At 45.6% G+C, this 414,932-nt stretch overlaps 14 protein-coding genes across 41 annotated transcripts; 8 read left to right on the top strand and 6 right to left on the bottom strand.

The window, feature by feature from the left end:
* Positions 1 to 4,542: 4,542 nt before the first annotated feature.
* Positions 4,543 to 41,374, top strand: BEAN1 (brain expressed associated with NEDD4 1). Of its 2 annotated transcripts, none has more exons than XM_086689271.1 (5): positions 4,543 to 4,749; positions 14,500 to 14,606; positions 31,426 to 31,689; positions 38,107 to 38,254; positions 39,211 to 41,374. In XM_086689271.1, the coding sequence occupies exons 2-5, from the start codon at positions 14,582 to 14,584 to the stop codon at positions 39,536 to 39,538; spliced, it is 765 nt and encodes a 254-aa protein (XP_086545397.1). In that variant the 5' UTR covers positions 4,543 to 4,749; positions 14,500 to 14,581; the 3' UTR covers positions 39,539 to 41,374. The 2 variants fall into 2 exon arrangements, with proteins under 2 accessions (XP_086545397.1, XP_086545398.1); XM_086689272.1 differs by having other exon boundaries at positions 4,548 to 4,749; positions 31,429 to 31,689.
* A 6,233-nt stretch (positions 41,375 to 47,607) lies between these two features.
* On the top strand, positions 47,608 to 51,495 carry LOC147573424 (uncharacterized). Its single transcript, XM_086689260.1, has 2 exons — positions 47,608 to 48,052; positions 48,666 to 51,495. Exons 1-2 carry the CDS (start codon positions 47,711 to 47,713, stop codon positions 49,764 to 49,766), a joined length of 1,443 nt encoding a protein of 480 aa, XP_086545386.1. The 5' UTR covers positions 47,608 to 47,710; the 3' UTR covers positions 49,767 to 51,495.
* Positions 51,496 to 55,464: 3,969 nt separating this feature from the next.
* On the bottom strand, positions 55,465 to 89,811 carry TK2 (thymidine kinase 2). Of its 10 annotated transcripts, XM_086689263.1 has the most exons (11): positions 87,393 to 87,584; positions 86,619 to 86,656; positions 83,170 to 83,244; positions 80,175 to 80,228; positions 77,655 to 77,744; positions 74,968 to 75,041; positions 64,828 to 64,916; positions 64,146 to 64,225; positions 61,614 to 61,694; positions 61,145 to 61,211; positions 55,465 to 60,460 (listed from the first exon to the last, which is right to left on the bottom strand). In XM_086689263.1, exons 1-10 carry the CDS (start codon positions 87,568 to 87,570, stop codon positions 61,146 to 61,148), a joined length of 825 nt encoding a protein of 274 aa, XP_086545389.1. In that variant the 5' UTR covers positions 87,571 to 87,584; the 3' UTR covers positions 55,465 to 60,460; position 61,145. The 10 variants fall into 10 exon arrangements, with proteins under 10 accessions (XP_086545389.1, XP_086545393.1, XP_086545390.1 ...); XM_086689267.1 differs by lacking the exons at positions 61,145 to 61,211; positions 87,393 to 87,584 and adding an exon at positions 89,625 to 89,810; XM_086689264.1 differs by lacking the exons at positions 61,145 to 61,211; positions 87,393 to 87,584 and adding an exon at positions 87,591 to 87,794.
* Positions 89,812 to 89,892: 81 nt separating this feature from the next.
* Positions 89,893 to 118,920, top strand: CKLF (chemokine like factor). Of its 2 annotated transcripts, XR_015244756.1 has the most exons (5): positions 89,893 to 90,111; positions 95,432 to 95,590; positions 105,505 to 105,600; positions 114,590 to 117,535; positions 117,762 to 118,920. XR_015244756.1 is itself a non-coding variant. In XM_025920717.2 (4 exons), the coding sequence occupies exons 1-4, from the start codon at positions 90,040 to 90,042 to the stop codon at positions 108,854 to 108,856; spliced, it is 444 nt and encodes a 147-aa protein (XP_025776502.1). In that variant the 5' UTR covers positions 89,893 to 90,039; the 3' UTR covers positions 108,857 to 108,870. The 2 variants fall into 2 exon arrangements, 1 of the variants encoding a protein (XP_025776502.1); XM_025920717.2 differs by lacking the exons at positions 114,590 to 117,535; positions 117,762 to 118,920 and adding an exon at positions 108,740 to 108,870.
* Positions 109,011 to 123,302, top strand: CMTM1 (CKLF like MARVEL transmembrane domain containing 1). Its single transcript, XM_086689261.1, is given in 4 exon segments — positions 109,011 to 109,793; positions 120,429 to 120,527; positions 122,826 to 122,849; positions 122,851 to 123,302. Coding segments are annotated over 4 exon segments (897 nt in total). The 5' UTR covers positions 109,011 to 109,361; the 3' UTR covers positions 123,193 to 123,302.
* Positions 123,303 to 123,666: 364 nt separating this feature from the next.
* Positions 123,667 to 138,544, top strand: CMTM2 (CKLF like MARVEL transmembrane domain containing 2). Of its 2 annotated transcripts, XM_025920573.2 has the most exons (4): positions 123,667 to 124,055; positions 124,193 to 124,351; positions 137,305 to 137,406; positions 138,169 to 138,544. In XM_025920573.2, exons 1-4 carry the CDS (start codon positions 123,786 to 123,788, stop codon positions 138,388 to 138,390), a joined length of 753 nt encoding a protein of 250 aa, XP_025776358.1. In that variant the 5' UTR covers positions 123,667 to 123,785; the 3' UTR covers positions 138,391 to 138,544. The 2 variants fall into 2 exon arrangements, with proteins under 2 accessions (XP_025776358.1, XP_086545399.1); XM_086689273.1 differs by lacking the exon at positions 137,305 to 137,406.
* Positions 138,545 to 152,346: 13,802 nt separating this feature from the next.
* On the top strand, positions 152,347 to 160,237 carry CMTM3 (CKLF like MARVEL transmembrane domain containing 3). The gene is made up of 5 exons (XM_086689275.1): positions 152,347 to 152,600; positions 155,610 to 155,765; positions 156,776 to 156,871; positions 157,276 to 157,396; positions 158,906 to 160,237. The coding sequence occupies exons 1-5, from the start codon at positions 152,442 to 152,444 to the stop codon at positions 158,932 to 158,934; spliced, it is 561 nt and encodes a 186-aa protein (XP_086545401.1). The 5' UTR covers positions 152,347 to 152,441; the 3' UTR covers positions 158,935 to 160,237.
* Positions 160,238 to 160,886: 649 nt separating this feature from the next.
* On the bottom strand, positions 160,887 to 231,719 carry CMTM4 (CKLF like MARVEL transmembrane domain containing 4). Of its 2 annotated transcripts, XM_025920799.2 has the most exons (4): positions 231,227 to 231,698; positions 179,877 to 180,053; positions 169,926 to 170,024; positions 160,887 to 168,543 (listed from the first exon to the last, which is right to left on the bottom strand). In XM_025920799.2, the coding sequence occupies exons 1-4, from the start codon at positions 231,410 to 231,412 to the stop codon at positions 168,379 to 168,381; spliced, it is 627 nt and encodes a 208-aa protein (XP_025776584.1). In that variant the 5' UTR covers positions 231,413 to 231,698; the 3' UTR covers positions 160,887 to 168,378. The 2 variants fall into 2 exon arrangements, with proteins under 2 accessions (XP_025776584.1, XP_086545400.1); XM_086689274.1 differs by lacking the exon at positions 169,926 to 170,024 and having other exon boundaries at positions 231,227 to 231,719.
* A 16,402-nt stretch (positions 231,720 to 248,121) lies between these two features.
* On the bottom strand, positions 248,122 to 274,526 carry DYNC1LI2 (dynein cytoplasmic 1 light intermediate chain 2). Its single transcript, XM_025920626.2, has 13 exons — positions 274,361 to 274,526; positions 274,121 to 274,194; positions 271,508 to 271,624; positions 267,050 to 267,280; positions 261,424 to 261,593; positions 260,264 to 260,357; positions 259,170 to 259,305; positions 256,996 to 257,107; positions 256,343 to 256,402; positions 255,526 to 255,567; positions 255,014 to 255,131; positions 252,674 to 252,790; positions 248,122 to 251,079 (listed from the first exon to the last, which is right to left on the bottom strand). Exons 1-13 carry the CDS (start codon positions 274,465 to 274,467, stop codon positions 250,979 to 250,981), a joined length of 1,479 nt encoding a protein of 492 aa, XP_025776411.1. The 5' UTR covers positions 274,468 to 274,526; the 3' UTR covers positions 248,122 to 250,978.
* Positions 274,527 to 279,332: 4,806 nt separating this feature from the next.
* On the bottom strand, positions 279,333 to 325,914 carry TERB1 (telomere repeat binding bouquet formation protein 1). Of its 3 annotated transcripts, XM_086689251.1 has the most exons (18): positions 325,253 to 325,914; positions 324,673 to 324,748; positions 320,889 to 320,951; positions 312,083 to 312,193; positions 311,770 to 311,898; positions 309,507 to 309,638; positions 308,148 to 308,208; positions 307,942 to 308,057; positions 307,719 to 307,841; positions 300,399 to 300,551; positions 298,362 to 298,493; positions 297,639 to 297,764; positions 296,388 to 296,545; positions 292,394 to 292,743; positions 290,901 to 290,965; positions 290,502 to 290,597; positions 284,405 to 284,554; positions 283,969 to 284,107 (listed from the first exon to the last, which is right to left on the bottom strand). In XM_086689251.1, the coding sequence occupies exons 3-18, from the start codon at positions 320,917 to 320,919 to the stop codon at positions 284,037 to 284,039; spliced, it is 2,004 nt and encodes a 667-aa protein (XP_086545377.1). In that variant the 5' UTR covers positions 320,920 to 320,951; positions 324,673 to 324,748; positions 325,253 to 325,914; the 3' UTR covers positions 283,969 to 284,036. The 3 variants fall into 3 exon arrangements, with proteins under 3 accessions (XP_086545379.1, XP_086545378.1, XP_086545377.1); XM_086689253.1 differs by lacking the exons at positions 324,673 to 324,748; positions 325,253 to 325,914 and adding an exon at positions 279,333 to 279,698 and having other exon boundaries at positions 284,042 to 284,107; XM_086689252.1 differs by lacking the exon at positions 284,405 to 284,554 and having other exon boundaries at positions 283,968 to 284,107.
* A 71-nt stretch (positions 325,915 to 325,985) lies between these two features.
* On the bottom strand, positions 325,986 to 374,597 carry NAE1 (NEDD8 activating enzyme E1 subunit 1). Of its 5 annotated transcripts, XM_086689256.1 has the most exons (21): positions 374,262 to 374,597; positions 372,225 to 372,390; positions 347,463 to 347,566; positions 347,315 to 347,375; positions 345,858 to 345,888; positions 344,844 to 344,915; positions 344,412 to 344,491; positions 343,723 to 343,832; positions 341,259 to 341,368; positions 340,115 to 340,177; positions 339,654 to 339,717; positions 338,321 to 338,412; positions 336,612 to 336,671; positions 336,396 to 336,529; positions 334,573 to 334,648; positions 334,225 to 334,264; positions 332,632 to 332,718; positions 332,030 to 332,122; positions 328,768 to 328,882; positions 328,633 to 328,682; positions 325,986 to 326,228 (listed from the first exon to the last, which is right to left on the bottom strand). In XM_086689256.1, the coding sequence occupies exons 6-21, from the start codon at positions 344,895 to 344,897 to the stop codon at positions 326,119 to 326,121; spliced, it is 1,338 nt and encodes a 445-aa protein (XP_086545382.1). In that variant the 5' UTR covers positions 344,898 to 344,915; positions 345,858 to 345,888; positions 347,315 to 347,375; positions 347,463 to 347,566; positions 372,225 to 372,390; positions 374,262 to 374,597; the 3' UTR covers positions 325,986 to 326,118. The 5 variants fall into 5 exon arrangements, with proteins under 5 accessions (XP_086545382.1, XP_086545383.1, XP_025776269.1 ...); XM_086689257.1 differs by lacking the exons at positions 372,225 to 372,390; positions 374,262 to 374,597 and adding an exon at positions 358,855 to 358,964; XM_025920484.2 differs by lacking the exons at positions 372,225 to 372,390; positions 374,262 to 374,597 and adding an exon at positions 351,357 to 351,493.
* Positions 358,370 to 367,062, top strand: CA7 (carbonic anhydrase 7). 3 transcript variants are annotated; one of them, XM_025920672.2, is made up of 7 exons: positions 358,370 to 358,550; positions 361,086 to 361,283; positions 364,067 to 364,185; positions 364,881 to 364,976; positions 365,080 to 365,142; positions 365,670 to 365,825; positions 366,285 to 367,062. In XM_025920672.2, exons 1-7 carry the CDS (start codon positions 358,511 to 358,513, stop codon positions 366,405 to 366,407), a joined length of 795 nt encoding a protein of 264 aa, XP_025776457.1. In that variant the 5' UTR covers positions 358,370 to 358,510; the 3' UTR covers positions 366,408 to 367,062. The 3 variants fall into 3 exon arrangements, with proteins under 3 accessions (XP_025776457.1, XP_025776455.1, XP_086545385.1); XM_025920670.2 differs by lacking the exon at positions 358,370 to 358,550 and adding an exon at positions 358,889 to 359,053; XM_086689259.1 differs by lacking the exons at positions 358,370 to 358,550; positions 364,881 to 364,976 and adding an exon at positions 358,890 to 359,053.
* Positions 374,598 to 382,863: 8,266 nt separating the features above from the next.
* On the top strand, positions 382,864 to 387,884 carry PDP2 (pyruvate dehydrogenase phosphatase catalytic subunit 2). 4 transcript variants are annotated; one of them, XM_086689244.1, is made up of 3 exons: positions 382,864 to 382,929; positions 383,884 to 384,053; positions 386,176 to 387,884. In XM_086689244.1, the coding sequence occupies exon 3, from the start codon at positions 386,230 to 386,232 to the stop codon at positions 387,820 to 387,822; it is 1,593 nt and encodes a 530-aa protein (XP_086545370.1). In that variant the 5' UTR covers positions 382,864 to 382,929; positions 383,884 to 384,053; positions 386,176 to 386,229; the 3' UTR covers positions 387,823 to 387,884. The 4 variants fall into 4 exon arrangements, with proteins under 4 accessions (XP_086545370.1, XP_086545371.1, XP_025776665.1 ...); XM_086689245.1 differs by lacking the exons at positions 382,864 to 382,929; positions 383,884 to 384,053 and adding an exon at positions 384,060 to 384,191; XM_025920880.2 differs by lacking the exons at positions 382,864 to 382,929; positions 383,884 to 384,053 and adding an exon at positions 384,207 to 384,338.
* A 2,449-nt stretch (positions 387,885 to 390,333) lies between these two features.
* CDH16 (cadherin 16) lies at positions 390,334 to 414,722 on the bottom strand. 4 transcript variants are annotated; one of them, XM_086689241.1, is made up of 18 exons: positions 414,058 to 414,722; positions 413,013 to 413,070; positions 412,669 to 412,752; positions 411,881 to 412,036; positions 411,672 to 411,810; positions 411,158 to 411,316; positions 410,200 to 410,396; positions 409,451 to 409,573; positions 409,087 to 409,237; positions 408,643 to 408,870; positions 408,487 to 408,563; positions 408,224 to 408,412; positions 407,882 to 408,123; positions 407,198 to 407,331; positions 406,226 to 406,468; positions 405,970 to 406,077; positions 405,544 to 405,660; positions 390,334 to 394,461 (listed from the first exon to the last, which is right to left on the bottom strand). In XM_086689241.1, exons 2-18 carry the CDS (start codon positions 413,055 to 413,057, stop codon positions 394,442 to 394,444), a joined length of 2,412 nt encoding a protein of 803 aa, XP_086545367.1. In that variant the 5' UTR covers positions 413,058 to 413,070; positions 414,058 to 414,722; the 3' UTR covers positions 390,334 to 394,441. The 4 variants fall into 4 exon arrangements, with proteins under 4 accessions (XP_086545367.1, XP_086545368.1, XP_025776445.1 ...); XM_025920660.2 differs by lacking the exon at positions 390,334 to 394,461 and adding an exon at positions 404,376 to 404,724 and having other exon boundaries at positions 414,058 to 414,712; XM_086689243.1 differs by lacking the exon at positions 390,334 to 394,461 and adding an exon at positions 404,376 to 404,724 and having other exon boundaries at positions 414,036 to 414,180.
* Positions 414,723 to 414,932: the final 210 nt, after the last annotated feature.

Raw genomic sequence — 414,932 nt, 5'->3', positions numbered from 1 at the left:
AGTGTGGCTAACAGAAGCTCTGGTCTCTATGAGGACATATTATGACTGTATTGGGAGCAGCAGCAGAAAGGTCTCTTTGCAGATCCTGCTTGCTCCTCAGCCAGTTTGCCCTTATCAAGCTCTACCGTGAATACAAACTTTCAAGCAAGCCTAGAATTAAGTCCCCCAGAGGAGGGGCTGGCTGCCTTTTATCCTTCATCAGCTGGAGACCTCTCTCAGGGCTCTGGAAGGGCAGCTTTCATCCTACAGGGGAGACAGAGAGGGACAGCCTGTCCCAGCGCCTCCAGTCAGGAGAAAGGGTGGTCAAGGCTTATGAAATCCCCAGAAGAGTTTAGGAACCCAGAAACCAACCTTCTTAACAGTCCATTTCATTAAGCCCCTTCCTCCCACAGGAGCCTATGGTGGCTCTGTTGCCTACAGCATCAGGTGCAGCTTCCTTTACCTAGGCTCTCCCTGCCATCCCCCCCCCCCCCCCCCCCCCGCTGGCACCTGGCGCCCAGAGCCCACCCTTCATTCAGACAGGCCTCTTTACCAGCCCACAAAGTCCTTCCTTACCCTGGGCTCTGCCCTTCCTCTCTAAATCCTTTCCCCTCTTCCAGAAAGCCCTCTAGGATTGATTGAGCCCACACTAATTTCTTTCTCTTCTGAGGACCCAAGTCCCTGATGCCTCCAATTAAAGACAAAGCTCTGGTGTAAGACCCATCTGGAAGCAATTCCAAGCTCGCTATCCATAAAGGATACATTTTTTTGAAGGATAAAATCATGACTGTTATACCAACATAAATGAACACTCATCAAAGACTTTAACTCATTCATTAATGAGGGAACCAATAAGATGTTATACACAATTCAAAGGCCAATCCAAAGCACGGCCATATGTATAGCTTTTAGGCCATCCCTAAGACACCAATTGACCTTACCTGATGACATTCATGTGCCTCTCAATAGACAAGAATATTGTGCATTACAATCCGTTTTCTTCAACTTAAGAAATAGGAAAATAGCTCAGAGACAGTGAAAGGCACAAACTCCTATAGAAACAGATAACCACGTGTGAGGTAACACCTAATGTTCAATTTAAAAGACACGTGATCATCTTTTTTGCCTATTTTTGCATCACCTTGCTGGGTGCAGCTTAAAGAACCGTGCAACTCTAGGAAGTTGAATTCAGAGGACCTCAGTCTCCTCATCTGTAAAGTGAGGTGACAGTGCAGACTCCTCTGAGCTCCCAGCAGGGAGCAGCTCCAGAAGTACATGCTTCAGGTTTGGCACATAGCTCTGACCCCTGAGCTTCCTCCCTCTACCTCAGCACCTGAATCTGAACTTGTCGGCTCATGGACCCTAAAAGGGCCCTGCTCCTGGACCCCACCCCCATGGAGCAGGAACCCAAGCCTCTTCCTTCATCTCTCCTAACACCAGCAAGACACAGTCAAGGGGGCCTTTAACAAGAGTCAAAGGAAAAGAGGAAAAGTCTTTGAAAATCTGGTGGGATAGGTTTCCCTCCCTTACCTCCTTTCTATTAAAAAAAATTTTTTTTTTACATTTATTTATTTTTGATAGACAGAGAGAGACAGAGCACAAGTGGGGGAAGGGCAGAGAGAGAAGAAGACACAGTAACCGAAGCAGGCTCCAGGCTCCAAGCTGTCAGCACATAGCCCGACGCGAGGCTCGAACTCAAAAACCGCGAGATCATGACCTGAGCCGGAGCCAGACGTCCAACCCACTGAGCCACTCAAGCACCCCCTCCTCTCCATTTTAGAGCATGGTGTGCTCTCCACCCCACATAGCCAAGGCAATCCAGGGAGCAGGGCCCTTTGTAATGTAATTCAAGGCTGGGAAGATGCTTTTGACATAATTCTGTATAAAGGATACACCAGCAAGAGAACTTTCCCGAAAGGGGTAATGGATTTTTAGACAGATACCCACACACAAGCCAGACCATTCTGACAGGTTTTCCCCCTCCCCTGCACGACACTAGTATCAAAAGATTTCCCCCAATAATAGAATCAATAAGTTAACCATAGTCTATGAGTGACAGGGGTAATACAGAGCACACTCTAGGGCAAATCCCCTTAGCCTGGCTCTTGAGGACTCTCTGGGTACTTCACTGTCACTGTGTGACTTCTGAAAGCTTCCTCCCTCCAGCCTCTCTACCCCTCCCCCTTGGTCAAGCAGACTCTAAACACCACTGTGTTTCTTTGGTGCCCAGGAGATGCCCCTCTTGCAAGTCTGACCCCATCTAGGAGAAAGCCTCAAAAATCTATGGATATATCCATTGAAATAAAGAATAATCATGGACATGCACAAACTTACCCATGAGGATGTTCATCGCAGTATTGTCTTGACATGCAAAAAACTAGAAACAAACTAAGCACCCAGCAATAGAGGATTGGCTAAATGAGGTATAATACAACCATCTGATGCTAAGGAACCATTACATGTGTGATCATGGGATAAGAGAGGAGAGATAGTGAGCAAGCTCACTCCATTTAAAGACACTTCTAGAGTTCTACAACGACAAGGAAAGAAAAAGAAACCTCAGTATTAACAGTGACCACTTCTTATGTTCTTCCTTTGCCTTTTGATGTTTCACAAATGTCCCACACTAACATGTATTTGCGGATGCAAAGCTAGACTCAACACCACTAAGCCCAGGGGAAACCAGTTCTGGATTCCAATGTGAAGAATAAGCCAGATTTGTCGGACCACGTGTTCAAATGGAGGGTGGAGGGGAACGAACTCTTAAAGGTTAGAGCCTTCCACAAGTTCTAATTCAAAGTGCCACCCCACAAGACACATACACATAGTCTTGCCATTGGACAGCTCACAGGTAAAACCACTAACAACCAGAATATCCATCCTGCAAAGATCATCTGCAAGGTGTCTGCTCAGGAAGGTCAAGGTCACCTTTATCAGGTTGTGCAGTGGGCACAGTCCTGGCCTGGAAGTCCTAGAACCTCCAATCCTAGCTCTCGGCCCTGGCCTGTCCCCTCCTTTCTCTAGTCCTTTATTTATTCATCCATTCCCCCATCCATGGGGGCACATATGCCCCCATAACAACCCCAGAGAAGCTGGAATCCCCCAGCCTGGGTCCTACCCTCTCCTTGTCGGGGGTGGAGGGGTAGAGTAGGCAGAGCCCAGAGTAAACAATTACCAAAGAAGACTGGGAACTGTCCTCATAAGGGAAGGCACTAGATCATATAGGTCCCTCTGCCCCTCCACCCAGGGATGCGCAAGACATGATGGGTAGCAGAACTGGGAGTGAGGTTTGTTTTCTCCCCCAGAGCCTGCTCTGTCCCCACCCTTCTGCAGTACCAGTGGGGCTTCTTCTCTTCAGAGCTATCCCATGGCTTCTTCACTTCTCCAAGTTTGATCATAAACATGTATAGCTCTTTTGTCCTCATGTTGTCCTTTTGAGAACCACTTTCAAGCCACCATCAACAAAATGGGAGTTTGTTGAGAGTTATCAACAAGGTATTTCATTAATTCATTCATCAAATTTAGAGTGCAGGCTCTGTGCAAGGACCCCAGGGGTTTCCCTCCTGGGGCTCCCAGTCAAGCAGGGGAGATGTAAATAACTAGAAAGCACCACAAGGTAGCAGGGGTGCAGTAAACAGGAGCTCTATTGTAATGAAATCAGGAGGATGACCCGGACTTGTCCAAGGCCCCAGAATACGGTGTGGACAGAGCAGGTCCATCTGCCAGGACCAAGCTCTGTGCCTGGGTTTGCAGGGAGGAGGGTACAGAGGGCACGGAGTGGGGTGAGGGGCGAAGGAAATGGGCAAGCTGATGGCTCAGGAGAGGAAGGCTTCAGCCGGCCCTACCTGACATCCCAACATGCCATGCCTCAGAACTCATCTGCCGTCAACTGGGAGCAGAGGCCCTTCCAGTCTAGGCTGCCCCTCCCACTGGCTGTGACAGGGTCCCCCACCACCACCACCAAGTGCCCAGTTTCTCCTCTGACCAAACTGTTTGGCCGTCCTTCCCTGCACATGCCATTGTCTACCCTTCTCTGCACATGTCTGTGTGTCTGTCCTTCTCTGCTCCCACCTGTCTGTATGTCATTCTCTATACACGCCTGTCCGTCTGACAGGCTGGTCTCCCAGCCGCGCCCGTCCCGCCTGCAGCTGCGTGGGTGGCGGGGTGGCTGCGCACAGAGGGGCGCGGCTCGGCCCTTCCCCCTCCCGCGTCCCCCCATCACAGGGATGACCCGGGCCGCGGCCCAGAGCTGCTGAAGCCCCGAAGCCGCCACACAGCGCTGCTGAGGCCAGGGAGGCGCGCCGCCTAGGGGGCCCGGGAGCGGACGGCTCTGGCTTGGGCGGCGGCGCAGGGCCGACGGGCAAGCGGGCGGGGCTGCGGCAGGGCAGGGCTGGGACTGGGGCTGAGAAGCCGCCGCCGCCGCCTCCGCTGAGGATCGCGGGCAGCAGGTCCGCTCGGCCCGGCCCCGCCCCACCCGCCCCGCCCCTGCGCGACGAGCAAGCAGAGGCGGAGCGGCGCGCCCCCCGCGACGCCCGAGCTCGAGCCCGAGCCCGAGCCCGAGCCCGAGCTCGAGCCCGAGCCAGAGCGCAGAGGCATCCGAGCGGGAACCAGAGCAGGAGCGGGAGCGGGAGCCGGAGCCGGAGCCGGAGTCAGAGCCGGAGCCCGAGCCCGAGCCCGAGCCCGAGCCGGAGCCAGAGCGGGAAACCGAGCTGGAGCCGAAGCTGGAGCCGGCACTGCGGCGCGCGGAGCGGAGCGAAGCGGCTAAGCCGAGTAAGGGGCGTTGGGCCGGGGGCGGTGCTGGGGAGGGGCGGGTAGGGGGTCCCGGCCCCCTTCCCCGAGCTCTGTGGCGGCCCCGGCGCACGCACACAGCTTGGGCGCCCCGCGCGGAGCCTTGGCGCGCCAGGAGGGCGGACCGGCGGTCCGAAGACGAACCGCAGCGCGCTCCGAATGGGATCCCCAGACTCCCGCCCCCGGCCCGCGCGTCTCCGGCCGGGCCAAGGCTACCCCTTGAGCACGCCCGATAGCCACAGGGAAGGGAGGGTCTCTCGGAGCATCCACCTCCTGTGGGGGGGGGGGGGGGGGCACAAGAGAGCCTCCCCCGTCCCGCACCCTCGGTTTCAGGACCCCTGAGCAACCCACCCAAGAAGGGGAAACTAGGACGCACTTTTGGACGGGGTGGAAGAGGGAAGGGGCTCCCGGCTTTGCGGAGTTTGAAGCTAGAACCAACCCCCACCCCTGAGCCAGGAAGTTTGACCCTCCGACGGGCGGGTCACCCTGGCCAAGCCCCCTCTTCGACGCCTATCTCAGCACCAAAGGTGGGAGAGGGGGCGGCCCCGCCGCACCTTCTCTAGCTTTGGGGCAGACTTTCGCTTGCGCGGTAAATGGGACTCGAGGCTGAGTCCGAGGCGGCTGCTCTGGCTGTCTGCGCAGCTCGAAGGGCCACAGTCGCCTCTCCCCAAGAGCCCTCGGAAGCTGGGTAGTACCCACCCCACCCCCTGGCTGGCTCGCGCAGCCTTTCCTACCCCCCTCCCCACTCCCCCCCCCCCCCCATCGGCTCTGCGGTCTGGAAGCTGGCGCAGAAGACCTAGGGCTGCCCTCTTGATCCCACGCGGGTGTCAGTGGGGGTGGCCAAGCGGGGGTGGCAGGGAAGGCGACGGCATAAGTGACAGGTGTGAGAGGCAGGGGCTCCAGGAGACTGATCCTTGGTCTAGACCCACACAGTCCCATGGGCACCTGTCTTGAGGATGCCCCTCTAGACCCTCTCCTCAAACACCCTGACTTCACCTCCTGTGCCTCAGTTTCCTCCGCTGACTAGTAGGCAAGATTCTGTTGTGAGCAGAATGTTTAAGGGCTTTGGTACTACAGTATGGTCTTGACTGACTTCCTATTCCTAGCTGTGTGACCTGAGACAAGACACTTAACCTCTCTTGAGCCTTAGTTTCCCCATCTGAAACACGGGGAATGCGCGTTGAAAAGATTAAATGAGATGCTGCTGGCGGGGGGGGGGGGGGGCGGGGGGGGGCGGCGGCTACCATGGTGCTTGGCACACAGCCAGGACTCAAATCAGGTTGGCTACAGGTGTCATTTGATGAAGTGTCCAGCACCAGTAGATGCTGAAAACAGTGAATTCGCCTGAGATGGCGGGGACTAGACCCCCGCCAACCCCCCTTTGCGGAGGGCTTTGAATCCCCTCAAGGCCTTGTTGACATCTAATTGTGATGCAAAACTTGGGGCCTGCCCTTTCTCAGACATTCCCTCCTCCCCAAAGCTTTCTACTTCCTGGCCGGGCTTTCTCCTCTCTACCACACCATATCCATCCAGGATGGAAAAGACTGTATCTGACTGGCTTTTCTTTTGCCCTTGGCTGATGTCTGCTGCCCCGGTGGAGGGCTTCTCACGCATCTCTCACAGTGGGTGCAAGGGAATTCTGCACACCTCTCTCCACTTTGCGGTTTGGGAGGGGGTGGGGCAGGGAGGATTGCTTTCCCTGAGGAGCCATCAGGCTGTCAGGTGGCATGGATGTTCCAGTAGTGATGGTTCAGACAGGCAGCAGAAAGCAGCAGGGGGAGCAGCCGCCAGGGCAAGGAGACAGCAGGTCTGAGGGGTCCCAACCCTGTTTCCATGCTGACCATCCAGCCCATTGAGCCAGGAGGCACCAGAAATGATGAACGTTGGGGAGGAAATGGAGCCAGTGGCTGACCAAGAGGTTAGAACTTCAGAGCTGGAAGGTCCCCAGGAAGAGATCTGCCTGTCTGTGCAGCTAGGGTCTCGGGTTCAGAGTAGAGCAGGCGAGGCCCAGGATCTAGGGGAGGATGCTGGGATCTTTCAGGTGGCATGGAGGGTGTAGGTGCCAGGAGCACTGTTGAGAAGAAAACAAAGGTCCAGCTTGTGGACATCCATGCTTGTCCTGGCCACCTGTGGCCCATTTGCCCAGAACAGGGCAGGGGAGGGGTGAGTCTGTCCACACGTTGCCTGATGGGGACTTGGTAATATAGGGAGAATGGGCTCCTTCTATACAGAAACCCCCTTGCTCTTCTTCCTATGTACCCCGCCCCCATTCGCCCACTTGGGTGTCACATCTCTGCATCTTCCATAATTCTCACTCCTCTTCTTCCCAAAAGAGTTAATCAGGAACTGATTAGGAGGTGAGTATCTCCTGGTCCACCTCAGTTTTTGGATCACAGCCCACAGGGAACATGATGGAGATATGGACATTATCTTAAGTCTTGGGAATAAACAGACACATTCTGGCCTATTACCTGAAGCCTTTGCCCTGGAAGTGCTCAGAGCACAAGGTAAGGGGTGGGAAAGTCTAAATCTGCTCTCAGCCTCCTAAATGTAGAAACTGAGGCCAGGAGGGCTTCTGGAGCCCCTGGGCAAGTGAGCACAAAATGGAGCTATGGCTGAGAACATGGCTACTTGGAGCCAACTGCCTAGGCTTAGAGCATAGGATTCTGGGCAGAAGATTTACCTTTCAGAGCCTCAATTTCCTCTTGAAAGTGGGAACACATATTATGTACCTCCATTACATTTGTGGGGACTGAAGAAGTAATATACAGGAAACACGTGGCAGTGTCAGATGGACCATTCCCAGTGGCCTTGCTGCATCTGCATTATAAACATATCCTGAACACGTACTGTTTTCCATGCATAAGCACTTCTCTTTGGATTCCGACAACAGTCCTCTGATTTAGGTACTGAAATTGTCCCCATTTTATAGATGAGAACACTGAGGCTGGGAAAGGTTAAGGGCTATCTAACGTTGCTAAGTATAGAATACTTAAAACGTCCCTATGACTCATCATAATTTTATGAGTTTATAAAATTGATAATTAGCACATTGTATCTTAGATGATGTGTAATTAGTTATTGGAATGCTTCCTCCGGGGATATCATCAATCATTTTATACCTCATGTTAACTGTCCACGGGCCAGAGAATTTTTAGAGACACCTTCATGTTTTGTATTCTAACAGTAATCAAACTGATTTAAAAGAGCAAACCCCCCCAATTTATTCCCTATCACTCCTCTCCATTTTTTTCCCGTAGCACTATCACCTCTAACACCTCTATATCATATTCATTTGTTTATTGTCTACTCTCATCAATATAAATTCCCCAAAGGCAGGGACTTTTAACCATTTTGTTCATGATGATATCTCCTATATTCAGAGCCTAGAATAGTACCCAGCACTTAGTATGCTTTGCAAATTATAAAGTGTTTTACAAACATAAGGTCTATTGTTATTATTTTTGCCAAGTGTATAGCTTGCCTGAAAATAAAACATTAAGGTTTGTGGCAGAAACCATTCCCTCAAAAATTTGGCAAATAGGACTTGCTCAAGAGCCAGGGAAATTTTGATGAGGGTTAAAAAAAATGGAAATTATTTACCTAACATTTTAATAAAGCTCCTTACCAGTAAGTTCAAAGACAAGTTATTTTTTTTTTAATCTTTACAATAACAAATGGCATGGTCAAAGGCAATTAAGTTAGCTTTAAAATTTTTCAATTAACTATCACTGACTTATCACTTAATTATTCTTTGTTAGCATGAAAGGTTTTTTCAAATCTTCATTTTAATGATTTTTCAGATTATAAAATACATGTTCATTGTAGAAAATTTGGAAAATCATAAAAAATGTAAAACACAAAAATCCTCAACCCCACCACTGCCCAGAGAGCCCAATGACGGTGAATATTTGCATCTATTTCCTCCCCAAATTTTTCTATATATGAATATTTTCTTTAGGTTTTTTTTCTTTTACAAAATAAGGATCATGTTGTATGCAGAGTTCTGTAACCTGCCTTTTTATATATAACCTGGGTCTTTTTTCCTTCTTAACATTCCACTAAAAGTCTTTACCTATGTTATTAAAATGTCTTTAAAACTATTATTTCATGGCTATATATTATTCCATTATAATTTTCTCAGCCTATCCTCTTATTGGACAGTGAGGTTATCCCTCGTGTTTCACTGCCATAAATAATGCTTTGTGGTGCCCTCTGTGTGGTTTTTCCTGAGCCTTAAATCATGCTTCTCTACCCACTTGGCCAGACCTATTTGCCAGTTTGTAGATGGACTGGTTTATGCAGGTAGACAGTACATCAACCCTTAGAGGTTGTACCTTGGTGGCAGTGAGGAAGGAGGTAGCAGTTGATTCTACAGAAGGCTACTTGCCAAGTAATGTTCTTCTCCATTGGGAAAGACACCAGCTGGGTACCAGCCTCATATAAAGACCTTCCTGCAGAGGAGGAAGGTTTTCTGCCACCTGGGGACCCCCCTCCCCCCACAGCCCCAGAAATTAACCCCCTGCCTGGTGAGGTAGATGCAACCCTTTTAAGATCAGTGTGTCTCACCACAGTCCAGAATCTCTGACTTTCTTCTGGCTCTGGGCAATCACCTGCACACCCACAGGTTCATGGAATCTCTGTTATGGCATCATTCATTCATTCAGTAAACAGTCCCTGAGCATGTACTGTGGTTAGGACAGAAAGAACCAGTACTTATCTGGCCTGTCTAGATCTGGAGTCTCCACCTCACCCACCTTTGGAAGGGCCTCCATTTCTCCACCATCCCCCCTCCCCCCACACCTACAGACACCCAAGCAGACACAGGGAACCATCTTTAAGGCTCCCTCTTCCTCACCCTCTACATCTGATCCATCTGTCCTGCTTCTTAAATATCCCCTACACAAACCGCCCTATTTCTCAAATCCACCCAGCATGCTCCTGCCCAGGGGCCTTCTGTCTGGTCCCTCTACCTGGGATACCCTTCTCCCACATATCCACCCAGCTGTTCACCCAGCTAGCTCCCTTGCTCCAGTCTTCGCTTACAGATCACCCTCTCACCAAGGCCTTCTGCAGCCACTGTATCTAAATGTTCAGTCTCCACGTACACACTGCCTCTGTTCCTCCCCTTACTGCTATCTAACAAACACCACCATTATATGTGTGTCTCCTCCACTAGCAGGAAGCTTGGTGAGGACAGGCAGTCTGTGTTTGCTTCACTTCTCTATTCTCAGCGCCCAAAACGTGGTTCACAAGGGGCTCTGAATAAATACTGTCAAACGAAAGAATGTAGCCTCTCACTTTGCTCCATTTACCATCGCCTTCATTTAAGCCCATCATCTCCTACCACAGCTTCCCTGCTCCCCTGTCACCTGCCCCCAACCCCTGGTTCCCCCTCCTCACTGAGCCCAGGGAGACCTTCTTAAAAGGTGACCGTGCAATTCCCCTGCTTAAAATCTTCCAAAGGGTAGTCTTGGGGCCGGGAGCTCATGATCTCACCCAACCCCCTTCGTTTCTCTGAAGCTCAGTGTTGACATCTGCAAAATGGGGGGTTTGTTTTGAGATCCCCAGGGCTGACGACACGTGACTGCGGTAGAGCCAGTGCCGCATCAGCGTCACGGAGTCACGTGGCCTCTTCCACAGGCCAGCCCACTCCTGCGGCCCCTCTCTGTCCGCGGTCTACCGCTGTGCCGCAGAACCCTCCCGGGTCCGACTGCCGCGCATGCGCCGTGCCGCCCCTGCACACTGCGCCAGCCGGCTCCGCCAGCCCAGCTCTGCCCGCCAGGGGCGCGGCGCCGCCCCCCCTCAACCACATACGCATTTGCCCAGGTCTGAGTGTCGCAGTGGGCCCCAGACGAGGTATTCTGGGAGCGGGGACGTGAGGCGGAATGGGAGTGACGTGGACTTGCCGCACACCATTAAGCCACTTCAGAGCCTGGAGTGCCGCCGCCGCCCGCCCTCCGATTTCTAGCCAGACAATACAGTCGCAGATGAGTCACAGGCAGTAACGCGCCTCGCCTCGGATGCTGGGCTCCGAGACAGGCGGGCAGGGGGGAGACGTGACCTGAGAGTGGGTCCAAGCCCAACCCCCACTCCTGCAGTCCCTGCTCCGGAACACCTCGCCCAGCAAAGCACAATCTCAGACCATTCGTGACGAACCTGGCCGTCCACTACCCCCATCACTGTGTCCTCACAGCAGCTCTGGTCACATGTGGGGAGAGTGGGGTGGGTACTTGCACACATAGATACCTGACATCCAGTTCCTTTGTCTTGATAACCCAACCAAAGCTCCACCCAAGCAGAGGGTCTGATGCCACCATGAAATGGTTTTCCTGTAGGTCCTCATGTTGAAATCCACAAGTGGGGGAGGGGAGGAGGAAACAGTAAGGTTGAGATTGCTGTTTTAGGACCCTAAAAGCCCCTCCTTTTGTTTTCCAAGGGTTTTGTGGGACACACCCTAGGTGCTTGGTAAATATTTGAATAAACTGATGCAATCCAGGAATGCTGGGAGAATGCAGCAAGAAGATGTATGTGAAGTGCAGACTGAGTTACATGATGCAGGGAATGGTACCCTAACTAACGTCAGCATCATTGTCACCCACGATGTCGGGGAGCATCTCAGTTCCTTACATGGGCGTCCTTTTCCTCAGGAAGTTGAGCATCATTAAAAGGCAGCTTCAACACTGCAATCCTATGCTGACATCAGGCCAAGGTGGATTTGTTCTAGAATCCACATACTTTTAAATGTGCCCAGCCCCGAGTGAGTTCCCAGAGGCCACACTGGCCCTCCATACCCACAAGAAGCTAACAATCTGGAACAAGTTAGAACCAAAGTCATCCTGGAAGGATGTCCATGTGCTGTGGAGGCATAGCCAGAATGGCTATTCTGTCTCCAGCAGTCAAAGAGGACTTCACTGAAGAGGTTTCTTCAGCCATGTGATGACAGCCACATGGGAGTTTGCCAGGTGGAGAGGAAAGGAAAGGCATGCCAAGGAAATGGCATGAGAGACCCAGTGTGTCCAAGAAGCTGGCCAGCCAGAGCCCTGGGTGGGGTGACACCCAGGGTGTCAGATCTCTGTAGGGTGTCCCTGCTGTAACTGAGGAACACTGGGGGACAAGATCCCTCCCGCATAGCCCTTCCACCATCTTTTCTCTGTGACAATGGGTGGATCAAATCACTGAGCCTCAGTTTTCTCATCTGCAAAATGAAAATGGTATTACCCACATCAGGTAACATTGCAATAATATTGATGATGTCATCTGGCGCAAGCAGGTGTTTGGTGAGTGTGGGTCACACCTGAAAAGCTGGAGTGCCCAGAATGCTTCCATATACACAAATGTCTATCTGACCCAGCCCCTTGCCAGCCTCTTGAGCCATTTGGAAACTTACACATAGTCTGCCAAACATCCAAACTGACCACAAAATATACAATGTGAGGGTTCTTGGCCCCTGCCCTAGGCAGCCCATCTCCCACCTCCCCCACACCCCATGCTGTCTCAACCTTCACCTCAGAATCACAGGGCCCACAAGGAGGAAAGAGGGGGTACAGGGGGCCTCTAGGAGAAGCAAGACCTTGGAGACAAACCCTTGGAGTTTAGAGGGTGGGCAGCACCCTCTACAGCGTCAGGAGCCACCACGGTGACCCTATAGGGAGTGTACATGCAGCGTATTTTTATTAAGCACTCACATTATTTTATTTATTAAGCACTCCAGTTCACTAGAGAGGCAGGCAGAGCATCAGGGCGGTGGAAGTAGTGGTAGAAGCCAGTTCATTTTCCTAGGGACCCTGAGGATTTATGGAAGGGTTTTCGGCAAAAGAATGACATGATCCATTGTGCCTTTAAGAAAGACCTCTCTGGAAGCAGCATGAAAGATGGCCTGTCAGCCTGCTTAAGTCTCCCTCCAGACACACACGTGGCCACAGTGCACACAGGCATACCCACAAACGTGAACACAGATACATGTACACACATGTATTTTAGAAAGTATAGATCCCAGGCCCTGAGACTCTTCAGAATTTTCTGGTGTGAAATCACAGTTCCCCAAGCAGCCTGCCATGCCAGAGAGACTTCTCTACTGGGCCTAGGGAGATCACATCCTGCCTTCCATTCCCCCATCAAAACTCTTGTTGGTTTCTGTAGGGATGGGGAATATGCATCAGGCCACCTGGGGTTCACACCCAGAAGACGGAGCCGCAAGGAGCCATCTGGAGAGAGGGACCCCAGGGTCAGTGGCAGCAATGGCTCCCTCCCCCTGACCCCCTCGGACAACAGAATGAACATGACATACGTACCCACCCCCCCCATCCTCAAAGCCAGTGAAGTGCCCTACCCTGATTTCCCCCTGAGGACACTGCAGCTCAGACAGGTGAAGTACTGTGCCTAAAGGCACACTCCAGGAAGTGACAGGACTTGGACTTCTGAGTTCAGGCTCTCCAAAGATAGGTCTTGGATTCATCTATTAAATAGAAAAAGTGTTATTAATCAGTGCAATTTGGCCAATGGTCTCCATCAAAACATGGAACCCATTTGGAGGAAAAACTGTATATAATGAAAAGGGTTCCTGAGGGAAACAAGGGTGGGAATCTTGGGACCTGAGTCCTAGACAAAAGCTCTGTCCACAGTGTCACCCCCAGGATCAGGGAGGTCAACTGCCTCCTGGGACCCAGAGGGGCCAGGCTGTTTTCCTGTTGGTTCCTGGCTGCAAGCTCTCCCCCACAGGAACCCACCAAACTCCACATCCACAGTTCCCGCTCAGCAACCCCCAAAGGTGCAGTTTGGTTTCTGCAAGTCTAGTGACCACACTCCCTACAAAATAACTGTATCTCCCTGCTGTTCATACAGCCCCATGTCACTTGGAGCTTGGGAGAAACAGAACCAGCACGGGAGGCTGGGGCATTTTTTGAAAATGTTTCCTCTCTTGCAAATGGGTGTTAGAGTGACCCTTGCTGCTCACTCAGGTGTCACACCAAGTTTAAGGTTGAAGGGGAGGGGAGGCAGGGAGATTGGGGAAGAGACATTTTCATTCTCTTGGCCTTTATTAGGTGCCTTCCAAGTGATATGCTTGCTGACAATGGATGGAGGCTTTGGGGTAAAAAAGACCTGGGTTCTAGTCCCAGCCTGTAATTAGAAGTTGTGTGACCTTGGACAAGCTGCATAACCTCTGAGCTTCAACTTCCTTATTTATAAAATGGGAATGAAAAGAGCATCATCCCCTTAAAAGTGTTGGGATAATAGTAATAATAATAAGGTTTCAGTTAGGCAAACTCTGAATACCCTTCCAAAGCCAGCTCTAGGACCTTGAACTGGCACCTTACCCTTTCTACGTCTGTTCCCCTTCTGCGATATGAGGACATTGGGCTGGTCTTTAAGGGTCCTTCCAGGTATAAAATGCTCAGAATGCCATGATCTATTGCAATTGTCCCAAGCAGGTTCATGAGACAGGAGGACACCAGGGTATCTCTCATTCCTGTTTAAGGGTCCACCCAGAGGAGATATTCCCCCCTCCACCCACCACTGACACCCCAGCATGCATTTGCCCCACCCCTGCCCCAGAACCCCCACACTCCGCCACCCAGAGCTCCCTCAGACCCCTGCCCAGACTGGGCACATGCTGTCACAGTCACCACCCTTTCCCCAGAGGTTAACAGCCCAGGGACCTGAATGCCAAGCTCACAGGGTCAGTGGGTACCATGTGGGCGCCCCATCACCTGTCTGTTTGTGTTTCTGCAGGTGAGCGGAGGATCCTTTTCTACAAGAAGTTGGAACTGTACAAGTGGGCAGGCTGGCTCCGCTATTTTGCTCCAAGGATTACATGTCCTTCAAACGCCCCTGCCCCTGTAAGTCTTCTCTTCACATCCTTCATGGCTCGGGGCCAGGCAAGGGCCGGGCTTAGAGTCAAGTTTGCAGAGAATGTTTCTAGGATGTTTAGCCAAAGAGCCCCAAGGGTCTGATCAGGGGCTGATGTGATATGATGGGTGGGGGGAGGGCAACACAGAAGACCCCTGACACAGAAGAGACATCCCACTTTTACCAATCCCTCTGTATCTGCACTTGACAAAGTGTGGGTCGGGATTCCTCTGAGGGATATTAACGGGATTGTTTTTTGTTTTTTTTTTTTTTAATTTTGTGGCCAAATGAATGTGGGAAATGCTGAGTGAGACAAGTTAAGTAGCTTTTGTTACCACAGGACTTTTCAGAGCCTTTAATGTGGTGATGTGTGTTGTGAGGCTGCCATAGGAAAGCGAAAGCCCAGTGGCCTTCCCAAATTTGACCACAAGGAGGGTCTCACAGGATGGGCACTCCAGAACACACTCCTTGGAGTTCACTGTCCTAAGGAAACCTTTCCTGAAGCCCCTAATTTACTAATTAATTCATTTAATCTGCTGGAGCCTTAAGATGATTTTGTCCATAACATTCATGTCTTGGCTCCCTGATGTCCATGAGTCCAGGCGATGGGCTCAGTCAGGTGTACCCCTGGGGCTCGAAGCTGCAGCTCCCTTAGTCTCCACCAGCCCCACCTTCACTGACTCATGCTCCCACCCTTACTGTGGCGTCCCCTTTACCTGTCCCCATGGCAGCCACCTGCTTTCTCTTGTGATATCCCCTGTGCCTCCCCAAAACCGTCATCACTTGGTGCCACTTGGGAGGACTTGCATAACACCCCCCCCCCCATCCCTTCTCCTTGATGAGTCAGGACTGTGAGTCTGTGTGAAATCAAGGGCCTCGCCCTAGCCCTCCTCTATCTATTTGTCATCTCCCCCTGTACCGTGCTCACTCTAGCTAATCCCTCACCCCCACTCACCAATGTCTGTTCTAATGTGCACCACTGGTTACATGTCACTGCTTCGGGTTGGGGTCCTCTCTTCTAAATGGTAGAAACCTCAGTTGTTAAACCTTTGAACCTCAAGGGACTGCTGCTGGGGGCAGGCAGAGGAAGCTGGTGTATCCCGTTGGGGTGGGGCCATCACCAGGTATGCCCTGGGGAAGAAGGGGCTGGTGGGATTCATTGTCCCAGGAACGGGGGGGGGGGGAGGGGGGGGGGGCGGTGCTAGTACAAGCTCAGTAAGTTACTGTTACTGTTGTCACTGCTGCTGCGGCATAATCAGGAAATCGGAGCCCAAGTTCAGGCCAGGTAAGAAGGCTACCCATTCAGGGACACGTTGGAGCCCAGGGACGCCTGCCCCACAGAGGGCTAGAATGGCCACATCCTCACCCCCTTGAGCAGCTGGGAATGGAGAAGGCTGGTAAAGAGTAAAACTGGGTTGCTGAGTGTAGAGCGCATTCCAGAACTTTCTGGGGTCAAGCCAGACCCTGCAAAGCCCTGCCTGTCTGCATAAACAGAGGCCATCAGCACAGGACAGCCCTCTGCATACTCACCTCCTGAGGTTAACAGGGTGTGGTCATCGATATTCAGGGCTGTTCAGAAGCAGTTCCTACACATCCCTACAGGCCCAGTGCCTGGCATGCAGTAAGCACTCAATAAATGTCTGTTGAATGAATAAATGTATAGTTAAACACTCTGGATGAGGAGCTGAAAGCAGTGGATGGGGGAGGAGCTGAAGCTCCTGACTGTGCCATCGGATTCTCCCCATGGCTTTGGCTGGCCAGTCCTCCTTTGTAAGATGAAGGGGTGGTCTGAGGCCAGTGGGCTCTGGGAGCTCGGGGCTGCTGTGAGGCTCCACAGAAAGCAAGGGGCACATGTGCGGGCAGAACCCTCGCCCCTCCACCCCACCCCACCCCACCCCACTGCTTCAGCCAGTGCAGCTCTACTCACACCTATATATAGGTTGGGATCTGTTCAGATTTTACGGAGAAGGGGTCCCTGGCAATGGCAGGCCCAGCACTGTGGGGCTGTCCAGACCTACCCCTTCCTCCATCATCCCTCTCCTTCTCTGCCAGATTTTTCTTACGTCTTCCAGTCTGACTCCTTCCCTTTCCTCTGGAAAGTGTTCACTGCCCCTCCTTTCAGCAACCCCAGCCCACTTCAGTCTGGCTTCTGCACCCCCACCACACATACCATTGACTTCTGTGTCACTAAACCCATTCTGTAGCTTCCGGTTCTCCCTGTTGGTCACTTCAGCTTTCTTGAAGACTTCTCCCTTTCATTCCCTGACCCTGAGCCCTCTGGGTTCTCTTCCGGCCCCTCTAGCCATCTGGTCCTCCTCTCACTGTCCACTGGTGGTGTCCTTTGGCAGTGGGGGAGGGTGGATTCTTGCCGTGCCTGCCCTGGGATGCTGGGGCCCAAACCTCGCCCCTGGCCTTCCCCCTGCACACACTCTAGACCTTCTCATCCCCTCTCTGCTTTCAGCTGAAGCTTCTAGGCCAGCAGCTTCCAAGGCTCTTTCCCAGCCCGGTTTCTGCCCACCTTCAGATTCCTTCTTCTGCCTTTTGCTGCCTGTCTCCCCTGGGCAGCCCATACCTCTTTTTTAAGTTTTTTTTTTTTTTTTTTTTTTATTTATTTTTGACAGAGACAGAGTGCGAGCATGAGCTGGGGAGGGGCAGAGAGAGAGGGAGACACAGAATCTGAAGCAGGCTCCAGGCTCTGAGCTGTCAGCACAGAGCCTGACTTGGGGCTCGAACTCACAGACTGTGAGATCATGACCTGGGCCGAAGTCAGACGCTCAACCGACTGAGCCACCCAGGCGCCCCAGGGCAGCCCCTACCTCTACACCTCGGATTCAGCCTGTCCCAGACACAGTTCTTCACTCCAACTGGCTTGGCTTGGTTACTGTGTTGGTTTAGGGCACCACCATGTACTCAGTCCCTCAGGCCAGAAATCTGTGAGGGACCTTCAGTTCCCCTCCAACACACCCATCAGCACCAACTGCCTGAGGAGACCGGGAGGGGGGTGGGGTGGGGGTCCAAATTGGGTCATCAGGTTGCCATTGAGACTCTGCCTCCGTCTGGGCCACACTTCAGATTCAACCTGGAAATTGCTGCCTCAGTAAATGTTTATCGCACAACCAGACACGTAAACGAATCAAGATGAAGCAGATGCCTTGTGGGCAGCCCCCTCAGCTCAGACAAGAGACCCTCACACAAGTTCTGGAAGGGACGCAGAACCACAGAACTCCAGACATCCTAAAAACACTTGACACAGGAACATTCTAAGGGATGGAACCGGAAGTGCCAGGAGGGCCCTGACATGAACACACACACTCTTTTGTAACACCTCCTTTCCTGTACTGTGAATTTAGACATCTAATGGAATTTATTTAACTTTCTTAGCTCATAAAATTATCTTTCCCAGTACATGTGAAGATACCAAAGCCCATTAAAACCTGGAAAAGTTGGGGGAGGAGCCATAGCTTGTTCCCATTTGGGTTTCCCTACACCTAATCCCCTGCCAATGGGGAAAAGTCCCCAGAAGGAAAAACAAACCCTAAAGGTTCCTAGGCAAGACCCCACTCCTAGCAGGGGGGTCCGGAGACTGAGGAGAGTGAGCGGGGAAAGGTAACCAGTGTAGGGGGAGAGCCAGGCAACAGACATGGGTCTGCCCAGTTTCCACAGCTTCAGACACTGGGCAAAGCAGGACCGTCCATTGGCCTCTTGGGAGATGAGCAGGAGTTAACCAGACCAGGCTGGGTCAACTCCTCCCAGGCACTGCCCACACCGCACACTTCCCACTCCCTCCACCCCATCTCACCCACCTTGTGGGCACTGCAGCTCATCCCTGGCTTCCAGAGACAGCCCCCTCCCCCAAGTTCTGCAGGTAAGAAGACTTAAGGCAGAGGGTGGAGGCAAGAACAGGAAGGGGAAGCTCAGTAGGCTTCGACCACTGCGAGAGAGAAGTCAGGTCTTCTGTCTGTGACTGCCAGGCCAGTGAGCCATTTTCTAGCCTTAAGCCACTCTGTGAGGTGGAGGAGGACCAGCCTGGCTCCTCAGGAAAACTGGAGACATGGGAGTCTTCTCCATCTGCCTCCAGCTGGGCAGCGTGGCCCAGGATTCACCCGGGACCCAGGTTCCAAGAACAGATGCTTCACAACCTCTTCTTAGCCCCTGGCAGAGTCCTGTGGAGCTCCCTGTGACATGGGGGTGGCCTGCTTCCCACTGGCCTTGGGAGATAGATCTGGGGAAGGAGGGGCTTTGGGGACAGGAGAGACTGAGCCTGTACCAAAGCAGGAAGGAGGGGGTTAGGGTTGCATCCACTGATCCACGGAGAAGTCAGCTGGGACTTGTCTCTGCTAAGCTCTTGGGCTGCCGACAGGCTGGCAGGAACTGCAGTCTGGCAGAGCCTCTGGGTGGGTTTGGGTCTCTCGCAGAATCAGTGTTACGTGGTAGACAGTGCTTGGGTTCGTGTACAACCTAGTGCTGACACTTACCAGCTATTACATCCGGAGCAAGCTATTTAACAACTACAAGTCCCAATTTGCTCCTCTATAACATGGAAATAGTCCTACCAGCCTTTTGGTTTGATGTTCAGATTTAACCTGCTCCACAAGGAGAATCTAGCTTGATGCCAGACACTGAGAAGATGCTCAAGAAGCTTGAAAGTCCTGTCCTTTTGACCACCTCCTCCCTACACAGCTTAGTGTTACCCACGGCTTTAGTGATAGAGCAGGGAAAACAGAGACACATGGGAATTTTGGAGGTAAATTTGGGATTCGGACCAGATACTACTATTTTCTGCTCTGCTCATTATAATAAGAGTTACCTCTGCAGAGACTTAGCTATCAATAGAAGGAAGGACTTGAGGACAAGGAACACAAATGACAGGACACGTTCACAATTTGCCACTACTGTTCCTAGAGCAGACATTGCCTATCAATTGCAGCACTCCTTCCTACTGAGCCTGGATGCAACATGAGACTCCCTTAAACACACACAAGCACCACGCAATGATCATTGGCCTGTGGGATGAAACCCCTATTCGTTCCTTGCTGTGGCCTGACTTTGGAGTGGGCAAGAGAATAGCAGAAGTGACTTCAGGTAGACATTTCTCTCTGAGTCTCATTTTTTTCATCTGTAAGATGGAAGTTAATTAAAGGCTCCACCTCAGAGGGTTGCTGTAAGGATCAAATGAGATATTGTAGATAAAGGGCTCACAAGGCCTATGATCATTTCTTCACATGGCTTCCTTGAAGCAGTCCTGCAAGGGAAGGATGAGTGTGCTCATTCCACACATGAAAAAGCTGAGCCTCGAGGACAGGGGGAGACTACGCTAGGTGACACAGCTGGAAAACGATGGGGCCAGGGATACAACCCAGGTGGGTCTTTCCAGGGCTCAAGTGTAGCTAAACCACAGATGGACAAAAGGACAAGGGCGGAGTCCAGTCCAGTCCTTCATCCCCACCCCTTGGATGGAGAGTCCACTCTGCAGCAGGACCATGAATGCCCTGGCCACCTGTCCTCAGAGTTCTCTGGTCTGGCAGGGTCTGACTACAGCAAGTGCTCAGCCTCTGATAGCTAATCTTAATTTGAAATGCACATTTTATATTAGAATCCCTGGCAGGAAGGCATCAACTTCAGCTTGAACACCTAATGTGTTCTGTACTACAGGTATTCCCCAGTGTTTGAAAGTTTGAGTTATGCCACTTCACTTTTACAAAAGAGCCAAGTTAGTACCTGTTTTCACTAACCGAAAGAAATCGGAAGACAATTTCGCTTTTGTGAAAAAAGGCGAGAAGTGAAAACTGTTCAGCATTTCTTTCAAAAGCAAGCCATGATAGAAGCAGCGCACACCCCAAACAGCAAGAGTGGGCCCACCAAGCTCCTTCCCCAGAACCACACCCAGCATCTCATCCAGCCGCCATAGCTTTGAACTCTGGGAGCACCTGTGCCCTATCTTGATTTTGTGCATCCGTTAGCAAGATGTGTCCTAAGTTATCAGAAAAGCCTAAAAGAGGTTATTTTGGGGGTCTGGGGACACTAAAACCTTTTTTTCCAAATAAATTAATGATAATTTCTTCTTCACTTTACGCCATTTTGGCTATGAAAGGTTTCATGGGAACCCTTTACTTTCAGAGAGCGGGGAAAACCTGTGATGACACAGTACCCCCAGCCTTTGCAGGGCACTCACAGCTGGCAACGTTCTTGCATTTCACTGTCCCCCACCCCCCTTGGCAGCGAGCTCCCTAGGTGATATCATCCAGCCTCATGGCATTGAGCAGCACCCATACACTGACAGCCCCCAAATTTACATCTCTGGCTCCAGACTCTCCCTGAGCTCCAGACTCCTATATCCGACGGTCTGGCCCACTCAGATGTATCTCCACTCAGATGTCTGTTCAGTGTCTCTCCAGAGCATCTCAGATGTAACATGTCAAAACCTTAAATCTTGACTCCCAGTCCCCCACCAAACCTGCCCGTCATCCTCCCCATCTCCGTAAATGGCAGCTCAGTCCTTTCTTGTGTTCAGGCTCCAAACTTGGTCAATTCTTAGTGCTCTCTTTCTCATCCACCACCACTCCGTTTAATCTGCAGATCCTAACGGTTTTACCTTCAAATCGGACTCCATCTTTCCTCCTGGACCCAGGCACCATTGCCATCACTTGGACCACTGTCCAGACTCTTCTGCCACAACCAGGGAGTATTGGAAAAGGAAAAATCTAAAAACTGAGCCCTAGGTTGGTGGAGGGAAAAATGGCTTCTGTATCTAGAAATCTTGTCAAGGGAAGCATGATCTTCAGAGTCGTCACCTGTGGCATCACAGGGCCAAGTGCACTGGGAGAGAGGAGATGGATTTTCCTGCAAATAGAAATGTGTAAGGACACTGCCATTTCTCTGCCAAGAGCTACCCTAGATTAGCTACCTGAAACTCAGCTCTGCCTGCACCTGGAACTGTGCCCAGGGTGACTGGGAAAAACTGGTTGTCCTCTGTGATGTCACTGCAGAAGCGTGCAGGCCTGCTTGCTTTCCAGAGAGAAGAAAGAGGCCCCAAGAGAGACAAGTCACATGCCCAGGGACCCGCCAGGGGAGGAGATAGGATTCAAAAGCAGGGCTTCTGGATCTAAGCCCAGGGCACTGGTCACACTGATCCCTCTGGGAGCTTGAGTACATTTCACCTCCCAGAGTCCTCTCTCTTCGCTTCTCTCTACATGTAAACACCACGTCCCCCATCAGCCCCCTGATGGTCGGCTTCTCGGGGCTGCTCCCTCTGCCCCTGTGCCACAACTGGACTCCATGTCTGTAGGTAATCTCTAGGCCTTGCCAGAGACAGTCATTCCAGAGCTATTCTCTGCCCATCCCCGGGCCCTTCATCCCCTGGATGATACTTGTCTCCCCTAGGAATGGGGGTAAATGTGAGGATTGGGGAAGGGGTGTTTCAAGAAAAACAGCGAGAATAAAATTTTATCAATGTAAAAGCCAAGGTGGGCCCCTTTTAAGATGGATGGCAGCCTTATTAAGAGTTTTTGTCTATTTTTGAAAGTTCAGGTTTTTGATTCAATGAAATTTAAAGGATTGCTCATGAAATAGTTTAATTTTTTTCAAAAATCTCATTTCTTCGAGATAAAAAGCGACCTCCAACATTTTAAAGTATTGACAGTGATCCCAACAGTTTAAGTACTGTCCTTACCATACATGTGGCTATTGTGCGTGCAGCGTGTCACTGACACTTCCTAAACAATGGGAGTCATGGCACCGTGGCACTCTCCTGTGTTCCCCTCACAATGGGGCAGGGTGATCAATTATACCTGCACGAAACCAGTGCACTGGCGTATCTACCAAGCGTAAAATCCAATTATCTAAAACAACATGACTCTCAAATTCTCAGACACTATGTAATTTATAACTGGATTTGTATATTCAGAAACCTGTGGAGTGTTCTTTGAATTCTTTTCAAATATAAATTATATTGAGTATTAACTAAAAACACTGAACTAAATAGCTTAACCACAAGAGGGGCTGAAGTTTGACGTATGATTCAATGAATGTGTACCCATCATTTCAGTCTCAATTTTGGCTCAGTCCTAGCACATCCACCCATTTATCTCACAGTAGAATTTATTTTTAAGTGCACAAGAGTGAGAGGCCAGCTACACACCATTGTCTTGTTACGAGGGCCACAGGGACGGCCAGCTGACAAAAGGTGCGTGAGAGGGGAAAGGTGCACACGGTATTTTCCCCTTGTTCAGCAGCAGCTTTGACTTAGAACGCAAAAACATATTATAAAAACAGAACGAGGGTCTGTTTCTAGGTTTGATTGAGTCACCAAGGACTGCACTTCTGCTGCAGAAGCCATTGCAGGAGGGAGGTACCAAAGGGACGCTAATACTAAAACATAGGTGATCAGAGGCACCGAAGGCACTGGTTACGTGAGGCATCATCAAAAGACAGCCCTGGGTAAATATCGCACGTTTCTGGTCAGCTGCTAAGACTTGCATTTTTCCAACCGAAAAGCAATCCTGTAGGACTTTTTACTTATCACTTGTTTGGAGAAAGGCTGTCTTAGGTCCCTTCTTTGAACATGAAGCCTAGATTCCCAAGTTAGTTTTCCTGTATCACCACAAGACGTACTACACTCTGTTAACACTGTTTGACACTGACCTGTTGTAATTGACAGTGTCGCTATTCTCTTGGGTATCCCGCAAAGAACAAACCCATTAGAGGGAAACAGCTCATTGTGAAACAGTGGATTGTTCCACAAAGATGTGAAGAAGGACTCTTGCATCTTGGCATCTATTAACCACTTCCAGGCATCCATACAGACAGGAACCTCCATGGGAAGCATTCTCCAGTGTCCTGCGCAGGTTGCAAATGATGAATGTATTTAGAAAGTCTTTCACAACTTTCTTCCTGCTCCAGCCATGGCCTTGATCCTGTTCCCATCTCAGTCCTGGGCAGCTCCTTGGCCCCCTGCCCACCTCCCATGAAGCTCAAACTCCTACCAAAGATCTTTAATATAGCCCAACTTATCCATTTTTTTTTATGGTTAGTACCTGTGTATCTATTTAAGAAACCCAAGGTCATGAAGATATACTGCAGTGTTTTCCTCTTGAAGCTTAATGTTTTGCCTTTCATATTTAGATCTATGTCTAGAGGATATTCTTAAGATTTTAAGGTTTAAAATCTTGAGTCTTGAAGTAATAGAGGTTCCAAGGGGTGAACTGCTCAGAGGGTACTGCCTGCAAGAAGCAGGGCCAGGATTTGAACCCAGGACTATGTGTCTTACTTAGCTAGAGCCTAGGACAAGATGCGCTGGCAGGGGAGCTCTAGGCTTTCCCCCAAGGAAGGTGGCTGAGGAGTCATCCCTTCTCCCAAAGGACCATAGGCCACTCACATCAGGATACAGAATACTGGTGAATAAAGGGCCTGATACTGGGGCTGGTTTGGCTCCTAAGACGGCCCAGGGCTGCAAAGCAATCTTGGGGGGCAAACATCCCATAATGTTCTTAGGAATTCATGTTCCATGAACCACCTGCTGAGAAACTCTTCCAAAGCTCTGTGGTTCAATGTGATGTTGACATGCAATTAAGATCACTGGATTTATCATGGCCAAGAGGTCTCTGGCTTTGCCTAGTCTATTAGTTTTTCTCATCCTACTTACTGAAGTGACATATTAATAGATTTCCTGGTCTTAAACCATTCTTGCATTCCTAGAATAAGCCCTCTCTACATATGGGATACTATTTTTTTTCATTTAAACGTTTTTTTTGTTTTGTTTTTTTGAGAGAGAGAGAGAGAGAGAGAGAGAGAGAATCCCAAGCAGGCTCAGCACTGTGAGCGCAGAGCCTGACGTGGGGCTCGATCTCACAAACCATGAGATTATGACCTGAGCCAAAATCAAGAGTCAGATGCTTAACTGATTCAGCCACCCAGGCGCCCCTGGGATATTATTTTCCACATGCTGCTGCCCTCGTGCTGGTTTCCCAGATGCCCTTGTAAATTCTGGGAGGTGAGGGAACCTCTGTGGAGCAGGGGACAAAGTCCCATCACCTGTAACGTTTTCCAGGATCAGAACCCACAAAAGCAAAAGGCCAAAGCAAAACTTGAGGAAGATGATACTGTGGCCCAAGTACACAGCCCTAGCCTGGCCCAGCTATGGTGGGAAAGCTGAGGATAATTTGCAGCATTCATAAATTTAACATTTTATCTATCAATTATTCATTGAACTTCCTGGAAAGTCCATGTTGTAGTAAATGGTCGTTTTTCCAAGCTATGATTTTGAGTCTTGTAATGCAAGCTGATGAGTGGGCCAAGCCAGCCCCCCAGCATCTGCTTCTCAACACAGTTCCACGATTTCCTACTCATCGAGCATGACAGTGACTCACCTGGTGTTATATAACCCTGTGTTCTTTGTGGAAAATAGCCTAAGAGCCAACTCTAGGTGTGGACAAAAGAGGAAGGAAAATGAGGAGATCAGGGCCAGTGATGATTCTAGCAAGAAAATGAGAGTTTGGTGTGGGTTCAAGTGGAAAGCCTAATTCTTTCATGGCTTTGGTTCTGTAACATAGGCCAGTTCACCATTTCCTCTGCAGAAATAGGGAAAAGTGGTTTGTGATGCTGTTACAGTGAGTTTGCCAGCCATTAAATAATCCATCAAACCAGAGATAAAACCTTAGTGAATGATGACAAGGCAGTAAACTTGCAGAATTTAGATATGTAGAAGTACATGTGAGTTAATTTTGGTGAGTTTATTTAAGTGGCATCTTAATATCTTACATGGTCTCTTAATAGTGGAATAAATCACTTTAATCTTATATTTATGGAACCATGAAAGGCCTGTGGGTAGTCACTTATATTTTCCAGTTATTTTTTAATGCAGTGGTTGAAAATCTTCTAGGCAGTGGAGCACTCTCCTATTACCCCTGATATGTAAATCAGATGGAAGCAGGGCTCTTCCGTGTGGAGGGAGAGCAGTGAGCTCCATCCTGTACCAGCCTTTCCCCCTCAGCACCGGGGCACCTGTGTGGGACCTCTTGCCTTCCACAGTTTGAGAGGTTCATTTTCATCTGACTCATATCATGTCTCCACTGTCTAGAACATGTCCAGGCATGGACTATGCACTTAGTATTGGTGAGTGGATGGATGGATGGATGGATGGATGGATGGATGATCAAGTGAATGGTGAGTGGATGCCTAGGTAGGTAAATACATAGGAGGATGGATGATTGGTTGGCTGAGTGAATTTATAGAGGATTGATGGTAGATGACTTTATATTCCAATCTTTCTATCTACTATAATCTGCCCCACTTGTAATGCCACAAATGGCCAAATAAAAGGTTTCAGGACCCTGACATGACATTAGCTGACTTCTTATAGAGACGTATCCTCATTATAAGAAGAATCCTGTACACCAAGTAGCCTTTTCCTCACCCCCATAATCCCAACATTCAGCTGCCATCAAGATGACATCCTACAGCCTCGCCCCAGGAGCACCTCCTCCTTTCCTGAGCTCTGTTGGCACCTCACCCCTCTGTGCATCTTCCTCTCTCCTCTGATGTTGTCCTGCTGGTTTGTCCCCCAAGACCCAGCACCCCTGCATGGATGTCCCTGACCAGTCCCCGGCACTCTGACATCTCTCCATCACAGTTGCCTGGCAACCAGAGGATAGGGATCAGGAAGTGGGCTGAGAGGCCACCCTAAAAAGCAGAGAAGGAGACCCAGAAATGCCTAAGCAAGTGGGCCTCCCTTGCCGTGTCTCCTGCCCCAGCCCCTCTCCACATCCCTGCTGGGAGGCTGGGACCAGCCAAAGGCGAACAGAGAGAAGATAGTGCCTGAATCCTCTTCTCCATTTTCTGTGCAGTGACCGCACGGCCTCACCCTGGTGGTGTTAGCAGTATAGGAAGAAGTACACTGCCAAGGCCAGACTTGCCAGGGAAGTAGACCTGTGACAAATGTCTTCAGACTTTTCTGTGACAGGAGTCATCAGTCAGATTTGAGTCTGTGGCCCCCCTTTCTCTTCTAGCCAGCCTCTCAGAGGGGGCGGGCAGGACTCTAGGTCCAAAGATGTTAGCTTAGCACCTCCAGTGTCTCAGTGCCCTTTCTTTGTCACTGCTCCTTAGGTGGCTTCAGTCTGCAAAGACCGCCTCCCTGTACAGTCCCCAGACAGAGAGACTGTAGAGCTGCCTGTACACTACACTCAGCAAGGACTTGATAATGATCATCAGCCTCATTTTCCCTACCCTGCATGTTCCCCAGACTGAAGCCAGCCCTGACCCCATTCCCCTGACACAGGACTGGATCTTTCTGCCCCTCCTCATACCCTCTGTGCTCACCTGGCTGCCACCACCCTCCCCACCCCTCTCAGACCCGTTCACCTGCCCTGGAGGGAGGACCGTTTGAGAATAAGTGTCTCTTTGGACAGCTGGCAAGTAAGTCCAGAGAGGGCAGAGGCATGCCAAAGGTCACATAGCAAGCGAGTGATAGAACCAGGAACAGAATCCAGTTCTTCCACCTCTACCCCTACCACGTCCTGCTCTCTTCCCCTGCTCTGTGCCACTGTTTGATGAATTATTAGACACGCCTGGGTTCAAATCCCAGATCTTCCATAAAACTAGGGCAAATCTTCAGCTCACCAAGACCCAGTGTCCTCCTCTATAAATGAGGGGAACAAAGGCATCTGCACAGAGGAGAAGCAAGCCCTAGACTCAGCTCCACATCCAGGCCTGGGTCATGTAGAACCTTCTGACTCAGTTGTGGTTCCCAGTCCCAGCCCTGGACCAGAAGTCTGGAGGCAGAGGCTTCTGCCTGGCACAGCAGTGGCCATTGGACCCAGGCACCACCCCAGCCCCAGAGAGGGCTTTGGGACCCCATCTACAGACAGGGGGAAGCATCAGGCCTGTCTCTGAGGCCTGCTCTGGGCACATCAACTCGGAGAGGCAAAGGAACTCTCTGCAGTGGCCTTATGCCCATCAAGTGAGATCAACTGAGCCCTGCTCCATGCTCAGCTCTGCACAGTATGGGGCCGCGGGCCTCAGCCTCCTCCACCCCAGCTCTGTGCTCACGTGGACCCTGACTACAGCCTCCTCACTGGTCTCCCACTTCCCACCCTGCCCCCCTTCTGCAGCCAGAGGGCTCTCCTAAAACACTCTGAACATGCTCCTTCATCCATGTCTCTTCTTTGCCCTTCGGATAAAGGATAACTCTTGATTCGACATTCAAGATCCCTCATGGTCTGGCCAATGTCAGCCCCTCTAACCTCAGCCTCTACCTCTCTCATGATTCCTCAAATGCACCGAGCCCTCCTTGGGGGCCCCACAGTTCTTCTATGGTGGAATTTGCCAGACTGACTTACCATTGATCTGGAGCCCACCCCAGACCCAGACTCCTCAGTTAAGCCCTGATTTACTCCCCTATATGATAGCACCTCCTCCATTCCAACAATCTTCCAGTGCTTGTAAACAGCTGTAGATCCCGTGTCTGGGCTGGACAATTGGGTGAGTGATGGGAAGAAGGAAGGGCCAGTGGGTGAGTGAGAATGACTGAGAGCAGCTCACGTGGTCCACCCCCACACACTCAAGCACACAGAGCAAGCCAACTCTGACTTCCCTCCATGCCATTCAAATGGCTCCTGGGCTCCCTTTCTGTGCTGGCCTTGCCCAAAGCACTGGAGAAACCTGGTGACAAGACAGATAGGACTCACGTCCTGCCCTCCAGGGGCCCTCAGCCTACCAGGAACCAGAGCGAGTATGAGTGGAGGCTTGGGAATTGCATTGAACAGGCTGGATCTAAGTTCTGGCTCCACTTTGACTAGATCTGTGCCTCAGCTTCCCCATCTATAAACTGGGGGGAAAGACAACACCTACCTCTCAGGTTGCTGTGATGGTAAATGAGATAATGGTGCTTATAAAGGGTGTAGAGCCTGACCAGTCCTGATAGATCCTCAGTGAGAGCTACCATATCATTCACATTGTTCCTTGGTGGGGAAATTGCCCCAGGGCCCCTCATCACAGTCCCAAGCACACCTCTGGAACAGATGCAGAGATGGAAGATATACAGAATAGGGGGTCCCTCCCCCAGCCCTCGATTGTTTGCTCCTCTTCCTGAATACCTGCTTGCTGTGATCTGTCTCTTCCCAACATGCACTGGCTCCCTTCTCTGGAATCCCGGTGTCTTATCAGCAATGTTCAGCTGTTGATATGCCTTCACGCTGGATAAGCCATAGGTCATAGCCTGCTTTGACTATAATAAAGTGATCCAGAAGCAGCAAAGCATCATTTTAGGGATAGGAACATTTTCATTTATCAAGATCAAAAAAAAAAAAAAAAAAAAAGAAGAAGAAGAAAAGAAAAGAAACGAGCTCTCAGAGCCTAGTACCTGATAATCACAGAATAGCACCTTGGCTAAGAGCATGGGGCTTAGGCTGCCCACTGCCCCAGGTCCCTCTGTGGGCTATGTGACTTTGGGCAAGTTACTTAACTTGCCTGGGGCTCAGTTTCTGCACCTATTAAATTGGGGATCCCATCACAGTCCATCATGAGAATTGAGGTAATCTAGTGTGTGACACCTACCGAGCATGGTGGGGGACACACAGTAAATGTTCCAGAGACAGTACCTACTCCTGCTGGTATGTCGAGCGGGGTGGGGGGAGGCAGCCTCTCAGGGAAGAGATGGTATTTTGAGGTACAATTTCCTTTTGATCATGGGCACTTGTAGAAGGAGCTTGGGAAGAAAGTTCAAGATAGAGGCAAAGCTTGCTTTATCCTCTGTCCTTGTGCAGCTGGTGTGCGGTGGCAGAGAGGCAGAGGGGTGGGGCACAGGGGCTGTCAGAGAGGTCATATATATCTTGTTGATAAAATGGACGCTGTGTTTAGAAATTGGAAGACTTTCCCTCATAATTTAAAGCAGCACCTACCTCTGCTGGTCGCGGTGACTGGAAGATTAATTTCTCAACTGGCCATGCAGGCAGGCACCTGTGCCAACTGGCTCCATCTGCAGGCACGGGTGATGCCATCTCTGTGCCCAACTGGTAATGAGACAGGCACTGCCGGGGGGGGGGGGGGTTGAGGCTCTCATCTGATGCCAAGGCTGTGGAGGGAGGAGCATCCTCAAGGTGACCCTGAGGGGCCAGCACCTTGCTGCATGCTGAGGAGGACAGGCACGTGTGCACACATCCAACACTAGGGGTTCACGCTGGGCACCTGCAGCCTTGATGGGCCAGCTCTCTGGTGCCATGTCTGCCTTGAGTCATGGGTGACCAGTGTGTCCCAAGTCATGCACACACTGAACAGGACACACTGAACAGGACAGTGTGTGGACCCCATACACTTCTACCTTCTCCAAGGAGAGCTGATACTGTGGATACTCCTAAGTCCTGCTCTTGGCTTCGGATGTGAGAGGCCACATGGTGAGGAGGAAGAGGGTGACATTGGTTGGACAGCTGGCTGGCCTGTACTTTAATGGAGAGAATATGGTAGCAGGTGGCCACTGGCTTAGCTCTAGTCCAAGCCAAAGCCCTAGCCCCCAGCTCAGGAGTGGTAGCATGGGGCACGGAGGTCACACTAGATGAGTGGGGCCAAAAGCTCCATTTCATGCCCAGGTATAATCACTGTGTGGAGTGCTGTGTTGAAAAAGATGCTGAGGCTGCCTCCTGGACCAAACAGGAAACAGAGCCACCGTCAGTAGCTTCTGCCACTGGCCCAGCTTGAGGGAAGAGTGGTGGGCTTGTTCCATGTCCACAGCCAAAGACTGATTCCTCCTAAACTGAGGTCACACTGGATGACTGAAGCAGATCTCTTTTGCCTGAGACACGGACAAGGTGGGGAGCCTCATTTTGCCACCTTTCATCTCTGGGTCTTGAAGAAAAATGGAAAACTTTAGCTTAGGGTAGCTAGCTGACAGCCAAGGGAATAAAAATAAGAAGCTGGAACTTCATCAAAACCTTAAGCCGTCACAACCAGTCAAGAGCAGACACAAAACCAAATTCTGTACCTTGTTGAAAGTGGGGTACTGAAGTCTCCAACTGTTACTGTTGCATCGTGGGTTTCTCCCTTCAGCCTTTGTTCCATGTATCTTAGGACTGTGTTCGTAGGTGCATAGATGTTTATAATTGCTATAGCTTTCTGATGGGTTGACCCTTTGTCATAAAATGTCCCTCTCATCTCTAATGGCATTTTTTGTTTTAGATTAAAGTCTATTTTTTTCTAATATTAGTATAGCCACTCTGGGAGGCCTCCTCTGATCTGATCTGATCTGATCTGACCCCCTGACACATCTGGGTCAGTTACCACTTGATCTCCCTAGAGTGCCCCGGGTAAGGTTTCACCCCGGAGCAGGAGGCCAGCGTTAGAGGCCAACAGAGTTGGTCCTCATACTTTGACCTTCTGTGCATTCCCCACCCCTTGCCAAGACCTTGGTAAGGTTATGCTGACCTTCCAACTTCATGTCTTGGTGGAGTGGAGTCCCTGTCTAGTACTGAGTCTTGGGTTCCAGCCTCAACTCTGCCACTCATTTGCTGTGTGGCTTGGGCAAGTTCATTGCCCTCTCTGAGCTTCTCTTTTGCTATCTGTGAGTTAGCTGCGCTCTCAGGACAGAGGCTGGAGAGGAGAGGAGGGGAGGTCAGCCGCCATTGGCAGAGGCTCCCGCAGGCCACAGGACACAGCGCTGCTCCCTTCCTCCCTGGCACGAGAACAGCTAGGACACAGTCCATGGGGCGGACCCCAGAACAGTCCTCCATTTATTTAGGGACAAATAACTCACAGGGCAGCATGTATGGAGGAGAAATTGTGGCAGGTTCTGTGCCTTAGTCCAGTGTCCTCTCTCTTTGTTCCCAGTAGCTCGCTACAACCGTACCAGCTATTTCTACCCCACGTTCTCAGAAAGTTCGGAGCACAGCCACCTGCTCGTGTCTCCTGTGCTGGTGGCAAGTGCAGTCATAGGTGTGGTCATCATCCTCTCCTGCATTACCATCATCGTTGGCAGCATCCGCAGGGACCGGCAGGCCCGGCTCCAGCGTCACCGCCACCGCCACCGCCGCCACCATCACCACCACCATCACCACCGCCGCCGCCGCCATCGAGAGTATGAGCAAGGCTACGGTGAGCTGCCGTCCACCCCGGGCCCAGCCTCCCATCCAGCTGTGACAACCCGTGGGGGAGGGGGCAGCCCTGTCATGGTGGGGGCGGGCAGGGTGGTTGGCAGGGCATCCAGGAGGTGGTCGGCAGGGCATCCAGGAGGTGGTCAGAAAGAGACCAGAGGCACTCACCAGAATGTTCTTGGGGGCCTGAGAAGTCCAGTAGTCTGCCAAGGGTGAGGCTGAAGGTCAAAGAGAGGATGTGGTGCTACTCCCCAGCCTTGGCCACTGTTGGTCCAGGCTTTACTGACAGCTGGTCCAGCTGGTGCCTGGATGGAGAGACAGATGGAGAGAGGGATGGGGGAGCAGGATGACAGGAAAGATCAGTAGGGGGTAAGGACATGGATAGGTGGGGGCACTGGGTGGGATGAGTGAGTGGATGGACCAGAAGCTGGATGGAAAGACGGATGCGTGGGTGGGATGGGGGATGGATGGCTAAATGGGAGGGTGAAAGGTGGATGAAGAGATGGATGGATGGTTGGATGGGGGGTGGACAGAGGTGTGGACTGGGTGGGATGTGCGAGTGCATGGATAGAGGCGATAGGTGTGGATAGACGGCAGATGGGTAGATAGGAAGGTAGAGGGATGGATAGTGGGGGGGTTGGATGGGTACATGAATAAGTGGATGGATGAATGATGGCATGAATTACGAGTGAATGAATCTATCCCCAGAGAACTGGCAAAATGCAAACAGAACTGGTCTGAGAGTTTCTCCATTAGGGGAATTACCCTTACACAGATTTGGTTGCAATTCTTTGGCTGACCCGTTCCAGAAGTGTTCATCTGGCCAGAAGGCCTGAACTTTTTACAGATTACAGCCACCTGACTCTGCCTTACACTTGGAAGGGGCCAGTTATCTAAAAGCCGCAGGAAGGAACTCAATCCATTCAATTCTCAGACCATTGTCAGTGGCAGGAAAAAGCCTGCCCTGAGGCCTGATGGGACCTCTGCCGGACTTTGGGGGTGGTATATCCCCAGAGGCCACCATCACACTATACAGTAGGCAATCTGGAGGCTCCAGAGCCGTAGCAGGGCCCAAGAGCCTTCCCTCCTACAGGGCAGACAGAGCTTGAGAGAAAGAAAGAAAGGAAAAATTTAAAAACAGGTTAGATGGGATCTCATCAGTCTGGACCTTGGGAGGCCTGAAATCCACAGCCCCCTCCCAACACGCCCTGATTAGCCGGAAGCTTTGGGCCACTTCCTGTCCCTTTCCACACAGTTAACTGATTGAGGAAGGTGACACCTTTTAGGGATTAAGGATACCCACAGTTGGTGTGCTAAAGCAGGTAGGAACAGGGAGGTGGGCGCTCACTGCAGGTCTGGCCCTTCTCACGCAGAATCTCATTTAATCCTCACAGCAGTCCTGGAGGCAGCTGCTGTTTATTGCCTTCCCAACTCACAGATAAGGAAGTTGAGGTTGGGGTATTCAGGCTATTGTAACAAAAATACCATAAACTGAAAGGCTTGTAAACAAGAGAAATTTATTCCTCAGCTCTGGAGGCTGGGGACTCCCAAGATCAAAGCACCTGCAGATTTGGTATCTTGTGAGGGTCTGCCTCTGACTCATAGGGGAGCCTTCTCCCTGTGTCCTCACATGGTAGAAGGGACAAGCTAGCTCTCTGTGGTCTCAGGACACTGATCCCAACTATAAGGGGTCCACCCTCATGATGTAATCACCTCCCAAAGGCCCCACCCCCAATTAGTAGCACCTTGGAGGTTCAGATTTCAATATACAAATGGGTGAGGGGGTGGGAAGAAACATTCAGACCAAAGCAGGGTGGCTAAGTAACCTACCTAGGGTCACACAGCCAGGTGGACCCCAGATTTGACCCAGGTGGCCTGATCTGGATTCCTGCAGGATAATCACTGCACAGCACTGCCTTGGAGGGGCCGGTGCTCACGCCCCTGAGGGAGGTTGCTGGTGTGGGGGCAATGCCAGCAGGGGCCCTGCATGAGCTCAGGGCACTGTCTGGCAGACACACTCAAGACCTAGGGGCCCTTCAGACCTAGATGTTGCTCCTGCGGCAATGCCGTCAGGAGAAGTCAAAGAGCAGGAAGCTGGGCCTCCGGACAAGACACGGAGAGACATCACCGTGGCAGGGATGGCGCAATGGAAGAAAGATGCGGCAGGTCAATGGTTCACCCTCACTGCCCAACAATGGAGACTAAACAGAAAAGTCAGCATTAATAAAGCAGATGTCGAAAGCTCAGCCAGCCCAGTGTCCTCTAGAGTCCCCAGAAGCCAAGGACTCCCCAAGAAGCCAAGCCAGGAGCATTGCCCAGACCAGCCTGACCCTCAGGGAGGGCAGGACTCCTGCCCAGAGAATGCCCACCACTGGCAAGGAGCCCAGGTCCCACTCTCAGCCTCCCACTATGCTGCTGGTCAGGCCCAGGATGGCCACCCTGCCAGCCTCCCATGGCCCCACTCTTGCCGTCCCTTCCTCCAGCTTGTCCCCAAGCACTTCTTTTGTGCTCCTTCCCAACTCCACTCCTTTGCACATGCCCTTCCTAGGCCAAGAATGCCATTCCCTGTACTTCCCCCACTGACAAAAGCCTGCTTGTCCTTCCAGACACAATTCAAATGTCATTTCCTTTTGGGAGCTGCTCTGGCCCCCTCATCCCTTCCAGGCAGGGTTGAATCACCCTTCCCGGCACTTCCTTGACTTACCCACACTTCTCCCAATGCTCCTGTCATGGGATGACAGGGAAAGCAGGGCTGTGTTACATCAGGGAGAGCAGGGCCTGTGAGTAGCTCTCACCCAGCCTGGGCCCATAGCCCCACACAGGATCTGGCCCAGAGAACATGCTCCACAGGCAAGGGTAAGAACGACCTCATTTCCTCCTCACGGCAAGAGCTGTGTTAGCCCATTTTAAAGACTGGGCAACCAAAGCAGCTTGTTGAACAGCCTGAAAGCACCAGGCCTGGGCCTGGTACTTAGAGCATAGGAGAGGGGCCCACGGTAGATCCCAAGCTGAAGTTTGAGAGGTCAACCTTGGCCTCGAGGAGGCAAATGGCCCTGGGGGTCACAGGGCCAGTGCCACACAAGCAAGGCCCTGGCCCTGATCTCTGGAGTAGGTGGGTTGACGGCAGGTCAGAGCCAGGCCAAGTCTGGGGACAGGCCTCTGCTGCCGTGTGCTGACAGACAGCAGCCCAGCGTCCCTGTCACGATGGGTACCCATTTTTGGGGCTCCCGCCTCCCTGCCCCACTTCTCTTCTCAGCTCTTGCCTTGGCACCTCCCTGGGGCCCCAGTGGGGAGCCCAGAGGCACTGATGCCCCCCACGCCTTCCTCCGGCCTTCTGGAGGGAACAGAGGCAGCCAGGAGCCTTGGAAAAATGCCAGGGAGGAGAAGGAAGCCTGCTGTGGTGCGCAGCTGTGGGGAGAACAAAATAGCAGAGCACCCACAAGCATCCACCTGTTGGCACTGGGGGCCCCTCTGTCCTACAGACACCCCCTCCCCCTGGTGCTAGTGATCGAGGCTCTCCTGGTCTCACTCCTGCCACGCTGCCTGCTCCTTCTCAGACTTTTTTGTAGATTCCCATTCTCTGAGGAGAGAGCCCAACCCTTGGCCCTGGGCCCTCTAGAGAGGGCCCTCCCCGCTCCATCTCAGCCACCTGCCAGCTTCTAGCACCACCCATCAGCCTCGGCCAGGCCCCCCCGCCAGGTATCTCTCCTTGAGGGCTTATGGGCCCCTCAGACCCCAGATTCCAAAATGGCCTCCAACTTCCACATCCCACTGTACAACCTCGGGGAAGTTGTTCAACCACTCACTGTGCACCACAGGTGAGTCATCTATATGATGGGTGGGTACACAGGGATCCTGAACTGTGGACACTTCCATCCTCCGCTCAACACCCCTCAGTGGCTCCCCACTGCCCTCAGGACCAAGCTGGCCCTCCTCCGCCTATCCACAGGACCCTCCTGCAGTCTGGCCAGGCACAGAAAGAGGAGCCAATAAATGAGAATGAATGAATGAATGAATGAATGAATGAATGAATGAATGAAAGAAACCCTATTTCCATAAGATGGAAAGATCTTGCATTTTAGGAGACAGATCTGCTCTCCTCTTACTTGCTGGGGTTTGGAGAAAGTAGCCCCACCTCTCAGTTTCTACGTCTGAGAGCAGGAGATGGCCACCGTGCCCCCACGGTTGTGAGGGTGAGTGTGGTCATAAGGATAGCACACAGGAGGTGCCCATGGATGTAAATTCCTGCTCCCCACTCCCAGGCTTGTCAAGGGATGTGCACTGGGGTTTGGGCTAAATCATGAACCAAGGTGTTTCTTACTTTTGGTAGAGAAAGGGATAAGGGGTGTCACTTTCCATGAGGGGGTTAGGGGGGCTTCTGGAGGCCTGGACCATCTGAATCTGTGCTGACATGGAAGATGGGGAAGGAGAAATTACTAAGAAAGTAATTTGGGGAGTTCAAATGAGGGGTCAGGGGAGTCTTTCCAACTGTTCCTCAGGAGCTCTGTTGGGAGTGAGCTGGGTCATTTTGGGATTTGGGGTCTGAGCTAGGTGAGCGCCTCAGAGCAGTCCCAGTCTCCCTAAGTTGCTGAGCCCCCAGGATGCCCAAGAAAAGCAGCCAAGGAGAGAGGCGAACGAACGGCAGTGTGGCTTGGCCTTATCAGCTCTTAGGCCTACCTACCAGGGCCACTCCCACTTGGTTCCAGGGACCGGCCTCTGCCTTCCTAGGTTTGGACAGCCACAACCCCCTGCATGGTGGAGGGGGCCCTCCCCGGCACCGGAGCCCCAAGGCCTAGGCTCCACTTCAGTCTTCACCTTGTTTCATGCTTCCTTCTTTCCCGAGTTTCTTCCTCAAATTCTTCCAGAAATTCTCACCCTTCAGCTGCTGCCCTAAAGGGAAACAAATCTCATTTCAGCTCCTTTTTATAGCATGTGTTATTGGGTACCTTTTCCCTAGTACAAAAGTAATATGTGTTCACCATGGAAAATTTTAAAATACATAAAATCTAAAGAAGAAAATAAGGGTCACAATCTTGTCATCAAGACAGAGCCACTGTTAATGTGTTTGGAATATTCTCTTCTGAGAGCTTTCTCGATGTCAGTAGATAACCTTGGGATTACATCTGCAGATAGAGTTTCACGTCCAGATTTTTCTACTCAACATGGTATCACGAGTGGGAAAAAGAAATTAGGGAAGAAAGAGCAGTCTTTATGGTTATACAGACTGCGCGGGAATTCCAGCTCCATGACCCTGAGCCTCAGCTTTTTAGTCTGTCTGTAGAATGGGGACGGACAGTGCTGCTGATCCAAAAGAAAGGTCATGAGCCCCACCCCGGACAGATAAGCCCCGCCCCTGGTGTTGAGTCCTGCTCTCTGAGGGGAGGAGCCATCTGAGAGCCCACTGTGGGCAGGGGACTTCATGCCTCAGTCGTCTTTGCAGCTCCCACTGTCCCATAGCCCCTGCTAGAACTGTCAGAAACGGGGCGATGGAGAGCTGAGAGTGAGGAGACAGCATATCCAGCTGCCCTCTGGCCCTACCAATAATTTGCTTTGTGGCCTCTGGCAAGTCACTGAGCCTCTCTGAACCACACTGGTAGAATGAGAAGATTGTGCTCTATCAGCACTTCCTAAGCAGTGTTACTAGATCTAAGAAAAGAAGATTCTGTCGTCAGATGTTGCATAAGCACAGTCAAATGTGTTTCTCAGCTGCAGGACTTCTCAGAGCCTTTGATGTGCTGATATATGTGATGTGTACACACACACGCACGCACGCACAGAAGAGAATGCAGTATATGGAGTCATTAGAAATCACAGAAGCACCTTTTCTCTTGGATAATTACAGTGAATGATGTGTGCAGGGAGTAGGGAGGCCTGACCCCAGAGACCTCTGTAGCCCTCACTCCCTAACTCTCCAGTTTCATGCCCAGCCTTTCTCCATAGTTCAAAGCTTCTGTTTCACACCACACTCTTCTTTCTAATCTCCTTCCTTGGCTCAAGCTGGTCTGTTCCCTCTGCCTTGCTTGTCCCCCTTCTCTTGGCTAATTCCTAGATAAGACTCAGCTTTAGGAGCCCCTCCTCCAGGAAGCCCTCCCCAACCTCCAGGCTGGGTCGGCCCATCTCTGCCACAGGACTGGTACTGCACCTATCAAATCTCATGACACACTGCTCAGTACGGAGCTGTCCCCAGGCCAGGCTGCTTACCACCCTGGGAGCCCCACTTTCTCTCTGAGACCCCAAGCCCAGTGCAGCATCAGTGCTCACATTCTGGGGCTATCTCTGAGAGGATGGTAGGCAGCTGTGCTTGGTGAGGGACCAGGCAGTGAGCTGGAGAAAACAGAGTCTCAGTGGCCTCAGGTAGACACGTAAGGACCTCCCTGGCCCCGGCCTAAAGCCCAGGCTGACTGTCTGTCCTCTGCAGTGTCTGATGGGACCTACAGCCGCTCGAGCCACAGGATTCGCTACAGCTGCAGCCCTGTCGAAGACTGGTCCCCGCCCTTAGATCTCAGCTCTGATGGGGACGTGGATGTCACAGTGCTTCGAGACCTGTACCCAGATTCTCCCCCAGGGTAAGCAGGCCACTTGAAGGAGGAGGCCATGAGAGGGAGGGCCATTGGGTGTGAATCCCAGCCACCAAGGGAAATAGCAACACTTCCCCCAAATGGTGTAAATGCAGAAAATATCTTCTCAGTGGGTGTGGCCATCTCCTGACCAAGCAGGTCCCAGTGGGGCAGATAGACTCAACAGATGTCACCACAAGACACTAGAGAAGGAAGAGAAAAGTTCAGCTCCTTCAGACTGGGGTCGAGAGTAGAGGGTCCAGGCCCCAGCTCCTTACTATGCACCCAAAGCCCAAATCACACCCACTGGGTCAGGGGTCATTATGTCTAAACTGCACCTGTGGCCATGAGGTGGGACTGTCCCATTGGGGGATTCTTCTCGGGGGGGGGGGGGGGGGCTTTGGATTCTCCCTGCCCCCCTCGGGCAGATCACCCACAGGTTAGTATTTGAAAAAAGAAGAGAGGTCAGGGCCTCCATCACCTCCCTACCAGGAGACCCCTCAGGCCCCAGAAACAGCCATATACCCCCATCACCCTTTACCCCCTGGGGGGCAGTGGATGCTTTTGTGGCCCTGCAGCTTCGGGTCTGGAAGGGCCACTTTGGGGTGACTTGAGACCCAAGAGGGTCAGGCAGCCCGAGGTTGCTCCCACTAGCACTGCTCACACTGGAAGATGCTCCATCAGCAGGGGCCATGGTTGTTCTGAGCAGTCTGAGACCCAGGGTTCGGTGACAGGCCCCCCCACATCCACACAAGTTCAGGACCAGAATCCGGCCTCAGTGGTTCTGGGGTGCCTTTCCTGGGGGAGTTGAGGGTTTCATTAGAGCCAGCATGGCAGAGGCCTGGCTTGGTCCACACCAGGGCAGCTGTCCCTGCTGATGGGCTCCCGGCCCTTGGGGAAAGACATCTGCACCTGCCCCTAAGGCCAGGTTCCGCAGGGCCCTGAGGGAACCTCTTCTCTTGTAGTTATGAGGAGTGTATGGGGCCAGGTGCCACCCAGCTGTACATCCCCACGGATGCACCACCACCCTACTCGCTGACCGACTCCTACCCCGTGCTGGATGGCATCATCGATGTGGGCGGTGGCCGTCACCAGCAGGCACAGAGGATCCTGGGCCAGGGTGGCCTCCGCACCGTCTCCATGGATACCCTGCCCCCTTATGAGGCTGTGTGTGGGGTCAACCCCCCATCAGGTCTGCTGCCGCTGCCAGGACCAGAACCAGGGCCAAGGAGCCCCCAGGGCTCACCCATCACAACCTGGGCCCTGGTCTCTGGCCCAGAAAGGATTCTGTGAGTGACCCAGCTAGCTAGGTCCTCCCGGTCCCTCGGGCTGAGCCACAAAGGGCGTGCACACACACACACACACACACACACACACAAGGGCATGCACACACACACATATACTGATATGCACACACAGCACTCCCACATGCACACACATATACACAATCGTACACACACACACACACACTGACACACCCATGTGCGCACACACACATCCAGATATGCACCACACATGTACAGACATGTGCATACACACAGCCCCCCCCCACATCCACACAAAACCATCTGCTAAGGTTTCATTAAAAATGAAGCTTTCTTGACCTCCCGTCTCCTCCCCAGCCTGTTGGCCATGCCTCTGCAGACAATGCTGGGAGAAGACAGGTGGAGAAGGGACAAGAGCTTGCTCTTCCCTCTCCCTGGCCTGTTTGCCTCTGCCCTCACCTGGCAGGCTGTGCCCAAATTCTGATTCTGCCTCCAGAAACTGCTCGACCATCCCAGGTCAGCCGCTTGCCCCCTCCACCCCGGGGCAGCGTGCCCTCCTGGCTGGTGGGACAGGCTTCAGTGAGGTTCAGCTATACACTGTACCTCTCCCTCAATTCCAGGGCAGCCACAACATCACCACCCTGCCACTTATGGGGCAAGGGACACGGGTCTGGGGGCTCAGGCACAACCTGGAGGTCCTCACCACCCACCTTGCCCCCTCCCTAACCCAGCGCCCGCAGCCTGGTTGTGCTGGCGGAGTTATTTAGGAGGCCCCACCCCAAGCGGCAGGTGATAAGCAGGGTCCTTGGTGGGCGTGTGACGATGGTGGTGGTGGGTCAGAGCTGTCCCCATGTCAGTCCAAACACTGCCCAGGGCTGAGGGTCTTCGAAGAGGAAGGTGGCCTAGGCACAGCTCTGAGGCAAAGAAGTGGCCCCTTGTGAAGTGTGCATGCCCAGCTGACCATTATGACCCAAGTGTGGGCTGTCCTCCTGGGTGGCCGCTCCTGCTTGAGAATTATGAGCCGATGTGTTCTGGTCCTGCCCTCCAGGGTGTGTGCAGACATACAAGAAAGGGGAAGCGGGCCCCCTAAATACTAGCATGCCACCACGAGAGGCCGCATCTGGGCCTCACTGCCAGGGGCTCCACAGAAGGAGATATATGGGCATGACTGCTCATAGAGTGGCCCACAAATCCCAGCAAATCCCATCCGAGACCACGCAAGTAACAGAGCTGATTTCTGAAGACCCAGCCTGCCAGAGAGGGGCAGCCGAACATCTTCACGGAATGTCCCGCCAGCATTGCCGACGGCAGGAAGTGGAGCCTGGAGCCCACCCTGCCCCCCACCCCCATCCATCCCCTACCCACATTCCAATTCCTCTATTGAAGGGCTAAGATATTTCAGTAATCCCTTTCTTGAGAAGGAGGGTATCCAGGATGGCAATCGTGAATTTTATTTTCTGTAGAAATAGGATTTCTTCTGGTGCAGAACTGAAAGAAATCCGTCCAGAGGTTCTGTGGCATCCTGGCACGCCCGACTCCCACCAGGAAAGGGACCTTGTTTACAAGCAGTTCTGTCCGCCTCTGTGGTGTACTGTTTTCTAGGCAAAAAATATCTGTCTGTTGTACTGTATAGCCTTTAAATGCACTCCAGGGATGAGACTTTTAAGAAATGCATCCTGCTTCTGCAACCCTAGAGAGTACTGGGGGGAAAAAAAGATTAAAATCCCGAAGTACTCATCAGTGTTTGAGGGGTGGAGCTAAACAGCTTTTCTTGTTCCTGGATTAAGCGCTACATAAGCAACAATGTATCTTTTCTGTGTTCAAAATAAATATATCGTATCAATAAAAATGTTGCAAGAAATAACATTCTCAAAGAGTGCATGGACTGCAGGAGGGGGGGTGGTGCAGGGCAGCGGGTGGGCTCGCACCATCTGACAAAACAAACAGCAGCAAACTGAAATATCTTATTTCCCCCAAGATGGGCAGCCCTAGAAGTGTCACTTTCCTATTGACATGGATATTTGGCAAGTCGGTGCCTTACACGAGTTCCTTTTTTTTTCTTAACCTCACTGAAACCCGACATCCTCTCTCAGAGACTTGTCCAGCGTAAACATCACCAAGACAGGCCATAAGTTTTGGACTTGACTCCGGGAACACCAGGGACTGCACATCTTCCTTTCACAGCGGTTGACTCTCAGCACCCTGATGGCTTCTTCAACTCCGAGAAAGGGGGGGGGGGGGGGGGCGGGTGGGAGAATTTGTAATTGGACTGAAGTGAGTTGTTTCCTTTTCCTTGAAAAGATTCTTTCCCGTGCTCTCAGCTTTGGTGGTTGGTCCCTTGGCTGACAGAGGCTGGTTCCCTTCCACTGTCATCCTGCCCTCCCACTCAGACTCAAGCGGCCTCCACCAGCATAGTCCTAGACCCCTGAACGCCCTGAAAGCTGGTCGGTGGATCCTGAGGGAAGGCCAGGTCCTAGCCGTCCTGCATCCAGTCCAAGCCCACACTGCCACCTGCTGGCTGCCTGCTGTCAGTGCTCAAAGCAAACACGTCGGGCCCCTGGAGAGGAGCACTTCCCTTCTCCCACTTCCAAATCTACTGACCGCGGACATTAGCAGTTGGAGACAGGACTTGATTGGGTTTTGAGCTGGTCTGCCACCTTTGCAATGTTCCATGAGGTTTAACCATTCAAGCATTCCATTTTCAGGAGTCCCTCCTGCTCATCAGTTTCTCTCTCTGGGCACAACAGCCTGATGCCCTAAGTAAGCCCATCTCCCCGTATGCAAAATAATTATTCCTCGGTCTGAAACACCACTGTGGTGCCTCGGGTGCCACTCCGTGCTCTGGGGCCCTCTCCCTGGGAACGAATGTAGCGGCCCTCATGGTGATGGTGTCCAGTCCCGTGCTGACTCCAACCTGAACCACCCCACACCAACACCCGGTTCCAACAACACACAGGATCCCCCTGGATGGGGTGGGCTTGGCATTTCCTGCCTCCCCCCATCCATGACACAGCCCATGTCCACATACAGTGCCACATGCAATGTCCTTCTGCACACTCCTACAAGGAAACTAGCCCCCTCTCTCTGCCAGGGCCTGAGAGCCAAAGAGCACACCCCAGGCAGTGGGCTCAGCCTGGGGCTCATTAGGGCCCCAGTGAGATCGGAGGTGACAATTCTCAGGATGGCAGGAACAGGAGGGGGCAGCACCAGACCCTGGGACAGGAGGAGGGTGCAAGGGATTGATGAGGAAGGTGACCCGGGAAGCACCAAAAGCAAGGGGGCCGTGAAACAAGGAAGGGAAGGAAGCCAATTCAGGGTGTTGTAGTCATGCGGGTCCCCTTCCAAGGGGCACGAAGTGGAGAGCACACCTCACAGCCCCCTGCCAGGAAGAGGGGGTGGATTTCTCCCACTGGCTCTCAGACTCTCAAGGGTCACTGTTTGAGGCCACCCTTCAGAGAACATTAGCCCTGCCCCCCTGTGCAGCTGAGCAGACTTCTCTGGCCAGAGAAAGTCTTCAGACAGGGGGGTTGCAGCTGCTGGCAGATAAAGTCCTCTCCATGGTCAGCATGGTCTGCCACTGTGCCAGTACCTATGGGCACAGTGCGTTCCAGGGTCTCGGACAGGGCGTCAACAACATCTGCCTCACGTGCACAGCAGAAACCTCCAGACAGAGGAAGGACCGTCGATACAACGTATGGCTGCCCGCAGCTGCTCCTTGGGACACCGACCGGCTCCACCTGGCCAAGCCCACCTGCACATATACACCCAGGGCTCTCTCACACCAAGTTCCTCGCGACACCCTCAGACACACGCCCACGTGGAGCATCACTCAGCTCCCACTACGCTTGCGCAGGTGGCTTTGGGGCACACACACTAGTGCCCCCACACTCAGAGCTCACACCCTCCAGGGTCCCACATGCACACTCCAAGGCCACCCACTCAATTCAGGCATCACCGCTGGTGTCCACCTGATGACTGACCAGGTTGTGGGCCACGAACCGTGGAAGGACAGGCAGCTTCGATGCGTGAGACGGCAAATCTTCTGTCGTGGGCTCTGCTCTGCTTGACCTCACGCTGAACCTCTCAGGCCAGGTGAACTCTCTCAGTCAGAGCCAATTACCGGGGTCAGGCCGGTATTTCCGGGCTGCAGCAGGCTGGGCACGCCCTTGCCCCCAGGGTCACAGCCCAGCTGCGCCTGCTCAGCGTCTCTCCTAGGAATCCCGGGGCTCCAGGCGCCCAGGCCCAATGGTCACAGCCCCAGCCATGCCACACTGACTCCCCACCCGCCTGACCCCTGTGGTCCTGGGGCCGCCCAGCCTTCTGCTCCTTAGCTTGTGGCTGCCTGATCCATGACCCACCACAAAACTGGCACTACTTGGATTACAGGGTAAAAGAAGGCGGCTTTGGGGGAACCCTCCACCCCCCGGCAAGCTCTGAGCACTGTCACCCACCCCCGTGACTCACTGCAAGAGACAGAAACCCAATTTGAAACTTCTTAAGCAAGAAAAGATATTTATTGGCTCACAGAACGAAATTGTCTAAGTGACAATTCTGACTTCAGGCATGGCCAGATCCAGGCAGTCCAAGAATATGGGCAGGTGTATTGTCTCTCTTGGTTCTGCTGCCCACCTTCATCCTCCCACAGGAGCAGTGGCTGTGGGCACCCCAAGTCTATGTTGGCAGGCTCATGATCCAGCCTCAAGGGTTATCTTACTGCCGGGCTCCGACATCTCCCCCTCCCCAGCCCTTCCCTTGCTGGACTGTTCCTGCATGTCTGAACCATCCTTGCCAGACTGGGGGCCCAGGGTCAGGATTCAAGCTGGTTCTTCTCTGGGTGGTGGGCCCCGGGTGGGGGGAGGTGGCGGTTTGTGGAGTGGACAACTAGCGAGAATATTCAGTTCAATTCTGATGGAAACAGATTCCTCCCTGTGTTTCACGGCCTTGAGGACAGTAAGTACAGCAGTCCAGACCTGGGAGCCCCAGACCAGACAGCACCCACCCCTGTTCTCCCCGTGGCCTCTGAGCTGCTAGGCTTGGCGGGGGATTTGGGAGGCTCTGGGCAGCAGGGACAGCTCTGAGGGAAGGCTAGGTGCTAGGACCCAGGATGCTTGGCTGCCCCCTCTTCTGTCATCAGCTCACCGTGTGACCTTCGGCCAGATCCTTTCCTTCTCTGGGCCTCAGGACCAGCCCCCCAACATATCCCCAGTGTTCCCCTCACCTCCCTCTGCCCCCTGCATTGTCACCAAAGTTAGTCACCCTGGCAGGCAGAGAAAGCAGGTTCTCACTAAGCCAGTTTCTCTCCGAGGGCCCAGAAAGTGTGAACACAAAGCCCACAGTTCAAGAGGCTACAGAGGCCCAGTGGGGAGGAAGCAGGCACTGGAGGAGCTGAGCTGACCCCAGCACCGAGAGCACAGGGAGGGGAATGGTTCCAGGCACCCTGCCCAGCTTCCCCCATCGTGATATCGGTCCACCCTGGAGAGACAGTTCACAGGCACGATGGGTTCCCTGAGAACCGAGGAGCAAGATGTCCAGAAAGTGTGAAGTAGTTACATCAATAAGTAACTAACACACGGTGTAGGTGTGGTGGCGGAGATTAAATTGTGTGTACCAAGTTGTTACACTTTGGCTATGAATAGGAAAAAAGATACAAACTGTTTTATACACACACACACACCACCACCACCACCTTCCTTGGCCTGGTGACTGCCTCTTCAGCACAACTCGGTGGCCTGCAACTCTGTATATCCCCCTCCCCCAAATCTTCCATTTCCATTCAATGTTCTTACAAATCTTTGGTATCAAGGAAAAAGCATGGCCTTGGGTTTCAGATAGTTTGGGTGTGGTAAACTATGTCCTCCAAAGGTGTCCAGGCCTGAATCCCCAGAACCTGGGAATATGTTACCTTCCGTGGCAAAGACACTTCTCAGGTGTGATTAAGGACCTTGAAATGAGGCGATTAGCCTGGGTCATCCAGGTGGGCCCAATGTGATCACAAGGGTCCTCACCAGAGGGAGGCCACAGGGTCAAAGTCAGAGAAGATATGATGAACTGAAGCAGCAGGAAGAGAGAAATGAGAGATTTACACCCACTACATTCCAGAATGGAATGTAGCGGGGTCCATTTTCAAGCAGTACTCCAATTGGGAAATGACTTCCCAACCACAGGGACAGGAATCGCCCTGGCCACTGAGCTCAGCAAAGACTGCAGGAGGCAGGGGAGCTAGAGACAGGAAGCAGAGAGCTCCCAGATGTGGTGAGCCCAGGTCTCAGGCAGGTCCAAGGCCAAGAACAAGGCAGATGCCCTTCCCGGTGACTGGAGGGCCAGGAGGCCAGCAGAGTCACAAAGCAACCTGAGGATCAAGAATGCTCGGCTGTGCAGAGAGCGTGGGTGGCTCAGTCGGTTGAACATCCAACTGCGGCTCAGGTCATGATCTCGCACGCAGTTCATGAGTTTGAGCCCCTGTGCTGACAGCTCGGAGCCTGGAGCCTGCTTCAGACTCTGTGTCTCCCTCTCTCTCTGTACCTACCCCCGCTTACATTCTGTCTCTCTCTCTCAAAAATGAATGAACATTAAAACAATTTTTTAAAGAATGCTCGGTGGTGTTACTACAAGGTCATAACGCCCCCCCAGTGGGGCTCTCCAGGCTGCGAGCCACCCAAGGGCAGGGACTTTATCTCCTTTGCTTCTGAAGCCCCCAGGCTGGCATGGACCGGGGACACGGGCTGGCTGCTCAAGGATAGCACTTCCCCTAATAGCACAGGAGAACATGGAAAGGGACCCCGCATCTAAGCAGTTGGGAGATAGAACGCATGCCGCTCCCTCCCAGCAACTCACACCTGCTCTGTGAGAAGTCCTAAAGCCGAGAAGCCGAGGGACCGTAATTAAACCAGCAGAATCTATTTGGCCACAGGAAACTGTTACTCCCATAAGACTGATTACAAACCCCACCAAGTGCTCCTTATGGAGCACACTTTGAGAAATGCTGACCCACATGGAAGGAGTGAGTCACCGAGCGGCTGAGTGAGTGAATGATGACTTAATTAAGTATTGGGTGAATGAATGGAAGGAAGGAAGGGAGGGAAGAAAGCTGAAGGGAAGGAAGGAAGGAAAGCAGGTAGGGAGGGGGGAGGGAGGAAGCCTGGCTCTAAATATTGCTCCCTACTCCTATCTCCCCAAATTCACTTTGCCCTGCCTGGTGGTAAGGGGCTCAGACAGTGGGGGTGAATCAGGATCCTAATGGGTGCTGCCCTATTTATACCTGGGTCTGTTTTAAAGGGAAAATCCTGTTGTTTATTTAATGTGCTTCCTCCTTAGGCAAGGCTGGGGTATGATGAAAGACATTCTAGCATGATCATGACTCCTCCAGGGCCATAGGGCATAAATGGGATCTCAGGTCTGAGAATAAGCCAGTGAACTGTAAAAGGACAAAAAAAAAAAAAAAAAAAAAAAAAAAAAAGGTGTTAAAAGCAGGGAGGGAGGGAGATTGTTCCCCCAAAGCAGTCCCAGGATTTGCGTACGGATCATCTGGGAGGCAACCCTGGGAAGCACAACAGGAATCGGGAATTAAAACAAGGGTGGGAGAAGAGCCACTCATGAGGAGGTGTGCACTCATGAGCAGGTTACTGCAGGGGACAACCGGGGATGATCCCACTGGGGACCCCCTAAGAGAGTGGAGAACACACCCCAGAACTGTCCTGCCTGGGGCAAGAAGCTGGGAGTTCTATCCACCCACCCTCCTTGGCTGGTGCTAACACCCTGGGACTTGGAGCCTGTCCCACACACACCTGCAGCCCGAGAACATTCTCAAGCATGAGGCATAAGGAGCCTTAGCTGGTGGCATCCAAAGTGGGCTGGGGGTTATGGGCTGGCACGCAGTGTCGGCTGCAGAGGGGTGTAGACGGCTGTGGGCACCGCTGTCTCTGTTTCCCCATTTGTTTAGGGGACGGGACAAGGACCGAGCCCGACCTCAGCTCTGCTCCACTGGAAGGAGGTGGCACAGCCCCAGCAACCCTCGGGTCTGAGCCCCTCAGAGCGACAAGCAAAGGCAGAGCCGGGCTGTGTGTGGCTTTCTCTTTTGCTAGCACAACTTCCTCTTCAGCTTCCTGACTGAGCAGTGGGGCAGGACGGAGGTGGGCCAGCCTGGGCCTGGCCTAGAAAGGCCCACACAGCTCTCCTCGGCACCCAGCCCCTCGGAGCCACCATGAGCCAGCCCCAACACCCTGGGCCGGGTGAGGCTGCTCCAGAGACCCTCCTGGGTGACCTCATCAGCTACTACCAAGAGGAGGCAGGGGCCGGCCGGCTCCGGGTCTGCAGGCAAGCAGCCCTCACCCACAGGGCCCGGCGGTTCTCCGACATGGGGCCCCCCCTTCAGCTCTATCCGCCTGAACTTGTGGCCTCCAATCTGCGGGCCACTCACTCCCAGGGGGCACCCAGCCCTACCCAGCCTGTCTGCCATGAACTGGTGCAGGCACTAGAGTTCCTGGAGCTAATATCTGTCAACCTACTTCTGTTTCCCTGGAGGAAGGAAATCAGGTCCCTGAAGGTAGGCACCACCATGCCTCTGAGCAAGGGGGTCTCGGGTTGGAGACGGAGCTCTGCCTCTGGGGGAAACAGCGTGTCCATCATGCCCACTGACTTTGGTCCCATTTTATAGTTGGATAAACTGAGAGCCAAAGAGGTTAATGCAACTTACCTATGGTCACCAGCTAATAAGTAGAAGAGATAGACCTCAAACTCAGGCAGCACACCTTCCAACCGCTAAACTCTACGGCCTCTCTAAAGACAAGGAACCAAGGAGCTCATAATAAACAGGGGAAGGGGTCTAGCTTTGGAAAGCTTTAATCTCTTCTGACTCCAGGCCAGGACTCCTGGGTTGGGAGCCAGGATATCGGAGCCTCACCCCAGCTCAATCTCTTGCTATGTGACTTGCGACAGGTCCTGTCCTGTCTCTGGGCCTCAGTGTGCCCTTCTATAAAATGGGACAGAGGATAACATGATCATGGGCCAGATGTCCCTTTGGCCAAATGCCCCAGCCCAACGGCTTCTCAGAAGCCTCCAGTGCCCCCCTGGGCATCGGCCCTTGGTCCTGCCTGGCCATTCACAGCCACTTTGCTGGGCTGTGTCCCACCTCTAATAAACATCCCTGTTTGTTCCAGACATACACTGGGAACTTTGCCTACCGGGTGCAGCCTGTGCTTTCTGAACAAACACTGCACACCATTCTGGGCAGGCTGGGCTATGTGGCCACCTCTGAGGCGGAGTTTTCGCTGGTCCAGGCCATCAGCAAGGAGGACGCCGAGCAGATGGTGTTTGAAATCTTCCTGGCGAGAGTTACATGTGAGGCCATTCTGGGGACCTCGAGCAGGCAGGTCCTGGGACTGGGCAGAGAGAAACCCTACCGCAGGCGCAGCTCCAAGAGAAAGCTGGCGAAGGCCCACAACTGCCCCGAGGGGGCCCAGCCAGGCCCCCAAGAAGGGCTGGGATCTGAGAGGGCCCTGGCTGAGGGCCCTGACCATCAGAGCACTGTGCCAACGGCCCCGAGCCTGTCTGAGGTCTCAACATCCCCCCGCACCCTCCGTGCCGGCCCCCAGCTCCCCCTAGACTCCCAGCGCCGTGCCAGCACACGCTCGGACAGTGAGGAGTTCTTGACCTGCTACAGTGACCTTGTTCTGCACCGGACACCCCTGTTCCCCAGGGACTTTCCCCTGCGCGGCCTGAAGGGAGACCAAGCCCAGGGCCCAGCCCTGGCTCCCAGCCCACCTGCAGGTGAAGCACTCACCTCCTTGGGCAGCAGCGGTGAGTGGTCCCTTGTCCCCAGTGCAGCTCCTGAGAGCAGAGTGGTCACCAACCCCAGGCAGCCCCGGCTGACACCAGGCCCCAAGTTGTCAGGGAAACCCTTGGACCCAAAGCCAGAAGCACAGCCGGAGCCGACCGCCCCTGACGCAGACACTGTTCCTCCAAACACTTCCTCTGAGTTGGACGAGCTCTGTGAACACCTCTCCCACCTCCTCGGACCCCCAACTCTAGCAGACCATCCTGGGGGCCTCCCAGGCCCTGGGGTTGAGGACACTAGACAATCAGAACCTCTCACGGGGCCAGAGCCAGCCGCTGAGGCCGGGGGCCCAGACAGTAGGATCACCCAACTCTGGAGGCCTACTCAGAACCCCCTCATGTATGGGGGCCCCCGACACTATGTTCCCCCAGGGGAGCTGGAGGGGCCAGTTCTGACCCAAGAACACCACCCAGGCAATAGCTAAAAAATGTCACCCCTGGATAATACAGGGACAGAGACCCGGACTGCTCTTCCACCAGGGAAGCGACCCCTTGGAGAGGTGGCAGATCTGGAACCCACAGCTTGTCAGGGGTAGGGATCAATCTGCTAAGCAATCCATCTGGTCTCAAGTCCCACCTACTGACTGTGTGACTTTGGGCCACTCGCTCCGGCTCTCTGAGCCTTGTTTCCTCACCTATGTGGTCGGACCTGCTCACAGGAGGCTGGGAAGTGTCCGTGAGGTGAGGTGAGGTGTGCACAGTGCCCCTCGGTGCTTCCCTTGGCGGGGGGTGCTTCCGGTCCCTTCCCATCCCCACTAAGTGTGTGACCCTGGGCATCTCTGAGGGGCAGTTTCCTCCAGCATCCTCAAGGGAACTGTCACAGGACAGGTGAAGAAAGCTGTGTAGATAACTACACCCTTAATGCGCTTAGACTACTCTGTCAGCCTCCCTGCTCTGTCTGCTAACTTCTGGTTAATAGAGAACAAAACCATTCCCGGGAGCACAGGATCACACGCGGGCTCTGCATCCATGGGTTGGGGGCTCCACTCATCTGGGCTGCGGCGCCCCCTCCCCCAGCCATCTCTTGCCCCCACACATGCACACGCACCTCACAAGTGGGCACATCCAGAGGTGCTGCTCTTCCCACAGTATTCCCACCCGCTCGCTCCAAGCAAATGACCCCATCTCTTTGTGAGCTAAAGCCAGAGAGGATCCTGTCTGAACCAAGTCCTGTGACTTTCTTGCTCAATTCTCCCCAGGGGCTCCCAAGGCCACACCAAGCCCCACAGGCCCCTCACTATCCTTTTGATCTCATTTCCCGCCTCTTTCCCCCCAGCCTACTGCAGACAAGACAAACTGGCCTCTTAAGGGTTCTCAAACAAGCTAAGCCCACCCCTACCTCCCAGCCTCTGTGCAAACTGTTCCCTTTCCCCACTTCGCATCCCGTCTCTATCTTTCCTGTTATTCACAACTCACCTTAAATGTCACCTCCTGGAGAGGCCTTCCATGGCCACCCATCTATCACATCAACTTAATTTTCTGCACAGACATTTTAAATGTACTTATTCATTTTCCATCCCCCCCCCCCCGCCCTCCTAGAATATAAGCTCTTCGAGAAACTTCATCTTGTCTCATTCACCTCTGTTTCCAGGGATCCATCAAGTGAGTAGAAAACTTAGAAAATACAGATGGACATAAAAACAAAAGCAGTAGTTACCATAATATCCACACTGGGAGACACCCAATGTTAGGATGTTAACGCATTTCCTTCTGGTCTTTTTTTTTCTAAATTTGGGATTGTAGTATTTACAGTGTTGTCTTCTGCTTTTCTTTACCACGAAGGGAGTTATTGTAACTAATTTTAGATTTAAAGAAAAGTTGTGAAATAAGGCAAGGAATTCCTTTGGAACCCTCACCTTGTGTCCCCTGAAAACGACATCTTATATAACTAGAGTATGATGATCAAGAACAGGCAATTAACACGAAGACAGTATGATTAACTAAACTGCAAACCTTTTTTAAATGTGACCAGTTTTCCCATGACTACCCTTTCTCCATTCCAGGATCCTTTCCAGGACCCCATAGGGCATTTGTCCTTTTTCCTTCATCCCCGCCGCTCTCTGCCCCAGTCTGTTACAGTTCCTTAGCCTTAGTTTTGTCTTTCCTCATCTTGATGCTTTTGGTCAAAACTTAATACTGATTTTGTTGAATGTCCCTCAGTTTGAGTTTGTCTGTTTTTTTTTTGTTTGTTTTGTTTTTTTATAGTTGAAGTGAGGTTATGCATTTTTGGCAAGAATTCCATTAAAAATGATGCTGTGTCCTCGGTGCATCTTACCAAAGGGTTCATCTTATTACTGGTGATGCTAACGTGCTGCATCCCTGGAATAAACCGCTTGTCCTAGGAGCCCTGGTGCCTCTTACTGGAAAATGATGTTTAGACACCAAGACCCAGGTGCCAGGTGTGCTGTTACTGGGTATCATTGCTTCCAAGCCCACTCGGGGGGCAGTCAGGAAACATATGGATGTGTACTAACCCAGGCATATACATATGTGAGTTTATTTCCAAATCTATATAGAATTTTAAAACCATGAGTGTTTATGGATTCCTCTGATTTTAAGCCAATGACACAGGGTTGCTTCTACCTCACCCCTTTTACTTGTAAGTTCTTTCTGTAGAAGAGAATGAAACCTGGCTCCTTAATCTATGGTCTACTTGTTTGTTCAGGTCCAATACTATAGTTTTAGAATTGTTGACCGCACCTCCGTGAGAAACACTTTTAAAACTCTATCATAGCATTTATGAAGACTAATTTTCACCTTCACTCTCGCCGCATCAAGGTACTGTTTTCCACAGTTACTCAGGCAACTTCCTTACTTCCCCACCCCTCTGGTGTGGTCGTTTTTCACTTGTGATGCTCTTAGGGTCAGCTGTGTCTGTATTCCGTTTTCCATTCCCCCTACATCCTAGTTGATCTTGTTTGTTTATTTCGGGGGTAATGGGACACTTTTCTATGGTTCTAAGAGTCAGTTATACAAAAAGACACATTCACACAAGTGTCATTCCCTTCTCCTCCCTGCAACCACACCTCATCCTTCCCTCTCTACAGCCTCTGCCCACCAACCTATTTAGTTTCTGGATCATCCTTCATTTCCTTTGCATCTGTGTATTTTTTTAAAGTTTTTATTTATTTTTGAGAGAGAGACAGAGCACCAGCAGAGGACGGGCAGAGGGAGAGGGAGACACAGAATCCGAAGCAGGCTCCAGGCTCTGAGCTGTCGGCAAAGAGCCCAACATGGAACTCGAACTCACAAACAGTGAGACGTGACCTGAGCCAGAGTCAGATGCCTAACCGACTGAGCCACCCAGGCGCCCCTGCATCTGTGTATTTTCTTGGGTCTCTTCTTATACAAAGGGTAGTGTACCAGAGATACTCATCTGGACGTTGTTTTTCACTCAAGATTGCTTTATGTCCTGGAAATCATATCTGTTCAGAAAGAGCTTCTTCATTCTTTTTTCCACTCCACTGTGTGGCTGCACCATAGTTTATTTGACCACTCTGTTACGTACAGGTCTTTAGGCTGTTTCCAGTTATTTTGCAGTTAAAACCAATGCTGCAATAAATAACCTTGTGCATAGATATTTTTATATTGTAGAAAGTATATATTCGATACCACGAGTGGGATCCCTGGGTCGCAGTGTAAGTGCATATGTACTTTGTCGGACGTTGTCAAACTTCTCTCCAAAAGGGCTGTACAAAGTTACACTCCCACCAGCGATGTACGTGAGTACTTGTTCCCCACAGCCTCACCAAAAGAATGTGGTTTGTTTCCCCCCACACACCCCTGTCTGGTAGGTGAGTCAGTGTTCTTTCAGTCCGTCTGGGCTTTTATAACAAAACACTACACACCAGTGGCTTATACACAACAGAAATTTATTTCTCACATTTCTGGAGGCTACAAATCCAACATCATGGTGCCAGTATGGTGGTGTTCTGGCGAAGGTCCTCTGCCGGGCTGCAGACTGCAGACTGCCGACTTCTTGCTGTGTCCCCACACGGTGGAAGAGGCACGGGAGCTCTGTGGGGTTCTTTTACAACAGCACTGAATCTATTCATGAGGTTCCATTCTCACGCCTAATCTCTTCCTCTTGAAGGTCCCCTCCTAATACCATGGCCTTAAGCATTAAGTTTTCAACATATGAATGGGGGGTGGGGGGACTACAAATATTCAGATCAGAGCATCTGCTTTTCTCTGAATGAATGTGAGTGTTTTTCACATGTTTAAGGGCCATTTTTATATCTTTTTTGTAAATCGTCTTTCACATCTTTTCCTCAGTTTTCTATTTGGTTTTTGGTCCTTTGTCCTTCAATGTTAAAGAATTCTTCATGGATATTTAGGAATATTAGCCCTTTGTTACATATGTTGCATTTTTCTCCCAGTTTGTTAACTGTCTTTTGGTTTTGTTCATGCTAGGTTTTATCACACAAGTTTTAAAATTTTTACTTAGCCAGAATGATTAACATTTGGTTGCCCCTGGATTTTGAATCATCATTAGGAAGCTTTCCCTACATCAAGGTTTTAGAGATGAATTCATCCACATTTTCTTCTGGTACTTGAATGGTTCCAATTTCTACATTTAGATCCCTAACCCCTTGGGAGTTTATATGGCATTAAAATACGGATCTTTTACCTTTTTCCAAATGGTGACCTTAGCCACCATTTTTGTTAAAAAGTCCATCTTTACCCCAATGATTTGAGATGGCATCTTTGTCACGTAAATTTCTATATGTACTTACGTCTATTTCTGGGCTATTTTATTTCACTCTTCTACTTATCTATTCATGCATCAGTTCCACACTGTTTTAATGATGCAGGTTTTACAGTATGTTTTACTGTCTAGTAAGGCTCGTTCTCCATCACAGTTTTTCTTTTTCCAGTGGTTTCCTGGTTATTCCTTAATGTTTGTGTTTCTATATAAAATTTAGAATAATGTGTATAATTCCACAAAATAGACCGTGGTGTTTCTACTGAGATTGTATTAAATTTGGAATTTAATTTAAGGGAGAACAGACATCTTTATGTTGAGTCCCCCTATCCAAGAATGGGATGTCTTCACATTTGTTCATCTTATTTGGTGTCTTTGAGGAGTGCTTTAGCATATTTCTTGTATGTTTTTGTATGTATCTTGTTAAATTTATTCCAAAGTATTTAATCTTCTTTGTTACCACTGTAAATGGGATTTTCACTACCGTTATAACCTGTTTATCATTTGTATATGCTAGTGTTGTATCCTGTTACTTCAGTAAAATTCTATAGTTGGTGTTGGTTTTATCACTGAGTCTTTGGTGTTAATTCTCTACCCCAACAGAAGGGAGTGCTGAGGCTGCAGGTGCCTTCCTGCCTTAGTGTGGGTTTTCTCAGGGATTATTTCAGGATGGGGGGTAGCTATGAGGAGCTAAACTACATGCTTCATGAGTGGAGGGAGGTGTCTGTCCTGGCCACCAGTGTGCACCTGTCAGCCAGCACAGGGCCTGGCATACGGCTGACGCAGGGGAAGTGCTGTCAAAAGACAGGGAGAGAATAGAGGCCTGCTGACAGACTGCCTGGGGACAGACTGCAAAGATGCTGAAATAATATTTCCCCCATAGCCCTGATAAACATTCCCCCCTCCAGGAAGGTGCAAGAGTGTCTGGTCTCCTCTCCAGCCAACTACAGAGACCTGGAAAGGGTTTGAAGGAGCAAGAACACCTGGGGTCTGGCACCGCTCCAGACTCTCTGTGTCCATCACTCATTTAACTCACCCCTTTGTAGTCTGGGCAGCCTCTCTCCTCGTGAGGGAGAAAACAGAATCCCAGTGTCCAAAGGAGGAAGAAACAGAACCAGAGAAGCAAGGTGACCTGTCCCAGGTCTTGCAGCCAATAACTGGGGAAACTGGGATCCCAGCCCATATTCTGACCCCAAAGCCCAAGTCCCATCCACAAAGCCAAGTGGATCCCAAAAGGTAAGATTCACTGAACACTTAACAACTGGTCACTGTTCATTTTCCTGGGCATTTCCTAAGATGAGCCTGGAGTTGCCAACATCTACCCATCCCTGGCTACAAATAAACCTGCTCTGTGCCTTAGGGAAAGGGTGAGTGAGAGGTCACCTGAACCCATGGGGAAAGAGGTCTGCCGGCAAATAAGCAAGAAAACCATTCGTTTATTGTGTAAGGAACTCCAGGGCCTTGCTGGTACAAGAAGCAGTGTCATTTCTCACGGCCTGAGGAGCAGTTATGTCTCTCCCAGCTCTCCCTCTCACGCCTAAGGATGCCAGGCGCAGACCCAGAGTCCCCACAAGAAACAGGAGCATTTATAAAAAGAAAAGAAAGGCCAGTTGGTTGCCCCATACTCTGCTATTCTAGAAAGGTCATGAGGCAGTTTACAGAGGTAAAGTCCCGAAGGTCAGCCTCAACCAGGCCTGTGACCTGTGCCTACTGAACAGATACATCAAGGTGGTCCCAATTAATTGGTGAGAGCGTGTGCCCATGCCGCTCTGACGGAAAGTGCCAGTCACTGCAGCTGCTGCCATTACTCGGCCAACGAACTGCATTCCAGTCAGTTTTCCAGGAAACATCAGATGAACTAACATTTATGGGACACTTACTGCCTACCAGGCCCTGGTCCAGACCCCTTCCATATGCGAGGTCAGTTATCCTCACAGCCCTGAGAAATGAGCAATGCTCCCATTTGATAGATATGATAACCAACACTCACAAGACATTCAACCACCACCAAGATGCCAAGTTTTCTTGGAACTCTGGGATGTCCAGTCCTAGAAACTTTAAACCCAGGGAGTTCCCTGGACTCATCATCCCCGGGAACGGTGTTAGAAAACAGTCACAGGCCCACCCCAGAACTGGATTCCACTCAATTGGAAACTCTGTGGGTGGACCTGGTAATCCATGTTTTAACATGCCCTCTGGGGATTCAGATGTACTGAACCTGGAGAACCAAGAGCTAGAGATTCCCAAAGGGCACAAAAGCCAAGAGTCATCAGCAGCTGCACACTCCTTAAAACAGTGCTTTTCCCAATGTGTGTTCCGAGGAACACTGGCACTTCTGGAGATTGTTAATGGATATCCCCCAAATGAGGGGTTCTACTGTCAATGAGTCTGAGAGTCCCTGGCTTAAATAAGGGTGAAAAGGTGTTTTTATCACAGGACTGCCTTAGTTTATCTATACTAATGTATCTTGTGCATCTGAGAGAAAATACCCAGGTGGTGCTTCCCAAATTTCCTGGACTACGGAACCCTCTTTTCTCAGAACACCTGTTACTCTCTCCTAGAACACCTGTGTTCCACGGACCCCAGCCTTGAAGAACAACAAGCCAAGAAATGCAGAAATTCGGGAAGAGAGCAGCAAAAGTGGATACCCACTCTGGATTCGGCAAGACTAGCTCTCTCTTAGCTTCTGTTTAATGACAGCCTTTGGCAAGCTCACTATCTTATGTAAACTAAAGGAACACAGAGTTCACTCCGCCTTCTTAGAGGAGCTGCGGGGTTGGGGTTATTAGGAAAAGAAAGCCCTGTGCCAGTGACCCTGGGGCTCTGGGTGAGTAATCCACCACAAAAGCCCAGAGGCACCAGGCGGGGTATTATTATTATTAGATTTCCAACAATGGAGGGCTGACATTTCCAAGAGCTCGTCAATTACTTTAATAACTGTAATTCTTCTGGGTGGAGAGGCCACAGGGATAAGTATTACTCATTCCACAGATATGTGAGCATTTGATGTGAGCGCCCCCATCCGGCCCCAGGGCACTAGGAAAACAAGATGGCACAGATTCAACAGCACCCAGGGGGTAGGTAGGTTCTGGAAACGCCTTCTACCTTTTCTCAGAGTTGTACACACTTCAATCCTTCCCCAGGTCTGATGGTGGGGGCCTGGGGGAGTCCCGGCTAAAGGTCTCCAACTGATATATCCCACAGGCAGGGACGGGTACACTTATCTAGGTAAGCAGCTCAGGTGGAAATGAAAGAGGACAGGAAGAGAAATGAAAGATGACATTCTTTCCCAGGAACCACGGTTTAGGGAGGGCCTCCTGAGAGCCAAGCTGTGGGAGTGCATTATACTGGTGGCCTCTGCCCTTTCCGGGCTACACCCAGCGCAGGAGGCGGGTTGAGCTGAGGACACTGTGGTCCCTGGCAGTGAGGGTGAGGTGATGTGAGGGCACAAAGGAGGGAGAGAGGGTGCCACAGCACTGACACCACATCTGTGGCCCAGCCTGTGGGTCCTGACTTCCTTCCTGTCTTTCCCCCACCTCTAAGGCCTCTAGAAAAATCCTGTTAGAACCTTCTGGCTTATCTTGCAAAGCCTTGCAAAGGTCCTCATCCACATGAGAATTAAAGTATGAATGGGGGACAGACAATATGTCCTGATGCCTTCATTAGCCAGCGTAGGAACTCTGGCACCATCTTGGACAGGGAAGTCCCTGGAGGAAGGAAGCCACAAACCAGGAAGTTGAGCTGGGAACAGAAAGCCAGAGAGAGCCCGGGATCCCATGGCCTCGGAACCACCATACCAGTCCTGGATCACCCACCTCTGCCCTTTTACGTGCAAGAGAAATACACTTCTATCTCATTTTTTTTTTTTTAATCACCAGGTACATGAACTATTTCTGAATGATTCTAATCATGCATTTTGCATATAAAATTAAAAATATGAAGTATAAATCAGAATTATTTCACTAAACATGCTGAGTACAAGAAGATGTATATGCTATTAAACATTTTTTTTTTTTTAATTACCAAGGGTCAAAGCCGCTGAGGTGGCTCTGGGGTATACTCATGCAATGCTCTACAGAACCCCACCTCAGGGTAAGAATGGGGCAACACCAATAAATCTGGAACGTCACTGCCCTGGCTTGCCCTGTCAGCAATTCAAGGAGCCAGCCCCTGCCATGCCCCTCCGAGCCATTCCTGGGAGTCCCTGAGGAGTGCCTCCCTCAGCTCTAAAAACTAGGTGTCGTGCCTACCGGGTGCCATCTGCCCTTTTCCTGCCCTGCTCCATGACTCCTGATGTCACCAGCCCTGCCTGCCACATGGGGAAGGCAAGCCTCATATATGCAAGCTGAGCACCAGCCATTTTGTGTGACATACGTAGGCTGGGAGATTTTTGCCACCTGCACTGGCCGCTGCAGGTACACGGCATCCTGTCCGTGGTGCCAGAGCAAGAGGATGGCGAGCTTTTTTGGACCCAAACCTCCCATGTTAGGAAAGATGGGGTTTAGAAAATGAAACCACATTATCCTACTGGCAAAAGGATGCTGCAGGGAGCTAAAATCACTGGCCTAGGAAGCACTCCAAAATTAACCTCAGGTTTTCAGTGAAGAATTTATTGGCTACTACAGAGCAAGATTTTATTTATTTTTTAAAATTACATTTCCCCCAAAACAGATGCTCAAATTAAGCTGTGGGGAAAATACTGGACTGTTCATCTACAAATTCCCAGAGACTTCCCTGGCCCGTCAAGATCCCCGGTAGCACAGGCTCTCGCCTCCCCTGGGCATCTAGTCAATCACTGACATTTGGGCTGAGAGGCTCATCCCCACGGGGCTGCCCCTCATCCTGCCCGCGTAGCCCAAGATTTGGTCCAGGAGTCACAGTCTTGCCCCCTTAGTGCTCCCTCTGGAACTGGACCACCAGAGCACCTGTAACCCACGCAGAGTCAGACAGCTGCACGCACAGGTGCCACACTCCCGCAGAGGCCGTGGCAAGGCCTTCCAACCTGCGTTTACACCAACCGCTGCTCAGGAGAGCTGAGGCCTGCTTCCCCAAAGCTCACAACTGGCCCCTCTCTGTGTCGACAACAATCTTCTGATCTCCACCCACCTCCAAAATATCAGGAATACCAGTGCTCCAAGAGCCTTTGCTTGCGAGCCCTGACCTTCTTGTCCAGACTGTCTCCTAAGAGAATGTTATTTCTCTCTACTTCCCACTGGACTCAAGAGGCAGCTATGGCTGTGATGTATTGTTACAGCTGAGAAGCTAAGATATATTCTGAACCAATAAAGATGAGTTCATGCTCTATGATCCAAGGTGTCCCCTTCATGGAAAAACATTTCAAAAAGACTTAAGGCCACTCAGGCCTCTCCCACAGCCCACAGACTCTCAGTAATTCCAAGGGCAAAGCTCCTCACACAGGCCATCACAAGGTAAGAGAGCCTCAGAAGCCAGGGCACTGGTGCCCCTTGCCCCAGCTTGGCACCGGGCAAACCACCCAGGCACCAAAAGCCATGTCCCTGACATGGAATTGGCAGCAGCTCAGGCAGGCCTTTGTCACCAAGGACACCAAGCACCGTGCAGAAGTCAAAGCACGATTCTCTCAAGGACACGGGAGTCCAGATGATGAGGTGGTAAATGCCGCAACAGCCTCATGCTGGGAAAGCACCGGACGCTGGGCTCAAGCCAAACACAGCACAATTTTGTGAAGGTCTAGGAATGCTGACTGTCCTCGAGAACTGCTCACATAATGAGAAAATGAGGATGCTGGCTCCACGCACTGCTGGCTCTCCCCACACAGACGTGAGATCTCTAGCAAGGGAAGACAGGCTCTCAGGATGAGAGGCAGAGAACGTTTCAGAGTCGCCAAAAGTCTGAATTGTGCCAACTCCACTGTCACTGGCTGTGTGACCCTGGGGAGTCCCTTGGCCTCGCTGAGCTTCAACTTCCTCCCTGGGATGTAAGGGCCACTACCCCACCCTCCTGGGTGGCGGGGAAGGGTTAGAGACTCCAAACCCAGCATGAGGTCAGGAGGCTCTTCCCTTAATCAGAGGGACCCAGCAGTGGGAAACCACCAGGAGAGGCACTGGGGGAATGCAAGGCTACGACCACCAAAGGGCATGACAAACCCACTGGTCCCATTTGTCATTTACCTGCAAGGACCAGAGACCCAGGATGAAGACACTGGCAAAGAGGAAGAGACCATCAGGAAAACAATGTGGCCAAATATAAAGCCCTCCCGAAAGTTGATTTTCCCAAATTGCTCCTAACAGCTAACTTGGCAGCAGTGGGCATTTTTCTGGCATGATCTTTCCTGTTCTATGAGCCATGTTTCTGATTCTCTGGAGTTAGTATGCGGTCCCGGTTTTGTTCAAAGAGTTCTAACATTTTCTTCCTGTCGTGGTCAGCCTCAATCACCTGGAAATTAAACACATGGATCACCGGGCTGCACTTGACCTCAACATCCTCCTCCCTTCACGATGAAGAGGGGGAGAGGTAGAGACAGGCAGGATGAAGCAGGAGAGGCAGAGAAGCCCAAGGTCACAGGCAGAGAAAATGGAAGCATAAAAGCAAAACAGCACCTGGTTCTAGGTCAATTCATATTCTCAACTGTGTTTTCACTTAAGAATCCACTACAGCTGTCCCTGTGGCCAGCCCACGAATGATGTTTTTTTTTCCCCATCATGTTATATTATCCAATCATGAGGGGGAAAAAATAGATTTTACTTCTTCAAAACTCCAGCACAGTAATATCTCACTTTTCGGCAACCTCGTGGCCTGCGAGCACCGTGAGTAGAAGTATTTGAGAAGCCCAAACAGATGTCCCTCAGGCCATGCACCAAAGTCTGTGTGCGGCCCTCCCTTGCATCCCACGCTGTGCACGCACTCCTGACAGTCTTAGCACCCATCTGCCTGCCTCAAGAAATTCAGCAGCAGCAAATCGGAAAACGAGGGGACAGGGAAGCAGGGAAACACGGACGGAGCGGAAACGGCGACACAGTTAGAAGTGGCGAGTGTCAGCAGGAGAAAAGGGGGCGGCTATACAAAGCCAACGCGGGAGCTCAAACACGTGAGTGGTGTGGGGCAAACAGTCCTACACACCTCAGCACCTCCTAAGGGCATCGCTGGGTAACAGCCCAGGACAGCAAGTGGTGCTCCTCCAGACGCCCTGGGTCACCAAGAAAGGGGGCAGTGAGGCTCTGCGCCTGCTATCCACTGAAGAAGGGATGGCTGCATCGCAAAGACCCAGCTCGAGTGCTTAAAGCCAAAACGCACGTCTAGAGGCTTCAGCCATCGGGGACACTCCTTCCCTGGTGAGGCTGGATAAGTGAGATGCTACTGTGGCCACCGGTGCAATGACACTGGGACAGGTCACCTTCTCTCAGGACTGTCCAACTAACTCTGAGACTCAGTCCAGAATGGGGACCGGGCCAGAGAAAGAGCCCTTTCCACCCTCCCTGCTTCCTCCTTCTCGATCCTCCAGCTATGAAGGAACTCGTACTTCCCCGGACTACAGAGTGGCTGACATTCCCTGGGTCACTCCTGCTTCTAGAAAAGAAGGGGAACTTACCAGAACAGGGGCTGCCACAGGGAAAAGGCCTCCTTTGAAGAGCCACTCCTCATAGAGGCGGTGAAGAGCATCCAAGTATTCCTGCCAGGAAACACACACACACAGACACACACAGACACAGGCTGTCAGGAGCAGGGAGGGGGACAAACCTCTCCACCAAGGGTCTTAGGCAGGGGGGGTGAATGTTGATGACCACAGGGCAGTGGCTTGGACAAAGGAGCCTACAACCGCTGACCTGGTCCAGGAGGACAGCAGTAAATGCAGCGGCTCCCTCTGCCAGCCAGCTCGGGCAGGGCAACAGTCAGAGGCTTCACTAGGGCCGTGGGCTCCACCCCTCCCTGCTCCACTGGTGCCTTACGCACACCCTCCCACCTCGCTTCTCACACTTCCTGCCACTTCTCCAGCAGCAGGGCCATCAGCTCCTTCATGGTGGAGCCCACAGCTGCCCCACAGCTGGACAGCCCAGCCCTGGGCAGCCTCTGACCCCTCCCCTCTGACCTTCCCTCCAAGAGGACGGTGACCTTCACTGGCCTAGGAATCCCATTCCTGCTGCTCCTACTCCCTAGATGACTTACAACCTGTGGACCCTCTAGACCATGAAGACCAACTTCATTTAAAAATTTTTTAATGTTTATTTATTTTTGACAGAGAGAGAGAGAGAGAGAGAGAGAGACAGAGCATGAGCAGGGGAGGGGCACAGAGAGAGGGAGACACAGAATCTGAAGCAGGCTCCAGGCTCTGAGCTGTCAGCACAGAGCCCGACACAGGGCTCGAACTCACAGACTGCAAGATCGTGACCTAAGCCCAAGTCGGACGCTCAACCGACTGAGCCACCCAGGCGCCCCATGAAGACCAACTTCAGAAAGCCCCACGAGGTGGAACCCAAGGGAAAAGAGGCCCGGACATGCCCCTAAGCCATTAGTGCCTCTGCACAGGCAGGACTGGACAGCACACACTTCCACACGCACAGGCCAAGGTGCTTTTGCTGCCCGTGACCACCTCCCCAAGCAGCAATTTACTGCCAGCCCGGAAGTTCTTAGAGAAACCGCACTGACACCTTTTCCATCCACCACTGAGTTCTTCCTTGGCAACAACAGGTTTGTCCTATAGGCCACGTCAGAAATGTTAGGATAATGGCTTGGCTAATGGCTTAGAGGGACTCCAGACTTGTCATTTCTTCAGAACATCTGTATCACTGCACAGAGTGGCCATGCCCTACCTTGGCATGGCCCAGCCCCACTCCACTGCACCCTTCACTCCTGTCTCTGGATTTCAAAGGAGCTGCCTAGAGAGAGGCCCATGCCTTCATGGCTGGAATCAACCTTTCTGGTGCCCAAGGAAAATAAGGCTAGGCAGGCCTCAGGAGCAGGACAGGTCTTCCAGGGCCCCAAGTCCAGCCCATCCTGAGCTCAGACCCCCATGACACCCCAGTAAATGCCTGCCAGCCTCTGTCTGTGTACCGCCAGAGGCATTCGTGTAGGGCATTCAGTTCAGTACTAACTGAGCAACTCCTAGGTGCCAAGTCCTGGGAAACATGCTGGGGATGCAAAGGGAATAAGATCTAATCTTAAAAAGCTCACAGTTTGATGATAGATGGGGAACAAACATACAGACAAATAGTTTCAGTATGCTTGTCCTTGGGCTGTGATCATAATACACCCAGAGGCTAGAGGAACACAATGGAGGGAAGGTCAGGGAAGGCCTCCTGGAGAAAATGACATCTGAGCTGAACTTGGAAGGCAAAAGAAACCACCATACAAAGGCACATTTATGTAACTACATGGTGAGTGTGTGTGTGTGTGTGTGTGTGTGTGTGTGTGTGTAGCCACAACTAGTCTCTATGGCCAGAGCATGAAAAGCAGGAAGTGGAGGGAGATAACACCAATCGGGCAGTGGGGACTTCAGCCTAGACAGCGGCAAGGCACTGAGGGCTTATGGCTGGGAGACTGCATGAATGGCATTCTATACTGGACACATCACCCAAGCAGCAATGTGGAGACCAGATTTTGGAGGGAACGTGCGGAGTGAAGGACCAGGACAAGGAGGGCAGTCCAATGGCTACAACAGTCCTGACTACAGTCCATGTGGCCCTGAGCCAGGACCCAGAAGGGCAAGATGCTGGGCAAGTCGTAGAGAAGGCCACCGCCAAGCCCAGCACTGCACTAAGCACTGGGGATGCAGTGCAGGTGGGAGGGCACGTTCTAGCGAGGACCCAGAGCTGGGCCCAGAGGCAGGTCACCTTCAGGAGGTGGACAGGACGAGACCTGGGGGCACCTGGACAGGGAGTGGAGAAGGGACGCCTCTGAGCACAGAGGGCACCAAGCAATGAGTCCCGAGCCACAGGAAGTGAGGTCGATCTGGACTCTGCACAGGGTCTCCAGCCACAGAGGAAGTCAGAGTTTACCCTCCTGCATGCTCAGTTCCCGTTTCTTCCTCTGTGACAACAGCACAGTGACCTCACAGAGGGAAGGGCCGGGCTGCGATGGACATGGTTTCCCGGTCATTTTGAAGCAGGTTAAAGAGGGCTCTTACCAGGGAAATGACTGTCTCCTCCTCCCTGCATCTCATCTGTAACCTCTGATAACAGGTCTCAGGGGTGGTCCGGAGATAAACTGAAATTAAAAAAAATCATACATGGTTCTAATTACTCTGGTCATGGCTTGGAAGTCAAAGCCGAGGGGAGGGGGAAGGAAGGTGTGTGGGCAAGACGTGGAGAGAAACATCCGCCAGCAGCTCTGAGCAGAAGACACAGACCACAGCCAGCTCACAGCCCAACCACTAACCAGCTGTGTGGCCTGACAGGCATCTTGACCCTCATCCCAACTTTAATTTTCCTTCCATGTCACCAGCCCCACAGGGTTGTTCTGAGGCTGAATGAGCTTCCATGCATACACAAAGCTTAGCACAGGGTCTGGCACAAAGGGTCTCAGTAAATGTCCAGATCCTGTCCCTCCTCCTTCTCATATAAACTAGAAAAAACAACATCAAATCACAATGGACCAGGGGAGAGCAGCTTGAGTAACAAAGCCCAGGGAGGGTGCTTCTATAGGAGGAACCAAAATGCCCCCAGATTCTGTCTGCCATTGGACAGAAGGCTGAATTGGTGTGGGAAAAGAATCACCAGTGGTTAGGGCCCCGCCCACCGTCCCTGCTGGTTGGTGGTCCAGCCAAGTGCGTCCTCACTGGGGGAGGAAGGTCGGGAGGGGCCTCTCACCTATCAAATCAATGGACACGTCGATGTTCCTCACAATCCAATCAAACCATTCTGCCAGAATCACATAGTCCACTTCAGGCATCTTCCCACTATAATGAGAGTTATTAGGGTTTTATTCATCAGAAGGACCTGTGGATGGCTTCCGTATAAAGGGCATGACCCAGGGCACAATGGTATACCGCGATCCATGTGATATTGGGCCCGAAACACCTCGGACCCTCCACCGCTGGGGGACAGCTTATGGTCTAATGCAGCAAGAGTCATGGAACTGTTCGATGGGAGAGCTCATTTGGGATCTGAACTACAGGCAGAGAAAGGGACTCTGAAGCCTGTCCCCAGAGAACAGGGATAGCACTCAGTTTGGAAGGTGGAGCAGCAAATCAATTCCACCTCTAGAAGTTTATTTCGTGGAAATAATCATGGATCTCCACCACAGCACCCCCTAAAACAATGAAAAGCGAAACCTTGGCCCATTGACAGAACAGCAAACCATGCAGTGACTGAAAGACAACATTGTAAAATAATACTTAATGACATGGAAAATGCTCACAATCGAATGTTCCATGAGAACAGCAGGACAAAAAACTGTATATAGTGTGACCCAACTGTATTTTCACAAGAATCCGTTCACATATTATGAAAAAAGACTGGGAAGAAAAACAGCAAAATGCATACAGTGCTTTTTTCTCTGAGCTGTGGGACCAGAGGGGACTTTGTTTTCTTTCTACCTTTCTGTATTTTCCAAAATCAGCAACATATTCGTTCTCAAATCAAGGGTTGGGTGGAGGGGAAATAACTACATATTTAAAATGTGAACTGAAAAAGGAAGGAAGGAAGGAAGAATTCAAGACAACAGTCTAAGCATCCACGAGGCCTGGCGTCTCTCCCCGGCTCCAGCGGGTTTCCCGCGCCCCAAGAGGAAACCAACGGGAAGAGACAGAGGAATGGCAGCTAGAGGACACAGGCCTGTCAAAGGCCAGGTGATCTGCCAAGGCCCAGGAGGGGAATTCTCCCTTGTAACACCCCACCTACCATCTTGGATCCACTCAGAACAGGGTCTGGAAGGACCGGCTACAGGAAAATGGTCGTGCCTGGGCCCCAGGGTGCACAGGGGGCTCCTCGTTGCCCATGAACGGTGGGGGCAAGAGAAGAGCCCAGTGGAAGGGCGGTCTAGAGCTGGCCCCCTGCCAGGTGCTGTGAATGGACTCCCACCTGATGGGGAAGAGGGATGCAGGGATGGGCATGGACAGAGATAAGAGCTCAGACAGTTGGAGGGGGGTGCTCTGGGGGACGAAGGGCACAAACGACAGGGCATGGCACAAACTGGACAGGGACACTGCCCCTAGTGCCTGAGACACCATGATATCCTCAGGGGAGAACAGCTAGCTGTGCCTGGGCCGAGCAGCAGGAAAGTGTACGGTGCCTGAGAGAACAGAGGGGGCAGAGGGGCAGCTGTCGGTGCCCTAGGTCTTCAGGCATCAGATCTCAGCCAGCAGACCTGATTAACATGCGAGGGCTCTTGGAATGAGTGGGTGGAGGAGGGTGGTTGGAAGAAGTCCCACAACACTGCAGAGAGGACCCGAGCCAATGCAATCCAGGAACTAAAGGTAATGACTTTGTGACCACAGGCTGGTATGGTGTGAGGACAGGCGGCTGTCTCTTCTCTTATGTCCTTATAGCCCATTATTGGGGTGCCTGGGTGGCTCAGTCGGTTAAGCATCCGACTTCAGCTTGGGTCATGATCTCACCACCTGTGAGTTCAAGCCCCACATCAGGCTCTGTGCTGACAGCTCAGAGCCTGGAGCCTGCTTCAGATTCTGTGTCTCCCTCTTCCTCTGCCCCTCCCCTGCTCATGCTCTGTCTCTCTCAAAATTAAGTAAACATTTAAAAAACAAATTAAACAAAAATGAACTACTGGGACCTCATCAAAATAAAAAGCTTTTGCACAGTGAAGGAAACAATCAGCAAAACTAAAAGGCAACCAATGGAATGGGAAAAGATATTTGCAAATGACATATCAGATAAAGAGTTGGTATCCAAAGTCTATAAAGAACTTATCAAACTCAACACCCAAAAAAACAAATAATCCAGGGAAGAAATGAGCAAAAGTCATGAGTAGACACTTCTCCAAAGAAGACATCCAGATGGCTAACCAACACATGAGAAAATGCTTAACATCACTCATCATCAGGGAAATACAAATCAAAACCACAATGAGATACCACCTCACACCTGTCAGAATGGCTAACGTTAACAACTCAGGCAACCACAGATGTTGGCGTGGATGTGGAGAAAGAGGATCTCTTTTGCACTGTTGGTGGGAATGCAAGCTGGTGCAGCCACTCTGGAAAACAGTATGGAGGTTCCTCAAAAAATTAAAAATAGAACTACCCTACGACCCAGCAATTGCACTACTAGGCATTTATCCAAGGGATACAGGTGTGCTGTTTCAAAGGGGAACATGCACCCCCATGTTTATAGCAGCACTGTCAACAATAGCCAAAGTATGGAAAGAGCCCAAATGTCCATCGATGGATGAATGGATAAAGAAGATGCGGTATATGTACCCAATGGAGTATTACTCGGCAATCAAAAAGAATGAAATCTTGCCATTTGCAACTATGTGGATGGGACTGGAGGGTATTATGCTAAGTGAAATTAGTCAGAGAAAGACAAAAATCATATGACTTCACTCACATGAGGACTTTAAGAGACAAAACAGATGAACATAAGGGACGGAAAGCAAAAATAATATCAAAACAGGGAGGGGGACAAAACAGAAGAGACTCATAAATATGGAGAACAAACTGAGGGTTACTGGAGGGGTTGTGGGAGGGGGGATGGGCTAAATGGGTAAGGGGCATTAAGGAATCTACTCCTGAAATCATTGTTGCACTATATACTAACTAGTTTGGACGTAAATTTGAAAAAACAAAAAATAAAAGTAAAAAATAAAATTAAAAATAAAAAACATTAAAAAAAAACTTAAAAAAAAAAAAAAGTAGCCCATTATTCAGGTCTGAGTGTTCCAGGGAAACCTGACCCCACCCCAAGCTTCTGGGGAGGCCCAGTTGGTCTAAGGGAAGTACTGTCCTCTCACAAGCTGCACCAATCAGTACAAGGCATCCCCTGGCCACACGGGCCCAGCCTGGGCCAGTGAGACATGAGGGAGGCCTGCAGGGGCTGATAGAAACCATGCTTTCTCACACTCAGAGGAAAGCCACTGGCAAGACACCTACTCTGGCTAGCAAGTGAGAAACCTGGTTCTGCCACAGCCATTTCGTCACCATGGAGGAATCATATTGAGGATATGAATGAGACACAAGAGTAGGAAAACAAAGCTGGAGCCACTGAATGAAACCAACCCTGCCTGCCATTAAGATAACCACTAATGACCTCATCCTTCAGGTTACTTGGAGCTGGGTTTCAGTTAGTCGCAGCTCAGAGTATCTGATTTCAGGAAACCAAACCACTCTCTCTTCATGTGTTTTCCTTCACTGGGAAACAAAGTTTCGTTGTCCAGAACAAAATTGACTCTGAGGGAATGAGGGTTTCCCGAAAGCAAGCTGCTAATCGGCCCCTCCCCTTCTCCACTAAAACACAGACCAAATAGCCTGAAGGCACAGAACAGACTAGCAACATAGGGCTGTGGACTAGTGAGCGGGGCCAGAGGCAGAACTGCCCAGTGCCTCCCAAGTCACTGATGCTTGCTGGACAGTCAGGTGTCATACTTTGCCCTGCAGAACTTCACATGTGTCTGCAAGGCTCAAGGCAGATTTTGCCAAATCCCAGAGCTGGGAAGATCCCGGAAGCTGGAACTGCTGAATTGAGTCACCATGCAGAACATATGCAGCACAGTGTTAACTGAAAAACCAGACCAACACTACCAGAAAAAAGGGTCAGGATGTGCATGGAAGGATGCAGAGACATGGGGATGGGGCTCACATCTGCGGGAGTCTCTGGAGCCTGCCTGAGAGCCACTATTCCCCTGGAAATCAGTTCCAGATAATCTCAGGATACTTCCTGAGGGGCACAGGGACCTCCTGGTCCCACCCCAACCCAGCCCAAACTGGCAGCTTCCTCCACAGACAGGACGAAGGATATCCCTTTCCAGCGCTCTCCTGGAGAGGTCCTCCGTGGGGGCAGCCTCCCTGCCAGCCGGGTTGGCAGGAAGACCTCCAGGAAACCCTTCCGAGATTGCTGGGAGCACTGTGCTAGGGGGTCCAGGACAACCTGTCACTGGCTACGCTGAGTGAGGAAACGGAGGCCTGGTTTCGGTGACTCTGAGGAATGTCAGACAGCAGGTGCTGCTTTATCCATATTCGCGGTTTTCCTCCTGGAAATTCTGCCTGGCTCCTCCTGTGTCTGCCTCTAGATTGGGGCACCCAGCACCACCAATAAGCCACCGTTTTAATTTTTTTTTTAATTTTTTAAAAAATGCTTACTTATTTTTGAAGGAGAGAGACAGATAGACAGAGCATGAGTGGGGCAGGGGCAGAGAGAAGCAGACACAGAATCCAAAGCAGGCTCCGGGTTCTGAGGTGTTAGCACAGAGCACGACGTGAGGCTCAAATTCACGAACTGCAAGATCATGACCTGAGCCAAAGTCAGACACTTAACCGACTAAGCCACTCAGGTGCCCCCAAGCCACTGCTTTTATTTCCACAGAACACACAGTGGGTGGCGCCTCTCTACGGAAAATTCAACCACCTGACTCCCCAACAGTGGAATGGGTGGAATGAGAGGATTTCGTGGTGCCGTCCCCTTACCCAGGGTGGCGAAACTGAGGTCTTGGATCCACACGAATCCTGCTGGCTGTTTTGCTTGGCACAGTTTGCTGCTATCTTCCTCCTGAGGCCCTCAGAGGCCCCAGTTTGCACAGCACAGGCTGGAACAGAAACCTCTCATTCATATGCCAGTCTCCCTGTATACATGATTGTCTCTTGTTTTCACAAGACCTTATATGATCAATTTTAGTCCCAAATTTGCAGATGAGGAAAACTGAGGCCCAGAGCAGTGAAACACACCTCAGTCTGAGCAGGAATTAAAGCCTGGCTCTCTGTGGCCCCAAAACTCACATGCTCTGCATTACATCACTTGCCCTTCCTGTCTGTCAAGTGAAGGGGCTGTTCTGGACACTCCTGTGTCTCTGTGGCCGCAGCTGGAGGAAAGGCACAGCTCTCAGGGTCAAGACCCAGGCCTAAGTCCCCCTTTGGACCAGAGCAGGGGAAGAGTCCCAGCCCCTAGGCCAGCTAGGAAGGTAGGAGGGTCTGCTTACTGTTCCAAATGCAGGGTCTTCATCAATGTCCCTGATCTGCAACCCCAGGCGAGTCAGCTGTCACTTCTCCAGTTGGGCCCCACTCAGTTCCCCTACTTCTGTTCTTCGAAAATGCCAACCAATCTAGTAAAACCTTGGCATTCAATTATTCAGCCCACAAGGTTTGGGCCACACAATTGCCTGTGTGGCCACTTTAGCTACATGAGTCCTTCTCACCACCTTCAGCTTTTCATTTCAGCGCGGTGCCCAGGCCTCACAAGTGCCTGGTCGTTAAGGAGGCTATGTAACTGGAATCTTCCTCTTCAGCAATTAACACCATGCTCTCACACCCCTAGCAGCATAATTGCACTCACATCCTGCCTGCCCCAAACTCGCTGCAATGGGGGGGGGGGGGGGCAGAAGAGGCAGGTCTCTCCCTAGGAGAGCTCCTTACTTGTTCAAGGTCCAAAAGGCAAGGATACCTTCAAGAAATTTTGCTTTGGGGGATGCAGAATGCCAGTGTGTGGCCTGGCGTACTCCCTTCCACCCAGCCCCCCTCCCCAAGGTTTCAATGGCTTTTAAGAAAGAGAAAAGGTTCAACCCCAACACCGAAGGGGCAGCAGCAACTTGTACCCGTCCCCATCAGTACACATCAGGAAGCTTTTTCCTGGAGCACCTGAGGATGGAGGGAGGCATGAGCTGAGCCAGGAGCTGACTCTCTACATGTGCCATGCTGGGGTTCCCAGTACCCAGCCGAACTCCCCACAGGTAGGAACTGAAACATCCTATTATAGGCAAGGGCAAAGGATCCAGCCAAACTCGGGTGTAGCACACATTTGGTTTAGGCTCAAAAGCACAGAAATCCGTATTTGTGGGGAGCAGAAAACTCTCAAAACATCTCCTTTCTCAGTAACACTTCACTGTGGCTGACCCACTACATCAAGGAAAGCTGGGGTTGGACAGAGAGCGACCGAGAAGAAAGCCCACATTCCACGCTACCTTGCTCTCATCACCTCGTTAGCTCCGGCTACAAACACTCCAATGTGCCCCCACACAGAAAACCTTTGGCCTATGGCTGCACCTGGCTGCACCTTTCCTGGCCCAGGAATAAACTTGGAGACCCTTAAAACAAAGAAAACACAACAAAACCCCCAACAACTAAAACTTGAAACAACAAATGTGAAATGGACAAACAGCAAGGAATGCAGGAAACAGGACCCCCAGCCCCTGCACTGAAGAACTTTCACCAGGGCGGACTGCCTGCACCCAAGAAAGCCTACAGGACTGGGCTCTTAGTCTCCTGACCCCAAGGAAGCCACAGAAACAAAACTCTCGAGGAAAAGGGCTGGGCACTAGAGCGGAGAGCTCTTTGCAGGCTGGCTGCAGGCTTCTTCTAAAGCCTTATGCCTCCAAGTGTGCTCCTCCCAGGATGGTGGCCACCTAGGGTGCTTGTTATAAATTCAGGTTCTCAGGCCCCACCCTGGACTCAGCAAAGCAGCATCTACATGTTAACAAGATGTACAGTGATCTCTGGGAGAAGCCCACTATAAGGCCTGGGTGGAAAGAGGCAGAGGCCTGACTCGCCTGAGTAGACTCCTCAGGGCCTCCAACCAGTCTGAAGCCTCTGGCCTTAAGGAGAAAAATCTCAATGTCTCCCACGGCTCCCTCATAATTGCTCCCCACACAGCAGGGCACAGGGCAGCTCCCCCTGCTCAGTCACCCGCCTGGTCAGGAAGGAGCATGGGTCTTCTGAGCCCATCTCAGTTCCTACTCTGCCAAACAGGGTCCCCAGTACCTAAACCAGGCAGTCCTCAGGGCTGCCCTGAGGACTCAAAGAGGAGTATGAAGAACCAGACAATAAATGTGGCTCCTGGCCTGCCCTTCAACCACTTGAGCAAACGCCCTCATTTCCAGGGAACACAGATAACCTGGTCCGGGTCATAGCTGAATCACCCGCACTGTGGAGGTCCTACTCAGACCCCCTCTCCTTGAGTTTCCCACCTCCAGAATCTGGGGACTCTAGGGTACGTGGCTGAGGGAGGAGGTACTCCAAACCACATGCTCAGTATGGTGTTTGTTACAGATACAAACAGAACACATTATAGAGCAGAATGCAAAATCCATATGAATTTTTAAGATAAAAGAGGGGACTTCAAAGCAACTTCCGGTTTGTTAGTGGGCTTCTTTGGGCTATATGGTCTGGGAGGGCAAGTGGGGAAGCAGCCACCTGTGTGAGCATTCCTTCGCCTCTGGGAGGCTTCAGTCAAAGGGTTTGAGGAGCACCACCTTCTCTGATTTCCCTGAAACTGAAGTGGCAGATGGCCTCACCCCCCCCCCCGCCCCCCGCAGGCTGCCACAGTGTTCCCAGCAGCCTCTGGAGTGCCCAATGCCATGTACCAACCAACAGGTTTTAGACTGAATCAAGTGATACCAGCAACCAGCCTTGAGGTTCCAACGAGGTCTTCAGGGGAACCCACGTTCTCTGAAGGCTGTATGAACTTGAAACAATTAGATCCCGAGAACAGAAACATGGACACAGTAAATTTCTCTTGTGGTTCACTGTCCCACCGAAATCCTAACCACAGATGCCAGGCATTCTGGGAGGGCCAGGGGAAGGATAAAAATGAAGCTAACAGGGCAGGAAAAGAGTTTTAAAAAACAAAACTAAAAGCTATGGTCTTTTCCTACATTACCCACAAAACAGCCAGGGCAAGGCCCACGTTTTCTGGACCTATGACCTCAACCACAGCCGCAGAGATTAGGAAATCAGAACCACCCATCAGAAGTGCTGGAATGAACAACTATGGGCATGAGTAACCAAAGCCCATGACATCAGCTAAAACCACCTGCTGGGACAGGCAGAGACAATGGCTCCTGGGGAAACTCACTAGGCCTCGGGCAGCCTGCAGGTAGGGGCTGGGGGTGTTAACTGGCAAATTTGGCAAAGATCAGGGTAAACAAGGACCTACATAAGAGGCACAAACCCTAAACTAGGCAACTGTTCCATAGGCTCTCTAGATGGACGACAGGAATTAGAGATAAGAAAGGCTCAGGGAGGTTTAGGAACTCGGCTGTGCGCACAAAGACAGCAAATTCCAGAGCCAGGATGGGATGCAGGTGCCCCGAACTCCACACCTCACTCTCTCCCCTGGGCCTCCGGTCATTCCATTCCAGGTTACCCACTTCAAAAAGAGCCACTGGCTGCCACACAGAAATGGCCAAGCTGACAACAATTACAAAACAGAGAGCCTCGTCAGGTGAAGTCCCACCCTGCTGCCCAGGGTCCATACGTCAGAGCAATAAACAAACACCAGCAGGGCTTCTCTATTCTTTCTCTTCTCTCCTCTGCCTGTCCTCCCTCTGGCTAAGGCACTGATGAGCAGGGAGCAAAGGAAAGTGTAGTGGACACCTGGGCTCCACTGAAACCCCAGGCAGCTGGGGGAGGATGGGGCTCTAGCATCAGGACCACTCCTGCTGGAAGGCTGGGGGACAAAGCCATAGTCATGACTTGCCCTGGCTGCTATCCTGACTCATGGCATGAGTCTAACGCTCGGAATGGATGGAAGCAGAAGCTGTTGTTTTGGGGGCCACACAGGCAGACGGGCACAATACACACCAGCTCGGGACCAACAGAGAAGCCTTTTTAGTGGTCCCCTCAAAGGAGAAGATGTGAAACAGCTGGGGCCAGAGCCTGGGAAATGTGCCAGGCAGGAGACCCAAGAATGGCTGCAAGTCCCACTGCCCAGCAAGAGCTCACGATATGGCCCAGGTGCTGGCCCCACACTGTGTGCATGCTAGGCAAGTATACCTGCCACAAGGCCCAAGGAGCTTATGGTCCAGCTGGCGGGGGTGGGCAGGGGAATCACAACAGACAACTGAACAAATAAACATAGACAAAGTTGAACCATGTGTAACTGCCATTTTGTGGGTCAAATTTGGTCAAAATTAATAATTTCATACAGTTCAACCTGATCAGAAGTTGTCTTACACATTATGAAGCCCAAGAGCAGTAATTAAAAATAAGAAAGAAGTCCGACCCATCCAGACAGGGTGGTTGGGGAGAGATGGGAGAGGTGACAGGACAGTTGCAGAGGAGAGGGACGGGGGAGCCAGCATGTAGAGCCAGCACACAGGCCAAAGCCTGCAGCCCATCTCCCTAAGATCCCTAAAATCAGCAGTAAACTGAGCACAGAAATCAGGAGGGTGCCAAGCCTCTGAGGCCTCAGCACTGTGGGCCACCAGAAGTCCCCTAACCATGTCTATATGACAGAGTCCACACCCATGAGGACAAAAGACGGTTTTGGGTGAAAGGGTAATAGCCTGACCACTCCATTGCCCTGGGTCTTCACTCTGCCCCATATCCTCCCACTCTGCCATGTGATCCACATGGGCCCTCCACAACTCTCAGACTGGGGTCAGCTGGCATGACCTGTTTTGGCCAATGGGGTGACAGCAAATCTGTAGTCAAGGACTGAAAAGTGCTCGTGCATTTCTGCTGGTGCCTCTGCTCTCCGCCATCACCATGAGAAGTGAATGTCCAGACTAGCTTGCTGGTCCCAGAAGGAGGATGAGAGGCACAAAGAGGAGAGATGAGTCACCCCAGTCACCCTGGCTGGAGCCGTCCTAGACCAGCCGACCCCCAGACATCACGGACAGCAGAGCCACCACCTGGCCAGCCACCCCAGATGACTGAGCAAAATCCACGCAGAAAGCTGTCTGCCACTGAGGCTTTGTGGTTGGTTGTTACACAGCAGGCCTATGGCAGTACATGCGAGAGACCGTACAGGAGGTACTCAATATCTGTCACGGGAGTAAACAAGTTCCAATTTCATTTCTAAAAAATTAAGGGTTTAATAATTTATCAACTGTGTAAACTACAGTACCTTCTATACAGGTTTTCTACAAAAACATATCTTGCGCTGTGAATCGACCGCTCCATCAATCGTACCGGTGATGTCTAAAAGAAAACAAAGTGATTCATTGACTCAGGTCAGGAGGGCTTGAAGGATGCTTGTTGCCCCCCCCCCCCCCCCCCCCCCGCCTACGGTCTGTGCTGAACACAAGAATAGAGAAGTTATGGGATGGTGAGGCAATCACCAGAGCAGAAATGTGGGTCTAACATGGGGCTCAGCTGTGCTCTCCCCCCCCCCCCCCCCGCCACGCCCCGAAGCTCTGGGTGGCCGCTGCAGCAATGCAGGGACAGAGGGCTCATCAGCAGCAGCCTCTTTCATAGGAGAGGTGAGGCTCAAATGGATTATCAGTTTGGGGAAATGCTAGAAAAACCACCAAGTGCTGCCCAGCAGAGTGCTGTCCAGTGGAAAGTGTGGTAATTATGGAACTAAATAGTGTGCATTTGCTTAATGTATGCCCGAGGTAAAGCCCCGAGAGGGCTGGAGTGTGTGTGACATGCTGGGGACTCTGCCATCAGTGACTGAGGGCCTGGCTTTCCGGAACCCCACAAAGATGTGAGACCTTTGTGCCTCTGCACAGGGCTGGCTGGGGATCACTGCAGACCTTTGCAAACCGGGAAGGACTGTGCCCAAGTGGGCAAACACTGCCTCACTCAGCCTGGCCCACAGCACCCACGGGACCTGGACTGGCAAATCAGAGGCATATTCAAAGCCGTAACCCAGGAATTTCCTGGGTGTTTATGTCCATCCATCTTCCTTTCCATTTTTTTCCATCCTCTCCTCATTTATGACCCTCTGCTACCCATATTTTGCTAGCACCCCACTCATCCAACTCTCCTTCCGTTCCTCCTTCCTTGTCTGTCTTTCTTCCTCTCCCATGGCAGACTTCCTTAAACGGAGAAACACACATATGTCCCCTTATAGTCACATATATTAGACACAATTTAGATTTGCGGTTGAGTGCCTGTTCAGGAAAAATAGGGTGAGTAAAGGGGGAAAAGTGCCAACCTCAGATGCTCTGACCTGTATCACTTAGGTATTTGGGGAGACAGAAACTCATACAGTTCTGCTCATATCTTTCCATCTTTAAAAGATACAGATTTGTGGAAGGATAGCTATAGTCACAACTGCCCAGCTCTGGATCAAACCACTCAGCTGAGTGGCTGTGTCAACATAACAGGCTATAGGGACCTCCCATCTCCTTCATGGACAGCATCCATGCTGGTCTTCCAGGTTGTGCTTACAATTTTGAACCACAGGTGCCGATCAGGCTCTCTTCAGTCAGCTCTCTTTTAAGAGACTCTGTCCCTATTCACATGCCAGCTAATAGAGGGGGTCTAAGCGGCATGTTTGTTCCCTGTGATCTGTGCCAACACCTGATTGGCCCACAGGTAGACACAGGGACCAAGCTGAGCCAATCAAATTCTTTCTCCCAAGAATTTGAACCAAGAGCCAAAGGTGAAGGTTTGATCAGTGGTTCTCAAGAGTGGCTAAAATGAACAAATCAGGAGACTATAGATGCTGGCGAGGATGTAGAGAAACGGGAACCATCTTGCACTGTTGGTGGGAATGCAAACTGGTGCAGCCGCTCTGGAAAACAGTGTGGAAGTTCCTCAAAAAATTAAAAATAGATCTACCCTATAACCCAGCAATAGCACTGCTAGGAATTTACCCAAGGGATACAGGAGTGCTGATGCATAGGGGCACTTGTACCCCAATGTTTATAGCAGCACTTTCCACAATAGCCAAATTATGGAAAGAGCCTAAATATCCATCAACTGACGAATGGATAAAGAAGATGTGGTTTATACATACAATGGAACACTACTTGATAATGAGAAAGAATGAAATCTGGCCATTTGTAGCAACGTGGATGGAACTGGAGAGTGTTGTGCTAAGTGAAATAAGTCAGGCAGAGAAAGACAGATACCATATGCTTTCACTCATATTGGATCCTAAGAAACTCAATAGAAGACCAGGGGGGAGGGGAAGGGGGAAAAAAAGAAAAGTTACAGAGAGGGAAGGAGGCAAACCATAAGAGACTCTTAAATACTGAGAACAAACTGAGGGCTGATAGGGGGTGGGCGGGTGGCGGGGGAGGGGAAAGTGGATGATGGGCATTGAGGAGGGCACCTGTTGGGATGAGCACTGGGTGTTGTATGGAAACCAATTTGACAATAAATTTCATACCAAAAAAAAAAAACCATGCAAACAAACAAAGCATGCATTAAAATCACCTGGAGAGCTTGATAAAACACAGATTGCTGGGCCTCATCTCTAGAATTTCTGATTCAGCAGGTCTGAGATGGGGCCAGAAAATTTCTAACACGTTCCAGATGTTCCTGCTGCTCCAGGTCTAGGCACACTTGGAGAAGAACTGAGTTAAATAATGTTGAGCCCAGAAGGAGTCAGGTTGTGAACACTCAGGCTCACAGGGACATCCCTACCAACTTAGTGGCTAGCTGAGGCTGGTGGGGGAGGGCACTAGAGGCTGGAACTCAGAGAGCCAGGAACAGGAAGCCTTGGCCCCAAAGACAGAGAAGGCTGAACAGTGCTGAAGGTCCAGCGAGGCTTCCTTGCAAGGTTCCCCTTCCTGGAAATCATATACCCACCACGGCAAGAACATTTTCAGAAGGCTAACGCTGAGCATCTGAATGTACCTGGGGACGAGTGTGGTGGTCCAGCATCGTGAGCTGCACATATGTCTGCAGCGTGAAGCCCCATCGACAAGCATCACGGTACAGCAGACCCTGCAGAAGGGAGAACGCAGCACTTTACCCCAAAAACCTCGAGCTGTAGAACTCTGGTCTCTTCAGTCACTGATGGCCATCTCGTGAAACCCACATGGGGCTGTGATGGGGCCAGGGATGAAGCCAGCATGGTTGCAGGGCCCTCAGGACAGTGTGGACAGACTAGAGCAATTATAGGACAACCAAGTAACAGCTGTAATAGGAGCCTATATAAAGTCGGACAACCAAGTAACAGCTGTATAGGAGCCTATATAAAGTCGGAGGGAACAGTCATTCGGTGTTTACTGAGTCCCCTGCAGTCAGTTCTCTATCCAGCACTCAAAGTGAGCCCGTTAAACCTCACCCAGCTCTTGATGTTCCTCCACTCAGAACCTTCCAGGGGCTTCCCACTGAATTCAGAATGAAAACCAAACCCCTTACCAAAGCCCACAGGGCCCTAGAAAATCACTTCCATCTTCCCTTGTCTCCTACGACCCTTCCTCTGACTCAATGTGCTTCCAACCACACAAGCCTCCTGAGTGTCCCCCCTAAACACCCAAGCATGGCCCCACCTCAGGGCCTTTGCATTTGCTATGACTTGTAACTGAACACTTTTGCTCCAGATATCTGTACTGCTCACTCTCTATGTTTAAGTCTGTGCTCAAGTGTCCCCTTGGCAGAGATGCCTTCCCCAACTATCTTATCCAAAAGAACAGCCCCATGCCCATCATTCTTTGTTGCCAGTATATATAAAACAGTCCATGTTCCATTTTTCATTTGCTAATAATCTTAAATTCTGCTCGTTTCCACATTTTTCCTTTTTTTCTCTCTCTCTCTCGGTGCTAACTAATGAAATTCCAGTGCTCCGCATAGAAAACTGCAAACTCCTACCTGCAGATGAAAGAAAATCTCAGAAAGCTTAGGAGAAACACTCTCCATCTGAAGGCTGAACAAACATCTCCCTGCATCAGAAAGCCAATTCAGATAAAGTGATGAATTGACACTTCACAAAACTACCAATCTTGCCCTTCTGTCCAGAGCAGAAACGTGTCTAGAAATACCTAATTCTATCATATTCTGTATTATAAAACTGTCTTTGGAGATGCTCTTTGTCCTGAGGAGACTCAGACTCTTGAGACCGGGACTGTGTCCTGTACAATGTCACCTCTGAGCCCTAACATCTATGACCTAACTATCTTAGCTGGTTCCTAAAGAATATGAATGTTTCTGAGGCTTCTTTATTATGCCCAAAGAGAACGACTGGCATTCTATCTTCTCCCACATGCACAGAGGTGAAACTATTTTCACGTCTCTGGGATTCTTTATTCAAAGGCTCTGAGAACTTCTGCTTATTTAATTAATACCCTTTTGCCTGCTTCAGGTATCTTCACAGCTCCCATCACCACCTACCAAATCACTACCGAATTGTCTTCTGCCTCCCCACACCAGAATATTAAGGCCAAGAGAGCAAGAGCTTTGAGATGTCACTGCTCCAGAGTCTAAACAGTGCCTGGCACATGGCAGGCATTCAATAAATACTGGTTGAATGAACGAATGAATGAGCACCTACTAGGTGCCTGACAGAGCGCTATGTTGTAGCAAACACAGTCAGCCATATTAGTCATAGTCCCTGCTGCTAGTGCAACTCAGAGTCTAATGAACCACACAAGGAGATGTCACTTGTGTTGCCAGAAATGAGGAGCCAGCACAAGCTCCCCCTGCTCCACGGGTCAGAGCTACTAGCTCTGTCATTTACCAGAGGTATATGACCTTGGGCAACTTATTTCAGCTGCAGTTTCCTCACCTGAAAAGTGAAACTAATCATCCCTACAACACGGGGCAGGACCCCAGAACCATCATCCCTTTCTTAAGCTCCCTCTTACCAGACTCAACCTCCACCCATCTCTTCCAAGCAGCCAGAGCAGAGCCTCCCTCATGGGGATGGAAGGAAGGAGCTCAGGCACACTGTAGCCCCTGCTTGCTAGGTCCACCCTTGGCAAAGCAAGAGGTAGCTACAGGGTGAGCCGAATTCAGCCCCTGGGCATTGCCAACTGCAAACCCAAATCAGAGGTTTACCGAGCAACTTTGTTACTTAGAGACAGGTCCTAGGGGAGACCTAGGTTCTACTGGGTTCCTTCTAGAAGAGGATACGGGTAGAATGAGCCACAGGAAATGGACACCCCTGGCAGCTGAGGCTGACCACCTGGGACAGTTTAGGATAGTTGACAGAAGGTCCCTGTGATCTGCAAATGCCCAGCCAGGCCTCAGAGCTCCTTGACCTCAGAACACCAATATGCTGCCATCTTCCAATTGCCCCTCCCTCTTTTCTTCCACCCCAGCTAAGAGATAGGAAAATGCCTGGGCAGGGAGGGGGCAAACTCTAACACTGGCACACCATCCGCAGCCACTTAAACCAAAGCTGGCAGTTCACGCAGAAGACAACACACCCACCAGAGGATTATGGCCACGGACATTTCTCCACTTGGGCACTGGCTCCTGTAACACCTGCAAGGAAAGAAAATATCAGAAGTCTACTGTTCCTCACGATTTGGGCACCCAGGGTAGACCAAAATAGTGGGGCAATCCTCTCTTCGAAGCCACAACTCTATCTAGACATGGCTTTCTCACAGGACTTCCAAAAATGAGCTGAGAACTCTGTACAACCCTGAATACACACATACCACCCTTCTGGGTGCCCTGGGAGCTGAGGGCAAGGAAGGTTCTCTCAATATCTCCTTCAAGTGTTCCATCCCAGCCCTTAATGTCCCCATGCCAGGCTGGGCAGACAGGGGATAGAAGCCAAGACAGAAGCTACTTGAGACACTTCCGGCTGTGGTTTAAGGCCCAGCTTGCCAGCTTGGGGGCTCTCGCGTGACCTCAGCAATTTGCTCTGCCTCCATTTCCTCCTTTGAACTCTGCATTGGGCCCACTGACAGCTAAGAGTCACGTTTCATTAGTTTACTCCCTAAACTGTTCCAGAGCCTTTCTAGGGGTACAGGTATGTGCTGGAAAGGATTTAAATGGTACTCTCAGGGCCAAGAATTTGAGAGTACCCAGATCTATCTGGAGGCCTGAAAGTGCATGTAAGCAGGTTCTATAGGTCACAAAAGACCAAAGGAAAGCAATGCATGGAACCCATGAAGAGTAACGTCCTCTGACACTTTATACCTCTGTGCCTTTGCTCATGCTGTTCTTTCTGCCCAATATGCCCATCTCACCTCAGTTCACATCAACTTTCATTACATAGAAAATTCCTATATATCCTTCAAAATCCAGCTCAAATATCCTTTCCTCTGTGAATCACTGCCTGCCCCTCAGCCCTCCATTGCTGTCCTGAGTAGCATATGCTGCACCACTCAGGCCCACCAGAGGCTGGTCACAGGCAGCCTTGACCTGTGCTCAATCTATGGCACTGCCATTCAATACTTACTGAGGACTCACTGTGCCAGGTGCCATGCTAGGCAAGAACAAAAACCACCTCCGCCTCTGCTTTTACGGAACTTGAAACTTACTGGGAGAAGCAGACCTTAATCGTATCATCACAGAAATCACATATTTTCAAACTTCAAGAAGAGGTGTAAAACAAAGATACAGAGGGGCCAGAAAAATCTACACCAAGGTGGGTAACCTAGCTGGGGAGGTCAAAGAGCACTGAGCTGATATGTGAAGGCTGAGTTCTTCCTAAAGCCACCAAAGCCCTTCTTCACGCTACAGAAAAACCAAACAAGGGTGTGGCCCCTGGAGCCAGACAGCCTGGGCTGGGACCTGGCTCTCTGCCACACACTAGCAGTGTGACCCTGGCCATTCATGTAGCCTCACTGAGCCTTGGTTTCCTCCTCTGCAAATGAGGTGATAATTGCACCGACCTCACTGGGACTACTCTTATGAGGATGAAATCAATTAGATAATATATTGAAGCCTCAACACAGGCATATAGGGCCTGGCATATAGTATTATCCTCATTAGATGTGAACTCCCATTGTTGTTGTTTTTATTATTGTTGTCCACTGGCCCCAAGGTCTTACATAAGAACGTTAAGTGTTCCTAAAGTGCCATGTGGAGTTACACCACTCAGGTGTGTCAGGAGTCCCTAAGACCCCTGCCTCCCAAGGTTTGATGATTCACTATGAGGACTCATAGGACACAGAATATAGTGGTAATCACAGCTGAGATTTGTTACAGAGAAAGGGTACTAAACAAAATCAGCAAAGAAAAAGGGTGAACAAAGTCTACGAGGAAACCAGGCACAAGTGTCCAAAGGGCCTCTTCCAGGGGAGTCACCCAGGAAGCACTTAACTCCCCCAGTAGCAACCTGTGACAAGATGTGTGAGGTGGTGTTCCACCAGGGAAGCTGGCCCGAGCCTGGGAGTTCAGGGTTTTGATCAGAGCGCAGGCATGTAGGCAGTCTCTGGCCGGCACATCCAAAAATTCCAGACTCCCAGAAAGAAAGCAGGTGTCCAGACTAAACCATATTGCTTGCACAGACAGTTTAGGCACAGAGAGCCACTTCTATCAGTTGGGAAATGGTGGAATTCTCCCAAAATCGAAGTTCCTACACGCCAGTCAAGGGCCAACCTCACAAACAAGCCTCTCCGAGGACAGCAGTCTTGGGCCTGTGAACTCTTTCCTGCACAAACAAGACAAGGGCTACAGAATGTTTATTCTTTTTACCAAACCATATATATGTTTAATAGAAGTAAAAAGCAAGAAGGGAAAGAAGGAAAGAAAAGACTCCAAAGGTATGAAAATTGTAGGATCTATAGTGACAAAAAAGAGCCATAAACAGAAAAAATTACACCGCAGGTAATTACACCGGATAGATTTTAATCTACGAGGGAGAAAAGTCAGGGTCTTAGTGTAGAGGCACTTCTTCAGGATCTGTGAGGTTATTTTGAGTGACTGGCTGTAAATGAACTAGAGATTATGTTAACTGGCTCCCCATGGCAATACTCTGTAGCGTGCACATGGATATCACAGATGTGACACCATAATATGCTCCCCACTCTCAACAGTCTGACTTCCTTCTCCACATGCAGACCCCTCTTAACCAGAATGCAGGAAAGTCTATACCTGCACTGTCTGACACGGTGGCCAGGAGCCACTTAGAGCTATTACAAACTTCAAATGTGACTAGTCCAAGTTGAGATACACTGTAACTATAAAATATGTTCCATATTCCAAAGACCTGGCATGAAAAACAGAACGTGAAATAATTCACTGATGATTTTTATATTGATTACATGTTGACATGATAACATTTAGATTACGTAAAATTAAATATTTGGGTTTGTTCGGGTTTTTTTTTTTTTTTAGCAAAACCATTAGAATTTTACATTACATATGTGGCCTGCATTATATTTCTATTGGATATGGCTGGTCTACACCCTCTGTAAGTCACGCCATCAAGCTTTTACAGGTTCTTTCAGAGCCGGTGCGGAGGCCGTACCTCAATCCCTGTTGTTTTGGAGAAGAACTCGAGGCATGTCGTCTTCCCACTTGCAATATTGCCCTCAACACAGATCTAACAAAAGACAAATACAGATTAGAACCGAAAGTCGAGCATCTAGGTGAGCATCAGGGAAGAATTTCTAGGGAACGGCTCACGTGAACAGCATAACTGGTTCAGTCCAAGAGTTCAATGTGCACACAGAATTCCCTCCACAGGAAATACCCAAGGTCCCACCATTAGTAGTAACAAACTGATTCCCACCCCTGGTGGTCAGCTCCAGGCCCACGATTGGTGGCCACTGGTGGCCACTGGGCCACTGCCCTCCAAGACAGACCCTCCCTTACATTACTTCCTAGGCCATACATTGCTTGCCACTGGCCACCCTAGCTCTGCCCTTCCCTTGCTCAGCCCCTCAGACCATCAGATTTTAGGCCTAAGGGTCCAGCCTCCTTAACAAGAGCCTAATGGCTTTGAGGTTGGGAAGCATGTATATGTTATCTAGAACTTTTTTTTTGTAAATTTAAAAAAAACTTTTTTTTTTTTTAACGTTTATTCATTTTTGAGAGACAGAGAGAGACAGAGTATGAGCAGGGAAGGGGCAGAGAGAGAGGGAGACACAGAATCTGAAGCAGGCTCCAGGCTCTGAGCTGTCAGCACAGAGCCCGACGCGGGGCTCGAACTCACAAACTGTGAGATCATGACCTGAGCCGAAGTCAGACGCTCAACCGACTGAGCCACCCAGGCGCCCCTGTTATCTAGAACTTAACTCACTGCTTTACATGGAAGAACACACTCAGCTATGGACTGGAAAATATTCAGACTGGAGAGAAGGTTGAGCACCTTGCAGTAGGCCAGGCCCAAATATGGGCAACATACACCGTTACCACATTTCACCTTGCCAGAACCCAAGCAATGGGTCCTAACACTTTCACAGAAGTGAAAAATGAGGTTTGTAGAAGGGCATAAAGCAGAAAGGACAGCTGGAATCCACACTCTGCTGACACTAACTGCAGTGGGAGAGAGGGCTCACAGACAGCCATGAGGGCACAGTGACCTTTAAACTCAGGCCGGAGGCACCCAGAGAGACGTGGCCCACGTATGTGACTTGCCCAAGGCACCAGGCCTGGCGGAGGGAAAAGACGGAATCACACCTAGGTCTGGCAGACCCCTTTTCACAACCCCAGGGAAGCCTCAGTCACACCCCACATAAAACGCGGGGTCACAGTGGGCCATCTCACCTTGTTCCCTCACTATAAATTCCGCCAGTCAGCTGTGACTATTTCCTCCTGCCCTGATCCTAATGGGTATCGAGGAAGGCTAGACAACGACACTTCTAACAGATGCCAGCTCACTCCCGTAGAACTCAACACTGCAAAATGAACTCAACCGAGTGCACAAAAGGCATATCCCATCAGGGCAACTAATGGATGTGATGTTTTATTGCTGTTCTGTAAAGGAAACAAATTATTCTCTTCCCAGAAAATGAGAACAAGCTCAGCCTAGACACTGCTCTGCACAGACTGTTTCTTTCCTGTTCACTGCAGGAAACAGATTGCTTGGATGAGACCTTCCTCCAAAAGGGCGTGTTCCTATTCCGTGGTGGTGACTAACTTCACGGTTGCAGGTCAGCAAAGATGAGGACTTGAAGCGTCCTGTCTGGTGGCTTGTCCCCTGGGCACCTCAGTTTGTCACCTCCCAATACCCACATATGGCTCTTCTTCCTGTTCCAGTCCTCAGGAAAGGCTGCACCATCCACCCAGACAACCCAACACCCTGGTGTCTTCTGTCCTCACCCAGTAACTCAGCAACTCCTCTGGACCCTGCTTCCTACTCATCTGCAGAACCTGGGCCTGTCTCCCTGGCCCCTACCCTATGTGGCTGGAGTGGCTTCCCCACTGGCCTCTCTGCCTTCCACTCTGGCCCGGCAGTGACCCTCAACTCCACCCATGGCCCACCACCATCTCTTCCCGAGAGGCAAAGTCTTTTAGTGGCTCCAGGTGTTGGGAACTGTCTCCACGCCCCCATGCCAGCTCTCAGGGGACCGGCCAAAGCTTTGGGCCTACAGGGTCTCTTCCTTCTATGACTCACACTTGCAGCTCCCTCTGCTCCAACACTCCAGCCTCCCCCTTTCCTTCATCTCCCAGGAGGCCTCAAGGCTCCCCAAGGCTCCCCTCAGTCACTGTCCTCTGGACGCTCTGCCCTCTACTCACAGCCCCCAGGATCACTGCTGTTCCAGATCCACCATGGCCCTATTTACTGCTGTCTCTCCCATCAGACCAGGGACTGACTAGTGACAGGGGCTGCTTGGTCCCCAGATCCACACAGGAACGGAGAAGATTTGAACGATAAACAATAGCCACGGGCCTAAATGCAGGCTCCATACCACTTCTAATGGACCTACTGTGTGCCTGAGGGCATGTTGAACCATACCCAGAAAGCAGCCAGGGTAAGTCTGGCTCACATCAGTGCCTAGCTCGATAATTAACAGCACAATAATGTATCAATTCTCATTCAGCTCAACATTCTACCCCCTTCTCCTTCTGTGGTGTCAGAATCCACCCCACCTCTCATTTCAACATACTTTGGTAAATCTCAAGGCTCCCAATCACCAATCCTCTCCACGTGACTTTATTCCATCCTTGGCCTTCTCCATCATCCCGAATACCCAGGGCGCTTGCTCACCTTTTCTGCCCTCTGCAGATACCAGCCAAGGTATTCCTGCCACCATTCACCAAGCCACTTTCTTCTGAGCCACAGAAGCTACCGACTTCTGGCTCCCTCAAGAAACTGAGCCTCTGGATTGATGGTGACCAAAATATTGTTCCTCACCCCAGCCAGCTAAAGTCTCCAACATCCCCATGAACATGTCCAGCTTGGCCCTCCTTTGACCTTCAACCTCACACCAGTCCCAGTCCCATGCCAGAGCTGGCATCTCAAAGGCACGACACTGACTGAACCCATGTCTGGGGATCCACATGGATTCTCTCTGGTATCCCCACCCACCCACCCACCCATCTCAGCACTGGAGGACAGGGAGCAGCAGTCAGCAGATCTTCCCTCACAGCCAGGCTGCCAACCACTAACCCAAAATGAAACCAATCTTTGCCAGAAGGTGAGCATTTTTCAAATCCCTTTGTAATCATTCATCAAGCTGACAATCCAAATCTACCTAAAGGCTGTGAATACATGTATGCTCCTACCTGCGCAGACTCTTGATATAGAACCTCGTAAGAGGTGGCCTCTGGGAAGGGGGTCTGAGGCCCAGGAGTGAAGACAGACTTCCTCATCCCTGGAGATCCTCTTATATTTTTGTTTTTTACTATGTGCACATATTTCTTCACTTACCTCTTCTCTCTCCTCTCTCTCTCCCTGTGCATATACAATCCTCCCGCTCTCTCTCTGTATATAATCCTACACTGAGGAGTGCACATAAAAGAGGGACTTACCACTGATTTTTTCTCTTTTTCATTTTCTCTATCTTTATCTATAAAAGAAAGGAAATCAATTTTTAAAGTCAGCTTTAAGTAATTCACTCTTCTTTGTCCTAGTTTTCAAAACCACCACGAAAAAGTCATGTTTACACTTACTCCCTGGCCTAAAAATGTTTTCTGATGACATCTGAGTCCCTCCATGGGTGGATGGAGGCACCAGTAGACACCACTGCTGTCTACCTACATGGACACTGTGCAGCTGCTGCCCGGATCCTGTTGGCACCTCTGGGCCCCAATTGTGCTCAGCTTTTTTCACGTAGTATATCATACTTTCCATTTTCCAAATATTTCATATTTATGGTCCTCACAGATGGGTCCAGTAAGTTCAAACAGAGTAGCCTCCAGTGGGACGCGAGGGTTAAGAGTGGGCAGCAGGCATGGGTTTCAGCCCAGGGCTGACACCTTGGCCCAACCACCACACAGGCGCCACCCAACAACCCGAGGCCAAAGAACACTAGGATTTGGCTATAATGGTGACTCCCATTTCTGAAAGGGGAAGTCCCTAGTCCCAGGGGCAGCAGAAAGGCTCAGAGCCTAAACCACCCACCACCCACCGGGAACTTGTTAACTGCAGCTGCCAGCCTCAGTCTTCCCCAAGGCCAAAAGAATCAGGACCAAGAGTGGGACGGGGACTGGGGCAGCGCGCACTCGCGGGGGTAGCGGATCCTTCTGCTCTCTATAGGGCTCCCCAGCTCGGAACAGAGAGGGGCCGGAGCCCCACGGCCCCACCCACTGGCGGCCACCCACTGGCGGCCGGCTGGGGTCTGGAGTAGCTGCCAACGATTGCCCTCGACCCTCCACGCCCCCGCAGGAAATCCCGGAGGCTTGGAGTAGTTTCGGGTTCAGGCCAGAGGGCGGGGAGTGAGACGGGCAGCCGCTGAGACCCAAGGCGCGGGTCGCTAGACATGGAACCGAAAGAGGCGTTACCCAGAGGCCAGGCCCGGCGCTGCGCCCCCCGCGTCCCGGGGCCCGAGGCGGGGCTCCCAGTCCCCCCGCGCCGCAGCGCCTGGGCGGCCCAGCACCGCAGCGACCGCGGCAGCATAGCCCGGCGGGTGGATCCGGCGGCTACGTTTCCTTCCTGCGCCACTCAGCGCCAGCGCAGCGCGCCGCCTCCATCCCCGCGCCGGCTGCCGGGGCGCCTGCTGGCGCCGGGCTCTTAAAGAGACCCTGTCGTATTTCACCCTCTCTCCCACCCGGAAAGTACTTCAAGGTGTGGGCAAAGCCGTTTGCAGCCAGGACATCTTCCCGCCGACGGGACCCCTGACTTGGCAAGACTTGAGGGACGGATGGCCAACAATACCAACGACTGGTTGGTTAATAAATTATTGGAGATTACTTAATCGAGCACGTGTTCTATCCAGGCACCTGGCACATACTTAGGGTATCATTTATTCTTCTCAACGATGATCCTCCAAAACTTAGGTAACTTGATTAAAATGATCAGAAGCAGGGGCGCCTGGGTGGCGCAGTCGGTTAAGCGTCCGACTTCAGCCAGGTCACGATCTCGCGGTCCGTGAGTTCGAGCCCCGTGTCAGGCTCTGGGCTGATGGCTCAGAGCCTGGAGCCTGTTTCAGATTCTGTGTCTCCCTCTCTCTCTGCCCCTCGCCCGTTCATGCTGTGTCTCTCTCTGTCCCAAAAATAAAGTAAACGTTGAAAAAAAAATTTTTTTAAATGATCAGAAGCATTCATTAAAGGGATGAAGCCATGTATCTTGTTTCACAGCCTCTTCCCTCTCAACTTTGACATGTCCAGGGTCTAGACTGTAAATGTACTAGATCCCTCAAGAAAGTGTTAAAAAAAAAAAAAAAAAAAAACCAACAGGAAACAGGTCCAAAATGGGAGTTGCTTATGCTAAGCCCTAGCTGACCAAACCAAGATTTAATTGTAGTTTGGGCTCTCCCAGAAATGAACCCTTAAGCCAGTCCATCAGGAATCGCCTGATCAACACTAGTTATGTAATCTGCCCGATAGACCCCTGCCATCCCCTACAGCAAAGTAACCTTAAAATAACCAACCCGCTTTTTTGCCTGTGTAGCTTCCTTGTTCTCACTTCCTTTTGCCTATAAAAGTTTTTTATTTTGTACAGCTCCTCGGAGCTCCTTTCTATTTGCTAGACTGGATGCCACCTGAATCATATCGATTTTTGCTCAAACTCTTAAAATTTTAATATACCTCAGTTTATCTTTTAACAAAGAAAGGCACAACCAATATGCCAACTGTGCAGACAACTGGGGGTGGGAAGGAAGCCTGTAAATCCCATCCATAGTCAGGTAGCAAAAATTCAGCCCAGGTGTGAGGTAGATGGGTATATATAATTCAACAGGCCCAGGCCCTGAAACCCAAGCTGCTGCAGTAAGAACTGTGTGTGCATGCCCATTCCAGTGCTTAAGTGGGGGGATTTCCCACCTCTCCCAGAAGTGCAAGGTGCTAGCAGTCACCTCTAGGACAGGGAAGAGGACGTCATTTATGAGAGGTTTCACTCAGTCTCTAAAGCAGCTACCCGAAAGCCACAACCTCATCTAGTGCTTTCTGTGATATCTGCCACAGACCTAGCACAGGGCAAACGTGCCCTCCACAAACTTCAGGATTAAGTGCAACATTTTTGGGACTTGGGATGAAGCTGTTAGATCAGACTGTGATCCCCTGGGGACAAGGACAGGGTATAAGGCCCAGGCCATTAGTTTAGATTACACATATTCTACATCTATTATGTGTCAGACCCTGGGGACCTTGCAAGGAGAGAAACAGACACAGGCAAGCCCCTGGTTTTGTGCAATTTATATTCTTAAATATATCACCTAGTGATAAGTGCTATGAAGAGAAAGTGATGGTGGCTACTCTAGACGGAGTGACCAAGGGAAATCCTCTCTGAGGGGTGTTATTTGAGATTCCCAAAGTCTGGGGTTGCCCAGCAGGCACTCCTGAACTCCACCCCCCCTCCCACCCCCATCCCGCACCCACCTCCGGAAGCACTCCCAGACAGGAAAACCCATATGGACTGCTGGAGAGCAGTTGTCATTGGTGCCTGGTAGTGCGGGATGGGGCGGCATTAAGAGGGACCAGCCAGCGTGGTTCCCCATAGGCCAGTGGAAATGTAGCAGGCAAACCCCACCAGTTCGGGGAGAGAGGGAGAGAGAGGGAGTAAGAGGGAGAGAGAGAGAGAGAAGGCGAGCGAGGCGAGCAATCCGCTCCCGTGGGGCGCATGCGCCCGAGTGCAGACCGCGGTGACGTGCGCGCGCGCGAGGGCGGGAATCCTAGAAGGGCCGCGGGCGGTGGCTGTGACAGTTGCGGTCGCCGCGCGAGGACTGGCGGAGCCGTGCGCTGAGGAGAAGGTCTGAAGGAAAGAAGCGTTGTTGCTGGGTCGGCTGCGAGCGCGATGCAGACGCTGAAGCAGAAGCATCGCCCCTTCTGCTTCAGCGTGAAAGGCCAAGTGAAGATGCTGCGGCTGGTGAGGCCAGGCCACCGGGTGGGGGCGGTGTTGAAGCGTGCTCAAGGGCAGCGGGAGATGGCTCTCAAGTACAAAGCGGAATCCCCTGCCTTCTCTTTCTTTTAAGTTGTTTTTTTTTTAAGTTTGTTTATTTTTGAGAGACAGAGACACAGCGCGAGTGGGACAGGGGCAGAGAGAGAAGGAGACACAGAATCTGAAGCAGGCTCCAGGCTCTGAACAGCACAGAGCTTGAGGTGGGGCTCGAGCCCTCAGAGCCGAAGTGGGAGGCTCAACGGACTGAGCCACCCAGGCGCCCCCCCTGCCTTGTCGTTCACCCTAGGCCTGCCGAGAGGCAAGGCAGTTGACTGTGCACCCGGGGGCAGAAGGAGAGAAGGCACTGTCTGCCCTTCAGGGGTTCACGGACACAGTCACAAAGCAAAGTGCGCAGGTCTGCACGAGTGGCCTCCACTTGGCCCTGCACACCAGCCACCCAGGTTACCAGGCCAGGCAGCTGTGCTTATAGCCCGCAGAGGACAGTGGGGCTGCCCGCTTCGTGGCATCAGGCATGGCAAGCGCCCTGCACTCAGGTCTGAACGGAGGTCTGGAGAGAATGAGCCATGATTTGGAGGAAGGTGCCCTGGCTGGTTAGAGCAGTAGAGATTGTCACGGGAGAATATGTTGAAGGAACTAAAGAAAAGAAAAGGAGAAGGAAAAAATAATGTTTACATTTTAAAGCGGTGACCTCTCTCTTTAAAGGAGGGGATGGAAATAGAAGTTACAGGGAAACAGTTCCACTTAATACGAGGGAGAATTGTCTATCGGGAAAGTTGCCCAAATTAAGTGGCCACACCACTTGGGAAGGGAGTACATTCCTGAACAGCCAAAGCTAACAGGCGTAGATGAGCGAGTATGCTGTAAAGGAGATTCACACTTCAGGTGAGTGGGTAGAACAAATTGCACACAAGGTTCCTCCCACACCAAAAGTCTGTGATTCTGAGAAACAACTATAACTTAATACAAGTCAGAACGCGTAAGAGAGGTTTAGAAAGTTACTTTAGAGTTCGAAGAACAGAGAGATTACTTTGGGTTAGGAGTAAATAATCAGGGAAGAAGTGGCCTCAGGGTCTGGAGTTTTATGCCCACTACTGGAAGCTCTGGAACACTGGAGGAGAAACAAGATCTTGCGAGAAAGGTTTAGTTTCAGACATATCAGTTCCTGCAACAAACATCTGGAGTATTTAGTTATATTCTAAAGATCTGACTTGGGCCCTGGAACAACGAAGACAACCAAAACAAAAGTCTCTGACTCACGGAATTTCTTCAGTGTAGTCAAAGAGACAGACCTATGAGCAGAGCCATACATAATATGTGAGAAGATGGGGATAGGCCAGAGAGTGAGACATATAACCAAGGACAAGATAAAGAGAGGTATCATGAAACTTCCTAGAAGAACAAAGGGTGGGGTCTGAAGGACAGCCACCTGAGCAAATACATGGAGGCAAAAAAACCCAGCATGATTTATGCAGCAAATTTTTTTTTGACTTGTGTAATGTTTTTACTTTTGCGAGAGAGAGGACATGTGGGGGAAGTGCAGAGAGAGTGGGGGAAAGAGGATCTGAAGCAGGCTCCGCAGCAGCCACCCGATGTGAGGCTCAAACTCACAAACCGCAAGATCATGACCTGAGCCAAAGTCAGACACTCAACTGACTGAGCCACCCAGGCGCCCCTGTGCAGCAAATTTTAACAAGTTGAGCATTGTTTTATTTTTTTCATTCAACAAATATTTATTGAAAGCCTACCATGTTCCAGGCTCTGCGATATCAGTGAACAAAGCAAAGATCCCTAGCCCTTAACAGAGTTTACATATTGGGGTGGGAGGGTGAGGAGACAGACGGTAAACACAATAAATAAATAAATGATGCAGTATTCTAAAAAGTGGTACGTGCTGTGGAACAAGAGACAAGTAAAGCCAGGGAAAGGAGTGTAAGGGGAGGAAGGTTGCAGGTTGCAGTAATAGAGTGATCAGGTTAGGCCTTGTTGAGATGACAACTGAGCAGCTGAGTGAGGCTAGGGTGTTAGCTATGAGAATATCTGGAGGAAAAGAGTTTAAGGCAAAGGAACATCCATGGCTCTGTGACAGGAATTTACCTGAAGTTTCAAGAAAAAGCAAGGAAACCAATGTGGATGCAGTAGAGTGACACAGTAGGGGGACACAGTGAGAGATGAGGAAGGTTTTGAGTAAGGTTGTACATGAGCTGACATTAAAAAAAAAAAAAAAAAAATAGGCCAGCTGCTATGTTGACAATAGATTGGTCAGGGGGACGGGGAGGTGGGGTGGGGTGGGAATTGCTGCAAGGGCAAGGGTAGAACCAAGGAGACCAGTTAGAGCTCTTGCAGTAATCTGGGCAATGAGATAGTAGCTCAGATCAGGATGTAGCACAGCAGGCTGCAAGAATGATCATATTTGGGATACATTTTGAAAGTAGCCCCAACACAATTTGCTGATGAACCAGATGAGGTATAAAAAAAAGAGGAGTCAAGATAACTCCCAAGTTTTTGGCCTAAGCAACTGGAAGGGTGGAGTTGCCATCCACCAAAAGCTTGTAGGTGAAGCAAATGTAGGCAGAGGATCAGAAGTTTAATTTCAGAATTAAACACTGGAATTATCCTGTGGATAAATTGTGAAGAAACTCTGCTAGAGAAGTGGACAGGAGCTGAATCCTTTAAGACTGAATACCATGATGAGAGGTAGGCTCTATTCTCAAGACCACAGGGATCCCTTGAGAAATGCACTTGCATTTTAGAAATTTTACTGTAATACCTACCTTTGTCATCATAGTTCAGGGAAGATATTGAAGGGCATTAGTTTAGGGATGAAGAGGAGGGAGTGAGTTCCCAAGACATTAGGCATCAAATCAGCAGGACCTGATGATTGATCAGTTGTGAGGAGTAATTAGGAACACTGATATTAGGATTTTAGGGTGGGTGATAAGATAGATGGTGGTATCTGGGGCGCCTGGGTGGCTCGGTTGGGCATCGGACTCTTGATTTTGACTCAGGTCATGACCTCACAGTTGATGGGATCGAGCCCTGCATCAGGCTCTGTGCTCACAGTGCAGAGCCTGCTTGGGATTCTCTCTCTTCCTCTCTCTCTGCTCCTCCCTCACTGGCTCTCTTGCTCTCTCTCTCTCAAAATAAATAAATTAAACTTAAAAAAAAAAAGATAGATGGTGGTATCACCAATTAAGATAGTGCATACAGGAGGGAAAGGCAAGGTGAGTTCAATTTTGGTGATGGTGAATTTGAGATTCCTGCAGGTACTCAGAGATTGCAGATGGCTAGTTACGTGTAAGATGTTGAGGACAGACCTGGGAGAAAGACCCACATTCACTGAGTGGGTCATAGACAGAATCTAAAGGAATGCCAGCATTTTAAAAGAATGAGTAAAGGCAGAGAAGCCCACCAAGGGAGAATAGTTGCAGAGATATAAGAACTAGGAGAGGTGACATGCCAGCCCAAGGAGTAGAAAAACAGGAAAAGACAGCCAATGACAAGTCATGAGGGTCCAGTTGCATAAGGAGTAAAAAATGTTCATTAAATTTAGTATTTCTGAAATCACTGATGATCTGAGGATAAAGCAATTTCCATAGAGTGGTAAAAGAAATGTTTGAGATATTAGTGGGATATTTAAAAGAGAACAGGAGACAAAGGCCAAGAGTTAGTAAAGATAGAAGAGCTGTAAATAATGGAACGGGGGAGAACTCAGTGTAACTGAAATCATGGGAACTTGTAAGAAAATGGATTAAACACCAATGTCAAATTCCATGGTGTGGAAAGTTTAAAGGGGATGAGGGCTGAAAAAGTGACCCTACGTATCATAACCCATGAGCTCAAGGGGGCGGTTCAGTAGAGTAAATGAAGTGGTTTGAGGTGACATGTTGCTAAGAGTAATTATGTTAATTACAAAGAATGACTTATTTAGTTACTGGTTACATTTGCTACATACTCAAACTGACCAATTTAGAAGCTTAAAGGTAGGCTGTTTGTATACGAATACGGTAATTGAAAGAATCATAAATAAGTAGCCTGAATAGATTTAAGGTCAAAAAGACTATGTAGATGGTACTGGCTGACAGACTAATCATAAAAGTCTAGCCAGGGAAAACTCTTGACAAAACCATTTTCCAAGAACATAGAGACTTTGGATAGAGCTGTAACATGACAGCTCCTAAGAACATGATGTTGACAGACTCCCTGGAACTTATCAGCTTATTTTTCTTTTAGTTCACTTTAACATTTCTGTGTTCTGTATCTTCACTTGGAAATGAGGTGATTGGATTAGATTAATTATCAAGGTTTTTTTCACTTAAAATTTTCATCCATTCTGATTGCATTCTATCTAGGTAAGAGAAAGTATGTAAAAAAAAAGTGAAGCATCAGAATTGTTGCATTTTTTTAATCCCCCCCATAGGGTTCTTCGGAGAATTGTTTTTCTTAGGAATTTATTTTAAAATTTTCTCCCCAGTATTTTTCATGGTAACATTCTAAGTTTAAATTTGATAGTAGATTCCAGACTGCTAAGAGTTAAGGAGTGATGAGCAGATGATAAGGAATTCTAGGAGTCAGTATACAGACTTTTTGAAAAGCATTACAGCGAGAAGTAAAAAACAGGAGTTTCTTTGGGGAGCAGGATGAATGGAAGGGGTGTGTGTGTGTGTGTGTGTGTGTTTTTTTTTTTTTTTTTTTTTTTTTTTTTTTTTTTATTATTATTTTTTTTAACGTTTATTTATTTTTTCGGGACAGAGAGAGACAGAGCATGAACGGGGGAGGGGCAGAGAGAGAGGGAGACACAGAATCAGAAACAGGCTCCAGGCTCTGAGCCATCAGCCCAGAGCCCGACGCGGGGCTCGAACTCACGGACCGCGAGATCGTGACCTGGCTGAAGTCGGACGCTTAACCGACTGCGCCACCCAGGCGCCCCGTGTGTGTGTTTTAAGAGAGGACAACTTGGATATGTTTATAGTATGATGAAGAAAGGAACCAATGAGAAGATATTGAAGGTCTCAGAAAAGAAGATAGGTAGTAAAGAAAGATCAAGGGGACAAATGTGGGAAGTGATGGCATTAGTTCTGCAAGTGGAATAACAGAGAGGGACACCTAGTTCTCTAAAACAGAAGGAGAAGTCAGCATCCATACATTTTGGTCATTCCTCTTTTAGATGTGTGTATATATGGCATAAACCCATTTATTTAGTTACTTTAGAAATGATCATTTTTACAATTTAAACTTAGCATTCAATAATCATTGAATAAATCATGTTTGTCTGTTTTTATCCTTATAGGCACTAACTGTGACATCTATGGCTTTTTTTATCATTGCACAAGCCCCTGAACCGTACATTGTCATCACTGGATTTGAAGTCGCTGTTATTTTCTTTTTCATAATTTTATATATGCTGAGACTGGATCGATTAATAGACTGTTTGTTTTGGCCTTTGCTTGTAAGTGTTCAGTTTTATTAGACTTTTTTCCTGTCATAGTGAGACATCTTAATAAACTATGCTTTGGTTTTCTTAAGCCTTTAGGTAATGTCTGATAGGCTTAGGAAGGAGGAATTCTATCCACTGCTAATGTGTTCTGTATTGTCCCTGGTGCAACCACAGAGCATAAATCTGAGCTCCATCTATTAGATGTGACTGACCCTTCTGTCAGGAGAATTCACTGAACTGTAGATCTTCTAAAGAAATTTAAACTTAAGATCCTAGTTAATAAAATTATAGCACATTCTTAATCTCTACCTCCCTTTTAAATACATGTTGATATGGCCTCAAAATTGGGGGGAGAGATGGAGGCAGATACCCAAGTATCCACATCTTGCACATCTCTGACCACCAAATGGAAAACTGAGATAATTTGGGAGACTGAATAAAGCACAATGTTATCTTACTTAATTCTGGAAACACTAATGCTAAATAATGAACTTATACTGTACAACCTTATTTAGTAGCATATGAACTTCACCTGCCATACTTATAGCATTAAGAATAACTGCCCAGTGTAGTGCCTAAATGGTTCTAGAAACTGTCAAAATAGGCAAGTTGAAGATACTAGTTAAGGTGAATGTGTCCCTGGATTGTTACCCAGTTCTAGGAAAAACAGAGTGTCTTTACCTCTCTCTCCTCTTTCAAGTCTTACCCTCAATATCCTGTCTCTGTAAGTCTCCCTTCTGAGGCCTCCTGCTGCCCTTCCCACCTTTAGACTGGTAGCTGCACTGAAGTCTTCCTCTGCTGCACTTGTCTCATCCTCCTGGGTTCCAAAATGCTGATAGCCAAGCTGATAACCCCTAGTTAAGGAGAGGGACTTTAGAGCTATTCTCAAACCATAAGCATGCCTTCAGGTGGTACCTTCTAGAACCACTTTTGAAGGCCAGTGATGAATGTTTCAAGCTAATCACAAGCTGAACAGATCCCAAAAGGGGAAAGCTGGGAAACAGAGAAGATCTTCATAGCATCTCTCCAAAGTACTTGATCACACTTTAGAGCTGGACCTGACTGGAGGGAAGTCTAGGAAAAGAGATCACAATGCCTTCATCAGTTGACCCTCAGAGTACATAATGTCATTTAGTAGCAGAAAGGGCTAAGCTAAATTATTCCAGAGATTTCTGCAAGGACATGAACAGCATGGCCCATATCCTCTTTACTCAAAAAATGGTATAGTTGCTCTTCACATTCTGCTTTCCAAGGTTAATAAAACTATTTATTTTTCTCCAAACTAATTCTCTGGAGCTTATTACATGTCCCAGTAATACACTTGGAGCTCTAAGCTGAACAGAACACACTGGGAGGGAGAGTGTCCTATGTGTACCACACTGAAATTTAGTCTCCAAATCTCTGAGGATCAAACTTTGCTGATACTGTAATCTCTTAGAAATGGTGCTATACTGGGGCACCTGGGTGGCTCAGTCAGTTGTGTCTGACTCTTGATTTCATCTTGGGTTTTGATCTCAGGTTCATGTGTTCAGTCCCTGTGTTGGGCTCTGCGCTGGGCATGAAACCTACTTAAAAAAAAAGAAATGGTGCTGCATGGTCAACTATGGGATTATTATTCCATTATGAAAAGATTCCTCTCTGCTCTTGATCTAATGGAATCATTTGTTCAACAAGTGTTAAGTGTCTGCTAATCCCAGCTTCTGTAACAGGTTCTTTGATAAAACACAAATCTTACACCTGTGAGATTTTCAATGTAGTCAAGAAGCAAGATAGATGAGCCATTCAGCGTAACAGGTGCTGCAATAGATGTATACCCAGGATAGTGTGGAGGCACCAAACCAGGGAAGGGGACCAAATCATCATAGGCTTGCTTGCCTGGTAGAAGAAGCAGCATATGAGGGTCTAGTGGGGGGAAAGAGCATGACCTCGAGCAGCTGCACGTAGTTCTGAATGGCTGGGATATTGAGTTGTGGAGAAGAGAGGACAAGAGTGGAAGCTTGAGAGGCAGGAGGAGGTCAGAGCATACAAGGCTTTATATGCCCTGTGTTTTAACCCAAAGGCCATTGGAAGCTTTTAGAGTTTTTTAAGTAGGAAAATGGCATGAGCAGCTTACAATTTAGGGGATTGCTGGTGGCAGTATCAATAATGGCTTAAAGAGCAACAAAACTAGAGGTAGGTCTCAGAGACCACTTAAAAGTTTGGTTCTATAACCCTGACATGAAAATTATGAAGGCCTGGACTAAGGTCATGACAATAGCTGGAGAGAAAGGGGTTAATGGGGTAGAATTGATACGAATAGGTAAATAAGAAAAACTAAGAATACCTGCCACTTAAATATCTTGAGATGATAATGAGATAAGAAGTACAGGAAGAAGAATAGGTTTAAGGAAGGGCCAGGGAGACAAATGGAATGAGTTTAGTTAGACAAATACTAGGTTCTAGTTGCTTATGGAGTATTCAGATGGAAATGTTCAAAACAGGTCTGAAGCTCAGGAGAAAGAAGAGTTAAACCTGGAAGTCACCACCTTATGATGGTAAATGATCTCTGAGACTGGTCTAACTGGCACAGAGGGAAGAGCAAGCTGAAGGTAAAACTGGGAAAGACGAACATATGGGGTGAAAAGGAAGAGTAGCCAGAGAAAGACAGGAGAGAACCCAAGGGAGGCCCGTGTCACAGAAGGCAAGAGAGGAAAACATTTCAAAAAGGAGTGGTGAATATTACCACATGTAAAGAAAGAAAAATAAGTCCTGGAAAAATATATATATTCACTGACTGTGTTAATAGAGGCCCCTTTACCAGAGTGGTGTGCCTTGAGTGGAGAGGTGATAGTAAAGCTGAGGCAATAGATTGAGCAGGAGAAGAGAGACAACTATAATTACAATTGTAACTAGAGTTGTAACTCAGGGCTACTGAGTTGAAACCTGGCCAGGGACAAAGAAGGGTAATGAATAGAATAAGGTGCCTGCAGAGTGGTGGATGGGAATAGGAGCCAGAGCACAGATGGAGGAGATGCCTGGAACTCTTTTACTGTAACAAAAGTGAAGGAGTCAAAGATGGCTGCAGATTCCAATTAATCTTGCAGTTGTAACTTGTAAGGACTTCTGCCTCATGACCACTGTCTTTACTAATTTAGGAAAGGGCTTGGTCATATGCATTCACATTTATTATGTTTATCATTGTCCCAAAGTTGCAGTAACTGACATAGTGTGTAGAGCTGGCCTTCTCTGACTGTTAACCTTAAGTGTTCCAATGACAGAAAACACAAAGTGAACCAGCCCAGGGCTTTGCAGTGGTATCCAAGTGCAGGCTCAAAATTTCTGTGAAATCTCCATTTTTGTAATTAAATTAACATTCTACACCATAGTATATTGATGTTTGGTTTTCATTATAAACACAATGCTTTAAATGACTATTAAGGATCATTGATGTTTCAAGACAGGTACATCCTTTTCTATCCTGTGGTTCTCTACATTCCCTAGAATACCACCTTTACCCAAGGCCATTCATATACACTTACCTGAATTACTCACTGGAGGCAGGGTTGTCTACCTGAAGTAGAGGTGTGGCTTGCCTTGAAGCAGAGCAAAGTATCCAACACAGAGAAGCATTAATCTAGGACAGTTAATATTTCTTGCAAATGTGAATTTCTTCTTTTGTGCATCTAATCTTACCCTGTCCCCATTGAACCTCTTCCTATTTTCTTTTTAATAACTATGTTTCTAAGTTACCACGGGTTTAAAGTCTGATATTTCTATGTTAACAATACCTTCCTGCCTACAGTTACCTGCAAACAGATGTAAACCATCCAGAATAGACCATTTTTCTTTTCCACATTATACATCCATTCAAAATATAAGTTGCTTCCTTTAAAGCCATTGGTCAGAAGGCAAATGCTTTGTTTCTAGAAATTATAAATGAATGAGCTACATCATCAAATAACAGCATAATCAGCCAGCCATTTCATGCAAATCTGTGAAAGTTTTTTCCTGAAAATTACCACTTTCTGCCAAGTGTGTGTAGCTTTTCTTATTAATTGCATTTTAGTAATGTTATAAAGTTGTTTCATTTACAGTTTAAACTATTCCACATTTTCTCTTAGCATTTCGGCTTCCCAGTGTACCATTCTATTGTAAACCTTCCACACAATATATCATCTGCTCCCAACTAGATGAGTTCTCCCTCCACCTACATTTAAATAAAAAAGAAATAGATTAGGATGGCAGAGGAGTAGGGCAACCCTAAGCTTGTCTTCTCCCCCAAACAGCTAGAGAAATCAATTTGAACACCTAAGAAATCAATCAGAAGTTTTAGAGAACAAAGCTGCACATCTACAAATGGAAAAAACAACCTGTTGGAGATGGAGGAATTCACACCAAAAGAACAGGAAGAAAAAATGGCCAAGGATTTAATCATACAGATATAAATAAGATGTTGGAACTAGAATTTAAAACAACAATTACAAGGATTCTAGCTGGGCTTGGAAAAAGCATAGAAGACTCTAGAGAATCCATTTCTTCAGAGATAAAAGAGCTAAAGTCTACTCAGGCCGAAAATAAAAATGCTATAACCCCCAAGATGCAAACCTGAATGGATGTCATAACAGCAAGGGTGGACAAAGCAGAGGAAAAAATTAGTGATACAGAAGATAAAATTATGGAAAATAGTAAAGCTAAAGAGGGAAACAAAGATAATGGATCATGAAGGTAGACTTAGGGAACTCAATGACTTATTAAAATAGAATAACATTCATAGGAGTCCCAGAAAATGAATAGAGAGAAAAACGGGCTGAAGGTTTATTTGGGCAAATTACGGCTGAAAACTTCCCTAATCTGGAGAAGGGCACAGACATCAAAATCCAAGAAACAGAGAACTGCCATTAAATTCAAAAGCTGGCCATCGCCAAGGCATATCATAGTCAGAAGAATCCTGAAATCAACAAGGGGGGAAAAGTCAACCTACAGGGGAAGATGGATCAGGTTTGAGGCAGATCTGTCCACAGAAACTTGGCAGGCCAGAAGGGAATGGCAGGATATAGTCAATGTGCTGACTGGGAAAAACATGCAGGCAAGAATACTTTAAACAGCAAGACAATCATTCAGAATAAAAAGATAAAGAGTTTCCCAGACAAAAACTAAAGGAGTTCATGATCACTAAACCAGCCCTATAAGAAATACTAACGGGGACTCCTTGGGGGTGGGGAGGAGAGACCAAAAGCAACAAAGACTAGAAAGGAACACAGAACATCACCAGAAACACCAACTTTATAGATGACACAATGACACTAAATTCCTCTATCTTTTAATAATCACCCTGAATGTAAATGGACTAAGTGCTCCAAATCAAAGGACACAGGCTATCAGAATGGATTAAACAAACAAACAAACAAACAAACAAACAAAAAAACACTATATATATGCTGCCTACATTTAGACCTAAATGTAGACTCATTTTAGACCTAAAGACATAGGCAGATTGAAAGTGAGAAGATGGAGAACCATCTATCTAATTTGGCTAATATCTTTTGGCTAAGGGATGCCAAAAGAAAGCTGGAGTAACCATAATTATTTCAGACAAACTCAATTTTTAAACCAAAGACTGTAACAAGAGATGAAGAAAAGCATTATATCATAATTAAGGGGTATATCCATCAAGAAGATCTAACAATCAGGGTACCTGGGTGGCTTAGTTGGTTGAACGTCTGACTCTTGATTTCAGCTCAGGTCATGATCTCACAGTTTTGTGACTTCAAGCCCCACACATGCTCTGCATCGATAGCGCGCAGCCTGCTTGAGAGTCTCCCTTCTGCCCCTCCCCCACTCACACTGTCTCAAAATTAATTAATTAATTAAAGATCTAACCATTGTAAATATTTATGCCCCAGCTTGGAACACCCAAATATATAAATCAATTACTAACAAACATAAACTCATCGATAATGATAACAATAATAGTAGAGGACTTTAAACAACCACAAGAAAAAATTTGGAAAGACCACAAATACATGGAGGTTAAAGAACATCCTACTAAAGAATTAATGGGTTAGCCAGAAAATTAAAGAAGAAATTTAAAAAGTATATTGAAGCAAATGAAAAGAAAACATGACAGTCCAAAATCTTTGGGATGCAGCAAAGGCAGTCTTAAGAGGGAAGTACATTGCAATACAGGTCTACTTCAAGAAGAAAGGTCTCAAATACACAATCCATCCTTACACTTAAAAGAGCAGGTAAAGGAAGAGCAAATAAAGCCTAAAGCCAACAGAAGAAGAAAAATAATAAAGACTAGACCAGAAATAAATGATATAGAAACAACAACAACAACAATAGTAGAATGATCAACAAAAGTAAGAGTTGGTTCTTTGAAAGAATAAAATTGATAAACCCCTAGTTAGACTTATATCAAAAATAAAAGAGAAAGAACCTAAATAAATAAAATCACAAATGAAAGGAGAGAGATCACAACGAATACCTCAGAAATACAATTAGAATACTATGAAAAATTAAATGCCAACAAACTGGGCAATCTGGAAGAAATGGATAAATTCCTAGAAACATGCAAACTACCAAAACTGAAACAGGAAGAAATAAAAAATTTTAACACACCCATAACCAGCAAAGAAATTGAAATAGCAATCAAAAATCTTCCAACAAATGGGGCGCTTGGGTGGCTCAGTTGGTTAAGTGTCTGAATCTTGATTTCTACTCATGTCATGATCTCACAGATCATGGGTTCAAGTCCTGAGTTTGAGCACTATCAGTGCAGAACGTGCTTGGGATTCTCTCTCTCTCTCTCTCTCTCTCCCCCCAACCCCCACCCTCTGCCCTGCAAATAAACTTTAAAAAAACATCTCCCAACAAACAAAAAGTCCAGGGCCAGATGGCTTCCCAGGGGAATTCTACCAGACATTTAAAGAGTTAATACAGGGTGCCTGGGTGGCTCAGTTGGTTGAGCATCCAACTTTAGCTCAGGTCATGATCTCGTGGTTTGTGGGTTCAAGCCCCACATCGGACTCTGTGCTGACAGCTCAGAGCCTGGAGCCTGCTTTGGATTCTGTGTCTCCCTCTCTCTCTACCCCTCCCCTGCTCATTCTCTCCCCTCCCCACCCAACCCTCTCTCTCTCTTTCTCTCCTTCTCTCTCTCTCTCAAAAATAAACATTTAAAAAGTTTTTAAATAAAAATAAGAGTTAATACCTATTCTCAAACTGTTCCAACAAAATAGAAATGGAAGGAAAACTTCCAAATTCATTCTATACAGCCAGAATTGCCTTGATTCCAAAGCCAGACAAAGACCCCACTAAAAAGGAGAATTACAGGCCAATATCCCTGATGAACATGGATACAAAAATTCTCAACAAGATACTAGAAAACTGAATCCAACCTTACATTAAAATAATTATTCACCATGGTCAAGTGGGATTTATCCTTGGCCTTGTTCAATATTTGCAAATCAATCAACATGATACACCACATTAATAAAAAGAAAGGATGGAAATCATGATCCACTCAGTAGATGCAGAAAAAGCTGACAAAATACACTATCCATTCGTGATAAAAGCCCTCAACAAAGTAGAGACTGATGGAATATATCTCAACATCATAAAGGCCATATACAAAAGAGTCACAACTAATATCCTCAATGGGGAAAAATGGAAAGCCTTTCCCTTACAGTCAAGAATAAAACAAGGATGTCCACTCTCACCATTACCATTTAACATAGTACTGGAAGTCTTAGTCTCAGCAATCAGACAACAAAAATAAATAAAAGACATCCAAATCAGCAAGGAAGAAATCAAACTCTCACTATTTGCAGATGACATAATACTCTATGTAGAAAACCCAGAAGACTCCACCAAAATAATTGCTAGAACTAATATATTCAGCAAAGTCGCAGGATATAAAATCAACATGCAGAAATCTATTGCTTTCTATAAACCAATAATGAAGCAGGAGAAAAATAAATCAAGGAATTGATCCTATTAGCAGCTGCACCAAAAACAATTAGATACCTAGGAATAAACCTAACCAAAGAAGAAAAAGATCTGTACTCTGAAAATTATAGAACACTTATGAAATAAAGAAATGGAAAAGCATTCCATGCTCATGGGTTGGAAGAACAAACATTGTTAAAACGTCTATACTACCCAAAGCAATCTACACATTTAATGCAATCCCCATCAAAATACCGCCAGCATTTTTCAGAGAGCTAGAATAAATAATCATAAATTTGTATGGAACCACAAAAGACCCCAATAGCCAAAGCAATCCTGAAAAATAAAAAATAAAACTGAAGAATAAAAAATAAAATAAAATAAAAATCCATCACAATGCTGGATTTCAAGCTATATTATAAAAGTGCAGTCATCAAGACAGTATGGTATTGGCACAAAAACAGACACATAGATCAATGTGGAAAACAGGAAAGAACATTCAACTGAAAACAAGATAGACTCTTCAACAAATGGTGTTGGGAAAACTGGACAACATGCAGAAGAATGAAACTGGACCACTTTCTTACACCATACACAAAAATAAATTCAAAATGGATGAAAGACCTAAATGTGAGACAGGAAACCATCAAAATCCTACAGGAGAACACAGGCAACAACCTCTTTGACCTTGGCTACAGCAACTTCTTACTAGAAACGTCCCTGGAGGCAAGGGAAACAAGAGCAAAAATGAACTATTGGGACTTCATCAAGATAAAAAGCCTCTACACAGTGAAAGAAGTGATTAAAAAAAATTAAAAGGCAGCACACAGAATGGGAGAAGATATTTGCAAATGACGTATCAGATAAAGGGTTAGTATCCAAAATCTATAAAGAACTTACCAAACTCAACACCCAAAAAACAAATAATCCAGTGAAGAAATGGGCAGAGGACATGAATAGACATGTTTCCAAAGAAGATATCCAGATGGCTAACAGATACATGAAAATATGGTCAACATCACTCATCATCAGGGAAATACAAATCAAAACCACAATGAGATACCACCTCACACCTGTCAGAATGGCTAAAATTAACAAGACAGGAAACAATGGATGTTGGCAAGGATGTGGAGAAAGGGGAACCCTCTTATACTGTTGGTGGGAATGTAAACTGGTATAGCCAGTCTGGAAAACAGTGACCCAGAAGTTGCACTACTAGGTATTTTATCAAAAGGATACAAAAATACTGATTCAAAGGGGCACATGCACCCTGATATTTATAGCAGCATTATCAACAAAAGCCAAATTATGGAAAGAACCCAAATGTCTATCAACTGATGAATGGATAAAGAAGTTGTGGTATGTGTGTATAGATAGATTAGATACAGATACATGTAGATATAGATATAGATATATAGATCTATAATGGAATATTACTCAGCCATCAAAAAGAATGAAGTCTTACCATTTGCAATGATGTGGATGGGGCTAGAGTGTTTTATGCTAGACAAAATAAGTCAGTCAGAGACAGACAAATACCATATGATTTCACTCATATGTGGAATTTAAGAAACAAAACAGATGAACATAGGGGAAGAGGGGGAAAAAGAGAGGGAGGCAAACCACAAGAGAGACTCTTAACTAGAGAACAAACTAAGGGTTGATGGAGGGAGGGAGGTGGAGGATGGGCTAAATGGATGATGGGTATTAAGGAGGGCACTTGTGATGAGTACTGGGTTTCTTGAACAAAGAAATAAGCCTAAGCAGTTAAATGATTGGTATATCATGGGTTAAGAGAACCACTAGGCATCACTATAGACCAAATTCAATATAGGTGTCATCCTATAGTGGCAGTTTGATTTCCTAAAAAAATAACCCATTAAATTTCTTTAATAAAATGGAAGTTTCAAAATCTGTTGGCAGCTAATTCTTTTTTTTTTTTTTTTTTTTTTTTTTTGATGATCTTCATGCAGAGCTGACCTTTCTATTCTGTGTTTTAGGATATTATCAACTCAATGGTAACAGCAATATTCATGATAATCATATCTGTGTTGGCACTGATACCAGAAACTACAACATTTATAGTCCTTGGAGGGGTAAGTGGAGGTCTTCCTGATTTCTTGCTTTAGGTTTGATTAGAATTAAATGTTGCTTGAAAAAAAAAAATATATATATATATATGAACAGAACTCTACATTATAATCATCCTTGGATTTCCTAGGCCAGTATATAGTACCTAGTGGCTTAATATTTTTTGTATGAGTATATGCCCTGATTAACGTGGAAGAATATGACTTCACCCTAAAACTGAAATTCACCAAATAGAAGTTCCTATATATTCCACCTCTATGTAGGGCTAGACTAGACTGAGAAAAGCTACTGGAATCCGTTACACTTAGCTCTGAGAAACCTCATGTCAAGCAAAAAGCCACGGATGACTTTCACAGCGCTTCCTTTTAAAGAAAAGGATACATGGGGCGCCTGGGTGGCGCAGTCGGTTAGGCGTCCGACTTCAGCCAGGTCACGATCTCGCGTGTCCGTGAGTTCGAGCCCCGCGTCAGGCTCTGGGCTGATGGCTCAGAGCCTGGAGCCTGTTTCCGATTCTGTGTCTCCCTCTCTCTCTGCCCCTCCCCCGTTCATGCTCTGTCTCTCTCTGTCCCAAAAATAAATAAACGTTGAAAAAAAAAAAAAAAAATTAAAGAAAAGGATACATACCACTTGTTAAGGTGAGACAGACTGCTCTGAACTCAGTTATTTTTTGTCCAGATCCTTCTTCAGATGGAATGTAATACAAAATGTCTCATGATAAGGTTGGAAGAAGCCTTATATTATTTTGAACATTGCTTGAAGAGAAGCAAGCCAGCTTAATCAGACTTGATCCTGGAAGGCAAGCCAAAATAAAAAAGAGTAAAATAATATGGTTTTAGTTCCATCTGATACTCTTCTGAGATTTCTTATAGGAGGTTCAAAATCATTTGGCTTTCCTAGACTCTGATCTAAAGATGTGAATTAGGAACTTCTTATGTAAACCTCCATCCTACTTCTTTGTCTTTCCATGGTATGGGCCACTGGGAGAACTAACCATTCTCAGCCAGCCATGTATGTCAGAATCCATAGTTTTTCATCTCCTTCCTAAGCCCTAAGCAACTTCATAGGGATAAGAATTATTCTAGAAATGAGATAGTGCTGTAATAGCAATTTTCCCCAGTTGTCTTTAATCTTATCCCTCTACTATGGAGAAAGAGGGACAGGGCATAGAATTTACAGTTAACCCTTTACAACGTTGACCTCCCACACAGTTGAAACTTTTTAAACTTTGACTTCTCAAGAACTTAACTACTAATAGCCTGTTGCCAGAAGTACCGATAACATGAACAGTTAACACATATTTTCTGTACCATATGTATTATATACTGTATCTTACAATAAAGTGAGCTAGAGAAAAGAAAATTTTTTTTTTTAAATTTTTTTTTCAACGTTTATTTATTTTTTGGGACAGAGAGAGACAGAGCATGAACGGGGGAGGGGCAGAGAGAGAGGGAGACACAGAATCGGAAACAGGCTCCAGGCTCTGAGCCATCAGCCCAGAGCCTGACGCGGGGCTCGAACTCACGGACCATGAGATCGTGACCTGGCTGAAGTCGGACGCTTAACCGACTGCGCCACCCAGGCGCCCCAAGAAAATGTTTTTAAGAAAATCATAGGAGAAATTACATTTATAGTACTCTACTACATCAAAAAAAATCCGTACATAAGTGACCTATGCAGTTCAAACCCATGTTCAAAGGTCAAGTGTACTTTCATTCACTTATTTTATTCATTCACTGATTCATTCTTTTAAAAGGTGCACTTTGCAGGGGGTGCCTGCGTGGCTCAGTCAGTTAAGCGACCGACTTTGGCTCAGGTCATAATCTCACGGTTCATGAGTTTGAGCCCCGCATCAGGCTCTCCACTCCCAGCACAGAACCTGCTTCAAATCCTCTATCTCCCCCTCTGCCCCTCCTCAGCTCATGCTCTCTCTCTCTCTCAAAAATAAACAAACACTGAAAGAATAAAATGGTGCACTTTGGTGGATGCTGACAAAGTATAGAGCTGTTGCTGTCCAATGCAGCAGCCACAAGCCACATGTGGCTACCAAGCAATGGAAATGTGGCTGGTCTGATTGAGATGAGCTATACAGGTAAAATATACACTGGATTTCAAAGACTTACTATGAAAAAAAATAGAATATTTCATAATAACTTTATTATATTGATGACATGTCAAAATTATATTTTGGATACACTGGGCTAAACAAAATATTCTCTTAAAATTAATTTCACTTGTTTTTTCTTTTTAATGTGGCTATTAGAAACTTTTAAATTATGTGGCTTACATTGGTGACTCACATTGTATTTCTTTTGGACAGCACTGGACTAGAATGTGAGCCCACCCTATCCTCACCTTGCTTAGAGCCTAATACAGGAAAGAGAAATGAAAACAGCTGTGTATAAGCTATTGACAGAGTACTGCGGGGTACAGAAAAAAGGAAGCAACTACCTCTCTTTGGCAGCAGAATCTCAATTTGTCAGGAATACAGGGGAGGAAAGGGGAATGGTTCCAGGCAGAGGAACCGGCAACGTGCAGGGTACCAGAGTCACAGGATAGGTAGGAGGTACTGAGTGTGGTCAGAACCTAAGAAGCTGAGTTTGAGATTCAGGATGGGAAACGGAGTGGTTATCTAGAGCCAAGAAGCCCAACTTCCAGGCCATGGGATGGAACTGACCAAATAGTATGCAAGAAATGATATCCCTCTTTTCCAGCCCAGGCACCAGCTCTCAAATAGCCATCAGAGTACCTAAAGACCTGGTTCTAGTTTATTCCCTTTACCGTAATTTTTTTTTTCCCCTGAGGCCTATTTAGAATCCTATCCATTAAGTGTATGATCTTCAGTAGGGCTCTAATACATGTCAGAGCAAGTCAAGACATCCAGACAAGTATTTATTTCAGAGCCTACACCACCTCAATATTATTTCTGCTCACTTAAGTTATCTTTTCTCTTTCTCTAGGCAGACTTGGAAATGAGAATAAAATGATTTCTGAAGTCTCTTCCCGTTTTAGTATTAGGTGGACGCAGAGGGAGCAATCTTGGTACCCTAGCAGGAGAGGAAGCCAGTGGGCACACACTTAAAACCTGTGTGAATGACCCAAGGCCAGACCATGGTCACAGCAATGACAAAGTGTGTTTGTTTCCAGGTGTTCGGACTCCTGGCAGCAGTGTGCTGTATTGCCGACGGGGCCCTTATTTACCAGAAACTTCTATTTAATCCAAGTGGTCCTTATCAAAAAAAACCTATTCATGACAAAATATAAGTTTTGTAATTTTATATTACTTTTTAGTTGATGCTAAGTATTAAATATATTTATTCTTTCACATATTTTCTGCAGTTGTTCTCACTTTAATCTCGATATGGGAGCTGGAAGAAGAGATGTAGGAATTCTGTGCCCAGCGCTCACCCATACTGTAACTTCCAAGGGAGCGCTGGGAGCACCAGGACCTGATCGGACTGGGTTTTCCTGCTCTGGGGCCTGGGTGGCAGAGAAGAAGGCGCCTAGGCCGCCTTAAATGGTCTCCGGAGCCCTCTTCCTGTCTGGCTGGCTGGCTGGCTGGCTGGCAGCACCGAGGCGTGGGATTGCAGGGATAGTGAGTTCCCAGCCTAGGCAGCGGCATCGCGTCCCAGGTGGCAAGGAGGGTGGCTGGAGGGCTTGGTCTGTCGGCGGGCAGCAAGAGCTGGGTGCGCGCGAGGCATAGGCGGACGGCGGCCGTTGGGCACGACGCTGGTTCCCAGGGGATAGCCTGGCCGCCCCCGCCGCCGCCATGCAGGCTCAGAGCGGCAGGGCCAGCCTGACAAAGCCAGGCTCGGGGACCACCATGAATGCCCCAAACACCAGGGCATCCTCAGGGAACTTGCAACAACAGCAGCTTACAGGACTCCCAGGGCAATCTGCAGCTGCGGTGCAAGCCTCACGCTCAGGGCAGGGCTCACGATCAAGGCAGAGCTCACGCTCAGGGCAGCCCACACGCTCGGCGAATCCAGCACCCAGTACGCCGCAGCCTGCAGTCGCAAGGGCGCAGCCTGCAGTCTCAAAGACGCCCCCAGGAAAGCAACAGCAGGTGACCCAGAGCGCAGGGGAGAAGGCCGCCATCCAAAAGCGTGCTGAAGAACAGGCCAAAGTCCCGTTCAAATTCAGGGACAGCTTCAAGCAGTTTTTCTTCTTGCCCACGGGAGTGTTGAAGATCCTGAGGCTGGTGAGCAGAGAGAGCTGGTGATGCAGGGTGGGTGCGGCCTCCGGGAGTGATTCCCAGGAGGTGCCACCTCCGGAGAGCTTCCCTACTTCCCTTTGCCAGTCACCTCTGTTTTGCCCTACCTTTCCTCCCCTTCTCCCCTCGCTCCTCCTCTCACTCAACCCTTAATACTAAATCAGCGCTGTTTTTCCTGTCTTACTTTTATATTCCTCAGGTTTTCCCTCACAAAGGGAATGAGGAAGCAGTGAAGATAATATCAGAAATGTATAAATTAGCAAACAAAACTAATAGAATTGACCAAAACTGATAAACCAATGGCCTATAATAGGGGGAAAAGGGTGAAGAGAGGACATATATTTAAAGTTAGAAACCAGACAGGGAAAATAATCACAAAGGATGAAGAAACTGAGAAGATACCCAAGATTACCTTGCAAAACAAATAAACAACTAATTGAATGAAATAGTTGATTTTCTAGGAAAACATAATTACCAAAACTGACCCCAGAATAGAGAAAAACCAATGTAAATACAGACCAATATAAATACAGAAGAAAATGAGAACTAAGCAAATGAGCATCCTTCACAGTATATCAGGGACAGACTTTTTCACACAATTAACTCAAACTTTCATGGGATGTAATTCTGATACTACTGAAACTTTTTCAAAGTATGGAAAAGGAAAAAAGCCCTTCTGAATTATTTTTCAAAGTCGTATATAACACTGGGGGCACCTAGGTGGCTCAGTCGGTTAAGTGTCTGACTCTTGATTTTGACTCAGGTCACGATCCCAGGATCATGGGATCGAGCCCCAGATGGAGCTCCACACTTGGTGTGGAGCCTGCTTAAGATTCTCTCTCCCTCTCTCTCTGCCCCTCCCTTGCTTGTTCTCTCTCTCTCTCTCTCTCTCTCTCTTTCTCAAAAAAGAAAAAAAAAAAAAAGTAATGGAACACTGATATAAAAACCTGACCAAGTCAGAAAAAGGAAATTAGAAATCTTACTTGTATCACAGCAATAAGTATCAATATATTAGCAGAAAATATTCATCAGTACTTTAAAAAAAATACACTATAATGATTCAGTATTAGGACTCTATTAAACTAACCCAACATATTATAGGTAAAAGAACAAATTAGATTACATCAAATAAGGAAAAGAACAAATTTGACAAAATTCAACATTTATTTCTGATAGCAAAAAAAGAGAGAGAGAAGAAAGGGACCCATAAAAAATAGGAATACATAGATATTTTGTTGACATTATAAAAATAAACCCAAAAGTCCGCATCATATATGATTAGATATCAGAAGTATTCCCATTAAATAAAGAACAGAGAGGATGCCCTTATCAATACTAGTATTCAATATTTTTCTGGAACAGCTAATCATCACAATTAGACAGGAAAAATAAAGAACAGTTGAAAATAAGAGGCAAAATATATCATTTTTTCAGCTGCTATCACTGTATATCTAAAGAACTCAAAATCACTGGGAAACAATTTAGAACAAGATACTTTCTACTAACTCATTAGGAGTTAGTAGAACAACACTTAAAATAGAAGAAAATATTCCTCTTTACAAGAGCAATAAAATGATAAAATATCTAAGATTAAATTAAATAAATTTGAGGGGCGCCTGGGTGGCGCAGTCGGTTAAGCGTCCGACTTCAGCCAGGTCACGATCTCGCGGTCCGTGAGTTCGAGCCCCGCGTCAGGCTCTGGGCTGATGGCTCAGAGCCTGGAGCCTGTTTCCGATTCTGTGTCTCCCTCTCTCTCTGCCCCTCCCCCGTTCATGCTCTGTCTCTCTCTGTCCCAAAAATAAATAAACATTGAAAATAAATAAATAAATAAATAAATAAATAAATAAATAAATAAATTTGAAAGACCTATATGAAGAAAACTTTAAAAACTCAGAGATATTTTTAAACCACTAAAATAGCTGGGAAGACATACTTTATTCTTGAGTAAATTTTTTAATCTTTCCAAATTAGAAGTTAAATGAAGTCCCAATTAAATACCAACAGGCTTTTAAATGAAATCCCAATGAAAATACTAACAGGCTTGGGTGCCTGGGTGGCTCAGTCAGTTAAGCATTTGACTTCAGCTCAGGTTATGATCTCACGATTCACAAGCTCGAGCCTGGGTTTGAATGAACACATACCCACTTCTCTCTCTCTCTCTTTCTTCCCCTTATGGGATTCTCTCTCTTTCCCTCTCTCTCTCTCTCTCTCTCTGACCCTTGTTCACTTGTGCCCTATCTCTCTCTCTCTCTCTCTGCCCCTCATGGGATTCTCTCTCTCTACCCCTCACTCACTTGCTCTCTCTCTTTGTCGTTCTCTCTCTTTCTCTCTCTCTCAAAAAAATAAAAATGCTAACAGGCTTATGGGGCACCTGAGTGGCTCAGCCTGTTGAGCAACCAACTCTTAATTTTGGCTCAGATCATGATCACAGGGTTGTGAGATCAAGGCTTGCATCCAGCTCCATGCTGAGAGCCTGTGGAATTGAGCTCCATGTGGAACCTGCTTAAGAGTCTCTCTCTCTCTCTCTCTCTCTCTTTCTCTCTCTCTCTCTCCCTCTGCCCCTCTCCCTTGCTCTCAATGTTTCTCTTTCTCTCTCTCTCTCTCTCTCTCTCAAAGCACACACAAAAAGCCAAAAAAAAAAAACAAAACTCCAACAGGCTTAGTTTGGGGAACTAGACCAAGACAAACATGGGATTTATAAAGAATCTGAGAATGAGTGCTGAAAAGGGGACTAGGTCAGACAATAATATAATATAAAATTAATTTCCTGTAATTTCAAAAGTACTAGAAAAGAATCGGCAACTCAGTAGGAGAGGATAGTCTCAAATAGACCCAAATACATGTGAGAATTTAGTCCATGATAAAGGTAGGATTTCAGATGAGCAGGGAAAATAACTGGTGTTTCCCAATGAATGATGTTGGGATGATCAACAGTTTGGAAAGAAAACTGGAGCTCTACCTCACTCTATCAAATCAGCAAATATTTACTCTACTCGTATGTACTTCTTTCCAGTATGAAGTAAACACTGTGAACGGCTGTTACTTTTAAGGAAATAGACTAGGATTGGGTTGAGGAAGAAGAAAGAAATCAGTATTATTTTTTATTCTTCTATACTTAAATGTCCATTTTAATTATTTCCATGTATTATTTCATTTCTTGAAAAAAAGAGAAATTTTACACATAAACTGTACGTACAAAATCATACAGGCAATTGCCATATACTCAGATTTTCTTCCTAACAGTTTGTGGGTTAGCTTTGTTTTTTAATAGTCCATGTGAATTAAAACAAATCCTGTTTCTTTCATTGCAGGGTCTTATCATAAGAGCATTAGTTTGTTTCATCACTGCCAAAGCCCATGAGTTGTATATAGCCATCACAGTTCTGGAAATGTGCATCGTTCTTTTTTTTATTATAATATATATACTAGAAATTCACCACTTGCTGATTTGTTTAGATTGGTCCTTACTTGTAAGTGTTCACTTTTGTAATTCAAATATAAGCTCTGCCCTTGGTCCCAGAGTAGCGTCTCTCCTCAAGTGAAAACCAAAGAGCTATCTTTCTGGACAAGGACATAACTCATCTATGACAGGGTGTTGCCCTAGTCCCAGGGGAGAAACTAGTCTAATACCCAGAAAGATTCCTTGGACCTCTCTGTCTACGGCAGAACGAATGCACACACCTGCTTCTGTCTCATTATGCACTGAACATGATAGTCTGCAGCTTGTCCTAACGAAAATTTCAATTAGTATATTCAGTAGGTAAAAACACTTCTCATCTATTGCTCATAAAACAGTACATGCTGCTACTTTTCAAACAGCAACTACTCTAACAAATTATTAAACATTTCGCCCCTGCAAAAGCAAGAGCTGGCACGGCGAAGTTGTAGAAAATTGTCACACATACCCAGAAAGATTGCAGGAGTCCATCGTTTCATGGGTATAAAGGGTCCACACTCCTAAAAGGGTGCCATATGATGGTGTTGCCTTCTTCAGTAGCTTTTTCCAGAGTTTCCTATTCTTTACCAACTGAAAGCTTCCTGAAGCTAACCCCTCAGGTCTCAGATAAATCCTATTTCTTTTTTTATTTATTAAAAAAAACTTTTTTTAATGTTTTTATTATTTTTGAGACAGAGAGAGACTGAACATGAGCAGGGAAGGGGCAGAGAGAGGGAGAGACACACAGAATCTGAAGCGGGCTCCAGGCTCTGAGCTGTCAGCACAGAGCCCGACGCAGGGCTCGAACTCACAGAGTGTGAGATCATGACCTGAGCTGAAGTCAGACGCTTAACCGACTGAGCCACCCAGGCGCCCTGATAAATCCTATTTCTTGTGGAGCCTGAGGTTCTGCATCCTCGCAGACTAGAGAACTACAGTTGTGGCCAGATACAGACGTGGGCCCCTTCCTAGCTGTGTGAACTTTAGCCTCAGTTTCCCCATCTAGGAAATTCAGCAAAGGAAAAGGGTGATCATAGTAACTCCCTGACAGGGTTTCTGTAACACTTAAATGTGTTTAAAGCAAATAGCACAATGCTCAGCACAAAGTGAACATTCACTTACAAAGTGTCTATCAGACCCCATAATGTAGTTGGATGGCTTTTACCATTTCATCTTGCACCGTGAAATCCCAACTCAGAGTTCAGGCCTCTCCCACATCCCACTTCCTTATAGTACCTTTTTCTAACCTTAAGGTAGGATTGGTTGCTATTGAGCTAAAACTCAAAATATTTCCTTCAAGGTGGGAGGGATTTTCTGAAAAGGCTGCCGGGCTCTCTTTATCCCACAGAGTGCAGAGCAACAGGAAGCAAACAAAGCAAAATATGAGCAGCTCTGGACGTACGGAAGATCCTCTTAGCTATGGAGAGCGTAACAATAAAGAGGTTTCTGAAGGGAAACTAAAATCTCTGCCCATAGAGATTTTCAAGAAGGGAAGGCAAATGAACTGTTTTAAGCACATACCATGCTTTTTCATATGTGTTACCTTATTTAATCCTCACAACAAGCCAGTGAGGTTGTAGTTGCCCCCACTCCCTATTTAACAGATGCGAAAACTAGATTAAGTCGCCCGTGGCAATATGCACTCACATGGAAACTCAGATTTGAGCCCAGCCTGTCTGACTCAGGCCTGGCTTTCAACCAGACTTTTTGCCCTATTGCCTTACAAGGTTTCTCTATCTCCATCCCCCTTCATGGTTGTCGTCCTCGGAGTCTCTACATGTTATGTTCTCTGTATCTTCTCCTGTTTCCTCATGGTTTCCTTAAAATGCAGAGCCAGAAGTGAATTGATTATCCTGGGGGGTGGGTACAGGTCCTTAAGGTAGGTGACTGAGGGCTCCACAGCACCAAGGTCAGCAGCTGCGGTCAGGAGGACTAGAGCCCTCTGAGAAAAGGTCCACTGCCGTAAAGCTAGAGAGCTGGAGGGAGCCTCAAGGCACCATGCTTTGCTGTAGTGTCCAGGGGAAGTATCTAGGAAGTGTCTCAAGCAAAGGCAAGAACTGGGGGCTCCTAAGGATAACCCAAGAAGGTCCTGTGAGAGGAGCTGTTCCTACAGTGGTCACAGATAGCTGAGGTCAGCTTTTATACAATTGCAGGCCTTTGGTCAACTTTGATAAAGCCAGGCCCCCTTTTGCTACCTCTATCCTTGGGTCAGAACAGTCTCTTTCCTTTGGATGACTATGGAAGCCCAAAGTGTGATTCAGAGTCCCTGCCTTTTTCTTACTACTATCTTCCAATATATGGGCCAGAGTCTGGAAGGAGCACATAAATATGCCTGGTAAGCTCCCAGGAGCTTCACAGTTGGGGAAACTAAGTAGGTTGCTCAGTTATTCTAATGTTCCATTGACTAAAAGTACACATACTAAGCCACCACGTGCTAACTAACATAGTTGGTCAGATGGTGTGCTATCTAATTGACTTGGAAGGTTTTTTTCAAAGACTTATCAACACAGGATCCAAACTGTCTTCTCCTATCCTGTCCCTTCCTTTCTAATCTTCCCTTTCAGATTCTGTAAGATGAAGGACATGTACATATGAGACTGTTCAGAAAGGTAGTTACCACTGGGTGGTAACAGGGAGGCCTTGGCCCCGGGAGGCATGGTGCTGGTTTAGCGACAGCACAAACCAAACACTGGCTTGGTGCCTAGGAGATAACTCCTTGTCACTTCAGAGAGTAGGTGGACTTGGAGATGTGTCGGCATCAAGCTGTAGAAGTCCCTTGGGACCTTATGGAAAGGGCAGTGTGGGAAGCCCGAGAACACATGCCTTATTTCATGCTGTACCAGTTTTAGGGCTCCGTATACGTTCAAAGGCCGGCCCACACACCAGAGGGATCCAGCAAGCATAGCTGTCACTTCTTTCATTCCTTCTTTCCTAGCAAGACGATTTGGTGCCCCCAAGGCATAGGATGAGGGTAAGTAGTACTGATTTTAAGTGGCGATTTCCTTAAAGGCTCACATGAATACAGAGTTCCTTATTCCTCTCTCCCATTCTTGTTTGGTAAGGGGCTAATGATGAAAATTCCCAGCAGGGAAACAGAAAGTTTGATAAACCAGGACTTCAGATGCTCAGCAGGGCAGCATCGAGAGTACTGGCCTCACATACAGGCTGAGATCTGTGGATTCTGGGGCCATATTTTGGCAATGCCTCTTTCTCTGAAGAGACGATGTGGCCTGGGCTTGGGGATGGTTGCATCTTCTTGCTTCTGTGAAGGCTATGCCAGTGACCCTGACAACCAAGGGTCTCACCTCTCAGCCTCCTTGACTTCTTATCATGGGTCTTCATCAGAGCTAGCGAGAATACAGCTTTCTTCACCCCACCCATGGTGGGGTCACTGTCTTCATTTTTAGACTTCATCACCAATTTTATATTCTAGTATCTGTCAACGTACCCAAGAAAAGTATGAACTATACTATCTTCTGAATTGTCTGTATTTTTAACACTTCTACATTACAAAAAAATATTATCCAATACGTTCAGAGAAACTGAGTTCTGGTCAAGCAGATGTTTTTGCCACTAGAAAACAATTTTTTTAAAAAAAGAGCATAATAAATAAAAACTCTGTAGAAGTGACGATTCCAAAACTACCAGCAATATCTTTACATTTGTAAGTAGGAGATATCAGCTTTAGAATGTCCCCTTCAAATAAGATTAATGACAAAGCACAGTTCTGGTCATTTCTGATCAGGTTACGCCACATGTTTGGAGAACTCCAGGCACAAATGGAAACAACGGAAGTTGCAGATAGTTGCACACTATATAATGTTTATTATATACAAATTCTTGTTACAAATACCATATTTTATGAAACAAATTGTCAGTGTTCAAAATTTTTTCTAATATGCAGTGATGTTTAAAAATAAGCATTCACCATTAAAGCATCTCTTTCTGGCCCAGTTATACTTCTACACAATTTTGTTTATGGAAACAATTTGGGAGCTTTATGGAAAAATAATAGTCGAGTAACAAATCCATCTCTCATTTTAGTCAGAGAAGGCTACTTGAGTCAATAGGGTATTTAGTCAACAGGAAAAGAAAAGACAATGAGTAAAGACAGCATTCATGGGGAAACCAGAGTCTTCCTGCACATGAAAAGGCTTAGATGCAATTTTATTCCATCAGAAAGAACATTTCTCTGTCTCTGTCTCTGTCTCTATCTCTATCTCTGTCTCTCTCTCTCTCTCTCTCTCTCTCTCTCTCTCTCTCCATCAGAGATGAGGCCAACAACAAGAATGATGTGCTTAAGACATGGGGCGCCTGGGTGGCGCAGTCGGTTAAGCGTCCGACTTCAGCCAGGTCACAATCTCGCGCTCCGTGAGTTCGAGCCCCGCGTCAGGCTCTGGGCTGATGGCTCGGAGCCTGGAGCCTGTTTCCGATTCTGTGTCTCCCTCTCTCTCTGCCCCTCCCCCGTTCATGCTCTGTCTCTCTCTGTCCCTAAAATAAATAAACGTTGAAAAAAAAAGAAAATTAAGACAAAAGGGAGAAGGGGGGTTAGTCCAGAGAAGGCCCCCGGATACTCAAGTCAGGCTGCAGAGGGTCTTAGCCACTTACTGGGTGAGCAACCCCAAGCATGTTGCTTAGCCATCTGTAAACTGGGGACAATGAGTTTGTTGTGAGAATCAAATGAGATTAACACCCTGGCACAGTATGTGACACACAGGGAGTGCACAAGAAAATGTGAGCTATGAGAGAAATGTTAGAAATAAGGCAAACATTAGCGTCAAAGGACAGTCCAGGGGAGCACTTCCTTGTAAGCAAGGACCAGAGGAAACTATGGTAAGGACAGACTAAACTAATGTCTAGTATTCCAATGAGGAGATTGGAATTATGACAGGTAATCAACGATTGGTTACCGAAGCCTAGTCTGCATTAGTATTATTATTTATTTGCTTTCATCTAAATTCTCAATGATCTATGGCCACAGCTAGTTAATTTTAAAAAGTTTAGTTAGTTTTAAAAATTTTACACTCTGCCTCTTAGTTGTAAGAGTGAGCCCTTGTTCACATTTTTTAATATCTTGGTTTACACAATCCTAAAGCACTAAGCTCCTTGCAAAACTGTAAACCAGTGTACCTACCCCACTGTGGGCAGACCTCTCATTCCGCCCACAGAACCCAGCTGGAACTTACTTCTAACCTTCACCATCCCTGCACCTTGTCCCCCTTTCAGCATTACCCACCAGGTACCCAAATAATTAGTGCCTCTCCAAGAGGCAAGTCACATTCCATGATGGGGTAGGGCTCCTTGCTCAGCAATCCCAACAGGAAGAACACCTGAGGTTTTCAGAAAGTTTACCAACTGCATACATTTTGAAGGCAAATATCCTAAGTCCACATTGTGATGAACTCTCACGACCCACTAGATGCCAGGCATTTATCATCTGGTATTTTCAGATTCATTACACCATTTAATCCTCAGATCAACCCAATGAACCCCAATCATTATCCCCATATTAAAAATGAGCATGTTTACACAGAGGGATGATAAAACATGCCCCAGATCACACATTTAGGAATTGGCAGAGCAAAAGAGTTCATCAACAAAACACACTCCCACCTTACATGTCCCACACCATTTTCACCCTCCGTGACCCGTTATCCACAGAAAATGCCCAAGGTGGATGCTGCCTTCCAACCTGGGGTGGGGGGGATGGGGAACAGTTCATTTCCTTCTTATTTGAGTGTCTCTGGTGGGAGGCAATAGTGAGACACTAGGGAGTTCTGACTCCTTGGCAGATATCCAGTCTTAGGCAATTTAATAAACCTCTCTAAGCCTCTGCTATGTCCTTTTAAAATAGAGATCATAACAATGCTGACTTTGGAAGGTGTTTGTGAGGGTTAAATAAGATAATGACTTGGAAACACGTGGCACATTGAAGAGCTCCGTTAGAGCCATTTATGATTCTGTACACTGGATGGCAGGGCTCCCTGATGTATTTGGGCAGGTGCACCAGACAGGCTGATGCTACCAAGTCAAGAAATCAAGACTTAAGGACTTAAAATGTTCCATTTAGATATCAGGGCCACGGTTCTACCTCCCCAGGCTTTTGACCCTCCCCACACTAGTGCCACTGACAGGTTGTGCACCCACTTATTGCTCTAATACCAAAGTCCAGCCTCTGCTTATCCTCATGAGTGGCCTCCATCTACTCATCCTCACACTTTATTTAGCACACAAAGCAGTAGACTGGGCTAGCAATGAAAGAACTCAGTACTAAAATCCAGAAGGAAGGACAAAGACAGCCTATAAATGCCAGGGCACACTCAATTCTAGCCATTTCTTAGGAAAAGCTCAAAAGTCAACAGCACAAGCATTCACTCAAGAATACCAGGTCTGCTCCTCAGACGAGTTCCATCCTTTTTGGAATATGTGAACCTTCAGAATAATAAGATCCAACTTCCAGAGTATTAATTCTACCTGCAGATTTGGGAGTGCAATTAAATCAGTAAAGTGCTAATCTAAAATTTAATTTTTATATTAAAAATGTATTATGGAATAGAAATGCAGAATTTACATTAGGTTAATATATGTTTTTTAAAAATCACATTTATGGAAGTCCAATTTGGGTAGCCCCCATACCTCTAGGTTTTTTTCATGCTCATTTTCCTGTGCCCTTTAAGAAGACAATGATGGGGAAGTTGTCAGCTTTTTTTGTTTTTAATGGCGTTCTTTAATGAAACTAAATCCATTTCTGTTGACAAAGGACCTTAAAATCACATAAACTCATGTCTTGGAAGATACAAGAACTATGCTGCTAATGGTTCCTCTTAATAGTAATCAAAGGTAAAGTCTTAAAAAGGCATCCATCCTTAGGTAGGTAATTGGCCAACTTAAGTATTTTGTGAAATCACATTTTCATGTAAAGTTGACAGTTTTCTTTTTTTTAATTTTTTTTAACGTTTATTTATTTTTGAGACACAGAGAGACAGAGCATGAACGGGGGAGGGGCAGAGAGAGAGGGAGACACAGAATCCGAAACAGGCTCCAGGCTCCGAGCTGTCAGCACAGAGCCCGACGCGGGGCTCAAACTCACGGACCATGAGATCATGACCTGAGCCGAAGTCGGACGCTTAACCGACCGAGCCACCCAGGTGTCCCCAAAGTTGACAGTTTTCAATTCTGTATTACAGGATCTTATCAACAGTTTCATTACAGCTGTGTTCCTTCTAATAGTTGCCATCTTGGCGATGCAAGACATGGAAAGAAGGCATTTATTCTATGTTGGAGGGGTAAGTTGAAGCCTTCATGACCCCAGTTAAGACCAGTATTTCAAGACTCTTTGCAAAGGAAAACTGACAGACCAGAAGTATTTCGTTTACACAATATCATTCATATCACCACCCCTTCTCTTTCTTGCACTTACTTCTTCAGAAGGTGTGAAGTTGCATAAACTCTAAGCTCATGAAAATCTTCACTCTAAATTTTTTTTTCAACGTTTTTTATTTATTTTGGGGACAGAGAGAGACAGAGCATGAACGGGGGAGGGGCAGAGAGAGAGGGAGACACAGAATCGGAAACAGGCTCCAGGCTCCGAGCCGTCAGCCCAGAGCCCGACGCGGGGCTCGAACCCACGGACCGCGAGATCGTGACCTGAGCTGAAGTCGGACGCTTAACCGACTGCGCCACCCAGGCGCCCCGAAAATCTTCACTCTAACACTCATTCTCCAAATAGGTACAAACTCCCCTTTTGAGAATCATACACACTATTTTTTGAAATATTGCAACACGGTGTTCTTGTCTATAAATAGGACTTTGACTTTTCTGGACTAGAGAATTGTATTTTAAAAGCACATGAGGGGGGCCTGGGTGGCTTAGTGGGTTAAGCGTCTGACTCTTGATCTCTACTCACGTCATGATCTCACAGTTTGTGGGATCAAGCCCCATGTCAGGCTCTGCAATGTCAGTGCAAGCCTGCTTGGGATTCTCTCTCTCCCACTCTCTCTGCCCCTCCCCTGCTTGTACTCCCTCTCACTCTCTCTCAAAAAAAATAAACAAGCATTAAAAAAAATATCTTTTTAAGCACATGAAAAGGAAAACACATGAATAGAAAAAAAAAAAAAAAAGTGCATTGTTAAAAGTGAATGGCCCAGCCTATTCAAGAAGGAAGGAAGCTAGCTGCCAGCATGTGCCCCACACATGGCCAGGCATGTTCTGACTTAATCTTTACAATTCTCATTTTTACAGATATGAGAACTGGGGTTAAATACCTTACCCTGGGACACAAGGCTGGGACAAACTGAGACTCAAATCTTCATCATATGAAGAGCACAAGAAATGGCAGATTAAATGCTTTGAAGATGGAGGGTGGGAAGTGGGGAGGTGAGACTTTGGTTTAAGAAGTTAAGCACTGGGAACAGAAATTAATCCAGAAAAAAAAGTTTGAGTTCTTTCAATTCATCCCATAATCAGTAGATATTTGTCAGTCCCATTGGATTGTGCCAGGCCCAGGCTGGGGATAAATTCCCTTATCCCTGTGGGAGCCCACAGATTAGCTGAGGCAAGACATACCTAGAAAATGTTAAGTGACACTAAAGAGAAACACCTAAAGTGGGCAGGATTTGGGGAGCACCTAGAATCTTGGGTGCTTGCTATGGGCTGCTGGTCCCCATCTGCTAACTCAGCCACCAAGCCTTCTCCTACCTGCCAGGGGCTCCCACACTCTGGTCTCTATCGATTTCTACCTGAATAGCAGGAGCCCCCAACCACATCTCACTGGTTTCCCTGCCTCCAGTCTGATTCACCTCATGGCTACTGCACATGGGCTTTCTGACTCTGGCACCTGAACTTTCCTCTTTTTTTTTTTTTTTAAGTTTCATTTATTTTTGAGACAGGGAGAGACAGAGCATGAACAGGGGAGGGTCAGAGAGAGGGAGACACAGAATCTGAAACAGGCTCCAGGCTCTGAGCTGTCAGCACAGAGCCCGACGCGGGGCTCGAACTCAGACCGCGAGATCATGACCTGAGCCGAAGTCGGCCACTTAACCGACTGAGCCACCCAGGCGCCCCTGAACTTTCCTCTTGATAAAGTCCCATATTCTACACTTCTAGCCTCAGTTCTGCCACCTCCTTCACCAGCTCCAGAGGTCTCAGGTACACTACAATCCTTGGAGACTTCTGGCCAGTGTCTGAAGTTTTCTTCCTCCCAGTTGGTCCCCTTGGGAATTCCTTCCTGCCCTTTACAAACATAGCCCAGGAGTCCTTTCCACTAAGGGTCCTCCTCAGGACCCCATCCCTGTCTGGAGCCTCCTAAGGCCAGCAATCTTCTCTGGTCCTTTCCTGGTGCCTCAGGCATCAGGCGAGGTCATTACCGTTAGCAAAACCCCCCATTTCCAAAATCCTTTTCTCTGGGAATAGCAGAATGCGCCGCAGCAGCCAGCTGGGCAGACACCAAGAAGGTAGTGCAGGGTCAGAGGGGGACAGGAGGCCACCTGCAGCCCGCGCCTGGGATGGGATAGGGAAGACAGGTTGCTGTTAAGCTGCCAAGTAACGCAGCCTTTCCTTTCCGTATATGGTCTTGCGTCTGACAGTCCCTGTGTCTCACCGCGGCAATCGGCAATCGTGTGTATCTTCGATGGGACTCTGGTTGCCAAGTTGGTGAGGAATAAGGTGAAAAGTGTTCTGGGAATCGAACTTGAATGTCTTCCAGCCCGCGGAACCCACCGCACGGGCACCAGCAAAAGCCCCCGCGCGGGCACGGGCACCGGCACAAGCACCTGCGGCCACGCCAGCCAAACCACCCCAGCCAGCGCAGGGGCCCGCCAAACCACCCCAGTCCGCACCGTCGCCGGGACCCGCCTCCAGGCGCCCATCCTCCCGGGCATCCTCGGGCATCCTCGGCGGGCACGGTTCAAGACCAAGGCTGAACCTTCAAAGGGGGCACCCTCGCGGACATAAGCGTCTGTGCCTCATCCCTCCGGGTAATCCCACCACTGAGCTTGCATATGCTGTCACCCATTCTGGCCCACAGGCGATCATAAAATCAGAGCTGCTAAATCGGGAACATCTCTGCTGTCTTGCGTCGCCTTGTGTAAAAGTCGAGTTTCATCTTCCTGCGGCCGCTGCGCCCTCGCGGCGCAGGAGGAATCCGACCCAGGACGCCGTGGCCAGGATCTTGACCCCAGCGGGGTTCCAGCCAACGCTAGCACGGCGGTACAACCCTGAGGCCACCTCCCGCGCAGGCGGGAGCCCCCCTTCCCCCTCGCAGGGGGCCCGGGCTGGGGCCGAGGCTCCCGCGTGGGGGTGGGCGGCCCTGGCTAGGGCCGGGCCCTTGACGCCCACTCCGGTCCTCTAGGTGTGAGCGAGGTGCGACCGCAGGGAGACGTGGCGCGCGGGGCAGCGCCGGGCGTTGGCGTTCGCGCGTCCCGGCCGTTGAGCGGGACCTGGGAGCGGGTGGGTGGGCACCAGTCTCGCTCAGAGGCCAGGCCTGTCCGGCGCCAGCAGGAGAGAGATCGCGCAGGAGGTGAGAAGTTAAGAACTCGCACGCAAAGATGGCTGACAAAGGCAAAAAGGGCAAGAAGGCGGCGGCGGCGGCACCTGCATCGGCGCCCGCAGCTGCGCCGCAGTCCCCTCCTGCAGCTGACGAACCAGGGGACAAGAAAGACCAAGAGGACAAGGAGATCAAGAAAAAGCCAAAGTCGGTGCAGCCCAAGGATGAAGTGGGCACCAGGAAGGGGTGTCGCCGCTACATGTGGGAATTCAAGAAAGGCAATAGAGAGTTCTGGGTGATCGGGCACGCCGAGGTCAAGATCCTGAGCTTGGTAAGTTGGGCTGGTACCCCAGGGCGGAGGCCCAACCATGAAAAGAGGGTGAAGGAGCAGGCTGCAGAGGGGCTCCAGAAGGGCTCTAGAGTAGGGGAGAGCCCTTTGCGGTAGCTCAGGTATATGTCTCCTGGCAGGGCTGCCTGATAGCTGCACTGGTACTGTTCACGGGGACCAGCGTGCACCCTCTCCTGATGCTCATCATCACCATGGAGATGTCCATCTTCTGCTTCTTCTTCATCACCTACACCCTCGCCATCAACAGATACATACCCTTCATCCTGTGGCCCATTTCTGTAAGTGAGAGGAGGTGGGGACCGCCTGAGGCTGGTGTGCATTCATGGGTGTGTCCTGAACAGTGACTGAACAGAGAAACACCCTGCACCCTCCGTATTTGTGCCCCGGCCTTGGGTTCAGCACCTCCAGGGGGGCCAGGGTAGGGGAAGCTGAAGTTAGGTTACAAAAGGCTCTCAAAAACCCCAGCTTGGGGGCGGGGAGGCCTCTTACCTACCTGGTGGTCAAAGAAAGAGGTCTCTGCCTTCCTGGGGCTTTGCTCTCCTCAGGAGGGGTGGCGTAGCAACTAGCTGTATCCCCCCCCCACTCCTGTGCCAGCTAACAATTGAGTGGAGAGATCACCCCAGAAGGTACCCCATCCCCAGAATTCAAAGAAGAAAACCCATCTTCCCATAGATCAGTAAAATAAAATGAGAATTTTTAAAAAATCACTTTTAAGCAGTCTTAGATCTCTAGTGACTATCCCTGTAAAAGATGTTAAGCCCAAAAGAATGTTCAGCCCAAAGCAGGCATCCACTGGAACAGGAGCTGGGCAAGTTACCAATCACTCATAGCCTGTTTCCTTCATCTGTAATATGAGGACAGTAATAGTCTCTCATGGGATGGTGCCTGAGAAATAAATACAAAGTGCTTGATGCTGCGCCTGAGGACTTCTGGACTTGAATCGTAGAGCACACCCACCTAACTCCCACCTCACTGCACATTCACAGCAAGCCTCCAGAGTTTCACTTACTTTACATATGAAATGGTCCCAGAATGGCCACCTAACTTACCCCCAGGTAACTCAGCTAGTAAGTGGTGGAAAAAGGATTCAAACCCAGCTTTGTCAGCGGAGTCTGAGTTCCTAACTACACGCCGTCCTGCTTCCTTGTCAAAAGTTATTAGGGTCTAGGGATTCATAGGTCTCAGGGAGGTAGGCGAGAACCCCCAATATAGGAAGAAAGGAGAGGAGGACCAAATACGACTCTTGGGAAAGGGGTAAGCAGAGGACAAAGTAAAGGAACAAGCAGAGGGCAAGCTCCCAGCCAAGGAACTTGAAAGATACTTTTAGTTCCAGCAAGATGAAAACTCAATAAACCCTGAAAATCCTCCTGCTGCACTTACCTAAAACTACTACGGTAAGTGCAAACACAACTGCTATAAATGAATGGCTGAGCTGGTAAAAAGGGAAACACACAAGTGCCAAAAATGAAAAACAGGAGCAGTGATCAAATAACCTGCTGAAGTGTGGGTAGCAATGGCCTACGAAGTATTACCCCAGGAACCTGGAGAATGGATTTTCATACACTCTTGAGTTAAAGGAGATGAGGCCTTGGTCCTAAGCAAAATGGGGATTTAGAACTGAGACCCCTATGTAAAGCCAGCACCCTGCAAAGACTGAACCCTTAGGGAAAAGACAGGCAGAGAAGACACCTTTCCCCACCAAACAGAGGAACAAGAGGCCTGTTCACCTCTGCCTGAGCTTGGAGTGGAAAAAACAAAAAAGACCACTTTGAGAAATAGAAGCCTTGAGCCTGCATTTTGTACAGATTTGGTTTGAATTTTTACCACCTTCATCCTGGAAACCCTCCTGCAGCCTAGAAAACTTGTGCCTTGGAATTAGAATAAAATGATCCCAATTTAATGACGTTCTGATAATGTCCTTGGGACTCCTGACAGAAACAAATGCAAAGTCACAATCAAAGAATAAAGACTGGAGTGCTTGGGTGGCTCAGTCAGTTGGGGGTCTGACTTCGGCTCAGGTCATGATCTCGTGGTCCATGAGTTCAAGCCCCGCGTCAGGCTCTGTGCTGACAGCTCAGAGCCTGGAGCCTTCCTCAGATTCTGTTTCCCTCTCTCTGCCCCTCCCCTATTCACACTCTCTCTCTCTCTCTCTCTCTCTCTCTCTGAAAAATAAATAAACATAAATTTTTTAAAAAAGCATAAAGAGGGGTGCCTGGGTGGCGCAGTTGGTTAAGCGTTCGACTTCAGCCAGGTCACGATCTCGCGGTCCGTGAGTTCGAGCCCCGCGTCGGGCTCTGGGCTGATGGCTCAGAGCCTGGAGCCTGTTTCCGATTCTGTGTCTCCCTCTCTCTCTGCCCCTCCCCCGTTCATGCTCTGTCTCTCTCTGTCCCAAAAATAAATAAACATTGAAAAAAAATTTAAAAAAAAAAGCATAAAGAAATTCTCACAGTACAGGTGGGGGTGGGGAGAGACTTGTCAAAAATGAATGCACAGTTCAAAACTACAAAACACTTGATTTTAAAATCCCCATGTCTAAGAATTGACAATCAGCAAACATAAAAAAAAAAGAGGAGGATTAGAACCCTGAGAATATGAGATTAACAGAAGAGCTGTCTGAAAATAATAAGAAATATACTTAAAATAATTAAAGACATAAACAGAGCCCTAAGAACAGGAAAAGACATTATAAAGACAGAATAAAAAGATCTTTTTTTAAGTACAAAATACAATGTCTAGAATTAAACATATAGTTTTTGAATTAAAAATGTCAATAGATGGGTTATAAAGCATATCAGACAAAGCTGGAGAATGAGCAAACTGAAAGATGTGGGGAAATGACCCAGGATATAGCACTGAGAGATAAGGACAGAAAATAGAAGAGAAGTTGAGACAGAGAAAATAGAATGAGAAAGTCCATCATAAGCCTAATAGGAATTCCAGAAGAAAAGACTCAAAAGAAGGGAAGAGAGGAGGGGCACCTGGGAGGCTCAGCCAGTTAAGCGTCCAACTTCAGCTAAGGTCATGATCTCCCAGTTTGTGAGTTTGAGCCCCATGTCAGGCTCTGTGCTGACAGCTCAGAGCCTGGAGCCTGCTTCTGATTCTGTGTTTCCCTCTCTCTCTGCCCCTGACCTGCTTGTGCGCTCTCTCTCACTCTCTCTCTCTCAAAAAATAAATAAATAAATATTAAAATTTTTTTTTAAAAAAAGAATGGAGGAGGGGAAACAAAGTGATAATGACTGAGAACTCTCCAGGTTTAATGAGTGACATCACTAAATATGGCAGTGTCAGAAATGCCAAAACTCTGTCCCTCCACTAAAGCAATGATTAGGCTGTCAAAAACCATCAGAAACAACTTTTTCAGAACTCTGGAATCCAATTTTAGAAGCTTACAACTGAGGGAAGGTTAATAAAGAAAGAAGCTGTTGGGTGTGATAAGAGAGTGTTGTGCCATTTTAACATACCTCCCCGCCATCCTTCATACCCAAGCTTGTCCATTACCATGAAGATAACAGCCCACATTCCTAGTCACACTCTTTGCTGGTAGCAGAAGGAACAACACAGACCTTGCTCTCAAAAGAATTATGGTTGTGTGTTTTTAACCTGTCTGGTGACTCTTTGAGGGATGGGCCCTCACCTGCTTCAGAGCTTTCTCGAGGCTGAAGTGGCCTCCTGGACAGCATTTGTCAAAAGCATTTAAAGGCCTATCTACTAACCATAACCACATCTGATTGGGCAAGGGACATCAAATGAGGCAACCAATAGACAGACCAGAAGTTTGGGAAAGAAGAGGCTGGGGAAAGAGATGCATGGGGGAATAAGAACTCTGGAAAGCTACCACATATACCAGGGAATCCAGAAGGCTACACACATGCCAAGGACTGGACACATGCTCAGAAAAGACCCTAAGCTTTTGCCTCTTGCTGACCTTTATGCTCTGTACAAGCAGCAAGGGAAAACCGAGAGTTCTAAACATCCTGGACAATTGTTGAAGGAATACCTCAAAACAAAGCCAATTTGAAAAGACTGGTAGAGTATTTTTGTTTGTTTTCAGATATTTAAGGAAATCTCCTTCAAATCACTACCTGATTTGCTAGCAAAACAGGGACTTCAGTTGCAGTATGGAAAGAATAGTCTTAAAAAAATAGTTTAGAAAAAGTCATCAAACATACAAATGAGTACAGCTCACAACAATCAACAGCAACAAATCCTGGGAAGGAAGGAGAACGTGGTTTACAGAGTAACTATATGATAATATTCAAAATGCCCACAATTATAAGGCATGCAAAGAAACAAGAAAGTATGGCCCATTCACGGGGAAAAAAATTAATAGAGACTGCCTCTGAGAAAGCCCAGATATTAGACTTACTAGACAAAGAGTTTCAATCAGCTGTCTTAAAAATTCTTAAAGAACTAAAACCAGGAGAACAATTTATGAACAAGTAGAAAATAACAGCAAAGAGAAATTACAAAAAGGAACCAAAAGGAAATTCTGGAACTAAAAGTAATATAACCGAAATGAAAAACTGACTAGTTTGGTTTAACAGCAGATTTGAGCAGACAGAAGAATGAATCCATGAACTTGAAGATAGATCAATTGAGATTATCCAGCCTGAGGAACAGAAAAACAAAAAGAATGAAGAAAAATGGAGAAACCTATGGGACACCCATCAAGCATACTAACATATGCTGAATCCCCCCAAAAAAAAGAAAGAGAAAAAGGAAGAAAGAATATTAGAAGAAATGGTCAAAAGCTTTCCAAAGTTTATAAAAGAATACAAATTTACACATCCAAAAAGGACCAAGTAGGATAAAGTCAAAGTAATCCACACTGAGACACTCATAATCAAAATGTCCAAAGATAAAGACAAAGTCTTGAAAGTCACAAGGGCGAAGCAACTAATGTCATATAAGGGGCCTTTAATAAGATTAACAGTCAATTTCTCATCAGAAACCATGGAGACCTGAGGCAATGGAATGATGTACTTAAAGTCCTGCAAGAAAGAAGATAAAAACTGTCAACTAAAAATTCTATCTTTCAAATTTGCTATCTGTTATGAGTTGAATTGTGTCCCCTAAAAATATGTTGAAGTCCTAACTCACAGTACCTGTGAATGTGACCTTACTTGTACATAAGGCCTTTGCAGATGATCTAGTTAAGATGACATATTAGAGTAGGTTCTAATCCAATATGACTAGTATCTTTACAAAAAGGAGAAATTTAGACACAGAGACAAACACGTCCAGAGGGAAGATGATGTGAAGTGACACGGGAAGAAGATAGGATGGTGAGGCAAGCCAAGGAACACCTAAAGTTACTAGAAGCTAGAAGAGAGGCCAGAACAGATCATTTCTTAGCATCTTCAGAGGGAGCATGACCCTGCCAACACCTTGATTTTGGACTTCTGGCCCCAGAACTGTGAGACAATAAATTAATGTTGTTCTAAGCCACTTAGTTGGTGGTACCGTCTTATGGCAACTCCAGGAAATGAATACAATATCCTTCAAAATTTATCCTTCAAAAATGGAGGAGAAATTAAGACATTCCTAGATAAACAAAAGTTGAGGGAGTTTGTTGCTAGTAGAATCACCCTACAAGAAATGCTGAAAGGAGTCCTTCGGGCTCAAACAATAGGATACTAGACAATAACTTGAAGCCATAAAAGAAATAAGGAACACTAGTAAAGGTAACTACATAGGTAAATATAAAAGCCAGTATTGGGGCACCTGGGTGGCTCAGTTAGTTGAGCGGCCAACTTCGGCTCAGGTCATGATCTTGCGGTTTGTGAGTTCGAGCCCCGTGTCGGGCTCTGTGCTGACAGCTCAGAGCCTGGAGCCTGCTTCGGATTCTGTGTCTCCTCTTCTCTCTGCCCCTCCCCTGCTCATGCTCTGTCTCTCTGTCTCTCAATAATAAATAAATATTAAAAAAAATTTTTTTTAAAAAAGCCAGTATTATTGGGGCACCTGGGTGGCTCAGTTGGTTGAGCGTCTGACTTCAGCTCAGGTCATGATCTCACAGTTTGGGAGTTCAAGCCTAACATCAGACTCTGTGCTGACAGCTCAGAGCCTGGAGCCTGCTTTGGATTCTGTGTCTCCTTCTCTCTCTGCCCCTCACCCCCTGCCACCAAAATAAATAAACATTAAAATAATTATTTTTTAAAAAGCTGGTATTATTGTATTTTCAGTTTGTAACTTCTTTTTTCTGATACAATTTAAAAGACAAATGCATAAAACAATAATTATAAATCTACGTTAATGGGCCTGTATGTATAAAGATATAATTTGTGACAAAAACAATAAGTTTTTGTGTACTACTGACACTAAGTTGGTATCAATTCAAACTGAATGATTGTAAGTTTAAGATATTAATTGTAACTCCAAGGTAACCACTAAGAAATGAACTCAATAATATATAGAAAAAGAAATGAGCAGGGAATTATCTTGATACATTACAAAAAATTAAACACAAAAGAAAGTAATAATGGAGGAATTGAAGGACAACAAGATATGATATATAAAAAAAAAAACAAACGGCAAAATGACAGAAATAAGTCCTTATCAGCAATTACTTTAAGTGCACATGGATTAAACTCTCCAATTAAGGCAGAGATGATCTGAATGGATTTTTTAAGTGATCCTATAATATGAAGACAAGAGACTCACTTTAGTCCAAAGATACAAATAGGTTGAAAGTGAAAATGGAAAAAGATACTCCATGTAAATAGTCACCAAAAAAGAGCTGAGGTGGCCACATCAATATCAGATTTAATGAAAGACATGAAGTGTCAAAACCACACCTAGGCATGTCATCATGGAGGCACTGCTGATCACCAGAAACAAAGGAAAACTTAAAATCAAACCAAGAGAAAAGCCAATTTACCTCAAAAAAAAAACCCTCAAACTACTAGACTAACTTCATATTTTTCAACAGCAGTGACAGTGGCCAGAAAACACTAGACTAATTTCCTTAAAGGGATGAGGTGGCAAGAGTAAACTAAAGACACTTTTAAACAAAGAATGAAACAATTTCTTTTTGCTGACCCTCACTGAAAGAACTACTAAAATGTACTTCAGGAAGAAGTAAATCAAATCAAAACCAAACCAAACCAAAACAAAACAAAACAAGTGTGCAAGGTAAAAAAGGAACAGTAAGCAAAGAGCCTAGTGAGCTTGTGGATTGACCTAAATAAACACTAAGACAGAATTGAGGTTTTAAAAAATATATTAATAGTTTTTGGTTTTTGTTTTTGTTTTTTTTTTTTGCAAGGGGAGGGAGGGAACACGATAACAAGGTAGAACTAAAGGTACAACAACACAATAACATGTAAGACCACAGTACTGTATATGATAAGAATGAAAAGTTCTTGATTTGGGGGGAATGATTTGGCAATAATATTAACACTAACATATTAAAACTTAATACTGAATTCTACTAAAGAATAGAATTCCAGGATATATAAAATCAAACCTGTTGAGGAGAAAGAGTGAAAAGAGAATAAAGAGAGCTAACTCAATAAAATGGAAAAATAAAAAGAAATAAGTGTGGTATATGTTAAATAGAAAAAAGTAAAATTAAATGGTACAAATAGATCCATTACTATATCAGAAAAGATGACAAATATGAATGGAATATATTCTTCGTTTAAAAGAGGACTCTGAGAATCGATTTTTAAAATCCAGCTACGTACTAAATTACAAGACATGTGGAGAACAGTTATGAGAGATGGAAAAAATAATAAAAGGAAAATACTAACCAAAAGAAAGCTGGCATAGCTTTAATACCAGATTAAGCCAATTGTATGTGATTTATGTTGTTTTTTTTTTTTTTTTTAATGTTCATCTACCTTTGACAGAGAGAGAGGCAGAGAATGAACAGGGGAGGGGCAGACAGAGAGGGAGACACAGAATCCGAAGCAGGCTCCAGGCTCTGAGTTGTCAGCACAGGACCCAACACGGGGCTTGAACCCACAGACTGCGAGATCATGACCTGAGCCGAAGTCAGACGCTTAACCGACTGAGCCACCCAGGCATCCCTGTATGTGTTTTTTAATTATACGAAGAAGATCACTACTTACAGCAATTCTAAACTTGTATGCACCTAACAATATAACCCCCAAATATAAAAAACAGAAATGAATTATAAGGAATTAAAAGAAGTTATAAGAAAGAACTGGCAAATAGCAACCATGTGGGAGATTTTAACATGCCTCCTTCAGCAATTGATAGCTTGATCTAATGACATACACAGAACATATTGAACCCTACACCCAACATAAACAGGCTATATATTCCTTTCAAGTACATTTGCAACAATCATAAAAATTATCCTCAATAAGACCACAAAGGAAATGTAAATAAATAACAAGTAATTGATATCCATACAGACCATTCTCTAACTTCAATATAATATAATTAAAAATCAATCAGTAAAATTTAACTAAATCCCCAAGTATTTGGGGGGAAATCTAATGTGTTCCCCAAACATATGAGGATTTCATGTTTATGTAGTATTCACAGATACTACCTGTAGAATGTCCCTGAACTATTCAAATTCAAATCTATATAATTAGAAGGCTGAAAATTAACAGTATCAAGAAGGTACCAAAACAAAATAAAAAAATGGAACTAAAAAGAAGGCAATGCCAAAGATAAGAGTTAACATTAAGGAAATAGGAAACAGAGATCCATAGTGAGGACTAATAAAACCAAATATCTAGTTCTTCAAAAAGACTACTAAAGCAGATAGACCCCAAGGAAAAAAAGAGAGAACGAACAAGGAAAAATATTAGTAAAAATACCAACAGGAGATTTTTAAAGATTACAGGGAAAATATGAACTTTTATGCCAATAAATTGGAAAGTTTATTTAGATAATAATTTCCTACAAAAAATATCACATAAAAATTGATTCAAAAAGAAATAGAAAAACAGGTTATAAAAAATTCATCCATGTTTTCATCTGGCACTTGTTTCACTTTTTACATTTAAATCTTCTGATTCATTTGGAGTCATTTTGGTACATGGTGTGAACCATGGCTCCAATTTTATATCCTGATGGCTATCCAGTTGTTATACCCTATCACTCAATTTATTCAGTTATTAAATAGTATAACTTTTCCCCACTGATTTGAAATGGCATTTCTGTTAAATGTTAAAATCCCAAATGCAGGGTTTATTTCCAGACTTTATATTCCATTTAATTGGTCTGTCCCTTTTTTCTTTTCTGTTTTAAACGCTTTATAATATGTTGTACTATCTAATAGGCTTTTGATATTAAAACCAGATATTATAAGGAATGTAAAGTATATACACCTAGGTTACCTAAATATGGCTATAAAAATCCTCAATAAAATACAGGCAAACTGAATCAAGCAATCTATAAGCAAGCAATACATCATGATCAAGCAGGGTATGTGTCAGGAATACAAAGATGATTTAATCTTCAACATTCTATCGGTACAATTCGCCATCTCTTATCTAAAGGAGAAAACCATTTCATCATCTCATGAACTTCAGAAAAACTATTTAGTTCATCTCATGAACTTCAGAAATACTAATTTTAAGAAAACTCTTAGCAAACTAGGGGCACCTGGGTGGCTCAGTCAAATAAGTGTCCAACTCTTGATTTTGGCTCAGGTCATGATCTCACCATCATGAGATCGAGCCCCACCTCAGGCTCTGCACTGGGCATGGAGCCTGCTTAAGACTTTCTCTCTCCCTCTGCCTCTCTCTCTATCTCTCTAAAAAAAAATAAAGAGGGGCACCTGGGTGGCTCAGTCGGTTGAGTGTCCAACTTCGGCTCAGGTCATGATCTTATGGTTCATGGATTCAAGCCCCGAGTCAGGCTTTGTGCAGATAGCTCAGAGCCTGGAGCCTACTTCGGATTCTGTGTCTCTCCCTGCCCCTGCCCCATTCATGCTTGCTCTCTCTCTCTCTCTCTCTCTCTCCCTCTTAAAAATAAACATTAAAATTTTTTTTAATAAAGAAGAAAAGAAAACTCTCAGCAAACTAGTTTAAAAGAGAACTTATCTTAATAATAGGTATCTACCCAAACCTATGATAAACATTGCATTTCATGGTAAAACTTTAGAAGCACTGGAGATGCCTACTATCCCCACGCCTGTACATTGTGCTGGAGATCTTAGTACAATGTAACAAGAAAATCAAAAAGTGTATAATTGGGGGGCGCCTGGGTGGCGCAGTCGGTTAAGCGTCCGGCTTCAGCCAGGTCACGATCTCACGGTCTGTGAGTTCGAGCCCCGCGTCAGGCTCTGGGCTGATGGCTCAGAGCCTGGAGCCTGTTTCTGATTCTGTGTCTCCCTCTCTCTCTGCCCCTCCCCCGTTCATGCTCTGTCTCTCTCTGTCCCCAAAATAAATAAACGTTGAAAAAAAAATTTAAAAAAAAAAAAAAAAAGTGTATAATTGGGAAGGGGAAAAAATAGCATTATTCACAGATAATAAAATTCTTTACATAGAGAATCTACGTCTATGAGAATCTACAGTCAAATTACCATGAAAGTTAACCAGAGACAAAACAATAGTGTTCCTGAATACCAGCAATGAACAATGAGAAAATGTGACTTTTCAAAGAAACCATTTAAAACAGCAACAGAAACTACAAGGTGTCTTAGAATAAACCCATTCAAAGATGTGTAAGACTTTACGTAGAGATATTTTATTAACAGACATAAAAGTCTGCATAAGTGGAAGTATACACCATATTCACAGGTCTGAAGAGTTACTATCATAAAGATGACAATTTAAGGGGCACCTGGGTGGCTCAATTGGTTATGCATCTGACTCTTGATCTCAGCTCAAGTCATGATCTCACGGTTCGTGAGATCAAGCCCCATGTCAGTCTCTGTGCTGACAGTGCAGAGCCAGCTGGGGATTCTCTCTCTTTCCCTCTATCTCTGTCCCTCCCCAGCGCATGCACTCACACGTGCGCTCTCTCCCTCTCTCTCAAATAAATAAACTTTAAAAAAAGATTGCAATTTAATTCCACAGTAATCAAGAAATCAAATGGAACTTCAACCTGACAGAGGTTCTTCCTGGAATCTCCAGGAACGTTTACAAGGTGATTCTAAAATTCTTACAAGGATAGACTCACCCAACAAGATATCAGAATTACTATAAAGCTTTGGTACTAGCTCAGGGATCAACAAAAAGACTAACGGAATTGTTATGGACTGAATGTGTACCCCCAAAGTACATATGCTGAAATCCTAACCCCCAGAGTGACTCTGCTTACAGATGAGGCCTTTAGAGTTTGCTAGCATTTTACTGAGGCTTTCTACATTTCTGTTCATCAGGGATGATGGTCTGAAATTTTCTTTTCTAGTAGTGTCCTTTGCTAGTCTTGGTATCGGGAAAATGCTGGTTTCATAAAATGAGTTTGGGAGTGGCTCCCTCCTTTTCAATGCTTTTGGAAGAGTTTGAGGATTGGTGTTAATTCTCCTCGAGATGTTTGGCAGAAATCACCAGTAAAGCCATCTGGTTCTGAGCTTTTCTTCAGTGGGAGATTTTCTATTACTGATTCACACCAGGAGGAAATATGCATAGGAGACACAGACCAGAGTGTTCGTTGCAGCAGAGTTTGTAATAATAATTTCCTAAAAGGTAGAAACAACCTAATGTCTCTAGTTTGGTTTATTCACAGACTTCATCAGTTAAAATTAATGAATTCAATCTGTGTTCTCAAAATTGATCAATCTCACAAACTTTAAGTTTAAAAAGCCAATGATAGAAGACACCTTTTATTTAAATTTAAATTTGTGAAACGCACAAAATAGTATATACTATTTATGAATATATAATATGGAAGAAAATACTAATACACTCTTGGGAAAAGTACCCATCAGTTCCACTGTGTGTAGTTGCCTCTGAGTGAGAGGCATAAAAGGGCCGGAATGGTGACACTGTGTCTTACTCCACAAAGTTTTACTTCTGGCTTTGTTTTCTTTTTTAAGAGATCTAAGCAAATCTTGCAAGATCTTAACATCTGTTTAATCTCAATAGTTCATGGCTGCCAGAGGTGGGAGTGGGGATGAGTGTTCTATTATTTTCTGTATGTTTGAAATGTATTAAAATTCAAAAAACAGCAAAGGAAAAGAAAATGCCCAAGACAAGTAGCCAGGGAAGGTCAACCTGCAGAAAATAGCATCATAGAAACCAAGGGGAAGGGTGGGCCTTACTCAGTGCTGCAGAGCTGGCTGCTGCCCACGGGATTGAGAGGGTGCACCAGCTCTGGGTTAGCATCACCCCATGAGTGACGCGAGAGGAAGCCGGCTCTCTGTGGCCACGCTTTGCCCAACTCTAAGTCTGGCTATGCCAGGGAGTGACAGCAGGTGGTACTTGCAGGGAAAGTAGCCCTTCTGCGCGGTCTGGGAACATCTGGACCTTATCAGTAAGGTAAGGGAAACAAGTGTACAGGGCAAGGGTAAGACTGAGGCCACAAGGGATGGGAAGGAAGGCTGCTGATGCAAACAGGGGAGTGTCTAGGAAGTAGCAGGAGGGGCAAGGCAGGGGTTGAAAAGGCAGCCACTGGGCTCCCAACTTAGGGTGGCCGGAATCCAACAGAGCCTCCTGCCAGCAACACAGCCCACCCTCGATCCAGAAAGGAGAGCTGGTCCTGAGAGCATAAAGATGATGGGGGGTTGTACTCACCGTTAAGTTGTATAGTTGTGCAGTTACTTAAATGAGTATTCAAGGAAAAAAAATCAAAACATAATTAGCTACTGTGTGACTTCAGGTGAGAGGCAGCAGCAGGGGAGCCTATGAAGGCAGTTAAACACCCTGGGCTTTGCATCTCAACTCAAAGAGCCCAGCCCTGCGGACCACAGCACGTCCATGCAGCCCATGTGTATTTATCTCCACCTGTACTTTAAAAATTTTTTTTTTTTCAACGTTTATTTATTTTTGGGACAGAGAGAGACAGAGCATGAACAGGGGAGGGGCAGAGAGAGAGGGAGACACAGAATCAGAAACAGGCTCCAGGCTCTGAGCCATCAGCCCAGAGCCCGACGCGGGGCTCGAACTCACAGACTGTGAGATCGTGACCTGGCTGAAGTCGGACGCTTAACCGACTGCGCCACCCAGGCGCCCCTCCACCTGTACTTTTAAAAGCAGTCAGAAGTTTGGAAACCATCCCCTTTGGAGGAAGCTATGCTAGGCTGGGTGTTGATGGGGGTCTTGGCTCTGTTTGAGGCTGACTTGCCTATCTCTCACGCTTCTAGGACCTTCTCAACGACCTGTTTGCCATTATTTTCCTTGTGGGGGCCGTGGTCATAGCTGTGAAAAGTCGACAAACCATGCCACTGCACTACTTTATTGCTGTGGTGAGTCTTTCATGTTGGGCAGTTTATTTGCTCAGAAATCACCTCTTTTAGGGGCGCCTGGGTGGCTCAGTCAGTGAAGCATCCGACTCCTGATTTTGGCTCAGGTCATGATCTTACGCTTTGTGAGTTCAAGCCCTGGGTCGGCTCTCTGCTGTCAGTGCGGAGGCCATTTGGGATCCTGTCTCCCTCTCTCTCTGCCCTTTCCCCACTCTCACTCTCTCTCTCTCTCTCTCTCAAAAATAAACATGAAAGAAAGAAAGAAAGAAAGAAAGAAAGAAAGAAAGAAAGAAAGAAAGAAAGAAAGAAAGAAAGAAAAGAAATCACCTCTTTTGGAGAATGGGTGTTTTCCACTGATTTAAGGAAAGGGCTTCTTTTCACAAAATTTTGGGACCCATGCAAAGTTTAAAACTAAAGGTGGTAAATGCTTCCAATGAAAAAACCACTTAAATAAAGATGATGTCCAGGGAGCCAGCCAATCTAATGGCTTTCTCCTCCTAGCTGCCCCAATCCCTGAGGCAAAGGGTCACACCCAGGCCGCTAACCATGGGTTTTAAGAGACAGGCACAGGTGGAGAGGGGTGGGGCAGGGAGGAGAGGGAGGCTGAAGCTGGAGGAGGGGCAAACTCAGAATGTCTCTGGTTGAGAAGTCTAGGAAGAGGAAAGGACGTGTTAATCAGCACCCGCAGACGAATTAGAAACAAGGAGAGAATATGCCGGCTTTGGAATGAAAAGCAAAAGTAATGGGCATCCTTTTTTCCCCCAGATCCTTATTGGTATGGCTGGAATGTTTGCTTTAATGGATATGTGTCTTCAAAGAAAACATTTCAAAGGCAAGAGGCTCAAAACCAATGTGCTGTTTCCTCCAAAAAATGAACGAAAGGTTGAAAAGCCAAAGGAAGCAGAAAACCCACCAGAAAAGGCACCAGAAAAGGCACCAGAAAAAGCAGAAAAGCCAAAGCAGAGAGTAAAGGGAGGCAAGAAATGACGCAAAGGAGACCCCTGTTATCAAAAGTGGCAGTGCGTTTTACGACAAATATTTCCAGTTTATTGTCTTCTCTCTAGAATGGTTTTCTTTTCCATCCTAATAACCAACTTTGCTTGAAAAAGAAATTCCTCTTTAAATGGATTTTAAAGCTTAATGTTGATCTAAACATTATTTTGTTCATTCAACAAAAGTTACTGAAAGTTTTGGTGCAGAGGGCAAGACCAGAGATGGGCCTCTCAGGGTGCCTGTAGGCCACAGGGCACACAAGATTTGGGGTACCCGTAGCGTGGGTGACAGAGGCTGTCAACAGTGACCAGCCAAAGGGGCCAGAGGAAAACAACAGACTGGAAAACAAAATGGACATTTTATTCACATTAATTTTTTTTTTTTTCTTTTTTTTTGAGGTTGGGGAGAGAGAGTAGAGGAGGGGCGGAGGGAAGAGAGAGAGTCCCAAGCAGGCTCTGCACAGGTCGGAGCTCATGACCTGAACCAAATTCAAGAGTCGGGTGCTTAACCGACTGAGCCACCCAGGTGCTCCCACATCGATATTTACATTTTTAAAAAGCATCCAGGTAGTCGCTATGAGAAAAACAGACTGCTGGCCTCTCTTACTTTTACTTTGTAGCTTAGCATCGGTTCTCATTTGAGGTGTACTCAGGAAGAGGGCAACAGGGGTGGTATCATCCCCTCAGGGCTCAGGGCCTCTACCATCCCCTCAGGCTCGCATCTGGGCCAGTCAGCTTGGGCACAGGAGGAACTGGGAGCACTCAGGTTCCCTCAGAGATGGCCAGCCAACCCTCTGGGACCTGCAGGGTCTCCCTCAATAAGGACCTGAGCATAAGCCCTGAGCTAGGCTCAGCTGGGCACCACAGCCACAGTTCCCACTCACAGGCCTCGGTCAGGGCCCCAGTCTTACTGGACAGACCGACCACGAGGCAGGAGAAGGGTCATCCTCATGAGAGGAAAGCAAGGTCCCACACTGATGCATGAGGAGCTGGAAGAGATGGGGGGTGGGGAGTAATGGGGTGCCCCCCCCCCCAGCCTAGCCAGGAACAATGTGAGAGACAGGCTGAGAGGGTCAACTGGGCCGTGAGAGCCATGCTAGTGGCTCGGGCCTTTGTCCTAAGTGCCACATTCAGGTGGGGAAGCAGGTGGAGCCCAAACTTGGATGGCCCCAGCCATAGGGCCTCCACCATTCCAGTCATTACTCCCTCTGTAGCCCCCACAGCACCCCCTGCAGGCCAGGCAGGGTGAGGCAACCCTGCTGAAAGTGGGAGCAACTACAGGGAGTTACATTGTAAAGAAAAACTCAAAAATGCACCCTATCCTGCCATGTGACCCCAAATTCCTCTCCTAGGTATTGAGCCAGGAGGAATGGTATATTAGAATTTTCATAGTAGCCAAAAGGCAAAAAAGAGCCTACAGGTTCAAAAGGAGATAAACCCAACTGTGCTCCGTTCATAAGATAGAAATCTACTCAGCAATAAAAAAGGATAGTAATACAACACGGTAATAATGATAAAAATAAAAGATTCATAATGACTCTCACATATTGAGTGAAAGAAGGCAGACTCAAAAGACATATCCTATGATTCATTTCTATGAAGCTCAAGGACAGGGAAAAATACAGCGGTTGCCTCAGGAGGTGAAGTTTGGGGACTGATTATAAAGGGGCACGAGGAGGGGGAGCCTGGGTAGCTCAGTCAGTTAAGCATCCGACTTTGGCCCAGGTCATGATCTCGCAGTTGGTGGGTTCAAGCCCTGCATCTGGCTCTGTGCTGACAGCACAGAGCCTGCTTCAGATTCTGTCTCTCTCTCTCTGCCCCTCCTCTGCTCACACTCGAGCTCTCTCAAAATAAATAAACTTTAAAAAAAAGGGGGGGGCATGAGGGCATGAGAAAGTTCTTTATTTTCATTAGGGAGGTGGTCACATAGGTATATACATGTGTCAAAACATTCAACTATATACATAAAGCCTGTGTATTTCATAGTATGTAAATTTTATCTAAAAATGTAAGTGAAACATGACTGTGTTCAGAATCTAACGGAAAAGGGTAGACCGTGCTGAACTCCTTTGTGTGGCCATTCCTCTCAATCCCTGGAGGCGGCTCTCTGAAGCAGGCAGAGGTTTTCCATGTCCAGACGGAGAAGGCGTGCAGTGGGGCGGAGCGTGACTTGATGCAGCCACCTGTCATACTGAGGAGAACCTGGGACAGGGTTGTGGTCACCACAGACTTCAGGAAGATGCCTCTTTGGACCAAAACTACATCAGGTGAGTATCTTCCAGGAGTAAGGAATGACCTGGGGCATATCACCCATGGAAATGGCCAAAATGCAAATTCGGAAAAATCCTAACTACAGGGTAAAGATACCATGTCCTTAAAACAAGGGACTGTAAAGACGACAATAAGCTAACAACAGTTCTTGGGAGGCGGGAGGAAGTAGATTATGAGAAAGATTTTAAAATTTAACAGAAGGGTTGAATAATAGAACAGACAGGGGCATCTGGGTGTGCTGGGTGTGGAGGCTCCTTAAGATTCTCTCTCTCCCTTTCTCTGTGCCCCTCCCCTGCTGGTATACTCTCTCTAAAAAAAAAAAAAAAAAAAAAAAAGACTAGCAAAAGAAAACAACAGAGATTAGAGTACAGATAAATAAAACATAGAGTAGAAAAATAATAGAATCAAGAAATCAAAAAGTTGGTTCTTTGAAAATATCAACAAAAAAAAGATCAACAAATCTTTAGGTAGTGATGAAGAAAAAAAGGGAGAGAACACATAACAAAAACCAGAATTGAAAGTGCAGACATTACTAATGATGATAGAAAAATAAAAACGAATACAAGATTATAACAATTGTATGCCAACAAACTAGATGAAATGGACAAACTAGAAACATACAAATTACCTAAAGTGATTCAAGAAGAAATAGAAAATCTCAACAGATCTACAAAAGATCAAAATAGTAACCAAAAACCTCCCAAGGAAGTCCAGTACCAGATAGTTTCACTGGTGAATCCTACCAAACATTTATTTATTTTTAACTTATACTTTTTAAAGTTTTTTTGAGAGAGTATACAAGTGGGGGAGGGACAGAGAGAGAAGGAGAGAATCCCACTGATGGTGTAGAGCCTGATACGGGGCTCAAACTCACGAACTGTGAGATCATGACCTGAGCCAAAGTCAGATGCTTAAGTGACTGAGCCACCAGACACCCCTCTACCAAACACTTAAAGCAGAATGAATACCAACCCTTCGTAAACTCTTCCAAAAACCAGAAGACAAGGGAACACTTCCTAAGTCATTATATGGGGCCAGAATTACCCCAATGACAAAGCTAGATGAAGACATCACAAGAAAACTATATACCAACATTCGTTGACTGTAGATGTAAAAATCCTCGACAAAATATTAGCAAACCAACTCTAACAACATATTAAAATTATTATATACTATGACCAAGTGGTATTTACCCCAGAATAGTACTGCAAAGTTTTTGAAAACTGAACTGCCACTGGAGTCACAGTCCAATGGTAGGTAGGATATTGTGGCCTGAATCTAACCAGTTGATTGCCTGCTTAAAAAAAACAAACAACAACAACTAAAAACCAATGCTCTCTATAGGAATTAAGTAAATCCAGAGTTCATAGCATAATATTCAAAATGTCCAAAATACAATAATTACTTGACATATTAAGAGACGGAAAAATCTGGGGCACCTGGGTGGCTCAGCTGGTTAAGCATTCAACTCTTGATTTCAGCTCAGGTCATGATCTTGTGGTTCATGGTATCAAGCCCCATGTTGGGCTCTGTGCTGAATAGCACAGGATCTGCTTGGGATTCTCTCTCTCCCTTGCTCTCTGCCCCTCCCCCACTCATATGTGCTCTCTCTCTCTCAAACATTTAAAAAAAATGTTAAAAGAAACAGAAAAATCTCAAAATTTCATGAGAGAAAAGACAATGAATAAACAACCCTAAATATAACAACAAATGTTAGATGATTAGACAGAAACTTTAAAGAGAATATTATAGCCATGCTCTAAGAATAAGTGAAATAATTGGAATGACAGAAAGTCTCAGTGGAGAAATAGAAAATATTTTTAAAAATCAGATGGAAATTTTAGAACTGAATACAATAACCAAAATAAAAAATCTCACTGGATGTGCTTAATAACAGAATGGAAATGACAGAACAAGGAGTTCGTGAACTTGAAGACAAATCAAAAGAAATTATCCAGTCTCAAAAGACATGAATAGATACTTTTCCAAAGAAGACATCCAAATGGCCAACAGACATATGAAAAGATGCTCAACATCATTCATCCTCAGGGAAATACAAGTCAAAACCACAATGAGATACCACCTCACACCTGTCAGAATGGCTAAAATTACAACTCATGAAACAACAGATGTTGGCAAGGATGTGGAGAAACAGGAACCCCTTTGCAAGGAATGCAAACTGGTGCAGCCACTCCGGAAAACAGTATGGTGGTTCCTCAAAAAATTAAAAATAGAACTGTTCTATGACCCAGCAATTGTACTACTAGGTATTTACCCAAAGGATACAAAAATGCTGATTCATAGGGGCACATGCACCCCAATGTTTACAGCAGCACTATCAACAACAGCCAAATTATGGAAAGAGCCCAAATGTCCATCAACTGATAAATGGATAAAGACGATGTGGTGTATATATATACAATGGAATACTACTCAGTGATCAAAAAGAATGAAATCTTGCCATTTGCAATGACATGGATGGAAGTAGAGTATACTATGCTAAGCAAAATAAGTCAGAGAAAGACAAATATATGATTTCATTCATAGGTGGAATTTAGGAAACAAAACAGATGAACACAGGGGAAGGGAAGGAAAATAAGATAAAAACAGAGAGAGAGGCAAACCATAACAGACTCTTAGATACAGAGAACAAACTCAGGGTTGCTAGAGGGAGATGGGTGGGGGGATAGGCTAAATGAGTGATGAGCATTAAGGAGGGCACTTGTAGGGATGAGCACTGGGTGTTATATGTACGTGATGAATCACTGGTTCCTACTCCTGAAACCAACACTACACTATATGTTAATTAACTTGAATTTAAATAAATTGTTTAAATATAAATGTTTAAATAAAGTAAATTTAAAAAGTATCCAATTTCAACAAAAAAAGAGTAATAAGATTGAAAGAAGAAGAAGAAGAAGAAGAAGAAGAAGAAGAAGAACAGAGACTCCAGAACTTTAGAGACAATACCAAAAGAATACTTGTATCACTGGATTCCCACAAAGTATGGAGTGAGAGTGTGGCACAAAAACTTCTTGAAGAAATGATGGCCGACAACTTCCTCAAATAAGCAAAAGACACAAATTTACAGATTCAAGAAATTCAGTAAATTTCTAACAGAAGAAGCAAAGAAATCATACTCGGGTACATCCTAATCAAATTTCTCAACACTGAAGATGAAGAAAAAAATATTGAGAGCACCTAGAGGAAAATGATGCAACAATTTGAATAACTGAGGATTTGCCATCAGAGACCATGGAGCCCAGAAAGAAGTAGCACAATTTTCAAGTGTTAAAGGAAAATAACCATCAAACCAGAATGCTTTATCCAGTGAAAATACCCTTCTTTCATCAATGAAGGTAAAAAAAAAAAGAAGACATTCTCAAAAAAAGGAAGACTAAAAGAACACATTGCCAGTAGATCTGCTCTGAAAGAAGCGCCAAAGGAAGTTCTTTAGACAGTAGGGAAATTATACCGGAAGGAAACATGGCACTTAAAAGATAAAGAATGAGCAACAAAAATAGTAAATATCTTAAAAATTAAAAACAGAACTACCATATGATCCAGCAATCCCACTCCTGGATATATGTCCAAAGAAAACAAAATTATGTTGAAGAGATATCTGCACCCCCCTGTTTATTACAGCATTATTTATACATGGAAACAATCTAAGAGTCCATCAATGGATAAATGGATAAAGAAAATATGGCATATATATATATATATATACACATATATATACATATATATCATATATATGTATATACACATACACACACAACGGAATATTATTCAGCCTTTAAAAAGAAGGAAAACCTGCCATTTGTGGCAAGATAGAGGACACTTTGCTAAGTGAAATAAATTAGAAAAAGACAAATACTGATCTCACTTATATGCAGAATTTAAAACAAGAAAAAAGAAAAAAATGAAACTCAGAAAATGAGATCAGATTTGTGGTCACCAAAGACAAGTGATGGAGGGAGAGAGAATTAGATGAAGGCAGTCAAAAGGTACAAACTTCCAGTTATAAGAGACGTAAGTATTAAAGATGTAATGTGCAACATAACTATAGTTAATATCGCTGTATGCCATATTTGAAAGTTGATAAGAGGGGCGCCTGGGTGGCGCAGTCGGTTAAGCGTCCGACTTCAGCCAGGTCACGATCTCGCGGTCCGTGAGTTCGAGCCCCGCGTCAGGCTCTGGGCTGATGGCTCGGAGCCTGGAGCCTGTTTCCGATTCTGTGTCTCCCTCTCTCTCTGCCCCTCCCCCATTCATGCTCTGTCTCTCTCTGTCCCAAAAATAAAAAATAAACGTTGAAAAAAAAAATTTGAAAGTTGATAAGAGACTAAATCCTGAAAGTTCTCATCACAGGTTAAAAAACACTTTTCTCTTTTTTTGTATCTATATTTGATGATGGATGTTAACTAAACTTATTGTGTTAGTCACTTAACCATACACATACATCAACTTCTTATGCTGTGCATTTTAAACTTATATGTCAATTATTATTGTATATCAGTTCTATATCAATATAAAACTGGTAAAAAAAATAGTAAATATCTGGACAAATAGAATATTCTTCTCAAGTTCTTTAAAATATGTTTGATGTTTGAAAGCAAAAATCTTCTTTTTTAAATGTCTTAATGTTTATTTATTTTTGAGAGAGAGACAGACAGACAGAGTGTAAGCAGGGGAGGGGCAGAGAGAGAGAGGGAGACACAGAATCCAAAGCAGGCTCCAGGCTCTGAGCTGTCAGCACAGAGGCCAACACAGGGCTTGAACCCATGAACCGTGAGATCATGACATGAGCCAAAGTCGGATGCTTAACCAACTGGGCCACCCAAGAAACCCCACAAGCAAAAATCTTAACATCATCTGATGGGATTTCCAGTATAGGTACATGTAATACATGCGACAGCCACAACATAAAGAGGGGAGGTTAAAATGACATATATGATGTTCAAGTTTCTGCATTGCATTTGAAGTGGTAAAATATTAATTCTAAACAGACTGTGAAAAGTTAAGCATGTGTATATTAATCCCTATAGAAAACACTAAGAAACAGTACAAAGAGAGTAAAAAGCTCAATAGATGTAGTAAGAGAAGACTAAAAAATATTTAATCCAAAAGAAGGCAAGAAAGAATGGACAAATAAAGAAGGAACAAACAAAACAAAATTGTAGACCTAAATCCAAATATAAATAATTACATTAAATATAGATGGTCTAAACATACCAATTAAAATAGATGGTCAGATAAAATTTTTTAAAGACTCAATCATATGCCATCTACAGGAACCTCTACTTTTTTTAAGTTCTTATTTATTTATTTTTGAGACAGGCAGGTAGGGGCAGAGAGAGGGAGTGAGAGAATCCCAAGCAGGCTCCAGGCTGTCGGTGCAGAGTCCGACATGGTGCTTGAACTCACAAACTGTGGGATCCTGACCTAAACTGAAATCAAGAGTCAGACACTTAATCGACTGACCACCCAGGTGCCCCAGGAAACTCATTTTAAACATAATGGTATAGGTAGATTAAAAATAAAAGAATGGAAAATAGATACTGCATTTGAACACCAATCAAAAGAAAACTGTAATGGTTGTACTCACGTCATACAAAGCAAAAAGCAAAAAAACAAAATCACCAGGGATAAAAGAGACACTACATAAGGATAAAATGATAAATCCACTTTATGAAAATACAACAATCCTAAATCTTCCTAATAACAGAGCCTCAAAATGCATAAAGCAAAAACTGAAAGAAGTGAACAAAAACATGGACAAATCCACACATATTGTTGAGGATGTCAACTTTTCTCTCCCAGTAATTGATAGAACAAGTACACAGGAAACCAGCAAGGATCCAGAAAAACTAAATACCACAAATCAACTGGATCTAAATGACATTTATAGATCACTTCACTCAATAATACATTCTTGTCAAGTGTACAGCAAAGCATTCACCAAGATGGTCCATATCCTGAATTATAAGACAAATCTCCATAAACTTAAAAGAATTAAAATCATACAGAGTATATTCTCTGGCATAATGGAATTAATGGAAATTAAACTGGAAATCAATAACAGAAAGATGACTAGAAAATCTCCAAATGTTTAAAAATTGAACAATATACCACCAAATAATCTGCAGTTCAAAGATAACGTCTTGGGAAAAATTAGAAAATATTTTGAAGTGAACAAAAATGAAAATACAACATATCAAAGTTGGTAACATAAAACAAAAGTAGTAGAGAGATAGTTTTAGCATTAAATGGTTCTATGAGAAAAGCAGAGACAAGATATACAAATGCCAACAAAAAGAAAGTAGGTGTGGTGAAATTAATATTAAATGAAATAGAATTAAAAGCTAAAAGCATTCACTAGGGAAAACAGAGATATCAAAATGATAGTTAATAAATAAATGCCAGGTACTATTCTAAGATATTTTTATGTATTATCTCATTTAATCCTTATAATAATCATATGACTGGGGTGCCTGGATGGTTCAGTCGGTTCAGTGTCCCAGCTCTTGATTTAGGCACAGGTCATGATCCCAGGATTGTGGGATCCAGCTCTGCATCAGGCTCCGTGCTGAGCATGGAGTCTGCCTCAGATTCTTTCTCTGCCCCTCTGCCCTGTTCACACACACACTCCTGCTCTCTGTCTAAATAAATAAATATATATATAAATAAATCTAAATTGTATACATAAATTATAATACATAAATTAATAATTTATAAATTTTAAATTATAGATAAATTTATATATACATAAACATTTTTTAATAGTAATCATACGACTTAAGTAATGTCACTATCACCATTTTGTGAATGGAGAAACTGAGGACAGAGAAGAAAGTCATACAACCGGGATTTAAACACTTGGCTTATGCTCTTAATTGCTATCCTACTGAACAAAACATATGTTAACCCCTGTTCATCCAACATTATAACTTAAAAACAAAAACAAGAAAACATTAGAAATCCAAAGAAAAGTAATACATGGAAAACTTTAGTGAGGAGCTTTAATATATCTGTTTCAGTAAATCAATACATCAAGCAAAAGAAAGGTAAGTATACAGAGAGTTTCAATTACATCATTAAAAAGATACATAGTAGATACATAGGTAAGTTTTGTACCCAACTAGGAGAGAGTATTCAATCTTTTTAAACACACATGGAACATTTACCAAACTTGACTATCAGGACACAAAATCTCAACAAGTTCCAAAAAAGGAGAACATATAGACCTATTCTCTAAATAAAATACATAATAAAATTAGATATTCACCAGAAAAGTCTCACATTTCTCTAACTAAAAACTTTAAAATACCCTTTTAAATTATTCTTGGACAGGGGCGCCTGGGTGGCGCAGTCGGTTAAGCGTCCGACTTCAGCTAGGTCACGATCTCGCGGTCCGTGAGTTCGAGCCCCGCGTCGGGCTCTGGGCTGATGGCTCAGAGCCTGGAGCCTGTTTCCGATTCTGTGTCTCCCTCTCTCTCTGCCCCTCCCCCGTTCATGTTCTGTCTCTCTCTGTCCCAAAAATAAATAAAAAGTTGAAAAAAAAATTTTTTAAATTATTCTTGGATTAAAGAGGAAATTAAAATGAAACCTACAAGCTAATTAGAAGTGAATAAAAATTAGAGCAATATTTTGGGGATGTGTCCTAAGTGGTCCTCAAAGAAAGATTTATAGCTTTAAATGCCTTCATTAGGAAAAAAGAAAGATCTAAATAAAGCACAACACAACACACAAGAAATAAAATATAATGAAATAAAAACTAGCGGTCAATTCTATTAATGAAAATAAAGGCAAAAATCCCAAATAAAATACTAGCAAAATGAATCCAGAGGTTTATCAAAAGAGCAAAACACTACAGGTATTAAAGGTACATCCCACAAATGTAAGGATGGTGAGTCAGGAAAACTGCTCTTGGAGCACTTGGGTGGCTCAGTCGGTTAAGCGTCCCACTCTTGATTTTGGCTCAGGCCATGATCTCAGAGTCACGAGATCAAGCCCACCGTCAGGCTCCGTGCTAGGCACGGAGCCTGCTTGAGATTTCCCTCCCTCTCCTTTTGCCCCTCCCCACTAACACTCCTCCCCACCACCACCCCTCCCCCCTCCTGCACACTCACACAGGGCCTGCTCGAGTGCTCTCATCTCTCTCAAAAAATGAAAATTAAAAAAAAATTGAGAAAAAAGAAAAAACTGCTATTATCAGTCATCACATTCCTAGATTAAAGGGAAAAAACACCAGGTTCTAGAAGGAAAAATCTGTATGGCAAAAGTGCCAAGTAAAAGGCAAATGACAAACCAGGAAAAACTATTCATAACTCACATTTCAGAAAAAGGAAATCTCCTTTTATAATCTCCTGAATATAGGCGTTCTTATGCATCAATTTTTTTAAACAGACAATTAATAGAAAAACATACAAAGGATGTGAAAAGCAGTTCTCGAAAAGCAAAAGCAACTGGCTGTTACATATGCAAAAACAAAACAAAACAAAAAAAACCCTTGATCCACTCATAACTAGAGAAATGCAAATCAACACTGCCCAGGGGGTTTTGTTTCTAAATACCATTCTCCAATAAAAGAACCTGAGTTTCCTGAAGGAACCCTGACTCTAGGGCTGAAATGGGGAGAATACAATATGACCCTGAAGCACTTTATAGAGTCAGAAAATAAGCAAATGAGGGAAAAAAGATGAGGGATGGGTACACAGGAACCCACCTGAAGGAGCTAATAAAGGCCAAAGATGAAACAATTTAACCAACAAAATTAAGCATGATAGTATTTAATTATAACCCAAAGACTAAAATAAATCAGTGTAGGAGAACAGAAAATATTGCTTACACAGGAATGTAAAAGGAATAGAGAGAGCCACCCTCCTTCATTCCAGAGCAGACATTTCCTGCTGCCATCCCATGTGATAGGTTCTGAGCTGGGCTATATGACTGGATCCCATGGAGCTCACAGCCCATGGTGGGAGGCACAGTGGTCACACGCATCCAGTCACCTCAAGCAGGGGCACCCCTTGGGTTCTACTTGCCCTCTCCCTGGACTCTCTCAGCCACCCGGGTGAGTCGCCACATTTTATGTGAGTATGAGTTCCCTTTCAGTAAAGTGAGATCTGAATTACATGACATAAAATGCAACCATTTTAAGTGCATTTGATATGCTTTGACGAGTGTATGTTCCTGTGTAGTCACCACCCTAGTCAAATTAAAAAACACTTCCAGCACTCCAGAAAGCTTCCTCCTGCCCCTACTGATGTGACTTCCGTCACAACAGCTTAGTTTCACCTGTTCTAGAAATTCATAAAAATGTAGTCATGCAATATGTCCCTTTTGAGCCTGGCTTCCTTCATTCAACATAGTATCTGCAAAATGCGTCTATATTGTTGCATTTGTCAATGATTTCTTCCTTCTGGGGCGCTTGGGTGGCTCAGTCACTTTAGAGTCTCTTACTAGTTTTAGCATAGGTCATGATCTGGAGGCTTCGTGGGTTTGAACACTGCATTAGGCTCCTGGCTGGCAGCTGACTCCTCGTGGGCAGCACTGAGCCTGCTTGAGATTCTTGCTCTCTCCCTCCCTCTCTGCCCCTCTGCTGTCTCTGTCTCTCTCCAAATAAATAAATATTTTTAAAAAATGATTTATTCTTTTTTCTCGCTGAGAAGTATTCCAGTGTATGCATACCCCACAGTTTATTCTCTCTGCTATAATGAACCACCAGGCGGTGTGCAGTTTGAGCTACGAAAAAGACAGCTGCTGTGAACATTCACGTCCAAGCCTTTGCACTGACGTTGGGTAAATACCTACAAGTAAAATGCCTGAGTCATACGGTTGGCCTCTGTTTAACATTTTAGGAAACTGTCAAACTGTCTTCCGACGTGGAGGTAATCGTTTCCACCCCCATCAGGGGTGTAGGAGAGTTCCAGCTGCTCCACGTTGCCTCCCCAGCACTGCAATAGTAGCATCCCCTTTTACGAAGCCATTTTAATAGGTATAAAATTGTATCTCATTGTGGCTTTAATTTGCCTTCCTAGACGTCTGATGATATTGAATATCTTTTCCTGTGCTTACTGGACATCGTATATCTTTGTTGGATTATCTGTTCAAAACTTTGGCCCATTTAAGTTATTGGGGTGTTTTCTTCTTAATAATGAGTTACAGTTTTGAACTGTGATTTAATTAACACTGATCGATATCAGGTTGTCCTCTGTTCTAACCTTCACCTGGCCTCTTTCCAGGCAATCTAGAGTAAGATCCAAACACCAGGGCCTGGTTCTCCACAATCTGTCTCCTCCTCCTGGCCCTTTGTTAGTTCTTTCTTCTACACAGGCTCCTGGCAACCCTCTGAATCAGCCATAACCAGCCAGACATCTATTACCAGGAATTATTTTATTCAGGGATCTGTGGACACATTTAGTTCACTCACTCCCCGCAGATAAGTTGAGGCTCCCTTGCATCCTGCAAATGAAATCTTTCTAGCACTGCTGTTTAATAAATAAATGAGCAAATGAATACCTCTTACCTGGTGGGAGAGATCAGCAAAGTCTTCTTTGAGGAAGTGAAACCACAGTATGACCACAGAATAAAAAAGAGTTCATCACATAACAAGATGGAGAAGAGCATTCCAGGTAGCAGGGTCAGCATGTACAAAGGCCCCGTGGTAGGAGGGAGCATGGCTTGTTCAAGAAACTGTAAGAAAGTCTGTGAGTGGGAGAGACAAGGAGCAGAGGACAGCAAGAGATTATGGTTTTAGGCTCTTTACCAAGACTCTGAGCAAGATGGGAAACTCCCAAGATTTGGGGGGTAAGGGAAATGGAGGTGATCCTGATTGAAGATTTAAGCATCCTTCTGGCTGCCAAGGAAGGAAGCAGAGAGGCCTCTTAAAGACACCCTCCTAGGAGTCCAGGGAGGAGGCAGGAGTACTCTGGGACGTCGTCGAGGCCTTGGTGGCGGTGAGAAGTGAACAGAAACAAAGCTTTAGAAGATGAAGATGTGCAGGCCTGGTCACGGACTGATGGTGACGGTGAGGGAGAACGAGGACAGCCCCAGGCTCAGATCTTGGGGTGGAAGGATGGATGGCAGTGCCCTTCACTGGGGCTCAGGCGCCATCTGGGTGTCCTCCAGGGATGAACGGGGAGAGGGAGCAGAGGGCAGGCCAGGACAGCCAATGCAGAGGCCCAGGAGATGGGCTGGCCAGGGACGGGAGGGCAGGCTAGGGGAGAAAGAGAGAGTGAGGTCGGGGAGCTGACAGCGCGATTAAAGCGCCGCAGGGGGACCAGACAGAGGTCTTGCAGTTTGGGCGCTTCAGTTTCTGGGTCCCGGACACAAGCAGTGACGCGGGCAGGAAGCTAGACGACGCAGCGCGAGTACACAGCCCGAAGCAGGGAATGGAATCCCCGACGGGGTGTTCAGGGACGGCAATTAAGAAGGTCTCGCGGGTGAGGGGAGAGTGCGGGCGTCTAAGGAGGCCCCAGCCCAGCACCAAGAACCGCAGAACGGGCAGCCGGGAGCCAAGAGAAGTAGGAGAGGAGGGGGGGGCGGAGCGGAAGGGAGCGGGACGGCGGGGGAGCGGGAGACTGAGAGGACGGGAGGAGGGGGCAGAGCAGGAGGGGAGGGGAGGGGCGGGGCGGGGGCGGGGCGGCGGGGGGATGCTCCCCCGCTCTCGGGTCTCGCCTTTTTCTCCTTCCGCACTGTCTGGGTTTCCGCTTCCCTCCCGGGCGCGGGGTGAGGGAGCGGGGCCGCGCCTCGGTCCCGGCCGCCGCCGCCATGTGGCCCCCAGACCAGGAACCCGACCCGGACCCCGACCCGGCCCCGGCGCGCGCCGGACGCTCCCCGCCGGGCGCGGCGATGCCCGGGCTCCGCGCCCTCCTGCCGGCGCGCGCCTACCTCTGCTCGCTCAAAGGCCGCCTCCTGCTGGCAGAGTCGGTGAGTGCGACGCGGGGCCGGGGCTGGGGCCCGGGTCCGCGGAGGCGCCGTCGAGACTCCCGGCCCCGCCAACCCCTCGGAGCCGAGGAAGGCGGGCGGATCTGGGTGCATTCCCCAGGCGTCGGGTGGCGCTGACCCTCAGCGCGCGAGACCGAGGCGAGATGGGGTCTGAATCCAGGCCCTCCCGGCTCCCTAAACCAACATGGGGGACCCGTTGAGAAGCCTGGGGCCGGGTCCCGTCCACGCGACGGCCGGGCCACTGGAAACCCAACCCAGCTCTGTGTGACTCCGGGCGCCCCCGCTCTCGCTGGTCCCCCGAGACGGGTTGCGTCCCTGCATCTTCTGGCCTCCGTCGCGGGCGCTCCGCTCCGCAAACCCTCCTGCCATCCCTGGCTGCGCCCCGGGAGGAACTGGGCCCCTTCGGCGCTTCACGACGCTCGGGTGGGGGGCCAGGGTCAGTTCTCTGCGCTCTTGCCCGCTTTCATGGGCGCAGGGAGGGCCGGCCGGGCCTCGAGCTGCGGGGCAGAGGCCAGAGTGGACTCCTGCCAGCTGAGACGGGGAACAGCGGGTAGTGGGGAAGGGGACCCCCGGGACTGGGTGAGGCTAAGGCTCGCAGGCAGACCCCTCCCCCCGGGTGCACGGGGCCGGGGCGGGAACCCAGCGGGGTGACTTCATCCTCCTCCTCCCCTCCCTCGCTCGGATCCAGCCGCCCCGCCCCCTCCGAGTCCTTCCTCCTTTTCGCAACCCCCACCCCTGCCCGTCAGGCCTTTGTCTTCGGGACACTCCGAAAACTCCGGCGCAGTCAAGTGTGTGGGGTGGGGGGTTGGTGCTGTCCTCCGTGCAGTACCGGGGAGGAAGAGGCCGGGCACAGCGAAGGCGAAGTAGGGAGGAGCTCTTGTACCTTAGATTTCCCAGCAGTTTGACAGCCCCTATCCTTACTCCCACTTTGCAGACAAGAAAGCTGAGGCCAGCGCATAGGGGATTTGACAGGTGGGTCACTTGAGGGCTGGGTGACACCAAGGATGGGAGTGGAGATCAGAGGAAGGAGGCTTCTGCCCCCACACTTCTTCCTACTGCCCGGGGCAGATATCCCCGGCCCACGTCGCAGTCACTTGACTCAGCAAGCAGGAGGCAGACTTTGAGCGGACAGATGCCAGTTCAGCCCTGGGAATTGATGGGAACCTCTTTTGCAGAGAAGCCTTTAATCCACAGGCGACTGAGGGGCCCCAATCCCAACCCACTCAGCCCACCATGTCATAGAGGAAGCCCTTGGCACATAGCTGGGTGTCAGGAATCCAGACCTAGGAAGATAAAGAAGTGGGGAGGAAGGGTTAGGGGTGATCACTGAAGACACAGGGGAGCCATTCTGGTCCCTCTTGGCTCCCTCTGGTCACCTCCGGCTGCCTCCAGGCCCCAGCAAGTAGGGAGACTGACATGGACGGGAAAGGCAAGGAAGTAGCCACCAGGAATTAGGGAATGAGGAAACAAGAATGGAGAGGGGATCCCCAAAATCTGGCTTTGGGGGCGGTGGACAGGAAGGGGAGAGACACAGCCCTCTCTTGAGGAAGTACAGCTGAGGACAGAATTTGGTCGGGGTCCCATGGACTTGCTTTCCTGGGAGAACTCTCTCTATGCCTTTATTTCCCATCTGTTCCACTTGAACTTAGCTACTTCCATGGCCATGTTCAGGGCTGACTTGTGCCCTGGGGACTCCCCGGGATCTCTTCATTTGTCTGAAGTGCATTTGTCTGAAGCAGCCACAGTGTTTCCTGTGTGGCATCTGGGTGTCCCTCCAGGGCCCCTAGGCCCCACTCCAAGCTACTCAACCATGGGCATGCTGAGCCCAGCCCAGCCATAGTGACAGAAACCAGGACAGATAAAGGCCAGCAACCGTGGGGCAAGAACTACAGCTGTGTGGTCAGCCAGCCCTGGGTTCAAATTCTGGTGCCTTTTTTATTGCATGACACTGAGCAAACGTCACTTCACCTGTCTGCATCTGTTTTCTCATCTGTAAAGTGGGCTGTGAGCAAGCACCTGTGCATAGGTGGTTGTGAACATCCCACAGACCTCAGCGGGCACTGGCCTGGGGAACAACAGCCCCGTCAGTCAGCGTGGTCTGCCCTGCAGCGCACCACATGGTCTGCAGAACTAGCTAGGGGCCTCCGCATCTTCCCGCATCAGTTCCCACCCACAGCACATGTGGAGGGCTGCGGAGAACTCCAATTCTTACTCCTTAATGCAGTGTGCCCTTTTCACAAAGGCTGGAGGGGTGATGCAGCAGGGCCTCAAGTGTCAGGGTCAACACTCCCTCCTGGATGTTTTTTTCTTCTTATGAAAATTTGCAAATCTCTAAAAAACCCGAACGGTTTTACTGTTAGTGCCCATATACCCACCGCCATGCTTGCTTTATCACATATCTTACCCATTTACCTGTCCACCAAGCGAATTTAGTTTTTGATGCAAAGTAAAAATATACTTTGCCCGCATCAGTACATTTTACCTCTGAACACTTCAGCATGCATATCATTAACTAAAGCTCCAGATTTATATATTTTTTCAGCTAACATTTACATTTTGGGGAGTTGGGGGTAATTTTTTGAAACTGGTTCCTGCTTAGTGACTGCTTAGGTTTGATTTGCCCTGTTGGACGCCATCTGAGCTGGGTGCCCTGTTGGGTGGTTTCTGCCTTAGAGCCCGCTGGGGTGGGGGTGGGGTGAGCAGCTGTAGGAGGCAGCCTGGCCGGGTGGGGGTGGGGAGTGCTGGCGCTGGACACACATGAGAAGCTGGGGCTTCCTGACTGGGTCCTGGCAGGGAGCTGATGAAGGGTCCAGACGCAGAGCCATGCCCAGGGGCTTAGGGGGCAGCGCGGGTGTGGGCCAGCGCCCCACGACAGGGTTCTAATCCTGGCAGTTGTGTGACTGTGGGCAGGTCACCTCCCCTGTTCCTGACTGCAGAGCACTGGGCCAGGGGTTGTGCAAGGGCACTGACTTTCCCTTGCCTCACCTCCAGGGTCTGTCGTTCATCACCTTTGTCTGCTATGTGGCATCCTCTGCATCCGCCTTCCTCGCGGCACCCCTGCTGGAGTTCCTGCTGGCCCTCTACTTCCTCTTTGCTGATGCCATGCAGCTGAATGACAAGTGGCAGGGATTGTGCTGGCCCATGATGGTGAGGGCTGGGCCCCAGGAGGGAGGGGTTTGGCTGCATTTCGGCCCTCACCTTTCACTGTGCTGGAGGGACTGTTTGCCTTAGGTTGGAGCCAGGCCCCACCACTCAACAGCCGTGTGACCCAGAGCAGGTTGCCTTAACCTCCAGGGCCTCCAGTGCCCCTCCCTGAGGCAGGGAACCTTAGCCGGCATCATGGCCCCTGGCCACCAGGTGGCGCTGGTGTTCCCAGCTGGGCCTGCCGGAAAGAGCCTCTGCCGCAGGAATTCAAGCCATTTCCAAAAGGGCAAGGCAGGTTAACTGAGGGCTTGCGGGGCTTGCCCAGGCCTTAGCCATCTGGCAACTCGTTTTGTCACCTTGGGAGGCCTCAGAGCCCCACCTCAAACCTTGCTGTTTGAAAAGGGGCAGAAAGGCTGCCATTCAACCCTGGTCTCTTGACTTCGTATCCCATATACTTCCTGATGGGCTACAACCTGTGTCCCCATTGTAGAGACAGGGGAGCAGAAACCATGATGCATAAATGGATCTGCCGCAAGTATGTGGCACAGTGAAGCCCAGGGCCAGTTCTCCCCGTTGGAGAGCAAGCAGGGAGCAGATGAGCAGGTTTCCAACTTCCCCTTTCTTAGGGAACAGGGAGACCTGCATGTGGGCCAAGCCGCAGGGCAGGTGCAGCCTGTTGTCCACGGGGCAGTGGATGGCCAGCTGGACCGGGGACAAGGCGGCCTCAGCTGCTCGAAGCCCGCAGGGGCACCTAGGCAGGGGCAGGAATGGGGGTGGGACGAGGACCAGGGAGTGCAAACAGAGAGCCCGAGGATGCCAGATCTGCGGGGCCAGCTGTGTTTCCAGGCTGCCGGGCCCATCATCCCCTGGCCAACAGTGGGTTCCAGCCCCATTCCTGCCACCTGGTGCCCTTCTGAGCCCCTGTCCCCTGCCTGGGCTCCCAGCTGCCCCTCCCCAGTGCTGTCCTCCACTCCTGGGAGGCCAGGGCAGTGACTGTGCCCACCGCTCCCCAGGACTTCCTGCGCTGCGTCACAGCAGCCCTCATCTACTTCGCCATCTCCATCACAGCTGTTGCCAAGTACTCAGACGGGGCTTCCAAAGCAGCTGGGGTGAGTAGCCGCCCTCTCCCTGGAAGGGGTTGTCCAGCAACGCCCCCTTGGGTTCACCCCACCCCAGATGCCCCTTGGACACTCTGTGGCTGGGGCACGGTCTGTCCCAGCTTAGGCCCCTCGGGGCTTCACGTGGATCTCAGCTATTCCAAAGTCCTCTTATTGGAGATTTAATCCACCCTGAGTTTTGAAGGCTATTTGCCCAGCCAAGATAACAGCTCATTTTCCTCCTTGTTGGTACCGGGAGGGGTCTGTGCTTGCCAATCGGAGCTGCTTTTCCAAGCAGATAAAGCCAGGCGGTAGCTTCTCAGGCCGGCCCCCCCCCCCCCCTTTCCCAGGCTCTTGGACCAGGGACTCCCAGCTCCTGATGATGGACTCCATCCACCTTGTGTCCTATCCCACAGGTGTTTGGCTTCTTTGCCACCATCGTGTTTGCAATTGACTTCTATCTGATCTTTAATGATGTGGCCAAATTTCTCAAACAAGGGGACTCCGCAGACGAGAACACAGCTGACAAGGCAGAAGGTGGGTGGCCACCCTGTGGGTTTTTACCTGGGAACGTGCTTTATCACCCCCGGGGACCCTGCTCTCCCTGAGGGATACCCAGCCAGTTTGCGGCTCCAGGAGGAGCATCCCCACAGGCCGAGAGTGTCTTTGCAGCCTGGTTTTCCTGCTCCTTCATGCAGCTGGCTCTCCAGGGACGCTGCCCTTGCAGGAATGGTGAGCTGAGGGCAGGCCTGCCACTCCTCTTCTGTGACACCTTCGCTGATGAGCCCCCGGGGGTAGCCAGTCACTGGGCTGCAGAGCTGCCACCGGCAGGCCCAATGCACCTGCCCACCCCCACCCCAATCTCACCTGCCTGTGGCTCAGGGACCAGAGAACCAAGCTCTCCTCCTTACCTGCAGCACCGAAACAAGCTCAGTCAGGCTTATGAGCCAGCAGAACCCACTCTTCTGCTAAAAATATATGAGGCTCATCTCGTCCCATCCCATACTAAGGCTAAAGCTAGGTTAAATGTTCCTAGATGTTTTCCTTAGGTCTTTGTGACCTGCTTACCAGTTGCCTGCCTGCTATGGATGCTTCTAGACAACCACTCTAGTGGACGAGTAGGAAGTAGCAGTGGAGACATGTGTTTGAATATTTTGTGAGCTTTAAATATTTGAAGGTACATAGTTATATATAGTAATTTTTTTTGCTATAAAATTATTCCTAGCTTATGTGTTAGAATGAATACAGCAAAACCACAAAGTCATGCCAGTCCAGCCCTTGGCACAGGGAGTTAAGGTTTATGGAGGCTCTCTGAGCTTGTCCATGACCCAGGAACAGTATGAGGACTGACTGGGGTTCTAAGGGACAGAGATTGGTCCCTCCCTGAAAATAGCAATTGGCACTGCTGGGGGAGGTGCGGGAGGTTTATGACTTAGGTGCTTTTCCTTCCTGAAGGTTCCAGAAGGCCTCTATAGAGTACTCTTCAGTATTGGGATTCTAGGAACCTTGGAGTTACACCGCATAGATAGGCCCTTAACATTATAAAATGTGTCTGATTACTATATAAAATTAGGATTGGGGCAAGGAGGATGGAAACTATAAGGTGGCTAAAAAGAGGCTTCCTTATTTTCTAGTATATTTTAGTTTCTTGGGCCAGAAAATAGCTGTCCCCACCTTTCCCTGCTGAATTGCAGAGTAGGGTTGGGTTTGGGGTGTAGACATACCTCCCTGACACCCCGAAGTGAGAATAGCCCAGGATGACAGGGGACAGCCTAGAGCAGAGGCATCCGGGCTCCACCCCCTCCACGTGGCCATGCCCTGGAGGTGACAGCAACCGCCTGTCCCAGGTCCCAGGCACGGGTGTTGGGGGGAGGGCGGCCTTCACACCAAGTAGATACCACCATCACAGTCAGCTGCAGGAGGGGCCTGAGTCCAGAGCTCCAGCCAACAGCCAGAAACCCAGCCAATCTCCCCAGAAACAGCTTCCACGCACCGCTGGTCTGGAAGCTCCCACCAAGCATCCTCTTTGCTTTCCTTTCCTTTCAGAAGAGAATTCCGACTCTGACTCTGACTGAAGGCCTACCCTGCCCTGGCAACCCGAGCCTCATGGGCCTTGACTGCTGCACCTTCTGACCAGGAGAGCCGGGACGTGGTCAGGGGACCGTGTGTGTTGGGAGAGAGGCTGTGACCTCAGCAGCAGTGGGAGTTGCTGAGGGAGCCAGCCTCCTCACAGCCCCAAGGTGACGTTCCCAAGCCCAGCATACAAACCGGCACCCCTTGGCTTAGCCCAGTCCAACCGCCCCATACACAGGGGCTTCGTGAATATTCTGCCACTTCTCATTTCTGCCCCGCAGACCTTAAGCCTTGTAACCTCCCTGCCAAAAATCAGCACAGGGGGACAGAGCTGATGGAGCCTTGTTACGGGAGGCATCTCATGCTGCAAAGCTGGCAGGGGGTGGGGGGGGGGGGCAGGTAGATGTAGGGCAGAAACCACCACAAGGCCAACCTGCTGGGCCCCAGGGGGGGTTGTCTGCATTTGCTCACAACAGGCACTTTGTGGAGAATAATCCTTCTAAGATTCTTTTGTTCAAGGAGTACCAGCTGCCTCTTCGTTTCTTTTTGTTTTTGTTCTTAGTGTTTATTTTTGAGAGAGAAAGACAGAGCATGAGCAGGGAAGGGGCCGAGAGAGGGAGGGAGACAGAATCCAAAGCAGGCTCCAGGCTCTGAGCTGTCAGCACAGAGCCCGACGAGGGTCTCAAATTCATGAACCTCGAAATTGTGACCTGAGCCCAAGTCGGACCATTAACCAACTGAACCACCCAGGCGCCCCTGCCTCTTCATTCTTGAAGCAGGGAGAAAACTGACCTTGGCTCTCATCTGGGAGAGAGCGGGTCCGTAACGGGCACCTCACGCCCTCGGAAACCACGTCTTCTCTGGGCAACATGCCAGTTGTAGATTAGCTTACTAGGTCCAAAGGAGCGAGGGTACCTAACAGTGAAGTAACTGACAGCGTCCTGGGTAGCTGGGCGGGCCCAGCCAAACCCTCTTGCCCGCCAGCAGGCAAGAGGCTCCCAGGCACTCAGCATGATGTGTTTCTCGACCCCAGAGCAGGTCTCCTGACCACCTCTCCAGAGGTGAAATGTGCCTTCTGTGTTCGCCTGAGGACCTGTGCAGTGTATGTATGTTCAATAGGATTTTGTAACTGTATGTAATTTTTTTTTTTACACAACAGTAGCTTCTTTAAATGGCCTTTCCTGTGACCCAAGAGGCCTCATGAATGAGCCAGACGTGGACCCATGTCTTGGGCATTTGTAACCTTTGTTCTTCTCTTGCATGTGAAAAAAGCCATAATGGATTAAACCAGACTACCTGCTTGGAGTGTATGTGTTTGAAAACCCCTCACACTCCCCAGAGCATGCGGTCCAGGGTCACGCTTCAGCACAGACTGGGCACGTACACGGTGAGTCCCGACAGCGCCAGGCTTCGATAGCACACGCACATTTGCTCCACACCAGGCACACCTAAGCATCAGACGCCTGTGCTCTCCTCTAGTCTTCACACGATCCTGTTTCACTGTCCAGGAAACTGACAGAAGGTTCAGGAACTTGCCCAAATCATCATGGCCCCTTTGAGGAGGGCCTCTCACTTATCTATCAGGATAACCACCCACGGCACCTCTGAGATAGCCAGAACCTGGGCCTCTCGTGGTTTGGAAACTGGTCGCACGAGGGACCCCACACTTGGAGACTGGGAGAGCGCCGGGTCGGCATTTGGCCCAGGTATCCTGCCCCAGCTTTGACACACGTTCTGAAAATACATCCGAAAGCTGATGTGCAGAAACCGAGAGGGGTACACGGTGGGACCTTGCCTGCCCAGCTCAGCCAGCCAGGCTGCCTGTCAACACCCATACCCCGGCCTGTGCCACGGAGGCGGGCTGTGTTCAGCCACCACCTCACAAGCTTGTTTCGGGAACTAGGTCCGCGGCCTTTGAAGGGACGGGAGGGAAGTCGGAGCGAGGAGACAATGCCATTTTTACATGTCCATTTATTAAACAAGAACTCCTTCGTGACAATTTAATACAATATTTATTAACGATTAGTGCTGAGAAAATTATTTCCCTCTACATACAAAAATACAGATTTGAACACTATGAAAACAATCAGGACGAGTACCGTGAAAAATAGGTCCTTCAAAAGAAATAAAGGGGCAAAACTGAGGGCAACGTGAGGCTCTGTCTGCTGTCAGGGACAAACCCACAGGAGCAAAGGCTTTGGGGCCCCAACACCACTCCAAATGGATAGAGTCAAACCTACAAGCCAGGGTTTGAGAAGCCAGGAAAGCCTCCAACAGCATAAACCAATGTTTGCCAAATGGGCATCACCTCAGAATGCCCCACAGCTGTGCCTAAATGATTAAAGGAAAAAGACTTCTAAGAAGCAAAATGTAATCGTTACTAAGTTAACATTGCCCCCCAAAAGTGCCACCCGGCCAAGTACCAATGAATAATCATATTGGAGCTATTAGCCATCTGATTTCATTTCCTTTGTTAAAATAATGACATCTTCTGGCCCTTCCAAAGGACAAAAAAGAAGCTACAGTTTGAGTAAATCCATTCCTTCATTTTGCAGTGGCTCAGCTAGTTCACTCAAAGAATTTTCTTCACACAGAACTCGCGTCCTATAGATATGGGAGGGGTGGGAAAGCCAACAGAGCAGCTAGAGCGTTATCTAATGTCAGCAAGCTCCTCATAGCAGGGAGTCTATTTTGTCCCAGCGCAAAACCAGAAAGGGCCACTGAGCCCACCCCGAGGAGTCCACAAACCAAAGTCAGTGGAGGCCCCTTGGGCAGCCCCTCTCTCCCAGGCAGGGCTGGAGGTGGGCCTGAGCTGGTCCTCTGCTTCACCAGCCCGCCAGCAAGGGAGATCTTCACTGCGTCAGACCTAAAGGGGAAAATCAGAGCGCCACGGATGTTCCATGCTTTTCCTTTCTACAGAACCACTTTCCTCTTACCGTCTGAGGCGAGCAGTGGCTCTCCCTAACTGAACAAGTGTTTTAAAAATGCCAAATGCAGTTATACTGATTATTTCACAGAAATATACGCTTACTCTCAGACTGTTGAAATAAGCAGAAACAAGTCACTGGGGAGAAAGCAGCAGAGAGGAGACAGGAAGAGCCAAGGTGGGTGTGGTTTTTTTTCTCTTTTTTAAAATACATAACGAAGTTTAAAGGGATAATGGCTAAACCTCAAAGCCATCATTGCTAAAAGCGATATTAAAAGGACACGATCTAACATCATGCTACAAAAATAGTGTCATCTGGTTTAACTAAATGTACATCTTTTTTTCAGTTCCATGATTGACAAGTGTTTATGTGACTGACACACAGAAGGCACCGAAGGTGAAGTGATTATTATTTGTCTTAAAATATACAAAGACAGAATTACCTACTTCGGGGGAAAAAAAATACAGTCATACCTGTAATAAATAGTTAAGTGTTTTTGCCACGGGTTCCCGAACCCCTACAGATTTCAACATATACAAATAGTTTCGATCCCTACATTCTCTTAGAGGGAACCACATCAAAATCAAGTTAACAAAAGCATTGGTTTTATCCACATATGTCAGTTTCATCATGAGGCAGGTTTTGAAAACTCATTTTTAAACGGGTTACAGAGTGAAGGAGCTGGAAGCAGTCAGCCCCCGTGCAGGTCTAGGCCAGCTTGGGGGTCCATCTGGGCCTCCTGCCCTCGTCCTTCCCCACGAGCCAGCCTTCCCCCAGCCTTTGGACCAGCCAATTCTCCCTTCAAGCTCTGATTCTTTGCCTCCTTCACTTCTGCAGAAAGGGAAACTTGCGAAATCAATTCTGGAAAAGGCAGGAAAGCAAAATGGCCCACTGAAGGAGGCAGGCATCAGTTAGACCTGGCCCTGCTTGATACAGGCACCAACCGGGTCCCCACACTGTCCTCGTTTCCTGGTAACAGGAAATGCTTTCTACTGGGGTTCAGCAGCGTTCTCCAGAGACAACTCCGACGTGACAGTTTTGGACTGAGTCCCATACAAACCAGTACCCGAATCAACTGTGTCCTACCTTCTCTGGTCTGAGGCACAATTATGAAAAGAAACCTCACCTCACCCTAATCCTGTCAACAAAGCTGATTAAGGTCATTTGAGACCAGTTCCTACTGGAAATTGGAACCAGAAAGGTTCTGACAGCCCACTAGAGTCCAGGCTATTAACTCCTTAACGAAGGCTCTCTGGCCTCTGCGTACAATGCATCCCAAGGAAAACCTGCCGCTCCAAGGTGTCTAGATGAGCAAGCAGGTCACCCTAATTAAAGTCTTGGCATGAAAATGCGGAAAACAAACTGACCCTAGGAACAAGATGCACTATTCAAGGATCCATAAGCTAAACTTTATTTTAGGCAAGTTGCTGTTGCTTCAACCTCAGTGGGCTTGTAGGTAACTTTTTTCTTTATTGTTACATTTATGGGATAAGAAAAACCAGAGAGGGAAAAAAAATCCCCAAGGTTCAGAAATTGCACCGAAATGGGACAGAAATATAATCTAGACCAAAGAAGGAAGAACACATCGGCCCCATTCCTCTGTTTCAAGCCTAAGCGTGTATAAATGCCACTAATGCCACTTACTGGTGTGAAGGAAAAGTCAAACGGAACATTCATTTTCAGAAGAAAATTCTTCTAGATCTAACAGAGTTTAAGGGTATTTTCTATCAGGGACAGTTTCTAAATAAAAGCAATGGACAGGGTCAAATGTTTCAAATAACCTTTCAACCACACAGTTCTTATGATCTCAATAATATCTGCTGAGAGAGGAGGAAACACGAGATTTTATAAAAAGCCAGGAAAGGTGACAAAGCTCAAGGAGGCCTGTGTTAGGTCTGCGTCCTCTCTAAGGTGGACCCAAACCAGAATCTGAGTCCCCTGTCCAGACCTCAAGAGCCGACCCAGAGCTCCAAGGCATACTGGTCCCAACATCCAGCTTTGGCTCGCAGGCTGAATGCAAACCTCAGCCCTCACTTTTCCAAAGACAAGAGAACAGGAAGGTAGTTAACCAAGCACATTTTTTCAAAATGGCCTGGGTCGGTGACCACATGCAGGGTGATGGCCAGTTCCCCAGAGGCACGCAGTCTGGGTGTGCTGGGCCCCTCTCTCCTATCACCTCCCATTCTTGCCCCTGCTCCACTCTCCAGTCTGTTGCCCAGCTGGTCCTGAGAGTGGGTGCTGATAAGGTAAGAAAAATTTGAGGCAGACAGAAGTCCTGGGTTCTGCAAAGTTCACTAGGAACCAAAAAGGCGTCTGGGGACCTCAAAAGCTAATGACAGTCCCTTGGGGCAGAGAACAACTTTTTATTTTCCTAGAGAGAATCAATTGGCAGTAGCCTTTACCTAGAAAGTGCTTTTTGCCTTTACCTGTTTAATGTCCTTATTTTCCTGTAAACAAGATATGGAGAAAATGACAGTCGGGAAGTAGCAGGATGACTTCCCGGTTGCCTGGTTTTGAACACGGATGGCACGGTGGGAACCACTTAAGTCATCACTGCCTTCCAGAATCACTAAATTGGCCACACATCGCCTCCACACACTACTTACGTTAGGGCTGGTTCTGAGAACTCACAGAAAATCTTGCACAGACAGAGATTAGAACTTGGGCCACCTCTTAGACACGTGGAGAGGTGAGGAGTTTCTTCCAAACAGCACATGATTGTCTGCACGACGAGGTGAGCTTGGACCGCACACAGGACATAATATACGGAGGCCTTATTCCAGGCTCGTTCGTTGCAAGCAAGAATCCATACACATGTGCAGACAAAAGAGTGCCTCCTCGCCTCAAGAGACCGCCTGTGGCTGAACCCAAGTCTGAATCGCTAAGAAACCATCAGAGAAAGGCAGAGGAAGTGGCAACCTTTTTAAAAGAGTAGACATGTTTTCAATGGAGTCAAAAGCTCTCACCATCTAACACGTCAGATACACTTCATGCCTACGCACAGGCGTGCGCCTCCCTGCCAGGGGACAGTCGTGGTGCCCTGAGGGCCGGGGCTGTGGTCCACCCCCGAGAGTCAAGCCCTCAGAGCCAGTGGGTCCCGCTGGCTCCCATGTGACCAGCCAGGCTCTGTCCCCGCTGGCTTTTCAGTTCCAGCCGCCGAGACCAGGACTGGACAGGCCACTACATCCTTGCCTTTTTGTGGGCAAAGGTAACCTCTCTGGGATGAGTGTTTCTGCACAGAGTAAAAATCTAAAATAAAATACTTTGAATCAAACTTGTCCTATAAGGTTTTAATCTGTGACTACCTTTGTCCTTCCCTGGCTTTTTATGGGACCAACGAGCGACTTTCGGCCTCCATGACTGTAATCTTTCTGTATGAAAAGAAAAAGACCTCTCCCTCCCTCCACGCCTTCAACCCTGTAGGGAAACATACAGGAGAATCTGAGGGAGAAAATACCACATCAACCAAAATCAGTGCCAAGATCAACTTTCTCTGAAGACGTCGGTGTGCATCTATCTAAAACCACCAGGGGTTCCACCGGAGGCTGGAAGGTCGCCACCACAAGGTCTCCAGGCACGAAGTCCAATCTACACAGCAACTGCAGTTCCCATCAAGTTTGGCACAAACTACGAAAGCCAGCATCCTCCTACCAGAAAACTGAGAAACACTGAGATTGCCTCAGCCTTAAAATACCCCAAACCAAATGGATGTGGTCCACATTGGAACCATTACATGCACAAATAGGCTTCCTTCAATTTGCAAAAACAAAACTAAAGTCCTGCTAAGCGCCCCCTAAATCTAGATTGTCCTGTTTGCACACAGAGGCAACATAAGAAAAACAAGTGTCGTCACATTCGCCCTAGACAACCACACTCTCCTCTCAGAACTGCCCCCGCCACGCTGCCGCGCGAGGAGGTCTGCTCCCGGGCTCTGCGCCACACCAGTAAGAGAGCTGGCTGCTTCTGGCTGTAGTGGGAGCTAATTAAATATAAAGAAATATATTTACAGAAACCATGGGGGAGCCTCATGGCACAAAGGATATTAAATAGTTACAGGGACATAAATAATTCCGAAGATTCTAACACTAAGATGCAAAGCGACCACTACGTCCCTCGGTGGCACAAGGGATCGTCACTTTTTATCACCTATAAGCATTTACAATTGCAATGGGCTTCAGAACCACTACTTGCAGCTTTCAACACATCCTCGGGAGGCCAACAGGCCCTTTTCCACCAGGTGATAAACTGGTTTTATTGCAGCCACTTGGAAAAACTTGGGCAACAATCCTGCCCGAGTGGTATTCTTTTTCTTGATCTCACTTCAAAGGCGGCTTTTTACTGAGGCCAAGTAACATGACTCCCAGCAGATTCCTGATAAAGCTCAGGGTGGTCCTTCCACGTGGGCCCCACTCAATGCGAGGCTGGGTCTTTGTGGCCCTGTTTCTAAGTGGAAATCTCAGAGGGAGAGAAGCCCATTTCAGACTATGCAGACACAGTCGACAAATGCAAAATAAATACATAAAAATGAACAGATAAAATCCAGATGTCATCATCTCCTCACAAGTCACTACACATAAGAAGTTCAAAGTTTGTGAGGCGTGACTGGTGCCGCCTCACAACACGCATGGGAAGGGGGCTCGATCGGACCCGTGTGGGCGCAGGGGAGGTGCGTGACCACCGGGCCGGCGGGGTCTGCACCGACAGCCCACCGCCCCTGACGCGGACAAGGAACCGCAGCAGAATTCGGCCAGTTCCGGACGGTTGGTTCAGGCGGCTGACCCCTAGCCCCGACCCTTCAGATGTGGAAGGTACCGTTTCCCCTAGAACCACCTGCCTAGCAGTGGTCCCTGCGCTGGGAAATGAGACGCTGCTCTTCTGCGAGGCGTGCGATGCCACGGGTGCACGGATGACACCCTCTCGCACCTGCTCTGCTCCCCACCTCCGAGCACACACTCGTGTTCGCTCTCTCCTCACGCAGCACGCGGCAAAAGCTGCAGTCATTCACTACTAGACAAGATCCTGGGGATCCTCCGCGGGCTGCAAACCCGCTGCCGCCCCCCACCCCATCCCCACTGGGGCAGGGCGGGTTTCCTCCCTGGTGACAGCCAGACACAGAATAGTAGAGGAACACGGAGGTTTGTAAACATTCAAAACAGTTCAGAGAGTGAAAACCCAGCAAGTTACGGGCAATTTTTCCATGAAAGATACAATTATAGTTTCCCAGCGAGAAAAAAAACAAAACCAAAAACAAACAAAAAAACCTACAGCCTCAAAGGGATTCATGTAACACATTCACCACAATCATCTTCACTTTATCAAGAATCCATCCAAAACCTTACATAACTAGAATTTTCCCCAGCAACTTCCGAGGTCGATGTTCATAGTCATGACCCTGAGGCACAAAAGCCACAACCCGTGCCTTCTGGAACATCAGTGAAAGGGTGTGTCGTGCTGGAAATTCAAGTATTTTCAAATCCTAGACAAACCTACTCAGAATCACTTTACAACTGTCCTCAGGCATTTAAAAATTCGCATACATCCCTAAAACAGGTGTGTCCCCACCTGTGGTCCATGAAGCCAGCAAAGGTGCCGGCATTCTGGTTGGTGGAATGTTTTGTTTTGTTTTGTTTTTTGTTTTTTTTTTTTTTTGTGGCTTTTACCTGAGAAGGCAAAATTGCAGGAAGCCTGCAATTCGGCCTCCAAGTAGTAAGGGTGGGTCTGAAACTGGAAAACAAGATGGTCCCCACGTTCCCGGAGGAGAATCTGGGATTCAGGGAAGTGACGCATTTCAGGAAGAATTAATTGAGTGACTTCTCAGCAGGGTGGGAACCAAAAGGTGACCTTCCCGCATGTCAGCAGTCCCACTGAACGGCCCCAAGAGGGCAGCAGCTTTTCCCATCCCCGTAAAGTCTGGGCCCAGCAAAGAGCTCCACCAGCGCCCCCATCACCAAGACCCTCAGCGTCACGCGTGGCTTTCTGGGCCTGTGCTGGGTGTGTCGACGCCCCAGGAGTGGAAGACGAGGAGCAGGGGAGGCTCCGGGCAGCAAGACTAAATGGTGCCCCGGAGCTCGCGAGGGGGCTGCCCGGCGATCGCTGCCAACCCCACACCTTCATTCCTTGATTTCCACCCCCTCCTAGCAGCCCCCATTAATCCAAAGTCTTGAGCTGTCACAAAAATATATGACAGGGTGGCTCGGAGTCAGATGTGAAGCCTGTGCTCGGGGACAGCGAAGACCTAAAGCAGACGCGGCAGCCGGTAAGGTCGGCGGCAACCACGGCCACCCAACGCTGGACCGATCGGCAGGCCTCTGCCGCCCGCCTCGGTCAGAACAGCTGGGCACGACGGCTCCCTGCCTCAAATACCTGCCAACGGGGGCTCTGAAAACCCTTTCCCAGGATGAACTTTCACCAAAGAGGACAAAATTCAACTTAATCACGGGAAAATCTGACATGATGAGGGAAAGAAAACTTGTCTGAAAGGATGGGCACGGGGACAAGAGGGAGGAGGATGGCAGGTGCTCATGTGTCCAGGCGCTGGATCTCAGGGCGACCGTCCACGTCTCTGGACTCCGTGCGGGCTCGGATGTAGTCACTGGCACTCTGCTGGTGGATGCTGAGTCTCCATTTCTGCACCGCCAGGAACGTGTTCACTGCATATACCGCGGTTGCCAAGAAGCCAAATATCTGCAAAACACGGGCACGGTCAGTCCTCAGACACGTCAGCCGCGTACCGGGTGTGAGGGCAGGACCTGCCCTGAGCAGCTCACGTTCACCCGAGATGTGTGCAACTGTCCCAGCTGTACCCACAATGCCCAGACCCACTGATATTCAGCTGTCTGACTGTGGCCAAGTGCGCAGTGAACACGACCCACATAAAGTTCTGCATCACCTGAAGACAGCCCAAGACTTCTTTTAAAGTATTTTGGATCTATTAAAAACAAACAAACAAGGGTGGCCTGGGTGGCTCAGTCGGTTAAGCGGCCAACTCTTGGTTTTGGCTCAGGTCGTGATCTCGGGGATTGTGGGTTTGAGCCCCGTGTCGGGCTCTTCTATGCTCACTGCGCAGAGCCTGCTTCGGATCCTCTGTCTCCCTCTTTCTGGCCCTCCTGTGCACGTTCTCTCTCAAAAATAAATAAACGTTAAAAAAAGTTAAAAAACAAACAATCACAGAAGTGCCTCTTTTACAACACCTTCATGGCCACTGGTCCCAGGTAAGAAAGTAAAATGTAGACCAAAATACCATATAGACAGAAAATGATGGTCTCAGGTGTCAGCCCCTAATCAAGCCATAATGCCTGACTTTCCAAATCACAGCCCCCCAAGCCTCTGTCTGCTGTCCAGCTGCCTCGCCCCTGGGCAGCTCCAGGTGGTCAGCTCCGGGGTAAAAAGCAGTATAATTTTAATGATTTGAAAGGACTGATGATGAATCCACTGAGTGACACTAGGGACAGTAGCTGGCTTAATATTTTTTACAAACGTTTCAAACCAGCAGCCCCCCCACCATGGCAAAAGTGCTACATGTTCATTATAAATACAGAGCAATATAGAAATGCAAAACACAGAGCGTGAAAGTCTTAAGGTTATCTGGTTCCCACCCTCCCCCGAAGGCATTCCACCTCAAAGAACAAAAACATGTCACCTGACTGCTACATGGAGTCAGACCTACTTCTTCTTCATTAAGATTCTCCCCCACACATTGACAGATAAGGCTCTTAAAAGTAACATCACTAACAGACACGTAGGGCTCTGGAAACAGACTAAAGCAGTGATTCTCAAATTTGAGCATGCACCTGAATCACCCGGAGGGCTTATTACTGGGGCTCTCTAATTCAGTAGCTCTGGGGGAGCCTGGGAATGGCATTTCTAACAAGTTCCTCAGTGATGCTGAGGCTGCTCTTCTGGGGACCACACTTTGAGAACCATAGCGCTGAAGGAACCAGGACCTCCACTGACTCAGTAAGAACATCGTTAGCAAAGAAAAAGCTAGGGAAGAACGAGCAGGACGCAGGCTAGGGGACAGAGGAGAGCAAGTCACAGGGTGCACAAATCAGCCTGAGTTCACTTACCACGGCAGCAATTTCTGCTCCGGTTTTGTGGTTTAAAGCAGCCAGTACAATCGAAGCAATAAAGAAAAAGAAAGTGCTGAGTCCAGTGTTGACCAAATCCTAAAGAAGAAGATAAAGTCACTTGGAAAGAATGATTTCCTGCTTTGCCCTAAAAGCAGCACAAGGCCCAGCCTCTCTGATGACACCATATTTTAGTCTCAATGGCCCAGGGGTACTGGTCCCACAAAGGAAGGCAAAGATGACACCAGCTTATGATGATGCTACTTGATATGTCACCACAGCAAAATCCACATTTTAATCAACCACGTTGTCATTTCTTAATGCATTATTACAGAAACCCAAACTGCTAACCCATTAAGGACATGCACCATTAATTACCATTTTGAGTTCTACTGTCATCTTTTCAAACTACGTTAAAATCACCTCAGCATGGGCAGCACTCCCCAGAAGTCCAGAATGTACTGTAACTGGCCAAGTGCCCTCCATCGCCACTCACCCCCCCTCATTCATTTGTGACTTGGCAAGTGCATGGGTTTTTAGACCTAGAGAACTCACTTAGCCAGACCTCATGCTCTTTCTTATGCATGGTCTTTCATGGGTCTCTATGGCTAAAACCTAGAGGATTTTCTCCTAAGTTTTTTGCAAAGCAAATGAGGTTAGGTATCCAATGCTTCCAAGATTTAACTCCTGTCTCAGCTGTGAAGACAAACAGAGCACATCGATTAAGTGTCAGCCTGACGTGGGTCCTTACCCACCATGACTTGGGACAAGCCATTTTGCTTCTTGTGTCTCATGTGGGAACAGTACCCCCACCTCACAGAGTTATTCTAGGGGTCAGGTGGAGACACTCACAGCTACGGTTCCCTGTACATTAATTGCTGCTTCTGTAACCGCCAATGTGACAATGGGATGCTGACAGCCGGTGTCATACCAGAGTCCATATAATCTCTACAGGGAAGCAAAATCCAGGGGAAATGCTGGACTGTTTGTGCATCAACACCAGGTGGGTCCTCAAGGGCCATCTCCTTTTTTTTAAAAATGTTTATTTATTTTGAGAGCGACATAGAATGTGCGTGCTAACGCGCGCACGCGCGCGCGCGCACACACACACACACACACACACACGCAGACGTGTGTATGTGTGCCGGAGTTGGGGAGGGGAAGAGAGAGGGAGAGAGAGAGAGAGAATCCCAATCAAGTTCCATGATGAGAGCACAGAGCCCAACATGGGGCTTGATCCCACAATCCTGGGATCATGACCTGAGCTGAAATCAAGAGTCGGACGCTCGACCAAATGAGCCACCCAGGTGCCCCGTCATCTCTTTCCAAAGTTGCAAAAAAGCAACGTTCTCATCACAGAGGTACTGAGCCTATGTAGCAGGAACCCCAGCACACTGCTGGTGCGGGCTTCCCTAGGGGCTCACAGAGCGAAGCAAACGCCAACTACAAAACTCTGTTCAGAAACCGTCTGCCAGCACAACAGTTTTCAGCTGTGACCAATGTGAAGTAAGGGCAAGTTTTTCACAAATTCAAACCAGGAAGTGTTCAGTTAAAATGCTCAGGTCTGGGTAAGGTGCTGTAGGAATAAAGAATATAAAATGTACTTTCCAAAACAAACACTATTCAGAAGTGGGGGGAGTTTTGTGATACATGCTGAGGCCAAACATCAAACCAAATAGTATGTACATTATTGGTGACAGTGTAAAAATATAAATTGGTCAAGGGCCTATATGCATCAAAGGTTTTAGAAAGGTTCGTGTTGCCTATGATTTCCACATTTGGAAATTCATCTTAAATATCACACTAGTGCAAAGGTCTCAGTATAAGGATGTTCGTCATAATCCTTAACATAGCAAAAAAAAAAAAAAAAAAAACCAAAAAAACAAAAACAAAAAAACCCCTCAAAAACTGGAAACAAACAAAATGCTCAAGAATAAAGGAGTTGTTAAATAAAATGGTATCTCCACAATGGAACACTATGCAGTCATTATGGTGAAGTTGTATATTTAACATGAAATATACTTAAAATAGTTTAAGTGAAAAAGCATAATTCTAATGATTCCATTCCACACCACCCCCCACACACGTTATCACAACATACATGCCTAGGTGAAAGATAGTCTACATAGTCTAGAAGCTTATATCAAGTTTTACAAGTGGTTATCCCAATGGTTTGTATCACGTATGACTTTTTAATAACTTTATTGAGATAGAACTCATATGCCATATAATATACCCAATTAAGATGTGCAATTCAATTACCATGATCTAATTTTATTTTTTTAATGTTTATTTATTTATTTGAGACAGGGTGAAAGAGAGAGAGAAGAAGAGAGAGAGAGAGAGAGAGAGAGAGAGAGAGAGAGAGAGAGGTGGAGAGGGACAAAGACAGAGGACAGAGAACCCCAAGCAGGCTCCATGCTGTCAGCACAGAGCCAGACATGGGGCTCGAACTCACAAACCATGAGATCATGACCTGAGCTGAAACCAAGAGTCAGATACTTAACCAACTGAGCCACCCAGGCGCACCTACCATTATCTAATTTTAGAACATTTTCAGCACCAAAAAGAAACTCATTAGCAGTTAATTCTTCATCCCTCTCCTAATCCCAGGCAACCACTAACCTGCTTTCTGTCTCTTTGGATCTTCCTATTCTGGACATTTCATATAAACAGAATTATATATTATGTGCTCTTTTGGATTGGCTTCTCCCACTCAGTTTAAGATTTCTAAGGTGCATTCAGGATGGAGCACAGATCAACACTTCATTCCCTTCTCTTACTATATAGTATTCCATTGTACAGGTACCCCACATGTTATTTACCTTTTCATCAGTTTTTGGACATCTGAGTCATTTCCACTTTCAGGTTGTTTTAAACAATGCTATTATGAACTTACTAGCTTTTGTGTAGACGTATGTTTTCATTTGTGTTGGATCATCACATGATTTTTTTTTTCCTTTATCTGTATCTTCCCATTTTTCTGTAACAAACACTTATTCCCCTGCACGGCTTTATTAAAAGGCTTAAAAGTGGAATACTGCACATGTTCATCGGCATCAACTACGTGAGTTCCTCATCCATGAAACAAACATCAGGCCTTGTAGGTTCATCCTTCACCTTAGGGGGCACACATGGACATGACCTTAGAACAGGCTTTGGGGGGAGTAGTCAACAGTGGTGTTTAACTTTCTTTAATGCTTTTTTTTTTAATGTTTATTTTTGAGAGAGACAGAGACAGAGACAGAGATAGCGAGTGGGGGAGGGGCAGAGAGAGAGGGAGACACAGAATGAGAAGCAGGCTCTAGGCTCTGAGCTGTCAGCACAGAGCCCCTGACAACAGGCTCAAGCCCATGAACTGTGAGATCATGACCTGAGCCAAAGTCGGGATGCTTAACCAAATGAGCCACCCAGGCTCATGAAAAGAATGAAAACCACCCTCACATACACACACACTTGGGTCCCTTCTTCAGTGACACACCAGGAGGTACAGATGTGAACCCCTGTAACTCCAAGAACAGATCAACAGGGTGTGGCCTAGAGGGTGCGAACCCGAGACCTATTGACCATATCTGGCCCACAGACAGGTTTGACTTGCATGGCTTTCAAAGCAAATTTGAACACACCGACATTAAAACACCAGAAGACTGTACGTAAAAAACTAAGTTCTTAAAAACAAACAAACAAACAAACAACCTTCTAGCTGCCTTTGAAAAACCGTTCCAGAAGTGCCCTATGGCAACCACAGGGTCAGCGGGGGCTGAGTAGGAGAACCACCTGCCTGCCTCCCCGGTCTCCAGCCCCAGAGGCCCCGAGTCTACAAGCCCAAGCCAGTCCCCGAGAACAGGCCATCCTGTAACGTGCCCCACCCTTCCACACTCTGTGCCCAGGAGTCACCCACTCATCTCTCAAGGCCCAGCTGGAATCTGGCGTTTTCTCTGAACTTCCCCTGACTGGCCCACTCCAGGCTCCTGCCCAGGGAATCCACCACCTCCTTGCCTGTGTCCTGCCAGGCCACACACAAAACTGGATCTGATGGAGCACACCTGTCCACAGGCAAGCAGCTTGCATCCACCTGCCGTGTGCTTTCAGTTCCAAGTTCTGGCACAAAGTAGGTATCCGGTTCATGTCTGCCGGACTGATAACAGGTGAGATAGTTGTGAACAGGTTGGGCCCCAGCCTGTCACTGCAATTGCTCCCAAACCACGGGGCTCCGTGGCTGGCTCTGGCATCGGTTCTACACAAGGATGAGAGAGCAAGTTCACAGCCACTCAGTCTATACCACGCACGGACTTGTGCTCGAATGGCCCCAGTATCAAAGGGACAATCCTAATACTGACGATAGTGGCAAATACTCTCCATGGAGTCCCTGTTGTGCCAACTCTGTGTGCGTGTGTGTGTGCGTGTGCACATGTGTGTATAACTTCACAGATCCTAACCTAATTATGACCCAAAATATGTATAAAGTAGGACACGTGTTATTTTGTTCTGCTTTTATGGGGAAAGAAACGGAGTACCAGAAAGGATGTGTGGTATAATACAAAAATATGTATTTGGTCTTTGTCCCCAGTTCCTTGGCATTTTCTGGGATGACGGGAGTCTTTTGTGGTTCATAAGGAGCCCCTCTCAACCATAAACAACCATTAGTTTGTGCTAATGAGGTGACTCTCTGGAGCCCCTGGATAGTTTCAGGATGGGAGGTGGTTACCAGAAAAACCAACCAGGCTGTTAGAGGGTTAGAACTTTCTGCCTCATCTGCACCAACCTCCAGGGAGGGGAGAAGGGCTAGAGATTGGGTTCAACCTCCAAACGACCAACGATTTTAACCAATCATGCCTACATAATGAGACCTCCCTAAAAACCTCCGAATGACGGGGTTCAGGGAGCTTCCGAGCTGGTGACTACACACCCAGGCAGGGAGGGTGCTGCACCCCAACTCCAGGAGGTCAGAGGCTCCAGCACATTGAGATTTCTGGATCCTGCCCTCCACATAACACATCTCTTCCACGTGGCTGTTCCTGCGTTGTATCCTTTACAACAAACCAGTAATCATAAGTAAGCACTTTTCCCTAGTTCTGTAAGCTACTCTAGAGAACTACGAACCTGAGGAGGCAGCTGTGAGAACGCCCAAATCTGCAGTTGGTGCAGGTGACCTGGGAGCTCCATTTGTGGCAGGTGTGCGAAGTGGGGGCAGTCTCGAGGAACTAAGCCCTTCGCCTGGGGATCTGTGTCAACTGTAGGCATTAGTGTCGGAATGGAGTTGAGTTTTTGGACACCTAGTTAGTGTCAGAGAATTAGAGAACTGCTCGGTCTGGAAAAACTACACAGATTTGGTGTCAGAAAAAAAAAAAAAAAAAAAAAGACACATTTGGTGTAAAAAGTTGTGTCAGAAACCCCACACAATGAGTCACGGCCAAGTCCTTGGGGCTCTTCAGGTGGCTCCTCTGGGTGACTCAGACTGTCCCAACTCACCACCCAACCAACCTGAGTTTTTGATCCGGAGAGGTCTGTGGGATGAGCGAGGGCCGCTAAGGCACTGAAAAGGAAACCAAGGAGGAAGGAGAAAAGCCAGGACAGGGTAATATCAGGGCAGGCAAGAGTGGAGAGTACAGCAGCAGGAACAGAGCGTTCCATGGCAGACTCCGCTCAAATGTTCAGTGAGGAGATGGGCGGGCGCCTGGGTGGCTCAGTCAGTTAGGTGTCTGACTCTCGGTCATGATCTCGCGGTTTCATGGGTTGGAGCTGCGCATCAGCCTCTGTGCTGGCAGCGTGGAGCCTGCTTGGGATTTTCTCTCCTTCTCTCTCTCTGCCCCTCCCCCACTGGCACTGTTTCTGTCTCTCTCAAATGAAAAAAAATATATATTTAAAACATGTTCAGTGAGGGGAGAACTGAGGAATAGCCTGGGGATCCAGGAACATGGAGGCCCCAGAGATCACGACCAGAGTACTCTCAAGAACGTCAAATTTACCTTTTGACCCAAGCGGTGACTCCACCGTCTTTATCATTCTTCATTCAACTGTACATTTTAATGAATTTTTCTGAATGATCTGTATTTGACAGTGAAAGGTGGGAAAACACAGATTGGGAGTAGGGCAGGAGAGACAGCACGTGCAGACCTCCCTGCTGGTTACGAAGTTAGGCTGAGCAGGCCCTGACGGGCTCGTAGCACCAGCTAGGGAGACTGGGAGCAGCTAGTGGGCTTTCAGTGGTGGGAAAGGGATGAGAGAAGAGAAGGAAGGGGTGGGGCAAGAGGCCTGGGACGCTAACCAAGGTAAACACAGAGAGGACACACAGGCATATGAGCCCCTAATATACAGAGAAAAACAAATACCACGTGGTAAGTCCCATAGATTCATCAACAAACAAACAAGCAAACCCAGAGCTAACAGAATCTTTCTGCTTGCATCAAATAATGCTTGTATAAAATACACACTTTGCAACCTCCTCCTTATGTGCCATTTTTCATGAATATTTTTATGTCAATGTAGGCTCCTGAACGACCATTTTGCTAAATCTATACTAATCACACCCTATTTCATTCACTAGCAAGCTCTGTTGATGACAATAACTCCTACCGCCTTGTTAGAAAAACACAACACAGCCAAGGCCAACCCTCTGTAGGGATTCCAACTGGGAAACCCAATCCCAATAAGCTGTGTCCAGCCCTGAAGAGCTCACTTTTTCTCCCCTCCCAAAGAATAGATGACCTGAGCTCTCCTCAGTAAGTACTACCTCCTCAAGTTCATGTACTCACATACTCTTCTGTTGGATAAGCAAACACCTTCATCTGCTCTAAAAGGTTGGAAATTCTCAGCGCGTCTGGGTGGCTCAGGTGGTTGGGCATCCAACTCTTGGTTTCAGTTCAGGTCATGATCTCACGGCTCCATGAGTTCGAGCCCCACATCGGGCTCTGCACTGATGATGTGGAGCCTGCTAGGGGTTCCCTCCCTCCCTCTCTTTCTCTCTCAAAATAAATAAATAAACTTAAAAAAAAAAATGGGGGGGTGGAAATTCTGGAAAAAGGATCCCAAAAAATTGAAAGCATTCTCAAGTGACCACATCACTCACTCAGGTGTTTGCTCCACCGACACCGTCCAGAAGAAAATGATGTATGTTAACTTCCCAGTGAAAAAGAGGCACTTCAGTATGACTGAATAATGTGGTAGGCACCAAGCAGAAAGCCCTTCATGATTAAAATAGGAAAATCCAGGACGCCTGAGTGGCTCAGTTGGGTAAGTGTCCAAGTCTTGATTTCGGCTCGGGTCATGATCTCTCGGTTCATGAGGTCGAGCCCCGTGTTGGGCTTTGTGCTAACAGCACAGAGCCTGCTTGAGATTCTGTGTCTCCCTGTCTCTCTGCCTCTCCCTGCTTGCGCCCTCTCTTTCTCTCAAAAATAAGTAAACTTTAAAAAAAAATAGAAAAAATATGAATTCCAGAAAGCTCACTAAGTATGTATTTCTGGGGATAAAGACCAATACGAATTAGTTATAAAGCTGCAGTGTAAAGTCTTTTAACAGATTCACAGCTGTCAAATCAGAAGATAAGACTGAATTAAGGGAGTAAAGCCAATCCTGGCAGAAGTCTGCAGGAGAAAGATGTGGCTGAAGAGAACAACTCTCGTGGGGCACCTGGGTGGCTCAGTGAGTTCAGTGTCCAACTTCGGCTCAGGTCATGATCTCACAGTTCGTGAGTTCAAGCCCCGCGTTGGGTTCTGTGCTAACAGCTCAGAGCCTGGAGCCTGCTTTGGATTCTGTGTCTCCTCTCTCTGTCCCTCACCCACTTGCTTGCTCTCTCTCTCAAAAATAAACAAATATTTAAAAAATTTTGTTAATAGTTAAAAAAAAAAGAAAACCACTCTCACTTGTGATAATATTAATACTTCTTATACAGGGTTATGGGCTAAATGGGTAAGGAATTAAGGAATTTACTCCTGAAGTCACTGCTTCACTATATACTAATTTGGATGTAAATCTTAAAAAATAAAGTTAAATTATAAAAAAAAAATACTTCTTATGCAGGCAGCAGCGCACACTGGCTTGAGGTCCCCTTATACACATTGTTTCATTTCCTTCTTAAAACAAGCCTGTAAAATACTATTGCCTCACCTTACCAATGGTGGCCTTCAACATGCGGCTGTAAGTGACCTGCCCAGAGTCACACACAGATCTTAAGAACCACCTTGCACTTGAGCCCAAAAATGTCTAATTCAAAGTCCCTGGTCTTCCTGGCAGCCACTTCTTTGTCAAACGGGTCCTCCGGCACTTTGCATTCCGGTTGGAGGAGGCTAATGAGGTTGTCCTATGCCCTCTGTCTACTACACTGTCAATTTAAATGGATAAACGCTCACAACTCTGTGAACATTTTTTAATAGAGAACACAAACTTTATCTTAAAGATACTTGAGGGGCGCCTGGGTGGCTCAGTCGGTTGGGCGTCCGACTTCGGCTCAGGTCATGATCTCACAGTCCGTGAGTTCGAGCCCCACGTCAGGCTCTGGGCTGATGGCTCAGAGCCTGGAGCCTGCTTCGGATTCTGTGTCTCCCTCTCTCTCTGACCCTCCCCCGTTCATGCTCTGTCTCTCTCTGTCTCAAAAATAAATAAACATTAAAAAAATATTAAAAAAAAAATTAAAAATACTTAAGATGCTGGGGCACCTGGGTGGCTCAGTCGGTTAAGCGTCTGACTTCAGCTTGCATCATGATCTCGCGGTTTGTGAGTTCAATCCCCGTGTCGGGCTCAGTGCTGACGGCTCAGAGCCTGGAGCCTGCTTCGGATTCTGTGTCTCCCTCTCTCTGGCCCTCCCCTGCTCATACTGTGTCTCTCTCAAAAATAAACAAACATTAAAAAAATAAAAATAAAAACCACCTGAGATGCTAAAACCTGTCACAAAACCAGGACAAATCCAGCTGAGTTTTCGACTGAAATCAGCTTTTCTAGTTCAGCTCTCCTTTTATATTCCCTCCCAGGAGTTCGAACAACACACAGAGTATTCTGCCAGGAAGACCCGCTCCTCTCCGTACCCCACAGGATCACCATGGGGGTGGCCTTCCCAGGCCAGGGGACCTCCTCCCTGGCTCCTGCACCCGGGGCACACTTTCCATGCTGCCGCACACACCCAGCACTAGGCAGCAAGACAGGAGCTCACACAAGGATGGGCGGTCTGCAGCACCCTCCCTGCTCCTGCCACCCTGCAGCTTCTCAGGAGGCACAGAGGGGGAGGCAGCTGACTGTGCTTTCTTGTGTCTCTGACCGATTTCCTTTGGGCTCTTGCATGTGAGTGTTTGCAAAGAAACATCAAGAAAACCAAGTGCTATTATTAAGTTTCCTTTCTCATTCAGCAGGGTAAGGAAAAGTAACCCAAGTCCAGGAACAGGGGCCCGGGAGGGACCAGACCTAAGCTTCCCATGCTGATCAGAGGGTGAGCCAGTCATTAAGAACCCAAACCGTCGAGAGGGCACGCTTTTTCCACTCAAGACTCTGATCAAACCACCAAACCCTCTGCGTCCTACCAGTTGCTTTGAATTTAATGATAATCCTAGGCTTTGCAACTCATTGGTCATTTTCATTCATAATTTCAATTCTTCCTGAATCAATACTTTTGTAAATGGCTTTTGGGTCCAGTGTGAAAAAAAAATAAAGGTATTAATTCCATTTTCTCTTTCCAGATTCTGTAAATATCAACATTAGCAATCTTCTCTGGGGATCATAAAATTGAAATGACATCTTTAAAGGGGTCAAAATAATTTTTATGATGGTTTTACCATTAGTGAAGATTCAAATTACCTTATAGTTTCATCCAACCCAGTAAAGAAATTTAAAATTTCACAGTTGAATTACAACAAAATATTTAAGTATCAAAATGAACTGGAACCAAACAGCACACGGAGAGGTTCCAAATTTCCCTCGGAGCCGAGCGGCACCCAGGGTCAGAGCGTGGTGACCTATACTCACTGTCAGGTTCCAGTTGATCTGGGGGATCCTCATGTGAAGGTTCAGACTGAACAGAATCAGCAAGACTCCAGTCACCACAAATGCACTACAGCTCACAAACTCAAAGAAGTAGAGGCCTTCACACGGAGAGCACTCCATGATGGTCTCTATGCAGATGAAAGCAATCAGGGCCAAAATCTAGGAAGAAAATTGGAAACACACATGTATGTGTATATTTAGTACATGGCCGTGGACGTATGTGCCTGCCACGTTTAACTAAAACTCCACCACCACCATATGCAGCCAGAGTTTTTCTCTGGGGACGACAGCATCACCGTCAGGAACACAACCTGATGAAATTCTTACGAAACAGGTATAGAGGGTAGAATTCCTGATGCGGACACCTCGCACGACAGCCCCCCCGACACCGTCCGGGTGTGGCCCTCGTGAGGAAACAGAAAGGAACATCTCTGTGATGTTTTCAGTTCTGCCTCTGCCACCAGTAAGTGGACTCTGCCTACACACGTTTCCAATTTATAGTCCCCACCACAATTATGCCAAACACGGAGAGGGCAGGGTCCAAATGGTGTCCGTTTATGCCATCTGCAACTGCCCGGGTGGTTCAAGCGGAGGTCATGCAGGCCGACTGGGACCCCTGAGGGCTTTAAGACAGGGACGAGTATAATCCCTCCTTCTCCCAGTTACAAGTCCCTAAAAGTGAGGCCTACCTAATTAATTCATGAGCTACGTTTTTTAAAAGTTATCACTGGAGGGGCGCCTGGGTGGCTCAGACAGGCAAGAGTCTGACTCCGGATTTTGGCTCAGGTCATGATCTCACAGTTCCTGGGTTTGAACCCCACACTGGGCTCTGTGCTGACAGTGCAGAGCCTACTGGGGATTCTCTCTCCCTCCTTCTCTCTCTGCCTCTTTTCTGCTTGCCTTCTCTCTCAAAATAAATAAACTTTAAAAAACTTTTTTAATAAAAAATTAAAAAATAAAAGTTATCACTGTACTTGGTCAGAAAAAGTTGGAACAGCAGCTTATAAAAACATTGAACATTTTACCAGTAATGGCATCGGTTGCTTTTTTTTTTCTTTTTTTTTTTTAACGTTTATTTATTTTTGGGACAGAGAGAGACAGAGCATGAACGGGGGAGGGGCAGAGAGAGAGGGAGACACAGAATCGGAAACAGGCTCCAGGCTCTGAGCCATCAGCCCAGAGCCCGACGCGGGGCTCGAACCCACGGACCGCGAGATCGTGACCTGGCTGAAGTCGGACGCTTAACCGACTGCGCCACCCAGGCGCCCCGGCATCGGTTTCTTTCTGAAGAACCAAAGTAATATTCCAGCAATATGTCCCCGGAGATCAGAGCTCATAGTTAAACAGGTATCAGTGGAAATTACCAGGTAAGCTTTTAAAAGATTTCAGGATGGGGAGTGCCTGGGTGGCTCAGTGAAGCATCTGATTCTTGGTTTCTGCTCAGGTCATGATCTGATGGTTAATGTGTTCGAGCCCTGAATCGGGCTTCACGCAGACAGCATGGAGCCTGCTTGGGATTCTCTCTCTCCCTCTCTCTCTGCCCCTCTGTCACTCACTCTCTCTCTCTCTCAAAATAAATAAATCCGGGGCGCCTGGGTGGTGCAGTCGGTTAAGCGTCCGACTTCAGCCAGGTCACGATCTCGCGGTCCGTGAGTTCGAGCCCCGCGTCGGGCTCTGGGCTGATGGCTCAGAGCCTGGAGCCTGTTTCCGATTCTGTGTCTCCCTCTCTCTCTGCCCCTCCCCCGTTCATGCTCTGTCTCTCTCTGTCCCAAAAATAAAATAAAAACGTTGAAAAAAAAAATTTTTTTTAAATAAATAAATAAATAAATAAATCAAAACTTAAAAAAGCAAAACAAAAAAAAGATTTCAGGACCAGGTGCCTGGGTGGCTCAGTAGGTTGGGCAGCCGACTTGGGCTCAGGTCAGGATTTCACAGTTGATGATTTCAATCCCCAAGTCGGGCTCTGTGCTGACAGCTCAGAGCCTGGAGCCTGCTTTGGATTGTGTGTGTGTGTCGCTCTCTCTCTCTCTCTCTCTCTCCAAAATAAACAAATATTAAAATTTTTTTTTTTTTTTTTTTTTTTAAATTTCAGGAGGAGGAGGAGGGGTTCCAATGGCTGAATTAATGGGCCAATGATCAGGACAGGCCAGGTGGTCTTTTACCTAAAACCTAAGATCAGTCTTAGTCTCCCAGCCTCTACTCTACTCTACCGCTTCTCTAACAGAGCACTTCTCAGACCACCACATGTCAAGCCTGGGCCAGAACCTGAGGTGAGCCCCCACTTCAAAGGTCCAGGAGGTATAGGCAGGCGACTCGGTGGTCCCAGATTTGTCCTTAGAGCCACCAACAGCAGCATCACGAGAGAGCCCATCAGAAGTGCAGAATTTTTTTTTTTTTTTAATGTTTATGTATTTTTGAAAGACAGAGAGCTGGCAACAGGCAGAGAGAGAGACACACACAGAATGCGAAGCAGGCTCCAGGCTCTGAGCTGTCGGCACAGAGCCCGACACGAGCCTAGAACTCAGGAACCGTGAGATCATGACCTGAGCTGAAGTCGGACGCTTAACTGACTAAGCCACCTAGGCACCCAAGAAGTACAGAATCTCTGCCTCTCCTCCTTGACCTACAGAGTCAGAATGTTGTTGTTGTTGTTTGACAAGATCCCCAGATAATTAAACTTTGGGAAAACCCCAAGGCATGGGCTGCTCTGTGACCTCTGACTACTGGAGTCCCACATGTGCCTTTCAGTGCGGGACTCAATGCCACCTCCTCCCCATGCCTTCCCAGATTGTCTCTCTCCCTGCCAGACATTATTTGATTGCCCCTTCTCCTGGGAAGGCTTGTTCATCTGTGATAGCATTCTACCCTTTTTTAAACTTGCTATTATGTCTCTCTCTGCCTCGTGAGCTTTTTGAAGGCAGGGAAGGGCCAGCCCATCTCTTTCCTCCTGAGGCACCAAAGCACAGTTACTTGCACACTGCCAGCAAACAGGGCCTCGGGAGCCACGAAAAACCCACACCCACAATTGCTAACTTGCTTGGCAGGATCTCCACGTGAAGGGCAGGGTGGCGCCACTCTATCCACTATCAACATCAATACTTCCACACTGGGGTGCTTGGGTGACTCATTCGGTTAAAAGTCTCTGGCTCTTGATTTCGGCTCAGGTCCTGATCTCACAGTTCATGGAATCGAGCCCCACGTCCGGCTCCGCGCTGACAGCCCAGAGCCTGCTTGGGATTCTCTCTCTTCGCTCCCACCCCCTCCTGCCCCGCTTGTGCCCTCTCTCTCTCTCTCTCAAAATAAATAAAAATAAACATTAAAAAAAATATATTTCCACACAGCAATCATAAAAGACACTTCTATCAATACATGGTTTGTGCTTCTATTTTAAGTCAGAGCATGCTGAGACGGGGGTCTTTAAGCACACATTTTGTGCGTCTCCTGATCGCTCTTGTTACAATTCTCTGCAGAAGCAGAGACTTGAATTCTCCATCTGAATTTCATGCCTGACTTGCAATCAGTTCACAAAGAAGTAGTTCATATAAGGGAAACTCCTCAACTTTTTTCTTCCCCCTGTAATTGGATCTAGTAATCCTGGGCAAGAAATAACACACTGTACTGATGAGTTACAAATGTTTCTGGTATGCTAACTTCAACCATATTTGTGTGGGAAGGTAACACCTACAATCTTAAATATTAAAAACGGTTTCAAGAATATGCAAATCTAATAGGCCACTCAATACAGCAGTGAACAAAACAAACAATCTCTGCTCTCTAGCCCATATTCTAATGAAGGAGAAGCTTTTAAAAATTAAATTAAAAATACAGTACGCGAGGCAGTGTTAAGTGCAAAGGGGGAAAAAAATCCAAGCAGGGAAGGAGAATGCAGTGTAACTAGGGCAAAGGTGTTTGAAATGTTAGGCAGAGTGACATGAAAGCTTCACCGAGAATATTCTAGATTTATATGAAGTTTATCATTTATCACAGTCTATTACAAACGATATTCAAATGAAAGAGAATTTCGACTGCCCCCATTCTGACCTCAGTCTGTTCTGATTGAGTTCTTCTTTCCAGTTTATCTCTTAACTTGGGCCAAACACCCTGTGAGCAAAGCATCCTGTGATGGAAACCGAAACTGTCCCCTCAAGCAACAGGCACTGCCCTGAGCCAGCAAGAGCCAGCAAGAGCCAGTGGGGCCGACCCCAAGACAATGATCAACCTGACCTTTACTGACCAGCTACAAGTACCCACCGACTTTTGTCCCACATTTTCCTTCTATAAACCTGGAAGCATTTTCAGCACGTGGGAGATGTCTTTGAGACGTCGTTCCTGGTCTTCCCAGGGCGCGCCTCCCTGAAATCAATTCCTTTCTTCTTTCCCCGCCACTCACCTCTGCCTTTGGACTTTGTCAGCGGCCAGTGGCTGAACCCAGTCTGTCTGGAACCCCCGGAGCCAGGTGCTCTTGCACCCCAGTTACAAAAGGATAAAATTAAACAGCAAATGGAGAGATACACAGGGCAAGGTCCAAAAGCGTCTCTAACACAGGAGCTCTGTCCTGCAGAGTTTGGAATGCACGGCCCTCCTGGCACGTACATACACATTTTGGTTTACCAGCCTGGAAGCTGTCAACTCTTGCCTTCAGAGTTTTTAGAGCTCGGTCTGCAGCCCCTTCCTAGAGGCCGGTGGGTGGGGCTGAACTCTCTATCACAAGGTCGCTTCGCCTGGCAACCAGCCTCCATCCTTAGGTGCCTTCCGCAACAGTCCTCTCACTAACACAAACTCAGGTGTGGTTGAAAGGGAGTTGCTAAGAATAGCAAAAGACACCTCTCATCATTTAGGAAACTCCAAGGGTTTTAAGAGCTCTGTGCCAGAAATGAGATGAAGACCAAATATATTATTTCCTGTTATAAATCACAGTGTCATGAGTATTCATAGGTAGACAGAGATACAGATACACACACACACACAGCTATACACATACATTAATCAATCCCCTTTTGATAGGTATTTAAGCAGCTTCTAATATTGTTTCGAGTAAGCAGTACATTTTTTGCCTGCCTTTTGGCACAGCAAATGTCAAATTTTCCTCCAGCACAGTGAAGTCTACTGCTAAAGTAAAACCTACCTATTGACCAACAAGAAGAAAGTACGAACTCAAAGTTAATGCTGGAAGCCAACAACTTCAAGGCAACCCAAGAGTCAGAAGTAATTCAACTTATAACAGTTTTGCAGTAGACAAATATCACAATGTAAAATAGTACAGAGTTGTTCAAAAAGGTGCAAATAAGTAACAGCCCTTGTATTTGCTAATTGAGGGATCACGTGTGTCCTTGACAGGGCCCTTTCCATGTAGCACCTACCAACTGACCAAGAGTATTTTTTCATAGGTGGCAAACAAATTTATACTAAAAGGTTGTCAGCAGCTAATTATGACTGGCAAACTCACAAAGCAGGAAGGGAAAAAAATGTTGACTGATTAAGTTACTATTAAAACTTTTCAAAATTTTGGGGCGCCTGGGTGGCTCAGCCGGTTAAGCGTCCGGCTCTTGGCTTTGGTTCACATCATGATCTCACGGTTAGTGAGTCCGAGTCCCATACTGGGCTCCGTGCTGACAGTGCAGAGCCTGCTTGGGATTCTCTCTCTCCCCTCCCCTCACTCTCTGCCCCTCCCCCAATTGGCACACACTCTCTCTCAAATAAACTTTAAAAATAAATAAATAAAACTTATAAAAATTTCACAAGACCCCTGTCACTATTGGTGGAAGTGTCCAGCGTCAGGACCTTTCTGGAGGCCACAGTAATCAACGGCACTGTTCACCAGTACATCCCATTCTCCCCCTTGCAGGCACACTGTAGGGCTGGAGGCTTGTGGTGTGAGATGTTCCCCATGCAGATTTATTCTCAAGATGATGGAGTTTCTGCCTCAGAACTCCACAAGTGCCGCTCCAGCTTGCTATCATGACTCCTCACCAGGTGGCAATGGAGTATCAATGGGCATTCTGGGGATTTGGCTAATTGGAAGCTGAGTGAGAGGTTACATTTGGGTTCAGTTGTCACTTCCACACATAGTTACTGTAAATCCCCCCACCGCAGGAATGGCTTCCAGATACACTCTGAGCTGACATCATGAAGAAGAAACAGGCCCTAAAATTCACAAGATAGACCAAGATTATATTCAATAATGCAGAGTACGTAATTATAAGCACATACATATGTTCTCCCTTTTTGGTGGGAATCACATGAAATAGAATTGATCAGGGAATGCAAACTGGTGGTTTGAGGAGGTTCCTCAAAAAGTTAAAAATAGAACTACCCTATAACCCAGATATTGCACTACTAGGTATATACCCAAGGGATACAGGTGTGCTATTACGAACGAGCATATGCACCCCAATGTTTATAGCAGCACTACTGACAATAGCCAAGGTATGGAAAGAGCCCAAATGTCCATCAATGGATGCATGGATAAAGAAGATGTGGTGTATATATACAATGGAGTATTACTCGGCAATCAAAAAGAATGAAATCCTGCCATTTGCAACGACGTGGATGGAACTGGAGGATACTGTGCTAAGTGAAGAAGTCAGTCAGTCAGAGAAAGACAAAATTCATTTGACTTCACTCATATGAGGACTTTAAGAGACAAAACAGATGAACATAAGGAAAGGGAAGCAAAAATAATATAAAAACAGGGAGAGACAAAACATCAGAGACTCTTAAATACTGAGAACAAACTGAGGGTTGCAGGAGGGGTTTGGGAGGGGGGGATGGGCTCAGTGGGTAAGGGGATGAAACACTGGAATCTACTCCAGAAATCATTACTGCACTCTATGCTAACTTGGATGAAATAAACAAACAAATTAATTAATTAAAATAAAATAAAATAAAATAAAATAAAATAAAATAAAATAGATCAGAATTCCAGAGTGTATGGCAGGAACCTATAGCAGTGCTACAAAGAATGAGAACGTGTGTGGAAGATGACAATTCATGCATCCCAATTTGTAAGACGCTATCTGACAAACCCTGAAATGATGCAGTCGGAAAGCCCCAAAGACAACGGCGCTCAAAATGGCCTCCAGTGCATTGAAACCGACCGAAGAAGCCAACGTGCCAGTGACAACCTGCTACACACATTCATCCTTAAGAGGATGTACAGAGCATAGCAGCCTAACAGCACAGGTAATGGTGCTGCTCAATACAAAATAGTGGCAATTTAAAATGTGAGTTGCTCGGGGCACCTGTCTGGCTCAGTTGGTGCAGGCTGCAATTCTTGATCTTGGGGTTGTGAGTTCGAGCCCCACACTGGGCACACAGATTATTTAAAAAGAAAATCTTAAAAAGTAATAATAAAATTTAAATTGTTCTAGTGTACGCCTACATTTTTGTATACTCTGATTGATTCTGTATACTTTTTCAATATTAAACTGATCATACTAAAAATTCAAATATGACCTATATTAGTGGAGGCCTAAAAACAGAAAGAAAACAGTTCTTAAATTCATAATTTTGTGTGTTTCTCATTAAAAATATTCATTCTTGTACCTAGCTTTCTATTTTTAATTTAATGTATTTTTCCTGTGGGAAAAGTGGGCCTCCAACGTCACATGAGTCTCAAGCCACTTAAAGCCTGCAACGACTTCTGGTTTGAATAACAAAAGGTTTGAATGGGTGAGAGATCTGGCAATGGCCAGTGGGGACGCTCGCTCTCCCTGCCTCAGCAGCCAGCAGTGTTCCAGGAGGGGGTGGCCTCTGAGTAAGGCTCATGGGAGATGTGTACTATTTGTGAAAAGAAAACCTCCCTTGTGTTAAGCCATTGAGATTTTAGTTTGTTTGTTGCTGAAGCATAATCCAGCTCATACAGACTAGGAAGGAAACTCCTAGGAAGGAAATTTCACAACATGTTCTAGGTCTCTAGTACAAAACTGCTTATTTTACTAGATGAATATGCCATTCACTCTTTTTCTTTTCTTTTCTTTTTTAAGGTTATTTGAGAGAGAGCATGCGCACAAATGAGGGAAGGGCAGACAGAGTGAGGGAGAGGGAGAATCCCAAGCAGAATGTGGGGCTTGAACTCACAAACCTTAAGATCATGATCTGAGCCAAAGCCGGATGCTTAACCAAGCCACCCAGATGCCCGTTACCACTCGTAAAGACACCAGATCCAAATGGTTTTACAAACTCTTACCAGATTGTCAAGGTAAAGATATAGAGATATTGACTATGGTATTTAAACTTTTAAAACAAAAGCATAAAATATTTGGAATTTCAGGAATCCGTCTATGTGGTAGGACTGTGGATAGATTTTTTTTTTTTTTTAAGATTTTATTAAGTAATCTCTACACCCAACATGGGGCTCAAACTCACAACCCCAAGATCAAGAGTTGCACATTGCACTAATGGAACCAGCCAGGCACCCCATGTAGGCTTCTTTGACTTTCCAGAATTTCCACAATGAGGATGTGTGCTTTTATTTTAAAAAATTAAATATTCCATGTATAAACACTTTTTGAAACACACTGGCTTATTATGAGTTAAATGTTAGTGACCTCTAAGAATCAATCCTTACTTGTTTTGAAACCATTCATGAATATTTAAAAGCGACATTAAAAGCTCTAATGGAAAATGAAAGTCACTCTACAAGTCCATGCTGGTCCCATTTCTTTATCAGAAGACTTCATCATTCCTAAACCCTTCCTGAGAGCACACAACCCCTCTCCTGGAAGCCACTGCACTGTAAGTGCAGGGAGTGAGCACAGAACAACCTGGAGACCAGCACGTAATAAAAAGGCCGGCCTTACTCTAATGTGACGGCAGGGACCCCCATGAAGGAAGAGTAACCCTAATAGGTATGAAGATATCTTCAAAGATCAGACGAAATCCTAACTTTCCTTGATTATTAGTTTATCAAAGGATCTAATCAAACTCACTTAAAGATATGCATACAAGTCGGTGAAGCATCTGACTTCGGTTCAGGTCCTCTCACAGTTCGTGGGTTCGAGCCCCACATCGGGCTCTGTGCTGACAGCTCAGAGCCTGGAGCCTGCTTCCGATTCTGTCTCCCTCTCTGTCTGCCCCTCCCCCACTTGTACTCCCTCACTCTCTCTCTCTCAAAAATAAAATAAACACACACAAAAAAATTTAAGATATGCATACAAACAAAAATCACAATATTTAAAAATAGTTTTAAGGAGTCTCAAAACCACCAGATGCAAAATGACTGTCCAAATGAGGACTATCTCCAACAATCTGAATCTGCAGTGGCTCCTATGTGGCCACACAACTTCTCCAGTGACCCTGACTGCTCTGTGGCACCTAGAAGCTTGCTGGGATTAGGGTCTCAGTTCCAACACAGCCAACACACCTCATTATACACACAAAGACAGGTAACTGTCCAGGTGCCAAGGCTCAGTGCCCAGAGAAGTGCTGAGGTTTGGAAAACTGACAGTCGCCGAGAGCTTGGGCAGCAGCAGAGGTCTTGAGAAGTCTTCCTAGGAGCAACTGGACTCAGGGGGTCTCAGAGGAGAAGCAGGAGAGAAAGCTTGTGTGAGGTGGTGACTCACTTTCAAACTGAGATCCTTGGCTGGGGGTTAAGTGGAAGGCAGGGACAGAACCCAGTCCTTGACCAAAGTACCTCAGTTTTCATGTTTATACTCCCATTAACAGTCGGTCCTAAACTTCGCTGACCAAACAGAACGCCTCTTTATAGCCTTCTCAACTAATGTTCCAGGAAGCATCCAAATCATGAGCCTGGTTTCTACACTGGGAAATTATTTCTGTTGTGCTTTAAAAAACAGTATTTTGGGGGTGCCTGGGTGGCTCAGTCAGTTAAGCATCTGACTTGGGCTCAGGTCATGATTGCTTCAGATCCTCTGTCCCCCTCTGCCCCTCCCCAACTGGCGTGGGCGTACACGCTGTCTCTCTCTCTCTCTCTCTTTCTCTCTCTCTCTCTCTCTCTCAAAAATAAATGAATCTTATGAATGAATCAATGAATCAATGGATCAAATGTCCCTCTTCCCACCAAAACTGAAAAAAATATTTGAAAGATGAGACATGGCTTGTATTTAGCCTCAAAGACCCGACGCTGCTTCTGCTGTAAGCCTTCCTGATGAGCAGAAGGGAGAAGCGAGAGAGGGCAGGAGAGGTGCAAGGCAGTGACCACGCCTCAGAACCAGCTCCATTCTTAACCACCTCACAGCGGAGGCTGAGACGGGAGCCGGAGCTAGAAGCGCAGAAGGGGCACGAGGCCTTTCCCCCACCATCTTTCTGCATCCTGAGGCCAGGGGTTGTAAGCTGCTCTCCATATGTACAGGCTTTTAAATGACAGAGCGCCTTAAAACAGAAGCTGCCAGGCCAGAAGCCACGCTGCGTGTTCTGCAGAGGGCCTCCAATGGCTGGCCGTGTGCTGCCAGCCACCTCAGAATAACAATGGTTTGCATGTAGGAGCATCTGTAAGGTAAGGATGCTCTCAGGCCCCGTGCTGGGCACAGTCCATTCGCTGTCTGATACTCGCTCAGGAAGCAGGTGGCATCTCCATCGTGTGGCCAGAAGATTGGTCCAAGGCCCCAAAGCTGTGGTTCCACAGACCTCGTTCTCCTAGGCCAGACGTCTAACATAGAACTTACTTACCAGGGTCTAGTTCCTGCCCACACTCTTGGAAAAAAGCAACACTGTATGACTTCTCTTCAAGGAACACAGTAGGAGACCCGGCAACCAGTGCCACAAGGCTCCCTGACAAAGCACACAACTTTGATCATTCTCAAAGGGATCTAACTACAGTAACATCTTAATTTGCCTAAACAGAATAACCACTGAGTTGCCACTCTCAAGGGAGGCCATCCCCTGAGGAAAGTAGATTTAAAATATTTCCCTCCTCTCTCCCCTGAGACAATCGAGCACTGAGCAAATCTGGGGGAAGGGGGTGGTTCTCCAACAAAGGAGCTAATGGTGTCAAGGGATTTGAGCTATGGATTTGAGAGAGGCGGAGATTTAAAACAGAACTACCTGCTCAGGAAGGGCAAGGACCCCCTCAGGCGCTAAAGCCACCAAGGCTGGCCGGGGAGCACTGTTTAGGCAGAATTAGTTTAACCAAAGGAGCCAAGGGGCGGAGGCAAATAAGTGCCTTATTGTTGAGAAGAAAGGGAGAGACAGACAAAAGAGGGGAGGGAGGCTGCCAAGGACTCAGGGCAGAAAGAAGAAAACCGGAGACCAGGGCAAGGTGACCAGCACCTCCACCAGCTCTGTTAGGCATGCCCCGCGGGTAGCCACATTCGGAGCAGTGCCCGCTTCAAACCCCGAAGGCTTTGTTTTCTGTGAAGGACAGAAGTCTCGAGCTGCTGTCGGCCTGGTCTGGTCTGAGCCGGGGGTGTTACAAGGCCAACCCAACAGGTGTTCCTGATAGATTTTCCAAGCCAGGGTCTACTGTGTAAATAATTTTGCCATTTTGAAATCCTAAAGCCATACACATAAGAGTTGAACTCAGGGGATTGCATTTCAAGTTCTTTTTTTCTTTTCTTTTCTTTTTCTTTTTTTTTTTTTTTTTTTTGGCAAGACTCTCACCTTTAACATAAATTATCAGACTTATAGCATAAGTGAGCTCGATCACACACACATTAAACCCACAGGTCACTTGTACACAGTGGCTGGCCATGGCATACCACAGTGTTAGATCAAAACAGGTCTATTTTTAGACGTCCAACTACGTACGGCACATAACAGTATTCCGGATGAAGTGCAAAACATCTTGTTTTTTAAAAAAGTTTAGAAAATCTTATTATGTGGTTTGATGATAGAATTGCACATGACTTCAGAAAACCACAGGACGGTCAGCATCTTTCTTGCCAAAAAAATGCCCACAACATTTTCCTGCAAATGCCACCCTGCCCAAAAAGCTACATTTTCAGGCCGTTTAAAGTAGTAATGGAGCAAAAACAACGCACATGTACATGTGGAGGACACAAGAGACGAGCTGCCTTCAAACCACACACATGTGAAGATGGTTAACGATGCTGCTGGCATTCGGGTTTCCTTTCCCCTCCCTTCCTTTCTCATGTCCTTGCTTCATGGATAAATCTGAAATCCCAGGAAGTAGCCTCCCACCCATCATGATTCAAAAGTAAAACCTGCCCCCTCTCCTTCATCTCTCTGCTTTAACTCTTGGGCACCTCCCCACCGTAGCATCTCTGAAAAACACCTTAACCAAATGGCAAGAAGGGCACTGTTTTTCTCATTGAATGAGAAACTAGCAGTCCAAAGAGGAGCTTTTTTCCTCCTCTTGGATTAATTTGGGGTCAAAATAGTGAAATGCATATCCTAAGAGACCAGGAGATAGATAGACAGAAAGATAGATAAAATAGATAATATATATAAATGTATATATTTGAATAACATTCAAATCTTGGTTTCTAAATACTATTATTTTCCAGTGAAAGGAACCAGGGCTCCCTTGGAGAATTCGAGGGCTGAGGTAGGGAAATCTAAGAGGAGTCTGGATATCTTGTGTCTGAGGATGAAGGGAACATGTCTAAAGGACATTGGAGACAGTTCCAAAGGGCTCCCACTGGCCAAATCTGGGACAATTTGAGCACCAAAATAAATAATAACAGTTAAATATTAAAAGACTGTGAATAAAACATGAACCCATGAGCCCATATTGACATAAATAAACAGGGGAGAAGAGAAAACTCTTCCTTACAGTTGAAATCCAGCTAATAAAAACAGAAGGAATGATGGATTCAGACAATCGCCATTTGGCAACCATCATAACCTACTGAATTCGAGCAAGAATCAATGGATATTAAAACTCATGAGGAAAAGTTTGAGGAGCTACAGGATATTTACATGCTCTAAAAGTATCTCCCCACAAAAATACTTACTAATTATACAGGAAAAAATAGTAACTTGACAGTGGAGAAGCCTGGCAGATATCACTTTAACCAAGTTCGGATTACCAGTAATGGAACGAATCTAGCTCATTTGCCTCCGATATGAGGCACTAAGAAAAATGCCCCATCATTTCTGTGGTATTCCTGACAATACCACAAAATAAGCAGCATCTAAACATGAGAAAATGTCAAACTCAAATTGAGGGGCATTCTACAAAATAAATGGCCTGTACTCCTCTAAAATGTCAATGTCACAGAACACAAAGGCTGTGGAACTATTCCAGATTCAAGGAGATTAAAAAGACGTGACGACTGAACCCAATACATGACCCAGGATTTTCTTGTACTATATGGAGCAGTCTTTTTTTTTTTTTTTTTTTAATTTTTTTTTTCAACGTTTATTTATTTTTGGGACAGAGAGAGACAGAGCATGAATGGGGGAGGGGCAGAGAGAGAGGGAGACACAGAATCGGAAACAGGCTCCAGGCTCTGAGCCATCAGCCCAGAGCCTGACGCGGGGCTCGAACTCACGGACCGCAAGATCGTCCCCTGGCTGAAGTCGGACACTTAACCGACTGCGCCACCCAGGCGCCCCTGGAGCAGTCTTGAGACAACCAGAGAAACATGAATAAGGTCTAAAGTTTAGCTTCAGTATTTTATCAGTGTTAATTTCCTGACTTTGATCATCTTCCTGCGGTTTTGTAACAACACCTTTGTAACAACACCAGTCTTACCTTTAAAGACATTGACATATTGAAGGATAAATAGGCATCAAGTATGCACTACACGCTCAAAAGAGCTAAAATATTATATAAATATACACATACACACACATACACCTACACACAGAAAGAAAGGATAAAGTAAATGTGGTAAAAAGTTAACATTTGGAGAATCCAGGAGAAAGTATGTATTATTCAGTACCATCCTTGCAACCTTTGTGTAAGTCTGAAATTATTTCAAAACCAAAGGTCTTTTTAAATGACCAAAAATACTGAAATCTATTAAATATAGAAAAATCCATGAGTTTTTAACGGGTCATTTCAAGGGGGTGAAACCCCACTGTTTACCTTTGGGGGTTGCTAAAGCATCAGCTTGTCATTAGAAAACAAGTAAAGGACAAAGACCAAGCAGGTACCTTGCTTGCCTTTCCAGTACAAACTGTATTTGAAGGCAATCAAATGGGTGATGAGGGAAAGTTCCTTACCAGAATTCCAGCTAGTAAATGCAGAAGGAATGACAGAATTAGAAAATTAGCAGTTGGTAATGGACCTGGGCCAGTTTCTGAACCCACCTGAAAGCTAGATGTTGGGGCCCCTGGGTGGCTCAGTCGGTTAAGCGGCCGACTTCGGCTCAGGTCATGATCTCGCGGTCCGTGAGTTCGAGCCCCGCATCGGGCTCTGTGCTGACAGCTCAGAGCCTGGAGCCTGTTTCAGATTCTGTGTCTCCCTCTCTCTGACCCTCCCCCGTTCATGGTCTGCCTCTCTCTGTCTCAAAAATAAATAAACGTTAAAAAAAAAAATTAAAAAAAAAAAAGCTAGATGTTAACTTGGTTGTATTCAATAAATATATATGTATATATATATTTTTTTTCCTCTGCCAACTTATCAAAATCATCCTTCTAACCCCCATTTGTGTCACCCTCCACTAAAGCTTTCTATGGCGCTTCAGCTCAATTACCCTCCCCTCACTCAGACTTCTGTAGCTCTTGGTCTAAAACCAATGGTTCACATACTTGGTTCACATGGAGACCTTTTCAAAATTCTGAAACCAATACTCTACTCCAGAACAAAGTTTCCCAAACTTGGCACTATTGACACTTCGGACTGGAGAATTCTTTGTTGTGGGGGTTGTCCTGTGCATCATCTGATGTTTAGCAGCATCCCTGGCCTCTACCCGCCAGGTGCCAGTACTCAACCCACCCCTGCGGTGGAAACCAAAAATGTCTCCAAATACTGTCACATGTTCCCTGAGGAGCAAAATCTCCCACTTCCAAGGAGAACCACTGATCCAGGTTACAATCATCATTGGCTGTTAAGCTATTAAGTAAAAGGTCAACGAGGAGTTTTAAATAGCTGGATCAGGCTCAAAACACCTGTACCCACCAGTCAATCCTGGCATCACTTAAAGTGAGACAATCAGACACGGCTTTCTGATGTCGATGCAATAGGTTGTACACAGCAGGACCTAGAAAACTTTCTTGCCACCCCCTAAAATCGAGCCTCCAGAGCTAACCCTAGTGTACAGGAAATGGAAGTTAGAAAAGCATGTTGGGGCACCTGGGTGGCTCAGCTGGTTGAGCGTCCAACTCTTGGTTTCAGCCCAGGTCATGGTCTCATGGTTCATGGGTTTGAGCCCCACGTTGGGCTCTATACTGACAGTGTGGACCCTGCTTGGGATTCTCTCTCTCTCCCTCTCTCCCTGCCCCTCCCCCACTCACTCTCTCTGTCTCTCCCTCAAAAATAAGTAAACTTGAAATCAGAAAAAGAAAGAAAAGCATGTTAAAATTACACTGAGGAGGCCATCAACCAAATTCAAAATGTGAGAAATGCTACACAACAAACTACCTAATGTCATCAACAAATCAATAGCATAAAAGGAGGGGGTGCTGCTGTTGCAGACTAAGAGACACTAAGAGGAGCGCCTGGGTGGCTCAGTCAGTTAAGTGTCTGACTTAGGCTCAGGTCGTGATCCCACGGTCCGTGAGTTTGAGCCCCACATCTGGCTCTGTGCTAACAGCTCAGAGCCTGGAGCCTGCTTCAGATTCTGTGTCTCCCTCTCTCTCTGCCCTTCCCCGATTCACTCTCTGTCCCTCTCTCTCTCTCAAAATAAATAAACATTAAAAGAGAGAGAGAGAGAGAGAGAGAGAGAGAGACTAAGAAACATATCAAGCAGAAGCAACGTGCAGATCTTCTTTAGATCCTGACTCAAACGAACCTAAAAGGCACTTTTGCGATCCCTGGAGAAAAAGAAACACATACTAGATTTTAGATGATATTAAGGAACTATTAATTATGTAGATGTGATAATATTGTGCATGTGTCATTTAGGGGAAAAAGTCTTCAACTGTTAGAGATGTATACTAAGTAGTTACAGTTGAAATGCTATCATATCTGAGACCAGCTTTAGAATATGACAGCCAAATGGGGCGCCTGGGTGGCGCAGTCGGTTAAGCGTCCGACTTCAGCCAGGTCACGATCTCGCGGTCCGTGGGTTCGAGCCCCGCGTCAGGCTCTGGGCTGATGGCTCAGAGCCTGGAGCCTGTTTCCGATTCTGTGTCTCCCTCTCTCTCTGCCCCTCCCCCGTTCATGCTCTGTCTCTCTCTGTCCCAAAAAAATAAATGAACGTTGAAAAAAAAAAGAAGAATATGACAGCCAGAAAAATGGGAGGAGTTGATAAAGAAGAAAATAAGGGGCTCCTAGATGGCTCAGTCAGTTAAGCAGTTAAGCGTCCAACTCTTGGTATCGGCTTAGGTGGTGATCCCGAGGTCGTGCAATCGAGCCCTGTGACGGGCTCTGCACTGAGCACGGAACCTGCTTGGGATGCTCTCTCTCTCCTTCTCTCTCTGCCCCTCCCACCCTCTAAATAGATAGATAGACAGACAGACAGACAGATAGATAGATAGATAGATAGATAGATAAAGTAAAATGTTGATGACCACTGAAGATGGGTGAAGGGTATACAGGGATACATAACACTATCCTCTGTACTAACACGAAGGTTAGTTTTATGTCAATTTGAGTGGGCCACAGTGTGCCCAGAGTAAACATTGTTTCCGGGTCTGTCTGTGAGGGTGGCTGAGGGCCTGAATAGAACAAAAGGGAGAGAAAGGAAGATTTCGCCCCTTTTTTCCTGCCTCACCGCTTGAGTCACATCTTCTCCTGCCCTTGGGTTGGAATTTATGTCATCAGCTCTAGGCTCGTAGTCCTCCAACTGAATTATACCACTGGCTTTCCTGGATCTCCAGCTTGCAGGCAGCAGATCATGGGACTTCTCTGCCTCCATAACCACGGGAGCCAATTTCTCACAATAAATCTCTTTTTATATCCCACTAGTCTGTTTCTCTGGAGAACCCTGATTAATACAACTAGTAAATGTTTATACGTTTCCATAATAAAAACCTAAATTTAAAAAGAATGTTGAAGGACTTACATCCAGAATATACAAATAACTCTCAAATCTTTACAATAAGAAAACAATCCAATTTAAAAGTAGGTACAAGAGGGGGCCCCTAGGTGCTCAGTGGTTAAGGTCCAGCTCTTGGTTTTGGCTCAGGTTTGTGGGTTTGAGCCCTGTATCAGGCTCCGTGCTGACAGTGCAGAGCCTGCTTGGGATTCTCTCTCTCTCACTCTCTGTCTCTCCCTCCCTCTCATGCTCTCTCTCTCTCTCTCTCTCTCTCTCTCTCTCTCTCTCTCTCTCTCTCACACACACACACATACACACACACACACACACACACACACACACACAAAATAAACTTAAAAAAAAAGTTGGGGGAGTCTGGGTGGCTCAGTTGGTTGGGCGTCTGACTCTGGCTCAGGTCATGATCTCACGGTTCATGGGTTCGAGCCCCGCATGGGCTCTGTGCTGACAGCTCAGAGCCTGGAGCCTGCTTCAGATTCTGTGTCTCCCTCTCTCTCTGTGCCTCCCCTGTTGACACTCTGTCTTTCTCTGTCTCTCAAAGATAAATAAATGTAAAAAAAATTTTTTAATTAAAGTTAAAATTAAAAATTAAAAAAAAAGTGGGTAGAAGACACCACGCAAAAGAAGACATATAGATGGCAAACAGCCACATGAAAAGATCCTCAACATTATTAGCCATTAGAGAAATGCAAATTAAAATCACAATGATACACCACTTTACACTCACCAGAGTGGCTACAATTTAGAGAGTAAGAGACGATACCCAGTGATGGCAAGGATGCAAAGCCACTAGAACTCTCACACACTGCTGGTGAGAATACAAAATGGTACACAGCCACTCTGGAAATGGTGTGGCAGTTTCTTATAGAGTTAAACATACACTTATGCCCTATGGCCCAGTAATCCCACTCGTAGGTGTTTGCCCTAGAGAAATGAAAATTATGATCACACAAATACCTCTACAAAATGTTTACTACAGCTCTGCTTACAATCACCCCAAACCGGAAACAATCTAAGTGGCCTTGGATGAATGGATAAGCAAATAGTGGTATGTCCATAAAATGGAATATTACTTAGCCAAAAAAAAAAAAAAAAAGATAAACTGATACACACAGAAACACAGAAGAATATTTCAAATGCATCATGCTAAGTGAAAAAAGCCAGACTCAAAGACAACAACACTGTATGATTCTATTTATGTGACATCCTGGAAAAGGCTCAAATATAGGGATAGAAACAAGATATACTGGTTGCCACAGACTGGATAGAAGTAGAGGGAATGATTAACAAAAAAATGGCAGCATGAGACAAGTCTGAGGGGTGATGAAACCATTCTGAACTTTGATTGTAGAGGCAGACAAATGACTACATATCTGTCAAAATTCACAGATCGGTATACCATAAAAGTGAAATTTGTTGTATTCAAATTAAAAATAAAAATGAAAACCACTGTATGTCAATTTTACTCAAAAAAATTTAAGATAAAAATGAAAAACAAGAAAACGCTGTGAAGCCTATTGATAAAGAGAAGTATGCAATCATGTTATAAAGGAACCTGTATTTTGTGTGTGTTTATGTGTGTGTGTGTGTGTGTGTGTGTGTGTACACATCCATACATACATATATAATAAACACACACACAGAAGTGTTATACACAACGTGAATACTGATCATCTCTGATTAGTAAGATTCCAGGAAATTTGTTTTTTTCTTTTAAGGTACTACTACTTTCTCTTTTTTTCTAAAATAAATTAGCAGTACTTGTATGATTTCTTTAAAAAGTAATTTTGAGGGGTGCCTGGGTGGCTCAGTTGGTTGAGCATCCAACTTCAGCTCAGGTCATGATCTCACAATCCATGAGTTCGAGCCCCACGTTGGGCTCACTGCTGTCAGTGCAGAGCCTGCTTCGGATCCTCTGTGGCCCCCCCCCCGCCCCTCCCCTGCTTGTGCTCTCTCTCTCAAAAATAAACATTTAAAAAATTTTTTAAATAAAAAGTAATTTTGAGGAGCACCAGGGTGGCTCAGTCAGTTAAGCATCTGACTCTTGGTTTCAGCTCAGGTCATGATCTCACGGATCATGGGATCAAGCCCCACATTCGGGCTCGGCACTGACATCACGGAGCCTGCTTGGATTCTCTCTCTCCCTCTCTCTGACCCTCCTCTGCCCTCTCTCATGCTCTCTCTCTCTCTCTCTCTCTCTCTCAAAATAAATAAACATCTTTTTAAAAAGTAATTTTGAGGGGTACCTGTGTGGCTCAGTCGGTTAAGAGTCCAACTTCAGCTCAGGTCATGATCTCGCGGTCCGATCCATGGGTTCGAGCCCCGCATTGGGCTCTGTGCTGACAGCTTGGAGCCTGGAGCTTGCTTTAGAGTCTGTGTCTCCTTCTCTCTCTCTGCCCCTCCCCCACTTATGCTCTGTCTCTCTCTCTCAAAAATAAACATTAAAAACAATTTTTTAAAAAAGGAATTTTGAAACAAGCAGATAAAAAGATAAACACGAGTTCCTCTGGAAGGCTTTTCCTGATCTTAGCCCTCCCCCTCCAGGCTTCCTTTTGATGTCCTCCAAGCAGGCTACCCTTAGTCTCATTTTCTCCATAGCCTTAGCTTCTCCTGCTGACTGAAGGAGGAAATGCCTCCAACGTGACTTGTTCCTGTGTTCACTGCACCTTACTGCATGGTGGCACCTGTCTCAGGAATCATGTCTATCTAGTTCCCTGCTCTATCCCCCGAGCAGGTACTCAGTAAACAGCTGGTTAAGACTGATTGACCAACTAGAAATGCACAGGCATCTAATAATGACCATTAAACCATACCCACAGGTAACTGGACACTATCCAAAGGCTGATCATTAATGTTTCATGTCAACCTAGAACAGAGGTTCAGGTGAAAGGCTTTGGGGATGGCTGCTGCCCATGTAAGTTTCTATTTGCAGAAAACGTGCAAGGCTGACCTATCCACTGCCATATTTGTGGATAAGAGACTCGGGATTGTTCGTATGTAAGATAAGCTTCAAAATTATCCCAACAGGATAGAGGGCCAGGTTAATGCCATAAGGTAGACTCTGGCACACACTTAAGATTAAAGATCCAGCTACAGAAACAAGGGGGAGAGCAGACTTAATAAAAGCAGTCAAATGAAAAACAGAAAATTTAGGTGATTTTAGGTGATGTCAGTTACACTGAAGCTAAATGTCAGTAAAGGATGAAGTAAAAGACTTAAATGTTGGCAATAGGACTGAACTGAGTGGTCACAAACCTTTTTTCATCTGGGACATTCCATTTTCACAACTACAGGCTGAAGTCTGTTCATTCATGTGAAAAAATATTAAGACCAAACTCATTTAAACGTGTATTTTTGTGATTCCTTGCACATGCCAGGAATATCCAGAGTGATATTTTAAACATTTTCTTACTTCTAAAACAAAAATAGGGGCGCCTGGGTGGCTCAGTTGGTTAAGCGGCCGACTTCGGCTCAGGTCATGATCTCGCGGTCCGTGAGTTCGAGCCCCGCGTCGGGCTCTGTGCTGACAGCTCAGAGCCTGGAGCCTGTTTCGAATTCTGTGTCTCCCTCTCTCTGACCCTCCCCTGTTCATGCTCTGTCTCTCCCTGTCTCAAAAATAAATAAAATGTTAAAAAAAAATTTTTTTTTTTAAATAATAAAAAAATAAAACAAAAATAAACAAAAAACAAAACCACCACAGCACTATGATTTATCTCTAGTCTAAGCAGGCCAAGGTCCCTGTAGCCTACAAGCGAATAGCCTATTTGCTATAGAAAGTAAAAACAAAGTAGAAAGCTTCCAAACATCACAACATGAGAATTCCAGTTCTAGTTAATGGAAGAAGTACAACGCACCCTCTCTCACTAAATGTGGCTATAAAATCTGGAAACAAGGCATGGAGCAGCTACTTCAGGACTCTAAAAACTCAACAGTAGTGGGCAGATAAGGGAAGAAGACAGAATTCAGAGTTCATTGAACCAACCAGCAGTCGGTTTCCTATTTTTCCTCCCAGTATTGCCCAACCCGGACCCAAGGCAACCTCAAACTCAGAAAAGGGAACCACGTGTGGACAGAATGAGCTCCAAGCCAATCCCTCCAGTTCTGGCTAGAGAAGTGGCCAAGGGGATTCTGAATACCATAAACGCTGGGGGGAAAGCCTGTTTTTTATTTTCCTGAATTTTTTTTTTTTTGTCCGGGGTACCTGGGTGGCCAGTCAGTTAAGCATCTGACTTCAGCTCAGGTCATGATCTCACTGCTTATGAGTTCGAGCTCTGCGTCGGGCTCTGTGCTGACAGCTTGGAGCCTAGCCTGCTTCAGATTCTGTCTCCATCTCTCTGCGCCTCCCCTACTCCTGCTCTTTCTCTCCCTCTCAAATATAAAAAATAAGTAAATAAAACATAAAAAAAATAATAAAAAACTTTTTGTCCTGGGGCGCCTGGGTGGCTCAGTCGAGTGGGTTTCCAACTCTTGATTTCGGCTCAGGTCATGATCTCACTCTCTCTCTCTCTCTCTCTCTCTCTCTCTCTCTCTCTCAAAATAAATAAATAAAAATTTTAAAAAAGATTAATTTAAAAAAAATTTTTTTTAATTTGTTTTGTCTTTCATTCTCATACTCCAGACCCGAGCCAAGCCTCAAGTGGTGGACACAGCTGCAGCAGCAGAAGCCTGCAGATGCCTGAAACTCTGAGGAAGGGACTCCCTTTACAATCCAAGGAAGCAGAGTTCCAAGAGAAGTGAGTCCCACTTCTTTTTCCTTTCCCTGTCTTCCCACTGCTTGACCTTGGGTGTGGACTGAGTTGTGGGAGGAGGGCAACAGTGGGGTGTCTGGGTGGCTCAGTCAGTTAAGCATCTGACTCCCTTTTTAAAAAATATTTATTTATTCATTTTAAGAGAAAAATAGAGTGAGCAGGGGAGGGGCAGAGAGAGAGGAAGAGAGAGAATCCTAAGCAGGCTCTATGCTGCCTGCACAGAGCCTGAAGCGGGGCTTGATCTCATGCACTGTGAGATCGTGACCTAAGCCAAAATCAAGAGTGGGATGATTAACCGACTGAGCCACACAGACTGGCCCTTGGGTAGCACACACAAGGAAAGATCAAAATAGCACCACAAAGGCTTTGAAACAGAACTGACATTGAATCCTCAACCCCACAGAAGATTGGTCAGAACTTGCCACCTGAATCCAAGCAGGCTGACTGCCTTCTAAAACCAAACTAAACAAAAATCAACATTCTTCACAGGATTTAAACAAGACCAGGGTTTCAAAACATAATAATCAAATGTCCATGATATAATCCAAAATTACTTGGCATATAAAGAACCAGAAAAATCTCAAATCATATGGAAAAAGACAACCGACAGATCCTAGTGTTGAAATGGCACAGCGCTGGAACTCTCAGATTACAAAGCAGCTAGAGTAAAAATAATCCAAGGGAAAAGGATGGATGAGTACTCCTGAAACAAATATAAAGGCAAAAATCTCAGCAAAGAAACTGAGATACAAAGAGGAACTAAATGGAAATGTTAGAACTATAAAATATAATATCCAAAATAAAAAAACTCAATAAATGGACTAAAAAGCAGAATGGAGCTGACCAAGTAAAAGAATCAATGAACCTCAAGATAAATCAATAGAAATTACCATATCTGGGGGCGCCTGGGTGGCGCAGTCGGTTAAGCGTCCGACTTCAGCCAGGTCACGATCTCGCGGTCTGTGAGTTCGAGCCCCGCGTCAGGCTCTGGGCTGATGGCTCAGAGCCTGGAGCCTGTTTCCGATTCTGTGTCTCCCTCTCTCTCTGACCCTCCCCCGTTCATGCTCTGTCTCTCTCTGTCCAAAAAATAAATAAACGTTGAAAAAAAAAAATTAAAAAAAAAAAAAATTACCATATCTGAACAATAAAGAGAAAAATAATGCACAGAGCCTCAGGGACCTATGAGATAATACCAAAAGGTCTATTATTTCTGTCACTGGAGTCCCAAAAGGAGAAAAAAACATGTAATAGAAAAAAGTTTTTGAAGAGATAATGGCAGACAACTTCCTGTATTTGACAAAAGATAAATTTAAAGACTCAAAAGCTCAGCAAGTCCTAACCAAAAAATTAAACAAGGCTGTGCCTGGATGCATCCTAATCAAACTGCTCAAAACTAAGGGGGAAAAAAAGTCCTAAAAACAGCCAGAGAAAAAATGATGCATTCTACATAGTGAAACAATGATACAGGTTTATCATCAGAAACCATGGAAGCCAGAAGGAAAGGGAATAACATTTTTAAAGTACAGAGAAACAAATTGACAACCCAGAATTCTATATCCAGCAAAACTACCCTTTATGAATAAAGGTGAAATAAAGACATTCTTAGAAAAAAGAAAATTAAAAGAATTCATAGCCAGCAGACCTGCTCTAAATGAAATGCTAATATTTCAAATCTTCAGCTAGAATGGAAATGATCCCAGAGGGAAACTTGCAACATTAGGAATGAAAGAAGAACAACAGCAATGGTAAAAATCTGGGTAAACACAACAGACAATTCTTCTCCTCTTAAGTTCTTTAAAATATGCAAGATGGTTTAGAGCAAAATTTCTAACATTGTTTTATGGGGTTGCAATGTATATGACAACTAAAATGAGGAAGGAGAGTAAAGAGGTAAATAAACCTATGTGATGGTAAGGTTTCTATACTTCACCTGAAGAAGCAAAACGGTAACTATAATTAAACTGTAAAATGTTATAAAATAATTCTTAGAGCAAACACTTTAAAAAACTACAAAAAGACACATACAGTGAAAACTCTGCAGATCAATTACAATGGGATACTAGCAAATGCTCAAATAAACCAAAGGAAAAGAGGAAAGGGAAAACCCAGGAACAAAGCACAAAAGGAACAAACAGAAAATAAATCATAAAATGGTAGGCCTAAATCAAAACACAATAATAGCATGAGATGTAAATAGTCTAAACGCACACCAATTAAAGATGGATATTGCCATGGGTGCTTGGGTGGTTCAGTCGGTTGAGTGTCTGACTTTGGCTCATGTTATGATCTCACAGTTCGTCCAGACCCCACATCGGGCTCTGTGCTGACAGCGTGGAGCCCACTTTAGATTCTCTGTCCCCCCCCAACTCTCTCTTTGCACCTCTCCTGCTAGTATTCTCTCTCTCTCTCTAAAATAAATAAACATTTTTTAAAAAGATGGATTTTGTCAGAAAGGATTAAAAATATAGGACTTATCTGTATGCTGTCTTTAAGAAACTCACTTCAAATATATAGGTAGGTTTGAAGGAAAATAATGGAAAAAAGATACACCATACAAACACCAGTAAGAGAAAGCTGGCATGGCTATATTAATACCAGAAAAAGGACACATCAGAGCATGGAAAATTACCAGGGATATAAAGGGAGATTATATAAAAATAAAAGCTTCAATTCGCTAAAAAGGCATAATGATCCTAAATGTGTATACAATAACAGAGCCTCAAAATACATGAAAGAAAAACTGATCAAACTGACAGAAGAAACGAACAAATATAGTTTAAGCCTTCAACATTCCTCTCTCCATAACTGATAGAACTAGCAGACAAAAAAAGTCAGCAAGAATATAGAAGTAATGATGGATCAAAGACTGAAATATAAGACCTAAAACAATAAAACTCTCAGAAGAAATACCTAGGGGAAAAGCTTCATGACACTGGATTTAGCAATGATTTCTTGGGTATGGACAACAAAAGCAAAAATAGATAAACTAAACTACATCAAAATTTAAAGCTTCTGTACATCAGAAGACACAATTAATAGAGTAAAAAGACAACCTACAGAATGGGAGAAAATATTTGCAAATTATGTATCTGATAAGGGGTTAATATCTGGAACATATAAAGAACTCCCACATCTCACAACAACAACCACCAGATTAAAAAATGGACAAAGGGCTTAAATAGACATATTTCTCCAAAGATATATAAATGGCCACCAAGCACATGAAAAGATGTTCAGCATTACTAGTCATTAAAGAAATGCAAAACAAAACCACAATGAGATATCACCTCATAGCCATTAGAATGGCTACTATCAAATAAAACAAAACAAAACAAAAACAGAGAAAATAACAAGTGTTGGTGAGGATGTGGAGAAAGGGAACTCTTGTGCACTGTTGAGAATGTAAAGCAGTATAGCCACTATGGAAAACAGTATGGTGGTTCCTCAAAAATTTTTAAATAGAATTACCACGTGACCCAGAAATTCCACTGTTGCATATATATCCAAAAAAATTAAAAGCAGGGCCTGGGAGTACCAGGTGGCTCAGTCAGTTAAGTATCCGACGCTTGGTTTTGGCTCAGGTCATGATCTTGTGTGTGAGTTGGAGCCCCGCATCGGGCTCCGTGCAGACAGTGCAGAGAATGCTCGGGATTCTCTCTCTCTCCCTCTCTCTGACCCTTCCCCACTCGCTCTTTCTGTCTCTGTCTCAAAATAAATAAATAAACTTAAAAAAATAAATAAAAGCAGAATCTGAAGGAAATACTGTATACCGATGTTCACAGCAGCATTATTCACAATAGCAAAAAGGTGGAAGCAACCCAAGCATCCACTGAAGATGAATGGATGAATAAAATGTAGTGTATATGTACAACAGAATATTACTCAGCCATAAAAGGGAAGGAAATTCTGACATATGCTATAATATGGATGAACCCTGAAGGCATTACGCCACGTGAAATAAGTGAGTCACACAAAGATAAATATTATATGATTCCATTTGCATGAGATATCTAGAAACAGAAAGTAGGACGGTGGCTTCCAGAAGCTAGAGGAAAAGGGAAATGGGTAGATATTTAATGGGTGTAGTACTTCAGTTTTGTGAGATGAAAAAGTTCTGGAGATTGGTTGTACAATAATGTGAATATACTTAACACTACTGAACTGTACTTTTAAAAATGGTTATAACAATGGCACTTGGGTGGCTCAGTTAAGCGCCTGACTCTCCATCTCAGCCCAGGTATTGATCTCAGAGGGGTGAGTTCAAGCCCTGCACTGGGCTCCAAGCTGGGCATGAAGCCTACTTAAAAAAAAAAAAAATGGTTATAACGGTAACTTTCATGTTATGTATATCTTATCACAATTTATTTTATTTACTTTTAATTTTTTTAATGTTTACTTATTTTTGAGAGGGCGAGAGACAGAGTGCAAGTGAGGGAGGAGGGGCAGAGAGAGAGGGAGACACAGAATCCAAAGCAGGCTTTGGCTCAGGTCATGATCTCATGGTTCGTGAGTTTGAGCCCCACATCCGGGCTCTGTGCTGACAGCGTGGAGCCCGGAGCCTGCTTCAGATTTTGTGTCTCCCTCTCTCTCTCTCTGCCCTCCCCCCACTCACACTCTGTCTCTCTCTCTCTCTCTCTCTCTCTCAAAAGTAAATAAACAAAGCCACAAACTACCAAAACTCACCCAGGAAGTAAAAGAGAACTTAAATAGTCTTAGATCTATCAAATAAATTGGATTAGCAGTTTAAAATCTTTCTAAAAAATAAAACTCCAAACCCAGATGGTCTCACTGGCAAATATTAAAAAAAAGAAATAATACCAACTCCATAAAAATATCTCCCAGAAAATAAAAGAGGAAGAACACTTTCCAACCCATTTTATAAGGCCAGCATTACCTTGATAACACAACCAAAGACAGTTAAGGAAAGACAACTAGACCTGTATTCCTCATGAACATAGACACAAAATTCCTCAACAAAATACTAGGAAATCAAATCCAGCAATTTGTAAAAAGAATAGTAGATCACAACCAATCATGATTTAATCCAGGAATAAAAGGCTGGTTCAACTTTCGAAAATCAACAGATATATCCCATCATATTAAACAGCTTAAATACAAAAAAACACATGATTATGTCAATGGCTGCAGAAAAAACATTTCACAGAATTCAACATCCATTCGTGACAAATGCTGCCAGCAAACTAGGAAGAGAAGGGAACTTCTTCAACCCAAAAAAGGGCATATACCAAAAACGTACAGCTAACGTACTTAGTGGTGAAAATGAACGCTTTCCCCCTAAGGGGAACGAAGCAACAATCTCTACTCTCACCACTGATACTCAACATTGTACTGGAAGTGCTAGCCAGTGCAAGAAAAATAAATGGAAGGCATACAGATTGGAAAGAGAGAACAACTGTCCCTATTTGCAGATGGCATGATTGTCTATGCAGATAATCTCATGGGAATCTCTAAAGACGCTCCTACAACTGAGTGAGCTAGCACAGTTGTAAGATACAAGGCCAACACACAAAAAATCAATCCTATTTCTACATCCTATCAATAAATCATCAGAAACCAAAGTTAAAACAACAACAAAAACCCACATCAGTTACAAGAGCTGAAAAGAGTGAAACACTTACATATAAATCTAACAAAATATGTAGAGGATCCACACACTGAAAAGTACAAAACACAGAAGAAAGCCATCAGAGATGACCTAAATACGTGGACAGTCATACTGTGTTCCTGGATTGGAAGATTCAATATACTTACAATGTCAATTCCCCACAAAATGATCTGTAGGTTTAACACAATCCCAAAATCCCAACAAGATTTTTTATAGATAGAAACAAGTTGATTACAAAATTTATATGGAAAAATCAAAGGAACTAAAATAGTCAATTTTGAAAAAAGAACTAAGGTGGAGGACCCAGACTACCTGATTTAAGAATTACTATAAAGCGGGGCACCTGGGTGGCTCAGTTGATTGAGCGTCTGACTTTGGCTCAGGTCATGATCTCACAGCTCATGGGATCGAGCCCCGCATGGGGCTCTGTACTGGTAGCTCAGAGCCTGGAGCCTGCTTCAGATTCTATGTCTCCCTCTCTATCATCCCCTCCCCCACTCCTGCTCCATCTCTCTCTCTCTCTCTCTCTCTCTCTCTCTCTCTGTCTCTCAAAAATAAATAAACATTAAGAAAAATTTTTTAAAAAAGAATTACTATAAAGCTACAGTAATCAAGACAGTGTAATATTGATGAAAGGATGGACACAGAGATCAATGGAACTGAACCAAGAGCCCAGAAAGAGACACACATAAATATGGCCAAATGATTTTTGACAAAGGTGGAAAGGCAATTCAATGGAGAAAGAATAGCCCTTTCAACAAATAGTACTGGAACAGCTTCATGTTAATAGGCATATATATAAACATCAACCAAAATTTTTCACTTTGTATAAAAATGAACTCAAAATGGATTATAGATCTAAATGTAAAATATGAAACTATAATTCCTAGATGAAAACATGGGAAAAAATTTTCATGACCTGAGATTCTTAGATATGACACCCGAAGCATAATCCATGAGAAAAAAATTGACAAGCTAAATTTCATCAAAACTAAAATCTTGTTCTACAAAAGACTTTGTTAAGAGAGTGAAAAGACCAGAAGACACAGAATGAGCTACAATTTTTTCAGGTCATGTATCTGACAAAGGTCTTATATCCAAAGTATATAGAGAACTCCCCAAATTCAAACAGTAAGAAAATAAATTGTCCAATTAAAAATGAGTAAAGGACTTGAACAGATTCTTCACCAAAGAGAAATATACGGATGGCAAATAAACACAAGATGTTTGACATCATTAGCCACTTAGGGACACGCAAATTAAAACCACAATGAGAGCAAACAACAACAACAAAACATGATGAGATGTCACCACACACCTATTACAATGGCTTAAAAAAAAAAAAAGCGGGGAGGGGGCGCCTGGGTGGCTCAGTCACTTAAGCGTCCAACTTCAGCTCAGGTCATGATCTCGTGGTTCGTGAGTTCAAGCCCTGTGTCGGGCTCTGTGCTGACAGCTCAGAGCCTGGAGCCTGCTTCAGATTGTGTCTCCCTCTCTTTCTGCCTCTCCCCTGCTCACGCTCTTTCTGTCTCTCTCAAAAATAAACGTTAAAAAAATTAAAAAAAAAAAAAAGACAATACCAAGTGCTGGCCCAGATACAGAGCAACCACAACACTCAGACACTGCCAGTAGAATAGAATGCAATATAACAGTTCCTCTGGAAAAGAGTGCAGCCATTTCTTATACAGTTAAACATACACTTACGATATGATCAGCAAATCCACTCCTAGGTATTAATCGCAGTGAAATAAAAATCTATGTGCACAGAAAAACTCTCTATGAATGTTTATAGGCGCTCCATTCATCATCACTAAAACTTGGAAACACCCCAAACGTCATTCAACAGGTCAATGAAGAAACTGTTGCAATCTACCTACAATGCAAAACTGTTCAGCAAGAAAAAAGGATGAACTATGAACAAAACACAACATGAATGAATCTTAAATGCATTATACCAAGTGAAAGTCTCGGAAGTTTGCATATTCTGTGATTCCACATATAGGGCATTCTACATTCTGGAAAAGACACAACTATAGCAATGGGCCGTCAAGGGTTGGGTGTGATTTCAAAGAAGAATGAAAGTTTTGTGGCCTGATGAAACTGTTCTGTATCCTAATTGTGGTAGTGGTTACATGAATGTATATGTGTTAAAAAATCATAGAACTGTTACACACAAAAAAAGTCCATTTTACTGTATTTTAATTGGAAAAACTAGAACACATGGAGACCACCAATATCCTTGGCATGTGCCCAAACCTCTAGAGCTCAAACTTCTGTCACTTTTCTTATGTTCTAAGAAAGAAAATGGTGTGCACTCCCTAAATTTTTTTCTTGCTGATTTAATTCAAAATCGTAATATGACAAATTCTAAATTAGCTTTTAAATGATGTTTTTCCAGACTCAAAATATAAGATAAAAGCCTTCAATTCTTCCAATTCAGTCATGAAACAAAACAAAAGTAATCTAAAGAAAGAAATAGATCGGGGAGCCTGGGTGGCTCAGTAGGTTAAGTGTCCTACTTCAGCTCAGGTCATGATCTCATAGCCCATGAGTTCGAGCTGCGCATTGGGCTCTGTGCTGACAGCTCAGAGCCTGGACACTGCTTCAGATTCTGTGTCTCCCTCTCTCTCTGCTTGTGCTCTGTCTCTCTCTCTCAAAAATAAATAAACACTAAAAAAAAAAAATTCCAAAAAGAAACAGTTCAATTTCCAAATGGCAACCAAAAGGAAGCCAGAGTCTAATGGACAGAGCCAATCAGAGACAGTCTAAAGCATCATGAAGCAATGCTCAGATGTTAGCTGTTTTTTTGCACAGTGTTCAATTTTCACATGTTCAATGTTCAGAGTGTTAATATTCAGATGGAGTGTTTTTTGGAGTTAAAAATATACCCAAAATCAAATTACAGAATAGCATGTATAATACTCCATTTTTACAAGCATGCACACAGGAACAAAGTCTAAAACGATATATACCCATTAATGGAAGTTCTCTGTAACACTGAAAAAACTGTACTGGTGATTTTTACTTTTTTCTTCATTTTTCTATAGTTGTCTGATCTCTAAACAACAGACACAAAATACCTTTATAATCAGAAAATAAGTTTTCCCATTTTCGAAAACAGTTTTCAAGTGAAAAATGTGTTATATGTATTACAGATCAATTTACGTATGACGTAAGACTGTGCTCTTGGACATAAAGGAGCTTTGTAAGCCTCACATAGTACCAGATCCCAAGAGACACTTTACCAGATGGGTGGCTGGAGAAGACCAGGAATATAGAAGTTTCTCAAGAAAAGTGGTACCTTCTCTGGTGTCTCTCAATAAAGAAGGGGGAGGGAGGGGCGCCTGGGTGGCGCAGTGGGTTAAGCGTCCGACTTCAGCCAGGTCACGATCTCTTGGTCCGTGAGTTCGAGCCCCGCGTCGGGCTCTGGGCTGATGGCTCAGAGCCTGGAGCCTGTTTCCGATTCTGTGTCTCCCTCTCTCTCTGCCCCTCCCCCGTTCATGCTCTGTCTCTCTCTGTCCCAAAAATAAATAAATGTTGAAAAAAAAAAAAATTTAAGAAGAAGGGGGAGGGAATCAAGCCAATGGCAAAGATGTTTGGATGGAAGGAGGCCTGTGAGTGCTGGTGAGCAGGCAGAATGGATCCTGACATGGAACAAAGGCAGGGAGGCAGACCAAGGAGGAGACCAGGAAATTCGGAAGAGGTGTGAAGGAAGGTAGAGTTGAAGAAAGGCTTGTGATGGAGAGTAACAGCAGTTTCATAGGAAAAGGTCAGTGTGCTCACTGATGCCTCAGAGAGCTAACTGTTCCATCCCTCTCCCCTCCTCTAGGAGAAGTGACCCCAGGCTGACCCTTGCACAGGGGTGTCATGCTCAGGACCCTGAGTACACAAGAGGGGTGGGCACCTGACCCACGGGCATCCAGCCCACAGGCTGGCCAGGCAGCTCTAATTTGGCCTAGCCGGGAAAGCTCCACCCAAATAAAGTCAGTGGTAATCAGGCCAATCAGATGCTCTCTGAAATTCGACTTCAGTCAGTGAGTTAGCAGCAGAGAGAGCAGACAGACCTGGGATGAACATTTTAAATAACCTATCAGAACTGGGGCACCTGGCTGGCTCAGTCAGTAGAGCATGTGACTCTTGATCTTGGGGTTGTGAATTCAAGCCCCACATTGGGTATAGAGTTTACTTAAAAATAAATAAAACCTTGGGGCGCCTGGGTGGCTCAGTTGGGTGGGTGTTGGACTTCAGCTCAGGTCATGATCTCATGGTTCGTGGGTTCAAGCCCCACGTCGGGCTTTGAGCTGAGAGCCTGGGGCCTGCTTCAGATTCTCACCTCCCTCTCTCTTTGCCCCTCTCCCCCCGACATGCATGCATGTGTTCTCTCAAAAATAAATATCAAAAAAATAAAATCTTTATTTTATTTTTTTTTAATTTGAGAGAGGGAGACAGAGAGAGATGGGAGGGGGAAGGGCAGCGAAAGAGGGAGAAGGAGAAACGTAAGTAGACTCCACGGTTCTCTTAGCACAGAACCTAACTCGAGGCTCACTCTCACAACCGTGGAATCATGACCTGAGCTGAAATCCAGAGACAGACGCTCAACCGACTGAACCACCTGGTGCCCCTGTTTTGTTTTGTTTTTTAAGATTTTATTTATTGGGGTGCCTGGGTAGCTCAGTCGGTTGAGGTCTGACTCTGGATTTCCGCTCAGGTCAGGATCTCACAGTCCATGGAATCGAGCCCCCAGAAAGGGCTCCATGCTGACAGTGTGGAGCCTGCTTGGGATTTTCTCTCTCTGCCCATCTCCCGCTCACACACATGCATGTGCACTCTCTCTCACAAAATTAAAAAAAAAAATTTTTTTTACTTAAAAATAAAATAACCTATCAGAATATATTCATAATATATTTCTCTATGAGAAGACGACACAACTGCAACTTTGCCTAAGCATTCTTTTAGGATTCTTCTGGCCTTTAAGAGCCGCTTTTTGGGTTATGCGATCACTTGCAGAAAATACCTAAGTGCACACGCTGCGAAGTCTGAACGTTGTCCTGCTCTTGAATGCAGCTACTTAACTGTGAAGTGTGGTTTGTTCACAGGGCCTCTTTGTATGGCATTCCTTACGGCACAAGATTGTGCCTCTCACTGCAAACAAGTTAGGCGGCACTGTTTTTAACACTCCTCCCTGCAGCCTGTGTACTTTAAAGCAGTATTTTTTGTCAGCCAGTTTTCTCTTCCTGGAAGCAACCAAGAAGAGTGTTCACATTTTATTAAGACAACTACCTTCCTTCACCATGGTTTTCTACTTCCACTCAGGTCCTTGACCAGACTTGCTCCCAGAATTCTTTTGGGTGTTTGGCTATGTGAGACAGACACAGTGCCACATGCTGCCCTCCACAGTGGGGTCATGGTCCTCGGGCCCCACCATGTTTTGGCCCCCATGTTCTCAGGCCAAGTTAGTGCTCATAGCCCCTGCCAGATTTGCCCAGTGACAGATACCCGTCCCCAAGCTGGCCCAGGTGGCAGAGGATGAAGCACTTGGAGGCCTCAGGTTAGAATGGGGCCAGCCAAAGCAGAGCTCACTCCTCTTTCAGATACGATGGGGTCACAGTCCAGTCTATGAAGGGAGGACATGGCCCTTTGTGGCCCAGGAGCCACGGGATGCCCTTGATTGGGCAGCTAGGAAGAAAAGCTGAGTCCCGTATACTCAGCTCCAGTAAAACCCTCAAACGCTGTTGCTTGGCCCTCCCAGGGTTCCCTCCAAGGCCTGGTTTACCGGTCCTGCAGCAAACCCAAAAGAACCCATGTGCTTATTCTTGGCCAACTGCGAGCTGACTGACACTGCAGGGATGGGCTCAGCCTTGGGGGAAGCCCACCCAGCCGGTCACAAAGGCCCCTCGGTGCACACATCTAAACAAGAACTCCTAGAGTGAAAGTTGTATAGGGTTATGTGCACCAACCTCTACTATAATCACACACCATCAATTGTCTGACGGATGCTCTGAGCGGGATTGAAGGTTTTTAATTTCAACAATATGGGAGCTCTTGACAAAATGAATCAGCTAATTATTTTTTTTATCTGTCTTCACTCATTCGGTCATGTAGTACCAAATACATCATCATGTGTATACCTCACAGAGGACCACACAAGATGCTGGAAGGCCCTGCACATGCACATGATTATTAATTCAAAATAAATCTGCTTAAAATACTGTATCTGGAAGATTTAATTTAAAGTTTATATTCGGAGCACCTGGGTGGCTCAATCAGTTAAGCGTCCAACTCTTGATTTCGGCTCAGGTCACGATCTCACGGTTTGTGGGTTCAAGCCTCATGTCGGGCCCCGCGCTGATAGCACAGAGCCTGCTTGGGAAATCTCTCTCTCCCTTTCTCTCCAGCCCTCCCCCACTTGTGCTCTCTCATGTGCATATGCACTCTCTCTCTCTCTCAAAAAAATAAATAAAATTTTTAAAAATACACTTTCCCATCTAGCTTAATACCACAGCTAAGCCATGTCTCAAATAGGTTTCCCAATTAAATAATCAAGACATAAGCTGCTCCATATAGCACCTTTGTGTCAGTTACAAACAGATTCTGGTCTGGATGGGGGCTTGGCTTGGTAAGAGGACAGCAAATTAAAAATGGCGCGCACACACACACACACACACACACACACTCACCCCCAGGGCTGATGAATTGGAAACAGGCAACCTTTCTTCCCAGTGGACACTGCCCAGTGCTAGGGCATGTGTGTTGGCAAGCAGAGTGTGCAGGCTGGATCTCAGCCTCCTTTACCCTCTCAGACCTACTGTGCGCACACAACCTACCCAACTGTATATAGTAGCTCTGAACAATAAAGATTTAGAGCAGGATGTTGAGGACTTTCTCTGTTCCTCTGTGACAATAATATTGCTGGATCAATCTGGCTAAATCCTGTATCTGGCAGGTCTTATTGATCTCTGTGTTAAGTATTAAGAAGTTTACTATTGCAAACAGGTAAAATTTAAAAAAAAAATTTTTTTTTAACTTTGTTTTTTATTTATATTGATCTGGTCTGAGACACAATGGTAGATTTTATAGTCTGGGGAAAAAAGGGGAAAAAAAGAACTGCAGGCCTCCTACAGAATTCCGCGGAGTGGGGCGCCTGGGTGGCTCAGCTGGTTCCACGTTTGACTTTGGCTCAGGTCATGATCTCGAGGTCCGTGAATTCAAGTTCAAGCCCCGTGTCAGGCTCTGTGCTGACAGCTCAGAGCCTGGAGCCTGCTTCAGATTCTGTGTCTCCCTCTCGTTCTGCCCCTTCCCTGCTCACGTTCTCTCTCTCTCTCAAAAATAAAGAAATATTAAAAAAATGAAAAAGAAAGAATTCCATGGAGCTAGACATAGAGGAGGGGTTCCACAAACTACTGACCCTACTGGGCTCCCCCAGGCTTCCCTCAATCTGGCAATTCATCATTCTTTGTGGGCTTCACTCATCTGATAACTTGGCAGCCCCTAAGTCCCCCACGAAAGTCCCAGACCAACAGTCGAAGCTTTTCCAAAGCATCTAGTGAAGTTGAGGTGTATGCAGTGTCTCTCCAACTACCTCACCAGAATCACCTTGACCACGGCACCACAGTGCCAGTAACTCTGACTACCCCTCCACTGCCATCACATATTTCAAGGCCATGCATAAAGCCATGTGCATGTATTCTCCTGTGACAAATGGGGGTCTGTTTTCCCAGTTTCAGCTCCAAAACCATATTCCAAAAGAAGACAGACCAGTTTGCTGGCAAATTATCCTGATCTCAATTTATCATCAGAGAAATTAAGGAACTAAAAGGCAACTTTGTATCTACCAACATTAGGGGTTTTGTTACAATTCAAACTTTAGGGCTCCAGGTCAGCTGCCCATCCCAGGACATTCACTTGGGGAGTTTGCCAGGACTGGTTAAATACCTGCACTTTCAACAGAATATCACAGGAGTTCCTGGGTGGCTCAGTTGGTTGAGTGTCCAACTCTTGATTTCAGCTCAGGTCATGATATCAAGGTCATGAGTTCAAGCCCCACATCGGGCTTCACGCTGACTCTAGAGCCTGCTTAAGATTGTCTCCCTCTGCCCTTCTCCCTGGCTAGCACTGTCTAAAACAAAATAACAAGTTTAAAAATAAATAAATGAACAGGTCATCACAAAGACTTGATTTGTCCTATATAGTCTTTACTAACCTACTAACCTAAAAAGTGCCCAAGGACATTTACTACTCATCCTCTCTTCCCATAATCATATAAAAGGTAAGAAAGATCTGAATTCAGAGAGCTGTTCACAACTGTCTTCACAGAAGGGAAGCAAATCATCACCACCATAGCAACAGCTAAGTCATGGGGAAGGAATGTCAGCCTTAGGCTCAGGTTCCAGGGCAACCGACAAACTGGGTAGCCATAGGTGAGCCACAGGTTCCCGAGGCGTCAGGTTTGTTACATGTAAAACACAGGAGGGGCACATATGACTGGCTTCAGGATTCCTTCCAGTCTAAAATTCTGAGTTTCTGAATCTCAAGGTGTTTAGAGCCATCTTGAACCTCCACTATTGATTTACACCACGCTCTCGTTTTGCTATGGACTTAAGCTTATCTCCCTTCCTCCCAAATGCATATGTTAAAGCCCTAACTTAAACTGTGATGGTATCTGGAGATGGGGTCTTGGAACATAATTAGGGTTGGATGAAGTCAGGAGGATGGAGACCTCGTGATGAGATCAGTGCCCTTATAAGAAGGGGAAGAGAGAGGGACGCCTGAGTGGCTCAGTCAGTTAAACATCCAACTCTTGGTTTCAGCTCAGGTCACAATCTCGCGGTTCATGAGTTCAAACCCCACAGCAGGCTCTGCACTGATAGAGAGGATCCTGCTTGGGACTCTCTCCCTTCCTCTCTCTATGCTCCTCTCTCAAAAATAAATATACTTTAAAAAAATGGGGGGGGGGAATCTTTCTCTCTCTATGCATGTACAGAGAGACCATGTGAGCACAGAGCAAGATGGCTGTCACCTACAAGCCAAGAGAAAAGACCTCAGGATGAAGTTACCTTGCAGGTACCCTGACCTTGGCCCAGCCTCCAGAACTGTGAGAAATAAACTGCTATTGTTTAAGCCACCCAATATATGATATTTTGTATGGCAGATGAAGACACACCCTCAATACGAATTAGTTGTTTTTCTTTTCTTCCTGGATAATATATCAAACTGAACCTGGATGAATTGGCAAGTGCTCACCAAGCAGCCAAGTGTTCACCACTATGAACACTAAATAGAAGAAAACTGGGGCTCTGCCTCACAGGTGTTTAGAGACTTATTACAATAGACTGTAAGCATACCCAAATCTGTTCTGAAAGCCAGAGTCCAGAGGTGCCTGGCTGGCTCAATCAGGGAATGTGAGATTTGTGATCTCGGGGTTGAGAGTTCGAGTCCCATGTTGGGTGTGGAGATTACCTAAATAAATACAACTTTAAAATAAATTAATTAAAAATAAATTTAAAAAGAAAGTCAGAGAGTCCAGAGAGTGAGGGACACATGTAATGTAAGCTAGTGCTCCATCATAGGACATCACAGGACACAGGACATCAATCAGAACAAAGAAAACCCAGGATGGGCATGGCAGGGCCAGTAAGAAGAGGGGTAGAGGAGAGCAAACAGGGAAAAGGTATAGAGGACCCGGTCTCACGCCAGCCCACTCACTGCCGGGGAATCCTCTGGCTGTGCCCTTGCGGCATCAGTGTGTTACGAGGGAGGAACAAGAAGCTAAGGAGCTTACGGCCAGGATGAGGTGGCAGATCCAGGTGAAGAGAGCCTGAATGGGAGACTGACTCAACTAGAACTTGGCTGGATGAGCCAGGACACATCAGCATGAAGGATAATGGCTAACATTCACCAGGTGCTTCTCTCGGCCAAGCTCCACGCTAGGCACTTTCCATTCAACCTCACACCAACCCTCATGGCAGCAGGTAATCCTCTTACCTGCAGTCCTTGCCATTCTGGCTTGACTCAGGCCCCTAAAGACTAGGCTGAGGATTAAAGGGCATGGCCCTGAGTGTAGGGGATCAAGATCTATTTCTGTGAAGGAAAGTGACCAAGGAAAACCAAGAAAACAACAGGGAAATCCAGGGTGGGGTGCAGGAGGCCATAAGAGACGCTCTTCCAGCAAGCCAACAGCAGAGCTGGAGGAGCAGAGGACACAGAGAGAAAGGGACAAATGAAACTTGGGGGGTGGGGGGGGGGGGTGGCGCTGATATGCATCAGTTGTATAAAAATCTAGCTCACACGGGCCCCACCCCAGATATTCCCCATCTCAGAACAAATTGTGAAAGATTTTGAAATGGACCAAAAGGGTTACTGAGTATCTTCAACGGAAGAATGGGCCTTGTTAGAACATAACTTTCCAAGTTATCTGATCCTATGGGATGTGTGCATTTTGTGGCCTTGGAGATATTCTGCAACTCTGTTAACTTGTATGTAACTGATACGCAACCATATGCAACACAAATGATTCTTGTCTGTAGACAGGCAAATTTAGTAGAGAGACAAGTGATTCCCCTCAAAGCTACAGTGGCATCTATTCGAAATCATTTCATGGTGTGTGTGTGTGTGTGTGTGTGTGTGTGTGTGTGTGTATGGATGTGCACGTGTGCGAACATGCACACACATGGTCTTTGTGTGCAAACTCCTTGAATTTTCCTTTGAACAGGTTGTAATACCTTACTGGTTCCCTCATTAATTAATAAAAATCTTTTATATTTGTATAAGAATCGTGATTTTATCTTTAAAAATTATCTTATAATACCCATAAACAAGCTAAAGTCCAAACAGATGCCAATATTCTATGGCAGGTGTGCTACGAAGGGAAAAAAAGGTTCCAGAAATCAGTAATTCTTCCAACACCAAATACTTTGAGGTGCTGGCTCAAGCAAACAGGAGATAATCAAGCCTCAATTTTTATCTCTATACACCCCCTCCACCAGCAAACATGGTCTCCAGCTTCCTCACGACTTGCATTAGCTCTGATCTCAGAAATTCTTAAATTTCCGTGGTAACCCAAGGAGCTCAAAGAGAAGGGCTGAGGGGCTCCCCTTTCTAATGAAACCAACACCTCTCCAGACTCTGACAGATGTGACCCATTCATTGTGGAAGAATCGGGAGCCAGAGGGGCTCTGCAGGCTAGCAGACCTACCAGGACCAGGAGCAGTGCTGGCAGAAGGAAAACAGAAATGGACTGAGTCCCTGCAGGATGGGGAAGACGAGTGACGATGGAACAAAGCTCATAAACTGCCTAATGGTCATAGAAACACACACGCAAGGGGCGGGGGGCAGTGTTCCCGGTGTGATCTCTGAAGGTTGGCTGCATAGCTCTGTACCTACTAGCAGTGGGGACCGTGAGCAAATTAGTGATATCAAAAAGCCTGTTTCCTCATCTGTAAAACACCTGCCTCACAGGATTGCCCTGAGCGGTAAATGAGAGAACACACATAAAACACTTAGCAGTCTGACACACAATCAGTGTTCAGTGAATGTTAGCTTCAACAGTTTTTTGACTGAGAGATGAATATAACGTAAAATAAAAAACAGGGACTATAATAAAACATAATTGTGGAGCACCTGGGTGGCCCAGTCGGTTAAGCGTCTGACTTCGGCTCAGGTTGTGATCTCACGGTTGGTGAGTTCGAGCCCCGTGTCGGGGTCTGTGCTGACAGCTCAGAGCCTGGAGCCTGCTTTGGATTCTGTGTCTCCCTCTCTCTGTGCCCCTCCCCAGCTTGCACTCTGTCTCTGTCTCTCTCTCTCTGTCTCTCTCTCTCTCTCTGTCTCTTGAAAATAAATAAAACATTAAAAAAAAATTTAAACATAATTGCCACCTATAATTCCCACTTGTCACATTCTTTCCACTCCCGTTGCCAAAAGACCACCTGCATCTTCATTTCTCACCTGAATTACTCAAGGTCTCCTATGGGGCAGGGCCCTTCTCAAAGCCATTCCTCACCCGCTTTAACTGAGCGACAGCCAAGAGAAATATGGGAACCACGGAAGTGAGTTTACATTTTCTAATAGACATATTTTTAAGCAAAAAGAAACAGAATTATTTTAGTAGTGTATTTATCCCATTATGTCCAAAGTAGTATTTCAACACGCAATATAAAAAATTGAGATATTTTACATTCTTTCTTTTCTTATTACAGCTTTAAAATCCAGCATGTGTTTTATACTTACGTGCATCTCAATCTGTACTGGCCACATTTCAAGTTGCCAGGAGCCTCAGCACCAACCATTACCCATCTCTTTCAGAAAATTCAAATTCATTGGCCTAACAAATCAGGGCCTTTCCAACAGGGTCCTCCTCATCCCTCTCTGTGCCCTCCTCCCCTTCCATACTTTTGCCTGGGCTTAACCCTCTTCCTTATCCACTCCCAGCACCTGGTATATTCCTCTCCCACAGGACACACCACACCTTTATGTCAGCCACTGGCTACTCAACACTCAACATGTAAAGTGCTCGTTTCCCACAAAGGCTTCTTTGCCAACCTGTCCTCTATGAGATCCCCTGGCTCTGGGGATAAGAACAATTTGAGTGCTTTTCCATCGCATACCAAACCCTCACTCCCCAAGTGGACTGTGAGCCCAGTGGAGGCAAAAGGATTCTTATCCTGTTTATATATAACAGTAGCTGGCCCAGCCGAGGCATTCAAATATATATAAAGTATAAGTTTTTTGTGTTTTTTTTTTAAAAGGGGAAGACTACATTAAAAATTTTACATTTAGCTACTGATCTTGATCTAACTCTACAGTCATTCAGCCAACTCTTAATCTCAAAGCATACACATGTACAAGGTTTGGACCAAAAATGGTTGAAAGAAAGCAGGCAAGCTAAAGAAGCAACTACCACTGGGAGAGTCATTGTTCCTGGGGTTTGGGTTGGGTTTTTTTTTGTTTTTTGTTTTTTATTGGCACAAAAATCTTTTAGACTTAAATTGTTTTTCATAGCTGCACTGGAATAAATGGGAAACCACAAAAATGAAGCCTTCCACAGTGCCAGTCATCAAATTGTAGTGGTAAGAAAGGAGCCATCCAAAACTATCCACATCTGATTGAACTCTAAACATTTTAAATGTTTATTAACCCATATAATTCCCAAATTTAACCAATCATTTGAAACACTCATAGACAAAATTCTGGACTTCAGTATTTCCTACAGCCCCCTCCAGCCTCAAGAAGATAAAAGCCTCCCTTCTCGGGGCCCCATGGAACTGCTGTTCTTTTATTTTAATCAGAGAGCTTTATAAAGACAACCACTTAGGACCCTCAGCCTCAGTCCTAGTTGCAACTTTTTCTTTACACGTACATGTTTGAGTGTGTGCTCCAAGGGCTCCCAAAGAGCTGGCTCGGTGGACCCTGAGCAACCCTCTCTCTCAACATGTTGATCAGGAAGCAGACAACTTCGTTAATAATTAGAGAATCCCTAGTTTTCATCTTACACTTTCCTAAGCAAAAAGCTTGGCAGGGCCTCTTATGGTTTCCCCTTCTCTTACAAAAATCTGCCTTCTAAGCAAATGCTTCTGTTTCCTAGTAGCAGTAGATACCCTTTTAAAACTCACAGTTAAAAAAAGCAAAAAGAATTACAGCGGTATTTTGTTTCCATACTTTCTTCCTAATATTTTCCACTTAGAACTGAGTCCAGAAGTTTACTGGTAAATACACCAATACAGGTTATTTTCCCCTATGGATCCCATATTGTCAAATAATCTGACCTTATAAACTACACTGAGCAATATTCCATTATTTTTCTTTTATTAAACAGTTATGTATACTCAACTGGTTGATCAGGGCCTTACTATGCGCCAGGCACTGTTACAGACCGTGGGGATAGAAGGAAACTTAACACACAACACCTCTGGTCTCACGGTCTAGTCAGGTGGTAAAAGCCATGAAGAAAAATTCAGCAGAGGGAGAGGAAAAAGAGTGGGGACAGAGGTGTCCTACTTTACACAGCATGGTCACGGAAGGTCTCTTTTAAACAGAAGAGAAGAACAACAGTGCTGAAGAACACAGCCAAGTGATATTTTTGGGAGGGGGCAGGGAGCAGAGGGTGCAAGATTATATCTCAAATGCAAAGACTCTGAGGCAGGGGTATGATACTCAAATGTTAATCAAAGCTTCTGATCAACATAAAACAATCTGTACCATAAAATTCTCATCAAAAAAGAAATTGGCCTGATTACTATTTAATGCAGTTATATTATTCTTTTTGAAATACAATTATACCTAGTCCCTCAGTCTCTCAATCCCCCATTTCTACATTAGTAAGTTCTAGGGCTCCCAGGGGACCTCACTCTGAAAACCAGTGACAGACCCCACTATCTAATGTGTGGAGACAAGACCACACAGGAGAGGCACAGAGGTGAACACTGGGCCCTCCTGTGAGAATTTTTCACACAAAAATCGTCCCCATCAAGTTAAACTGCTTACAAATAAAACAAGATCTTCTCCCGAAGGAGGTGTTGCCTTCTAAATTCTGTATCCTTCCACTCATCTGTCCCTTCCTCACCCAGCTGCAGGCCTGCTCTCAGGCCTGGACCACTTTGAACGGAGCCTTTGAAAGTTTAAGTTGGCTTTTTGCCACCACAAGAGATGCTGAGGCCATCCCCTTGTCTGGGGGTGCCTTATTCTCTTATTCTCTCCTGGTCTAGCTTTCCTCCTCCTGGGCTCTCTGAAGTCCCACCTCGCTAATGAATCCAAATTCCAGCTCATCTCACCCTGCTTTTTACTTCTCTTGCACACACAGCCTGTCCCCTGGGGGATACTCTTATTTTCCAAACAAAAATATCAGGACACATTGTCCGTATGTGGGTACTTGTTATGTGAATCACTATAATGTCAATGCTTGGAATATTTCATAATTTAAAGTAAAATCATTAAGAAAAAAAAAAAAAACTCAGGACATACTTACACATAATCTGATGAGACAGCACAGGAAACTGGGACTGTCTGGGAAGGTTCAGGATCTGTGATCACAGTCACAGGCCTTTGACTACAGCTCTGTCCTCTAACAAACAACTTGATTTTCCAAAGAAATCTGACATCACCCTACAAAAGGATTTGAAGCTACTTCCAGCAATAAGGATAAGGAGGCAGTGACAGCAGCTGTGGGTTGAAGGCCAGAACGCTGGCGTTTCCAGGTTATTTCAACAGTGCACGGAGCTAGCAGGACCACCATACAAAATACCCAGCCCTGGCTGTCACACATCCCTCGACCCTTTATGCAGTGGACCACCAATGCGCTGTAGCTCAGGTATTTCCACAACTACCTCTAGACTGGAAATATGACTCTCTTGAGCACCCGAGTAGGCATCCGTTTTACCAGGAGGGGGAAATATCCTGAACCGGGCAGTGCACATACAACCCTGTCTTCCCTCCTCTAAGCATCCTTCTCAAGTGCCATGACCCGGGAAAGGCTCTTTCCACTTTCCAATTAAGAAAAAAAAAGGTCCTCCAGGGCTGTCAAGGAAGAATTGATTTGGCCCCGTGACTCAGAAGGAGTCAGAAGGTCTTCCTGAGCTCACCAGTTCCCACTGGTAAGTACTTGTGGGTAAGTGTACTGGAAACTGGAATAAACTATGACCTTCAGGCATATTGTAGAGACATGCTGACCAATTCCACAATTTTTTTAATGCTCAGAAATTTAATGATACTGCCTTTTGATCTAGTAAAAGCATTCCATGAAATTTAACAAAAAAATAGTCACAAATCAAAAGAAGAGTGAAAGACTTTTACTGAAGCATTCTTCTTATTAGCAAAGAAAAAAAAAGAAAAAAAAAAGGAAACCATCTTGTTGAGCCTTTGGAAAAGAGAAACTCCAAAGATCTCTTCATTTGATCTGTCATACTAAGATTTTTTTTCCCTCATTTCCTGTATGTTACAATTCTTCTAACGGAGACATAACAGACATATTATATTAGCTTCAGACGTACACGATTGAATATTTGTATAACGGAAATGATCACAATAACTCTACTTAATATGTGTCACTATACATAGCTACAAAATTTATTTTCTTGTGATGAGTCCTTTTAAGATCTACTCCCTTACAACTCTCAAATATGCAATATAGTACTAACTATGGCCACCATGCTATAGCACTTTAAAACCCCAAATAACGTATTAACTAATAAAATTAGGGTAGGAGCGCCTGGATGGCTCAGTCGGTTACACCTCCGACTTGAGCTCAGGTTCGAGCCCTGTGTCGGGCTCTGTTCTGACAGTTCAGAGCCTGGAGCCTGCTTCGGATTCTGTGTCTCCCTCTCTCTCTGCTTCTCCCCTGCTCATGCTCTGTCTCTCTCTCTCAAGGAATAAACATTAAAAAAAATTTGTTTAATTAGGGTAAATTCCTTGCAAATGAAAGAAATGTTACCTTTAGCAAATAAACAGATTAATTAAGTGCCTGCAATCTTGCAGAATGCTTGCTTTTTTTTACAGGAAAATGTACTGAAAACATTTTCAAACTTTAAGTTTCTTCAAGAGTTCTATATTGTCTAAATCATTCTCCCTAAGGCCCTCCAAATTACAAAGTAAGCAAAAGGTTAAAGGTTATGGTCAGTATATTTGCTTTCAGGCTAATGTATGTTAAGATAGAGCTAATAACAGGTAACATTTTAATAAATTTTTAATAGAAGATATTTGCATGCGGCATACAATTCAAAAAGTACAAAAAGTCATACACTAAATCTAACTCTCCCTTCCACCTGGCCCTCCACCACTCAGTTTCCCAGCTTGTATCATTTCAGGGATATTCTATAGTGCCCACAGGTTTGTAACACTTTGTATGTGAGACACTTTGCTCAGGATTTTGTATGGGAGGCTCATCAGTGCAAGCAATACTATCATCAGCCCCAATTTATAAGTGAAGAGACCTACTTGTGGCATGAAGTGAACTAGTAACTGGCCAAAAGTCTCATACTCCCAGAACCCATCCCCATCTTCCTACTCCCCAACACAACAAAGGTGACCTGATGTTATGTTGTTCCCTCTTCCCTGAACACTCTCCCACCAACCTTCACCATCCCTTTGCCTGGATAACTTGACTTTCCATATAAATTTCAGAATCAGGGGCACCTGGCTGGCTCAGTCAGTAGAGCATGCTACTTTTGATTTGGGAGTTGTGGGTTTGAGCCCCATAATGGATGTAGAGGTTACTTAAAAAAATAAAATCCTTGGGGCACCTAGGCGGCTCCGTTGGTTAAGCGTCCCACTCTTGATTTCAGCTCAGGTCATGATTTCCCAGTCTGCGAGTTCAAGCCCCATGTCAAGCTCTGCTCTGCTTGGGATTCGCTCTCTTCATCTTTCTCTGCCCCTCCCCTGCTCATGCACACTATCAAAATAAATAAATAAGCATTTTTTTAATTAAAAAAAATAAAATCCTTAATACACTTTAGAATCATTTGTCTCTGTCTTAAGAAACTTTGCAGGGGGGCGCCTGGGTGGCTCGGTCGGTTAAGCGTCCAACTTCGGCTCAGGTCATGATCTTGAGGTCCGTGAGTTCGAGCCCCGCGTCGGGCTCTGTGCTGACCGCTCAGAGCCTGCAGCCTGTTTCAGATTCTGTGTCTCCCTCTCTCTCTCTCTGCCCCTCCCCTGTTCATGCTCTGTCTCTCTCTGTCTCAAAAATAAATAAACGTTAAAAAAAATTTTTTTTTAAATAAAAAAATAATAAATAAAAATAAAAAACTTTGCAGGGATTTTAGGACTGTGTTAAACACAATCAATTTGTAGACAATTAATATTATAACTATACTGAGTCTTCCAATTCATGAACATGGTATGTCAATCCACTTAGGTTGTCTTTAATTTTTCTTCGGTTTTTTGTAATTTTCAGCATGCAGATCCATCCTCTGCATATTTTGTTAGATTTATACTAAGTATTCCATTCCTTTCAGAGCTACTGTAACTGATAGGATTTTTTGGTTTTGTTTTTTCCTGTTTCCAATGATGTATTGCTTTTATTGCTAGGATACAGAAATACTGATTTTTTGTGTGTGTTGACCTTGTATTTTACAACTGTGCTAACACATTTATTAGTTCTAGGAGCTTTTTCTAGAGATTCCCATGAGATTATCTGCATAGACAATCATGCCATCTGCAAATAGGGACAGTTGTTCTCTCTTTCCAATCTGTATGCCTTCCATTTATTTTTCTTGCACTGGCTAGCACTTCCAGTACGATGTTGAGTATCAGTGGTGAGAGTAGAGATTGTTGCTTCGTTCCCCTTAGGGGGAAAGCGTTCATTTTCACCACTAAGTACGTTAGCTGTACGTTTTTGGTAGATGCCCTTTTTTGGGCTGAAGAAGTTCCCTTCTCTTCCTAGTTTGCTGGCAGCATTTATCATGAATGGATGTTGAATTCTGTGAAATGTTTTTTCTGCAGCCAATGACATAATCATGTGGGGTTTTTTTTAGTCAGCTGTTCATATGGTGGGTTACATCTATTGATTTTGGAAAACTGAACCAGTCTTTTACACCTGAGATAAATCACAATTGGTTGCGGTGTACTATTCTTTTTACATAATACCACTGGATTTGATTTCCTGGTATTTTTTTGAGGATTTTTGTGCCCCTATTCATGAGAACAATTGGTCTGTAGTATTCTTTTCTTGAACTGTCTTTGTTGGTTTTGTAAAAATGGATGTGTACTATACAGTTTTCTGAGGTCTGGGATGATAATTTTACTACTTCTAACATCATCAAAGAGTGGTATTAACTTTGCTTTTCTGTTAGAATTAAATTTAAGTCTTTGAGCAGGAAGACAATTCCCAAAGATAACAATAATTCCCTAAGTGAAAATAAGACCATTTTACAAAGAGCCACTTTAAGGTAGATCTGAGAATCCAATGCAGTGAAACCTATTACTTCACCTACATGCCCTGTCACATCCCCCACAGAGCAGGAATGGTGAGGAGCTTTGCCCTACTGGCTGGAGATAAGAAACTGACAAGGTTTCCATCAAATAAAAGATATGTTATTACTCAACCCTGAAATGCAAATACACACATTTGCCTTTGAGTTACCTAAGAAAGCGCCTCTTAACCTCTTAGTTCTTACAATTCCTAAAATGCTCAGTCATTTCTACCCACATTATACTACTGAGAAAGCCAAGACAAGGATACGGTTAAAGAGATTTCACGTTCAGCAGAGCTAAAATTTGAATTTAAACACCTTCTATCACCCAACTTGTTACAAAAAGTCCTAAACACAGGCAATGCAATGTCAGAAGGTCAATCAGGTATGAGAGGGGCTGAAGAAAAGGATCTGAGGCAAAAGAGTTCCTGGGGAGGTCTTTTTTTTTTTTTTAAATGTTTCATTCATTTTTTTTGAGAGAGAGAGAGAGAGAGAAACAGAGACAGAACAAGCAAGCAGGTGAGGGACGGAGAGAGAGGGAGACACAGAATCCGAAGAAGGCTCCTGAGCTTTCAGCACAGAGCCCAGCATGGGACTCGAACTCACCAACCGTGAGATCATGACCCGAGCCGAAGTTGGACGTTTAACCCACTGAGCCACCCAGGTGCCCCAACACATAACCATTTTTTCTGTAACTTTTTATTATGAAAAATTTTTAACACTTGCACAAGTAGAAAGAATAGTGTAAGGAACTCCTAGATACCACCCAGGTGCCCCCAGAGAGGTCTTTTTAGAACTGAAATGCTGAATCTCCTCTTGGCACTTTTGAGAAGCCCCATCTCCTCATTGAGGTGAGTGGACAGGTCTGTTGGGTGAGGGGCAGGCTACCAGAGGAGCTGCACACCTCCACAATGGCCAATGAGAAACTGAAATCCTTTTAAGTCTCACTTAAGTATCTAAGAGTCACCCAAACCATCAATCATCAGGCTAGCCAAAGACCAGAGAAGTGTCCTTGGAATCAAAGTCGCCCTCTCTGTGGCACTCAAAATGATGTGTTCAGGAGGCAGTAAAGAGTACACTGCCAATCAGACTGCTTGGGTTCAAACCCCAGCACTACTACCCACTAGCCGTGTGACCTTGAAGAAGTCACAACCTGTGTGCCTCGGTTTCCTCATCCATAAAATGGGGGTAGCAACAAGAGTGTAAGCTCTCACTAAATGATGCCTGCTGTTGTTTTTATTCAGAAAGTCTTGGCCAATCCAAGACCGGTCCTCTTCTACACTGCCCTAGATCATGGTGTATGTGCCAATATGCCCTTCCCCAAACACCACCACTCCCCTCTTCCACCAACCCAAGAGCAAAACTCTGCTTTCAATCAAGCTGATGGAAAAAAGCAAAAGACCTAAATGAACTATTTCATTAAATGATGTCTAGGAGCTAAAAACCAATAAGCATTCACAGGATCCACATTCACAAGAAGGAAGAAAGCATTTAAATCAAGAGTTTAAACCAACTCTTCTCCCACAAAAAGTACATTTTATTGTTTTATATAACCACATGAGACATTCTCCCCAACTAAGGGATAGGTATAAGTTCCATTTTAAAAAATTTAATCTATGGAAATACACTGATTAATTTTCATATTTTAGATTAGTTTTGCTATCAAAAGCATTCCATTTAAAATATCAACTTAGGGGCACCTGGGTGGCGCAGTCGGTTGGGCGTCCGACTTCAGCCAGGTCACGATCTCACGGTCCGTGAGTTTGAGCCCCGCGTCGGGCTCTGGGCTGATGGCTCAGAGCCTGGAGCCTGTTTCCGATTCTGTGTCTCCCTCTCTCACTCTCTCTGCCCCTCCCCCGTTCATGCTCTGTCTCTCTCTGTCCCAAAAATAAATAAAAACGTTGAAAAAAAAATTTTTTTTAATAAAAAAAATTAAAAAAATAAAATATCAACTTAACTTTTAAATCACTAGGAAGCAAACTGTCTTTAATTCAAATATATAATTGTAATTTGGGGGTGACAATTTCACCAAGTTTCTTGAAAGCCAGGAAATATTAATTGGCAACAATGATAGCAATCTTTTATTGCACACTAAGCGCCTAACACACAAGGCGCTAAATTCTACATGTCACCTCATTCTCTTAATCCTTTCAGGAGGTACAAGCTCGTTTTACAGAAAAACCTCAGCCTTGAGGTTGACTATTAATGGTTCTGATAGAGAACTGATTGCTAGCACCTGTGTGAGGCTTTAACACTAAAATGATATAGAAAGGTAAGTCTGAAACTTGAATGTGCACGTGAATCACTGGGGGAATCCTGTTAAACTTCAAATTATGATTCAGAAGGTCTAGGGTAAGCCCTCCGATTCTGCATTTCTTTCTTTTTTTTTTTTTAAGTTTATTTATCTATTTTGAGAGAGAGAAAGTGCGAGAGCGTGAGGGAGGGTTAGAGAGAGAGGGAGAGAGAGAGCATCCCAAGCAGGCTCTGCACTGTCAGCACAGAGCTCAATGTGGGGCTTGAAGTCACAAGCCAATAGATCATGACCTGAACCAAAATCAAAAGTTGGACGCTTAACCGACTGAGCTTCCAGGCACCCCTGATTCTGCGTTTCTAACACGCTCTCTGATGCTGACAATGCCGCTGTTCTGGGGACCACACCCAAAGTAGCGAGGATGGCTACAGGTTGCAATAGGCCACAAACCACAAAAAAATGTCCATTAAACACTAAAATGAAAAACAGTCAAATTTTTCTCAAAAACAGTAAGTTAACCATAATATAAACTCTAATATAAGAATTATAACATCCAGGGGCGCCTGGGTGGCTCAGTTGGTTAAATGTCTGACTTCAGCTCAGGTCATGATCTCGAGGTTTGTGGGTTTGAGCCCCATGTCAGGCTCTGCGCTGACAGCTCAGAGCCTGGAACCTGCTTCGGATTCTGTGTCTCCCTCTCTCTCTGCCCCTCCCCTTCTCACGCTCTGTCTCTCAAAAATAAGTGAGATTAAAAAAAAAAAAAAAAGAATTGTAACATCCATATTTGTAGTGGGATTTTGAGCTTTGTAACATCTTAAAATTATCTTCATAATGACTTCTTGTTTAAATCTATAGTTCAATTTCCTGGAGCTTTGAGGGGGCTTTTCTCCCCTAAAAACCCTGATTTATATCAGGGCTGAGAAGCCACGTACATGGAAGACTGTTTCAAGTTGCTATAACCTCCAAGCAGGTCCCTTTTTTCACTCACCCATCCTCTTGCTGTTTAAATCCAACACGTTGGACAAATGGCAGAGTTAGGTGAGATTTTAGGGGCTGGGACCCCAAATTTTTCCAGATGAAAAGTAAATTTCTACAACAAAACAGGACCTTACCACAAGGCAGTAACAAATACCACTGGCTTCCATTTCTGGCCTTAGGTGACCAAGTTCCGGCAATGAGATGGCAATTAGCATTTTATACAACTACTGATTTTCATTCTTTTACCAGATCCTTGGAGTGGCAAGTTCTATTTACTTTCAAAAGTCCACAGAATAAACAAAGCAAGGTACTTCACAAGGCCCTATTTTCCACCTGGGTCCAAGTTCACCGTGATCTTTTTTACTCATTTCTGATTATCTGTGCTATACTCAAACACTGGCTAGCTGCCTTTTAAAAGGCAGTTAGACACTACCACCAGCCCTCTCCCTCCCCCACCTCCTCCACTCTCTGCTAGCACCAGTGCCTAACAACAGAACCAACACATCTCTGAGGACATTCCAGCTTACCAGATAAGGTCAGTTTAAAATTCTAGATAGGGATAACCCATTCCATTTGTCTTTCCTTAGAGCCCTTCAAAAATATCCCCTGGCAATCAGCAGAACAAGCCTTTCACCAGAGAGAAAATAGTCTATGATTCTGCAATTTACAAACACTGAGACCTTTATTTAAAGGGTGTCCACATTTTATATTACTCCCAAGGGATGCTTATCTATGGACTCAAGTAAGCACCAGCCCAATGCTTGGAAGAAACAAAATGTACATACACTGGGGCTCCATGCAAATGGCTTCTCGGGCTAGAAGGCTATAAAGTTTTGCTGCCGGGCCTCAGAGGAAGGCCTACCTGTGACAGGGTATAATATTGGGACACAGTTTTCTTCTGAATTTGGAGCATGCCCTGTCCACAAGAGAGCCAGGCAACTGCCCAGAGAGGCTTGTTACAAAAACCATGAAAGAGGGGCAGAGGTGCCAGGCCACTGCCCTGTATACCCTGGAAGCTGAAAACAATTCTGAGAAATGATCTCTACTATCGACAAGTCCGACAGAAAGTTGTCTCTGTTGCCTCCAAAACTGGCTGTCCTCCTCGAATGATTTAACTCTGGGTACCAATTGGGCAATGCCAGCCACCGTGCTGGGGCGGAGGATTCAGGGATGCTGGTTCTGTCTTCTAGGTTAAGTAGGCGGATTCAAACCTCTGCGGTATAAACTGGAGACTTTGGGGGTTAGATCTGGGCACCCCCACTGCATCTAGGCTACATGCTTCCATTCAACAAACATTTACTGAGCGTCTGCCCTAAGCCCGGCACTCTGCTAGGTGCGGAGTTGGAAGCCAAGCCACAGTCCCCAGAAGTGGAAGCAGACACAGAGAAGGGCCTTCAGGGGAGGTGTAGGTTGTGCGGGCCCCGAAAACCTGCCACAAATTGCTGTGATCAGTAGTTAATCGGGGGTCAGCATGACCTTCGCGCCGGGCTCCGCGGACCACCAAGCCCAATAATGAAAAAGGCTCGCGACAGCGAAGGCGGGAGTGGACAGGTAGGCCCGGGGGCAGGTGTTCAGGTAGGAGGCGCACGCCTGAGGCTGCAAGTCTGGAGAGGGCAGGGTCCCCAAGGAAGGTGGAAGGGCGGCCCAGGACCCCGCGAGGAAGAAGGGGGTGCGAGGAACTGGGGTCTGGCCCCGGGAAGCGGGTGCGCGGCGGCGGCCGGCCGGGCCTGAGCCCCCGAAGCGAGAGAGGGGAGGGAAGACTCCCGGCTAGGCCGCCAGCCCGCACCTGGGGCCCCGCCCGGCACCTACCACTTGGGCGACCTTGAGACAGCCGAGCGCTCCGCGCAGGTAGTCAGGGTCGCAGCGCAGGCCGGCCAGCCCGCGGCGCTGGCTCACCGGCTCGGTGGTGGGCTGGTACGGGCTGCTGGCGCCCGAAATCATGGAGGTGCTCGAGGCCTCGCCCTCGAAGCCGTCCAGCTCCTCGCCGCTCCGCATGCTGCCGCCCGGCCCGGGCCGCCTCGCGCGGCCGGCCCCCGGCGCCCGGAGCTGGCCGGCTCAGCGGGGCCGCCGCATCGCCGCCGCCGCCGCCGGACTGACCGCCCGCGGCCCGCCCCGCCGCCGCCTCCTCCTCCTCCTCTGAGCCCGCCGCCCGGCTGCAGCCGCGACTCGGTCAGCTTGGGATCGGCTCCCGCCGCCTCGGCAGCGGAAAGGGAGGGAGGCGGGAGCAGGAGGAGAGAGGAGGCGGGAGCCGGCGGAGCGGGCCGGGAGGGGGCGGAGCGAGTGCCCACCCGCCAGCCGCTCGGCGGCGCTCCGCGGCTAGGGCGAGACGGAGGCGGCCACCCGCGCCTAGGGGCCTCGGGAGGCGGGGCCTCGGGGCGGGGCGGGACGCCGTCTCCTCGGACCCCGCCCTCACCTGCCTGTGCGCAGGGGCCCGGGAGGCTCTCTGCAAGCCCTGCCATCCCCGCCTGCGAGGGGCGGGGGTCGCGGGGACCGAGAGGAATGGGGGCTAAGGGGAGGGTCTAAGTGGACTTAAAGGACACGGAGTTGCTTTCCCAGGGCGCTACCTTAGTTTCTCTTCTGGAGGAAGTGGGGTTCTCTGCAGGTAGGCTGGGAGACTTACCGGCGAAGACCAAAATGTGCTGTGCGAACCCTGCTGCCAACCGTGATTGGCCCAGGGTGGGTCTGGCGAGAGGAGTCCAAGGGTCTGGGTTCCCACCCTGGACGCCTTGCAACAAGCCAGTACAGAGAGGCCAGGGACTGAGCGCGGCGGTAGTGAAACTACAGTGAGTGAGGGGTCGCTCAGCACGGGGTCTGCAAGACATACACGGTAAATACTTACGAATAATTCCCACTTTAAGTTCTACATCCACCGGCCTGACCGAGGAGGGGCGCTAGCACATTGTAGACCCTCGATAAGCAACAGTAGTTGCCTCTCAGCTGACAAGATTTTGTAATCGCTATCTAATCATCAAGTCAAGTTAAACACAGATTTTTGCTCTGACGGGCATTAATTAAGAACCAATTTGCAATTCAAGTGTGAAGGCTAATTTTAAGCTTAAGTAAAACACTGACTTCTAAGAATTGTCGCTTTGGTATTGAACTCTTACACACCACAAATATTGAGAGCTTCCCATGCTGTAGGCACTGAGGAAGACACTTGAAGAAAGTATTATTGTTCCCATTTTACAGAAGGGCAGACTAAGTGTGGCGAGTGGTAGTAGTTTGTCCCAGGCCACACAGTTTGGTGGTGAGTGGAGCCCAGGTTCCAACTTTTTACACCACACAATATTGCTTAATATATAATTTAGATAGTTCACAATATAATTGGTGAACTCCAAGCTGAGATGCAGTAAACATCATAACTAACAAGATTTCCATTTAAAGGGTTTTCATCTTTGGCTTACCAAAGATGGGAAAGACAGTATTTCTAATACTCAATTCAACCAACAAATCTGTATTGGGCACTTACTATGTGCTAAAAAATATACTAGGAACTGGAGATAAACTGCCAGGTAAAGACAGCAAGTTGGATGTAGGCCTTGGCCCCTGTTGTTTCCCAAAATCCCAGTGAAATGACAGTTACAGGGATTGATTGATTGATTGATTGATTGATTTTAGGGCATAAAACCACTGCAACAAAGAATGGTAAAGAAGACAATGGCAACAAAGTTGGAATCAGAATAGCAACTAGGCAAGTGAAAACTGACTTAGCAGCTCCAAGAAAGCTAAACCCTAAAATGCACAGGGAAAGGCTGAACTGCAACTTACATTATATCACAGAACAAAAGGTTCTGGGATGGGCAGCACCAAGCACATGTAGAAGTGGAGGTGGAAGCAAGGAAAAAAAGAAAAAAATCAGTTGAAAGTCTTTTTAAGAAGCAATTGGATCCCTGAATCTCTTCTCATGCCCATCCTCCAAGACTGGAGTTTTATTCTCTGGAGAAGATAAAACAGAGTCTCTTAGCTAGGGATCATGAGGCACAGTTGAGGACAGGGGTACTATATTGAAAAGTGTGTGTGTGTGTGTGTGTGTGTGTGTGTGTGTGTGTGTATCTCCTAATAACTAATGCTAACTAATATGAAAGCAAAAAAAAAAAAAAATTAAAAATTCATTAGAATTAAAGAAAAGGAAATCTTACAGGAAGTAGAGCCGAAAGACAAAGAGATGGAAAATGAGAGAAAATATAAGAAAATTAGAGGAATAGACCGAGAGAATAATAGAATAGTAAGACTTGCATGGAATTAAAATCAAGAAAATTGGAGGGAAGAGAACATAAAATAATAATTTAGTAACATTATTCTGAACCATAGGACATGAGTTTTGGATTTAAAGGACCCACCAGCACCCAGCACAGTGCCCAGCACAGACTTGCACCCATGCACATTGGACCGGCAAGGACAAGATGCTCAAAGCTCCAGAGAGGAACAGAGCAGGTTTCATTATAAAAGATCAGGAATCAGAAAGGCATCAGACTTTTCTACAGCAACTTTGGGCGCTACAAGGAAATGAAGCAAAGTCTTCCATATCCTGAGGAAAAATGATCCTCACCTTGAAATCTGATTCCATCTGGAGTATCAATCAGGTATGATTGATGTCTCTTTCAGACATGCAGAGATTCCCTTTATCCTTTTCTTAGGAGACGGCTGGAGGACACCATCAGAACAAGGATTTAAACCAAGGAAGCAAAGGATGCAGGATCCAGCAAAGGGTGGGTGCAGCCTAGAAAGAGGTGGTAAGGATCACAGGGTGAGTGGGGCAGAGGCCCCTCTGCATCAGGGCTGTGAGTCAGCCAGCCCAGCCTGGAGGAGCCAGAGGCTTTGAGACACTTCTTCAAGATGAAATTAATGTGTTGAATATACAGACAGAAAGATACATAGTTTGGGGAGAGTTTTGAGATCAATTAGGGATAAACGTATAGAGAACTAAGCAAATATTCATATATATTTATTAACTGCAGGAAAAATAAAAGGATGCAGAGAAAAGAAGTATGGTAAATCACATGGCTCAGTTGTCAATAATATTTGCATAACTATAATAACGTAAACAATGAATGCTGATCTAGCCAGAAGTTAGTAACCCTTGTAGAAAGGAAAGGATAGAGGGACAGGATGTGTGCAGGTGTGATGAGAAGGGCAGTGTGTGCAAGAGATCTAAATACTCATCATCTATTGTGAGAGATCAGTAGATGCTTAAAACTGAAAAATCAAGAGGTAGCAGTATATGCTTGTTAATTAAAAATATAAAGAAAAGTACAAAAATAATCTTAAAAGTTTCAAAGCGTTGCCTCTGGGGAACAGGAAATGTTAACGAGGGTTATAGGCCTTACAGAACTATTTGATTCTCTTAACTGTGTGCACATATAACTTTAACAAAAATAAAAGCTAAGTTGGGGTACCTTGCTGGCTCAGTCGGTGGAGCATGTGACTCTTGATCTTGGGGTCATGAGTTCAAGCCCCACGCTGGGTATAGAGATTACTTTAAAAAGTAAAATAAGGGGCGCCTGGGTGGCGCAGTCGGTTAAGCGGCCGACTTCAGCCAGGTCACGATCTCGCGGTCCGTGAGTTCGAGCCCCGCGTCGGGCTCTGGGCGGATGGCTCAGAGCCTGGAGCCTGTTTCCGATTCTGTGTCTCCCTCTCTCTGCCCCTCCCCCGTTCATGCTCTGTCTCTCTCTGTCCCAAAAATAAATAAACGTTGAAAAAAAAAAATTTAAAAAAAAAAAAAGTAAAATAAAATATTTAAAAAAAATGAAAATAAAAGCTAAGTTAAAGACAATTTTTTAAAAAGGAACTTGAGACTCAGTGGTGAGCAAGGCAGATGGAGTCCCTGCCAGCAAGGACGTGGAGAGTAAGTATTAAAACCAGTAAGTATAGCGGAGCATGTGCTGAGTATTGTTCACGGTGCTATGGGAATTTCCAGCAAGGATTTAACTGAATCTCTGGATCAGAATTTCAGCTGAGATTTGAAATGTGAACAGCAGCTAGCTAAGCAAAGAGATGATAAGGGTTGCTGGAAGAGTGTTCCAGGCAGAGGGAACAACATGTGAAAAGGCCCAGAGAAGAGGCTCAAATGCAGAATTCAGAGGGAGGAGGATGGCAGACAAGACCTGAAGCTGGAGGGAAGCCTCGGGCTGGTCCCTGTGCAGTCTTGTGGGCCATGCGACAGGGTGGACTCTGAACAGAAGAGTATTAAAGGGGAGAGTGGCCCAGGAGGCCTGACTTTTAGAGCTCTCTCTCTGGCTTCATGAGGGAGAAGGATTGAGCGGAAGCAAGATTAGAGGCTTCCTCCAGTACTTATTAACTGTTCCCTGTTCCTGGACACTAGCCTAGTTTATTTTTAGTTCTGGGGACAGACTCAAAATTTTTACTTCTGGTTTTTAACAGAAGTTAAACAGACTTCCAAAGGATGTCGTTAGGAATCCCACATAGTAATGGTAGGTAAAACTTGGTATTATGGTACCTTCCTCAGTTTTAAATTGTAATACATCATGAGTCTGTGGCTGTAGCTGTGCCTCCAAGTGTCTATCAGTGCTGAGATCAAAATGCAGATGATAAATGATAGAGAGGCTGGCAGCCTTCTGACAGGTCCCTGGGTTTCAGGGCCTGGTCCACATATCCAAGGCTGACTTAAGGCAACCAGACTCAGGGAGCCTGATGAATAAACCAGATGTTACTTTACTAATTGCTGCCAGCGGATAGACTCTGCCAACAATCATATTGCTGATTCATATCTCAATCCCTGAACTCATCCTGAAAGAGCTGCTCAGAGTATATAGCATCTTTCGATACGGGCTATTCCCCAGGTTACCCTGGCTCACCTTGATCAGGCCCAGTCCCACCCAAGCCCCTGAGCCTCTCATTTAGCTCTGGGCTTGGTTCCCTCCAAGGGCAACCACCTCCAAGTCTGGAGGCCTCCTCACTCTAGCCCCCCTCCACAAGCACAATGATTCCATGGACTCATGGAAAAAGTTCTAACCTCAAGAGCATTGGTCCTACAAGGACTTTAGTTCTAAATTCCATTAAGGACTGGAAGCAAACAAAACACCTTCCCAAATGGTGGTCCCTGGTGTTCTATACCTGGAGGCAGTGCCTAGTGTTGCTGAGGGGCGGGGGGTTCACATTTCACTTCATTTCTTACTGAGGTCTCCCTAGTGCATCTCTGTGAGTGTTGCAGATGGGCATAGTTTTTCCTGTAATGTCAATTAAGCAATAGATCTAATCTACTTCTAACAAGCTCAGTAATTAGCAGGATCCCTACAGACTTCTCCCTCAAACAAAAATACAGACATTGGTGGTGATGTAGAATATCTCAAGCATGAAGTATATGGTGGGAAGACAAATTACGTTTATCATGAACAATTATCAATGTTGATATCATCCTTTTTATTTTTTTTTTTAATTTTTTTTTCAACGTTTTTTATTTATTTTTGGGACAGAGAGAGACAGAGCATGAACAGGGGAGGGGCAGAGAGAGAGGGAGACACAGAATCGGAAACAGGCTCCAGGCTCCGAGCCATCAGCTCAGAGCCTGACGCGGGGCTCGGACTCACGGACCGCGAGATCGTGACCTGGCTGAAGTCGGACGCTTAACCGACTGCGCCACCCAGGCGCCCCGATACCATCCTTTTTAAAGTTTATTTACTTAGAGAGAGAGAGATTGGGAGACAGAGAATCCCAAGCAGGCTCTACACTGTCAGCACAGAGCCCGATGTGGGGCTCAAAACCATGAACCGCAAGATCATGACCTGAGCTGAAATCGAGAGCCAGTCACTTAACCCACTGAGCCACCCAGGTGCCCCATCAGTGTTAATATCAAAATGAACCAAATGCACAAGAAAATCTTATGTTTAATGTCACAAGACTAACAACTTAGTTTGAAACAATTTCACTTTTAAACAGCCTTTCAAGGAAAAGTACCCATACAAATTCCTTGTGTCTGAAGGATTAGACTCAAAGATGTAAAAATAAACACGCCATTTTTGTGTTTGAAAGAAGCAGATGCCCCTGTTGTCCCAAGGCAGGGGTGGGGGGTAGTGACCGGACCCCTCCGGCTGTGCGCTGTGCTGCTGTGCATTCCCACATGCCTGGAGGGAGGGCTGGGCCTGGGCGAATTCCAGCCGGGAGCAGTTCAGATGCTGCAGCCCTGAACCGCAGTTAACTGCTGCTTCTGAAAAAACTTGTCACTCCAGCCAGAAAAATGCTCTCCAAGTCTTCTCTAAAAATAGTGCTTGCTGGGATTTTCCAGTTTGACATTCCTTCAGTTCCTATGACCAAGGACAACTCAAGCCAATCCATCTGCGCCCCTTCCCGGAGACTCCGGTGGAATCCCACCCTCCGTGGGATGCCAGTTTGCAGGTCCTGCTGCCACCAAACCCTGCGGGCACTTGATGATTTGGGGAAAGATTTGCCTGCTCGCCAGCTGCCTTGCTTCTCCCTGGCTGCTCTCCACCTTCTCTTCCCGTGGCAGAGAAGGGGGAATGGTTTTCTAGAGAAGGTGGAAAGTGTGACTGTAAGAAAACGTGGGTGCTGCCTTCCCTCCAGTACCCGTGGTCATCCCAGGCCGGATGCTGACTAAACTAGCCTGGGAACTTCGGAGAGTCACTGCGGTAGCCAGGGGGTAACATACATAAACCAAACATTTGCTGATGGCCCGATTCCATGTGCCGGCCACTGGGCCACATGCTGCAGCCTTGAGTCTCTCACAAAAGAATTGTGGGGGTAGCCATTGTGGGACCAGAGTGGGCATGCTTGCTTCCATCTGCCTAGCATCTATGCCCCTGCTTCTAAGGATAGCACCCCCACCTTGTTCTGGACTGCTCCTTCTCTAATCCAACACCCACCTCCCACCTCCCTGCTGATGCTCACCTAGGAAGAGTAGGCACTTGACCCAAGATTGATCAGTCATGGTTCCCTCCTACCAGGGTGGTCCTGGGATGTGAGTTAAGCCAATGAGAATCCTACCCTGGGCTTTTTCTCTGTAGAACACAGAGGTATATACAAACTTCAGTAAGCACAGGAATCACTCAAGAAGATTTTTTTTTTTTTTTTGAGAGAGAGAGAGAGAGCATGAGCAGGGGAGGAGAGAGAGAGAGAGAGACAGAGAGAGAGAGAGAGAGAGAGAGAGAGAGAGAGAGAATCCCAAGCAGGCTCTGCACTGTAAGTGCAGCGCCCCACACAGGGCTTGAAGCCACAAACTGTGAGATCATGACCCAAGCGGAAATTAAGAGTCGCTTAACCAACTGAGCCACCCAGGCGCCCCTAGGGGTAGATTTTCAGGACCTCCTGAAGGGTCTGATGCTTAAGCCTAAGGTGTGGACAGGAATCTGCTGCTGCAAATATCTATAGGACAACAAGGCCAGTGCAATTGCCTGGAGTAGGAGAGGTCAGGGAAAGCTTCAAGGAGCTAACGTGGGTCTTAAAGGTGAAATAGGAATTCACTCATTAGCATGTGATCCTGCCACCTGTTCTACCTTCTGGAAGCAGTCTCATTGGCTGACCTATATGGTCCCAGGCTCTCCTGACTTTCCTCCTACCTCTCTGGCTGCACTTTTCAGTCATCTGTATAGGTTTGGTCCCTGGAGTTCAGTGTTTCTCAGGGTACTAGCTTCATCACCTTTCCCATGACTTGAGACCATCCTCCTGAGCTCCAGTCACTTAGATCCAGTGGCCCACTAGATATTACCCTTGGGTGTCCTGAATTCCACGAGGCTAAAACATAATTCATAATGCCACTTGCTGGCCCCCCAAACCTGCAATATGAACACCCATTCCTTTCTGAGGCCAAGGAGGAGGAGAAGGCACTTTTAAAATGCATTCCATGTACCAGACATGGCTCTACTTGGTTGTCATAAATTAACTCATTTAACACTCAAAATAGCACAATGAAGAGGGCTAACTCCTAGTTATCCTGTAGGGCTCAGGCTAGATGCCAACTCATCCAGGAATATCTTCCTGAGCCCCCAGGCTGGGTCAGATGCTCCTGCCCTGGCTTCCACAGCCCCTTGCATCAAAGTATGTACTACACGATGTATAACTCGCTGTTTACCCACCCATCTGCAGCTCTTCCAGACCATGATCTGTGTTGTGTCCTCTGGGCCTCGCCTAGGGCCAGACGCGGGGTAGGCATGCCAGTAACCATTGGGGGAACACAGAACTATAGTCACTGGCTGTGTAACCTCAGAAAAGATGTTAACATCTGTGGGCTGTTTCCCCGTCTGTCAATTGTGAAGCGTTTAGAATGGTGATGGAGACAAAGTAGACACTCAGCAAATATTCACTCATTATTGTTGTCATTATTCTGAACAAGCAGGACAAGGCATTCTGGAACAAGGAGCTAGCCTGAGCAAAGGCCTGACAGAAAGGGATTCATAAAAAGGTGAGCAGACGGAGTTTGTGTTCAGACAGGGAGGGTTGAAGGGTATGCGAAGGGCAAGAGGAGGGATAGATGAGCAGGGTAGGTTGGGAACACATTGTAAAGGCCCCTGCACTCAGGTGAGCCATTAGAGTTGAACTGGGCTCTTTAAGCAGGGGACTGACCCGATCAGATTTGAGTGAAAACAAAAGTACAGATAAATAATTCAGTCTTATCTTCTCTATCAAATGGGTAGCAGTCTCCGTTACGTTAAATAATGGATACAACCCTTTAAAAGAAAAAAGGTCTCAGAGCCCCCAAGAGAACATCTGTGGATGCCTAGGGATCCCCAGACCCATTCAAGGAAACTCCGGTGCAGCCAGAAACATCCCAAGAGTTCAGGGAGTCTGATTCTTGAAGGGGGGACTGGAGGTCCCCGGATTCGTGGGCACCTGAGCTAAGCCTCAAAGGATGGACAGGCCTTAGGTAAGTGGTCAAAAAGGGCAGGAAAGTATGATAGTAGGACAAGCCTAGGGCAGAGTCTGGGAGCTCAGGAGATTAGAGGAGGGAATGAAGTAGTGGCAGAAGGACGTATTTAGTAAAGGAGTCATGGGGGTGGAGAGGCCTGAATGGTACACAGCTTTTGATCTTTAGCCTGTGTACATGGGCCGACTTGAAGGCTGTTTGTTTTAATTCAATGTATTTACTTGGAAACAATCTCAAAATTACAAACAAAAAAGCCTGTAAGTACAGTAAAAAGAACTTCTTTTCCTCTGAACTATTTGAAAGTAAGCTGCCAACCTAGTATCCTATCACACCCAAATACTTTAGTAGTGCATACGTCCTACAGAGACATTTTCCTCCTTTAGCAGAATACAACCATCAAAGCCAGGAGATTATGGACACATTACTACCATCTAATCTTTGGATCCCATTCAAGTTTTGCCAAATGTCCCTACATCTTTGTAGCTAAATGATCGCAGTAAGGATCATGTGTTGCCTTATTATCTTTTTAGTCTCCTTCACACTGGAACAGTTCCTCAGACTTGTCTTGACTTTCACGACCTTCACACTTTGGAAGATTACAGCCAATTATTTTGCAGAAATATCCTCCAATCTGAGTTTCTCTGATGTTTCCTTGGGATTAGATTCAGGTCATACATTTTTGGCACCCTAGAAATTATATGCTTCTCAGTACAGCCTATCGGGAGGCACATGATTGAGGTTTGTCCTTTTACTAATGATGTTCACTTTCATAGTAGCTGAGGCTTGTATCTACAAGGCTTCTCCACTATTAAGTTACTCTTTTTATCCCTTGTAATGAACACACCTGAGTCAATTTAAGAATCCAAATAAATATTGATTGTAATGAATTATAACCCACTGAATAAATCATATAAATTGAAATGCTGATGAGAAATGGAATGCCAGTTCTGACGTATAATTTATTACTTTATATCAAATATAGACTCATGATTTTCTATTCTTTTAATGAGTTATAATCCATTATTATTTTTTTAAATGCTCAAATTGCCTTTGAATTAATTAGCAAGCTGATCAATGTGGGTTTTTTGTTTTTTTGTGTGTGGTTTTTTTTTTTTTTTTTTTTTTTTTTTTGACATCTCCCTATTCTTTGAGCTCTTTCTTACTTTCCAGCACAGATCTCCCAAGCTGACACTTCCCCTGCCCCGGTTCTAGAATCAGCTATTTCTCCAAGGAACCCTGATTTATTTTACTGGAGAATAGTACTTAGGAGCCAAAATCTAGGCATGAAGTATGCTCACTTGGGCTGTTGGTGCTCCCAGACCCTCTCAGTGCAGATAGCTAGGGAATATACATATGTATATAAATACACACATCTGTGTGTGTGTGTGTTTGTGTGTGTGTATTGAAAACCACGAGTTTACCCTAATGTCTCTAGCTCCATTCCAATACTCTAGTTTTCTATTTCCATTATTTATTACTCTTCCCATTATTTGTTACTCCCTTCTCTGGCAGTGAGAAGCCTGGTTATCATCTTTCATACATTAATTTACATGACCGATGCCCCCATATGTAACCACTTTCCAATCTCCATCTCTCCAATCCCTCCACAGGTGCCCTCCTACCATATGATCCCATATTGGGCCCCTCGTCTCACACAGAGACTCACTTCACTGGGCTCAGGTTCTGACACTCCATGCGATGCCCTCCTTCCTCCTTCTGGATGGATACCTGAGTCAGGCCAGCCTCCCCTGGGTTTGCTGTCTTCACACCACTTGGGCTCTGATGCCCTGTGCCCTTCTCCTAAGATGCCCTCTTCACCCTGAAAAGAGTTTTTGTTTGTTTGTTTAACACCTGGCCATTCCCTCACCCCCACCTATAGGGACATTCTCTTCACCCTGCTCAGGTTCCAGAAACCACCTTTGGGTCACCATAGCTTCCCACCCCAGCCCCAGACACCTATCATGCTCTGCCCACCTAGACTTTAGGGCCAGGGGTGCCTGGGTGGCTCAGTCAGCTAAGCATTCAACTCTTGATCTCGGCTCAGGTCAGGACCTCATGGTTCATGGGGCAAGAAGCCTGCTTCGGATTTAGTCTCTCCTCTCTCTCAAAATAAACTAAAAAAAAAAAAAAAGACTTTAGGGCCAAATCAGTGGGGACGGGGAAAAGTGCCAGTGATTTGGGGGTTTGTTTTGAGCAAAGATGACTGTGGTGTTAGACACATTGCTTGCCTTAGCTGTTGCTCCCAGAGGACTATTAGTCCTGGAGGGGCAGAACCTACCTTGTTTACATTATCAGCAATATCTCCTGTCACCCAATCATGCCCACTATTCTTTGGAAGATGGCAATGGTTGCTGAGGAGAGGCAGGGGGAGGCCCCAAGAAGTCACAAACCTCAACCACGTATTTGGAAGCCCACGCATGCAGATGGCAGAGAGCTGCCTTGCCCAAGAAACCAGGCAGTTGCCCAGGTGATGGAATTTATAGTGTGTTGAAAGCTTGTCTGCCCTAAAATAGCTCTCTTGCTTGGTGTCTAAACTAGCAATTTATTTCTTCGTATTTAAGGCCTGGTGTTTAGCACTGCCCCTGCTGGGGAAAAGTGTGCAGATTAGGTAGAAGGCAGCGAGACAGAAGCAAGGACACCTGGATTCTCAGTCCTAGCTCTGCTCCCTTCCTGTGTGATGGTGATGAGTAACTTCCCAACCTGGGTTTATTTCTCCATCTTGAAAGTGGTGATTTCCAGCACTAAGGCCTCTCTCTCACACAATCGGTTCAGGGCTGGTTCTATTTCAGGACCATCTGCACACTTGGCACTGCAAGAGGCACTCACCTCAATGCATCCAGCCTCCCTGTGAGATATGAGGATGCTAAGATTCAGAGAGGTCACGTGTCTCAGTTGTCCACAATTACACAACTGTTAAGTTCTGGAGCCAGGACTCAAACACAAGCCCACCTGACAGCCCACGTGTCAGGGCTCGGACTGTGGGCTACAGTTTTCCTTTTATGTCAGAGCAGTTCCGGTTCAGCTCAGTGCCAGAAATACTTATGGTTCTGAGCGTGGGTGAGAACCATCTGGCAGAGTGGCTGGTTTGAGGCTGTTTGGTGATGCCTCCCTTGAGGACTCGAGCCAGAAGCGAGACGTGTGCCGGACTGCCCTTTGTGCCTGTGACCATGCCGTCCACAGGAGTCACAGAAACCCACTCCCGGGGGCAAAATTTCCCAGGGGGTGTTCCTATTATGGCAAACCTACCAATTTACAAATGCTGATTTCCCTGGGAGCAGGGAAAGTGAGAGGGAAGAGAAGGTGGGGCAAGGGAAAGGAAACTGAGAGTCCACACAGAAATATCACCAGAGTCCAAATTCCAACAGTCATAAAAATAGGGATCTTGACTGAGCCTTAGTAGCCCTGCATGTGAATGTTCTCAAAGGGCATTCTGTGGAACCTGGAAGATGTCCATAGTCACAGCTAGCTGGGAAAGCCAACACTTGAGCCCTTCTGAAGAGCTATACCTACCCAGTTACCCATAAAACAAATCGGAACAAGAATCTATTGGGGTGTCTGGGTGGTTCAGTCGGTTAAGTGTCCCAACTCAATTTCAGCTCAGGTCATGATGTTGAGCCCCGCGGGGGGCTCAGTGCTGACAGCATGGATCCTGCTCGGGATTCTCTCTCTGCCCCTCCTCTGCTCACATGTACATGCTCACTCTTTCTCAAAATAAATACACTTTAAAAATATAATTAGTTCGTGGGGATGCCTGAGTGGCTCAGTCGGTTAAGTGTCCAACTTCGGCTCACATCACGATCTCACAGTTCAGTTTGTGAGTTCGAGCCCCACACTGGGCTCTCGGCTATCAGGGCAGAGCCCACTTTGGATCCTCTGTTCCCTCCTGGGCTCATGCTCTCTCTCTCTCAAATATAAATAAACATTAAAAAAAAAAAAAAAGTTGGGGTACCTGGTGGCTCAGTTGGTTAAGCATCTGACTTCAGCTCAGGTCGTGATCTCACGGTTCGTGGGTTCAAGCCCCACGTCGGGCTCTGTGCTGGCAGTTCAGAGCCTGGAGCCCACCTCAGATTGTGTCACTCTTTATCCTTTATCTGTGTCTGTCTTTATCCCTCCCCTGCTCATGCTGTGTTCGTCTCTCAAAAATAAATAATAAACACTAAAAAAATTTTTTTAAAGAAAGTAAATAAATACATGAGTTCAAAAAATAATTTTTAAAAATCTATTTAATTTAGTTTAACCTTGAATCTTTTTTTTTTTAATTTTTTTTTTCAACATTTATTTACTTTTTGGGACAGAGAGAGACAGAGCATGAACGGGGGAGGGGCAGAGAGAGAGGGAGACACAGAATCGGAAACAGGCTCCAGGCTCTGAGCCATCAGCCCAGAGCCCGACGCGGGGCTCGAACTCACAGACCGTGAGATCGTGACCTGGCTGAAGTCGGACGCTTAGCCGACTGTGCCACCCAGACGCCCCTAACCTTGAATCTTCTAATCCCATTTGACCACCTAAAATTTGATATGCCCAGAACACACCTTGGGAAACCGAGATTTAAACTTTTACAAATGGAGAGAGGAATGTCAAGAGCAAAGCTACCCGGTGAGGGGCAGAGCCTGCACCAGAACCAGCGGCATTCTTGTGCAGTTATGGCAGTGCAGGGCAAATCCTTGCTGTTTGTTCCCTCCTGTACTGTGAGAGAGAACATGCCTCTAAGATGGGTTTTCAGGGTGCAAGCCACTTAACATTAATTGGAACCTCTGAAATACCTTCTCAACACGTATGTATTATTTGTATACAAAGTCTAAACAACTAGAGTGTTTAGTTTCCTATATACCCCCAAGTTTAATTCCAGGATAGCATTTGTTAGCTGATTCTGAGTAAGTCAAAAGTGGATTCACAGTAAAATGGCACCAAATATTTTAAATATCAAGGACAGATGTTAACATGCCACAGTCTCCTGGCAGATGTACAAGCACCGCCACTCTTTAAATCATTGCCTTAAAAAAGGACAGTTTTAAAGGGAGTTCTTCCCCAAACAAAAATTAAGATGCTTACAATCTGAAGTTCACATCTTGCTTGCCTTTTCTAGAACTTTAAAGAGTTCTTTCAAGAAGCTGACTGGGTGAGATGGGTTTGGAGGGGAGGCAGGGTGGGGGAAGACAGAGAAGACTGATGATCATTTACAAATGTAAATTCAGTTCTATCCAAGAAACAAGTTCAATTAAATGTTCTAGAAAAACCTCACATATGAAGATATCTTAAAGGTCTTGCAATTTGAGTCGCTTAATGAAAAGATGGAACGAACACAAAGTTAAATGTTAACAGTACTCTGGAAAAAGATTTTAACTTTACCCACATTAGAATTTCTTAAGATTGGAGGGGCGACTGGGTGGCGCAGTCGGTTAAGCGTCCGACTTCAGCCAGGTCACGATCTCGCGGTCCGTGAGTTCGAGCCCCGCGTCGGGCTCTGGGCTGATGGCTCAGAGCCTGGAGCCTGTTTCCGATTCTGTGTCTCCCTCTCTCTCTGCCCCTCCCCCGTTCATGCTCTGTCTCTCTCTGTCCCAAAAATAAATAAATGTTGAAAAAAAAAAAAAAAAGAATTTCTTAAGATTGGAAACACTAGAAAGGTTAGATAACTCCTGGCTAAAATGTTGTCCAAGGTTGGGGAAGGGACTTCATGACCTCAAACTTCCCACACAGAACCCTAGTCCGGCCTCTACTGGCCTCTCAAACCCCTGCTACCTCGGCAGTGTCTCCTCTCCTCACGCTGCAAGATCCCCTTAGAACCAGAACCCAGGGAGACTTCTGGGCTGCATCTCGGCTATGTTCTGGCTCTTTGTACCAGCAGGGTGCACTGGCCATCCATGGTGAGCTTTTTGGCTTCTTCCTTCCTCCTGCTCTCAACCACACCGCTACAGGCCTGCTGTTTCTCCTAATCAGAATGCACCACCTGCGCCTCAAGTGGCAGAGCATCAGGATGGCACTTTGCATCCTTGTGGCTTATCTGCAGGCCTTGAAGGGTAAGAAATACAGTACTAAATAGCAAGCACTGTCCTTGCCTCCAGGATCCAGGGTCAGATGTGGCATCCCATGGGAACTGCACCAGGTGAGTGGTTACAGGTTGTCCATCCCTTCTACCTGTATTCTTTATAGATGAGATATTTAAACTACAAAATGTGAAATGCCACAAATGGAATGGGTAGATTCTCCACAGGTACAAATGGAGTTGCTGGAACAATGCAGAGTTTCCAAAAGGTATCTTCAGGGCCAAAAATCACATTGAAGACCGACCATATGCCAAGTGCACGTGTACCTCCTCTACTATTCACAATGACCGCAAAGAAATTTTATACCACTTTTACAGAGAAAGCAGGCCCAAAAGGGATGAAGTTCCCCAGTTTGGGCTGCTTTCTGGTTCTGCTTCTTAATCAGTTCCTCATCTGTCCAAACTGTACTTGCCTGGGGCGCCTAGGTAGCTCAGTCAGTTAAGCATCCAAGTTCAGCTCAGGTCATGATCTCGCGGTTTGTGGGTTTGAGCCCCATGATGGGCTTTGTGCTGACAGCTCAGAGCCTGGAGCCTGCTTCAGATTCTGTGTCTCCCTCTCTCTACCCCTTCCCTGCTTGCGCTCTCTCTCTCAAAAATAAACATTAAAAAAAATTAAAGTGGTAAATTTTATGTTGTGAGTTATATCTCAATAAAAAGAGAAAAGGATGGTTGGTTGAGAGGGCTCCCACTCATGAAATCTAGGGCAATGTGAGCATCAAAAAGAATGAGTTATTAGATTGTAACACTCTGAATCTAAAAATTCACAGTAAAAACAACTACCCAAAAAGAGCAGAAGGAAGAGAACTCCTTTTTATAGATGAATGCCGGCTAATAAATGCAGGAGGAATGATGGGATAAGAAAATTATCACTTAAGACTCCTAATGAGGGGCGATTGGATGGCTCAGTAGGTTAAGCATCTGATTTTGGCCCAGGTCGTGATCTCACAGTTCGTGATTAAAGCCCCACCCCACATCAGGCTCTCTGCTGTCAGCGGAGAGAGCTTTGGACCCTTTTGTCTCCCTCTCTTTGTGACCTTCGAGTGTTCTCTCTCAAAAATAAACAAACATTAAAAAAAAAAAAAAAAAGACTCCTAATGAGATAACGGATTTAGGCAAAAAATCAGCAGCAGGTGCTATAACCAACGGGTAAAAAGGTGGCTGAAGACCAAGATACTCAATAGTACCACCCACAGTTTACTGGATAGATCTGGGGGGCACCACCTTAATCAAAGAGAATCAAACCTAACATCCCAATACAGGGACAACCTAATGTGATGCACTAGAACATATGTAACCTCACTTATCCTTGCAAAAGCCATTTAACCTGAATCAAATCATGAACAATGAGACAAACCCAGAATGTGGGATTTTCTATGACCTGAACTTATTCAACACACTTAAAATAAGTGTAAGAAACAGAAAGGGGGCATCTCTAAAATGACAAATCCGATTTTCTTGAACATATTTTACTGTTCCCCATTTAAATAGATAAAAAGGATTATGATACAGTTGCTCTGAAACTCCTCTACGAAGCTGAAGTCTTCCAAATTAGCTAAGTGAAAACGAGCTCAATTCAGACAATCAAGAATTTATCTAAGAGGCAAGAAAATATGTTGGATAACTCACAAACACCACTATACTTTACCTGCAGCTTAGAACTCCACATACTTCAAAATATGAATTTAACAGTTTTCTTAACAGAATGTCTAATAATTTTTAGTGAGAGAGGTAAACATTTTTTGCCACATGGTAGGTATGCCATATGATTAGCAGACAATTCAATCTCTCTCCAGTGAGATAATTTATCATAAAGAAAGTCACCAAAAATTGTAAGCAGTCTGGATTCGTGTTTATTGAAGCCAGTAATTAGAGACATCTTCTTTTCCAGCACTAGAAAGCAAGGTTCCACATGACTGCGTAACTGTATCCGGTTAGAGCCACACCCCTGGACTAAGGCTGGTGGGGGAATAATCTGCAGTCCAAATTTTACGTTAAAAACACCAATAAACTCAGTATAGAGACGACAGTGAACTTTCACTTACAGCATCAACATTGTTAAGGTCATGATGTACAGAGCAGTCACTTGCAACTTTGTTAAACTCATAAAATACGACATCAGTTTAAATAGTGATTTTTAAAATGCCAATCAAAAAAAAAAGTGCAAACAAAATTAAATAATTCTAGCAGCATACCCGTTGCATTTTTAGGAAAGACCAATTCATGGCCACATCTTCAAGGTTGGGCTTATTTCTTTGATTTTTCCATTTTAAAGACAAACAGCAGATGTAACCACTATAATATATATAAATAGTCAGAAAATTGTCTTTAATAGTCTACCATACAAGTGTATTCTGCAAATAAAATGAATTTTACTTTAAAAAGTAAAGGCTGTTTATTGTTCGGCCTTTGGTTCCACTGCTTGAAAACCCCAAAATAACAAAAAATATCTCCCCTCCTCCCACCCCCCCCAAAAAGAACCCTGCAGCTCCCCAAAGTTGGTAGACTTTGGCAACCACTGAGCACATGACATATTACACGCACCAGCGTCTTCCGCTACTAGGAGCAGCCACTCGTTACGAGAAACTCAAAGTGATCCCCAAGAAATCTTCCCTCACAAGACAGGTGTCTTAGCACTTCATCAGTTTTAGTACATCTTATATTGACACAAAAGTGCTTATTAGTCTAAATGACAAAAAAAAAAACTTTGTAAAAAGTAAAATTTTGCATTAAAATTTGAAATCACACTGTATCCCCCACAGGCATGTGCCTTTCGAATAATTCTGTCTTGTTTCTGAGGTCATTTTGCCCCTACCCCCACCCGAGCTGCTGTAGAGGGAGGGACTAAGTGACCCCCCCATCAGTGTGGCCACAGCTGTTGGGCATCTACTGGTCACTACACCACAACTATCCTTATACAGTCAGTTTACTGTCATTACGTGGACAATCTGGTGACTGGAAGCCACAATACATTAAACAAATAACTGAATTTAAAAAGGGGTGGAAAAGTGTATTTTTAACAAAACTGGCACAAAAAACATGTTTTTATGTTTGTCAGAAAGGCAACTAAATACTCAGCTTTCTCCTTAACAGTGTTCAGACCTTTACAAAAAAAGCAATTCAAGACAGTCTTATTAGAGTCTTTGTATATACAACACAGGATATGAAGTTATGCCCAGTACTATGTTAGTGGTCAATCAAATCTGGTATGTAAAAGTAATGACGTTAGGGTAGTTATTTTCAGACACAGTACAACAAACATTCATATAAAAAAAGTAAACTCCACATAAGTGAACTGTGGTTTTTTTCCCTTGGTTTGACAACAAATGTTTTATATATTAAATCAATGGTAGTGTTTGCATTCAAATGTTGTGTCGCATATAAAATTAAAAGTGCCATTTCAAATCCACAGAAGTCATTTCTAGAATGGTGGTATGACATGATGATGTGCATGAATTTGCTCTACACGGAGATACGGAAACTCTTGTTTCCATAAGAAAAAAATGCTACATTTTATGAAAAACACAAGTAAGAGAAATGTATCATTTCCATTTGCAATATAAAACATTCACACTTATTTGTCCATCTGATAGCACTGATCAGACCAGAGAGCTAGGACAAGACCCTTTTGCATCAATGGAACTCTGTGAAGGTATCCACAGACCATAAGGCAGGGATTGGTGCAAGCCAATTCATCAGAGTGCAATTACATTACAAACCTCCCTCAAACTTTCTGTAGCACACTGCATTATGGTAAAATGAGAGGTTGGTCACCCATTCTGTTAGTAGGCCAGCCTGTGGTAGTATAAAAAATTTTTTTTTAATTTAAAAAACAAAGCAGGAGCTATTTAGAAAACACAATGCAAAGTTAAACTAATTTTGTAACTGCTGACTTTAAACACACTCCACAGTGAATGCCCCCCCGACGCACATGCGTGGAGCCCAGCTCGTCCTGAGGACATGGCCTGGGCCACACGTGTGAGTCTCAGGCAGCTGCCATCTTCCCCACCCGTGTCAGCTCCACCTGACTCAGGCACCCCCACACTTTACACATCTTTCTTAAGTTAGAGATGCATTCAGAACAAATCTTATTCCCATTTTCTCAGTATTTAGTTTGGAAATACTTTTAAATCTTAAAAATGATTATTCGACTTTCTACCGAACACACGGTATTTACTAACACCGCTCGTCTCCTCCCTCCTCATCTCCTCCAACGTTCAGCTTCCCCACCGTCACTTCTCGAATTCCTCCTTTCCGTCGTTCTCTTTCCTGGACTTGCTGCCACTTAATCTGCTTCCCAAGAACAAGTGAATTTGCTAACACGCAACTGGTCAGACTAACCGCCCTCTGATCATTGATTTCCTGGTCTCATATGCTCCACCCTGAAAGAAAGCGGGCCATCTTTCTCTCGATCTACCATCCCTTTCACAAAAGGCCCTGCTGCGCTTGCTTCTCACAAGAGAGCCACATGCCTGAGAGTCCAAGGGTTATCCTTAACAAAGGGGTCTGACACGTAACCTTCCTAAATGTGCATTTCATATTTGGACAAGCCAATGAAGTATTTTTTAAGTTCATCTCCCCTGCCCCAAAAAACTGATAGCATGTGCCATATCAGAAAAATCCTTGTCTTAGCAGATCAATATACATAGTTATTTGGTCATTTTACATATGCACTTTTTAAGGAGGATCAGGCTTCATTTTCTGTTGAAGAGTTTGTTACCATGGAGTCTGGTTTTCGAGTCATTCTATCCAGTTCTTCCTGAACATTTGTCAACACAGTCTTTTGTCCTTAAAAAAAAAAAAAAAAGAAAGAAAGAAAAAGCAACAGTGATGGGAAACAGAAAAGAATTTTTTAAAAGGAACATTTAAAATGATACAGATTTCTGTAATCACTTTTGGTGATAATAACCTCAGTAAGAATGAAAGCAAGCCTTTTTTTCATTGCAGTGATGACGAGGAGATACCCTAATTCAACCCTTCCTTCCAAACATGACAGGTCCGTGTTCCTCTGACTACATAACTGCCCCCTGCCTGGGCAAGCCTTTGTGCCAAATATAAGGGCCTTTCTGAAAACATTCTCACCACCCACCCCTGACCCCATGCACTGTCATCACCTCCTTGTTAGAGGTGGTGTGTGAGTTTCTGGCATATGGCAAACTACTTTCTGTGCCTCAGACAGAACAGGTGTTTAGGTTTTGTTTTTAATTACAATACTTTAACTCATATGAGTACCCTGGAAACACCATGCTTCAATAAGAATGTAAGACTAAGGCCAGACGTTTCAATCCTGCAGAAAGTCAGTGCTCCTATTTTTTTGTTTTCAAATGCTAGCTGGGACCTGGAAATGACCCTTCTCTCCTATCAGAAATACCAGTCCACAGCCTAGGCCACCAGACCAGGTGGAGTCTCTAAGAACTCAGGAGCCCCTGAAGGACCGGCTGACCTGAGGATGGAGTGATCTCCTGAGGGCCTCCTTTGATCTGAAAACACCAATTAGGGAAAACACTGTATAGGATAGTATAGTCAATGGAAAGTTAAAAACAAACCCATTTTAAAATAGCCTAGTGGGGCGCGTGGGGCGCTCAGCCAGTTAGTGTCTGACTTCGGCTCAGGTCATGATCTCATGGTCCCTGAGTTTAAGCCCCACGCCGGGCTATGTGCTGACAGCTCAGAGCCTAGAGCCTGGAGCCTGCTTCGGATTCTGTGTCTCCTTCTCTCTCTATCCCTCCCCTGCTCACACTCTGTCTCTCAGAAATAAACGTTTAAAAAAAAAAAAAGAAAAGAAAAGAAAAAAAGCCTGGAGCTTCCCAGCAAAATGGGTAATTCCCAAGGAACTCGGCTCTTTTGTTTCAGAGGCCTCAAGACATACACTTGCTCTACTGGCCCACACGAAAGGAGTGTGGGTTGCCACAGAGAGTGTGCCTGTGACAAGGGGGGAGCTTTATGGAGCAGGAATTGATGACCCTCCAGTGAGACAGGCTCAGCTCATGGCAAGACTGGGGACAGTGAACAAATATCCTTATAAAACATCACAGAAAATTAAATATAATAAATAAAATATCAGTGCCACACCCTAGACCATGACCTCCAACAAACAGTTCCAATACCAGGGTCACATATACAGTTTAGGATATAACTCAACTCACCCAATAGTCAGTTCCTGAGAACCCAATGTATACAAATCCCACCTTTAAATGTGCCAAAGAAACCTGCATGCTGTAAAGTGTACTGCTCAGTACAAGGTGGAGATGTGCTTACTTGCTTGGCTGTTGGGAACACGGAGGACGTGCACATCAGGTAAAGGCATACGCTCCTGTCCACTCCCCCACCTCCAGCAGTGCTCAACCACAAGGATCATAGGTTTCCAAGGGCCCTTTAGTACCTGACTTCTTGGCTGCGCTCTGCACACCACCAGCACCAGGACTTCCAGGAGAACCTGTCTTTTTACTCAGCAGACTATTGAAGAAGCTGGCCAACACACCTTCACTTGCTGCGTTATCTAAGGAAACATTAAGAAAAAAAGCCTTACACCACCAGGAGGACTCAATTACCACCACCACAAAACTAGTTTTCAGCTTGGAATTATCCATCTGTGGCTATCATCTTCCCAAGACACTGAGCACATTCATTATTGCCACTGCCAAGGCTACTTCCCTATTAGCATGGTAAGTGCAAATCTGTTTAGATTTCCCACCTATCTGGGGACATAATAGAACTCATGCTCCACATCATCTCCCTGTCCATGAGGCAGTGTTTCCCAAAGTTTTATAAGCCCTTAACATTCCAAGGCTGATGTGAAAAGGTCTCATTCTGAGTTGGAGATAGCTACTGTACACATAAGAATTAAATAAAATTTTGTTTTGCAAGTTTTATTGTAACCAACACATTTAGATATTACTAAGTCACTAGGATAAGGGCTACTTAAACTTCTAAGTAACTGAGCTTGAAAAGAGAAGTGAAGGGGGAAGAAAATGCCATAGTTCATATATGATAATCATTTAAAGATGAGAAACAAAATCAAGGACTCAAAATATACACTGTATTTTATTTTACTTATTTTTAAAAGTACTCACCACACCCAATATGGGGCTTGAACTCACAACCCCAAGATCAAGAGTCGCATGCCCTAGGGGCACCTGGGTGGCTCAATTAAGCATCCGACTTCGGCTCAGGTCACGATTTCATGGTTTGTGGGTTTAAGCCCTCCATCAGGCTCTGTGCTGACAGCTCAGAGCCTGGAGCTGGCTTCGGATTCTGTGTCAATCTCTCTCTCTGTCCCTCCCTTACTCGTGCGCTCTCTCAAAAATAAATAAACATTAAAAAAAAAAAAAAAAAAAAAGAGTTGCATGCTCAACCAGCTGAGCCAGCCAGCCAGGCGCCCCTCAAATTACACATTTTTAAAAATTTACTACTTATTTACTTAAGACTTATTTTTATTTTGGGGCACCTGGGTGGCTCAGTCAGTTAAGCATCCAACTTCAGCTGAGGTCATAATCTTGAAGTCTGTGAGTTTGAGCCCCGCGTCAGGCTCTGTGCTGACAGCTCAGAGCCTGGAGCCTGCTTCGGATTCTGTGTCTTCTCCTATCTCTGCCCCTCCCATGCTCATGCTCTGTCTCTCTCTCTCTCTCTCTCTCAATAATAAACATTAAAAAAAAAAAAAAGATTTATTTTTATCTTGTTTTGAGAGAGAGAGAGAGAGAGAAGTGGGGCTCACCCAAAGTGGGGGCTCATGCTCACCTGAAGCGGGGCTCAAACTCCCAAACGGTGAGATCACGACCTGACTCAAAGTCAGATGCTTAACCAACTGAGCCACCCAAGCGCCCTTGTTTATTTTAAAAGTTTATTTAAGGGGCGCCTGGGTGGCGCAGTCGGTTAAGCGTCCGACTTCAACCAGGTCACGATCTCACGGTCCGTGAGTTCGAGCCCCGCGTCGGGCTCTGGGCTGATGGCTCAGAGCCTGGAGCCTGTTTCCGATTCTGTGTCTCCCTCTCTCTCTGCCCCTCGCCCGTTCATGCTCTGTCTCTCTCTGTCCCAAAAATAAATAAACGTTGAAAAAAAAAAATTAAAAGTTTATTTAAGAGAGACACACAGTGAGCGGAGGAGGGGCAGGGAGACAGGGGAACAGAGGATCAGAAGAGGGCTCTGTGCTGACAGCAGAGAGCCCAATGTGGGTCTCGAGCTCTGAAACTGCAAGATCATGCATGACCTGAGCCGAAGTCAGACGCTCAATTGACTGAGCTACTCAGACACCCCCTTATTTATTTTTAATGTTTATTTAGTTTGAGAGAGCGAGCAAGCATGCAAGTGTCAGGGGAAGAGAAAGAGAGAGAATCCCATACTGACAGCGTGGAGCTTGATCCCATGAACTGTGAGATTATGACCTGAGCCAAAATCAAGAGTTAGACATTCAACAGACTGAGTCACCCAGACACCCCTCAAAATACACATTATAAAGTGATTATGTTGTATTCCTCTTTGAAAGAACCTGCATGGCCTGATACAGAACCAAGTGTAAGGGCCATTGATTCCAACAAAGGAACCAGCCTTAGTGTCTGCCAACCACGAGCCCCTTCCCTTTGAGCGAAGGAAAGTGGAAAGCAGCCCTTCTTGGGGAAGAGAACAGCCCAGTTGCCACGGGCCTCCATGTTCCAAACCCAGCCACACAGCCCCTTCAGAGCTCAGGCCCAAGACTAAACACTCTCCACAGAGGCAGGATACATACTTTTGATGTTTGGGTCCGGCTTCTTTACTGATGTGCCTGGGGAGGCACTAGGCACACTCGCTGGCCCTCCCCGGCCCTGAGTTCTTGGAGAGCCAGAGGGTCCTCTCGCAGGGGATTCCTAAGTCCAAAACCAGCCCAAGTTACATACAGGCATAAAAATAACAGGAAATACACATCCCCAAAACGAAGACATGCTCTGCAGGATATTTTTCACAGCGTAAGGAGAAGGGAGGTAGGACTGGGAGTTTGCCCCCAGCTCAGTCTCTTTCTAGACCTTAGTTTCTCCTTAGAGAAGAGACATCAAGATAATGAAACCTGCTCACTCTATTTCCCAGAGCTGTATTCCTTTCCTGAGTCTCCTACTATGTTCCTGGCCCTGGGCTTTTAGGGAAACCAAATTCCCTTTGAAAATACAAAAACCCACACAAATATAAGCTCTTACAAATAATGGCATAAAGTGTGAAGACACCTACAACACTGAGCCTTGACCCCATTTAGTTTAAGGTACTCACAGAAGCTCTCGTGGGCGTGGCTGGCTGCTTGGCAAGGAGTGACTGCAAAGAGAGGGACACACTGGCCATTAATAGAGGCCTGCAGAGTGGACGCAAAGTCTGGAGAAACACTTCCCAGTACTCCACTAGAGGGCGCCATTAATAACAACGAAGTCACGTTTTATATTATACATGCAAAATGTTTAAATTCAGAAATTTGCTACATGGTGAAAAAAATAATTCAAATAACCAGTTTTGGAAGCAAGGAGAGCACAGAAAGGAGGACCAGCTGGCAAAAAAAACCCCATCGACACCCTCTGCAGAGCTGCCTGGACCATCAGGAAGACCTATGATAGGTCTAAGTGGCATGTCTAACAATAGTCCTAGTAAAACAGGAAGGAGAGACTGGGTTTGCATTCTGAACTGTCAGCTTGTGGAAGTTACTCTCCTCACCTACAAAATGGGTACATCAGCTCACCTGCCTTCATGCACAGGGCTGTGTGGGGCTATGTGAAATAATGGAAGTGAAGTCAGGGCACTTGGTAAACTGTCAACACAGGAAGTATTATGCCAAAAAACCTAATTTCCAGAAAGAAAGGGTACTTAAAATGATATCAAGCCTATCATTGTTGAGAATCTGCAAGCAGGCAGGGGATCACCTGAGGCAGCTGGTCTAACTCCTACTCTGTACCAATGCCAGAAATGGGAGAGAACAAGGAGACCTGGTGGCAATCCCTTTAATGCTGCAAGCTCTTTGTGATGCCCTCCACCTCATCCCAGGGGACTGGCATTTCACGCAAGAGAAGGCCTCTGCTCTGGCCTCACTGGTTTTTCTTACCTGTTGCTTCATTAGGAACACCTGCTCATCCTCGGCTGCCAACTCTTTGTCATGGACCAGCTGTGAAGTGAAGTGACATACTCATTTGTGGTCACAGGCCAAGAACACCCGAACTACTGTCAAAATTCTCAATGAAAGAAGAATCTTGGGCTCAGGTCTCAACACGGGTCCAGGGAGAGTCCCTGCGGCAACAGCGCAATTATGTTTTTTTAGCCTGGCACCAACTCTATTCCAAGACCAGCCATGCCATGTGACCAACTGACATTTTTAAGTGGCAGGTTCTCAACAACCCCTCTCAGATCAGGGCCTGAAGATCAGGGGAGCACAGGGATCTCCTAACAGTAATCCCGAGGTAGTGGTGGCATTGTCAGGACTTAGTAGGAAACTTCAACCCAACTCCTTGTGGCCTTGTGGGCCCTCCAGCACTCACATCCCACCACCTGGAGCCATTTACATTCACACCAGGCTTCACCTAAACTTTTTTTAAGAGGCTCTTGGATTACATTTTTCTTCCCCCCAAAATGGTTCAATGTGTAAGACATATCTCTTTAAATGTTTCTTTTCCCATTAAAAAAAAAAAAAAAAAAAAAAAAAAAAAAAAAAACAAAAAACACAGAAAAACGCCTACAACTCAAAGTGACTGATCTGGGTACCTTTCTCACAGGAGGTTTCACAATAAAATCTTCATATGCATCTTCTGGCTTCACAGTTGTGAAATTTTCATGTAAAATAGCTATTTTCTTTTCGTTGTCCCAGCCTGCAGGTCTAAAAGCAAAGAGACAGGGATTGATTTGCTTTTCCTGGGACTGCCTTATAGCACATGTTAGGTAACATTCCGGGTTAGTGAGGACTCCTAGGTGAGACCCATTCCCACAAAATCTGGCCTGTAGCTGCTGGGGCTGGCTTGTAGCTTGTGGCAGGAAAGCCAAAATTTACTGCCGGCATAACCAATCAGATTGACATGGCAGGTTCTGTCCTGTACTGAGCTCACGGGGCCCAAAACCTAGGAGCCAGAGTCAGATCTTACTGACTCCACATGCTGACCCACAGGAAGTGTTCAGAGTTTTCACACAACTCCACCCAGAAGAGTAAGGACACAATGGGGCCTTGTTCCCACAGAGCGGAGGACATAGAGAGCAGCACAGACACAGCTCCGGATGAGACCGTTTCTCTTGGGCTTTGGTGTAGAAGAACTCAGAAGTTTTCTGAAAACAGTTTTCTTGTGGACTAGTTCATTAATTTTACTGGTGTGGGAAGATGTACCGTGGAACAAAGCAGGGCAGCAGGATCTGCACTCTCCTGGGCTGCAAACCAGAGGGACACAAGGAGTCCTTGAGGCTCCTACATAGGTGCTGCCCTGCTTGAGATCACTAAGCAGGATGGCATCCACGTTCCATTAAGTTAAGCCACGGTAGCCTACTGTTCCCACCAGATTCTCACAGGTCTCCCTTTCTCCACCTAAGTCCTACTTCACTGCTCCACAACCAAGAGGGCGCTCTTACCCAGGGTGCTCCACCCAAATGGTTTTGCTGACTTCACCAGTTCCCAAACAGGCAAACTACCAAAGGATCAAAGATTCAAAGGGACGGGGTATGATCAAGATACAGCCACAACCCAAGCAGCCTTCGGAAGGTGTGAGATGCTTCTCCTCTCCAGACCAGCCCTGATCCTCAACCTGTCTTCCTGGGGCTTCCTGTTCCTCAGGATCACAAGTAATTTGGGCACTCACGTATCATTCACTGAGCTTGTGTCTTTGATGCCTGTGTGATTGCTCTGGACAACAATTCTCTAAAAGCCACCCAAGGCTCTAGCTCTGCCATCTGTGAGGAGCCCAAATGAGGCTCTCCCTAAATGTTCAGGAAGCAACCTAGTCAGTGCCAAGAGCTCTTGGCTATCACATCTTCAGCCTTCTGAGAGGCTGTTCCTCCTACCCCTCCATTCCTTCTAGCCTGCCTAGCACACACACACTCAGCCTTCCAGCATCACCCCCTCTGCCCTCCCTGCCGCACTGCCTCCACTACCACTCCATTACTGCTCCACCCCTGCCCTCCAGTGCTGTGTGCAGGGACCATATCTTGTTCACTTCTGTGTCCTTAGCATAGAACCCAGACACCTAGGAAGTACTCAGCAATTGCTGAATGAACTGTAATTCTGAAGTCAAGAGGATATCGAAGCCTACAAACACTGATCTACTAGCACAAGTCCTCTCAGAGGCCACACAGCTTCATCATTCATTCACATATCCAAAACACTCATCATTTTCCAGTGACAGAAAAACACAAACTGGAACAGACAGGTATCTAAGTCTCTGCCCAGGACAGCAGCCCCCGTGGCTCCAACGTACCAAAAATACAACACGCATTCAGTATAGCCAAAGCCCATGCTGACAGGTACACCAACAAGGGTGCCTGCAATCATCTCTGCCAATGGGCAGAGAGATCACATGCTTCAACAGAAGGCATCAGGGTCTCCAAAGCCCAATTCCCTATACTTCAACTCCTTCCTCCAGCCAGTATTCTACCGGAGTTGACAATAAGTGGCAAAAAAGTCTAGTTTAAGTTTTGGTACCTTGCTCTCAATGATGAAAGGCAGCACCCATGACCTCACTCCACCTACTTCCCTTAGACTGAAGCAGAATGGCAAACAGTCTAGAAAGGATCTGGGTATATCTATCCCCTGTGAGGTCCAGGCCAAGCACTTTGCCCCAAGGCAGCAGAAAGCTGGCGGTGTACGAAAGAGACAGAAGGCACCTTACATGGAAGGATAAAAAGAAAAGAGCAAATGTACTATGAAAAGAAGCATTTGAAATCACCTATAAGGAACTCACATAAAAACTGCATCCTTTTCCACAACTAAGGCAGGTGTGATAAAGTGGAAGCCATACGTTTTATGAACAATGTACTTATACAACAAGTCGAGGTTTTTCTCCTCCTTCACTGATGTGTAAATCAAGGCTGCTCCATCTAATCAATCTGCTTAAGGAAAACCAATTCACTGCAAGAGACAAAAGCAAACATAGCCAACCATAATCCTCAAAGTACTACTCACAGGCTAATTAGTTTTTGATCAATACATGATCAACAGAAAGTGTTAAAACTTTTAAAACTAAAACGGTAATAATGACAGATGAACTATGTCAAAAGCATAAAGGATGTCAATGGTGGCAGGCCATGTGGTTCATTTTTTAACATGCAGACTATTGTCTTTTGACCCGTCAGGTTGGTTCATAAGCAGTCAAGTTAATGGCTCTGAGATTAGCCCAGGACAACACCCTCAGCATATCCAGGGTGCAGATTCTTTCCTAGACACAGATGTTCACACGTGATCCAGTTTATTATTAAGCACATCTTCTGTAAGAGATGGGTACCTACATGTATCAGCACCCTCCACTGAGCTGGACAAGATAAAAGGCCCAGAGGAAGTGGTATGGGGATGCAGCACCACTTGCTACTGTATTTTTACAGAAGTATAACTCAAAAGACTGCTCACGCAGTATCTCTCATGGACACCACACAACATAAACATATGGGATACTCTTTGTGGCATCTATAACAATATCGTGTTGGGTAATTAACCTTTTTGCAAAAAAGCAAAGTTTAAAAAGATTTCCAAGATATGATGAAAGTAGTTTTGGTAGTAAGACTATCCATATTAGCTTTCTTCTTAATACGAAAGCCTATCAAATGTACAGCATTAAAAATAAAAATAAATGAAAGGCAGACACAAATCAGTAAGTCTCAAATTCCAATACAGTAAAATACAAAACTAATAAAAAGATGTATACAATTTTTCCCCGGCAGAAGACCGTTCTAGATTCAGGAAGTTCTTTATCTTTTTGAAGATACCAATCTAGAGGGAAGCCTGAATTAGCACAGAAGGGAGCCTGTGCTCCTGTGCCCTGACACAGCGCTCCAAGGATACACTGGAGGCAGAACCTCCGTAGGTGTGACTGGATGAAGTCAAAGTGCTCGTCCCTGTAATCATGCTCCTTCTCCAGGACACTCACTGCATCACACTGCAGGGAAGACAGAAAGAGAAAGGAGTCACCTCTTTGCTTCTCTGCCTGCTGAGGATGGGAATGGTGTCTTCTAGAGAAATAAACTATCATAGTTCCAAAGAAGAAAGCCACAGCCAAGGGTCTAAACATTAATTAGACAAAAGTGAAAGTGAGTGAAAAGAGTGAAAAGTGAAAGAGTGAAAAGCAACTGGAGATTTCTCTTTCACCCTGGGCCACAGTTTCCAGAGCTGCAAAGTGGGGGCGTAACAGTCTGATCACCTCACAGTTGTTCTAAGAATCAAACACGGTCACAGCAGGAAGCAGGCCATGAGACATAGCTGTGCACTGCACCCTCCAAAGAACTCTCATCTCACAGAATATAATGTGAATGGCACACTGTGTGGTTGGGAATAAAGTACTTTTAAAATCCAAAAAAAAATTTTTTTAAGTTTATTTATTTTTAAATAATCTCTACACCCAACACGGGGCTCAAACTCACGACCCTGAGATTAAGAGTTGCATGCTCTTCTGACTGAGCAAGCCAGGCGCCCCATAAACCCAAAATGGTTTTAAAGCTACTTTTTTCTTTTCTAAGAGAAACAATTATTTCTCTATGACTCAACTTAATTTTCATTCCCACATCATCATCCTACAGGGCAGAAGAAAGTGAGTTCCCTTCCTTCTTTTTCCAGTGTTATGTTCTTCCTGAAAACCATCTCAAATCCAACAGACTTTAAATGACCAAAACCCCAAAAGAATTCTGCTCTTCTATTTTTTAGCCATCAGTTTAGGCTAGACCAACTGGTTTACGGAGCCTTAAAAAAACTGCTTTTAGTTCTGAGTTTGAATCACTCAATAGACAGTACTTCATGGAGAGGTAAACTATGAACAGAGTAATGTCATGTTTCCAGCAGCAACATTAAATGACAATATTTTCTAGCCTGACATATTCAATGTACCTTATGAATCCTGAATTAGTCCAACTCTCCCATGGGAAGACACCCAACAAGAGCCTCTAAGTTTCTTTTAGATGGTAATTGTTCACTGGCCAAACCCAGCCAGATTTATAATTCCTGGCACATACCTTTGTGCACACCACCAACACTGGGATTCCCAGGTTATGAGTCAGCATATTGTCACCAAGAGGCAGGGCAACATTTTCTTCGTCAGGACCTGAGGTCAGAGGTCCTCTTCTCTGCGGGGAACCTTGACAACCTTCTTCAGGCTCAATATAGTCTTGAAAATCTTTCACAACTACAGGTGAAAAAGTAAAAGAAAATCACACAAATAAAAATACACACGCCAGTTTTAGAAAACTGAGAAAGGTAGTAATAAGCACAAAAAATAGAGTTCTGACAAACTTCACCACTCTGCCTTACTGTAATATTAGGGATTTGGAGGTGGTGATACAAAATGCCAATTCTAACATATTGTCTGAGCATTATAACTTCAGAGCAGCAAAGATATTCCCTGGACATGTTTAATTATATCCAACTCTTAAACAGGTTTTATTTATTTTTTTATTCTTCTACTTTTTAAAAAAAAAAATTTATTTTTTATTTTTTATTTTTGAGACAGAGAGAGACAGAGCATGAGCAGGGGAGGGGCAGAGAGAGAGGGAGACACAGAATCTGAAGGAGGTTCCAGGCTCCGAGCTGTCAGCACAGAGCCCGACGTGGGGCTCGAACTCGTCAACCACGAGATCATGACCTGTGCCGAAGTCGGACGCTCAACCGACCAAGCCACCCAGGCACCCCAAGATTTAATTTTTTTCAACGTTTTTTTTATTTTATTTTTGGGACAGAGAGAGACAGAGCATGAACAGGGGAGGGGCAGAGAGAGAGGGAGACACAGAATCGGAAACAGGCTCCAGGCTCTGAGCCATCAGCCCAGAGCCTGACGCGGGGCTCGAACTCACGGACCGCGAGATCGTGACCTGGCTGAAGTCGGACGCTTAACCGACTGCGCCACCCAGGCGCCCCAAGATTTAATTTTTTAAAAAAAGATTTTATTTTCAAGTAATCTCTACACCCAACATGGGGGCTTGAACTCACAACCCTGAGGTCAAGAACTGTACGCTCTTCCAACATACAGGGGCTTCCCAGGCGTCCCTTAAATAGGTTTTAAAAACATCTAAGGTTTTAGTAGTTTCTATTATTTAATAGTTTCTATGAAAAAAGCCACATTTCTTATATATCTAACATTTTCAAAAAATCAGAAGAGTAAAACCATCTGAATTCCACAAGAACATGCTGTTTTCATACAGCTATGTCTGTACTAAGGAGCAAGGCTGGGCTTGGCCAGCACCATCCACGTCTCCTCATCATCCTGACTCTTGTGGACCCAGTCTCATCTTTAGGAGATCCTGAGTCACTGTGCAGTGTTGGCGGACCTGTTCCTAACACAAGAAGGGGTCAGGAGTAAAATGTCCACTTCTTAGCACACACAGTCACTAGCGTATCAATAGTGCAATCCCATAGGAGGGCTCTGAAGCTGAGAGTGGTTCATGGGCCTGGTTAAGCCAAGTGAACCAAAGCCCACGGACCCATACCTTTTCGTGGGTACTTCAAGGCTCACATGTCAGGCCAGAGAACAGCCCACAAATTAAAACTGCTATGAGCTAGAGCAGCAAACAGGCAGCTCTACCTTCTACACACAACAGGACGAAAGGATCAAAATGCCTTTCGGTCTCATCCACAACATGCTCATTAAGAAAATGCAAATAACTGGATTAAAGAGAACCTAGGGAAAGGTGCACATACTTCTCTTCATCCACAGAACAAGTTTCAAACATTTTAAAACAATGAGTTTTAACCGATAGAGATTTTACGTTATCATTACATGAGCTCCTAGAATTAATCTAAAGAGTACAATGTCTTTCCTAAAATATTGGGCAAGTTGAAAACCATCTCAACTAAGACCTAAAGTGCAGACATAATTAACATTTCATTTCTACAGCTTCTCTTTAATTAAGCTCATTCATATAATTTCATCGTCAATATAAACACTAGAGATCTCTACTGCATTTTATTTATTTATTTATTTTTTAATTTTTTTTTCAACGTTTATTTATTTTTGGGACTGAGAGACAGAGCATGAACGGGGGAGGGGCAGAGAGAGAGGGAGACACAGAATCGGAAACAGGCTCCAGGCTCTGAGCCATCAGCCCAGAGCCTGACGCGGGGCTCGAACTCACTGACCGCGAGATCGTGACCTGGCTGAAGTCAGACGCTTAACCGACTGCGCCACCCAGGCGCCCTCTACTGCATTTTAGAAAAAAACAGAGACAGAGAAGGGTTTTCTGATTAATTAGTGTGGTTATTGAAGGATCTTGAAGAAATCAAAGGTTCTCACATGAATCTCCTTCAACGTATTTTAACAAATCTTCAACTCATTGAAAAATACAATGGTTTAAGTTTGGGTCATACCTATCACTGCCCAATATCACATGAGGCACTCAACCAGGGATTGCACGACAGTGAGCACGGCAGAGCCTGGGGTGTTACAGGTGAGCTAAGTGGCTATGGCAGGAAGCAGAGGCGGGCAGCCCCAGAGGTCTGTTCCATAGAACTCCATTACCCAGTGTGCTGCACAAACTGCTGTATTCTACATATGCCATGATATGAAAATAGGTGGGAAGCCCTGGGTTGGACTGGTCACTCTCTAAAGGAATAACTTAACTGTGGCTATCCAGTAGCCATAGGAAATACACATGTGTTTTTAGTAACTCAGCATTTCAGAAAATAAGTTGGGAAACAGAATAAGTATTCATGACATAGATAGAGGTTGGTGAAAGGAAGGATAATAAGAACATAGTGAGCACTGTGCAATTCAGATAATAAAATGTGCATTTCCCTTAGGGTGCACACTTAACCACAGTATTAATTTCTCTCCAATGGTGAGATGGCCAGTATTTCACAGCAGGAGCCAACAGCCCACCTGGGGGCTCCCCCTTTAGCATCTCGTAATAGTTGGTAGCAAAAGGGGATCAGAGTGCTCTACCCTACCTGCTGCCATCTCTCTCTCATCTTCTTCTTCTTCCTACCTCACTGATCACCCACTGGTTCCAGAGTCCTGAAAAATCACACAGACAGCACCTAATCTTTTTTCTCTATTTGATAAGTAAGGGAAGCCCAGACATAAAGCAGGGAAGACAAGACTAACCTACACAAGCGCCACCTTCTGGAGGCTCTGGGGTTGCTCTGCCTTCCCCTCACTGCCAGTCAAACAGCTGCCACAGATTTAGGACCACTGGGGAACCAAATCCTGAAAAAGTGACCCCCCCCCCCCGTGGAGCAGCTTTCCAAACCCAGCAGACTGGAGACTGGTATTGATTGGAAACTAGGTTGAGTGACAGCCCTTCACTCATTCAATACAATACCTAGAGTCCAATTAATCTGCAAAGAGGGAGTCTGATAAGCAAGATGGCGGCCAACTGCTTTATTAAAATGTAACCTAAAACCAGCACTAACAAAGGCATTCCTTCAACATGCAACACAAAGGCGTGACTATCATTCCAAACATTTCAGAGGAAGGGTGGTGAAAACAAGAGAGGCCTTCAGAAGGTTAACCAGAGTCATGAGACATGGACGAGGTTACAGCAATTGCTAGTTGCCCTCCTATGTCCTTTCTCCTCTTCTTCCTTATAACCAAACCAAATCCGGATACCTAGAACACATGGCCATACAAACTACACTTCCCAACCTCCTTAGAAAGACAATAGGCATGTACCCTTCAGCCCTTCTTTCTTCTTCCTCCATCCTGCTGCTGGAACACGGATGTGAAGGCGGTGACAGTTCTAGTTGTCAAGAGGAAGAGAACCACACCCTAGAGATGACAAAGCAATAAGCAGAAAGGAGCCAGGATCCTTGACCTGACTTCCCAGAGCTGCCTTCTAGGCTTGAACTGCCTATCTCCAGATTTCATTTACAGGAGAGAGAAATAAACTTCAGTCTTGTTTAAACCACTGTTATTTTGGTTTTGTGTCACAAGCAGCTGAGTCTAATCCTAAGTGACACAGACAGCAATGACGAAGCAAAAAATGAATTCAATAGTTTATGGGAACGAAAGATCCCCAGAGGCAGGCATCTTATCTGCTAGGTGCATCTCCAGTGCATAGAACAGACCTGGTATAAGGCAGACACTTTTCCTATCTGGGAAAGGACAATATCCGTGGCTCAACCTTGCTTTTTTGTTTGTTTTAAAAATCTTTACAAGGTTAAAAAAAAAAATCTTTATAAGTTTATAACACTAAGAAAACAGATTCAGAGACTGAAATCTCCAGGGCATTAACCCATTAATCTGGGCAAGATGCTAAATATGCAGTGAAAGACAAACAGCTCTTCAGCCTCAGAACTATTCTAAGAAGTTGTCTTTAGGGTCTCTATTCCAGGGGAAAAAGAGGCATTATCTAGAAAGGTCAGCAGCTGAAGGCAGACCAGCCGAGCTGCATAACAACCACTGTAGCACACATGCACACGGCACACCATAGAATTTAAATTCCCCGTTTTAGCTAATGTGGGACAGGAGCAAGAGGAATTTATGACAGGAAGACACACAGCAAGAGATCTGATTTAAAAAGCACATCAAAATTTCTGAACCCTTTTGCCAGTAAGCGTGAAGATCCCGTGTGCCATGCCCTAGAAGCCCTCATTAATTCACTGAAGAGAGTGATGTCATCCTGTGGAAAAAAGCCAGGCTGAGCCAAGCCTGCCCTGGCCAAGATTGCTGCTGCTGAACATTGCCATGGCTCCAGCCCCTGCCCCTCCCATTTCCCTGGCAAGGGGACAGAAGCTGATGTAAGTGCAGAAGCAAGGGAAAGGAAAAATAAGCTTCTGAATCACATTAAGGAAAAACAAAACAAACAAACTTCCTTTAATTTGAAAGTTCTTTGTTGTCAAAAGGACTTGGGTGTCCTTAGTATTAAAACAGCCTTTCATTTTAATGACAAAAGAAATGACTTTCCTATCTAACTAAAATCATACTTGCTTGATGGCAAAATGAACTAAGGTAGAAGCTGAAAGATTTGTCTCCTTTAAAGGGCTTCCTTTAAACCTGTCAACAAGAGAGTCCCTAGGACCTCAATGGAATCCCAGAGCAATGGACTCAAGCTGCATGCAGATCGAAGTCTCCACATCCACTGATGCTAACTCAGCAGCCAGAGTAACAGAAAAGCAAAAAGACCCACAGACTGATCAAACTTTGAGGGATGAGAGAATAATCTTTAATTTTTTTAAATGTTTATTTATTTTTGAGAGAGAGAGAGAGATCGAGTGTGAGCAGGGGAAAGGCAAAGAGAAAGGGAGACATAGAATCTGAAGCAGGCTCCAGGTTCTGAGCTGTCAGCACTGAACCCGATGCAGAGCTCAAACCCACAAACACAAGATCATGACCTGAGCCAAAGTCGGACGCTTAACCGACCGAGCCACCCAGAAGCCCCAAAGAATCTTTATTTTAAAAAAGAACCAACGGAGATAAAAAGGAATATGGTTTCACTTACTTTCTGCAACTGTGATGCTTGAGAGTAAGACTGCTTTAAGTACTTTTTGACTATTGAATTTACAAGAGAAACTGAAATAAACGGTACAAACAAAACCAAATATTCTGTAAAGGAAGCTTTGTAACCTCTTGACACTGTGAAAAGGAAGGTGGCTTGAACCATCTCAAGAGACTAGTCAATTTTCCAATTGAGAAAATCCTATTTTACTTACACTTCCGTTCCAGCTCCCTCATTTCTTCTGGTGGAATTTTCATTTTATCAATGTGCTCACGTAAAACACTAGCCCATTTCTGAAGAGATTCCATCACAGTCCAAGGCCTAGACATGTCTGCAACAAAAATGACCAGGGTCTCCGGCAAGGACTCAGCAGAAACTGCAAACTTCAGCAGACCTTTATGATACAGGTCTCCATCCAGAATCCACACGTTGCAGCGTGTATGATCTAAAAAAAGAAGTAAAGCGAAGTTACGACCTCACAATGACCATCAGCACAGCTGAAAAAAAGCCACATCAAGAGGAACTTAAAAGTGACAACCACAGAATACCATACAAAACGCAACAAGAAATCCTAATCAGAAAAGAGGTCAAGTGCTCAGTGGGCAGTAACCTTTGATCAAGGTATCTGATGAACCATTTAAACTTAAAGATTTCTAAATTGTCATGATATATTATATCCACATGTAAACGGATTCCAGCAATGTAGAGTAGAATAAAGAGTGAAGGACATTTTAGCTTTTAATAAGAATCAAGATACATACAAAAGCTAAAATGTTCACTGGTCAACTGCACTACCGTCTACATAACCCATTCTCCTCAGATATCAGCAATGTATGAGGCAGCTAAGCTGTGCCAAGCAGCCTGTGGTTAAATAAGGTCTTCTTGTCAGGCATACTAAACAGTGCGTTCACATACTACAAAGGGTACCAAAGAGACAGGACCTTTGTGTTTAAATGCCAAGATAAAATCATTACTTATACACACTGAGGTATGAGTTACTGGATGCCTGGTGATATTGAGGAATGAGTTATTCTTGGTATAAGAATATGGTTATGTTTTTAAAAATCCTTATCTTTTAAGGGTTCCTGAGTGGGTCAGTCGGTTGAACGTGTGACTCTTGATATGAGCTCAGGTCATGATCCCAGGGTCATGGGATCAAGCTCTGTGTCAGGCTCCGTGCTGAGCATGGAGCCTGCTTATGATATTCTCTCTCCCTCTGCCCCTCTTCCCAGCTTATACTCTTCCTCTCTCTCTAAAAACAATTAAAAATTAAATTTAAAAAAATCCTTATGGGATACCTGGCACCTGGGTGGCTCAGTCTGTCAAGCACTTGACTCCTGATTTTGGCTCAGATCATTATCTCATGGTTTGTGAGTTCAAGCCCTGTGTCGGGCTCCATGCTGACAGTGCAGAGCCTGCTTGGGATTCTCTCTCTCTTCCTCTCTCTCCCTCCCTCCCTCCCCCGCTTGTGTGCATACACTCTCTCAAAATAAATAAACTTTTAAAAAATTATTATCTTTTAGACATACAGATGGAAATATATGCAGATGAAATGACATAATGTCTGAAATTTGCTTCAACATAATCCAGTGTGAAGTGAAAGGAGAAGCAGGTGAGAGTATAGTTGAAATAAAATTGGTAAAGAACTGATAACTGTTTAAGGCAAATAACACATACGTTGGGGTTTATGATTCTAATCTATGTTGTACCTTCTTTTGTTTTCCACAATTAAAAGCTAAACATACACACAAATGTGCAACTGCTGACATTTCATGAAACATGTGCTTCCAAAATCATAACTGGATGATCAAACCATAGAAGGTACTTCTCCAAAATGATAACCTATTTTTAAAAGTTTTTAGATACCATTTTTGAGAAATATTTTTCTTACAAAAGTGCACTGAGGGAAAACTCCTACAATCAAAAATATCATTTCACTAACTTTTTCCCCAATAAATTCCAAAATATACTTAAAAATCTATCTTCTGCTAACTACCCTTTTTTGTGTAATCAATTCATTAAAACATATGCTGTAAAAAATTTAATATTCACAACTTTATTTCAACAGCATAATAAGGTATCTACTATCTACTGTCTAGCTATACTTTCAAAATTCTAATACATTTTAGACAGTGGTTTTGGTTTGGGTTCTGTGAATGCCTTCAAAGATATTGCTCTGTACCTGAAGTCCACTGATTTTGATGCCTTCCCCTCACCAAGCATCATTCCTTTCTTCAGCCTCTCTTCCCACTGCCCACTACACATTATCATCCATGTGCATGGAGATCACACATACCACATGTGACGTTAAACAGACATCCACAACCATGGAGGCAGTGGTCCTTCGACATGTCATGCCCTACCACAAACCAGGGACAAGAGACCATTTTTTCTATCTGTGTGATTATCTGCAAAATGTATATTTATAACTCGGTCACATCACAAAAAACAAAACAAAACAAAACAAAACAAAAAAAACCCAAAACCTACTGAAAGAAGTATAATTAACTACTGGTAAGGGCAACTCTTCCATCAAAAAAAGACCTGCAAAAACAAAAACAGACCTGCAAGTAGGTGGCCTAAAAATGCAGAGACCAGGAAATTTTTAAGGCAACCTTAAGGAATCTGAAATAAATGCTAACATGTCCTTCAACTCAGAGGCAAGTAAATATGGTTAATATGATGCTTTGGCATGATATATGCTTATGCCATCTTGATAAAAGCAGCTATAGAGATTCACAGAGTATCTATACCACATTTTATACTTTCAAAAGGGTACTAGAGCTACCACCACTGTGTCTCAAGTAGTCGGCTACACCTAACACGTGCCACCTCTCATTGTGTCAACTTACAAAACAGGTATGGTTACCCAGTTCTACAAATGAGGAAACTGAGGTGCGGAGTGCTTAGGTCAGTCACAACTAGCAATTATGGGAGCAGGACTCTGAACCAGTTCTGGTGGCTCCAAAACCCAGGTGCTTCCACAATAACCACGCTGCCCAACGAAAACTGGATGCAAAAGGCTCAGACAATATGAGGCCCTCCCTCTAAGTCTAGCCCAACGGCCCCTCTGTCCCACCCCTACCCGCACTGATGCCAGTGGGCCCAGCTGGGCACCTGAAAGCCTCTGTCTTCCTTATACAAGAAGAGCCCTCGGCACCAGGCCCATCTCCTACCTTTCTTTCACATCTTTCAGGCAACGTTCGGTGCAGCAAAGGAAGCCAGGAGAGGAAGAACAGGTATAAAGTCTCTGGGGTTCTAAAATGACCATTACCTTAACATTAATACAATGCAGCTCTCCAAGCTTTAACAAGAGATCCTGATCCATGACCTCTATGAAATGACTCTTGGAGATCAAAGAATTATACTGCTGGAAGGGACTTGGGTCCAACTTCTTCATGTTAGCAAAAAGGAAATGGGGAACCAGAAGTGGTAGGATTTAGTCCCTTATATAATCACCCTTACACTGTGATCCTTACTGTTTAAATGGATAAAGGCAAATACAAAGAAAGTAATCTAAAACAGATATTTCACCCTTACGCTACACAGATAATCTTCCTACATATGAAAAGACTAGGCACCAATGATTATTTATTTTAGAGCCATTCATAAAGCTTTAAAGTTTATAAAGGAAGCATTACTGAGCAGTGGTAACCAAAAGCCATTACTCCAATCCAACTCAAAATTATAAGAATTTTAAGAAATACCTAATCCTTATGAACGCTTCTCATATAATGTTAATATTCCCAACTACCCTGCAGGTAGAAACTATTACTATCCACATTCTAGAGATAAGGAATTAAGAGAGAACATCCTCATCCCTGAGCCTCTGTCCTCCACTGAAAGACACATGGGAAATGAGCATTTCTAACATTGTCACAAAGAGACCTAGAAAATTCTCCTGTGAATATCTGTTAAACTGTTACTCTCTGAATCATACCAATTTCAGATTCTCCGCTAGAACCGGCAAAGCAACAACGTGTCCAAATCCATCTGCTAAATATTTCTCTCATAGAAAAGTCCAAAGGTTTTAAAAACATCTTTCATAGTACCTATATGTGCATCTGAAACTTTACCTTCAATATCTCCTTTTAACTGGGGGCTACCCAGAACAACAGCTAACAGCCTCATTTCTCATTTTTACTAACATACTATAAAAAGGAAAGAGGGAAGGGGCATCTGGCTGGCTTAGTCAGAACAGCATGCTACTTTTTTTCTCTTTTTTTAAATGTTTATTCATTTTTTTTTTTTTTTGAAAGAGAGAGACAGTGTGTGAGGGAGGGAGTGGCAGAGATAGAGGGAGACACAGAATCCGAAGCAGGCTCTAGGCTCTGAGGTGTCAGCACAGAGCCCCATGCGAGGCCCAAGCCCGTGAACCATGAGATCATGACCTGAGCCCCAACTCAAACACTTAACCGAATGAGCAATCCAGGCACCCATAAAAACATGCAACTCTTGATCTCACGGTCATGAGTTCGAGCCCCACACTGGGTGTAGAGATTACTTATGTAAATAGATAAACTTTTAAAAAGTGGGTTAAGTCCTACAAAGACATACACTTCATCTATTCCCCTGTGACTAATTCTCTTAGAACTAAACAGAAAATAGGAGACACAACAGCAGAATCTGAGATATGCATTTACCCCTTACCACAGATCAACACATCACTCACCATCTCGGTCCTCATCGTGGATGCTGAGGTAGAGATACTCTAGGCCTCTTCCTTTTTTGCCATGCTCAGCTCCTTGAAGTTTAGTCATGAGGGTTGTTTTACCAGAACCATCTTCACCTACGAAGGATGTACAAGAGAAGGCAAAGTGTGCTGTTTATTCTAGGCAAGGATGGGGAATCTTGACACACAAGTGACAACGAAGGTTTCACACAAAGCCTGCTGCTGAGGTCTCACTTGCACTCATCATAAACAAAACAGGCTTTGCTGTAAGAATGGAGGGGGGATAGTGGTGACAAAGGTGACAAATTCCAAGATATAAAATGACATTCTACTGCAGTCATCCTTATTTCACAAGGGAAGGAATAAGGCAGGTCCACAGGTCTATATGTCCAATTTATAAGACATATATTTGGAGAAGTGAAAGTAAAAGGTGGGGTTAGTTTCACACAAAATCAAGTTTTACCACAAGAAAAGAAATCTTCAAAATATAATTAAACTTACAGTCCAGAACTCTGAACTAAAAAAAGTCTGATCCTGCCTCACAATCATGAAGAATAGAAGCTATTATTCACTTTTGATTTTAGTACCTCTCTTTCATAAGCATCCTGAAGGCTAGGAAACTGATGAAAATAATTACGGACCCAAGCAAAACTCCTAAGCACAATCTCAGTAATTATCAAGTGCCTCCTCATACCCCTCCAACCAACAACCACCTGCACCCTCAAAAAAGAAACCTTAAACATTAAGAAGAACCACCACCCAGAAACATTACTAGGCACCCCTGGTATTTAATAATATGGAATTACAAGACATAAGAATTAAGAAGCATTCCACAGATCAAAGACCTCCTGTCTATCCCCAATGTCACTACTGTATTCAAAGACTCCACATCCCCATCCGAGCTTTGGTGAACAACTCTCAGCCTGACTTCAATACCTGCTCATTTTGAGCCACCTGCAACTCTGCTGCCAGAATTCCCTTTGTAAAACACAGATCTGGTGACCTTGGTTCCTCACTTCTTAAAGATCTCTAAAGGTCCTCTATTACCTTCTGCAGTGATCATCACCTAAAGAAGACCATAAGCTCCCCTCAAAAATGCTGGGAGGGGCACCTAGGTGGCTCAGTCGGTTAAGCATCCGACTTCGGCTCAAGTCATGATCTCATGGTCCGTGGGTTCGAGCCCTGCGTCAGGCTCTGTGCTGACAGCTCGGGGCCTGGAGCCTGCTTCAGATTCTGTGTCTCCCTCTCTCTGTCTGACCCTCCCCCATTCATGCTCTGTCTCTGTCTCAAAAATAAACAAACATTAAAAAACAAACAAACAGGGGCGCCTGGGTGGCTCAGTCGGTTAAGCGTCCGACTTCAGCTCAGGTCACGATCTCGCGGTCCGTGAGTTTGAGCCCCGCATCGGGCTCTGGGCTGATGGCTCGGAGCTTGGAGCCTGCTTCCGATTCTGTGTCTCCCTCTCTCTCTGTCCCTCCCCCATTCATGCTCTGTCTCTCTCTTCTCAAAAATAAATAAACGTTAAAAAAAAATTAAAAAAAAAATAAATAAAATAACAAACAAACAAACAAAACCACTGGGAAAACCACCCTCACAGTGATTCCCAAGAGGATTAGGGGATGGAAGTGAAACAAAAGGCCTTGAGAATCAGGGGCCTCCAGGAAAAAGCATTATCAACTCTTCAGCCTTCCACCATCTGACCCAACTTATCTCATCAGTCACCTACAAGGAGCTTCTGGCATCTTCCAAACCCCCACACCCTCCTGTCACTTCTGTGTCACTGCAAACACTCTGTGCCCCTGCATGTTAACACTTATCCTTCAAAACACCTGACCCCTAAAGTACCCTCTTGCAAAACAGCATCAAACAATGTGATGCCCTACAATAATCTTCCCATGCCAGCATGGTGTAGTGTAATTACCAACATATCTGTCTCTCTCGTGCAATGTGTGAGGGATGCCTGTGCTCTCCAGTGCCCAGACGATAGGAATCTCTCAACAAATGGATTCTCTGGATGAATGAACCTGATCAAACTCCCTCACTTACGGACAGAAACTGAGACGAGACACAATAAGGGACCTGACCCAGGGAACCCAGCAGTGAGGGCTGGAATAATGCAGTCAAGTCCCTAGTGAGGACCCCAGGACCTCCTGTCCTTTGCAGAGTCTCTGCGACCGTACCCTGCTCATGAAGATGGAGGAACGGTTCCGGTGGCATCTCCCCATACCCCTGACTCCCAAGTCACCTCATTTCCCCCCACCTCCTCCACCTAACCTTCTCATATACTCATCCCCCTCTCCACACCTGCAATTTGGTAAACTTTGAGACTATGACCACACAGAACCAGTGACATTTAAAGTAAGGCTGATGTTGCGGCCAAATGACTAAGGAATGTGCCGACAACTCCACGCCAGCATCACTGACTCTCCAAAAGAGATATCCCAACCTCAGGCACAGTGGACTTGGCCACTCTCCGGCTGTCCAGCCAGGATCTCCAAGCCCTCCTGGGCGACGCAGGCTGCGGGCAGGAGAAAGGAAGGCTGGGACCTGTGAGAGGGGCGCCCGTCTCGCCCACCCCAGCTCCCCGGGCAACGCCCCACCTCCGGCGCTCACCGAAGACCAGGATGTTCTTGCCGGACGGCAGCTTGGATCTAGCGCGAGTGGACACCTCGCTCAGAATCGAGGACCTGTGGCGATAACAGCAAAGCGGTCAGTCCAGGGGCTAGCCTGGACCTGACTGGCCCGCAACGGCCCGTCAGTCTGTCCGACGGTGCAGCCCAGTCCGGACAGCTCCCCACTCGGCCGCACACTCCCCGGCCCCGCCGGCCCCGCCCGGCCGCCTCGCGGTCTTACCATAGGCTCTGGCCCTCTTCCTCCTCGCTGGTCAGGTCGCCGGCAGCCGCCACGGCGGGCCCGTTGGGGCCCAGCAGCAGCTTCTTCTCCACCCCCACCGGCGCCATCTTGCCAACTGCAGCCACAAAGAGGGCCCTCCCCCGGGCCCGCCGAGGACCCGCGAGGACCCTGGCCGGGCCGCCCACTCTCCGCCGCCCTCGCGCCGCCCGTCAAGCCGCCCACCCCGCAGGGTCCGCGCCGCCCGCCGCGCTTCGCTGGGCCCACGAAGGTCCGCCAGCTCCCACAGGGTCGTGAGGCCGCTGCGGCGGCGGAAGGTGGGTGGCGGTCAGGCAACAGTCGGGGCAGCCATGCGCAGAGAGGCGACGGCGGCGGGACCTGGAGCCGCCGGGACGGAGGGCGCGCGGGCGGCCTCTGCCGGCCAAGGGGAGTAGTGGCACTAGCCTCGGGTCCTCGCCGAGCTATCCGCTAGCGATGCGCCGTCGAGGGCCCAGGCTAAGGAGAAAAGCTCAGGCTTTGGAGTGAGACTAATACACGATAGCGCCATTTATCTGGCGCTGATCTGTGCCAGTCACACATTATCTCATTGAATCGTATCTAACCCTTTTACAGACTAGAAACCTGAAGCTCAGAAAACTTAAGAAACCTGGCCAAGGATCCCAATGCTAAAAGGTAGCATCCCAGTACTTCAATCCTATTCACTGAACTTAAGCTATCATGAATTTTGCCTAATTCTTAGCCCCGCAATGAAAGACCCATCTTAAACTAGACCCCCAAGTCCTCATAAATATCCCGCTTTTCACCTCACTCCCTATTGAGTGCAAGGTAGTAATCTTTACTGCAGCAAACAATACAATTGTGTTTATTAACTTTTTTTTTTTTTTAAGCTTATTTGAGAGAGAGGGCACGCGAGCACGCTAGCAGGGGAGGGGCAGAGATAGAGAATCCCAGGCAGGGTCCAAGCTTTCAGTGCAGAGCTCCACACGGGGCTGGATCTCCCAATCTGTGAGATCATGACCTGAGCTGAAATCAAGAGTCAGATGCTTAACCAACTGAGCCACCAAGGTTTTTCAAAATGATATTTCCAGGGAGACAGCATTTCACAACAGAAATAGGCAGCTTTGATTTCCTTTCTTGGGGGTGGGGGTAGTGACAAGAAAGATATGTGAAAGGATAAAAGGTCAGGGAGACAAGGGGAAGGAAAAGGGTAATGGAAGGAAAAAAAATACACTTCACTCATGGAGCTTAACTTTAGTGGCCTTTGAGGGTTCTTGCTATCCTCTGTGGAAAACGCTCACTTTACAAGGCATTTCTAAATATCACAAGGAAGTGGGATATGGCAGAAAAGCAACCACCTACGTGAGTTTCAAAGGAGTAGAATTCTGATCCTGGCTCTGCCAAAATGTTGGCAGCATGAGTTACAGGATCCAACAAATGGGCATAGCATCGGCCAACCTGAATGTAAGGTTCAAACAAGGCAGTGAGAGTGAAAATCCATGAAGAGTTACACCCTTAGAAGTCTGGAAAGTATTGTAAGTCATAAAAAGGCAGTGTCTGGATTTCCGTAGGACAGAAGATGGGAGTTTAAAACTACAGGCCAGTGAACTTCATCAGCCCTAGCTGAAATTCTCTAAATGTGACTAAATAGAAAAGGAAAAGATAGGACAAGATTCACAGTCTCTCTCTCTGTTTTTTGTTTTTTGTTTTTTTTTTTTTTTTTTTTTGCAGGAATGCCAGGCAAGAGGATGCTAGACATAGCAAATGCAGATTTCAACGGGGCATTTGACAATTCACTCAAAGTGAAATGTAGCCTGGATGATAGCATTGCAGCAGGTCAAAGACCAGGCCCAAAGGGAACCGATGAACAGGGATAACCAGAGGCTGCTAGGAGCCTGCCCAGCCTCTCACCCTGGCCCAGCACCTCAAGTTACCCTCAGTGACTTGGATGAGAATGCAGCATCACACTCAAAGCTGTGGATGATCTGAAGTAGGAAGAGATGCCTAATATACTAGATGACAAACTGGGTACAGACATACTCTGGCAGTAAAGCCACATTTCTTTCTGGACACATTTTTTTTTTAATGTTTATTTTTGAGACAGAGAGAAAGACAGAGTGTGAACGGGGGAGGGGCAAAGAGAGAGGGAGACACAGAATCTGAAGCAGGCTAGAGGCTCTGAGCTGGCAGCACAGAGCCTGACGTGGGGCTCGAACTCCCTAGCTGTGAGATCATGATTGGAGCTGAAGTCGGACACTCAACTGACTGAACCACCCACGCACTCCCTGGACACATTTTATCAAGACAAGTAAGTGTCCAGTGGTCAGTGACTAAGCCCACAAGGAGACATGACACTGTTCTGCTGAAGCATGAAGTAACTGGGCTTATCAGCATGAAGGATAGAGAATGTAGAGGGAAAAGGAGAAAGTGATGGATAGCTATCTTTTCCTTTCTCAAGGATTGGCATGTAGAAAAGAAATTCAACTCTTGTGGTTCTACAGAAGGTGCTTGAGGAGGGCACATTTCATTTTAATCTAAGTTAGAACTGACCACCAATTATCACCTTGTGAAGTAGTAAATTCCAGGTTTCTGAGGATTTATGCAAAATTAAAGACAGCCACAAATGTTGAGATTGTTGTACAGCAGTTCATGCCTCTGCCAGGGAACTATAACTGAGGTCAATTCCGACTCCAAAGGTCTGTCATTATTAAAATCATTTTTTATTCCCTGTTGATTTTGTCATGTCTAAACTCCTAAAGCTATACAGTTCTCTAATATGTCATCGTTCTTCCACTTTCCTTTTGATGTGTCTTCATCTATTTTATTACCAAATATTTCCATCTGAGGGGAAAAAAAAGCAGCTCATGTTAACCAAGTTAGTGAAGAGTTAGGATAAAATTTCAAGGTTTCAGAAGGCAATGTAGCATTGGTTAATTTTTTTAAATGTTTATTTATTTTGAGAGAGAGACAGAGCATGAGTGGGGGAGGAGCAGAGAGAGGGAGAGAGAATCTCAAGGAGGCCATGCACTGTCAGCACAGAGCCTGACTTGGCTCGATCTCATGAACTGAGTGATCATGACCTGAGCCAAAATCAAGTGTCCAACACCTAATGGACTGAGCCACCCAGGTGCCCCAGTATTGGTTATTTTAAATATAGTCTCAGTAACTGACACAAATCAGTGTCTAACCAACAGTATATCATATTCTTGGGGATGCATGAGTTAAGCAGTGTTTGATTTTTCTGTTAATTTGCGATCAATAAAAGAACTATTACCTGAGACCCACTTAAAGTAGAAAAACATGTTTAAATCCTTTCTGAACATCCGTAAGAAACAACTCCTGATTAAGCCAATAAGACTGACAAAACAATGTTTTCCCCTTTGACCTAAAACAACTTTCCTAAGTCTTGAGAAGTGCAAATCAAAAAGCCTATTTAAATGGACAAGATTCATTCACACTTGAGATGCTATAAGGAATGTTCCTAACTTTAATTTTTTTTAATCTTTATTTATTTTTGAGAGAGAGAGAGAGAGAGCAAGCAGGGGAGGGGCAGAGAGAGGGAGGCACAGAATCCCAAGCAGGCTCCAAGCTGTCAGCTGGGAGCCAGATGCGGGGCTGGAACTCACGAACTGTGAGATCATGACCTGAACTGAAGTCGGAAGCTTAACTGACTGAGCCACCCAGGCACCCCTTTGTAATTTTAAATTATTCTTTTATTCAGGGGCGCCTGGGTGGCTCAGTTGGTTAAGCGGCCGACTTCGGCTCAGGTCATGATCTCGTGGTCCGTAGTTTCGAGCCCCAGGTCGGGCTCTGTGCTGACAGCTCAGAGCCTGGAGCCTGCTTCGGATTCTGTGTCTCCCTCTCTCTGACCCTCCCCCGTTCATGCTCTGTCTCTGTCTCAAAAATAAATAAACATTAAAAAAGTAAAAAAAAAATATTCTTTTATTTAAAGGAAATTTTGAATTTAAAGAAAATCTTCTGCTTATTGGCTCTCTGCAATTTTCATTATGGATCAGAAAATTAGAAATTTAGTAAACATTCTGGGGCACCTAGGTGGCTCAGTCGTTTGAGTGTCCGACTTCGGCTCAGGTCATGATCTCGTGATTTGTGAGTTTGAGCCCCACATTGGGCTCACTGCTGTCAGTGTAGAGCCCACCTCAGATCCTCTGTCCCTCTTTCTCTGCCCCTCCTTGCTTTGTGCTCTCTCAAAAATAAATAAAACATTAAAAAATAAATTTAATAAAAATTCTTAATTTATCCAAGTAGATGTAGTCATGATGTGAAAAGGTCAAAGAATACAAACTTTTCTGGAAATGCCTTTCGGGACTGAAGAAATCTATTACAATGACACGAAGCTGTGAATCAATGGGTATATAAGCACAGGTGAGCTTTAAGGCTCTGATACCTGATCCCTTTGCCACAGCAACAGCATATTAAGTTTAATAAAGGCTGCAACAGCATCCTTTGGGGATCAGGATAGGAATATAAAAAGAGTAAGAAAAATAGACAACTGAGGTCAAATAGCTTGGTTTTCCACTAGAAGAAAACTAACTTAAACGATAAAAATTTGTTCTAAGCTTTTAAAAAGCAAAGGCAAATAAACATACACCAAAAAAGTGAACCTGACCATAGAATTTGGGGATATTCAAAGGAACTGCACAATTAGCCTCTAGAAGAGGAAACATTTTAGTTTAGCTAACAAAATGTCAAACATTGATTTAATATGTGGGAACTTCATTTGAACAGCTTGGGAAACTATTCTAAGTTCTGGGGAGGAACTTACACTGGGTGAGAATATATACTAAAATCCAAATGTCTCACATGGTATCCATTACAATATAATGTCAAATAATGCTTAAAGGCTGATATTTTTTTCTCTGACCTGTGTTCTTTGAGCTTAAGGAAAAATAAAAGCATATTCCTAAACAAATGTTTGACCTTATAAAGGAATTTTGCTTACTAATCTACACATTAAAAAGTGTATTTGTTTTATAAGTTACTTTAATAATTCAAAGAGATACAGAATCACAAGGAGTATTTAATTAAAACAGTATTGTTTTCACATTCTCTGTTTCATGAGAGTTTAGAAGATTTTAAATTGTGTTTCAAGCCATTGTATTCTATTAGTTAAACCTAAAAACTGACAAGTATTCTGATCAAGGAGCTTCATGCTTGGAGCCTTTGGTCAGCTTGTGGTATTTGTGAGCAAGATCCACAGCCTTCCGTCCTTGCTGAAAGGGGAAAGACCACAAAATTAAATTCCAGTGATTTCCCATTTTCTTAACTCCATTGAAAAGGTAATTTACTTCTTCTTTGGTAAAATTTTTACGAATTCTTCTTTTTTCTGTAATTAATGAGAATCGTAGAATATATAAGTACTTGCTGAGAAAAGGGATCTTCTTAACTTACTCTAAGGATAAGTTCTTAACTTACTCTAAGGATATGAACTATGTAGTGAGAAAGCTTCATGCCTGCATTACTCATCATATAGAAATTCATTTCAATTTTAAAAATTGAGTGCCTACTATTAAGCTAGGTCTTATCACTGTGAATTCTTCAATAATTTTAACAATTCTATTGCAATACGTGGAACATCTTTCAATCAAGAAGCACAAGAATTTATAAACATTTGATTTTTAATTCTCTCAACATTCCTGTGAGAACAATTAACAGACAGCTTACCTATCTTACAGATACAGTCTTCCCAAAGGGCTCCAAAACTTCATAGAATAAAAAAGAATATCGACACTTGTTACTTTAATTATCAGCCTTGATAAATATTTTTTTTAAAAAGGGTCTTTTGAAACTCACTTTAAAAAACATTCACTACCTGTATGGGTGCTCAGCTTGATTAAAACTCAAAAAATAGGCTGCACAAGGGAGAAGGAAGTTTTTAACTATCTGGTTATTAGGGATACTTTCTACAACAGAAAGAATATGCAGTTGGTATCTGTGTACATAAATACCTTCTGGTGATGATTACTAGGAAATAGTTTTCTTGTAAGGTTTTTTGTTCATTGCTAACTCATGTTATCATTGTAGATAGATGTTGATAGGAGGAGTTTTCTCTACTTCCACTTAAGGCTGCTATTTACTTTAGAAGGAATTGAAACAGTGGTGCTGGGACAACTTTAGAAAATCTTGCCCTTGCAGGTCAAGACTGTGAGCCATTTGTCTACTTCTCCTAGGATAGGAGGCATGGTTCAGATCTTTTAAAACAGAAATGAAAATCTTACCAGCAGAAGGCTGAGAAATCACTGAAAATAATGTCTGATGATTACTTAATGGTATTACTTAGAATGCAAGGTCCAGGAAGATAAGAATTATTGTCTGTTTTGCTCACCGTTATATCTCCAGTGCCTAAAATAATATCTAATTATTGGTAAAAAGTGTTTCAAACTTTTAGCTCTACTAGAGCTTACTTTTAGCTCTACTAGAAAGCTGTCATCTAAGAAATAGAGGATTTCAATTTCACTTGCTTAATGATTTGAACTCATAATCAGGAGTGGACGGGTTATTATAACGTTCAGGATACTGGGGTCCAGGAATTGTTCATGTAAAGCCAATTCTCACTTTTCCAATACAGCTGCCATCTCACTGACTCCTACATCTGTGCCCAATTCCTCAAAGGTTATTGCAGCAGAGTACTGGGCAGCCTAGAAGGAGGAAGCAGCTCTACCCCACAGGGCTCCCCTTTGTGACTTCTTTAGTGACTATCTTTTTATTTTTAATGCTTGGTTACTTTTGAGAGAGAGAGAGAGAGAGAGAGAGAGAGAGAGAGAGAGAGAGAGAGAGAGACCATGAGCAGGGGAGGGGAAGAGAGACGGGGACAGAGGATCCGAAGCAGGCTCTACACTGACAGCCAGCAGGAGAGGGAGTGGGGGGAGGGGGCGTAGCTTGAATTCATGAGCCACGAGATCATGGCCCCGGAGCCTAAGTCAGATGCTCAACCAACACAGCCACTCAGGAACCCCTTTAGTGCTAGTCTTAACATTGATCAGGCTTTAGGAAAGGGTAAGGGAAAGTAGGCAAGAAGGTTCAATTCTAGGGACTCTTATTTTTCAAAATCTCTCAAGACACCAGTCTATCCTAAAAGAGAGCCAAGTCTCTTTAAATGCTTAGATGCTGCAATGGTCTCTTCTCAAAAGAATGGTTTCAAATTTGAATGCAACCTACAACCAAATGAATGCTCATAAATGTGTCTTGAAACGAAAGGGAAATCAAGGAGGAAAAATGGCAATGTACCAAACATTCTTAGCCTACTTATGAAAGAGAAGTTCAATCTAATCAGTATCTCAAGATGCCTTTCTAAATTCTAAAAAAGCAGACCAAATTATTAGCCATTTGGCGTTAGCTAAAGCAATTCTAATCTACAAAAAAGATGTATGTACTTATGAGCTGAATGTCACTTAATAGTATTTAGGATCCCTCTGTATAATCAATGTACAACCACAATTATGTGCTTTTCATGAGGCTTTACAAATGATTTTACTATGTAAAATGATTATAGGATATTTAAAAAAAATTTTTTTAACATTTACTTATTTTTGAGAGAGACAGACATAGTGTGAGCAGGGGAGGGGCAGAGAGAGAGGGAGACACAGAATCCGAAGCAGGCTCCAGGCTCCGAGCTGTCAGCACAGAGAATGATACAGGGCTCGAACCCACGAACTGCAAAATCATGACCTGAGCCGAAATCGGATGCCCAACTGACGGAGCCACCCAGGTGCCCCAATTATAGGATATTTTAAATTGTTACATATTTGTTTTTAAGTCATGTTGCTGAAAAAAATCCATTATTCATTTGATGCCAACTCCTTGTCAAAAGCAAGTTTTCCAAGTGCAACATGTTTCTATGGAAAAACAACCATTTTCTAACAGTTTCTACGGAAAATATTACTTCAAAAAGTGGGCTGCCCTAGAGGAGTACTGTAGTTAATTTTAATTTGCATGCGGAATTTTTAATTAATTTTTTAATGTTTATTTTTGAGAGAGAGACAGAGTGTGAGTGGGGGAAGGGCAGAGAGAGAGAGGGAGACAGAATCTGAAGCAGGCTCCAGGCTCTGAGCTGTCAGCACAGAGCCCGACGAGGACCTCAAACTCACAAACTGTGAGATCATGACCCGAGCCAAAGTTGGATGCTTAACCGACTGAGCCACCCAGGCACCCCTGAACGCAGAACTTTTAACATGGAAAAAGACCCAGATATAAAAAATAAATTTCAGGGGTGCCTGGCTGGTTCAGTCAGTAAGAGTGTGTAACTCTTGATCTCAGGGTTGTGAGTTCAAGCCCCATGTTGGGTAGAGAGATTATAAACAAACTTAAAAAACACCACAATATTAAAAATAAATTTGAAATTTCTTTTAAAGCTTTAGCAGTGAAAATGGCCAAATAAAAGTATATGGTAAAATGTTTCCATATGAATGTCTAAATATCTTTGCAATAAATAACAGAATAATTCAATAAATGTTACTAAATTCCAGGTTACTTTGACAAGTAAAGTACTTAACTGCTTATTCTTACTCTGCAGGTATTAATTTCATATGAAGAGAAGAAAATGGTAATGTTCACTAAGTCTCTGTAATAAACTTGGAATGGTGATAAACCTGAAATTTTAATCCTGTAGTTAAGTAAAAATTCCCATAAATTAACTCATCATTTAAGAAGCATTTTGGTTTTTTTAAGTTTAGTTTTTATTTTTACTATTATTTTTTAATATCCATTTATTTTTGAGACAGAGAGAGAGAGAGAGAGAGAGATCACGAGTGGAAGAGGAGCAGACAGAGAGGGAGACACAGGATCCAGAATCTGAAGCAGGCTCCAGGCTCTGAGCTGTCAGCACAGAGCCCGATGCAGGACTCGAGCCCACAAACCGTGAGATCATGACCTGAGCCGAAGTCAGATGCTTAACTGACTCAGGCACCCTTGTTTATTTTTAGAGAGAAAGAGAACGTGAGTGGAAGCGGGGCAGAGAGAGTGGGAGAGACAGAATCCCAAGCAGGCTCCACACTCTCAGCGCAGAACCAGATATGAGGCTCGATCCCATGAACCATGAGATCATGACCTGAGCTGAAATCAAGAGTGAGATGCTCAACCGGCTGAGCCACCCACGTACCCCAAGAAGTATTTTGATTTTTAAGCAGGGCTTTAAAGGTTTAGACTATTTGTCTCTTAAATTTTGATTGTTTGAAGTGCTGTAGTTATGAACCAAAATCTTTTGCAAAATCTCTCTGAAGCACTTATACATAGGAGAATAATTTTGTTCTTAAAATAGAAATGTGATCAGGAGGATAGGACAGGGACTTCTGGAGAAAGACAGGCTTGCATTTGAATGTAAGCTCTGCCATTTGCCAACTCATTATGCCTTAAAGTGGAAATAAAATACTACACACCTTATAATGTTATTATAAGAATCAAAGGAAATATCCATAAAATACCTAACACCTAGTAAGTGCTTAATAAATGTTAGTGTCCTCCTGCTTCTTCCCCAGCGGGCAAGCAATGAGTGAGAAAGCAACATGAGGAAGGGAAGTGGGAAGCCCCTTTTTTTCCGAACTATGACCCTCATCAGACCCAACGGTTATCATTTAAGAACCATCAATGGGACTGAGAAACCATCATTTAGCTGTCCTCTTTTTCTCAGAACTATATGAAATTTAGGTTTATTTAATAATTAAATATATTAACTTATTCCTCCAGAGGTAGTAGATTCACTACTGAGTTGTCGTCTCCTACGTGGGGTCAGCAGAATTTCTGAAAAATACAGAAAACATTTAGTGTACTTAGAGTATCAATCTGCACATCAATTCCATTAGTATGAAAGTTCCTTTTCCCCCCTTCTAATGGGAATCCTTAGATGGATTAGGAAGAATTTTTAAATGACCAGAGACTAAATCTTTTCCCTGGGTACATCTTAAAACACTGGTTGCTCTAAGATATTTTCTTTCCAACATGATTTTACCCGCTAACTTTTTAATATACTTCATGTTCTAGATTACAGTTCAAAAGGTAGAGTCATAATAACAGTTTCAAAGCTGCTGAATTAATTACTTTTGTTACAGATAAGTGATTTCCTTAGTTCACTTTTATATCTGTCTTCAGCTTCCACAATGACTTTGTGACGATCACATTGGTATGGGCAAGAGTGCAAGAGCTTGCTAAAATTTCGGCTATTCAGGGATTTTCCTACTGCTATGCAACCTAAAAGAAAACAAATTAAAGTGATGCGTAGGTATTACAAAATATCTAGTAACAAATCTATGAAAGCAAATATCTTTATGATGATAACTGAAGTAAAATCAGGAACTTAATTATAAATATGTCAAGAAGGTCAGTCATGTGCAAGATTAAAGACAATACAATACAGTGAAAAAAGTGTTGCAATAGAGGTATGAACAGTTAGGATGATATAGAAAAGGAGCATCTAGTTTGGTCAGGTTCTCAGCAGGAGTCACCATTAGGAAAAATACCCAGAGGAAGTGACTCTTATGCCCAGTCATCTCTTTTTGTCTCAGTGTTTTATTATGAAATTTTCAAACACACAAGAGTAAAGGGAAAAGTATAATGAACTTCCGCATATCCATCATTCACTTTCAATAATTATTAAGTTATGGTCAGTCATATTTTGTCTATAACCCACTTATTCTGCTCTGCCCTCCATGTATACACTAGATTATGGAGCCTGGAATTTGCATGAAACTATAATTTCATCTGTAAATACTTCATATTCATCCCTAACAGAGAAGGACTTTTTTTAAACACACAAAACCATTATCAAACCTTAAAAAATTATGTCTAATATAATCTAATATCCAGTCAGTGCTTAAATTTCCCCATCATTTCAAAACTTTCTTTTTACAATTGGTTTGTTTAAACCAGGATCCAAAGAAGGTCCATCATTACCTTCAGTTGAAATGCCTCAAGTTTATTTTAATCAATCTAGTCTCCTCTCTTCCTCCTTGTCATTTACTTGATATAGACACTAGATCATTTATACTATGGAGTTACCCAAAGGCTAGGTTTCATTGATTATATCCTAGGTGCATGCTTTAAAATGTTCCTGTGTGTCCAATAAACTAGTATTTATATCTGGATGATTGATTAGATTCAGATTCAATTGTTTTTAGTAGAATTCCTCACAGGCAGTATTGAGGACCTCTCACTGTATCATATTAAGAGGCACATAAAGTCTGACTATCTCTCTTTTTTTTTAATGTTAAGATTGATCACTAGGTTCAGGTGATGTTAGCCACATCCATCCATTATAAAGTTCCCCATCTGCCTGTCGCCTAATGGTATTAGTGGCCCACTACTAAAAGACTAGAAGTTAGCCAGGCAGGAAGTTGGCTAGGATGAGGACATTTCAAGTACCATAAACATGTGTAAAAGAACAAAAAAGTTGAAAAAGCATAGCGTGTTCAGAGAATTATAGGTACTTTGGTGTGGCTGGAGTATAAAGTATGAGAAAAATGTAGGAGGAAAGTTGAGTCTTGTGAGGGCTGCAGGGGGCCAGATGACAATGGTCTTGAAAGCCATGCTATTTCTATCTGCAAGTCAATGGGGAAGGAACTAGAGGGTATTTATTAAGCAGGGAAATGACATGATTTCATTTGTGTCATAGAAAGTTTAGCTGAAGGTAAGAGGTTCAGTTGAGGGGTTACTTCAACAGTCCAGAATATAAATGAGGAATTCTGAAACAAGACATTTACAGGGAGAATGTAGAGATTTCTGAGGTAAAAACTGGTGAATAATGAGCTACTGGGGTAAGGGAAAAGTTTAGGATAATTCTTAAGTAATTTGATAGTTGATTGAATGACAAAGTTTGGAATAAGCATAGCAACTTTCTGGCAGACTTAAAGAGAACAAATATGCAATAAAATTTAACAAGTGGAAGCAGAATAAAAGTCTACAAAAAGCACATATTAGAAAGAGAAGTTAACAGCAATATGCTCATTACAGTTGGGGGTTGGTGAGACTTAAAACTGAAAAACAAAAAAGTGTAATTGAAAGTTGCTAGAAACTTGCTGGTGTAATTGAAGCATGAAGCAAAAAGGGCCTATGTGGGAAAGAAGAAAAAATGAAATTTGACAGACTAGAAATAGGGGATATAAAGAGAAAAAATGGTTATAAATGATTTAAAGTTTGAAATCTGGGAGGCCAAAAGAATAGTGACCACACTAATAGAAATGGAGTGGCTGGAGGGAAGGCAATTTAAAAGGGAGAAAGATGCTGTGTTTTAAATACATTAACCTTGAAGTAAAAACAAGATATTGAAATATGTCTTAGGTGTAGCTAGAAAAGGAGGATGAGGCTATATATAATCCAAGGTAGAAGCCAAGTGTAGAGATAAAGATTTGAAAATTATCAGTATGATAGGTGATGCCACAAAAGCAGATGTTGAAACAGCATTGAGTAAGTGCTATAGATTATGTCTTGGGGAAATATGCAGAAATTTGGCAGGAAGAGAAAGATAAAGTAATAAAGGTGATAAAATGAAGTGTTTTTCAGACTTCTTGAGACGAGGACTAGTTCTATTAATCTGATCCCCATGCCTGCCAAAGAATAAACACTCCCTAAGTGTCTGTGAAGTGAGTGAATCATCATTAAAGAAGGGAACTAGGAAAGAACCATCTCAAACAAACTAAGATATGAAAGGGAGTTAACAGTAATAAAGTATCTCCTCTGCCCTGTGGAATACTTCCCACCAGAGGTTCCCAAACTTTCTCACGTCATGGCATCCTTGAGATCTTGGTGATTTTTTATGGCACTCCTAGGCCAAAAGAAATACCAATCTTCTGTTAAGTCCCAAACAACTTAATAAGCATTTATGTTCTAATAACTTAGTAGCCATTTGAAAAAATAATACACTTAAATTGAAAAATATTTAGATTTCATTCTTATTAACCACAATTACTCCTTTGTTTTTAAAAGATTTTATTTTTAAGTAATCTCTATAAGTATCATGGGGTTCAAACTCACAACCCTGAGATGGAGAGTCACACTGCTCTACTGACTGAGCCAGCTAAGCACCCCTAATCACAGTTACTCCTAATGCGATATATGCACTTACTAGGTACAGAACAAATTCTCCTATCTTGGAATCTGACTGACACTGCCACCCTCATTTCCTGTTCCACATTATTTTCATGTAGTGCTTGCTTTTTATCACAACGACTGGAAACTCAGGTCCACAATGACATGAAATCATCAAAAGGAATGCAGTGCAAGCTAATGGTGAAAGTGTAACGACTCTGAGCTAGTAGTTCCTGTGGTATCCAAAAGATGTTGATTATTATGTATTTCACTTATAAAATTTATTTTTTTAATGTTTATTTTTTTTTGAGAGACAGACACAGAGACAGAGAGAGAGAGAGAGAGACAGAGAGAGAGAAAGAGAGAAAGTGCTTGTGTATGCAAGTGGAGGAGAGGCAGAGAGAGAGGGAGAGAGAGAATCCCGAGCAGGCTCCTCGCTGTCAGCACAGAGCCTGACACAGGGCTCGATCCCACAAACTGTGAGCTCATGACCAGAGCTGAAATCAAGAGTCAGATGCTTAACAGACTCAACCACCCAGGCGCCACTCATTTATAAAATTTAAAGTATTTTGTCCTGCCCTTTCAAGTTCACCACAGACCTCCTGGGAGTCTGGGTGGATAGTTTGGGAACTGTGTCTTTAAACTATTGAGAGGAGAGGATTCCACGAAATGGTTATCAACAGTGTAGTGATACTAATAAGGAGAAGAATTTTTTAAAAAGTCATTGGTTTGGCAGAAAAAAGGCTTCAGATAATCTTTAACACTAAAGTTTAGTAGAATGGCAATAAAAGAAGCCAGATTGCAAGGAACTAAGAAGGAAATTAATACATTGAAAGAGAAAGAAGAAAGAGCAAGTATCTGGTAATGATGAAAGAAAGAGCAGATGAATATTTGAAGGGACAGTAAGTCACATAAAGTATTTAAATTTTTCCTTTTTAAGTTTTAATTTAATTTAATTTTATTTTAAGTAATCTCTACACCCAACGTGGGGCTCAAATCCATGATCCCAAGATCAAGAGTCACATGCTCCTCCAACTGAGCCAGCCAGGCACCTCTAGATTTTTCTCTTTAAGACAAGAAGAAATGAACATAGTTTAAGTGGGGACAAAAGAAGTTAATGGATAGAAAGGTAATGAAGAGAAAGATTTCACAAGTATTAAAATGGGGAAGAAAAAACAGATGGCATTCAGATTATAGTTAGGTATAGCTAGTTTTAGAGTAATAGAGACAAACTCTACATCCAAGACTAAAGAATAGTGATATTTTGAGCCTAACATGAGCCTCAATTTTGTCCACGTAACAGAGTGTGACACTAAAACAAAGAGGAAATACCAGGGTATGAAGGAGGAAAAGGGATGGATTAAGCGTCCCTTGGATGGATGGAACATTTACAGGGCCCCTGCAGAACAAATAACTAATGGGGCAACTACGTGGATAGAACTAGAGGGTGTTATGCTAAGTGAAATTAGTCAGAGAAAGACAAATATCATATGACTTCACTCATATGAGGACTTTAAGACACAAAACAGGTGAACATAAGGGAGGGGAAGCAAAAATAACATATAAACTGGGAGGGGAGGGTGTCTGGGTGGCTCAGTTGGTTGAGTGTCCTACTTCAGCCCAGGTCATGATCTCATGCTCTTGAGTTCGAGCCCCGCGTCTGGCTCTATGCTGACAGCTCAGAGCCTGGAGCCTGCTTGGATTCTCTGTCTCCCTCTCTCTCTGCCCCTCACCTGCTTGCGCTCTGTCTCTCTCTCTCAAAAATAAATAAACATGAAAAAATTAAAAATAAAATAAAATAAAAACAGGAGGGGGACAAAAACATAAGAGATTTTTAAATATGGAGAATAAACAGAGGGTTGCTGAAGGGGTTGTGGGAGGGGGGATGGGCTAAATGGGTAAGGGGCAGTAAGGAATCTACTCCTGAAATCATTGTTGCACCATATGCTAACTAACTTGGATGTAAATAAAAATAAATTATTAATAAAAAATAACTAATGGGGCATATAATACTAGAAACATTTATATACTAACTACAGACGTAAAAATAGATATTGTTTAACACTTAATGCCTAATGTGTACAGCATTATCCAGAATATACACCCACTGATGCTCTCTGAAAATATACAAAACGTTTACCTTACTCAGAAAAGTTAAACTCATAGATGGTATTAATTGTGACAAAAACAGAATAATAAAGTAATTTAAAAAATGTTAGCTATGGTGATTCAGATAATGAATACTGGAAGCACCGGCTAATGCAGATAAGAGGTATTAATTTGAATGTTTTATGATATTCCAGATTGTTACTTCTCTAATGGAAATGAAGTGTTGTTTTTTTTTTTTTTTTTTAATTTTTTTTTTCAACATTTATTTATTTTTGGGACAGAGAGAGACAGAGCATGAACGGGGGAGGGGCAGAGAGAGAGGGAGACACAGAATCGGAAACAGGCTCCAGGCTCCGAGCCATCAGCCCAGAGCCTGACGCGGGGCTCGAACTCACGGACCGCGAGATCGTGACCTGGCTGAAGTCGGACGCTTAACCGACTGCGCCACCCAGGCGCCCCTGAAGTGTTTTTTTTTAATGTTTATTTATTTAAAAAAAAATTTTTTTTTTTTTAACGTTTATTTTTGAGACAGAGAGAGACAGAGCATGAACGGGGGAGGGTCAGAGAGAGAGGGAGACACAGAATCTGAAACAGGCTCCAGGCTCTGAGCGGTCAGCACAGAGCCCGACGCAGGGCTCGAACTCACGGACCATGAGATCATGACCTGAGCCGAAGTCGGCTGCTCAACCGACTGAGCCACCCAGGCGCCCCAATGTTTATTTATTTTTAAGAGAGAAAGTGAGAGTGTGTGTGTGTGCAGGCAACAGAAAGGAGACAGGATCTGAAGCAGGCTCCACACTGACAGCAGAGAGCCTGATGTGGGGCTCAAACTCATGAACCACGAGATCATGACCTGAGCTGAAGTCAGATGCTTAACCAACTGAGCCACCCAGGTGATCCTAAAGGCAATGAAGTTTAAATCACACAGGCAGAATTATTATAAAGTCTAGTTAACTAATATCATATAAAGTTTTAATTACAAAATAACTGTATAAAAAATATTTACCTGAGCATCTATACTTTAACATTTTAGAATGACTGTCAGTTGCTAGAAAAGTGATGACTTCTTTATTTATTATATCTGAACATAATGTAAATGGATCTGGAAAAAAATTGCAATATTTAAGATTCTTTTGATTAATGAAAAGGACCTGACATTTACATGATATATTAATTCTCAAGATTTTCATAAACTTTAGTACAGTACTACATATTCAGTCATCTTGTTGGATAAACAGAAAGGTTCTGGATGTCAATAACAGGTGATTAAAGTATTTACACCAGAAAGGAGTCAAAAGTGTGGCTTATATGTTAGAGGGCAAATATACCAATTACATTTTTAGCTGTATTAGTCACCTAAATATGTTTTCTTAAAAAATCAAAGAAGAAATATTTTTAATCATACCTGTTACTGGTAACTCCTGCTTTCTATTTTTGACAACAGGCATTGGAGGTTTAAAAACATGGTCACTAAAAGAAAACAGACACCAGAAATTAAAAGTAAACATACTGCTCAGTGTCTGCACAAATGTTTCTGTAAGCAGTGGTGTGATTCTGGGTGTTTGGCAGGCAGGAGATGGAACCAGGATCTACCAAAGTCTATCAAATTCTGCCAAAGTAGCGTTTGTAATGGTTATAGCCTCCTTTCTAAAAGTGGAGTTAAATAAGATTCCAAAAGGCAATAATACTGATGCCAACAGAAACACAGGGAAAAAGTTATAAAAGAGAAAAACATAGGGTGCCTGTCTGGCTCAGTTGGAAGAACATGCGACTCTTGATCTTGGGGTCACGGGTTCGAGCCCCATGTTGGGTGGAGAGATTACTTAAATAAACAAGCAAACAAATGTAAAAAAAAAAAAAAAAAAAGGAGGGAACAAAAGCAATGGGACAGAAAGCAAGAGAGCTGGCCCAAGGGCATATTTCAATGCTTTCCAATTCCACATCCCTGAGAAATCAGGTTAAAATTAACATCAAGAATGGTTTTATAGGGGCGCCTGGGTGGCGCAGTCGGTTAAGCATCCGACTTCAGCCAGGTCACGATCTCGCGGTCCGTGAGTTCGAGCCCCGCGTCAGGCTCTGGGCTGATGGCTCGGAGCCTGGAGCCTGTTTCCGATTCTGTGTCTCCCTCTCTCTCTGCCCCTCCCCCGTTCATGCTCTGTCTCTCTCTGTCCCAAAAATAAATAAACGTTGAAAAAAAAAATTAAAAAAAAAAAAAAAAAAAAAAAAAAAAAAAGAATGGTTTTATAAAGGAAAAAAAGGAGTGGTGATGATGTAATCCATCTCCCTAATATTCCGTTTACATTGCAACCTTCCCAGAATATAGCAGCAATACTCTTCAGTTTCCCTACTAGCACAGTATCCATCAGAGGAGAGAACACAAGTAAATTTTTAAGAAAAGCTACATCTCAGGTCCAGCCCCACAGGCTATCTGAGGGAGCAAGGTCATGAACTGGAGGTGAGGTGAAAGGAACAAATGAAAAGGTAATCCTGAGCCATATTTTCATCACACACTACTCCTTTTTATCAAATTAAATTTACAAACTGGTTTTTGCTACATTGCTGATGGATTATTAATGCATGTGTTGTTACTTCAGGTATAGGGTTTCAGGTTAAGTTCTCTGAGTATCCTTTCTAAAACGCAAATCTGATGTCACACAATTTAAAATTGTCAATGGCTCCCTACGCCCTATGAGTGAAAACCAAAAATCCTGACTGTGACATGCAAGGCCCTAGATGAACTGGCCCATACCTCCCCATCCAAACTCCATTCCCAACATTTCCATTTAGGCTCCTCCCAAGACCATTTTTTATCATTTCTATATCCCAGGGCTTAATAACATAGTACTACAAAAAAAAATACTTGAATAAATAAAGTTAGAAACAATTATTAAACTATACCTTGATTGAGAAACAGAATTCTTTTTTTCAAAATTTGTTCTTTCATGTAAGTTTTGACTATAGCTTGAATCGGCTTTATATAAAGTTTTATTTTGTCCACTCTCCCTATAACAAGCATCAACTGGATTTGTACTCTTTAACAGGGTCTTCATTTGGTGATCATTTGTACACGCTGTAGTTAGAATTCCATGGGATTTACAACTCGGAAGCTTTCTAGACTGGCTTTTATCCTTATCTTCTGCTTCAGGGCCTCTGCCAATACTATCTCCATGGAGGTGTTTCAATGTATTTTGAATATTTATGTTCATAGATGAAACATTATCCTTGTATTTTTCTCTTTGTATTTTTTCCTATAATGTAAAAATGACAAGTAAATAATTTCAAGATAACCCATTTGTTTTATAATCCAATTTATACTTTCTTTAAATAATATAGGAAAAGTTCATGATTGTCAACAGAATATACATAATAAAAGGGACAGTTTACATTAACAGGAAAGGGGAATTTATTTAGTAAATGAACTGGGGACAACTGGGTAGCCATCTGGGGAAAAATAAATTGGATCCATACCTCACAATTTACACAAAAACAAAGTCAAAATGAGGGGAGCCTGGTGGCTCAGTAGGGTAAGCATTCAACTTTTGATTTTGGCTCAGGTTATGATCTCACAGTTTGTGAGTTTGAGCCCCATATCAGACTCTGTGCTGACAGTGTGAAGCCTGCTTGGGATTCTCTCTCTCCCTCTCTCTCTGTCCTTACCCCATTCATGCTCTCTCTCTCTCAAAATAAATAAACTTAAAAAAAGTCAAAATGAGCTAAATATTGATATATAAAAAACTGAACTTGTGTGTATATATATGTATATACACACACATATGTGTGTGTGTGCATGTGTGTTTTTTTTTAATGTTTATTTTTGAACTAGAGACGGCGTGAGTGGGGAAGAGACAGAGAGAGACAGAAGATCCGAAGTGGGCTCTGCACTGACAGTAGAGAGCCCAATGTGGGAATCAAATTCATGAACCACAAGGTCATGACCTGAGCTGAAGTCAGACACTTAACTGACTCAGCCACCCAGGTGCCCCAGAAATTGTATATATTTTAAAAGAAGACATAATATTTTAACATTCCTGAGGGGAAGAAGGCCTTTCTAAATATCACACAGAATCAATAAATCATGAAGAAAAAAAACTAATATAGTTAACCCCATGAAAAATTTTTTTCAAAGCTCTACTATAGACCAAGAATAATATGGGTGGCTGGGGCAGTTGTGGGGAGGGCGGACTCAGAAGAAAAAAAGGTCAGAAGCAAACCAAATGATTATCAAAACATCTAGAAAGAATATGTATAAGTCATGTCTTGGGGTATGATTTTTCTATCAACATTTATGAAAAGCTACTATAATGAAATATGAAGAAGATCAACAATAGTATAGAAAAATAGGAAAAGGAGATGAACAGTTAATGGGAAAGGAAACATAAATAGCTCCTAAACTTATGAAAAAATGCCCCATCCCACATGCAATAAGAGAAATGCACAATAAAGCTACACTGAGACAGCATTCATCTAGGACACTGGCAAAAATTGAAAGGGTATACACTCTCATAACTTACAGGTGAGAGCATAAATTGCACAACTTCTATGGAGAAACAATTTGACAGGATTGTTCATAATAAAACTTGCACATCTTTACAAAAAAATCCTATAGATAGGGGAACCTTGGTGGTTCAGTTTGTTAAGCGTCTGACTCTTAATTTTGGATCAGGTCATGAGCTCACAGTTCATGGAATCAAGCTCTGTGTCAGGCTCTTACTGACAGCAAGGAGCCTGCTTGGGATTCTCTCTCTCCCTCCCTCTCTCTGCCCCTCCCCTGCTCACACATATACACACACATGGCTGGGAATGGAGAACGCAAGGAAATACCTAAAGGGTACAGAGTTCCTTTCCGAGATGATAAAAATATTGTAAATGACTATAGTTGCACATACTGTAAATATACTAAACACTACTGAATTGTACACTTTAAATGGGAAAATGGTATGGTGTGTGAAGAACATCTCAATAAAGCTTTTTTAAAAAAGATGAAATACTAATATAAACATGTATAAACCTTGAAAACATTATTCTAAATGAAAGAAGCCAGTCACAAAAGACCATGTGCTCTATGATTCAATTTATATAAAAAGTACAGAATAGGCAAATATATAGACACAGAAAATAGTTTAGTGGTTGCCTAGGCTGGGAAGGTGGGAAGAATGGATGGGGAAATAGGGAGGGTGACTGCTAAAAGGTATGGGGTTTTTTTGGGGGCGTGATAAAAATGTTCTAAGATTGATTGTGGTAATGATTGCACAATTCTGTGGGTATACTAAAAGCCAATGAAATGTACACTTTAAACAAGTCAACTGTATGGAATGTGATTTACATCTTAGTAAGGTGGTTACAAATATATATATTTACCACCTGGGTGGCTCAGTCGCTTAAGCGTCTCTTAATTTCAGCTCAGGTCATAATTTCATGGTTCATGAGTTCGAGCTCTACATTGGGCTCTGCAGTGACAGCATGGAGCCTGCTTGGAATTCTGTCTCCTTCTCTCTCTGCCCCTACACTGCTCGCTCTCTCTCAAAAGAAATAAAAATAAACAAAAAAAATTTTAGTGTTTTATTTATTTTTGAGAGAGAGACACACACATAGCATGAGCAGAAGAGGGGCAGAGAGAGAGGGAGACACACAGTCCAAAGTAGGCTCCATCCAGGCTCTGAGCTGTCAGCACAGAGCCTGATGCAGGGCTCAAACTCACGAACCACAAGATCATGACCTTAGCCAAAGTTGGACACTCAATGAAATGAGCCACCCAGGCTCTCCAATAAAAATAAACTTAACAACAACAAAATATATTATATATATTTTTATTATATATATATTTATATATGTTTATATATATTTTACATATATATATAAAAAATATATGGTAGCAAGACATTTACTCTAGAGTTGTTTACACTTGTGAGAGATTGAATATAATCTAAATGTCTCTCAATTAAGTACTAGTTAAATAAATTTATAATAATCTTTAATATTGAATACTACTCAGTCATTTAAAAGAATGAAATTACTATACTATTATACTAAGTTGAGCACTATGCTTTTATTTTTAAAAATACATGCACAAAGGAGCACCTGGGTGGTTCAGTTGGTTGAGCATCCAACTTCAGCTCAGGTCATGATCTCCTGGCTCGTGAGTGTGAGCCCTGCATGGAGCTCTCTGCTATCAGCACAGAGTCCACTTCGGATCCTCTGTCCCCCATTTTCTCTGTACCCCTCCTGCTTGTTCTCTCTCTCTCTCTCAAAAATAAATAAACATTTAAAAAAAGTTTTGAGAGACACAGCATGAGTGAGCGAGGGGTAGAGAGAGAGAGGGAGAGAGAATCTCACGAGGTGCAGAGAGAGAGGGAGAGAGACTGCAGAGCCCAAAGCAGGGCTTGAGCTCACACATGTGGGACTAGAACTCAAAAACCAAAAGATCATGACCTGAGACAAAGACGGGTGCTCAACCGACTGAACCACCCAGGCGCCCCATCAAAAATAAACATTTTTTAAAAGTACACACACACAAAGACACAAATTGTACATACATAAAAAAATATAGAAACATGTATATGTGTGTATATATACATACATACATATACATATATAAGAGAGAGAGATTACTTCTCCATCCTTTCTCTTTCTTGAACCCTTATTATACAGATGTTAGATCTCTATCTTCCGTGTCTCTTATTTTTTCAGTCATCATTTCCATTTCTTAAAAATCTTTTCTTTCTGTGCTCAAAGATGGTTACTCAAGTATCACTACTTAATTTTGAATTTAAAACCAATAAAACTTAAAAAATAACTTAGCAGGAAAAATATTTTACCCTCTAACCTCTACTGAAAAAACAAAACAAAAAACCTTGAAAAAAGTTCTATATTCTTTGAAACAAAAAAACCCCACCTCATTTCCTTCTCTTTCAAGCTGTTCTATTCTGTGTAGAATTTCCTTTGCTTTCTTCCAGTACTCTTCAAGATTCTTCTCTTTCATATTTATGTCTTCTAATTGTTTTTCATTCTCATCAAAAGAATATTCTCCTAGACTTAGACATAATTTTTCAGCTTCATAATATGGGAAAAAATAGTTAATTTATCCATTACTGGAAATGTTTTTTTTACACTTTAAATGTAATTTTAACACTAAATACAGACAACCTCATGCCCCACACCCCCTTCTCTAAATTTGGCCCATCTAGACTAAATTAACTGTCTAAATGGTATAGAAAATAAACACAAAGCCAGTGCTAGGCAGAGGCCCAAGCCCCAGTCATAAATTAGACTTTAATCTGCAGAGTTATAGGAGAAAGAGTATCATGAAAATATGTTATGCCAGATACATGAACACCCAGTATGGATACTGGTTTTAAAGTAGTTTTTTTTCAACAGCTTTCATAGAGTGGTTCCTTCCTATAATCTTTTAAGTTTTCTTTTTGCATTTTGCAGCAGCAATTTTTCTTCCATGAAGACTAATTCAATGGCCATTAATCCTTCAATGCATGCTCCCTCCTAACACAGGGTCTTTGTGCCTCACTGTTGCTCATACCTGAGACATTTGCCATAACAAATTCCCTTCTTTTCACCTAGTTAATGCTATATATTCAGATCTCAGCTCAAGAATCACTTCTTCCAAAGCCTTTTCTGCTCCAAGTCTAAAACACAGTCTTTTGTTCTATGCTCTCTAAGCTCTATTGCTCCATCCATTCCTAGCCCTTAGGTTAATATATAACCATTCATTTTTGAGATTATTAATGACTACCTGTTTATCTAGTTAAACTAAGCTCTATGAGTGCAGACTGTTGTTTCTTAATCATTGTATCCCTAAAACCTAGCAGAGTGCCTGGCAAATAAAAGGCACTCAGTTTTTAAAATAAATGAAATGTACTTTATAATTTAACCATAAGTCACCTGTAGACCTCAAGTTTAAGTCCTACAACTAAATTTGTCCACAATGCATAAAATAAGTAAGTTCTCTATACTGTTGCTCTCTTCCAGATAGATTTTTAATATGATGAAACACTCTAGTCATGTCCAAATCATATACTCTGCTTTTCAAATGTAAGAAGAGCCTGGGGACCTTAAGGGGTTTGGCTCATTCAGCAGATACAAATTCCCTTTCATAAACTTTGGTATTTGTTTAAAGTAACAATATACTTACTAATTTTTTTGCAATTGTGAAGCACAAAAGTGGCAGCTTTGTTTAGTTCCTCACTCTGTGATTCAGTTAAGGCTTGTATCATGAGTGGAAGCCCATTGTTTTTAAAAAGGTCATACTGATTTTCCTCTGGAAAATACATCAAAAATGAGAGTAGAAGATAGTAAATCCTAAGCAAGAGACAGCAAAGCAAGGAGAATGGAAAAGTGGAGCAGGGAGCAAAGAGGAGAGAAGAGATTGCAAGGAGAGAGAGCGAGGAATGCAGAGAGGGTTGAAAAAGAGGAAAATGGACAGAGAGAGAGCAGGAGAAGATTGGAAAGAGGGAGGAAAATGGAAGAGGAGGAGAAAAAAGAGAGTGATAAGTAGAGAAAGAAAGATAGGACTTTCAAAGGTTTTCAGTAAGGGAGAACAGGATTGGATCTGTGCAGCAGTGTAAGAGTGGATTGAAAAATGGAGATACGGGAGAGGGAACACAAGGAGAAATCTATTCCAATAACATTGGTGAAAGATGTTGAGGGGCTAAGGGCCTAAATTGGAACTGGGCAGAAAGGGATAAGGAAGAATATGGATGAAGAAGGATGAAGAGCAAAATGACTAGCTTGGGGCCTGAATGACTTGGAGAAAGGCAGTACTTTTAAGCCTTTCACATGAAAATGAGGGAAAAAAACAAAAGTGGATTTTCACTCCACTGTTGTAATAAGCACACTGAATAAATTTAATACTTACCACAATCCTCTGTGCAATGACCAAGAGTAAGTATGATGCTAAATTTTTCTCCTGAATCCAGACTTTCATGAAGCAGTAATGTCAGAAGTTTTGAAACAATCTGATACTTGGATAGTATTACTCCAAAAGTAGCTATTAGTATAAAATAGAGGGAAAAAAGTATAAACTTCAAACTCATAACTATATATATATATACTATATGTCAGATCTTATCCTGGGAGAATGATCTCATAACTATATAATATCTAATATTCATAGCTCATATAATATCTAATATGTATGTGTATGTGTATATAAATAAATACATTGTAATAATATGGTGACTTACATAGTCCTCATTAATCCCACTTCCCAAGATAGGGACAGTTTACTAAAGCCTATTTTATGAAGAATGGTTTCTTCTCAATTATCCTGCATAATGCTGTGAGTATGAAGTAATAATACTACCTCCCTAAAAGCTGAATATGCTTACTCTCACCTTATACACCTGTTCTTATCTAGATGGACTATAGACCTTCCTATGTAACTAACTCCTGCCCGTAACTGAAATACATTATTAACTGCCATGGTTCTAATGTTAATGACACAGTGAAGCATCCCTGAAGCTGTCACAGTGAGATATAACAAAATTCAAGAAGCTGCCATTTTGTTATACTTCTCCTAACAGCATTTTTAACAGAGTTCACCCAGTGTCTAACAATACTGATATCAATAGTAAGGTTGTAAATTCTTCAAGGTACTAGGTCTTAATCATTTTTGTGTCTCTAGAGCTCACTAAGAGCCCAGCACATAGCAGGCCCTTAAAAGCTGATCTTTGGGAATGCAAGCTGGTGCAGCCACTCTGGAAAACAGTATGGAGTTTCCTCAAAAAAACTAAAAATAGAACTACCCTATGACCCAGCAATTGCACTACTAGGCATATATCCAAGGGATACAGGTGTGCTGTTTCAAAGGGACACATGCACCCCCATGTTTATAGCAGCACTATCAACAATAGCCAAAGTATGGGAAGAGCCCAATGTCCATCGATGGATGAATGGATAAAGAAAATGTGGTATATATGTACAATGGAGTATTACTTGGCAATCAAAAAGAATGAAATGTTGCCATTTGCAACTACGTGGATGGAACTGGAGGGCATCATGCTAAGTGAAATTAGTCAGAGAAAGACAAAAATCATATGATTTCACTCACATGAGGACTTTAAGAGACAAAACAGATGAACATAAGGGAAGGGAAACAAAAATAATATCAAAACAGGGAGGGGAACAAAACAGAAGAGACTCATAAATATGGAGAACAAACTGAGGGTTACTGGAGGGGTTGTGGGAGGGGGGATGGGCTAAATGGGTAAGGGGCATTAAGGAATCTACTCCTGAAATCATTGTGGCACTATATGCTAACTAATTTGGATGTATATTTAAAAAAATAAAAAATAAAACAAGTCAAAATAAAAAAAATAATAACTGATTTTTTAAAAATCACCTACTTATTTTTCAGTTTTTTGTGAATGTTAAAAGCATTGGTTATTACGGAGATTTACAGACTATCATTCCTCAGTGTCTGTACATGTGAGAAGCAGCCATGGGTTCAAGTCTGAGTCTGCCACACACTAGTTATGGTTGGGTAAGTCAGACCTCATACTTATTAGAAAGAAGCATAACTTAATTCTTTATATAATTTTTAAAAATCTATAAATTGGGTTTTCCATTCCTTATGTTTCCCAAATGTCCATTTCTAACTTAAAGTTTTTAACTTAATATTGCTCTTTTGTTGAAACAAAGGTTTAGAAATAACAGAATCTTATCTTGATTCTATCATTAGACAAAGTCGGAAGTCCTAGTTTTGAACCCTTAGGGAAGTCATAACCTTCATGGGAAAACAAGGAGTTGGACTAGATAAGTTTTAAGATTCCTCCCACATGTGAGAAACTGGAAGTCCAAACCATGTTTGTGTTCCATCTACCATTTCAACACCTACCATGTTGAATTCAAACAAAACGCAATTATATAAAAATTACTAAGCATGTTTACTCACGATTATCAGCAATACACGCATCCACTGTCTTTGTCACCACCACTGCAAGCTTAGCACTGGAAACAGTCTTGTGTGAATCAGATTCCAGTTGCACAAGAACTTGAGACAATACATCCAGTCCACCCACAGATATAAAGTATTTCTGAACAAATGCTTAAGGAATAAAGTAGCAAGACTATTAATATCGCAAACAAGTGTATGGTTCCATTCAATTATTTTGCACTAAATATGACATTAACTTGACTTTTTCAAGTACTAAAAATCCCAAAATTAAAGAATGAAAAAATCTAATCTTTACCTTTAATCATAAAATAGGTCATTTACTTAAGTAAGAAATGCACTTTCACATGGAACAACTACACACACAGTACAGTGTTTCTCTTGTGTTAGATATCTTTCTTATTTAGCAAGAACTGGTATATCTTGCAAGAATGGCATTAGTAAACTCAAGTCCTTCAATAGAGCTATGAAGAATAGATTAATTCATTTAGTGTGATGTTGCAATTAGCAAGCTGCCTATTTTCTGAATTCCAACTTAACTCATTCCTTACATTGCTCGAATCTACAAAGGGCAAAGTAATTTAACTATTCCAAAAGAACACATATTTTATCCATCTTATTTAAGCCTAATTGTTTTAATTCTTAGAACATAAAATTATAACATACTATGGAGAGTCATAACAACTATTCCAAGCAAAGACTCAGTGAAAAATACATTTTTGAAAAGTCGAAGTGTCTTGTTCCCCCTTTGAAAATGATTCTGATGGGAAAGTATCCCATGGGTCTGTGTATTCAACAGTCTCTACAGCCCCTATCCCAGCGGTGGGCTTATAACAAATGGATACATGGATTTTCTGCCACAAACCTTCTTCCCAGTATACCCTAGTACTACAAATTGAGCCAAGATGATTTAAACAAAAAAATTACTTTTTGTATTGTTCAACAAAACACAAAGATCTTAATCTAAAAAAACATCATGGTCAGAATTTTCTACATTTGGGAAAGGAACTGTTAGGAAATGTTATCAAAGGATAAGCAAACATTTTCGATATTATGGAGACTCCAAAACAGGTTTCTTTACTGCAAAATATTTTCATTAAAAAAAAATTCTTGAAAAAAGAAGTATTTTTATTTTTATATTTATTTGTTTTATGGGGGGAGAAGGAGAGAGAATGCATGCATGAACAGGGAAGGGGGGGGGAGGGAGGGAGAAGAATCCCAAAGAGGATCTGCACCTGCAGCACAGACCTGACATGGGGCTCGAACCCACAAACCGTGAGATCATGACCTGAGCTGAAACCCAGAGTCAGACCCTTAACCAAATGAGTCACCCAAGTACCCCTAGGAAGTATTTTTAAATGCTTAAATGAAAATGGCACTGTATTACCATGATTTCTAGTTATGGCCCATGTAATAAAAATTTATAAACACAAGAACATCCTAGTCTACACTTGTATGCTGAATATTTCAAATTTCATCTTATATTTCATACCAGTTTGCTGACAGTAATGAGGTTCTAAAATTATTATTCATCCAAGTTGACTCTTAGATAAAAAGGAAATGTCAAAGCATCATGGAGAGAATCCAATTTTTGGAATTATAGAGCTAAGTTCCTTTGCATGTGAAACATGACTATTTGCTTTAAATGTGTGAATACAGAAATATACCAGCAACATGTGAGAAAGTTCTAGTTGCTCCACAACCTCATCAACATTTAATATTACTAGCCTTTCCCCTTTCAGCCATTGCAGTGAGTGTGTAGTGGTATCCTTTGGGTTTTAGTTTGGATTTCTCTAATAACAATAATTCTGAATTTTTTCAAACATTTTTTCAATGCTTATGTATAATTTAATATTCATATCTCCTTTGGTGACATATCTGACCAAATCTTGCCTCTTTTTTTTAATCATTAGGTTGTTTTTTTGTCCTACTGATTTGTAAGAATTCTCTATATATCTTAGGTGTAAGTTCTTTACCAGGCGTACATTTCACAGATATTTTCTCCCAGTCTATGGCTTTCCTTTTCAGCTTTTAATTTCAGTGAAGTCCAATTTATCATTTTCTCTTTAGTGGCTCATACTTTCTGTGTTCTAAGAAAGCTTTGTCTTCTCCCAAGTTATGAAGATTTGCTCCTAAGTTTTCGTCGAGAAGTTTTGAAGTTTTAGTTCTTACATTTAGGTCTATGGATCATTTCAGGTTCATTTTTGTATACAGTGTAAAATTAGGGTTGAGATTCATATTTTGTGTATGGATATCCACTCTTTCCAGCACCATTTGTTGAAAAGATTATCTTTTCCCACATGGAATTATTATGGCACCTTTGTAGAAAATCAACGACTATCTATGTATGGGTCTATATATGGGCCATTTTGCTGCATTGACCTAATATGTCTACACTTACATCAACGCCACACTTTCTTGATTACTGCATAATAAGTATTGAAATCAAGTTATATAAATCCCATAATTTTGACCTGTTTCAAAAAGTTTCGACTATCCTGGCCCTTTTGCATTTCCATGTAAATTTTAGAATCAGCTTGTCCACCAATTTCCACAGCAATGCCTGCTGGTATTTTGAGGGGGAATGTCTTGAATCCAGAAATGAAATTCAGAAGTGATATTCTAATAATACTGAGCATTACAATCCATGAGTGTAGGGTATCTCCCATTAACCTAGGTTTTCTTTATCTCAGCAAAGTTTCATATTTTTAAGCATATAGACATTGCACAGATATCATTAAATTTATCCCTAGTTTTTTTGTTTGTTTGTTTGTTTTGTTTTTTTTTAAGTAGGCTTCACACCCAGCATGGAGTCCAACTTCAGGCTCGAACTCACAATGCTGAGATCAAGCCCTGAGCTAAGATCAAGACTCAGACGCTCAACTGACTGAGCCACCTTGCTACTATTTAGAAATACAGTTTATTTCTGTATGTGACCTTGGATCCTACAACCATGCTAAAATCATTTATTCATTCCTACAACTTTATTTTCGATTCTTCAGACAATCGTGTCAGCTATGAATAAACACTGTATTTTCTTCTTCCTTTTCAATCTCTATGCGTTTTTACTTTCCTGCCTTATTTCACTGGCTGAAATACCCAGGAAAATCTTAAACTAATGAGAGTGGCTATCATTTTTTTTCCAATCTTGGCAGAGTGGGGAAGGAGGAGGGGATTAAGTTTTTCACCATTAAATACGCTAGCTGTAGTGTTTTGTAGAGGCCCTTTATCACATGGAGAAGTTCTGTCTATTCCTAGTTTACCAAAAGTTTTTGTCATAAATACATACTGAACTATGTAAAAGCTTTTCTTATATCTTTTTAGATCATCATATAGTTTTTCTTTTCTGTCATAGCCTGTGAAAATGGTGAATTTTCCAATGTTGAACCAATCTTGCATTCCTAGGATAAATGCCACTTGGTCATAATATATTACCTTTTCTATATATTACTGGATTTAATATTTTTTATGTTAAAAGAATGTTTATTTATTTATTGAGAAAGAAAGAGTGGTGGAGGGGCAGAGAGAGAGGGAGAGAGAGAAATCCCAAGCAGATTCTGCACTGCCAGTAAAGAGCATGATGCAGGACTTGACCTCACAAACCGTGAGATCACGATCTGAGCCAAAATCAAGAGGATGCTTAACCAACTGAGCTAACCAGGCACCCCAATGTTTTTTTAATTTTTTTATTTAAAAAATTATTTATTTATTAAATTTACATCCAAGTTAGTTAGCAGATAGTGCAACAGTGATTTCAGGAGTAGATTCCTTAATGCCCCTTACCCATTTGGCCCATCTCCCCCTCCCACAACCCCTCCGGTAACCCTGTTTGTTCTCCATATTTAAGAGTCACTTAGGCTTCATCCCCCCTCCCTGTTTTTATATTATTTTTGCTTCCCTTCCCCTATGTTCATCGGTTTTGTACCTTAAATTCCTCATATGAGTGAAGTCATATGATATTTGTCTTTCTCTAATTTCGCTTAGCATAATACCCTTTAGTTCCATCCACGTAGGTGCAAATGGCAAGATTTCATTCATTTTGATTGCTGAGTAATACTCCATTGTATATATATACCACATCTTTTTTTATCCATGTGTCCATCAATGGACATTTGAGCTCTTTCCATACTTTGGCTATTGTTGATAATGCTGCTATCAACATTGGGGTGCATGTGCCCCTTCGAAAGAGCATACCTGTGTCCCTTGGATAAATACCTAGTAGTGCAATTGCTGCATCATAGGGTAGTTCTATTCTTAATTTTTTGAGAGACCTCCATACCATTTTCCAGAATGGCTGCACCAGTTTGCATTCCCAACAGCTGTGCAAAAGAGATCCTCTCTCTCTGCATCCTTGCCAATATCTGTGGTTGCCTGAGTTGTTAATGTTAGCCATTCTGACAGGTGTGAGGTGGTATCTCATTGTGGTTTTGATTTGTATCTCCCTGATGATGAATGATGTTGAGCATTTTTTCATGTGTCAGTTGGCCATCTGGATGTCTTCTTTGGAGAAGTGTCTATTCATGTCTTTTGTCCATTTCTTCACTGGATTATTTGTTTTTTGGGTGTTGAGTTTGGTAAGTTCTTTATAGATTTTGGACACTAACCCTTTATCTGATATGTCATTTGCAAATATCTTCTCCCATTCTGTTGGTTGCCTTTTAGTTTTGCTGATTGTTCCCTTCACTGTGCAGAAGCTTGTTATTTTGATGAGGTCCCAATAGTTCAATTTTGTTTTTGTTTCCCTTACCTCTGGAGACATGTTGAGTAAGAAGTTGCTGCGGCCAAGATCAAAGAGGTTTTTGCCTGCTTTCTCCTCAAGGATTTTGATGGCTTCCTGTCTTTCATTTAGATCTTCCATCCATTTTGAGTTTATTTTTGTGTGTGGTATAACAAAGTGGTCCAGGTTCATTTTTCTGCATGTTGCTGTCCAGTTTTCGCAGCACCACTTGCTGAAGAGACTGTTTTTATTCCATTGGATATTCTTTCCTGCTTTGTCAAAGATCAGTTGGCCATACGTTTGTAGGTCCATTTCTGGGTACTCTATTCTGTTCCATTGATCTGAGTGTCTGTTTTTATGCCAGTACCATACTGTCTTGATGATTACAGCTTTGTAATATAGCTTGAAGTCCGTAAAAAAAATTTTTTTTAAATAAGCTCTGTGCCCATCATGGGGTTTGAACTCATGACCCAAGATCAAGAGTCACATGCTCTACCAACAGAGCCAGCCAGGCACCACTGATTTGTTAATATTTTCTTAAGGATGTTTGCATCCTTGTTCATATATAGTCTTCTTGTAATGTCTTTTTCTTTTTTAAAAAAAAGTTTGTTTATTGGGGTGCCTGGATGGCTCAGCTGGTTAAGCGTATGACTTCAGCTCAGGTCATGATCTCACAGTTCATGGGTTTGAGCCCCGTGTCAGGCTCTGTGCTGACAGCTCAGGGCCTGGAGCCTGCTTCAGATTTCGTGCCTCCCTCCTCTCTCTGCCCCTCCCCTACTTGCTTTCTCTTAGTCTCTCAAAAATAAACATGTAAAAAAAAATGTTTTTTAATATTTATTTATTTTGAGAGAGATAAAGTGCACAATTGGGAAAGGGCAGAGAGAGGGGGAGAGAGACTCCCAAGCAGTCTCCTCACTGTCAGCACAGAGCCTGACAAGGAGCTTAATCCCATGAACTATGAGATCATGACCTGAGCCAAAAACAAAAGTCGGACGCTTAACTGAATGAGCCACCCAGGCACCCCTCTTGTAATGTCTTTTTCAAACTCTAGTGTGGGAATAATTCTGGCCTTTTAAAATGTGTTGGGAGGTATATCTTGTACTTCCATTTCCTGGCAATTAATGTAGATTTTTTTTTTTTCTCTAAATGTTTGGTATAATTCGCCAGTGAAGCCATCAGGGCCTGGAAATTCCTGTTTTAGGTTTTAAACTACATATTCAACTTCTTTAATACATACAATAATATTCAAATTATCTATTCTTTTTCATTTTAGAGAGAGAGTGCATGCACATGAGCAGGGAAGAGGGGCAGAGAGAGAATCTTAAGCAGGCTCCCAGGCTCAGCAGAGAGCCCAACACAGGGCTCAAACTCCAGATCCTGAGATCATGACCTGAGCCAAAATTAAGAGACAGACACTCAACTGACTGAGCCGCCCAGGTCCCCCTGGAAGGTATATATTTCTTCTGAGTTGGTGTTTTTCAAAGAATTTGTCTAGTTCCTGTTGGTTGTCAAATTTAGTAGCATAAAGTTGTTTCTATTATTCCTTTAGTATCCTAATACCTGTTAAGATCTAGAGTGATGTCACTTCTTATTCATGATATTAGTAATTTGGGCCTTCTTTTTTTATTTTGTAGTTAGTCTGGCTAAAGGATCCATTTATTGATCTTTTTAAAGAATCAGCTTTTGGCTTCACTGATTTTCCCCTGCTGTGTTATTTTTCTATTTCATTGGTTTCTGATATTCTCTTTATTATTTCCTTCTTTGAGTTAAACTTGGTTTATTTTCTAGTTTCTTAGGTGGAAACAAATATAAATTGATTTGAGACCTTTCTTCTTTCCTTATGCAAACTATAGTGCGAAAAATTTCCTTCCAAACACTGCTTTTGCAGCAACCCAGTTTTTTTTTTTAAGTTTATTTATTTATTTTTGGAAGAGACAGAGAGAAGGTGCACGAGCATGAGTGGGAGAGAGGCAGAGACAGAGGGAGAGAATCCCAAGGAGGATCCATACTAGTGGGGATCAAATTCATGAACCATAAGATCATGACCTAAGCTGAAATCAAGAGTTGGCACTTAACCGACTCAGCCACCCAGGTGCCCCACAGCAACCCAGTTTTTTCATGTTGTGTTTTCATTATCATTCAGTTAAAAACATTTCTAATTTCTTTATCATTTATTTTTTTCTACTCATGGTTTTGTGGTTATTCTTGTTTTTGGTCTTTGTTTTAGCATGGACTTGTTTAATTTTCAGATATTTGGGACTTTTCTAGATGTTTGATTTTTATTCATTTATAATTTAATTCTATTTAGTCAGAGAACACCCTCTGTCGGGTTTTAGTTTTGCTGTCTAGTTGTTCTGCTTTATGAGGCTATCTGGGGAGATTCAAAACTATGCTGCTACCTCCAGTTTCCCAATCATCTTCCTAACAATGTCTCCTTTCAAGATTTTCCCATCTGCAGTAGTCTAAATGCATTCAAAATGACCCAACTTACTATAATAAAATTACTCCATTAATTCAATTAATTCAATAATTAACTCAATAGGTTTCTGTTATGCTTTGAAATATGTTTCTTCAAGTGTAACTAGACATTAATGAATACTTACTGTTATTTGCAAGAGTAAGCCCAATAAATGAGCAAACAGGGCGAATTACCTCAGGTGTGATGCAATTTATTAGCCAGTCATTAGCATGTGGAAAAAGTGAACAGCAAAGCATCTGATTTTCATCTGAAAGAAGACACAAAGTCACTTGTGTTTTAATATATTTGGAAAACATCAGTTCATTTGTTTTTATTTTATTTTAATATTTAAATATTGAGATAATTACCATTTTGAGGATTGTTGACACAGACACATAAAGTACTACACACTGAAGACCATAACTGATAACTCTGGAAAACATTTTTATCTGACAAATTCAACTCATATTTTGAAAGAACTGTCCTATTTGGTTAAAAAAAAAAGAAGCAAATTAATACAAATGAGTTAAAGTCTTAAGTAGTGAATAATAACAAGAAATTTATATTTGTTTACCTGAACAACTGTGTCAGAACTGTAATACAACCTGTTTCTCTCACAAGTGTCTGTCCAGTCCCTTAAAAAAACAGCCATATTAGCACACAAATATGACTTTTGCTTATAAATAATATTGTAGAGGGGCGCCTGGGTGGCTCAGTCGGTTAAGCGTCCGACTTCGGCTCAGGTCATGATCTCATGGTCCGTGACTTCGAGCCTCGCGTCGGGCTCTGGGCTGACAGCTCAGAGCCTGGAGCCTGTTTCGGATTCTGTGTCTCCCTTTCTCTGACCCTCCCCTGTTCATGCTCTGTCTCTCTCTGTCTCAAAAATAAATAAACGTTAAAAAAAAATTTTTTTTTAAATTTTGTAGAAATGAAAAACATTTAAGTAATATTTCTAATAAATAACTTTTAATCACTTTAAAGTAGTACTAAGTATAACAGAGAATTACAGTAGATAAAAATCTGTAATCACAATTATTATGGAAAATACATTACCTATGCTTATAGAATGACAGCATTCAAATTTCCTCCAAAAAAGAAACAAAATTTTAGCCACAAGCTACATGAAATTTTAGGCCATTGTTGGCTGATATAGTAAACACTGTAACTAAATGGCTAATTCAGTGGAAAATCAAACTAATCATCAAATGTCTCTTTTGCTTTTAAAGCTGTTCTTTTTTTAATGTTATTTAAGTAACACAAATCACTTTACTATTTATTAAAATTAATAAATATCAAACAATATATGCTATTCTCTTTTCTTTAAAGCTAGTAGTTCTCAGGGGCACCTGGGTGGTTCAGTCAGTTGCGTGTCTGACTTTGGCTCCGGTCATGATTTCGCAGTCCGTGAGTTAGGGCCCCGTGTCGGGTTCTGTGCTGACAGCTCAGAGCCCAGAGCCTGCTTTGGATTTTGTCTTCCTCTCTCTCTCTGCCCTCCCCCTGCTCACACTCTGTTCTTTCTGTCTCTTAAAAATAAATAAACGTTAAAAAAATTAAAAATAAATAAATAAATAAATAAAGCTGGTAGTTCTCGGAAGTTAGTGAGATTTTTTAAAAGACACTGATATAAAAGGAACAACTATTTCAATTTATTATTTTTATTTTTATTTTATTTTATTTTTTTCAACGTTTATTTATTTTTGGGACAGAGAGAGACAGAGCATGAACGGGGGAGGGGCAGAGAGAGAGGGAGACACAGAATCGGAAACAGGCTCCAGGCTCTGAGCCATCAGCCCAGAGCCCGACGCGGGGCTCGAACTCACGGACCGCGAGATCGTGACCTGGCTGAAGTCGGACGCTTAACCGACTGCGCCACCCAGGCGCCCCTCAATTTATTATTTTTAAATGTTTCTGCAACATACAAGAATGTACTTACTATTATTTGAAACCAGCACCAATATGACATAGACAGACATTCTTTTCAAATTTGTGTTTGAATCATTATTAGATAAGAACCAAGTTAAGTCTTCAAACAATTCTGAAGTGCACAAAGTCTGCTGACAGTAAACTGAAAAATAAAAAAAATATAATTTCAATTTCTATGCATTAGCACAAGTTATAAGTATGCTAAACAAAATATAAAGTTGCCGACTGGGTGGCTCAGTCAGTTGAGCGTCTGACTTCAGCTCAGGTCGTGATCTCACAGCTCATGCGTTTGAGCCCTGTGTCGGGCTCTGTGCTGAGAGCTCAGAGCCTGGAGCCTGCTTCAGATTCTGTGTCTCCCTCTCTCCTCCCACTCACATTCTGTCTCTGTCTCTCGCAAAAATAAATAAATCATTTTTTTTAATTTAAAAAAAAAATTTTTTTTTAATGTTTATTTATTTTTGAGACAGAGAGAGACAGAGCATGAATGGGGGAGGGTCAGAGAGAGAGGGAGACATAGAATCTGAAGCAGGCTCCAGGCTCTGAGCTGTCAGCACAGAGCCCGACGCGGGGCTCGAACTCACGGACCGTGAGATCATGACCTGAGCTGAAGTCGGACGCCCAACCGACTGAGCCACCCAGGCGCCCCAAAATAAATAAATCATTAAAAAAAATTTTTTTAAAAAGCAATATCTTAATCAGAAGTATACTTGATTGAGGTGCTACAACATGTGCACAATCCCTTAGAATTTCTAATAAAAACCTAACTAAAAAAAAAATTGAAACATAAAAAAAAATTTAAGATGAGTAAGTAACAAAACATAGCCAGAGAAAACTTTTAGAAGATTCATAAACCTGCTTTAGAAAATAGAGACAAATGATACTTGTGCTATTAAGGACTTTCTAAAAATAAAAATATCTTTCCAAAAAGCAAACATGATACCTGACAGTAGGTGTGTGTATATGTGTATGTGTGTGTGTGCATTATAATAATGCAATAAACAGAATTTTCAAAAAATAATTTGAGGGGTGCCTGGGTGGCTCAGTCAGTTAAGAATCCGACTTTGGCTCAGGTCATGAACTCATGGTTTGTGGGTTTGAGTCCCGCGTTGGGCTCTGTGCTGACAGTGTGGTGCCTGGAGCCTGCCTCAGATTCTGAGTCTCCCTCTCTCTCTTCCCTCCCCCGCTCATGCTCTCTCTCTCTCAAAAATAAATAAACATTAAAAAATTTTTGTTTGAATAATAATTTGAGGGGGCACCTGGCTGGCTCAGTCTGAAGAGCATGTGATCCTTGATCTTGGGGTTGTGAGTTTGAGGGTATATAAATTATTAAAAAAAATAAACTTTAAAAAAATAAAATCTTTAAAAAGGTAATAATTTGAACACAGAGGTATAATTAGTATTTGATCCAGTATTTAGAACCAGCTATTGGACATTCTCTCAAAGGCAAAGACAATGTCTTATTTATCCCAATGACTAGCACATAGCTTGGTTCTTACCAAACGATGAAGAAATATTTAATGGATGAAAATTTAAGGATAGAAAGTTGTTTGACAAACTAAAACTTTAGATTCAACTTCATCTTGGCTATACTACAGAAAAATGTTTTGACCAACATGAATTTCTATACCCAGAGTATATTTTTCTATACACAAGATGTTGTAGGTTATCTTCGTCTTTTGATTCAAGTACTTAGATATATAATGAACTTAATAGAAAAATCAAAGATACATATATGCATATGCAAATTCATGAAGTACAAATAGTATCTTAAATCAATGTGAAAAAGATCTTTTTTTAATGTTTATTTTTTGAGAGACAGCCAGAGCATGAGTGGGGGAGGGGCAGAGAGAGAGAAAGAGAGAGAGAAACAATCTGAAGCAGTCTCCAGGATCTGAGCTGTCAGCGCAGAGCCCGACATGGGGCTTGAACTCATGAACCGCGAGATCATGACCTGAGCTAAAGTCAGACACTTAACTGACTGAGCCACTCAGATACCCCGAAGTTTCTTTATTTAAAGAGAGACAGAGAGAAAGAATGCATGTGGGGGAGGGGACAGAGAGAGGGAGAGAGAGAGAATCCCAAGGAGACTCCACACTGTCAGTGCAGAGCCCAATGCAGGGCTCAAACTCAGGAACTAGGAGATCATGACCTGAGCCAAAGTTGGATGCTTAACCAACTGAACCACCCAGGCACCCCTAAAATTACTTTTTAGTAGTCTGTTAAAATATAACACGATGCTTGAAGGATAATGAAAAAAAGTTTTCATATTTTACCATTTTGTTCTGCAACAGCTCCTAATGTATATAAGGCTGCTTCTTTTACCATGCTATGTTCACTTGACTTTGCAAGATTTCTTACAAACATCAAACCACCAATTTCTCGAAAGTAAACACCTGCATTACCTACAAGATGTGCAGACAAAACAGAACATAAATGATACTATGATTCTTTTAAGGAGAAAATAAATCACATGAATATAGTAACATAACAAGTAGAGTGAGTTGAAGAAAAAGAGCTATGCATATTTCATATTTCAAAATACTAAAGAACTACAATCACAGATAAAACTTCACTATCACATCTTACTGTTTTGTTGACAAATTGAATGAATAGTGACCAAAGCTTCCTTTTGTGAAAAAGGGTTGTCCATTTGATACTTCAGACACTCCAATAGTAAGTTCAGATCAGTCTTCATTTCTAAAGAACAAAAATTTCACTTTTTTAAACCAAGTGTTATCTTTCAAAAACTAACCATTTAAATTTCACTTTTTAAATTTCACTTTTTAAATACATATATTTATCATGTCTGTTTTCAAGATAATGAGTACATATTCCTTTTATAATCTATCCAACAGTAAAGATAAAAAAAAAAAAAAGAAAGATGTTGCTTAAATAAAAGTACTTGAAATGAACTTCTTGTAATTATTTGATTTTCCCCTCACATGAAATATAAGAATAGAAAATCCATGGGGTGCTTGGGCGGCTCAGTCAGTTAAGCATCCAACTTCAGCTCAGGTTGTGATCTTGCAGTTTGTGCCCCAAACTGCACAAACCCCGCGCAGACTCTGTGCTGACAGCTCAGAGCCCAGAGCCTGCTCCGGATTCTGTGTCTCCCTCTCTCTCTCTCTCAAAAACAAATAAAACATTAAAAAAAATTTTTTGAAGAACAGAAAATCCAAATGCAGTATTATTCTCTTTAAATAAAGCTACACTGGTTTAAATATCTGCCATTTAGAAATAAAGTGAATGAAAATGAAAATACAACATATTAGAATTTGTGGGATGCTACCAACAGTATTTGAGAGGAAATTTACAACACTAAATGTTTATATTATAAAAGAAGAAAGGTCTCAAATTAATGACCTCAGCTTCAACCTTAAGAAACTATAAAAACAGTAAATTAAACCCAAAGTAAGTAGAAGGAAGGTAATAAAGATCAAAGCTAAAATCAATGATACTGAAAGCAGGAAAACAATACAACTGGTTTTTGAGAAGATCAATAAAACTGAAAAACCTCTAGACAAACTGATCAGGAGAAAGGAGCAAAGACACAAACTACAAATATCAGAATGAGAGATAAGGCACCATCATAGATTCTATAAATATTCAAAAGATAATGTTATGTGCAACTTCATATCTATAGATTCAATGGCTGAATGGTGAAGTGGACAAGTGAAATTAACAAATTGCTTTGAAGATACAAATTATCTCACCCAAGAAGAAACAGACAACCTAAATAGTACTACATCTATAAAAGAAATTGAAATCGTAGTTTAAAAACCTTCCTGTGAAGAAACCTCCAAGTTCAGATGGCTTCATTTGTAAACTCTCCCAAATGTTTAAGGAAGAAGTAATATCAACTCTACATAAACTTTCCCCAAAAGTTTGGAGAGAAGGAACGCTTCCCAACTTGCTCTATGAGGTTAGCCTTATCCTTATACCGAAACCAAAGCCATTAGAAAGGAAAAAAAAGAAAACTACAGACCAATATCCTTCATGAACATTCATGTAAAAAGTCTAAACAATTTTAGCAAACCGAATCTAACAACATATTAAATAATAATACATCATGAACAAGTGGGTTTATCCTAAGAATGCATAGTTGGTTAAGATTTGAAAAGTCAATTGATGTAATGTGATAAACTAACATGGAAAGCCATATGATCACCTCAATGAGGTGCAGAATAAGCACCTGCAGAAATCAAAGCACCTGCATTTTATCAAATGCAGAAAAAGCATTTGATAAAATCCAACACTCATTTCTAGTTAAAAAAAATTTCAGCAAACTTGGAATAGAAGAAAAACTCCTTCCTCAACCTGAAAAAGTATATCCACAAAAACAAAACAAAACAAAACAAAAGCCCTATAGTAAACATAATACTTAATAGAGAAAGACTGAATTCTTTCTCTCTGAGATCAGGAATAAGACAGAGATGTTTAACATTATACTGGGGAGTGTATCATTCTATTTAGCATTCCTCTTAATATTGTACTAGAGAACCTAGCCAGTGCCATCAAGTGAGAAAGAAATAAAAGGCATTCAAATTGGTAAGAAGGTAGTAAAACTATCTGCCTTCATGTGCAACATGATCTTCTATATAGATAACCCGATGGAATCTACAAAAAAGCTACAAGACTAATAATGGAGTATAGTAGGATTTCAGCATATCCATTTAACATACAGAAATCAATTATATTTCTATGTCCCTGCGGTAAAGTAATTGGAAATTGGTGTTTAAAAACAATGCCATTTATAATAGTATCAAAAATATGAAATAATTAGAGATATACCTAACAAAAGATATAAACAACATGTATACTAAAACCTCAAAAATATTGCTGAGAATTATTAAACAAGACTGAAATAAAGGGAGTGAAACACCTTTTTCATGGACTGGAGGACTAAATATTAAGATGTCAATTCCCCCATATTGATCTATAGATTCAATTTAATCCCAGCAGACTTTTTAAAAATATGAATTGACAAGATGAACCCAAAATTCATATGGAAATGCAAGGGACCTATTAGCCAAACAATTCTGAAAAAGAAGAATAAAGCTTGAAGACTAAAACTACCTGATTTCAAGACTTCTTATAAAGCTACAGTAATCAAAAGAGTATAGTATTGTATTAGCATACACAAATAGATCAATAAACTAGAATGCAGCCCAAAAATAAACTCATGCATATATGAATAGCTGATTTTTTACAAAGGCACAAATGCAATGCAGAGAAGAAAGGAAAGCCTTTCCAACAAATGATGCTATAACAAACAGATATCTGTATTCAAAAACATAACAAACCAAACTTGAATCAAACCGTATACAAAAAGAAACTCAAAAGGGATTCAGATGTAATGTAAAATATGGAACTATAAAACTTTTAAAAGATAACACAGGAGAAAAACTTTGCTACTTGGGCTTACATGAAAATTTCTTAGACACAGTATTATTAATACAATCTGTAGAAAAATAATGAATAAATTGTATTTCATCAAAATTTAAAACTTCATTCTCTTAGCAGTATTTTCCTTTTAAAAAAAATTAATGTATTTATTTCTGGGGGAGAGAGAGAGAGAGAAAGAGAGAGACAGAGCACAAGCAGGGGAGGGGCAGACAGAAAGGAGAACACAGAAACTGAAGCAGGTTCCAGGCTCCGAGCTGTCAGCACAGAGCCCAAAGCAGGGCTCAAGGATGCAATATTTGGCAAGGATGCAAAAGAAGTGGAACTCTCATATATTGCTGGTGGATACATAAAATGGTACAGCCACTTTGAAAGTTCAGCAGTTTCATAAATTGTTAAACATACACCTACCATTTGATCCAGCCATTTCACTCCTAAGAATTTACCCAAAAGGAAAGCAGGTTATGTGTCCATACAAAGACTTGTACACAAATGTTCATGGCAGCATTGTATGTAATAGCCAAAAACTGAAAACAACTGAAATGTCCATCAACAGATGAATGGATAAACAAATGACCATAAAATGGAATACTACTTAGCAATAAAAAGGAATTAACTATTGATATACACAACAACATGGATGAATCTCAAAATAATTACGCTGAGGGAAAGAAACCACACACGAAGAATATGTACTGTATTATTCCATGTACTGAAAAAAAAATTAAACTACTCTATAGTAACAGAAGGCAGATCAGTGGTCGTTTGGGGAAAGTGGGTCAAGGAAGGGACGAAAAGAAGTATTATAAAGGTGCATGAGGCTATATTCCCTATCCTGATTGTTGCTACTGTTTGCATGGATGTGTGTGTGTGTGTGTGTGTGTGTGTGTGTGTGTGTGTGTGTGTGAGACTTATCAAAATATAAACTTGAAATATTTATTTGCAACTAAAAATGAAAGATAATCATTTTCCCATAAAATTTTTTACCATACCCTTTAAACAATTTCTTCTCTTGGTTTTAAGGATTTTAAGTTGTATGTAGATTTTGACATAATGCTTGAATTAACATTTAAAGTTCTCAAAGATAGGGGCACCTGGGTGGCTCAAGTTGGTTAAGTGTCCAACTTTGGCTCAGGTCATGATCTCACGGTTCATGGGTTCAAGCCCCGGGTCGGGCTCTGTGCTGACAGCTCAGAACCTAGAGCCTGCTTCAGATTCTGTGTCTCCCTCTCTCTTTGCCCCTCCCCCGCTCATGCTCGCTCACGTGCTCTCTAAATAAAATAAAAACATTAAATAAAATTTTAATAGAAAAATTTTTTTCAAAAAAAAAATAAAGCTTTCAAAGATAAAGAATGAAGACAGGACAGAAGTACAGAGGAACACACTAAAAGAAACTTAGATTTATTGTCAATATTTAGTCTTCCTCTTAAAGGAAATTCAACTGACAATTTGGTTTAATGAAATAATTCATGACCCAATTTGTTAGTGAAAAACCATAATACAAAGGTTATCACTAAGTTGCCTTGAAGCAACAGCAATCATTTATTGATCTTATTCTACATTAATAGAAACTGTAAAAAGGTTAGCTTGCCTGTATGGGTTATCAATAAACCTCTCATCAGCAACAACATGCCAAACAGGATTTTTGATGGAACATAGTGATTTTCAATTCTAGGCACAATTGAAGAAAACAAGAAACTTCTTTATGTATTCCTCTATTCTCTCCTATACTCCCCTCTCATATTTTGATACTTTCTATTATAATCCCTCCCTTCCCAAAGCACCTAATGACATCAACAATTCAAGTTTTATCTTCCCCAGGCTATGAAACCTAGTTTCTTCAATAATTCCTGAAGAAAATAAACAAAAACTCAAGAATATACACAAAAGCACAAGCAATAAAAGAAAACTGGATAAATTGGACTTAAAATTGAAATTTTTTGAGCTTCAAAAGATATCATTAAGAATGTGAAAAGATAATTCACATATAAGGAAGGGAAGAATATACCTATAAATAAGGTATCTGATAAGGGGCTTGTGTTCATAACATATAAAGAACTCTAAAACCTCAATAATAAAAAGATAATCCAATTAAAAAGCAAAGAATGGACATTTCTCCAAAAAAGATACACAAATGGTCAATTAAGTATACGAAAAGATGCTCAACAGCATTAGTCATTAAGGAAATACAAACCAGAACCACAATTAGAAACCACTTCACATCCACTAGGATGGCTACAATCGAAAAGACAGATTATGTCAAGTGTTGACCAAGGATCTGAAGAAATTGGGGCCCTTATACATTGCTGCAGGAATATAAAATGGTACAGCCACTTTGGCAAAAAGTCTGGCAATTCCTCAAAAGGCTAAACATAAATTTACCATAGACTCAGCAATTCTACTACCAAATATATACCCAAGAGAAATGAAAACCTATGGCACACAAAAACTTACACATGAACATTCATAGCAGCATTACTTGTAACTGCCAAACAGTGGAAACCCAAATTTCCACCAACTCTTAAATGGATAAACAAAATATGATATATCCATTCAATGAAATATTATTTGGCAATAAAAAGGAATGAAGATACTGGTACAACTTGAATAATTCTTGAAAATATTACACTAAGGGGCGCCTGGGTGGCTCAGTTGGTTAAGCATCCGACTTCGGCTCAGGTCACAATCTCACTGTCTGTGACTTTGAGCCCCACGTTGGGCTCTGTGCTGACTGCTCAGAGCCTGGAGCCTGTTTCAGATTCTGTGTCTCCCTCTCTCTCTGACCCTCCCCCGTTCATGCCCTGTCTCTGTCTCATGCTCTGTCTCATGCTCTGTCTCAAAAATAAATAAACGTTAAAAAAAAATTAAAAAAAAAAAAAGAAAGAAAATATTACACTAAGTGAAGGAAGCCAGTCACAAAAGCCCACATATTCTATGATTCAATTTATATGTCCAGAATAGGCAAGTCCAGAGACAGAAAATAGATTAGTGATTGCCTACAGTTGGGAGGGGGGTGTGATTGCTAAAGGGCATAGGGTTTCTTTGGGGGTGATAAAAATGTTCTAAAATTGATTGTGGTGATGGTTGCACAACTGTGAATATATTTAAAATAACTGAATTGTATACTTTGGTTGTTTTTCTTTTAATGTTTATTCATTTATTTTGAGGGGTGGGAAGAGGGGAAGCAAGACAGGAAGAGAGGCCCAAGGAGACTCTGTGCTAACAGCGCAGAGCTTGATATGGGGCTCAATCCTATGAATCGAACCATAAGATCATGACCTGAGCCAAAATCAAGAGTTGGATATTTAACCAACTGAGCCACCCAGGCACCTCTCTTCAGTCAAGCTTTTAAGATGAGTTAGGTATTGGGGCACCTGGGTGGCTCAGTCGGTTGGGCAAAAAACACTAAATTTTAGCTCAGATCATGATCTCAAGTTCATGAGATCAAGCCCAACATCAGGCTCTATGAGCCAGCTTGGAATTCTCTCTCCCTCTCTCTCTGCCCCTCCCCCTGCACATACTCTCTCTCTCTCTTTCTCTCAAAATAAATAAACAAACTTTAAAAAAAAGAAAAAAAAAGAGTTAGGTATTCATAATGTCTCCAGATCCTTATTTCCCACCTAAACGTCAATATACTGCAATCGGGCTGAAATATATTAAATGTACTGTTTTTTTTAAGTTTATCTATTTATTTTGAGAGAGAGAGAAAGAGGGGGGTACAGAAGGGGCAGAGGGGATGGGGGAGAGAGAGAATTTCAAACAGGCTCCACACTGGCAGTGCAGAGCCTGACATGGGGCTCGAACCCACGAACCGTGAGATCATGACCTGAGACAAAACCAAGAGTTGGATGCTTAACCAACTGAGCCACTCAGGCACCCCTACTAAATTGACTATCAATAAAACAAATGGCCTCCTAAATACAAAATCCAGCGGACAATTCAGTCATCATCTATGGACACTTGACACTGAATAGCTCAAGCAATCTCTCTCATGGAAGTATTCTCCTAAAGCTGATTTCCAAAATTCCACATTCCTGACTCTCCATTCACCTTCCTGAAAAGTTTTTCTCACACTATAGATTTAAAGGGGTATGTGCACCCCACCAATGTTTACAGCAGCATTATCAACAATAGCTATCAAACTATGGAGAGAGCCCAAATGTCTATCAACTGATAAATGGATAAAAAAGATATGGCATATATATAATGGAACATTACTTAACCATCAAAAAAAAAAAAGAAATCTTGTCATGTGTAACATCTTGGATGGAGCTAGACAGAATGTATTATGCTAAGTAAAATAAATCAATCAGAGAATGACAAATATATGATTCCACTCATATGTGGAATTTAAAAAGCAAAACAGATGAACATATGAGGGAGGGAGGAGAAGAAAGGGAAACACACCACAAGAGACTTAACGAGAGAGAACTGAGGGTTGATGGAGGGAGTTGCATAGGAGACGGGCTGGATGCGTGAGGAGGATTAAGTGGGGCACTTGTGATGAGTAATGGGTATTGTATGTAAGTAATGAATCACTGAATTCTACTTCTGAAACCAATACTGCACTGCATATTAACTAACTAAAATAGGGGTGCCTGGGTGGTTCAGTAGGTTAATTGTCCAACTTCGGCTCAGGTCATGATCTCATGGTTCATAGGTTCGAGCCCCAGGTCAGGCTCTGTGCTAACAGCTCAGAACCTGGAGCACGCTTCGGATTTTGTGTATTCCTCTCTCTCTGCCCCTCTTCCACTTGTGCTCACTCTCTCTAAATTAAACATTAAAAAAATTTAATTAACTAGGGGTGCCTGGGTGGTTCAGTCGGTTAAGCATTCAACTTCGGCTCAGATTATGATCTCACAGTTTGAGTTCGAGTCCCACGTCGGGCTCTGTGCTGACAGCTGAGAGCCTGGAACCTGCTTTGGATTCTGTGTCTCCTCCTCTCTCTGACCCTCCCCTGCTCATGCTCTGTCTCTCAATAATAAATAAAAGTTAAAAAATATTTTTAAAAAATTTAATTAACTAAAATATAAAAAATTAAAAAAAAATACATAAATGTTTTGGGATGCCTGGGTGGCTCAGTCAGTTAAGCATCTGACTTCAGCTCAGATCATGATCTCACAGTTTGTGAGTTCAAGCCCGTGTTGGGCTCTGTGCTGACAGCTCAGAGCCCTGGAGCCAGCTTCTGATTCTGTGTCTCCCTTTCTCTCTCTACTCCTTCACCTTTCACGCTCTATCTCTCTCTCTTTCTCTTTCAAAAATAAACAAACGTTAAAAAAAAAAAAATGTTTTTCTCAGTCTTTTTTTGAGGGCCCTCTTCCTCAGCCAAATCCTTATGTGATGGTGTGCATTAAGGAACACCATTCCCCATCCTTTTCTTTTTTAATATTTAATATTTCTGATTAACCTCCTCCATGTCCATGGATTTAATTTCCATCTTTCAAAGGACAACTCTAAAATCTATACCTCCATGCATACTGTCATGGTGGTTCTCTCAGATTCCCAGTATTCTTGTCTATGTCTCTATTAAAATGGCTATCAGGGGCACCTGGGTGGCGCAGTCGGTTAAGCGTCTGACTTCAGCCAGGTCACGATCTCGCGGTCCGTGGGTTCGTGCCCCGCGTCAGGCTCTGGGCTGATGGCTCGGAGCCTGGAGCCTGTTTCCAATTCTGTGTCTCCCTCTCTCTCTGCCCCTCCCCCGTTCATGCTCTGTCTCTGTCCCAAAAATAAATAAAAAACGTTGGAAAAAAATAAAATAAAATAAAATAAAATGGCTATCATATGGTATTCTAATTATCAGCATGCCTTATTCCCATCAGAATGTCAGTGTCCTGAAATCAGTGTGACATGCAGGGTAGATGCACAATAAATATGCATGTAAATTGTTGAATGATTCTTTAATTTCCTGGATCCTGTGAGATAATCTGCAATATATCCTACAAATAGATTGTAAAATTAATTCCAGATATATAATCCATTAATTTCTCACCTTGTATCTTCTTTGTGTCTTCACTTTCCATGTTTGTCTGTATTCTTTTTCCTTATATTTCATCTATAAGATAAAGATATTTTCTCAATTTAAATCAATGTTTGAGAATTCCAGAATTATAAATGCAAAAGTGTAGGGAAAAAACAATTTTCCTGAAGACAGAAGAGCAGGGACTGAATCTACAACTTATTAAATATGTGATACTGGGTGTGCTTAAGTTCCCTAAGGCTCAGTTTCCTCTTCTGTAAAATAGGAAATCCCTACTTCATAAAGTTGTTACAAGAATTAAATTTGAAAAATACATAAATGCATATGGCATTCTTAAGTATTACAGGCCTTCAACATAGTTTATTAAGTAAATATACACATTTGGTTGACTGAATCTAAATGACCCTCTTGTGGTTCTGCTTCCTTATTTTCTTTTCTTTCCTGTAAGTTTTCATCCCATCATTTCTGATTGGTCACTCCATGAAATGGAAATTTAAAACACACACACACACACACACACACACACACACACACTTTAGAACTGCATTTCTCTACACAAGCTAAGCTTAATACTAAAATTTTGTTTTTCAACAATCCATGGTTTTTTTTTTAATTTTTTTTCAATATATGAAATTTATTGTCAAATTGGTTTCCATACAACACCCAGTGCTCACCCCAAAAGGTGCCCTCCTCAATACCCATCACCCACCCTCCTCTCCCTCCCACCCCCCATCAACCCTCAGTTTGTTCTCAGAATCCATGGTTTTTTCAACATAGTATTCCACTATTAAGCTAAAATCCTTGTTTATATACCACTTGTTAGAATTTTTAAAATAACTGGGAACCCTGATATGGCATTTCACATGCTAAACTGATTTTTTAGAAAAACTATCAGAGTCCAATTAACTTCTTAAAGCAATGAATCAGGACTCACAGAACTCTAGAATTCTTTTTTTTTTTTTAATTTTTTTTTCAACGTTTATTTATTTTTGGGACAGAGAGAGACAGAGTATGAACGGGGGAGGGGCAGAGAGAGAGGGAGACACAGAATCGGAAACAGGCTCCAGGCTCTGAGCCATCAGCCCAGAGCCTGACGCGGGGCTCGAACTCACAGACCACGAGATCGTGACCTGGCTGAAGTCGGACGCTTAACTGACTGCGCCACCCAGGCGCCCCTAGAATTCTTTTTCATTCCAACACTACATGGTTAAAAGGAGACAGCTACTGGGGCACCTGGGTGGCTCAGTTGGTTGAGCACCCAACTTTGGCTCAGGTCATGATCTCGCAGTCAGTGAATATGAACCCCAAGTCCGGCTCTGTGCTGACAGCTCAGAGCCTGGAGCCTGCTTCAGATTCTGTGTCTCCTTCTCTCTCTCTCTGCCCCTCCCCAACTCATGCTCTCTTTCTGTCTCTCACAAATAAACATTAAAAAAAAAACAAACTAGGGGCGCCTGGGTGGCTCAGTCAGTTAAGCGGCCGACTTTGGCTCAGGTCATGATCTCGCGGTCCGTGAGTTTGAGTCCCGCGTCAGGCTCTGTGCTGACAGCTCAGAGCCTGGAGCCTGTTTCGGATTCTATGTCTCCCTCTCTCTGACCCTCCCCCCTTCATGCTCTGTCTCTCTCTGTCTCAAAAATAAATAAACGTTAAAAAAAAATTTTTTAAAGAAAATGTAGATTTAAAACAACAACAACAAAAAACTAAAAATAAGAGATAGCTACTTATCCTTTCTATTTTTTTCTCACTCTCAAAATGAAAATAAAATTCCCAAATAAAAAAATTAACAGTAAATGTGAGAATCTTTTATAAAATAATATATAAATGTATACCAGGTTTGCCATTTTTTTAAACCTAAATATTCCATTAAAAGAAGGATGCTTGGGTACATTATAGTATATTTACAGGATACTGTTACAAGAATACTGATGTTTACTTGACATGTTTAATAACAAGGAAAAATGCTTATGTTACAATTAATCAACAATGGCAAGACTCAAGCTTTTATCTACAGCATGATCCCAATTATGCAGAGGAAATCATAAAATAAAACTACATGGAAAACAACATGTTAACACTTGTTTTAAGCTGGTGGTTCTATGGTGTCTTATCCCACTTTTTTCTATTTTTCACAATTTTTATAATAATAAAAGCTTCTAACATTCAAGTCCTATAATAGGCCAGGCTATATTATGTAAACCTTACAAATATTATCCTTCTAGTTTTTACAACAACCCTAAGAGGGAGTTATAAAGATGAAGACTGACAAGGAGAGCATAAACAATTTGCCCAAACAAACAGCTAGTGAGTGCCAGAGCTGGAATGAGCACCAAGAAAATCTGAGGCCATGCCCTACACTCTTATCCTCTACCACACCTTCTTCCATATGTAAACATGCATTACCTTTGAGAAAATGGGTTAGGATTTGGGATAGGAAGAGTAAATTAAAAAAAAAAAAAAAACTTAAAAAAAATGGACTATGGACTACATGTATCACATGTGGAAGTTTTTTTGCTTTGTAAAGGAGTATAAGGACTATTTCTTTAGTTTTAGTCAACCTATTCTGCCTTTAAATATAATTTTATTTTTACAAAGCTTTAAAAACTAAATGTATTGAAATTGAAACTGACAGAACACATTACCTTCTATTCCCCTTTGTCTTTCTTATACTGTTTTCTAATAAATGACACAATAAAATGGAACTTTCCAGGGGCTCCTGGGTGGCTCAGTTGGTTAAGCATCCCACTTCAGTCATGATCTCATGTCTCATGAGTTCAAGACCCACATTGAGGCCTGTGCTGACAGCTTGGAGCCTGGGGCCTGCTTCAGATTCTGTGTCTACCTCTCTCTCTCTCTCTCTCCCCGTTCCCTGCTCGTGCTCTGTCTCTCTCTCTCTCAAAAAAAAAAAAAAAAAAATTAAAAATTTTTTTTGAAAAAAAAAAATTAAAGTTTTCCAAGTACCCAGTAGCATTAATACAAGTCATTTATTTACTAGCTAAGTGCTTAGAAACATCAACAGCAAAGGGCAAGTTATAACTTTCAAGGGATAATTATAAAACTATATTTTAAATTATGAAATATAGACTATTCCCCAAAACAAAAGCATCTGTTCAATAAAACAGTGTTTTCAGTAATTTAGTGAAGATGCAAATTGTGAGAAGCAAGATTGCAAAATTATTTGCTGTATTCTCACAAAGGGAAAAAAAGGATTTTTCCAGGTAACAGAAGAAACTATTCCATTTACAGGTTTAACTCAATGTACTCCCCAAAACAGTGCTGTTAAATTCAAATTTAAGCAAGAAAACTAGCTGAACGTTACTCTTTTACTTGGCATAGAAAATGTTAACATGAAAAGCTTTTTTGAAATTTAAGTACTACCCCAAAATATCAGAACGATAAATGAAATCTTTCTGTATAAGGCTGGCAGGCTGAAAATCCCACCACTAAATGCCATCACTAAGTTCTTGACAGTGGATGCCCAGCTTGGACTCACGCACAGTGGAAATTTTCCTGAAACTAGGGGAAACAAGGGGAAAAGGGCCAATAGGCAAAAAAAATTGCTGTTACAGTTTAGCTTGAGAAATAAGAGGTGCAGAAAACAAGCTGAGTGAGGGTACGAGGAGCTCGCTCTGCATTCACATTCCCAGACTCAGTAGACTGGAGCAGCCGTTCGTTATGCATTAAAACTCATCACTTCTTCCCAGTTTGCACAGGAAGGCGATGCCCGATCTTTCCAAGTAGGAAAGGCTACCCGCACCCCCTTTTCCCAGTTTGCACTCATTAACACCAAGGCCTGGCTCACCTAAAGAGCTGGGAGAACTCCTTTCGAAGAGCAGTGGTCTTCCCCAGGCTCGTGTTAGGCCAGGACTCTGCAACTCCTGCCAGGGACCGGGTACCGGTTAAGGGCGTGAGTCCCGCCCCGCCACCCACGACTCCTGAGCAGCGGGCGCGCCACTCAAGTGCTGTGGCCCACGCAGTCCGGCCCACGGTCTGAGAAAGGGCCTCACCAGTGGTTCCCACCCCTCCGGTACACCAGAATCATCTGGCGAGAGGCCTGTGGATTCTCAAGTACAATCAGGGTCGGAAACTGCCGGGCTCCAGAGGCCTGACCAAATGGTACGTGGCAATTCTCTTTTTCCCATGAGCTGCTGTGGGGGCTGCGGCCGGGGTCGGCCGCTTCCTGAGGAAGGCCCCTTCCGGCCAGTTCAATCCCCTCAACGGGTTAGGAAGGGAATAGGGAGGCATCCCTCATCCCAGCCGCTGTGAGGGCCGACCGGAGCCTACTGGCTGCAGTCTACCTTCCACAGGAGACCACTGACAGATTCCGGGGCGGGGGCAGGGCAGGGCCCGCACGCGCGGGGAGTGGAAGCCGTGACCTTTACCGTCAAGTCGCGGTGTGCCGTTTCCGTGCTTCCTCCCTCGAAGCCCGCCTACAAACAAGACGCTCCACTCCGTTTCCCGCCCAGCAGGCCAGGCATACTTCCGCTGGGCGGAACTGGGACTTCCGGCTGCTCTCGCCTGCCCACACGCGGTATCTCCCCACAGACAGACGCTCCCCGATGTCCCCAGGGCGGGTCATGGGTAGCAAGAGTACGAATGCAGTGTCCACGAGTGGTGGAAAGTCACAACGTGGAGGGGAAATCTTCTGAGCTCATCGCTCCGGGTTTTTAGGGCTTTTCTTTGCTCAGAGGGGCTTTTGCCACAAGGAGTTAGGAGAGCCGGCTCCAGGTCCATGAGACCAGGTCAGAGACTGTGGCAGCAGGGCACAGCATGGGTTAAGGGGCCCTCCGAGCCCCAAGCCTGGCCCTCAGTCCTCTCTCCCAATCTTCGTGTCTTTGTTTTCTGATAAAACTGTACATCTGAAATATTTGCCTTTTCTGGTAGTCATGGTTGGAAGATGTCCTTTGCTAAAATCTACACATGGGATAAATTCATTATTTAATTAAGACTGTAAGAAAAAATACACTTAAAGCTGTTTCTAATGAAACACAAGAGATTTTTATAAGTAACTAATTACCAAGCCAGAAATAATGAACTCAATTAGAAATGGGTAACTTTTATTCTCCCAGAAAATGACTGCTTCCTTTCCCCTCCCCCACAGAGAACAAGACAACATTATTACAAATGAGAACAATGTTTATTAAGGAAACAATTTAACACTTCTCCCTCAGCAGAATTTTACAGACTAGAGCACAACCTGAAGGCCATTACAGTTTAAATCACTGACACACGACATAGGGTGCTTATTCTACAACTGGAAAGTTGCTGAAGTTTGTGACATGCCACTATAGATGTAAGTATTATTAAAAATTACAAACTGTTTGGTGATTATTTTGATAACCTCCTGAGCAGCAGCTCCTGCAAGGAAAAAGGAGAAGAGCAAATCTTTGAAAAAGGTAAATTTCAAGTTATATAAAAATATTCAATTATGTAAAGAAAACCTTTCTGTTCCAAAAAGAAAGGTGTTTAAAAATAAGCCAAACAGGAGCGCCTGGGTGGCTCAGTCGGTTAAGCGTCCGACTTCGGCTCAGGTCATGATCTCGCGGTCTGTGGGTTCGTGCCCCGCGTCGGGCTCTGTGCTGACAGCTCAGAGCCTGGAGCCTGTTTCAGATTCTGTGTCTCCCTCTTCCTCTGACCCTCCCCTGTTCATGCTCTCTCTCTTTCTGTCTCAAAAATAAATAAATGTTAAAAAAAAAATTAAAAAATAAGCCAAAACAAAGCTTACTAAGTCACATCAAAATCAAGGACTACAATTTTTTGTAACTATGTTATTAAAGGAAATAAAAATCTGTCCTATACATTCACACGTTGGGATATTATGCCACAGATTAAAAGAATGAATTATTTTTAATTGTGGTGGCAAGATATACTACGTAAAAAAGTCAAAACAGTAGTATGGTTGATTGTACTTTTTAAAAAAATACATATAGACAGAAAAGATTCTCAAAGACCACCCAGACCACCCTTCTGTTGCATTTGAATTTTACCTTGTGCATATTTTACTTTTATAATAAAATAGGGGTAAAGGTATATTTGTTCTAAATACATCTATAATTTGGAAACGATCCACATTAAATACTGCCAGGTTGCCATATTATACTCAGTAATAGACTTATACAGTAGTGAGTTTTGAGCAATTACTCAAAGAAAACAATAGAAAAAACAAAAAACTACCAACAAAAAAAATTCTTCATCTTTTATAATATTCACATTCATTGATTCAATAAAATATGAGACTCTATTACATACCAAATCCTCTTCTAGGCGCTAGGAATAAAGAACAAAAGACAAAAACCCTTGCCTTCATGGATCTTACTTTTAACTAGTAAGGGAAAGATAATTTGCAAATTAGTAAAATGTATACAAACGTATAGAAATGACCCTAAGGACTAAGGCGAAAAAGCAAGGAAGAGGGATACATATGAGTGGAAGAACAGGGACTCAGTTTTAAATTGAGGAGTCAGGAATGGCCTCATGCAACTAAAGTAACATTTAAACAAAGACCTGAAAGAAGTGAGGAATATAATGGTGTTGTGCAGAATACAAAACACACATGTTAGGGACTGAATGTCCTCAAAATTCATGTTAAACCTGTAATACCCAATGTGATAATATTTGGAGGTGAAGAGGATACTGGAGGTCTTTGGGAAGTAAACAGGGTTAGATGAGGTCATGGGCTGGGGTCCTCACAAAGGGTTTAGTGCCCATATAAGAAGAGACCCCCAAGAGCTGTGTCCCATCTGTCCTCTCCCCTCCCTGCACAAAAAGGTTATGGCACACAGCAAGATGATAGCAGCCTACAAGCCCTGGACAGGCTTCCTAGAAACCAACCGTGCTGGCCCTGACCTCGGACTTCCAGCTTCCAAAGTTTTTTGGTGGAGAGAGGAAGAGAAAGAACCCCCACCAGGCTCCTTGCTGTCAGCACAGAGCCTGATGCAGGGCTTGAACCCACAAACTGTAAGATCATGACTAGAGCCAAAACCAAGAGTCAGACACTTAACTGACTGAGCCACCCAGGCACTCTTCAACTTCCAAAGTTTTTATGAAAGAGTGGTAATTTTCATTTAAAAAGTATTTATTTATTTGAGAGAGAGAGAGAGAGAGAGAGATAAAGTGGGGAAGGGGCAGGGAAAGAGAGAATCCCAAGCCGACTCCACTGTCAGCTCAGAGCCCGATGCAGGGCTCGAACCCACGAATCGTGAGATCATGACCTGAGCCAAAACCAAGAGTTGGATGCTTAACCAACTGAACCACCCAGGTGCCCCAGAGATGGTAATTTTCAGTTGGGCCTTGAAGAACAGCAAGATTTTAGACATGCCAGAAATAAGGAGATTTAAGGCAAATGGCCCTGAAAGTTAAGGATTGAAGGAACAGGAAATCAAAGGCATGTCTGGGGGAAAAGGAAGTCACTTGAAAAAACCAAGGGCAGAAAGGCTGAGTGGAATCAGAACACAGTGTATTTTTAATGTTAAATAAGGGACTCTGGACTTGTTTTCTGAAGACCATTGTAGTATGTATGTGTTTACTGGCAGGGCAGAAGGTTAATTGAAAGACATGATCAGAGCTATGCTTTAGAAAAATTAATGACTCTTCACTTTAAGATGGACAGCGGTGGGAGAGATGCAAAGCAGAAAGACCAGTGAAATAAACTAAACAGAACATCCTGCTTCACTGACTTCCCTAGTTAAAATAGCTATAAAAACAAAGTTCATAATTGTACTGTGTAACCACAGATGCCAGTCTTCTCATCTGTGGAACTCACCTCCTAAGAACGCAGCAATGGTGTGTGGCTCAGCAGCTCCATATCGGCAACTACAGAAAAGGATGGAGACATGAACTTAGATTAGCCTTATGACAGGACAGGTATTATCTCTCATCTGCCTTAAAAAATACTCACAATTCATGGACATAATCATCTTTCACCATTACAGATAATCCATATTCCTGAAGGAAGCCAGTGAGACAAGACTTCAGCTTTCCTATATCTTCTTCAACCTGGTAGTTAGATACCCCTACAAATACATAATGTAAATCAATTTTCATTAAAGTAAATATGCAATTCAAAACCAATGGCTCTTTTTAAAATCCAGTTTGAGGTGTTCTTTTTTTTTTTTTAATTTTTTTTTTCTCAACGTTTTTTTATTTATTTTTGGGACAGAGAGAGACAGAGCATGAACGGGGGAGGGGCAGAGAGAGAGGGAGACACAGAATCGGAAACAGGCTCCCGGCTCTGAGCCATCAGCCCAGAGCCTGATGCGGGGCTCGAACTCACGGACCGCGAGATCGTGACCTGGCTGAAGTCGGACGCTTAACCGACTACGCCACCCAGGCGCCCCTAAAATCCAGTTTGAGGTGTTCTAATCAATATAGTAAGGTATGAAACTGAAGAACAAAAATAACAGAAAGCATGAGACCAGTATTTACTATCACAAAGCTGTAACAATCAAAGAAACCATCTAAAACCTATTAAAAATTCAAGTTAGGCAAATCTGCTTTGTTTACTGCTCTATATCCAGTATCTAGAAGAGTATCCAGCACATAGTTGGTGTCCAAGAATTATTTGATGGAAGAATTGAATGAATAAGTAAGTAATGTCTTATTTACACACTTTATAAAAAATTAGGGTGTTTAAAAAATATTATGGTGTTTATTATCCATTTCCAGGAAATTAAATGACACTGAAGACATATAGCTATAATAATAAGTAACATTTATTGAATTAACAAATGCTGGACAGTGTTCTAAGTACCATTTATATTAATTGATTTAATCCTTACAACACTCCTATGAAATAGGTACTATCATTATCCCTGTTTATAGGTGAGAAAACTGAGGCACAGACAGATTAAGTTATTTGCCTGAGTTACTTAGCTCGTAAATAGCAAAACTGGGATATGAGCCCAGGAAGTTCTTAATGATTAAACTGTAATGTTTCCAAACATTATTATTTCCAAGCTATTATTATTTCTTCTGGAAGGAAAAATATAATTGCTGTAATATTCAAGTGTTTTTAAAATATCAATATTTTGGGGGGTGCCTGGATAACTTAGTCAGTTGAACGTTTTAACTTCGGCTCAGGTCATGATCTCATGGCTCATGGGTTCAAGCCCTGAGTTAGGCTCTGTGCTGGCAGCGAAGAGCCTGGAGCCTGCTTTGGATTCTGTCTCCATCTCTCTCTGCCCCTCCCCTGCTCACACTCTACTTCTCTCTCAAAAATAAACATTAAAAAAAATTTTAAATATCAGTATTTTTTGGCTCCTCTAGTTTAAAAACTATCACTACTCTTCCTCATGATAACACCAACCCTTTACTAAATACTTACAAGGTGCCACATAATATTAAGTGATTTTCATACATTACCTATATAACCTTTACAAACTGGTAAATACTATTATCATTATTCCATAAATGAGAGAACTGAGATTTGGAGGGAAATAGTGATTCACCAAGGTCAAGAGACAGTAAGTGACAGAGCTTGGAAGCCTGTGCTTTATGTGGTAGCTAGTCTCCCAAGATGGCTCCCCAATGAACGCTCCTTTGTGCCCTCATGTAGTCCCATCCCACTGTTAATCTAAACTGGCCCTGTGAAGCCAACAGAACATGATGTAAGTGATGCCGTGTTCTAAGGCTTCTGAGGCTAACTCCTAAAATACTTTGTACTTTCCACCTGGATCTTTTGGAATGTTAACTTTGGGGAAGCAAGCCACCATGTAAACAGTCTGCCCTAGGAATACTATGCTAAAAGGAATCCCCAGTTAGCCATGGAGAGATACCTGACTAGCCCCCAAGCAGTTCCAACTATCCCAACTAAAGTGCCAGTCAATGAGTGAAAATGTCATCTTGGATGTCCAGCTCAGTGAAACCTTCAGAATGACTCCAGCCCCAGGCATCATGCAACTCCATGAGTTCCCCTCTCCCCAGTGAGAACTGCCTAACTGAGCCCAGCCAATCCACAAAATCACAAGATAATAATTTACTGTTTTAACTATGTTTGGGGATGATTTGTTATGCAATAAACCAAAAATACAAGCTAATCAAACAATACACATAAAGTAATACATATTCGGTGTTTATTCCTTTTCTTTCTTTTGGTAAGCTTGCTCATTAAGACTGTAACTCAGACATTTGGGGCAACAGATTTTATGATATTCCTAGAATGTGCTGCTATGCAGTAAACTGGCACAATTAAAATTTTCATCTTTTTGTTTTTAATTTTTATTTATTTTCAGAGAAAGCCTGTGAGCAAGAGCAGAGAAGGGGCAGAGAGAGGGAGAGAGAGAATCTCAAGCAGGCCCCGTGCTGTTAACTCAGGGCCCAACATGGGACTTGATCTCAAGAACCTTGAGATCATGACCTGAGCCAAAATCAAGAGTCTAATGTTCAACTGACTGAGCCACCCAGGTGCCCTTATCATCTTTTTTCTTTGAAGTTTATTTATTTATTTACAGAGAGAGTGTACGTGGCCTTATCATCTGAAGGTGCCCTTATCATCTTTTTTCTTTAAAGTTTATTTATTTATTTACAGAGAGAGTGTATGTGGAGGAGGGACCACGGCGGGGGGGGGGGGGGGGGGGGCGGTGGAGGGAGTGGCAAAGAGAGGGAGAAAGAGAGAACCCCAAGCAGGCTCTGCACTGTCAGCACGGACCCTGATGTGGGGCTCAAACCCACAAACCATGAGATCATGACCTAAGCCAAAGTCAGTCGCTTTACTGACTGAGCCACCCAGGCACCCCTAAAATTATCATCTTAATAAAAATATTCTGGGCAACTGACGATCTTTGTGTTTATACCAATTCTCCAATTATTACATTTACAGACAAAATTCAAGTCATTAGCATACTTTTTATGGCTTTCTCATTCCACTAAATTAAACTCATTCTGAGTCTTAGAAGTAAACTATGGAAACTGACAGAAAAAAATAGTTTTATTCTATATGCACTCAACCAACATTCCCCTGTAATAGTTTAGAATCAAACACCATCTGCAAATACTTAAAAAACAAATGGTATTTCCTCACTGAGATGAACTAGGTGTAAATTGTTTATGATGTAAAATTCAAGCACCACTACTGTAAACACCCAAGAAACTTCAAGAATTAATTCAATTTAAGTATTTATTCAAGACTTTATTGTAGATGATAATGCGACTGCTATTCTTACCTGGATATCTACCATGTTGTTTATGAAATCTATCAATAGCCCGTAACATTAAGTATAATACTATCTCATTATCGGGATTGTCCATGCTAGAAACTGAAAGGAAAAAAAAAATTTCAGTATAGTGTGGATAATTCATTACATAAAAACAATGCAGAACTGCATTTACTATATGCTCAAGTTTCAGGATACAAGGCAATTCTATTACAAAATTTAAATATTTTGTGACAATAAAACAGAAAATGATAAATAACAGTAAAACAAAGGCAGATATGTTAAAATGAAACCCAATGGTCTTATGGACGATCAATTATAGTCACATAATCTCTATTAATGTAGTAACGTTCTGACTTTATGTCATCTTCGTATCACATGACTTATTCAGTAACCTAAACATGATTTTATGTACATATTAAGTTTCATAATTTGCAATTATAACTACTTAGAAGTAGGACTACTTCTTGGTTTATAGAATAAAATTTAGAGTATAATATTTATATTATCCTGTATATTATCACCATGTACTCACTATTATATACAAAATATTTACATCTCTAAAATTAATTAAAATTAATAACCTAGCATCAAAAGGTTATTACACTTACTTATTTCATCCTTGTTAATTGTATCCAAGCCATATTCTTCAGCTAAGGATCGACATCTTACCACTCGAAGAAATGCAGAATTGGTGCCTGAACACAGGGAAGACATTATGGAAGTAAACAGGTGAGACATTTGAATATTCCAAATCACAAGTCACTTTAAGAACAGGAAATTTTGTGCATACTCTTTACAGACATGGAAATGTGAAGAAATGTCTCTTCAGTTCTAATGGTTAGCAGAGAAGGCATTTAGAACACAAGTCATCTGAAATTCACATCCTTGGCACTACAACAAGCTCAGCACTGAGTAAGAAGGTGATGGCACCTCTCTGAGCTTGTTTTCATTTGTAAAACAGGGATAATATTACCTATGAAAGTTGTTCTGTGGATCAAATGTGCAAATGTATGAAGTGCATACTTAGCACAATGCCTGATAGGACTCAGTGAACAGTAGTGTTTACCATATTATGGATAAGTAGTCATAAAGGAGAGCATTATATATGTTGTGTTCTTGGCATATGTAAGACTTTCTAAAACAACAACAACTTTGTATTAGGGAAATTTTCAAACATACCCCTAAGTAGAGAAAACAGAATAAACTCTCAAATACCCAACACCCAGCTTCTAATCTGGGATCATATAATCTAGTAAAACAAACACAAATGCAAAAACAAGATGCAAGATTGGTGGTAGCAGAAAACATTAAAACTTGGCCTAAACAAGCACTATGGTAGAGCCATTAAAGGGAGAACATGGATAAATGTATTTTAAGGATGGAGACATACAGAATATAGATTTTTGCAGAAGCTTAGGGCAATAGCTACAGGGAAAAATCCTCAGCATGTAGAACAAATTTTATTATTCTTAAACAAATTCTTAAATAAAAGAAAATGCTTTGGGTCTCCTGAGGAGTTATCAAGAAGACCCCAGGAGCCGACCCACTCTGAAACTAGATGACAAAATTCTTAATTCCATCACAGTCATTTAACACAGATCAAAGTAAGTATTTAAACCAATACTATCAATGTACATGTGACTCAAGACTTCACATCCAAAGTCTTCAGATAAAACTTTTCCAAATTATTTAATAGTAGTAAGCTGAAAATAATTCTGTATCAATGACAATTTTCAATTAATTGACCTTCATGTCTTTTTAGCACTGCCATACATAGATATACTCTATCTCTGACCCAGTTTTGTTTTGTTTTGTTTTAAGTTTATTTATTTTGAGAGAGAGAGAGTGTGCACAAGTTGGGGAGGGGCAGAGAGAGAAGAGGAGAGAGAATCCCAAGCAGGCTCCGTGCTGTCAGCACAGAGCCCAATGCAGGGCTAGATCTCATGAACCACAGTATCATGACCTGAGCCAAGATCAAGAGTTGGCTGCTTAACCAACTGAGCCCCCCAGACACACTTGACCCAGTCTTAAAATACCTTCTCTATTACGAGAGGAAAAAAAAAAGCAGCTTACTCAGTAATTATTATCTATACCACTGAGACCATGGAAAATTTTAAGTCTTAAACATTTAAAATTTCTGCAAACATTTTGTGGCACATTTTTATCAAGCAAAATGAGGAAGTTAATTCAAGGGGACTTACAGAGTAATTTTAATTCTTTCTCTGAAATGGACTCTGGTGCCTGTAAAGGGATAAATGCAGGTTTCACTCCAGTGTAAAAAAGAAGATGAAGAGAGGTGCAGCACAAACCCAATCACTGTGAGATGGGGAGGCTTTCCCCAAGCTCTGGAAGAGGACTATAAAAACACCTTGTTTGCTTAGTGAAGGTCTTTCTCATTAGGCAGGTAAGTGAGTGATCCCTCTAAAGAAGCCCAGAACCAGTACCACACGCTCTATGTCTAAACTTTTTTAGCTCCCAACTTACACGATCAAGCCAAATGGAGCTGTACCATCCATCACAGGCACAGTGCGTTCAGTTCAGCAGCTTACCTGGCCGATAGACTGCAACAATTTGGCAACATGATTACCCACAGCAGCAGCATCTTTCTTTGCTTTTTCACGGTAACTGGAAAAGAACAATAAAAGGCTATTTTTAACAAATTTTAAAATTAGCAAAATTAAAATTTTTTTAATGTTTATTTATTTTTGAGAGAGAGACAGAGCACGAGCGGAGGAAGGGCAGAGAGAGAGGGAGACACAAAATGTGAAGCAGGCTCCAGGCTCTGAGCTGTCAGCACAGAGCCTGATGTGGGGCTGAAACTCACAAACCGTGAGATCATGACCTGAGCTGAAGTCAGAAGCTTAACCGACTGAGCCACCCAGATGCCCCTATAATTAGCAAAATTTAAATATCACCATGAAGTAAACAAAATCTCTTTCCTTTTCATGAAAAAATACTGGTCTGGTAACATACAGAATGTGAAAATGCCATGGAAACCCTACCAGCAAGAGCTGTTAGTGGCTGGAAATCTTCCCAGTGTTGGTGATGGACTCTTGCAATCTACTAATGACTGGGCTCCCTCTGTAATTAATAGCAACTTAAAAACTACCCTCCTAGAGGGATCCATGATCCATGCTTCTGAGAGGACCTGACAAAATACATTACTGAAGAACATAATTTATCTCCTTAAAGTCCAAGGAAAGTTAAATACTTCAGAATTGTCCATCTACAAATTCATGTAAAAACTTTAAGTCTATTTACATTTTCACCCTCTTGTAGATGATCGGATTGTACTATCTCCAGTGTGAAGTTATAGTTCTGTCTATCTTCAGTTGACTTTTCCCAAGTTTTAAGTAGTTGAACTTTTAGGCTAAGACAACAAAGATGTAGCAGACATGAAGAGTGTTTAAGATGTCTAGAGAACAGAGATCTTCTGTGTGACATCATTTGGTTCTTGAGGAGCCCAAGTCAGCAGCCCTGGATTCATGAGCAACGTGCTAAACTACATAAGGGTAATATACAGTGAGACTCATACTTATGACAGTCTATCTGGGTTCAGGCTAGTGATACCTAGAGAGCTGGTGTCTATCTAGTCACAAACTCTTTAAATTATGAAACATTATGATTAAAAATTAATCAAACTAAAGACTTTAAAGTTTTAAGTTACAGATAAAAGATCCTATAGCACCATGGTTAAAAGTATGGAGCTGAGTTGCATGGGTTCAAATCCTGGTTCTGCCATTTACCAGCTATCTGGCTCTGAATAAATTACCTCTTCTATGTTTCAGTCTCCACATCTATAAAACTGGGACAATAATAGTATCTCTCTCATGGGGTTGTTGTAAATATTACATTAGTTAATACACAGAACAGTTCATTGCAGAGTGAAGTGCTCAAATATTAGGTTTTTGTCACAAAATATGAAAGAAAAAGTCTGCCCCCTAGAGAGTATATATGGGAACCATCTGTACTTTCTGCTCAGTTTTGCTATAAACCTAAAACTATTCTTTTTTTTTTTCCTTTTTTTTTTAATGTTTATTTTGGGGAGACAGAGAGACAGAGTGGGGGAGGGGCAGAGAGACAGGGAGACACAGAATCTGAAGCAGGCTCCAGGCTCCAAACCATCAGCAAAGAGCCCAATGTGAGGCTCAAACTGAAGCCGGATGCTCAACCGACTGAGCCACCTAGGTGCCCCAACCTAAAACTATTCTAAAAATAGAATCTATTTTTAAAAATCTGCCCCCTAAGTTTTTAAGCTTATTTTTAGACAAATTACAGCAGACTTTCATTTGATTTCTGATAGAGTGGTAAAATATATTCATCTGTACTATAAACAGATTTTCTGTTACATAGTTTGAAAACAGTGACTTACACATTTTGCAGCTTTATATATTTGCTTGAATCTGCGATCATATCAGGAATTGTGCCTCGAACAGGTAAATTTCCTTGACCCTCTTTGGCCACAAATTCTTTTAAGGCGCGAGCTAAAATCCAAAATGATGGAGTCTAAAAGAAAAAAAATTAGCATTAAGCAGTATCTGAATTTGACTCAAAGGTTAAGACAGCACTATTTACTTTATGTTGTTACCTGTTTGGTGATATTTATGCAGCGATCATCATTAAATATATCTTCAATACTGCTTGGGATCTAACAAAGGAACATGATACATTTACTAAGAACATGCCCATCTGTATTTTCACTATTTCCCCAAACAAGTTCTTAGAATTTCCACATAGTAATCAAATACAAACTTCTGATGTGCTTATTAGACTTTTATTAAGAATCAGTACCAGACGGGAGATTTGATGAGGAAAAAGAATGGAAGAAAGTCCCCTTCTGCCCACTGGTGTCAGCATTAAAGACTGACCATTCTCTTCCATCATGATTAGAGTAAAAAAGGAGCCAAAATAAACCTGTTTATATAGTTACATTTGAAGATATAACAAAGATTTCGGACATCACTACCAAGCTAGGTTTGTAGTGATGTCCTTCATGTGTTTCCATCTTGTCAAAGATTTGAAACCCTTACACTCTAAGTTAGTTATTATTAGAAGAGACAACAACTCTGACAAAAACTACATAGTAAATTAAGTACTCGTAATGCTGGCAAGATCATCATACATTAATGAAAACTACCGAAATTGTAGGCTTGGACTCTTACAGCTGTGTGGAAAAAAGAAATCTCTTACCAAAACCCTCCTAACTGGTCTGCTTCTATTCTCCTTACAAGAGCCGGAATGATTTTTTAGAAACATAAATCAGGTCACTCCACTCCCCACTTAAAACACTTCGATGCCCCCCACCCGATCCTAGAACTCCTCATCCTTTTGTTCTACTCGAATTGTGTTAATAGCACCTGGTGCATTATCTGTTTGCTTAGTTCACTGTCCCCCAACTATAAGAACCTTGTTCTTTTTTTTTAACTGGAGTAAATTTTACATTCAGTGAAATGAATTTTAAATGTACAGTTTGATGCATGTCTTTTTAATCATCACCTCAATTAAGACACAGAAAATTTTCATCACCCTAGAAAATTGATTGACAAAGCACATATTTTTAATTACTCAGCAACACGATCTCATTGTCTCTGACAGCTAAGTGCTTTCCTAATATGAAAGGCAGCATTTTTTGCCGTTTTAAATTATAAGAAAATTCTATCTTAAAGTAACAGCTGTGTTATTCCAAATTTTCCAAAAACCTCACTGGCAAGACTTTAACAACAAAACAAAGGGCATATAAACTGAGTTATCTTACAAATAATGTTTTACAGTGTCATTAAGAACATCTTCCATTATATCCAAACAACTACTATCAAAAGCAAATGCAGGATAAGATTTAACTTTTGAGCAACCTATTTCGTACCAGCAAAATATCACCCTTGTTATAAAATTCCTACACCCAAACTGTTACTATTCACAAATCATATACTTCAAATAATTTATATGAATCATTGTATCACTACTCTATGATGAAGCACTGATACCCATTTTAACAAGGATGATATAAAATCTTATTAAAGAAGATTCAATCGATATGATAGATACTAATTTCTAATTATGAAACAGTTGTCTATGAAACAACTATTTCATATGAGGACTTCAGAAAACACCCTTCTTGTATGAATGCCTCAGCAAAACTTTTTTTTTTTTTTTTTAAGTAGGCTTCACGCCCAGTGCGGAACCCAACGTGGAGCCCAAACTCATGACCCTGAGATCAAGACCTGAACTGAGATCAAGAGTCTGACGATCAACCAAATGAGCCACCCAGGCGCCCCTCCTCAGCAACACATTTAATACCTGAGTTGTATTTAGTGCTGTGTTCACATTTTTAATAGCTTCTTCAAAATTCTCTTCATCTTCCGGAGTCCCATTTTCATTCTTTAGAATTCCTAGAAAAATAGAAATTGGCTAGCAAAATAGCCCTTTTCTTCTCACCCCTTTTCTCTACCTAACATTATGGAAATAACTTCATCAGATCTTTCTTTTGAGAGAGAAGGAGTGCGCTAGGGGAAGGGGCAGAGGGAGAGGCAATCTTTTTTGTTGTTGTTGTTTTTTAATGTTTTTAATTTGCATCCAAGTTAGTTAGCATATAGTGCAATAATGATTTCAGCAGTAGATTCCTTAATGCCCCTTACCAATTTAGCTCATCCCCCCTCCCACAACCCCTCCAGTAACCCTCTGTTTGTTCTCCATATTTAAGAGTCTCTTCTGTTTTGTCCCCCTCCCTGTTTTTATATTTTTGCTTCCCTTCCCCCATGTTCATCTGTTTTGTATCTTAAAGTCCTCATATGAGTGAAGTCATATGATATTTGTCTTTCTCTAATTTCGCTTGGCATAATACTCTCTAGTTCCATCCAGGTAGTTGCAAATGGCAAGATTTCATTCTTTTCGATTGCTCAGTAATACTCCATTGTATTATATACCCCACCTTTATTCATTCATCTGTCGATGGACATTTGGGCTCTTTCCATACTTTGGCTATTGTGGATAGTGCTGCTACAAATGTTGCAGTGCATGTGCCCCTTCGAAACAGCACACTTGTATCCCTTGGATAAATACTAGTAGTGCAATTGCTGGGTCGTAGGGTAGTTCTATTTTTAAACAGGGAGAGGCAATCTTAAGCAGGCTCCACGCCCAGCACAGAGCCCAGCTGGGGGCTCTATCCCAGACCCGGGGATCGTGACCTGAACCAAAATCAAGAGTCGGATGCTCAGCCGACTGAGCTACCCAGGCACTCCAAACCTTATCAGATCTTAAAAGAAGGATTGGATATTGAAACTTAAGAACAAACAGGCTTATTGTTACTCAAATTATTTTTAGTAATATTAATAGCTAACCTTTATTTTTTACTTTGTATCAGATATGGTTAAACGTACTTCAGATTTTACTGTATGAATGAATCCTCACAACAACTCTATGAGCAGTCCCCAATTCCTCCTCTACTGATGAGGAAACTATCATTAGTCATTTTAAAAACTATACAAGGAGTGGCTCCAAATCTCCTCTGAGGAAAAATAAAACTCATGATGCCATCAGTCTGACAAAGCTGCTGACAGAAATCCAATAAACAACTTCAAGCAATTTGTTTTTCAAACTTTATACAACATTCAGTTACATCCCATCATATTACCTTGTCTAATCAAATCTCTGAAGTCTTCTTTTTCCTTATACGTTTTAGGTATTCGTCCATTTGTCTAAATTGGTTAAAAATTTTAAATTCTAGTTATAAAAAACCAAAACACGGAAATTGAGAGTCCAAACTTCTCCCCATTCTCCCATCTACATGAGATTTCATCAGCAAATACATACCTCAGTGAAATCAGAGGCTGACTTGAAAGAAAACAAAAACTGCAAGCCATTTTTCTACATTCCCCACTGCCAGTTTCAGAATGACATTTATTGATATTTGATTTCACTAGTAAAAGTATCAGTATCAAAAGAGGAACTGCCAGATTTAAACAGAAAAGCACCCACCTGCCCAATTACCACATAAGGAAAAAAGTTAATCTCCTACTCTCCTTCACTGAAATCCTTTATAATAAATTGAAAATACAGTCACATATGGAATTTGTTTTTAAAAAAAAGACATACTTCTCTATACCACTGTGCTAAATATTTAGCTACGATCACAATCCATGGAGTATGGCTGTGGTCCTAAAAATGAAAGAAATATCGAAGAAAATGTCAGTATTAGTTAACATTAATTTACAGTTATTCTTCATTAAACCATCTCATTTTCAACAAATTCAATAATATATATGATCATCTTCCAGTATATGTAGTATAATGAATGAAGGAAAATGAACTGGGTTAATGAAATTGCTTTATAAGCTTTTTTATAAGCAGTGTCCAATTTAATCCTGAACTGGCAGGCTTGTACGATGATTAAGTTTTTCTAAGTTTATTTATTTTTGAGAAAGACAGAGTGTGAGTAGGGGAGAGGCAAAGAGAAAGGGAGACACAGAATCCGAAGCAGGCTCCGGGTTCCAGGCTGACAGCACAGACCCTGACACGGGGCTCAAACTCACAAACCGTGAGATCATGACCTGAAGCGAAGTCAGATGCTTAACCGATTGAACCACCCAGGCGCCCCAGGTTTGTACTATGTGGGTCCCCATTTTCCCATCAAGAAAACAGTCTCAGCGACTGCCACCCAAAAAGAAAACTCAAATCTCTTGATTTCAGAAACCAATCCTAGACTGAGAAAACTGTCTCTTGTGATGAAACAAATAACCAAATACCCACATTTTAATTAATACATGGGTAGGAAAAAACACATACTCCTTTAATTATATAGTCTGTTATAAATATCATTATTTCCATAATGAAATATGGAGTTGCCTTGGTAACTCTTCAAACATTAAGTTTCAAAAGCAATCAATTTCAACAAACACCCACCCCAAATTCATACTATTTTAAAAAGTACATCTAATTGTTTAGAAACGGGCCATGAAGAGGTCTGCTGGGATATGTTAATGTCTAATTTCTTGACCTGGGTGTTGATTACACAGATACAGTCAGCTAATGAACTTCTCTTCAATAAAAAAGCTTTTTAAATTTTGGTCAAAACTAAATTTATTTCAAAACAATTAAGTACAATGTTGTTACTACATAATCTGGATGACATGAATATGGATGTTTATAGTATTTTCTCACTTTGGTGTAATTCAAAAACCTTAGGTTAAAAAAAAACTTTTAATCTATCTATAAATTGAAGGTTATATATACTACCAACCTTTTTTTCCATATGATCCAAATCATATGACTGAAAATGTTCTCTCAGTTCAGGAAATGGTTTATCCAGTCGTAGATCCTCTAATGCATTATCTGGATGAGATTCTATTACTGTGAAACAAATAATCCCAAAACATAAACTTCTTTAGTGATACTTCTGGAATACACTACATTATAGAAACTTAAGAAATCTAGTTTCTAAATGGGCCTAGGGCCTACAGGTTTTTTTCTGTTCATTTTTTTTTTTAACCAAGAAACTGATTTTATTTATTTATTTATTTATTTATTTATTTTTATTTTATTTTATTTTTAATCTTTATTTATTTTTGAGAGAGAGAGAGACAGAGTGCGAGCAGAGGAGGAACAGAGAGAGGGAGACACAGAATCCGAAGCAGGCTGCACAGAGCCCGATGCGGGGCTCGAACCCACAAACTGTGAGATCATGACCTGAGCTGAAGTCAGATGCCCAACTGACTGAGACACCCAGGCGCCCCATGATTTTATTTATTTTTTTAAGTAAGTTCCACACCCAACGTGGGGCTCATATTCACAACCCCGAGATCAAGAGTTGCATGCTCCACCAACTGAGCCAGCCAGGTGCCCCTTTTCTGTTCATTATTGAGATAAATTTACATACAGATATATATTCATATTTTACTAAATGCACAAATCATAAGTTGACTATAGTTTTAATAAAAGTAAAATAGAACCGAATTATCTTGCCATTGTAATTGAAAAAGATCAAAATTGATAAAATGTGTGTTCAGATAGCATTTAACAATCCACCCTTCCCTTCCTGTGGCCTTCAATAGACATCATCACCATCTTCCTAGACCTCTTCTCTAGAAAGCTGATGGTTATCCTTGACTTTTTTTTTTTAAGACTTTAGTTTTAAGTAATCTCCACACCCAAAGTGGGGCTCAAACTTACAACCCCAAGATCAAGAGTCGCATGCTCTTCTGACTGAGCCAGCCTCTATCCTTGATTTCTTTCTTCCTTGGCCCAACATCAGTCACACCACATGTCCTGGTATCACTTCATACACAGTTCCCCACATGAGGGGAGTACAGGAACATGTAATTTCAGTGAGTGGTTAGGGCTAGGCCTAGTTCTGTTACTTGCTAGCTGTGTGACCTTGGGCAAATAACTTAATCTCTCTGTGCCTCAGCATCCTCATCTGCAAAAAGCAGATGTGTAATAGTATCTACCTTATAAGAATTTTAGAAAGATTATATGAAATAATCCACATTAAGGCAGGCACACAGCTAGCAATATTAACCCTCATTACTATCTACCTCCTCTTCCCTATCCTTATAATATCTGCCTTAAGGCAGGGGCTCAGGGGGCCCCAGGGTGGCTCAGCTGGATAAGCTTCTGACTTCAGCTCAGATCATGATCTCACACTCCGTGGGTTGGAGCCCCGCATCGGGCTCTGTGCTGACAGCTCAGAGCCTGGAACCTGCTTCCGACTCTGTGTCTCCCTCTCTCTCTGCCCCTCCCCCACTCACGCTCTGTCTGTTTCTCAAAAATGAACAAATGTTAAAAAAAAAAGCCCCACAGGGGCTTAGTCTCTGTCTCTCTCAACTAGATACACCACCAGAAATTTCCTAACAGCAACACTTGCCTCTAATTTTCACCTCTTCAAATACATTCATTTTCTACCCCACTTTAGGGTGACACATTTGAAATAAATTTTTCACCCTGTCACTCTCCCACTTACAACTCTTAAAGAGCCTACCACCACCTTCCAGAAGTTTATCCCACAAGCCACTCCCAAACTACCAAGCAGATACTACTCCCCAGTGATACTACCAACACCAATGGCTATCAACTGCTCTAGCAGAGTACCTGTCTCAGAGCAATGCAGAATACTGAATGAAAACTGTCCAATAATTTAAGATCAAACAGTTGTAAGTAAAGGGCTAATATCATTCTTGAGCTCATGCCAACCTGCCTATGAATGACCTCAATCTCCTAAAACACTGTTTCCTTGGAACAATAAGGTAAATGCTTTGCTTATTATGTAGAACTGTCCCTGAACTGGGGGAGCCTATTGTCAATATGAGAATGGAAGGAAAGATTGGAGAAAAAGTGGTATGACATCTATCTATGTGTCACTGTGGCCCACACACCATGGCTCTCACCTATAGCAGCCCTATGTGCCCTATGCAGGTTAGGAGGCAAAAAAAAAAAAAAAGCAAAAGCTAGGGACTTGCATAGCTGCTGGGCCTCCTAATAAGATGAAAAAGCTGTATCTGTTGTATTTCCTGCTTTGCATCCTTCTATAGTGCTAAGGAAATATTAGATTAACGTCTGTTGATTTTGATTGCCACTCTGAACCTGTAACCATAGTCGTGCTGTTACAAATTTACTTTGTAATTTAAAACAGACTTCCTAAATTGTCAAGTTTCTAAAACTGTAGCTAAAGCAACCAATGGCAAGCACCATATGTGCAAGAGTTTTACCTGGATGTTCTTTTATAATGATCCTCATATAACCAACTAGTCCATATGTCCTACAGATCAAAAGAGGGATTTGGGAATTCCAGAGGACATCTGCTAAACGTAGTAATGTACTGTAAAAGGAAAGCACAATAAGTAAGACCATAAGCAAATGGATGTATGCCAAACATGAAAGCACATTAAAATAAAGGAATTTTCTTACTAATTAATGCAAAGATAGATCTATTACATTTACATATGCAGGTCATGGATACACTGAAAAACAAGCAATTCCAGAAGGCTGCAGTCTCACAGAAAGTGTATCTTTTGGACTAGAGGGATATGAAAGCCTCTTTTTTGTATTAGGGACAATGTTCTTGAAAGACACTTCCTGACATTTCCATAACAAAGAGGAAAATATGTATTTAAAACTCTAGTATACATCAAGCACACTATAATTCTAACTAGGTTTTTTTCACTAAAAAAATAACCAAGGTTTAATTTAACTGCTCTAAATATGTATTAAGAAAAGTTTCACATCTCAGTACTTTTCTCTTTCCTATCTTTTCGATGTTGGAGATTTATAAGTACTTCCAATTAAAGGTTTCTGTGGAATTTAAGAATTTTAAAAACTATAGACTCTGCAGAGAAAACAAAAACTATTCAAATCTAATAAGAGACTAAAATAAAAACAAATTATCATAAAAATTTACCTTTCAGGAAGCTGAGTTGCAACCACAATGGTAAACCTACAGAAAAATGAAGGATCATTGTCTAGAAGGTTTTCTGGACTCTAAATAGGACACAGGAAAAGAATTCAACAATTTCACAATCACATTAAACATGTCAGAAACAGTTAAGGTATTTAAGAACAAATGAGGCAACATGCTAGACTCCAATTTTAAGTAATTCAACTCTCAATTAAACATAAATATACAAAAGGTTCAAAATTCTAAATTCTGTGGTGCCTGGCTGGCTCAGTCAGAAGAGCATGTGACTCTTGATCTCAGGGTCAGAAGTTCGAGGCCCACGCTGGTTGTAGAGATTATTAAAATAAATAAACTCAAAATTCTAAGTTCTTAGGGCTTTGAATTATTAAAAAGTTACATTTCTACACAGAGATAATAATGTGTATACATATATACCTCTTCCACAAAACTCCCAGAGACGTCGTTATTTAATTCTTGTAAGAATTCCATGGCAGCTTGAGCTCGGTTCTTTTTAAAAACAAAGCATTTGACTTGAATTAGAAAAAATTTGGTTAAAATGTAACCCCTCAATTTACAGATCAAGCAAACATACTATAAAACTACCCAAATTTCATGCATAGATATGACAGTTCTGCTTTTCATAGTATTTAAACTGAGGCCAAACCAGAGTATTATTTAAACGACTAAATTATTTGCACCCTACTTTTCTGATTAGGCAAATGACCAGAAAACCTTGGGTAGCAGGCAGAGATATTCTGGACCAAGTCTAGGTTCACTCTAAGCTCCTACATTTACAATCCTATATAAGAGAAAACAATCAAAGAAACAGTCATTTCCATTGAGAATTACTGTACTAAGTTGACTATTATACCTTTTAAGATTTTTAATATGGAATACACAAAAATAAAAGATATGCTAACTTTTAGTTAAAAATATTGTATATAGAATATTCCATCCTCTAAACATTAACATCACTCAAGGTTTAGCTTTAATACAAGTTACATCATAAAAACAGTACTTTTAAGTTCTTAAACTACCAAGCATATAAAGAGTTGCAAGATATTGGGGCGCCTGGGTGGCGCAGTCGGTTAAGCGTTCGACTTCAGCCAGGTCACGATCTCGCGGTCCGTGAGTTCGAGCCCCGCGTCGGGCTCTGGGCTGATGGCTCAGAGCCTGGAGCCTGTTTCCGATTCTGTGTCTCCCTCTCTCTCTGACCCTCCCCCGTTCATGCTCTGTCTCTCTCTGTCCCAAAAATAAATGAACGTTGAAAAAAAAAATTAAAAAAAAAAAAAAAAAGAGTTGCAAGATATTTAAAAAAAGAGCTAATTTAACTTTTTTCTCAGAGAAATAATAAGCTCTTTCAAAGTCAAAGCTTTTCAAACAATCAAAACATAGTGGCATCATGAGATGCTTAACACAACTATAGTCTGTAATAAATTGATGTTTTACCTTGCCGATGCTGCTTCTTTGAAGGAAAAAACTAAAATAGAATTAAAAAAAATTAAGGGCTTCTTTGACTCTAAAGGAAAGGTTATATTTCATTCATACTATGAAACAAACTATATTTTGATTACAGGTTATAACAACCTTGCTGGAGAAAGATAACGAGATGAAACTTCTAATCAAAGACCAGGCTAACATATCAATGTTTCCGAAGTGTGTACCACAGCATACGAATTTCATAAGATGCTATGAGAGAAAAAAAGTTCCCTGGTTTTACAAAGTTTAGGAAACACAATATGTTCTATTTCCCTCTTGGAAATTCATAATATATATAATACACATGACATTAAAGTCTTATAGAAATGCTTAACTTCATTTGGCCCATTTCCCAAACTTATTGGACCATGAAATACTTTTACCCATTTAGCACCTATTAACATCCCCCAGAGCCAGTGTTCCACAGACCACACAGGAAATGCTATATTGAACTGCTTGTTTTTGTAGGTAACTCTAATTGACTTATTCAAGCTTCTTCCCACACATACCCTTTTCATGTGTCAAGGTCCAGATCTGAGGCTGGGTACCATTTTGTAGCACAAAATTAGTGGCTCCATAAAAAAAGAAATCTTATTCTTATCACACACTGCTCTAACCAACCAAGTAAGCAAAGATAATGGGACTTTTTCTTTAGAGATACAAATAAAAGGACGCTGTTGTGGATATACTATAGCCCAATATCAAAGTTCAATATGAACTAAATTCTCACTTTCCTTGAGTGTACTCATTGTTGTCACATACTAACAAATATAATGAGAGATTCCAGCCTCCAAGTCCCTGAAAAGAGCTTGAAATCCAAACCTGGGAATGCTTTGGAAGCTAAATTACGATCATCTTTTAAAAAATGATACACAGGCCATCTTTAAAATAGCACTTTTAGGGGCGCCTGGGTGGCGCAGTCGGTTAAGCGTCCGACTTCAGCCAGGTCACGATCTCGCGGTCCGTGAGTTCGAGCCCCACGTCGGGCTCTGGGCTGATGGCTCAGAGCCTGGAGCCTGCTTCCGATTCTGTGTCTCCCTCTCTCTCTGCCCCTCCCCCGTTCATGCTCTGTTTCTCTCTGTCCCAAAAATAAATAAAAAACATTGAAAAAAAAAAAATTTTTTTTTAAATAAATAAATAAATAAAATAGCACTTTTATAGAGACAGTGGAGTGTACAGAGAGATATACCTGGACTAAGCTCAGAAGAAATACAAATAAAAGGTAGTTTTTATTATTCTTATAATCCAAAAAATACAATTAATTTAATTATAAAAAAATTATATATATATATATACACACATATATACATGTGTATATATACACACATATATACGTGTGTATATATACACACATATATGTGTGTATATATATATAAATAATAAACACCTTCCCTAACAGGCATGTGTTTGAAAAGAATAGAACATACTTATTTCCAGCATCTTCTCCGCTGACCTGATTTCCATCAATAATTGTAAATGAACCAATACCTGGAAGACAAAACAGAGTCAGTCAAGAAAACATATTTCTAGTTCAAAACCATAAGGGGTAAATTTACAACCACAAAACTACATTACCTGGTAGTACCAAGTTTTTTAGAATTTCAGTTCCTGTGGCTGTTGCATTTATTAGGCAAACGTGAGCAGATTCTAAAGCCTCTTGCCCATGATCACCCCACAACCTATAAAATAAGACACAAATTCAACATTTTTAAAACTTTCATACAAATGCAACTTTCTTAATTGGATGCTGACCTGTGATCTTCAAAGTGTTCTTGCATAGAATGGCTGCTGTGATGACCACAGCAAACATGTGAGACAGGAACAGCAGCAGGTGTTATGGGGATTATATAGCTAAGTAACCTGAGACTCAGACAGGTTGATGCCTGGCATGCATGATTACAAGGAGGTCAAATCAGCACTAAAAACCTTGCCTTCCAGCTCCTTGTCCATTACCCTTTTCAAGTCAGATAACTTACAGAACAGAGTCTTTAGATATATTCACTAACATTATAGAAGTACCTTAAAACCTATTCTGTTCTCTATTTCATTTCTCCTTAAATTATATAGACTAGTATATTTAAGATCTTGACATAGAATTTACCACTGTGACATGTGCAAGAGAAAAGGTTTACCAAGAAAACTGAATTATTGTCATCTGAAAGGCCTCACATTGACTTCTACAGGAGTGCTTTAAAATATAATACCAGGGACACCTGGGTGGCTTAGTCGGTTGCGTGTCCGACTCTTGATTTCAGCTCAGGTCATGGGATCGAGCCTCGCATGGGGCTCCATGCTGGGTGTGGAGCCTGCTTGAGATCCTCAAGCCCGACCCCCACTCTCTCTCCTGCCCTTTTCCCCTGCTCGCTCTCTCTAAAAAAATAAAATAAAAAAATATAATACCCAATGCTCACTTTAGTAGCATGATTAATAAATGCATAAAATGCATACATTAACAAACATAAAGATATAATAAGAATTAGACAGATATATTTTATAACCTGATTCACAATGGCATATCATTAACGGGGCAAGGTACATGATCACACACGCACCATGGCATCTGGGCCAACCTGGTTACCTTCACCCAGAAAGCCCATTATCTTTTCTTGTCAGTATGGAAAGTATAGGGGGAGCCCAAACCATTAGAAAAATGCTACAGTGTGGAGGACTGATAGGCTTTAATGGGCTTTCCCTGTCACCTAATCTAAAGCAGATTCCCTGTTATTGTGTAGCCAGTATGTCCTCCAGAGCATATCACAACTGTTTTTTATTTGCTGAACATCCATCTTTCTATTCCACTCTAAGCTCCATGAGGGCCCAGATGACTCCCTATATGCACTGCTGGAGACCCAATGCCTGGCACACTGCCTTGCCCAGGGTAAGTGATCACTGAACAGCTGTCAAATGAAAGGAGGAATAGCACAGAAGAACCAGACAGACTGGAAACGTCTGTTTTGTTTTTTTTTTTTCCTATGAAAGTAGGGCACACAGAAGACACCTGACATATTTGGTTGATGTCTACTTGGGCAGTCAGACAGTGAGCCTAAGAGAATGCTGATGCATCTCTAGGTAACATGTTTCAAGAAAGAGGCCACACAAGAAATCAATCCTCTTTGCTCCCTTGCTGGCTTAGCTATGGAACACAAGGCCTTGTTGATTGTTGCCCAGCTGCACAACTTTGCTTCTAGCTGCCTCACTGTGACATTTTATTTTTTTTTTTTATTTTTATTTTTTTTTTAATTTTTTTTTTTTCAACGTTTATTTATTTTTGGGACAGAGAGAGACAGAGCATGAACGGGGGAGGAGCAGAGAGAGAGGGAGACACAGAATCGGAAACAGGCTCCAGGCTCTGAGCCATCAGCCCAGAGCCTGATGCGGGGCTCGAACTCACGGACCGTGAGATCGTGACCTGGCTGAAGTCGGACGCTTAACCGACTGCGCCACCCAGGCGCCCCTGACATTTTAAAACCAATAGCCAAGTCTCATCATGAAAAGTAAAATTTGGTCCTTAACTGGACTGGACTCAGCAAAAACTCTCTTTTGTTAAAGTTTCTTAGTAACGTAAAATACCTTCTCAGCTCTATCTTGTGTGGTTATAACTGAACATTCAAAACACAAGCAATGTTGGGGTGCATGGGTGGCTCAGTCAGTTAAGCATCCGACTTCAGCTCAGGTCATGATCTCACGGTTCATGGGTTCGAGCCCCATGTTGGGCTCTGTGCTGAGAGCTCAGAGCCTGGAGCCCGCTTTGGATTCTGTGTCTCCCTGTCTTTCTGCCCCTCTCCTGCTCACATTCTCACTCTGCCTCTTTCTCAAAAATAAACATTAAAAAATTAAAAAAACAACAACAAAACACAAGCAATGCTAAAAATTTATAAGAGAACACAAGCTGGTTATAAGGGCTCTGTCACCTTGCTACCTTTCCCAGAAGCTTGGGAACAGAGTGATGTGAATGAGTACAGGCTCTGAAAAAGCCAGAAGGGCCTGTTTGTTTGTTTGAATTTTTTATTTTTTTTTTAATGTTTATTTATTTTTGAGAGAGAAATAGAAAGAGAGAGCCAGGTAGGGGCAGATAGAGAGGGAGACAGAATCTGAAGCAGGTTCCAGGCTCTGTCTGAGCTGTCAGCACAGAGCCTGATGCAGGGCTCAAACCCACAAGCCGTGAGGTCATGACCTGAGCTGAAGTTGAATGCTTAACCGACTGAGCCACCCAGGTGCCCCTAAATTTTTTTTAATGTTTATTTATTTTTGAGAGAGAGACAGAATCTGAAGTAGGCTCCAGGCTCTGAGCTGTGAACACAGAGCTGGACGCGGGGCTCAAACTCACATACCCAAGATCATGATCTGAGCCAAAGTCAAACACTTAACCAATTGAGCCACCCAGGAGCTCCAGAAGGGCCTATGTTTAATTTACATCCTAGCTCAAATATATGGAAGACTTCAGACAAGTTATCTAACTTCTCCAAGACTGTTTCTCCATCTATAAAGCCAAGAGAATGTCTGCCTTCAAAGCTGCTCTCAGAATTAAGTGACTAAAGCCTCTTAATACAGCAGTAGACTGGAGGTACAAATGGGAGTTCAAGGGGACATAGGGACATACTGTAACTTCTCCCGGCCTGGGGGCTCCAAAAGAGGATGGGGACCAAGCATTTGTGTTACTTCCACTGCCTTAACATACAGAAAATGCTCAATAAATAAGGAATGGGGAATGTAAGGAGAAAAAGCAAGGCAGAAGAATTAGCCAAGGACCTGCCGGATGGCTTAGACCTGTAGTGTCTATTAAGGTAGCCTGTAGCCACGTTTGGCTACTGAGCACTAAAAATGAGGCTAGTCGGAACTAAGATGTGCTTACAGGTATAAAATGCCAGGTTTCGAAGACAATATGGAAAAAAAAAAAGTAAAGTATCCCTAACAAATTTGTATATTAAGTGTTAAAATGGTGTATTTTAGGCATAGTGGGTTTAAATAAACTGTATTTTCCACCTGTTTGTTTTTTTTTAATGTGGCTGCTAGCAAATGTGTAATTACATATGCAGCTCACACAATACTGGCATTATATTCCTACCGGACAGCGCTGGCTGTCCCTAACACTCGGCGCCGCTCTCAGCAGACAGGACGGGGTACTCGCGATTCCCCAATTTTGCTAAATGAGGAGTGAGAGCGCAGCTAGGCGGGGCCGGCTGCCGCCCTGGTGACCGGGCCGATGCTGGGACCGCGCACCTCGAACTGCACACCTCGTGGCGGACGGGCGCGCCCCCTGGAGAAGGGGAGTCCCGACCCTCAAAGGGTATCTCTGGGGCCCCCAGTCTGGGAAGCCCCCAGAGCCGGCTCCCCAACGCCAGGACTGCACGCCCTGGCCTAGAGGGAGGCCTGTAAGAGGCCCGCCCGCGCCGCCCGCTGGCTTAGGCCCGGCCGCGACGTGGAAGAGCCCGCCGGCCGGCCCGCCCGACTCGGTGAGCCCTGGCTCACCTCAGCTGCCGGTCGTACTTCTGCTCCTTGAGCAGCTTCCCCGGTTGCGCCATGGCCGCACCCGCCGCGCGAACAGCCGAGCCCCTACCGAACACCGCCACCACTTCCACGAGTGCGCAGGCGCATTGAGCGCCCCTTCGTCGCCGCTGCCTCCCGCGCGCCGCCCGCAGGGGGCGCCACTACCTCACTGCGCACGCGTCGCCAGTACACCTGGGGCGTATGCGGGCCCAGCCGGAACCCAGAGTAGTGTCTTCTCCCCCGAGGCTCCAGCCCTGCTAGGCTGCCAGTCCGTGACTTTGTACGTGCAGTAACTGTGGGGGATTCTGGCTTTGGAATCAGGCAGATTTGGTCTTTAACCACGTACTAGTTGTGAAGTATGCTCTTTACCTCTCAAATCCTCTGTTTGCTCATCTGTGCATTGGGGATAAATGGATCTCCATCACCAGGTCTTAAATGAGATTTTGAATACACAGAGCCAAACTCACAAAAAATCCTGAATGGATAATAACTTTCATTATTATGATCATTATTGTTCACTCATTTCTTCCATCCTCTCCATGCAACAAGCCCACACAAGGGCCTGTTTCAAACCACAAAGTTAGCTGCTCCCAACTGCAGATATAAAGACAAAGAAGTCCGAGATCCTGTTCTTGAGAAGTTCACGGTCTTGAGAAGGGAGGGAGACAATAAATAAGTACTTACTAGACAATGTGGCCCTCCTATAAATCGAGGGAAGCTGGGGTGCTGAAAGGTGCACAGAGGAACTCCACCCACTCCCCCCTCCTCTCTCCAGGAATGTTTCACATGGTGTGGGCAAGGAAGAACTTTTAAAGCAGAAGGAATAGCAGGTGTCATTCTTGGGAGGCAGAGAAGGCATGGCAGGATGGAGGCTTTAAAGGAAATTTGGTGTAGTGGGGAGTTAGACAAAGAGTAGGAAGAGGTCAGGGGAGGCTTGATAGACAGCAGGGGCCAGGTTGTGAGGCCGTGAACAGAAAAGCGAGAAGGAATTTAAAGCCCTCTACTTTCTGAAAAGAGCCACTTTTGGGGGGAACAGGATGGCTGCCCTGTGAGGATGGGTGCCAAGGAAGAGGGTTGCTCCAAGAGGAAGAGGGAGAGGAGACTGGAAGCCAATCAAACAGCAGGGAGGAAGGTGAGGATTCTTTCCCCCTCTATCTTCCAGATCCTACAGGCACCTTCAGGTTAATAATTGCCTGAAACAAGGTGAAAATGAGTACAGATCCCCATCCCAACCCACCATGGGATGGTGACAAGGGAGGAGGCACAGTTTGACGGTAATAATGCAGTGATGATAGATGCAATTCCCCTGAGTGCTGTCTCCAGGATCAGTGTGGGGCACACCCTCCTATAACTTCCCAGGCACCCATGGAATACAACTGATGGGAAACAAAGGCATGAGGCTCTCCCAGCTCATCATGTACTTATGCTGTCACATTTCCTTCTCCAGTTGGACAGGTGAAATATAAGGGATAATAAAATACACCCAGGAATGTGAGAAGCTCAAAAGGCAACAGGTGAGAGTTCACTGCTTAGCTTCTCATGTTCTGTGTAGTCATGGACTGCATGGACTACATCCCCAAATTTGGTAGTAGAAGTCATAATACCTATGAAGAAATGCATGGTTTTGACAAAGTTTCACGTTGGTGGTGTCTGTAAAAGGATACTTCACAGTATTAGTTTCCTACAACTGGTGTAACAAAAGTACCACAAACTTAGTGGCTTAAAACTACAGAAATGTAGGGACTCCTGGCTGGTTCAGTCATTAGAGCATGTGACCCTTGATCTCGGGGTTGTAAGTTCGAGATCCAAGTTGGGTATATTACTTAAAAATAAAATCTTTAAGAAAAAAAAATCTTAAATTAAAAAAAAACTACAGAAATGTATAGTCTCACAGTAAAGCTAGAAGTCTGAAATCAAAGTGTGGGCAGTTTGTTCCCTCTGAAGCCTGAAGGAGAAAATCCTTCTTGGCCTTCCTAACTTCTAGTGGTTGGCTGTCAATCCTTGGCTTACAGCCACAACACTTCAGTCTCCACCTCCATCATCACATGGCATTCTCCTCTCATGTCTCTGTCTGGATCCCTTCTCATAAGGACATCAGTCACACTGGATCAGGGCTCTCCCTAAAATTACCTCATTTTAACCTGATTACATCTGCAAAACCACTATTTCCAAATAATATCATATTCATAGGTGCTGGCAACTTTTTGGGGGGAGGGAGGATGGCCAGCAGTGGGGTGGGGTGGGGAATGACCCAATTCAACCAGTAATAGCATATAAAAGTCCTTGTGCTGGATCCATGGAGGTTGACTTGATCAGACACAAACCTTGCCATCTGAGAACTCAGGGCCCACTGATGACTTTTTCCTATTGTGGAGGACAGAGAAACTAGGTCTCAAACTAGGAAACCATGGCCTCATGCATTTAAGCCGTTGGTTTTCAAAGTGTGGTCCTGGACCACCAGAAACAGCAGCACTTTGGAACTCATTAGAAATGCAAATTCTCAGGCCCCATCCCAGACCAGCTGAATCAGAAACTCTGGGATAGGGTAAGGCCCAGGGAATCATTTTAACAAGCGCTCCGGGTGGTTCTGAGGCACAGTCAAGTTTGATAACCACTGACCTAGCCCAACTTCCCACTGAACAAACAAGTGGGAAAACTGAGCCCCATAACTACAATAGTACCCCCATTTATCAAGCACTGATACTATATGCCAGGCAGGCCCTTGCCATGCATCACCTCATTTTGTGCTCATCCAAAGCAACAGATATCACCCCATTTCATAGATGAGAGCAGAGGCTTGAAGAGGTGAGTAAAATTCCAAAGCCTCACAGATATTAAAAGGTGGTACAAGAATTAGAAACAAACACCCCAACAGATCTCGCCAGGCACCAGATCAGGTCGATTATTTTACCCATCTTGGTTGGCCTTAGCTGGGGGAGCCTGGATCCTTGGGTTCCCAAGCAGTCTGGGGCTAGCTCTGCCCTGGAAGAGCTTACAATCCATGAGAAACCAGGCAGAAAGAATAAGTCACAACCCAGGACACCTTCCCAGGCCTCTACCACGATCTCTCCTGTCCTTGCCTATCCTAGCCCTTCTCATCCTGGTGTTCCTTAGCCAATCTCTCGCCTTTCACCCCCACTCCTCCCCGAGGCAGGTGTGGGTCTGTAATGTTCACAGTTGTATCTCCCATGCCTGGCCCGGAATGTGGCATTAGTAAGTCTTCGATCAATGCATAACGTGTGAGTGAGTTGGGGAGGAGCAGAGAGAGCAGGAGACACAGAATCTGGAACAGGCTCCGGGCTCCGAGCTGTCAGCACAGAGCCTGATGCGGGGCTTAAACCCACAAACCGCCAAATCATGACCTGAGCTGCAGTCGGACACTTAACCGACTGAGCCACCCAGGTGCCCCAAAAGAATAAATTTCTGAAACTACTTCCACCATACTTTCTCACTAAAATGTCTTACTGGCAATATGTATATCATCCAATTTGGTAATTCCACGTGTAGCAATCTGTCCCAAGGAAATTATCAGACACACACACACACACACACACACACACACACACACACGCACGCACACACATACACAAAGATGTATAAATAAGAATGTTCACTGTAGTGCTATTTACAATAGTGAAAACCAGAAATAATCTATACACTAGAGATTATTAAGTGTTGAGCTCTCGAAGGCAGGGAAATGCTTACCATAGGGCATTAGATGAAAAAAAAAAAAAGTCACAAAGCTATATATATGATTCTCATTATCTTTTCAGTACTACTCAGACATACCTAAAAAGCCTGGCAGGATAGTCACTAAAATGTTAATAGTGATGATTCTTGGGTAATAACATAACCAGTGGTTTTAACTTTCTTCTCTGTGTTTTTCTGATTCTTCCAAGTTTCCTACAATGAATAGATGTAATTAGAAATGGGATGTTTGGGGTTCTAAATGTGCCCAGCAAACTAAGGAAAAGGGGCAACAATAGACATTCTAGGGTCCGAGGAGTACATCCTTGATACCAGGAGTCTCACAGACATCATGTCACCTGACCATCCTATTAGCCTTCTAGACTCTCTATTTCTGTTTTGTAGATGAGAAGACAGGTTCAGAGAGGTAAAGTAACTTGCTCCAAGTCACACAGCCAGGTATGCTTGGAGCCATGCATGAGATCATTCCATCTGACTGTATGCACACATAAACATACGTACTTTGAGTGGAAATGTTTTTTAAAAAATATGACAAACTGTAATTTTGATTTTAGAGTCTCCAGGCCACAGGGATTCTGGCCTGGCCTGTTGGCCCTGTGCATTAGGTACAATGAGAAGTACACCTGACTTTACTTGTTGCTAGGGCATTGGGCAGCTATTGTCTCAACCGATGCTCACAGGGATCCCCATGAGGAAGGCTGGGCAGGGACAATCCCTTCAGTTATCTTGTAGAGCAAAGACATTGTACCTTCCAGAGAGGAAGTGAGATCTGGTCAAGATCACTTGATGAATGAGATATGACTGTGTAAACTGTACCTGCCCTCCTCCTCCAGCCCTCCATCATAGCCCTCATACCCACTCACCCCCTCCTCATGTTCCCCTTCCCCATCAACAGTGAACCACTAATGCAGTGAGACCAAAGAGTAAATTTTGGGGCAGTGAAATCAATTCATTTGTAAAGACAACACAGAATAGAAATGGGAGGTGCCTGAATGGGGCCCTAGGCTTTCCCAGGTTGACCTGAGTGGGTTGCTGGGGCAACTGGGCTTCACTTGAAAGGGGCAGAGTGCATCGGCTCCTTCACCTGCCTGAGTGCCCAGCACTCCAGAACCTGGAGTAAACTGCTGAAGACAGGCTGCAGGAAGGAAACAAACCAGATCAACTTTTATTTTGTTGTTAAAGAGGTAATAGTTTCTTTCAGAAGGTACAAAGGAGTAAGCAGTGGTGTCCCTCCTACCCCCATTCAGCACCCTCCCCCACCCTCCCTGTCTCCCAGTCTCCTTCCTGGAGGCACTCTCCCAAGCTTTCTTAAGTCCTTCCAGAGAAAGTCTTGCATATATGCAAATGACAATCAAATTTAAAATCCATTTCCTCCCCCTCTCTGTGCTTTTAGACGTGTTGAATAAGGGACTCAACAGCTCTGGATTTTTATCTTTGCTCTGTCACTGTGTTCCCTAACTCTTCCCTAACTCAACTTCTCTAAGCCTTCCTTTCCTCATCTGTAAAACGGGACAAAAATCCACCTACGGTTGCTGTCATTGGATGCAAGCTGTAAGAATAATTCCAACTTTATTTTTTTTAATACTATAAATAACTATGGAAAAGGCCTGGGTCACTCTAAAGGAGAAGCAGATCAATAAAGTAGATATATTTGGGCCCCCTCCCCAGGCCCTGAGAGTGGTGCGACTCCCCCGGGAGAAGGGTGGCTGCCTCCTCTGGGATGGAGCAAGTATGTCTTCTTGGTCTGAGGATGACAGTTCTGGCTTAGACCTGGAGCCTTGACAGTGTTGTATTCTCGGTCACACGCTGCCCTTGGGGGCCCCATCCCCTGAATCTCTATCACAAGTCCCCTGCCGCTGCCTGATGGCCATATTTGTAGCAAAAACCCCTTCCAGCTCCTGGGTCAGAGAAAGGTAGCTAGGCAGGCTGGGAAGTCAGTGACTGACATTGGCCCAGCCAAGGAGTTATCAATTAATCTCTGCAACTCTAGCTTGTGGAACTGAGGTTCAGGGCCTAGAAGAGGGAAACTGAGATAGCCACAGAGATGCAGGGGAGCCAGCAGACAAGATGGCAGACTCCTTCCCAAGGTCAGCCAAGAGCAGGGCCTGAAATAGTCTCCTCTGGTCAAGGTCAAATGGCCCTTCACCTCCTGTTGGGTCCACCCATCTGTGTGTCTTCCCAAAACTGCCTGCTGAGGCCTAGTCAGAGACAAGACCTATCCTTGGCACAAGGCCACATCCTAGGATGAATCAGATTGGGCCGCCTGAAGCCAGTGGGTGGAAGACAGAGGAGGGCACAGCAAGGATCAAGGCTTGTGGGCGGGAAAATGTTGGGCCAAGGCAGGCAGTGAGATTGAGTGCAGGGTGGAGGGCCTGAGCTCCCAGTTGGTGTGCCAAAGGTCATGAGGAGGCAAGGAGAGGAAGGACAAATAGCAGGTTGTAGAGGGACAGGCAAAGAGTCCTGGAGGGAAGGAGGAAGCAATGGAGAGAATAAGAGGGTGGGAACCTCAGTCTTGGGTCTATGAGGGAGCCAGGTCTTGACTGTCTGTCCTCATGCCCGCGGGTTGATGCTACTTCCTTCCCATTCTCCCTTTGAGGCACTGGTTCCACCAGGGCCAGGGGTTTGGATTGCCAGTCCTGTCCCTTCTCCTACCCAAAGCTCCTAGATCCCCATAACCACAGGACCCCTGCCCCAGCACCAAAGGGAAGTGGTAAAGAGCAAAGTCTGGAGTGAGACAAACTGGGAGTGAATCCCTTGCACGCTGTGCAGGTCATTTTACCTCTCTAGGCCTCAGCCCTCTCTCTGTGAAAGAGGGCCCATGGAAGTACCACTCAATGTCGTAGGGTAGATACGAGAGGTAGATGACAGAAAGCTTGGCCTGGCGCCTGCCCTAGTGTCTGGCAAACAGGGGAAGCTCCGCTTCTGGTGACTTGATGGTCAAGGCACTTTGCATATTAGAGGGGACTTTCTAATCCCAGAGGACTCAGGGCCCAGAGTCCAGGTCCCTGGGAATTGGATTTACGGCTCAGGAACAAGCCCAGGGATGGGGTGGGATGTGGGGAAACCTGGGCAGTCCTCAGCACAGGACAGTCCGGAGAGCCCGTACACGTGAAAAGGGAGAGTCGTCCAGCCAGGGAGGGGGGATGGGGAGTAGGGAGAGAGGTTTACGTCCCCTGACCCACCCTCCCATCTCGACTCAACTCTGGGGTTCAACTGGCCAGCGGGCAGGCGGGCGGGGGCGGGGCACCGCCGGCCTCTGTCGCCCTGCCGGGGGTTGGGGGGGCGGGTCCCCCGGGAACTGCTCCTCCCGCGCGCCGCAGCTTTAAGAGGCTGCTCGGCGGTAGCGAGCGGGGCTGGAGCCGCAGCCAGAGCCAGCGGAACTGAGAGGAAGGAGCAGGCAGGTGCACGGCTGCGGGGACGACAGCGGCATGACCGGCCACCACGGCTGGGGCTACGGCCAGAACGACGGTAGGCGCAGACCCTGGCCAGCCCCGACCCGCTGGATCTAACCCACGAGCCCAGCCGGATTTCCCGGACTTAAAGCCCCCAACCGTCAGGGAGGAACCGGGACCCCCCTCTGGCCCAGCCCCCCGAATCCAGCCCACCCGCCCGGCGCAAGCTCTGGCTCCCCCACTCCTGGCCCAAAGTCCGCGCTGCGACCCGGCCTGCCCCGCCGCCAGCTAGCCACCCCCTGGCTGAGCGCGCGTCCTGCCGCCTCCTCCGCGCAGCCCCTGACTGCTGTGCTCGCCCGGACCTGGGCCCCAACACTCACCCGCCGCAGGCACAGGGGGCGGAGGTGGCCCTGGGCAGCTGGGGGCGGTCCGGGCGGAGCGCTGTGCGCGGGTGTCTATGGCGGGGAGCGCGCACGGCGTGTGTGCGGGGACCTCCCGGGAGCCGGGCTCTGCTGGACAAGGGCGCGATGTCCCCGGGAGAGTTTCCCCGGGGAAGTGTCCGGGCTCTCCTGCTGGCAGGTACGTGCCGGAAGGGGGCATTTGTGGGCGCGCGCGTGTGTCTAGGTGTCTACATCGAGCAGAGTGTCTGAGCACGTCCTGGTGTGAAGCGTGGGAGCCCGTGGCCCACACGAGCCTCCTGGTTTGATTGGGAAAATAGCACCCGATCCTGCCTCAGTTTCCTTAGGATGCATAGGAAGGGAAAAGAGGCAGAGGGAGAGCCAGATGGCTTGAATGTGAGTCTGGGACAGGTCAGTTACCCTTCGGGCTATTTCTTACCAAGGGGGTATAGGGGTGTGGGGTAAGTGTTTCCCCCTTTCCCTCTGGTGAACAGCGAGGACTCAAAACCTACCCTGCCAGGAGAAAATGCTAGGCAGGGCAGGTGGATGTGGGGAGAAAGGAAGGTGCTGGTGACAGGAACACTCCTCGCCTTCCCTCTCTGGAGAGAGACAGTCACTCTTTGTGGGAGGATGGGGGTCCTGGGCTAATTGGGAGGAGGTTGGGAGGGGGTTGGGAGGTTGCAGTGGGTCAGAAGGAGTTAGGGAGGGGCTGTTGTGTGTCTGGCTCCCTCTGGGATCCAGGGACACAAGAGCATATTTTGGAGGGGAGACCCCCAGAGCTGGGCATGCAAAAGCTAGAGACATTCAGAAAAAGGCAACAGAGACCAGCAAAGTGGGAGAGAGAGGCAGAGAAGGGGCAGGTTGACAGAACCCATAGATCATCTTCCTTCCAGCACCCGCTTTGAGACGGTTTCTGGGTATTTCCTCCAGAGTCAGAGTCCCCTGACTGTATCCATCTGCTAGTCTTGCCCACCAGCTCTGAGCACCCAGTATCCTATAGGGCCTGCCCCATGGGCCTACCACCCTCAGGCCACTGCCCCTCACCCAGCCAGACCTGGGTCATTCAGGTTAGGGACAATGAAAGAGGGAAGGACAGAGAATAGAGGTGCCGGCATGCGGCATGCTCACAGGACTTCAAAAATAACCCAGTGGGTCTGGGCCACGATTCTGAGTCATCCATTGGGGACACAGCTCTGTCGGCACCTGCTGCTGTTTTCTCAGGAAAACTTAAGAAGCCAAAAACGGGGAGAAGCACCAGCCGGCAATAGCTCTAAAAATAGGTTGCATCTCAGGATGTTCCCCAGGGAGATGCCGAGCCTCTAGGCTGCAGATGGAGCCTCTGGGAGGCAGGTGGTGGGCGCTCGTGGGTGTGCACGCAGGTGTATGTGTATGTGCTTGCACGAGCACGTATTTTGCTGTAGTCTTTTATTGCAGACCTGGGTTTGCAACAGGGAGTGTTTGTGTGTGACGGTGTATATGCGTGTGTCAGGTGTAGGTGGCAGCGCTGTGTGTGTTTATACACACGTATGTTGCTGGCCCTGGCCACTCTGGGCCCGATGAACCCAGGTCACTGTGCATATACGTATGTACCCATGAAAATCTCTATAGTCTGTAGGCACGTGCCAGACATGCACGTGCTGTGTGTTTATATCAGTACCGAAGTGTGTGTGCGAAGTGTGGGTGAATTGCCCTCAGTTCTTTTCATCTATGAAATGGGGATCATGCTGGTATCTGCTTCACAATGTGATTGTGAGGAACGAACACATGTCTCAGAGCCAAGGCTAGGTCGGTGTTAGCTTATGTTATTATTTTCACAAACACCAACACGAACATGCTCAAGGTGCAGGAAGAGGCCAGATACGTGGTACGGTCAGGTCAGGGACTTCAGATGCCTGGGGCCCTCTGTGAGCACTATTGGGAATTGGGGAGGAGTCACTGCCTAGAACTGCCCCTTGGCTTGTGACTATATTGGCTCCCTTCCATAAATTACCTCACGGGGCCTCTTATCAGCTCTGGGAGATGAGTTTTAGTAAGGCCATTTTGCAGACAAGGAAATGGAGGCGGAGAGGGGAAGTGGCAGAGCTGGGACTAGAGCCCCAAAGTAGGGGCTAACCTCTGAAGGGATACCAGGGAGACCATCCCCCACAGGTGTCCTCAGCCCATGGCCCAGAGATCCAGGCTAGCCTGAGTCCTTGCCCTCTCCCCATCTGCAGGCCCCTCACAGTGGCACAAGCTGTATCCCATTGCCCAGGGAGACCGCCAGTCACCAATCAACATCGTGTCCAGCCAGGCTGTGTACTCGCCCAGCCTGAAGCCACTGGAGCTTTCCTACGAGGCCTGCATATCCCTCAGCATCACCAACAATGGCCACTCTGTCCAAGTGGACTTCAATGACAGCGACGACCGAACTGGTGAGTGGCCCTTGGCGGAGGCTGGCCCCCTCCCCCTGGGCTCCTCACCCTGTGTTGGACAGGCTCAGGAAGGCTGGCGTGCTGTGGCGGGGAAGGAAGGCTCCACCTCTCACCAGCTCTGAAGGCTTGGGCTGAGCCTCAGTCAGCTTATGCACAAAATGGGATGCTCTTTTCCTCTCTAGGGTCATAGGGAGGAAAAATGAAAACCGGAAGTGATGTTTGTAGTGCTGGCATATAGCAAATGCTCAAGAAATGTGAATTCCCTTCCTTCTCTTCCATTTACTGCTTTAGGTCAGGTTTGTTTTCACTCTGGGCCCTGTGAGTCACCTGCTGTGTGGCCTAAGGCCAAACCCTCCTCCCTGTGTGATCTGGCCAAGCCCAGCAGAGACAGAAAGGAGCTAATGTGTTCTGTGTGCCAGGCCCTTTGCTAAGGTCTTAGGCAGTTCTTTTATTCTCTCAAGAACCCACCTCTAAAACGGGCAAATAGAGACTCAATGGGGAGTTTGCCCCATTGCTGGGGAGTTCCAAACAAGCCTGGTCCAACTCCAAAGGTCTTCTCTCCAACTCACCCACGAGCTCAAGATTCCAACCAGCCTGCACCAGAGAGCGGCCAGCGGGAACGTATGGCATCTCTTTACCCTGGGATGAGAGTCCAGGTTCTTTCCTAATCAATTCCTAGGTGGAGGCCTCAGGAGTGCTCCTCAGTGAAGAGATTTTATCCTTATAAACAGGCCTGTGAAAGGTAGAGTGGGGCAAGGAGGGAACCTGCTAGAGTTTTTTGTGTAAGGGAGTAACTGGTACTCTGCCTCTCCGTCTCCACCTCTCATCCTGCATACAATGAAAGCACACAAAGGAAATTAAGTTTCAAGTAAAAAATCAAAAAGCAGAGAAAAGGAAGGAAACCACAGAGGAGTGATCTTAGTTGCTTAGCCCTGAGTTCCCTGGTAGGTTAGGAAAAAAGGGAAAGAGGCTCAGCTATAGTTCTTGTTGTAGAGGGGAGGAAATCCAGCGGATTCTCAGAAGAAAGATATTTCCTGGAACTGAATTTTTAGAAAAGCGTCTCACCCAGAGCTTTGGGGCTCTTGATGACCCTAAATGACAGTTTGTGATGGAGCAGTTTTCATATGACTGTATCTCCTAACAGCTTGCAGAGGGCATTAAGGGTTCAATTCAGACATCTGTAGCTTCGTGAAGGCCACTGTTGTTGGGAAGGGAGAAAGGAAGCCAAGGGGGCATGCCTCTGGACCAGTGATCCAGCGGCTTACTTTCAGGCCTGGATGGAGCTCCCTCCCTACCAGAATACCCAGGCCTGAGGGGACAGGGAACCAGCAGAAAGAGAGTAGGCTTGGGAGTGAGACATTTGGGGCTCTGCCACTCACCAGCTGTGTGACTTTGGGCAGGACACCTGCTTTTCCAAGTCTCAGTCATACATCTGTCCAATAAGGGATAACAATGTGTTCCTCTCAAGGACACTATGGGGGTTGATGCCAGCAGAGTGCTGAACACATGGTGAGTGCACAGTGAACAGTAGTGTGTTCTGTAGTTAGGACAGGGAGAGGAGGAGAAGGGAGCCGAGCTCAAGGGGTTTACTCCCCGAGAGGCCACACTGCAGCATCCCAGGTGGGGCATGCTCAGAGGGGTGGGCCCCCACAGGTCATATCAGACCCTGCTGCTCCTGCCTCTCCCGGACGGACGGAGCAGCCTGATTGGGCCCCTGCCACGGCCATACCCCCACCTCCCGCCCCAGACTTCTTTTGTCCACCAGCCAGCAATGCTTATGGACAGGCCCTGCTTCTCAGATAGGGCAAGGTAGCAAAGAATGGCCTTTGGACTGTTCAGTCATCCTCCTCCTCACGGGGCCCCCAGGGGACAAGGCCCTGCCCTGGTCACCCGTCCTGGAGGGGCCTAGTAGAACTCTGAGCCTGGGGCAGTCACCTGATCCAGCGACTCACATTCAAGCCTCGCTGGGGCTCCCTCGACTGCCTGATCCCTTTCACCTGGAAATTCAATCAGTCCCAGGAGGCCTTGTGCCTGGCTCTAGCTCACCAGGTATCAGGGTGAGAAAGTCACAAAACCAGCACAAGTAGGGACCTCCAAAGAGACCACAGGGAATGGCCCAGGCCCGACCATTAGAGTGGGAACCGTCAGGAGCTGGCCTTTGGACAACACCAGGTCCTGGGAAGGCTAAAGGTTCTAGGGAGACAGTGTGGCCTGATGATTAGGGGATTTGGCTCTGGACTTATGAAGGAGATACAGGCTTATATCCTAACTTAGTGCCTTGCTGAATGATCTTGACAAAATGCCTTGCCCTCTCTGTGCCTCATTTTCCTCCAATGTAAGATAGAGAAAACACAAAGTTCTGTCTCTTATGACTTCTATAAGGCTTCTAGAAGGATTAAACAAAAGAAGCCCCCCAATCTAACCCTGGGTCCAGGGTCCAGGGGATCCAGACACGAAAGGCCTATTGTTAGCGATAACGGGAGCTTGGGAGACAAGGGCCCAGCTTCTGTGCACAAGTGGGCAGAAACGGGGAGGGTGGCCAATTGGAGTGATGCACTCTGTCACTACCGGACTCCTCTTCCACCTGCAGGCTGCCTGGATTCCTGCCCTGGCCCCGCAAAGGGCCCACGGCACTGGGTGAAGACTGACCCGAGCCCACTTAGCCCAACAAATTTTCCAAGTGAAAACTTTATCCCTCTCCTGGGCACTGGCCTGGTCCTGGCACTACCAGCTGCCGGGCCGTGTGGACTCTCTCACATAAATTACTACACTTCTTCTTGCAGTGGTGACTGGGGGGCCCTTGGACGGGCCATACCGACTCAAACAGTTCCATTTCCACTGGGGCAAGAAACACAGTGTGGGCTCAGAGCACACGGTGGATGGCAAGTCGTTCCCCAGCGAGGTAAAGGCCCTCTACCTGAGCCCTCCCTTTATTATTTGGAGAAGGCCAGGATGGTCACGCGCCTGGTGTGGGGGTCGAGAGAGGGTGAGGAGGAACAGCCAGGGGTTTGGGAGAGACCACCCCTAGCACAGGGTATTCCACCAGAACTCTGCCCCCTGGTCTGTGACTCGAGAAGCAGTTTTCTGAAGGACAAGTCCAGTCCTACCACACCCTGCTGACAACCCTTCAAGGACTGAGCCTGGTGTTCAAGGCCCTGCAGAAAGTGGCTTTATCTGGCCTCATCTTTTCCTGACCTCCCCCACATTGACCAGCATGTGAAGAATCTCCTGTCCACACCTGGCTCTCTCAAACCTCCCAGGCTTTTTGCCTATGCTGTTCTCTCTACCTGGGGAATCTTTCCCCAGGGTTCTGTCTGATAACCCCTTACTTATCCTTTGGACTCAGCTGCAGGCACCATCTTCTCGCATGGATGGCCATTACCTATTTCGCAGTTCACCCAGGGCAGGACCTGAGCCAGATTTCTCTTTGGGTCACCTGGGGCTCAGGAAAGGGTTGGGCCCAGAGCAGTGTGGATGTTATCTGTGGCCCCTGGGGGCTTCCTACCCCTCTTGCAGAGGGAAGCCCGGCTTTGAGCTCCCACGGCCCCTCGGAGGCGCTAAGCACTGGCCTGGCCTGGCCTGTTGTTGCCCCTATAGCTGCACCTCGTTCACTGGAACGCCAAGAAGTATAGCACCTTTGGGGAGGCAGCCTCAGCGCCCGATGGCCTGGCTGTGGTCGGTGTCTTCTTGGAGGTAAGGGGTGGTTATCAGGGCCAAGAGGGGCACGGGGAGGCCAGCATTGCCCCTAGTTCCAGACATGCTGGGTGCTGGGCTCACACTACCCTTTCCCTGACAGACAGGGGATGAGCACCCCAGCATGAACCGTCTGACAGACGCGCTCTACATGGTTCGGTTTAAGGTGAGACCAGGGGTCCATGGTCTTGACCCAGAGCAGCCTGGTGGGAGGAAGAGGCTGGAGCACAGAGTGGGCCCGTCCACTGCAGCCTGACAGCAAACTCTCGCTGAGATGAAGAGTACAGGTTAGCAGCTGCAGTGCCCTGCAAATGACTCCTCTTCATTGGAGTCAGTGGCCTCGCTCAGTGCCCAGGTGACAACCTGGTTGGTATAGGATTGATAAGATGGCTTGTTGTGTTAATGGGCATCCTACAGCCAGCTCCACTAAGGGTAGTTGAAGGAAAAGGCAGAGAGAGAACATGGTGCCCAGAGAGCCCTAGGCACCACAGCTTTTACATACCAGAAAACAGGTGGACAGGGCCGGGTCCAGGGTGGGGGGTGGCATCTGGTATCACAGACCTATGCCCACAATTTGCATCATTGGGCCAAGGAGAAGACTAAATCTTGCCGACAGGAAAGAGTGGGGAGGATGCTGGTCTGGTCCCGGCGGCGGGTCTATGCTGATTCCTGGGTTTGCCTGCTCTGCCCCAGGGAACCAAGGCCCAATTCAGCTGCTTCAACCCCAAGTGCCTCCTGCCTGCCAGCCGGCACTACTGGACCTACCCAGGCTCCCTGACAACACCCCCGCTGAGCGAGAGTGTCACCTGGATCGTGCTCCGGGAACCTATCAGCATCTCTGAGAGGCAGGTGAGTTCTCCCAGAGTACAAATCGGAGGGCTGGGGCACTCTCAACCAGCAAGCTACAGCTTATAGTCCCACCATCAAGTCTCCCATCTTTTGCTAATAAACATTTAGATTCTTGTTTGGGAGTTCGCTTGATTATTAGTCATTAGGACCTCACCACAGGCTGAGAGGGGAGACCCCTGCATCCTGGGACCACCCTTGCTGTGTTAGAATCTGAATCCTGCATTTGTTGACAAGTCTTAGCTACATGGAGTTGGAACTAGAGCCAGGTGGAGCAGGGTCCAGGTTCAAAGGCCCTTTTGTGGGTAACTGACATCAGGATCCCAAAGAAAGAGAACGAGTGGGTAGCAAGAGGAGAGAGGGGTAGAGCTGGCTGGCAAGGTATGTCAGATGATGTGTCAGGGATCAAAGAGAACGACAGCACCCCTGCTCTGCCCTGAGTATCTCTTCTGTCTTCTCAAGATGGAGAAGTTCCGGAGCCTGCTTTTCACCTCAGAGGATGATGAGAGGATTCACATGGTAAACAACTTCCGGCCGCCACAGCCACTGAAGGGCCGTGTGGTCAAGGCCTCTTTCCAGGCCTGAGCCACCTACCTGCCCAGCTGGCCACTAGAGCACCATTTTCCCAAGGGCTTCCACGTCAGCAGACACCAAACCATCTGAGGCTCCCTGCCTGGGGGGTGCTGTGGACCCCCCTCCCATTCAGCTGGCTTGCTCCTTGGCCACCCTGGAGGATTCTTAATGGGACCCTCAAGTCAAGGGACACCCTTCGGCTGGGGACAGGAAGGACAGGAGCTGAGCATGGTCCAAGCCTGAGGCTGCCTCTGCTCTCCAAGACCCAAAGGTCCCTGGGAATCTTCTCCCGTCTTCCCCACTGGCAGTGACAGCAGCCCCACCCTGAGCTCACACTGTGATGGACGAGACCGAGCTTCCTGGGGCAGGCAGCTGACATTTCCAGAAAGACTCAAGCAATAATTAGAGGTGGGCAGAGCTGCCCTCTCGGCGTTACCTCTTCTGCAGGCCTCCGCCATGCACGAACCTCACTGCCGGGCCATTAAAATCAGCACCCAGCCTGCTGGAGATGACATGGCCTTTTCCCTCCAGCCACCTGCTGCCATGGGCAGACACTGGCTATGGCTTAGGTAGTTTCTTCCCTCACCCCCTCCCAGCCACCAAAGCCACCTACATGACAATCCATCCATGCAATGATTAATAAACTCATTTATTCCTGCAACAAATACCCACTGAGTACCTGTGCTATGTCAAGTACTGTTGTAGACATTGGGAGGAATTGATGGTGATAAGTCAAGCACAGTATGTGGGGAGGGACATCAGTATGAGCAGGCGAGGGTTATATAGAGGGCCCAGAAAAGGGGGGGGGGTACCTGATCTGGTGAAGAAATTAAATTCCAGCCAGTATTCCAAGGCAGATATAAAGGATCAGTAAGTTGGAAGCCAAGGGGAGAGTAGGTGTGCAAACTCAAAGATGAAAGAGAGCCCAGAGTGTAAAACTGAAAAGGACCAGGGGGGCTGGAGGCCGGGGGGAGAGCCTGGGCCCCTCCCAAGGCTAATGGGAGTCATAAAGAGTCTTGGGTATAGGCTGGGAAGAGCCAGAAGGGCAAAGGGGGAAGATCCTTGAAGAGTGTAGATGAGCAGGCAGAAGTAGCAGCAGGGAGAAGGTGGTGGCCAGTAGCCAGGAAAGAGGAGACGGGGTGGTAGAGGTGGGGAGCGGTGGGACTGGATGAGACAAGTTTAGGAGGTAAAGCACAAAGACAGGGTTTGGCTATCAGAGAGGAAGAGGGGGTCCAAGGGCAGGACCTCCACATGGGCTGGGGAGCCTGGGCAGGAGCTGACCAGGGTGGACATAGGATTCACAGGGCCCTAGCTGAGGAATGCTAGGAACTGGTGTGATGTTGGGGTGTTAGCCAGGAGAGAGGTAGAGAGGCTGCTTTGAAATGTCCTAAGGTGCTGGAGGGGAGGGGGCCCAGGATGGCCAGAGGAGGAACAGTACGAACCCCTGAGGAGGAGCTGCTGAGAGGTAGGAGAAAAGTCACAGAGTAGGGCCCAACACATGTAGGGGAAAGGGGCATGCTGGGGACTGCTGAGGAGTCTGAGGCAGGGCTGGGGTGAGGATGAGGCTAGGGAGCAAAATTAAAGAGGCATGCACCCTCAGGCTCAATCCTGCATTTATAAGATGCCCCTGAGAGTGGGCATCTTCTGAAATTTGTACCCTAACGGCCTCCTCGCCTCACCCTAGTCCAGCCCAAATCTGGAGGGCTCCCTAAGGAAAGTGCCCAGGTGGATTTAGAGACCCAGTCATCACTGCAACCCAGACAGACGGGTAGGGAAGGCAGCAGGCAGCCTGGAGGCTGAGGAGTGAGGGAGGACAGCAAACAGGAAGCAGAGAGATATACTGCTGAGGGGGCACTGGTTCAGGGCCTTTGGAGAGATGGCTGAGGACCCGTATGAACAACCTTGGGAAGAAGGCTGAGCTGCTGAGATTGGAGAGGCTGGTGACACATCTGTCTGCTCACTTCACCACAGCCCCTGTCATTGTCACTATTACCAGAAGGGCCCTCCTGGGTTATGAGGTACTTCTGGACTTTGGGTGAGGCCACAAGGAGAGGAAGAAACTGGGTCTTAGACTTTCAGCTTCCAGCCAGGGATGCAGGGAAGGGAGAGGCTTGTTCTGTTGACCCTTCTCACTCCCATGCTCAGGACAAATCTGTCTCCAGACTGGGTTGAAGTTGAAGAACAGAAGGGACAGAGCCCTTTGATGGGAGGCCAGGCACAGCTTTGCCCTTGCAGGCACCCCTGGCCCAATCTAAGGGCCATTTTCTCCCTCTAGGTTTCCGGAGACGTTAAGAAGGGTGGTGTCTGGAGGACGGTGTTTGCTCAGCTTGGGGGCAGGCAGCAGCAGAAAAGCAATGCTAGTGAGGTGCCTGGTGGCTCAGTGGGTTGAGCATTTGACTTTGGCTCAGGCCATGATCTCACAGCTGGTGAGTTCGAGCCTCACTGTCAGCGTGGCAGTATGTCAGCGTAGAGCCTACTTGGGATCCTCTGTCTCCCTCTCTCTCTCCCCCTCCCCTGCTCTCTGTTTCTAAAAATAAATAAAACATTAAAAAAAAAAAAGAAAAGTAATGCTAGTAAAGCTTCCTCTTAAGACAGGCCAAGGGCCAGGGGCAGATGACTGACTCTCTCCCTAGGGTACAAGAACTGTCTTCACCCCCCGTTTTACGGACAGTGATGATGTGCCTGGGGGAGGGTTAACTAGGCAAGTGGCAGAGTGGGATTTGAACCTGAATCTGTCCCACAACTCTCCCGCTCTGTGCCACAGCAACTGGGCCCACCCACGGGAGGGAGGGATGGGCACGGTGGTGGCCACGTGGAGTTGAAACAACAGGACTGACGCTGCTGGCAATGCCAGGGACCTCGGCCAGCCCCTCGTGGGCATGGTGGCAAGACAGGCCTGGCACCAAAGAGGACTTGAGAAATGGGAGCTGGCTTTATAGTAATTATCCCAAGGCTGCCAAGAATCCTCACTCCTTAAATCTTTCCCCTTAATTTGTTTTTTAATTTAAAACTATTTTAAAATCAAAAGTGGCCTCCTTATGATCACAGCCCAAGATTTGACCCTTTTACATCCAAATGGGATGCCCCAGCTGGATCCCAAATGCCTCCAGCAAACCTGGCCTCAAGGGACCCAGGACTGTGTCCTGAATCCTCACCCAGGACAAGATTGCCTCCTGAAGCTGATGTAGGACACATTCAGAGCACTCAAGACAAGATAGGCTCTGCTCGCTCCCAGGTTCCCAGACAGCCCTCCCTGGTATCCAGGGTAGCCCACGCCAGTGGCCACAGCATAGACTTTGTGCCCAGGCTAGGGGCATAGACTTCCCTCCAAAGCTGGAGGATGCAGGCCCTGGGTCTCCCTTCTCCAGGCCTCGGGAGATGGGGTGGCTGTAAAGACCCAGCCCCCTGGAGCTCTGTCTGCAGAGGATCTGCTCCCAATCCCAGTTACCTCTAGAGCTGCTATTGCTGCAGGGGTCTGAGAGGTCCCCATAGGGCTGGCTGGGGACACTATCTGCCCAAGGGCTCATCTATGGGGACAGTGGTCTGTGGTCTAAGCAAAGGTTGGGGATATGGACAGAAACGGGTCTGAGGTGAAGACTGCAAGGTAAGCTGACAGCATTGTTGTCAGAGCTGATGTCTGGTGGGGGTGGAGGCTCATGTCCCCTTGGACTCATGTCTAAGCTAAGGGGGCCTGGAGCAGGATGCAGGCCTTGGCTGCAGCCAGAGCTGACCTAAGGATGGAAGGAAGGTGAGATAACAGTATCTGCCCATCCTGGATACCTTGGGCTGTGTCCCCCCATGTCCATGTGTCACAACATCAACTCTGATCTCACCCTCAAGGGCAAAATGAACCCCTGGTTGGTCAAGACTCTGAGGGGAAGGGAGAATGTGATTCTGTGAGCACGGATGGTATCTGGCCTGCAGCCAGAGGCAGGGGCTGGGGAATGCATCCCTTTTGGAGGCTTTTCTGCTCACACACTTAGGGCAGATGCACCGGCCTTTGTACCATATGTCACTCGAGCCCTCAAAAGTTTGTGTTCTCCTCTATAAAACAGACATGATATAATGTGAGCCACATATGTAATTTAAAATTTTCCAGTAGCTCTGTTTTAAAAGGTAAAAAGAAACAAGTGTATTTAATTTGAACAATATATCTTATTTAACTTAATTATGTCCAAAGTATATTATCATTTCAACATGTCATCCGTATATAAAAATTAATGAGATATTTTACATTATTTTTTGTGCTAAGTTTTTGAAATCCAGTGTGTATTTTACACTCATAGCATATCTTGATTCAAAGTAGCTACATTTCAAGTGCCTAAGAGCACAGGTGGCCAGTGGCTACCATATTGGATAGCCTAGCCGAAAACAGATGTTTCCCTTTGCAGGGCCATCTGCTAGCACGGTATCCAAATAGGCCCTCTGGCAGGGCCTGTAGCCAGGCAAGGTGGTGGCCGGAATGAGTCAGATCTGCTCCGAGCCTGTGTCCTCCACAACGGCAGTTTCAGAACATTTGATGCCAAATTGGCTCCCTCTATTGGGGCCTTCCACCTCCAGGAAACCTCCAGCCTGGCTGGCCCTGCCCCAGGTCACCCTGCAGGACCTTCGCTGTTCCTCTGAGGGAAAGGCCAAGACCTTCAGCAAGGAACTGACTACAAAAGACCGTCAAGAGTAGGGGAAGGTGGTAGTGTCTCTGAGAAGAGTCCTGGCTTGGTCGAGGAGACTTGGTTAGTTTGAGAGGGCTTCCTGGAAGAGGGGTCCAAAGCCAAAGTAGTTGGCATCACAGCAGAGGCACAGAAGCCTCAGCAGCAGTGAACATTTACCAGACAGAGAGAAGAAGGCCTGGCTATCACCCAGCAGGTATCAACAAAGAGGGGATGTGTGGCTGGAGACACAGGGCTCCCCAGGCTCTGAAGGCCTCAAATGTCAGGGAGAAGTTTACCTTTATATCCAGGTGCCATGAGGAGCTACTGGAGGTCTAGAGCAGGAGCTGAGGGCCTCCTGGATTGGAGGAAGAGGATTCTCTCTGAGGCTCAGAAAGCACTAGGCGTCATTTGGCCTGAATCCACCTTCTAACACAGGCTCAAGTGCAAATTCTGACAGGTACAATTCATTACCTCCTCCAGCTGCCCTCCTTGGCCCTGCAGAAGGGACTCATTCCTGGACCCTGGTCGTTCTTGGCTTGGCCATCTGTGAGTCTAATCTAAATCCCTCCACTTGCAGCTCAAATGTTTTCATCTGCAGAAATGTGGGAGGGTGAGCAGGTGACTCTTTAGACCCAATGAGTTACTCTCTCGGGATAGGCACTGCAGGAAAGGCATAGGGACACAGAGGCTCCAGGGTGACCTGGGCTCCCAGGGATCCCTCAGGTTTTCAGGAACGAGCTGCTCCTCCTCCTCCTCTTCTCTCAAGTCCTGCTGTGAGTGACAACTCCTTGGTTGCTCTAGGCATGCGTATCCCCTGAGGGCACACAGTCGTATCTCTCCAGGTACCCAGGCCTCCCTGGGGAACTGGGAACTGGGTCCTTGCTGCCGCTGCTACTGTTCATGAGTGTTCAGGAGTAGAGTTTAGAAGGTATGACTTTTTCAATCAGAGGAAGCCATGGTAAGGATCAGTAAGCTGCCCAGGGAATCCCAGAGTATCCACACCAAAAGAATTCTTGTTCTGATCTCCCTATACAGATAGAACAACTGAGGCCCAAAGAAGGAACAGAGTCTGCCTAAGTAAGTCGGTGGGAGAGCAAGGATTTATGACTCCTGGTCCAGTGCTCATCAGGAGAGCCTTACTTCGCAGAAAGGTTCCTACACATAATAACTCTGTGCTTACCTGTTGCGGAGTCTGAAATCTTGCCAGTTGAGCTTCAGTGCTCAGTTGACATGGTCCCCTGATGAAATGCCTCCCTTGGGAGGCAGTAACACCTTATGGGGGAATGATCTTATCACCTCCTTTTCAGTCTTCCGTGTGACCTCTTCTCTCCACCTCAGTTCCCCATCTGTAAAATGTATCAGTGGGAGGACTTGAGGGAGGAGAGAAAGCAGATTTCCCAGAAGTAGAGCCAAGCCATGGCCAAGCTGGGGGGCAGACAGCTCTGGATCCCAGGATGTGGGTCACCCCATGTGCCCCCTAAATTGCAAGGGGTGTGATGCTGGGCCCAAACCGGCAGGGACAGATGACTGGAAGAATCTCCCAAGACCCCCAGACCTTTGCCCATCAGTGTGACAGGAGAATACCTGGGCTGAATTTCCAGCCAGCCCGATGTAATGGGGGCTCAGAGCTGGATTGAAATGATTTATAGAAAATAAGTAATTCCATGTGTTTCACATACCCAATTCCGTGAACTATGACCCATAGGACAAAGGGTCATTGTCTGCACTGCACTTTAGAAGTCAGTGCTTGGAAGTGATTTCTCTCCTAGGAGGGCAGAGCTCTAATGGTATAATTTGAGGCAGAGGCAGGTGAGCTGAAAAGGTATTTTGGGGGCAGCCAAGCCTTTGAAGCCCCGGGCCCAGCACTAAATCTGGAAGCCTGTGGTTTCTGGGGCAGGCAAAGGGACCTGGAGTGGAGCTCCTCACTCCTGTGCAGCTCAGGTCTACTAGGTGCAGAACTGACCACATGGGCCCCACGACCCCAGGTTGGGGGTGGAGGACTCTGCGCCAATCTGGCTGCTTTAGCTGGTGCCAGTGGTGGCTCCAGCCACTCCCGGGGGCTCAGATCAGGGCAGCAGCAGCCAGCTCTACAGCCGTGGGGGGCGCCTCCCTCAATCCCAGGGCTCCCTGAGGTCAGAGGTCATGCTGAGGAAAGAAAGCCAGGTGTCTGGCTGCAGGCAAGAGCTTGATCAACCTCAGCCAAATTTACTAAGCCCTTGCTGTAAAGCTGAGGCCTCTAGAGATGGACCCTCAGTGCCCGTGGCACACAGGACTTAGCCATGTCAGGAAATATCAGGCTTCGGAATTTTCTTTTTCTGCCCCTTTTCACACTGACACCCGGGAAAACTGGGGTTGCTGCCATGGGAACAGGAATAGCCAATGTTTAGGGTTTCCACTAGCAGACTCAGAACCCCCACCCCAAAACCTTTTTGCTTTAGCATAATTTCAGACTTAAGAAAAGTTTAAAAAATAATACAGTGAATATACTATAGACTGGTACTGGACCCCCCATTTTATCACATTTGCTTTCTCTCTCTCCCTCTCTCTCTCCATATGTATACATTTTTTTTTGCCAGTGGCTTTCCTAAAAATGAGGACATTCTCTTATATAACCACAGTATAAGAATCAAAAGCAGGAAATTAACATTATTATGTTATCATTTTTTTACATTTTTAAAAAAAATTTTGGAAAAAATTGTTTAATGTTTATTTATTTTTTTTTCAACGTTTATTTATTTTTTTTTTGGGACAGAGAGAGACAGAGCATGAACGGGGGAGGGGCAGAGAGAGAGGGAGACACAGAATCGGAAACAGGCTCCAGGCTCTGAGCCATCAGCCCAGAGCCCGACGCGGGGCTCGAACTCACGGACCGTGAGATCGTGACCTGGCTGAAGTCGGACGCTTAACCGACTGCGCCACCCAGGCGCCCCAATGTTTATTTATTTTTGAGAGAGAGAGAGAGACAGAGCGCAAGGTAGGGAGGGGCAGAGAGAGACACAGAATCCAAAGCAGGCTGACAGTGACTGACATGGGGCTCGAAACCACAAACCCTGAGATCGTGATCTGAGCTGAAGTCAGATGTGCAACTGACTGAGCCACCCAGGCGCCCCAATATTGTTATGTTACTATTATCCAATCAACGTACCTTATTCATACTGTGCTAACTGTCCCAATAATGTCTTTTGTAACAATAACAACAAAAAATCCCAGATCATACCTTGCATTCAGTTGTCCAGTCCATTTAGTGTCCTTTTCTTTGGTCAGTTCCTCTGTCTTTGTCTTTCACAACATTGGTATGATCAGAGGGTACAGGCCAGTTAGTAGTAGAATGTCCCTCAGCTGGGTTTGTCGGGTGTTTCTTCATGAGGAGACTCGGGTTATTTGGTTTTCATAGGAATATCACAAGAAAGGTTCCCACGTTGTTCTTAGGTAGATGATGCTGATTTGTCTCATTACTGGTGATGTAACTTTTTGTTTTTGTTTTAATTGAAGCACAACATATATACAGAGAAGTACATATGCTTGATGAACTTTCAGTCTGAACACACCTATGGAACCAGCACTTAGGTCAGCAATAGCACATCTCCAGCACCCCCCCACCCCTACATCTTCATCAAGTTCCTACCTCCCAAAAGTACTCACCATCCTGACTTCTAATAGCATAAATTACATTTGTCTGGTTTTGAACTTCAAATAAATGAAATCATTCATTCCAGAAACCTCTTTAGTTTCTGGATTCTGCAAGATTCTCAGAGCCTACTTTTTTTTTTCCAGAGCCTACTTTTTATAATAATAAATGCAATACCTCCTACTATGAGCCTTCAGTGAAAATCAAAGAAAATACAATTTATCTACACACTTGATTCCAAAAAATTACTTTAATGCCTTAGTTGTAATATAAAGGACAGCCCTTTATAATACATGTTTATATACGCAAAAAGCATAATTTTCAATAAAATAATAGGAGTTTCAGAACATAAATGCTAGCTCACAAGGTTGTGATGAGGTCTTCTGAGGCTTGTACCTATATTCAGAAGCCTCAGAACATGGCAACTACAAATTCATTCCAGCCCGAGGGACATGAGTATTGCTGCCTTCAGGATATGATTTTCCCAGACGGTGAACTCCTCTATTTTTTAGAACAGACATGAAAACATCCCATCTACTCACTGAATCTGAAAAATTTGTGTATTCATTGTACAATATTTTATAAGTCATCACATTCTAAAATGTTTTAATGTTTATTTATTTTTGAGAGAGAGAGAGTGAGCAGGGGAGGGGCAGAGAGAGAGGGAGACAGAATCCGAAGCAGGCCCGGCTCTGTCACCACAAAGTCTGATGTGGAGCTCAAACTCATGAACTCCAAGATCATGACCTGAGCCAAAGTCAGACACTCAACCGACTGAGCCACCCAGGTGCCCCTAAGTCATCATATTTTAACTCATAGGAGGTGACATTTTGTCTCTTAAGATTATGAGTGGAACAATGCTCAAATTAGGCATAAGTGGTAAAATTCCAGGCAACATAAAGTACAATAATTCACTGTATATTAAAACTGTGCAAGCATTACTCTGTGTTTCCAAATAAAATGGAACAAAGCTGCATGGAATGAATAAATCACAGGGATAAAACACAGAGCATAGGGAATATAGTCAATGGTATTGTAATAGTGTACTATGATGATAGATGGTTCTAAGCTTGTGGTGAGCATAACGGAATGTATAGATTTGTTCACCATGTTGCACAAATGAAACATTGTAAATCAACTATACTTCAGTTTTAAAAAAGAATTAAAAAATATTTTTTAATGTTTATTTTTGAGAGAGAGTGTGTGAGAGAGAGACAGGGTGTGGGTGGGGGAGGGGCAGAGGACAAAGGAGACATAGAACGCAAAGCAGTCTCTAGGCTCTGAGTTGTCAGCACAAAGCCTGACACAGGGCTCGAACCCAGGAACTGTGAGATCATGACCTGAGCCAAAGTCGGACACTTAGCCGACTGAGCTATTCAGGTGCCCCTAAAAAAAGAATGTTAAAAAAGGAACAATGTTGCAGGCTCAGATGAAGATAAACAGATTCTTCATCTGTTTGAATATCCAGGTGAGATGTTCGAAGGTAGGGCAGGTCTCAGATAATCTTTTGTTATGCAAAACTGTCCTGTAGGACTTCTAGCACCCCTGACAACCCCAAATGCCAGGGTTCTCCCCAACCATGTGAAAACTGGCCCCTAGATGCCCTACATGCTCTCTGGGGTGTACCACAAGTCTAGGGGACAAAAGAGGAGGCCATCTGGAGGTCAAAGAACCACAGGGAGGGGCACCTGAGTAGGGCACAGGGTCGAGGGTTGGGCAGAGCCTGAAGGAAGTAAGGGCCCAGGTGACAGAACTAACGGGGGACTATAAGGTAGATCCTCTCCGTAGGCAGCTCCTGAGGGAGTAGGTCGGTCCTAAAGATGGAGGGTTGCAGATCCTCTGTGGACTTTGCTACCTATCATTGAGTCTTCCTTCGGAGGAGGCCACAGGACCTACACTTTCCTGGGCCCTGCATGGATACCTGCTCAACTACTCTGAGCCCCCTCAGGAACTGCACCTCCTAACAGACATAGGGGACCCCATCAGCTGCAGCCCCGATGGGGGCCTCCATGAGCTGAAAACCCATCTAAGCCACACACTGAAAGGATTATGGGGCCTTCACATATGTAATTAAATATAAGAACAGTACAAGATGATACTAAACTGATAGGTAACTATAAGGAAGGTAAACATAATTCTGATTTCTCTCATCACACTTTTATTTTAATAAAATATGAACTAACCGATTATTTTAAGGCACCTTCCTTTGGACTCCCTGAGAACCTGCTCCATGTGCCTGTGGCATGACCCACCAGTGAACACAATCCGTGAATTGTTTTGTTTTTTTTTTTCATGAATTGACTCACTTAATTAACTCATTTCCTGAATTGACCCAAGACCTTTGGAAGTGGGTACCATTCTTTTTTTTTTTTTTTTTTTTTTAATTTTTTTTCAACGTTTTTTTTTTATTTATTTTTGGGACAGAGAGAGACAGAGCATGAATGGGGGAGGGGCAGAGAGAGAGGGAGACACAGAATCGGAAACAGGCTCCAGGCTCCGAGCCATCAGCCCAGAGCCTGACACGGGGCTGGAACTCACGGACCGCGAGATCGTGACCTGGCTGAAGTCGGACGCTTAACCGACTGCGCCACCCAGGCGCCCCGAAGTGGGTACCATTCTTATTCCCATTTTGCCGATGAGATACTGAGGATCAGATTGAGATACTTGCTCCAAGTCACATAGTTGGAGCTGGGGCCGGATTGGCCTACCTTGGAGCCAAGCCTATGCCACCACTCTCCGGGCCCCTTGAAAGGCATTAGTCGGTCTCCCCACTAATGACAGTATCACAATAAGCATTGTGGAATGATGCATACAAGTGTGCGCACACACACACACACACACACACACACACACTCTTTCCACCAGCTCTAGGCAGGGAGATGCTCAGGCGCTTCCTGCAGTGTATTTACGCCCCCTTGTGGCCACGTGTGAGCCTGTAGCTTGGTCTCTGGTCCATCTTCGTATTCACTAGCAAGAGCCCAGCCTAGCCATGCTAGGAAAGAACCCTTGCCCAGCCGGTTACCACTTGTCAAAATATTTAAAATATTTTTGCTGCTGTTTGTGCTCCTGCTTTGCTTGACACCCTAAGCTCTTGCTTCTTCTGCTGTCCAGGGTCTCCAGTGTTGGGTGAAGCACACAACTTGTCAGTGCCACTGAGCACCACTGGGCTCTTGGGGAAAGGGCATGTGGAGGCCTGAGGTAATGGCCCCACTGTTTGCCAAAGGTATGGAGGATGGGGAGGGCATTCCGGGGAGGGGGGGAACAGCAGGGGCTTTGCCCTGGGAATCGACGGTAAGTGTGAAAATAAAAGGCTGAATTAAATTTGACCCAGTCTCCAGCATAGCCTGGGGATGGGGGTGCCCTGATTACATTGACAGGTCCTAGTTCTTCAGACAGAAATAGCTTCAGAGCCAAGAAAGGAGGACAGCTCTGCTTCAGCACCCTCACATACTCCTTTCTGCCCCCATTCTGTAGTCACTATACAGCTAGGAGGAGGGATATGCCCCCACAACATACATGGGAATGGCTGCCCCCATTCAGCAGATGGAGATACAGAGGCTCTAAATTTGACTAGGTCCGTTGCCCAAGTCATGCATCTGGTTAATGACAGCACTGGGGTTCTCATGTCTGCCTGACCCGCAGTCCAGCCTCTGAAACCACCACATTACATGGGGTGCTTTGTGCTAGAGGAGGCTCTTGTCTTTTGGAAAAGCAGGTGTAAAAAAATGCTCAAGAGGGGCCTGGATGGCTCAGTTTGTTAAGCATCTGACTTCGGCTCAGGTCATGATCTCACAGTTCAGGATTTCAAGCTCCAAGTCAGATTCTGCGCTGACAGCTCAGAGCCTGGAGCCTGCTTTGGATTTTGTGTCTCCCTCTCTTTCTCTCTCTCTGCCCCTCCCCCACTTGTGTGCACGCTCTCTCTCTCTCTCTCTCTCTCTCAAAAACAAATAAGTAAATTAGAAAAATTTAAAAAATTAAAATAAAAAGATGGCTAAACAAAAATACAGTATGCTGAGAGGGTAACTGTCTTCCCTCAGGAGAACTCTTCCTCTGGCTTCAGAGAAGCTCAAATTGGCCCCTCAGGCTATTAAATGTGGAAAGTTTCTAGAAGAGTGGCTTGGGTGTGAGTCCAGAGAGTAGGACCCAGACTCTTCTTAGCCACAAGCTTAAAGTGGGACCCCCAGGAACCTGGTGAAGTCAGTTCAGGTTTCTGGACTTTATTTTGTGCTTCGGATATATGGGCATCTCATGAAGTACATGGGTTCTGTTAGATGGGATTTTAGAGCAAAAAGGAGGTTCATGGGGAAATGTTTGGAATTGCTGCAATAAAGTTGGATGAATTCCTTTTACTGCACCATTTCTCAGGGCCTTAACTAAGTTGTTCATTGTGAATCTCTTCCAGGGGTGGGTAGTAGAGACATGGTTCTTTTCTCTCAAAACATTTTCTGGGATGGTGCTCCATGGAGCACACTTTCAGAAGGCATGGGTGAGATGATCTCAAGTTCTTTCCAGCTCTGGCCCAAGGGTTGGAGACGGGGCAGGCAGCCCTGGCCATAAAATTCAAGCCCTTCCCTTGGTTCACAAGGTGAAGACCTTTGTCCTTACCGTTCTCTCTCCATGGAATGCTCTTTCCCAGATAGGCCAGGCTCACTCTCTAACTTCCTTCAGATCTCTCTCCAAAGCCTATCTTATCAGAGGAACCTTCCCTGATTTCCAGATATAAAATAGCCCTCTGGTCCCCACGCCTCTCCCTAGCTGCCTCCCTTGCCCCAGAACAGCCCACTCTGCCTTCTTCTCTCCCACTCTTAGGTGTAAGTGTGTGGGACAGACATTATTGGGGGTTTTCCTGATTATTAAATACATGCTGCATGTTAAAAAAGAAAAAAAGCATATAAAGAAATACATGGAAAAGGAAAGAATGTGAAAGTTTCATGACCCAGAGATAAGCATTGTTAACTGTCGGCATGTGTCCTGCTAGATTTTTCTTTGCACGCAAAGAGGCATGCACAAAGGAAAAAAGAGGAGAAGAAATGCATACATGAAATATCGTTATTATCAAAACCAAACTCTCTGTTGTAATCTGGTTTTACATTTGATGTTCTGTTCTGTCCTAAGAGCTCCTTCCTGGCCTTTCCAACCCCACATTTGGCATCTTGTTGGATGCTGGGGACAATTGCTCAGGTGACACTGCACCCCCCACCCCTGAACCTAGCTCACTGTGTTCTCTGGTCGCTCAAGGAGTTGCCCCTGGGCCTGAAAAGGGTGCTCCAGGTACCGGGGGTGGGGCCTCCGCAGGGATGGCACACAGCAGCGGCTGGGCACCCTCAGTTTCTTGGACAACGTCATAGGGTAGCACAAGCCACGCCACAGGACCACTGCTTGCTGACTGAACCTATTCCATACCCTGCAGCTTCAAGAGAAAGCAGGAAAACCATGCGCCTCCAGGGGCTCCAGGGCTGTCTTCCAACTTCCTCTTGCCTCCTCTTACCCACACCAGACCCCTCGAGCTGCTCTTCTGCTCCATTCCCAATTTACTTTCAAGAAAGAATATGAGTCATAGGCAACTTGGAGTGCTAGTGACAAGTGCAAGGCCCACAAAATTGCCCCTTCCAAGCAAGGAGCTCTACAGAGGCTCAGAGAGAGGAAGTAAGTGACTGGGCCAGGATCACACAGCAAATAAGTGCCAGAACTGGGTCTTAGGCTTGGGACTTGAGGACGATGGAAAATTCTGGGCCTGCCAGTGGTTAAGTCTGAGTAGAGACAGCTGTGGGATGATGGTGGAAAAGGGAATGATTATTTTGGGGTCACAGGGGAAGACCTCTGGCCTACATCATCAGAGCCTTGGGTGCAGCTGATCTGTCAAACAGGTGAAAGACATTGATCTGCGTTTGGAGAAGCGTTAAAGAGACAGAAACACAGGTTGTATTTCCCCCAAAGGGTCTGCCCATCCTCCTCTAGTGAAGGGAAATCTTTAGCTTTGGCTCTATGAGCTAGGAGCTTAACACAACCACTTTCAGGCTTCCTAATTGCCCGCAAGCTCTGTTGCTTCAGAGCAGGTTTGAGAGGAGGGCTGAGACAAGATTTGTGTTTTTTAAAAATTCCCATGGGGCGCCTGGGTGGTTCAGTCGGTTAAGCTCAGGTCATGATCTTGTAGTTCATGAGTTCGAGCCCCGAGTCAGGTTCTGTGCTGACAGCTCAGAGCCTGGAGCCTGCTTCCGATTCTGTGTCTCGCTCTCTCTCTGCCCCTTCCCTGCTCACACTCTGTCTCTTAAAAATAAATACAACATTAAAAAAAAATTCCCAAGCCTTTGTCACTATCATCCTCAAGACTTGTGAAATATGTCCTTGAGGTTGCTGCTCTGCAGGGAATGGTTACCGTTACCATTCTCTCTGAAGGAAAACGGGCCCTGGGGAGGCGGGGGGGGGGGGGGGGGGGCGGTGCGTACACACACGTGTGTCCATGTGCGTGGTCTATGTGGGAGGAGACAGTGCCAGGAAAAGTCACCTGTTTGGCCAGAGGTGGTGAAGTTGAATTACTTGATTTAGGATGACACTGGTCTGTGAGACGACTGTCGGAGGCCACAGATGTGCTCAGATCAGCAGGAAGGCTTTTCTGGGTTTATTCAGTTGCACTGGGGAGCACTAAGGTCACAGAACTGCTCCAAGGGGAAGCATGTCTGCTCGGCCACAAAGAAAGATATCTGGGGTTTTTACAAACTCTTACAGATATCAGGCCTAGATGTATAGTTTTGACAGTTGGACAAAAAGCTATCTGCTACTCTCTCCTCCTGACACAAGATAATCTCAGATCCAGCTTTCCTAACATTCCATGGAAGCCCCTATTTGTATGGCTATAAAATCAGGGAATTTTGCCAGAATCATCCAAGGGATCTAACTCCCTACTCCGGTTAGGCCTGTGGTTGTTTTTTAAAATATAGTTTTGCTGCTGCTGCTGCTGCTGCTGCTTCTCTCCCTCCTCCTCCTCTTTCTTCTTCTTGATTAAACAAGAAATGCCAGATGGAGTAATATATGTGTATGTTTACTGTAGAAAATTTCTTTCTCTCTCTCTGCCCCTCACTCATTTGTGCCCTCTTTCTCTCTCAAAAGAAAAGAAAAAGAAAATTTCTAATGTTTACCTTTGACTGTCTATTTAGGGTAAATTAAAATAAGTAGAATTGGAGCACCTGGGTGGTTGTATCAGTTAAGCTGTCTAACTTCAGCTCAGGTCATGATCTCAAGGTCTATGGGTTTGAACGCCGAGTAGGGCTCTGTGCTGACAGCTCAGACCCTGAGCTTGCTTCAGATTCTATGTCTCCCTCTCTCTCTGTTCCTCCCCCGCTAATGCTCTCTCTCAAAAATAAATAAAACACATTAAAAAAAAAGAAGTAGAATTAGCGGATCAAAAATCTGTCCATTGGGTAGCCTCAATTTATACTCCTACCTGCCCAGAAGGCAATGCCTACTCACCAACATGAAGTACTAATCTGTTTTAATGATTGTCAGGTTGCTTGACAAAAACCAGTACCTTGTTTTAATTCTTATTTGCTTGGTTTTGACTGAGGCTGAATCTTTTTAAATTTCCTCAGAAAATGACAGCTGAGCTGCTGCTTTTCCTTTCTTAAGGAGAGATCAGACCTTTTCCTTCATTTTTCTTCTTTTAAGACCTTGAGACAAGAAGCACTGGGAGACTGGCTGGGGTTCTTGGGCTAGCCATCATATGTTGGTGACTGAGCTAGCTACAGCCTCTAAACGAAAGCTCCAGTGCACACAAAATCTTCAAAGATACATTTTTACTTTGGAATTGTTGTGTGTGGTAACTTAAAAAAAACTCTGTGGTTTCAGACTTAGCAGAGTGATGTAATTTCTCTCAGGAAAGTGTGGTGGGGGCAGCCATCTGTGTGCCTCCAGTAGTCACCTCAGGCACCCATAAATGCCTGCAGATGAAGTGATTAAACTGTGCTGACTCTGTCCTTAAGGATGACCCTTTGTCACCCCAAATGAACTATCTATACAAAACCTAAAAATAAAACTTACGCCCATTTATTTAGAATGCCTTAGAGTTATCTTTACTTTCAATCTGAAACAGCCTTCTCAATATCCAGGAAGAGAGATATTGCAAATTCTGACTTACCAGAAAACTTCCTGAAAGGGCCAAGGGTGAGTGGCAGTATAAACGTCAAATCAGATGCAAGTCTGACAGGAGCGGTATTATGGCAGGCATGTCCTCGGGTCCAGGTGGGCTGGCCAGGCTCTCCAGGTAAACCAGTGTGTCTCGCTTCCAGAAGACTACATTCTCAAGGCTCCAAGTGGCATTTCTGGTCTCTGCCTCCAGGGGAGGACTGTACTTGCCTTGCGATAGTAAGGAAGCAGGGGATAACTGGAATCCCACAATACGAGGGACTGAGGGGTTATCTGGTGTCTTGGTTCTCAGTCTTTCTCAACCTACCAACCGGTAACCATTTCTAGTAACTGTCAGTGGTCAGATCAGTATAAATGTCTTTTGAAGGCCCAACGGCCCCTGGGAACCAATGAAAACTTTAGAGCAGGAGTTCGAGTTTTAGAAGGGTCACTGCCTGTTCCGTACAGGAAGAGCAGCTGGGTCGTAAAGTGAACGTAGGGAGACCAGATGAGAGGATTGGAATAGGGTAGCTGGAGGCAAATGTGTGGATTGCAGAGATACTCGGGAGATAAGATTAGCAGGATTACATAACAGGAGAGGGGCTGGAAAGAGGGAGCAGTTAAGACTCCCAGGATTCTGGTTTAGGCTATCTGGGAAGATGGTGGGGCCATTATTGGGTTAGGGTAGGAGGGGAAGGGCGAGTTTGGTAGGAAGGTGAGTTCTGAGCGAGATGTGTTCGAGGCGTACATAGGGCCTCCAAAGGGAGGCGTCCAAGTGGTTGAACACAAGGCTGTGACGCTTGGGAGAGAGGTTTGGATTTGGTGGGCAAAGCAAAGGAGAGGAAACCGTGCGGCATTACCAACAGTAAAGAATTGGAGAGGATGCTGGGTTTGGGGTGTGCAGAGTGTGGGCCATCACGTGGCGGGGTAGCTCGGTCCCTGATTGCCTGGTCGCGTAGCCGGGAACTCTGCTCACCCACGGTCGGAGCCCAGAAGGGTGCGGATGGGTGGGGAGGAACTGGATTTAGCTCCTCCCGCCCTGCCTGCCCCGTCGCCCTCCTCAGCCATTGGGTAATTCTTCTGTCCGTCAAAGGCCCGCCTCCGCAGGTGAACCAATAAGAGCTGGAGAGAGGATGCTTCCTTCTCCATCTGGATCTGCACAAGGGGACGCTTCAAGGAGGTGAGGCGGGAGTGGCGGCAGCCGCAGCACTGTGCGCAGGCGTGGAACTGACGGGACGGACCCGGTGGCAGTGGCGCAAGCTGGTGAGTGGGGAGCGAGGGTCCGAGGTAGGGAAGGGAGCGATCGCAGGATGGGGACCCCTCCAGCCCCGCCGGGCGTCCCCGGAGCCCAGCTCTCTGCGGCCGTCAGAATCGGTTCAGATGATGAGGTGGAAAGCGGAGGTGAGGTGAAATGAGGCGAGGGGGCGGGCCCGCAGTCACGGTCACCCCACCGCGCGCACGCGCCACGTGGGCTCTCGGACTCGCCAAGGACCCTTGGCTTCGGACCCCGGCACACGCACTAGCTGCGTTAGCCCTTGGAGCACCCCTGTGAGTTCGGCGCCTCGACTGAATTTCCCTATTTTACAGGCTGGGAAGCTGGAGCTCAGGGATGTGGCCGCGCCGGGGTATGGGCGCTATCGGGCTTGATAGACTCCCGAGACCGTACTCTTATCTATGAGGCTGTGGGGCAGAGACTTGAACTTGGGACCTGTGTTTTCTTCAGGGACGCGAAATTGTTTGGGTCCCGGCTGCGGCGGACCAACTTGTGTCCGGCACTGCTCCCTGATTTCTCTGCAGGGCCCTGGAGGGTGGGAGGTGCCAGGCGGCCTCTGTGGGCGTTGACCTACCGCTCCTGCCCCAAGTTCAGCGGGGTGGGCTGGCGGGGAGGAGCACGGTCCTCAGTTCTGAGAGTTCCTAGTGCCCCAACAGACAAACTGGCAGAGGGCAGGTCTCCTGAACGAAATCCTAAAACACGTGGGAAGCGCTCCTCTTAGGTCACCCGGGAAAATAGAAAATAGAGCAGGTTTGTTTGTTTGTTTGTTTGTTTGTTTTGCTTTGCTTTTTGTCTAAGAGGAGGTATCCTCAGCGTCTGTTGAAGGTGGTAGGAAACTGTTCCCTTCATGTCCTTGTGGAGGCAGATGTGAACATTTTGGAGATCAGTTTGGCATTATGAGTCTACACCCTCTGACCTACTGATTCCTCCTTTGGGAAATAAGTAGATTAAAACCTAAGTAGGGAAAAGGTTGGTGCATAAGGCAGTGCAATTTGGTGTTTTATCCATAGCCAGTAGAAACGACTTCTAAATCTACAACAATAGAGAACAGTTAAGGAAATTGAGATTGTTTATGCCAAAATAGGGTAGTACACATCCCTGAAATGTCTTTATCATGAATAAAATGCTTAAAAGAAAAAAAAAACAGATTGTAAGTTGTGGTTTCAGTTGTATAAAAATGTATACAGAGTGACCAGAGGAGTCACTTAATGATAAAAGTATAACTACCTTTTTGGAGCAGAAGGGTCATATTTCATTGAATCCTCACAAAACCTTATAAGACGGGTATTCCCATCCCCCTGACAGACCGCTGGAGCTCAGGCAAGTGAAGCAGTGTGTCTGATGTTAGACAGCTGGTGTCACACCTGGTGTGCTATTGGGCCTTTGGAAATGCTGCGTCTAGCCAGTATTTGAGGACCTGTTGCATGTTGTATGGGGCTGGAGAGCCACCGGTGAGTAAGGGTTCCTGAATTCATGGAGCGTATAGACTAGTGGAGAAGCAGATAGATATTTAAATAAACACTTACAGTCTGTTGGGGAAAGCGAACATGGGAGCTAGACACTGGGCTCTGGCAAGGGAAAGATTTGGGAAGGAAAATATAAAGGGGCCCCTGGGTCGGCTGTGAGCAATGAGTGAGTTCTGTGGGGAAGCCTTCAGTGGCTCTGTATGAATGGAGAGCATATAAAAATCCCGTTTTTCTCATTTTCTGAAATGTTATTTATGCATTGTAATGGGAGGTAGGGAGACTTGCTTAAGTGTTTTGAATTTAGTTAACTGTTTGGCTATTTAAAAAAAAATTTTTTTGTTTTTGAGAGAGAGAGCTCAAAGAGAGAGAGAGCACAAGCAGGGGAGGGGCAGAAAGAGAGCGGGGGGATGAAGGATCCAAAGCAGGCTCCTCATTGACAGCAGAGAACCCGAAATCAGGAATTCGGGGTCAGGAACCATAAGATCACGACCTAAGCCGAAGCCGGTCACTTAACCCACAGAACCACCCAACTCTTTTAAGGTTTATCTTAAAACACTTTTGTTCAGAATAGTAGCAAAATAAATGTTTTCAGAAGTCTGTTTTTAAGAAATTAAATTTGAATTTTCTTCAACTCTTTAATTTTCAGGTTTAAAGAAAGCCCCTTTTGCGGAAGGAACACATTTGCCGGTATTGCTGCATAATGTCAAGTACTTTGCCCTTCTGGATCTTAAATTCTGCAAGGAACAGCATTGCCACGTTACAAGGGGGCAGACGTTTGTATTCAAGGTGTGCCTCAAATAGAAATAAATCAAGATGGAGACTCTTTTCCCAGGGACCAGGCACCCTGAAGAGCAGTGCCCCGTGCAATGGCTTTGCCTTGCAGAAAGCCTACAGACACACATCAACAGAGGAAGACGACTTCCACTTGCAACTCAGCCCTGAGCAGGTGAATGAAGTGCTGCGAGCCGGTGAGTCGGCTCACAAGATCCTCGACCTCGTCAGTGGAGCCCCAAATTCAGTGTTACGGTTTGAGAGCAACCAACTGGCTGCCAATTCCCCAGTGGAGGACCGGCGAGGTGTGGCTTCCTGCCTGCAGACCAGCGGGCTGATGTTTGGCATCTTCGATGGACATGGTGGCCATGCATGTGCTCAAGCAGTGAGTGAGAGGCTCTTCTACTATGTGGCGGTGTCGCTGATGTCCCAGCAGACCCTGGAGCGGATGGAGGGAGCCATGGAGAGCATGAAGCCCCTGATGCCCATCCTGCAATGGCTCAAGCACCCAGGGGACAGTATCTACAAGGATGTCACGTCAGTGCACCTTGATCACCTCCGTGTCTACTGGCAGGAACTGCTTGACCTGCACATGGAAATGGGACTCAACATTAAGGAAGCATTAATGTATTCCTTCCAGAGACTGGATTCTGACATCTCGCTGGAAGTCCAGGCCCCCCTGGAAGATGAGATGACGAGGAACCTTTCACTCCAGGTGGCCTTCTCTGGGGCTACAGCTTGCATGGCCCATGTTGATGGAGTTCACTTGCATGTGGCAAACGCTGGTGACTGTCGGGCCATCCTTGGGGTCCAGGAGGACAATGGCATGTGGTCTTGTCTGCCCCTCACACGCGACCACAATGCCTGGAACCAAGCTGAGCTGTCACGGCTAAAGAGGGAGCACCCTGAATCAGAGGACAGGACAGTCATTGTGGACAACAGGCTGCTGGGCGTGCTCATGCCCTGCAGGGCCTTCGGGGATGTCCAGCTGAAGTGGAGTAAAGAGCTGCAGCGCAGTGTCCTGGAGAGGGGCTTTGACACTGAGGCCCTCAACATTTACCAGTTCACCCCCCCACACTACCACACTCCACCCTACCTGACTGCTGAGCCTGAGGTCACCTACCACCGGCTGAGGCCCCAGGATAAGTTCCTTGTGTTGGCCTCAGATGGCCTGTGGGACGTGCTGGACAATGAGGATGTGGTGAGGCTGGTGGTGGAGCACCTGGCAGAAGCAAGTCGGCACAAGCCGGACCTGGCCCAGAGACCCGCCAACCTAGGACTCATGCAGAGCCTGCTGCAGCACAGGAGAGCCCAGGTGCTGCGCGCGGCCGACCAAAATGCAGCCACGCGTCTGATCAGACATGCCATAGGGAGCAATGAATATGGGGAGATGGAACCGGAGCGGCTAACAGCGATGCTGACTTTGCCAGAGGACTTGGCGAGGATGTACAGGGATGACATCACTGTCACCGTGGTGTATTTTAACTCAGACTCAATTGACGCATATTACAAAGGGGGTTAAGAGTGTCCCGTATTGCCAAGGTTAACTTAAATGCTTTTCTAAGGGGCGCCTGGGTGGCGCAGTCGGTTAAGCGTCCGACTTCAGCCAGGTCACGATCTCGCGGTCCGTGAGTTCGAGCCCCGCGTCGGGCTCTGGGCTGATGGCTCAGAGCCTGGAGCCTGTTTCCGATTCTGTGTCTCCCTCTCTCTCTGCCCCTCCCCCGTTCATGCTCTGTCTCTCTCTGTCCCAAAAATAAATAAAAAACGTTGAAAAAAAATTAAAAAAAAAAAAATGCTTTTCTAAGACATTTTCACTTACTCTTAAACTGGCTATTCAGACCTTACTGTTAAAAAGGCAGGCCGAGGTTGCTGGCCTTAATAATAGACTGACAGGAGGAAAAGCCAGGCTCGGTTTAAAAACGGTAGCAGTGATTTCATGCCACAGTGTGTTTTGGTCACCGCTTCTGCATAGAGAGGGCAGAGCATTGAGACCATAGAATTGGCTTGGGCCCATAGCCAAAGTCCTTTTATAAAGACGCTGTTGTTGTTAAGCCATCATCAGCCTGAGCCTTCCAAGGGTAAATGTAATCATCGTCCTAAGACTCTGAAGAACTTCAGGATTTCCTGATGTTGTGCAGAATCTGCAAACTTGGTAGTTTTCCTCAATTTACAATCGCGGACTTATTTTTAAATTACTAAGACCTAGGTTTACAGAGAATACTCTTTTCTATGCAATATTCTAACTTTTTTGTGTGATTATACTTGTGAAAACATTTTGTGATGCTGCATCCTGGTGTGTTTTTGTTTATGTTAAAACAGTCCTCAAACTTGCAAACAGGCCTGCTGTAAGCATGCTTGGAATGATTTGTCTTGGTTTTCAGCCGAGAGTGAGAGGGGCGAGGCCTCTGGACCAGCTGATGAATTGACTCGTGCCACTTGTGATACCTTCCACTGTGTCCCACCCCTTGAACCTTGAGCCACACTAGGAGGTAACTTCTATCTAAGCCTTAACTCCTCGCCTTCCCAGCATTAATAAAATATGCTCCAGGGCTTAGCCTCTGTGGGGCTATTTATAGCACTTAGCCTTTCTGATTATACCTCTCAAACGTTCTTCTGTTCATTCCACCTAATATTCCTACCCCTGCTCTGCCAAACTCCCTCACTCTACTGCTACTGACTATATGCACGCAATATTGTCCGGAAAGAAGGCTCCCTCTTCAAATGGTTATAGGGGAGGAGAAAATGCGATCGTGTAATATGGTAGTTGTGACAGATGTGCAGGCAGGACTGGCTTATGCAGTGGATTATGGACCTAAGATTCAGCCCAAATCTGGACAGGTGAAAACATGAGCAGCTTGAGAAGTCACTGACCAGGGCTGCCTGTCTATGTCCTGAGAGGCAGTGGGGAAGAAGGAGTGAGATTTGTCAGACGGGATGCTTGCCCTAAGACTGTGGGATAAACCGCCATGGCTTCTCCTCAGGAGCCAGACCATATTTAGTATAGGAGTTGGGGCAAAAATAAAACTGCAACCTGTAATGGCTTCTGTGGGCAGCACAGTCTTTGTGTTTATTTCAAATTAAACCATGTGGATCCTTTTTGGGGGAAAGAATGTCGTGTTCTCGTGAAATGCTGCGGCATTTACACAACAGGAAATGTGTCCCTAAATGGAAACACAAATATAATCCCACAAAGCTGACAGTTCTGTCTTCCTGCACTACGTTAGTTGACCCCTCTCCTCCTCTTCCACCTTGTACCATCCACTGAAAGAAAAAAGAAAGTTTGACTTTTCACGTCCCGGTGATACTCATTCAAGTGTTGGAGTGCTTTTAACTCGGGGACATTTCCCTGTCTGTTTTCCAGTGCAGCTGTTCAGTGATTGGGCTTCAGCTCCAGTCAGTGCTTAAGCCTTGGTCCTTTTATTCTGAAATCATTAGTGTTCCTTTTGACCTCCTGGATCATAACTGAGAAATAAAACGTGAATGACTGCCATTGTGCTCTCGTGAAGGTTTGTTGCTAAAGTTGAAGACTGCTTGTCTGCCATCCTTTGTTCTTTATGTCAGCTAAACCCTGGCACACCGTCGGAGCATTTACGGGGATTACAGAGTGTATGAATCCCGTTTTGGAGCCTAGCAAAGGCCATAAAATGCGTCTGACTCAGTAACTTGCGGGACAGCTGAGAGAATACAGACTTCCCACCTGCTTCTCCAAGCTTATCTGTGTTTTTTCTCTGCCTAATATATTTCCCGCTTTCTAATTGTAGTATATCGAGATGGAAGAAAGGCCAGTTTATTGTCTGCCTTTTTCTACTGTGAACTCTGTCAGCTCTTTCCATGAATGCTCCAAGGAGAGTCTCCTGGTTAACCCCCAGCATGTCTGTCTCCTTGACCACAATTCTGGTGTCTGTGGCCTCTCTGAGACCTGGGCTACTGCCAGAGGACACTGGAATTTGAGAGGGGGTTGGTGGTACTTGTCAGTCTTCTAAAGCATTTATTATTCCTTTTAGTAAAGATTTCCATATTGAGACATCTAAAATCAACTAAAAAATAAGATCGAACATTTAATATTTTGGATATACCTTGAATAAAGTATGCTTTGGTTCTTTAAATTGCATATAATTTTAGGTAAGAAACTTTGTAATATTGGCATAATTTAGATATTGTTTTATGTATAAATATCACAGCTCCGCTAACTGGGAATCGGTCAAAATGGTTGAGAAGATGGTATTCGTTTCAAATGCGGGTTAGTAGCCTCAGTCAAGTTACTTAGATTGGGTTTTCTGAAATATTATTTGTAACATTAAAGCTAATTTGTTATATATAAAAAAAAGCTAATGTGTTATAATGAAAATGTGAACTTTGAGGTATGTTAATATATAAACACAGTTTTCCAGAAGTATGATTGGCCTAAAAGGTCTTTAGTATTGGGCACACTGGGTAAAAGTTCAGGCTAAACACAACTGAGCTGGCACCCTTTTAGGCATAAGAGAAATATAAACAGCTTGAACTTGAGTCAGTTAAAGAAGAAAATAATGGATTGTATGGAAGTTCAGAATGAATCTGGCTTGACTCTTTCGTCCATCGGTCCCTGGTAACCTATCTTCATTTGATAGTTCTTGGGAGGCCTTGACTTCCCAGATTAAACCAGAGTATCTTGGAACTGAGCCATCCTAGTTTCATCTTAAAGTGGTGCATTTGTCTCTGAACATGACTCCTTCCCCTGGTGGAAAAAGCCCAAGTAGGTTTGGATCTGGGGTCTAAAGCCTGGTGGTACAGCTGTCATGCAAGCAGCCTCGTGCATCGCCGAGGGGGAAAGGACTGCTGTGCAACCATTTCCGGAGCAGCCTGGAGCTCCGTCCCTTATACTTTGGGCACCTGATGTTGAACTTGCTTCCTGGAAAATAATTTGTTATCAAGCATTTACTTGGACAAATTACTAACCATGTTCTTTAATATTTACTGACATTTGTATTTTAAGCTGTACTCCCATGATCTTATTTGACATTGATTTTCTGACTATTAGAGATATTTAAATGAAACTCGTAAATAAAAGGCAAAATGAAATTTGGTTTCTTTTGGTTTGATATTAATTTCTTTAGGTCTGTAGGGTACTAGATTACACCAGCCCTTGTTTCACCACCTTTATCTGGCCATGGAAGATTTTAGTCTGTAAGAATCCACCCTGCCAAAGGAGAGGTCTTCTCTGCAAATTTGTGATGGCTGCTGACCACACAGAAAGTGCTCATTGAGTGTTAACTATGTGTGTGAGCACCTGAAATGAAGGAAAAGGAAATTAAGGCTTTTGTTCTAAGGGTCTCCCCACACTCAGTGCCAAGGCCTGCCGGGATTTCATATTTAACTGAGCTTGTGAAACCAGCTTTTGTTAATTGCAGAGCCAGCTTTGGGGAAACGTTCCAGACAGCTACTTCCATAGTGTTGGAGACCCTCTCCACCTCTTCCCACCACCCTCCCCCGCCCCCGCCGCCGCACCTGAGCTGTATCTCCCTGCTGCCGGAGAGATAAAGTTCCTAAGGACGGCCTCTATGGGTGCTTCTTAAAATGCAATCTAACTATTAAGTTATTAACACTTTAGGGTGGACTTGAAGAAGAGCAGATTTGAGGGAGGGAAAAGTGGAAAAGGAGATGTCCGAGGTTTGATGAGGATAACAGGAAGAGCTATTTCCCTCTTTTTAATGACATAAAACAAGCCCAGAGACTGAAAAACTTGCCCCTGACATCATGGTAGGGCCAGGATTTGAACTGAGTCCACAGACCATCCACTTGTCCCTATACTGGCCCCTTTAGAAAGGGAACATGATGCATGAAAAATCTTTTCATTGCACAATTTTGGCCCAGGGTGGGTGGGGATGGGATAGAGAAGTAGGTGGTGCTGAAAACAAGCTAGATATACTTAACATATGTGTTCCAATATCCCATCATTTCGGAACACGATAAAAATATAAGGGAAAAAATACAAGGGAAACAGAATTAAATTTTAAAAATTGAGTTCTTTGGGCTCTTTCCAGGGGGAGGAAGTAAATTTATGCTATTTCTTTCATCTCTATAGATTTTTTGTTTTTATTTTACTTGATGCTACTCAATGCCCTAAAGTAGTTCCAGTCCTGCTGACTGTAGAATGAGTGAAGAAGGATTGGGGGGAGGGACAGATGGGTGGATGATTAAGGGAGCAGCAGATAAGAGGAACCAGCAAAAGAGAGGTCAGAGGAGTAGCAGGAAAACTGTGAGTGGTGGTGTAAAAGTGAGGAGAGGGGTCAGCTCTGTTACCAGAAAAACTGCGGGTGTGGATAGATGGAAATGAACAAGTGATTTTAAAGGCATTGCTAAGGAGAGGAATTCTCATTTGGGACTCAGGACACAGGATGGGCCTGGCTGCGAGGTGGAGATGATGGGTTGGCTCTGTGACAAGAGGCTGGCTGAGTTGCTGGGATGACCCTTCCTCTGAGACAAAGGTGTGCAGCAGGTAGGGGGATAGGGGAACATCATCAAGCCAACATGTCCTTGCCTTTTGGGAGGGGAGAGTATCCATGGGTGGTTCATTTGGCGTTTCCAGGGCTTTGCTAACTCCAAAATGGGCTTTGGCATGGAGGCATGGAGTGGCTGGGCCTTTTCTGAGCTCTGCCTTTTGGCTCACTCGATCCTAAGGATGATGGGAACTCCAATGGGGAGCCCTCGGCTTGGCTGGCACCTCCAGCGCAGGCCCTTTGCTGTGGGATTCTGCCGAGAAGCCGTGTGAGACAGGAAGCTGCCTCTAGATGTCGCCATCTGGCCATGTTGGTGCCGGCCGCAGCTGGAGTGGGAAGATCATATTCCATGAGGCCCTGAGGCACTGCCCTGCCAGAGCAGGGACTCCCTGGGACTGCAGCCTGGGACAACTTTCAGGGAGCCTCATCAGACCCCAGACATCCTTGGGGCTGGAATGAATGTGGGGTGGGAGAAGGACCCTGTCCTGTAATCACTCAGCCCTGCTTTGTGGGAAGAGGGCTGCTGGGGACCTAAGACAGCCAGAGCCAGGTGGTGAGCTTTACGTGGGGAGGAAGTAGCTGCTACCTTTTCCAGTCTGCCCCAATGTGGATGTTCCCCTCTGTGGACTGCCCCTCACTTCTGAACGCTTCCCACCTCCTCTTCCTGCTTCCTGCAGCCAGTCCCCTCAGCCACCCTCCCAGCAGCTCGGGGGTCTACTTTCTCTTGCCCAGCCCCAAGAATGGTCCAAACCACCTTTTCCCTCCCACCCATACACAGCAGCTGCCCCTCCAGTCAACACCACCCAGCACAAGGCAGCCAGAGTGATCTGGGTCAGACCCAAATATTATGTATCACTCATCTGCTCCATACCTTCCAGGCTATCCCTCACCCTTGGGAGAAAGCTCAGCATCTTCCCCTCCTGCCTCCTTGGACTCCTCCCCAGGTGTGCAGAGACCATAGTCATGCAGGGAGAAAGGAGAGAAGAGAAAGAGGTCTTTCCTCCATAACCTGAGGTCACGTCTTCCAAGAGTCAGGCTGCTCCCTGGTCACTCCTGGCAGGGAGCCTGGAACCCTCCACCTCTTGCTCCTTGTGGCAGTTTTAAGGATGACCACAGATTCTTTGCTGCTCCTCCCACCGAGCTGTAGGGTCTAATTCTCCTCCTCTTGAATCTGGGCTGAACTTAGCAACTGTGACCCTGGGGATTGACATTAGTGTGCAGCAGTCTTGATAATTGGTAAGTCTGAGAGATGGTTGTGATGGTTAATCATATGTGCTAACCTGACTGGGCTAAGGGATGCCTAGAAAACTGGTAAAATATTATTTCTGAGTGTGCTGTGAGGATGTTTTCAGAAGAGATTAAATCAGTAGACTGAGTAAAGGAGTGGGTGGGCATCAGACAGTCCACCCAGGGCTGGAATGGAGCAAAAAGGACAGAAACATGCTGTCCGTTGAGCTGGGACATCCATCTTCTGCCCTTAGACATCTGGTGCTCCCCGTTCTCGGGTCTGTGGACTCTGACTGGGACTTACACCATTGGCTCCTCTCGTTCTTAGGCCTTCAGCTTTGGACTGGAACCACGCCACTGGCTTTCTTGGGTCTCCAGCTTGCAGAGAGCAGAGCGTTGGACTTCTCAGCCTCCATAACCACATGAACCAGTCCCTCACAATAAATCTGGCAACCCTATGAAGCAAGTATTTTTTTTAATGTTTATTCATTTTTGAGAGAGACAGACAGACGTACAGACAGAGCATGAGCAGGGGAAGGGGAGAGAGAGAGAGGGAGACACAGAACTCAAAGGAGGCTCCAGGCTCTGTGCTGTCAGCACAGAGCCCGACGGGGGGCTTGAACTCACTAACTGAGATCACGACCCAAGCTGAAGCTGGACGCTTAACTGACTAAGCCACCCAGATGCCCCGAAGCAAATATTATGAACCCATTTTACAGATGGTGAAACTGAGCCTGGAAAAGAAAAACGGTATGCTCAAGGTCACAAAACTAGTAAATGTGGAGCTGAGTTTCGAGCCCTGGTATCTGACTTCAAAACTTCCTCTTAGCTTTCATGTGATTGTCTAAGCAATCACGCAATTCTGTTGAATACCTATTCATCTGATAAAAAACAAACAAAACAAAACCAAAAAATCAAACAAAAATATGCTCTACCCATTTCCTTAAAGCCTGGCAGGAAGGAGTGAGCTGTTGGTCCGTGGAAGCATTCTAGCAGAAGCCAGAGGAGTATTTGGCAAGATGTGGATTGGATGGACTGTGGGGAGTCCCATCCTGAGGCTGGACCCTCTGCTTTTGCCTGGAGTGGGGCTGTGTGCATGCAACACAAGACGGCCTCTGTGTATGGCCTTTACTTGTATCCCTGGTCAGCCTGGCCTGTGGGGGTTGGGAGGGCAAGAGCAGGTGGAAGCGGGGGGTGGGGGAGGGAGGGAAGGGGTTGCTTGTCTCGAGCAGGCAGGAGGGACTAGCAGATCACAGCCTGCCTTGCTTTCCTGCCCTGGTGGCCCTGGACTGGTCTCTGCCCCGCCCCCCCTCCACCCCCCCACCCCTGCCCTGGGCTTGGAACCTCTGGCTTGGGGGAGAGCCCAGAACTATTCACCCACACTGTGAAGCCTGCTCTCCCGCCCAGCACCTGTCGGAATTTATCAGAGAGAGAAAGAGAGGGAGAGGGTCAGCCAACTGCATAAGGGGGGTTGAACAAAAATGGCCGTGGCACTGGTGTTGGTTAACAAAGAGAAACTGAATACTGCTGACATGTCCTTCCTCAACATACTGGACAAAGACATTCTGGTGCATCCATCTGGTGGACTTAAAGTGACAGTTTAAAAAGCAGTCTTTATTATTAGACAGGAAATTGCTAAATGTAAATACTGTAAGTGGGGGTGGGATGGGAAATCACATTATGAAACAGAATGTACAGTGTGACCCCAAGTGAAAATCCTTTCCCCCAGCCCTCACACATGCCCCCTCCACCAGCTCCCTCGTGACTTAGCCCACGGGCCAGGGGCTGGAGGAGGGGAGTATGACTATATTGGGAAGGGGATGAGATCACCGAGAGGCTGGCTGATTTAGAACCGGCTAACTTTTTCCACCCATGTGGCTCTCAGAGGTTTCTGCACTGGCTCATAAACCTTGGTGCCAGCCTGCAGGGTGGAGGGGAGCCATGTTCCCCTCCACAGGGGTGAAGAAGGTGGCTGCAGCTGGAGAAGGCACAGGTGCTGGGCTAAAGTTGAAATAAAATGACAGAGTAGGTCTGGGAGTACCCAGGGCCCTGGGGGGACCTTCCAAGAGCTTTGCTCCCAGCAGATCTGAGTGTTCCAATGACTCCCTGGAGAACTTTGTGGGCAGAACGTGCATTTTGTGGGTGCAGGAATATCCCAGAGGTGGCCACCTTGTGGCAAGCTGAGCTGGGTTCCCCTGGGCCCAGCTGTAACACCCTGTTATGTTTTGAGATTCCTATTTGGCAGCCTGGCCCCCTTGCTGAGAGGACTCCCCACCCCCCTCATCCCACCCACACCCCCCACACCCCCCTCATTCTCCCACCTCCCTACTCCCCACCCACACACCTGGTTCCTGGCCAAACCCTGGGAAAACCCTGGTGGGAGTACCTGTGAAGGAAGAGGCCTGGGCTGGGAAAGCAACTGGTTCCAATTCCAGCTCAGCAACTAACTGAGTCAAGTTCAACTACCACCCTTGACCTCAGTGCCCATCAGACTCCCTCAAACCTGTGCTCCAGCCTCACAGAAATGTCACAGTATGCCACAGCATGTCCCAGTCCTCTGAGATTTTGCCCAGGCAGTTGTCCCAGCCCGGCTACCCTTCCCTACTTCAGTTCCATTTGTCAGCTCCCACGCCCTGAGCTGGGTCAGGCGCCATCTCTCCCTAAGTCAGCGTCCATCACACTGGCTGGTCCATGTCCATCGAGGCTGACCCTGAGGGCAGGGGCTGGCTCCAGGTAAAATGCTAGGACATGTGGATGAGGGAAGGGGAGGGCCCCTGGAAGGCTTGAGGAGTCAGGGGAGGACCAACTGTGAACCCAGTACTGTCCTGTGCTGGGGCCTCGAGCAGGACCTTGGGAGCCTCAGACCCCTCACACTGCACAGCAAACAGTGAAAGAACATTGTTTGAGGTACCCTGACCTGGACTTTGTAGGTGAGGAGCAGGAGCTGGACAGAACCGGAATGAACCAGACCGTCCCCTCCTTAGCCTGAGCCCTGGGCAGCAGGGCTGGGAATGGAATTCTCCAGTTGGATGGAGTTTTTCCTGGAAAATCCCCACAAGCCCTTCCAGAAACGTGCTTTTGTGCCTGACTCTGACTCCTTCAGAATGGTGGGTAAGAGGCCTTTTGACAGCTGGGGTATGCAGACAAGCCCCTTGTCTTCTCTGGACCCCGAGGCTTGCACTCTGGGACAGCAGAAATGGAGGTTCACACATATATTGATCACATCTGTCAGCTTCACAGAGTTCTCTCAACTACCCTGAGAGGCAAGGATTAAGATCCCTATCATTTGAGCAGGAAGCTGATGCTTGGAGATGCCAAGTGGCTTGCCCAAAGCCACACAGCTGAGTCAGGAATCGAGTGAAGCCCACCTATCGAGGGTCGGCCTGAGGATGGCTCCAGTTCCCACATCCTGTTCAGGATTCCTGAAAGGGCAGGGTGAACCTGCAGGCCAAGGATGTCACTTCCAGCTCAGTCCACTTGACCAAGCCTGGACTGGCTCTGTGCCTGCCACTCTCAGAATAACCCTGGTGGTTCTGGGCATGGATTGCTGGCCATCACCTGGGACCTATTTCTGTCCTTCGGGTAACAAGGAAGTCTCACCTTGTGCAGTAACCACTGGGAGCAAGGGTGGAACATGTGACCCCCCAACCCTAGCTGACCTTGCTGCCCTGCTGGGAAATGACACCAGAAGGGAAGGGGGAAACCTGGCTCAGCCACTGTCCCTGTGTCTCCCTTCCCAGCCACTTCCCAGAATCTGGCTTTCTACCCCATCCCTTCTCCCCCTCTTCTTGGCAAACCCCATTCTCAGGCCCCGCCCCTGCCCTGCCACCACACACTATGACCAGGAAGCCAAGAGTATCTTCATTTCTCCTTATGACCCATTGCCAAACCTTATGCACCTGAACAGCCAGAAAATTCTTCCTCACATCTAACTGTGGAAACAAGCTCATTTCTGTAGGTTTAATCCAGAGGGTTCTAGAATCCAGGTGCAGGAGCCATATGGGGATCCAGCATTTAGAACTTGACTTTCAAAATCTGGAGCCCTGAAATCCTATGGGGCAGGGATTGATGGTATTGGAGATGACATAAGCTATGCCCCAGACATTCAGAAAGGTCGAGTGCAATCTCAGGGATCCGGGATGCATAGATGGTACCCCAGTAGAGTCGGAGGGGCTCTTTTCTGCTGCAACCAGGTGTGTGTGTGGCCAGGGCGGGGTGAGTATTGTTACCTGAACTCAGCAACATAAGATATATGCATTAAAAAAAAAAAAAAAAAGACCAGAAGGAAACCAGATAAAAATGTTACTGTAACAACAAAAACAAGAATGACTGTAGCTGTCATGACACTAATAAATAATAGTAGCTATTGCCATTTTTTGAGGGCCAGTGATGTGCCAGCCCCTGCACTAAGTAAAGGCTTTGCTTGTATTATCTCAGTTAATCCCCACAATGTGCTTTTCTCTTAGCAGTAGTAGCCAGCAGCCTGTGGGTGAGCTCTGTAAATGAGGTTGGTTTTTGCCTGGTCTGCAGCTTCCCTGGAGGCAGACGGACAAGCCCTCAGCCCAATACACAAGGGACGCTGTGCTCTTCTGACAGGCAGTGCTGAGTGTCAGAGGGCGTGGCTAACCCCCTAGGGGATGCCTTCCAGGAGCCAGCCGGGCCCACAGAGCTGACTTCGGGCCCCCACTTGGCCCTACTCCTGTAGGCGTTGGGGCTTGAAATAGTGGCCGTTTGAGAGCTGACAATCAAAGGGCAGCTAAAAAAAGTCCCCTCAGTCTGGGCTCTGTCGCACACGGCTCTTAAGGCCTATTTTGGGGGAGAGGGTGCCGACGTGCCAATGGAAAATCCATGAGGCGGGAGTCTCCAAGGTGGGGGACCTATGCACCTCTCTCTCCCCATCCTGGCGGCCCACCGGAGCATACGTGCGTGCACATGTGCACACACACACACACACACATTTGCAGCCCTTAGCCTGGATTCCTAACAACTGGACTTTGTCATTCTTACAACATCCCAGAAAAGGGATGAGGAAACCGAATCTCAGAGAGGGGAAGCAGCTTGCACAAGGTCACACAGCCTAGAAGTAGGCAGGACACAGTACTCACAGTATTGTGCTCACAGGACTGTGCTCTTCTCATAGAAGCAGCCTCCACCTACAGCCTCACCAGGGAAACCAACACATTGTCTTCAGGGGCATCAGAGGCTTCAAGGTTGTGTCTTATGGTTGGGACTGGGTAAGAAGCTGAGGACGACCTGTGGGTCTTGATGACCACATGGGAGGAAGTCCCACTGGAAGTCCCAGTTCTGATGGGATTTGCCTGGCTGTCAGAGAGGCAGCTGGTGCGGGGCCCTGTCCCAAATGAGCCCATCCCCCGAAACGTATTCATGTGACCATCCCAATGCCCCCCTGCCCAGGCCCCCAAAGCCTGACAGTCCCTGCCAAGTTTCCAGAGAATGTGTCAGATAAGGGGCTGGTGCTCATGACTCCCTCCCACCCAGCCACTATCTCTGACCCTGTGGCCACCACTAAGTAGGTAAGAATAGCAACTGAGACTGGGCATACACACAGGGACAGAACGGCAACGTCTTCAGGGAGGTACCAGGCCCCCAGTCCTATCAGTTCTGGCCCCATCCAGCCCCTGCATCGTCCTGGGCCCGAAGTCCCACAACATCTTATGAGACAGCATCAGACCTTGTCCTCTGTCTCCGCTGCCTCAGTGGATGCAATCTGGAAGGGAGCACGCCACCTTGTGGATGCCTGCCCTGAACCCTGCCCTCCACTGAGGAGCTGTGTGACCTAGAGCTGGACACTTGTCTCTCTCTGGGTCCATAAGCAGGAGAAGGCGGCATAGCAGCACCCCTGGAACATGGGAAACATCCGGCAAGGCCTCTCCTGGGGCTACGGCTACTCGTTGTCCTGGTAACCACAGGCTGGCCATCAAATACCCCCATGAACTTTGACCCTTTGACTTCCTGATGAGCGGGGATGTGGATGGGGTAAAGTTGTGGGAGTGCCTGGGATATGATCACAAGGTGGGGGGGGGCATGTTGTGACTGAGTCCCCTCTCTGAGTCTCCCTGTGACACTCCTGTGGGTGTGCTCCACTGTGTAGCATGAGTGTGCGAGGGTGGCTGCATCACTCAGAGAAAAGAGGCTGTTGTCATAGAACCCAGGGTGAGCGTCACCGTGACATCCAGAGTGGTGAGATGTAGGGAGCTTTGTGTCCAAGTTCCTGACTCACTGTGACACCTGGGGGTAATCAGCCCTCCCCCACCCCCAACCACCATCATGTCAGTGGCCCCTACATCTCCCACAGCCTGACTCACTGCATAGCTCAGACCTGGACCCAGGCCCTCCCCCAGCCTCCTCACCTCTGCTCCCAGCCTCTTTCCCCTCCTCATCTTCCCCTCAACACTAGCCCTGCCAGGTAGGCCCCCACAACCCTAGAAACCCTTTGGGCCCTCCCACATCTCTTAGGTCATCTCATTAGAAACATGCTATTCCGGGGCGCCTGGGTGGGTCAGTTGGTTGAGCGTTTGACTTCAGATCAGGTCATGATCTCACAGTTCGTGAGTTCGAGCCCCGCGTCGGGCTCTGTGTGGACAGCTCGGAGTCTGGAGCCTGCTTCGGATTCTATGTATCCCTTCTCTCTCTGCCCCTCCCCAGCTTGCACTCTGTCTCTCCCTTTCTCAAAAATAAATAAACATTAAAAAAATTTTTTTTTTTTTTTAAAGAAGAAGAAACATGCTATCCGCAGCAGCAGGACCTCTGGAAATGAAATCAGAGGAAGAACTGCCCTGGGGTGCAAGCTAGAGTCCTGGGGTGGGTACAGGTAGGTGTGGGTGGGGTGGGAGTCTCAGAGGTCCCCACACTCTTTTTTTGTGAGGGCCAGACCAGTCTCTGGGCCTCTCCCTTCAAGAGCCTTAATCTCTGGGGCTGGAAAAAGTTTAAAAATATCCTCATGTTTACATTCTTTCCAAGCCCGCCTCCCAATCCTCAGTGCTGGGTCCCTTTGATCTGGCCCTGTGCCTCTGGAAGGGGCCTGGGAGAGGGGGAGAATGAGCTCCCCACCGGGGCAGGCCCTGTGACTCCCTGAAGCTCTAGACCAGTCTGAACCCTACAAGACCTCTCAACATCCCCTAGAGACAGCTTTAGAGCTGGCAGGGAGCCAACAGTTGAAGGGGGGTGTCTTGCCCAGGGTCACCCAGCAGGGCCGTGTCGGGGCTAGAGTTGGGGCTCCCCTTCATATTCCCTTCCTTTTTTTCTTTTTTTAATGTTTATTTTGTTTTTGAGAGAGAGAGAATAAGGGAGGGAGGGACAGAGAGAGAGTGAGACACAGAATCTGAAGTAGGCTCCAAGCTGTCAGCACAGAGCCCTACCCTACATGGGCTCGAACCCACGAACCATGAGATCAGAACCTGAGCTGAAGTCAGACGCTTAACCGACTGAACCACCCAGGTGCCCCTCATATTCCCTTCCTAAACCTTGGCCCTCATAGGGCCCCTGGGGAATGTGAGAGTACATGGCTGTAGGCATCTGTAGTAGGTACCCCACCCCCCACAGTCTGTGGGCCAAGGAAAGCCACATGTACTGAACTCCTGCTGTGTGCCCAGCACTGTGTTAAACACATTTTCTGGTGATTATCTCATGTTGTCCTCTCAACAACTCCATTTTCGTGAAGCCCGTCTTATTAACAAGGAAACCAAGACTCAGAGAGATGAAGCGACTCATCTGGGAACACACAGCAAAGATGGGGCAGAGCCTGGATCATATGTTCGACCCATACTGAGACACAGGTTTTCCCTCACTTTGTCTTAGCAGCTAGGCCCTGCCTGCAGAATGAGGCCCACCTCCCTAGTGTAGTCTCTACTGACACTCACTGACCCATGGCCAAGCCCACAGACCAGTGCCAGCTCTCTGTTTCTCTCCCTCTGTGACCCAAGAGAAGCCACGCCCCCTCTCTGACACTTGCTTTCCTCTAAGCAAGGAAATAGGCTGGGGATCGTGGAGAGGCTTATGTCCCCGGATTCTAGGGGAAACAGAGCCTGCATCCCTGGGGATTATGGACCTTATGGTCAGCCCCAAAACTGACCCAGTCAGAGGGTGCCTGGGGCCTGGAAGCCAAAGACAAAATCCCTCAAACTGGGGCAGGTGCCTTAATTCACCTCGGTGTCCTGTCATTCACTCTTCCCTTGTTGGTACCCCACCAACCTGCTTACCAACCCATCCACCCATTTACCCATCTACAATCCGCCAACCTGCTCACCCATTCACTCCGTCAATCATCCGCCCGCCCACCTATCCACCTATCTGTCCATGCAGAATTAAGGACCTGAGAGCAGGGTGATTCCAGGGTTCCAGCTCAGGTGCTGCATCCCACTGACTGGATGAATTTGGGAAGGTTTCTTTACCTTTTTGTGATTCACTTTCTCAACTTTACAAAAAGGAACTGGCCCAGATGATCTCCAATGCCCTTCTCAGGGATTTCTTGGGAGCAGAAGCCCGCTGAAGGCTGTGGACACTTCAGGAGAGGTAACTCGAACCTCTGCCAGATAGTCCCACCTTGCACTCTGCTTCCAAGACTCTCAGCTGCAGCCCTGAACCTCTCTGACCTTCAAGAAACTCCACTAGCATGGGACGTCTGGGTGGCTCAGTCTGTTAAGCATCTGACTTCACCTAAGGTCACGATCTCACAGTTTGTAGTTTGAGCCCCATGTTGGGCTCTGTGCTGACAGCTCAGAGCCTAGAGCCTGCTTTGGATTCTGTGTTTCCCCTCTCTCTGCCCTTCCCCTTCTTGCACTGTGTCTCTTTCAAAAATAAATAAATAAATAAATAAATAAATAAATAAATAAACAAACAAACAAACAAACATTTTTTAAAAAAAGAAGAAGCTCCACTGGCAAATGGGGCCAATAATCCTGCCCTTTCAGGTTGGTGGGAAGATAAGATGCCACCTTCAAAGAGCTTTGCACCTTGGAGACTTCTAAGTGGGTGCAGGAGGAGTAGAGGATCCTGGGAGAGGAGCAGGAAGCTCTGCTTGGACCGAGTTGGCAGAGCCTCATGTTGGGGAGTGTGTGTGTGTGTGTGTGTGTGTGTGTGTGTGTGTGTACGTGTGCACGCCCTGGGCGGAGAATGGCTGGGACCAGCCTCAGAGTTCATCCCTGGGCTGGGGATCCTCCCTGAGTCAGGCTCTAGAGGCCAGCCAGGATGCCCATCCCATCTCTCTTGGCTGCGCTTGGCCCCCATCCCACAGAATCTGCCAGGAGTGGAGAGATTATCTCCTAAAAATAGGGACTGGGCCTCACAGAGGTTGTTTTTCTCCCTGCCCCGTGATCTACCATCATCAGCTAAGGGTGCCTGGGACAGCAAGTCCCACCCTAGTTCCCCAGAGACTGTTGGGATGGGTGTATAGGAGATCAGCATGTGTCTGGGGCCAGTCAAGGGTCAGGGATTGGAGGTCGGCCTCAGCAGGGCACCAGGGCCAAGGCTTAATCTTGGGCAAGGGGAAAGGGTTCATTTGGGGCGGGGGGAACTCCAGGGTGAGCCATGGGGGTTCCCAGTGCTGCCCCTTCTCTGACTTTCTGCAGAGCCCCTCATGTACTCACCAGCCTGTATATGAAATCCAAAGGTGCTCTGGGGCCTGCACTGGGGCAGAGGGACCCATTCCCAAGCTTACCTCTCTTGTTCCAGCCACATTAGGCCCTCATGATTTCTTTTCAGCCCTATTTAGGCCCCACTTAAGACTGTGGGACCTCTGTCCACTCATGTGTAGGTGACTCACACAGATACAGGAGTGTGCTCACATAGGAGCACAGGACATGGACTCACTGATGCCCTCCCCTAGCAAATGTGATGTCCCAGAAAACACAGAATACACTTTCAAGGACATCCTCCTCAACCGTCACCTAGTCAGAGTTGACCCAGCAAGGGGCTGCAGCCATGGTCTCCAAATGCCCATAGAAATAACCCACCTTGGGGTGTCTGGGTGGCTCAGTCAGTTAAACATCTGACTCTTGATTTCAGCTCAGGTCATGATCTCACAGTTCATGGGTTCAAGGCCCCCACAGGGGTCTGTGCTGACAGCATGGCGTCTGCTTGGGATTCTCTCTCTGCCCCGCCCCCATGCACATGTGCATCACCCCCAAATAAATATTTTTAAAAAAGAAATGACCCACTTTGCTCCAACCTCAAGTTTTCACCAAAAACCAATATGATGTCCCCATGTTCCTCCTCAAAGGGGACCCCAGGCTTGTCCCTCAAGCCCCTAGACCCTTTCTGTGCAGCAGGAGATGGGAAAAGACTCAAGGTACATGGGTACCTTGGACATGGGTAATGCACACACGCACATGACAGACACAGGCACAGCAGCCCCTTAGAACACATGCCCTGCTCTCTGAGGCTTTATTATTGGACAAATGTGCCACCATTTGGAGCACTCCCATAGGCAGCCCATAAAGTCAGTGGTCAGGCTCTACAGACTTGTGTGGTGATGTTGCCTCCACTCTAGGGCGGTGAAGGGGCTTTTACACTGTCCTAGCCCCCGGTGATCAGCAGTCCTGGGCCCCTCCCAGTGGACTCAGATGGAAAGGCCAAGTTCCCAACTGGGTCTGGCTGGACCATTCAAACCACCGCCTTCAGGGGCACGCTGTCCACTGGCTGATCTAGGTCCTTCTTCCTTGCCAGGCTCAAGTGAGTGAAGATGAGGATAAGGAAGATGCCTGAGGGGCCCAAGAGGGATGGATCAGCTCTCAGAAGGGGCCATGGGACTTGTCCACCACCAAAAACTGTCTGCTTTGGTATTGGTTTAATAAGGAAGCAAGGTTTCCTAGACAGCATCCCCAAGTCTAGACTGGGTTTGGCTGTCGTCCTGGTGCCAGAAGAAGCCTGACTGCTTGGCCTGCAGCTGCCACAGAACACCCCCACCTCCAAAGTCCCCTCCTCTGGGGAACAGTTTGGGTGGGAGTCATACGGGAGCCAGTGAGTTGTTCCCATGGATCTCTGAGAGACAGGCACATGGTCGCATTGTGGTAGAATTGACAAAAAAAAAAAAAAAAACCCCAAAACCAAACAACAACAACAACAAAAACAGCCAGGAAAAAAATCTATAGGGATAAAAAAAAAAATCAAGGGGATAGAGAGGGAAGCTTGGACTAAAGGGAATAGGCTGGAAAGACCTGGGCTCTGTCATATTCTGGCTGTGTAACCTCTGACAAGTCACTTAACCTCTCTGAGCCTCAGTGACCTCAAATGGAAAATAGGGAGATGCCAGGATCTACCTCACAGGGTTGTGGGGAGAATTCAGTGTGACAATCCTATATTGCACAGCCAACGTATAATAATATAATAGTAAATGCTGTTATCAGTGATGACGGTGATGATGACTGTGATGGCAGGAAACAGGAGCATAATGACTAGGACAGTTGTGGGGTTCCCTCTCCAGTCCTGGGGGGCATCAGGGGACAGGGCACTGTGCATCTGGAGGCTGTGACTCCAACTATCCATCACCCTCCCCCACTCAAGAGCTCAGCATCCATTACCTATCGCCATCAAGGTGCCCACGAGGATGCCCACGGCTGACAGCTTCGTGGGCATGCCCTTCATGCGGCCCACCTTTCGCATGCACTGTCCCTCTACGTTGCAGCGACACACGATCACTAGGGGACAGGGGGCAGGGGACGAAGGTAAAGGCGGTGGGGGAGGGTTCTCCAGCTGCTTGGCAGCCCCAGTGCAGCCGGCTAATACACACTTTTGTGCACACATACGTATTTGTGTTGGGGGGGGGTGAGCATGCTCCTCTATGTGTGTGTCTGTGTGCACGAGCATCCGTGCGCCTGATCACAGATGTGCAGGCATGCACAGGTATTTGCAGTCCGTGTGAACCAACATTCATGTGTACCCAGCCCCTCCCCCTGCATCAAAATGGTTCCCTCAGGAACTGCAGGCACACGGAGCCCTGGCCTTACCTCGGATCAGGAGCTGCCACATCCGGGCATTGTGGCTGACAACTATGGGTACTACGTGCTCACGTGGCTCCACCCAATGCAGGGCCAGAGTGAGGTAGGCATGGGAACCTGTTGGGACCATAAGCAGTGACCAGAGTCAGTAGCCTGAATAGGCCCTAAGCCCAGCCCCACCCTCACAGTGGAAGGGCATCTCACTTCCAAGTGCCACACCACTTCCTGCCTTAGCCACAGTCTCCCCCGCTGCCCCACCACACACCGTTGAGAGCCTGGAGGTGCCAATCCCGCTGCACTGTCGGGTTGGGACCAAGGGCAAAGCTGTAGGGACCATGTCCACCAGCCATATCAGGGTCCTCGCTGGGTCCACTGATAACCACACCATGGTCCTGGCGGGGTGTGCAGAGGTGTCGGGTGGGCACGTGGTTCAGAGTTGGGGCCCGGGAAGAAGGGGCCTTCAGAAAGTGGATCACGAGGGTTGCAGAGGCGCTCAGTGTCGGCTCATCTGCAGAGGAGGCAGTGCTGAGCTAGCCCCAGGCCCATTGATCTCACCCTGCTGAGTCTTGGCTTCACCTCCCCTACTCTACCCCTCCTGTCCATCCCCATCAGCATCCCCACGCCTGTCTCCTCCTCACAGTGCACCTTGCCCCCTTCACTATCCAAACAGCTGTCAGACCTTCCTGTGTTTTTCTGGATGCCAGGCATCCCCTCACCTCCTCCCAAGCCCCCAACCACCAGTTTCATGGCCCAACCGTGTGGAGATGCCCTGACTGTAGGGGAGTTCAGCTCTGTTGGGTCTGTCATATACCACAGGACAGTCCAGCCCAGACCCGAGACCTGCTGCCCTAACATACCCACCCCTGGGCCAGCTTTTCATCCTGTCAAAGTGGCATTCAGAGTTCTGGCTCACCTGCCATAGACACAGCCCCTGGCACTCCTTCCGCTTGCACAGGCCCCCAGCCTCTGCTCCTAACCTATATCTGAAGCCAACACCTGAGAGGCCCTCTAGGGCTAAGGGGCAGTGTTGGAGGACTGTAAGAATCTGAGGGAGGAGGGTGGTCTGAAAGGGCAGGCATCTCAGAGACTGACATTGGCCCCAGCCCTCACTCCTCTTTCTTGCCTGGGCAGAGTAGATGCCAGTAAGGAGCCTGGGAAGAAAGCTCAGTCCTGCCCATCTATCTCTCTGCCTGAGGCTTACTCTCCCTCCCAGAGGCCCACCACTGCCTGGCCGTACCTTCATACTGGGCCTCCACGAGCACTGTGTACATGTCCCCAGGCTGGGCACCTTGTAGGGGCCGCGCGGTGTGCACCTCCCCAGAGACCTCCTTGATGCAGAGCCAGCCCTCTGAGTCATTGACCAGGGAGAACCTAAGGCCCAGAGAAGATGGGGGGCAGGGAGGCACTGAAACCATATATAGGGTCTTACTCAGGGACCCCCAGGGCCATGTGACCTGCTCAAGTTCCACATCATCTCTGTGACTCACTGCTAGGCAGCAGTGCCCAAGGTGCCTAGTCTCCCTCCCCAGCTTCAGGGGCTTGTTGAGGGACAAGGCTTAAATCATGGATACTGTGGGCATTACTATCAGAGCCTGGGGGGCCTGACTCAACACCACTAGTCCTGGGTCACCCCAAAAAGGGACAGGATGGGGCCAGGGAACATCCTCATCTGTGCTGCGGTCTGGGTGGGGCATGGGGGAGGGCCCAGTTCAAGACAGCATGGGGAGGTGTCCACTGAGCACCTAACACTCCTCTCCATGGCCTGTCCAGCTCATCCAGCTCTGACCCAACCTCAGGAGTCACAACCTTGGCATTAGCCATGGTTTGAGAAATATTCCAGGTCACAGATAATGTGAGTCCCCTCTGAGGCCCTGGGGGTCATCCCCTGGGAGCAGGGGAGGTCCAGCCCAGTAAGGCTCACCTGAGGGGACTGCTCATGCGGTCTGAGGGTTGGATGGTCAGCAGGAGGGAGCCAGCTGGGGTGCTGACTGGAACACTGGCCTCGTAGCTCTCCTGGTCCAACTTGGGGGGTGGCACCACCCTTTCCACAAGAACCGTCACTGTGGCTGTGGCTCCAGGGCCTGGGCCTGGCCCTACCAACTCTGCCACGCTCCGAACCACTACCATCAACTTGTGGCTTGAAGCTGCCTCATAGCTGAGGTTCTAGAACCAATGCAGCTGGGTCACTATTTGGGCCAGGGCATGGCACACTTGTGCATGCATATGAGTATATGCATAAACCTTCCCACCCCCAGCCCCTTACCTTGAGGAGTCGAAGTTGGACATGACTGGAGTCTGGTTCCCAATCCAGGCCGAAGGTCCCCTCCACATCCTCCACCTCAATGGCAAAGTCCATGAGGCGGAAGGCAGGCTCAAGGTCAGCATCAGTGGCTGTGAGTGTGGCCACCAGAGTCCCAGGCTCTGCATCCTCAGGGAGGCTTATAGGCTCAATCTGGAGAGATTGTGGAGGGGCTGTGAGCCCCTCATCAGTGCCTTCCCAAGGTCTTCTCCCCTGTTCCTGCTTACCTGGGAATTGGTGAACTCGGGGGCATGGTCATTGATGTCTGTGATTGTGACAGTGACCTCACATGTGCTGCTGAGGCCTGAGGCAGGAGAGGACATGTTGGAGAGACCAGGATAGAAATAGAGGGAGAGAACATGGGTCACCATCAGGGCACTTACCACCCTCTGCTCCTCCTAGGTCAGCAGCCATCACCTGAAGCAAGATGCTCTGGCCAGCCTGGAGGGGGGCGTCCCCGACTGTCACACTGCCTGAGGTGGAGTCCAGTTTGAAGGCTCTTCCCTCTGCTCCCTCCTCAGGCTCAGAGCTCAGCAGCCGATACACAATGTAGGAATTTGGGGAACCGGGGGCATCCAGGTCCTCTGCCAACAGTCTAGTCACCTCAGTGCCTGTAAAGACAGTACCCACCTGGGTGGGACCACAGGCCAATCTGCAGGCCTCACTTTGCCCACTCCTCTTTTGGGCTGGACTGAACCTGAACTTATGGAAGGGTAGGGACATTGATATAGGGGCCTGAGGCTGGTCCCATCCCAGAGAAGAGCAAGATGGGATGGTTCACAAGGACTTCAACCCTCCCACATCCCCTGACAAGGCCCATAGCCCACCTGGAGGGCTGAGCTCAGGAATGTTGATTGGGGAACCATGTAGGGGGCAGACAGGTGCATTGTCATTCTCATCCATCACTACCACACGCAGCTCCAGAGGTTCTGTGTAGTCCTCACCACGGGTATTCTGAGCCTGCACCTGGAGCAGGTACTGAGGTGGACAGTGGGAGTCTTCAGATGAAGGCCAAGGGCAGTTCCAGCCTGGCCTCAGTTTGGGTCCCTTCCGGCGGCCAGCTCCAGCTCTTCTGGGTGCTCTTCCACTGCCTCAGTGCCTGTGGGGGATGTGACACCCCCAGAAGCCAACTGGACAGTGACCAGGCACCCCTCAGCCTGCCCTCCTGGCTTCCCCCTCACCTCACCTCACCTCAGCCTGGGATTCTCGGTCCAGCTCCTTGGTCACGTAGAGTGTCCCCTCTGCATCCACATCAAAGGGTCCAGGGGGCTGGCTCTCCAGATGATAATGTACATCTCCCCCACTCCAGTGTACCTGGGAGGGGTCACAGAATAAGGGCACCCCAGGATGAGGGGCAGGAACAGCCCACATCAGCTCTTATGTCTCAACTGTGCCTGGGTAGGGAGCCTGGGCCCCTGCTCCTGTGTGACGTGAGGTAAGCTGCTATCCTCCGTGGAGTCCAGGTAGGGTCTTTTTGTTTGGGACACTCATTGTAGCAAGTCCAGGGTGGCCTTGCCCTGGTCCGAGCCCAGACCCTGCCCAAAATGCCTGAATGACCAGGTTGTTATTCTGTGCCCTCTCAGGCTGGGCCAGACCCGGGGCATTCCACGAGAAGGTCTGAGACATTCCAAGCCTGGGTGACAATCCCCATGGCAGCAGAGGGTGGCAGCTGTTCCCCCTAAGGAACCTGGGGCAAGCTCAGGTCAGGGCCCAGAGCCACGCTTGCCAGAGGATAGCAGGTGAAGGGCTGTGGGCCTGGTTCTGGGGCCTTGGATGCCCTACTCCATGATGGGAACTGATGGGGACAGTCAAGGGAAGAACATAGGTAGGAGGGGAGCAGGGATCAAGCTGGGCCTCAGACCCACCCCCCAAATCTTGAGACTGAGGCCCAGATGTACCATCCATGGGGCTACTTCAGCCACTGACAGGCACTTACTCACCTGGGCAATGCGGTGTGGGTATGGAACTTTCAGATTCTCTGCCAGGTGGACAGGATCTAGGGGCACCCAGGTGTTCTCTACCACAGAGACATCTACGGTGGCTGTGGCCTGGTGGCCCGAAGCCTGGTCACCCATGTCTTTGACCTGTACCAATAGCTGGTAGGGCCCTTCCATATCCTGGTCTAGGCTGGTGCTTCCTAGAAGGGTCAGGATGGTCAGCTGAGCAGGAGTCCAGGACATCCTTCTCAGTGAGTTACCAAACACAAAGCCAAGCATATGGCAGGTGTCCAGGATACTTTCTTGGCCCAAGGGTAAGACTTTTAACACCATAGTGAGCACTCAAGCAGGACTTGAAAATTTGCAAAGCCACTTCCATATCTATCCACACAATGAATAGTTGATGGACTGGATGACTAGGATGGGGGTAGGGACACATGAGTGGTTGGGTAGTGATTAGATGACCAGTTAGATGCATGGATGGTTGACCAAGTAAATGCATGGGAATTTGGGTGTGTGGATGGGTTAATCTGCATAGATGTTTGAATAGATGGACTACATGTGTAATGGTTGGGTGGTAGATGGGTGAATGGGTGACTGGCTGGGCAGATATATGGTTAGCTTTTCTTTCCCTATCATGTGCCTCTGGTCTGAATTCCCAGGTTCGAGTCTCCCTTACAATCAGTCCAAAGGTCTCCCAGCAACATCCTGGGCTACAACCCCTCAGGTTTCTCCTAGCCTTGTCCCTTAGACTCAGGTGTCCAGGCTATAGGGCTGAGGTACTCCATTCACACCATTTTTTCTCTCCATGCACAAGGTTCAAGCCTTGTGCTTTGCTCTTCTCCACCCAGAATACTCTTTCTTCATCTCTAGCTCCAACCCATCCTACTGTTACGGCTCACATGCCGCCTTCCCCAGCTTTCTCTGACCTCTCTCCTCCTCACACCCAGCTCAGGCTCACCCTCAGGACTGAGGGCCAGAGCCCCCAGCCGAGGCTCCAGCTGGAACATGTCTGGGGAAGGCCGGGGTGGAGCCTGGTTCAGGATGTAGAATCGGAGATCTGAGTTGGCTGTGCCTGGCTCATCCTCGTCCAAAGCCTCAAGGAAGAGGAAGGGGATGCCTGGTGTGTGTGGAGAGGACAAACCATGAAAGGAGAAGGGGTTGGGGAGGGTTTCCCAAGCCTCCCCTATCTCTCCCTGGTACTTCCTTTCATATCCATCATCATATCAGGACTCTGGATGGGAGCCACAGCTTTTCACCCCACTTTTCAGGTGAACAGAGGCCAAGACTGGATGGGGCCAGAGGACTCTAAGGAGGGTGGGGGGAGAAGGTTGGGACAGAAATAGGAGGGGGGCGCCTTGGATCCTGGCTGCCCTGTGCTTATGCTGGGTGTCTGGCCACCTCTTTACTCTCTCATCATTGCCCACATCATTGCCCACATGACCTTGTTGTTAGCCGTTGCCCTGAGCACTCACCAGGCCTGGTGCCCTGGCTCAGCTGAACTCTGTAGATGGACTGAGAGAAGTGGGGCACCTGGTCATTCTCATCCTTCACATGCACAAGCACGGGCTGTGGGCCCCACAAGACATGTCCGTCCTCAGTCTCCAGGGTGACCTGGCAGGGAAGGATAGTCAGTGCCCCGCCCTGCCTTCACTGTTCTCCTCTACATCTGGCCCAGCCATACCTGTAGCCGGTACTCCGCTTGCTCCTCGCGATCCAGGACCCTGGTCACCAGCAAGAAGCCAGACCCTGCATCCACAGCAAAGGGGCCCTCGGCTGTCATGTCCGGGTTTCCTGACAGCACCATCTTACCTTCAGTCTCCTCAGGGGGCAGTGGTAGCTGTTGGGGAGAACAGAGAGGTAAAGGCAGTGGGAGCCAGGCCTGGGGGATGCCCCTCCACCCAATGACCCCATTATATATGTGGGGAGACTGAAGCTCAGAGAGGGCTAGCGCTTGCCTGAGGTCAAACAGCCATGAAGTCATAGGACTGAGATTCAAAGCCGGAGCTCTTTCCCCTGTACCTGATGCACCCCAATACTCCCTGCCTTCCTTTCTAAACCTTGAAACCCCACCACCAATTGTTTTTCTTTTTTTTTAGAAATTTATTTTTATTTTTTTAAGAGACAGAGAGGGAGAGCAGGAGAGGTGCAGAGAGAGAGAAGAGACACAGAATCCAAAGCAGGCTCCAGGCTCTGACCTGTCAGCACAGAGCCTGATGTGGGGCTTGAACTCGTGAACTGTGAGATCATGACCTGAGCTGAAGTCGGTCGCTCAACCGAGCCACCCAAGTGCCCCAACCAATTATTTATTTTTCAACTTAAAACTCTACTTTCTTCTGGAATTGAAATTTTGTTACTCACTCACTACAGCACATATTCTTGGGGAAGCAGGATTAAAAGAAAGAGATAAAATGCTGGAGGTAGGGGAAGCAGGACTTGGGGGTGGATAACCCACCCAGCTTTCAGGCTTACCTTGATCAGGTACAAAGGGAAATTTCCACCATAGTTTTCTGGGACTTCCACATACAGTTCTGCAGGCTGGGCGTCTGGGAGAACCTGGGGGAGGATTCTCACCTTGTCTCACAGGCAGCTGACAAGGGGAATTTCTGCCCCTTCCATAGGCCTGGCCATACCTTAACCCATCCACCCTCTGGTCTTTGACCTCCTGATCCCACAACAGGCCTATAGCCAGCTCTGAACGCCCTCCCACAACTAGTCTCTTCCATGGTCAGTGCAACTAGTCCAGGTGGAGTGGGGGACAATGGTGCCAACACCCAGGGCCAGGATCTGAAGGAGTCGAGCAGGGTCCAGCTCACCTGGGCAACAGAGAGGTAAAGCAGCCACAGCCAGGCAGGGACCATGGTCAGGATGGGCCTGAAGGACACGGCAGTGAGGGTACAGCCAGGATCAGTAGGCACGGGGTCCCTCCCATTACTCTCCTCCTAGAGAGTATCCCTCCTCTCATCGCCACTCAGCCCAAGCCATGGCTTCCTCAAGCCCCACAGGTGCAACTTTCCCTTCTTCAGCTGGACCTCCTGCTACCTGTCACTATGGGGCAGTCAGCCAGGTCTCCTCCTGTCTCCTGTCCTTCTATACTCCCAGAGATGCCCCTCCCCATCCCACCCACTTGGACATTGCTCTCCACCCACTCTCATCCTTGTCCCCTGCCTCAGCCCATTCCACACAAATAGCCAGTGGGACCTCACGACAGACTGTGCTCCACTTTCTCCTCTTGGAGGGGCCTGTGGCTCCCCACTGCCTGCAGGGTAGCATCCAGCTCCTTGACCAGGCCCACCTAGGCCCCTAGGCCCAGCCATCCTGCCTCTTGGTTCTTGGCCCCACAAGGATCTCCATGGGAGTTTCACCTCCAGACCTTTGTCTCCTTCCCAACATACCCTCCCTAGCCTGTATGTAGATCCCAAAGTGCTAATTGCCCAGCAGCCCTGCATATCCCAAAAACTTGAATCTGGAAGGGCCCTGAGGACTCTAAGGGTCACTTCCTGCAGTCACCTCATGTTGCAGGTAAAGCCTCAAAGGCAAGACCTGACCAAGGTCACAGAGGACTTGACCACAGGACAATCCCTCCTGGAACAGAGGACTCATGGTTCAGGGTCTTGAGGCCTGTTTTTCTACACACTGCCATCCCTCAGACACAGAGTCCCCTCGGGACAGGAGTCCTGCCCTCATCTTGGCATTTTTCAGCACTCAGCTTGGAGCTGAGCATGCAGAGCACGGACAACCACTCCAACTGCTCCTGGGAATTCTTCCCCGAACAGGGGCTGGACAGGGCAGTGTTTGTCCTTCCCCTACCACCAACCCCCAGCCTCAGCCCTGCTCACCCCTCCACTCCAAGGACCTCACCCTCTGGTGCCTCAGGCGGGCTCCCTTGGTCCAGCCGCCAGGCGAGAGGACTCCTTCTCCAGGGAGCACTGGCCAGGCCGGGATGGGTGGGGTAGGGCAGGGCGGACACTTGAGCAGGTAGGCGGTCCAGCCAGGCTTGCTCAGGAGTGGAAAACACCACTGGCCCACAGCAGCAGACCCGGCCCTGCCCAGCCCCCCAAAGTTACTCATTGACTTTAGAAAGCTGGGGGCTGCTCAGCATCCATGACTGCCAGCCCCAGGAGGTGGGGAGATCATTGGCCTGGCACTTCTCCCATTCCTACACAGCCCAATGGGTATTTCTTGGCCCTTTAGGCTTGGACATTACTTCTTCTTCTGTGGTTTCAGACTCGATCCCACTTCTCCTCCATGTACCAGAATCTGCAGCTCTATCTTGGCCCACTCTGTTCCTTTCGTAGGGAATGTCCTTCCCTCCCTTCATCTGTCTGGTGAACATCTACTCAGGCTTCAGTACTCAGCTATTTCTTTCTCCAGGAAACCTTCCCTGGGATCCCACGCTTGTTCAGGATTCTCTTCTGGGAATAATCTCTACCCCATGTAATGTGCTACCTCTATCAGAGCAGAGAAGACACCAGACTGCCACTGTCTCTTCTATCAGACTGGGAGCCCTCCAGGGCAAGTCTCAGGGACGCAGTAATGACCTTGCCCTTGCTTGGCCCTGGCAGCTCCTGACTGGATCAAAAACAAGGAGGTTGCACATGAAGGATAAATGAACATGACCTGAACTGGGTATTTGGGGCTCTAGACCACCCACCACTGGGACCAATGGGTGGAGCAATCAGCAGCCTTTGAGATCCCCTGAGGCTCCCTAAGGGTTCACACTAGCTGCTGACACT

The sequence above is a fragment of the Puma concolor genome, chromosome E2 (genome assembly GCF_028749965.1).
Source record: "Puma concolor isolate L17-30 chromosome E2, mPumCon1.1.hap2, whole genome shotgun sequence".
In the NCBI taxonomy this organism is placed as follows: Eukaryota; Metazoa; Chordata; class Mammalia; order Carnivora; family Felidae; genus Puma; species Puma concolor.
The sequence above is the reverse complement of the archived record's forward strand: the minus strand, read 5'-3'. Positions and strand labels throughout refer to the sequence as shown.

Excerpts from the sequence above, each read along its gene's own strand:
- BEAN1 (XM_086689271.1), top strand. The coding sequence starts at position 14,582 with ATGTCCTTCAAACGCCCCTGCCCCT. Across the intron at positions 31,690-38,106 it reads AGAGTATGAGCAAGGCTACG|TGTCTGATGGGACCTACAGC; the intron begins GTGAGCTGCCGT and ends TGTCCTCTGCAG. Across the intron at positions 38,255-39,210 it reads TACCCAGATTCTCCCCCAGG|TTATGAGGAGTGTATGGGGC; the intron begins GTAAGCAGGCCA and ends CTTCTCTTGTAG.
- LOC147573424 (XM_086689260.1), top strand. The coding sequence starts at position 47,711 with ATGAGCCAGCCCCAACACCCTGGGCCGGGTGAGGCTGCTCCAGAGACC. Across the intron at positions 48,053-48,665 it reads AGGAAATCAGGTCCCTGAAG|ACATACACTGGGAACTTTGC; the intron begins GTAGGCACCACC and ends TGTTTGTTCCAG.
- TK2 (XM_086689270.1), bottom strand. The coding sequence starts at position 86,940 with ATGGAAAGTATGATATACTACGTGAAAAAAGCTGAGCACAATTGGGGC. Across the intron at positions 64,226-64,827 it reads CGTGTCCATTGATTTGATAG|TTTATCTCCGGACCACCCCT; the intron begins GTGAGAGGCCCC and ends TTTTAATTTCAG. Across the intron at positions 60,461-61,613 it reads CTGTGGCAGCCCCTGTTCTG|GTGATTGAGGCTGACCACGA; the intron begins GTAAGTTCCCCT and ends TTTAATTTCCAG.
- CKLF (XM_025920717.2), top strand. The coding sequence starts at position 90,040 with ATGCAGACGCTGAAGCAGAAGCATCGCCCCTTCTGCTTCAGCGTGAAA. Across the intron at positions 90,112-95,431 it reads AAGTGAAGATGCTGCGGCTG|GCACTAACTGTGACATCTAT; the intron begins GTGAGGCCAGGC and ends TTATCCTTATAG. Across the intron at positions 105,601-108,739 it reads CATTTATAGTCCTTGGAGGG|GTGTTCGGACTCCTGGCAGC; the intron begins GTAAGTGGAGGT and ends GTTTGTTTCCAG.
- CMTM2 (XM_025920573.2), top strand. The coding sequence starts at position 123,786 with ATGGCTGACAAAGGCAAAAAGGGCAAGAAGGCGGCGGCGGCGGCACCT. Across the intron at positions 124,056-124,192 it reads AGGTCAAGATCCTGAGCTTG|GGCTGCCTGATAGCTGCACT; the intron begins GTAAGTTGGGCT and ends GTCTCCTGGCAG. Across the intron at positions 137,407-138,168 it reads TGCACTACTTTATTGCTGTG|ATCCTTATTGGTATGGCTGG; the intron begins GTGAGTCTTTCA and ends TTTTTCCCCCAG.
- CMTM3 (XM_086689275.1), top strand. The coding sequence starts at position 152,442 with ATGTGGCCCCCAGACCAGGAACCCGACCCGGACCCCGACCCGGCCCCG. Across the intron at positions 156,872-157,275 it reads GGGCTTCCAAAGCAGCTGGG|GTGTTTGGCTTCTTTGCCAC; the intron begins GTGAGTAGCCGC and ends CCTATCCCACAG. Across the intron at positions 157,397-158,905 it reads CACAGCTGACAAGGCAGAAG|AAGAGAATTCCGACTCTGAC; the intron begins GTGGGTGGCCAC and ends CTTTCCTTTCAG.
- CMTM4 (XM_025920799.2), bottom strand. The coding sequence starts at position 231,412 with ATGCGGAGCGGCGAGGAGCTGGACGGCTTCGAGGGCGAGGCCTCGAGC. Across the intron at positions 180,054-231,226 it reads GTCTCAAGGTCGCCCAAGTG|ATTTTGGCCCTGATTGCTTT; the intron begins GTAGGTGCCGGG and ends TTTTCTTCCTAG. Across the intron at positions 170,025-179,876 it reads AGATCAACTGGAACCTGACA|GATTTGGTCAACACTGGACT; the intron begins GTGAGTATAGGT and ends CTTCTTCTTTAG.
- DYNC1LI2 (XM_025920626.2), bottom strand. The coding sequence starts at position 274,467 with ATGGCGCCGGTGGGGGTGGAGAAGAAGCTGCTGCTGGGCCCCAACGGG. Across the intron at positions 259,306-260,263 it reads ACGGAGGTTCTGCCTCCAGT|ATGGAGCAGCCTTGATTTAC; the intron begins GTATCCTTGGAG and ends CAGATTGATTAG. Across the intron at positions 255,568-256,342 it reads TGTTCCTAATGAAGCAACAG|TCACTCCTTGCCAAGCAGCC; the intron begins GTAAGAAAAACC and ends CTCTCTTTGCAG.
- TERB1 (XM_086689253.1), bottom strand. The coding sequence starts at position 320,919 with ATGGAAAGTGAAGACACAAAGAAGATACAAG. Across the intron at positions 290,966-292,393 it reads AATTCTGTTTCTCAATCAAG|TGACCATGTTTTTAAACCTC; the intron begins GTATAGTTTAAT and ends GTTTTCTTTTAG. Across the intron at positions 284,555-290,501 it reads GTTAAAGTATAGATGCTCAG|GTTGCATAGCAGTAGGAAAA; the intron begins GTAAATATTTTT and ends GTTTTCTTTTAG.
- NAE1 (XM_025920484.2), bottom strand. The coding sequence starts at position 351,409 with ATGGCGCAACCGGGGAAGCTGCTCAAGGAGCAGAAGTACGACCGGCAG. Across the intron at positions 340,178-341,258 it reads TGGATCATATGGAAAAAAAG|GACCACAGCCATACTCCATG; the intron begins GTTGGTAGTATA and ends TTTCATTTTTAG. Across the intron at positions 334,649-336,395 it reads TATATAAAGCTGCAAAATGT|TTACCGTGAAAAAGCAAAGA; the intron begins GTAAGTCACTGT and ends GTTCTTTTCCAG.
- CA7 (XM_025920670.2), top strand. The coding sequence starts at position 359,002 with ATGTCCCCGGGAGAGTTTCCCCGGGGAAGTGTCCGGGCTCTCCTGCTG. Across the intron at positions 361,284-364,066 it reads TGACAGCGACGACCGAACTG|TGGTGACTGGGGGGCCCTTG; the intron begins GTGAGTGGCCCT and ends TTCTTCTTGCAG. Across the intron at positions 365,143-365,669 it reads TCTACATGGTTCGGTTTAAG|GGAACCAAGGCCCAATTCAG; the intron begins GTGAGACCAGGG and ends GCTCTGCCCCAG.
- PDP2 (XM_086689244.1), top strand. The coding sequence starts at position 386,230 with ATGTCAAGTACTTTGCCCTTCTGGATCTTAAATTCTGCAAGGAACAGC.
- CDH16 (XM_025920660.2), bottom strand. The coding sequence starts at position 413,057 with ATGGTCCCTGCCTGGCTGTGGCTGCTTTACCTCTCTGTTGCCCAG. Across the intron at positions 411,317-411,671 it reads GAGCCAGGGCACCAGGCCTG|GCATCCCCTTCCTCTTCCTT; the intron begins GTGAGTGCTCAG and ends CACACACACCAG. Across the intron at positions 408,413-408,486 it reads CCGAGTTCACCAATTCCCAG|ATTGAGCCTATAAGCCTCCC; the intron begins GTAAGCAGGAAC and ends CAATCTCTCCAG.